The 493131-nt window shown below is 40.5% G+C and overlaps 51 protein-coding genes, 2 long non-coding RNA genes and 1 other non-coding gene across 93 annotated transcripts; 20 read left to right on the top strand and 34 right to left on the bottom strand.

The window, feature by feature from the left end:
• The first annotated feature begins 23657 nt into the window (after window positions 1-23657).
• Window positions 23658-27290, top strand: LOC135948210 (protein sister of odd and bowel-like). Its single transcript, XM_065497354.1, has 3 exons — window positions 23658-24185; window positions 24285-24986; window positions 26066-27290. Exons 2-3 carry the CDS (start codon window positions 24286-24288, stop codon window positions 26442-26444), a joined length of 1080 nt encoding a protein of 359 aa, XP_065353426.1. The 5' UTR covers window positions 23658-24185; window position 24285; the 3' UTR covers window positions 26445-27290.
• Window positions 27291-37070: 9780 nt separating this feature from the next.
• drm (drumstick) lies at window positions 37071-50343 on the bottom strand. Of its 3 annotated transcripts, XR_010575544.1 has the most exons (4): window positions 50175-50343; window positions 39097-39584; window positions 38499-38575; window positions 37071-38044 (listed from the first exon to the last, which is right to left on the bottom strand). XR_010575544.1 is itself a non-coding variant. In XM_065495223.1 (3 exons), exons 2-3 carry the CDS (start codon window positions 39321-39323, stop codon window positions 37987-37989), a joined length of 285 nt encoding a protein of 94 aa, XP_065351295.1. In that variant the 5' UTR covers window positions 39324-39584; window positions 50175-50343; the 3' UTR covers window positions 37071-37986. The 3 variants fall into 3 exon arrangements, 2 of the variants coding, with proteins under 2 accessions (XP_065351295.1, XP_065351305.1); XM_065495223.1 differs by lacking the exon at window positions 38499-38575; XM_065495233.1 differs by lacking the exons at window positions 38499-38575; window positions 50175-50343 and adding an exon at window positions 50048-50174.
• Window positions 50344-61957: 11614 nt separating this feature from the next.
• On the bottom strand, window positions 61958-63047 carry LOC135942612 (uncharacterized). Its single transcript, XM_065488858.1, has 4 exons — window positions 62840-63047; window positions 62482-62667; window positions 62272-62418; window positions 61958-62215 (listed from the first exon to the last, which is right to left on the bottom strand). Exons 2-4 carry the CDS (start codon window positions 62662-62664, stop codon window positions 61958-61960), a joined length of 588 nt encoding a protein of 195 aa, XP_065344930.1. The 5' UTR covers window positions 62665-62667; window positions 62840-63047.
• An 80-nt stretch (window positions 63048-63127) lies between these two features.
• LOC135934356 (uncharacterized) lies at window positions 63128-65499 on the bottom strand. Its single transcript, XR_010574109.1, has 3 exons — window positions 65312-65499; window positions 65035-65244; window positions 63128-63261 (listed from the first exon to the last, which is right to left on the bottom strand). It is a non-coding gene; the product is annotated as an uncharacterized LOC135934356 (long non-coding RNA).
• A 1323-nt stretch (window positions 65500-66822) lies between these two features.
• LOC135944314 (E3 ubiquitin-protein ligase RNF19B-like) lies at window positions 66823-73073 on the bottom strand. Of its 4 annotated transcripts, XM_065491184.1 has the most exons (13): window positions 72579-72782; window positions 72117-72321; window positions 71862-72058; window positions 71633-71807; window positions 71025-71378; window positions 70823-70970; window positions 70405-70541; window positions 70253-70350; window positions 69894-70188; window positions 68344-68487; window positions 68122-68282; window positions 67913-68065; window positions 66823-67857 (listed from the first exon to the last, which is right to left on the bottom strand). In XM_065491184.1, exons 1-13 carry the CDS (start codon window positions 72579-72581, stop codon window positions 67633-67635), a joined length of 2295 nt encoding a protein of 764 aa, XP_065347256.1. In that variant the 5' UTR covers window positions 72582-72782; the 3' UTR covers window positions 66823-67632. The 4 variants fall into 4 exon arrangements, with proteins under 4 accessions (XP_065347256.1, XP_065347244.1, XP_065347250.1 ...); XM_065491172.1 differs by lacking the exon at window positions 72579-72782 and adding an exon at window positions 72864-73073 and having other exon boundaries at window positions 70823-71378; XM_065491178.1 differs by lacking the exon at window positions 72579-72782 and adding an exon at window positions 72898-73073 and having other exon boundaries at window positions 70823-71378.
• Window positions 73074-73722: 649 nt separating this feature from the next.
• IFT43 (intraflagellar transport 43) lies at window positions 73723-89639 on the bottom strand. Of its 3 annotated transcripts, none has more exons than XM_065496845.1 (7): window positions 89498-89639; window positions 76803-76932; window positions 74625-74695; window positions 74524-74573; window positions 74348-74420; window positions 74069-74204; window positions 73723-74008 (listed from the first exon to the last, which is right to left on the bottom strand). In XM_065496845.1, exons 2-7 carry the CDS (start codon window positions 76929-76931, stop codon window positions 73922-73924), a joined length of 546 nt encoding a protein of 181 aa, XP_065352917.1. In that variant the 5' UTR covers window position 76932; window positions 89498-89639; the 3' UTR covers window positions 73723-73921. The 3 variants fall into 3 exon arrangements, with proteins under 3 accessions (XP_065352917.1, XP_065352919.1, XP_065352920.1); XM_065496847.1 differs by having other exon boundaries at window positions 89450-89590; XM_065496848.1 differs by lacking the exon at window positions 76803-76932 and having other exon boundaries at window positions 89498-89605.
• On the top strand, window positions 78861-82083 carry LOC135947991 (uncharacterized). Its single transcript, XM_065497025.1, has 10 exons — window positions 78861-79033; window positions 79091-79232; window positions 79565-79855; window positions 79920-80112; window positions 80173-80327; window positions 80384-80534; window positions 80587-80920; window positions 80979-81253; window positions 81369-81647; window positions 81725-82083. The coding sequence occupies exons 2-10, from the start codon at window positions 79143-79145 to the stop codon at window positions 82033-82035; spliced, it is 2079 nt and encodes a 692-aa protein (XP_065353097.1). The 5' UTR covers window positions 78861-79033; window positions 79091-79142; the 3' UTR covers window positions 82036-82083.
• LOC135948641 (E3 SUMO-protein ligase ZBED1-like) lies at window positions 84590-87102 on the bottom strand. Its single transcript, XM_065498014.1, has 6 exons — window positions 86720-87102; window positions 86514-86664; window positions 86165-86457; window positions 85616-86109; window positions 85097-85228; window positions 84590-85040 (listed from the first exon to the last, which is right to left on the bottom strand). The coding sequence occupies exons 1-6, from the start codon at window positions 86954-86956 to the stop codon at window positions 84698-84700; spliced, it is 1650 nt and encodes a 549-aa protein (XP_065354086.1). The 5' UTR covers window positions 86957-87102; the 3' UTR covers window positions 84590-84697.
• Window positions 89640-90412: 773 nt separating the features above from the next.
• On the top strand, window positions 90413-91554 carry LOC135947876 (uncharacterized). The gene is made up of 3 exons (XR_010575733.1): window positions 90413-90756; window positions 90848-90959; window positions 91527-91554. It is a non-coding gene; the product is annotated as an uncharacterized LOC135947876 (long non-coding RNA).
• Window positions 91555-91731: 177 nt separating this feature from the next.
• On the bottom strand, window positions 91732-92722 carry ND-13A (NADH dehydrogenase (ubiquinone) 13 kDa A subunit). Its single transcript, XM_065496849.1, has 3 exons — window positions 92567-92722; window positions 92044-92220; window positions 91732-91871 (listed from the first exon to the last, which is right to left on the bottom strand). Exons 1-3 carry the CDS (start codon window positions 92687-92689, stop codon window positions 91803-91805), a joined length of 369 nt encoding a protein of 122 aa, XP_065352921.1. The 5' UTR covers window positions 92690-92722; the 3' UTR covers window positions 91732-91802.
• A 305-nt stretch (window positions 92723-93027) lies between these two features.
• woc (without children) lies at window positions 93028-100286 on the bottom strand. 2 transcript variants are annotated; one of them, XM_065485909.1, is made up of 20 exons: window positions 100196-100286; window positions 99576-99820; window positions 98446-99506; window positions 97705-97819; window positions 97498-97650; window positions 97201-97433; window positions 96950-97148; window positions 96744-96898; window positions 96570-96685; window positions 96271-96508; window positions 95996-96218; window positions 95668-95849; window positions 94955-95150; window positions 94623-94790; window positions 94340-94566; window positions 94040-94250; window positions 93837-93986; window positions 93502-93753; window positions 93347-93446; window positions 93028-93288 (listed from the first exon to the last, which is right to left on the bottom strand). In XM_065485909.1, the coding sequence occupies exons 2-20, from the start codon at window positions 99808-99810 to the stop codon at window positions 93105-93107; spliced, it is 4398 nt and encodes a 1465-aa protein (XP_065341981.1). In that variant the 5' UTR covers window positions 99811-99820; window positions 100196-100286; the 3' UTR covers window positions 93028-93104. The 2 variants fall into 2 exon arrangements, with proteins under 2 accessions (XP_065341981.1, XP_065341991.1); XM_065485919.1 differs by having other exon boundaries at window positions 93861-93986.
• Window positions 100287-101204: 918 nt separating this feature from the next.
• On the bottom strand, window positions 101205-122936 carry LOC135939651 (collagen alpha-3(IX) chain-like). 2 transcript variants are annotated; one of them, XM_065484150.1, is made up of 26 exons: window positions 122772-122936; window positions 111022-111098; window positions 109467-109674; window positions 109143-109359; window positions 108687-108857; window positions 107988-108059; window positions 107335-107412; window positions 106614-106712; window positions 106149-106194; window positions 106034-106086; window positions 105803-105922; window positions 105643-105750; window positions 105373-105505; window positions 104658-104809; window positions 104299-104335; window positions 104172-104234; window positions 103915-104120; window positions 103797-103860; window positions 103690-103742; window positions 103219-103404; window positions 103101-103158; window positions 102901-103044; window positions 102352-102453; window positions 101960-102049; window positions 101756-101902; window positions 101205-101701 (listed from the first exon to the last, which is right to left on the bottom strand). In XM_065484150.1, exons 1-26 carry the CDS (start codon window positions 122786-122788, stop codon window positions 101583-101585), a joined length of 2820 nt encoding a protein of 939 aa, XP_065340222.1. In that variant the 5' UTR covers window positions 122789-122936; the 3' UTR covers window positions 101205-101582. The 2 variants fall into 2 exon arrangements, with proteins under 2 accessions (XP_065340222.1, XP_065340214.1); XM_065484142.1 differs by lacking the exon at window positions 102352-102453 and adding an exon at window positions 102648-102749 and having other exon boundaries at window positions 122772-122935.
• Window positions 122937-138662: 15726 nt separating this feature from the next.
• Window positions 138663-142286, bottom strand: Srp54 (splicing regulatory protein 54). Its single transcript, XM_065481511.1, has 11 exons — window positions 142050-142286; window positions 141853-141989; window positions 141700-141794; window positions 141488-141643; window positions 141259-141434; window positions 140708-140838; window positions 140083-140326; window positions 139930-140026; window positions 139305-139531; window positions 139103-139246; window positions 138663-139056 (listed from the first exon to the last, which is right to left on the bottom strand). The coding sequence occupies exons 1-11, from the start codon at window positions 142166-142168 to the stop codon at window positions 138831-138833; spliced, it is 1752 nt and encodes a 583-aa protein (XP_065337583.1). The 5' UTR covers window positions 142169-142286; the 3' UTR covers window positions 138663-138830.
• Window positions 142287-142352: 66 nt separating this feature from the next.
• Window positions 142353-145397, top strand: CCT7 (chaperonin containing TCP1 subunit 7). Its single transcript, XM_065481524.1, has 9 exons — window positions 142353-142442; window positions 142880-143140; window positions 143200-143358; window positions 143412-143603; window positions 143665-143829; window positions 143885-144171; window positions 144236-144387; window positions 144472-144660; window positions 144932-145397. The coding sequence occupies exons 1-9, from the start codon at window positions 142440-142442 to the stop codon at window positions 145147-145149; spliced, it is 1626 nt and encodes a 541-aa protein (XP_065337596.1). The 5' UTR covers window positions 142353-142439; the 3' UTR covers window positions 145150-145397.
• Window positions 145231-152372, bottom strand: LOC135942540 (ETS domain-containing transcription factor ets-5-like). Its single transcript, XM_065488733.1, has 4 exons — window positions 152367-152372; window positions 151578-151710; window positions 146904-147091; window positions 145231-146779 (listed from the first exon to the last, which is right to left on the bottom strand). The coding sequence occupies exons 1-4, from the start codon at window positions 152370-152372 to the stop codon at window positions 146165-146167; spliced, it is 942 nt and encodes a 313-aa protein (XP_065344805.1). The 3' UTR covers window positions 145231-146164.
• Window positions 152373-155651: 3279 nt separating this feature from the next.
• On the top strand, window positions 155652-160090 carry LOC135948085 (insulin-like growth factor-binding protein complex acid labile subunit). Its single transcript, XM_065497157.1, has 6 exons — window positions 155652-156040; window positions 156220-158052; window positions 158118-158260; window positions 158318-158509; window positions 158566-158765; window positions 159286-160090. Exons 2-6 carry the CDS (start codon window positions 156264-156266, stop codon window positions 159668-159670), a joined length of 2709 nt encoding a protein of 902 aa, XP_065353229.1. The 5' UTR covers window positions 155652-156040; window positions 156220-156263; the 3' UTR covers window positions 159671-160090.
• A 427-nt stretch (window positions 160091-160517) lies between these two features.
• LOC135948088 (uncharacterized) lies at window positions 160518-162946 on the top strand. Its single transcript, XM_065497159.1, has 4 exons — window positions 160518-160765; window positions 160955-161080; window positions 161142-161375; window positions 161690-162946. The coding sequence occupies exons 2-4, from the start codon at window positions 160964-160966 to the stop codon at window positions 162242-162244; spliced, it is 906 nt and encodes a 301-aa protein (XP_065353231.1). The 5' UTR covers window positions 160518-160765; window positions 160955-160963; the 3' UTR covers window positions 162245-162946.
• Window positions 162947-163464: 518 nt separating this feature from the next.
• On the bottom strand, window positions 163465-168045 carry LOC135948090 (Kv channel-interacting protein 4-like). 4 transcript variants are annotated; one of them, XM_065497164.1, is made up of 7 exons: window positions 167721-168045; window positions 167573-167671; window positions 167345-167472; window positions 167167-167236; window positions 166340-166413; window positions 166067-166279; window positions 163465-165155 (listed from the first exon to the last, which is right to left on the bottom strand). In XM_065497164.1, the coding sequence occupies exons 2-7, from the start codon at window positions 167586-167588 to the stop codon at window positions 165045-165047; spliced, it is 612 nt and encodes a 203-aa protein (XP_065353236.1). In that variant the 5' UTR covers window positions 167589-167671; window positions 167721-168045; the 3' UTR covers window positions 163465-165044. The 4 variants fall into 4 exon arrangements, with proteins under 4 accessions (XP_065353236.1, XP_065353237.1, XP_065353235.1 ...); XM_065497165.1 differs by having other exon boundaries at window positions 167573-167667; XM_065497163.1 differs by lacking the exon at window positions 167573-167671 and having other exon boundaries at window positions 167721-168035.
• A 1245-nt stretch (window positions 168046-169290) lies between these two features.
• On the bottom strand, window positions 169291-178164 carry LOC135948084 (uncharacterized). The gene is made up of 23 exons (XM_065497156.1): window positions 177911-178164; window positions 177199-177408; window positions 177061-177142; window positions 176792-177006; window positions 176182-176358; window positions 175473-175631; window positions 175193-175376; window positions 174427-174643; window positions 174209-174364; window positions 174042-174144; window positions 173834-173990; window positions 173601-173770; window positions 173414-173519; window positions 173183-173355; window positions 172986-173124; window positions 172647-172906; window positions 172418-172591; window positions 171984-172364; window positions 171673-171927; window positions 171283-171609; window positions 170823-171231; window positions 169815-169965; window positions 169291-169721 (listed from the first exon to the last, which is right to left on the bottom strand). Exons 2-23 carry the CDS (start codon window positions 177404-177406, stop codon window positions 169545-169547), a joined length of 4380 nt encoding a protein of 1459 aa, XP_065353228.1. The 5' UTR covers window positions 177407-177408; window positions 177911-178164; the 3' UTR covers window positions 169291-169544.
• An 879-nt stretch (window positions 178165-179043) lies between these two features.
• Window positions 179044-183072, bottom strand: rtp (retinophilin). Its single transcript, XM_065497166.1, has 4 exons — window positions 182907-183072; window positions 180154-180346; window positions 179956-180065; window positions 179044-179432 (listed from the first exon to the last, which is right to left on the bottom strand). The coding sequence occupies exons 1-4, from the start codon at window positions 182914-182916 to the stop codon at window positions 179281-179283; spliced, it is 465 nt and encodes a 154-aa protein (XP_065353238.1). The 5' UTR covers window positions 182917-183072; the 3' UTR covers window positions 179044-179280.
• A 1358-nt stretch (window positions 183073-184430) lies between these two features.
• Window positions 184431-191648, bottom strand: LOC135948087 (venom protease-like). Its single transcript, XM_065497158.1, has 7 exons — window positions 191346-191648; window positions 190862-190900; window positions 190434-190594; window positions 189034-189137; window positions 186166-186419; window positions 185111-185286; window positions 184431-185050 (listed from the first exon to the last, which is right to left on the bottom strand). The coding sequence occupies exons 1-7, from the start codon at window positions 191401-191403 to the stop codon at window positions 184877-184879; spliced, it is 966 nt and encodes a 321-aa protein (XP_065353230.1). The 5' UTR covers window positions 191404-191648; the 3' UTR covers window positions 184431-184876.
• Window positions 191649-192509: 861 nt separating this feature from the next.
• LOC135948089 (uncharacterized) lies at window positions 192510-196088 on the bottom strand. The gene is made up of 4 exons (XM_065497160.1): window positions 195485-196088; window positions 194662-194972; window positions 193168-193359; window positions 192510-193003 (listed from the first exon to the last, which is right to left on the bottom strand). The coding sequence occupies exons 1-4, from the start codon at window positions 195590-195592 to the stop codon at window positions 192901-192903; spliced, it is 714 nt and encodes a 237-aa protein (XP_065353232.1). The 5' UTR covers window positions 195593-196088; the 3' UTR covers window positions 192510-192900.
• A 313-nt stretch (window positions 196089-196401) lies between these two features.
• Window positions 196402-196474, bottom strand: TRNAR-CCU (transfer RNA arginine (anticodon CCU)). The gene has a single exon. It is a non-coding gene; the product is annotated as a tRNA-Arg (tRNA).
• A 1712-nt stretch (window positions 196475-198186) lies between these two features.
• LOC135934605 (cell death abnormality protein 1-like) lies at window positions 198187-202085 on the top strand. The gene is made up of 15 exons (XM_065476495.1): window positions 198187-198336; window positions 198393-198515; window positions 198572-198712; window positions 198881-199021; window positions 199079-199195; window positions 199253-199306; window positions 199357-199482; window positions 199543-199665; window positions 199770-199925; window positions 200054-200212; window positions 200269-200394; window positions 200583-200708; window positions 201473-201613; window positions 201678-201809; window positions 201928-202085. Exons 1-15 carry the CDS (start codon window positions 198261-198263, stop codon window positions 201996-201998), a joined length of 1812 nt encoding a protein of 603 aa, XP_065332567.1. The 5' UTR covers window positions 198187-198260; the 3' UTR covers window positions 201999-202085.
• Window positions 202086-203528: 1443 nt separating this feature from the next.
• Window positions 203529-209079, top strand: LOC135934602 (endoplasmic reticulum aminopeptidase 1-like). The gene is made up of 16 exons (XM_065476490.1): window positions 203529-203793; window positions 204241-204390; window positions 204445-204633; window positions 204691-204773; window positions 204833-205035; window positions 205141-205321; window positions 205380-205605; window positions 205893-206047; window positions 206100-206348; window positions 206425-206583; window positions 206646-206871; window positions 206932-207115; window positions 207168-207389; window positions 207446-207588; window positions 207645-207997; window positions 208051-209079. The coding sequence occupies exons 1-16, from the start codon at window positions 203760-203762 to the stop codon at window positions 208195-208197; spliced, it is 2904 nt and encodes a 967-aa protein (XP_065332562.1). The 5' UTR covers window positions 203529-203759; the 3' UTR covers window positions 208198-209079.
• Window positions 209080-209100: 21 nt separating this feature from the next.
• Window positions 209101-212941, bottom strand: LOC135934604 (armadillo-like helical domain-containing protein 3). Its single transcript, XM_065476494.1, has 15 exons — window positions 212796-212941; window positions 212511-212729; window positions 212076-212163; window positions 211808-212011; window positions 211609-211750; window positions 211258-211556; window positions 211053-211201; window positions 210766-210996; window positions 210488-210708; window positions 210198-210430; window positions 210010-210136; window positions 209880-209955; window positions 209743-209821; window positions 209570-209686; window positions 209101-209463 (listed from the first exon to the last, which is right to left on the bottom strand). Exons 3-15 carry the CDS (start codon window positions 212160-212162, stop codon window positions 209368-209370), a joined length of 2061 nt encoding a protein of 686 aa, XP_065332566.1. The 5' UTR covers window position 212163; window positions 212511-212729; window positions 212796-212941; the 3' UTR covers window positions 209101-209367.
• Window positions 212942-213012: 71 nt separating this feature from the next.
• Letm1 (Leucine zipper and EF-hand containing transmembrane protein 1) lies at window positions 213013-216777 on the top strand. Of its 2 annotated transcripts, none has more exons than XM_065476493.1 (12): window positions 213013-213194; window positions 213462-213593; window positions 213711-213869; window positions 213930-214240; window positions 214296-214439; window positions 214494-214631; window positions 214685-214888; window positions 215242-215730; window positions 215780-215908; window positions 215965-216158; window positions 216217-216367; window positions 216417-216777. In XM_065476493.1, exons 2-12 carry the CDS (start codon window positions 213533-213535, stop codon window positions 216645-216647), a joined length of 2211 nt encoding a protein of 736 aa, XP_065332565.1. In that variant the 5' UTR covers window positions 213013-213194; window positions 213462-213532; the 3' UTR covers window positions 216648-216777. The 2 variants fall into 2 exon arrangements, with proteins under 2 accessions (XP_065332565.1, XP_065332564.1); XM_065476492.1 differs by having other exon boundaries at window positions 213013-213344.
• Window positions 216778-216835: 58 nt separating this feature from the next.
• Window positions 216836-218283, bottom strand: LOC135934607 (deoxycytidylate deaminase). Of its 2 annotated transcripts, none has more exons than XM_065476497.1 (2): window positions 218182-218283; window positions 216836-217798 (listed from the first exon to the last, which is right to left on the bottom strand). In XM_065476497.1, exons 1-2 carry the CDS (start codon window positions 218260-218262, stop codon window positions 217136-217138), a joined length of 744 nt encoding a protein of 247 aa, XP_065332569.1. In that variant the 5' UTR covers window positions 218263-218283; the 3' UTR covers window positions 216836-217135. The 2 variants fall into 2 exon arrangements, with proteins under 2 accessions (XP_065332569.1, XP_065332570.1); XM_065476498.1 differs by having other exon boundaries at window positions 218103-218275.
• A 294-nt stretch (window positions 218284-218577) lies between these two features.
• Wdr37 (WD repeat domain 37) lies at window positions 218578-223669 on the top strand. Of its 2 annotated transcripts, XM_065494314.1 has the most exons (8): window positions 218579-218737; window positions 219390-219460; window positions 219516-219629; window positions 219685-219864; window positions 220092-220264; window positions 220319-220544; window positions 220598-220736; window positions 221130-223669. In XM_065494314.1, the coding sequence occupies exons 1-8, from the start codon at window positions 218703-218705 to the stop codon at window positions 221506-221508; spliced, it is 1317 nt and encodes a 438-aa protein (XP_065350386.1). In that variant the 5' UTR covers window positions 218579-218702; the 3' UTR covers window positions 221509-223669. The 2 variants fall into 2 exon arrangements, with proteins under 2 accessions (XP_065350376.1, XP_065350386.1); XM_065494304.1 differs by having other exon boundaries at window positions 218578-218737; window positions 220092-220544.
• A 9628-nt stretch (window positions 223670-233297) lies between these two features.
• Window positions 233298-234543, top strand: LOC135934606 (cuticle protein 76-like). Its single transcript, XM_065476496.1, has 2 exons — window positions 233298-233455; window positions 233598-234543. The coding sequence occupies exons 1-2, from the start codon at window positions 233444-233446 to the stop codon at window positions 234279-234281; spliced, it is 696 nt and encodes a 231-aa protein (XP_065332568.1). The 5' UTR covers window positions 233298-233443; the 3' UTR covers window positions 234282-234543.
• A 3153-nt stretch (window positions 234544-237696) lies between these two features.
• On the bottom strand, window positions 237697-238636 carry LOC135934608 (cuticle protein 76-like). Its single transcript, XM_065476499.1, has 2 exons — window positions 238477-238636; window positions 237697-238258 (listed from the first exon to the last, which is right to left on the bottom strand). The coding sequence occupies exons 1-2, from the start codon at window positions 238486-238488 to the stop codon at window positions 237773-237775; spliced, it is 498 nt and encodes a 165-aa protein (XP_065332571.1). The 5' UTR covers window positions 238489-238636; the 3' UTR covers window positions 237697-237772.
• Window positions 238637-248391: 9755 nt separating this feature from the next.
• Window positions 248392-249550, top strand: LOC135934610 (cuticle protein 76-like). The gene is made up of 3 exons (XM_065476500.1): window positions 248392-248541; window positions 248601-248702; window positions 249146-249550. The coding sequence occupies exons 1-3, from the start codon at window positions 248530-248532 to the stop codon at window positions 249485-249487; spliced, it is 456 nt and encodes a 151-aa protein (XP_065332572.1). The 5' UTR covers window positions 248392-248529; the 3' UTR covers window positions 249488-249550.
• A 1411-nt stretch (window positions 249551-250961) lies between these two features.
• Slik (Sterile20-like kinase) lies at window positions 250962-258944 on the bottom strand. 3 transcript variants are annotated; one of them, XM_065476483.1, is made up of 21 exons: window positions 258781-258944; window positions 257825-258092; window positions 257596-257760; window positions 257339-257537; window positions 257146-257276; window positions 256626-256844; window positions 256463-256564; window positions 255899-255983; window positions 255673-255833; window positions 254769-255225; window positions 254465-254705; window positions 254242-254408; window positions 253991-254186; window positions 253720-253900; window positions 252761-253327; window positions 252363-252596; window positions 252088-252306; window positions 251896-252031; window positions 251738-251841; window positions 251585-251620; window positions 251372-251513 (listed from the first exon to the last, which is right to left on the bottom strand). In XM_065476483.1, exons 2-20 carry the CDS (start codon window positions 257984-257986, stop codon window positions 251588-251590), a joined length of 3759 nt encoding a protein of 1252 aa, XP_065332555.1. In that variant the 5' UTR covers window positions 257987-258092; window positions 258781-258944; the 3' UTR covers window positions 251372-251513; window positions 251585-251587. The 3 variants fall into 3 exon arrangements, with proteins under 3 accessions (XP_065332552.1, XP_065332553.1, XP_065332555.1); XM_065476480.1 differs by lacking the exon at window positions 251585-251620 and having other exon boundaries at window positions 250962-251513; XM_065476481.1 differs by lacking the exons at window positions 251585-251620; window positions 258781-258944 and adding an exon at window positions 258160-258380 and having other exon boundaries at window positions 250962-251513.
• An 887-nt stretch (window positions 258945-259831) lies between these two features.
• tutl (turtle) lies at window positions 259832-295404 on the bottom strand. Of its 6 annotated transcripts, none has more exons than XM_065476484.1 (16): window positions 295109-295404; window positions 280856-280908; window positions 275118-275281; window positions 274222-274358; window positions 270431-270662; window positions 269571-269846; window positions 268200-268487; window positions 267896-268086; window positions 267044-267262; window positions 266709-266980; window positions 266406-266578; window positions 265948-266028; window positions 265526-265711; window positions 265237-265464; window positions 265088-265175; window positions 259832-262909 (listed from the first exon to the last, which is right to left on the bottom strand). In XM_065476484.1, the coding sequence occupies exons 3-16, from the start codon at window positions 275227-275229 to the stop codon at window positions 261556-261558; spliced, it is 3837 nt and encodes a 1278-aa protein (XP_065332556.1). In that variant the 5' UTR covers window positions 275230-275281; window positions 280856-280908; window positions 295109-295404; the 3' UTR covers window positions 259832-261555. The 6 variants fall into 6 exon arrangements, with proteins under 6 accessions (XP_065332556.1, XP_065332559.1, XP_065332558.1 ...); XM_065476487.1 differs by having other exon boundaries at window positions 274234-274358; XM_065476486.1 differs by lacking the exon at window positions 265948-266028 and adding an exon at window positions 266186-266254 and having other exon boundaries at window positions 295109-295403.
• A 1988-nt stretch (window positions 295405-297392) lies between these two features.
• On the bottom strand, window positions 297393-303597 carry LOC135934839 (uncharacterized). Of its 2 annotated transcripts, none has more exons than XM_065476836.1 (6): window positions 303445-303597; window positions 301527-301644; window positions 300922-301302; window positions 300595-300869; window positions 299303-299357; window positions 297393-299244 (listed from the first exon to the last, which is right to left on the bottom strand). In XM_065476836.1, exons 2-6 carry the CDS (start codon window positions 301630-301632, stop codon window positions 297581-297583), a joined length of 2481 nt encoding a protein of 826 aa, XP_065332908.1. In that variant the 5' UTR covers window positions 301633-301644; window positions 303445-303597; the 3' UTR covers window positions 297393-297580. The 2 variants fall into 2 exon arrangements, with proteins under 2 accessions (XP_065332908.1, XP_065332907.1); XM_065476835.1 differs by lacking the exon at window positions 303445-303597 and adding an exon at window positions 303257-303416.
• Window positions 303598-303697: 100 nt separating this feature from the next.
• Window positions 303698-309038, top strand: LOC135934840 (dnaJ homolog subfamily C member 10-like). The gene is made up of 11 exons (XM_065476837.1): window positions 303698-303850; window positions 304265-304446; window positions 304516-304726; window positions 305089-305300; window positions 305360-305554; window positions 305735-306123; window positions 306586-307004; window positions 307307-307443; window positions 308024-308163; window positions 308230-308431; window positions 308541-309038. The coding sequence occupies exons 2-11, from the start codon at window positions 304267-304269 to the stop codon at window positions 308757-308759; spliced, it is 2304 nt and encodes a 767-aa protein (XP_065332909.1). The 5' UTR covers window positions 303698-303850; window positions 304265-304266; the 3' UTR covers window positions 308760-309038.
• Window positions 309027-310158, bottom strand: LOC135934844 (NADH dehydrogenase [ubiquinone] 1 alpha subcomplex assembly factor 3). Its single transcript, XM_065476841.1, has 4 exons — window positions 309965-310158; window positions 309728-309860; window positions 309522-309666; window positions 309027-309457 (listed from the first exon to the last, which is right to left on the bottom strand). Exons 1-4 carry the CDS (start codon window positions 310012-310014, stop codon window positions 309069-309071), a joined length of 717 nt encoding a protein of 238 aa, XP_065332913.1. The 5' UTR covers window positions 310015-310158; the 3' UTR covers window positions 309027-309068.
• A 439-nt stretch (window positions 310159-310597) lies between these two features.
• Window positions 310598-312655, bottom strand: LOC135934841 (sodium/bile acid cotransporter 7-like). Its single transcript, XM_065476838.1, has 7 exons — window positions 312259-312655; window positions 311974-312193; window positions 311758-311908; window positions 311204-311453; window positions 311018-311143; window positions 310807-310957; window positions 310598-310750 (listed from the first exon to the last, which is right to left on the bottom strand). Exons 1-7 carry the CDS (start codon window positions 312389-312391, stop codon window positions 310729-310731), a joined length of 1053 nt encoding a protein of 350 aa, XP_065332910.1. The 5' UTR covers window positions 312392-312655; the 3' UTR covers window positions 310598-310728.
• Window positions 312656-312680: 25 nt separating this feature from the next.
• On the top strand, window positions 312681-314166 carry MED18 (mediator complex subunit 18). Of its 2 annotated transcripts, none has more exons than XM_065476839.1 (5): window positions 312681-312782; window positions 313171-313375; window positions 313437-313541; window positions 313597-313757; window positions 313814-314166. In XM_065476839.1, the coding sequence occupies exons 1-5, from the start codon at window positions 312699-312701 to the stop codon at window positions 314021-314023; spliced, it is 765 nt and encodes a 254-aa protein (XP_065332911.1). In that variant the 5' UTR covers window positions 312681-312698; the 3' UTR covers window positions 314024-314166. The 2 variants fall into 2 exon arrangements, with proteins under 2 accessions (XP_065332911.1, XP_065332912.1); XM_065476840.1 differs by lacking the exon at window positions 312681-312782 and adding an exon at window positions 312789-313012.
• A 141-nt stretch (window positions 314167-314307) lies between these two features.
• Window positions 314308-332371, bottom strand: LOC135934845 (uncharacterized). Its single transcript, XM_065476842.1, has 4 exons — window positions 332084-332371; window positions 317301-317460; window positions 316734-316791; window positions 314308-315339 (listed from the first exon to the last, which is right to left on the bottom strand). Exons 1-4 carry the CDS (start codon window positions 332148-332150, stop codon window positions 314959-314961), a joined length of 666 nt encoding a protein of 221 aa, XP_065332914.1. The 5' UTR covers window positions 332151-332371; the 3' UTR covers window positions 314308-314958.
• A 1312-nt stretch (window positions 332372-333683) lies between these two features.
• On the bottom strand, window positions 333684-359015 carry sbm (sobremesa). 5 transcript variants are annotated; one of them, XM_065478494.1, is made up of 12 exons: window positions 358709-359015; window positions 346169-346360; window positions 345839-345940; window positions 341806-342048; window positions 340872-340997; window positions 338131-338290; window positions 337947-338070; window positions 337758-337861; window positions 337605-337701; window positions 336994-337143; window positions 336092-336260; window positions 333684-335242 (listed from the first exon to the last, which is right to left on the bottom strand). In XM_065478494.1, exons 1-12 carry the CDS (start codon window positions 358728-358730, stop codon window positions 335166-335168), a joined length of 1566 nt encoding a protein of 521 aa, XP_065334566.1. In that variant the 5' UTR covers window positions 358731-359015; the 3' UTR covers window positions 333684-335165. The 5 variants fall into 5 exon arrangements, 4 of the variants coding, with proteins under 4 accessions (XP_065334566.1, XP_065334478.1, XP_065334687.1 ...); XM_065478406.1 differs by lacking the exon at window positions 358709-359015 and adding an exon at window positions 347107-347328; XM_065478694.1 differs by lacking the exons at window positions 333684-335242; window positions 358709-359015 and adding exons at window positions 336640-336682; window positions 347107-347329 and having other exon boundaries at window positions 336119-336260.
• LOC135936085 (glutaminase-like) lies at window positions 342844-367710 on the top strand. 5 transcript variants are annotated; one of them, XM_065478968.1, is made up of 9 exons: window positions 360499-360541; window positions 361044-361239; window positions 365044-365111; window positions 365161-365361; window positions 365444-365556; window positions 365857-365981; window positions 366045-366203; window positions 366342-366647; window positions 367498-367704. In XM_065478968.1, exons 2-9 carry the CDS (start codon window positions 361231-361233, stop codon window positions 367555-367557), a joined length of 1041 nt encoding a protein of 346 aa, XP_065335040.1. In that variant the 5' UTR covers window positions 360499-360541; window positions 361044-361230; the 3' UTR covers window positions 367558-367704. The 5 variants fall into 5 exon arrangements, with proteins under 5 accessions (XP_065334959.1, XP_065334878.1, XP_065335189.1 ...); XM_065478887.1 differs by lacking the exons at window positions 360499-360541; window positions 361044-361239 and adding an exon at window positions 342844-342927 and having other exon boundaries at window positions 365167-365361; window positions 367498-367710; XM_065478806.1 differs by lacking the exons at window positions 360499-360541; window positions 361044-361239 and adding an exon at window positions 342844-342927 and having other exon boundaries at window positions 367498-367707.
• Window positions 367711-367967: 257 nt separating this feature from the next.
• LOC135936397 (protein SLC31A2-like) lies at window positions 367968-369805 on the top strand. Its single transcript, XM_065479233.1, has 3 exons — window positions 367968-368191; window positions 368258-368411; window positions 369207-369805. Exons 1-3 carry the CDS (start codon window positions 368116-368118, stop codon window positions 369553-369555), a joined length of 579 nt encoding a protein of 192 aa, XP_065335305.1. The 5' UTR covers window positions 367968-368115; the 3' UTR covers window positions 369556-369805.
• A 2048-nt stretch (window positions 369806-371853) lies between these two features.
• nau (nautilus) lies at window positions 371854-389305 on the bottom strand. Its single transcript, XM_065488089.1, has 4 exons — window positions 387770-389305; window positions 386539-386733; window positions 384791-384878; window positions 371854-372351 (listed from the first exon to the last, which is right to left on the bottom strand). The coding sequence occupies exons 1-4, from the start codon at window positions 388073-388075 to the stop codon at window positions 372191-372193; spliced, it is 750 nt and encodes a 249-aa protein (XP_065344161.1). The 5' UTR covers window positions 388076-389305; the 3' UTR covers window positions 371854-372190.
• Window positions 389306-389731: 426 nt separating this feature from the next.
• On the top strand, window positions 389732-391946 carry LOC135941968 (carboxypeptidase B-like). The gene is made up of 6 exons (XM_065487843.1): window positions 389732-390161; window positions 390215-390412; window positions 390462-390653; window positions 390858-391225; window positions 391471-391657; window positions 391717-391946. Exons 1-6 carry the CDS (start codon window positions 389732-389734, stop codon window positions 391887-391889), a joined length of 1548 nt encoding a protein of 515 aa, XP_065343915.1. The 3' UTR covers window positions 391890-391946.
• A 228-nt stretch (window positions 391947-392174) lies between these two features.
• Window positions 392175-394830, top strand: LOC135942041 (carboxypeptidase B-like). Its single transcript, XM_065487971.1, has 6 exons — window positions 392175-392500; window positions 393140-393337; window positions 393407-393598; window positions 393786-394147; window positions 394323-394509; window positions 394573-394830. The coding sequence occupies exons 1-6, from the start codon at window positions 392233-392235 to the stop codon at window positions 394743-394745; spliced, it is 1380 nt and encodes a 459-aa protein (XP_065344043.1). The 5' UTR covers window positions 392175-392232; the 3' UTR covers window positions 394746-394830.
• A 555-nt stretch (window positions 394831-395385) lies between these two features.
• Window positions 395386-403396, top strand: Fbl6 (F-box and leucine-rich repeat protein 6). Of its 2 annotated transcripts, none has more exons than XM_065487716.1 (12): window positions 395386-395568; window positions 396729-397106; window positions 397474-397614; window positions 397772-398066; window positions 398398-398638; window positions 398698-398865; window positions 399274-399442; window positions 399506-399670; window positions 399731-399877; window positions 400188-400398; window positions 400449-400608; window positions 401111-403396. In XM_065487716.1, exons 2-12 carry the CDS (start codon window positions 396873-396875, stop codon window positions 401355-401357), a joined length of 2178 nt encoding a protein of 725 aa, XP_065343788.1. In that variant the 5' UTR covers window positions 395386-395568; window positions 396729-396872; the 3' UTR covers window positions 401358-403396. The 2 variants fall into 2 exon arrangements, with proteins under 2 accessions (XP_065343788.1, XP_065343704.1); XM_065487632.1 differs by having other exon boundaries at window positions 397769-398066.
• A 935-nt stretch (window positions 403397-404331) lies between these two features.
• On the top strand, window positions 404332-418803 carry shi (dynamin-1 shibire). Of its 7 annotated transcripts, none has more exons than XM_065476055.1 (16): window positions 404332-404598; window positions 405347-405420; window positions 405488-405637; window positions 405700-405890; window positions 406665-406870; window positions 407171-407380; window positions 407441-407640; window positions 407691-407836; window positions 408948-409105; window positions 409262-409294; window positions 410275-410566; window positions 410682-410801; window positions 413057-413263; window positions 413497-413738; window positions 414406-414573; window positions 415616-417620. In XM_065476055.1, the coding sequence occupies exons 1-16, from the start codon at window positions 404435-404437 to the stop codon at window positions 415776-415778; spliced, it is 2724 nt and encodes a 907-aa protein (XP_065332127.1). In that variant the 5' UTR covers window positions 404332-404434; the 3' UTR covers window positions 415779-417620. The 7 variants fall into 7 exon arrangements, with proteins under 7 accessions (XP_065332127.1, XP_065332125.1, XP_065332126.1 ...); XM_065476053.1 differs by having other exon boundaries at window positions 414376-414573; XM_065476057.1 differs by lacking the exon at window positions 415616-417620 and adding an exon at window positions 418096-418803 and having other exon boundaries at window positions 404333-404598; window positions 414376-414573.
• A 1-nt stretch (window position 418804) lies between these two features.
• On the bottom strand, window positions 418805-420182 carry LOC135934365 (tectonic-like complex member MKS1). The gene is made up of 4 exons (XM_065476062.1): window positions 420035-420182; window positions 419832-419981; window positions 419345-419592; window positions 418805-419071 (listed from the first exon to the last, which is right to left on the bottom strand). The coding sequence occupies exons 1-4, from the start codon at window positions 420135-420137 to the stop codon at window positions 418805-418807; spliced, it is 768 nt and encodes a 255-aa protein (XP_065332134.1). The 5' UTR covers window positions 420138-420182.
• Window positions 420183-420330: 148 nt separating this feature from the next.
• Window positions 420331-422577, bottom strand: LOC135934364 (peroxisomal sarcosine oxidase-like). The gene is made up of 8 exons (XM_065476061.1): window positions 422469-422577; window positions 422187-422412; window positions 421505-421742; window positions 421259-421442; window positions 421058-421203; window positions 420838-420990; window positions 420709-420784; window positions 420331-420645 (listed from the first exon to the last, which is right to left on the bottom strand). Exons 1-8 carry the CDS (start codon window positions 422500-422502, stop codon window positions 420527-420529), a joined length of 1176 nt encoding a protein of 391 aa, XP_065332133.1. The 5' UTR covers window positions 422503-422577; the 3' UTR covers window positions 420331-420526.
• Window positions 422578-423261: 684 nt separating this feature from the next.
• On the bottom strand, window positions 423262-425291 carry LOC135948304 (peroxisomal sarcosine oxidase-like). Its single transcript, XM_065497512.1, has 7 exons — window positions 425157-425291; window positions 424780-425002; window positions 424089-424510; window positions 423890-424035; window positions 423680-423832; window positions 423545-423620; window positions 423262-423486 (listed from the first exon to the last, which is right to left on the bottom strand). Exons 1-7 carry the CDS (start codon window positions 425224-425226, stop codon window positions 423362-423364), a joined length of 1215 nt encoding a protein of 404 aa, XP_065353584.1. The 5' UTR covers window positions 425227-425291; the 3' UTR covers window positions 423262-423361.
• Window positions 425292-425344: 53 nt separating this feature from the next.
• Window positions 425345-427247, bottom strand: LOC135948305 (peroxisomal sarcosine oxidase-like). Its single transcript, XM_065497513.1, has 8 exons — window positions 427095-427247; window positions 426803-427028; window positions 426357-426591; window positions 426111-426294; window positions 425913-426058; window positions 425701-425853; window positions 425565-425640; window positions 425345-425504 (listed from the first exon to the last, which is right to left on the bottom strand). Exons 1-8 carry the CDS (start codon window positions 427126-427128, stop codon window positions 425395-425397), a joined length of 1164 nt encoding a protein of 387 aa, XP_065353585.1. The 5' UTR covers window positions 427129-427247; the 3' UTR covers window positions 425345-425394.
• A 4712-nt stretch (window positions 427248-431959) lies between these two features.
• Drip (aquaporin homolog protein drip) lies at window positions 431960-447373 on the bottom strand. The gene is made up of 5 exons (XM_065478050.1): window positions 447064-447373; window positions 435974-436117; window positions 435279-435488; window positions 434137-434217; window positions 431960-433617 (listed from the first exon to the last, which is right to left on the bottom strand). Exons 1-5 carry the CDS (start codon window positions 447286-447288, stop codon window positions 433510-433512), a joined length of 768 nt encoding a protein of 255 aa, XP_065334122.1. The 5' UTR covers window positions 447289-447373; the 3' UTR covers window positions 431960-433509.
• Window positions 447374-464191: 16818 nt separating this feature from the next.
• On the bottom strand, window positions 464192-469827 carry Nct (Nicastrin). Its single transcript, XM_065495437.1, has 13 exons — window positions 469670-469827; window positions 469377-469478; window positions 469193-469316; window positions 468438-468699; window positions 468242-468383; window positions 467036-467354; window positions 466686-466830; window positions 466454-466623; window positions 466140-466323; window positions 465477-465701; window positions 465318-465420; window positions 465069-465264; window positions 464192-464944 (listed from the first exon to the last, which is right to left on the bottom strand). Exons 1-13 carry the CDS (start codon window positions 469725-469727, stop codon window positions 464926-464928), a joined length of 2049 nt encoding a protein of 682 aa, XP_065351509.1. The 5' UTR covers window positions 469728-469827; the 3' UTR covers window positions 464192-464925.
• Window positions 469828-493131: the final 23304 nt, after the last annotated feature.

Raw genomic sequence — 493131 nt, 5'->3', positions numbered from 1 at the left:
GCTGAGTACACTGGAAAAGCATTAGCCTGTACTAATCAAGATTACAATTATATTACCGTGGTCATGTTTGCGTTGTTTTTCAGTATTTTCGGACTAGTTTATGATGTACAATGCTCGGCCGTGTGGGAGTGTTGGTTGCATATATTATTATTACGGATTATGGCTTTTTAGTAGGCGGCAGGTGGGGAAAAAGAAGTTTATGGGCGAGCGAGCCGAGATTCTCATTCCTCCGCTCTTCCCATCGCGTACATCCAAAGGAACGAAGGGGTCACGACCCGGGCACACGCCTAGAGGCATGGCGCGAGCTATCTCTCTCAGAGATGCTTCACAACAACTGTGATCATCCCTCCGAGACAAAACCGGTCCAGCCATCCGCCAAAACTCGCTGCCTTCCCACTCGTGCCGCGGCGGCGCTCTTTCGCACGCAGCTCCAGCAAAATTACATTACGTGCATGATCAAAAAAATGATCACTGATCACCCTTGAAATCTATTGTAGATCTTAATTTTTGAATAAATAAATGTCATCAAATTTAGCTATTGGTTTATTGGTAAATTGAAATGAAAAAAGCTTAAAATTTTGTGAAAAATTATTAATCGGAATTTAATAAAATTTTATCTAAGAAAAATTTGTATGTTTTAATTGTTAGTTTTCAAACAGTACATGCATATCGTGCAAGTTCATCTCGTGTCACTTCCCAAAGTGGCAATAATTGGGCGGACTCATCCTTCCTTTCACAATGCAGCACGGTGGGAAAATTCCGAAATAACGGGGCGTGAAATGATACAGAAATAAGTGATTATCATTTGGAAACATTTATCATTATCCAAATCGTGTGTGTGGATGTATGGCGGAGAAACAAAGGGAAACGACGCGTTTGTGGTGATCTCGCTAATGCGCGCGAGATTTTGAGGCACGACCGCGCATTGTGATCGATGCGCCGCGCTCCATAGTGGGTGTATCTCTAGCTTTTCCCACGCTTTCCAATGCACAAACACAGACACACACACTCAACGCGAGCTTCTTTTTCTGCCCGAGGTATGTATTTCCAAGACGCACACATATAATAAGTGTGCGCTTGTCAGGCGGATAATTGCGTTTAAGAGAATGAGTGCACTCGCTGGGAATGAACGCCGAGCGAAGGTTACACCGCGTGCTGCTGAAAATGAGTCAACCCGCTCTCTCAACGGCACTCATGCAAATTTTAATTTTTCTGCTGCACTGCCCGCGAGCCGGAATACACTCCGCTTTAATGATCTTGTTAATGTGAAAATTAATTTATGAAATATCGTATTTCATTCAGCCGATTTTATCGCCGGCCGCGCACCGACCGGGAAAATATACGACGACGCGATTTTTTGCAGACGCTCAAGATGTTTCACGCGAAGGACACTTGCTGAATTAATTTCTTCACGGCTATCGTCCCCCGAGAGGAGAAAAATCCGCTCCAGCCGAGAGGGTAATACTCATATATTCAGGTTTTCGCTCTGGTTGGAATATTCATTTTTTGGGGTCAGTGCAAATCCCGCGGCGCGGCGAGATGTTTCCATGAAAAATAACGAAGTATACAGCACAATTCTTTTGTTTCGTTTCCTCGGCATTTTGTCACGGCCAACCTTAAACAACACGCATCCTGTAAAGCAGTTGAGCACTCCAATTTCTCTCTAACGCAGCGTGTGATCTGAAAAGAACAAGTCTGGACATTTGAATGGCCATTAATTTTAGCTCAATCACACTCGGAGCCTGGAATTTCAACCTTCTTGGGCCACTGCACCAGCTTGTTTACATTCATGGGAAAGTGCTGGAAAGGATTTTTAAATTAATTCAGAAGCCTTCAAAGGCTGCTCGATTAATCAAACCGAACCATTGAGAGGCATGGGAAGAATCAAAACTGAATTACAACTCCAATCATTTAGAATACCCTATACCAAATGACCTTCATTATTTCCGCAACAATATTAAATTATAGTTTAAAAAATCTCCTTATAAGCTGTATATTAATTAGAGGAGCATTTTTCTCCACAAATAAAAAAATATTTTAATGTGGTCGAAACATACGGACACAAATAAATAAATGAAAGTTCCAAAACAGTCTAGAAGTTATCTAAATTGATTCCATAACCATCTCAAAACTGTTTTCCAACAGGAAAAGAAGTTTGATTTTCATCCAAATCTTCTTATAGAAAAGTTAAATATTGGATATCAAATTAGGTGCGATTATTAAATGAATGATTTTTTAATATTGAACTTACATTTAAATCTCATTTAATAGCCAAAAATAATTTTTCCTTCCAATGATAAAGCACCTTTGGTTAAGTATTATTTAATGCTTGGCCCGTTGCAGCGAGGGAAATTTATTCTCCAGCTAAGCCATCCTTTTTGTAACTTTTCTATGCTACTTCCAAGTAATAGCACTTGAAAAACAAGTGTTTAAAATGTTTAGCTCGTGCAGGTTTTTCAGTAAAATCCTACGTTTAACCCCTGCTACTGGAGAAATTAAATTTTGGCATTAATTTAAAACTTTGATACATTCCAACTAGACCAGAGAGAACAAATAACTTACCTGAAAATTTGCAAACAAACATGTCCTTTGACAAATTTCCCAGATAATTTTTGATGGAATATTTCACAAGAGATCCTATCAAATACTAAGGAGCTTGCAAATGTAAAAGAGGATGGTGACTTTGGCTCCTCTTATTTCAAAGTCTTCAATCAGATAAGAAGACCTCCACCAGCACAACTGAATTACGGAGGGTCTCGAGCCAACGACGGCCAAATTTGTCGCAATGCTTGCGGTGTAAAGGCGTGAAATATTAGAGGAATCCATGTCAAAACAGCAGACTGAAAAGGAGCTTTCCGTCCACTTTACGAGAGAATTAAAAATCGTGGCCACCCGTATTTTGTGTTGATAAGAAATTCGGGGGACTTGTACCTCCTCGAAATTCGCCTTTTAGCCATAAAAAAGGTGAATAATTCATGTTCATTCACACTTCTCGCGGCGCGGTGCGGTCGGTCGGCTGGCCGGCTGGAAGAAATAAAAAGCTTGGTGCCGTGTTCGCTGTGACGAGCTCCATCTCGGCTCGCTGGAAATGGAGAGGTTAAAGTGGAGAAGTTGGAGATAGGATCACGAAAGTGAATGTCTCCGGTGTCATATCGTGATGGCGCGCGCAATATATGCATGTTCTCGACCTCCCAGCGCGTTTCATTTCAACAAGAAAGAAAACGACACCGCCCAATAAAGTGAGCACCTAACAAATCACACTCTGCTTAAGGTCCCTTTTTATGTGCGCCGTACGAATGGTCATCAAGCACTTTATTGATAAATAAAGAAAGAAATAACAAAATTACCACACACGTGGCCGTGTTGGCTCGCTCGTCCGCGCGCACTGCGCCTCTCACTCTCCTTTAACTCTGTTTCTTCTTCCAGTCAACAGCACACAAACGCTGATTATGCTAATGGGCCGCGATGGGCACGCATCGGAATTTTATTGCCAGCGCTCTGTTTGCTTTTACACCCGACCCGCGCGAGGGTGGAGTGCACGCGCGCGTGTAAATTATTAAATTGAACACTGTTCGGCAATTAGCCTGAAGAGCACTTTTTACGGCTCTGCATTTGTTTCGCTCTTTTGCAGAGCAGAAATTCCTGCCTCATCATTTCTTTTATTTATATCAAAATGGACGGTTGAAATTTCTGAGGAAAGTTAAAAAATCCATGCGCAGGGACTCAAAAATTTATAATTCAACATCAAGAAATTACAATTATATTCTACCTAAGTAGCCTTTATTTGCATGGAGTGTGGTTATTTAAATTTATGTTATGAAACACGCAGAAATAAAGTAACAAATATTGTGACTGATGGCAAAATATTTGTGATTTTACTTAAAATTTAAAACCTATTAAGAAAAAGCTGAAGGAAATAACAAACTTTAAACCTCTCCCTTTTTTTACTGCAGAAAACATTATTTTTCTGTACAACACTTCAGCTTTCAATCCACGCTCTTATTCAAACCCATTTTCAGATTCAAAGCTTTCAGCTCATAAATGCTTTCGGACACGGCGCTGAATAATTTATGCTTGCTGAAATCCAACACTGATTGCTGCCCAAATTTGGTTTAATCTGTGCTAGCACTCTGCTCTGCAGCCATGAATTTTTATTTCGAGGCGCAGGTTTTATAACTCGGCTGACCCATGACCTGAACCACTTGGTTAATAAATTAAATTTGTCACTGCTATTTTCTCGCGGCGCGCTCGAAAAACGGCTGCGCTTATATTTTCAGCCGGCGCACCCAGAATTTTATGCTAAAAACGAGTTGGCTGCTGCGCGAGAACTGTACAAAACAAGCACGCAGCGCACAACACTTGAAAATCGACAGATCTTATCGGAAGTTAATTATTATATTTTCTGCAAACCTTGAACCTTTCACGGCTTTGTTTGTGTTGTCCATAAAAATCAACTGCGGGTGTAGAGAGAGTTGCTTTTCCTGTTTTTCAATGGAACTATAAATTTGTGAAACTTTTATCGCGGGAGGATGGCCCGCTTCACGTGCAATATGTTTTTTTTCCAAGTGAACATTTTGGACTAGCATCACCACTAGGCGCTGTGCAAGATTTTTAATTTTACTGTTTTGAGCCAAGGCTTCTTCTAGTTTTAAGAAATCGTTCCATTTTTTACAAGATCAAAGAGTTACCAACCCTTTAATTACGGAAACCATATACGCCTCTCTAACTGAATTACAGTTTTAAGAAAGCGATTAACAATTTTGATCCCGAGTATGAGAGCGAAAGCAAAAAAAGCACGAGCCGCTGCTATATTTTATTCTGTCTGTGTTTTGGTATTAATTAGAGGTTAGAAGGAAAACGGTTTCGCGATTAAGGGCTGCTGCGTGAGAATAGAGCGCACGGAGCCTTCCAGGTACGCAGGGAGGTGAGATACCGGCGGGCGCCGCCTCAGGTGCCATCCCTCAGGTATCGAGCGCGAGCAGCACCGGCGGCGGCGTGCGTGTAATCGTCGGGAACAAAACCTTTTGGGCTTTTGCTGTCGGCGAAATTGCCAAAGGTCAAGGGTCCGTCTGGCTGGAGGCGCCGCCAGCCGTGTATATACGTGTATTTTTATAGTACGCGTCTCACACGTGATCTATCCTTTCCTGCCGCCGCCGCCTGCACACAGCACTCCTCCAAGGGTTGCCAATTAAAAATGTAGAAACCTCGTATTACTGATTTTTATTTACGTTTAAATGTGTGCGGCCGAGTTTTGACGGCTAGTTGTTAAATGACGGAGCAGGAGAAGGAACGTGTATGTTATTTTTAGTGTTTTATGCGTGCGATTAATTGGGTATATCTGAGTGAGGGTTGCTCGAGTTATTGACGATCCATCAGTCAGCGTCTGATCTGTATTTTTGTAATTATCCTCAATTTTCTTTCAGCCTGCTGAGGAGGACCATAAATTTCTACTTCTAACACAATAATATGGAGCTTTTTAAGAGACTGACTGGAGAATTATTGACGCCTGCTCCATTAGTTCGACTGATAACACTTTTCAGAAGCAATGGCGCCGAGTTTTTAGTCTAAAAACCGAAGAATTTTCCGTTAGGAGAGCGTCGGTTGCGCAGGAGCCGACAGTGGGTAGCAGTCAGGAGATTTTATATTAATGTCATTTTTATTTCCAGCACATCAACACTTTCTCATTAAGCAGTCCCGCGAAGAGGATAATTTTTTAAAGTATAAAAAATGAGGAGCCATCAAGTGGTTCTTCCTACTGAATCTCTTTTTCAAGCAAACGGAGCGAGCGGTATATTTTTCCGAATAGCAGGGGTCCTACTGCAGCTCTGCCATAACTCACTCGGCGACTCTGTCCTTTTTTCGACCCAACTCACAGGGTGGTAAAGGGACTTTTAATAAAAATAAATTACCAAACAATGATGCCACCTAATGTAATCAAATTCCGCGAAGCACGTTTAGCGCGACCTTCTACTGCTCAACTCGTTAGGCCCGGAATTTATTCACGGCAACTTCTGGAAGGTCCCATTCGGTTAGCATAAATTTACAATTAAATGGAATTACCAGATTAATGAATTCGAAACGAAGTCAGAAATCAAATTATTGTATGCTAATTGTTATCATTCACGGCGAATCCGATTTTCAAACTCATTTCACTCCAGCAGCGTTTGCGCGCAGGGTGATTATTTGAAGCAGCCGTAACTCTTTTCAAGAATAGTTGAAACGATCATGAAAAAAAAATTAATTAGCCTGTCCGAAGGAGAACAATCAAGCGCGGAGGAAAGTGGTCATGAATCGCCGGTTTGAGCCCATAAAGTCTGGCCGGTGTGCTGGGTGTGGGTTTGAATCTCACGAGCGGTGATTTATCCAAGCAAGAGCTGAAATTTATCTTGCGCGCTGGAAATTTATTTTTCCTCAGAAAACGGACCTTCCGCCGTCGCCGTTGCCAGCCGCATGAATGAGAGAGAGAAAACGGCATCATTCATTAGCATGAACGCTCTCATCAATTACGCCGTCCTGCCACACGTGCTAATGGAACGCGATTTGGAAAATTCACGCGCGCCAGCGATTTTTGCTAATGACTCGCCATTTGTTGACAGTGAAATAGCGCAATTTAATAGCCGCACGTCGTGCCAGAGTTTGTTGCTTGGGAGTGGACGCACTTTATTCCGGCCAAGTGTAGTGAAAAATGACCGCCCTGTGTTCACATTGTGTTCACTAGATTGTAAAAAATTACTTCTCTACCCACTACAATTACCTCAACTTATATTTTGGTAATACCTTCTTTTAAAAAAATTAAACGTTGCTAAATTCATTTATTTTCATTTGAAAACTCGGAAACTGCAGAAAATTACTAATATAGTTTTGATTTTTTGGTTATAATTACATGAATATCAATTCATGCCTATTTTGCCCGACTTTTTCGGTGAAATTGAAATCTTGTATTGATTGGAATTAAGACATATTAATATCAAATGACTATAAACGAACACTGAACATGCTTCCCTTCGTTTATGATTTTATTCTAAAAAAGCTATCTCATTATTTTGGTTTTTCTACACGTGTGCCTATATTCAAGATGAAATAAATCAAGTAATGCCTCTTTGTCTAACAAAACAAATAAAGTAATTTAATGAAATGAAATTGGAGGTCGTCACGAACTTTCACTCGTAGAAAATAAACAGCAATTCACACAGTAATTTATTTAACGTTATTCCAATTACAAGAATCATTACGTCTGGAAATTACACACCACGGTGGTCTAACGTTGGAGAATTTATGACATAGGCTGTGCTTTGTCCGGCGTGTATCACATTATGTCAATAGAATATACACACATAAACACACAACGTGCTCAGCGCAGAGACGCGAGGTGTTCTTAGTTGGCCTGCCAATTGTGCATGATTCCATGTAAAATGAAGCGTGACATTTGTCGAGAGATAAGGGAACAGGTGTTCGAATGCATTCGCAGCGTGCTGCTCTGGAAACTGCTGGAGCGAATATCTCCGTTGTTCCAGCCATCAGCGTGTAAAGCTGAAATTCACGACAGCAGCTTTTTGTGCAACTTGCAGCTCCAGCGAGCGGCGCGTGTTGCATAACTCGGACTCGGCACCCCCTGAGATTTATTGCTCGACGCGAACGCGGCGACGGAGAATAAACACCGCCGTTTAATCCACTCTTTTTGGCACATTAGACTGGAGACAATGGGAGAATAAAGATATCCATCGGCGCAAAGCAATTCCAGCAAGCAGGCCTTTCTCTCTATTCGCCAGTATGGGAGACACGTGCGAGAGTGTGTGTGTGTGTGTGAAGCAGTAAATAAATAATGGACCGACGAGCCGACTTTATCCGCAAATAAACGGCAAGAATGCTGTTGAGGCGAGAGTGGCGCGCTCGACCCTTATCAATTTGTCTTGGAATAAAGACGAGCCATCCAGAGACAGACATTCCGACAAGCTATTGTAATGCGTGTCGAGATTTTATCGGGGCGCGACCTGACTGATGTTTTCATTAAAATTTTCACCACCACACGCAACAAAGAGCGAAATGGGTTTTGCCGCAATTGCCATTAATTTATCGCGTTTCAATAGCTCCAGCAAAATAACTGATTTAAATTAATGGAGAGGTTATTTGGATATTCACCACAGAAATTGAGTATTTTAGGGGCTTTGTTGATAATTGCACTCAATAATTATGGTTAATTGCTCACTTTGTAAACCAAAATGATTCTACCATTATTTGGTCCTAAAAATGGGTGATATGAATGGTTGATCGAGTAGTTATCTAAAAATTCTATTGAAAAAATATTTTCTACCTTCCACTATAATTTAGTATTTTAAATAACATGTACACGCAGAGGAAATTTAATACCAATATGCTTTTAAAATGTTCATTCACCCCCACTTAAGATGCTGCTGGAAACCTCCAGATGTTTCCCCCATAACATTTTTAATTTTTCACCCCTTCTCTCAAAAACCAAAGAGCCTTTGCAAATTTTCGAATTTATTTCTCTACATACCTAGCTTGATTTAACGCATATAATTATGCATATAATGAGAAAAATAAAATAGGTTTTTCTTTGAGTAATCAAATTATAAGTGTTTAACTCAATTTCAGAAATTAAGTTAAATTTGCACAGTTTTATAGGACTGCAACTACATTACTTTAGAAAAATTGAAAAATACAATTCAGTTTTGATAATGTACTGTACACGCGTGAGGGAGGGAATTTAGCTACGGTGCAGTCCTGGAGCTGAATTTCCCTCCCTCTGCAAAAAGCACTTGTGTCAAGTTTTCAGTGATTGTGATTAGTGATAGTATTTATAATGTTATTTGCGGCTCAGTGCTCAGTGCGGCGTGATGTTACTTTGTGATGGATCGTTTTGGAATTTTTTTCGCTAGTACTGTTCGCCCATTCTTACTTTCAAATTTTCATATTTATTGTATTTTACCCAATCAAGATTAAATAAATGGCTTTTAGAAAATCAACCGAGTTAAAAATTTGGCTACTTATATATAACAAATGATTGAAATTTCCAAGGCTATAACGTTCGTTAATTTCTAATGTTTTATCAATTCAATAGAAAAACCACCTGATCGGTCAGAGTGAAGGACGAATGCTGCTTGCTGACTGAGAATGGAGAATTTTCTCACCGTTTCATTGACGCCAACCCTTTACTCATGCATGAAAGAATGGAAAGCGATTAGAGATCTCTTATCAGGCATATAAAATCCAAAACCTGAGCCTGATGTTTTCATCAAATATTTTGACCGGCTCGTTTAGTTTTGGGACGAGGAAAAATGCTCTCGTCACACACTCACACAAGGGAATAATAATCCGCGCGCTAGAAAACAAAACCCGAAGAGACGGTCGAGATGAAAAAGGCTTGATTTCAGGTTGATGGCGTGAGAGTCACTCACCGCTTTTGACAACAATGCGGGAGGGATAAAAGGAGCGGCGCCGCGCGCGCTATGAAAATATTCGCGGCCAACAATGGTGTCATTGGCGCTCATCACATTGTTGTGCTAAACAGACGCGCGCGTGATAAATTGTTATTTTTGAATATTTTTATTATGTCACGGCGTGCATTGATATCGAGCGGCGCAGGCACATTTTAATGATTAACAGTCTCGTGTTCGCGCGATGCCTTGCTTTACGATTCCCTTTAATCTTGTCCGCGATTGTTTGTTGCTACAGCACACACAGACACTCTTTCTTTCTATCTTTCTTCTTCGTACTTGTATGTATGTATTCGTACGTTTACGTCGCAGTACACAGGTAACAGCCACGTCTGCCGTGCGTGTATATGTATGCTCCGCGCGCCGTCCGGCCGGCCGGCACAAGACACAAGAAAAATACCTTTGTCTTGTATTGCTGCGTCGAACACGGCCATTATTCATTATTCTGCCAGCCACAATACACAACCTGCAATAATCGAGAAAATATAATGTACATATATCCGCCACTTGTCTCAAAATTTCTGCTAATAACCGCGCGTGCGGCGAGCTCTCGTCTAATGAGAGTTTTTTTCGGGTTCCGCGCCGACTCGGTGCTTCGTCATGCTCCTCGCTAAAACAAAAAGAATATTTCAAGCTTCGCATATGTATTAAATATATACTTTTGAAAATAACTATCGCTTAACGCATAACTCACATATTCCATTTGAATTATTTTAATTGCTTGGGAAGTTATAGGGAGCGACAAGAATATAGGAATGTGCTTGTGAAGCAGATGCTTTCGAAGACGGAATCAATAGTTATTCAATTTTATTGTTTTTGCCGCTCAGTTTACAGCAAAAGTAGAATTTTTGTGTTTACTCATGTTTGCAATTTTTTTTACCTTATTCCTTTTTAGCATTTATTTTTATAATCCCTAGACAAAAATAGATTTTTCCAATTTCCTAAGCTGTTGATAGAAATAACGTTGTATTTTCTTTAAGTGCTGAGAGTAAATAAACTATAATATTAGATAGAATTATAGACTAAAATCTTCATCTATTCAGCTTTAAAAAAATTGACTTCCTTATATTTCTTTACAGTCTTGCTAAATTGTGTCTAATTTTTATTTTGGTCGTCTTTTTTACTGGTGCTCAAGGAAAGAGTGCAACGGCCAGTAATATCACACTCTTCTGCTGTTAATTCTTTGGTTCGGATGTTGTCTGAAAAACGTATGCTGCTGATGAGGCCTGAGGGGCCGAATCAGCTGTTGTGTGGTACAAAAACGTGTGATGTAATTTTCCTTCGATTTTTTCTTCCTGACACATATAGTGGACATTTTGATAATTTGTTTTTAAATTTTTCATTGTTGATCAAACCCAAAAATTATAAATTAAAAATCCACATATATTATAACATTGTGTGAAACCTTATTAACTACACAAGCTGTAGCTATTTCTTACTTATATTACTTACTATTTCTTACTTATATAGCATGTAATGTTGTTGATGATAATGAATTAGTTTCCCAAAACAGTGATTAACACAACCACAATAAATTTTGCGAAAATCTTTTATGAAACAATACAATGGCCTGCACCAAAACAGTAATTTTCGCTTTCTTTCCTACAACGGGTCGCGCTCTGCATTTTGATTCAACGAAGTTTCTTTTTTTCTCCGCTCTGTTTTGCTGCACAAAAAGCAGCTAATTGTGCATTGTTTCATTGTTCTTAGGTGGCGAGCGGTTCAGGGTCAGGTCAGAGGTGAGTCGTAAATGACAGTGACACTGGAGATGTCGCGCAGACAGAGAAAGACAGACACATCTCCTCGGAGGACCACCCTGCTGTTTATGCGCGAGCAAGCAAGCTGAGCCCACGGCCGCGCCCGCTTTTTAGCATTACATATATCTGCGTGAGTACATTAAAGCTTTACAAGAAAACGCTTCGCAACTCAACAACTTTTTCAACTGCATAGTGGATTTGTCTCTGTTTAGTGAATAACCGTTGAGTTAGCGTTCATTTAACTAAGGTGATCAACAAATTATCGTGAAAATCATTTCTCATAAACTCTCTGATTTTTGCTATAGTATACCAGGGAGTTCAGCTTGAACTCCCTGGGTTAAAAACAAGATGGAAATTCCTTTGCAATATAGAGGAGCAAAAAAGCGATAAAGTGTTATATATCTGTTCGACCTTTTCTTTTAATGATTTTTATATTCTTTTAGTTACATGGAATAATTATTATTATGACTTGCTTGGTTAAATAAAAGGAATTGATTATATTTGAATAATACTTTGCATGAAAAAATTTACAATAAGGACAATTAATGGCGATTACATTGTATGATTCATTAAAATTGGTTTTTTATTGAATCCCAAAATCTAAGTGGAAGTACCGAAAAACCAGCATTGCGAAAAACTTCTTTAAAAATTTCGAGCTATAGAAAATGCCTTTATTAATGTGCCGTTTTGCTCAGGATTGGTGCCTGAAAGTAAACTATTGAAGAAACAAAAAATAATTTCATTCGTTCTGTACATAAGATTCGCCTCAGGACCAGTGCAAATCACCTCCACTCAACAACAAAAACAACAACTAATAAACTTTAAAACGATTGAATGCACGCATTGCTGAACTCGTTAAAAAGAGATTGGGCAATGAAATCTTTGTACTCGTCCTCTTCCCTCCAAAATATTTAACCGCTCTTCCTGAAACTACAATTTACGGTGTGACGATTTATTTGCAAAAAATTACAATTCTTTTTTCCGTTTTTCATAACAAAAATTATTGGTTCAGATTTTAAAGTACTGAAATAATCTTATGTTAAAGTAATTTTATGGAAGCTTGGTTATTCCAGCGAGTCGAGTAATCTGTTGATCCAATGAGCACAAGCAGAAGCGCCTCTCGTCCCCTCAGGTGAGTTTTTCAATATTTATGAAAAGGACCCTAATATGTTCCAGCTACCTGAACCTGCAATTATTCTCGAATCGTTGCCACTTGTCGGCTGGCGTCCTTTTCTCACAACTCTCCGGCGCGCCGACCGTCCGTTTTTATTTCTGAGGACCCAACATATTTCTTGCTACCGGTGGCAAACTTAATTGATAATAAATTAAAAGCAGCAAGGAATATTTTCGGTCACCAGGCGCAGTAAAACGCCGGATTTATTTGGGTGAAAGACAGCAGGGGCAAGTATAATAATATTTTCATTGCCCATAACACAGAAGTCTCATTATCTACTGGTATTTAGGCTCGCATTCACGGGAAATATTTGGCCCCACTGCAGCAGGTGCTTGTGCGGCGACGATTAATCATTTTCGTTTGTATGCTATGAGGATAATATCAAATGTGTGTGTATTCCTAGCTTCTGAAAAGAAGAAGTCCCCGCCGTTTTTACGCCGCGCAGCATTTAAGTGCGCACCTCCCGTAGTTTTGGGTTCAATGCAGAGGTAACCGCATCGAAACTGTAGGGAGCCCTCCAGCTCGATATATATGGGAAAATTACGTGTTTTCTTTTTGTGCGGCGGGTGATTCGTTATAAATGGCCCTGCCTGCCTGTGCAACTCTCGGCCGAATGACAGGTCCTTTTATCCGCCACAAAAGCTGCTGCTGTCTTGTATTTATGCACACCTTTCGCTTCTTGGAACCATCACCTTGGAAAGTGAACGCATTTGCGTGTGTATGAGATGCGATTAGCTTCAAACGCGTTAAGAACGCGAGCGCGATAAAATTGGACGGTTTTAAAGTGCTCGATTTACGAGCCATTCGTCTCCTCGACGTTTTAATTTCTCCCCAGTAAGTGAGTATATGCAGAACCAATTTTTCCTCACATCGCAAAAATTCTCTGAACGTTCAATTACTTGTGACATGAAACTTTGTTCGAAAAGAATTTTTTTTGAAACGGCGGATACGGTAATTGTCCGAAATTTGAACTTGCCCACAAGAGATATTCCAGAATATTATCAAGCTGTCGTTGAGTTTTCGAGGGAAAAGAAAGGCCTAAGATGAACACATTAAATTATGATGAAAATCTTTGGCCCATCAAAACATACTGTGGTGCAATATCTTCAATTGCGCAATTATGTATTTACAAGTTTCAGAAAACTCAAAAATACTCGATAACATCATATCATTCCAAAAATTAATTTCAGTGCTGCTTTTTATTATTCTCAAGTGGGTGGAGAGAATTGTATGTGAGTTGAAAACTTTTGTTCTTAACTTAAAGAGTGAGGTTGAAACAAATTGTCTGTCAAAGTTGCCTTTGGTGATGAAATGTACTGTCATTCGTTTTAAAGTAAAAATAAAAACGAGGAAAATAGAGACAAAAACCATTCTTCACAGGTTAGTGAAATTTTTCCAAAAACCTTTCTTGAAATATACAAACTACCGCACAGTCTGTATTTTTTATAATCCTCTTCTGCCTTTTGACACAATGAGATGAAATAAAAGGGTACAATATGTGCGTGTAGCCCTCATCTTGGATGAAGAGCAGCGACAGATAAATTGGAGTCAATAAATTTTCCAGACAATTGAAATGGGAATAAAGGAAAAGGCTAAGTGCATTATTCAATATTATAGTTGGCTGACAAGCACCTCACTCGTCGCCGTCATGGTGCACTTGTTGGCGGCATCCCCTGTCGCGTGTCAGTGAGGAACAATTATTGCCGCGAAAGGGTTCCATTCTCCAGTGATAAGCCGCCATTTGTCACAATTAGCTGCACGAAAATTATCCTTCAAGGGTTGGCGGCGCGAAGGAAAAGCGCCCACGCTCGCGCACCGACGGGAAGAAGAAAAGGGAAAAAAGTCGGCGCGTCTGCGTGCGCGATGACAAATTTGGTCTGTGGCTCGGCGGCACAGGAATTTCCCACAGGTGAGAGAGTGAGAGTCCCCGCGGGATTATAAATGAGTGCGCCGATGACGAGTGACATGCTGATTTTGGGAATGACTCTGCCGAACTGTCTATCGCCGCCGAGCCCTGAGATAGGTCACTGCGTGCCCGTGACCCCCGCAATCCAGACTTGTGTCGAGCTCGCGGGGGGCGCACTCGGCTGAATTTACTCTCCATTAACGACCGATGTTTGTTTCGATTGTTGCAGCAACGCATCGGAGCGTATTTATACCTGAAAACACCCACCATTCACAGACGAAGTCTTGGTGTGGAAATTTATGTTAACCTGCTATTGCCACTTTAAATTCTATCCATCGAGTGTTTGTTTGAATTGGAACACAGCAAGCCACTGATGGAAGTGACGGTTGCTGAAAGACTATTTTAATAAAATCTAAGAAACGAAATAAACGAAAAACATTTTACTTCTGACTGACTGTGGCCTTTTATAGGACGAGCAAAACCTACCCTCAAATCCATTTTCTTAATTTTCCTAAAAAAATGATTCTTCTACAGAAACAGTGCACCAGCAATGTTATTTTTTTATTTCATATCTTAGAAAATTTTGCGATTAGTATCAGAATAAAAATTTGTTTTTTCTTGCGAATAATTTTTTAGTTGTGGTAACAGTTTGTACATTTTTTTTTCACTTCGGCACTTTGATCGTGTAAGTGCAGTATTCTGCGAATAAAATTTTATGAAGAACTCCTTTGATTTACACCTGGGGCCATCTTTTGACTAATGACGGCGACAAGATGAGGAAGAATAGGCCACTCATAACACAATAATGGCACAAAATGTACTCCTGACAAATGGTCCTTTTCAGTCGTGACGGAATTCTTCTGCATGACAATACTCGGGCACAACACGCCGCGCGCCTTCAACCTGCCCGCCGATAATTTATTATTTATGGGGGTTGAAGTATAATTTATTTTAATATACAAACGATTGAAACCGAGAAAAGAGACAGCCGCATTTTTCGTCTGGCTCCAGACTTTTTTATTGAGCACAGCACTGCTGTATAAGAATCAATTTGTGACGTGTACTTACATCTGCCTTTAAAATTCAAAGATTTGCATTTATCTCGGAGATATTCACTTTTTACCCTCTCACTTTTATACGTAACGTTCGAATTTTAAAACAAGCCAAATAACAACGTAATAAAATGAAAATGTCAAAATAAAATTTCGTATAATTTAAAACGGAATTTATTCGCACTAAATGTTGACACAGGAACAGGAATTTTAGCAACGTTGTAATTTGCAGCTTTTGTAATCAGGAAAGTGAAATTTTGTGACAGTAATTAAATTTCAATCTAATTCAAATTAATTTGCACTCATTCCATTAAAAACATCTAAACCTGATAAAGTAATATGTATCATCATATTATTAATCCCTTTCAAATTTATAGATCGAATATAAAATATAGTAATAACTTTCGCTCGCATAGTGCTGAGCATCTCGTATTATGTATTTCAATGTCCGTAAGCGTGTGCTCATATTTATCTGCGCTTGTATCTGGTCGTGTTGATATCAGACCTGTCGCCGAGATAATACCCCCTGATGTTCGCCTGCTTGATATTTGTCATCCTACCAAAGGACAAGACACGCGGCAGTCTCACGCCCACGTTTAACATGAAAGGATGACATTCATATTATATATTTATCCTGTCGGGACCGCGCGACACCCAAAATATTATTGTAACTTTGTCTCCAACGTTTTTTCCTTAGTGAGCATTGCCACCAACTATTTTTTTAGAGAGCTTAACAGTCTAAACGTCAACATTTTCAATATTTTACTTTGGATTTGGAAGTTCATCAAAATAATGGAATCCGCTTTTTGCATTTTTAATTGATGAATTTAACTCTTTCATACACATGCTCCTTTTTCTGATGTGTGTTTGTCATGTACGAATAGAATATTTAGTTCTTGACAAGCTTGTGCTTGTAGATACACTCAATTATAAATAATTCACGAATTCCAGACAGGACGAGCTTTAAGTTTTACAATCCTGCTCGTGTGAGAAATGCCCCTTCGGTGTTTTATGCATGTGGGAAAACCACGCGGCAGCAGCATCTGAAAATGAGAAATGCCAAAGTTGAAATGTCGACGAGGAAACTTAATTGAGCCCCCAGGACATAATTCCCGAAAACTCAAAGGATAAACCATCAGTCGCTGCTGCCTTTCCTCATTGGAATGATAAGGATTGGAGGCGAGTTAAACTGTAATGTGCAGTCAGGGCCGTGCTAAATGATATTTTTATTTATATTTCTTGATTTTCTGTTGGTGCCTTTTTCAATTTGATTGTTTAAAGTCATGTGCTGAAATCATTTTTTAAATTGTTATATAAGAAAAAATCTCAAGGTGGAATGAGATATTGTCCAAGATATCATGTTCAAATTATAACAAATAAAATATACTAAAAATGCCTACAAAACTATTCTATCAAATGAAGGAGTCTTAAATTAAAGACCCATGTGTTAATTAATTTCTAATTCATGACTTTCCTCTCCTTGAAATCTTTAGGCCTACAAATATATTCCAAACCCCTCAAATTGAACTGAAAAATTTATAGTTTTAATAACATCGCAATTTTAATTGGAAATATGATTTGTTTGTTTTGTTCATCTTGGTAAAGTTCCTTATGCATCATGCTATAAAAACTAATGAGGAATTTTAAAAAGTAGCATAATAATTTAATGCGGATATTTTATCACACTCTTTAGACGTAAGGCGCGTAAGGCTATGAAAAAAACAGGCAATGTCTAAATAAAAATAATCAGAAATTTCTCACTGCCCCAATAGCGATATTTGGGCGAGTGCGCGAGATGAGAGAAGAAAAAACACCGTCTCAGCAGGTGTCAAATTAGAAAACGAAGCGTTGCTAACTAGTGCTCGCGTTGGTAATGTGCGAGCGTTCTTTTTGGTTCGTTCAGCTGGCCGGCCGTGCGAGATGCGATCGGTCGTCGTCGTTCCCGGCCCGTCAGAAGCTGGGCGGCTTCATTAGTTGAAATTTTCAATGCAGGCACAAATCACGCACGCGAGCCAGGTGCGTACAATATTAATGATTGGCGCCGCGTGCTCGCTCTCGCGATAAAGAGAACAATGAGACGCGAGAATTAATTCAATTTACCTAGCCAGTCAGCGCATTGGAATGCCATGAATTTTTATTGTTCGCGCTCGTGGCGATGCCTTTTTGGCCGCAAAGGGTTGAACTCTAGCCGGCACAGCTTGACCATAAAACTGTTCTCAATTAACGTGAGAATGCAAGGAATTTTGATTGTAACTTTTGTTCGCGTGCGAGCTGCTTGCATATATTGCTTGATTGATTTTCTGACCTCGTCTCAGCGCTCGCGAATCATTCAATTACATACTAACACCACTTTGCAATATTCTAAAAAGAGCACTTATAACTGTAATTCTCATCAACCCCCTGTTGTTTGCACTCATAATCAATCCCATACAAAATAACGTTTTTTTTTCTTGCTGGATCCTCTTTGTATAAAATAATGCAAAACGTTTTTGCTTGTAATAGTTAATAATACGATTTTCTAATATCATCAAACACCCTGTGTGGCATTAAGTAAGCCAGTCTAACCCGTCCACTGCCTCACAGATCTTATAGTTCAATCCGTTAAAGAGTTTAATGTTATTGTACGAAAATTAAACGTAAGTTCTCTTAAACCTAAAACTCTTCTGGCAAAAGTTAAATAAACAAAACTCATGATTTATAATTTTAACCGAACCCCAAAATTAGTGAACATTTTTATTGCGTAATTTAAATAGACCTTTTTAGATTAGGATGAAATGAAACTACGTGTTGAACTATTTATAACTTATTTAATTATCATAATAGAAAAATTTGGAAATTCCTTGTTGCAAAAAAGTCATCGTTTTACTTATGCCAATTAGCTTCGGCTGTCAACTGCAGCCCTACTTTATGGAACAAACTCGCTTAGCTGGTGGGTAAAGGCTTTGCTCCTTTGCTTTTCCATTAGCCATTGCGCCATTGCCATTACCCACCAGAAAGGGCTACAGTTGATAATAGCTGCAACAAGTTATTATAGCTGTTTATTCTCACAATTTGTCAGTACATTCATGTTATCACAGGTCAGTTGGCATAAATAAAACCACAACCTTTTTGCAACGAGGATTGTCCGAATTTTTCTTCTATGAAAGGATCCTCTAGAGCGACCTTCATTTATATATTTTCATTCCAAGCTTTACTCTAATTGTGATGAGTTTTTTACAAATATTTATTTATGTTTGGCATCATGAATAAATCAGTCAGGAATTCATTCCCATTATTTTCCTGGGTAAATTAGAATAATCCTGGGCATTAGATTTTTTCATTTCATATAATTTAGACAGCCTTCGTTTACTTGTTGGAGGATGCCAATTAAGGCAGATGCACTCGAGGAGGTTATAATTTTTCAATTTCTGCATCGTTGTATATGCACATAGCGATCTATATCACTATACTGTAATTTCCTGCGCAACTGTAATGGTGAAGCAGAAAATTAAAAAGCCCACTTATGCACAAAGATATAGCTGCATTTAACTTTAATAGAAAAAAATAATCCTTCAAAAATTCTTTGAAATTGTATTTATTTAGACCTCAAATCTCAATTGATTACATTTATTCCGTCTGTTCGCGCGTTTTTATTGAGATTTGGTTATCAATCAACATTTCTATAGTGTGTATGATGCTGACTCAATTTTAAAATGTTCCAGCGGAGCGAAAATCATCAACCAGCTAATGAATATAAAAAAATAAAACTCAGGACAGGATAGCCGGGGAGAACCCTGACCCGTGATAACTTTGGGTCCGAGAAGCAAGCACGCGCGAAATGCGCGAAGAAAAGCATTCAGGACGTAAAAGTAAACGAAACATATCCCGCGGCTGCCCCTCGGCTTTCTCACGACGCGCGGGTTTGCTCGGTTTTGGTGCTCACGCGATCCGCCCCCGCCCATGGAACCCCAGCCTGCCTCGTGTATTAGCCCGGGGCGCAGTTCTCGTCGAAAGGATTGCGCTCTATCTCGGCGGCCAGATCCTTATGGGAAAGCGTGAGAACGCGCCGCGCGGTCTCAACGTTAACTCTTTGCGGCCGCGCGAACGAACGTGTCAATCAAGCCGCGAATGAACCAATCATTAAATGCAGTTTATTTATCCGCGCGCGCATAATGTGCGGTTATCCCTTGCAGGGGTTTTCATTCCTCCGCATGCACTTTTTTATACACGTTCGCGCGCGACCGCAGCCCATTTTGTGGTTTCCCTCTCCTCGCCCGATGTGCACTATAATATTAAGTGCAGTATTGTTTTTGTTTTCCCAGCAATACGCAGGCACGGACTGGGTCAAGAGCACGCTTTTTTTGTCAACATTTTTGTGGTGTTGCTCCTGTTTGGTATGCGCAAGAGTGAATGTGACAAGCAGAAATTCTTGTCGGTGATCCTGTTTGGAAATTCAAATAATTATAAATGCTTTTAAGCTAAAATAATAAAAACCTAAGGGTATCGAACAGTATGAAAAAAGTTGATTTATTAGTAATCCAAGAGTTTTTTCATTTCGCTCGGCAGGATGTGGCAGCAACAAAGTTTGTTCTGGAATGTTTTAACCCCTTGTAAATTCACGGCACAGGGGGTTATCCAAACCATTATCCCGCTCTTAGCTTTGATCCTTTTCAAGCAGTAAACAGAGGCGGATGGTGGACTATTTTAAGATAGACATTATAGAAATACTTGATGAATTTTAATTTAAATAATCGAAAAAATGGCTGTGTTGATTTCGAACGCAGTCAAAAAAGGTTAACAATGAACAACAAATAATGGTTGCACTATAATCTCATTACTAACAAGTTCAGTGTATAGATTAAATAATACTGTTTGAGTTGGTTTCTTTTATTTTTCAAATGATAAATTATCAATCAAGTGTTGCACGCAATGTGTCAATACAATGCAAATGTATTTTTTTCTCAATATTCTATTAGGACATTTCGAAAAAAAAATCAAATAGTATTTTAATATGTATTAGCGATAAAAATATGCCATTCAGTCCGTACCTATAGTGAGCCAAATTTTGAATCCAATTCATAGTTTCCCGAGATGCCGCGATACTGTTACCTTTTCCTTGTGAATGACCGACGATGTTGGTAGACTTTTCGATGGCTAAGTAAGGGTTACGCGTTAATCAAAGTGAGGCGGCAAAACACGTGATTAATGAGAAGCCATCGGAGAAATTAGAGCGCCGGTTGAGGAGCAGGAAAGGAAGCAGGAAGACGAGGATGAAGTGTATAATTTAATATCACAGCCGCCAGTGAATTAATCGCTGCTTGGAAAACACGCATGATGCCGCGCGCGCACTTTTTGTACGTAACCTCTAAGTCTGTGCGGCTATGATTAAGCAAAAAACGATTCCACCTATATAGCGAGAGAGATGCAGGAAACACGATTGGAACAAGGTGGAGAGATAATTGTCGGCTTCATTCATTCCGAGCAGCGCAGAGCGAGAGTTGATATGAAACCATAAATTTTGTGTTCATGCGCGGGCCGCATGCGTATTCTTTTTTTCCCAAGTTTCAATTCCAGGAGAACGTCGACAGTTTAGAAAGGCATCACAATCTAACTCTTTCACGAAACGAAAATGAAAAAAATCCCCGCGCTCATAATTCATGCAGAGGAATATTAATTTTTATTTATTCGCCACGCAGTGACAGCAGCAATCATCGCTCCTCCTGGAAGGGAAAATGTGTTGACTTTGAGTGAATAAAACGGCTTATAAAAAATTCATTTTCTCAGATTGTGAAATATCCCAGCGCGTATGCGTTTTTTCCATTAACAAAACTGTCGTGTTTGGGTGGATGGGACGTCAGGCGCGGAATCGCCGACGTTTGACGAGCGCGCGATTATGAGACGCACACTATATTATAGGGTTCCGGATTTTAGTCACTTTCTTAATTACAAACCAAACCGCGCATAGAATTGTATTTCTAAGCGATATTTATCCGCAAAGAGCAGTGAATTTTAGATGGTGTTAGTTAATTAACTGATTCGGATAAAAGTCTATGCTCGCGCAGTGAAAAATAAGTTAAATGAACACAATTTCAACAACATGAGTGAGCAACTGTGTGCAAGAAACTTTGAAAACGTATATGAAATTTTTTGTATTATGTCTTGTGGCTTTTCGAAATTTCATGTTTAGAAATATTCCAAAATCGGACCTGTGATTTTTCGGATTAATGGAATAAATAATATGTTTGAATTGAATTTGATCAATCCGGAAATCATTTTAACTCTAAACAAAAAATCACATCCACCAAAATGATTTGACGAATATTTTACCCGCGGTTATTTGGTATATAACTATGAAAAAAGAGGGCATCAAACATTAATTTCACACACTACTATCATCATTATAATAGCATTTATGCGGTGTTTTGTGACCTCGTTGCAGGGTCAACCTATACGGAAGAGTAGTATACACCTACATCGCGCCTAACGATTATTTAATAAAATGTACCTCTATGATTGTGCCTGTGAGAAGCTACGCATACAGCGAATTAATGGGTCAAACTTGATTTTAATTTTACGTAAAAAATAACACTCTGAAGGAGCTGAAAAGTTTAAGATTCGCCTAAAATTAGCGTCCCTAAGTACGCACACATATCACATGCAGAAGAGAGTCGCCGCGTGCAATCATTATAAATTTTCCGTGTGTTGAAAACGAACGGCGGCTGCGGCAGCGAAATGAATTTATATTTTCATTAAAGGCCGCACTCTCGCTTGCACGCGCTTATTTTTGTAATATTTATGAGCTGGAGGAGTCTGATAAAAAAGCGCAGGCATTTTGCCCCATGCTGCTCGTCGGATGCTCGTCTTAATGACCCGCTCTGGTCGCTTGAATAGTGCGCCATTATCGCCGTAATTACTTTAATAGATGCGCTTTATTTGGCCTGCTCGCTGCTGAAAAGACTAAAAAAACGGGTTTGCCGAAATGTGCAGCTTTTTGTGTGCTGTGTGCGCGTCGCCAGGCCGGCCTGCCATTCGTTTTGCGTGTCGCAACAGCCTCCATTCATAAATCTAACATCAGGCCGCGCGCGCGTGATATACCTTTACGACTAGCGCGCCCGATAGGGGGTAAAACAACAGAAGAATTAAACTGGCAGCAGTGAAATTCATTCCAGAAAATATCGCTTTCGCCGGCGGCGGCCGCGTTACGAGAAATATCACATCCTCTGCGCCTACGATACTTTGGTTGTGCAAAGGCGAGCGTGCATTCGCTGAGTGTGAAATCAATCACTGCGCGCACGACGCCGCGGCTGCAGATCTAGGGGCTGTGTGCGCAAACTGATCCGCTCGAGATAATAACAAAAGCGGCAGAAAAGATATTTTCGAGATGGATGCGATAAAAAGAATCAGCTCTATTTGTTCTCCGCTAATAGGGCCTCTTTCTCTTATTATGCCGACCTAAGCTAATATTTTAATAAGCATGAAAGGAAGTCGCTCTCTGTCCGTCCGATCTGTGCGCCCGTCGGAGCAGTCGTGTGCCTGTGCTAATATTTATATAGTCGAAGAAAGAGATCACCATCAGATCATCGTCTTTCCGACAAATAGTGCCAGCTTTTGTGAGTTTTCAACAAAGAGCTGTGATACACATTGAGGTTTTCCTATGGAGCTGGACATTAGAAAATCGAATTATTTTGCAGACAAATTTTCACCCTTAACGCAATAACAAAAAGATAAAATAGTAGAAGATCAATCATTTTCTCCTGATTCGTGGTCAATTCCGCAGTTCGATTGGAAATTTTGCAATCGACGATGGTTTAGATGAGAAAGAGGTGATGTGACTGCTTAATTTATGTAAAGTCATTTATGTTCACTTAGCAACAAATTGTTTGGATTTATGGAGGAATAAATTAATATGCAGAATGTAAGCGAGCGTAACAGAAAAATATTTTGCCACGACATCAGCATGATGTGTTGTAATGCTCTCTCATTACCAATATCATTATACTGCTCATTGAAAACGCTTCATGCTTTAAATTTCAGTCGGCGGCGCGCGCAAAACATAATACACATAATTTTTCACCGCGGCGGCCGAGCAAAGCGCGCGTTCTTAATGTGCATCTCCTGCCTCGCTCCTCTGCTCTGCACGCAGGCTCTTTTGATAAACGCAAATTAACAATTTTGCATGGCAATACTTGCCGATTTAAACGCGAAACACAAGGGCTCGTTAAAAAAAATCATTTTCTCACCTACTCTTAAATCTGTCTTGTAATTTTATATTCTTTTGTGCAACCTCGCGATTCCATTGCGCAGATAATAATTGCCGAAAGAGCGCGGCGCAGGCCGGCTCCGGCGTGCGGCTCCAACCAACAGATTTCATATATAAATGTACGTGTGTGTATGTTACGTCATATTTTTATGAAGATGATTAAAGGTGCGGTGTGCACAGCACGGCAAAAGCAAAGCACGGCACAGGCTGGACATCGAGCCGAGGCAGCTTTTCAGCATTTTATTTTCCCCTCCTTGGAGCACTCGTACCTGGCCGTGGCTGATGATGATGATGGCACAACCTGCGCCCCTCTTTCTCTCTCTCTCTTTTCATACCCACCGGCCGGGGACCTGAACGCACGGCCGCGATCAGCTCGCGCTTATTCTCTCGCCCAAATGCCATTGTTCTGCTGTGTGTACTTTCAGCGAGGCTCATTTCAATAATTTGATTGCGCTCGACTGGTGACAAAATTATGATTGATGACGAGCAACACGTGTTTTGTGTGTTTTTGTGACATGTCCCACGCGCCCGCTGAAGACTGAACAAATAGCGGATTTATAATCTCGTCAGGGTGATCACTCCGCCGCCGCAAAAGCAGAAAGGTAAGACCGAATCTCTCAAATTTGCCTGATTTCGGGAAACGCTCAGTTTCGGAATTAAGTGATTGAACGAGCGCCTGCCTCTGCTTGCTCTTTCCACAGAATGCTCGAGGAGGAAAAAAAGAGCGGGGAAATGCCGGAGCCGGTGCTGCCGGCCGCGTCGTCATCGCTGACTGACGAGACGGTCGAGCAGTCGCTCGGGCTGATGGAGCCGGCCTCGCAGAAGGAGATGGCCGCCGCGGCCGCCAGCGACAGCCTGCAGGCGTCTCAGTTCAACGCGGCGGCCGCCGTCATCGCCCTGCAGAACGTGCTCAATTTGCAGACGGCGGCGGCGGCGATGATGCAGCAGCACCAGCGCAACGGCTCCTTCCAGCAGACGCTCGAGTCCTTCCTGGCGCTGCAGCGGCTGCAGCAGGCCATGTCGGCGGCGCCGGAGGCGGCCACCGACCCGGCCGCCGACCTCACCGAGCCCGATGACCTCATCCTGAACAACAACAACCTGCCCCTGTACCCGCTGCTGATGAACGTGCTGCTGCAGCAGCAGCAGAACCTGCTGGCCTCGGCCGGCGGCGTCGAGCCCGCGGGGGCGCCACCCTCACTCGACGCCACCCCCGCCCTGCTGGAGAAGGAGCCCACCAAGCCCGCCCGGCCCAAGAAGCAGTTCATCTGCAAGTTCTGCAACCGGCAATTCACCAAGAGCTACAACCTGCTCATCCACGAGCGCACGCACACCGACGAGCGGCCCTATTCCTGCGACATCTGCGGAAAGGCCTTCCGCAGGCAGGACCACCTCAGGGACCACAGGTTAGTCCGTTTTTTTCTGCACACCTGCCGAGGACACGCTTCGTTTTCCTTGTTGTGTTTTTTTTCACTCCAACCCCGTGGCATGCCCTCGATAATTATTGTTCGCGCTGAGCACGCCCTTCAGCTAGTTCTCTTGAGCAGGCACGCGCGCGCCGGCCGAATATCAAGCACACTGTGCATACATATTTAGAACAGGATATGTGTACCGTGATAACACTGGCGCGCGGGTGTAATTACATGTTGCTGCGTGAATTTATGCCCCGACACGGCCGGCTATTTGCATAACGCGGGGCAGCAGGTGCACCGTTCACTTTTGGCCACCATTTTGCGGTTGAAAATTAATTGCAACACCTGAACGTCGCCGACGGCGAACTTGTTTAGCTAATTTAACTCTTGTTTTGTTCTTTTATTTATTTAAAAAGTTTTGCTCGTAAATGAGTCATTTTTGCAGTAAAACCAACAATTTTTCCGTAAATTATTATATAATATGACAAAAAATAATTATAATTGTAGAACTTAATCAATAATAAAATGAATAATCATAATTTAATTGAATTTTTGGTTTTTAAAACTTAGTTTTACTGAATAAGCAAAATATTTAAATTATTTTTCATAGTTTGTTGCTTTAATTTAAATGATTCTATTTATAAGCATATGGTGAAGCAATGCACAGACAATATATGTAACAAAATTGTAGAAATATAAGTGAAATCAAGTCTTGGGTCTGATATTATTTCACATACTTAAATTAAATGAAAAGGATTAGGAAGACATATGTATATACGCACAAAATACTAACTAAGAAAAATATCTACGAAATAGCTCAGTAGCTCTGCACGGATTTACTTGTCTGGATGGACAGCTGTGCCATTTCATAAATTTATATTATTAAAATAATAAGTTCAAAATAGACAGGTACAACAGCACAAACTCGCTGATTAAATACCAAGAATTCTCTACCTAACGATCATATCTCTTAATCAATCTTGAATCGTTTGAAACTACAGCATAATTACAAAAATTTGAAGAAACATTATATTTCACTCTTTTCACTATATTGAGTTGTTTCTTTGTTTCAGGTACATTCACTCGAAAGAAAAGCCGTTCAGGTGTTCGCAATGCGGCAAAGGCTTCTGCCAGGCGCGCACCCTGGCCGTGCACCGCATCCTGCACCAGGAGAGCGCACCGCACCGGTGCCCCGTGTGCGCCCGCGCCTTCAACCAGCGCTCCAACCTGAAAACCCACCTGCTCACCCACACGGACATCAAACCCTACAGCTGCAACCACTGTGGAAAAGTGTTCCGCCGAAACTGCGATTTGCGGAGACACAGTCTGACGCACAACTTGTCCGGTCAGCAGATCGGATTCGTTGGTTCACCGCCGAAGTCTTCGGACGGACCTTCGTCAGGTCCTGCCTTCAGCATAGAGGCCATCATGAAGCAGGCGGCTGCCAAATGACTTGTTTCAGCTCGCAGAGTGCTCCGGTTTCATGATGCATCGCAAATGCTGCCTGCTGCCGGCTGACGCGCGAGTGTGATTTGTTTGTTTTGCGGTTCAATGTGGAGCATTTGACTCAATCCGCGTATGTGCTGAGAGTGTAAATATATGTCGAGTTGGAATCTCACTTTTGTACGACGAGTGAATGACGAAGCGATAATGAGGTCAGAATTTGTTATGAAAAATGTGTTTGAGAGGGGCGCGGTGCGGTGTTTTCCAAAGGTTAAAGATCAATGAATGAGAAGCCCAACCCAATTTACACGTAAAATTCGGTGTTTTATGGCCGAAGGATGATAAATGTAAATGAGTATTGGAAATAAAAATTTTAAATATGAGAGAGTCCTACGCAAATACGGACGCAACACGGAAAACTGGTCGTCGCTGCCGCTGAACAGCTCATTTAAATCATATATACTTGCATGTGTGATCAAATTACAATGGAGATTAAAAGCTCGCCTAGTGTTCGTGAGGAAGACAACGTGAAGAATTGTAAATCGGTTGTCTACTAATTTATTAGAACCCATATTTGGCTTGTGTACTTTTATTTTAAAGCTGGGGACGCAAATTTTCGCTTTGTGTTTTTCTCCAGCGCCGTTTACTTGTGTAACTTTGTACAAAGAGTCCTATTGTGAAATTCGAGCGGTTTGGTATTTTGTGTGAGGTGAACTGTCAGCCAGCCGCGCGGCGTGCAATGTGTGCGCGCTCTTTTCACGCCTCACTCGACAAACCGCGCCGCTTTATAATGTGCGAGATGTTAAAAGGTGTGAATGTTTATTATTGCGAAATAATAAATACACGCTCCGACAATCATTTTGTATTGATCTCAATTTATTGCACCTTTCGAGCTGCGCGCGTAGAGTGCTCAGTCGCGCGCGGCGCTTTTCTCGGCGGATGAGTGTGCGAGCTGGGTGGCCCGTTGGCCGCCGCAGAAAAGGTGACAAAATCTACACTTTGCCGTTGGGATAAGAACAGGATCATCTCTGGCCATAATTTATTTCGGTGATGCGTGTGTCTCGTCGCGCTTAGCGAGCCCACTAGTGGGAGGTCGATGGAATGCCTTTTTTGTCAAATTGCTTTTTTATTGTCGCGCGCACACCTTTATGCAACTATAAAGTTCGCCTCGGTGAGTAAATCACCGACTAAACGCCTGACGTAAAAGCTGCAGTACCCGCGTCGCAATTCACGCAGAAAGAACGCGAAACACATACATACACACGATTTAACGTTTTAATTACGCAACGAGTTAACGCGGAGAGCGCAATTAAGAAGAAAAAAAGCAATTTGTCTGCGCAGCTGAGCTGTGTGGTCCGCGATAAGAGATCGCAGCCGCCGCGTCGGGATGATTCTCCAGGACGACACCTGATACTTTGCGTCTCTCGCAGTCCCTCCCCATGTTACCCTGACGTTTTTCGTAATTTACACACGCCGCAGTCTTATCTTGGCAACCGGCACCCTGAGACTCTATCGCTCGCTTTCAGTCGCGGTGACACGACGCGCACTCTATTTCTTTATTATTTACAAGAACCACATCTTTATTCGAGCAAAATATATCGCTCTTAGCCAGCCGTTCCTCGGTTAAAACTACACTGAGCATTGGCGCAATATGTAAAAGTTAGTTTGAATTCCCTGCGTTTTTCTGTTCTCAAATGGGGAAAGTATTTAAATCGTTTTGCCTCAAAATTCTTAGTGATACATCTGTCAAGTTTCAGTTTTCAATCAAGTTACAAGGATTTTTTTGTTTTAAAGAAACATGTTTATTTTGAAAAAACCATGCAAACTTATAGCCAATTCTGATGACTTGTCGGCTGGTGCTCCTTGGCTGCACAGGGCAGCTTTCAGAAATAAAATTTAATGCATTTACAAAGAACAGAAATTAGATTGAGTTTTTTTGGATGAAAATCAGTGTGTATAATAGAAGCCACTTTTTGTAATTTTTTGTATTACGAATTTTCTTTAGCTTAAGAATATTCACAGTTTCACAAAATATACATAAGATGTTCTGTTGAAATATTTTTTTTCTACTAGCAGCAGTGGTTCAGCAACTGACAGTCAAAGCAACAATCTATAGTTCATGCTCATCACCTTCAAAATATTTCTAATAATTTCACTTGTAGTGAAATGGCTTTAAATAAAAGAATATATTTTTGGCTGGCGTATTTTTGTATTTAGGGAATATTTGTCGCAAGGTGGTTTAACACGATTTCATCACTCTTTTTTCTTTGGCTTATGGAGATGAGTCAGTCAATCATATTCAACAGCTGATTAAGAATCCTCTGTAGTTAGCTCTTTGAAGTTTGGATTTTGCTTGGCAGGTAAAAAGTACTACTGATGAGGCCTGAAGAGGCCAAAGCAGCTGCTTTCAAGTGCATGATTCAATTCAATTCAAAATAATTCTTATTCCATTAATCCGAAAGGTGCGATTTTGGAATAAGTCGAAACATCAATTTAAAACAGCCAAATTAAAAGTTTTTGAAACGCTTTTCCCATTTTAGCCACCTGGCCTCAGTAAAATGCATGTAGAAGTCAGCTTAATAAAATAATCGAGGCATTTTACAATTTATTGAGCACGCACGCTCTCGATTAACTGTGGGTGGGTTTCGATCGGTTTCCTTACTTTAAGAAAATCTTGCAATATACGAATTAATGAATAAATCTTTAATCCAACATTTCGTTTCGACGTTTCATCTGTGATTTTATAGCTGCATAAATCATAAACGAGGGGGAGAAGTAATCAAAACAAAAAAGCAAATTTATTGTCGCAATAAATATCGAGTCTCCTCCTTATTCCCACCCAATTATTTCACAATATTGCGCCGTCTTTGAACCAGTTGTTTCAGGTTTCGTTTGCAGTTTTATAATATAAACAAAGATTATAAATTTGTCTCTCTACTGGAAGATCGTGAAAAAGCAAGTCGTTTGTTTATTTGAGTGCATATAAACTCGCTCTGATAATTTTTTGTGTCACTGCTATATGTACTCTTTATCCTATATTATCTTTTTTGTTACAATTTCATGCTCTTTTCCCAATGTTTTCCTTCGTGCTAATAGAAATATAAATCTTTGCAGTATAAATTAAACGTCTCAATTTGCCCATTCCTCTCGCCACGTTAATTAAACTGTCACACCTGGCAGGAATTTTAGAAAAATCCGAGCGGCCCAAGGCGTTTGAAGAATGCGGTCGAGCTGGAGGTCCGAAAGGTAATAACACAGATATGGGATGAGGTGCTAACAAAAGTGCGAAGGGCTCTCATCTCGGGCCGCGTGGTGCTGTAGGATAATTTAAATATTTGAATAAGACACGCCGGCCGAGCGGCTGGCCGCGTGTACGACCGAGCGCGCCTATGCCTATAATCACGGCAGAGGTGCAGAATTTTAATGTAGCATAACACACTGCGCACGGAGTAGGGAATTAAAGAGTGCTTTGTGTGTGCATGATGGCCTCTATTTTTATAGGCGGCGATACTCTCTAGCCTGCGTGGTGGGCCATATAAATGTAACAGAATATACATCATTAAAAAGTGCTACAAATAATAAAAAGCAAGAGGCAAGGAACTCACTCGCGCCGGCCGCTGCTTAATAAAATATAAACGCCGTGCGAGTGTGTGTGTTCTTATGATATTTACCTCAACAAGCTCTCTTTATGTGTTTGCTGAGGTGTGGTGCAACAAAATCCCTGTGTGCTCTCCACACTAGACAGCTGGTAAAAAGTGGAAAAGTAAAAAAATAAAAAAGTGCGCGACAAGGCGCGAGGCTTTGTACTTTGCCGGCTAATCCCCCTTGCCTCGCCGCCAACAGATGCCGACTCGCATCCCCACTTCGCTCGCGCCTTCTCTGTTTGATATTCTGATGCAGTTGAACGCCAAAGTACCAAAAGATTATCTCTATGTGTGTCGCTGTCGCCCTCTAATGGGTGTCATTCTCGCGAGCAAAAGAGCAGCTAGCTGCTGCCAATAACCAACCGACTGCCCGCCTTTGTCCGCGCCGTGGCCCGCGTCGGCCCGCGTCGAGGGTTGCATAAGTCGTTGCTGCCGGTTGCGGATAAAGGAAAGCTCCAATTTGCGCTGCGGGCGGTCCGTTTTTCCAACAGAAGCTTGTTAGCATTCAAAAGCAGATCGATTTAATGATACCAGACAATTACGACAGACTCGTTTAGATTTCAGATGCATTAGCGGCGCACAGCGCGCTTGACATCCAGACCATGTGCTCTTTCGACAACAATGCAACTGTTGTTTGTGCAACACAAAAAGGCTTGCATGTGACGTATTTAGACAGAAAGTAATTTCAGCAATCACTTTGCTTGTTAACTTTGGGATTATTTGCAATTTAGAATTCAACTTTTCATTTTAATTAAAAAAACAAATTTCTGAAACAGAGAGCCAAATCTTGCGCACAAGCACTTTTTACCAAACATTCAGTCAGTCATATAAAAAAGAAAGACACAGCAGAAGCAATCATAATTTACACGCATTCACAAAAATTAACAAAAAATTCATTTACAAGGATGGAGAATGCTATTATTAGTCCTGAGTGGGGTGTGGAAAAACCTTTTACAGGCTGAAAATGAAAAATTGGAACAAAGCAGTCCCATGCATGCATACACTATTTGAGAGTAACGAAGCATATTTTTTCTGTTTCTTTAGTCTTGAGGAGCTGACTTTGGTATACTGAATAAATAGGTGCATTGTAATATTTATTTTGTATATTTTGTTTTTGTTATATTTTGTTGTTTGTATAAAATATTGATTAGTATATTTTTATCATGAAATAGAGTGAACTGCATTCGTTCAAACGGACTTAATTCAATTTAATAACTCTGAAATCAACGAGGATGAAGTCTTGTTAACATTAATCTCTCAAGAATGCAACCAACCTCCAGGGAAAATTTTTCTCAAGAAGGTATGAGACATTCGTATGGCATGTTCATAACTCGATGAACCTCGTAATGTCGCAATAGAAGCAAAAATTTTCATTAAAGGTTGAACTTGCTTTTATAATGTGCAAAAGCTTAAGGCCATTCCAAGTTTCAATATTATTAAAAATTATTATCCCCTTTAACGAATGATATGTTTTGACATTAAAAAAGTTTCATTTGTCGAACGTCTTCTGCATATAAAGGAAATCTACACGCAATAGCAAAATGTAGCCATTTTTCTAATACAAAGCGCTAACAATTTATCTGTAAAAAAGTGTTTTTGGTGGCTGATTCCAGATTTGCCCTCGTCAAGATTTATTCAACAGTGTATGTTTTATGACAGAAAATATGCTCGCAACGAAATAAAATTCACAAGTAATCGCCAAACGAAAAGGTAATTTGGCTCTACCTTCACCCTCAAAAATCTAATTTTAGTAATGGCATAAAAGTAATGGTATTATTTCATTTGGTAATCATCATTCCTCTCTGATATTAGGTTCCTGTGCTGATGATATTTAATCAAAAAGGAGACAATCATTAAATGTACAAGGATTTTATTTGATTACATCAATCATTCGCGCCGTGTGTCGGCAGCAAGTAGCAAGGCAATCGTCGTTTTTACATAATCTTTCGTATAGCATCGATCACACTCGAGAACACATCTGGAACAAGAAATTCCACTCCTTGCGAAGAATGCGCCAAAATGCACTCCACCCAGCAGTGAAATCGACCCGAAAATTCCGCCCCGTCACGATCGAGAGTTGGAAGACGGATCGCGCCCAGGATCGGCGATGGAGAATATTTTACCGAAGACGACGGAAAGGCAGATAACGAGCGAAAATGCTACAACAGCACGGTGGTGTTGGCGGCAGCAGCAGTCACAACAATTAGATGGAAAAATCGACAAAGAACAGCTCGGCCCTGCAGGTGAAAATGAAAAATAATCGACGCCCAGGAATGTCTGTGGGTTATCGCAATCGCCACCCCCGGTGCACATGAATAATAATGAGAGGCAGCCGCCCCTCGCGGAAAAAAGAAGTCGTCGTGGCCGCGAGCTGCTTTTTCTCTCTATCTCTTTCGAGTGTGTAGGTACCAGTGGGAGGCTGCGGGAATCAATTTGCTCCTCGCGAAGGGGGGCATAATCGATGATTGATTGTTGGCCTGCACTCTTTCCATCCATCGATAATCTGCAGCAGCGCCCAAGTGTGCGCCGCGCGCGAGAATTAAAAAATCGGCGACGTTTATATATAGATGTAAAAATGAATGATGAGGCGGCCGGGCGAGAATTATTTATTAATTAAAAAATTGGACGTGCGCGTATATACATGAAACAAAAATCGAGCGAGCGATCGAGCCGAGCGCGAGGGTGACTGCTGGCTGGATCGATGTCATGTCGGCCGAGTCACGAGAGCGCGAGTGATCAAATCCGGCCTGACGTTCAGCCTGGTGGGAACTGCCACGCCGATATCGGCTGCCTAATCTACGCCAAAACGATATTTTTACCTGCTCATGATGTATGGGCTGAGTGAACGTTGTCGACACGGTAGCTCAAACAGTTCCTACTTAACCGTAAGGGTTTTTTTGTATTTAGGTCTTGTGGACTGGAAGCCACTCATTGGTTTCTTATTTATATTTTCTGAATGTTAATTTTAAATTGTAAAAGCAATCATCGCAATACCGGATTTTATTTGTACTGATTAAATTGGGTGACTATGGCTAAGTAATTTGAAAAATTCTTTAGGCACTTAACATCAGCTATTCAAATTCAAATGTTTATATTTTAAATTTATGATTAGAGTCTAGCAAAAAAAGCTGATCGGGCTAACAATTGAATATTTACAATACGAAGTTTTATTCATTCCAGCCTTCTTCCATTGATGTTTCATTACTCTTGAAACAATTCATTTTAAAAATTTCTTATTGTTTTTACTATGGCTATTTCCTCGGGCAAATTATATCATAGTCAAAACTTAATAGTTTCTGTACTAATTGGGTGGTTCAAGAAATGTAAAATATAGGTCGATACAGTACTTATTACACGCCTGTTGTGTACAACGTACACCAACAGGAAATTTATCATAATATTACAAAGTATGTTAATGTCGCTGAGACCAATTTCTAATTATAAATATATATCAGCACAGATTAATTAATTTGCCTGTAGATTTAATTTATTAAAATTTCTAAATTAATTCAAATAAAAATTTATAAAATTATACAACTTTATAAGTTTAGAACATAAAAACTTAATAACTTTTAACAAATAATTTAAGCACGTAAATTTATTTAAAATTTTAAAATATTTACTTTTTTTTAAAAAAAGAAATTTTAAAATACTTTTTATGCTTAAAACTAAATTTGTAGTTTTTAATTTTTCAAATACGTGACCACTTGAGATAGTGTTAATTTTGGAAATAAATTAAACCAGGGTTCGTGCTCGTTGAAAAATTGTAGTTTTAATTTTTGACTATAGTTTCAACGTCATCCAGTACGTCCTAATCATAAGTAAATAAATAAAAATCAATACAATATAATGTCACAAAAATCACAAAAAATTCCGACATAAAAAGTCCAAACACTTCTTATACAACGACAATTTTGCAACAAGGATGAAGCCTGGTTTAATATATTTCCAATATAAATTATGTAGTTATTGTTTTAATTTTGTATTAATAGATGGCATACCGTAAAACGTGACAAAGAACTAATAAGCTATCCTCGTTCACCCTTAATTGGTTTTTAATTCGGATCCCATGCTCGCGCCTTTCTCACGGCCCCTTGAGAATTTTGTTTTATATAATATTTCATTAGAGAGCGACTAGGTTGATACTTATCGATCGTGTCCTAGATTATCCCATGTCAATATTTATTATTTCACCTGTAATCGTGCGTTTAAGTCGCCGTTATCTGATCGGACGACTCCGCTGTTCTCTGCACAGTGTGTGCTGTGCTGTGCGTGCTCGGAAATTTCTCGTTCGCCGCTTGATGGGAGGGATGTGATTTTACATCAGACTGACGGCCAGATGGGGACCTCCACCTTGTTGCAAATTGGAATGGAAAATGTTATTTAATATACAGTTTATCAATGACAGGTCCTTTCATGGTCCTCGACACGTAAAGGTTAAAATAAAATGTGAAATAAATTGAGTCGGCACAGCACCTTATCTCATTAAACGTGACATTGTAGCGCAAAAACCTTTTAGTCGCTGATTCGAATTGGTATTTCACAGCAAAATAATAATCATGCTGAATTTTGAAGAGCGGAATTAAATTGATATCACGAGTGTGACGTTTTGCTGGACTGCGTCGAAGTGTGAGCTCCTAGAATTGCGTGGTGTCGCGCTGTTGTTCTTACCATTTATCCTGAATAATGTGTTTAGCACTCGCGGTCACACGGCAAACACAAGCGGGCGAAAATTTAAGTCAGCAGCGCAGAAATGAATCGTCGGCGTGAATCAGAGACAAACAGCTCTTCTGCGATGTGCGGAGTTGTGTGTGTTTGCATCTCATTGTCGGCCCCTTTCAGGCTGCTCGCGCGCAAGAGAGAAAAGACCACACAATCAGTTTGTGTGTTCAATAATACTTGGAGAGCAGAGCAAGAGCGGCCTCGCCTCTTCCTTTCTCGAGAAACGCGTGTTTGTCACCGCGCGGCAAAACCTGCCGCTGCATAAAAATTTGCGGTCTCGTGCATTCCACTGAATAAGCGCCCTCCTTTTGCGTCAGATAATATCTTTAGCTTGTGACACGGAAAAATTAGTGAGGAACACACTGTTCCATTTTACAACCAAAAGAGTAACTGATATATTAGATATTAGACAGTATTTTCGTAATAAATTCAATGAGTTCGTGCGAAATCATGTTGAAATTAATTTAATGGAGATGATATTGATTTGTTTATCTCCAATTCAAAAAAATAATGCTAATTATGTCAAGTCTATTTTCTAATAAATTAGTGTTCTCCAAAATGCAAAAACTGTTAATTTTTATGTTCATATAATCCTTGCTTTCGAAATTAAACAGCTACTTTTCCATTTCGTTCTTTGTGGTGGTGGTCCAATATCATTTTAAGCTCTATTTGAATGCCCTTATATATTACCTGAATTTTAAAAAGGCAAAATTTTACGGAGTTCCTGAAAGAAGAGTTTGAAAACTAGATCATTTAGTTGTATATTCACTCAAAGTGATAGCTCCATGTCTACCGACGATCTTGATTCAAATTTTAGAGTTATACGTTGCAAGATAGTTTTTTTCTAATTTTTAATACGTTTCAGTGAATATGAAAGACGAGTTTTAATTCAACTCAAATTTAAACAAATAAACAAACTTGAACCTTAAGTTCCGAAACAGAAAAAAATAAAGAAATTCACACACATGATGGCCCAACCTTTGTTAATTCCTTTTGTAATTATTCTCAGTTTTCATTCAATTACGAATTTTGTTTATTTTTCCTTCAGTATATTTGGAGCTTGTACACACATTGTTCATAAAAAAATTTCGAGCTATTTTACACTTAAAAACACAATATTTCGATAGATTTATAACGCAACATTTTAATACAAATATGCTCAGTAAAAACTAAAAAACTTCTCTTTCCTGACTGCGTTAGTTAGCCACGTGAACTGCGTGAGTGCGCAAAATAGTAAGCTTTGAAAGTAATACTTTATTCTAATTATTTAAAAGAGTGGCTGCGTGCTTGTTGGTGGGTGTGTGGCGTGTGTAAATGAATAAAACGCCGTAAAAGGACCCACGACCAGCTCTTATTTATTGTTTTCGGGGGCGCACGCTAACACAACCTGAGCCTTTTCGTGAAAATTTACATTAAGGAGCATTATCCAGTGATCGGCCGTTTTTATGAATGGCCCATAAAAGGCGTCGTTTTATTCCCTCTTCAGGCGCACGTGTCCAGCATCCGCTGGAGCAGCACTTACCATCGCAGGCGCACCTGGCAGGGCGAAAATTGGCAGAGTTTCTCTCTCTCTCTCTCTCTCTCTCTCTCGTCGCGTTGCTGGTGGATGAGTCCGCGTCAGGATAGTGGAAAAGAGAGGGCCCGCCGACATCAAAAGTCGCTTGTTTTTTCGCGGAGCAGATCTCTGCCTGCCGTGTAAGTATTGGCCCAGTGTGGTCGTATATCACGTAAAAACTCGTTGTAAAAACTTGGCCGCGCACTCACAATATAATAATTTTCTGCCTTGTGTCTTTACTCGCGCGCAGTCTTTCCTGGCGAGCCACAAAAGGGCGTTGTCTAACATAACCCGGGTGACCCTTGTAAGAGTCTCTCTCTCTCTCTCGCTCTCTCGCCTTTGACACTTGTATCTCTCCACAAATTAAATGGTCCCCCTCGCACCATTCAATCGCAGCCGATAGTAGTAATAATAATATTTCTAGGCGAGAGAAAAAAGAGAGGAATGCCTCTGCCCAGAGTGAGAGAGAGAGATTGATAAATCATCCGGGCAGACTGAGAAAAAATATAAATTCCAATATCAGTGACGTCAGGAGAGGAATGAAAGGTGACTTGCCTCTTTTTTCCAATAAGGATCCACTCAATCAAGCGGCCAGGGGTTAAATATTCCTTTGGTGGTAGGTCATGGCATGTGTCTTTCATACCGCGCCAAATTGGCTGCGATCTGAGGGGGTTCTCGGAGAAATAAAACGCGCCGAGAAGCAGCTTCTCTCCATTTTTAGGTTGGTGAATACATATAAAGCTTTTTATTTATCTTTCATGTATAAGTTACACAAAGTGGAAAATCATCGCGTGCCTTTTGAAGCGGATTGAAGCAGACGTTTAATTTTATTAATCACTGACTATCAGCTAAAATCTCTACACATTAACAGGAATTAAATAATCTATAGTGTCGACAGGTAGCGGGGTTAATAAACTCTGGCAGAGGAAAAGCAAATAACAATTTTCGTCATCTCCGCGGACGTGCGTTTTAGGGAGATGTCACATTTAAATTAAGTGAGAAGACTGGATATTTACAGTGTGCAATGCATTTCAATTAAAAACATATAGCAAATAGACTAAGAGGGGTGTTAAACACTATAAAATTGGGCGGAAAAGACATTGAGAAGGGTACATCTTCAATCAATATTACATATCGTATTTATTTATTTATTTATAAAAAACAAAAGTCTAAAACGCGCCGATCGCTCACGATGTAGTTCAAAAATCTCCAACACTGACCTCAAGGAACAAACTTTTTCGTCACATTCTTCAGCAGCAAAGAAGAATCGCAAAAAATTCCTCTTCTTTTCGAAGACATAAAAATCTCATTTTTGCGATTACAGGGTAATTAAAGCGAGAGGGATGACTAATCAGCTATAAATATATATTTAAAATATTACTTGTATATAATGTGTATGGAAGTAAATACGGTTATACGGGGTGTTTATTGCATCTTGAGAAGCAGCTTATTCTGTGCGATGCGCGTTGATGGTTGAAAAGGTGGTCTCGCTCGCCGGACACGAAAATGAAAGAGAGCTAGCGGCCGTATTTTCAGGGCAGCCAGCGAGGCGGCACCTAATTAATAATGCAGCATACATATTTCATGAGAGCGCAGTGTGCGTGGGGTACAGAGAGTGATTGGCTCTGGATCAGTATACGTAGCGGTCGTATCCGTTGTAGCAGGGGTTGTTGGGGTAATGGCCAGACCTGCGAGCAGAAACAGTCACATCAGATCAGCTCTCGATGGCCGCGCGCCGGGCACCAGGATTGCGAGTGTGCTTATTAAGTATGCATGCGTCAGTTCAGATGGGTTATCCTCGGTAGGAAATTTTTGCAATCGGCAGCAGCAGCAGCAGCTGCAGCAGCTCTGATTTCAATCAGTGCGCGCCGAAGATTCCAGCTCTGCTTCTGCGCTACTGCTGCCGATGTGTAATTTCGAAATCATGCACAAATCCGAAAAGAGAGGAAAATCTGCCTCAAGTCCACCATGGAAGAATGACAACATAACTTTGGAAATTTCGATCAGGGTCCGAAAGCTGAGCCAATTGTGCGCAGATCATTTTTCCATTATCAGCTTGGCTGCAGTTGTTTGGTCGGCCAAATTGGCGCCTTGGACTCGTCACAAGAGGAACAAATAGATATAGAGAAACCGCGACCTTACGTGTTAGTGAGTGTTGGGAGCTATGCTACGAGCTTATAGCCGGCGCTTGCCCTGCAGCTCACCGCATCATCCCACATCTAAAACACACGATCACACGCCGCGACACTGTTAGTCATACTGTGATCGGAGCAAATTAATTTTTGTCTGTCTTTCAGTTCTCGTAAAAGAACGTTTGCTTTTCTCTTCTTCAGTTCTGAGGTCTCCACACTCTGTGTTGCAAATTCAACAGGGTGCATGCGGTACACTTTGGAATAAATTTGTTCGCTGCAGGTGTCCGAATGAGTTGGAATAATCATTAGAGGTTGAGAAACTGCGGGTCCTCAATTGGAATGAAAGAGAAAAAAAATACAACGAAAATTCGTCGGCCTGATTGGTGAGAAAAATTAAGAGGAAAAATAATTTTCATGCGTTCCTCAACCCTAATGAGAGAATAAATTTTGGTTAAAAGGATTAAACAAGAAAAGTTTTAGAAACAACAGGAGAACGATCAATATATTTACAGAAAATTGAAACCAAAGTCATCCAATTCGCAATCAAACGGAAAAAACGAGAAAAAAAATAAACGAAACAAACAACGCACGAGTCTGCAAAAACTTACCTGTGTTGCTTAAGGTAATCCTGCCTCTTGAAGGACTTTCCGCAGGTCTCGCAGGTGAACGTGACGTCATCCTTGTGACTCCGCTCGTGGATCATCAGGTTGTAGGGTTTGGTGAAGCGACGCTGGCAGTACTTGCAGACGAACTCGCACTTGGCCCTCATCTTGCGTCGAAATTCGGATCGGTTTGAGTTCCGATCCTCAGCCTCTATTGGCATAATCGCAAACATCGGGACGATTGGGGTTGCTCTTGGGCGCCAGGAAGGAAACGAATGGGATCAGATCGACGAGACGACCGGACGTGTGCAATTTTGAATTTGGCAGTAGGCGAGCACTGGTGCTTTTTAGGGCCGCCACGAGGACTGCTGGATCTGGAACTCGCGAGTCGAAAGAACCCAGTCAACTCTCTTGCCGCGCGCGCTCTTCGTGTCACTGTAATGTTCTCTCGCTACAGGAGTTCATTGTACCACGGCACACGCAAATTGCACAACCTGAAACAGACAATTCGCACGTTAGTTATTATGTTTGTTGTCACACGGCGTCGTATATATTCAAGATCACAAGTTTGGAATTAAAAATCGCTCAAATTTTTTTTTCTTGCCTGTTACAAGAGCGGATCATCAGTGATTTTGCAACCTTTAATTGTACCTATCTCATCTATCCCATTCTTCCGAAATTGTAATTTCTATGGGGCTTTTGTAGGGAATTTTGAGTTGGGTGGCACTATTCGCTCCTAAATTAGTTGCATAATTATAGGGGCTGGAGGTCAGGGCAAAAACGCCTAATTTTGACATATTCATTTAAATTCAGAAAAATGTGCAGAATTTAATCTTTATACCATTTTCAAATTAGATGTGAATTTAGGTTTATTTTCATGCTTTTTATCCCATTCGTACCAAAATTTGATACTAAATAGAATAAAATTCTTTTGATTTAAAATTTCTAAAAAGCTGAAGTAACTGTCAGAATGAAAATAATATAATGGCTCGTATCAACCACAGACTATTCCATAATAGATGTAGAGAATTTAAAAAATCTTCAATGGAAAATATAATTTTGCTTGAGTAATTTATAATCAAGCTTGTTAGACCAACAATTTAAAAAATAATGGATATTATTTCTCATCTTGGTACAAAATAATTTGCAATGTATTGTTCATCGGCGGTGAACAATGAGGATGTGGGTGACGTCAGTGTGCAATCTTGCGAGTAATTTGCTACTTGAGAATTAATTGCAGGAGCGCAAGAAGCGCGCTACTCCTCAACCTTGGTATTTTCGCCAAGGATTTTATAGAGTGTGGTGCAACACGACTCTCATATATTCCAGCGTGTGTTTGATCGGTTCTGAAAGTCTGTCTGACAGGAAGAGCTAGCCGTGTTTTCACGACTTTGGTAGACAGGGATTTCGGCGTGTTAGCAAAAGAGAACACGGCAGTCTGGCAAAAGTCCACGTCACGCGCCGATTGGGCGGCACTGTAGGCAGGATCGCAGTTGGAAAGGAAACCGACGTAAGAAGAAAGAGAAGCTTCGCGCGAGCACCCACTGCGTTGTTTCGTCCTTTCGCGAATCGCGAGAATGATAATAAAAGCGAACAGTGAATCATAAATAGTGTCATCGCGGCCTACTCTCTCGGCGCTGCGCGCGAGATCGACCGGTTGTTATTGTGCTAAATTATTTCCTCTCTGCTGAGCACACTCAATGGCCTCTCATTATTGCCGAGATGCATTGATTTCGCACGGCGTCACCGGCCTTTTATAGCCGAGCCACCATAATTCAGCCGGCAATGACCCGCGCGCCGCCGCTGTATGCAAATGAAATCGGCCACCAGAGAAAGAGGAGAATAAAAAGTGACACTCGTCGAGGATGAAAAGGCACGACTGCCGCGCGCACTGCAAATCGCTTGACAAGTGATGGCTCATTTGCATTGCACGCGCCTTCCGGGAACTTCTGCAGAGCGAAATTCGAGAGAAAGAAATAAAAAAATGACACTACTCCGACAAAACAGGGTGTCAAATTCGATTGATGACGAGCATAAAAATTATTTACAAGCGCCTTTTGTTGTAATAAGCGGCGGAGAACATGCAACGTGGGCGATCAATTTGAAAAACGTCGGCTTTAATGACCTCCCCCGCGAGAGTAAATTGCAATTTGCCGCAAATCGATTTGCGACCCACACACAAACATTATAGTACAAGCAAATGAATATTCAATTACCAGCGTATTAACCGAGCCGGGGTTACTTCACACCATTCATAATTTATGTTCTGAATTGCTATTTGCATTGCATCGTGTTTTATTGATTATAATTTACCTCAATGAAATCGAATACCGCTCGCGAGATCGATATAATTTGCGGTCGCAATCAAGCAACTCTCTTCATAATAATCGGCCTAACTAACAACAATGCAATGCAGTACACGGACAAACGATTGTGCATAATATGTCTACATACATGTATATCCCACACCGCGCGGAGAGTGTTTAAGGGAGAAAGAAAGAGGCCGTGTGTTGCTAAATGGTGATGAGGTGTTTGAATTACGAGGAGGCTTCGTGCATGCATGGCGCACAAGAATGTCGACTTTCAAGGTTTCAAATGTGCCATCGAGCGGCGGCGGCGGCTTATTATCCGCGCATAAATACGTATGCTGCGTGCATCTCTCGCCAGATTTATTAACGTACTGCGCGCGGTGAACTATTTTCACAGCAGATTAACTCTTTACCTTGTAATGCAAACGAATTCATTAGCTGTGATCCTATGCAGCCAGTCGTGAGAAGATGCGTCGAGTGGAATCGAGTGACAGCTCGGCAGGCGCGAGAAAAGTTGCATTTTCACGGAAAAATCTCCTTTCATCGCATCGACAACCGTTTTTCTCGTTTATTGTACAGTTACGAGAGCGTCGTTGCGCTCCATATGTATGCTAATTTGCTGTCAATTGCCGTTTGTGTTAAAGAAGAAAAGGTGTACCCTTTTGAAGTTTATGAATTGGAAATAGTACATACTTGGGAATATCATAATGCAATATTTTTAGATTTTTTATATAATAAAAGTAAGTTGTGACTCATCTTTAATGTTATTATGCTCAGGTAACTGCATATCAATTCTCTTTCAATGATACTTCTCTTGTAAGAATAAAATTGTTTGGTAAATTTCAGGTTCAAATGAAAAATCAATTTTTATTAATATTTTCTAAACCGTTAGAAAATATACAATAATACCTGACGCTGGGAGATTTCGTAAGTATGCTGCAGCTTAAAAAATTACTTAAAAAACTAAAGAACATTGTTGATTAATTACATTACAGAAATTGGTTGTTTTTTTAAATGTTTGTTTTTAATATTTTGTTTTAAAAATCTGGCCATGAATATTTGTATTTTTCTTCAATCTGCTCCTAGCCATTTCAATTAAATGCGTACTGGACTAATTTTAATTCAAAGTGCATCTATGTATATTCAAACACCGGAGAAGAAAAATTAAAATAATCAAAGTGAGCCAACCAATATTTGAGATTTTGGTTTGGAATTAGAATTGAATAAGAAATATTGTTCGGGCGGATCGTTTAATTCCGTGTCCAAAAGTGGCCTTGAGATATCTCTCAAATGTTTGCCTTTCTGATGGATTTCCGGTTTGACCGACGCCTCCATCAATCATCTCGTTTGTTTTCAAACAACCAGGAGCATATGCACCCAAAAGGAAATCTAAAATCAAAGAATAGCCCGGCGAAAAACAAATCGACAAGGTACCGGAGTTGCTGCTGCATTTTCGCAATTATTATTAATAGTCGTGGACGGGAGTGAAAAAAATTGGCCCGTCAACGTTAATGATAGTTTTCGGATCGCTCTCGAGATGAGAAGGAGGATCTCGTCTCTCTTCAAACAGCGCACCCCCGGCCTGGGAAAAAGATCAGTAGTGTTCACAGGTGGGGAAATATTTTCGCGAGATGACATGTTCAAGTTAAATAGCGGTTGATGAGGGTTCCAGGCGTAATCATAGGATACACACTCTCACAGGTAGAGAAACGGCTTCTATGAAGTAGCCACCCCAGCCGGGAAGAAATATGTGAAATGTATCTTGCCTCTCGAGAGCAACCAACTACTGGTATAAAGCGCGGCGCGTCAATTAACTCGGCATATACCTGGCCCTACGCGTATAGCCCCCGCGTCATTTTTTCTGCGTTTAACGTGATATATTTGATTTCAGCGCGGCAGTGGCTCTGCAAGTTTGTTACGCGTTCGGAGAAACTCTTTTTTTCGGTGCGAGTCGGGCTGTAAAATTTGATGAGGCGCCTGCTTGCTTGGACCCTCGTGAAATCCGTTTTTAATTAATGAAAATCGAGTCAAACGAAAGCCGAGCCGCGTTTTTGTTCTGTATCGCCGACAAGGGATCGGAATTTTTTTAACAAATTGCGGCAAACACGAGTGAGGAAAACTCAGATAAAACGAACACGTTCCTTGGCAATTAAAGCGCAGCCGCCAGAGCAATAAATTTGAAGGGTCGTCGCTTTAAGATAGTGGTTAATCAGTGAGATGTTTATTACCGAATATTTTGCTTTGCCAAAAATTATGTTGATGAGTCAAAATAAATTTAATCCACAGGTACTGAGCAAAAAATCTTAAATATTCTTTGAAAGTTGGTTTGTTTGCTATTTTATTTAAAATCTTATAGCAAAAGCAATATGGAAGATTAGTTTTTCTGAGTTTCGAACCATCACGGAAATGTCAAATGAGTATCAATCAAACCAAGTATTTCTTAGAAAAGAAAGTGAAAAAATTTGTCAGTTGCAAAATTTTTAGTTCAGTGTATCACCTGTTGCGATATTATTAAACAATCCAAAGTCTCTTTATTTTGAATAAAAGCACAGAATGGAAAGTTATATAAGATAACAAATAAATTTAAAGCAATTCATTCTTCCTGAGAGCGATGGAATAATATATGAAAAGCCATCTAAATAGTCTTAAACCAACTCATTCCATTTTTTAACCGGCTTAGTTTCGCAATCCTACTTATCAGTCAATCCATCTTTAGACCGTGCGCAGAATATCATTCCTTCGAGAAATCTCGCCTATTCCAAAAACAACTTCTGTATCCGTATTCATTCTCTCTGGTCTTGACTGGAAATTTCAACAGCGGCAGCTAAAATGTTCGCAGCGGCGGTCGTTTATTTCAATTTAAAATACAACCTGGCAACAAGTGTAGTATAAATAATAATAAAATTCCATTCTGTTGATAATAAAGAATATTTAATTAAAGGAGAAGAGGTAGCCAGACGCAGTGAGGGGTCGCTTGGAAGGAATAGTCACCAAGCGCTACTTCAGCGAATATATTTTATCCTAATGTATTCAGCCGCTGCCGCGCGCATCTCGTCGTCACAATATAATATTTTAGGTCATCAAAAATGAGCCGGCACTCACTGATGAGGCAAAGACCTGCTGCTGAAGAAGTCAAACATAAAACTACTTTTTATTCCCAGGCAGCGGCAGTAAAATTCCGAAAGTGACCGCAAGCGCCGCCGCTGCCGCTGGATAATCATATTTTTCTGGTGCTCGGCGATTTCTTCCAAATGCGCTTTACGGCTTTTTGATGGTGGCCAATCTCGGGAATTAATAAAATGCGTGAGTGTGTGTGTTTGTGTGCGCGCGCGAGAAGAGAACGAGTGAGCAGACACTGGTCTCCGCGTATAAAATAATAAGATAATATACGGCCCGGGTCCAATCGTGGGATGAATCATTATTGCATCAGGTTTCAAGACGCACAACACCGGTGCTGAGCAACTCGAAAATATGGCCATTTGTATAAACGGTCGCCAGCATATTCAAATTCCACTAGCAGCCGCACGTAATCGTTTTGTGAGGAACTTTCGTGTCGGGAAATTTGATCCTCCATATATCCTGCGTTATGAGACCGCGTGTTTTGCCATCAGCAAGCAACTGAATAAACTTCGAGAATTATGATCGGGATCAAGTTCAATTCGCGTCTCTGCGGCTGCAACAGACATCTGCTTTGTGTCCACGTGCACACTTTTGCAAAAGGTCGAGAAATCGCAATAAATCGGCACGATGAATGAAATTCGTCAGCTGCGTGAATCATCTCGCAAAACGCGGCTGTTTCCGTGTGTGCGAGCCAAATTATCGGCCGGGCCGCGTTCGTTGCCGTGAGTTATGGTCGTCGCGGGCCACTCGCGGGCAGTTTTATTGCATTTCCATTTGGCGACTCACAGCAGGAAGCGAGCAAGCCTGGAAGGCGCCGCGCGCAAATAATGAGCGCGGAAAATTCGGCGATCACAAACAAAAAGATCTTCAGTCGTAAAAAATGGGACTGCCGTGGAAATAAAGCAGTTAAGTTGAAATTCGGCCGGAGGGCTGACACGGGCATAAAAGAGGACGTTGTTTTATTGCGGGCCGTGTTGTAGGCGGCAACGGGGCCTTGGGCGATCGGCATGCTTCCTATACGGTAAGGCACCTAACTACCACCTACCTGCCTTCGTTCCCAGCGTACACCAACAGTTTATTGAAATAATAGCTACGGGATAACAAAATAGGCAACAAATCTCGTAATGATCCACACCCACGTGTGTTCACGGCCGCAGCTCTCACGGGAAAACGAGGTTAACTTTCGGCTCTCTCGTGCACTATGCCCTCTCGCGCTCCATTTTAATTGATACGTGCGCGCACTCAAACAAAGGGATACGGACCTCCAGCAAGGGTTACTTTTTTCACATATCGAGACAGCCCACGAGAAATGCGGCATCCAAAGATTTTCTGAGTGATACCAATTATTATCAATGCGGCTCTTTCACACCGTCTTGTAAATTGGCTGACCTTGAGCACATCAATAAATTGCTTCGGTCAAGTTAAATTTAAACCACTTATTAATTTGATCCACAAAACAGTACAAAAGTCCTCATATGGAGCCAAAATTGAGATAAAAATTGAATTTCATATTAATAAAAAAACGGAATTCTCATTGCAATTAAAAATTTCAACTCTTTTATTGGTGACGGAATCTAGAACTTGTATCATGAGAAATAAATTTAGAATTTGTGTTAAATTCAACACAGCTGCCAGCAACTTGATACTATAGTTAAACAAGTTTTACTTTCCACCGTGCAACTAATCCCATGTATGTGCTAGTTAGAGAAGTAGAGTAATAATTTAATTTCTATATTTTTATTTATTTATATTTACTGTAGGACTATTCATTTCCCCAATTGTCCCGGTTTTACTTTAAATTGTCTTTCCTTTTGAAAAAATGTCAAATTTAATTATTTCCAAACTTAAAAATCTCAATTTGATACAGAAGAAATTGCTACCTCATAGTTAATTTTAGTCCTGTCATAGAAAGACCCTATTTTTATAAATTACGTCATAGTTTCAGCTCAAATAATTGTTATTAATAAGACTTAGCTTGCAAGCTTCAATAATTTTGGAAAGTTCGATCAGAATTTTTAAAATTTAATTAATTGCATGAGGTAACTACTGTCCTCGCGCCAGAGTGATCTGGTCAATCAGATGAAAAGCAGAACCGGGCGCTAATAGCTTTGCGTGCAAGGGCCACAAGTCAAGTATCAATTTACGGCAGCCGCATTATGAACACATCAAGATATTTACCATAAGAGGATTACATGTGTCACAGCATTCTGCCGTTCGTCCAGTGGTCTGTCGCGCCGTCGCGCGTAAATAAAAAAGAACACAAACGACTCGCACTGCATGCTACCTCGGCACGCAGCGGCGCAACGTGCGTGCTGCGGCTGCTCACGTATTTCGCGCACGGAATAATCTCGAGTCATAATCTGGCGTATCTCCTAAATGACAAATTGTGAGAAATGCGCGATAATCTGTGTTGAGTGAGTGAGGGCTGCCGCTTTATAGTTTCGTCGGAGGCTACTGCGTTCGCGTCCTTGGCATTCTTCGTCGGGAATAATTTCGGGTCGCGCGGATTAGTTATGGCCAGGCGAAAATATTTCTCGTCCGCGAGGTTTTTCATTTCCCCGGCGGCGGCGAGATGTGAGAATAAAGGAGCGTTACGCTAGCTCGGCGTCTAGCCAGCGGATTGAGATGCATATTTCTGTCCAGATAAATCTCGCCGCGCGTCACATTACTCACCGAGTGCACGCAATTAATATTGCGCGCAGACAAAACAATTTGTCCGCCGCGGCAGCTGATATAAATGCATTTATTTTAAAAGCGGCGATAAAGTTTAAAATAACGTGAATTCCAAGCAACTCTCGACGCGTATTAATTTCAAAAGCTGGCATTTTAATTGCTGTTTTAAATTCGAAAAAGTGAGCGTGATAAGCAAAAAGATTTATATCGGTGTGCGAAATGAGATTATGAAACAGCGTCAGGGGAAAGGTGCACTTTACGATAAAAAATGAGACTTGAAATTCATAAAAATTAAAATGAAAGTTCGTTGAATCCATGAATATTTTTACAGCTTTGCAGAAGTTTTGAAATAAAATTTTTTCCAGTGAAAAGTCGTGACCCGTGTGATGCGAGTTGCATAACGCGAATACCCAGTGAGATAAATAGGAGAAACTCGGCGAGCGTACTGCTCTCTGTAATTATTTTCACGGGCCACTGGCCGTTATTAATCCCGTCCGCGGCGAGGTATATTAAATCCGAAATGAGTTTCTCCATGTAGAAAACGCTGCTGGGCAAACGGCTCCTGATCCAAATAAAAACGGGAGCAAGAAGGCAGTCCGCCGCCTTCGGAGAAGGATAAATAAATCGAGATAAGTCGATGAAATGAAGTTAATTGGACCGAAAAAGGCGCTGGCTCGCCTCTACGCCTACTAGATGAGCGATACGCACACATGGCTTGCACGAGCGGAGGATTAGGAAAAAAACGGTGCTACCTGTGTTGAGCGTGATTGGTACAAAAGAGATGATTGCGTGACGAGCGCGTTATTACTATTACTGCGGTTGGGAGGAAAGGATTGGCTGGCGCGGAGAACCAGTAGCCTTTTTGATATCAAAGCAACAAGTAGCGGCCGCGATTCCCCCAGGTGTAGTTCGGTAGTCCCTTCCACTGCTTTTTAACCGGTAGCGCCGTCCTTCCTAATGGAGGAGAAAAATATTGCCGCCGCCGCAGCCGCGTGCTGAGCCGTTTTCGCGCTCGGAATAAATTGTTGCGAAACGGCCGCCGGCCTAATCTGAGCCTTTTAATCTTTTATTGCGCGCTTTTCTTATCTTTTTTCTCCTGCGCTCGACGGTTTGTGTGTGTGTGCTACATTTTTGGTATTTAGAAAGGACCACCCATTCGTCGACGACGAGTTTTACAAGTTTCCTGATATGACGAGAAGAAGTGATGCTTTTATTTTCGGGTTTTACGACGAGCGGCTCTTTTCTCCCGTAATCACATCGCTCTCACAGTTTGAGTGACGCCCACGCCAAATGAGGAAACGCTCGCTTTGTTGTGTTTGATTATTCACCTCTCTCCAAGCGCCGCGTCCCGTGATATCATGCACGCGCGTGATTAATCCGGGATGCTGCGCCGGTTCAGATTTCGATCGATACGTCTGCGGTTTTGTTAGTCACTGCAGGAAACAATTCTCGCCATTCTTGCTGCCGTGGGAAAGCATTTCAGTCTTTGGTGCATTTCACAATATATCAAAGGATATGTGGTTTACAGATTTAACAAGCAACTTTGTAAATTTATCGCCCCATTGCATTTCGTGTTTGAGATTTTAAGAAGCCATAGCTTATGAATGTTTTTAGCTCTTCATTATTTCCTCTTGGAGCATTGAAAGTGCACTTGATTATATAATCGATTTAATTTTTTACAGGTACGTACAGGAGTACGGTCCGACCAGTTAAAGAATCAATGATTTTTCTCTTTCGATGCAAATGGGGAGCTCAATTTTTTAAATATTAATTTACACCCTTTTTCGTCAAAGATTTAAAGATATGCAGTAATTGAAAGCAATTAACAAAGACGGCATCTTCCAATGAAGAATATATCCATTTTTTTCTAGCAACATTGAAAAACTATTTTTACTTTATTTATAAAACAGTCATTGATAAAAGCACTAAAAATATTGCAATGGTAAGAAAATACAGTATAATTTGCTTTCTAGCTGTCAGCATTTTAAAATTTAAATTAGGACAAAATTTATAGACTACAAAGAAAACTCACAACTCGCTATTCAATTATTTTCCAAAGCAACATTGCAAATGAAAGACAAATGCCTCGCAGACGCTCTGATTAGGGACTAATTGTTCGAGATTTCACGGTTGTTACCGCGCGGCGAGTAATAACTTGCGGCTCAGCCCAGCGCGTGTTTAAACATCCATTAATATGACATGGTTTTTAATTAAGTCCGAGAGAGTTAATGAAGAGAGGGCCCCCTGCGCATCGGCGGCTGAATTTCGTTTGATTTTCTTAAACACCTCATCATCGTGGTGCTGCTCTCTTTTTTTACAAACCCGCCGCGTTCTCTAATAACTAAAACGCGAGCAGCAGCAGCAGCGCTTATAACTCTCGCGCAACCTATACCTACCGCGTTAAAATATTAATGTTTCTGCCACACCTTGCAGCTCGTCAAGTAAAACGATCCACAGTAGTGGCCGAGCGGCGGCTCTCCATTGTAATACTTTTCGATTACGTGTATGTACTTTTGACTGATGGATCATCAATGAAAACGGATTGGGTTACAAGCGCGCGGTTCGGCTCGAGCGAAATAGCCTTTGAGAGCCGATATTATACAGAAGCAAACAAGTTCATTAATTTTGTCTGGAAACAGAAACTCATCGTCGAGGGAAAAGGGCGAGCGAGCGAGGCTCTTTAAAGTGCGGAAACGGCCGTTTCGAATCGGACTGTTGGTTCAGGAAAACGGCCGGGTAAACACCGAGAAAAAGGGGCCGCCGATTAATTAAAAAAGGCCGGGCAAAGTTTCCGACAGAAACGGCCGAGGACTGTTCTGGAAAGACCGGCCCGCGAACGAGAAAAAGAGACTCACCTGCGTCCTGGTCAGCCAGCTGAAGAAACACAAATGCCGGGAAAAGGCTCAAAAACTGCGGGGCGAGAAAGCGAAAATGCTGGGCCGCGACTCGGCCGAAAAGCAATAAAGCAGTGTGAAATATTACCTTAGCGGTTGGTGGTGTTGGCGCAGAGTTGCAGGAGGACTAAAAAAGCAGCAGGTCTGCAGTCACGGTAGCCAGAGGTGCTTCTGAGGGTAGTAGCCGAAGATGATGATGCGGTGGAGGACAGACAAGGACCATGAATAACACCAGGAGGCCCCAGCGCTCTCCTACCTACCGTCAGGAAGCCACAGCCCCCCTCTCGCATTCTGGTAAGGTTCTCGCGGTAGCACTCTCCGTCCCACCTACGATTCTTTGGCTCCACCTCCGTCAGGGCTCCCGCATTTTCCATTTTTGTACTTTCCACCAGGCGTATCGCTCGTCAGGCAAGCATAATTATATATGCATACACACGGCGCATGTATATAGGCCTATAATGCTGATTTCGCCTACTTTTCTATTGCCGCGGATTTTCAGCCGCAGCAGAGTGCAATTCCACACTGGCTGACCTTTGACCCGCCGGTGGTAGCACCGCTATAATACTACACACAACATCATATGCTTGATGATGATGAATAATTTAATTTTTCTCTAGTCGTGACTGACGGTCGTTATGATGAAGCACCAAATGAGCACCGTTTTTGCGTTTCCGACGCACAGGCTGCAATTTTTCTATTGCCGTTAGTCTGTCTTTGGTGGGCGAGGACGTATCAATTGCGATGGTCCTCATCAGACCCACACAAGGCTTACGATAGGCAGAAACTTGTTGACTGAATCTGAAAACGAAGACCTCATTTCTGTGAAAAGACTTGCTTGTGAAAAGTTTGCAACCGCGATGTACAGATGGAAGAAAATGGTTGCATACCTTTAAATTTAAGATAAACAAACTAGAAAAATTCTCATTATTCAAGGCTGTAGTCATGTTTTGTTGCCAATTTATCCTTATTTAATTCGAAATTATTACATTATAATGCTAACTAATTGTAAGTACGCAGAAGTATCGAATACCAACGTGTACCCTGACATCGTCAAAAATTTATCATTCAGAAGTTTGCTCAAAAGAAAGGTAACACAGCGTAGCAAACATTCAAAAAGGATCAAACTGAAAACATGTTAACTTTGGAAATGAGGTAGTTTCACTTTGCTAAATTTAAGAATTTCCCTGCCATTTATCCTTGTCACAAAAAGGGACAAATCCTTGTCCCTTTTTGCCTTTCTTTCCGGATGTTTTTTTTACCTGTATTGAACACACAAAAAAGAGTTGATAATATTATTTCATGAAGATCTTCCTTTTATTTGAAATGTGAGTAAACCTTATAACTATGAAATTTTACAAAACACCGAAGAATTATATTAGTTGGAAAATAAAATGCTTCTCTTTGTAATGGACAGCACAGCTGTTCCGGCCAATTTAATTCTCATCAACAGTACAACATCAAGCAACACCAAAATCACGACCGCAGAAACACTTATTCGTCAACTGCAGAAAAGGCTTGACAATATACCGAATGCAAATATCGAGATGGACAAAAGTGAAGGGTTTAAAGACCTTGTTACTCAACTCACCCTTCCTACGAGAAAAACCTCCTTGAACAAGTTAATCAGCAACAAATTCTGTCGCTTTCAATGCATTGTGAGTGAAAATATTTCTAAAAATCTCGATTGGTATTGCCATCATGTTTTTTCTGTTGTTGATAGCTACCAATGAAGGGTATATAAGTACACAAGATTCCCTTGATTTTTCATTTAGATTTAAATGCAGCTTCCTCGTTGTACCGCGAGCTGTATTTTTCCCTATTTATACACAAATTCCCGCTCATTCCTGTACACCAAGGAAGCATACTTTGATTACAATTTTTAAAAAAAATTCTTTTTTTCTCAACCACGTGCTATTTGTTTGATTCCAGTGCGGAGAATGCATGAATAATCATTTTCCAGCATGAAATGCTGCTTTAAAAAGTTAAAATAGCCCACCTTTTAAAAATACCTCTAAACCATCATTTGTGAATTATCTCCACGTAATCCATCATCACCTGTTACTCTTCTCATATATAAGATCGGGAAAAAATTGGAAATTGTCAGAACAAGTAGATGAAACAGCACAATTAGAATTAATGAAAGAATTTCATTTAGAGATTTCAAAATTGATTCAATGGAGTACTACTTGGTTTCTCATTTGTTCCTTCAGTCTTCTTACAATTAGGAGATTTTGTCCTCGCACTCTCCGTTTTACGACCCTACGCGCTTCATAACAGAGGCATAAAAATATATGAGCTGTTGCTGGCAAAAGGCAGCATTTAAATAATTCTCATCTCGCGTGTGCATGCTCCTTTGGAAGCAGTCTGCATTCAGGCGAACGACCTGAGCCCCGAGAGTAAACCTACAGCCCCGTTAATTATATGACTCGCTTTTAATGGCTTTCGCACTGCTGCCTCGCTTACGCACCCAATGATTCAATTAGCTACGCATCACCTTTTGTGTAAACCTTTTTACTGCGTTCTACTTTCACGGTAATTGGAGGCATGCAAGGAAATAAGCGGAAAATAAAATTGGAGAGTGGCATGTGATCTCGCTTGTCGCCATCCAATGACGTATTTTTTGCGTTAGCGAAGCCCAAAGCCTGCGCGCTGTTAGATACAAGATAACAGTGGCCGGGCCGGCTTAATGTCAAAACACTCGATCCATCATCAAATTATAATTTTGAATAAACAATCTAATAATAATCAGGCTGGCTGCTCGCGATAACAACTGGAGCATTAATGGTTGCCGAGCCGTTTAAGGTCACGAGAGCCGACGGGCGACGACGACGGAGAATAACTTTCTCATAGATCTCCTGGCCGATGCGAGCGAGGCTGGCTGGCTGCTCGCTGTTGGTGGGCAGTCCTGAAAAATATTTCTTAACAGTTGCGTCTACCGAACAATATTCTTTTGGGAGCGGTGAGTGAGTCGAGAAATTTTTCTCCGTCGTGGGAACTGCACAGTAGCGTGGCCTGAGTCCCCTCTCCGCCGCTGTGCTATACTCGGAGGTAGGCGTTGATTCAGCCCGATATAAAAAAGATTCCAGCCAAAGGGTTACCTCCTTCCGAGCGGCCGATTGGCCGAACCAAGTCACACCCTTTGCATCGATAAAAACCTTCTCGATTGTTACGTCCTCTCCGGCACATTAAATTAATGCACTCGCTCTGCCTCTTTTTATTTCTCTGAGCTGCATTATATGTACGCGAGTGTGTGTGTCTGCCTGCCGTCTGGAATGCCGCGTTTGATTCCGCCGCAGATTAATTGCCCCTCGTAAAAATTAAAAAGTAGTTAGGGTCGCCCCGCTTCAACCCTTTTACATGATAATTAGCTCAGAGCGGTGGATGATTCATGGCTCTCTCACTGGTTTTACGATTTTATGACACACACTTAACTATGTGTTGATTCAAGAGGGATGCTGAAATTTTTCCTTCAAATGAATTCTAAGAATTTACTGCTAATTATAGGCACACAAAGGGATCATTTGGATTCAAAGCTTAAAATGTCTCAGGTTTTCGCATATTTTCTTTTTTAACACAACAAGTACACGGCAACCAAATTGTATAGAAAAGAATAATCAATTTTATAGCTTCCTAGCAATAATTCGGTGAATTTGCGTGCCTCAATTTCTATTCAATCTCATTTTATGTTCCTTTTGCATCCTGTTCAATCCTTTAATTTCCTGAATATCATGTTTGCAAACTAAGAAGAGAATTTGCATAAGCCCCATTTGAGGGCCGATATTTCTAAATTTTTGATTAAGTGTATATTGATCAATCTGTCAGCCAATCCGTGTATTAATGAGTACTCACAAACAAAAAGTCAGCCAAATATTTTTCTCAGAAAACTGAACCAACAGACTCTGATTTGAACTATTTCCAATCGATATTCTTTGTTACTTCTTTTGATGGATGTGGGGATGCATTGGGTAAAATTTCCCTGCTAATCAGCAATTAAATAAATTTTTAATCTTAAGCACAATAAAATTAACTTAATACGATGTTGGTGTGTGTGTATATAAAGGAAATAGGCTAAATATATGTTTTGCCATGCAGATTTTGAAAATGAGAACTTTGACTTGACGTGAAAAATATTACATATTTTATTATTGCTACAAGTTTTGACTTCTGCCTAAAGTCACATTTCACGAACAAAAAAATCAAGAATTTTTTACAACGACTTCTTCTATTGATCGGACAGCAATTTATAAGTTTTAATTGTAAGTAAAACTGTGCAGAAAAAATATACAATTCTTTTTACTTTTTACTTAAAATATTATCTAATAATTGGGAAAGAGATTAAATTTGCCCTGGTTGCCGTTTAAATTTACGAGAAAATTATCTCAAAAGTTTGCATGATAATAATAATAATCCGATTGTTGCCGACAACAAGAACGGACGCACTTCAAATTCACTCCTCAGAATTTTCCCCTTTTGGCCCCGACGTTGAACTTTGACTGGAAGAAACTGGCATCTCCTTGCTCAGTTTTTCACGCCGCATCGATCGACGTCAAAAATTTCTTCCGGGGAACAAGATTTCGGCCCAAAATTCTGGTTTTGAAGTTCTGACCGGCGAGTGAGTACGATTCCATCCAAGCAACAATGGCAAAGACCAACAAGCGCCGAGTAGCTCGCCAACGGCACCCTGCGAATTTTCGCTCGCGACATCGCAGAATCGCGCCGAGGGGCTCTGCCTTGGCGGAGAGGAGTCCTCTTTAGCCGGAGGATGCGGCTCTCCGTCCAAGAAACCGGCCACCGCAACGACCATCGAGGGATCTCGGCTTGGGACGACCCAGAGTCGACCCCGCCGTGCCCTCAACCTTGCCATCAAACGAGCGACAGCCGGCACTCCTGAAGAAAGAAATTCATTTTCGGACGAGGGGTGGCTCTTAAGTCTGCGAAGAAGTCCGGCCGGGGGAGTGAAATCGAGTTCCAGCGCCAAATCTCCCTGACGAGTTGCTGGGGGCCAGCGTGGAAGAGCGTCAAGCCTTGGCTAACGCCCGGCTGCTCACCATGCTTCTAACTCAGCCAAGTCAACTTTGAGAAAACCAGCCCAAGCTGACATCGAAGTTCCTGGCTATCATTCTGATCAGTCGAACAGGCCTCGCGGCTCCTGGTGGATGGTGGCTACGTGGGACCAAGATTGCAGTGAGGACCGGCGCCCTGAACCCGCCTTCGGAGACGACCCCGGCTATTCTAATTTGTCCAGGCGCCAATTCCCGACTTGGCCTCTTTTGTAGGCCCGTCGGGTCTTGTGTATTATTGTTAACCCAGAATAAATACAGAATAATAATAAGAGTCCGATTGTTGCCGACAACAAGAACGGACGCACTTCAAATTCGCTCCTCAGAATTTTCCCCTTTTGGCCCCGACGTTGAACTTTGACTGGAAGAAACTGGCATCTCCTTGCTCAGCTTTTCACGCCGCATCGATCGACGTCAAAAATTTCTTCCGGGGAATAAGATTTCGGCCCAAAATTCTGGTTTTGAAGTTCTGACCGGCGAGTGAGTACGATTCCATCCAAGCAACAATGGCAAAGACCAACAAGCGCCGAGTAGCTCGCCAACGGCACCCTGCGAATTTTCGCTCGCGACATCGCAGAATCGCGCCGAGGGGCTCTGCCTTGGCGGAGAGGAGTCCTCTTTAGCCGGAGGATGCGGCTCTCCGTCCAAGAAACCGGCCACCGCAACGACCATCGAGGGATCTCGGCTTGGGACGACCCAGAGTCGACCCCGCCGTGCCCTCAACCTTGCCATCAAACGAGCGACAGCCGGCACTCCTGAAGAAAGAAATTCATTTTCGGACGAGGGGTGGCTCTTAAGTCTGCGAAGAAGTCCGGCCGGGGGAGTGAAATCGAGTTCCAGCGCCAAATCTCCCTGACGAGTTGCTGGGGGCCAGCGTGGAAGAGCGTCAAGCCTTGGCTAACGCCCGGCTGCTCACCATGCTTCTAACTCAGCCAAGTCAACTTTGAGAAAACCAGCCCAAGCTGACATCGAAGTTCCTGGCTATCATTCTGATCAGTCGAACAGGCCTCGCGGCTCCTGGTGGATGGTGGCTACGTGGGACCAAGATTGCAGTGAGGACCGGCGCCCTGAACCCGCCTTCGGAGACGACCCCGGCTATTCTAATTTGTCCAGGCGCCAATTCCCGACTTGGCCTCTTTTGTAGGCCCGTCGGGTCTTGTGTATTATTGTTAACCCAGAATAAATACAGAATAATAATAATCAATTTGTTGAGCACTGTCTCCCTATTGAAAACCAGTTTATACATTTCGCCAGATGGAAAATTTTACTCATAAATTCGTACACTGTTGGATAGATATCAAAGTAAGGATTCGAAATCGAGCGAAAATATCATCGACAATTCATTAATTTCAAGAGAAATTTGGCGAAAAGGAAATTTAACTAATTACTCAGTCAGTCCTGATTTGATTATTCCACTTTGTATAGATAAACTTTTGCTTAACTCCACAAACAATAGACTCGATGAACCACTTGTTATAGCCACTAACATTAAATGTTCTAATGTATATATAAATTAGTGGTTTATTGATTTCATTGTTTATATACAATTTTACATAACTTATAAAAATGTCTTTGATCCACTCTAGATGGGAGAGAAAAGTGAAAAAAATGAAGACGAAAAGAAATTATCTTCCATCTTCCTATAGGTTTGCAATACTTTACCTGGAGAAGATTTTGCTTCACTGGCAGTGGAAATCGATTGAACTCAATTAAATATAGAAAACCTGCGACTAATCCTGTCAAATTGACACAATAAGCCATCCTTACTGCTCTTTTGCCAAATTTACTATACTAAAATAATGCCCAATTAAGAGTTGCGATTTCGATAGCAGAAAAATTCTGCTTTCTTACAACACGAAATTATTATTAAAGGAGTAACAATTATTTGCCACCTATCCTGTTTTAAAAACATGAGCTATAATAATATAACACAAAAACGATTAATAAACTCAATAACGAGGTTTAATACACATCACATTATTCATCAACTTTGTTTCTATTTTCTGCCTATAATATAACTCACAGAGAAAATGATATAATGTCCAAGTGGCCATGGAGGCAAAGTGTGAGAACTGTGATTCCACGCAGTTACGTCTTGTCAGGCGCATCGTCTCTGTTTGAAGAGGAAACAGTAAATTACGTTTTGACAAAATATGTGATTGCCGATGGTAAATCAGTGAGGGCGGGCGAAGGCAAGATTGTGTGTGTAGCACAGCTAGCGACTGCGTGCAGATAATTACACGCTGGAAGTATCAATCATTGGTGCGATTTGCATAGGAGACGCATTAACGCGCTGCGAAGCCGAGTGCTCAATTATCGTGACACAGAGCAGTGAATTATTGAAGAGAGCTGCTGCCGCCGCCGCCTGAGAAAAAGCGAAGCGTACTGAAAAGTTTTACACTTATACTTCTCCTCGCCGGCGCAGGCAGACACGAGAGAGTAATTCTCTTTTTGTAATACGTGCAATGATGCGTGCGTGTACAGGTAAATAAATAGACTGGCTTTCGCACACCCTCGTCTGTCCGATGACTAACTCGGCCGCAGCCAAATTAGGATCAAAGTTCATGACGCGATAAAAAACAAGAAAAGGCAATTTCCACGTGGGAATTATCTCTCCTCCTCGAGGATAAGGTACTGTGCGGCGCAAATAATGCTCATTATTTGCATATTGGCTGAACCTGCCACCTACTCACTTTTGGCCAGATAAGAAAAATGGGCTCTCAGACACTGAAACAAGCTTTTTCGGCTCACTTGGACGTGAGATATTAAACTTTTAATCCTCACTTTGTACCTCTCTGTACACGTGCAGTGTGGGAAATCTTTTATAAAGCGAAAAAGGTCTCTGTAAGGTGTGTGTATCAAAATGATTTTATTCTAAAGACAAATATGGCTAAACAACTATTGTTTCTCAATTTTGGAAAGTGACATTTATCTTAATTTAAATGTGTGACTTTTTAATTGTTCTATTAATGTACTTATGACTTGGATGAGAATAAACAACAATAAGGTAAAATAGATATAGGTTTAATTAATAAAAGACACCTAACAGCGTACAAAAACTTTGAAAGCAATTAATAACAATCCACACAGGTGGTAGCTTGTTACAGTGACACTTTCTCATACTCAAGAAAACTTAACAAGACGATTTAACTATACTACATACACATTTGCATTTATCAAAGACAAATGAAAGCATATAAGGAAGTGGTGATTTTGAGCTATCATTGCATGTATGTCTGACCACAGGGGACCCACGTCAGTGATGAAGACAAACTGTCTCCTATTTTAGCACCAAAAACATTAAACAAGTTTCTAGCTCATTTTTTACTATAGAATGATAAAAACAGGTACTTGTTTGAGATAAGCTAGACCTTGATTCCTGAGACCTCTAACATATTTTTATTAGGTAATTTGGAATTATTGGTTTCGATCTAGCTGGCTTGAGAAAGGTCAATTTTGTTGGTTTTACAGCTCGGACTGTTAAGCTTTATCAAACTTCACGTTTAAAATATTGTCAGCCGCGCCAGCCGCCGATGAAAATGGCCTGCCGCCGCCACCGGGGAAAAACAATTCGGCTAAGCTGGTCCCGCCAGCCGCCACCTTTAATCTCTGAGCGAGACCTCTATTTTATGCTACTATAGATTATTTGTTGCTTTACAGTGAGTGATAAAATAATTTTTACACAAAATAATGGAAGCCGTGACAACGCATATCTCGTAAAAATGTGTCTTACAGAGACTTTTATCAATTATTATACTTGTTTATTTTCATCTAAGTCAAAAATACATAAAAATTATGTTTGATCATCGCGGGTTGGCTATTTTTTCTTTAACCAGTCATTATAAATTTTCAGAAATAAAAAGGAAAACCGAATTTGCAATGCCAAAAACATTGAAAAGCACCCATCAATTCAGCACTGTTGAAAATGTCTCATTTTTCTATTCCATTGACTCTCGACCGTAGGGGCATGAATATGCTCCTAAAAAAATTCCTGTCCCGCAGGCATTATGTAAATTCTTCAAATTCGGTGTTGCGTTCGCATTGTAATTATGGTGATCATGCGCTGCTTATTGCGTTTCACGCACACATTAATAATCGCTCGGCGGCTGCGGGTATTGTTTCCGAGCTGGGTGCGCCCGCTATTGTTCCACCGCCACCTTATGATAATTCGAGTGCACTGTGCAGACAGGTGACACCCTACATACACAAATCTCTCTGCAATCGATCCCCTTAATGCGAGTGCGGCGGCCAAAAGCGCGTATCTCTGTGATAAGATAAATAAAAACCGGCAGAAATCGCTGTTGACATCGAAATGGATTTTCTAATTGTAAAAGGGCTGACGATTCCCCCTGCTCAGAAAGGAAGTGTTTTCTCGAGAGGAAGTGAAAAGCAAATTGCTTAAGGCTGCCGCATTGTTTGAAAGGGCTGAATCAACAGAGTCCAGGAGGACGGAAGTGCATTTCGAGAGTGTGCCATGTAGCGCAGCACAACTAGGATATTTTATCCACACACACACACACACACACACACACACACACACACAAACACACACCACACGCACTCTCGAATATCCTATTTCAAATAAAGAGTTGAGAACGTGTTGTTTGCTTTTTATCTTTGCCGCGAGTCGCGCTCAGTGTGTTGTCTCCTCTCTTTCCAAACACGCGCGCAAGATTATGTGAAAAACCACGCATAAATCTAAGGGCCCGCTGGAAAAAGTACACGAATGAATAAATAACCCTTGCTGGCAGTGAGTGAGTAGGCAATTCCGCTAAAAAGCATCACGCCCGCGCACCTAGGGGCTGAAAATCTCACGTCAGCCGCATTTATCTCTCTCCAGGTGTGGGGCCGGCATGTTTTATCGAGAGTAACTTTATACCTTTCATTTGGAGCCTCCAACGACTACCTCAACGGCAGGAAATGATTTTGTAACTCTTTCAACATTTCAAAGGGAAATTAATTAATGTACACTCCTTGTTCTTGAAGATTGAAAGTTGAACGAGAAGAAAAATCTTTCGGTAAAAAAATTAAATGAAAATCTCACTCATTTGGAAGTAAATTCCGAAAGTTTCAAAATCACATCTTTAAAAAAACGTTCGATTTTTTCCGACATTCAATCAGAGGGAAAAAATCAAAGATTTCCCCCGGATTGGAATAATTATATCGAATTTGTAATTTCCAAATTTATTTAAGGTTGCCAATTACAAATAAACGTTGTTTTAGCTGTAAAACAGTTGGTAAAAAGCTAAAACAAAATTCAGTTGCTGAGCAGTAGCCATTTTATTTCGAGTCGGCAGCAGGCACAGTCTGAAGCGGTGGCATCGAAGGTCAGAGCCGGCTGGGTGGACGCGGCGGCAGCCATGTTGGTGCTCACTCCTGAGCATTGTTGGGTGATTAAACAAAGAGGATCAGCACACACGGCGATGGCATCGAAATCACGATGGGTGGGAGCTGCTTTTTATTGGCCAATAAGCTCGGCCCGAGCTGCACGAACATGACCTCTGACCTGAGACTCCAACGTGCAGCCATCAACTTGGCAGCCCTTTTACGTACACGAGAGCGAGCATTTTTATCTTAGCCCACGCCCGTCCGTCCTTTGCATCATTTCTGCTCAATTATACGCGTCGTAAAACGCCATGCGAGACGCTCGCTTGTCAATCACCAGCGCGTTTCAATTTTGAAAAGCAAAGCAAAGTTCTATTCGTGGCGAAGGCGCAGCACGCAAACTCTTCACTGAATTGTTTATTCAGCCCGTTTTAATATCTGATTGAAAGTTATCTTTTGAAATCTGGAAGGGAAACTAGAAAATTTATGTGACGTAGCGCGCTTTCTGATATAATCCAGTTGTGCCTCAAGCGCACTTTGTATCGTGCCGTTACACAGAATATTTATCGGTCATTTTCTTTATCAATCTTCTGTTTATTACTTATTATATTGCAAAATGTAATCTAACGTCAAACGCACGTGCGAGAAGAAAGCTTTTCTCGCTGCACTCGGAGGACGAGTTTGCTGCATGCAACAAAACGTCCCGTGCTCGAGAATGAGAAAGGCTAATGAAAATGAAGAAAACGTAATGTGACTCAGGTGGTCTTTGAGAACATGTGATTGAACAAAAGAGCAATAACACAATGGAGTCGACGGCAATATTAAGAACACAATGCCTCTATTATGCGCGGAGGAGAAAGATGCTCTCCACGGAGATCGCGCAGCATTCATGCATTCGTAATGCTCTTTAAATCTGATGGCATGCAATATGGAAAATGATTTTTAATAATACAAAAGCGTTTTTCAGTCCACCGCCTCTGACACCGCTCTCGCCTGCTGCTTTTTCAGCAATTTGGCCATGGTATGCATCTCCAGGAGACGTCTCAACTCAGTGTTTTGTTTCTTGATTCGCCCAACCTGCGTGTTGATTTCGCGCCGATCTGTCACAGTTGATTACGTTTAGCTCCGATTTAAATTGTTCACCAACTGATTTGCATTTGTTTATATTGAACTCAAGCATGAAAAATTTGGGAAAATTAATAAAAAATGGATTTTATCTATTTTCTGCTGAAGAATTTTGTGGCAAATCCTCTACCATTTGACGTCATTTCATATCTTACCGCTCAAAACCGCTAAATACTGATTGAGACCGTTACTGAGGCGATCCCACTTGTCCTCCAAATCGTCGGGCAGAAGCAGCAAAAATCCGCTCCATCCTTGGACTTCATCCGACTTGGATCTTGTTCTTTGGAGCACTGAAAAATACATAGATGTTGAGCTTATGCAACCAGCACGTCTCACTTCTACGGCGGGTTGCCTAATACCGTCAGAGGCAGGCGTTCCGCTTACCAGTAGACTGCACGTTGCTCGCCTCGTCCACATCCGCGTCCTCAGAATCGGTTGAATTCGCCAGGAAGTGCCTTTTTAAGCCGATCAAAATACTCTTGCCCTCGAGGTAGGGTTTGTGGTTTTTACACAACGCGTTCAAATCGAACGGCTTTTGCTTGCATGACTCGCAGTACGTGTATTGGATTAAAGTGTTGAATAGTTGGTCCAGCTCGTCATCGGTCTCGATTCCGAGGGCCTAAAATGTTAAATAGTTTCCAACCTGACTGCACTATAATATTCGCAATGTTTTACCGAAAGGCAGGCTGACAAGTCAAGCAGCTGCTTTTCCTCATGCGTGTCAGTTTGCAAATCCTTGTTTTCAGGAGCCAGAAATTCAATAGTGCTGTCCATGAACTTCATTAGAATGTATCTTTTCACTCTTTCGGTGTCGCTCACGTCCTGCGCGGATAATTAATGGAAGTGCGGCTGCCCACGCATAATTGATAGTTTGAAAACAATTACTTTGCGGCGCAGCAAAGATGAGGCCTCCTGCAGTGCTTCTGAGGACGAGGATTTCGTTGAAGCGAGGGACCTCCGACCGTCGCAAAGGTCGTGAACTAGCGAAGCGAGCCTGCTGTCAAAGTTCTCCGGCGGACCCCACGGTATGCAAAGCTGCTCTCGGTGGATTGTCTCATCCACAGCCATGATCTGTTTGCAATTTATTATTTTTTTAGTCGTTCTACACTCGTCAACGCTAAGGCTAAGAATATTTTGTCAGAACAGCAAATGATAAAAAAGCTATGTGACTGTCACAAATTTTGATGTAAAATATTTGGGGAAATGTTATCAATGTCGCAGCAAAATTAAAAACAAACTTCACCTTTTTTAAAAGAGTAGTGATCTCTTTAGCGTAATGATTCGTCAGTAATTTTAGCTGTGTTTTTGACACGGCTTTAAACACCTCGCCTGAGTTGGAAGTTAGATTTTCTGCCTTCAGTTTGCTCACTCGGCTGCTTAAATTTTTCCTCCGATAATTCCTTTGCTGCTGCTCTTTTCTTACATCCTGTTGCAATGCTCGAAATTTATCCTGAAGTCTATTGACAAATAATGTCTTTGTTTAATTTATGCTGTTAAAAGCATCAGATTTAAATTTAAACTATACTTGCTGATCTTTTTCTTCTGATTCGCGCGCAATACTTTCGCTTCTTGGTCCCTCTCTTTTAGGATTTCAATATTAAGCTTGATTTTTTCAGCGTTCAGAATGCACGAAGCTTTGAGCTCTTGCAGTTGGAGTCCCAAGTCCTATTTTAGTGAATTTTAGTAACGCTTACACATAAATCAATATTATTCATTTGATACATGGAAATAATTTTTAAAATTAGAACTGATTAACAAACGCCTAAGTACAGTTTACAAAAATCATAAATCTAGCGTTGCCACTTTATATTAGATAGATCATTGCTTTACAAAATTTGCATACACAACTTGGAAGTAATTTGAGATTTGAGATGGAAAAAGTTTAAACAAAGCAAAAAATTATAACCATACACGTTTAATTTTAATCTTGAAATAAAATAGATGGGTGTAATAATTAAAGTAAAATATGAGTGTAGTTTGGCCGTAAAAGCGTAACAAATTAAAAAGAGCAAATAAGTATACTATGCTTAGAATGAGTGCGATGGATGATGCTATATCAAAAACCTGGACATTTTTCCAAAAAAAAAAAAAACTTTTAACCCAAAGTAAAGCAAAACAAATTTTCGTTTTTTTTAATTTTATCTTTTGTTCCAGCATGCATAGCGTTCCTTGCTGACTATGCTTATAGCTTATATGTTCTTATTACGTTTGTTTGCAACTACAGAAAACACGCTTTATTTTTTTATAGGAAACTTTTGGTTCAAGAGTGCTAAAAGAAAATGCTATTAGCGCTAAAAAATAGTTCAAAACAATCCAAGAACATCATCAATTTATAATACCAAATAAGTACAGAGCAGTGCGACATAAAAATATTCTTCAAGTTTAATTACATACAAAATAAATTAACTTTATAGGTATTATCATATTCAAAATTACATGTTTTAATAATTGTAAGCTGGGAAAAACTTGTTAAGCCTTGGAAGTTAATAAAATACATAATGGACTCAATGAAATGAAAAGTAATAAAATTAAATTTTTATTCGCACCAAAAGAAGCAATTAAAAGCTTCCAATACAAATAAGTCTCCTTTACTGTAGTTTCTTTTGACATTGCAATATTAATTTTTTGTTATCCTGCTCGATCCGGTTTTCTGCTTTTCAATTAATGTTCATCAAAATTTCGATAGGAATTTTTAAATTGAATTTACGGAGCAGCAAAATTTGAAAATAAATTTTAATAGTTTGCTTTGTTTAATTTTTTCGCAAAACAAGCTTTATAAACGCTGATAGTAAAATTTATTAAATGAGATGGTTGGTGCTCTAAAAAATTAAAGCGTTAACAGCGAATTACCCGGAACTGGGATCAAGCGGGTAAATTCTTGTTTTGATTTAAGTTGTTCATAATTCAATTCAGAATTCAGAAATGATTTTTCAAATACGATTCTCTGATAACAACTTAAATTAGAACAAGAATTTACCAGCTTGATCTGGGTCCTTCGCTGTTAATCGCTTGGCACTTTAAGAAATGCGACCAAACTGGTTGAAAGTCCGGCGAAATCTGATTGATATCTCTCTGTTTCTAATTTCTAACAAGCACAGTGCCTGATATAACAATAATTTATCAATACACCCTGAACCAAAAATAAAAAAAGGAGCAGGAGCTCGGCTACACATCCGCTACAATTAGCTATATAAGTAAAGAAAAATCAAGTATCCGAATACAATTTCATCCTCTTCCCTTAAAATTGTTTATGTTGAAAAGGCTTTTTTTTCTTTTGTGTCAAAAAATTCAGTTTAAATCCTGTTTTCTTTTTGTTTTACTATATATGTTAGAATAAGGTATCACGTGAAATTTAATTCTTTTTAATTTTTAACTCTATCTCGCACAAGAAAGTAGTTCTGAAATATCATGAGGAAAATTCAACAGTAAGTTTGTTACCTGCGATTGCTTTTGAAGTTTAAGTCGTACTTCATGCAAACATTGCGCGAGTCTGTCGTGCAAAAGATCCTCATCCAACGCCAGATCTTCGCGCAACTGTTCCCTTTCACTCGCCGTGAAACTAAGCATTCGCCGTAGATTTTCCCACAAATCTTCCCATCGACTGCAGCCTAGATCAATTTGGTCTGCTCTACATTTTGAGGTTACTGCCTGTTCAAATTGAAAAATGTGATTAGAAAAATTGAAATCAAACTGATTTATTTGTAAGTTTTTGTACCTCAAGCAGAGATAGCTCATCCCTGTGCGTTTGCTGCAATTCCTCTACTTGCTGGTCCACTCTTTGTGCCGCAACCTTTAATTCCTCCCATTGCTCATCAAGGGTTTGTTGGTACCAGCAATCCCTCTCCAAAATTTCACTTTTTAGTCGAGATATTATCATGTCCTTCTTCTCCAGCACTTCTTCGCAGCTCTCTTTATCCCAAAAATATATTGGCATATTATATTTTAAATTTAATTTTAGTTCTAAGAAAAAATACTTTTTTGTGCTTCAAGGAGCGCGTTTAATTCTAGAGCATCATTGTTGTGATCAGCAAGCTTCCATTGCGCCGTAATAGCCTCGATTCTCTGCCATGAAGCGCGCGCCTCAGCCGCTAAATCCTCTTGTCTGCCGTGGCGCCTCTCCGAATCGCTCGAGATTTGCAACTTTTTGCGAGTCTCGCCAGCATCTCTGACATTTTGCACCTGAATTTTCTCTAATAAATATGCCTCGTTCGAAATTATTGAATTGTCGTACCAAGAGGTTACTTTCCAAATGTAACGTTGATAAAACCGTTGATGATTCAAGAAGCTGAAGTTCAATTGCATCTTGATTAAATTCAACAAGCGGAGGGTTTATGTCTTCACTATAGGAACAAAGTTGCCAAAATTTTCAATTGGTAATTCGAATTAAAATCAATTGTATAAATCGAGTTAGTATTTTGATATTTTTAAGGGGGCGTAGAGTTGATCAGAATCGATAAACTTTGAATTTTGTTCAATAACTCGTAAAAAGTTAACAGAACTCAGAAAATCTCGAAAAAAAAAGGAAATTTGCAAAAGTTAGTTATTAAAAAGGCCTTAATTCTCCCAAATGTGATAAACATATGTTATTTGTTTGGAGAAATAAAAATAGAATGAAAAATGATAATTGCAGATTTGCACAGAGTTCAGAAGGCGCCTTTTTTATTTTATTTTTCTTCAGCAGCTAGTACAATTATTGCAACTTACTTCACTTGTTCTTGGTTAATCTGGATTATAAAAATATTTGAGGATACCTTTTAACACCCTCCAATGTTGCTTTTAAAATGCGCTGACAAGTAAAAATTCATTTTTTTCCAAAATAATTTTAGAAAACCAAAAGGTGTCTCTATTTCAATTGTTTAGCTCATGTGACTAATCAATTTCACTAAAAAATTTGCTGATCTGAATCGGAAAAAGGCCTTCTAACACTATATCAAATTCGGGCGTGCATTAATTTGTTCTACACTTGCTGTTGCAGTTAAGAAATCAGTGGTTTTCTCACCCTCGCTGCGCCTTCAGCCTGTTCTTTATTCTTTCTTTTCTTGCGTGAATCCTTTCATTTTCCTCCTCCATAGCCACTGAATCACCAAATACCATCAACTGGCGTCAACGTACCTCAAATTACTACCATGGAAACCTAAATTTGTTGACTAATTTTAACTTAGTAGTGAATGGTCCTCCCCCACAATCGTTTCCACCAGATGGATGATTACAAATAAAACACAAGCGTTTATTTCATTGCCGTTTCAGATGTTATATATTTGAAGCTTAACAAAAATACAATTACATATTTATAAAAAAAAATTCAACCAAACTTGAAACGTTCCAAGAGTTTTTTTTATCCAATACTAAGAATGAAGGTGGATAATATCTATAATCACATTCATTTTGCTCTATATATGTTACTCTCCAAGAGCTGCTTATGCATTAAAAAATTGTGCTACAGGAACAAATCAAAATTTAATTTTGGTTGATCTATTTCCAACCTATATTATACATTTAACATAAAATGCTCGAGTTGCATTTTCGCATCTTAGTAATAATTTTTAAGCTCTTTGCTTATTTACAAAAATCCTGATTGAATAATTAATTAGTTATTGAAGCCACGGAAGCGAAAACAGAGCAAGAAGACCATTGAACCCTGAACCGAGTTGTGAATCTAGCTTGCTGTATTTTTAAAAGAGTTCATGGACTAGGCATTAAACTTTTGATCTTGTATGAGCGATAATTATCACTTGGAGTGTTCAATCGACACTATGAGAATCAGATTTTCAACATCTAAAATAAACATGATATCCTTTTTGAATTTTAACATTAGTGTAACAGACATTGCCATCTTTGTTGCTCCTCATTGTAAACCAGCACTAATTATAATTTGAGATATTGAGCTTATCACTTTGAACATTACATAAATGACATGGATATTGTGTTGATTTGAAATTCATATTCGTCAAATTTTGCCTTTCAGTTGATGTTACTTCAAGAGGACAAGGGTTTCAAGTCTTGACAATATCACCTCGTTTGGCATCTTAATAACATCTACGCAAGTTGTTCAGGATCAACCTTTTCCTTCCTCGAGCTCATCAGCAGATGTCTGATGGCTCTACCAACAGAAGTTGAACTCCTCTGGCTGCCCGAAGGAGACTTCTTGCCATCCTTCATTGATGGAGAGCGTGACACAGACACCACCTTCTCGCTGCTTATCTCATTGTAAACGCTAACGTTATCATCAAACCTCACGTGTTCAAGGCTAATATCAGACTCCTGAAGTGCAAAACGTGATATTAGAGTGGAATCTTTACAAACAAACTCTGCATACCTCTTGAGACTTTCTTGACCTAGCCTCATCAAGCAACACCTTCTTCTCTCTGTGCTGCGGGGTACTACTTCTACTGCTGCTTGGTTGGTTTAGGTGCACTTCGACGCTCGCGTCAGTGACAGGGGCCGATTTGCTGCCAGTTTCAGAGTAAACCTGCCAAGCAAATTGCGTCAATCTCTTATTAATTCCACTGCAGCATGTGATTTCACCTTGTAGCTCAAAACTGAGCCCGCGAGTGCCCTTGTAGACGCAGCGCCGTCGTCCAGAGTGTTGCCAGACTTTTCTGAATCAACGGTGTCCTCGCTGCACAGACTATGTCTGTGAGCTTGAACGTCAGCTTGGATCTCTATGCTGCGACCCTTCTTGTTCCCTGCAAAACAATTATAAACGTTGAGAAAATGGTGTTGGTGATAGTGAGAATGTGTGTGTACTTGTTTCTAATTTGTTAGTTGCTTTCTCTACATCATCATCATCGTCATGCTCAACAACATGGCTTCCAGAGTCCATGGATAGAGATGCCTCCCCAATAGATGGGTTTGTTCCTTTATGACTTGAAGCATCCATTGGAACTGCATCTAAAATCAGAGATGACAGTTGTTCAAATTCTCTGTTTCAAGGGTTTCAAGACAAAAATGCACGAGTTGGGAATAAATATACTCTATTGCATTCAAACAAAAAGTGAGGCAAATTTTTCTTGCCAAATACTGAACTTACTGACTGATTTTCTTTATTTCCCTCTGTTATAAAAAAAATGTATTTTTATCTGTTGTGTTCTAAATGTGGGGAGGTGTGGAGCATAGTTGCTCTGCTGATCCGCAATAAAATCACTTTGAATCTAAATATATCCCTAAAATAAGAATTATCGACTTTTCAGTGCGATGGGACTGGGAATACAGAAATCAATTGTCCTATTTTTTAGTCATTATTTGGTGTTCAAATTTATTTGAATGAGATCATTTTCAAATTTTATTTTTAACAATGGTTTTAAACTGCTTTATCCCATTGGTGATTAAAATGGATTTTTTGTAGTACCCGAAAATGGAATGCTAAAGAAATTAGGTATTATTATTCTAACTGTATTAAAAGCAAAGTTATAGCGCATAATATATCTTCAATTGCATGGAGAGTGAATAATCAAAATAAGTTATACCATTTTCTGCAAATTTTGTTCTAATTTAGAAAAAAACCCTATTTTCTTAATATTTATCAAATGAATTTTGCACAAATCACAATGGGCCTTCAAAAGAGGGCTAGTAAAGCTTTATGGCGCGTGGAAGAACAAGAAAAATCGTGATAACATAAGAGAAAATACATGACTGCTGACGTGCTGACCCAAAGTTCTTCGCAATATTTAGTAACTACTTCCAAAGTTCTTCGCAATATTTAGTAACTACTTATTTAACTCCTTTTAGTTTTATGTAAGGTACTATAATTTACTTTGAATTTACAAGATATATTAATATTTTTCCATGTTAAAATAATGCATAAACTGCACTTAATTCTAGAAAAGACTGCCAAAATCATTAAATAAAGTCAAATTTACATTACTACAATTCCACATACCACTTGATTCCAAGAAGAGTGGTTAAGTTTGAGTTGTAAATTGTACTACTTTAACTATGTTTTACAATTTGGTAAAACCATTATTTACTGTATATCCTGCTTAATCCAAACATTTACAAATGAGTTTGAAATTTGTCAAGGATTCAATGTAATTTTAGGTATTGTTCAATTTGTTTTGTGTATCCACATTGTGTAAATGATAAACCAATAAATTGGCTTCATATGCACGAAGTGAGATGACAATAGAATTCCACAGAACGCGCCGAGTCCAAGTATATATTTGAACACAAGACATTCTTCGGTAACATATTATTGTTTATTCCTCTGCAGTGAATCTTTGTGATTAAACAATTTCCCTAACCAATAATCAAGCGGTTTGAATACTTAGAATCGGTCATAATCATAAATAATAACTCACCTGCAATATTTCCTCCTCTGTAGCCAAGCCTGGCACCAAGCTCCGTGGTGACCATGTGGTGTCTGCGCTTTCCCTCTGATCCACTTCCCTTTCTTTCACTTCCGTCTTCTCCATCTTCATCCTCATCAGCGTCACTGTAGTCATCAAAGTCAAAGTGAAATCCAGATCCACTTGTTGACACATCACAGCCTCCAGAACGGCACAGGGACACAGGCACCACGCCGTAAATATAGAAAAGGAGGATAGGCACTCCAATACTAACTACTGTGAGAGCGACAAAGGGAGACACTAAAATCTGTAAGCAAGTGACCAGAAAAACAGTAAATAAAAGAGGCGCCTCAAGAGAGTCAGACACATACTGAGGAAATGACGCCACTGGTGATTAGCAAATTGCGCTTGTGCTTGCTCATGTATCTGTATCTGCCATAGAGCTTTCGACCGACCCACACAGGAATCCCTAAGGAAGTTGCATAACAGATGAATAACAAATGAGGCGCATTGACGTCATTACCAATGGTCATTGCGGGTAAGGCAATCCCAGCTACCAGGCCAATTCCAACCGGCGCTCCAACTAACATTCCCAGTTGCCATAGGATCTTCTTCTTCCGTGACCATGGTTTCTTTCCCCAAAATGTGCATCCAGATGGACTAAAATTGGACACAATAATAAATATTGGTCAAAAAATTTAATTTCATTTAATATTGACAACAATAAGGAAGGTAAACACCATCCTTAAGACAAAATAAGTTTACTCGTACTTAGAAATTATTAATATTCAAACTAGCAATGCAAGTTGAACAACTAATCAGTGCCTGCAACATAATCTACTTTTTGAAATATAGGAAGGATTTAGAACCAGGCAGTTTACAATTATGTCACAGCTTGATTCCACTCAAGAGAAACCAGATCCTCATCAATTAAAAATCACCTCAAGTAATGGAGATCGCTGATCTCCTTCATGCAGAGCCAGCAGAACTCAGCTCCACACACAGCGCAAGTCATGTGATTGCAAGAGCCATCATCCATTTTGACGATCAGCACAGAGCATCTTGGGCATGGTTTTATATCAGAATCTCCTGCAACATGATGGTGTAAAAATGGAAAAATAATTGTATTTAATTTTATCGCACTTGAGGTTGAAAGTCCAAAGATTGAAGGCGACGATGATGGCTGAAATGACGAAGAAATGCCTCCTGAGGTGGTTGGATCTGCGCCAACGACTGTTGGTTTCCTTTGGGTCCTGGCGGCGTCGCAAGTCTGATTTGGGTGCCAGTCTGCCTTGCAGTGGTAACAAAACACGCCAGGGCAGCCAGGTCGTTGGCATTTTATTTTAGGACAGCTGGCACATCCACTGGCGATGACAGCAAAACTGCAGTCAGGTTGTGGACACCATCGAGTGTCAGGATCGGTCGCCAGCACGCGGCGCACCATGAAGTCCTCGTACTTGGTGTAGATGTTTGAGTCATTCAGAATCATCCTCACATCTGGAGGATTGAGGAGGGAGCATTGATATTTTGCATACAAAAAGGCTTATAGCGTGATTTTCAATGGTTTTAAATTGTGAAGGTGATAAGTGACCATACTTGAAAGAAACCAAAAATTTTACAGCTTAGAAACAAGAGATAATATTTTTGTATTTAACTATCAACATTTTGTTCAAACTTTAAATAATATTTCAGGCAGCTAAAAATAAAGGTGAAGTGCAAGGAAAAAAATCTGCTATCTGAAAATTAATTACCATTCGGGTGTAGACGCTCAGAGCATTCTGGACAGGCTATAGATGTGCGAGACTCAGATATCTCCACTTTCAAGTACTGCTGTAAGCAGTCGTAGCACGACCTATGCTCGCAAGTTGAAAGTGATGGAAAACATGGCTCGGGTAGTTCGGACAGACACAGTGGACATTCCAGGTTCTGGATTATATTCAATCTAGTTCTAAGTCAGATGGTTTACTGTATTTTTCATACCTGTTTACTCTTCACCAATTTCTCCTGGGGTAGCGGGTGGAGTTCTGACGAAGATGAAGGCGTTGAAGCAGGCGAAGGCAAGGGTGACATTGGCAACTGCTTGTGCTGAGACAATGGTGAGCTGGATTGGGATTGGGCATCTACTTCAACACTCTGCACTTCGGTTGTGGATGTGGATTTGGTCGCAGTCTCTTTAGCTGAGGAGTGAACATAACATATTGAGGCGGGATGGATGAATTTTTCAGCATTACGCACCTTGGCTTTTTCGAGGAGCCGATCTGTGATTGTTGCTACGCGTTCTACCAGGAAGGGATCGGTATAGTAGCCTCTGGAGGGTGTGTCTGGACAGGAAGCGAGGCTGATTCCTGCTATTCGTGGTTCCAGTAGTCGAGGAACATGTTGGCTGCTCCTCATTGCTTGGAGTTTGCTTCTTGCTCAACTTCTTACTCATGATTGCACACTAAACCATGGAACATACAACCAGCAGTGAGTAAGAGTGAAACAAGCAAACAGTCATAAATCGAAACAAAAGTATGCATTATGATGTTTGAGTAGGAAGTACGCATAATGTTACTAACAATAATGAAATGACAATACTGACAATGAAAAACAAACACGCGCGACCTTTGAGCGCGTTGGTATTGCGCAGGAAAATTTGATTCTGATTGCCCGTTAAAAAAGAAAGGGCAAAAATCGGCGAGAAATCAACCACAGAACCATTCATTTGTTACGTGACAGATGGGAAAGCTGCCGCTGATCAACTATAACTGATGACCTCATTGCAAATTATGTAGGTTAATAAGACTCGCGACTTGCGGACACACGAAACTCCAGGGTCTCGATCGTTAATCAAATCATGTCAGAGCAGATGGGATCATGGGTGCATTATATCTCGAGTGCGTCATTAATGTCGGGAGACACGGCTTGCAAGGAAAATGGAATCACCATTACATACATACATATAAACAAAGCCAAACCCCGTGCGGAAAGTGATCGTTTTACCTGCACTTTCACAATCTGCGCGGCGATTAATCACCTCATTTCCAGGATCAGGCCGATTTCACAGTGTGACTGATGGAAAGACCAACCCTTAGTCTAGGTCAGAGGGATAAAAATGAACAAGGCTTGTATTTTTAGGTGTGAACACAGCGGATACCATCTGATTTTACTGTCTTGTGTCTTTCTCGCTAACGGTGGGTGGGGACAGGAAGAGTGGAACGACCTGGCTGCCAACTTAACCAACCAACTAAAATACGAAATAGAAATAATAATAAATACAAAAAGAAAGAGGAATGAATAGAAAACTCCACAATAAAACTCACTCTCTGTCTATGACGTTCTTACTTGCATATTTCAACTAGATTATTGCAGGAACACCTTTTAGTTTCCCGTTTTGTGACAGATTCTGTTTTTTTGCTCTTGCATTACTTTATGTTAGCTTGCCAACCTAACGGAGCTAGAGGGGGAATCTTTTGGTCCTGCAGCGCTCAATGAAAAGAATTTCTAAATTTTTACTGTGGTCTATATTCATCAAATTAGACGAAAGGAAAATAAAGCAATAAAAATAGTTGGACTTTATAAATATGATAAAATTATGATTTTGTTCACAAAAAGGCTATGTTTTCCTCTTTCTGTCCAAATTTTCCATGTGTGATCTTCAGGAGTAAGAATTCAACGTTTTTGGCATTATTTTAGTATAGTGGAAGAAATAGAAAGGCCTTTAACATGCGATTGAAATTGTATTTAATTTAATGTAAGGAATTATTATTGAAAAATTGACAGTTGATTTGTGGCAGCCCTTCGTTGTGGATCCTACGAAAGAACTAAATTCTCTAATATTATACATGAAATAAATATATACTTAGTTTAATGCACTTATTTAGGTCAATTTATTCACCTCAATTCCATTGCTACCACCAAAAATACTAATTTACAATAAAGGGTTCATTAAATTAAATCTTTGTGCAACAGCATAAAATGGACGGATTTGTGTAGTGTTATTTTAAAAGATTAGCGCGTAGAGATACAAATCTAGAATCGCAACGTGCAGATTTAGAATCCTATTCACAAGGACTCTTCATGTTTTCGCTTGAGACCTGGGACGCAACTTCAGTAAACAAACTCTCCCAAGTCCAAGGTAAATCAGACTGAAAATAATGAAATGTTAAATAATTTAAGAGAATTTTCTCCACATGATCACTGATTACCTCTTTGAGATCAGATTCAGGAGAGAGCACTGTGGTTAAGAGTCGCAGGCTGATATCTTCAATTTTCGCAAACGCAGTATGCTGGAATAGATCGCTGTCAAGCTCCTTGTACGCAGCCACACGGTTTACTGCAACCCTGAAACAATAAGAGAATGATAAAATGGCCAATATTTCATAGAAGAAGAAAATTAAAGACAGACGAATTATTTCAGTCTTGATGAGACGACCAAAACTAAAAATTTCAGATGTTCTATAAAATGAATCTAAAAATGTGCTTACGAAGGAGCCTTTGCTATCTGGGAAGCAAACTCTTCTTCTTGCAAATCATCTAGATCTGGAATTACTGGAATATCTGTAAAGTTCGCATAAATGAATAAACAATCTACAAATCAATTTTATGTTGCTTAACATATTATGTATTTTTAATTTGTTTCATCGCTGCTGTAAAATCTCACCTTTATCAGCATCAGGGGAGAGCTTTGCTGGAGCTGCTATGGTAGTCTCTCTAACAAAAAAAATCAATAAAATAAAATAGTGAGAATAAGAGAAAAATTACTTGTTGCTTTGGAAAATAGTGTCTCCCCAAACTCCAGTTCGCTTAGACTTTGGTGGTTGCGGCGCCGGGCCCTGAAATACAAAACATAAGTAGTGTAGGGCGTTGGTCTCTATCAGTGCCATCAAAGTGTCCTACGATATGCTCTATGTGGTTCCTAAGAACAAGACGATGGCTGGTAGCGCCACTTTAATTAGTCATTATTTTTCACTCTTTAATTTGTTTTAATCAATGAAGCTAAACTGAGGGAAATAAAAGGGAGAGACGCTTGAAACAGGCTTTGGCAGGACAAGAAAATTCAGAGGGCTACTAAGACAATGGATGCAAGAGAGATTAACATACATATATATACTATACGGGCCAACCCACTGCTTACAACCCCGTGCATTTTAAGACTAAAAATGATTAAATGGGTCAAAGAGCGAAGAAGAGACCTATTATGATTCCGACTCATGCTAACTGGAAAATAGCTCAACAGCTTTGTTTAAAGTTCCAACTGCAATACTATCCAACTTGAAATTTTAAAAGTAAAAAATATAATGTTTTCATGAGTATCGCGAAAATATACATGTATCTTTTCTTTATAGGACACTTTCTGATAACTTGGAGGGCGGATTGTCTTTAGAACACAATATTCTAGATTACATTCTTGTTTATTCTTGCTTGGGTCAAATACATTGAAAAACATTACATGTGAAGGAAAGACACTTTCAGAGTACCCCCTTTTAGAACACTTTTCTATAGTAGGACACTTAACGGCACCCCACATAAATAACATATTTAAAAAAGATTTGAGTCGTCCGTCGCGCTGCGTGTAGCGCAGAAACGCGAACGTGCCAAAGCGGGTTTGAATTTTTGTGAAAAGCAACACTTTGAGAGGCGAGCTGGCTGCGTTGCCGCGCTGTGAGACGCACAACAGCAAACTAGTGCTTTGCGCGGGTCGCGGGTTTGAGGGTTGAACCCGCAAAACCCGCACCAAACCCGCGCGTGCGGGTCCAGATTTTGCAAATCAAAATCGGATTGCGGGTGCGGGTTGGCGTAGTGTGGTTTGGTTCGTGTGCGGGTTGACTCGGCAAACCCGCAACTTTTATGTAATTCTAATAGCACCAAATACAGACCCTCCTGCTAGCACCAAAAACAGAAAAACGGCCCCTCGCACAAAAAACGGACCTTCCTGCTTGCAGCAAAAAATGACCCCCCTGCTTGCACCAAAAAGTGACCCCTCTGCTTGCACCAAAAAGTGACCTCTCTGCTTGCCCTCAAGCCGTTTAATTTTACGAAAAATTAGGCAAAATCTGAAATTTAATTGTTCCGTGGTCTTGATTTCATTACTGCACATTTTAAACATAAACTGACCCGCAAAACCCGCACCAAACCCGCGGGTGCTGGCCCAGATTTTGCAAATTCAATATGGCGGATTGCGGGTGCGGGTTGGCGCTAGCTTGGCGTAGTGCGGTTTGGTGCGGTTTGGGTGCGTTACGAAATAAGCGGGTTCGGGGAGGGGTTTGGGTTGAAAATTCGTACCCGCACAAAGCACTACAGCAAACGCGCGCCGCTACCAGCCGGCCATTCAGAGAGGTGCTCTCCTGCGTTTTCGCTGTGCAAGGGTGGGGCAAGCGTTAATGCATTTCCCCCACCCCGCTACTTGACCTCCTCACGCAGGAGAAAAGACTGCCGCTTGCCCGTCCCTTGCACAGCGAAACGCAGCAGAGCGTGCCTACCAAGCGCTTCTTTGAACGGCCCGTCGGGGCGGCGCGCGTGCGGTGTGCGTCACAGCGCTGCAACGCAGCCAGCTCGCCTCTTTTCACAAAATTCAAACCAGCTTTGGCGCTATCGCGCTAAATTGCGTTTCCGCGGTACACGCAACCCGACCGATGAATCCCTTCAAATTTGTAAAATTAATAGTGCGTTAAGTGTCATTGACTAGAAATCTTTCTTGCAGGCCAAATCATAAGCGAAGAAGACTTTAATGTTTGTAAATGTTATAAAAACACTGAACCGAATTTTTAAGAGTTAGAGGAAAACTTAGATATCAATATGGAGATCTCCCAAGGAAAAGTTATTTTTCCGGTCAATGCTTATAATTATTCCGAAATTCACTTGCGGAAGAATTTGAATTTTAACATCAATTCAGCAATAACTCATTTTGCATTTATATTTAAGTCACGGCAAAATTACTACCTTTTTGTTGGATTCAGGTTTGTGATTTGGACTGCTATTTGAATTATTCGACAAGAGCAACGTGGAAGTGTCCGATCTGCTCTTTCTTGGGGGCGGTCGCACAGACTGTGAAAACTCTTGCTCCGCCATTCTGAAAATTAAATATTACATAGATTAAAGGGTAAAGCCATTTAAACTAAGGTGGGGTGCCATACGTATAGTCCTTAAAATAATGTCCTTAATCAAAAATCCCAAAAATCATACAATGTTCTAAATTTAGTCTATTCGACAATCTCCTAAATATTATCTAAGAAAGACTCAGCTTATTTTAAGAAAATGTTTTAATCTTAAATCTCATTGTAAGAAAATTTTTAAATCTTAAATGTTTATAAAACAGGACTGGGCATGGGATTAATTTGGTTTGTTTCTTTAGATGATTTTAAAATTTACGAAAAAATCTTTATAAATACCATAAATACTAATCGTTGTGTACATGTGAACCCCAGATTTTCAGATAACGTTTAACATATATATGTTTTAACGGCAAAACTGGTCAATTTTGAGTTTATATATTTTAGTGCAATAATCCACACGAAACTGGTAAAATCCACTGCAAGTTTAGGGAACTCTCCGGGACCGGGAGATTCCTAGCCCTGGTTTTTGATCTCATGAAACAACATGTCTGTTGAGCTAAGGCTTAGAAAAAATTGCGTCTCAATGCAAAAAAAGGTAATGTAAGTGAAGATATTCAACGACAGATTTAATCACTAAAAACGGCAAAATGTGGCGATCACTGCCACAGCCGCCACCGCCGGGAGCCGCTGGAGACTTTATATGTAAATGACTATTAAGTTAATTAATTGTCAAATTTAGCGGATTGGCCTAAATTTATACTGCACACTCCCCCCACTATCCGTATCAAGTTTCAGGGAACCGCAGACCCTATTCCTGGTCAATCAAATAGAAGCTCAGACACAAAGTTCGGACTCGCATCAGACGAATCTTCTGCGGAATCAAACATAACTAGGTGTCATCGCACATGCCTCCATTTTATATGCATTGTCATTGAGGAGGTTACCCTCCTCTAACGTACTAAGCCGTAGCTAACCTGTCGCTACGCTTGCCCTTATCGACGTTGTATAAATCAGCATTCGAATTATTTTTGAAAGCTTTATAATTAAAAAATATTAAATATTTTATTTAACAGTATAAAACGCTATTCAAAAGCCATTGCTGAAAAACCAGTTAAAGATTCCATAAACTAAAATCTCTACTAAAATGAATGAAAACTTAGTCCTCGACGGGCCCGCAAGATAGCTCCATAGGAGCCGTTTTGCCGCGTTATCGAGCAGCAAGCTACTGCGTAAAGCCCTTATGTACTGCAGCGCCAACGCGTCACACTGCGTTTGGTTGTAACGATATGATCGATACTAGCGAGGAAAGGAACAACTAGGGTTGTAAATTAGTGCAAAAAATCACATCAAAAATCGATATTTGATATGATATTTGTGATATCAAAATATTGATATATCACAGGAGAAATATCAAATTTTGATATATCAATGTTGATATTGCCAGATAATCAAAAAATGGCTGCCGGAGGAACTGAAACCGGTTATGGATATTTTTAAGGCCTAAAAATCGATTTTTTTGCATTAATAACCGATTTTTTGGTTAAATAATCTGTTTAATGAGACAAATTTTGAAAATAGAGGTTTTCTGCAGTCTTGAAACGAGTATTTCAATAATTTAAATTTCACGCGCCTCTTAAACTTAAATTGATAAGGGGTGTGGCGGCTCCAACCGTTATTTAAAATATAACAATTTAATCGTGCCATCATACAGTCAATAGTCAATTAAACTGTCCTGTGTAACTTCAGGACTTCAATAATTATAGTTTTCAAAAAGTGTAGCGTTACAGTAAATTATTACATAACTTTTTTAAGCTTAACTTAAAGTATCTTGTTTAATTAGTATAGAAATTATATTGATTTTGATAGTAATTAATTGCCAACCATAATATCTGACGTCGTTGCAAGTTGGCAGCACTGCGACCATCACTAACAATAAGACCAATGCAGAATGCACCATAAGATTAAGACAATTAATTATTAAATAAAAAAAAACGCTGGAAAGGGCCCTTGCCCTGATGGAAATCTGTGCACCTTGCACTCCTGAATTGGTGCAATTTATGTAAGGCTTCCCTGGTGGACCAAATAACTACAACAGTTAGTTCCATTATTATAATTTAGGTATGTGTGCAGTGTTTATCATGTTGAAGCTGTCATTTCATATGAAAATCTTTCAAGTTGTGAGAGGGCAGACTGCCGGCCGGACTGCATTTTTACGAGGAGATAGAGCATGGATGATGAGCATGACCATACTATTATGGCAGACAACGAAATTTATTCGTTTGAGGAAGATGTTGATGATCCGCTCCTAGAGTTAGAGGTGAAAAATAACTATAACTAATTTATGTATTAGATACATTTGAAATTAATTTAACTATGCTAATATACTGTTTTTATGGTGCTGATGCAGTAAGCGTCCACGAACTTTTTGAGATTAAAAAATAACAAAAGTTGTTCGTCTGGGCATGAACAACAAAAGATTTTGGAACAGTGTTGGCCGCTTACTGAATCAGGCCGCTCGTAAAAAATTTTAAATTATGGTGAATTGATTGCTAAAAATACTCTTGCATCACTGTAAAAGTTGAACTATTGTAAGTTAAATGCATAATAACCATTACGCTGAAATATTTGATTTTATTCTCTTTAAAACAGGTGCCAGTAGTTAACCTTGTGTCTTCACTGCCTGCTGCTGGACCCAGCAATCGTAATTTATTTTTGAAATCAACCTGTGCATCTAGTACTTCATCGGGCTCTGCGGTTAAGAAGTATTTCTCAAAAAACACCAATCAGGATGGAAAAAAATGCCAATTCGTTTGTCTTGTTTGCAATGTTGTTGTGTTGGGTGAAAACACATCTAACTTGTGGTCACACCTAAAGAACAAGCACTTCAATTATTACCTCATATGCTGGAAAGAGAAAGAGGCAAAGAAAAAGAAGCAACAGGTACAAACAGAAAGAATCAGTTTTGATATTAATAGTAAATTCATAATTCATTTTTCACTTCTAGATGCTGACAGCTGGCAAGGTGACTTCATCGACAGAGTCAACAGCTAAAGATAAAAAAGACAGTGATGATGAGCTGATTGGTTGTAGTGAGGGTGGCCAGTCTTCTGCATTATCTAGAAAGAGGCCTGCCGCTGGTGAAAATCGCCAAGAACTTAAAAGCAAAACCAAGCAACTGTCAATCTTGGAGAGTTTTGGTATGTTTTGTGAAAATTTATATAAATAAAATAAAACAATAAATTTAAATCTCACTCAAGGCACACGAAGGCTTAACGCAAGTACAATGTTGGGATATATCAAAGACTTATTTTTGACTTGCCAATCTGCCAGTTTAAAAATTCTTGATGCTCCCTCCTTCCAACAAATTGTTGTTAGTGCGTGCCCAAATAACAACCTTTTCACTTCACAGGAGGTAAACTTAAAAATTTACTGAATACAACTGTTCTTAAAATTCCCTCCCATTTGCAGCTCATTGAGAATTTTCGTGCAGAGTATCACCTGAAATATGATAGATTTGTGTCTGCCCTATCCATCAACAACGATGCAGTTCTGACCCTTGGAGTGGAGACACACATTCATGATCTAAAAAAATTCCTATTAGGAAGTATTTACTTTTGTTGTACGTAAATTGTAACATCATCACAATTAATTCTACAAGCCAATTTTTTTAGACGAAGAGAAGCCAATTCAAAAGGTCGTGGTATCCACGAAAGAATTGAGAGATGAAGTGGGCGTGGATATGATGAGCACCATCTCAGACTGGATGAGTTACATAATTGACGCTGAAATCTTCCGTGGGAGAATTGCTCTTATCCTGGTTGATAACACTGAGCCAGGATTGCAAGAAGCCGCTCTGATTGCAGGAAGCGAGGCAGTGCCTTTGATCCCAATTGTCGTGTGTCTGAGCTCAGCGCTTCAAAGAGCGTGGAAAACTGTCCTGCAACACACCAACGACTTGGAATTCTTCAAGCAATGCATTGCTCCTCTCCTCAAGCTCACAAAATGGTAAATTAAATTGCATTCAGCTTTAATATGACCATCTAAACATTTCCAAAACTTTCAGTGAGCAGTTTTTGCTAACACTCACTGAAGACGAGAAAGTGAAAGTACGTGGTTTTGACACAGATGAGTTGTTTGAACTTGTCATCGACCACCACACTGAACTCGCATCCCATGATACAACAGAGAGGGCTGAAGCGTTGAGTAGGAGTGAGCTGAAGACGGCCAGAGAATTAGTCGAATGTCTCAAGAAGCTAAAAAAGGTCCTTGCTTCATCGATTATTCAGCCCAACCAGGTCCATTTATCGATGTGGATGACATTGAAAAATCTCTTTGCTGGTAAAGTATCAGATGGTTAAAACTTTTTTAAAGTTAAAAATTGAAAGAAATTTAATATTTTTAATTAAATTCTTTTCAAATGTATGTGCTATTAATATCTGTCATCATGTTTAAGCATTCCTGACGGACATAAAGACCAAATCACTTTCTCGGGAGGCCAAAGAGCTCAGCGAATTCGTGGGACAAGAGATTGAATCTTGCTTTTTCACGTCTGACGTTGAATTCAGCGCATTCGTCAGTTTGCTTGACTATCGCGTTAAGAATGATCAAACCATGCCATCACAAATACGAGCTGAAGCAATTCGTAGACTTGAACGGGAGTTGAGTCAATCAACGTCGAGAAACGCCTCAAATACTTTGGCGGAGAAACAAACTAAAGAGGACAAAGGAGATGGTATTTGTCTTTATATAATTTGCTAGTGTTGTTCTTACGTTATTATTTGATTTATTTCGCATAAAACCTTGTTTCAGGCTTTTTAGAATCTTTTTGGACTCAGTTAGTTGCTGAAAGAGCCATCACAAACACAAACGTAAGCCGAGCACATTTTGGGATGTCTCATACCCTAAAAAGCTATATGGAGGAGTCCATGGTACCATTAAATATGGTGGATATGCACAGTGCTTGGTTTGCCAAAAGAGGTCACCCACTTTTCAAAATTGCACAAAAATACTTCTCAGTGATTTGCCAGAACTCGATGAAGGTTGTTGTTCCCCACAGGGATATTTGCAGTGACGACATTCAAATGATGACTTTCCTTGCCAATTATCCTGCCAACTTGTGATGTTAATCGTTACAAAATGAAGTCAAAGTAGAAATAAATTGTAAAAACCAAAATGAAACTAAATATTTTACAATTTTATTTCTTTCACCCTTTATAATTGACTGATATAGAAATTTCTACGCATTTAAACAAACTTTAAAAATTAGTTTAGTAATATTGTTTGAGTTTGTCTAAAGAAATTAAGCAGGAACGAATAAAAGTAAAGTTAAGTAAACTTTCTTTTTTTTTTATTAAAAATTCACCAAATAAAGTGACAGAGTAAAATAAATATACTATCCTGGACATGCCCTCCTGCTCGATGATCAGTTTATCAACCGCATGAAAAACTGCCCCACTGACATCTCCCAGCAGAGAATGTAAGCCCCAAGAACAAGAAGGATGCTTAAAGAAGCAACATTTATATTCATTAGTGAGGTGACTAAACAATTTCTGGTCTTTAATGAATTGTTATAAATATTTTAATTTTTAGTAATCGTTGGTCGACTGCTGTTTGGGAGATGTCAGCAGAGATGCTCTAATCTCTTCCATGTAAGCCCCAAGAACAAGAAGGATGCTTAAAGAAGCAACATTTATATTCATTAGTGAGGTGAGCTAAACAATTTCTGGTCTTTAATGAATTATTATGAATATTTTAATTTTTAGTAATCGTTGGTCGACTGCTGTTTGGGAGATGTCAGCAGAGATGCTCTAATCTCTTCCATGTAAGCCCCAAGAACAAGAAGGATGCTTAAAGAAGCAACATTTATATTCATTAGTGAGGTGACTAAACAATTTCTGGTCTTTAATAAATTATTATAAATATTTTAATTTTTAGTAATCGTTGGTCTTGTTGTTGGGGCTTACAGGGAAGAGATTAGAGCATCTCTGCTGACATCTCCCAAACAGCAGTCGACCAACGATTACTAAAAATTAAAATATTTTTAATAATTCATTAAAGACCAGAAATTGTTTAGTCACCTCACTAATGAATATAAATGTTGCTTCTTTAAGCATCCTTCTTGTTGTTGGGGCTTACAGGGAAGAGATTAGAGCATCTCTGCTGACATCTCCCAAACAGCAGTCGACCAACGATTACTAAAAATTAAAATATTTTTAATAATTCATTAAAGACCAGAAATTGTTTAGTCACCTCACTAATGAATATAAATGTTGCTTCTTTAAGCATCCTTCTTGTTGTTGGGGCTTACAGGGAAGAGATTAGAGCATCTCTGCTGACATCTCCCAAACAGCAGTCGACCAACGATTACTAAAAATTAAAATATTTTTAATAATTCATTAAAGACCAGAAATTGTTTAGCTCACCTCACTAATGAATATAAATGTTGCTTCTTTAAGCATCCTTCTTGTTCTTGGGGCTTACAGGGAAGAGATTAGAGCATCTCTGCTGACATCTCCCAAACAGCAGTCGACCAACGATTACTAAAAATTAAAATATTTTTAATAATTCATTAAAGACCAGAAATTGTTTAGCTCACCTCACTAATGAATATAAATGTTGCTTCTTTAAGCATCCTTCTTGTTGTTGGGGCTTACAGGGAAGAGATTAGAGCATCTCTGCTGACATCTCCCAAACAGCAGTCGACCAACGATTACTAAAAATTAAAATATTTTTAATAATTCATTAAAGACCAGAAATTGTTTAGTCACCTCACTAATGAATATAAATGTTGCTTCTTTAAGCATCCTTCTTGTTGTTGGGGCTTACAGGGAAGAGATTAGAGCATCTCTGCTGACATCTCCCAAACAGCAGTCGACCAACGATTACTAAAAATTAAAATATTTTTAATAATTCATTAAAGACCAGAAATTGTTTAGCTCACCTCACTAATGAATATAAATGTTGCTTCTTTAAGCATCCTTCTTGTTGTTGGGGCTTACAGGGAAGAGATTAGAGCATCTCTGCTGACATCTCCCAAACAGCAGTCGACCAACGATTACTAAAAATTAAAATATTTTTAATAATTCATTAAAGACCAGAAATTGTTTAGTCACCTCACTAATGAATATAAATGTTGCTTCTTTAAGCATCCTTCTTGTTGTTGGGGCTTACAGGGAAGAGATTAGAGCATCTCTGCTGACATCTCCCAAACAGCAGTCGACCAACGATTACTAAAAATTAAAATATTTTTAATAATTCATTAAAGACCAGAAATTGTTTAGCTCACCTCACTAATGAATATAAATGTTGCTTCTTTAAGCATCCTTCTTGTTGTTGGGGCTTACAGGGAAGAGATTAGAGCATCTCTGCTGACATCTCCCAAACAGCAGTCGACCAACGATTACTAAAAATTAAAATATTTTTAATAATTCATTAAAGACCAGAAATTGTTTAGCTCACCTCACTAATGAATATAAATGTTGCTTCTTTAAGCATCCTTCTTGTTGTTGGGGCTTACAGGGAAGAGATTAGAGCATCTCTGCTGACATCTCCCAAACAGCAGTCGACCAACGATTACTAAAAATTAAAATATTTTTAATAATTCATTAAAGACCAGAATTTGTTTAGCTCACCTCATTAATGAATATAAATGTTGCTCCTTTCCTTAAATTTTTTTTGAAGGTGATAATCCCACGAAATAATACAATCCCAAAAAATATGTATTTTTGATTAAGTTGTATTTAATAATCATAGGTTAAGCATGGAATGGAAGTATTACGCAATTCATGAAATAAGGCCTTGCCAAAATGTTTCAGGCAAGTTTCTCAAAAAGATAAGTCTGGCCAAACGTTGAGAGAGCATCCTACTTTTTTCAGCTTTTAATACCAAGTTAATGCTAGATACAACCCTTTCAGAGGCTACTGATGAAGGTGGGATCTTAAGAAAACTCTTGGAGATGACCGAAAGCCTGGGGAAATCAGATTCATGAAGATCCCACCACTCGTTTGGTGAACATTGATACGGTTCGAGGGGGCTATTTAGGTACTCATTGATTTCATCTTGAGTTCTTGCTCTTTTTGGCAGAGGGGACTTTGCTTGAAAATAGCTCATCAAAATATCCTCGCAGCTGTTCAGAAAAATATATAGTGCATGAAATAAAAGAGAAACATATTATATGCTTACCTGTCATCCAGGAATGGTAAATTTTCTGAATCAGCACCATTATTTCCTCTTTCCTTAGCCTGCTCCACGTCCACTTTGATCAAGCCAATTGCTTTCGCGTATTGTTCTTTTGTCAAAGATGCACCCTTGAATCTGAATTAATTATCATTTAATTAAATATTTATAATAAAAATTATTTAAAAGAATTTGCAACTGTAAGTAGTAATGCATTTAATTATTGAATTTTTGATAAAAATAGAACAATTTAACCACATTTGAAGTGTGAAGGTAAATTCAATCTTTATGATAGTTAGATCCATATTATTTTGCCTTTCAATTAACTTAAATTTGTTTAAGATGATAAACTTAAAAAAATTCTATACATAATGAAATAACACACGATGTTAGCCCATTATTTTAAAGGACATTTTTTATCAGAATTTACCACATTAAAATGAAAGTTCAAGCAAAGAAAGTCAATGAAGCGCAGACTAATATATAATGACAACAAATTTCATAAAAATTGTGCTAAAAAATTACCTTGGATCAAGCACGTTTGCTGCACCTAACAAGATGTTGTCCTCCACGTGCGCATTTAGGTTGCCCAAATTCTTGAGCAGTGCATCTTTGAATTTTTTGGCAACAGGCTCAGTCACATTAGTATTCTTAATCGTGTGCGCCAAGCTCTTGAAAGCGATGACAGCTAAACTTCCAGTCCAGTTTTTGCTTGAGGAAAATGTAAGAGTACAGTTTTCAACTGGCTCCAGAACTTTGATTATTTCATCCAAAGTTTTGATACACTCTTGAAGAATAACTGGCGGTGGATTAGAAGACGACAGTGAAGAGTCCTGCAGCACTTTATTTATGTAAGGATGGAGCAAAATATATCTTTTAGTGCAATGCAGAACACTGTTCCACCTCGTAGCCACAGACTGGATGGGCATTAAGCACATTGAGTACATCCGTCCGTCAGCTAATTGATACTTCCGCAGCAGATTTGCTGCAGTAGTGCTCCTTTTGATGAACGCGACAACCTATATCATGATTAATTTAATTTATTGAGGCAAAATAATATTATGTGGTACGCACCGATTTCACATCGTTCAAGAAAGACATCAATGGCCTGACTTCCGAGAGACTGGTTTGTACAGCATTGTCTAATAGATGGCATATACAGAAGACAGTTTTGTTTGCACCAAACAAATCTGTACATGCTTTTTTGATATTGGCCCCACGGTCTGAGCAAGTACTTTTTATCTGATTCTTCTTTAATCCGAACTCGCGAAGGATCAGTCGAATTATGTTAATTAGTTCAGGGGCCGTGCTCCGCGCCATCAATTGTTTCACAGCGAGTGACACAGACATTAAGTTGTTTGACGAATCTAAGTAAAAATTAAGGAAGTTGAGAGTTCAGATTCAAAATTAAATAAATCTTTACCGTCAATAAAGTGCAAAGTAACCACTAGGAAGTGTCGAGTTGAGTGCAGCACCGTTGCAAGATCCATCGTAAGGCATACACTCTGATCTTTTATTTTATCTGCGAGTAAAGTCACGCCTTTGCTGTACAACTTGTCAATCACTTTTCCAATCTATAGTCAAAAACAACATTAATTTGCAAAAAAAATTGTGTTATATGAAGCTCACCGTTGCTCTGCAAGGCACCCGATACCAGGGTGCTAAAAATTTCAAGAGAGTTTTGAATTGTCGGCTTTCAACAATCCGTATCGGTAGATTCGCCATCACGATTAGCGAAACGAGTAATTTGTGTGCTCTCTCAGTAGCAATCCTCAAAGGTGGATTTTGTGAGGGCCGACCCGCTCTTGAGCGTCTGTTTAGAGAAGACCGACAAATTTGGCACCGGCGCAATGCTATGCCTGGCATGGTGTCCTGTCAACTGTCTGTCCGTGAGAGGAAAAATTGGTTTATGTTTAGGACCAAGCAAAAACATAAAGAAAAACTTTAAACTTAAGTCAATATCAACATATATCAACAACAAGGACAAGCAACAAGTAGGAGGGTCGAGTGGGTGTGCCGGGTATGGAAGCAGTGTGGAAGTGGAGTGGGAGTGGTAACAGTTCTTAGTAGTAATTGAGTGCTACCAACAAAACAGTATTCCATTATTTGATTGGTTATTAAACACGTACAATGCCATTAACCCAGCCAGTAGCCATAGCCAGTACCAGTACCTAAACCTGAATTTGAGCTCCGAGCTCGAAAATTGGTTCCTGAGCAGATATCAGGACGTTGATATCAGAAATTGATATCAATATCCCCCTGATATGATATATTAGATATCAGGGCTGATAACTGATATGATATTTGATATATCAATTTTTTTTGATATATCGATATTGATATTGCCAACCCTAGGAACAACTAAACCAGCCGCCTGCCCCCAGTGTGGCAGTCATGGCGGTGTGGTACCGGGCCGGCTTCTATCGGCTCAAGGCTCACAATGAAACACAAATTGTTACAAAAATCGCTGAACAATTATTATTAAAATTCGACCCTTTGTCGGAAGTTACTGGTAATCACCACTACCACATCGTCCTGGTCCCGGTAAAATTTCGCAACGTTCAACGAACACCCAAATTTTCTTTGTCGAATTGATTGTTGACCTTTTCTAGCAACAAGGAAATTCACGTTTGGTTGTTGAAAGTTGCGCAATTTTACCGAGACCCGGACGACATATTACATATGGGGGGCTCACACTTTCCGCTCACTCACACTTCTCGCTCTGATGGGAAGATTCAATGTTAATCCCTATCCTAGCGAGAAGTGTGAGTTGGGCGAAAATGGTGAGTCTGCCATACTATGTATTATGCGTATTATGTGTTCTGGTGCGCTTCTCTTCGTAAGCATGGGCATAGGTGTTGTGCACCAACGCTATAGCTTTCTTTTTGCTCTAGCTTTTAGTAAAAGCAATTCAGATGCTCAATTATTATTAATGATCATTTCCAATGTCCTACAAATTTTAATGTGATTGTGAACGAAGTAATGGTTATGGATCTGGTAGCTTCAATAAGTTTGCTCATTTGCTCAGTGATACTTGGTTGCTAAATCTTAAGTAGTGCATTTGAAGAACTCTTAAAAGAACAGTTTTTCAAGAAGTATTGAACTAAAGTCTCACTTCACTTTAATAATTATATTCCTATGTTAAATTTATTTGTCTGGATATGGCATTTGTATGGGGAAAAATAGCCCTGCAGAACCGTAACTCAATCCACGCAAAACACAGGTGCTGGGTGCTGTTAGTATAATATTGAAGTGCCGAAAACTGTTTTCAACTTTCCAAGTTCAAAGCTATAGCCTGTAGAACAACCTCCTACTGAATTTGTGTCTCAACGGAAACTTAAGTGCTTTCAAGGAATTTTTAAAAGAGCAGTATTTCAGGAAATATTGAACCACCTCTCAATTTAACAATTATGTACAAACTGATATTATTTTGTCTGGATAATGGCAATGTATGGAGCAAAATAGCCCTGCAGAACCATAATAAAGATTACTTTGAAACTAATGAAGAACATTATTTGAAACTAAATCCGCTATCATAGCCGTAGACTAAAGATGTGAGCTATTAAGACTTCCCCGATTTTTCTATAGAGAGCTTCTTTTAGCACCTAAAACAACGATAGAGGTCATGTAAATAACGTAAATAATATTTATACTGTTAACCTGCCGTAGACGCAAATTGCAGTGTAGTAGGAAAGTTTGGATTCTATCCTTTTCTCTATTATCACTCATTACATTACCCTGGACGAATGATTTATTTATTACCTTGTCAAGAAAATTAGAACTAAACAGATAAAATAAAGTATGGGGATCAGTTTATGTACCTATGAAACACACTCATTTTCTTGAAACTTGAATCAAATCCTGCGAGATCAATTAATCTTATGTATCATACACTAAAAAGATTTTAATATCACGCTTCACGCTTGAGTTTATTCGCAGTCAATTTGATTTTTCAGTTTAGTAACGGGCATCCTCAATTTTCGGATATGTATGCCTGATTCAATATTATTTATTCACCAATATTTTCACTACAGAAGCAACTACACAACTTTTCATATTATAAGACGCAATGTTTCCTAAACCAATTTTCGGCTAGATGCATGGATTATGATGCATTATGTTCCAAAATATGTAGAGTGGAGAACAAAGATGCTCTTTTCATTTAAATCATTCAATGTGCGGTGAAAATAATTAATGTCCAACATCACTACTTCCAACAGTAGAAGGTTATACATAGAAGCAGTAAAGTTGTGTTAACTAACTACTGTTTTGAGGAAATGAGAGCTGAGAGCACAATAGAAATTGAGTTGATCATGCAAAGAGTATCGTGCATAATATTAAATATATTTCTCCCTGCACCTGTGTGGGTGAAGCCGAAGCCCTGACTCCAGTCTTGCCTGTTCTCACCTTTTTTAAAATTTGTTTATGAATGATAAACAAATCACAACACCAACGGTGCAACCTGGATGCAACTCGTGTCGTGAGGAAAGAGGAAAGCATGGAACATGTGTGCCTGTGGAATGTGGAGATTTCTTTCCCACGACGACCACGCCCACATTAGAGTGTAAGAAAAGGAGAGTAGATACTAGCAGGCGACAAAGGCATCAGAGCTGATTCTCTACTACTCCTTAACTTACGCTGTAGTGCTAGAGTAGTCGTCTCGGGCAAAGAAATCCTCTCTCTAGAGTGTTGCTCGCTAGGGGGCCTGGAGAGCTGGCGAATCTGATTGGTCGTCGCGCTGCTTTGCTACAAAACACGGCTTGACGCATGCGTGGTTTGTCACGTCAGCTCAAAAATTCATTTTCGCGAAGGGTTCCTTGGGGTCCCAAAGGCCGAGTGGCACGGGGGTTAATTAAGCCTCAATTATCCGTAACTTTTGCATGGTATCATAAAAATAGGGGCTTTTTACGAACGCAACGGGTCTATAAAGTGAACTTTACTCTCCTTACGCCCACTCTGGCTACTTCATTCCTCTTTACGTTCGTGTTATCACCGCTGCTGCCTGCTAGCATAGTGGCGTCTCGGCGCATCCACCGCATTAGTTAAAGAAAAACCCAACCCACCCGGTACTCCCCCCTCCCAAGTTGTCATGCCAGATGCCAGATGATCTGAAAACTTGAGCTCATGTTGTTGTTTCGCGTTCCGTAGTCGCATGTTTTGATTATCAATTATCAATTATTCCCCCTGCGCCTGCGATTGAAACCCCGATATTTTCAGAGGCTCTGATAAAACTAGTTATAGCTTTTTTCCCGTCATGCGGCTAAATTTGGTCCTTGAGAGTTTTAAAAGAATGCCGCGTGGGCATATCTGGAGAGGGTTAGTATGATGCATCATAACACACTCGAGAAATGAATTGTTTAGAGTAGAGGTTTCGGCTAGTCTCAGCCAGCCGTGCTACGCAAATTTTGGGTCACTAGGGCAGCCGCCGTGAATTTGGCTATTGTAAGCTGCGCCAGCCGCCGGTGGAAAAGGGTCAAAAATTAAAATTGCAGGAGAAAAAATGTCTTCCGGCCCTCTGGGCCGTTAATCACTATCAAACTTCGCGTTTAAAATATTGTCTGCCGCGCCAGCCACCGGTGAAAATTGACTGCCGCCGGGCAAAAAATTCGGCTGAGCCGGTCCCGCCGGCCGCCGCCTTAAAACTCGCGGCTGAGATCTCTAGAATGGTTTGCTCGTTTTTCCACAAGAATATCTTTAACTCTTAATAATATAACGGACAAAACGTCCGCTACAAATAAATTTTCTCTTTCATTTCAGAAAGCAAAGATTCATCAGGGAAGTCACTCCACTAGAGAAAGAAAATATGCGTCAAAAACTGAGAGTTGAAGAGGAAAACTTGTTTTACCTCAGGCACCCATACTTGACATTTGTAAGCACACACTACTTAGGTTATCTACAATATTTTGCAATCTTTTGGCAACTAAATAAGTGTTTTAATCGTAGGCTTTAGGACACAGCCACGTCGGGTGTAGATAGGGGCTGGGTCCTATTTCCTATTCGCACCAAATTTAGTTGCCAACAGTTTTTCTCATGTAAGTTGACCAAGTGGCTAGGTTTCAAAATTTGACAGTTAGATCGTTAAAATAATTTTTGCAATGGAAATCCGATGTAAAAATCACAACTCTCGATAACACTCCCACTTCCCAACTGAGCAGAGCGCTCCATGTTATTTTAGAGGAAACAAGAAGTGTGAGTGAACGATTTTTGTGATTTTAGCATTATACAAAGGACTCACACTTTTCAAACAACTCACACTTCTCGGTAGGATAGCCAGGATAGTGCATTAACATTGATTCTTCCCATCAAACTGAGAAGTGTAGATTAAGCGGAAAGCGTGAGTCCACCATAGATCCATGGGATAAATTTGATGTAACAGGCATGTTGAGCACATGCAGTTAGCGTCAGCTTAATTCGCATCTTTTCATCTCACATACAGGCACAAGAAGAATTGTATCAAAAAGCGCATCCACCAAAGGACCCTGAACGGGTTAAATTTGAGATCCGGAGAGGCAAATCCCAGCCCAACGTCACTATAGAAGAGAGACTGGATTTCTTGCGTTGCAGAGAAAGCTGGGACTGATTGTGAGTGACTGTTCAAGTGTTCGGGAAAATTAGTGATAGTTAATAAATAAATGCTGGTGTTGCATCAAACAGATATTTTATTTCCTAAACTGTAACATTTTTACAACAAACTAAGTAGTGCCTTGACTACTTAGTGATGACTCCCATCCTTGAAGAAGCGTAGCCCACAGTACCCACAGGAGTGGTTCCCAGGTTTATCCTAAAACAAATCATTTATATTATGCCGCGTTAAATATTTACTCTTGGGACACGTTCACAATAGCCATTATCCTGAATCAGGTGTAAATAAAGGCCTGTACATAATAGTTCATTGTTTAATAATATTATATGTGTGTAAATAAGAACAATTGAGTTTTTTAAACTGCACATACCAAATTGATGTAGACTTTAGGATGTCCAGTGGGTCCACCACCTCCATCACAGGAAACAATCCTCTTTTTCTGGGAAATTGGTGTTGCTTTGTTGATCAAATCAACAGCAAACTTTGTGTTGACTTGTTTTGGGGTTTCAATAAATCTGGCCAACCTGTAGTCATCGCTGTCCCATTGCTTAAAGTAAAAGAAATTTAATTAACAAGAGCAAGAGAGTTGTGCATTGATACATAAATAGGTATATTGCATTATGGATTTGATTTGGAAGGCAAAACGACACATTCCAAATTTCGAATTGGGCATCATACATACACATAAGTTATTGATAATCGCATCCCAAAATACATATTATATACGTTAATTTAATCAACAATATTTTATGTATATTACTCAATTTCAAAGTTCCATAATAATATAAGCAATGAAAATTTGTTGCGCTCATTTGAACAAACTGGTGTGCAATTTACTTGAATTTTTCATTTTGTCTCATACGTCACACGTTTTAAAATTATTTTAAGCATACCTGTCCAGTGTGAGTAGCAGTGTCACTTGAGTTTGAGGACGCATTTCTCACGCACAGAGATGGAATAATCCTAATTAATTTCAGGGAGTTCGGAAGGAGCCTGATATTCTTTACGGCGGCCATGATTGTTATTGAATCGAACCTCAATTAATTCTACTTAAGCCCTTGTGGTGTCGCTCTACAGCAATTCTGCAGCGGGAAAACTCCAAATTTCGTTTGATTCTAAAAGAGATTTTTACATTGCGAGAAAATTATATTATTCGTATTAACCCAATGAAACATTTTTACGTTTCTAGAACGCATGGTTTTCAATTTTGTTATTTAGAATTCAACTTTAATGTATTTTCAACTCTCTTCACCCGCTGAATCAATAGGAAGTATCTCACAATCTGTTAAGTAGTTAGAACATTTTGTTGTTCATCTGTCACTTACTATATAAGGAAGAGTGAAAAAAACACCACTTTTACTTCAGATACATGGAGATTTTAAAATTATCTTATTTTAAGCAAGTAGTAGATTTTATACAAAACAGTTTTCTTCAATGATATTCCAAACTGTGCAAAATGCATAGTATTTCCCTAACCATTCTGATGCGGTTGAGCATTCTGCTGACCGCTTCCTTGGGCATGGACATTGTCGAGTACCAGACAGGACTATCAGGTACACAAGATCTCTCTGGCAGCAGGTAAAACACATCATTTCTTCCTCTCACACTCTCAGGGCTTAAGAAGCTTCAGGTTAATAACAAATACATAGTTATTGTAATGGTTGAGTGCTTACCATTTGGAAACATAAAACTCATAGAGCTTCACAGGGCACCTCAAAGGATTGATTTCATTTTCTTGTTGCTCATAAACCTTCTTTTTTCGCTCATCAGCATCTGCAGACATACAAATTTTACTTCAAGTGCATAAGTTTTAGAATTAATTAGTTACCCAACACAGATTGAGGTGGATAATATCGTAGCAACACGTTTCTACTCGGTCCGGATTTCCCCGGCTGAGTATTGTTCCTCTTCCAGTGCTTCATAACATGAGTAAATGAAAGCCTCATGTGGTCCTCAACTTCAGTCAAGTAGAAGTACTTAGTGTTGAAATACATCAATGTAAACAGCAACACATGAGGAGAGTGAGCCCCAAGTTGCTGACTCTCCCAAAGATGCTCCTCCTCAACTCGAGTAAGCAAGTCTAAAAAAGGGAGTTAAAAAGTCAGCCAAATCATAACAAAATACAATATGATGAGCATTTTCTCTCAATTGCACTACTGATACCATGTGGTAGTTTTGAAAACGTACTTCTATCATTCAGGCGGGTCACAAACTTAGAGCTAACTTGGTTAAGGCAGTCAGTAAATTTCTCGTAAAATGCATCAGTGAAAATGTTGTCTACACGTCCATTGCGGTAGAGGTAAAGTTGAATGCCTGTGAAAAATAGCGTTGATCACACATTCGTTAAAAGTTCTACCAAACCATACCAAGGCAAAGATAGAAAATGATATCAGGGGCATATTCATCTCTGTCAGGCTTGCGCACTTCCTTCACAAACATGCACAAGGTGAAATTTAACTCCTCTGTGGACAGCTGCAAAATGTCAGTTTTGAAGAGCTTAGCAGCTTTCCCAGACAACGACAATTCAGAATTCTTCTCCTTTATCCATTTCCGGAAAGCCAACACACCGTAAGAGAACTGCAAATCCAACAACAATACTGGTTAATATAAGAGATGCAACAATAAAAACACATTGTCAATACGAGAAGAAACTGATTTATGTTAACCTTGAGTTGCAAATCAGGGTCTGGTTCTATGGTAGGTTCATTATCACTGTCCACCAGAGAACGATCATGGTGCGTTGTATCATGAGGAATAATTTCTTGGTGGTGAGACAGTTCTCTGGAGGATGCGCGGGTCCGTTTGGCAGACGTCCAGTTGTTGTTTGAGGAACCACGGCCCCTTCCTCTCTTCCTGCCTCTTTGAACTGGCTCATTTCTTTCTTCACTCAAAGCTGAAGTTTAAATACTTACAATAATCTTTCAAAAATCAAATGATTCACAAACATACTTGACAGAGGTGGCGGTTGGATAGGGACAACAGGTTGTGGTGTTAGAACAGTCTCCAAGTCAAGAGATGGAGGCTGTGGGGGAGCCGGTTCAGTCATTTCCATGGCCATGTTGACAGCCATCTGCAAAATGTCTTCGCCCCCAAAGCTCGGCGTCACAGGTGGTTCGTCTGAGGAAGGCAATTAAAAAAGATTATGAGGAGCACCAATTTGCGTAGCCAGCACACTTCCCTAATCACTTACAGTTATCGTTATTCTATGATCAGAATAACATTGTACCAAGATTTGTTAAGAGTGAAATCAAGTATAAATTATTTGTAGTTCCTACACTTACTTGTGGGAGCTGGGGTGGGTGGTTCTACTGCATCATCGCTGTCGTTCATGGGCGACGGGGCTCCAATGTCAGCATTTCCTCTGTCATCATCATCACTGTCACTGGTAACATTGCCCTTCTTATCATCAGCCACCATTTCTGCCATCATCAGAAGCTCAGCTTCAAATGGATCTCGAGGGACTTGATCCGCAATCCTCTGCAATAATATAATTCCAAAGATTGAATTAGTAGGGAACATAGAAAGGTATAAAGGATATTTATTATCCAATATACATGAAAATTAAAAAGGTCTCATTATTTTGATTGAACAGACAAAATCCGGTGAAATAAAAGTCAGAAGTGGACAGGCCACCAAAATGAGGGTCAATACAAATAGTTGATTTGAGTTGATTGATATAAATGTCCCGATATTTCCGACGCTGACAACAGTAATTTTTAAACACTGATAGCTTACTTTAATTGCTTGCAATTTTCTTACATGCTTTTCTCGTCTTGCACTAGCTAGAGCAATCGCACAAGGGATTAATTTTGGGCATTTTAAGCATGACATCAAGAGATTAAATAATATACAATTTCCGAAAATTAGGACAATGTTGCACCCTAGTTTTGCTATTTCAAATTAGATCTTATAAATTGACTTTGATCATTTTTTTTCAAGTGAGGCAAGAAACAAAAATGGACAGGCATAGAAAGTAAAATTATTGGTATCATACCTTGATTTCCTTGAAAATTCCCTTAGCTGAATTTCTGGTAGTGGGAATAAACATGGGCACTGGGATTGGTAGTGGGAATGGCACTGGTATTGGAGTAGGAAAACTATACATTGCCAAAGGAACGGGTACATATATTGGCACAGGAACAGGAATCAGGGCCGGAGTTTTGTTCTCTTCAAAGTCTGAAATATGAAGTATTTCATTTATAACACATATTTGCATGTATGCACAATGTCTAGAGCTTTATGCTTGAGTTGTCACTAATTGCATGCATTCATTTATATTTTAAAATAATTCAATGAACAAGTTCAGGAACCAATGCACCAACCTGTCTGACATGCTTTTGCTGCCATCACAGGTTTGTTCATAACTCCCTTGGACAAGGTGGCAGGTTTGCAAAAAGTGCTTTTGTTTGACACAGATTTACAAGGAGGAGGTCGGACAAATGTCTGCTGGACAATCTTGATGTGTTGAGGTGGAGTTGAGGACACAGTACTCAAACCAGTACTCATACCAGTACTTGTAGTGCTGATTGCTGGAGCAGTTACCTCCTGCGTGACATAAATCTAGTGCTCAAGTAGATTAAAATTTGCTGATCCTTACCACAGGCGATGCTCTTGAAGTTGGAACTGCTAGAGAGGTGACATTGCTTATGATCGGCATCGTCGGTTCAGATTCGTTCATTGTGCTAGCTGCTCTTGGGTCCATAATGGGTGTCATATTACTCATTTTTTGGTAGTCCATGCAGCAGACAAAGCAACAAAAGTTTCTAACTGTTGAATCAGACATGGTCAAGTGACAAGAGCCCTGACTCTGTTTCTTGCACATATCGCACTTGATTCTGGAAGGAAACTTCGACATTAGCCACAAGAAAATATTTAATTCTGAAAATCAAGACTTACACTTGTGAATTTGAAGCAGTCTGTGACACTTTGAACAACTGCAGACACTTCAAAGAGCACAGAGGGGCTGGGCATGGAAACTTCATTTCAATCATATCAAAGTTGTACTTTTTAACCTGAAATTAATCACATGCACATTGTCAACTATTTTGTGTGTCAAAAAAACAAGCCTACCTTGCACCAACCGCAGGAAATTATCCTTCGGGATGACAAAGTGTGCACATTGTGGCACTTTCTCGAGCAGAAATTGTGCATGACATCATTGTAGTAAACTCTTTGCCGGCCTGGCATGTATGCGTCAAAGTGTCTTTTACACAGCTCGCATTCATCTGCGATTTTCCAAGTTAATCCTTGCAAATAATATTTTATCGTTATCTTACCGGTCTTTAAATTGTTGGCGAATTTGAACGCAGCAAAGCAGGGGTCAGAGCAAAGCCTTTGAACTCCGCCACTTTGAATCACTTCAATTGTGATCTCCTTCATGTCACTACAAACGGCGCAGCTATCAGTGATGACTGGCTTCGGTCTATTGCAGAGTATTACATGATAGTCATCCATACAGTTCTTGCTGCAGAAGTCCTATTGAATCAAATTAATTTTGAACAGAAAAATAAGATAATAGAGTATATACCTTGAACTGCCCTTTATCGCCAATAGGTGCCAGGAAGCCTTCATTCTCACCCGAAATATCCCTCTGACAATAACTGCAGACCTTAAGTCCTTTTTTAAACTCTTCCAAACACTTGCTTGAGCAGAACTGTCTGGCGTTGTATCCAAAGCGAACACAGTACTTGCCCATGCTAGCTTGAGGAACATCACCTTTGCAGTTAGCACAACAAGCACCCAGTTCATTTTGGTAGGATTCTAATGCGAATCAAAACAAGTAGCTGTCAGTAATGAAATCAATAACTGTGGAATTGAAACTAACCTATGCATTCCTCACTGCAGTACTCCATTGACTGCCAAGACAATTTTTCAGAGCTTGTCGGGTCAATTTCCTTTCGGCAACTGAAGCAGCGTCTTGTCAAATCTGGCGCTTTCTCTGGTTCTTCAGTGTTGATTGTTTGCAATTTATTTGATGCTGAATACAAAAATGTAAAATCATTCAAGTTTCAGAACATGACATTTGTCTTACCTATTGCTTTTATTTTAGGCCGATTTTTGTACTCATTGCAGCACTCCTTGGTGCACAGATAAAATTTCTTGCTGCACTCTGTTGAGGTTTTTAATATGAAGAGACATTCTTTTTCCTAAAACAAAGCGAATAGTTGCATGATGCTGAGCAATAAATACTATGTGCTAATTAGAGATCTAATAACTAATATTATACACCTCCATGTCAATTCTCATTTCACATAGAATTAAAGGAGTTGGTAAAAATAAGATGGTGCTCAGTGCGCGCCCTTCCCAGTCCTCGGACAGGGATAAAAATGAGAAATAAAGTTTCAACTTTACATTAATTTTATATGGAATCATTATATAATCAAACAACTGCAAAAGCTTTGAGGCTAAAGAGGCCAACTGTTTACTTTAGTAGCGGCATTTACGATAGTGTTTCTTAAATTTTCCAAGAATGTATTGTTTAGTGGGAATTCAAAGAATTAATTTTATCTGATCTAACATGAAAAATAAACAAATGTTCCATGGAAAGCTGAGCAAATATGCCATAATATTAAACTTAATTTGCCAGCTAACCAAGTCCATAACTTGTGGCTCCTTTAAAGTGTCAAAGATCAGCTGTGAAATTTCTGATTAGCATGAAACTGACATTTTTTAAGGTTAAACCACAACCTTAAATTCCTTTAAAACCTGTAGATGTCACACAACATTGCAAAAGTGGCCAAATAATGCTAATATTAGCAGTTAAAATGCTTACAGTATTGCACTGATGACAATGTCTGGTTTCAGGTTCTGCAAGTTCCTCATGTTCCAATTCCTCAGGTTCCTTTGGTTCATCATTTTTCTTCTCAACAATACTAACATCTTCTTCCATTTTCTCAACCTCTGAATTTTGCAGGTCTGTGTTGTTTTCTTCAAGCGACTTGTTTGCTCTCTCTATTGATTCGCCTGAAACTGGAATGTGCCCTAATATCTCTTCCTCCACATCATCATTCTTGGAATCGTCAACTACTCCACCAGCTTCCAAAGGATCTTCCCCTTCTTGTTCATTAGCTGCTTCCTCCCCCTCCACCTCAACATCAGTGCTTTCATTTATATTTACATCTTCAACATTGTCAACACTGATTTTGTCATTAGACAGTCGAGATTCATCGTCAAAGGTTGCAAAGCATGTAGCACTTGCTCGGCCTGTACTCTCAGTCTCCTCTTTTTCATCCACGCACTGGACATCATCCGATACACCCATTTGGTTAGACTCTTCATTTGGATTTGCAACAGACTCATCTTCACTTTTGTGTGCTGCAGACTCAATCTCGCAATCATTGGTTGTAGACTCATCCTCATTACTTTTTACAGCAGATTCAATCTCATTTTGATTGACCAATTCTTCATCTTGTTTTATAGGAAGTTCAGCCTCACTCTGGTTCAAGACCAGCTCCTTGACATAGTCTTTCATTAAAATTTCAGGTGCAGCTTTTTCATCATCTGCTGGTTGCTTGTCTGTGTCCATGGAATTGTCTCCCGCTTCCAATGCCGGTACAATGCTTTCACTTTCTCCGATTGAGGGTCCATTCGTGATGACGACAGGTTCATCAATGGGTGTGGAAGAATCCGCAATCAGCTCATCAAAGTTAGCTTCTTTCTGTTCTGTGATGACGACAGGTTCATTGGTGGGCGTAGAAGATTCCGCTATCAGCTCATCAAAGTTAGCTTCTTTCTGTTCTGACTCCTCTTCTTTTTCTTGAGGACAGACTTCCATTTCATTTGAAGTCTCCATTTCTGTATCGTTGGGTTCATCTTGAGCCTCAACCATTTTTTCTAAAGGGAAGAAAAACATACAATTTTTCATGTTTTCTTTTTAGTAGACATTATAATATGAATTGATACCTGTTGGACTGTTTCTATCCATCTCAATTGGCGAACCTGCGCCATCTAAAGGGTGTCCCCCTTCATTGGGAACTCCGCTTCCTGGGGGGATCTCACCCTCTGTGGATGTGCTTCCTACTACCTGGTCAGAGCAAGGTGCAGTCTCCATTTCAGTAGCTGAAATATCCTCCATCTCCACGCTTTTGACAGGTTCATCATTGCTCAAGATATCGTCGTCGGCGTTGAAGACGCTCATCGTTTGAAATCTAAAAAATCAATATTAGCTCGTCGCATTGTGTTGTGTTGGTTGTTGCCGGCACACACGCGCTTCCTTTAATAATTTTGTTTAAATTAAATGCGTAAAAATGTAGTTTACGATTCCAACAGGCTCCCGTCCAGATTCGATTGAAAGGGTTTTGAAATAAATACATATATATGCGCATAAACGGCTGGGATGCTTTGGAAGATAACAATTCGCATACCGCATCCAATGGAACCCCTGAGATGCGTGCAAAAGCCGCGAAATATTTTACTTTGCATTTTTTCTTTGTAAATAATCTTTATAGTGTTCATACTATATCATCTCATACAAGGTTTAGTTCTGAACATGCATTAACTGTCAAATCGACAAATTGACCCACCTTAACTGTTAAAACAGCAAATTTGAGTTTGCAAAGCAGCTATACACCCGCTAACACTGTTTAGCCGCCATGTTTATACGCAAATTCAAGACGCAGTTGCCAACATAACAGGCCGATACATAAATATAAAATTCTTGCTATTCGTACTTGAAATTTTCAGTTAAATGCAATTACTTTAAAATTTATTTTTATAAAATTATTATAAGCATGGCGTTTTGAACGTTTCAATTAGTAATAACTATTCAATACTTGTAATTTAAGCATAATAATATTTACGTTTGGAATAATTTTGGATAGAATCAAGTTGCTTTCTGTGTATTTGAATAAAAACGCGCGATTGGAAGAGCATAGAAAATTTGCTTCGGTCTGCCAACTCCCTTTCTCCTTCTTAACATAACACAATAGTAAATTTAAAAACTGATTTAAACTTTTTAAAACTCTACTGAAATATATTTGAAAATTTTTTAAAAGATCATCGGTTAAATCTTTACCTACAATGCTATTATTGAAACACAATTGTCATATTATACACGTGCGTGGGTCGAGTAGAATAGCTCGCGTGTGTTCCGTGTATGAACTATGAGCCTATGTTTGTCGCGGCGCTCGTATTATCGTATGTTACAATAGGATTTAGAATTCCTTGCCACTGTCATTAAGGGAAATCAAATTAAATAACACATAATATAATGAGTTAAATAAAAAAATGGTTATCCTTTTTTGTAATCTGTTCTGATCATATACACGGTCTTAATGAGAAAACATATATATTCATTTGATGCTGTAATTTATTAAAGGTTGAAACGCTACCATCAATTTAATCATTTTTTTAATGTTGTGTATTCACATTTGCTGTGTTCATTATCAAATCTATATTTTTTGAAATCTAAAACTATGCACTATAATATTATATAATAACATGCTCTCTCTGGAGCTTTTGAACACACAAATAAAATAAATAAATGCCATTTAAAACTGGGAATCAATGTTAAAATATCAAACAGCTTCATGGTACGAAGAGACATTTTGATTGATTTTATTAATCTATATTTTACTGTCATGTTCTTTTATTACACATAATTTTAAATTCATTTTTTAATATCTCGTCACTGGTTATGGCACTCTGGTCCTTGCATGCACGTATAGTAAAAGTTTTCATCCAACGTTTTAAATTTAATTACTTATTTTGTCAAAATTACAAATACATTATTCAACAATTACAATTTATATATAATTATGCTTCCATCATAGTACAAAATTCAGGACCTGCTTTCATAGCTTTTGGACTAGCAAATTTATTAATTTAATTCCACCCACCCCGTCACTCTGTTGTAGCTAAAGAGTTCTTGGCAGTGAAATGTGAATTATTTAAGTTTGCGTCATTGCCTATTTACGGTCCTTTGGAGTTGCTGTCTTGTCTTGAGGCTTGGATGCTGTTGGCATAGTTGCAGTATTCACAAAATCCAGGTGGGCCCTGAGGACCTGGCGGACCCCTTACTCCAGGTAAGCCTGAAACATATACGATATTTCCTCCAGTGGAAAATAGATTTTGTAAAGCCTTACCTTGTCTGCCTTGTTCACCTCTGTCGCCTGCCCTGCCAGGCAAGCCAACGCCCGTCGGTCCGGTTTCTCCAGGGTGCCCTCTAGGACCTGGAGGGCCTTCTATTCCGACTCCTTCAGGACCCCTCTCACCTTTCTCACCCTTTTCACCTGTTCATGTGGATAAAACATTATTTGTGGAGTAGGATTTTTGTGCTTAAGAATTACCCTGAGGCCCGAACGGGCCAACTGGCCCTTGCGCTCCAGGAAGGCCTGTGAACCCTCTTTCACCAGGCAAGCCAGCTGGGCCTGGATCACCTAAATGATAAGAGATTTTAAAAATGGTCCACTAAACCTTGATTAATGGAATCAAAAAGTCATGCGATTAAAATTAGAATAGTTGGTGAAGAACAAAATTTTCATAAAATGCTTTAAAGGCATGCATGCACAAGCAAAATAATAAAAATTAATTACAAAAGCAGAATGTGTGGACGAATTGTATGATAGGTACAGGAGAGAGCCAAAATCTTGCGTTCCAATCTACATTTTTGAGAAGGCTGGACACAGAATTTATTGATTCCATTAACCCTCTGATCCGTGCTGCTCAAAATGGTAGCTACCTGGAATCCCTTTGACCCCCACTCTGCCAGGTCTTCCAATCCTACCGATACCAGGTGGACCAGGGGGTCCTCGAATATCCTCAGTAAACTCCGCCAGCCTCTCTGTGCGACACGCATAAGTTTGGTGCTATGTTAATCATGTGAATTAACCCTTCTCCAATTTAAATCATGTACACAAGAACAATTTTTTATTATGTGACTGTTCGTGACCGGGAAATTGCAGTGTACAAGCGGAAAGTTTCGCTGTGACAAAGCTCCAAGCTCTGCATGCCTTTCGAGGACAGAGAAATTCAAACCTGGAGACCCTTGAAGACCTGGTGGACCGATCCGCCCAGGTCGTCCTCGACCTGGTGGACCAGGCGGGCCTGTTAGCGTCTCTGCATACTCCCTTATGTAATCTGAAAGATTTGATTAGGAACTTGGCATATAATATGCCATTAAAGACGTCTGCTCTTCCTTAAACGTTTTGCAGCGTTTTTTTCAGTCCTTTTTTCGATTAGGTTACAAATTTCCGAAAATTAATGCGCAGTAACAATTATGATTTCTCACCTCTTATCACATTGATGCACAATTCCCTGACTTCTGCTTCAGTAAAACTTCTTCCAGGTGGTCCCACAGCTCCATGCAAACCAGGTTGACCTCTTTGTCCAGGCGGTCCCGGTAAACCTGGAGGGCCGTCTTTCCCTGGGAGTCCTAAATAAAAATAAATAGAAACAATTATTTGTCCTCGATTTATCCCTTTTATTTACCTGGCATTCCTGGCTGTCCTTCTGGGCCCCTTTCCCCATTTGCTCCACGTTCACCAGGCTGCAAGGATTGAGTAATTATTTCATTTAATAAAAAATAATAATAATCGAACTTATTTACCGATCCTGGAGCTCCAGGAGGTCCTCTTGGACCTATCATTGATTGCAGGCTATTGCTTTCTGCCACAATGCTGTTAGACACGGTAACCACCTCGCCAGGAGGTCCTGCTGGTCCTACAGAACCTGGGATTCCAGGATTTCCGGGTGGGCCTGGCAAACCCATTTGACCAACAGCTCCTGAGGCTCCCTTGAAAATGAGTTTTTTTTTTTAATTTATTAAAATGTTCTTCTACAATTTTTTACTGTAATTTTTCTAAAGTTCAAACAATCGAAGAACTCTCTACTTGAATGTTATACTACACGCTTTGAACTGTTGTACGGCGGCACAGTTTCACGCTCTTTGCAAGGCGATTCAGTGATCACGTAAAGCTGGCTGGCAACAAGGCCGATTATAATTATATTTATTTGAGCCCTTGATTTCTAAGCATTAATCTAATGGCTTTATTTAGCGTTATGTGTGCATAGTACTTACTGGTAAACCAGGCAAGCCTCTCTGTCCTGGAGGACCTGGCTCTCCACGGTCACCTAAAATACTTAAATTTGAATACAGTGACATTAATTAATTTAGTAATATTTCACCTTCTTCCCCCTTTGAACCTGGCTTTCCTGAAGTGCCTGGAGTTCCCGGCTTGCCAGGTGGTCCCTATTTGTAATCAATATTTTTTTATCTTGCGATGAACCTTAAAACAAATGTTACCTGAATTCCTTGTGAACCTTTTTGTCCATGATCACCTTTTTCCCCATGCTCGCCTCTTTTGCCTTCATCGCCCTGCGGTCCTTCCCGACCTGGCATACCTACGAGTCCTGGAGGTCCTGCCAACCCTGAGTCACCCTTCTCGCCCTTGTCGGCCTTCTCTCCTCTTTCACCCTTGTCACCTTTATCACCAGGTTTTCCTGGATCCCCTTTAAAGAAAAGATCAAAATTCACAATCATTTTTGAGTTAAAAAATATACCTTCAGCTGCAGCAGCTCCCGGCACACCTGGATTCCCATCCAGTCCAGGTTCACCCTTTCTGCCTAATAACCACAAGGGAATTGATTTAGTTTTTTTCCTATAATTTTGGATACGGAATCAAAATACCTTCATCACCCTTTGGTCCAATAGGTCCAGCCACTCCCTGTGGAAAACAGTATTAAGTCGCTTTCATTGCATTAGGTATTCTTGTTTACTCTCACATTTGTCACATTACAAAAATTTTATTGCCAAATTATCAAAAAAATTATAACGATATCAAAAATTCTTATTTAAATAAAAAAGAAAAATCATTACTTCGCTCCAATCAAGGCATTCATAACCATTTATACAGTCCCTCAGTAAATGATGTGAATTTAAACCATTTTAAAGACATCAACTGTGACATTTTAATTTATTGTGTTTGTATAGTACCACACAATCACATTATTCTGGCATAAAAAGTATAAGCAGGCATGAAACCTTACCGGTGGGCCACCTGGGCCGAATGGGCCTTGCGGGCCTATAAGTCCCCGATCTCCTCTGTCCCCTTTTTCTCCTGGAAATCCGGGCGTCCCATCCTTTCCTGGCAGCCCTCGTAATCCATCTTTGCCATCTATTCCTGCGTCACCTATCTCTCCTAAAAATACATTTTTTTAGTCACGCGCCGTATCTGAAATATGCACATCCAAATGCATAAGATGCAGCTGCACTTTGAATGTTTTTGTTGCTTGTCAACAGGAGGTCATGTGTTTTTTATCTACCAGAAATAGGCCAGTTTACTGCTAGCTACACAAAAACAGATTTTTCGTTTCAGACATTAAAACACCTATATTCTTTGAGCTCAAAATCGCTGACGTGACTGTGATTATTTATTACGATTGCTAGTTTGATTTTTCATCCGAGTGCACTTAAATCAAGATTATAAAACAATAAAATGTATTTTATTGAATTGCGTAGGCCGGTGTGCTGCTGATAGGAAGTAAAAGGGTGATCACGGTCCACCATAATAGCTGCAAAAGGAGTGGTTCGACCATACAGTACAATTCATTGATATTCATGACCAAATATTTCGCATAGGCGTGCCTGATATTTTGCGAATTTTGCATACGCAGCAAACACACACTCGCATCGGCGTGCCATATATATGGAGCGATAGTTGCGATTTATTAAGAGCAACTTTTCAATGGAAGGAGAGCTTACCTTTATCTCCTTTACTCCCTCTTTCGCCTCGCTCTCCGCGTTCTCCCTGAGAGCCTTTTTCGCCTGGCACAGCGTCAACATTGTTGCTGATAAAGCTCGGCGTGCCCGGTGGACCTGCAGGCCCCGTCAGACCCTAAAAATTACGATCGACATCGTGAAACATTGAACTGAAATCATAATTATTGCTTGTGCGCATACAAAATAAATTTTAACACAGCTGACGTTTTCGCCTTCAATATTTAATTAAATCAACCAAAAGATCGTACTCACCTGAGGGCCCTGATCACCTTGGTCTCCCTTTTCACCTTTCGTGCCAGCCCTGCCTCGAAAGCCTGTTTCACCTTTATCGCCTTTCTCTCCATTAAATCCAGGCAGTCCCTAAAATTTATAATTTTTTAAGAGCAAAAGCATATTAGTGAACCTCTTGTACCTGAGGTCCAGGGGGGCCTTCTACAGGTTCGCCCTCTATTGCAACTGCATCTCTGCCAGGCAAGCCATCTGTTCCTCTTTCGCCTTTTTCACCAAAGTCACCTTTTAAACCCGTGTCGCCCTAAAATACTTTTTTTAGGAAAATTTCGTTTCAAATGCCCGTGGCGATTTTTTTTGCGAGACGTAGAGTTGGCCTATAGCAAACGTTACGCATATTAAAAGTTCTAATTACCCTTTCTCCTTTCTGACCCGCTCTTCCTTCCAAGCCCTGGGGCCCAATGGAGCCTGCAATAAATTGAAAGTTAATTTATTGCGTGCGCCCAGCCTTTGTTGACTCTGTAACAAACCTGGGATCCCTCGTGGTCCTTGAGCACCAGGCTCGCCAGCTACGCCCCAAAAAGTGATGGAACATACAGAAAGTGAACTTGAAAGGCAAAGGTTTTCAGCGTTGTTTAGATATCGCGCATGCAATGAGTATTAGTAAAATTATCGGAAAAAATCAACAAATTCAACTAGAACTACCATAATACTAGAAAGATATAAATTTTGTCTGCTACCAATAATTTATCAACTTAGCTAAACCAAAAATATAATTTTCTCACTTTTAATTTCTTTGCTTTTCTTAATGTCACGCAATCCAGAATTTCCACATGAAAGTAGTTTGATTTTAAATTTTAAAACGATAAATATTAATCGTTTAGAAAGGGGTACTGGGTGATTCAATTAAGAATTGGTTTGGCAAGTTTAAATATGTAGGATAAGGTTAACAAGCAGCCACAAAGAGTGTTAATCACGCATGCAAAAATGCTTACTGGCACTCCAGCTTCTCCCTTTTCTCCTTTGTCCCCTGGGAAACCCGGAACCCCAATTGGTCCTCGTAGGCCAGGTGAACCAGGTCGCCCATCTTTGCCCTAGATAGCAAATTAACGGGTTAAGAATTCTATAAGGAAATACAGTGTGCGTCACTAATTAGCGGACATTCTCATAGACAGTTTGCACCAAGAATGAAAGTGTCTCTAATAAATTAAGTGCAAGAGTTGGGAAATGGAGATACAAATCTAAGAGAGTCACAAGCGGAGTGAAAGAAACTTGATCTAAACTAAAATTTTGAAAACCTACTGGATCTCCAAAATCACCAGATATGCCTTTGGTGCCCTAAAATTTGTCAGCTGCATATTAGACGTGTAAATATTTGTAAAAACGTGTGCTACCGCATACGGAGGAAACAACATAAAAAATGAGGCTTTACTCGCGAGGCTCCACCTGCTTATGCTTAGTGTGTGTGGTCCAGTCTCGCTTAGCCACTTGAAAATCAATTAATTAATTCAGCGACCGGTGCAAAAAAAGAGACAGCACGCGGTGGCGGCCGGCGAACGCGCAATTTATGCACTGATAACAACAACATATCTCATTGGTTTGCCGCTGACAGAAAAGCAGAAACAAACCGACTGCTGCTTCCAGCTCATTTATTTATTTGTTTGTATCGCGCTGCGTGGATCGAGCCAGATAAAATCAGTGTATAGCTCTACTTACGTTGGTGCCGTTTAGTCCAGGTGGTCCTTGAGGACACACGGTCTGCTCGCAGGATCCCGTGGCAGCTTTAGGTGCATTCTGCAAGCACATTAATCTTATACTGCGCTCGGCCGAGCAAGCCATTTATTTCTGCACGATGAGTTGCGCCTTTTGCACGCGAGGGTCAAGAGCTGTTGACTCGCGTAAAAGTGCAACTCGGCTTGCGCTAACGAGCAAGGAATGGTCATTTCATCCCAGAATTCTTAGCTTGTTTGAATAAATCGCCAAATATCGTGCCACAACCCGTTACCGGCAATTCAAAAAATCAAGCGTACCCGACGTAATTTAAAACAAAACTCGTTTGCAATTACAGCAAAATGACTGGCTTCGCGCTGGGCGAAGCGAATGAAAAGCCACTGACCAAAAATAACAGCAGACCATAAAAATCCTTGGCTATTTTTACGAGTGCCAACTTTTCATCTTCTGCATCGTGTAAAAGAGAAGTGGCCGCGTGCGATAAAAGACGATAAAATTTTAAGTAGCAATCGCTGAGTAACGACGAGAGAAAAGATATTCGCGTCTGTTTTCCTGCTCAAGCGCGTGGGTGGCAAAAAGATTAAATCATTTTTTCTTTTTATTTCGCGAACGCGAGAATGCATGGCACACACGCTCACAGGAATTTCGCCGCACGTCTCTCGCTGTGGTCTCTCCGGGTCGCAACTTAACACCATCCACTGCAAATCAATCTGCAAACAAATATTTCAGCTTTCAGTTAGTGCGTGTTTACTTTGTGACTTTGTTAAAGTAAAAAGCTGCGTGTCGCCGCTCTCAAGATGAATAAGCGAATTATATCTCGCGGGCGATATCTCTTCCTCCTCCCTTGGAAAGCGCACACACATATGCTTCGGTTCTCAGAACGTGTACGCTTCCACTTTACACAAACACCGTCTGCGATATTTATTGCAATTTCTAGACGCGACGAGCACAACACAGTCTGCTCATTCATGATTTATGTGCAAAAAATCGGTGCATTTTACTTTAATGCATTGTTTATTTACAAGCGCAGACCTGGCCTTGGAGGGCAGTGATCGAGTGCAAATCGCCTGGCAGGCAGAAAACGCGAGGCCCGTAATGATTCAAAAGACTGGTGCGATACAAAACCGGCTAGACGTTTGCAAAAAAATAAATATCAAGGCACAGTGAAGCGGAAAGTCTTGACAAAGTTTTATTGTCAAGTATTTCACTCAGCTCGATATTTCACTGCCCTGCTGAGACACACATTCTGCCTCGCACTCGTAAATAATGGTCCATTTGAGAGAGCGACTGACTGGAACATAAATACACATTTATGATGAATGAGTCGCTTTTCTTACCGGAACAGTGCGTCGGCCGTTGGCCATCTTGGAGATTTCGATTTTGCCATTGGCGTCGATGGGTCCTCTCGGCTGCAGGCTGTGCTCCTGCGTCCGCTGGCAGTCGACGTACAGCTCGACCCTGTCCCTGAACACACCGAAGTGGATCTTGTGCCACTCCTTGTCAAATATCTGCAAAATCAGAAGAGCAAATTTTTCAGCCTGCATGTTCACTCCCACTGGCCCTTCTCGGATTATTTTTTATTGTGTGTAATGTCGTTGGTTACAATTGACACGCAGATGAAGATTTAAAAAGGGCTGTCCCCGCTGTAAAAGAGCGAGATAATCTTACCAGAGTACGTACAAACAACCTCGCAACCAATAAAATAAATTTGAGGGTTATATTGCACGAACTCATGAGTATGTATGTGGTGCAATGAAAAGAATAACAAGCAAAGCTGATGGGCTTTATCTTACGGGAGGATCTTTAAAGTATAATGTCTGCAACCGGCCCTCGTAGTTGACGATAGAAAACTCTAACGTCTTGTTTCGGCCGTGCACGGTAATGAGGAACTGGGGCCTGTCTTGCAGGTCGGTCATCCGCAGGATGTGCCACCTATCGCCAGGAAGTCTGCGTGCTCTGTACGTTGAAATAAAACTGAATTCTTCGGGCAAGCCCAGAGGGAACACACTCCTGAAACACACGGTTGAAGCATGATTCTCGAGCGAACACAACAGAGGTGGTTTAAATTTTATGAATGAAAAAGAAGTAGTTTCAAGTGGGATGCATTTCAAGCTGACCTGGTGGGTAGTTGGAGGTCAGCGTTGGTATTGAGTCTGTAGGCAGTCTGCATCCTGTTGGAGCCCCTGACGCGAGTCACGCCAGGGTACTGGGTCTCCGGCAGATCCAGAGCAAAGTTGCGAATGAAATCGAAGGCCTGCAGGTCGTCCTCTCCAGGCTTGTAGCCGGCGCAGGGTCCATTCAGCTCCACGTAATTGTTCTCACTCTCTGTGTGCAAATAAAAATCATATTTATCCCGGTAACTTTTTAATGTGGTTAAAAAAAGATGAAACGATTGAAATTTTGTGAAACTAATGTGTAAATAGCTCCATAAAACGAGGAGCGTAAAAACGTTGAAACTGCATTCCAATAAAAGAGAACGTGCGAGATAACCATTCCTCATTCCCCTCATTTTCATCCTGATTTAAAATATTTCAATCATTTGAAGTAAAACCAATTGCAATTTAGTTTATTAAAATCAACTTAATTTTTCTCTTTTTTTAAAACTTAATCCTCAATCATCAATCATACAAACTAAACTGGCTGTTTTTGCGGAATCAAATGAATTCACGATAGCGAATCGCGGCTCATTTGCAAATCGGAAACAAAGCCTCATCAAAGTCTTATAGCGCTTGTATGCAAACAAACAGAACAAGAATCGGCAAACGGCCAAATCCAATTTACTGATAGTGATCTTAAGTGCGGAAAACAACGTCATTGAGAGACGCTCGTTCCAATAAGGGCCGAGCGGACCACCACTGCGCTACTAGCCTAAACTAAGTGTGTGGGACGACGAGAATTTCAAATTCAAATAAGCTGCTCGTGCGTGCGGTAATCAGTGTGTAAACATCCAGGGCGTGTGTTTCGTTTTGCCGGACGACGGTCTGCATTTTCAGCTCGATGGCCACGTAATTATCGCGTGCCGTGACAACGCACTACCCCGGCCGCGCTCAACATCTGCTAAATCAACGTATGTAACAAGAAGTGTGGCTTGTGAATGAATGAGGCATCGTTGACCCAGCCTGACCTGACCCAACTCATTCAGCCGGCCTGTTTTTTGCTGACAATGCCGGACGACGAAATTTTATTAATGGCTTCATTTGCTTGCAAATGAGTCGGTCTTTAGCGAAAATGGGCTGGCCGATTTGAATTATGCTAATCCTGCCCTGTAGTCGCGCCGTCCCACTTGTCTTGAGCACAATTTTCCGCGTAATTTGCATCGTGTCTAGCCATCGAATCCATTTCTTACTTCTTCTTAAGTCGTTAATACATTCGGGGGAGAGGAGATTGCGTGCGCGATCAGTTCATTAAGCGCGGAACGAGCCAGTATTTTTAGCTTATGAAGTCATCGGTGGCGAGAAAATGAAATTAATTCATCACTCACGACGACTGCGGGATTACAATGTAGTATTACTCTTCATTGGCCGCTAATAAATCAGCGCGGTGTTTAGATAAAAGTCACGCGCGCGCTGTGGTGCACTCTTGCTTTTTCAAGAGATGCTGTACCACCGACGATGCACACATTTATTAAGTGAGCACCACGTGTTGAAAACTCATCAAATTTCAACAACTTACGCGCCACGACCACTGAAGGGGATGTCAGTGCCGCCGCCAAGAGGAAGACCACACCAGGGTTCATCACCCTTCCGAGCCTGGAAAAAATAAATCACTAATTAATAACTCTGCTGTGTTAAAAAATGTGTTCATTTATTTAATAATTATTATCCAAACTGTTTTTAAGAAATCAACAAGGGGAATAATTCACGCTTCGTTTGACCCAAGAAATTTCAAAAGAGTTACAAACCAGATTTTCTTGAAACAGTTTTCAATCTCCTCTACTATCTCTGTCACTTGCAGTACATTCCTTAACGCCGTTCATAACCATATTTCCAATCATGTTGATCATTTGAGTTATAAATATCGCTTTATTGGAGATACCTATCACGGCTTCTCATCGCCGCCTACTGGCAGGTGAAAATAGCTACAGGGAAAGACACAGCATATTATAATGCAAAAGTGACACACGTCACATCATGCCGCGAGCCTTTGTGTTTGGCAATCTCGGCCTCTTTTCACGGTCCATTGATCAAATTGAAAATAATTCTTGCGTTGGAGCTTGCTGAATAAATAATTTCTGTGTGAGTGGAGTCAAAAATATATTTTGTTAATGCCAGCCGGGCCGCTTGGCGAAAGAAAAGCTGATGTCATCTCCGTCTCATAATTCAAGGGGCAACTCTCATCACTTGCACGCGCGACTAATAGCGCCGCTTTTACGACTCATAAACTCACTTTTTATTAGGAAAAAACACCGCGAAGCGCAAGTAACGCATTATTTATAATTGGCGGGGTGGTAATTAAAAATAAACATGTTGCACTACTTGAGTGTTAACAAGTGACAGACAAAGCCGCACTCGCCGTAAAAGCTTTTTTGCGAGCAAAAATTGATTTTTTGCCAATAAAAGAGCGAACATCATAGTGGATACGAAAACTGGTCCAGTCAAAATTACAATGTTGGCGTTGAGAAATTGCGGTTTGCGAACTGTTAAATGAAATAAATTGTATACTCAAGTCTCGACCGGCAGTTCCTGGAGTTGTACCACTATTAATCTTCCAGACGAGATTGAGTCGATAAATTATCTAATTCGTGAGCCTCAAATTGAATTGGTTCACGTACTTTTAAGTGAGATGGGCGGGTAATCTGGTGCTATTATTAAAAAGGTCGTGACCCCATGCTCCCTTATATGCGAAATCACCAGCTGCGGGGCAGTCGTGAAATGAATGGAGCTGAACTTTTAAAAGACTTGCATTGATTACATCCGAATGTTAAAAGTGTCTTATAGTGTTTAACAAATTAAAATTTCTATAGACCTGTACTTTTTGTTTGTTGTTTTAATTTTAGTATCTGAAATAAAGTTCGTAATCTGAGTAAGAGCAAAGTTTCTGGTAATATTCATCAGCCTTCCTTGGGACGATGTAGTCACGCACGTCGTCCAGCAAATCGAAAATCCACCATTTCTTGACGCGTCCCAGAACGAAGACGCTAAAAAGTCTGAGAGCCGTGAAGGTCAGCATACTTTGTCCAAAGATGTCAATCAGATAACTGCAGTTGCATTTCAAAGCCTCTCTCGGGGTTTCTGCCCTGTAGATGTTGCTGACGATTTTGCAGGGTGTGCAAACTATGAGCTGCCATTCAGTGACAAAGTTGATGAAGTAGAAATTCAGCGTCAGCAGCGCGAAAAAAGCAATTGCTAGACCTGCACTGCTCTGCTGCAACGAACCGGGCTCCGTGTCGTCTTCGTAGTCTGAGCCTGTGTCGATTTCGGGGAACGTTGCAAAAACAGCAAATCCATCTGCGTTAAAGGTAGGGAAAACATCCCTGGCACCAGGGTGACAAGCGTTAGTTCGGTTGGTCCGCTTGGAGGCTCGCCTCGTGAGGCGTCTGAAGAAGAAGGCCACGATTTTCCCAAAAATTAATTTTGTCAGCAGAAATCGCATCAAGCTAATCATTTTTAGTGGGTCAAAAGAGGAATTTAGAAGTTATAGAGTATTGGACAGATGATGTTGCTTTAAATTTTGCCAAAAATAGCACAGTTGCAATTGTTGAAATACATATTATTTTTGTCGTTAATTCCAACAATATACTTTCTGACATAGTTTCTGCACAAGACTTGGAAATAAACAAAAAGGTTTAATTCAACTGTGTCACTGACTTAATCTTTAATTTGCAAAAAACACCAACTAAACAATAAATAAACGATTTGCAAGGATTAATAATCCATCTACATCCGCGAGCTGAGGCATCACACGTAAATACAGTAATAAAAGCATCAACTGAAATTACTACCTTCAGAATGAAAACAAATAAGCCTGAAAGCTCCGCTTGTGATTATCATTACGATCTGACTGCCAAAGGCAGCCGTCTTTAGACCTGTCATTATCATAATAACAATGTGTTGCTAACACTCTTGACCTGACTTAATTAATTTGTTGAAGTCTGAATATATGAAAAGAGTTAACTTTGTAAACCAATTCCTGGTCAGAACAGCTCAGATTAAAACTGCTTTAATAGTAATAAAAATTTTTAGACAAAAATTAACTCAAATAAAAATAAATTACATATTTCCCATTGTTCTTAACTGAAAGATTTTTCCTGAGAACAAAATAAACTCATTACATATTTATTTTTGGTTAATATCTAACTTTACTTAATTCAAGAAAGTATAACAGCACAGAAATTACAAGAAAAAGTTGTTCAAATGAAAACATCTAAAGGCATTTCCTTGATCTGTCAGCTTCGTTTTCAAACATCAAAGACACGCGCGAAACTGCGTGAAGAAGAGCAAGGATGATAAAACTAGAGGACAAAAAATGGCTAGATGAGCGGGCGATAAAAGCGAGCTCTTGGCTTTGCGACTGCTTTTTGAAAGAAACAATTTGTCAGGAGCAACATCCATGGCTGCATGAAAACACTCTGGTTGAAAATAAAGGGCAGAGATCGAAAATAATCATCAGCAGCATGAGAGCGAATAAATCAGGGCGAACAATGGACGCGATTGATAGCATCGCTGCTCTTCCGTAAAAGGCAACTACGAGCCCCATGACTGTATAGAAATATTTTAATTTGCGTGTGTTATTATTGTGTGCTGAGACACAAAGCACGTCATTTAGCACCCGACAGCATTTTGTGCGACGCGCGAGCTTTTAGCTGTCGGCCGCGCGAGAGCCGCAGATTTATTGAGCCTGAAATATTCTGCTGTGCTTCGAAATTATCCCATAATGCAGAATTATCACCGTGCCAAATTCGTGATTTCAGTGCCGAGGTGAGGGCTTTATGCGCCTAAACTGGAGGTATTATCTACTGAAAAGCTTATTGTAAATACGGAGAAAGACAAATTTAAATTTTAGCCAACTTGTCCGGCAGCTTTATGTGTGTTATTGATGGTGCTGTAATTCCACCAAAGCAGATCAAACGCCCAGAATTTATTCTAAGTAGTTTTCTCGTTGAACACGGAAGTATACCTGGTGCCACTTTGTGTGAAAAATTCCCCGCAGTGTATGATGGCTCGTTTTGTTGGGAATGAAAGCTAGTGATCAAACTAATACCTGTGATTTTCCGCTTGAGATCTAACAGTCAATAAGTAAAACTCTAACTAGGCAATTCCCGCGAGGGTGACGTTGAACATGCGCGAAGGAATGCCAAAAATCTTGCTAGTGTGTGTTGTGTTTTTAATTCGCCAATAAATATGTTCGTGTCCGCAGGCAGGGTCTCGACTTATTCTCGTGGGGGCGCCAGTCCACCTACCTCATTCAAGAGGACAAAAGCTAACGCGCGCGGCAGCAACAATTAAGATAAATGTGCATGAGCCACTCCAGCTGTACGCTGACACTGTTGTGTGTACCTCACATTGCACTTAATGCCAGCCAGACGTTTCAAATAAAGAACGGGCAGACATAATTTTATCTGGTACATCGCATTTACCCATGCGAAACCCGCGTGTTTTTGTGTGTGCGCGCGGCTGGCTGGTATTTTTATAGTTGTAATCAATCTTTGTTCAGTGGGTGGAGCATTGTAATTGGATTACCATTCTTCATGCTATCAAGATGATGATGGAGAACGCAGAGACAGTGCTGCTGCCGCTGCCGCTGGGAAGAAGAGAAATTTGCATACGAAGATCGCGCTTAATTAATTCAATCGAGAGAGACACACAGCAATGAGGCAAAGGTCGGTGCCAAGCGTTATTGCTGCAAAAAGTAGCGAGATACGTCTCGCGCGCGCGATTCATCATCAGACCTGAGCAGACGTGTGATGTCATTTCACGCAGCATTTCTTATGTCATGCAGGAAGTCGCGTCGAATTTATTCGCCAGCAAATTTTTATGGCCTGGCGCGCAACAAAGCTTGATTTTTTTATTCTTTTTCGGCTGGCATCGGACAATATGTAGTATAACGCGCCGGTGGAAAGAAATTTGAGATTTTATTGACCCCTGCGTCACCTCTTTGGCGTCGTTTCTATAAACACAAACTTTTGGAGCGCCGAACGGCTCAACAATGCTTTGAGGAGGTGAAAACACGAGCTCCGAAAATTCAGTTGCTTGTTTCTCGCGGCTAAGATTGTGCTGCTCGTCGGGCGCTGGATCTGCCCTTTACCTCGTATGCGTTTTTCCTCCTTTAACGAACGGTTAAGACTAATTTACACGACCCTTTTGACACATTGAGCCACTCCTTGTATGTCTGGCCCTCGCATGTTTGTTTGGAAGTTAATGAATGTGATTTTCAAAACAATTCATTAGCGTAGCGATCTGCGGGTAGTAGCGCAAATCGCGTCCGCCGCGCTTTCGGTTTTTTGTCTCATTTTGGAACGGGTTTAAAACCTGTATTTATATTCGTGTCCACCTGACGTGAGAAATGGATATATATACGTATACGCGAAAATTGCCGAAAAATTCTCGATAATTACACGAGCTTCCTTGTCTTCTCCCTCTTTTATTTGCAGACACTGCAGCAGATTAGGTTACCGCGCGCCGCTTCAATCGAGGGCGCATACAAGACACTGTTTCGGCTAAATTTGACTGTGATTTTCGGCCTCAACTGACTGCACGAGAGTCGAGCAGGAAGATTTTTAATTCCTTTAAGGATGGACACGAGGAATTCTCGCAGCCGGAGATTCGGTCAGCCGATACGTTAACAAATTATGTCAAACTTGTTCTTCTCCAATTTCACTAATTTCCCGCGCCCATTAGATATTCGTGAATGATAAGGAAATGCCTCTTGAAGGGCTATTCTTTTCGCGCGGCTCCCAACTACGGGCATAAATTAATTATTCGCTTGAACGGTACTGTACACGGGCTTGTTGAAAATGTACAATCATTGCGGCGCTTGTAAAACAGCATTTTATATGTGCGCCTCTACGAAAGGCTCAAACATCTAGTCTGGAGCAGCATTAAAATTTATCTGCCAAATATCTAAACAGACAGCGGGGTCCGATGGCTTGCGCGAGAAGCGAAATTAGTCGGAATAAATTTAACGCTCTGCTATTAATTAACGAGGAGGCATGTCGGAACAGCTCCTTCAGTCGAATATATTAGCAGAGCACGAAGAAATCGGCTCGATGGGGAAGAGACGTTTGTGTCGTGCAATTAGCTAATTAATTAAAATGCAACAGGCGTGAAGTGCGTGGGCATGGGGAGTAGCGCACAGATCTCATTAAAAAGATGAAACGGGCCACTCACGATTCAAACTGGGATCACGACCTTTTCAAATGGCACCAACCTGTTTCCCTCACGCCTCGAGCTTTGACTGATTTCTGTTACCTAATTCAGGATTAGACTGTGTAATTCCTAAGACTTGTGGACAGATTTTGTGGAAATTCCTGATGTGAAGTGATGCTTTTTTAATTTGAAATCTTCGTTATGCATCTCAATCGAGGTATGTGGTCCACCCAACCAGCCGAGATGTGGAGGATGCGTCCTGGGATATTACTAGGCGATATGTGTGTTGTGTATGCAGCCACACGCGTCATTCGATAGCATTTTTCAAGTAATACGGGATAAGATATTGGATTTACGCGCTGGAATGATTCTTTTGACACACGAAGGGCGAAGAAGACTCGACGCATGGCAGTTTTTGTGCGTGTTTGATTTTATTTTGTGGTTATTGAGCTCGCGTGTGTATTTTATTTCAAACGAGATTGGCCATTGACTTTGAGCTCGATAATAATTTTACAACTCTGCTGGTGTGGATTTGATTGCCGAAGCCCTTGAATGCTTTAGTTAATGTACAAAGTCGATGGTATCAGCAAAAGAATGATGCGCCGTGAAAGCAATTTGCAAGTTGGGCATAATTGACACCGCGTGCACGAAAGCGGAGTATTTAAAAGAGGCGAATAAATCACTTCACCTGCAAATGACGCACTTTTAACAAATTACCTTAACTTTTGGCATAATAAATTAGAGAGAAACGCAAAATAATTCACACAAACACACGCCGCGCTATACGTGCTTTTCCACGCGCAACTATTGATTAATTAACTCTTTCTAAATTTTTAATCAGTGAGGATTTTAACGCTTCTCGGCAGGGTACCGCCTGAGAAAATAACACGCGCGGCGCGTTTTGGCGCCCGAGACATGATAGCTGACCGTAGAGAGGCGCACACAGTGTGATTTGCCAAAAAAGGATAAAAGATTATTTAACTTCCAGTTTCAGAACTGGAGAGAGAGAGAGAGAGAGAGAGAGAGAGAGAGAGAGAGAGAGAGAGAGAGAGAGAGAGAGAGAGAGAGTTTGGCGCCAAGAAAATCACATTACATGGGCGCCGTCATTTAAATTGTCATTTCGCACTTTGTTGCTGCAATGACTCATTTCGCTCCTCGGCATATTAGGTCATGTCAAATTTCGTCAGCGCCGAAACTGTTTTTTAAGTTAATTGAGCGGAAAAGTGATCACGAGTAATGAGAGAAGTTACGGACAGCTGACATGATTTTGCATCTGGTTATTCGAAGCGAAAACAGCCAGTTTTTCAATCAGCGCTGTTACTGTGCGTACGCTTCTCTCCTCCGTCTCACATGTACGCTCGTTTGGCACCAAGAGTAGAAAAAGTACCTAGAGAGAGATAAAAATGCCATCAAGTTTGCCTCTGCCTATTATATTATTTGCAACAAGAAGAGACATGGAGTGGTTTGCATGGGGGCTGGCCCTGCTTTTATGTTGGTAATCTTTATCTCGCACTGGGGGGCCTCACTCATTTTATATATATTTGATAGGAAAACTGAAAATTCCAGCCTGAGAGCCACTGAATACCTCGTGCATGCGGTCGGTCAGCCGCTTTTTTACACGTCTGCTCAGACACCGTATGGGAGTTCTCAGAGGTCTTCGCACGCCGTTTGTCTGCTTTGGCTCCGGCGTTTGCTTCACTGCCACTTAATCACTAATAATGGCGTCGTTTATGCTACACACACAGTCAATATCGGCTTGACCTCACGCGCAAGCTGCTCGTTGATATTGATTGTAATGTCCTCGCGAATTGCAAATAAAACATAAATTACGCATCAATGTTGATACGTTTGACTCCATTCAATATAATTCAGATCATGGAGTAGGAGGAGATGATCAAAAGTATTAATTACTGCACACAATGTTTTAAAAGTTTTAAGGTTTATTCATTTTTCAGCAATTTTCATAAGGAGTTTTTGTCAAATATTTGAAAAAATAGTTTTCTCTTTTTAAAGACATTCGACAGCTTTTAATCAAATAACCTGAAGTATATAGGCCTGCAATTAAAAATAAAAAATTGTATGCAAAGAGCTCTCATCAGTTTTGTCTAAATTGTTTTCTTAGGAAACAAGATGAGCTGACGTGAAAAGCGAAAAGCCTCTCAAATTGTGAACGATCATCCTGAAATATTAGCTCGAGAGGCAACAAAGTCACGCGCAGGAAGGGTCACGGACGTGTCTGGTAACTAAGAGCAATGTTCATTCAATTGATATTAATGCGAGCTTTGTGGTCGGAATAAAAGATGTCAAATCAGAAATTCGCTGTGACAACTGCCAGCCGTGATATATGAAGCAGCAAAGAATCCCACACCACTTAGAATACATATATTGTCTTCCTCAAAGATTGTAACAGTCTCCCGAGAGCGCATTTACAAGTTTCCCAATATGGACACAGGATTTGATAAATAAAACGTTTACTATTACTAATGTATTCACAGCCCTACTTGTTATTAATCAAAACATAATTTAACGCTGTGTGCCAGATACGACGCGATAAATTCCTCAACATTGTTTGCTTCTTTTGCTCTCTTCGGAGGAAGAGTTGGAGCAAAAATAATCGCCGTGAGCGGAGGGGAATTAATAGCGACTCATTGAGCTAAAGACTTCTTGTGTATTAGGTGACTGACTTGGAAGATTGAGTTCACATTTCATCAAAAGAAACTCCCGCTGTGCCGCCGCTCTCTGATGATGAGAGAGCGTGCCATTCCAAAAATCGGCTGCGGGGAGATCAACCAGTCAAGTCAGCCAGTCAGTCAGTCGGCGGGCGAGACGTGCAATTTCGCACAGATCTGGATTGACGGTAATGAGTGCTGCAGGATGCTGAGGCGATCAAAAATGCAAATAGCCACTCGTGATCGGCACTCTTCACTTTCGTTCGCTCTAACAAGCCAAAATAGCATACTGAGGGGGTGGCGGAAATTAGTTGGCAGGTGAAAGAAGCTCAAATTGAGAGAGGCAAAAAACATGTTTATCCTCTTCCTTTCTATTACGTCAATTAGCAATCTTAAACGGATTTTAAAGCTCAACTTTTAGCTCAGCTTTTAGATGAGCGTGATTGTGACTCGCATGCAGCAAGTAACAAGGTTATCGTTTGATAGTTCTTTTCCGCTTTATTACTTCTTTTCCTTTAATGTATACATACATAAAATAAAACAAGAGCTGAGGCTTGTGGTTTTATTTTCAATAAATTTTGTTCTATAAAAATGCAATTACATTATATGTTTAACGTTCATAATTTAATGTTAAAAGGATGTGCAGATCAAATTAACAAAAAATAAAAAGCAATTATTATTGATCAGGAATAATTGAACGATTACCTTCAGCACATTTTATTTTTGTTTTTGTAAATATCCGCCAGAGAAATCATTTAAATTTTAAGTCAAGGTCTCTGAGAGTGCCTTTGGACATTTAGTCCCTGCTGAAAAGAAAACACGACACATCCGCATTCCGAACCAACGATTCTGGAAACGACCAATTGAAAAAACAGAGCTGCTCTTTTTAAATGCAGTTTAAATTCCTCCACCCTCACGGAATGCACTACTGTTAGAAGTTCTTTCTTATACTAGTTAGATGACTCAGCTCAAGTTTATAAATCTGACACATTGAAATAAAAGAGGTGATTAGAGGAAAAGTATTGTCAAACAATCAAAAACACCGAGCCGAGCTTTAAAAGCCCTTCGAGATTGCTAATTGACATAATAGAAAGGACGAAGATAATGAGACTTGGTTGGTGAAGAAGAAAATCCGGCGAGAGGCACATGACGGCGCGATTACCGTAAGAAAAAACGAAACGCACGTCTCAAGCACAAACATTTTCAGAAGATACTTACTACTCGGTGGCCGCTCGTCTAAATTGAATAATAATATTTAGTTTCACTCTATATTTACCTATTTTATTATCGCGCCCATCTATTAAGCGGCGGCGGGCAAAAAGTTGTCTGGCCCGCGAGTGTGTGTGTGTGTGTGTGTGTGTGTGTGTGTGTGTGTTTAATTTGATCCATTTACACTAACCGGCTGAAAGCATTTTTCTCCGCGCATAAATAATTCGCAGCCGGCCAAGAAATTATACATAAATTTCTTTCACTCTTCCAAAAAGGGCGGTATCAAGTTTTTCTGGATTTTTTTTTTTTAATTGATTTATCCCCTGATTTTGAGTGCAGATAATTGTTGTTTCTCATGCCAGCACAGTTTCTACGCAATAAATTAGCCAGATTTATTCAATAAAAATGGAAATGAATACGTTAGCCTGGACGAAATTATTTCCTAGCAGTTTAATCAGTGCTTTTTACTCGCACGGCCGGCGCACGCGGTCGGACGGGAAAAGGTCGCAGATTTTGTTTCACGGGTCAGTGGAGACGGAAAATTTATTGAGACCTGACAAGCAGGATGAAATCATATTACTGCTCCGCGCTTTTCGCGTGGCCGTTAAAATTTGCACGACTGCGAATTTCCAAAGTCTGCGTCTGCGTGCCGAGAAATTTCAACTTGCGCCTAAAAATCTGTCAACTTGGTGAATAATCGCAGCGAATAATGAGGCGGCGCGCAGCAAAAGCCCTTTTTCACCCGTCAAATCTGATTACTATACGAGGAAAAAATTTGAACGAGCAGCGCTTCTTTGGGCAGAAGCTAAAAATCTGCTTCACTCTCGTCAGGCTGCCGCGCGGCTGCGAACCGGCGTACAGGCAGGCGTGCTTTCCGATGGCGCTGAAATAACAATTCGCTTCTATCTCGAGGCAGGAACCAGCAAAATATACAATAATTGCGTCACTGTTGATACAAAGCATGTGTTCGCCGCGTAACAAAAATAAAATTGGGCATCACCGGCCGAGGGTGTGTAACGCCGAGTGTTTACTGATCGCATTTTTGCACATTCCACTTCCATTGTGCGCTGTTCCAATTTTATGTCTGCGCAAATGAATCAGCCGAGATGAGATACCAACTCACATGAGCGTTTCATTTATATAACATATACTTTACATGCAAAAAACAGATTATTTTCAAATAAAATTCTTATTCAACATTAAATTGTGTGTTTTAAATTCTTGAAATTGAATCTGGAATGCTGACTATTGAGAACCGAGTTAAAAGAATAAAAGAAATTCCTGAGGTTTTCAGTAAAACTATTGACTTTGAATCAAGAGTGCCAAGCACGAATGTATTTAAATTGCAAAATTATGCGTTTTCTTGCAGGCCTGGAAACGTCTGAACTCCATAAATTTAGTTACAATGGCGTGTGCGTTTGTTTTTAGTTTTTTTTATTATTTTACAACGTGGATTACCGTTAAAAAGAAGACTTTTCGCGTATCACCACGCGCATGTATAATTATGCGCTGTAAAACGGCGGCCTTGCTCTCCCCTGGCGATCAAAGAGCGCAAAATGTGATTTTAATAAAATGTCTCGTGAGACGAGTGCGTGCGACGGGCGCGGATTACGTTTTTGCTCGAGTCAACGGACGGTCTTTTCCTCGGTTTTGGTTTTGGTAGGCGGACGGGTTACTTAACGAGAAGGAAGAGTCGCTTCTGATGCGCACTTTGCAAACGGGAGCCGAGTATGTGAACGTTTTTGAGCAAAAGCTGCACACACAAAGTAGCTGTCGTTTTAAACTCCTCTGCAAAGCGCGTCCGGCCGTTCTCGGAAAAGGCGTCGAATGGCAACCACTTAATTCGCACGTGCAATTATCATAACTACTTGCCGCCTATATGGTCAGATTCGCAGACCGATTGGCAGCGTTTGCTTTAATTGATGGCCCCACTTGAATTTAAATCGCGACTCTCTTATTTGCATTGGTGGCGGCACTAAATTCGGCACTTTATTCGCAACCTCGAAAGGCGGAAAATCTGTCTGTCGCCGCTCGTCTGTGACTAATTCGAGATGCATAATAGCCGTCTGCAAAAATGGAGTACACGTTTGAAGAGCAACAGTAAGTGATCTGACCGCAGTCGATCGACCATAGGCGTTGGAAAAGCGTTTGTTGTGGTCGTGAGCATCGGCTTACTGTCACCCCGATCGGGACGAAGCGTGAAAAATTCGGTTCTTTTCCGCGCCGTGTGTCTGCCTACCTTCTCGAAGGGGTCATCGTGGGGCTTCAGTGCGGCCCTGCGGGGTCAGCCACCATCCAGCTCCTGGCGAGAGACGCGATCCAGCGCAGGGATGCTGCAGTGGACGAGGACCAGCGATCGACTTGTGTGAATCCTGCTGCTCTCTGCTGTCTTGAGCAGCGCCGCGTCACGAGCTGGCGAACCTCTCAAACGGAGCGCGTCCCACCACCGCCGCCGCCGCCGCCGCCGCCGCCTCACCAGTTGGCCGACGGCTCGGCGCACCACCTTCCGAGGACCCGACCTTTGCTTTGCTCACTGCCAAACTTTTTTCGCCCAACACGATCTTCCATTGTTGCTTTTCAGCTGCATGCACGACGCAGTGCTGAAAAATAAAAGAAAACTCACTCCAGGCTGCTGTCCGCTGCGCGACTTTTCCTGCCGTTTGTCGCTCTTGACCATTTTTTTTCGCAGAGAGCACATCTTCAACGCTGCTATAAAACTGCAATAAAATTATAATGATCCCGCAGGAGGGCCTTTATCTTGATTAGCTGTTTATCGTCGAGTTGTCGGTCATTTGCACCTACATTAATAACCGAAACTGCCCTCTGCCTGCCCTGACGTCCGAGGGCCTCAATCGAATTCATAACTCGTGGTTTTATTACGGCTCCGCGCCAGCTAATTAGAACACATATGCCTGCAAAATTTTTAATCTTCGCCGCGATCGACTCGCACAACGGTTGTAGAACCATGCTGGCGAAGTGACTGGAGCTCACTCAGATAAATTTTGGTCAGTTTGCTATGTACGCGGTGTGCACCGTGGCGGAATTTCAAGATCAGACAACTTTTCGCCGACGAACGATCAGCAACCTTTCCCACGTTTCATTCAGAAAAAAATCACGGGTATTCCATTGATAGCCAGTTTGCCGTAATTAAGGCAAAAAATTTGCTATTGCAACTTGTATTTATTTAAATTTAAGATTGCACTCTGAAAAAGAACTCTTAGAATACTACGCTTTAGTTTGAGGCGAATTTATTGAATCAAATCAATTCCGATCGATCCACTCGTAAATTATGTAATTTAGACCTCTACAATGGGATTCTTTAAATTTGCCAGTTTTTGCGAGCTCTGAAGAAGTAAAATCTTTGTAGTATATTTAACATCGAAATCACCGTAAACTCAAATTTTTTAAACTTTCTCCTTCCAAGCCTTTAGAATATGAAAAGTTTGTAGCTCCTCAATTCAGGGTTATAACTAGTACATATCCCAAATCACACCCTCTATAGGAAAAACTTAATTGAGCTATAAGACAATAAAAATAACCCATCAATCGATTCGTTACTTTAAAAACTGGCTACGAACCAAAATTCACATGCATTGTAAAATGTGTTATTTTTATAAACTTAGACGTAGCATCGATCCTAAGAGTTTCCTTGTGAAACAAATTAAGTGTTTTAAATTATTCTTTTATTTTTGTCACATCTTCAGTTCCTAAGACACAAACAAAGCAGGCTATTTAATTTATTTATTTATTTGTCGAAACAGTATGTTTACTAAGAGATTGATTTGCTCAAGTTTTATGGCATCCAAAACTTGCAAGCCCAATTTATTCTTCTTAATTATGAAAAATATAAGAGTCATTTATTTCCCTATTACTCACATTTAGCCTTTCCATTCGCTTTGCCGAGTGATTTGCCGTTAAGACGTGGCGTGCGAAATTAAGACTGAACTAATCGCTGTAAAATGCAGAACCACCTGGGCGAGAGGAGCAGACTTGTGCGTTGGCAAGACAAATAAATGCGCGTCGGAGAGTGACGTGCAAGGCAGAGAGATTCATTCATCCCACGGAAGAATCGAAAATGCTTTTCAGTGAAAATCGGTTCGCGCGTGTTTGATATAAAAAAAACAGCTGCGAACGTGTGTGAGTGTGTATGTTTTATTTATTTTCGGCGGCTGGATTCCGCGCGTTTTCGTTTATTGTTGTTCGCAGGCGTTTTACTATTACTGCGTCGACCTCTCGCACGCATCAACGTCAGTCTTGACGACCCAAAATATTTTGCGAAACCTTCATTACCGCCGATTGTAAAAATTTTTACGACACGCGCAGTTCATGATTGCGATGGAAAACAAGCGGCGGCCGAGGATAATTTCCTGCTGCTCGCACCCGGCCGCGAATTAATGGAGATGTATTAACTCGGTCGGACACGTACGTTATAAGCAGCTGAAAGTATAAAAGTGAGAGAGATCGCAGATTAGGCCCTGAAGTGCAAAAGTAAGGAGATTGAAAGATAAATGTGCAAAGCGCGTAGGCGGGCGGACCGCAGCGTATGCCTTTGCTCGTTTTTTTATCTCTAACCCACCTGAGATTTATTTTCTCACATTTTTCAAGCGCACTCCGGCCCTGTGGCTCCATTGTGAAAAGCGATTTAATTAACAATACGCGCGGCGCACAGGCGAGGCTGCTTTTTGCGCTGATTATTTCGCCGCTGATCTCATTTGCCTGCCTGGCTGAATTTGCGAATGTCAATCTGCTTCGAGTGACATCGAAGGCGAGGGCTGCGAATTCGAGATTTTAATTGGAACTTCAAGACCCGTTCGGTACACACACTCACTCGGGCCAAGGGGGATTATTTCTTTCTCTCTCACAAAGCAGACGCGGGATTTTAAAACTGCTTTTGAAGAAGTGATCTTCCATGTGCACTGACACCGACTTTGAGATATTGTGTATGTGCGATTTAAATTTATGAGAACGCTCTGACAATGAACCTTTCAATGCTTTCAAAGTTAAAAGGTGCCTGCAGATTTCAAACTGAAAAATGGGCGAGTGTCTCACATTGTCAGCCTTGAAGACTCCATACCGAATAAATTGCCTGCTTAAAACTCTTTTTGTAATTTTTACCCCATGGAAGATACAAATTAAGGACTAAATACACACATATCATTTAAATCAATCTGGCTGTTTGGCAGGGCAGCTTAAATCCGCCCTTTATTCTCGTTCATAAGTTGCTTGTCGTTTATTTCTCAGAAATGGTTTGATAAGCAAACAAGTCGCGTCTCTCACCATCAAATCGGCAACTTAATAGCGCAATTAGGCTGCTCGTGTAAGCAATCGCGGGCGATTTACATGCTGCTGATAAAAGCATGAATGAACACGTGCGTCATTGCACAAACAGGGGCACGTGTGTCCACGTGTTCCTCATCTCTCGTCGCGCGAATACGCGCATTCCACTTTTTGCAGCGCGTACAACACACACGTCTCGCACAGCCCGTGGTGCCGATTTCCTTTCTCTCGTGTTTAATTCCCACCGACTGACTGTGCGCTAAAAGCCCCGGCGCTGAAAGAGCGGCGGCGATAATATGATTCTTGGCACCGGTAGCAATAACATTAATAAAGATCGAGAGAGCAGCGCGTGCATTCTTTCCTCTCCGCCAGCGCATCACATCGGATACATCCTTTTCCTTCTGCCTGCTTTTGGTCACCGAATTTGAGATCGCTTGGTGCCGGAAGGTGAAGTTTAAATGTTTATCGCCTCTCTCGAAATAGCCACTTCCACACCGCGAGATGCACTTCTTTTTGACCAAAATTATCGCGAGACTGGCTGCTGCAAGACTGTCACGTCACTCGCGTCCAGCACGCGAGGTGTGGTCGACGTCGACTCGAAATCGCAGCGAATGAGGCTCTTGGCCAATTTCGTCCGTTTACATTCAAAACACCCCGCATTCCTTCTCCACATTATACGTTCAAAAATGACTCGCAGAGATTTGTATTGTATTTTAGAAACGATCCATTTATTAGTGGTGTGAAATTTTCTAATCCATTAGATATGAATGTAGCCCATTTAGGTTCACCAGTGGTTAGTGAGAAGTTTCACACAGCAATGCTAATTTTCCTGTCATCCAAAATGTTAATGTAAATCAGTTTCTTTCTTAAATCTTAAAGGATATAGACGGCGAAAAAATATGATGGGTTCTGCTTAAAACCTGAAAATCAGAGTGCACTTGCGGAATTGACCGCAGCGTCATCGAACAAGCGAGCGGCCAGTGCATATCTTGATACCACTTACAAGACTTCAGTTGTTAGCCAGATAGAGAGTTTCTTGCTGATTGGTTGGATACAAAATGAAAATCTAACAATCAAACAATAATCACGGTACATAGATCTTTGCTACCCTGAGCGGCTGCTCCCTTTGTCCAGCGCTTGTCTGATAATTCCAAAAAGTCCAACGGGTGCACTGGTTTTCAGATTTGTCCACACATAATATAAGAAATTTTAAATGCCCTCATATTTTTTGTTATTTTGTAATAACAAAATTTTACTATTGAGTAAAAATTGCTTATTGGCGATTACCGAAAATAGATGGCCAACAAAATCGTTTTCAAGTTGAAGATGCTTTGAAAAATTTCCCATTTCGTGTAATTTTCTATTTCATTAAATACCAGAATTAAACAAATTGGTGACGTCTTTTAAGTTTCCTCCAGAACAATCAAGGCAAATATTTTTCATTAATTTAATAGCGATGTTTTAATTAAACAAATTGGTTGTACTTTTCGGAGTAATAGAAAAAAATGCCAGTAGCATTTCAAGCTAATCGATGAGGCGGAGCTGAGAATGATGATGAATGATAAAGTGGACAGCCGCTTTGAAAACACCCTGTTCCGACTGGCCGCTTGCACTTTTCTGTCTATAATCAGGCGTTTGGTCGATCGAGAGGCCGATAGGATGAATTCCTCTAATGACACACTCGTATAGAGCGGAGTCATGCACATGCTTGATGCTTAAGCCAACGCTCAGTAATTCAATTAGCGCACCGGCGGAGCGGATTTTTCACCTGACAAAATCTCCCTCATTGACAGCACGAAAATTTTACCACGTGTCCACATCTGGAAATATTTATGCACCGGTTTTGTGATGCAGTAACTGGTTTGGTGCGCCCGCTCCTCTTATTCTATACTCTCTTTTATCGCAGCCGAGAGATCTTCGGCCGGAATATTTTCCCTGACTCAAATTCTTGATACGGCCGGCGCGGCGTTATTTTTTACTCTTCCGCGAGACAAGTTTGTCGTGCAGTGCGAAATATTTTCAAACGTGTGTTTGGTGGCACATTCATTATTCTTTTGTGCTGGATATTTCACGCCAGGTTGACACAGAGGCGTGAAAACTGGCTTACGAATTTATTTACGCGCCGCAGGTGTTGCTTTCCGAGTGCGCTTAATTATGGTAGGTTATCCAGATTGGCGCGCTTGTTTGACAAGCTTGTTAATTAGAACGGTTTTACACGACTTTTAACCGAATCGTCATAAACTGTTTCACTCTCTGTCAGGATTGACTCAGCATTAATTCAGAGCTGTACGACGAACGCAATCCCAAAACTGTTCTTTCCCCGGCGTCTCTCGCTGCTCCGAAAAAGTTTCAGTTTGTGCATTGCACAACTAAAAGCGGAACGGTGCGGGGAAATTTACATAAACAATAACAGCAAAGGGGCGTTTCGAAAACGAGACGAGGAGATTAATTCCGCCGACGAGCACACGGCAGCGCAGGCTCATTTGTAAAAACCGGGCAAACGTCTAATAAGGTTTGGCCGCCACGGCAATAGCTGCTCAGCTGCTGTTCAATCAAACTCCGCCGAGCGTAAAGAGAGAAACAACAAGATAAATGTCACGGCGACAGATCTCCATTAGAAATTTATGACACGCTCATTTCAATAAATTTAAATCTGCGCTTCGGACGAAAATATTTATACAAAATCATTAAGCCACCGCGGTCTCGGCCTCACATCAAGGCTTTCCGCACACGCTGCGCCATTGAATTTCACTTTTATTGCGAGAAGATGATTGCCGGTTTCAAGTAACTTGTTATTTGAATAATAAAGAGGCAGCAGCTTGATTTACTCTTTTTAATTAAAACCTCAAAGAGCAGGCGGGGGCTCATTTTCATAAATTAATATTTAATGGGTCGAGCCGCAAAGCCGATCCGATTATTTTTGTCAAGCTTTGTTCCTGCTGGGCCCATTTTTCTTTTCTTCGCCAAACTAGACGCTAGGTATGCTTTTAATCAAAGCGCAAAGTCGTGCTGCGCGAGTGTTTTAATTATCGAGGCGCGCACACCTCCTGGCAGTGCAACTTTAATGATTCTAATTACTAAGCACGCCGCGGATTATCGGCTATTAACAGGACTCTTGTTCTGCGAGTACTCCTTAAAATGCCCACATTATTATTCCGCCGCCGTTCGTCGGCGCTGAGATTTAATTTCGCGAGCCAAGCATCGTATGCCATTTCACTATTAGGGTTTTACTCAAACTGCTAGTTAATTGGCGTGTCGCACACCAGCGTGCTGGAATTTATGGGATAGGCCCTCATTATGATAAGAGCTGCAAAGAGGTGTCCATTCAAATTCCTTCATTTTTTGCTCAAAGTGTAAACGCAACACCGTTGAATACCCAATCCCCTCAAATGGTCCAAGTAAAGAGGCAATGTAAATCCTGGTCACGGAGGACGAGGCTCACCACAGGTGTTTTAAAGCAGGTTATGAATTTGCAGACGCGAGAACAAAAATGGTCATTCGGTTAGAACCTGTCATTGTGAGTTATATAATTAATAATGAGATTGATGCTACTATTTTGGATCGCATTACCTGACTTTATAAGGAATTAGCTGTCTGTACAACTCAGGATTTCGATGGGATCCTCAGGATTGTTAGGAGTAAAAACAAAATTTCTAGGTGGTTTAAATCAAACGTTAAAAATATTTATAAGGCTAATAAAATTTCATTTATCCCTGTAGCTTACTCCAAGCACCAAATCTAACGGCTTTTATTTTAGAGTTTACGCTCTAAATAACTATAACTCTCAGAGTTTAAAGTAAAGTCTATATACCATAGAGAAATTCATCACGTATTGAAAAAACACGAATATTTTTACTGCAGAAAAAGAAATAAGTGAACTTGTCTATAATTGATCTTAGTTAGACGCGTTTCAGTGCGATGTGGGCAACAAAAGCACAAACAGGTTTCCTTTCAATTCGCTGCCCACGACTCTATCAGCAGATCATTGAAAAATCTCATTACTTAGCTAAAATATTGGATGGCGGGCGGCGTTTTTTCAATACACCTTTGTCCGTTTCTCTCACCTGCAATTTGTTTCCACTCTCGCCTGGCAGTGGCAGTCCCCTGCATTGTATTTCCTCTTTGTGTGTTGTGTGAATCGCGTCGAGATTTATATGCCATTAACAAATTTATTTAAGAACAAGATGAATAGAGTGACTCATTTAGATTGTTATTTAAAAGAGAGGCCATGGCTACTCTTTGAGGCAATAAATTTTTATCTCTACAGCAGCCAAACTTTTTTTAAAACCGACTTCTTTTTCCACCGCGCCGCCTCCTCGTCATCAATATGTGGGTGTTTTGTCGCCTTTCATTCTGGTTACGTTCGCGTCCATTGTGCTGCCTGGGAAAATTTATGCCCAATCTGCTGCGCGGTAACCGAATATTCTGGACCCAGCATTTACATGCAAATTCCAACGCCGGATCTAATTAAAGCCAAATTTATTTTCTCCAGCCTCTTGAGACCAGCAGGAGCATAAAACCGCAAAGAATTTATAGACTATTCAGACGAATTATTGACCTTCTCTTTCGAACGTTTTCTGCGTGAAAACTTACTCGTCGGCACACACGACGCTCGCACGTAAAATTGATTTTCGCAACCACGACATATAGAATTTTAATGCGTGCAATTAATCATGCAAATTGCAGTGGCATGAGCAGCGAGTGAGTTAATAAATCTGACTTTTTGCCTTGCCGCCGCACACACACACACGAGAGCGATGGCATCACATCAAATGATGGTGAAGTCACTCGACATGCAAAAATCATAAAACCGGTTGTTGCAATTGCACTGCCGCAGTAATTACACATGGCTGTACTACAAAATGCGCACATCGTATTTATTACGTGAACAAATCGAGCGAACGCAAGAGAAGACCAACCACGACCCGTCCAACACTATTATTTATTAATTATATTGCAGCTCTTTTTATTTTTCCCTCAAATTCGGTTGCTTTTGCGTGTCGGACTCTCCACTCGATTAATTAATAGCGCCTCTCTGCGTGCAATTTTGGTTATTAAGTGAACCGGAATCTTGTCTTATTAATAGACGGCAGCCATTATTAGCTCTCTGGAAACTGACGGTCTGTTTGTTCGGAGATATAATTTAGCAGAGTGGCAATTAGATACACACACGGGCGGCCAGGAAAGCGTCTCAGGCAACAGCTGATCCAGGAAAGTGAGGTTTATGAATTAAGTGCCCCTTTTTTCACAAAAATATGCTAATTGCTTTATTGCCGGACGTGTGTGGAAACCGATTGGTTTTTCGCTCTTTTGTCTTTGCCGATACACCAAATTGGCTTAAAATGGAAATGCCATCATCAACGACCTCCAAGAGGATGTCGTGATCGGCCGGGTGTTGTTTCTCATTTGCAAATTAAATAACAAATTCTTCCTACCAATCAGTTCAGATTTTTTACAATAAGTCATCATGAGCATGGAAAAAATTGGGAGTTAAAAATTTAAATGGGAAGCTATTTTTTCTAGTTCCATAAATTTTTTAACAATTGGAATAACCTGTTGTCCTATAATGTGAATACAAATAAAAAATTGTGGTGTGATGAATGCGGATTTTTTTTCCATTGTTGGGCTGCACTCAACAAAATACATATTCAAATCGGAGCAAGTTGTCGTGTTGGAATTTTAGTACGCCTGGTGTTTTTCATCCGAATGTCAAGCGTCTGCTGAATGATAACGGGCCGGCCATAAATAGTAGATAGGCAGCTAAGAGTGCTAATGTCACCACGGAGATTTGATCAGCGATCACCTCTCTTCCATTGTCACTGTCCACCACATTATTTTCCATTCGACGGCTGGGCATCCCATCCATATACACTTCTGACCATTCACGAATGGACACTGGCGACTAACCACAAGTTTAGAAGAATTAAACTGCTCGCTTTTGACAGTGAATTATTAAGCGCTATTTAATATTCAACATGTCAAGAGACGTTAGGGCTCAGAGAGGAAAAATTGAATCGACGGACATTTCTTTACGTCAGGTGGAAGCTAACATGCAAATAAAATATCTAAGTTTTATTGCTGAGTACGAACATGAGGCCGAGATAAATTCATTCAGCTCCATTTCGCTGAAATTCAAGGTAATGAAATGGGTCTTACGTTCCATGATACAAATCAAACAAAGTCAAATTACTGTGTAATATTGTGGATTGCGCGGAGATGCTATCAGCCTTCCAGCACTGTTGAGTATAGCGTTTTGCAGACCGTTCATAAAAGAAGTAACGCCTTTCAGACAATTGCGGGTAGTCCTCAGCTGAAAATGACAGCTAACTCATGTGAGACGTCGGGGCTCGTGAGTCATATTTTCATTTAAAAAGAAAATTGAACGCATTAACGTATTTTACTGATTGTAATTACTTAATTGCGCTAAATACCAGGCTTGAAATTAAATGGTTGTGTGTATTTTTCTGGTAGCAATCTAGCAGGTGCAAAAATTCAGTGAGAAAATAAATCGGACCTTGGTTGGGTAAAGGTGGGTTTGCAGATACATACACAATGCACAGGTGGCTGAAACACTGCGGTCCTATAAATAATAAAAAAGCGAGTCAGATTTGCTGTTTTTCGCTTAATGTTTCAGATAACATCTGCAACCCTCCACTACTGGTAACTCTCAAGGAAGAAAAATAAATTTTGCGCAAAATAGGGACTTTTCAATTTGTAGCAATCCTTGCGTAGCTTTGAACGCAGGAATGGGGATAGTCTCTCCTACAAGGATGAAACAATTGAGCAAACCGACGAATGCATATTCTACGCCGTTTGGGAGCGACATCCAGCTGCCCACAGCAAGGTGTCATAAAAACGAATTCTAATTTAAAATCAATAAAGTAGACAAATTTATAGCCACAATTTATAAATAACAACAAAGAGGTGCGGTTGTTGGTGTTATATGAGATCTGTGAGGAGCGAGCGAGTGGGAACAGCAGCAATTGAGCACGCCACTCTGATTTAGGAGGACTATTGCAACGCTTCCCATTCTCTGGTTCTCGTCTTGGGCTGTTGTTCTCCGTCCACCGACATATCACGTGTTATGAGTGATTTTGCACAATCAAAACGATCCGGCGTGAAATTGGATGAGAGATAGCGGACGCGCGTCACGGTCGCGAGGGGGTGGACAAAAACTGATTTGAGCCAGACATCGCCTTTTTCGTGCGCGTTGTGTTTTATGCAAATCACTTATTCACTTACACGCTCCGTCCATTTTCTGTACTCGGGCTGCAGGGAAAGAAAGGTGTTTACTTATGCTTTTATTGTTCTAGTTTCAGATATGACTCGCTCGATAATTGAACTGGAACAGGTACGAATACGCCGGCCTAACGGGGCGGTCGGCGTTTATTAAAAGTGGAAAAATTGAAAGGCACGTTGACCCGAGATCGCAAACCAGATTTTCACTCGAAAGCTGCGGTATTGTACGTCTCGCTGAAAAATGATTCGGGAGAAACGCAAAGCCCAAGTCATTCCATTAGCAACCGATATTCCGGGAACAAAACGTTTAATTTTTTCGTCTCGCGCTGTGATTATAAGATTACGCTATCGGAGCGGAGTGTGTAAGCCGAGTTCAAAGCGTCCGATCGAGGAAATTCGACCATGTGTGGCGATGGCGATGCTGCGCGGCGCGCAGACAAACGCGCTGAATCAGCCTCGATATTTTAAAGCGCGCCGCACATCGTGAACAATGGTAGCCGACATGCGAAAAGGCGCGCCTTCCCGACACGAAAAAACTTCTTCACTTACATTTCGCATAGTAATGAGCAAATCGTGTTGCGTATGGGCGTAAAAGTGGCTCCGAGAGACACCCTTCGCTCGCGATGACACATCTCCTCACTTCGCGTATTCCTAATTAAAATAAAGATTTTCTGACACCTCAGCCGAGCGACGCCGGAATCGTAATTTCTCGCTTTCCTGTCCTTAAATTGCCGTCGTGTAGAGAACACGTCGCGCGATTGGAATCTTGCGCCACAGCTTTTTACGGTCTGGACCTTTCTGACGTGCAAAAAGAGAGATGCTTTTTCTTCGAATCAGATGCATCTTCATTGCAAAACGCAGTGAGTGCGTAATAAATCAATTACTGTCAAGGGACAAAACAAATATCCATGTATCTTTTCGTGAAGTGCCATAAAAGGATGCACTTAGAGCGAGTAATGCACTTTTAATGTAAAAGCTTGCACTTGTCAAAGAGCAATTAGATCAACTAATGGAGATAATTTGAAAGGCAAGCTTTTATACGAACCGGTAAATTTAAACGAAATTTGTTTGACTTTGATGTTAGTAGTGTTAGTTGTATCATGTTTTTGATGATTTTAAATATTTCTCTGAATTTCTTACTATCCTTTTTCATATTTTATGGTTAATGCGGGGCTGTTCATTTAAAAGACAAACTAACTTTTTAACCCAGCTTGAAATTAACATGAAAACATTTAACAAGCTCAAATCCTCTCATTTAGGCCACTTTGACCACATACTTAAAGGCGTCTTAAATCATTTCAACCAGCGACTATTTAACTGTAAAAAATCTAAAACCTTTTAAATCATTAAAAATCCAAAGAGAAGTTCCAACATGATTTTGGTTGACAAAAGTAAAAATAAGGATTTCATTTAACTAAAATGATAAACTATACTACTTCATTGCGATAAAAGTCAAAACATTTGTTTCAGACATAATTTAAAATTAATTCAATTAATGTTGTTGCAATGCTTACTAGATTGAAAAAAATGTTTTGGGTTCAAATTTATCATGCTGTCAACTAAAATAATAGACAATTCTTTAAAACATCGATAAAGAATAAATAAAGAGAGGAGGCTATCTCCAAATTTATGACCGAAAGATTAAATCTTTCATGAGCAAATTCGTAGATATTTGTCACCGCAAAGAAATAATCAATTGCGCGCAGTGGATCGTGTTATTCCACGGCGGCGCTTTTCATCGGGCCGTTTGTATCAGCGAGTGATTGAAAAACAGCTCTGCGTTCGGCACCCAACTATCCGCAAGCCGAAATTTATTTACTTTTTACACAGCGAGTTTTCAGTCGGCAATCTTTCGAAAAATCATCAGGCCCGAGAAAGAAAAACACGGCGCTAAGCAAACAATGTGAAAGGCCGCGAGGCTCGTTTGTCAGTCAGCGAGCGCGGCGCCAAAAGCACGTCTCGAGCGCGCTAAGCTGCTTTCGCGACGGAGAACGGGAGGCGCCGCTCATCTTCCGCCGTCCAGCCAGTCCCAATGGTCCTCGCGTGCTTAAGTGTAATGCGCGCATAAAAAATGCGATAAAATCTGGCAAAATTAATGGTTGTCGCTCAGCAGCGCAACTCGATCCTCGCCGATGAATCACCTTCCCCGCCGCCCGGCGTACATACATTTTCTCGCGCATGCAAATCAGCCCAAATTGAATTAATTTTGGCAATCAGAGATGACCTCCTGCTGCGTGCTCGCCCGACGACAGCCGCGCTGAGTGATTCACTTAAATTATATATGTTGGATTGTACAGGAACTCGTCTGAAAGTAATTCATTTCGATCGCGGTCAATTTGCATTTTATCGATCGCCCGCTGTCACACGCCGATGCGATATTAATGCGTGCGCGGATGCTCGACCCGAAATGAGCCAGTGCGGCCACCGATAAAATACAATGTCGCACCCTGACAATTATTTATGCCACATTTCATCAATGCCTGTCGCCGAGTGGTTCTCGCTCCACTACTCTTTGATACGAGACTTTCGACGACAAACAAGACTCGGAAAAAAATATGTGCGTGTCAGAGGAAAATGTTGCCACTGCATGAGGGACTGAGGAGATCGCCACTAAATGAATCACGACAGCAACAAGGGTTTACTACTTTTTTGGGATTTTTATCTTTTCTCTTAAGTGCAAACACAAAAATAATCAAAATATGCGTCTTGCTATGCCGCATTTCAAAACCATTTCCTCTGGTAAAAACACATTTATTTTGTACAACCTACACAATCATTTTTCCTACAAAACAAATTAGAGGAAATTAGACAGAAAAGGAAATATCTAATTTGTTTTTGTGAAGTATAATACACGTTTCAATGTGTGGATGAGTTTAATAGTGAGAGAAAGTGGCAGAGGAATCTCTGCGCATTTTTAAGCAAACAATTTCAACAGGAAATTACCCATCACACTAGAGTATATCAAAGGAGCGCTAGTTTCGAAGCATGCAAATCGAATTTTGGTCAACCGGCCCGCAGAGGTATGCCTGAGAGCAAATAAAACAAATAGAGTCGTGACCACTCGTTGATAATTAACGATCGCGGCACCGAGACGAGCAGAACAAAGGGACGTGCGTGAATATACATTTATTGGCGAAAATATTCGATGGAGGGAGGGAGGGAAGGGTTATCGCGCGTACAAATTGATTTCGAGTGTGTTTGCTTTCTTAATGCACTCTTTGTTCTTTTGAAGGAATAAAACTTTGCGGCCAGGATTCCCCGTGGCAATTGTTTGTTGGCAGCCCCGCTCGTGAATTGGTGAGATGATTCGCGAATATAGTTGCTTCAGATATTGATCTGAGATACTCTCATTCTTTTATTACAAATTTAAATCACGATTTTACAGATAGAATATTCTATTCGTGTTTTTACTACCAATGTGTCAGGAAAATACAGTTCGGTTATTTGCTTTCACACGTGCAATTAACTGACAAGGATCTGGGCAATATTTTAATTTTTTTAATTTTAATATTTTTTTAGCTTGAAGCACATTTTTATGAAGAAAGACCTGCCAAAGCTTTTCAAAAACTGCGGCGCAAAGAAAAATTCCCAACCTTTGCCAATCCAAACTTTTTTAATTAGACTTGACTGAAATTCAATTTAAAGATCTGCAGAGAATACTGAGTCAGTGGTCGTCGAAAACGTCCAGCTTTACCCATTTCTAAGTAAAAATCAAAAAGAGGATCCAAGTGACGAATTCTTGCCAACCTCGCCATTCGCCCTTCCTGTGATTGAACCTTCCCCCGAAAAATTTCACCGGCTCAAAAACACCTTCCATTGTAATGAAAAGCTAATTTCAAAGATAGATAAATTCTTCTTTTTCTAATATAAGAATTTATGAGGTAAAATTTCCCCTGTACCTTTCTGACGGTTGCGAACTGCTTGCGCCCTATTTGAAAAGGATTTTAGGCAAAGTACTTGAGACGTCTTCCCATCCGGGAAATATTTCGAGACAAAGAATGAAAAAGGGGTATGAATTTTTTAGGTAAATCACTGCTGATGAGGTCTACGGGGCTGAATCAATTCACGAGAACGAGTTACAGAATTTTCACCATTAGCTAACCACGAAGAATTACACAGAGCAAACTTCTTAAATTTGAAGATTAAACCTAGCTATGTGTTTCATTGTTTGTCTTAAAATATTTCGATTTTGAAATAATTAATTTAGACGAGACCCACAAAATTTTTGCCACTATTATTTTAACAGGTTAAATTCTCAGACATAACTTTTCACCTTGAACTTGGTTCAATTGTTTCACATTTGGTCACCAGTCAGCGGGGTCAGACTGGTTCACGCGCTGCAGCTCCGGGCACGAAACGAATCGACTTGTGATCGTGACAAGTGCGGAGCCCTGTGATATTATTTATTGGAGCAACATTTTGCATTCAATGCGAAGACCGCAAAACCCCAGCCAGCTACCAATTGATTGAAAAATGCAAACCGCACCACGCACACACACGCGCTTCACTTCTGACACAAACGCGGGCGGGTCGGCGGCTGCTGCTGCAAAGGTGAAAAAGACAGATTCGACCACAAAGCCGCCGCGGCCGCTTTCGCCGAGCTGCTACACATTTAGACGATATTTGTACACATTCTTTTATTCAGCCTCCCTCACGCGGCAGTAAATTGCTGCCCACGCGCCTTGTTTCGGGTCCCACGTGCAATCAGTGTGGTCCCTCGCCCGACCATAAAGCGTCTCGCAATGGAATCTCCTTTGTTTAGGGTGTTTCGACTGCCTTTTACAAACAAGATGAGTACCACGCGGTTGACACTCTAGGCGAGACATTTGACTACCGATCCGTCACGAAATACGCTTTCTCCCAAGGTAAACGATTCAATGAGCTTCCTCTCTCTCTCCCCCCGGCCGCCGCGGTCCACTTTTGGACTCACTAAATTTACATAAGTGATTTAAATCTAAACAACTTCCTTGTCGAGCGCCGCTGAACAGGGGAAACACACACACGGGTAAAAATTCTTGTAATATACTCTGCTTGGTGCAGGGCAATTAATTAAAACATCATTGTCAGGATTTTAGTGCCCATAAAGCCGTTTTATGGCGATTCAATTTGAGGACGGCGTGTCGGAGGGCCTGCGGGCCACCAATCCAAACGCGATCGGACCGATTTGGAGAAAATCGGGGATCAGCGCTGACTGCACTCTGGCTCTTGCCACGCTTGGCTCACCATTCAAGTCCACTTTGTGTTCTTAAAAGCTCGCTGCTTTTGATTGATTCCAACTAGGCAACCAACCTGGCTTTCCTCAAGCACAAATCTGCTCTTTTGACGCGCATGCATGCTTGTGGATTTCACAATTCACAAAGCGGGAGTCTTGATTTGGAGATGGCATAAAGTGCATTTGTGAAGTTGCACAGCTTTCAAAACAAACCATGGCCTATTTAAATTGAATTCAGGCTTGCTCAACGCTTAAGCCATTTATATTCAACCTACAATTAAAATCGAAGAACCAGCTGAAGTTGAGCATGCATTTTGTAGAATCATTCTTTTTAAGCACTTACGATGGTTTCAAGAATAAAATTTTTCTGATGTATGATGTATTAGAAGTAAACAAAGAGGATGAATTTAATCAAGTTTGCTGCAATCATTTTTTTTTATTTCATGTATGTGAGGTTGTGTACATGAACAGAACTCTAGAAAATTAAAATTGCTTATTCACTAATTAGAACCCACGTGACAAATGCTAGGGCAACAATTATTAAAAGAAAAGCGGATCAAGCACTTGCAATTAGTTGCTACTCTCAGACCCAGAGCGTCTTCTCTTCTTGCCATTCCTGTCCGACTCAGAACTTGATCCCTTCTCTGATTCTGAGTCACTGGGTGGTGGAGGAGGGGTTGGAGGCTTCGGGGGTGTGGGTGGCTGGGGCGGCGGAGGAGCAGCATCAAAACCAGCTTCCTCCTCGTCGTAGTTGCGCTGCACCTTGGCCGCGTCTTTTTTTTCAGCGTCTCTCCTTCTGCAAAGTCTTCAAGTGAGATTTGTCTGAAAATAGACTCAAGTACCTCGACTGCGAAGGGCTGCGTGAATCAGTTTTCGGTTTCTTGTGCCTGGAAGAGCTGGATTTTGGGCTCCGCTTTGGAGATCGAGACTTGTGGCGAGAAGCTTTGTGGCGTAAGCTCCTCGAGGTCGAACGCCTGGAGCGAGATCTGAAATAGTGGTGTAACTGTTAAGGAGGATACATTGAGGAAATTTTGACTAACTAACCGGCTCCTGCGCCTGGACTTTGACCGAGAGCGACGTCGAGAGGTAGATCGAGACTTCCGCCTTTTCTTAGGTGATCTTGATCTGGATCTTTTCCTCTTTGACTTGCTTTCTTTGTCATTAGAGCGCTCTTTCACCTCAACCTCTTCTTCTTTCGTTTCTTTCTTCACTACCTCCTCTTGCTTTTGAACCTCACTTGCTTCTGAGTCAGATTTAACTTCCTCTTTGATCTGAAAAGTAAAAATTATGTCATTCTGATCAATAATCACATAATTATTTACTGTTCATAAATTAATCAACATTGAAGAAAAAACAGGGCCCTAAAATCATAGAAAGTATACCCACGATAATTATGCCATCAGAAACAGAGGTAATACATATCATTCTACAAGGGAAATAATTTAAGAGGAAGATCTGAAAGAAATCATCCAACATAATAACAGTCTTTATTTCTTGAGACGAAAATTAGGAAAGGAGGGAAAGCGATGGACATAATTTTTATAAAGGTGGAAATAATGGAGGAGGTAAATAAAATTAACCAAATTTAGTAATGTAGTTGAGTCTACAAATATTGGACAAAAATCCTACATTTTCAAATGCACAGCAGAGCTGACAAAATGTGACTTACAGGTTTCTTTTCTGGTTCCTCTTTAATCTCAGGTTCATCCTTCTTGCTTTTGCTCTTGTGAGAACTCTTGCTTTTGCTGCTCTTGCTATCGCGAGTCCTTGAACAAAGTCAGTAAGATAATGCTGAATACAAAATACCTGAAGCACCCCTTACTTTGATCTGGACCTTGAACGCTTCCTAGTTTTGGATTTGGATCGTTTCCTGGCCTTAGGTGACTTGGACCGCTTGCGCGAGTGAGACCTGCGGCGAGATCTGGAGCGCTTGCGGGAGCGAGAGCGGCGCCTAGATCTGGACCTGCGGCGAGACCTGGAGCGCCTTCTTGACCTGCGGCTCCTGGATCTGGAACGTGACCGCGACCGGCTGTGCCTGCTGCGGCTCTTGCCAAGCATTCCAAATACTGCAATAAAATTGAAAACAAGTTAACCTACACCACTTCCAAAAACTTCCTGGAAATTTATTTTAGCATGTAGTTTTTTCCGTTTAGTTGAATTTTTCATTTTTAAAAATTTCAAGAATATTGTACGGTAATATTTCAATTTAGCATTATTTCAACACAATGATATTAGAAGGAAAAAATTACTGAAATAGAATAAACTATAATAAACTTAATAATAAACTTAATATATATGTGCCCACACTATCAAAGATTTTAAATTCAAAGAAAAATTCCAATAAGTTACCATTTGGTACTAAAGTTCACATGGTAACCAATTTATCAAAACAAAACTAGCAAGAAAAGATTTTAACATAGTATTATATAAATTGAGAAGAATTTTACCTGGATCTATGGCTGCTGATATGAGGGTCTGAGCTTCTTTAACTCGACTCATTGCTTCCTCAATCTCTTTCTGAGCTGCCTCGTTAGTCTTGGCCTGCGGTTTGACAATCGATTGGGTTGAATGGTACACCCTGCAGCGAGAAATGCATTACAAAACCATAATAAAAGTTTTTGGCTAATAATCAACAATAAAATCGATAATATCTCACAATAATTTTCACTCCCTTGTCAGTTTATCTCAATTAAAAGATACTCGCACTATACTAAGGGATGCTACTCAATGCAACGCAGACCACTTGAGAAATCATCAAAAACAAATGTCAAGCAAATCTTCAAAATCCTTTTAAGCGAATGCCGAAATCTTTCAGGATAAACACAGAACATTCATTGTCGCCAAACACCCATGACTAGGACAGCCGTTTTGGGTATTAAACCCTCGTCCGTTTGTTTTTTATGATTTCTCAAGTGGTCTGCGTTGCAATGAGTAGCATCCCTTAGTATAATGCGAGTATCTTTTAATTGAGACATAATAAATGTGATAAGAAACCTACTTGATTGGGGTTCCGTTAAGTTCTGACCCATTTAATTTAAGGGCGTTGATGATAGTTGGTTGTTCTGAGAACTCCACCAGGCAGTACTTGGTCGTTTCAGAGGGTCTCTTGCAGAACCTCACGTATTTTACTTCACCCGCTTTGGAGAAGAATTCAATCACCTGTTCCTCAGTCGTCTGTAATTGGCTCAATGACAATACAATTTGTAACAAGAAGCCACTCAACTTACGTTTGCATTTAAACTCATGGCTACCAGTGTTCTCCTGATCTCTGCAATTTTGCCTGAGTCCAGTGTTGCTGGCAAATGTGGATATTTTGGTAGTCCATTTGCCACCAAGTTTGGGTCGTGCGTGGCAATGACCTGGTTGGGGTGCGCACCCTCTAACTGTATTTAATTTGCGTATGATATGACACGCACGTTTAATAATTGCAAAAAATTACCTGGCTAACAACATGAGATGGCAGAGAAGGTTGGGAGATCCCAAAAGTCCCGGTGTTGCAAATTTGCAAAGCTTGAAGTTCATCAGGAATTTCATCTGGAGGTTGAAATTGGTCAGTTAAATGAGGGATACGAAATAGAAAGGAAATGATTACTGCTCTCAAACGGAGTCACTACTAGTGCCCTATCGATAAACACAGTGTTTGTTAGGTGTTGCGCGACAGGCACCCAATCAGCATCATGGAATTTGACATAGCAAATTCGAGATTGGACAGGAACTGCTACATCACGCCTGTAAAATCAGTTAATGAAAGGAAATAATTCAATTTTATTATAATCATCTAAAACTTACACTGTTGGATAGAGACGAATATCATCGATTTTCCCCAAAAAGTTAAAAAGCGAGTGCATTTGATCCTTCGTCGCCTGCGGAGCGATGTTGGTTATCTGTACCACCTTAGTGGTGCCCATTTTGGGCTGACTCTAGTTCAGAAAAGTTACAGAAAGAAGATTAATTTAAACTTTAAGTAATGTATACAGACGCCGGGTACAATGGCGACTTATGTTGCTGTGTTTTCAAAGTTTTGCCAGTGTAGCCAACCCAACCTGTGACATCTGTATTCTTCACGATCATGATTTCATCAGGAACTTTATTTGTTAGGTTGGTATGTTCGTTAATAATACCAAAACTCGCCATTCGTTTCTCTCGTGACTAGAGCCGAGGACAGAATTTTGACAGAAAATGGTAAGTTATCCATTAAAATCTACGTAATCCTTTATGGAAACCTATTTAAAAATGTCTGAAACATTGTTTTAAAATAATTATGACCATTTCTCAGTCATAATATGGTGTTAAACATTCATTTTCCTTTCCTGTCAAAGTCTTCTCTGCTTCCTTAAGACTACCGGCTCACACCTGATTTTGTTTTTTATGGTTTTGCTTGCTTCCTCTTTAATTTGTTCTAGATTTTGAGAGAAACTGGTGTTAAATTGAAGTAATTTTTATCGTTTTCTATATTTCTAACATTTGAACCAAAGTCTTCAGTAGAAATTATAAATTATTGATGACACACCCACACATTAGCTTGAGAATCTTCGAGATTGTTATGTTGTTTACAAGCAACCATTTAAGGCAATGCGATGAACTCATCAGGTTAACAAGCGCCACAATTTTGATTTCAGCAACCTCAAATTATTTTATTAAAAGAAGGCACTGAGGATGCCCAAGGAAAGCAGCAAATCATCTCCAACATCAATGCCTGTCAAGTGGTGGTCGAGGCAGTGCGCACCACCCTTGGCCCCAGGGGCATGGACAAGCTGATTGTCACCCAGAACGGCAAAGCTACCATCTCCAATGATGGTGCCACGATCATGAAACTGCTCGACATTGTCCACCCTGCAGCCAAAACATTGGTTGACATTGCGAAGTCACAAGATGCTGAGGTTATTGATTCATTGAAGCGTAAAATACGATTACTGAGTATCGGTTTATTTTCACGCAGGTTGGAGACGGAACTACCAGTGTTGTGCTGATTGCTGGAGAAATCTTGAAGCAGCTGAAGCCATTTGTTGAAGAAGGTGTGCACTCACGAGTAATCATCAAAGCCCTGAGGAGAGCCACACAAGTTTCAGTTGATGAAATAAAAAAATTAGCTGTCAAAGTAAGGATTTAGTCCGTGGCTTGCGGCATCGTTGTGATTATGGGATTGTTCAGATCGAAAAGAGCAGCCCAGAGAGCACCAGGGAGCTGTTGATCAAGTGTGCTGCCACAGCCTTGAGTTCAAAACTCGTCAGCCAGCAGAAGGGCTTCTTCAGCCAGATGGTTGTTGATGCAGTTATGTCGCTTGATGATCTTCTGCCTCTAGATATGATTGGCATCAAGCAGGTCCAGGGGGGCGCTTTGGAGGTCAGTATTATTTTATAATAGACAATGTGTTACGTTTTACTAATCAATTATTTCCCCCCAGGAATCGTTACTGGTCAAGGGAGTGGCTTTCAAGAAAACTTTTTCATATGCTGGATTTGAAATGCAGCCTAAGACTTACAAAAACCCCAAAATCGCTTTGCTTAATATTGAACTGGAACTGAAGGCTGAGCGAGACAATGCTGAGATCCGGCTGGAGAGTGTTGAGGTGCGCTCCATAATTTAACGCTTGAAATACCGCTCAAATGTGAATTGTTCTTTAGGAGTACCAAAAGGTTGTTGATGCTGAATGGAGCATTCTTTACGAGAAGCTAGACAAAATCCATAAGAGCGGAGCGCAAGTAGTTTTGTCCAAACTGCCCATCGGAGATGTGGCTACGCAGTATTTCGCCGATCGAGATATGTTCTGCGCCGGTAGGGTGCCTGACGAGGACTTGAAGAGGACCATGAAGGCTTGTGGTGGTGCTGTAATGTCCACAGCCCACGATCTCAATGATTCTGCTCTTGGCGTATGCGAGACCTTTGTTGAGACGCAGATTGGAGGCGAAAGGTCAGTTATATATTGTTTCTAACTTGGGTAAATGCTTAAAACTAGAATTTAATGCTTTTTTCAGATTTAACCTTTTAGAAGGCTGCTCTAATGCGAGAACCTGCACTCTCATTCTCCGCGGTGGTGCTGAACAGTTCCTTGAGGAGACAGAAAGGTCTCTCCATGACGCAATTATGATTGTGAGGAGAACTCTGAAGAATGACGCTGTTGTCGCTGGTGAGTTAAATATAAATGAATTAATAATAATATTAGGCCCTAGCTTAAAAATTGGAATAGTGTCTTATGTATGAAATCTTACAGGTGGTGGAGCCATTGAAATGGAACTCAGCAAGAAGCTGCGCGATGAATCGAGGATGATCGCTGGCAAGGAGCAGCTGCTGATTGGCGCCGTCGCCAAAGCTCTGGAAATCATTCCACGTCAGCTCGCAGATAATGCTGGCTTTGATGCGACCAACATTTTGAACAAGCTTAGGCAAAAGCACTCAATGGGTATGCAGCTTTCATATTGAACGCAAACTAATCTTTTTATTGATTGAAATCAACCAGTTTCTTTGTCTAGAAGTATTGTTTTGGTTGATTAGAGTTGAACGTATTTTGTTGCTGCACTGGCTTAATAAATGAGATTTTAAAAATATTTGAATTAAATTCGCAAGGCTTACTGACAGTCTTTTTGCATTCCATTAGAGCATGGTTTTTCCTCTCTTTGGAACAATAATTTGACCTCAAGAAAGATTTTCACTAATAATAACACTTTCTTCAGGCAAGACTTGGTATGGCGTTGATATCACCAAGGAAGACATTTCTGACAACTTCGAAGCTTGCGTTTGGGAGCCAGCGGTCATGAAAATCAACGCTCTCACTGCTGCATGTGAAGCCGCCTGCCTTATCATCTCGGTCGACCAAACGATCAAGAACCCAAAGGCCGGTGACGGCGGACCACCAGGAGGCATGGGCAGGGGGCGTGGAAGGCCCATGTAAGGAGGCGAGTCTATCTCAATGATCTTTTTACGCTATTTTCAAATTGTTGCACTAAACAGCTTAACTAAAACAGTGATCGAATGTCACACCACCAATTCTTTATTTTACCACAGTTATGATAATAATTTATTAACGAGCCAATTGCAACTGAAATCAACACAATGTTTTGTAACAATTTCTGTTCCAAGGATGCATAAATTGTGATGCGCAAATTTAAGAGGAATAAATTGTCAAAAGTAACTCATCAATTGGAATGTAATTTATTACATCTGCACCCATATTCCCAATCCATTCCAATCTGCTGTCTTCCTTGTAAATTGGTAAGATCCATGACCACCACTGAAATATTTAAATTTTTTTCTTACCACTGCTATTTGATGGCAAACAATTACCGCAGTCAGGGCTATGCCAGCCTAAACAGGCATATATCATGTTTTTTTTGCATAAATTAGAATATTAAGTATTTTCTCAATTCATCTTGCATTTGACTTCAATTTTTGGAATGTTTTTCTTAAAGGCAGGATTTGCATAGTCTCGCCACAATACAATGCTTAAACCCTTTGGCGGGGAGATCCACTAAATCGCGCATATTAATGAGATGCGTACACATGCAATTTTTCGGTGCACAATTCATAAGTATTTAGTTTGAAGATCTGATATCGGAATTCTGGGAATTTCCAATAAAACTTTTGTTTCCACATATTTAATTGATTTAATTCAACACCGGTTTTGTTTCAAAGTGGAACAAAGTTTTCATGCCTCATTTAGCGCAAAATTTATTATCAGTCAATTAATGAATAATGCGGGAAACCCCTCAAACAGGTAATTTGTTTAACAGCTGAAGTCAGATGCATTTTTGCCTTGTTAAATTGTAAACCCTGCGTAAAAACATTAAATTAAGAGTTAGATGAATGTTTGAAATTAAAGTAGGGTGGCATGCTACTGCATTTCAAGTTACGACAACAACCTTCTCGTCAATTGATAATGATCAATACCAATACTGCTCATTTTAAAGTCAGTTGGAATAGTTAGAGCTGAGATAGTCAGCAACACACACTTTGAGGTTCCTCTCGATGCTTCTGGTCTCAACTTCCTTCTCAGCATTCGCACTCTCCCCGATCAACATTGGAGGACTAGTCTTGCAGCAAATTCTAGCCCGCCTCTTGAAGTCCTGCCTCGATTCCTCGTAACTCGATGGCGCCAAGTCGTAGTAGGACAGTTTCTGGCCGGCCGTCTGCTGCAAGCTGTGGTAAGTGTCCAGACTCTGGAATGCCAGGTTGTTGCCGCACACCTGGTTGAAAATCTCGTACTGCTCGTTGCACGAGATAGCTTGGCCTGCGGTCAGATCGCCAGGGTAGTTCTCGAGGCTGGTGTAGCGCGGGACCTGACGCTGCTGGCCATACAGGCCGCCGGACGTCTGCTGCCCGATCGAGGCGTGGCTGTTCTTCTTCCCTTCGCTCGAGTAGGCCATCGTGAACAGGGCGTCCGGACTGCAGACGAACTTGTAAACGTAGCGCTCGCCGGCCACCTTCTGCATTATACCCTTTTCGTAGTAGTACCGCAGCGAACGGCTCAGCTTGTCGTAATTCATGGCAGGCCGGTTCTTCTGCACTCCCCAGCGTCGGGCAACCTGAAAGTTGTTTTTTACACATTTAAAAAAGAGGATCGGGGATGAATTGCGTTAGGGGAGAAGCCGCGCTGGGTGAGTCGCGTGGCATTGGCAAACTGCTGGGGGTGATGATTAGATTTCATACCTCTTCTGGCTCTATCAGCTTGAATTCGAGCCCCCTGCCTGTCCACGCGATGCAACTCCTGTTGCCGGGATCGTCTAGCAGAGTAACTAAGAACTGCCACAGTTGCAGGGATCCTTTTCTCGGCTGCACAGCCTGAGGAATGCTCGTTGATATCCGCGGCACGTCCCAGTTCTGCTGCACTTCCAAATCTGCAAATATAGTAACACGAAACAAATTTATTTATTTATTTCACTTAGTCCACTTCCAATGTTTCCAAAAAAAAACTTCACAAAAGAAAATCAACCCTCTGAGAAATTTAGACTTTAAACAAATTTTAAAAATTAATATATCGTTTGCAGAGATACAAGTTTTAAGAAGTAGAGTCGTTTATACCATGATTAAATAATTTTTTCTTCAATTTAACAAAATAGGGAATTTCGCAACCTAAAACGTATTGTGTCAATCCGCAATGGGGCAAATCGTGTAAACTGATTGATTGCACTGAGCGTTCATGCTAATGAGGCACGCAATCTATTTGCGTAAAATTTAATCTGATGCTCCTCTGGAAAGTAAATTTGTGTACAATGCGTGTGTATACATCTGAACTGAACAGTGTGTACGTAGATATAACGTTTAATGAAATTTGACACTGAATCGGTTCGTAAATGCTCCACAGCTATTTGAACATGTTAAATATTTACAATTCATAAACTCCTCTCTTGCATCAGGGAATACCAAGGGGGATGCTTTCGCCCTCTCACTCCCCGTTTGTTCCCTGCTGTTTGTTGTGTACACGGGCGCTGCGAACCAACAGGCAGGCAGGCACACGCGAATACGGCGGCAGCGAGGCAGCGATGGAGCATCTCTGCGCTCCCGCTATGCTCTGGCCCAGCTAATCCACGCGTAATCCAAATTGACAGCAGTAAGAGGGCCAATCTAATATTTATGTCCAAAGCTTTTAACATTGTTTTGCTGTCTAGAACAATGCCGTGCCTACAAAAGCATGTTACGTTTGCGATCAACTTTTCGTTGGATTTTATCTGCCTAACATTGATTTAGATTTTTTTCATCAACATTTGTTACAAAATTGGACTTTTCACAATTTTACCTGAATATCGATTTTTCTTAGTACGAAAAAATATAGTTATTAGAACTGGACCATTTTTCCAGAAGAAAATGTTGTGGAGTATTCAAAAAGACAAAACTGCAAGAAGTAAGATTTATAAAATGAATTTTGTACACTCTGACTGTCTGGCACAGTAAATTCCTGCTTAAATATCCTGGCATATTCGTCGACGTGCGAGTCAACTTGGTTGCCTCCCTATTAAAGGAATCTTAAACTAACACAGACGTGAACGAGGTTAAATCTTTTGCCTTTACGACATGACACCACCTCGTACAAACTGAGTGAGTGCAAAAAAGGCAGGATAAATTGAGTTCAATTGGATCCCGGTCTCAAATCGAAATTATGTTGCATATGGTTCGACAAAGGGATCATTTGCGAGCATTCAAATTCACGGAGTCGCTGCTTGCACTCGGTATAAAATTCAACAGAGAATGATAATTTGAAGAAGATGTGAATGAAGTTTTCAACCAACGCCAGGAAGCGTGCGATATGGCAGAGAATATAAGCGGGGCGGCGTGTTTTTTCCAATTTACCCTTCAACAACATAGACAGCGCTTTGGCATCAATATGCCAATCAGCAGCCGCAAGCGTGACTCTCTGCTCTTCTCTTAATTTCGCCGCGGCGCGCACACAAGAAAGGAGCGCTGATGATAGAAAAATTGTCGCCGCGCGCGATCACTTTTCGCCGGAGGTGTACGTGTTTTATTTGCATGAAATAACAATATTATTGCGCAGCTTGCAGTGCCGGGGTGAGCAGGCTGATCGGTATTCCGGCCGAGCGCACGCAAAAAGTAAACTCGACGCGCGCGCGTCGCGGCGAAAAATAATCTCGGGCGTATATAAAAAGGGATGTGCATCTTCTGCGGCGAGATTGCGTGTCCTTCATCTCGAGACGGAGGCAAAGGGAAAGAAAATGTTGCAAATCAGCATGCGGTCGGTCGGGATTATTTATTATTATATTGCTCCTGTCGCGCGCGATGGAAAATTCAAACGTCACTTGCACAATTTTTGCTGCTCTTATATTTAAAGCTGGCTGTCGCTCTACGCGAGCTCTCGCCTTGTTGTGAGTGAGGGTGGAACGAGTTAAAAGAGACGGAGAGCTGGGATGACTGACTGTTGCGGCGTCCCACCGCGTGCAGCTTCTTACATTATAGACTCCCCTGTTGCGATTGATGTGTCATTCATTTATTGCCCCCGCACTCGCAAAACGTGCCCACACGCCCAGCTGAGAGTGGAGCGCATGGTCCAAATTGTAAATTGATTTCCCTTTTCAGAGGAACACTTTTTTTACTCGCAACCTCGAGTTTATTTACATTGCACGGTTTTTTTTTAATATCGAGTAAAACAATATTCAGCATGAATAACATGAAAAAGAATAATTCAAAAAGTACCCAGCAAAGAGGCAAATCAATATTACAAAATTATTTGTGACTTTTATTAAATAAATTATTAAATTTCTCCGAACTATTCAATGTTTGTTCAATTTGTGCAGGGTGATTCTAAATATTTATAATAAATTGCTCTTAAAAAAATGCTATTTTCAAAACGCTACATAAAAGAGTTTGCGAACCCCCAAAATTTTCATTGTAAACGAGGAGAAAAATCTCAGAAAACAGAGATGGTTTGCCTGTGTAGTACAAAGGTTAATAATTTATTAAGCTACGCACGGCGGGAAACTACTGGAAGAGTGGGCGAGTGCGAGAAAGGCATGGGATGAGGCTTAAAATATTCAGATCGCATCATTATCTGGCGAAAACGGAAAATAAAACGGTTGAAAAGGTCAACGGGTGCGCTCCAGCCAGCTAGCGAGCAGGCGAAGAGGGATGAAGGTCCATCCACCCAGCATCCATCTACTCATCCATGTTCTCTCTCTCTCTCTCTCTCTCTCTCTCTCTCTCTCTCTCTCTCTCTCTCTCTCTCTCTCTCTCTCTCTCTCTCTCTCTCTCTTTTGTTTGTCCGGAAGTAAGAAAACATACAGTAGTATTAAATTATCAAGCGCAAAGTGCTGCAGGGATTTTTCCAGGGAGATTTCAACAACGAAAGCCGCCGCCACGAGCTCCCAGAGGAGGGTATCAACAAATAGCTGCTGCTAAAATGTTTTCGCCGGTGCATTTCGCTCTTGTTCTCTCTCTCTCTCTCTCTCTCTCTCTCTCTCTCTCTCTCTCTCTCTCTCTGCTCTCTCGCCGCTCTACATTTGCCTCATGCAATATGAAAATGACTTTCCACTTAAGTAAGCTTTTATCCTTTTTGCGTTAATGTTTTATTTCACTTAATAGGTAATTAACAGGCGCAGAGGCCAACTCGGCTGCTGTTGAATTATCTACGGCGCGGCTTGCGCGCTTTCAGGCGGGGCGATGAGAGAGTATTAATGGAACTGGGAAAACGCGCGCCTGATGCAGCCCGCTCTCTTCTACTTTGTCTCAAATTAACAGAGCCGCAACACGCTCATTAAACTCATCTCTGCTGCTTGAGTGAATCAATCGTGGTTCACGCGCGCCACGCAAATTATTCTGCGCGCAGTCGAAAGCTGCTGATCGAAAGGCAATAAAAACAATCCATCATTTTGCGATATAGCATTTAAGTACCTGCTGATACGTTGCCGATTCCCGGCGGACCTCGAGAATATGATCCGCATTAATGCCAGCAGCAGCAGCAGCAGCATCAGGTTAATCTTGTGAAGCGGCCGTTCTGCTTGAGGGGGAGCAATTTTGATTTTTCAAAGGGGCGTGATTGGAGTGCATGCATAAATAATTAACTCGGCCGTCACATAACTCTGAGTGGGTATAGTAGTTTGTGTGGAATGCGAAACAAGCGGTAGGAGCCTCCGATTCAAAAATATGTTCGGAAAATTGTGTTCCAGCTCCCTCACAATATCAACTTCTAATTTTGATCGCTTATTCAGCTGAATATGTACATTCATCGTGATTTTAGAAGCGAATACCACGGGGGCGAAAGAACAAACACAAAGTGAAACTCGCATCCAAGGGTTTGTGATCCCTGGCATAATAACTGGCGGCGTTTAATCGAATATCAGCTTTTCTGGTGTTCAGTTTGGATACAATTCAGAGAGAGAAAGGAAAATTAATATTTTTTTTAGAAAGAAATTTCGCATTTACAAGAGCATTAGAGAAAAAGCTTTATTAGAATATATATGTATTTAAATTGTTTTTGAAAGCTCGCGCATGAAGTTATTTTTCAACAATTGTCAAAATGACTAGTGACCGCGCAAGTTGGCCTAGGATTTTACAGTAAAAAATACCATTTTAAAGCATTTAGACCTATGTCCTTTTGAATATAATATTTTTTATTTGTACGAGCGTAAATTTATCTGTTGGCCATTCTAAAGCATTTAATGTGTTCTTGGCAACACCTTTAGAATGTGGAAAACGGATTAATATATTTAATATGGATTCTTGCATTAAATAATCTACATTCACGAGAAAATAATAATTTAAAGTAGAGGAGAAAAATGGTGATGATTGTAGAGTATCATTTTGTGTCATATTTAAAAAATTCGACTGTTTATGGTATACAGATTGATTAAAAAATAAAAATAAAATAAAACTCACCAGTTGTAAAAGATGCGACTCTATTGCGACCGGAACTTGATCTGTGATTGTGTTGCGCTGTGTTGTCCAAGCAGTTATTTTGCAAAAGCGTTGCTGGGTTGACGATACGTTGCTCATCTTGCCAATGTGAATTCTGCAAATTACAAACAAAGTGTAAAAATTAAAACTGTTTCGACAGGTCATAAAATTTTGGAAATTGTTATTCCTAAGTATTTCATTAAGTAAGATCAAATTCTGATTTTAAAAAGACAAAGTAATTTTCAAAAGCAAATATAAAAAATGAAATTTAAGGAATCTAGCGTCCCCTCCAATTTAAACAGTACAAAAACGGATTTAGTCTAATTGAATATTGGGTTTTAATCATCTCTATCCTGAATTTGCTTTATTTATATCGCTTTGAGATAGGCTCTTTTTATGGGGTTAGTATTTTTTCGACAAATAATTTTAACTTATAAAATAACTTGTCAAAGAAATGTGGATTTAGAGGGCAACGCTGCTGCCACCTCGCAAAGTAAGTGTTCAACAAGTATTTAAGATGAAAATTTGCATTTTGTGACGTGGAGTGCTATATTTCGTGTCAAAAATACAAGGAATTAAGTTATATAGGTATTTAAATATTATGTAATGTTCAAAGTTCTCTTGAAAGATTAAAATTTCCATTTGGTCGTAATGTTGATTCCGGTTGTTTATTCTCACTTATAGTCAATGAGTAATGTTAAATATTTTTATATTCTATATAATTGTGATGCTCATATTGGAAACATATGACTGCAAATTAATGGTACATACGCCCATGCTAAAAATTAGCTGCACCAGAGATTCATGGAAATAAAAGTATCACTATTATAGTATTGAAATTTAGAATAACAAGCGTGTACTAGCTGTTTTAGCGTGTTTTAGAGTAGGAAAGATGACAAACAATGTAATTTTAGAAATGTCTCGATAAATATGTGCAGTGTAAAAATTCTGTATTTTCCGTCTGCAGATACACTTTTGTATAGCTAATTAAATGTGTCAAGTTATGAAGGTATTACCCCCACAGTGGCATTGAACTCACGTAGCGCAAAATACACCGCAGATAATGATAGTTCAAAAATAAAAATGTAACACTCGTCGCATTTATTGTCAATGCACTGCATAAGGGCTACGTACCAAGTGTTTATGAAATTGTCACGAATGGCCGGTTGACACAATCAATAGTAAAATTTATGGGCTGATATGGATGGTAAAATTAATAGATTAAATACAGCTAACAGAAAATTTATGAGGTCACTTCTGGTGTTGTATTTAGTGGTTTTAATGTGTTTCTTTATTTGATGTACCAAGTTTTTTTCTGCCTGATATATTTCTGCCTGATATATTTCTATCTGACAAAATATTTCCTGAATTAGTTAAGCTCAGTGGTTTGTTTTACAAATTTAAAACAAGCCACAGTTGTTAATTTTATTTAAACACGCAACAAACTAAACTAGTTTTTAGTTTAAGCATACAAAATTAAACTAACATCACATTTGAAATCTGTATTTGTGGATATTAAACGCAAAGTTCTGTTTTTACGCAAACTAAACATTCAGGATCTACTCTGCTTGACTGAGAGTTTGACGCCGCGCAGTGACAAATTCTCGTTTCTGATCTTGGAGTATTCTGCTCAGCATGCTCCTGCAGCTTGGGAGAAGGGAAAGTGTATTCTAGTCCGGAAATAAATCACTTTTGCGCCGGAACTTGCGGTTCCCCTTACGGTTCGAGATTTTACGCGTGATGATTGTCGGCACACAATCTTAATAGGTTTTCCTCACGTTCAGAGGGGATGATTTTCGGTTCCAATGAAATGTTGGTGTTTTACTCTCATTTACCAAATAATTAAATTTCACGTAAGGCGAACAAATGAGATTTCACAGCTTCCTCTCTTCGCAGCCACAATCAGAGTAAAGAACAAGTATTAATCATTAAGAGAGAATCTTAAGTCAAAGATTAAACCCAGTTTAAAAAAGTATAAATACATAATTTTCTTGCGGCGCTTTCACAATCTCGAGACCTCTAAGGAATTATTGCGTGGAGTTCGTTGAATTTGCAGCGGAGGAAAGTTATATTTTTTTAGCACTGATGAACTAAACGAATGCTTCTTTCTTACTTCATAAAGACAACATCTTCGTTTAGAAGTTGTTTCGCCGATATGAAATTGAATGCAATAAAATTTGAACATCTTAAAAATGAAAACTAATTGTATATGATCAGAAAAAACTGACGTTGAGAATGAAAAAAATATATTGGGTTCAATAAACACAGGAAATCCTCTTCTCAGATAATAATCTATACAACGTAAAAAATACGTAGCTAGTTTATTGACGATTTTTCTAAAAATTTCTCACAACGAAAACAAATTTTGAGATTAGTGCGCGTTTACGAACGTTAGAAAGTTACACTTTTGCTATAACCACAGATAGGTTAATACCCCTTTTTTTATTCTTATAAATTCACCCGTTAACTAAATACTACAGCAGTCGACATCCGCAAAATTCAAAAACCAAAAAGGGCGAGACTCAAATTTTTGAAGTAAAATTATGAAGGATGAAAACTCACCATATTTCCGACGGGTGCAAAAATGTTTACCGAACTCCTACTTCAGGCAAATGGACACAGACCACGGATGCATGGACCAAAATAAAAACAAAGTGTTGGCGAAAAGGCAAATCTGAAGAGCACTGCATGCACTTGTTGGCACAGTAGCAATATTTAACGGCAAGGAGTCACCCCGGGTGCATGATGATGGTCTTTTGACGAGATGTACAAAGGCGGGGTTAAGGGTGGCTCTCGACTGTCAATCAAAAATCGCTCGCTCCGCGTACTTGCGTGCTCGCCAGATTGCCAGTTTGCTAGAGAGTTACAAACATCTAGATTTTGCATGCAAATCAAGCTATTTTTTTCACAGGCTTGCAATTATAGAGGTTCGCATTTCTTCTTACATTAAATACAAAAAAAGAATTAAACAATTTAACAGAATACCCTTTTCCACTTAAATTAGTATTGTTTCGAGTAAATTTAGTTTTCCTATTTTTAAATCATCTTTCTGCTGTTAAAAAATAATGCAAAGGCTCTAGAAATGTGCCCACAAGATTTCCCATCTCCGTTTCCAGTGACCTGTTCTAGCGTACGGATGATTTGCCGATGTTGAAATATTACATTGGTACACTGAAGTAGAAATATATTCATTTCTTTCCTTTTTAACTGAAGGTATAGTTTGGTTAACAATTTGTATATTTTATAAAATAAATATGACGGTAAAATCACATTGTAGTAAATATTTCAATGTTCGTGGAAACGGTGGAAACAAACATCTATATAATTTTTGTGGTTTTGAAATAAAATAAAAAGTTTGTAATTCAAAATGATCCCTTGTGTCATTTCGCCCAATTTTGAGCGTGCAGCAGGCATGCTGTTAGATTTTTATTTTTGGGGATATAAATTCTTATGAAAATAGTTTTTATAACCATCATCAGCCGTTAATTTTCTGAACCTTGACATTAGATATCTATGGGGAATAAGTTAAATTGGAATTTAAACTGCCGCGCGTCCTTAGTTTTTGGGAAAGGAGGCGGCGTCGTTGAGTTGGCGAAGGGCGTTTCTACAGCATTTTGATGGGCGTGTTTAGGGTAAGAATCGACTGAAAATTTCTGTTTTCCCAGGCAGGGAAATACAGAAACCATGCGCGAGGAAAAGAGCCTTCCCTCTTATGACGAATTCATCGGCGTTGCGACCATGCAGGGTGAGCGCGCGCACCGCTTCTCTGCCGCTCGTAGTGCAGCTTGGCAAACCTCGCCGCCTCGCAGACTTAATTTAACTCTTCTGCGGTAATTACCATAAAAACTCGTTAACCTGCTGGTACAACATTCCGGCAGTAAAATTACCACCTAATCCTTTTATAATTAAATGCCTGCAACCAAAGACGACTCGACTGCTATGAATGCTACACTTTATCGCAATTCTTAGGAGAGAGATTTAATAATAATAATAATGAAAAGCAAGCCGAGGTACTCATTCTATAGCAACAGGCTCAATTTTAATGGACACTGGCACGGAGCGACGCGATTATTTTGAGTTTATTGCTCCTTTGAAAGGGAATCTGCGGCCAGTGTCGTGAAGACTTGTTTCATAGGTGTTTGGATTGCCCACCTGTGAGAGCTCGAGTTCATTTTTTACGCTTCCCCACCAGAAGAGGAGGCTAGTCGACTGGATAATATCGAAGCCGCAGATCGCCTGGAGGCCAACATCTTCCACACAATAGCAGAGGGGCGCTTCTCTCATCTGTTGTGCGAGTTGCTGCAGCAGCCGCAGTTAGTTGAGAAGCACTTCTCGCAGCAGCAGCAGCGAAATATTTTCGAGCGCCGATTATTCACCTGTTGTGTTTACAAACAAAAACACGGCAAGCAAAACTCCGCGCCGAAAGTTCTGTTTCCCGCAACATGGTGAGGCACTCCATTCATCCTGAGGCCCTTTAAATTTAAAAGGATTTAAATAGCCGCAAAGATGGTTGAGAATAGGGAGAGGGTGTATATAGATGTGAATATTTCATTAATTTGAATAGTGAACTTTTAGGGTAGATGTTTCATTTAAAAACGCGAAGAAATTATATTTTTTGTTTCAGTGCATGGCTCAATAAGTTATCAATTGACTCCCCTTCTTTCCATCATGCTAATCCAGCTTATCCTGCTCGTCCCCACCTTATTCGTGCCAACCCCAGTATCGTGCGACACCCCTCAGACAACTATCGGCCCCGTGATTCGCGACACGTGCCACAACAGTTCATACTACTACCGGCATGAGTGCATCTGCTTCTCCGACTCGCAAATCCACTGTCCTGGAGAGTTCACCGCCTTCCTCACGGTGGACGCCGCGCAGACTGTGCCGTCGCACATGCTGATTCAGTGCGAGTCGACGTCGCCCCTTCCCGAGGCCCTGGTGCCCTCGTCGTCCACTAAGACGGTAGTCCTCACGGACTGCACCTTCGGAGAACACCCCTTGCTCAGCAAGCCGGCACTGCACGTCACTGACTTTTCCATCTACTGCCGGCCTGGCTTCGAGTATAGACTCTACTCAAGCAACTTTGAAAATCTGAAGAACCTCAAGTTCCTGCACATTTGGTGTCCCAGTTTGGTGTCTGTCAGCGGCAATGCGTTTAAACACGTTTCCAACGCCCTCACGCAGCTGACCATTCGCGGCTCACAGCACTTGCAAACTCTGGAGGCCAAGTCTTTTGAAAACCTCAAACACCTGTCCACCTTGAAAATTAAAGACAACCAGAACCTGAGCAAGCTCCCGGACAGTGTTTTTGCGGGGTTGAAGGAACTCAAAACCTTATCTCTCGACCGCAACGCGCTCAGCAAACTGCCTTTGAATATTTTTGACGGGCTGGAAAAGCTGACCGACTTGTCGATCGTAGGAAACAGTTTGCTAGTGTTGGAGCCAGCCGTTCAACCTGGGTCTATCCCCGTGCCAATTTATTCTGAAAGTGGGCAGCAGGTTACCGACTACCAGGTCGACAAAGACTCAATTTTAAAGCCTTTGGTGTCCCTAAAGGAATTGAATCTAGATTCGAATGTGTTGCCACGTTTGGATGTACTCAACCAGCTGAGAAACTTAACTCGATTGTCGTGCCAAAACTGTTCCCTGAACGCTGCAGGTCACAATGCAATTGCAAATCTGAGTCACATTGAATACCTTGATTTGTCCAACAACTCGATTACAAATTTGCCTGGCGGTTTTCTTAGGGCTTCCAGCTCTCGACTTTTGTCACTAACATTAACTAACAATGATGTTCCTCGTCTAATTGTGTCAGAACAAACTTTTGAGGGGCTGATGGTTTTGCGACATCTGAACCTTAGCGCTGCCTCCTTACACAATATTCCACTGAAGTCTTTTAAAGATTTAAAGAAGCTGAAGGTCGTGGACTTGTCGCGAAACAAAATCCAAGACTTACCAGGGGATCTTTTTGAAGAAAACGAAAACTTGGAGAAAGTTAGTTTTGCGAGTAATTCCATCTCAGTCTTGCCGAATGATCTGTTCGCAAATTTGACTCAAATGAGAGAGCTGGACCTTTCCGACAACCTGCTATCCCGCATCCCCTCTTTCCTTTTTGAGGATTCCCTCAGCATCACAAAACTGTCCTTCAGCGGGAACAACATTCGGTCTCTTGGAACGTACGACCTACTCGGCCTCTACAGCATCGAGCACCTAGATATTTCCAATAATTTTGTGTCCACCGTCGATCCCGACACCATGTTCAACATTGCATCGAGCAAGAGAAATTACATGGAGTCTAGTATCAAAGCGAAATCACGCAAACAGACCACACTGAGGCACCTGTCGATGGCCAAGAACAAGCTGAAACACCTGAACCATAATATATTCTCCACACTAAATAAACTGGAGATATTGGATCTGAGTGAAAATTTCCTAACGTCGGTGCCAAATTTACATCGTAAGTGAATCAAAAAGTTGCTGATATCGCAATAAATGTGATTGGACTTTCTTTTCTGTTTACAGATTTAATGAATTTGCGCGTGTTATCCTTGGCTGGCAATCAGATTTTGGAGCTACAGAGCCCACTTTTTTCGGACGGCTCAAATTTAAGATCGGTTTCTTTTAGTAACAATAAGATTCACCAATTTTCTCCATCCCTTTTCACGGTATTCTCTTAAAATTTGTGTTGCCTAAGTAATATAAAATAAAATTATGATCCACAGGGGCTCGACTCGTCTCTTTTACACGTAGATTTTTCACACAACGCCCTGGCGGAATTTAACACTCCGGCGCTGGCTGGCTTGAAATCTATCACGCACTTGGACTTGTCATACAATCAGTTGACGAGCGTCGATTTTTCTGCGATTCCGACCATTAATTGGATCGATTTGTCCAACAATAATTTGACTTTCAAGGTAAGAAATATACGGTGTTTCGCTTTTTTTTATTTTAAGATGTGTTATACTCACAGGAGTCAGGATGGGTGTTTTATCGGCCCTTTGGCTCAACGCAGAGACTATCAAAGCACAGTGGTCAGTGGGGTCGAATGGCGACTTTCTCTAACTGCACCGAGCTCCAGTATTTGGCTTTGTCAAATAATATGCTGTCACAAATTCTACTTGATATTCGAAGATTAGAAAACCTTCGACATTTGGATTTGACTCACAACAAGTAAGACACTATTTCATTGTTCCATTTTTCAGTTAACTAAAAATATTTTATTTTAACTGCTGGTTCAAACTAGTTTCCAATTAACCAGGTAAATTTGTAAGAGCTTCATTTTTCGATTTTGTATGCAAATGTAAATCATCGCTAATATAAGGTGAAATTTTTTACATCTTTAAAATTTTCAATTTTTCCAAAATTTCCCTTGAATCAAAGTTTGCTAAAAAATAAAATGTTTAAGTTTTCAGCAATAAAAAATGAATAATGCGCACATGCGCAGTTAAAAAAACATGGGATTTAGCAGTCTTGATTGATTGAAATTTTAACAAATTAAGTCTATAGAGAGAAAAAACTAATAATCTGAATTCTCATGATTTCCACACTTGATCAGCAGTTTAATATCAATTTTTTTCTATCTCCTTTCACTTTCATGATGTTACAGGAGCCCTATAGTTTTTTCTTTTTAATTAATTGCACGGAGCGTAAATAATTTTTGTTTGCAACTAAAGGTAATTTATTTCAACAGCATAACACAAATCGAATCGCAAGATTTGCAATATATGTCAAACAACATCACGGTTGATCTGCGATACAACAAAATTTCTTCACTGCAGCTGCGGCAAGAGGATTTTGAATCGGACGGCAAGACATACGCAGACTTAAAAAGTAACGTGCGAATTTTGCTGGACCACAACCCTGTGTCCTGCGATTGCAATCTGCCCAATTTTTTGCGCTACCTACACGGTGACGCAAGGTTAGTTTCACATGACAAAATGCAAACGGCGCAGCTTGTCGGCGAAAACCTGGCCTGCTACTTGCCGGTTTCAATGCGCGGAAAAAAGTTGTCAGAAATTGAAACTTGGAGCCATTACTTGCTGCCTATTTTAGGACTGTGCAGTACATTTCAGTGATCATGTAATATATATTTGAAACATTGTGGGAGCGAAGCAAGTAACAAAATTGAATCGACCGGGTCTTGCATTTATTTCTATGAGAAATATGATTGTACAATTAACTTTGTGTATTTATGTCATTAAGATTTGATGTGATGGTCTTCCTTTCTGTTAGAGCATTAATATTCACATTAATCATACTCGTCCAGTAACGTTTGGTATCTTTGCCTAATATCAAAATTATGAATATTCAATTTGATTCAATGCACGCTCTTCTTAAATGTGTTGAAGTAATGAAATTGTATAACGGCACTATGTGTTAAGAAAATTTATTTGTCGTACGTATTTGTTTCTCATAATTTTTAAACTGTGTTTTTTTGTCCGTTTTGTCACTCAAAAATTACATTATGAAATAACAAAATTGCTACTTAAATTTAATTTTTTTCTGTGCATTGCATGATTTTGGTTGAGGGGTGTCATTCAAAACACGATAGTAATTATTCTATTTTTTTAAATTTTTCTAACAAAATTACCCACACAAGATTTAACAAAAATAGAAGCACAAGCCACCATTTATTTTATCTGTTTATTGTGGAGGAAATATTATATATTTAGTTAAGTACACTACTGTGTTGCTTAAATAAATTAAACAATGATTATTTTCGCTTTTTTACCTTTTTTTTTAAACCGCGCGCGCAGGATAAATAAATTATGGTATTATTTATATTTTGTATGTATGATATTTAACAATTCCCGTATGTATTCCTTAGCGCTTTCCCTATATGATAAGAATAAAGACGGCCTCGGACCTTGTGTTTCTGGATTGTAGATCACCTTTAACCATGCTACAACCACCTCCTAAATGAAAACAATAAAAATACTTTAGAACACTTCCGCAGGCAGCCTCTGGATCTGTACGTTGTGTGGTTGTGCTCATTGTTAGGTTGTGCTCCACTGTTCACTGTTGGCAACACTGTAGTTTGTTTTGATTTGATCGATTGGTCAGGGTACGGGTAAATTTTCAGCGTTTTGCTGTGAGCGCTAAGTACATATTAAAGTCGTGGTTTCTAAGATTGCTCGAGTAGTTTGAGGAGGCGCCTCTTTTTATGAATAGTAAGATATTTAAATCTTTGAAACTATTTTCATGCAAAGTTGACTATTTAAATTTACAACAATTATTATATGGTCATAAAAGGTGTTTCATTTCGCTGTGTGTAACATTGTAGATTACAATGCCACTATTCACCTGAAACACTGCAATAAAAAATCCATCATCATTTATTCTCGTCAATTTATTTTCAGGAAGCTAAAATGGCTCTAGGGAAATGGGAAAAGCATCATCAAGAAATTCTAATAGAAAAGGTGCGAGTGAGAAAATGTCTTTGGGACATTCGTCATCCCGATTACCGCAACGTCAATAAAAAACAGGTTTTTCAAAGTTAAATTAAGTAATGTCGTGTTTTTACTGTTTTATGAATTTCATTTTTAGACGCTTTTCGAGGAGGTGGCGGATGAGATGGAACTAATTAGGCCTGGAACTTCTGTCGATGATGTAAAAAAGCGCTGGGGGAATCTCCGTTGTCAATTTTCTGAGAACATCAGGGCTTCCAAAGGCAAGGATGGAGGTCCTGATAAACCAAGGAAATTATGGTGCAAATCGTTACTCACCTTTTTGAGCGATGTCACAATTCCCAGGGCGCAAAAACAGCGAAAAGGATTAGAGGTATGAAACCAATCCCTGCAAGTTGGCGCGCTTAATATTTTGTTTATTTTTATAATGCTTTACCATGACACATTGAAATAAAACATATTTCACTCTAAATGCTGAGTAAGCCCTCAATCTTGTCTTTACCTAAAAAGCATAAAGGAAAAACACTTCAGATGTTAAATTCAATAGGCTTTACAGTCCATGATAATTTCAAGTATGTTATGAAATTTAAAGGCGTTAAATATTTGGAAAGATAAAATGCTTACTTATTCTATGTATACATTATTATGTATTCTTTTACATAGACTAATTTGTATTTTCCCTTCCAGGTACCTAAGAGCGACATGGTCTCCGGCACAGAGAGTTTGACTGCAGAGATGGAGGCGCCAAGCCTGCACGACGAGGTAAGCACCCGCACCTCTTCCAACTTCCAACAGTGCGAAGTGAACTCGGCAGAAAACTGTTGCTTTTCGCCCATCCGCCTCAGTCTCGAGCTGGACAAGCATCGAAAACTCACCGACTGCGGGCTCGATTCACTTGCCGCCTCCGGAGGCGGGCTCGTGCTCACCTCACCGTCGTTAGCCTCCGCGTCTGGAACATCCGCGCTTCCCTCCCTCCGCAACATGGATCCAATCGACAAATACGCGCACTGCGTCGCGTCCGAGCTGCGCTTGATCAGACAACAGCAGCAACTCACGCTGGCCAAGTGGCACATCCAGAACATCCTGTTCCAAGCGCAGTTTGGCATGCTTGCCGGCCCCCCGGCAAACCTGGCATTCAGCAGCCCGCCCTACCCCCAGGACACTATTGTCAACTGGCAGCAATCTACCCCAATTCAGGTTATCGCCACGGACGGCGAAACTTCCAAAGAGACAAGCTCTTAATTTAATTTTGTTTTGTTTGACTGAGCTTATGGGATGGACCGTGCACGCCTCCCCTGTTTTGTGATAATCTCATTTTATTTTGGTGCATCAGTACAAATAATACTCTTCCTTCCTTCAGCCATAAACTGTCACTAACGGTTTTTAGTTCAAGATTTGCCGTTTGTGGTGTGTCAGTCTGAGAAAACCAAGTTTTCCAAGGATTATCAAACTGTACGCTCACAATTGCACCAAAATTGTTTCTAGAATCAACCAAAATATTGCAATTATTACGATTATCAAGCTAGTACCTTTATATAAAACACAAAATGATCTCCTGTAACAAAACCTATTAAATAATAATTAAGACCTGAATTACAAGTAAATAAAACATGGTAGTTTAGTTTTTTAAACGTCTTTAAAATCTAATTGCAAAACTGAGGTGGTGTCCGATTAAGCCAAACATTTAGACCATATCATTGCTAATGATAATGTATTTTAAATTCAAATGATATGAAAATTGGTTTATCCTAAGCGAGGTACTAAACAGCAATGTGATGCTTTTACGTGCCAGGAAAATTATTTAATTTTGTTCAGATTGCCATGTTGCATGATATGGCCTAATTGAACAGGATCCAGAAGGTTAGATTGTTTAAGTGTTGAAACCTACCGATGAAAAATAAATAGAAAAACTTCATTCAGTTGAAGGTTTTTGCAATAATTTGTTATTTATTATACATATACTTGTTTATTCTTGCAAAGTTGGTACATAAAAATGCGAAAAATACAAAGGAAAGCAAAAGTCCAGCACGGAGGCGGCCTTCGCGCGTACGTCCCAGCTCAGGTCCCTGTTGATTTGCACGCCTGGTAAACGCTGCCTGTCGACATACTCTTGTGGGACTCCGTTGACGGCGTATACAAAATAATAAAGCGGCGCCCGCGTAATGTCCATTGCGTAGCTCTTCTTCTGGTTTAGCTGCATGCCATTGTTCTCACCACAGATGAAAATTCATTAGAGGCATGGGTATAACTAACCAATTATGACATAAAAATATGGATTAAAAACCTGCACAACGTTGCGGCTGCACGCCTCTATTTGCATTAGTTATAGTCGAGTGACACAGAAAGGTCTCGCGAGCATATTAATTAGAAAAATTCACTTGCTATTCAGCTTCAGCCAAGTACAAAAAAATAATGAGAGAAGCGACTAATTAGAGGAACTGTCAAATGAAAAACTGGTGATAATTATTATAATCCAAGATGTGTCTCACTTTATTATCATCATCGTCATTATTATTAATCTCATCGATCAAGTCATAAGTCTGAGAATAAATATGGGAATGAGAAAATAACACACCAACAAGGGAGTGAACGGGGGCGAGTGTTGCTTAATGGCCCATTTCTTTACGTTTACAGCAGTTGCGTGTTCACGAATTTATTATTTCACTTATTTGCCTCTCTAGAAGTGGCAACCTTTGCTCTGCTTTTCACGAGGTAAAAGCGCGTGAGTATACATTCGGCTCGGCGACGGGCATTCTTTTATTGTGGCACAAAAAGCTCAAGTCCGTGCATAGAGAGCGGCAGGAATAAACAATTGATTTTCTCGTCTCTTTGTATTTAAGCAGATGCGTGAGAAGAGTTGGAAGAAAGAATGCAACACCAAAAATAGAGGGATGCTTTCCGTGCAAACGCGCGCGTTACGTGTCCCTGTGTGTGTTTATAAGCATTAATTCGTAACAACATCAATGCCTGAGTAAGTGTATATATATAAGGAATATATTATGCACTGACATCAAAACTTTTGAACTCGTTGCGAGGCTCAGAGCCTGCAATTAAAACGATGGACAGGATTCCGCAAAATGAAAATTGTTCCCCTTGGAATAATAGGTGTATAATTGCAACATGGATGCGCAGTCGTGAAAGTCGGATTTGTAGGAGGGTACTTCATTAAGGCGTAAAGCAATTTGGACTAGTCGATAGCTATGATACATTTTATACACGATATCATTTTTAGTAGATTGGAAAATGACGTCAAAATTGATCACTTTAGGCCTATGCGTTCACTTACCTAAAAACTTTTAACTTCTTAAATTTAAACTTATCATCTGGAAAGTCTCAAATCATCAGCAGCCACGGAACAATAATATCGGGAAATAATTTCAGTTTTGGTTGGAAGATACAAACAAGTTACCTGCCGGCATAGACAGGCAAACGCAATCATCCTACAGTCAATTATTATTTAAGTTCAAACTTCATGCACATATCTTTCAACTTCTCAGCAGGAAAATAGAGACTTTCAACGTGACCCCTCAAGTCTATTTATAACTTTACAACAATTTTTATGTGTTTTACTGTATAATCAGATATATACAATAATATAATTATCATAATTGTATGCAGAGGCAAAAGGGTGTGTATATAGGTATGAGTAGAGAAACATTTCCACGCTATGTACGCTCAACATTCAAATATATTCAATAAATAAAACTGGAATACAGTAGTGACTACATATTCGTGCTGAGATTTCATTAAAACCAAAAAATTCTAAGAGTCGTTTCCTAACTCAACACCGAGTATCAACAAATACACACCAAATTGGAGCTCATTTTGCAAAGTTAGTTGCGCGCAGTATAAAAATAGGAATGCAGTGAATTTAATGCAAATATATTGTGCCCATATGTTACACACATTTTCTTCCAACGCGATTACAAAAGACATCGAGTTTTACTTGAAATTTCGGCTTTTAAAGTTTTAATTCACACTCAGTGATATGAAATATTTTCCGGAAGTGATGCAAATTTTGGGTTTTCAAACGATGCGTTGCTTACAAGACGGTGTCGAGCATCTCAAGTGACTGTACGATTTTCTCGTCTTGCAAACACCAATCCACAAGCTCCTCGATGGTCACCACTCCATCTTTGTTGGTGTCAATTTGCTGCAAACAGATCACATTACGTCCATTAAAACCCTTTATTTGCCGGCTCGAGGGTTCAGCTTCCGAGATTCCACCGTAATACTGCGCGCCACTCAAAGTAATCGAGCCGCGAGGGAGAAAATGGCAAAGTGCTTTTTGCACGTAAGCGTCGGAATCTATTAGCGTTTGTCAGCGGTAATCCATATCGGCAAATCCTACGGGAATATTTCCAACGGCGGCCGCTCGGTTTTTTGCTGTCAACGCTGTGTTACTGAACTGTGACTTTTAAGCCGTAAAATTGACAGCCAGGCTATTATCACCGCGAATATAAAACTCGGTATAATATGAAAGTTCTGCACGAGTCACCCTGGAAACATAAATCTCCGCTGATCTGGCATCAGTATCGAATAACAAGGATACGCGAAATTATCCCAAAACAATACTTTGACTGAACAATTTTTCCCCTTTTAATAAAAAATATATCTATCTAGTTTTATAAGTGAACTATATTTTGTTATAAAAAAATAATCAAATATAAAACCAATTCTTTCGCAAAATTAGACAAATGTTAGATAGTTAACGAGATAATAAGTACATATTTTAAATAATCCTCCACTATGTTTCAAAATATCGTTGGGTTAAATTTTTGCTAACGTACTTTTTTTAAATTCAAGAGAATTAAAGGGGATAACTAATTAAAATTTTAAAACGCACATAACTATAAAATTATAAATTCTATTCCGCTCACTTGACTTGCCCAATTTCCATTGGCTTCTACGAATTCCAACCCCAGGAAGCATTGAGACGTAAATTTACCACGAAAATAGAATACGAAAATCGATACGCGTCACATCAGTCCTGACGGAATTACCAGCATCAGAGAGAAAAGCGAGCTCAAAGTGTGATTTCTCGAGGGGGATCGTTTTACTCACATGGAAGATTTTCTCAACGTGCTCTTTCGCCGAAGTCGTCTCAACTTGGGGCTCCGTGTTCCTGCCGAGCATGTCGTATATGGAGTTGACGACGTCCAGCATTTCAGCCTGGGTGATCAGTCCGTCCCCGTTCAGGTCGTACAGTCCGAATATCCACTGCAGCTTCTCTTGCACGGTGCCCCGCGAGACTCTAGATAAAATATTTAGGAAGTCCTGGGAAGGAAGGAATTCATGACACTTATTAAGCAAGGCCGCTATTTTATTGCTATTTACTTCGAATCCAATTTTGCCGTTGTTCTGGCCCTGTTTTATCGTGTTGAAAACGTAGTGTGCATACTGCGAGGCGTCTGTAAACATGAATCGCACAACTGGTTTAGTTTTCCTCAGTGAAAACTTTATTGTCAGCTGTAAATCGGACAGGGATATTGGAAAAATGAGCGTAAAGCAAAATTACGGCGGATATTTTAGTAAAATTAAATTCTGACAAATAATAAAAATAATGTAACCTTTTCCGTCATGAATTAAATTAAAAATAAAATTAGTTTCTGAGCTAAAAACTGATATTTCACAATCGAAATACTATATAGTTTTAAAATCCGCCTCTATCAAACCGAAAATTCACCATTGAAACCCAAGCAAAACTTCCCATCCATGAAATAAAATGATTGACCCAAATTATTAAGTTTCTTAACGAATGTTATTTATTGGTTATTCCGCAGCTGTGCGCGCCACTAAAATGTCTAATTGCGTGATTGATTAAATTGAATATATAATTATATATATACGGTATACGAATCCGTGAATTGCAATGAATTTGATCTTCTTCCATTTACTGCACGTCAAAATATAATTGAATCAATCACGCAATTAGACATTTTAGTGGCGCGCACAGCCATAGAATAACCAATAAATAACTCGTGGGTCCATTCAGCCGCTAATAATAGCAGTATTGTTCTATTCCATCTGGCAAAATCAATATACACCATTGCCAATTGTGCAACAGCCGGCGATAGAGAAAGAGAGCGGATATAAAACGGAAACAATCACCGTACTAGGCAAGTCGCTATACTTTTGTGAATTAATCATGCTCTTTGTCCTACCTCCTTGCGGGAAGAATTGCGAAAAAATTGCTTTGAAGTTGTCCTCATCGACGAGACCCGTGGGGCATTCCTGTTGGAATTAATACCGTCAGCACATACGAGAGCGAGGGCATAAAAGCAGCGAACACGCGCGCTGGTCTTGCCTGCTAGGGCGCAAAACAGTGCAGCGCGGACAAACCTGTTTGAATCCCCTATAGATGAGTTGGATTTCCTTGCGGGTGAACTTTGTCGAGTTCGCCAATTTTGCCAGCTCCTCGGTGCGGTGCCGCCGCGGCAGCTGGTAGTTCAGATCCTCCAGGTCCAGATCTGCCGAGTATCGCGTGTGGGTGGTTGATAAAAAATTGAGCCGGAAAGCGAGAGAAAGCAGAAGTGTCAGCCGAAAAGAGTGATATAGGTGCAGCACCACCATTGATTTTATCCATATTTTAGCGGGCTCTTCTTTCCCTCGCTTCCGACTCGCGTGTCAGATTCGTCACTCCAGCACGCACGCACGCACGCTGGCTGGCTGGCACGCCGAGCTGAGCGAGTAAGTAAATAATACGAGACACACTCACCCTTCTTCACTTTCTTGGCCATCGGCGGTGCAGTGTGCGATTCTCGCGCTACGCTCCTAATCGGTGCACCGAGAGCACGCTCTAATGTGCGGGTATTACTAGACGCTCATTAAAAACTAACTGTTGCATGCATAAATAAGCTACACACGGCACAGGCATTCAGTCAATACTGCGCTGGTGATCCCGGGTAAAGTGTTTTGAGTGCCGACCGAGCGAGTACGAGCTGTGCGCCGCGCTCGCTCGCTGGCTGCTCCAGCTCCTTGCAAATGTAAGCCACTCCTGCGCAGTGCTCTGTCATTACACACGATTCGCCTGCCTGCCCGCCCGCCTGCCAGCCTCCCTCGCGCGCGCCTCTGCTCCTCTAAACGACGATTATTGCGCCTCTGATATCCCTTAATTAGCTGGCGGCCGCATTCGCACTGAATTTTTTGCCCCCGCGTCCGTGGCAAAAAGCGAGAAATGCGCCGGCAGGAAATTTCGCCCCGAGTTTGTCGGCTTTTCGACACTTTCACACAGTTGGGGAAAACATCTTCGTTACCAGCTCGATCGCGTGTTCACGAGACTAGTAATCAAAAGCTTGTTTCTTCTACGCTTTATGGAGTTGTAAAATTTTGTTTTATTAGCCCTCTAAAGGCAGACTTCGTCAGCGTAAAACAGGATGAGCTTTTACCTTGTTAGCGTAAACCACATTTCATAAAAGGAGAAAATAAGTAATTCCGACTTTCATCAGCACAGTACTGGCTATTTTGAGATCTAATGGACACTCCGAGGCGGAATCAAAATGTTAGAACGGTGCTTTATTTTCATTTAACTTAATTTACTCTGGCAGCAACCGGAATGGAAACCAAGTCGTTTATTACAAACCGCTGTTAATTGAAAAAAGAAGTAAACCCCATGGGCTCGTTGTAAATAAAACTGTCCTTTGGGGTACGGACGATGAAATAAAGGAGTCGATATGCGACCTTAAATGGAGGCAACCTGCTGAGCAGCTCTGCAAGAGCGTTGCCTACTTACAGGCGACTTTCCATATACAAAGGCACAGCCAAGACTCGTTGCATGCTGCATATGGTCTCGTTTTAAACGCTTGAGCGAACGGGGACTTTTTCTCTTGGCTGCCAGTCATTCTGTTTGTGCAAACAATCGTATAAGTTTACTTGTATGCGCTTAATTGAGCTGAACGGGTGAAGACAAATGGTACTTGTTCCAGCCAGATGATCAGAAGAATTTAATTTTTGTTTGCGAGACGCATAATTTTCCAAGTGACTCACTTATGCCAATCGCAATTGCTTCAAGAGTGGATTTGTTTGATGTTTGCGAGTATAAGAGAGATGGATTGTAGAAAATCTTGTTATGGTGATGTATTTGAGGAAGTGAGTATTTGCACTCAATGTTTCAATGCGGACGGAAACTTGGCAGGAGAAAAAATCACTGACCAGATCATTGGTTTAGACCCAAAGGGACCATATTTCATCCGCGTTAAGCCCAGATTCCAGGCCTGGATCGATGCGTTCCATGTGGGCGAGAGAGAGGTAAGAGCATAGAGCCACGGGTCAAAGCAAAACTTGCCAAATGTGCTAAACGTAGAAATTTATTCAAAAATTTACATCATGACGTACGTCCGTGCAGCGTAACTGCATGCCTGAAAAAGGATCTTTTGTTGAACAAACGAGCTAGTGTTTCTACATCGTCTCGTTTTGTATTCCCTTTTACATATGCATAGCAAAAATAAACACGGCCGCTGAATAATTTACAGAGAGCACCGCTATTTACTCGCCAATTCGAGTCGCAAATGAAAACGGCTATGCACGTGGTTTTTGTGCGGGCCTAATTTTTACCGCTCGAAAAGCCGAGCAGCTCGTTTGTGTTCAGGGTGACTTTAGGTAGTGCCCTGAAGATGAAAGCGCACTGAACCTTGCACACGTTGTCCTCGAGGACGGCTTCTGGTTTGAACGTGCTAGCCAGTTGGAAGCAATTTCCGATCTTGAGCGATTGGCACAGCGGCTGAAAGTAGAATCAATGAGGTGGGTATTCATTGTTTTCGTGCCAAATGCCAGCGTAAAGTGATTAGCATCGACTTGGCTGGAAGCCACTCACCCCTTCCGAAGTGCAGGTGCACATGACACAGGGTGATATTTTCTTGGTGGCGCCCAATTCGATTTCCTGTCCTTCCTTTGTGCACGACTTTTGCTCCTTCCACAGACTCAGGTCAATCGACGGAAGAGATTTGCATTTCACTCGTGGGTTCCTGCGGAATGAATTTTGTTAAAACTGTGAAAATCCCAAGAGAATGTATGATAATCATTTGATTGACTTTTAATTTCAATGCTCAAATCAAAACTATTAAAACAGAGTTATATTTGAGTTTGATCGACAATTCAAGACTGTTCGATTAGTTTTTTCATAGTATTTAAATTCTTGTCCCTCTGTTAAAAATTTTAATTCCTCATTCTTCGCTCCGAAAATGAGGTTGCAGTTGTGTTGCTGATCCATAAAATATAAACACAAATTTTAAACTTAAAAGCTTTCCAGAATGGAAATTTGTTTTTTCAGCAGTGCGAGGGGCGAAATTTTACGGCATTTCTTAACTCATGCAATATTTACTCGCTTCGCTCGTTTCCATTTTTAGACATGGCGCATTCCGAATTCGAAATCCATGAATGCGTAACGCTCACTCTCGACAAGCTTATAAAATATGCATGAAACGAGCTGCGATGAATGCAGCCGCCGAGCCTGCCACTCGCAAGAACGGCAGAATTGTCCAGCGTTTTGCGAAATCATCGACGCGGAAAGCATGCATGATTTTTGTGCACCCGCTCGATAAATTAACGACTCTATTTTCCTGGCAGAGTTTGCGCGCAAATTGATTTCGCCACCGCTATGCCGCTCGCTCTGATCCGCGCCTGTCTCGCGAAAGCCAATCAAGCGTGCAGAAAGATAAAATTCAAAACGGCCCGTGTGGCAATAAACTTTTAATGGACGTTTTATCCATGTATGTTATATCGTCCGCACGAACAGTGCTTATCTCGATAATTCGAAATTCGATGCCGTAAAAATTACACGTGTAGCAAGTGAAGCTGAAAGCATACAGGGAATGAAACTCACATGAATGGGTGCACCAGGTCCATGAGCGATTTTTGGATGGACGTCACGCCGTCGCAGTTGTCGCACACGATTTTCGAGAGGGTCGCCCGTCGGATCTCCTCCAGCTGTGGTTCCGTGAATCGTACCAACGGGTCTGAGTTCTCGTACCAAAACCGATCGCACTTTTTTAGCACGTGGAACTGCCTGCCGATGATACAAGCAAAGGTGGGTCCGACCAAACCTCCCAAAATGGCCCTCTCGGCCAAACCACCGGGGAAAAGATCGATGTCGTCCACGTGTTTGTAAATTCTTTTGAAGGATCTAATCAGGTTGTCGGGAATTTCTCCTCGAAGGTCGTCAAAAGAGCTCACGCGGGTCAGATTGCAATGCTCTCTGTAGTTGTTGTATCCGGTTATACCATGCTCACGAGCTGTTTAACACTTTTTAGTTTCTGCTTTGGTAAATTTAAAAAATATCAAACCTCTCTGAATGTTGATAGCAGCCAGATCCATTCCCGAGAAAGGGATTCGTTTGTCTTCGAAGAGGTGGTTAGTCACTTCCTCGGTAATGTGATTGTCCAAGTTCTCCATGGGGGTGGTGGCTAGGCCTCTGAGCAGTTCGTCGACCATTCCTGGCTCGTACAAAAGGTCCGGGTTGAAGAAAGTGTCACGCAGCCGCACGCTTGGACCCGAGTGCCCGAACAAGTGATCCATTCTGCCCAAATTTGGCTTCAGGAGGCTGTGGCCGAACCGGAAAGCGGCTGCTGCGAACTCGTTGACTATTGTTGCGTCGCATGTGGGGTCGTAACCTATGACGGCGAGTAAAAAATCGAACTGAATGAAAATTTATGAGTATGATATTTTTAGGATACCTTCGTAATATCCACTGCCTTGCAACGCCAAGTCAAACTTTTGGATGCCTTCCATGCCGAGCAGTCGTGGCAAAAATTCGCTGTAAACCATGTGCTGCGTGACCGCGGACAAAATTCGCCTCGCGTGTAAATAAAGCGTATCAGCGTTCCAGTGCCTGTTTAGCTTAGACAATTCGGCAACAATTCTGTTGTGCTCTCGCATGAAAACCGTATGAATCGCAGCGAGACCTGGCTGTTCGGACGAACGCGCATCACCTGAGAAAAAAGAGCTGTCTCACCGCGTACGTTTTTTGTATCCAACTCTCAAATACCGGCATTGAAACATTTTCCAGACTGCGATCTGCACTCGGGATGCGTCGTAATTTGGGGCATCAAGCTTTTGCCTCTGTTGGGGTGTCTGGTGACATTTAGGAAGCCACCGTTCGATCTGAGTAATTCCATTTTGCACGAGTCCGACCCGTAAATGAAAGAGGCATCGATGAAGGCGGTGACCTGGTTCAACTGCTCCCTCGGGCCAAGGGTGAGTTGGCCGGGCAGGGAGCGGGTGACCTGGATGCATACTGGCTTCCCGGTCGTGCTGTTAATGTTGGGGTAGTAAGGATCGTTTGCGGGCACCGGAATTGGATAGCATTCGGGGTGGAGGGTCACCTGAGAGTCGCACTCTTTGCACTCGAGAATGGAGTTTTGGAAACCTAAATTATAAGACGCGCTCACCAAGGATGTTTACTCAACTAATTCCACTCACCTGTGTGAACTGGGGTGTGCGTAAGATCGTGGTCGAGCAGCTGGGCGAACTGCATAAACATGAGTGTGTATCTAGTGTGAGGGAAGCTGATGTCGTCGTGGATGCTGGTCGAAACAAGTCGAGCGCTCGGAAGTGGCCCTCCAATAAGAGACGTTGCTCGGGGGATGCTCAGCCCTTGAAGCAGAAATTCGGTCACATTTGCTTTAGCAAAGTCTCGATTAAACTTTACCATCATCGTACGAGGAGGGCAGCAGGCGCGTGAATGCCCTAAGTGATTTTCCGAGCTCAGGTCTTTTCAGGTTGTTGCACCAGCCCGTCGCCGTTCTGAACTTGCTTGTATGGTCGCAAGGCAAGGTCTGCTCGTCGCACTTAAACACCCTAGGAATAACTATTTCTTCTGAAATATCGACGGTCGGCAGCAGACTGAGCAGCTCCTTCAGGTCGCGTGGAGCTGGTCCGCTGTGGCCGATTTCTGGGTCGGCGAGTTGTCTGAAAAGTGAGTGGGCTAGAAACCGATTCCCGCGGGGCAGCTTGCGCGAATATATCGCATTTTAAAATGTATATATACCCCTGAAGGAAGCTGCTGACGAAACTGGCAGAGGCGAATTGCAACAGAAGCGACGTGTTGGCAATTTCAGTCGCCTGGATGGTGGGCCGATTGAATCCAAACGCCGTGCCGGTGGGCGAGTGCGGGTGTGCGGTTTTTTCTGCACGAAAGGGAACTTTTGTCAGCATCCGCAATTCGAGCTTTAAATTATTATTTACTGTTTTGGAAGAGCGACAGCTCCTGAGCCAAAACTTTGCTCGCGTCCTCTTTGGCTACGGAAAAGGCCTCGCTCAGCAAAGTTGGTGGCAGTATAAATTTAGGCGACGAGACGTGCCACGGCTTTAGAGTCATTCTGTCCAACGCGTTGCCCCTGCAATTTATTTTGTGGTTCCTGCAACGCGCGCGCTATATTAATCGACCGTGGAGGTCGTCAAAATACAATTAATTACAAGTACGCGTCGTCTTCAAGGAAGACCTGCGGCTGGATGGCGTGAATTTCTGCGTTATCGCAGAGAATGCGCGCCAGACTCGTCCTTCTGATATCGGTGAGCTGATCTAAATTGAAAAAAGAAAATGAGGAGAACGCCGAATTTGCGAAAACACAAGAGAGATCGCGCGCAAAGAGCGAGTGCTCACCGAGCGTAAAAGCCGAGGGGGGCAGGTCGTTCTCAAACCAATATCTGTCACCGTGCTTCAAGTAGTGGAACTGCAGGCCGAGCAGGCAGGCAAATGTTGGTCCAACAAGAGCTCCTTCGAGTGGGTTTTCCGAGAGCCCTCCGGCAAACAAATCGATATCGTCGACGTCACTGAAATTTTTCACGCAAATTAAATTTGCTCCGCATTACGCCCGCCACGCGTAAAATATGTACTTGTAGATTTTGTTGAGCGCCGACATCGACTTGATCGACATCACTTCCGCCAAGTCGAGGAAATTATCCACTTTTGTTAGGTTGCAAAACTGCCTCCACTTGGTGTAGCTTGGGATGCCATGGTCCCTGCCTTGTTGAATTATTTGCGCTGCGGTGTCTGAAGCGCAAGAAGAATGAGCCTCATTTTCAAAAATTCATATTTTACTACCTTTTTTAGGCTCGTCAGCGGTGTTCCGTTCCTCGCTGAGATGTTGCAGGAGACCGTTCAGCACGTGGTTAATGCCATCAGACATTTGGACTTTTGATTTTTTCTGTGCAACAATAGTATTCAGATTAGAGATCGGAAGGCGGTGCGATTGGTAGCACTAAACTTGCCTCGTTGTAAAAGTTAAAAGCATTTGGCAGAGAGGAGGCAATAAATTGGAGCGCGGTAATTGCCACGCCGTTACTAATGGCAGCGTTGAAATCCAGATCGTACCCCGAGCTGTAGCCGGCGCTTTGCGGCTTCATTTTGTAAAAATCCATCAAGTTCTGCGGGACAAAAGTTTTACAATGTGCTATAAATGACCGAGTGAGTTGCAAGTTTAGCTCACTTGGCCGAGCAGCACGGGCAAAAACTCGTTGTAGGTGATGTATTGAATCTGGGCGGCCACAATACGCCGCGCCTCTTGGTAGATGGTCTCGTCGCCCCAGTGCGGATTCAAATTAGCCAGCTCGCTTGCCAATCTGTTGTGCTCCAGCAAAAACAAAGTGTGCAGCGCGGTGAGCTCGCCATAGTCGTTAACCCGGGGGTCGCCGGCCAAAAAGCACCTTTTTTGCACACAACAAGCACGCGTTAATCAATAAATCTGGATTGCACTAGTGCATGGCCTGTATTTCCCCATCGTGTTAACCGAGATTACTTCAAAAAAGCTTGGCATTATTTGCTCTCTCAAACCCCAGTGTAGTCATGTTGAACAAACTTTATATTAAAAACTTTGTGACGTCACTCGTTGCATCAAGAATTCTTATAGCATACCCCTCAACAACAGGGAGATGAGGGAAATGAAAATTAATCTTTTAAACATTAATTCGGGCTCTGCCAGCGACTACTGACATGTCTTTTTAAGATCAACAAAAAGTCTACGTGCTTGGCAGCGGGTTTTCGCTCCGAGAGATAAAATATACTTTTTGTTGAGCATGTGAGGCATGCCAGTTGCATAACACGAGCCCGGCAGGGGTTGCACAAGATGAAACTTTAACAAGAAGTCCTTTTCCTCCCTGCGCGCACGTGTGTGTATGCACTGGCGTTTAAGAAGGTGAGCGCCGCAAATGCCAGCCTGCTTTATATTTATTTGATGACCGTCAAAAATTGTTTACTGGGAATTTTGGCAGTCTCTGGTCTCATCTGCGAGCGGCAGCAGGTGCTTGCCACTGTTGGTGACGAAACTGCGAAGCTGACCCTTCGAGCCGGTCCGCAAGAATTTGGCCTCCTCGTAAGAATTTCCATAAACAACCGAGCCGTCAAGGTAGGACGTCGCTTTGTTCAGCTGCTCCCTTGGGCCTGCGAAATTGCGAATTTTGCAGAGTGAGCGGCGCCAAGTTGCGACTCGCCTTCACGTTGCTTCAGAATTTAACAAACGAGAATTAGTTTACCCACCCAAAGTGCAGCCGATGCGCGGTGCTGTGGCCGATCTCACGTACTCTTGACATTTCTTCTCGTGCTTGAAATTGTTGTCAGTCACGCCAATGGGGAAGCACTCCTCGTGGAACTCATTAAAACTGATGGAACAGCATTTCAGGCGCTCGCCTTTTGAACCTGCGGGGACGATACGATTCAAGACAAAGGCTCGAGTGAGAGAGGGTCGTGGATAGATATGCATGCCTTAATTGACTGCCTGAAATAGAACATCTCGTGACGGCTGCCGCGAAAATGGCGATGAAAGGAAATTGCTCAGCTTACATGAAAATTGTAGCCGCCAGCGAGCGTGCATTTGGCTACAAAGCGCAGAGCGGAGAAAAATGAATTTCGCTCTCTTTTGAAAAGCGCACGGATTCTTTTGAAAATATACTCATCGCGGGCGGATCCAATTAAAATGAAAAGAGCACCTGCTGAGTGTTTCCTAGCGAGCAAGCGAACTTTTCCTCCTCATAATTACACCAACTGACAGCAGCAACGTCAGCGTTTTTTTTTCAAACAGTGTGTATTTATACGATTTCTTTCACCCGCTAATCAAAAGGAACACAATAACTTCCGCTGCCGCGTACATTATTCCGCTCGTTAGCGGCGGACAATGCTGACGCTGTACCGCGCGGCGACCGTGTCGTGCCAGTTGCATATCCCCGGATAGAGAAACTCATTCACTCACCTGACATTCGCGGTGCGTGAAAAATATCGTTGGCCACGAATTCTCCCCACACGGCCACGATGGGCATCAGGTGCGAGTGGTTGGACACTTGGTGCTGCGACTCTCTGATCCCTTCGGACACGGTGCTTGCACTCGGAAGGCCCTCTCCGCTCACACTGTGTCGAGGGATACTCACACCTACATTTAAAAGCCACACCAGTTTTAAATATTTTAATTATTTTATAAACAGGTGTCTACAAATAATGAGGTTAAAAGAGAGAAATAATTTTTGTGGGATTTTTAAAGATAAAATGTATACAAAATGTCAAAAAATTTTAATTGTAAGTAGAAATTAAAAGCATCTATCTTCGAGTATTGTGAGCTGTTTATTATTGTTTAACAGTACAGAAATTTCCTGCTCTTCATTGCTACATAAAAACAGCTCGCTATATATCGACGTAATTGCATTTAATTTCAAATGAAACATTATGACCTCGAGTACATCTACCAACAATTTTGTAATGTAATATTAAGTTGAAGCTATAAGAGGGAGTGAAAAAATTAAATTATTTAAGTAATTAAAAACTATTATTTGCTTCTTCCCAAATATGAAATTAAAAATATTTTTTACCTTCTCCATAGTCAGGTGGGAGAAACCTGAGCAGCCGAGTATTCGCTGTGCCCCAGTGTGGATTTTGCACGTTGTTGCAAAACCCTGAATGTGCCCTGTACCTTCGAGGTTGGCACGGGAGCTCGACGGTGATAGGACAATTTTTGCCCAGAGGCGTATTTCTGATGTCCACCAGTGGCAGACCGTGGATCACTTGATCTCGGTTAAGGTTAAATCTAAAAATGGACGCAGATGAAACGATTAAGCATTGCATAGTTTGAAATACTCACGAGTGTACAATGTATTTGGATGCCTCCTCGGCTATGAGCGCCATTTCAGTCAAATTTTGGCTTTTGTCCTTTTTACTACTCTCTGAAAATGACGGATAGCTCTTAAACACCAGATTTGTTGTTGTTGTTTTTGTCTACCTATGCCTCCTTGTTTCTGGAACTTTTGCTCCATGGCCTGGAAAGCCCTGCTGATAAAAGCGTCCGCCTCGATATTGGATATCGTTGGCATATTGACTTTGCTAGCGGCAACGTTATTGCCAATTCTGAACTGCTGCCCCATCGCTAATTGAGCCAGCAGCAGGATTTGCAGGCTGCAGAATCGCAGCGATTTCGATTTGGAGGCCATCGCTGCAATCCGAATTTGAGTGCGTGAGATTATAATTAGTCCGTAAACATCGGCTGCCGCGTGTGCCGCGACCATAGGTCAAATGTCACACGCAGAAATGAGCGTCGAGGATAGAGATCTTGCTTCACTCTCACGCGGTGGATGCCTGAACCGAACAGCCTTCACACTTTTCCTCGATCTCTCCTTTTCGGTTGTTGCAAAGACGAAAAGCGAAATTTGCAACTTGTACAGTCATCCCGCTATTGAGATGAGCCATAGCGCGCTTTTTACAAATAAGCTTTTCTTTAGGTATAATGAATCTTAACTTTTGGAATTTTTATATAAAAATAAAACTTTCCTCTTGTGAAAGTATATTATAGCGGAGGATATTTTCTAAAGAAAATTCTTGAAAGCAAATAAAAGCGAATTTTATGGAAATAAAATAAAAAGCCTGTCACCATGTGCCGGGAAATAACAAATAAAAACATAGGCGACAGAAAAATAAATTTGAAATTCAAAGCAAACCTGTTAAAATAACAAAATCCCGACGTCTGGAGTAGATGCGAAAATGCTGAAGCTATTCCCACGGCGAGATCGAATTCTGCACTCGCTTTCCTGGCGAAGCAACGTCGGCGACGACAGAGAGAAAGGTCGTCCAGCCTCAGCTGGCTACAATGGCAGCGAGATTTGCTCAAATGTCTGATTGCCCATAGAGCGAAAAAGCGAATGTGCGCATCTCTGAGGTAACCTCGATCGCCGTGGAGATGCTCCTTCTTCTCTCTCGCTACAGGCGAACCCGTCACCTGCGAAGGTTAAAGTGCTCGAAAAAGAAACTCCTTCCTTATCTCGGCAGCTCCATTCACGGGCTGAACTTGAATTGGCCCCATTCCCATAATGCCGAGGAAACAAAACAGCAATTTGCAAATGAGAGAGAAAGAGAGAGAGAATTTCCCTGCCACAGCATTGTCAGATGAGATGACATGAGGCGCATATTATTACGTAGCGTGATTATCGCCGCGCGCGGCTGAGAAAGTTTCGGCTTTCGTGCGTGTGTCGTGAAGATTGGGTGCTGTGCTGCGAGGCGGCGATTACGAAATCGCTGAAAATAATTAAGCAGTCGCGGCTGCTTCGCGTTATTCTCTGCTCCCTTCTGCACACTATATTAGCCGCTTATTATTTTATACGCTTCAAGTGCAATCGTGTTTGTTTAGAGGCCGGTCTATCTAATTATTTGTACGCGACGCGAACACACCCCCGAGTGCTGAGTGAGCAATTTAGTGATGATAGGACGCAAACACTGCCGTACGCGTCGTCAAGAGGAAGTGTTCAAATTTTCATCAAAATGGCAAGGCCGCGCAAAGTCCGCCACTGATATATGAGCAGACTCGCGAATGCCGAAAAGTGCTGGGAGTGCTCCTACTCCACCAGAGGAATGCTAATTATTTCATTAGCCTATAATTATTTGTGAGTCAATTTGATTGCGGCAAAACCGCAAATTCCGCTTACATGATTTACAAATTACCGCGGTTTTCTCGAAGAACGTGATTTCCAAAAACCAGTAATAGTCCATTGCAAAATTTAGGATTGGCCATTTTCCGGAGCTAAAAGCGGTCGTGATTTTTCGAACCAAAGGAATTTAATGCAATTTAGAGGGAAAATGAATTTAAACGAAATTATTTATTGTTGTTTACAAGTACATTATTTGTTGACTTCAATAAAACTGCAAACACTTCATTTATAAGGCAGTAGAAGATCCATATAATAGTTTGGCAAAATGACGCCACAGATAAAGCTGACCAGAATTTGTTTACAATTAAATGTTCAAGTTGAATGATAAATTATCAGGCGCCACAATCAATATCTTTGGCATGTAGTTGGTGCTCCGCTGAACGATTTCACTTGTCGCACTGCGCCCTGGCCATCATGGCCACCTTCTGCGCTCGCTGGATCACGTCAGGGCAGATCTTCTTCCTGACAAATCGGCAATCCTGGAAGTAACCCTCGTTACGTGGGAAACCATGAGTGTCGTCGCTAAAGGTGATCAATCCTAGGGCAATGATATTTAATTACATCAGTTTAAGATTGGTAATTTTTTTACGCTTCGGTTAGAATTACATAATCAACTGAATAAATATATAAAGGTGGGCTGCAATTAGATTAAGAAATGAGTCTTAAGGGGCAGCTTCGCGTAATGGCTTGCCACACGTCCAAATACAAAAAAAATCTGTAAATCAGTCCAGTATCTAAAGATATTTTGTTTGTAAAAAATGGATATAATTAAATGGTCAATTTGCAAAATAAATACTACAATTTTTACCTTAGAAATCTTTTCTAAAAATGAAATTTCAAACATGCCATGTGAATCTTTGAATCTTTTATTAATACCTGTTGTAATATTAAAACTTTTCCTTTTAAAACCCCTGTCAGATTTTTTCGTGCAGACAGTAATGTGGGATTTCCTATCAAATTTCTTGTGTTTAAAAATTCTGGCACAGAATATAAATCTGACTGTTGTGATGTTAGCACATCATGGGTTGTCTATGCAAGAGGTCAATAGCAAGTGGTGTTACCTAGTCCCCAAATTCGTCCTCCACGGAATTCTCCCTCAAACTTCATGCCGTCCGATCTCCAGAAGACGCCGTGGCCGTGGAACCAGCCCTGCATGAACTCGCCCTCGTACCTAAGGCATTTATTTGCATAATCATAATTAATGGGACGCTGATATGCCGGCGGTCGGTAAATCATTTAATTATGCTATGTGCTCAGACCTGGCGCCGTCGGGGAAGCTCATGACGCCGAGTCCGCCGCAGAGGCCGTTGTTGAAAGCACCGTCATAGCGGGTGCCGTCGGGCAGCACGAGGTGGCCCATGCCATGCTTTTGGCCCTTTGCATTCCAGTCGCCGACATAGCGGGTGCCGTCGTCGTAGTCGAAGGCGCCGCATTTGACCACTCCTGGCAGCACTGCAACACGCCGTGCAAATCAATCAAATATTCACCACACTACACAAGCAAGCTGATGCCTATCAACAACCGACACGGCTCTCAGTCTCTGCAAACAACGTGATGGTCTTGTTAATTAAATTGATGCTGCGTGTGTTGCCTCACCTCAATTACTTACTTGATTGAATTGGCATTGCAGCATCTCTTTTTCATGCGAGTGTATTAGTAACATAATATCGATTTCCGAGCCGCATCAAATTTTATGCTAATAGAATATAAAATGGTTTTTGCGGTCACGCAAAACATTCCGCTTTTATGCAATGAAGAAAATATCTGCGTGATGCTGGAATGAAGTCGTTTTAACGCGTGGATTTCCACTATGCTTTCGCAGGGCACTTAGAGGCTTGAGTTTCGTGCTCATTATGCAAATGAAAAGGTACGCCGCTCGTGGTTTTAAATGTGCTGAAAAATTCCCGGAGAAAATTGAGTTTAAGCATGAGCGGCGCGGCGTGCGCGGAGCCGGAGTAATATATAGTGGAAAATAATTCAGCTGCTCCTGCGAGTCGAGATGGGTCGGTCGAGAGCGCTAAAGTCAGCCTCAAAATGTAGGTTATGCACTTTATGTCATGCACTCGCGGCAAAGTACGTCCTCGGCGCACTCGCGTTCTCTCCGGAGCGGTCGGTAAAGTACTAAACTGGTTTTGCTCGTTGCTCCGCTCATAAGTATATCACTCGAAACAAAAATATTGAGAAAAAACGACTTTCTAGAATGTAAAAACACTGTAAGCGCGACCGGCTTTCAATCCGCACCGAAATTTCCCTCAAGGCACCGATTTTCACCAGGATTAAAAGTCATCGCGTCATTTTGCGCGACATTAATAAGTAAGAAAGACATAAAAAGGGACGTCCTTGGCTCTATTCCTTACACTCGAGCGAAATAATGCTGCTTTTATGGAGTGGGCCCGAGCTTGAATATTTCACGCGAGGAGCAGAATGGGCATTTCACACAGGTGGATTTTTTGTTTTATACTCGCCGGCCTCTTTCTTGCGATGAAATATTCAAAGCCCTTTATTGTGAGACAGGCGGTTGGCGTGACTTGACGGCGAAGAGAGGGGCCAATATTTGTCTAGTACTCCTCGACATCTCATTTCGGATCTATCTTCCAGTGTAGCTTTGTGAAAGCAGTCGTTTAATGAATCCCGTCCGGAGATAAAGGCATCATGAATAATAACAGCTGCTTTAAATTTTTTATTTTAGTATCTTCAAGAACGCTTGATGATTATTCGTAAACATGCAACGCGAGTGAAGATATAGGTGCAATATTCATTCTTGAAATAGATTGGATATCTGATCGAGAATCCCCAAATGTTGTGTGTGATTGTGAGATAAATCGTGTTGAGTGAGTGTTGAGTGGCAGAACTGCGTGTCGCTAAAACTCTATTAGAAGCTTTCGATTGTATGTATCGTGAGAATTATGATCGAATTGTCGACAGGCATAGCATATCATGCTTTTTTGTTTTCTGTTCTTCTCTAGATTCTATGACTGGACGATATTTATGTATGGAAATATTTTCAATTTGCACTGAAGTTGCACTCGTTACATCTACTGATCGGAAATGTAAAATAATGCTGAAAGAGAATCAACGTAATTAAAGCTGTTAACTTATAACTCATATAAAAGCCAATACTTTATTCGATTCAAAATTTACTTCTCCCAATAAAATAGTAGAACTACAAATTTATTGCGTATAAGGTAAACAAAATGTTAGTAAGTTTTAACAACCAGAAATACAAATTTAAAGACAAAAACAAAATTAATGTTAAAGTTTTTTTAAGAAAAATGAAAGTGTATATCTATTATGATTCTTCGCTTACTATCATTTACTCGACTGTCTCAAAAACCTTAAACATTATCCCAAGCTGCAAGAATAAAAAATTGTAATTTAAAGTCGTACGCCGATGGTGTCCAATAAATAAATCACAATAATGTTAATGCGTTGACTCATGTTAAATAAATAACAGACAGGTTTTTTAAAGATTTTTGCCCTTGACTTGATTGTATGTATAGTATCAACTGAAATGTTTATATTGAGCCGACCGGATAACTTAATGTCATACCTGTCCTATAACTAAATTTTATACTTTGAAGGGTAATTTAAAATCAATATTTTTGGGCTTTCAAAAATGTAACAAAATGAAAAATATTCAAATTAAGTATATAAACAAAACAGAATCAAATCGCTATATAAATGGATCGTTAGAAAAAGAACCGGCTTGTTTGAAATTCTGAATTAGCGTCTTTTTCTCTAGATTATTAACCCCGCCGAAAGGGCTGTTAATGAAAAATAAATCAGAAACTGCAGTTCTCAGCTGGGGATAAATAAACTCCTTATATAGGGGAACTTAATTTGTGTGTCAGACTCCCATGCCGAATTCGCTGGCTCGGCGGGCGTGTGGTGTGAAAGGGTGAGACGTGAGAGCGAGAAAAAGGGGCTCTCGGCACGAGCCATTATTTCGAGACTGCATAATTCAAAGAAAACAATTCGAGTCGGGATGTAAGGGAGAAACGTGCCTGCCTACCTTCAGCCATGGCAACCTGTATTCCGTCGTGTGCTGTCCAGCCTGAATTGAGCCGCGGGGCCGGCGTATGCAGTCAATAATTTTGAAGCCCTGCTGCTACGGCTTCTTGTTAAGCGAGTTATGTGGCCAATACCGACCTACTCCTTCCGATTAATAAACGTGCGAGTTCTATTGCATCGCAACTGGCCCTCGCCACCGCACTCACGTGTGCAGAGAAACTATGGGAAGAGGGAGATATACTTATTTGCAGTGAGTAATCACTCGCCAGCGATGCCCACTCGCAGGGCAGTGAGAAATCCTTACTAGCTATGGGACGCGTTAATGAAAATGAAACATTGATATCTGAAAGTTGTTTTTAACTTTTTCTTTCAAATGTGAAAGTTTATTAATTTGTAAGTAGAATCATAAATTTCTTTCAGCATAGTGTCAAGAAAATCTAAAAAAAAAACACATAGAAACGGTTTTCACAATTTCTAAAAGACAAATGGGCGAGTGGTTTAAAATATTACCAGAGATTAATACGCCCCAAAGAAAAGAATAATTAAAAAAATAAAAATACGCATTTTAGGGAAAATCATTTCCAAATATTTTATTAAACAATGATATATAACTTCCATAATAACTTTAAAATAGTTAGTTTTTTGGTCAAGAAGAAATATCCAATTTTAAAGCAATGCGTAAAATAGAAAAATGTCATCCCATTAATGCACTGTCCCTTCCACCACTTCTTACAATTCAGACTTAGTATAGTATATGGCTGCATTTGGAAAGTTTTGATGCACTTGGCTCGTTCAGACGTAATCTCCTAATTAACACTGCCCACCAAGCGCCGCAGTTGGTTGATAACGCGTAATTAACGGCCAGGTATGTGTATCTCCCATCGCTGAGAATGAAAGTGGTTGGCTAATATAAGTTCCTCGAGAAGGAACGAAGGCGAAAAGTGCTCGTAAATTTCTAGTACCGCCGATCATTGTGTTTCGCTCACCGCAAAGTGCGCGCAGTGGCGGCGATGTAACTCTCTTTTTAATTAATTGACGAGAGCAAAGCGAAAAGTGTGATTTTGCCCGTTGTTTTATTGACAGCCGCCGATGTGGATCGAGGCAGAGCTACTCGCCGCTGAATTCTAGAGAAACCCTACGCAAATTTTGGCCGCGCACGGCACTTTTGAGTTTTTCACAGGTTGGTTTGCTTTTATTTGAAACCGAACAAGTGCGTTGTGCTGGAGATATTTAAGCCGCCACCGCTCGTGTTCTGAACTTCAACCGCAAATATTACTTTCCCATTATACAAGCTATTTTAAGATTCTATACCAACACACAGAAAATTAATTCTACTGCTGGATATATTGACTTAACTTTCCTGCCGTGTGATATTTTATAATGCTCCTTTCTTGATTGCAATCTACACAGCCATAATGAGATTTGTGAACAAGAGTGATTGCGATTAATTCCTTGCCTTTGTTATAGTCTTTTGATGTTGATTCATAAAGGTATAATGAATTACAACTAATGCACAAGGCTTAAATATGATTGATAGACTTTATTTGCACGCAATACTGTATCCATCGAGCCTCCTGAACATTCATTAAAAGCAATATATTATGCACTTTGCCATACAAATATAGATGCGGCAAAACGATATGATCCTACATTAAGGGTGCAATTAATAATTGATTGTCCGACAGTGATATTTAAAAATGATTTAACTCGGATAAATGCCTATCTTCGGAAGATGAAGCAGTCTTCTGCCAGATCACTGTTATACTTTTATTAAAATTGTCTCTGCTGAAATTTTAGTCATGGACAAAAGAGAATTGAATTAGAATGTCTACGCCAAGTAAGTTTCTTTTTCAATTGGAAATTCTAGAGAGCACATAGCTCAAACATATTTGGACATGTTTTTAAACTAAAATTGTCAAAGAACAATAATTATCAAAAATAAATACAGGATTTTTAATCTGAATCGTAAGTTTATCTTGCGCCCCAGACGATCCTCTCGATCCACGGAAGGAAGGAGGCAACTCTCGTGTAAATGCCTGGGGAATTCCTGAAGCCGCAGTACCGGCCGAACGAGGTGATCCCGACGACATAGCTGATACACGTGTTGTTAACGCTTCGCACCGTCAGCGGTCCTCCTGAGTCGCCCTGCATTAATTGAGCTTATTAGACCCGCGCATTATTAGTCTCAAGGAGGTGACTCGTTACCAGACACGTGTCTTTCTCGCCGTCAAGCTGCCCAGCGCATATCATGATCTCGTGGTCTATGCCGCGCGGGAGGGTCGCGGGGGAAACCTTGATGGTGTTGGCCCACAGGTCGGTGCACACTTGCTCACGCACAATTGGGAATGCCACTTTCAGTAGCTTTGGGCTCTGCGACTCGGCTGGAATAGAACATTTTTCTTCATTTGCTGCTCTCGAGGACGGAGGAGTACTTTATATTTTTTGCTGAGCTGTCACTGCCTTTTCCTTGGAGGTTTTTTTAAATTAAACTCGTAAACAGCCTTTTTATTTTTTGTGGGTTGAAATTTTTTCTAACCTCGCAACGTTTTTAAAGAGTGGAATTATTACATCCTTGAAAAGAGATTTAAAAGTAAATTATTTAAGACTTCAAAAATTACATGTCAAAACATGGTAAAAATTTGAATAAAAAAATTGTGCACAGAATTGTATTTTGTTGCAATTCCGGCCAATCCCAGGCTACTTCAGCAATCCTTACTTACATCAGGATGACTTGATACTTATTTCCATGGGGTTTGGTTACAATACAAATCAATTATGTTATTAATCTCTTGGCACAATTTTTGGGTGCTATCTTTATTCAATCAAATGAAAAAATATGATTGATTCGGTTTGAATTTTCTTTTCCTGTGATTTTTAGGCCTAAATTACTCATTTTCTTTATCCTGGGATTTGCATTCTTATTGCGTAAAATAAAAATCAAGCTTCAATTTTGACATAATAAAGAGATTTGATTTAAATAAAAGACATAAATCTACTTAATTTGTTTAGTTGAATTCGATTATTATGAAAAATGGCATTGGAAATCTTAAAGCAATATATTTCTTCTAGGTCCTCCACTTGTACTTGACCTTTTAAATTTGGGTTATGTATTATATAAAATTTTATAATTCAAATGCTTTTTTGCTGTCCCACTTGCGATTAAAAAATAAACTTGTTTGCCCTTCCTTTTTAATAAAACTGGTTACCTTCTAAGAAGAGTTTTCTTACTAAGTGACGTTAAAAATAGTTTCACAACTTACTGAATCCAACTTTGCCCCAGCCAGAGGCTATGACCATGCTGCCTCCGTAGGGCGACTCCGTGTTCAAGCAGGCCGGTCTGATCTTTTGAGTGAATCTGACGTCGTTTGCCAGCCTGATCAGGGCAAGGTCGTTGTACTTGGACGGCGGGGAGTAATCAGGGTGCACGATCACCGATTGCACTCTGTAGTCGACGGGCGAGGCGCCGTCATCGCTGGTCGAGAGGTCGTGCTCGCCGAGTCGCACCACTCGCGGCCTGCGGAACGAAGACGTTGATAGATTATCAATTGGCCCTTTATGAAAATCGCGAGTTTCACGAATGGAGCAGGATGAGCAGCACCCTTGCTGACGCAGATCAATCAGAGAAAAATGAACTGAGCACTCTTTTATTTTTGCGACTAGTCAGTCAGCGGCAACAAAGCTGAGATTAATGATGCGATTTATTAATGGTGCCCCAAACCAAAGCACGCGTGAATTTTTTTTCCATCTATGCGAGTTCCGTCCGCGGACTGTAACCACTGTTTTTGACGCACGCTGCGGCCGGTTTTCGGATGAAATAAACAAGACGAAGGCGTGCGCGTGATTTATTGCGAACGCTGCTTTTCTTCCATTCGGCCGCTTTTCCCGAGAGAGAAAGAGAGCACACAAAACCCGCCGCGGTTCTGTTATCCGTTCGCCCATCTGAATTGCAAAGCGGTGGTTGGCGAGACGCCGACCGGGTCGTGCCCTTTTGAGTTTTATTCGCGGCAGCCTAAGACCGATATTGTAATTTGCGCGTTGAACCGCGGCGCATCAATAAACGCCGCAGCCGCGCGTTGTTGTTTGCAAAAATGTACCGCACGTTGTGCGCGTCGGACCATGCGAAAACGGAGGAGCTGGCGTGGAAAATGCTCTCCAACTGCTCGTCGCCGAGCATGCGGAAAATCTGCCAAATTCTGCTGCCAAACGACTGTCGAGAAAAATATTAAATTAATATTTAGTATCATTTGTTTGAGTAAAAATGTTCATAATTTACCAGTCATGGAATATTTCACGGAATGACCACAATAAAAAACAAATACACTACTTTTTTATTCCCAAAACCGCCAATTAAAATCGCCGCTGTTACCTTTACACATAATTATCGTCATTGATTTGATTGAACATTTTTCGTTAATCTTTTGAATATCCATTGTAATGTTGGCAAAAAATACCGCTGAAATGCCGCTTTGTGAGGCTTAAAATATCGAGCTTATAGTGAACAGTTTTTCGACGAGCCTGTTAATTATTCCGTGCGGCCTGTGTTGTGTACTGTATCAAAAAGTCAATATTTGATTTATTCATAATGAGGACGAAAATAAACAAAAACGTGCCTGAATTATTACGATCAAAAGAGCACAGCTGCGCGTAAAACAGAGAGAGTGGCAGACCAAATTAACGACAGAGAGTAATCACAGGACGGCAACCCTCTCATGCGGGGAGTTATTGCAAAGGGCAAAGGATCCTAATCAATTTCACGCTCACACATGCATTAGTCTCCGTAATGCTGATTTCAAAACATGAAGCGATTCCACCCTGAAAGCGGCCTTTGAAATAAAGGTGAAAATTGAATGGTGCTAGTTTTGTTACAGTTAAATTCAATAGTTTTATACATTGATTTGATTAGTTCACCTTCATTTTTTTTGTTTCGTGTCTTGAAGTTGGATATTTCAACAAAATTATATTTTAATAAATTTGATTTCGTTCATAAAAGAGATAATTATTATTGTCCAACATGGTCTATTTCTTTAAAAATGAAAGGATTTTTTAAGAAAGGGTAGAAGGGAAAGAATTAGAGATCGGTCACAATAATAGTATCAGTGAAGACGACATACGCAAATTGGAGAGGTGTTGTCGAGCTGGCTAAGCTGTGCAATTTTAAATAACGGTATATCAGTCTAAAATATTCAAATTTACAGCATTTTGCCGGTTAACTAGTGCACCGGCTAATTCAGGGAACTCGTGACAATCTGAAACCGTTCAAATTTGGCTAAACTCCTGAGAAAGGCGTTTCACTCGAGGTTGGTGGCATTCTTGGTAGGAAACTGAGTACCAACAGTTTCGTTAGTTAAAAAAGTGATTTAACATAACATTCCACTATTTTCTGCGTTTTTGGCTAAATTATTTGGGACGGATTTGCAGAAAATTCGGAATTTATACTCTGTTAATATCCAATTGTGCATTACGGCCAACTCTTCAGCTAATGCCCTCATTTTTTATATTCCCATTTGCCCACTTTATCCTTATATGACAACAAATGTGCAATATTCACAATTCTAAAATTTATTTGATTCCTTGAAGAATTCCTAGAAAGCGTTCCCTGCAACGGTTATGCCTCTCTCAAAATTAATCCTGATTCCAATAACATTTGGTGCAAGCCTAACTATATATTTGCGTGGTCAGTAAAATTATTACTGATTTTGCAATATCCATAAGCTCGATAGAACGGTTGTGGTGAAAGAAAATACACATAAAATTAAGAGTGTGACTGCAAAATTATCCAAAACAATTATTGCGAAATTTAAGGCAAATAATTCCATTATCACGGCTGTTGCTGTGCACTGCACACTGAACCATAATCAATCACCCAAAGCAAGCACACGAGTTTGAATCAACAAAGTGAACAGTGCAGCGCAGGCACATTATATGCAGTTGCACCACACCAGGGCACAGCACAGGCCGCATTCGCCGCAACCAGCCAGGCACATGCACACTTTCCTTTGATTGTAGGCAGTTGTTGGCGTGTGCAAATGCAAATGTGTCCGCCTACGTTTCGTGCATGCAGCGTGTGAGTACATACATATTATTTATTTACCCCGTGTCGGCGCGAGAGTTCATGCATATCTACATACCTGTCCTGGCCGATGCAGTGCGCCGCAGTGAGTACATAGCGCTCGCTAATGAGGCTGCCTCCGCATTTCCACTCCGGCTCGCCCTCCCCGTAGCCCAGGGCCGCCTAATTAAACGCCAAAATTAGTCTGCCTCGGCTGCAATTATTAATACACCTGGACGGGCTAATTGCTCTACAACGTGCCCACTTCATCCCAAATCTAGGCACGACACAACGTCGGTGGATTAAATTGGGCCATGTCTCACCGTATAGTGCTACTGGCAGATAAATCGGCACGGGGTGTCGTACAAGCGCACCCCAATTTAGCGAAAATTTATTATTTTATCTTTTTTTTTGAGAGATGCTGAGGAGCTTAAATATTGTTTGTTTTAAGAATCTCGATTGCAAAGAGATCTTGATATTTTTCATTTGTTGCATCTCTGCAATGATTTGCTGTCGTTTTCATTTAAAACGGGAAGAATTACTTTTTCTGTTCCGTGACCATTGCAACATATTTCGAGATTTTAAATTAAAAAAGTGTGACAATCTCATTCTGTAATTAAAATAGAAAACAATATCCACTTATCCTGAGATCTGTATTTGAAATTATAGAATTTACTTCACAGCTATTCCAAAACTTTACTTCTCACAGTAGAGTGCTGCTAATATTCATGAATTGTTGGTTAATTATTAATGCAGCCCATACTGCATGCCAATTTATATAAATTTAAACATTTTTTGCAACCATATATTATGCTTTCACTTTGTGGTTTGCAAATACGTTCATGTAATTTTACAAGTCTTATTTTTACACAAAAATTCCTGTCAAAAATTATTTTAATAAATCCCATGGAAGGTTGTTATCATTTAATGCTGATTCACAAATTTTAAAAGAAAAGATGCAACACAGCGAAAAAGAAATGACAAAATATATTAAACAGAGATGAGGGTACGCTTACCTAATGTAAACAAAAAACACGTATCAAGTGCTAAACCCCTAAAAATTCAACATGGGCAAGGTTTTTTTAGTGCCCGGTTGTTCTGCTAATGCATGCACGAAGGTAATAAATGAGCAGTCGCATCCTCTCGCTAATAACCGGACCGAAAATTCGCACACATTGGTTGCCAACGAGAGCTGTTAAAACAGCTGAGCAACAGGCTGTGAATATTTAGTGCGTGCGCGGTGAATGTGGCTAAAGCGCGGTTAACATCCACTCAATACTAAATTGTTTTATCGCTTTCCACTCCATTAACTGCCAAATATCGGCGAATGCCAATCGCCGTCGTTAACTACATTAATGAACTGCAATTATCAATGCCATTTTTTCTCTCCCAGATCGCCTCAATGAACGTGAGAGCGTGGATAATTTCAAGTTAGCTTTTAGCCGTCCAGGGCAAGCAAATATACTCGGAGAGTTTTACCATGTACGGAAATTCGCCGAGCTTGGCTTCTTCGCCGCCGACAATGAGCTGCACATTGTTGACCTCACAGTCTGACACCTTTACAACTACTGGGGTGCCTTCAGCAGTGAGCGGCAGAAATGTGAGCGGACGAGAAACACGCTCTAAAAACTCTTGGCACTCTGTAATTATTACACTAGAATAAAATTAGGGGGAAAGATTATTTGCATGGAAACGGCATGCAATAAAATTTCATTTCAGAAATTCTTATGTGTAACCAATTATTTTAGTATTATTACAAAATTATAAGAAAATATTTGGGCATGTGTTAGAAAAGGGCATAAGACCGACAAGACTCTTGGTCTTTGACTGACCAAAAGAAAAACTTAAATGAGCCCACGAAACGCACGCTTCAAACGCGTTAAAAATCTGATGAGAGATCAACTTACTCTGCTCGCTGATCCTCTGCGTCGTGCCTTCCGCCACACCTGCGAACACGGCGATTGGAACGCAATTAAAAGAGTGAAGCAGGCTCGCTCCTCTGAATAACAACAACTGCGAGAGGCGCCAAACAGGAAAACGACGTGCAGCCCGGTCGTATCATCGAGTATTGTCTTATGCAATCCGTTCAGTGCGAATCCAAGTTAAAACTCGCCTCGAGAAAATAAACGCAATCAGACCGGAATCAAATGGGAAATTTAACACTCTCGCTATTCTCGTGATTCAACGTTACTCAATAAATAATTATGCTCAACCGGCCATAAAATGAAAACTTATTTTTTTTAAATTCACTGAAAAATCTAATGAAACTATTCTAGTGATTTGTTTTGGGCTGTGCGGTGATAAAAATTAAATTCCAAAGTGACAAGACGAGTTTAACAATTTTTCAGACGAGCGCGTTGGAACCCTAAGCCCTTCTGGGCACATTCTCACCTGACAGGGCGCAAAGAGCAGCCGAGAGGAGCAGTAAGGTGCAGGCGAACAGCTTCATTTGGCTCAGCGGACAGCAAGCCGTCTCTTCAGGCAAAAGGCACCGCCTAGCCGCGAGCCTCTCCTACCTCCCTTGAAGGTCCAAATTCCCCTCCGTGGACGCGACTGTTCTCGCACAGGGCCTCTTAGCCGTTGATTCTGAACTGAAGAGAGGTTGCCAAAAGGAGGTTGGTCCGCGCGTCGTGCACTCTCCGAACGAGCAGATCTTGTTTTACTCGCTTTTGGGGTTTTCCAGCCGCCGTGCGAATCAACTTGTTTCGAATACAGAGAGAAGATTGTCAGATATGCGTAAATTAACATAATGTGTGCTAAACACCCGATGAGATATGACTCATGCATCGCACAAGTGTTCAAGCTGACAGGATGCGAATATTTAAATGTTTTTATGCCTTGTTTATATCTCCTCTTCTCTGTTATTTCGATCTAATTCTGTCCATGGAGCGTCAGATGGCTATTAGTAAGTACCCTTGAAAGAAAACCAGATAAAGAAATGAAAATGTGTTTAAAAGTAGGTCAAATGAGCTTTTTTAATTATATTATATTATGACACTTTTTAATTATAATTGACTATACAATTTTGTATTAACTTTTGTTTATTCCTGCCGTCCAAGTACAAAATACAATTAATATTATAAGAAATGGCAACAGAGCAAGCAAAATATTTTAAAATTATTAAATAATCTCTCGCCGTACTGAATCAGAATTCAAAACTTAGAATATAAACGATCTTTTTATTTCAAAAGAATTTTACGATTGAGTTTTTGTGGCATTAGCCTTTTCGTAATTTAGGGGATGATAAGGTGTTATCTTTTGAAAACAGAAATAACTTTGTTAAAAAGATATCTCCTGCAGACTTGCGAGAAAAGATAATCAAATTACGGTAATTACACTTGCTTTCCTTGGCAACAATCGATACAACTGCGAAAGCCACTAGCTATCGTGTCAATATAGACCCCATTCTGGCTGTAATCACCTCGTGCGTAAACAGGCCCGAAAGGGCTTGCCTAATTTTGGTTAAGCTATATTTGATTCAAAGCTACGTGACTGAACGCACACGGAAAAAAGCACGTGTTTCCCAGTGGTGAGGATAAATAACAAAGCTCCAGCTCTAAACAAACTTATTTTTATTCCAGTAGTAAACCATATCATATATTCAGTGCAAATTGAAGAGTAGAAAACCAAGTGACTATATCGCCAGGAAAAAAATATAAAACAGAACAACAAAAGCTCGGCAATGGCACGTGAAAGAGGCAATATAGTATGGTGGAAAATTGCGAAATGATGCATGTCCCAACGCGAGTGTGTAACTACAGTTGTTGGTGTTTTGTACGCCACACTAGAGCCATATAATACTAAATATTGCAGTCGTGTGCTCAGTTTGTATGCATTAAACGTAAAGTGTGGAGAGTGAGGCATGGAACATATTATTATTATTATCATTACAAAATAGCGCGTGTGCTGTGCACCGGCTGGATGCTGTCGCGGCGCGTCGTTCAACTCAACGCAGCGCACGCACCAGTCTGGTGACCAAATGCAGTTTTCCTGCAGACTTGCCCGAGTTCACGTCCGAGTGGTGGCTCTTGCGCTTTGCCGCGTCTCTTCTGTTGAAAAATAGAAACATTTTATCCGTCGGAAAAGCCAAGCCGAGAGTGAAACAACAAATTGACCTCCAATTCACCTTACAAGTTCAATGCATTCAAGCAAATTGCGCAAAAGAGGAGGATTTCCAAGCAGTTTGTGGCATTTTTTTTCGTTTTATATATACCTGAGGGAGTTTTCTCTATCTTTATTCTCGTCATTGTTTGCATCAGCCTTGTGATTGATTCCGTCGCCATCTGTACGCATCACAGCCACCATTTTTTCAGCCAAGAGGCACCTTGCCCCAGGGAGGGCTAACCTGTTGTTCGCTGGTCGGCCTAGAAACACCCTGCACATCGGGCAACAACCTTTCGGCGACCTGCAATTCGATATTCCATTCAATGTTCTGTTCATGAGCACCAAAACATTAATTATTATTTAAATCGTGTGGAAGTTTTCTTTATTGTTCATTTTTTTGCGGTTAGATAAAAAGAAGCCGTGAACTAGAATACGTTTGTTTACTTCAAAAAATAATCCAGTTAGCTGATATGCTTTACTGTGGTAAATATTTTTGCAAAGATAAAACGTGTGGTTGCAATTTTCCTGTGTGAAAAGAAATTTTAAACGCAAGAGCAATAAACTGTACAACTAATGTTGTTAATAAATGTTTTATTTGTCAAAATGCACGCCAATTCAATAATCAAAAGAAAGCAGCTGTTTTCCTCACAGACATTTTTGCAATTCACCTATTTAAATTCAAAATTTGGTTTATTACGGATCAGCAGGGCAACTGTGCCCCATACATCCACATCCAGAACACAACAAAAATATAACAAAGTTTTTTTTGTTTTATTTATTCTATTTATAAATTGACCTACGTTAGTTTAAGCAACTCTTTTCTGCTCGTGATTTTAATTGGAAATTAAATAGCAGTTTTTGTAATATTTTAAGACTTCTTATGTTTTTATTCATAAAATATGTAAATGTATGCGTTCTCATGAAAGAGTGCCATGAAAGATTGCCAATTGGAGCCGGAACATGACGAGTAAAATAAAACCTAAACTGTCAGTCAACGAGGAGTCCGATTATTTCATCATCAGAAATATCTTCCTTGAGTGAAAACTTCAAGTCATGATTATAATTGTTTGAATTTTTTTTCATTTTTCCAAGGTACTTCAACAGGAGGAACCAAGTATTTTTTAGGCAAAGTTCCTCAACACAAAATGCTCGGGCAAATTTATAAATAAAAACATGTAAATACGGCTATAACTTTTCAGAGCAACCTTCTAATGAATAGCTTATTTTATTTTTCAGTTGAAAAGGGTTCAAAATAGATATTTGTGAATTGTTGTGTTAACAATAGCTAATCCCCAGTGCTTTATACTCTCTTTGCCTTAGAGTTAGTTAAATAATTAAAAAAAATTGCCTATTTTTAAAATGATACCAGAGTGAGTAACTGAAAATTTCGCGGTAAAAATTTTACTTCCCCCTGGCATTCCCGTGCAATTTTCATATCTCAGTTTTGAATAAAGTTAGGTGCATATATATTTCCTTGTATTATCTTTCCTTTTTAATTTTTGATGTTCCTTGAACATAAAAGTCCAAGTTTCACAGTTTTTTGTGGGCTTTAGTAATTTTAACAACTATGAAAAAGTAATAGTACAAATAATGATTGGCTTACCTCACTGCACATCTTGAGCACATAACGTGTCCATTTCTGCACTGGCGCGGCTGCAGAGCCACCTCTCGTAAGCAGATGGGACAGGACAGCAATTGCGCAACCTTGAGCAACGTCTTTGCCAGGTCGAGGTCAGGGTGGTACTCCTTGGGGCGCCAAAGGGTCAGCTGCAGTCGGTGCGTGGAAGTGGCAATGATCCTCAACACGCAGTCCAGGGAGCATCCCAAGAGTCTGCAGCCGTTTATTTCAAACACGACGTCACCCTGGTGAAGACCGCCTTCGTCGGCGGCACTTCCTGATTCAACAACATCAACCTGAAAATTACAAAATAAAATTTGTTTGATACAAAATGTTTGTTTGTTGTCTCTGCTTTATTTGAATGCACACAAATTGTGTGTAACTAGGACGTTTCAACACATTTCGTAAGGACACGATCTTTGAGAAATTTAAAACATGCTAAATTTATATGGGTACAAAGTCACAATGAAGCCTAGAATTGGTCAAAATCGCAATTAAATCCATTGCTGGATCAATTTGGTTAGTTAAACCCTTGCACTTTTTTTTACAATTTTCAATATTTTAATGCATACCTAAATTGAAGGAAATTATTTTGTTGTATCGAAATAGATATATTTCCTGTAATGAAAAATCAAATCGCAACAAATAACAATAAAAAAGGAAATTACAAAAACCGAAAAATCAACCCCTTCCTTATAATTTCAATATGACTACTAAGAAGGTAAATTTTAATAAGTAAGAGGAAACCAGCAATAATTTTTCATGCGAGAGTAAGGCCATTCTTGAAAAGTCACTTCCTGCTTCCTACCTTTGGATACGGCTCGACCTTGGACCTACTCAGGGTGAATCCGAACGAGGGGTTGCCTGCGTTAGTCAGGGTGAGTTCGAGGGTTTTGCCACACGCCTCGTCTGCCATCGCCGGCGCCGCAGACCATCAGCCGCGCGCAATAAAACAATGCAGAATGTGCACGAGGCGCGCTTCAGGGCCGAGAGGCTTGGACTAAGTGGAAATGCTTCCTGCGACCAAGTATAGCAAGCGCGAGTCTACGAGTCGCCGCCAAGTTATCTAAGCGGCGAGGAACCACGCGCAGAAAAAAACACTTTCCCTCTCATTGCTCGCAGCTTTCTCCGAGAGCAGTGCTTTCACCGAGCGCCTTATGCCAGCCCGTGTGAGGCTGTGTGTGTGCTTTACTCACACTTATTTGTCATTCAAATGAGCTAGGGAACGGGTCTCAATCATCGAGAGCCGCCGCAGCGTTCTCCTAACACACTTCCGACGATTTACGAGCGCTGCTGATTGCCGAAAAGTAATTGATACCTGTCCCAAATTCGTAACACTAATTGTAGCTGCTGGCTTTGTTCGACGATCACTCCCGCGAGATCTTCATCGCTTTATTGCATTATTCATGCCCAATTTTCGGATGCGCCAGATTGCATCTAGGGAGGAATGCGTAATTTGAAAAGTAAAAGTAATTTAGGAAGAGAAATTATTATCTCCGCAGATCAAGCTTATTTAAACAATTTATGGTTTGCTTTCAAATTTTCAAAGCTGTCTTTCACACTTTCAAGAGTGCATGCTAATTAATGATGCTTATCATTTTTTTCTAATTATTGCCTGGTTTGAAAAAATAAGGAAAATAAATGCAGAATACCATCTTAGAGTATTTTAAGGGAATTAAAAAAACTTTGAAAATTAAAATATGCCAAGTTGCAATTAGCAAAAAGTACCCCTGGCGGGACTCGAACCCGCAATCCCCGGTTTAGGAGACCGATGCCTTATCCATTAGGCCACAGGGGCTTACGGCATGACCCGTATCCATCAGTTTACTTGTAGTGGTATAACTCGCTACGTGAAGTAGCGACATCGCGCGGCGGCGCTAGTCAACAAGCGACAACAGGAAACAACTCGCAGAGAGATGCAGCGCCTCGCGCGGTCCAATGTCCGATTTATTCATGAGATTGTTTGTTATGTGGAGGTGGTCTAGGCGTGGTGCAGATTTTGGACCCAAAAGCTCGCATATTTTCTGACCGGGTCAAAATTAAAATTTGAATAAAAAATTTCTGTTCAAATTATGAAAATATTTGAAAAATGTATTTAATAATCTCTCCCAATTGATGTTTTTTTCTTATAAATTTAAATTAGTATTATAATCGTGCTGGGTGCTATGAAGATTATAAAAATGAGAATATTCCAAAAGTTTTTAAAGATACTAAAAAATGTTCTTATATTGCAACAACATCTCTAGAATATTCCAAAATACTTGATGAGCGTTGCACCCGCTAACGCTAAGAGAATATTTACGAATTTTTGTGTTACTTTCTCGCGGGAATTAATAATTACCCCCCCCCCCCGCCCCCATAAAATAAACTAAATGAGCTAGCCAAACAAGTAGTAGAGAAATTAAAATCCAGCCATGTAGCCTTTAAAAGTCATGAGTGAAGAAATTTTTTGTTAAAATGACTTTTCGTCTATAACGGGCTATATATAAGGAGAAGATATTTATGAAAATATGACATTTTCTAATAATTTACAGCTGTAATGCTTAATCTAAAAATTAAAGCACTCACCTTTTCGGGGGGCATTGGCATCTCTCTTGAGCGACAAAGCAAATCTTCAGCATTAAAATGATTGGGTGTTTTAGATACGCGCGGCTTCAAGGATTACCACGCTTACTGGAATACGAGCACGAGTCTAGCCCATTATCTGGTGGCAGGTTCCGTTGCCAGATTTCAGAAAAAAAGAACACTTAATAACACTTAATAACACATAATAACTTACTTATTTCAAAAACTCAAACAAACTCTCCAAATATCTCTAAAATTTCTAGCCGAAGAAAACATTAAAATTGTTATTTTAAGAAATGAGCATGCGAGACTAATTTTAAGAAATATTTTCGAGCACATTTTATCTAGAAATTCTGTTGATTTAATGTGGTTCAACGCATATTGAACTCGAAATAAATTTTGCTCTGACTTTTTTATGGAATAATATCATCGGCGCCGCACGCACCAGCTCCAAAGAATTCCAACTCAAATATTCCATTGTCACTTATCCATTAATATCATTAATATAAGAAATTTTGAGGAGCAATATTTCGTATCATCAGCTGAGTTTTTTGAGCCAATGTATTTTATATTAAAGATCACATTATTCAATTAAATCATCAGGAAATATTTTATTTTTGGTTGCACTTCTTGCAATTATATATAGCAACTTGTTGTTCAGTTTTTCTTTTTTAAACTAGACTAGGAATAACCTGCAAAGACCTCATTGTTGATTAGACAAGATTATCAAATAGAAATCACAAGTGGCACAATGTGTCACCAAAACCAGGTGGTATATTATGTCTTCAAAGATAAGCAGCTCTCAAAGACATATCGAAATTTAAGTTTGAAGACTTACGCGCTGCTGCAGATGTGCAGAGGGTTTCTGTGTATTAGTAATCACAGACGTGAGTGCCAAATTGATAAGCAGTAAAAAGAATGGCATTCTAATCTCTGCTGCGCGCCGATAAGAACGATGGTCACTCACACCTGGCGCAAAATTCACAGAGCTGAGGATTATTCATAACTCAGCTGCCACCATGGAGTCATCACTCTTGCATGTTTTCCTGCAAATTTTCCTCTTCACCCTAGCTACCTCTTCAGATCTCTCAGGGCGTATGTGCAATTGGCAAGATTCAAACGAAATTTTTCTCTAAAAAGGATGCTTCTAGTTATCTGCGAGGGAAATGCCGACTGCGCGGATATTGCTGGATCCACTTGCAACACCAACTTGAAATTATGCGAATGTTCTGGAAATCAGATTTTAAGCTCAACCATGCAGAAATGTTTGGCAGGTAATAAATTAAATTTTAATGCCGGGAAGGGTGGTAAAAAATTTAAAACTTCTAAGTGGTGCACGGAGCTGGTGACGCGTGCGAAGAAGACGTTCAGTGTTCTGCTGCTTTATTAAACGGTGGAACGTGCCAAAACGGAAAATGTGGTTGCACTGACGGCATGCACTACCTCCGAGGAAGGTGCTGGACCTCAAAGGGTGACTAAGATCATTACATAACGCTTTTTTTAAATAGATTCGATTCTTCTGAGATTACATCATAGCAAGAAAAAATTAACAATTTTCTATTTCCTCCATATTTGTATTGAAAAATGTTAAATTTAAATAAAGCTCTCACATTAAAAACAAGTTAAACTGTCATGCCAGCGCTTGGAGCAGATTGCAACTCGGACGATGAATGCGCTTCTCTGGTGGAGGCGAATTCTGTGCAGTGCTTGGACAACAAATGCCAGTGCGCCGAAGGATTTTACCAGAGAGAATATTCAGACTGCAGAAAGAGGGTGGAAAGTCGGTTTCAGTCAAACTCCGATGTGCAGCAAAATAAAAAAGTATATCTATTTTCAGATATTGGTGAGCCGTGCGCTTTGAACTCAGATTGCACTTACGACGGAGGCTTCTGCAACACATCTAAATTATGTGATATTATAGCTGTTAGAGGAAAGCTCAAGGTTAACCACAAAGGTGAGAAGCTCAAGTCGTGTGCCTTGAATTTTTCTAAACAAGTTGCAACCTTTACAGTGACTAAAAGTAACAATACATTTATGCACGCTGCCACAAAAAGAGGGAACAAAGGTAAATTTAAAACTGAAGGTAACACAAAGGTCTTTAAAAAATATTTTAAGAGTTGGGAGCGGCTTGCAGCTCTGACCCAGAATGCAGTACACTGAATTCCGAGTGTCCTCCGTCTGGATACTGCAAATGTAAAACAGGTTTCTTCAAATCTCCCACTGAAGACAAGTGTATTCCTGGTATTTAAATACAGTGATTTATTTGTAAAGAAAAAGCTAATCGGTTATCAATGAGCGCAGAAATCGGGGGCCCGTGCACTCAGAACGAAGATTGCGTTATTAAGGGATCAAGCTGTGACGGCTCTGTGTGCGTTTGCGGAATGGGAACTGCGGCGTCGGCAACTAAGCAGGAGTGCTTGAACCGTAAGAATGAAATTGAATTTCCGTTTCATTTTTTTAGAAACCTTTGGGAAAATTTTGCGCATGTAAAATTATTTTTTTATGAGTCGTTTGCTAACTTATTTCAGAAACTATTGCCTACAACAGACGCTGCTCTGAAATTTCTCAGTGCACGCTCTTTGGCACGAGAGTTGAGTGCAAATCAAACGGAGGAAGTTCAAATTGCGTCTGCGGCGCCTCTTCACGCCACATCGTAGAAGATAACATTTGCTGGATTGTAAAAGGTACTGGCGGGCGTTTCTTTATGCAGAAAAATTTCTTTCGAGATGTGGCTAAATTTAAAAAAATCAAATATCATAAAAGTGTACAACTTTTATCTATTTGCTTTGCAACTTAAATAAATTTATCTCAGGTCCTGGTCAGGAATGCTCTGACGAGAGGGACTGCAGTGTCCCTTACAAAACCAACGAGTTCTCTGACATGTACATCGATTGCGTTGGCAACAAATGCACGTGCAATGAAGGCTATCACCCAAGTAGCGACGGCAGCAATTGCAACTTGGATGCACCAGGTTTGGCTTGGGTTATATTTCGATTTGCAGCAAATATAAAATGAACGAAAACCCAGATCTAGGAGACACGTGCACAGAAAACAGCGACTGCCAAGTGGGCAACTCGATTTGTGACACGAAAACAAAAATGTGCGTGTGCAAAACAGGATACTACGCGGATAGCGAAGGCGCCTGTGCTGTCGGTAAGGAACATAAATAAAGAGGTGCACCCTCGCTTCACTCACCCTCTTGCGTTCACGTCGAGACAGACGCACTTTTTCATTGGCTTTTATGACGGGTGGTGCAGCAGCCAAGATTTAGATAACAGCCCCGACATAAGCCATAAAACGCACGCCGCTTGTGCTAACACCATTTTTGATGCATTATTTAGGCGTTGGCGGATCGTGCTCCGTGTCAGAAGACTGCGCCTCTGTGGCTAATTCAGAGTGCACGGCAAACAAGTGCCAGTGCCCGGCCGGCTGGACGTCCAATTTAGCCATTTCGGAATGTTTGCCAAGTGAGTAAACGAGGGCGTAACAATGAGAGGCAGACAAAGCTTCCAGCCATCATGTAAATGAGAGGCAATGAGAAAGGGTCGTTTCATTAGGCACCTCCTTTTGTTTGTAATGAAAATGGGACCTTCAAATTAAATATATAGCATAGCCTGAAAATAACGATGGTAGAAAAAATATGCCGATTAGGAGCTGGGGTAGAAAAATGTGTTGAATTTTTTTGTAACCAAAGATTTAATCACTCTTGAACTAAACTTAAAGCTGTCTGAATCTCTGCTCCAAAAAAGTACATGCAATCCCGCTTATTTTGCTTTGTTATTGACAGTAAAGTCTCATTTTCTCAAAGATAATTTCTAATTGGTATAGATTTAGCTATGAAAAATGCATTTTAGTCGATTATTAAGATATTTTAATGTTTCGTTTAATTTAAAGATCTAGTTGATAGTTTTTTCCTTAAATAAAAATCCAGTAAATATTTTTTTAAGACTATAATTTCAATTTTTTATTTGCTCATTAGCTATTTAAAATTAAAAAAAAATTACTTAACATCATGTGCAACATCCAATTTAAATATGGAATAAAAACAGCTTGGGAAAAAGTTTTTTAGTTGAAAGCTATTTTTAAGATCTATTCTCAAACTAAATTTAAAGTGTATAGATGAAAAACACAAATTTAAAAAGAATATTAAATCGGAATGAATTCAAAATAATGTGATAATTCTCATTTTAACTCAATCTTTAATTTTTAATGTGATTTCCAACTCTTGCAGTCACTAACGGCTTGAACGAGGAGTGCGCCGAAAGTCAGCAGTGCACGCCTTCGCTTGGCGAATTCGGCGAGTGTCGTGACGAGCTGTGTCAGTGCCAAAAGAAACACCACTTGGTGCTGGGCACATGCACCCCTTCGAAGGGTGGGTCGATCGCTATTAATAATTAACGACGCGTGGCGTGATGCGTGAATGTTGATCTAAGCAGGTCTGGGCGACGACTGCAGCAAGGGCTACGAGTGTTTCCTCCCCGTCAGCACCGAGGGGCTAGTGTGCCGCAATAACAAGTGCTCCTGCGATTACGGTCTCGTGCCTGCGGAAAACAATGCCTACTGCACCGGTGAGTTACCCCGTGACCTTAAAAAATCGCGGCTCGAGTGTCGTCCTCGGCTGGGGTCTTGCTTTTCGCCTCGCACTTTTGTGTTTCCTCACTCATCCCTCTTTGTCTCCCACAACAGGTTCAGCGGCGCGCGCCACCGTGGGATTCTTCACCCTCACCGTCGCGTTTCTCCTCGTCTCGCTCAAATGAAAAATTGGTCATTAGGCAACATACCTCTCTCTCTAAGTCTATCACATTATATGTAAATAAATATTTTTTATTTATTTTTACAATTGTGTTTTCATTCCGAACTCAATGTTCTTTACAGCATGAAAATATTTTAAATGCTATAAAAAGGTATAATAACAAGACGCGTGCCTTTTGGCCAAGTATTTGAAATAAATTAGATGCAATTATTTTTGTGTCTTTAGTAATTAGTAGAGATTAAATTTGTCATGCAAGATTGTAGCAGTTCATGCCTGCAATAAATACGTTATCTTATTCCACGGTCTGTCGTTAAATTATGAAAACTTCTAAGTAAATCGTTATTAATTACGTATAACATGTAGCATGCGACGACTCGTCATTTATACGGCAGGCTCTCGAGCCAAGTGCAAGGGTTCAACTGCTTAAATCCATCCTTTCATTATGCCCTCTACGGAATACGATGAAATCGTGACTTAAGCAGCACGTGCTAAACTGGAGATTAGCATTTTCCCGTCGCCGCGGTGAGGGAACCTGATGATTTGAACCCCTGCGTGCATGCAACCCTCGCGCTGATGAGAAATAAGCCCAGTCTAAATTACGTACGTGCACTCCCCTTCACCCAAACAGTAAATAAGCACACTTCACTTCTTGAGCATTATAACTCTCCTGCTGTGCGATGGAGCACTTTTTGTGTGTGCAACATATTTTTCATGCAAAAAACGCGCAAGGTCACGCAAGAGGGTCAAATCCCCGCGGTGTTGGAAGAAAAGATTTTGCAATTGCGAAGCCCGCCGCGGTAGGGATGGCTCAATTGTGAGAAATTTTTTGTGTGCTCTTAATAACGAAGCTCCCTATTCATTTTGCGATTTTGCTTCTCTCGACCGAGTGAGGAGAGTGAATACCACCAGTCGGGCACTCTCGTCGCGCCGGTTGCATACCATTCCAAGACAAAGGCGCAAAGCCGCGACACTAGAGAGTGCTGCATCTGCAGATTCTCTCCGACCAGCCCCCCTCGCTTTCGCCGAGCACTCTTCCGTGTTTATTAGAATAATAAGACCACGCCTTGTTAAATTCATTAGTGAAATGCAGGTGAAAAACCCCACGAGTCATGCTCGGCGGGGTTCCGGCCCTAAAGTGTGTATAGAGTGCTTTTGAAGCTAAACGCGTTTTAACCAGAAATGGCCGTATTTGGAGCTGTTTAGAGAGCGAAAGTGAACTCGCTCACCCAGAGAGAAAAAAAGAGGAAGACGGCTGCGAATAAAATCGAGTCGTGTTCCCATATTTGCCACAAACTGAGCAAACACTCTCGAGGTTGATTGGACAAGCCGATAATTACAAAGTCGGCTCGACAACCGTCAGAAAATAGAGCTGGGGGAGAATAAAATCGCAATTTGGCGCGCACCCTGCCAGCAGCCACGGCCGTCGGTCCACGCTCGCACAGTAGCAGTCCTAGGCAGCAGCAGAGAGAGGAGTGGGTATTGATTTTTCCCCGCGTTTCGCTCGGTGCCGTTTTCTCCCCTTCGCCAAAATATTGATTTCTTGCGGTGGCGATGCCGAGTGCACCCTCACTCGCCCCTCGTGCTCGCACCAAGTGAGACTGCCGTTTTTTCGGTGCGTTCACGGCCGAAATCGCGAGTCGGCGGCCACTGATTATGTGAGAATTCTTAGCGCGGCCTAACCGTGGCTAGAGACTCTTTTGTCAAATTAGCCTACGTCAGCTCAGTCCGAAATGTGCAAAGTGTAGTTTGGAAGCGAACTGCCGCCATGAGTGATCAAGATAATGTCGCGTTTCTGACAGGTAATTAGTGCCAGCTCAATTTTTCAGTTACACTAGTTGACCGAATTCAGATGCTCGTGTTTTGAATTCTTTTTTCAAGTGTGCCCCTGGTCGTTGCTCCACACGGTGGGCGCGCGATTTCGCGCATATCATTAAGCCGCGCATTATTCACACACATGAACTCTTAAACATTCGTGCCCGTCAAGTGTCCTTTACAACACGAAAGATAAAGCCGATTAAATTAACATGAATTACAATTAGCCCACGTATTTCGTGTTTGCACTTAAAAATTTGTCGTGCACTTTTACTAAACCTGCGAGAGAATGTGATCATGAAATAATAAAAACAGCTGCTTGCTCACGCTGTAGATTATTGTTGTAATAATAAGAAAACTTATTATATTGATATATTATATGTATCATCATGTTTTTTTACGGATCGTCAAACAGAAAGTTGTTGTGATTGTAGGAGGCGACAGCCAGAGCAGCAATAAAAGGAGCTTATACGAAAGGAATGGGGTGGCGGTGTGCTCTCAGAAAAAAGCTTTGATAATAGCAACTTCAGTTTTCGCTTGCTTGTTCGCCTTTTCCATTTTGATCGCTTTCATCAGTCAAACAGGTAAAAATCGCTTGATGCATTATTTTCCCGGGATATTGATTGGTGCGCTTCCAGATTGCCCTTGTCTGGGACAGGGAGACGACGAGGATGACTTTGATGAATTTGAAAACGCCATGCCGCGGCAGCCGAAGGCCTCAAACGGGGAACCGTATCCGTGGAACAGTCTCCGGCTACCGGACTTTGTGCGACCCTTACGCTATAATCTCACCATTCATCCAAATCTCACCACTTACTACGTGAAAGGTAACCCTCTTTTATAATGCCGTAGCTGGGGCTGAAAGTGCGTCGCACGCATTGCAGGTCAAGTGAGCATTGAATTCACCGTCGACAAGGAGACCGAGTTTTTGGTGCTGCACAGCAAAAACATCAGCATCACGGACAAAGTAAAAGACCCGATGGGGGGATATCTTTGAATTTAAATTGGTGTGGTTGTAAATTTCAGACTCTGGAAGAGAGTAACGGCCAAATAATGAACATCACGGAGATATTAGAATTTATTCCTGGGCAGCAAATCTATATCGAGTCGCTGCAGCCGTTCATGAAGAACCACAATTACACTTTGAAGCTGCGTTTTACATACCGGCTGAGTACCGAGCTGGAGGGATTCTACGTCAGCACTTACACCACTCCTGAAGGGGATAAGAGGTGCGCGCTTGCGATTTTTTTACAGGCAACCGTCGCCGACGAATCTCTTTTTGCTGAATCGTCGCGATAGACATGCTTTTTAATAAAATCGCCGGACGATTTCAGGGTGCTCGCGACAACGCACTTCGAAGCGACTCACGCGCGGGCAGCGTTCCCATGCTTCGACGAACCGCACTTCAAGGCGCGCTTCAAAATTTCCATATTCCGAGACCGCTTTCACATCTCCCTCACCAACATGCCCGTGGCGAACACCGAGGACGCAGGCTTCTACATGGGAACTGGGCTGGTAACCGACTTAAAAATCGATTTCTTGAGCGTGTCAAGAGCAATGCTCCTTTTTGCAGCTGCGAGACGACTTTGAGGAGTCTGTGCCGATGAGCACGTATCTCGTTGCTTTTGTCGTGTGTGACTACCACAAGAAGAGCATGGTCACACAAAACCAGATTTCCGTCTCCGTTTACGCGCCGCAACATCAGCTGAATAGAGCCGAATTCGCCTTGGAAACTGCAACGACCCTGATGGATTTTTTTGAAAACTTCTTTAACGTTTCGTACTCCCTTCCAAAACAAGGTTCGTCAATTTATGCCAAACGATTAATTATTTATAAAGGCTTATATTTATATTCAAGCCAACTAACTTGAAAAATGGATTTCATCACCCTCGTTTTAATTTATTCCTCAACTTTTGTTGCCCTCTTTTTGGGAACCAAACTGCTTCTCATAAAACAGGGTGCCAATTTAAACGCCAAAACAAAAAATTGAGACTAATAAATTGCCTTTGCGTGACAAGGATGGTGCAGTCCATATTTTTGAAATTCCCTAAAAATATTTTATCCAAATATTTGACCAATTTTTTAGATCTGATTGCCATCCCGGACTTCGCCGCTGGTGCAATGGAAAATTGGGGGCTAATCACTTACCGCGAGTCATCAATACTCTACGACCCGCTTGAAACATCTTCTGCGGCGCACCAATGGGTGGCGATCGTGATTGCCCATGAGCTTGCTCATCAGGTAAAGAATAACACAAAATAAAATACAACCTAATTAAATGCTTGCTTCGCAGTGGTTCGGAAATCTTGTCACGATGAGGTGGTGGTCCGACTTGTGGCTCAACGAGGGCTTTGCCAGCTTCCTCGAGTACGTGGGGGTGGCGTACGTGCGGCCGGACTGGGCGATGCTCGAGCAATTCGTGGTAGATAAAACGCAACCAGCTTTGGCACTCGACGCCCTGGCATCAAGCCATCCAATCTCCGTGGAAGTGCGAGACCCGTCAGAGATAGAAGCCATTTTCGACGCAATCAGCTACTCGAAGGTAATAAAAGCAGCATAACGTGTTAATGTGTGTTAACTGTATAAAATAACGATTCATTGTCACTTTTTATCTGAAGGGCGCCGCGATCATCGCCATGCTTGAGGGGTTTTTGGGAAGAGACACGTTGAGGAGCGGACTCCAGCTTTATTTGCTGACGCATGAGTATCAAAATGCAGACACCACTGACCTTTGGAAAGCATTGAGTGATACCTCGCCGGCAGCTTTACACGTGAAGGTGAATGTCAGCGTGGCATTTCAAATATATGAAAATTAAATTCACTCTTTGAAACAACAAAGAGCATCATGGACACTTGGACTTTGCAAATGGGATTTCCACTGGTGACGATAGAACGAAACGGAACGGACATCTACGCCCGGCAAGATAGGTTCCTGATGTCATCTTCAAACGACACTTCCAACCTTCCCACTTCTAAGTTCAACTACAAGTGGTACATTCCATTGAGCTACAGAACCAATAGGCCCGAAGATGGCGTTAAACAAGTCTGGATGAACATGACCGATGGTAACTGAATAAAAATTAAATCCTATAAACACCGATATTTATAGAAAAATGTGCTTGCAGTCGCATTTACTCTGCCTGAAGACGCTATTTGGTTCAAAGCCAACGTCAACCAGTCTGGGTTTTACCGAGTCAACTATGACAAGGACACGTGGAATGCACTTGTCGCCGCACTAATAAACAACACTCACGTCTTCAGTCCCGCTGATCGAGCTAGCTTGATAGACGATGCCTTTACCTTGTGCAGGTATGGTGAAAGGACGGAATTAAATTGTGGTCTGCAGAGGGGAAAATTTCAGATCTGGCGTTCTTGGTCCTGAGCTTCCCCTTGAACTGTCTCTGTACCTCAAGAACGAACAGCACTACGCACCATGGGTGACTGCACTCGAAAGCATGCAGAACTGGGCTCGACGACTGCAAGAGTCTGCCGCTTACAAACTGTTCCTGCAGCACATGCAAGGAATCCTGAATCCTGCCGCCACCCGCATTGGGTGGAACGAAACTGGGACCCACCTTCAAAAGTATAGAACACGCAATAATAGAGAAAATCTATTTAAATAAAACTACTTTGCTGCAGACTTTTGAGGAGTGAAATCCTCTCTGCCGCAGTCATGTTTGGCGAATCCACCACTGTCAGGCAAGCGAGAAGAATCTTCTCCGACTGGATGAACAACAACAAAACGGTGTCCCCGAATTTGCGAGAAGTTGTGTACACCGCTGGTAAAAAATCCACTCTTGTCATCGCAAAAAATATTTTAAAAGTCCAATCCCGCCAGGAATTAAATACGGAGGCGAACAAGAATGGGAGTTCTGTTGGTCGCGCTACAACTTGACGGCCGTGCCAAGCGAGCGCCGCCTCCTGCTCAAAGCTCTTGGCCTTGCCTCCGATCCCTGGCTGCTGCAAAGGTTCCTGCAAGCCTCCCTCGACCGCAACATGGTCAAACCGCAAGACCTGAAGTTGGTATTCACAGTGGTGGCGTCCAACCCCGAAGGTCGCCTCCTGGCCTGGCGCCACGTGCGTGCTAACTGGAGGCGCCTGCAGAATGCACTCGGCAACAGCACCGCCGCCCTCGGAGGCCTCGTAGGAACGGTCACGTCACACTTTTCATCTCCATACGACGTGGAAGAGGTGAGCAGGGTGTTTTTAATTTGATTCTTTCAGCCTGACCGAATGATTTGCAGGTCTCCCAGTTCCTAAAGGCCCTTCCCAGGCGATGGGGGCAACACCGGATCATGCGGCAGAGCTTGGAGAATATCCAGCTGAACGCGAAATGGGTCCGCTCCAATGAGCGCATGATTGCCACCTGGCTGAAGGAACATCCCATATAACTAACGTCGGTGCTCAGGCAGATCCGGCCTGGGTACGGATAGATTCCCCAATTACTAGGTGTAGCTCTCCCGAGTGGCAGTACGTTCTAATTGTTTCTCATCTCGAGTTGAGTTCACTGTTTGGTCGGTTGCTCGTTTCCTGTTCGGCCGGTCGCCACCAAGCGAGGCCACAGGTTGTCTGTTTGTTGATGTTGTACGGTGGAATTTGAAGGTGAAGACCAAAGGCAAAATCTAACGTCCAAAGTTTGGCAAAACGCGATTCTCTCACTCACAAAAAGACCTTTCCAGACATTTTCATTGCATTCACATTCATTATACTCCATGATAGCATTCTCCAGATGCCAATAGCAAAGTTCGTTCAGACGCGACGGGTTAGAGACAAATATTTTCCACCACCCGCTCGCGATCCAAGTCATTGTGTCAACGCAGCCGTAGCCAAAAAGACAAAATGCATAATTATGATATTTACAGAAGAAATATTAGCAAAAAAAAAACTATACGCATATTATATTAAAAAAGGAAAGTATAATCTCTTCTTTGTCACTTGATTCCTCTTGCAATGTTAAATTTGTGATTTTATCTGTAATGGTACTGAGCTGAAAATATTTTATCGTCTTTGCCTTCTCACATGAGAATTAAAATTTAATATAAGGAAACGCGTGCTGAATTGCGCCTTATTTAGAAGGCCCTTGAGATATTAAAGGATCAACACTCAATCATTTGAAATAGAGCATTATCAATTGGATTGCAGTTCATTCCGTGTCGTATTGTACTTTTTGAGACTGATGTCTTCTTCATAAACGCAACACCGTGAGAATAAATTTGTGAAAACAAATTACCTAGCATTAATGTATCCATGTCTTATGAAGCAGTTGCATAATATTTTTAAAAATACAAAATCTCTTTAGCTGCCAAAAATCAGATTTGTTTTATTTGAACCTCAGAATTCTTATAAGTAGAAGTTCTTGGCTGCTCTTGTAAATTAACTCAAGTAAGTCATCAAGTTAAGGTGAAGTACAATATTTTTATAACAATTGTCGATTGATTGGTTGATTAAGATAAATATAAGAAAAATCTGTTCTTGACACATTTATCAGATTTGGAAAAATAATCACTCAATTGGAAGAAACGTGACCACAACAACTAAACTTAAACTAAAAATAATTCACATTACGATACAGAAGCAAAGTCTTGGAAAACTTTCTGCACGCTCTCTTCTGGAGTGAAATCAATGTTCTGATTGATGTCACTGATTACAGTTTGGACCTGGAAATTTTTACGACTTAGATTGCAGGTCTTGTGAAACAACTCCAAATAAATATGTTCACGATAAAGATAAACCAAACCAAAAAGAAAGAAAAATAGTACTCACCATTGTATAGAAAAAGCTCTCATGATGAGGTGACTCAGAGTATCTCTCGTAGTGGTCCAAGTTATCTTGAAGCTTCAGCATCAGACTATCATAGTTGCATCTCACAACTTCTAAAATCTAAAATCAACAGCTACATTTTAGTTACATGATTTTTAGCAAGTTGATTTATCTACCTGGTCCTCGGAAGGCGTTGACAGTCCTTGATCAGTCAGCCACGTGTTTATTTTTGGTACAAAATGGCTTGTGATTGCCCTAAATGATTGGAAATAGTAAGTGAGACACATTTCCATGCTAAGAGAAGGTTCATTACCTGACATTAACCAGGCTGTTCGCTAATTTCTGAGCCCATTCTTTGAACTCTCCTTCAATTGAAGAGTAGCGAAGAGCTAGAAAAGATGAATTTTAAAAGATTAATACTAGTTTGATGATTGCCGGCTTACCCATAGCGTGCAAGTTGTTGAAAACTTGGTGCATTCTGATCATTTCATAATACAGTTCATCATAGCTTGTTGGAGAGGGAAGGAATGTGTCGCCATACGTAATGAACAGATTGAAAATGTTGACCACCTGATGATTTTAAACGTGATGTTAGTCAACGCTAGTGAGGCACATAATTGTTAACTTGAACCTGCAAAGCTAACTGGAAGATATTCATCTTCTTGGCCAGGGTCCCTTCGTGAGACAAGAGAAACCTCAGTAAGGCAATAAGTGACTTCCACAACTCAGGCCACTGGTACGAAAGTCGTACTCTGCACCTCTTTTGATAGCACACTAGTCTTTGGGCGATTCCAATACTTAGAAGATACAGTTCCATGGGGAAGCGCTTCATTTTGTGACTTGTGATGAACTCTACGACAAAATCTGCAGCAAAACATGATTGTGAATGAACAAAGTCACGACTTTCTGCTAATTGCTTACCTAGCATAGCACATGCCAAAGGTTGAGCAGGAAGTGACGGATCTGAAGGGATTTTCCTGTGACGCATCGGAGATCGGTGCAGCTGAACTTTGTAGACCAGGTTGGGATCGTGCATCAGTGAGTTTGCGTATTGGTCCTCAGAAATACAGGTTAGAATGAGGAGACAAAGCTTGCCGTTGTTGAAAAGGGTGTCTGGTTTTGTGTCCTGGGTCACGATTGAACTGGATTTGAGCTTAACATTAGCAAAGCGGACAGTGGAAAATGCTAGCAATCCTTACCAATACTCTATGAACGTGGCCAAGAGACTTGTGGGCTGAGAAGCAGGATTTGCCATGAGGTGAATCTGAGATGGGGCCTGGTTACTCTCTGCGGAGGCTCTGATGTTGTCCAGAGTGGCTGTTGGAGAGGGAGGGCTGCTCGTGTCAGCTTGCGTTTGAACTAAGTTTGTAATGAAGTTTCGGTTGAGGTGCACAGCTTCGTACAGAGCCAAAAGGATGGCGTTGTGATTCCTAGATGAATTATAAATATACAGCAAACTGAAATATTTCACTTGAGGGAATATTACTTCAACTGTTGATTTCTGCATGATCCTTCATCAGACACAAACATAGATCCAACCATGTTGGTAAGAGAGGAAAACCATCCTCCAGCGTGGGTGTCTGCATTCTGTGTGGTATATTGCCAGCAGAAGTCTGCTAAATGGTTGGTGATCACCTTCATAATTTTAAATTTTTTTTACTAAAGCTATGAAAAGGGAAAATATTTATTACCTGGCTGTATCCTATTAAGGCCAATTCAATGTCCAAAATCGAAAGTTGGACAACAAATGGATTTGTTCCCTCATATTTGCTAAAGTTCACGAATAAGGTCAGAAGTTGAATCACAAACTGGCCAAGAGCAAGGCGTGTGTCTGGATCTTGAAGAATGTAGACCAGAGCTTCAAAGAGGACCTGACTCGTGTAGTTCATAGAATACTCCAGAATGGTGTTTTGACTCAGGTTTTCAGATCCTGTGGCCAGAGCGAGAATCAAGCGCAACGCAAGGTTCTTGATTTCGCTGTTTGGATTACCTGCAGAATTAAGATTAGTTTCCTGATTTGTGAGCTTCATTTTTACTCAGACTTGATAGGATTGAGCTACAGCGTTCGAAAAGTAGAGGAATGTATTTTTTACTAGAGTCGTGTCCAACCAAAATGTTGACTATGTCCAGGTTGCTTTCAGAAGCCGCTTTTCTGGTGATGGCCTTCAGAATTGTGCATAGCGTCTGGATATACAAAAATTGTTGCATTTCAAGAAATTTATAACAATTTTGTCAAAATACCTGCAGAGCAACTGCTATTCTAATTTGGGATGAATCCTCCAAAATGTCAATGCACTGAACACAAATGAGATTTAAATTGTCTTTGAGCTGAGTCAGCTGCTCGCCATTCAGTTTTGCAAGCTCAGACTCCAGCTTAGACACACTTGGCTTCAAGAGGAAAAATTCGTGCCAGAAATGCTCATTTCCAACGGAAGGATCTTCTCCCTAAAAATCGAAATAAGCAATAATTACCAATAGAAGTTTTTAAATCAAGAGGCAAGAAACTGACCTTAAAAAAGGATTCATAAATTTGAACGACCTTTCCTTTGCTAGGTTTTTTGGAGCTGACGTTGCCCCATTTTCGGGAATTTGACATCCTGTGAACAAAAAATACAATTTTTGCTTATGAAACAAGTTCAAAAATGATTTGAAAGTAGAAAGTTAAATGATTTTTTTCAAGAAAGTAAATGTTAAGGTATTACTAGCAGATATTGTCCAATAGATACGTTCTACACAAAAACAAAACTATGGAATCTGGACTACATATATGTACTTTGGCTAAAGCATCAGACATAATAATTATGATCTAACAGCTAACCAAAGTCAGTCTGGTATTAGATAGTAATTTCTTGAACAGTTCCAGACAGTGATGTTCATGTAATTCGATTTTAAGTGACAAGTAAACACAAATACATCAGTTTGATTACGGTAAAAATTTTCTTACCCGACCACGTATGTATGATAGAATACAGGTGGCCTTAATATGGATCTGATTTTAATTCTGTTTTGTATTATGCTCTGCAGCTGTTGTTGAGTTGTGAAGAGAGCCGCGACCAGGCCAAGACGGATCCTCCCCTCTGCTTTGTTTTGGTTGTATTATTTTAAAAGTCACACGATGCACCACAGATTGGGTTGGGCGAGGACAGTTTAAGCAGAGCGACAGCTGCAAAAATGAAATTTGTTTGAAGAAAACATCTCGATATTGAGCCAAATTAGAGCTGATTTTTACTTGGTAATGCCTGACTGGAAAACGGGTGACTGAAGTGGTATCACCTTGAACAAATCAAAATTTTCCATTGACGTCTTGTTAGCACCGGTGAACATAAAAATTAGAAGTGCGACAAAACACGGACTATCTCAAGGAGCTTTAACGTCACTGTCACTGCGTTTGCTTTAGTGCGTTGTGCCAAGCAGCTCGACTCCGCCCCCTTCTAGATCGCCTGATCCACAGCTGCGCGGCCACAACTTCGAAATTGGACGAAATTTGCAAGCAAGAGAGGAAAGATAAATGTCACTCTTTTGGCTAAATTACGCTTTTTCGCTAACCTTTGAGAACATCTGTGACATTCCAATCAACCGAAGCAAACTTAGGAGAAGAAGTAATTGATCCACATCAGTTCTGAGAACCGTAAACGTTTCCATCATTTTCATGAGCACAAGAACCGCAATTTCAATCCGGCGGTGACGGAAAGTGACTAAAAATAATTTCCACACCTAATACACAGCTGAAGACATTATTTGCTTCTTATTACCATCAGACTAAGCGTAGTAAATTTAGGTGAATATCATTCGCTGACCTTCTCTCCTATTTAATTGGTCTATGTTGACCTAGTTTTTAATCATAACTATGAGCTGACTACTAATGAATTTTAAAATGATCATTGTTTACTTCCAGGTATATTGCTGTGATAAATAAGTTGTAAGAAATAGTGAATAGAAGAGACCATTGAAGGAACTGAAGCAAAAATGCTGTTGGCACTTGCAACTCAGAAGAACCTTATTACCAAGACAAGCTTTGCTGTACAAAGTAAGTGAAATTTACTTAAATCGAAAAAACTTATCAGGAGGTCAGTCATTAAAAAAATCTTCTTTAAGGTAACATTCCTGATATTTTTTTAACTTCACTACTACGTTTTCTTTCTAGGGCAAGTGTCGTTGAGGAGATGGAGGCCAACCTCATATTATTCCCAATGGCTGTCTCATCCTCAAACTTCAGTGTTACTGCATAGCGAAGAATTGAGGTGTTCCTGCAATAGAGCATTTTCACCAAGTTATATTGGTGTACCAGTATACAGCTATGGAGGTAATTTATATAATTATTATTATTACATGACCTGCAAAGTTATCAAATTCCTCTTTGCAGATCCTTTTATGAAGCGGGCGATTCATACTAGTAGTATTTTATGGGAGAAAGAGCCGCTGAAGCCTTCATCAAAAGTGGAGGCTTCAGTGCAGACCTTGAAAAAGGCACTGAATGAAGAAAAAAATGTTCCCTCAGTCTCTCAGAGTTTATCGCCAGCAGTGCCAAAGAAGTCAATGTGGCAGAAAGTAAAGGATGAACTGATTCATTACTACCACGGGTTTAGGTTACTCTTTATTGACATTAATGTGTCAAGAAAACTAGTGATGCGAGTCCTGAATGGAAAATCACTTACTAGAAGAGAGCACAGACAAGTAAATATTAATAATTGCGTTAAATTTTGCTGAAGCTAATAAAATTGATCTCCAGTTGGTGCGTACTGTATCTGACTTGTTCCGCTTGGTGCCATTCTCTGTGTTCATCATTGTCCCTTTCATGGAGTTGCTCTTGCCACTGGCCATCAAACTTTTCCCTGGAATGCTGCCATCCACATTCCAGACGGCAACTGACAAGGTTTGATCGCTTTCTTGCTTTCCATTATTGGTGGTTTTATGGGTTCACGCGCAGGAGGACAAGATGAAACAAGCTCTGAAAGTGAAATTGGAAATGGCAAAGTTCCTGCAGCAAACCCTTGACAACATGTCGCTCAAGGCAAAAGGTCACCACTCAGATGCAGCAAAAGAATTGGTGGAATTTTTCAACAAGGTTAGTACGAATTGTCTTTGGATGGAATGCTCACTTACCAATAAATCTCAAAGGTGAGATCTACTGGGGAGACCGCTAACACAGAGGAAATTCTGCGATTCTCAAAGTTGTTTGAGGATGAAATCACGTTAGATTCACTGTCTCGCGCTCAGCTGGCAGCCCTGTGTAGGGTACTGGAAATAAATCCTCTTGGCACAAACAATTTTCTGAGGTTCCAGTTGAGGATGAAGCTTAGGAGTCTTGCTGCAGATGACAAGGTAGGGAAAGCTTATTCATTTTGCTTCTTTCCCAAGTTTGTATAACACCATTTCTGTCCTGAAACAATATTTTTTGTGCGTCTTGAAAAGGCAAAACTGCAATTTTTAGCACTGCATTGAATATCAATCTAAAGTAAAATTTTGAGCTCTCTGCAACCAACTCTTTTTTTAAACAAACGTATTGCAGTATTTAATTTTAATTGCCTTATTTTCTATTGAACATTTTTTTTTGCTGGAGTTTTCCTCTGAATTATATTGTTAAAATTTTAGTCTGACCTTTTTTTATTTGGATAGCAAAGTATTGACTAATATTAGTTGCCTGTTCTGACTATTCTCCATGACATTTATTCCAGGTCATCATGCGGGAGGGCGTTGAAACCCTTACTGTACCTGAACTCCAACAAGCCTGCCGAGTGAGAGGAATGCGCGCCTATGGCATGGCAGAGTCTCGGCTGCGGGCACAGCTGAACCAGTGGCTGGACCTCAGTCTCAACGAAAAAGTTCCCCCTTCCCTCTTGCTGCTCTCAAGGGCGCTCCTCTTGCCGGAGACGGTCACCACGTCAGAACAAATCAAGGCATCCATTTCGGTGCTGGCCGAGTCTGCTGTGACTCAGGCGAAGGCTGCAATCGGCGAGCGCGAGGGCAAGGTGGACAACAAGACCAAAATTGAGCTCATCAAGGAAGAGGAGAGGAAGATCCAGGAGGAGAGGATCGAAAGGAGGCAGGAGGAGAAGGCTGAGAAGGAGGCCAAGTTGGACGCAGCAGTACCAGCCGCTCAAGAAACAGTCTTGGAGGTTGCTCAATTCAAGACTACAGAACCACTTGTAACTGAGAAGCAAAAGGTGCGAAAATTGTACAGCTTCATGAGCATCACTGATGAAATGTTTTCAGGAGCTGTCATCGAAAGACTTTGAATTCATCGAAGACGCTCTTGACACTCTTGGCAAAGGCAAGAAGAAGCTTCTTGTTGAGAAGGAGGAACTGCAGGATTTGAAGGAGGAGATGGAAGATTACAAAGAGGCAAGTTTAATGAGTAAAATAGTGAAGTGCATTGTTCAATTTGATTTTACTATCAGGATTTGCAAGACCTGCACGAAGTCATTAGCACAGTAGATAAGAAAAAGGTCACTGTGAAGGAGTCCAAGGGAGCTCAAGCTTTGTACAAGAGGGTCAACCGTATGATCAACAAAGTAGATGGATTGCTCTCTGAACTGGAAAAGACCAAAAAGAGGGACATTGAAGAGACTCTGTCCGACACCACCGATCAGAAGTAATTATTATTTCCCTTGTTAGGTACATGCATTAATAGCTAAATTTGATTTTTTTAGGGAAGCAATGGTCACTATTTCTGAACTCATGTCTGCTATCCACCAAATACAAAAAGTCCCAGACGCACAAAAAATGGAGAGCATTTCTCAAGTCCTGAGCAAAATCGATGATGACAGAGACGGAACTGTTAGAGTTGATGACGTGATGAAGGTATCAGCACATTTTTTCTCATATTCAAGATTCTTATGGTCTATATCAGGTTATCGAGCTGATTGGAAAAGAGAATGTCAAGCTCTCTGCAAAGCAGGTTGACGAAATCATCGACTTGCTAGACAAGGAGGAGGTCATTGAGATCGAGCACCAGATCGATATGAAACTGGAACACAAAGTTGACACTGACAAAGAGACTGCTGTTGAGTCGTTGCCCAAGGAAGGACAACAAGTTCCCATTATTCCAAAGCCAGCGCCAGACAGCAGGCCGAAAGTTTAAGCTTGATTATTTGGTTGTTATATTTTCTGTTCAACTAAATACTACTTCTTGCTTCTAGACTTCCTGTGTAATTGCTTCTGTACAATTTTTGACCAGCTTGCTGGGAATAATTTATTTTCATAGACAGCAAGGAATTTTTTATTTATCTCAATCAAAAGGGAAATCTATTAAGGAATGAAAAAGAGTGCTGTTTTAAAAGTTGTAATTTCATAAGAAATTGGGGTAATGATTATAGGACGTTGTGCTGATACAAAAGTGAGCTAAAATCAGGTAAATATACAGTCAGTGGAAATGACTAAAGTCAGAGATGGTTTGAGAAGATAACAAAATTTAAATATTGCTTCAAGCAATATCTGTACAGTTTTGGAAATTTTGTTCTTTTAACAAAGGATAGTTTTATGAAAATTTAATTTACTCGTAAAGATTTAGCACCAATAATTTCCAAATAATCTAGATTTGAAAATTGCCGTTCCAACAGTCTTTGGATTTCAATTTTTGATAGGTGACTGAGGAACTTGGCTCATACCTGACCAATCAATATCGTCAAAGTCAATCACAATTTTCTTTTCTCTAGGAGTATGACGCCGGTACTTAATTCCGGCAGCATCAAGCATTCGCTTTGAGGCAATCGTTTCATTTTTTGAAGCGTGTTTGTCTGACATGTACACGACAGTTGAGATTCTGGATTGAATTATTATTTTGGCGCACTCAGCGCACGGGAAAAGAGCTACAAACATAGTGCATCCAGTGACGTCCGCGGTGATCTTGTTCAGTATTGCGTTCATCTCTGCGTGGCACACGTACATGTACTTGCTGTCCAGGTCTGTCTTCCCACCCTTGCGCCATGGGAACTCTTCGTCACTGCACCCAATGGGGAAGCCATTGTAACCGAGTCCAACAACTTTATTGTACTTGTCAACAATGCAGGCGCCGACCTGGGTGCAGGGGTCTTTGCTCCTCTTGGCAGCGAGGAAGGCAAGAGCCATGAAATAGTCTTCCCAATGCAAGTAATCCGTCCGAGCTGAATTCAGATCTCGAGGCTCTTGCGAACTAATTTGGCAACTCTTGCTTGTCACCTCCTGCTGTTCATTGGTTATTTCGCTATGGGTTCTTGACCCGTTGCATGATTTTGTTCCATCCATGCTGACAATCTGAAAATCGAGCAAAATGAAAAATAAGCACTAAAGACATCGTATTCACCAAGACAATCGTGCAATAAAGAAAGAATAAAAAAATGAATCAAAATTTATACTAGTGTCGGTGGCAAATCATAATACCAAAGAATACATATTTATGTAAATCTGAATTATTGTGTGTCACAAAAATTGATAAAATTACATTATGCTTATATTCATTAAAATGGGGATACTATTTAAATTTGCTGACGAGTAAACAAGTGCTGCAAATTATAGTCCCATTTAATCCATGAAAGATATTTTTTCAAGAATCACTTACCGAACTTGATTACTACGTTCCCTTAAATCTTTAATTTGAAATTCAAGAGTTTGAAGACTTTTCCTTTTAGTTTTCTCACTTTTAATTTACGCTCCTCCAAGTTAGAGTCCGCTGAGCTGACGCAGTGTGTGCATGTCAAAATCACAAAGGCATGCTGCATTGGCTTGTTCTTGTTAGTTACTTTGCGGGTGGCGGGCGAAACGAATTTCAGAAAAATGCATTGCCAACCTAGGTTGTAATATTATTGCATTTTTTATATTTTACTATAAAATATTTTGAATATATTTAAGTTTGAACCCTCAGTAAAGTACAGTTTTTAAAAGCTGACTTGAAAATGATAATCTTAAAGCAACGTATTATTTAAAAATTCTCTCAAGATTGCCGATTGCTCTTGCGGGTTGTTCTTGAGGAAATTCTGAGGTTGGCAGCAATGGAGATTGTTTTCATCGAACAGATGATCGCGATCATTTGAAAAGGATTTTTTCGAGAAAGTATTAGTTGAATAACACACAACACTGCTGGCCTTTACTTGCGCGTAATGCCAAATTTTATTGTTTTTAGCTGCTATTAGCATTGCACTAGAAATTTTTCAACCACACCATGCAGGAACCACCAGTTTTACCTCCAGCAATAAGGTATACAAATCGGAAGAGAGCACAGGACGGTACTACAATACACAGTGAAAATCAAACATCGGCAATTTAGATAATTTAAAAATAATAGCATTTTGTGACTTCTATACTAAATATTTTTAACTATTAAATCAATCCTGCGTACTGTTAAACATTTTTAATTTCAAACTGCATAGATCGCTTGTAAAGCTGTATTATATCATCCAGTTTCCCCACTAAACATCACAAAATAAATCTTGAACGTACTTTCACCCATATAAAACGATGGATTGCATTGTGTTTTATAACAGTATTATTAGATTAACATGTTCCAGTTAGGTACGTAATACATTATAGTACAATGTAAAATTTGCTTTTGTAAATTGCATTAGGTATGTATATGTATGATACTTGTAAAAACAAGTAAACAAAACTATTAAACAATCGCATATTTCCTATTCTCAATTTCGTCCTGCAAAAAAATATCATTTTCAAATTACATGATCTGTGATATGGAAAAATCACAGTGTCCGCCGGTTAACACCTCTCACCAGTTCTTATGAGAATCTCATACTTAAAAGTATGCTGTGGCGAAAAGTGTAATTTTTCCATACTCTATTGCATTATTTGCACACAAGCTGACACTTGGCTTACTTTTCATTTTGTATTATTACAGAACAAAGCTGCACAGTTTGTTTAGTGAAATTGAAAAAGAATTTGAACTTCTCTATTTAGAAAATTTACAATGTGAGTATTCTGGGTCGTTTCTGCGCCAAATAGTGCTAATTCTATTTATTCCCAGTGCAAGGCAGGGCCTCAGGGTCGTGGGACGCTGGCTCTATTCAGGTGAGCGAGAAAGCCTCTGCAGTAGGCGATGCAACAGAGCTGGATGGTCTCAGGCAGAAAAAGCAAAAAGGTTTTCAAGTAATAAGCTAAAATATAATTTTTGTTAACCAGAAATAATATTTCAGTGAGCCAACAAAGCTCTTTGCAGCGAGTAAAAGCAGCCACAAAGTTGAAAGCACAAACTAGCAAAATAGTATCTAGCTTCAAAGGTGCCCTTATCACTACTTCTTTCGTGAAGGAATTTCCTGGTCACCGCGATGGTGTCTGGGACGTCTCATGCCCTCGATCCGGCCAGCCATTTATTGGTAAATAATATTTTGCAGCTTAAATCTACTAGCCTTGTAAATTTACCAGTACTTGCCAGTAATTTACCAATACTATTTGTTTGGCTGGTGTTAAAAATATTGCAGGCTATTATATTTCAGATTTGAATTTAATTATGCTCATCATGTTTATGAAATGACCACATTTTAAATGAATTTTCAATTCATACCAATTCACGTGTTTGTTAAATATTTTTTATTTGAAACAGGCACAGCTTCAGCGGACCACACAGCTAGCATTTGGAGCACAGCAAGTGGCGCTTGCATTCTCAAGTACACGGGTCACTCTGGGTCGGTCAACTCGATTCGATTCCATCCTTCGAGGGATTTGGTTCTCACTGCCAGTGGCGACACAACAGCACACATTTGGCAGGCAGACATGGTAGGCATTGTCTCGTTCCGCAGCACTGTTTTCTCATCAGCTCTTTGTCGGCAGGGAATAAAACCACTAGTCGAGCCTGATCCAGACGACCAAGAATGTGTCGACGACAAGACTGAAAGTCCAGCTCTGAGGACTCCTCGATTCGAGCTCAAAGGCCACACTAACGCGGTCATTGCTGCTGACTGGTTGTCTGCGGGCGATCAAGTCATCACTGGTAGCTGGGACAGAACTGCCAATCTTTACGATGCCAACACTGGAGATTGCCTCCAGTCATTTACAGGTGATTAGAATTTCATTTAGAGTTTTATAAGAAATCGATCAATTTGTTTGCAGGTCACGACCAGGAATTGACTCATATACACACTCATCCTTCTCAGCCATTGGTGGTGACTTCATCCAAGGACTGCACGTTCCGTTTGTGGGACTTTCGAGAGACTATTCACTCGGTTTCTGTATTCCAGGGACACACAGAGTAAGCTTCATTTTATTTGTTTCTTACTAGTGGTGACACTTAATTTGACAAATGGCTCTTTACCGATCAGGACCTTAGTGAAAATTTTAGGAGAAAAGAGGCAGACAGTGCTATAATTATTTTCTCTTTCAATTTTTACTAACCCACCCTGTTAATGATCCACTTGGAGAATCAATTTTGGCAAACTTTATTTAATTAATAAAATAAATATTAAAAACATTTTTCACCTTCCTCGTGCTAAAAGAATGAGACCTGTCATTTTTTTTCTGCTGATTATCAATTATGGCAACTACTGCATAAATGCCAAATATTTCAGAGAGAAATAATCGTTGTTTTCGGTGTGAAAACTTGATCATTCATGTTGGTAAAATTTGCTTCTGTCTTGTTGTGCAGGTCTGTGTCTTGTGCCGTCTTCACAAACGAAGACAAGGTTGTGTCTGGAAGTGATGACCGGACAGCCAGGATTTGGGACTTGCGCAACATGCGTTCGCCTCTGATGACCATCCGCAATGACTCGTCAGTGAACCGAGTGGCCATCTCTTCAAGCGGCACCATCGCCATTCCCAGTGACAACCGTCAGGTGCGCTTCTTCGATCTCGAGGGCCAGCGTCTTGGACGACTGTCCAGGTCAGGTAGGCAGGGACATCGGCGCATGGTTTGCTCAGTCGCTTGGGCCGAGGAGCCGCAGCAAATAAATTTCTACACTGCCGGCTTCGATCGTTTGGTCTTGGGCTGGTCTGTCCAGCCGTGCAAGGATCTAGTTTCTCGTTGAGTTTAAATTTTCTACCCTGGATATGTTTTTAGACGTGTTGGAAAAAGGCGTTGGCTCTTTTCTCAGTCAGTTACCTTGTCACTGGTGAATGCATGGGTGAATAAATTGGCAAGGCCAAATGCTTGAAAACAAAAAAGTTGTCAGTGAAATTGAATTTGAACCTTTCACTCTGCAATTAACTAAATTAATTAGTCTCGGATTATAGGCGCCGTAATATTTTAAAATTGCTACTAAAAATGCCATAAAATGCAAGATGTTATTTAATCTATTTATATTCTTGTGTTTAAACCTGTCCATGCTTTATTCAGTTTGTACCTCAAAAGGTCAACAGGATTATTAAATTTTTGATAAATTAACAAATCTTGCCTAAACATATTCAGAATCCAATTTCACTCGCAGCAACCTCAAATAGCAATGAGTGGAATGTACCAGTTGATACAATTTGGTGTTTGGTTTGAAATTAAAGTTGAAGTCCAAGCAAAATGTACTTAAATGTTTGCTTGTCAGCACTATTTAATTATTTTATGGTTATTCTTGTTTGAGAAGCAGACAAATAAATCTTTCAGGGAGCACGTGAAGCTGCGACTTTTCACGCAGATTCAAAGCAATATATAACAAATTCTCTTCTGGGGAAATTTCTGCTCTCGAAATGAGCAACTTGCTTATTTCATCCGACAGATTTATTCTGGGCTGAAAATTAATCACCAGCTCGCTAAAGGGCTGTTACAATCATTCCATCGATCACTTGTAGTAAAAATTGTTGCTCTTGTGAGAAAGCAGTCAGACAAGCTATAAATTATTGCTGAGCGTGTACTCTCATGCAAGGCGTTGTATGAGAGAGCCCAAAGAAACAGGCTTATCACTGCATTCTTTACAATCATTCAGAAGTAATCTGCCCTCAAGTGACTGCTTTCTTCACCCTTGATAAATTTAAATTATTTCGTTTTCATTCAATTAATTTTTTGCCTTCGCCAGCCACACGTCTTTAAACTTACACTACTTATTGTTACTTTGTTCCTATGATCGAAAAAAATGTATTCCTGTTGCAAGGCTATATTATAATTTTCAGTTGACTATGATCTTAATAACTCAATGAAGACGCATTACAGTATGAACATCTCAATGGTGCAAATGCATTTTAAATTGTGCTAAAACGTGCCAAATCTTAAAAGTTTCACACTTGAGCAGTAATTTTCGTGCACGGTAAAATATTTGCAATAAAATCCACTTTTATTTGTTAAAACATGTATAATTGTTACTTATTTATCGTATACAGTATAATATATTATTATGCACTTTGGTGTTCAGGTACATGATGAATGTCAAGAATTATTCAGGTTGATCTAGAGCTAAAATCGAGATAACTCGCCACTCAAAGCCTTGTCTTTTAAAACTCACCGTTCAAACCAATTCTAGTTAACCTCCCGCACATTTTAGCCGTACGCTATGAAATAATATATTTATCATATTTATCAAGAGTCTGCACTAATCCCGTTTGTGGTCGTTACCCACATCGACATTTTCGACTGATGTTATGATCGTTGAAACTCTTCTATGTTCTACTTGTTAATGTTTGTAATGCACCGTGTTAATAGTCACGGGAAGTAATTTAGCTCAGTTCAAAACAGTTCGCGATGTTGCAGTTGTATTTATTTCATTAAAAAATGTTGCAGGAAAATTAAATATGTGGAGAGAGAATTGGTTAAAAATATTTCAGGTGTTTTTAAAAAAAATATCTATTATCGACGGCTGTGTCATAATTGGATTATAAGATAAATTTATACTATAGCGAGCGTGGTGCAACTCATGGAATTGTGTCATTCAAATTCTTTCTGGAAGCCGAGCGATGCAGCATCGTTGCCGTTAGAAATTTTTACTTTCAAAGTGGTGCCGGAAAAATTTTTAGCACTGAAAATAGTTAACCATTTCATTATCTTACACACAGCCGGTGATAATGGATTCAGCAATGCCTTTGTCAAAATAAAAATTCACGTGGTTTCCATCCTTTGATTGTTTAGCTAAAATAGTTGCAAGAAATCCTCCAATATTAACACAAAAATGTATTCACTCTCTCAAATGGAATGTAACCCGATGAAATTATGGAATTATACAACATATTTATTCTCGTCAATAAAAATTAGAGCACCTTCCTGAAATCGATCGCGTCACCTTTTATTTCGCAAGAGGAAACCTTCCTGGGAAAAAGAGAACCTTGGGCGATCCCTTCTCGGTGTGGTAGGCTCGAAAAAATGTCGCTCGAACTAGAAGTGCCTGCCGTGGGTCGGATGCTGCTCGAGATTCTGCAGGCTGCGCGCACTCATTGTATGCGCGCGGCAGACCCGAGGGCTAGGTGAAAGTGATTCGATGTCAAGTCCATTGCTAGGGGCGAAACGCGGTGTGATCTAACCGCAGCTCCGCCCAATATAATTGGGTCAAGCGCTATTGCACCCTAGCCTGTGTGTTAATGGTCGCCTGCCGCTAGTTAGGTAACATCAGTTCGACGCACGCGAAGCTGATGACAAAGTTCAATATCCTTTTCGCACCTGAATAGCTACCGCGTGCGTGGGACGACGCTAATTCGCCCAGATTAAGAGCGAACGCCCTCATGGCTTTTGTCTCGGAATGAGCGTTTTCAACTCGTATGGTTATGGTGTGCAAGCAAATAATTTTAATTGCGGGAAAGATAAAATCGAGTGATTTTTTTATTGGAAAATAAAGTGATTTTTCAGGCAAATTGGGTCAGGGTTCGATTAAAACGCTCTGCCTGCACATCTGACGCCTCATCAAACGCACATGGGCGTTGTCTTTGGTCATGACCATAATCAAGCTCATTTTTTTTGGTAATTTGCTAGAGTATTCGCTCTGCCTTTCCCCAAAGAAAGATTTGGTGCCCGCCTGCCTCTTTTGCATAATCGACATGCAACCTTCAAAACTTGACAGAATGTTCCCTTTTCCTCTCTAAGTAATGAAATTAGAAAACGTAACTTTTGCTTTCTATTAAAAAATTTTGACCTGCAATCAATCAAAATCTGCCCGCGCATGTTATTTTTCACAGGCTTGGGCAATGCAACAACTTAAATTTTCTTTGTCATGTTTTGCGTGTAGAATAAAAAAGTGGGTGCCTGGAAAACAAAGCAGCTCAAGGAGGAGTTTTCAATTTATAACTTGTGTCATAACAACAGTGTTGATTACTCTCTCTGTCAAAGATAGAGTTACACAAGAAACATATATAAGCTGCTTGAAAAAGATCGAAACTGAGTGACAAGGTTGCAATCTCGATATAATGCTCCCTTTTATCCAGCATTACCGCGAGAATCAATCAAATCACCGTTCGTCATTCTATCAATTTTCAAATTAGCAACTCTAAACTTTGGCTTTTGATCTCCAAGGATGACGTTTCAGAAAAAGGCAGTCATGTTTCTATTATTGTCTAAAGCGGCATTCTTTGCTCGATGGACCTTGAGGAGGATAATGATTGAGTGATCAAGAGGGAGAACAATCGCAATTTTCTAATAAAGACTTTTCGTGGCAAAAATGAAGCAATTTTCCAATCATAACGGCGACGTGACGACGTCGTTTTCAATGGGCCTTACCGTATGATACAAAAATGCGATAGGTAATGATTTTGAACTTAAAAACTATCCAATTTTTTATGGTTGTGATATTATTTCAAGTTTACGCAACACAAAGAGAGCCGATGACTTTTATAATTAAAAATTGATTCAATAAGAAGTAGTCCATTAACAGTCTGATACTTTTAGAAGACATGAGAGACGCCTTTGATTGAAGCAAATAAGCGCAACTCATCAATTACTCCGTGTAACTCGTTGCAAAATAAATCTTGAAATAAAATTGATTCTCTTTATTGTGTCACGATTTTAGTAATTTTTTTAAAGCAGCAGGTTCAAAATCAACCTTTCAACAATGCGGGAAGACCAAGTTATTTTGCAACAAATACATAGTGTGTCCATAAATATTTGCGCGAAGACTGTGGTTTGCTATTCTGGAAATTTACGTGTGTGTCTGTCTCTCTAGCCAATTATTATTACCGCATCGATACGTCAAGAGCCAAATTGCCGCCGCGCGATAATTACAGACTCGCTTGTCTGTTACAGTGCAAACTAGGGTCTGAATGTTCTGAGCTGCCCACTCAGCTTTCTATTTTTCAATCACCCTCGCATGCATAAAATGAAAATGACCAGTTGTGCTGTCAGTCATTCATTCGCTTCCTCGATCGGCCAGCCAGCCAGCCCGGCTTTTGCGAAATGACGACCGCGAATACTCCGCGCGCAAAGCAAAGCACACACGCACACAAATACCTAGGCCTTTTTGATTTGGTCCAGCTGCCGACAATTGGAGCGATCTCTCCCGGCTAACGATGTGAAATCTTTTTATGATCATTGCAATTCATTCCACTGCGATTGAAAGGTCGCTGTTTTATTTTTTATTACTTCTATTTATTAACTAGTTTATTGTAATTTGATGAACGCCGCCCGCGTCTTGCACATACGCTGCTGTGCTGGCTTATTTAATTATTTGTATTGGCTGGCCTAAATTCTCGATTATGCGAGGCAAACGAAAAATAATAATCGAAAATATACGAGTTCCTTACAATAGTTTATGCCGGTCTGGGCCGCAATAAAATCCAAGAGTATTATCCAACAGCGGTAAAGTTCACATTTTATTACAAATTGAGTGTTGCATATACGCCGCAGAAAATATATCATGCAAAGGTCAGTCCGGAGGTTAAATTGAAAGTAAAGCTGCAGATAAAATCGTGAGAAGTTCGACGCTCGACACTCAAACAAATCAAGCCATTCGGGAAGGGGTAGCTGACTATGCTCTCCGTCCGTCAGTGGTGCTTTGGGGGTGGCATACTCGCTTGAAGGGGCTACATAATTTTGGAACTTAAATTTTTATCTTTTACCGGAATATTTGATTTTAGCATTTATGTGATTTTCAAAACAAGCTGTATATTTTGCCATCGCTTATCTTATTAAAGATGATAATAAAAAATAATATTGCTCTGAATTGGGATTTTATGGTTTTTTAAATGGATTTTTTAAGCAAATCAGTTGAATTTTTTCTCTTTCTGGCTGGACTGAGTTTTGATCTGAGTCGCTATTTATACAAATCAGAGTTTCATAATTCGTTTAGATCTGTTGACAGTTCCCACATTCGAATCTTTAAAAAAAAAATCGATCAACTTCAATTCCTAAAACCTCAATAATTGCAACCATTGATTTATTTAAATCCTTAGCCCAATTGTAAACTATTTTATTTCTTAAACTTTTTAGCTCTGAATAATTGATGCAGCCGATTTATTTTCCTGGTATTAAAAATTTCAGATAAAAATTTCCTCAAGTCCCAACAACTTCCTTAAGTAGCAGAATTTTTTAAATTTCGCGCAATAAAAAGAGCTTAAAAAAGCAGCTGCCAAGAAGAATCTGTAAAGATCAGTTTTAAAATGCCATAAAATTTCCACAGGCGTGATCAAACATCCAATCACGTGTTCCTAATCAATATAATATTATGCCCGCAGAGGAGCTTGGGCATAATTGAAAGAAAGCAACCTGTTCGCGAAGCTAATAGAACAGCGATCATTCATCTTAAGAGCACAGCATTATGAAAATCACGCTGACGCGCGATCGTAAATACTGAAATAATTGCATAACACCTCCGACTGCACAATCGACCGGCATCCAAATTCGCAACTTTACATTCGTTGCCATAGCTCTTTCCAGATCAGCACATAATTAGCTGCATTATTAAATCAAATGACCCGCGCCTTTTCCGCGACGTGCAACGAGAGCGTTTCTTTCGCACACCAGACAGCCGACATGCTCCACTCTGCGCGCCTGCAAGCAATTAAAAACGGCGCAGCGTCACCAACGCGCGCCGTTCACGGCCGCCAGTAAAATGCACGGTTCGACAAAAGGCAATTATCTGAGACTATTTAAGAGAAATCCTGCGCTTGACGAGCCACAGCAACGCCGGCGAACTGATGCAAAAAACTGTCTAGACCAAATCATCTCATACTATCGACATCAACAACCTCAACAGGAATTACACTGGCCAAAAATCCATTAACGGAGAGCCATTTTTGGAGTTTGGACGTTGCCTTTAGCCTCGGAAACAGTATCATACATGGCATAAATGTAACACCTATAAAATTAAATTAATTCAAGGATGCTTTTAATTAAACTGAAAATGTAATTCATAAATCAATCGAGAAACTACACACAATCGTCAATGAAAGTATTTAAGACGTTTAAACAAAATTTATAACACATTTTGGATATATGTATATACCATATTTAATGAATCTTTAGAAGCTTGTGTACTTCAAATCAACAATCATTGCCACGATTAAACGCTGATAGCAAAATTATAATTAAACATGCAATGAATGGGCAGGTGCCAAATTAACTAATTTAAATCCCAAAAAAGACGGTTGCTTTATGTTTGCAGCATCTGATTTTTATGAAACAATGATGAAACTGAATTTCTTGCACGATCAAAGTAAAGTGTCGTTTATTGTTAGAACGAGTGGTCTTTCCGGTCAGCGACGCCTTGTCAGACACAACGCAAACACGGTCAATCGTTTGCTGCAGTCAGCCTGCTTTGCGGTTTCGCAGATGATTGCTTCCTTTATGATATTGATTGTAAAAAATTGAATAATTTTTAACTGTTGGAGTTATTTCTATTCCTGTCTAAAAATGTATTGTTTGTACATATATAGCTTTGTGCGAGTTACAATTATTAATAAACTGAACGTTCTCATGTCACGATGCACTATAGATTTTTTTGTATTAAAACTTCATAGATGGCACGTTTTTTTATCTTTTTTCCTCCTCTTGATTAGTTTGGTCAACAGCAGGCAATGGTCCCCAAATTCGATTTACAGGTTCAAATATAAATTCCATGTTCTTTTTAAAATTATTTTCTAGTATTGGAATCTTATTTCTAATTTTTCCTCAGTTTTTGTGCAATAAGTTTGTTTTCAAATAACTAAAAAATCTCTACATTGATCGGAAAATTGCAATGAAAGTACCAAGTCAAAATTTTGTTTAGGCTCTGTAGAAGTTTTTTTTAAGTTGGAAGCAAAGCAACTAGTTACGTTTTGGAGTTTGCTAGTTTAGATGGTTTTTGATGATACAAGCGTATGAATAACATTAGGTTTTTGCATGATTCGTGCTCGTTGATACTTCCATAGCGATTGGAAGCTCATGATTGGCTATTGATTGGCCAAATTTTGAAGTACTGTGTTATCCCTTACATTTGCATTATTAATTTAATGTTGCACTTTTAGTTTTCCTCAATATAACACTACAAAATAATTTGAAACTTGATTGAATATAGCATCAGCATGTTACGTTTGAGTGTGATTTGTAACTTTAAACCAGGAAGTTTTATTTTTAACTTGTTTGCGGTTAAAACCAGAACTTATTATAGTTTGGGTGAAATGTAAAATTTATTCTTGGTTCAGCGGGCGGCTTCTAATTTTAGTAATAATAAGCAATGACGCAATTCACAATTTGATTGGATCACGATCGTCAGTGCGGGCAGAAATTCGACGGCCATCTCGTAACAAACTTTTATTTTCACAAATGTAATGTTATTATTACATGTATGTGTGAGCTTTTGCGATCAAGCTGTGCGATAAGCGTAGCGAGTGTGGATCATGTATCATTACCAGTACCCGCCGTGCGCTCTCACACATTTCTCGATCTCTCACAGGAGCACGTGTGAGCTGGCCGAATTTTCACTCCAATAAAAAATGATGAAATTTTCAAGCGTGTTTGTGGGAAAAAATGAGCTGTCAGGTGTGATATTAATTTACACTTGTTACTTTTGCACACGTGAGGAGTTTTTTTGCAGCCTTTGCGATCAGGGCCAATTGATAATCCAAGCCAGGCTCGATCATTATTATTTCCAATTATTTCGTGTTCGCTTGTACGTGATGTGTTAATTGCCACCTTAAACAATGATGGGTTTTAGGTAAACAAACTGCGCGTAATTGTTGAATGTCGGCAATTAAACGTAATTGGTTGACTGACATAGAGATATATTATGGCGCCCATTAATGCAAATTGCTGCTTTTTTATTGCATCCCGTTATACAAATATCATTTTGAAACTTTCCGTGCCCTTTTGCTTAAAATTTATCACAGGATCTCGCTAGCAATTTTCCTGTCAAACAGCGGTCGCATTTCTTCATGTTTCAAATTACTTCACTTTTGGTCTCAGGCTATTTAAGGGTCAATGTTGCCGAACGGCTGCAAATAGATCAATTTCAATGTGTCAATATTGTGACAAAATAATTTACGTTAAATATTTACAAGAATTTTGTTTCGTTTCATGACCGTTGTTGATTTTTCCAACGAATCAATTTTCGAAACTTAGCAAATCTGCGCCATTTAGGATTGCATTCCTGTGTCACGACATCAGTAAATTTTTAAATTCAAACTCAAAATTCTATATTCCTATCCACGAAATGATATCAAATGCAAACAAATAAAAATGAATAATAAAACAAGCAATTTGAAACTAGTACTTCTTACTTATTGTCAAACCAGAATGCAGTCTTCACTGTTGAGTCACATGTTCACGAGAAACGCTTGCCACAGTTATCATTAATTTTATTTGAAATAGAATTCGCTGAAAATTGTCTAAAATAATTTTCATGTTAAAACACTATATATAACAAAGAATTAGCTTCTGCCATTTCCTCGACTGAGAATAGAAATATCAAACTTTGTAACTAACTGCAAAAATGCAAAGTGATGAAACTAATGTTGGTCCCTATGTTTTATCTTTGGGTTCAGTGAAGTATTCATCAAAGCTTAAAGTTATTCACAATAGCATTCCAAGCAACGCAAATCATTTAGTTTTTTTGCAAAATATTTATATATTTTAATTGTAGTGCGGGTATAAACTGACAATTTTGTAAATTATCATTTCATATGAATTTCCAAGCCAAATAGAAAATTTTAATAATATGAAGCAATTTATCATCGATTTGCATATAATTGACATGGGAATACTCGCTCGTTTCCTAATGACTTGACCTGATATTAAGCTTTATAAGTGTACAAAGAGGTGTGTCGCAATCGGCGGCGGTCAACTTTAAGCTTAACCCCAAATGACTCGCAGCATTTTAGTAACTCGATTTTCATCTACACATTAGGCAACTCATGATTCTGCCAGATCGGGAGAGAGAGACAAAAATATTTAGATTGATGTGATACGCCGCATTAACAATTACTCGCGGTCTGCAACACAATGGACGCTGAGATAAAGATACACAGCGCGCTCTTGATACTCGCAAAAGGGCATTCCAATTTTGCACATGCACGCTCGCTTTTTGCCGCGCTCGAGATTTGCATGTTGCTTTTGTTTAGTGATTGACATCTCGCAACAAACGCAGCGGCTACTTGCATTTGCTAAATGTAAAACATGGTTTTGTTTGGTCTGCCGACGCAATTACAGCATTCGCCCAGCCGCCAATCACGCTGAAATGATAGATTACCGCTGCCGAGGAAATCGGACGACGGGATTTTATTTACCAACTTTCAAGGTTATCAGGTGGCAAGAAGTTCGTTACGCTTCTTTTAAAAGAACGATCTAGAAATGAATGTTCATTTTAATGCATGCTCGAGGTCTTTCAATTCACCTTAAAATAAATAAGCGAATCACAAAAACATGTTTACGATCCGCACGTGAGAGTAAAAAACACTATATCGAATTAAAAAAATAAAAATAAAAAAATCATTCACTGGATCATAAACAAAAATAGGAACACGCCCATTGAGTGATATTTCCAGAAGTGTGATTGACACATATATTGTTTCTGTTATTTCTGTTAAAAATGTAATCCAAGACCTTGAAAATGCTGTTTCTTCATCACAGAAATTTTAATACGACTTTTTGTGAAAAAATTAAGACTTGGTTTAATGTATTTGTCTTTCGAAACAATATGATTTGACATATTCCATAATCACCTTTGTAATTCTTTTATGACCAATGTGGATAACTTCAAAGAGTTATTCTTGTAAATTTCCAGCATGAAATGCAACGTATTTCAGTTTCAAACGAAAATGTTTCTAAAAATGTCACATTTTTAACCCTGTTTCTAAAAATGTCACATTTTTAACCCTGTTTCTAACTCTCGTGATTTGTTTAGCTGAAAGCTTTTTTTAAAATATCTGGAAAAATAGCTGAAAAATGTTCTCAAATGATAATTGTAATAAATGAGCTTTTAAATCAAATCGTGGTTTTATTTTGCAAGTTTTTACCATCTGTGCACTTTTATTTGAGTTTTTACTTTTAGCTCACATATAACATATAAAGAGCCAAATTTCAAGGCTGTTGTGTGCTTTGGAATTTGTTTTCTATTGTTTTTCCTGTGGGTTAGGGCAACAATTTATAATTTTTTGGCCAGTTACTGTTTGCCTTTTCTGATACTTTACATAAATATTTTATCTAATAAATTGTATCTTGTGATTTACATTAACGAGAATAAACATGAGTAATTATCTAATCTAGCACAATTGAAATTCAAGCTGAAACGTGTATCATGTGTCGGCGGTAAAAAAAAGCGGCTTTCAGAAATAGAGACATCAACGATCGGTGCAGGCTTAATTAATGGCCTTTTGCTTTCATGTGCTTCGATAAGGAGGCGACGACACGCTTAGCCGCACAGGCCTATAATTTATGCAAATAAAGTCCGGCGTGAGACGACGGCAGCTGCCCTCTTGTCTAGGATGACCACCAGTTAGCAAGCCGTGTTTTATGAATGAGCGAGCCGGCGTGAATGAGTACCAGCGCGCTGCGTTTTTTACGCTTCACAAAGGTGCAACCTATAATTTTGCCTCGTGGCCGCGCACACACCGTCAGTTATCGCACAATTCTCATCTTAATTACGAATGGGCCCGGCCAGCAGCTGTGTGTAAATCAAGTGTCGTGCCGAGAGAATTTTCGGATGCAAATAACGGGTCCACCCATCTGCACGTCGTAAATCGCAGTGATTACGTACGTGTGGCATTATTCAACCTGGTGTATGGCGGTTGAATGGGCGCATTAGGATTGAAGGATGCTGGCGTAAACAGGAGATGACTTTTAAGACTGTTATTACCGCCTTTTTCAACGCGAATCTAGATCAAGGGAGGCTGCCTGCGTGAAAAACAATGCATCTGAAAAATTCAAATTCAATTACACGCCGACGGAACTCAATTGGCACGCGCGGGCAGATCAGAGCCCGCGCACGCAATTAAGCAGAGAGCAGAGATAATGAGAAATCGAGCGAGTGATGCAAGCATATGGCATTATGCGCGTTGATTGATCTTTCCTCTGAGGGCCGGCGGCGAAATTTATCCGCGGCATGATCGCAATTTGTGCGCGGAGAGTGCAGCAGCGGCGCTGATTCATTAACAGTTACAAAACACGCATCTGGATCTTGAGAGAGCTGCGCCCGGGACCAAAGGTTGCGCTCGCGTGGAAACAATTAAAATTACGCAAAGTCGTCCGATCGTCCGGCTGCTCTGGTTGACACGTCCATAAAGATCCGACTTGACCGCGAGGAAACCACCGATCGCGGTGAGGTAACCCGCGTGGCTGTCAGCACGCGAACAGCGGCGGAGGACAGGCGCGTTTCATCACGCGCGGCGAGAAGCAGAAACAGAAAACCACCTCTTCTGCATGCTTCTTCCCTTCTTTCCGCGTCCCCGCGCGCTGCGACCCCACCCTTTGTTGATTCAGAAGGGACCCACGGTTAGATGGATAGATCGCCTTTAGGCCAGGGCAGAGTGCGCGCCATAGCTTGGAGAAAGTATTTCCCTGTGAGTGTCCAACTATATAAAGGAACCGCACCGCTGGCATCACTATCATTTCTCAGCTTGCAATCCACAGCAGCTCAGCAAACTCACTCAATCACAATGGCCTTTAAGGTGCGTCCTCCACACCTTCAGTGCTTTTTCATTTGGGCTTCGGGTGCAAATCGAAATTTGGATTACGTTCGCTGCCGCATTTCGATTTGACCCTGCTCCTCTGATTTTCGAATTTTTCAAAAAAATATTTTTCTGCCCGCAGTTTGTCGTGTTCGCCGCCTGCCTGGCCGCCGCCAACGCCGGAGTTGTCGCTCCCCTGTCCTATGGCGCCCCCGCTGCCTATGCTGCGCCCGCCTATGCCAGCTACGCCGCCCCCGCCGTCTCGGCCGTCTCCTCCAACACCCTCCGCAGCTTCGGCAATGTCGGCCAGGTCAGCACCTACAGCAAGGCCCTCGACACTCCCTTCTCCAGCGTGCGCAAGTCTGACATCCGTGTGACCAACGACGCCCCCGCCTACGCTACCTACGCCGCCCCCGCTTACACCAGCTACGCCGCTCCCGCCTACGCTAAGGTCGCCGCCCCCGTGTCCTACGCCGCCCCCGCCCTGGCTCACACCGCCTACGCCGCTCCCGCCTACGCCAGCTATGCTGCCCCCGCCATCACTAAGGTCGCCACCCCCGTTTCCTACGCCGCCCCTGCCCTGGCTCACACCGCCTACGCCGCCCCCGCCTACGCTAGCTATGCTGCTCCCGCCATCGCTAAGGTCGCCACCCCCGTGTCCTACGCCGCCCCCGCCCTGACCCACACCGCCTATGCCGCTCCCGCTGCCTACGCCGCCCCCGTCGCCAAGGTGGCTTCCCCCGCCCTGCTCGGAGTTGCCTACTCCGCCGCCCCTGCCGTCGCCCACATGACCTTCCAGGGTTACGGAATCAACTATGCCTACTAAGTAGTTGTTACCCGTTTTGACCCGACGATTGTGCAGAGCCTAAAGACTTTTGTACATAGCCTACTGTGATTGCACTATTACTTTTGTGTTTTTGACTTCCTTCCTCATCATTACATGTTTTCCTCACACAGAGCATTTTGTTATTATTGAGAGGATCATTGTATCGCCGAACTCTCATCCATGAGGCGCATCGCACATCTCGCCAATCTATTTCTTATTGTTTCAATTGCACAATAAAAAATCGCCTGAAATATTAATAATATCCATTCAAGTTTTACTTTTATCGCTGGAAACCCATCTTATTGCCTAAACCGTTTTTCGAGATTGCACAATGAGCGATTTGGTTCAGAGAAATCTGCATGATCGGTTCGAGAGCAAACGCTCCCGACTGTTTGAGTGGCCCAATTCGTCCGCTCACCTCTTCGAGTGATCTCTTACACGCTCGCTCGGCGCTCAACAAATAAAACTTGTTTTTTCACACGTCAACTCTTCCAAACCGATTACTCAACGCTGAATGAGATAATAATCGCGAGCAGCTAAATTGTGAAAACCACAAAAGCTATATGTTTCTTCTTGGGTTATAACTCTCGAGTAAAAACAAGGAAACCTTTATCCTGATCTGAATAGCATCTTGTGACGCTTCAAATGTAGCTATGCAACTAGATCAAGGCAAACTCTAAGTATCCAATGAAAGGGAGATTTGGTTTGCGTTTACCCAACAAGGTTTTTTAGATGGCAAATGTCATTTATTGTGTTTTCTTTTGATGATCAAGTAGGAATGAGAAGATAATTCTTACTACAAAAATAGAGTAAGATGAACAGCTAACAGATTTTTGTTAGAGGAATATAAATCGAACAATTCTTGTTGAAAAGATTTTTCCTCGCACCAAAAAATAGCCTGGTTATTTAAAGCGTTGGAACAAAAGACGCACATCTCCAATGCTCCAATTTGTGAAATCGTCCTTTCATTGGCCCATAGTATGAAACTTCAATAATATTATAAGTGAAATTACATAGTATATATGGTGGTATAAAAATGCATATTTGTCGTGGATAACGATGGTATTGAGTTAGCCAGCTAATCCTTAATTAAATTAAAATGAATCTAAAAAAACGAATTAAGCTATTTTGATTTTTGACAATAAAGGAATGGAATTATTTTTTTTAATAATGTTTTTTGTACAAAAAATCCCTGCAAACTAAAATCAAAGTGATCTTTTAAAATATCCACAGTACGTAAAGCGCTATTCTATGAGTGCGATATAATATTTGTTGAGGCTATAAAATAGATTCCTTTCAAAGTGTAAAAATAGGGAAACTCCTAGCATAATCGTTTCAATAACCTCCACTGTCACATAATAACGGCCTATAAGTGACTAATTAGCGTGCTGCAATCTTCACGACAGCACGGTGACTTTCGCAAAAAGATTCTAAAAGAAATTGCGACCCGAGGTGATCTAGCCACTGTGACGCTTGACTCATAAAATAAACTAGATATCATTTAAACAATTGCATTTGAGTGAAACCGCGCACATTTAAGTCCTTTCCTCGCCTCCTCATGAATGCAATTATAAGTCCGCTGGATGCACGCACGTGTTGCCACTTTCTTATTTATTTCCCTTTTTCCTCGCCAAGACACGTGCGAAATCTTCCGCTCCAAGTGGAAGCTTTTGGCATTAATTATTTTGCAAGTTGGCAAGGCACCGCTGCTGTGCGCCAGAACTAATAAAACTAAGTCTAAATGACTCCGGAAATTTTTTAGAGACTAATGAACTGCATAATTATTATTGTTTCAATTCCATAAAGACTTTGCAACTGATACACCAGTATAGCGTGGTCAACAACCAGAGAAACAAATATCGGCACCGTCAGTTCCATTTCTTTGAAGGGAGCTCCATCTGTCCAGTGGCTGCACACATACGCTTAAGAAAGGTGTCGGTTATGCCAATCACATATCAGAAATTAGCAAACGACCTTGCAAATTAGTTTCAAAAAGTCGAGTGGTCCAACCGCGAGATGGCGGCTCCAAGTCTGCACAGCTTCGAGTGATTAAAAAAATTGCAATATATTTAAGCCCGAAACAGGTCATGTGCTTCCCCAATCACTTTGATTTTTAAATTTAAAGATCATGTTGCACAAAAGCAATGATTTTGAAGCAGTGGGAATTGAGACTAAGCAGTATACAAAAATAAAAAAAACATTTGTTGATTCACCTCATATTTAAATATCGATCCAAAACTTACAGTAATGTGGCGCAATTTTGGATGCTGAACCAGACCTGTAGTCTGTAGTGTGGCGAGTGATTTAGAGTAGTGGTAAATTTTGTTTCTATTTTATTCACGAGTTTCAGCAGGTTGTTCGCTAACTCTATCAATGCCTAACTTCTCGATAGTTAAATTTTATATATTTATAAATGCATGATATGAAAACCTAATTTGGAGAAATAAACCGAGATGAATTGAATTGATCTATCTAATAACCATGATTAAAAACCGAATGAACGAAAAATTAATTTATAGGCTATCATTTTCATCTGTGCATACAGATTCTCTTAAAAGTGATTAAAAGGTTTTAATAACCAGATTACCATTCGTGCAAATGTTCTCGCAAATTCAGCTCTGAAGTTTTGATCTCCAACCTTAATTGAAAATGTTATTTTCTCGCTTACAAGTAACAAGCAGAACTTAGATCAGAAGCAAAAAAAGTCCGCTCGCTCGCGTGGCTGGCTTAAGTTAGCCAAATTCACGGCTGACGGCTGCCCTAGTGGCCCAAAATTAGCCGGCTGGTGCGGCGCGGCTGGCTGAGGCCTCTATACTGCACGAGTTAAATAAAATAATAATAAAAAATAAATAAATGAAAAGTATAAGATAAAAGTTGAGAGTATCCGCAAAAGAAGGACAGTAAAAAATTATCCCTTGCCACACTGCACAACAAAATGGAAAAAAAACATTTCAATTTACGTGTTCACAAAACTTGTAGCTATATATTTTGGATATAATGAAAAAGTAAAGAATAATTAGTTAATAAATGCTTGTAAACATGAGTACAGAAATAATCGAAGATTAGAGTCGATGCCAAATGAAATACTGATTGAATTTAAACTTAAAAATATTTATATATGTATATCGAGCTAATTATGCAGAGGGAAAAAATGCAAAAAAAGAAGCAAATGGAAAATTGCTTGCGTGACTCAAGTTATGAATGGAAAGTTGGCATAAGGAAGCTTTTGGCGAATCAATCGTTCTATAGCAATGATCTGATCCTGGCAACGCCTATTATAACCTGCAGCACTTAAATTTAACAAGGAGTGACTGCGCAAGTTTGATCAGCATTCTAAACATTCGTACAGGGTCAATTACCACCGAAAGATATTATTGCAAAAAAAGTAATGTGGATATTGAATCAGACAATCGGATTTCAGAGGTGTTCAGAAATAATTTATTACATTTTTACAAGATGACATTTGGTAAATAAATAAGAATCAGGCTTATTTAGTAGGCATAGTGAGCGCCAAGTCCGTCGAAGCTGTAGTGAGCGACGGCGGGGGCAGCGGAGTAGGCAACGCCGAGGGCGGCGGGGTGAGCGGAGATGGCGGGGGCGGCGTAGGTGGCGTGAGCGACAGCGGGGGCGGCATAGGTGGCGTGAGCGACGGCGGGGGCGGCGTAGCTGGTGTAGGCGGGGGCAGCATAGCTGGTGTAAGCGGGGGCGGCATAGGTGGCGTAGGTGCGGGCATCGTTGGTCACACGGATGTCAGACTTGCGCACGCTGGAGTAGGGGGTGTCCAGGGACTTGCTGTAGGTGCTGACCTGGCCGACATTGCCGAAGCTGCGGAGGGTGTTCTGGGACACCGACGAGATGGCGGGGGCGCCAACGGCCAGGGGGGAGGCGTACGCCGAGGCGGTGTAGGCGGGGGCGGCATAGGACAGAGGAGCCAGTCCAGCGTTGGCGGCGGCCACGCAGGCGGCGAAGACGACAAACTGCGCACAGATAAGCTCCGGTTAAAATTTGGCAAAGTGGTGAAAATTTAAAAATTAAAAAAAGTCTGGTTGTTGGTTGAAAAACTTGTTGCTGCCGAAAGGGCGTTGGTCTGTTTTGCAAGCGAGGTGCTGCGCCCGCAAAAAGCGGGCCGGGCGACCGGGTGAAAAGTGAAAAGTGGGCTGTTTCCCAAACCAGTAAATCCAGTGGAGCGACTTACCTTGAAGGCCATTGTGTGTTGTTTGAGATTCAGTGGAGAGACAACTGATATCAGCTTGGACCGACCATTGGACTTTTATATGAAACACCTCGGTCGCTCCACCCGCGGTGGGGAAGGGTGAGAAAGCAAGGCAAGGCCTATCACCGCCTGCGAAAAAATAATGCAAACACACACTAACACGCCTTGTTCTGCTTCCACCACTTTTTTGTCTAATGCACCTCAAGCGGCCAACAGGCTGTCGAGATCGCCGGCCGCAGACAACAATTATTACTCCCAACACGGCGGCAATACGTGTGCATGCGTGTGTAAGGCTATTTTCGTATTCCATTTTTGCGTCCGCGGAGATTTTATTAGCCGCCTTAATAGTATTACTGCTCTCGGGAACACCTTGAACATGATATAATAACGCACGATTTTTTAATTTATTGTCACGCACATGCCTGCACTCAATCTCGACCCTAATCGAGTGTCTTTTGTCTGCAAAAAAAAATGCCGATCGAGGACGATTACTTCGAACGCGCCAGCATCCGAGTGTAATAAAATGATTGACTCACGTCATCTAGATCAGGTTTCACTAATGAGCATCCACTTATAACAGCTCGTCTTACATGCAAAAAAGCCAGCAGACCACTTGTGGGATTTCCTTTTCTTACTTTTAAATCTTGTCCTCAATCCGTGCTAATGTTTTTGACGCATTTGGAAATTTATTGCTCTTGATTGAGGTATTATATAACATCGTGCTCGCCTTTTGCGACGCCAATCTAGATATTGTCGTGCGCCACTTCGTTTTCAATTTGGTAATGCGTTTATTTCAATAGAGCGTTTCGCTCGAGGCGTTGCGAGTCCAAGACTCTCATCGCGATCTAGCGACTCATCCGACGGCCAAGCACGATTTCTCCGAGGGATGAGTCCAAGATTACACAGTGTTGTCGTTTCGTAATGTTATATCTCCAGAGTTGTTGTTCTTCTCTTCTCACGCTGTTGTGTTCGAGACCGCAAAGATCGCCACACACGCCACTGCTGATAATTGCTCTGTTTTTGATCCTTGGGACTGATCGATTGTGTTAAGACACAAAATCGTCCATAATAAGGTCAACTTTACTAGATTGAAGGACTTTCCCGCTGCATTTCAGTGTAGCGGAATAAACACGATATATTTTATAATATTTATAATCATTTGTATCAACAAAAATGGTTGAAATAACATTTTAATTATTTAAAAAAGATGACCATGATCGCTTGGGAATTAATTTTTCTACCAAAGCAGTCGGTTTTTATGGCAAAAATGGTCGTTATCGGAGAGAAAAGACTGTAATATTAACATATAGGAGAATAACAAATTATTTGAGCATGTGTGGTTTTTCTCAAAGAAAAAAAAGAATCTCTTTAGCCATCTTTGACAGATTTATAATTAGAAACCAGAATATATAATTTGAATTTAGTTTTGGCTCGATCAAAAATATTGACAGCGTCAGAGAAATTTTTTAGTAATTTAGTCGGTTTTATGGTCCAAAACATTCGATTTAGTTGTCATAAAGATCATCTAATTTTAGCTGGTATTTAGCACATTACTGGAAGAGGTGTACTAAACACACAACCATTAAATCGCATCAATAATTATCTCAAATGTACCTACGTGAGATAAAGTTTATATTTAATAGTCTAGAATAGGCAAACTAAATAGCAAGAACAATTTTTTATTTACCTTATAAAAAGAATCATAATTATTTGTGTCCTCGTTAAGATTTATGTTGTCGTTTGCGTTCTACAGAATTTAATCAAACTTTCTTTGTCTAATGATTTCTTTGGGAAAATCATAAAAAACTGTCTGAAATCGATAGCCATGCAACAAAATATGTATCTGGCCACAGGGGAACCTAATAACTTAATAACTATCGAAAGTTAAGTCAAACCTTTCCTGCTCAGTCCAAAGTCATGCAAGAGACACGTGTAAAGCTGCATAAGCGATTAATATTAATTTAAAACATCCGCGTGCAAGTTCAGCAGCCGCCGAAACCCGTCAATCGGCTGGTTAATCAAAATAAGCAACAGACCCACGAGACGTTTGTTGCCTCACTCTCTCGGTGAGAGCAGCCGAGAGAAAGAGAGACACAAAACCATCGGCTGCATTCGGCATCCCAACCGGACAAGTTGTTAATGAAATACTCGGCGGAGGCGGTCGAGAGAGCAGTACACATGCGAGTGCTGTGTAATTATTAAAAGCGACCCAGCCCTGGTGCCGCTCGAATATTGTTATCCGTAAATGCCGACGAGGTGTGTTATGTGATCTCGATCCCATTTTAAAAAGTGAAAGTGGCCGCGAGCTCGGGCAACGCAAAAATTATATTGGCGAGCCCTCCTCAATTTGTAGCTAATGAGCGAGCGAGTTTTCTGGAGCTGCAGCAGCCGCGGGTCGGCGCGGCACACGCGGTTGACAATAAATCTGGCGATCCCACGCAAAACGCACCGCAAAAAAAACATTTCTTGCCCCATCGCGTTGCGTAATATCTTCTAAAACGCTGCCAGCTGCTCGCTTTTTTCCACATGTGAAGAACGGTCGCGAAATTTTGCGCATAATCGCATGCAAATTGCTGTTCGGTGGTGTAATGACCTGTTTCGGCGGCGGGCGGCATTTTTTCCTCTTGGGCCGCTCATTCATTAAGTGCCGCTCGAAAAATCGGATTTTTGTTTGCTAAGCTACATTTTTACCGGCATGTTTGTGGAAATATCGCCTTTCAAACGCCTTTTACTTAATTACTTGCACCGTTGCGTAATCCGCGAGCCTCTTCTCAAAGGTCTCACATTCGTTCAAATACATAATATTACTGAACTAAAACGAAAGCGAGGTGTTCGAAGCGTGTGAGAGGTTGGGCCATGGAAAACAGGCGAAACGAGTCGCAACTAATTGCAAAAACTTAATCTCCGATAACGCGGTGGTCGCAATTCGTAAATTTTGACGCCGCTTTGGAATTGCCTTGCTTGTGGCCTTGACGCGAGGGCAATCTTTATGACTTATCACCGAGCGCCAGATTTAAACTGAAAAAACGCTGCACTCTCCACGCTACGCAGACAAAAAGTGCCCGGCTAATTTATTGTGATTGCGTAACAATTACATGTGGCGCGACCTTTCTTTCTTTACTCGGCCGAAAACCGGATTAGGCCTCGCACCTGATCATTTGAGCTCACACATCCTCTTTGCGAAACAGGCACGCATTTTGCAGCAGTTTCTGCGCAGCTGTGTCCGCACGGTGTCCGCTGCCAAGAGTCATTCCATCCGGTCGCGAGCCCGAAACGAAAACAACACGATAATTGCAGTCTTTGAGCAAACTGCTCCGAGAGCCATGATTAACCGCGGCCTTTTGTTCTTTCTCGAATGGGCCACCGGGTCGAAATCTAGTTTTTCATTCTTATCACGCGTTTGGCAATGAAAAGGTCGCGGCCCCGACGCCTGCGATTTTCTCTCAGGGCAAGCACGCAAAGTGAGTTATGCAGCCGGCTCGACCCGGGGGAAGCGCAGGTTGCAACCCCTGCACCCGGCGAAGTGTGGAATTTTGTTAAGCTTTGAATTTTGTTCTCCAGGACTCTACAGCCCCACGTATTTCACGTCTAAAGATAAAATAATAAATCAACTAAAAGAGGAAAATATTTTATAAAACTTCCTTCCCGCCATAAGAAGCACTGGTGAAATTGATTTTATTGTCTCTGGTTTAATGGTGATTTATTCCAGAAACTTCTACGTGTTAATTTAAGTGTGGCTCTTTCCTTGATTGATGTAGGCATAAACTTTTAAAAAATGGCCACGGAATTTTTTTATTCGTATTTTATATTATTGCCGGATTCAATTCCTCCACATTTATGTTAATTGGCTCTTGAAAATACGAATATCGTGAGCAGTTGTGTAACAAACTCGATTCACTTTTACATATGTACAGCTTTTAACAGGCCACAATATAGACAATGATTTATGATTCAATTGTTAGGTTAAAATTTTCATCTCAGAGCACAGAGTAGCCGATTGGTTTAAATTCATAATTGTGAGAGTGATTGTATAATTATTTAATTCCAAAGATCAAGAAAAAGGCAATTTATATGAGTTTTGAAAGCAATGAAAAGGCAATGATTATTATGTTGAAGAAAATTACAAACACGGTCGCCGCAATTTATCAAATATTCTGTACCATATGATTTCCCTAATTTCCTCTTGCATAATCGGTCATCAATAACGATGCATTAGCGCCACGAATTTCGGCTGCGGTTTAAGGTGTGTAGTAAACTGGTTAGAACTATTAGCCAGAGGCAATTTTCGAACACGATTACAATTAGTTACTTCAGTTTCCATGTATCATATTTTAATTGTTTTTTCCCCATCAAAACGCCGACCTCAAATTTCTCCGCTTGCATATAATAATATTCCAGCAAATTGAAATCCGCTCACGTCACGGCCGTTACATTTCGGCAAGAACATTTGATTGAGACACTCTCGGCATAATCTGTTCGCCGTGTTCGCATTCGCAGGGCAGCGATGGCTGATAAATCACTTTATGCGGGACAAGTACGATGCCGGCCGCGTTTATCGCCGGCCGTTACTATCATGGCTGAAATAAAAAGAGTTAAGTGGAGACACCTTTGCAGTGTGAACTTTGGCATCTCTGCTGGTGCGTGTGAAGACAAAGGCGGGCACGCACAAGCAGCGGATAATTGATCGCGTGTAATTTTGTAACGCGAAACAGACAAAGCGCCGCCAAAAGTGAGAGGCATCCCCGACAAATCTGCGTGTGTGGCGCGCGGAATTTTATATATGCATTGTTGCGAAAGAAAGGCCGTTGTTGGTTTGGGAGCAAAGTGCAATGCCCACACGCTGAATTAACATCTCTATCAGAGCACCTGAGCGCAAGCGAGAATTGTCGGCGCATGCATGGGGCGTGACTCGCCGCCGCGCTCCGCCGAATTCAACTATGAGACTGCACAATGCTCGTGTCGGATAATTAATTACGGGATGAAAGATCAATAAAATTATTATTGTTGCCAGTTCTTGACACAATTATTTACTCTCGTTGCTGAAATAATTGGTTTTGTTGTCGATTCGGCACTTGGGCGAGGAGAGGCTCGACGCTTGATGATCGTTAGGCGGCAACTGTAACTGTAATATCACGAACATTTGGTTTCGACACCTGAATAGCCTTAGGAAAGTGCAAAAATGCTCCTCACTTATGACGATAACGTTCAAATGTTAATGGGAACATCAATCTAGTGTTTCATACTTAGTGAGTTTTATTCGAGACAAAAGTTTGAATTTAATTTAAATTTAATGAATGTCATCAAGGTCAAGGCGATTTCAAAATTTTCACATTCGTGATTTTTAACCTTAGAATGTTTCCCAATAACTCTATTAACTTTGTAATATGGTAAGTTTCATGTTGTTGTACACCGTAGTTGCTTAATAAAAAATATTCTAATCTAATCTAAAACTTCCTTATGCAGTTTTTATTTTATTTTCACGTGTTTATAAATTATTTTTGCTTGTCATATCCATATTATGAGCAATTTCCAACAATTTTGACCGATCAATTTTTTGCCTGAATTATTTAAACAAAGGTAAATAAATTTGAGACAAAATTTAAAATTTTTCTTCAATCGCTAGAAGTAAAAAATATTTCTTGCTTACATGATCCACAATAACATGCCTTTTTCGAGTGTTGAATTGAAATTACTATTTTCCTACAAGGAAATAATACCAAATGCTGTTGAGAAATATTGTTAAAATTATCCTAAACTCGTTTGCATTTTTGTATTCAGCTTTAATTATCGGTTACTAGGAAATACACGAAATATCCCGAATGAACATAGTTAGTCTGTCGTGTTCAACATCTTACAATCAAATGAAAGGGAGCGGTTACTAGAATTCCCAGAAGCAGTTTACGTAACATTTTTGCAAACATGCTTTCCGGTAAATTAACTCTACACATTTAATAACCAAATAGTCTCCCGTTACCAAAGTTTGATATTTATTATTAAAAGTGATAGTCCTGTTATCGATTCAAAGAATTTTGTTGGATGCTTATTTGTCCAGCCGAAGCAATGCACCTTATTTTCCAGCAAAATTGATTTTTTTTTATTGGGGCAGAACAAGAATGAGTCTTGTCGGTCTGCACAGAAGACAATGTCAACAATTCTTTTTATGGAAATTCAACAATCTTTTCAATCGTCAGGGCATCATATACACTATAGCTAAAGAAATTAAAAAAATGCAATTAATATTGGATAAAGAGGGAAAACTTATGAAATTACTCTCAACCCATTTTATATTTTATCACATCAAAGGTTACCCTCATACATGGACCAGGCGGCGGCGGACACACTCAACCAAAATGTGGTCGATTATATCTGTGGGAAACAAAATATACACGAAACTGCAATAGGGCCACAAATTTTACGACTTTCCCAATAAATAAAAGGCGAGTCACGGCGTGGCCTGCCCGGGACGGTCCAAGGCGAAGCGAATCTTTCGTATTTAGTGTGATCGGTGATCGACCTCTGGCCGCGATCATGCACTCTCTCGCGTCTTCCACGGTGTGAGAAGAAAGAAAGCTTTGGCGGCAGCATTATGCAACCCGACCAAAACAAATCCTATTAGCTGCTGTTTATCGCACCTGCCAGGTCGAAATTCAAGGTCGGGTCCAACCTTTGACGGGTGAGGGCTCCTTCAGCAAATTTTGCCCGTGTCCGACGCGAATTCGGGTCCCGCATTCGAAATGGATGTATGCAACCTCGACAGGAAAATTATTTAAATAAAGGTTAGGCTCGCCTCTGAAAAACAAATTTGTTCTTTTAAAATAAAAGGTGACGGGCCCTTTAAAATTAACATGAAAATTGGGCAGAATATCCATACTTTTGAACTATGCTGATGCTGGGCTTGGAACCAATTTTAATTTACAAATTTAAAGTTCGGCAGAGAAAAAACCATGTTGTTGACTATTAACTCTGTTTAAACCTTCTGACAGGTTGCTGCAAAAATATGGAGTGAATTAATTTTCTTGTCGCATTAATATTAAATGTATCAGCTTGATATCGGTGGGTTTAAGAATAATTTTTTATGAAGTGCACGCAGGAACACGTGTTTTATTGCTCTATGTACGAGGCATTCCAGCTTCATTGCAAGGCAGCGAGATTTCGGCGTGTAGGACTTTTGACGGGCTGATAATTGCGCTGGGTGAGTCTTTATTTCGCGCCGCGCGGCCCTTCGTATAGAGTCCAAGGCTTTTTCCATTACGTTATTCAACTCAACGTGGCGTGATATAATAACTTGCCGCCTTCGAGATGGAAAGAATTAGATAATTAAATAGCAAATTGAATTTTTCAAACAATAAGTCACGCACTAGTTTGTGAAATTGCTATAAGCATTCATTGTGCGTGGATAAATTCGTGACCTCTGATCTTAAGCTTATAAACTACAGGCCAATTAGTATTTTGTGTACCATCTCGAAAGTACTAGAAAAAGTTGCTTACGATCAAATTATTCAGTACCTACAGGCGCACGAGGTTATAGACACTTTTCAATCAGGATTCCGCAGGCTGCATAGCACGACCACGGCGCTCCTCAAAATAACCGAGGATTTACGCCTAGCCATTTTCCGCAACGAAATCTCTCTGATGGTTTTCCTAGATTATTCAAAGGCATTTGACCTTGTTGATCATGCCTTACTCCTCAGCAAAATGCGCCAGCTCAATTTCTCTGAATCAGTGATAAAGTTTTTTAAGAGTTACTTGTCCGGCCGACTGCATGCAATTCGCGGTTCAGATGGCAAAATGTCTCAGTGGGTCAGTATTGAGGCTGGCGTTCCTCAGGGAGCTGTTTTAGGCCCACTTCTTTTTTCAATATTCACGCACGATGTGGTCAGCTTATTTAAAGGTCGGTGCAGCTACCATTTGTACGCTGATGACATTCAATTATACATTAGTTGCAAGCCGGATGAAATCGAAAGTGGCATTCTCAAAATGAACACAATATTAAGCGACGTCGTCAACTGGTCTGAAATGCACGGCCTAAAACTCAATCCACGCAAAACACAGGTGCTGTTAGTGGGCTCTGAGCGGCAACACTCCCGCGTACAGCTCGACTCAATCGGTAAAGTTAAAATTAAAGACAATGAAATTCAATTTAGCGATGAGATTGAGTTGCGAGAGGTTGAATTCGAGTTCAGCGAAAATGTGAAAAACCTAGGCATCGTTTTTGATAAAACCCTCTCCTGGCATGGCCAAGTTTCGCGAATTTTTCAAAGAGTTTACGGCACCTTAAAAAACTTACAAAAATTTAGAAGCGTAACCCCAGAGAAAATAAGAGTGCAACTTGTTAAGAGTTTAATCCTGCCTCATTTTGACTATGGCGACATTGTGTGTTGTAATCTCAGTACCTGTCAATTAAATAAGCTACAAATACTGCAGAATAATGTAATTCGTTATATTTATAATGTTAAACGTGGCCAAAAACTGTCTGATCTCTATAAAAAATGTCAAATATTAAATGTAGTCGATAGGAGAAATCTGCACGTGTTAGTGCAGACACACAAAATTCTGTACAAAAATTGTCCGCCTTATCTGTGCCATTTAGCAACCAAAATGTACGATGTAAATCTTTTTGGCAGGACAAGAGCGCATCAAATGAAACTACTGGCCCCATTTGTAAGTGTTGAAGTGCCCGAAAACTGTTTTCAAGTGCAGAGCTACCGTCTCTGGAACAATCTTCCGCCGAATTTGTGTCTCAACGGAAACCAAAGTGCATTCAAGGAATTTTTAAAAGAACAGTACCTCAAGAAATATTGAATCACCTCTCTTTTATACAATTATGTTCAAACTGATATTATTTTGTCTGGATATGGCAATGTATGGGGCAAAATAGCCCTGCAGAACCATAATAAAGATTACTTTGAAACTAAAATAAATCAAACGCGCAGCATCATAATTAAGCAAATAATCGTGCCAATCATAAAAACACTTTGTTTTGTTGTGCGGTATCGTTTATTTGTTTAGCCTTAACTTTTGAAAAAGAAGGTACATACTGATCGTTGAAACGTTGAATTGCTTTCAGCTTCAAAACAGAACACTGCGAAACCATAATGAATTTTGACTGTTGATTAAATATTTCAGTTTGAATATATGTGGCTGATATTTTGCGGGCGATTTTGGTGTTCAAAAGAATTTATTTATGAATTTTCTGAGGCTTTTCTGCCAAAAGAAATAAAACACCTTATTGTCAGTGATAAAAATGTATAATATGTAGAGAGTCTGATTTTCTTCCCACACACTATGAATGAGCTTTCGCAATTTTATTTGAAAATTTCAATATTGTCCTGAGTAGCCGATAATTTTTCATGATTGTTTAGAATCGAAGTATAGCAAACAACCGAAATGATAAATAAAAATTATAACGGTCGCAGTTTCAGCAAGAATTGATATTAAGACACACATTCGAAAGCCGGGCGGCCTTATGGAGTCTGCGGCGGTGACCTATACGCATTTGAATAGTCAATAAACCGCTCTAAATATCAGCTGGCAATTACCTGTGTTTCACTCAGCCTAGTGTTATTTGCCCGAGACATAATAATAATACTGCCTCGATCGAACAGAAATCAAGTGCATCTCTATTGTCCATGCTCTTTAACAAAGGACAAGGTTCCTGCGTCGGCGGCTATTCAAGGGAAACAGCCGGCGTTCTGAGCTGATTTCGTTCGGTCTTTGTGCAATCCCGACACCTGACTCCCCGGTTTGACGACGAATTTTTTTTGCACGAGAACGGAGCCACGAGGCACCGATAGGCGGGGCAATTATCTCGCGGCGCTTTGCCCCAGACCTTCATCAAATCGCCGTAGAAAAAGCGAAAGTTGTATAACTCGCCGGCTGAATTTGTCTCCGGCGCTTGGTAAGCCACCTATGTGATACGACCCATTTTTCTTCGGCCCTTCCCCACCCCGCGAGAGCAGGGTCCTCTCGTATAAAAGCACCTGATGCTGTCTCAGACCCTCATTGAATACCAACAATCCTCAACACACACCAATCATGGCCTTCAAGGTAATTCAGCAATCGATTCGCCAACGTTCGCACAAACCAAAAATCACTTTCAATTTCAGTTTGTGGTTCTCGCCGCCTGCCTGGCTGTCGCTAACGCTGGACTCGCCGCCGTCGGCGCCAGCCAGCAGTCCACTGTCCGCTCCCTGGACGGCAACTCCGTGGTGCGTTTCCATCTGATCTGATCCAATTTCGGATTGTGAGGCAACGGCGGCCGCTCCTAGAAACAGCCGCTGGCGCCGATTTTTGCGCCGCCTCAATGTCGCGATCATATCGCTAATACAGACTTTTCTAAAATAGCCCCTTGGGGTAATTTGCCGTCTCATTGCAAAATTTTAGTGCACTCTCTCTGATTAGAGTTTAAATCCTTTGCAAAATGCTTTTGGCATTACAAATTTGGAAACTGACGGTAAATATTTTGGTATTTTTAGTGCTGACGGTTTCCCATGCCCACTGGTACAAAATATGTTTTCAAATTAAAGGCTTTTTAAAATTATTGCCGAAAATTATTGCTAAAAAGGCCAGGGGTTAAGAAATCGCGTCTTCAGATATCATTTTTCGCACGCAATTAATCTGGTATATACTAACCGAGTTTTACCCTTACCAGGTGAGCACCTACTCCAAGCAGGTGGACACCCCCTACTCTAGCGTGCGCAAGTACGACACCCGCGTGTCCAACGATGCCGTTGCCTACGCCGCCGCCCCCGTCGCCTACAACACCTATGCCGCCCCCGCTGTCGCCCACGCCACCTATGCCGCCCCCGCCTTCACCAGCTACGCCGCCCCCGCCGTCGCTCACGCCACCTACGCCGCCCCCGCCATCGCTCGCGCCACCTATGCCGCCCCCGCTGTCGCCGCTCACCCCGCCGCCCTCGGAGTTGCCTACTCCGCTGCCCCCGCTGTTGCCCACATCTCCTACACCGGTGCCTACGCCACCTATGCTTACTAAGCTCTGTTAATTTATTTGTAAATTATGTGTGATTAAATTAAGCAAAAGTAAAAAACTATATAATTTATTTTTTATTTACAACTATATTCTTGACCTCCTCTTGCTTACTTAAGTATCTCAATTGAACGTATTACTCATATTATCTTTGCGAACAGGAAAAATCACAGAAAGAATTTGAATCGTGTGGTTTTTATTGCAAACATACACTTCAACATTTATTATAGATTAGACGAATAAAAATTGATTTTAATTAATATTTTCAAGGATATAAAGTTCCAAAACGTTTAATTTAAGCGGCATGTTTTCAATAAAAAAAGTCATTACGAATTGATTAAGACTATTCTACGATTAAAATGTGTTTTTCTTTTCTAGGTTCAATCAATTTCTAAATTTAATTTAAATGATTAAAAATACAGTTCGAAGCGCACTTGTAATCTATTAATTAAGAATTTACCTGAAAACTACCTTAAAAGCTGATTTTTTTATTCATTATGTCATTTATTTATTTATTGGATGTGTATTCTCACACTTGTCATAAATACATTAATGTTATCACGAGTCAAATACAAATGAAAATCACGTGAGAAAGGGCTACACTTCAAGAACACAAAAGTGACTAAGACCCTGCCCTGGAGGACAAAGCCGAAGTAAGCCCAGGCTCACTTGATTGAGAACGAGTGATTGTAATGCCCATATCATGTCTACAAGTTGGTAGGGTTATAAGCAGGTTTTATCTCTCCCAAATCAGTCTAAAAATCCAATAAGAATGTAGGAGGAAAAATAAGAAAGGGAGTGGAAAATGAATTTTCTTTATGAAAATTGCTTGATTTTATCTCCATGGAAACAAGGCTATTTTCATTAATGCGCGCAAGAAAATAACGACCAATATTAAAACCCATGGTTACATCTACTTGTCTTATTTATGAATAGTTCATTTTCTAAGGGAAAATGTGTTATAGGTTCAAGTGTGAAATTGAATTATCAGTTTTACAGAGCAACTTTCGTTTAATGCTTCCAATCTCCATCTTGGTCTATGGATCCGTCAGTTGGTTTTAGCTGTGCTCAGTCTGAGGCAACGTCGACCGCTCCCTATGGCCAGCGGCGCTGTTTATGCCAAGTTGCGTTGCTAATGCAAATTGACAAAGAGCTCAATCACATCGCAATGGATTTCTAGACTAGCCCTTTGGCAAATACTGGCGTAAGCTGAAGCGAAGTGAAATGTCCAATAATTTATTTCTGTTCTCGTTGTCAGAAAAAATTATGTTGATAATTTTCCGTTTATACCAAAATGTCTCGGCCAGCCGCCAGTCAGAAAATAGAAAAACCATTATGTACCAGAGAAAAAATTAGCCTTTGGCCCTTTAGGCAATATATAACTTCCATTTTAAAAATTTTCAGCAGCCACCATCAGCCGCCGCTTAAAATTACGCAGCTGAGACCTTTACTAACAGGTGAATTAGAAAATGAAAATCCCTTGTTTGATAAACTATTTAATGCTGATTATAAGCTATTGCAAGTTCTCTTTTTACAAATTTTAACAATGATAATCGTTGTGATCAAATAATAAATTATAATCGGCTCTGATCGTACTGACCTGAGAACGTATAATGTCAGGCACCATAATTATCCTTTTAAAATACAATACAAATAACAACAACATGGGAATTTCACAACAGTCCCGATAAAAAAGAATTTCCAATCCGAAAACTAAATAAATCTTTTGGCGACCCATATCATCATTTTATTTGCAGTTTGTTTCTCGCAATAAAAAATATTACAATGTATAATGCGTGACCGACATCTCCTTTTCAGCTTGATTATTGTTAAAGGAAATGTATAAAAATAACATGTTGGTACTTCACCCTCAGGGAGCTCAACTGTCGGTGAACGTTGACGAAATGCTGCTCCGAACTGAATTCTTGGAGAAGCTTTCTGCCCGAGGAATGTTATCAATGTCATCGTTGATCATGTGGCCAAATTGCCGCTCCTGCTCGTCGATTTCCTTACAAAATTGCTCTTCGAGTTTCTGCAAATGCGAGTTATTTTAGTGAACCTGTGACGCACTCCAGTGTTGCAAAAACAATCCAAGCAACTTACAATTCAAAGGACATTTCCAGTCAAAAATAATGCACGCTTTAAAAAGGAACCAAAACCTCTCAATTTGATTTCAAAAGTAAGAAAAAATCATGATTTTATGAAAACCAAACTCTGAGACGCGGTGGAACAAATAATATGTGCAGTTCAAATTACCTGTTTTCTGGGCTTCAATTGCGACTTCCACTCCCTGAGCTCTCTGTTATAGCACTCTTCTTGTTCCTTGAGCTTGACGGTCTCATGCTCCATAAGCATTTTTCCTACACAGTCAAAACATCAGTATTTTTGAGCATGAAATTTAAATAAGGTCTCACTTTTCTCATTTTGCAAACCCTCCAGCTCCTTGATGGTTGCCTCACATGACGCTTTCAACTCTTCCACCATCCTCTGGTGTTTCAACTCAAACCTCTGCTGCTCAGCTCTGTATCGTTTCTTTTCATTTTCTTGGAACTGTAATCAGGAAAAGATTTGGGCATTGTAAGACTTCGTCCACTCTCATGTCATACCTTTTTCAGCTGATCTCTCTCTTGGTCAGGATCGATCGAGTGTGTACTGATGCTGATGCGAATGGACTCCCTGAACATCATTTCACGGGCCTTCATTTCGGCCCTGATGCGTTTTAACAATGCTCTTTTTTCCATGGTCGGCCTCTTAGCCAACTCTTCTTCCTTGCGTTGGTTCATTCTCTTTACTTGCTCCAACTCTTTCTCGTGCCGGTTCAACATCTGGAAATCGCATTTGAGTCACGGTCTCATTTGTTGAGATAGTATTTTAAACTCACTTGGTGTCTCTGAAGGAAGAAAATATCTTTCAATTGCCTTTTAGCGAGTTGCTGCTTTTCATGTATGTGTCTTTCTTCCAGCTCCCACAGCGCAGACTCCCTGGACCGCAGGAGCTGTTGTTTCTGCTGCAGGTATTGCCTTTCCATGAGTGCTATTTTCTCTCTGTGAGAATCACTCAATCTTCTCAAGGATGTATCATGATTTTCGTTCAATCTTTCAAGGAATTGCTTTTCCTGAAATTTTGAGAGTGAGAGTAAATGAAGAGAACCAAACGTTGATTGCCAAAATTTCCCAAAACTTTTGTTAATGCTGACAGGGCAACTTAATGAATAATAAATTATACTCGTTTAAAATCTACCATAATATTATTCTAACATAAAGAGTGAGAATTCCTTACCCTTTCAGCTTGCTCAGTTTCAAGCCTGTCTTTTCTGACTCGGAATGCTTGCTTTCTTGACTCTTTCGGCATGAGGTCCACTTCTTGCTTGAGCAGTCTCATCTCGGTCTTCAGGCCCTCCCTGAACTGCTTTAAATCGCGCTCCTGGTCAGCCCGTATCCTCTTCGACTGGAGCCGTAAATCGGCTTCCTGCTGCTGCTCAGTGCGCTCGATTGACTGTCGCTGACCTCTGCTCAATGCATCAAGGTCTGTATCATAGGTCCTCAGCAGGGTCGCCTTCTCCTGCTCAAAGTGCTTCTCCTGCTGCTCCCGCGACAGCTGGGCCTTGAATGTGAGATCCTGGAATTGCTTCTGCTCGTACTTTTGTAGCATCTTGAGTTCCCTGAGCTCTTGCTTCCTGAAAACGTGGTCGTCGTAGACCAGGCCATTTTCGTCATCACCGTAAATGACTTTGCTTGTGGTTGTTGTGACCACGGTTCCGTCAATTTCGAATCTTCGAGTTCGCTTCCTGGTCTTTTTCTTCAGGTTAAGCAGTTGTATGTCTTCTTTCGTTCGTCGGTCTCGTTCCTGAGGAAAAAATTAGAAAACTTCACTTCTTTTTCATTTTGATCCAATATTAACCATTTGCATCCAGCAAACATGTTTAAACAGTTAAATAATTGCTAGCACTGGGCTGGAAGGTCTTTAAAACAAAAAATTAGACAAAATTAAGGATGTTGATAGTATTTTTGAGATTGATACAAATAATACAAATTTAAGTTTTCCATTTTGCGTTATAAATTGACAAAAGTTAACTAACAAAGAACTGTACACCGCACAACAATGTGTTAAGAAAATCCTAATTATGTTAAACAAACATTTGTCTGTGCTAAATAAAAATTGCTATCACAAATTCTTTAAAAAGTGAATATCGATATCATAGAAGAAAAAATGAATTGACCAAAATCGTTTAAACTCACTTTAGGATAGTCAGTCTTTTTGGGACGCAAGACTACATCTTCACTATCAGCATTATCGACTGCATCTCCTCCTTCGTATTTTGAAGGCTGGGGGCTCGACACTTTGATTGATGGCACAGGAAGTGTAGAGTCCTTCCCACTGTCGACACTCTCGGTAGTAGCAATACTTTCCTCATCAGACCTGCAGTGAAAAATGTGTTCGTCACTGACTGCCACCATGATTCGCCCTCTGTGAATTGCGGTGTGATTGCAATTGGGGCGTAATAGAAACCTGTCAAAGTTCTGGGGCGTGGAAAGTGGCGTGCTATCCAGGCCATTCGGCTCCCTCTGCCTTGATTTGACTGACTCTTTGGCTTCGCTTTGATTATCCTTCACAACCACCACATTATCAACGTCCGTGCTCTCCTGAGTAGTTCCTTCCACTACCACGGATGTTGGTCTTACGGCGTGATGATCATCGTCTGTACCTGGCCATAATAATTTATTTTAGAAAAGTATTTTATTTCAAAGTAGGCAACTTACCAGCTTCACTTTTACCACTGCTGCTCTGTGCCACTGAAGAGATATCAGAGGCAGCGTCACCATGATGGGTGAGGGAAGAGGAGCACGAGCTTGAGTCTTTGACAAACTCGTCACCCCCCTCGCCCACGGTCACAACAGAAACGTGACTTGTGTCCAAATAATCATGTCTTGAATATAATGTTAAGATTAAAATTGGAAACATCCAACTAACATCTTCCATTACCCTGTCTTTTGGAGCGCGCTGAAGTCACTTGACTCTTCTGGTTCGCCGGCCAGACTCGGATTGATTATTAGCACCTCGCTTTCGTCCAGTTTCAACCCATGACCATTTGACTGGACAAAACTGATGGACGTGTCTGGATTCTCCATCGATGGCAAAATGGACAATTCCTCGTCAGTTGACGATTCGTTCAGAAGAGTCTTATTGTTTTCATTTGCAACTATCACAACCTCTTCGGTTCCAACTGGAATTGAAAAAAAATCCATTCTAAATCTATCTGCAATGAAAATAAAGCAACCCAAGAAACCTTGAGGCAAAGCTGATGGCACAGGAGTTGCAGGCGTGGACACGACTACGGTCAACGGCTCATCCACAGAATTCGTCATGACTGTCACAGTGGATGTACTTTCGTTCAGCACCAAAGGAGGCTCGACGACAACAGGAGCGGAGATAATCACAACTTCACTTGTTGAATTGTTTGCCAACGATCGCGCTGGCACAATATCCGGGGAATTCTCCTCTCTGACTGACTCGGCAGCTGGACTCTCGACGACTTCTTCTTGAGGCTCGTTTGGTTCGGCTTCATCGACAGTTGGCTCCTTAAGTTCTATGAATTCAGCGTCCACATCTGAGGGGTGGATTGGAGGCGTAACTACGACTGGCGGGGGAGGGGCTCGGCCTTTGTCGCGCGATAACTTCCGCGAGTCTTTGGCTGGCTCTGACTGGGCAGGCATTGGTGGAGGCACTGGTGGCTCGGGGATAGCCTGTAATCATAGATATATTTATAAATAAACGATTGATTAAAAGATGTTTTAAGGAGCAATTTTTAGTCATATCCTTTTGCTAATCAAAGCAAGGTAAAAAGGTCTTTAAACTGCACGGAATCCATACGGATGTTCCCTACTTCAAAGTTTGTAGCACAATTTCAGGGGCATTATGAGGTGTTTGATGGTCCATCCCGTCAAAAATTGAAAATCTCAGGCAACATAAAACTGCTTTTAATTTTTATCTTATAGTTAATAAAACTCATTCATTTGAGCCAAAACAGGCTTGTTTTTAAGTCCAATATTAAGGAAAATTTCTAAAAATAGAATTGTAATGATCATCTACTGATTTGAACCCCACATGAGCTTAAAGTAATAACAACCACAATTAGCAACAAATCAATGAATGAAATATTTTGATAATTTTCGGTAAGAAAATTAACCTACTTCTTTTTCGGGTGGTGATGGTGGAGGAGTTAATGAATTTGGGAGAATGTTTTCTTCCTGAGAAGCAGTGGGGGAAGAGCTAATCTTAGGTTTCTTTGACTGAATCTGCTCTTCGTCCATTGATTCTCTCTTGGGTGCCTCTTCCCTCTCCTTAGCTGGCCCTGCAATTAATAAGCAATAAAACAATTAAGAGATGCTTGAGCACATTTATCAGTTGGGAGCTTACGCTTCTTCTCTGCCTCCCTCTTTGCCGCAGAAGAGTCATCTTCGCCAGCCTCCAGCTCCAGAGGGAGATTGGGCCTGCGCGGCTCCTGTTACATCCATTCAGCATGAGAAATTGAAAAATATTTTCCAAAAAAGAAATTTAAATGCTAGGCTGACTGCAGAGGTTTCAGCTGCGGTTTGTTTAAATTTTATTTTCGCACGCGTCTGAGACCTCAAGTCTGATTATGGTTGGGCTATTTGCTAGATGGTCAAACAAAATTTATATCGCGTTTTTGTTTTAACGCGACTTGATACTTTGTTGGTAAAAATGCTACTTAAAAACAAAAGGAACATGCGTTTGGCTAAGAATGAATTTCGAAATATGGCATGCATCATGAAACGACGACAAACTGACCATCAATACTGCCACTTACCAATTCTTTGATAATGTTTCTTTTGTTTTTTCTGTTTTCTACCTCTCTATTATTGTAAGCATGAAAAATAGTGTAAAGATATACAAGTTGTTAGGAATTTGGATTAGAAAGCTAGCAATCAAGTGGCGCTGCGATAAATTCATAAAACTGACCTCTTCGTCGTCTTCCAACTCCTCTTCAACTACCTCAGCCTTATACTCGAGCAATAAATCACGAATGGGCTTAGAGTCCAATTTGCAGTCTATGAACGGAAGCTAGATGCCACAGATAAGGATTAGACTGACTGTTATCAAACAGCTACGAGGAAATAAATACCTTGAGCAAAGTTTCTGCAAGAGGCCGTTGGACCGGGTCTTTGATAAGACACGCAGCAATAAAATCATTAAAGTCTTTTGACCACTTGGACGGCTGATCCAGTTTTGGGGGCTCCGACTTCTGGATTTTCAGCAAGACTCGCATGGGAGACATTTCGTGATTTGGCGGTTCCATCTGAGCAAACTCTATCAAGGTGATGCCTAGTGACCAAATGTCGACCTGCAAACAATCACATTTTTTTTAAAGAAATATATTTATTTTGAAAGCTACAAAAGTCCAGCCAATTCCGGAGAATTAACGGCTGGTGCTTATTCTGCTACACAAGGCAGCATACTTTTAGTACATTAATGTGCAAATTACATCAATCAAATATTTTTAATGCAGTGTCGTCATTGAGAGTCCATTCGATTTTTAATAAGCTACTTGTTGATGTTTCGCTTCACAACACATTTGTCAGTTAAAATTTTAAGTTCACTTGGTAACATGTTTCCTAGAAATTAAAGATACCTCACAAACATACCTTAAAGTCATAAGGATTATCCCTAAACGTTTCACAGAGAACGACTTCAGGCGCCATCCAGTAAGGAGTTCCAATGAAAGTGTCGTGCTTCTGCAGGGTAAACTTGTTTTTGGCAGACACCCCGAAGTCGGCTGCACGCATGAAAGTGTTAGCATAATTCGCAGAGCCAAACAGTCGTCCGTTTTATATATACCTAATTTGACGCCGCCAGCCATGGTCAACAAAACGTTTCCAGCCTTCAGGTCACGGTGAATTACTTTGGCTTTGTGAAGAAAGTCCAGTCCCCTGACCATCATTTGACACACGTACGCAATCTGCTGTTCAGTCAGAGGCTTTTCCAATTCTATCATAATTGAGTCCAAAGCACCACCATCACAGTATTCGATCAACATCTGCAAGCATTGAAACTCCCTTGAGTTCGTGAAAAAAGGCACTTTTGAACAGCACTACCCAGAGTTTGCCATCAAAGAAGTACGATTCATGGAGGTCCACCACATTTTGATGCTTGCAATCAGAGAGGATGTCAATCTCAATCATAAAGTCAGACAGTTCATCCTCGCCCTCAAGGGCGCACCGTTTCGCTGCTGCGTAAATGTCTGTGCCTCTTCTTCGAGCCTGAGGACAAATACCAATGGTTACGCGTCGTGGACGAAACTTCTAGCAGCAAACCACAACTCACCTTGTAAACTTTGCCAAAGGCTCCGTCTCCGAGTTCACCGACCATTTCCCATGTCTCCTCTGGGTCGATGTCCATTTTAATATTGTTGAAGACCTTTTTCTTCTTCGCGTCGCCCCCACCACCGAGGTGGAGCACCTTCTTAAGGTTGTTGAAGAAAGACATTTTTAGAGGACCCCCAAACGCCGTTTAAAATTCACAGAGAGGAAAAAACTGGGCTTCAAAATTGAGGGCCTCTCGGCAAACGCATGGTGAGCAATTAACGGTACACCTGCGAACAACAAAAACAAACAAAATTATGTAGATATGACGCATTAATGCGGACAGCGACGAGTGACCTTGACACCGAGGGTGAGCCAAGAGTGCGGCACCCGCCGAGACGGCACGCGGCTGGAATGTGCGAGGCGACCGCAAAACAGTCGTCGCTCGCCAAAATGGGCACTGGCATGGGTGAAGGGCGAGTAATCGAGTGGAAAACAAATTGAATTAACCACCTCCCTCCCATCGAATTGGGTTTTGCGGCGAAAGTGGTGGAAATTGGGCCGCTTTCGCAGCCAGAACAGCCGTGTGCAGTCGAATTATGCGGTTAGGGGCGAAGTAAAATTAATGGCATAAGAAGTCATTTGTCAGTATATCCGTGTTAGGCAGAGGAAATGACACGAGAAGTGAAGGAAAGGGGCGTTCTGCCACCGAGCGTCAAAGGAAAACACACAAGACGCCGTCACGCACCAAAATAGGCTCGTGTTTTTTGCAATATCCGTGCGATTCGTGAATACGTCAGCCGAGCGATCGGCATTTCGCGGACACGAGCGGTGCGATCACCGGTGGTTGCGGGGGTGCAAAAGTTTTGCGCACACGCCAGCAAAGAAGAACGCAAGCAATTCGTAGTCCGCCTGTTCTCTCTTGGCGCAGTGCAGGCCAATGCACCAAAATCGGCGCCCTTATGCACATCTACTCACGTGTAATCGCTGCTGCGGTGTTGTCTCAGGCGACACTGATGTGTTGCGGCGTTATCAGTCGGCCCTCATCGCTTTAATCCTGTGCCTGACTGCGAAATAGTTCCACTTTCCGATATCATTCATTTAGGGTGTAGCCATTGAACAAAGAGGTCTGAGGTCTGACGTCTGACGGGCAGAACGCATGCGCTCTGGCTCCTACTTCGATCGGCACGCGCGGCGGCAAATTGTTAAATCACTCACAGCTCACAGGAAGAAAAATTGTTGTTTCTTATTAAGTGCCGGTGCCGGATAAATTAGAGGCGGTGGCATCAATTAATGACAGTTTTACTTAAGGCCGGGATGGGTAGATTAGCTGCTAACGCTTTTTCTCATTAGTCGCTGCGGCGCAATTATTCAATTATTATAATAAAATTATTACTTAAGACATGGGAAAATTAGTACAACTTTGTTGTTAATTTAATGTTTTGTATTTTTACAGAAACGCTCGCTTCTTATAGAAAATGCAGCGGTTAATTAATAAATATTTTGACTTACTATTATTTTTCTTACAAGCGACGAAGCAACCAATGCTGCTTCACTTTAATAAAATCCGAATATTTGGCAGGGCTCTACTAATTGTAAGCTCTTTTACTTATGTATATTGTTAGATTGGTAGAGAATTATACCGCACGAAATTTCATTGAAGTTAAAATTTTGGATTTAAGGTTAATAACCCATTTTATGAAATGGAGGAAATGCCTTTGTTCAGCTAGTTATAATATAATTATGTAATAACTGTTAACTCTTATTATTCTTAAGTCCCTACTAAAAATATTTTTCGTCCATACACATGCGTTTGGTTTTTTTATCTAGCAATAAGTACATGAAAAACCAATTTAAACTTCGTTAAGAAAAACAAAAAAAAACAAGTAGATAGACATAGATCGACCTCATTAGTTGTAATAATTATAAAATATTATTTTACACGATTAACATTTTGTTGACGTTTGAAAGAAGGCTCGTGTAAGCACGCGAGGTATCAACAGGGTTGCAAGAAATGAAAATTGAGCGATATCATTATTCTTTGGTACTTTACTGTGCCAATAATTTGTGCCAACAATGACAAGTACACAAGTCAAACTTTTTAGAGTAATAAAGATGGAGCCGTTTTCTTGATCAGTTTCTCACAGACGCAAACGCACCAAAGGGCTCTCGACGGACTGTGAGGCGCCTTTCGCGCGGTCTCTTCTGTTGTTTCAAGTGAGGAGTGTTCGTTTAGATAATTCCATCTTCACTTTCTGTAATATAGTCACAACAGGGTTTACCTGCCTGCCATCTCTCGCGCAAACGATATCAAAATAACTACGCTCGGACTGTCCGGCACACTACCGTCCAGCCGGACTGTGCTGACAAGAGGTAATCTTCTCAATATAATTGTAATTTATATTTTACGAGACCTAAAAACTGTTAGTGGCGAGCAGACGCACTGATCTCTATTTTTGTCTGAAGGAATTTTTAGAGTTTTCTTTTCATCTCTTTTTGTATTTTTTCAATATAATTTAACGTTTCGTGAGCAAAGTACTGAGAGTAGTGACGAGTCGTCTTATTTTTGTAATTACCCTCTTGCATACAGCAGTGGAATGTACAAGAATAAAGATGAATAGAGAGTGTTTGGTTGCATTCTTTCTTTCTTTCTCTTGGTAATTCTCAATCTTTTATGTCAACTAGATAATTAACCATCCCTGCACGTTATCAATGTAATAATAATTGAATTAAAGACAGAGAATATTGCATCAGGCATACATTCGTCTTTTGTGTCCATAATTTATACATAACGTGAGGTGTTCCTCACCTAATTGTACTCTAAAAAAGAGTGGGCACAACCAACTAAAAGGAGGCTAGAGATTGCAATTGATACGTACGGGGAATGAAATCAAAGAACACAATAAATGGCGGTGGGGACGGGTGCTAACGAGACACATCATTTCATCGAGACAATAAATATAGCTTCATTTTAAAAAACAAAATCATCACTTAATGTAAGTATATTACATTTTTCAAATGCCAATAAATATATTTATTTCCTTTTAGTCATTTCCAAAATGAAAAAATAAATAATGTCAATAAATATAATAAATGCAAGTAGATAATAAAATTAAGTATCTTTTGTGTGTTTGTGAGTCGCTACATTTCCGAGACAAGTTAACCAATCATGGCTATTCCGCTGCGTGTTGCAACAACATGAACATATTGTGTGTTTTTTTTACATTTTCGTGGCCTCATTCGCTTAGTCGAAACAAAATTGATATTCTCGAGGCTGCGAATTTGGGAAAAAGTTCTCTTACACTACCTCCCGTTACTATTTTTGTAGAATTTCTTCTGCGTCATATAGTTTTAAAATTTTTGATCTTCGTCCATTAATTAACTGCTTAATTAGAATCATATATTGTTCTTTGCTAAACACTTTTGTTTTCCATACATTAAATCACCTGCCACAGACTGCTAGAGGTACTTACAGACTCTTCTTTTTTATCAAATTTATACATGTACAAGGCGCAATACCATATTAACTATAAAATACTGCGTGTTTTAGAAGTTCTTCTTGTAATTGGAGTGACTTACATGCTTACTTATTGATATAACTACACGTCAGTTCCATCACCCAATCAACAAACAACCGATCAACCAACAAACTTCGTCGCTAAACCTGCTGCACAATTATTTTAGAATTTATTTGCTTTGGGTCGTGGAGCGTGGGTGGCGAGTCTAATCTGAGTCCATATCTTGTGGCGTGTGTCAGCAGGCACTCTCCAGCTGCTGCTGTTGCTGGCTCTTGTTGCGGCGGCGCGCCTGCCGTTCGCGGTACTCTTGGAACTCCTGCTTCATGGCCTGCACGCGCGCCTCGATGTCCTGGTGCTTGGCCGCCGACGACGACCCGGTCAGGCTGAGCGAGGTGGTGCTCAGAAAGGTGTTGTACGCGTCCGACGGCCCGCCCGGCGACGGCGTCGGCACCGGTGTGTTTAGGTCAGCATCAAACTCATAGTGGTCGTCGACGCTGGCGTCACGGCCGGCAGCCGACGTAGGCGACTCATAGGGCGGTGGTGGCCACGCTGACATCACATACAAGGGCAGCGGCTTGCGCAGCCACGAGGCAAGGGGTGGCGGGGGCGGTGGACGGTAGGGGGGACCCGGCAGTGGCGGTGAGCGCGACGAGCTGCCCGTCTGCTGAGAGTTGTTCTTGCTGCCGAAGCCGCTGCTGCTCGAGCGGCTCTCGGGCGAAAGCTCGTGCGGTGACGGTCGCGACGGACTGCCACCACGTAGCTCTGGAGCGGAGCGAGCGTGTCGCAACGCGGCGCGCCGGCCGCCGCTGCCGGGTGATGGCCGCGCCCGCACCGACCGCGGCAGCAGCGCCCACTGGCCGCCGGGTTCCGGACTGCTAGGCTGCAGCGGCCGGAACAGCGGCGTCGTGTGCACGTGGCGGCCCGAGAGGCGGTGCTGTGCTGGCTGGTGAACGTCGACGCGTACGTGCTGCCACCGCGGCGACACCTCGGCGTGGATGGCCTGCAGCGAGGGCAGCTCCTGTCGGTAACGCTCATGCGTCGAGCGCAGCGAACTGGCCACCTGGCTCGGCGTTGGCAGTGAAACGTCTGGCATGAACATGGAGCTTGGCTGACGCACCGAGCTGAGGTCGCTGAAGTTATGCAGGGGCCAGGTGCCGGTACTGAGCGGACCAGGTGACGAGGCGCGCATGATGGCGTGTCGCAGTGGCTGCCGCGGCAGCGTGTGGCTCTCGCCTGACGCCTCCGATCGCATGCTCGGCGTCGCTAGGATGGGCCGCCGCCAGCCGGCAGGCTGCCCTAGCATCTCGCGGTGCGCGGCTGCAAAGCCGCCCTCGTCGCTGCTGCTGCTGCTGGCCGAGTCGAGCACGAATCGGCCGTCGGCAGCGCGCGCGATGCTTGACAGCGGGTAGACCATCTCGCGACGCACGTAATACGCCCGTAGCTCCACTTCTGAGTCGGTCGAGCGGGCGCCAAACGGGGATGGGGAGGGGGATGGGTTCTCAGGAGGGCGGCGGAGGCCGGAGAGGAAGAAGGCTCCAAGGCGTTTTACGGCCCCGACGGTCACAGCTGGTATTCGGCGCGAGCTAGATCTGCGAACGATGGTTACAATTAGCAAAAAAATTCAATTTTCTATTCAACCATTCACAGGACAGTGAAGCTTAGACGGTTTGTATTTTTTCTATACCGAATAAGGTGATTTAGATTATCGCTTGTGGCCCAATTATTATGTAGCTTATGCTTAAAATGTAATTTTCATTATCCTGTATTTTTTCATTTTTTTATTTTACAGTACAGTAGATAGAATGAAACCCTTAAAGGCATACCATTCCTTGGATATTGTAACGCACGAAACAAGTTTCTTTATAACTTAAGAAAAATAACCTACTTTCAGCTGAATAAAAAATAAATATAGTTCAAGCTTCTATTTTTTTTTAGCGTACAAAATATAGTTTTGTTTTCCTTCCCAATTTAATATAACTTCAATACTAGTTAAGACAAAATGATACAATAATAATTATGTTCTGAACATTAATTGATGTTTGTAAAAACTGCAAACTGAAATGATGCAGCTAATTAAATTTTTTTTGGGTTATATTTTGAATGAGGATTTGTATCTTCTTTCCGAGTTGTCCTTGGTGGTCCAGCCCCCCGTTCGAACTTTTAACACTGTCCCAAAAGTCAAAATCACCATTATTTACATGCAGGATTTCTTAAAAAAATTTTGAATAAGCCTTAAAATGCAAATTAAAAGCAAAAAATTTGGCCACTTGTTTAAAATGTAAAAAGAAGCAAAAGGTGTTGTTTTACACAGATTTCAGCCAAATTTGGCAGATTTATATATTTTTTAACATATATGATTTAATAAGCTAAAAAGTAAGATTCATACTTATTCAAATGGTCTCGTGACGATTGGAAACCAGGCAAAAGTCAACCATCTAAATTTCAAAGCCCATATGTCATTCACAAAGTTACAAACAAAAATAGGAGTCGGGGGAAGGGGCAAGTAATGAGGTCAAAATGAGGCGGTGTTGAACTCTCAATGACGGAAAACTGGAACTATACAACTGATGCTTGACTCTCGTGTATGAATTAAGCAAAGTTTATTCCACATGACATACAAGTTGAACTCTGGTGGGAGGGTACAAACACTCAAAGACTTGCTGGCGAGCTCGCCTTGCGCAAGAGGAGAACGTTACGGCAATTTTTCAACCAAATTAGAACATAAATAACAGAAAGTTGTGACAAGAACACTTAAGCTGCATGCAAATTCACAGTTAGAGAGAATGAAAGAGGTGTACCAAGCGCAGAGTGGAGACACGGCGTGTCGCGCAAAGAGCCCACCTCAGCAGTTACCCCCGAACTCTTCACCTTTTTTCCTCCTTGCAGCAGAGAGAAAGAAATGCATACATAATAGATGGTTGCAAATGGTAGTGTGTGTGAAAAAGATAGAGATAGAGAGAATATTACGAGAGTTAGCCAAGAAAGCTGTATGATCACAATTGTGTATGTGTTTTAAACTGTGTTCTCGTGTGTAGGTGGGTGATTAAGCACGATGAGTTTCGAGCGATGGTCTTTTTAGCTGCCAGTGCTGAACGCTAAACCACGTAGTACGTGTTTCTCTAAACACGGTGTGACCCATCTAGAGATTGTTTCGACAATTTGCGGTTAAGAATACACAAAAACGATTTAAAAGCAGATAGTAGGATGTAGTTGTTAAGGTAGCCAGGGTGCACTATTGAAATGGCGTTCAACTGAGAAATCATAATTATTGCGCTCGGCCCATCTGTCTCCTGCGGTAGCCAGGGAGATGAAAGAGGTGCCGGTTTGTGATAGTGCAGCACTGCATTTTCTGAGCTATTTTACCCGCTGTGGCTGACGGTCCGAGCAGGCTCTGCGAGGACACAAGGAGCGAACTGCGGCTGTGCGCTCGCCCCACCCTGGGACTGGTTGAGCAGGTGGAGGACCATCGGCTCAGCTCACCCACCGGCGGCAGGTCTCGGTATGTCAATGAATCTACCCTGACAACCCCGCTCATCGCGCCGCAAGCGCTTGATCAGTTTCAGTGTAACATGTTGAGATCAAACAAGCCACAGAGTGTGTAAAGCACATCCGGTTGGTTTGAATTTCAATTCTGTTGGCTTGCTTTGTGTCGCTTGATAGTTATGTAAATTATGTATAATGGGTTATTAACAGGTTATCTGAGGAAGTGATATGTTAATCAACCTTCACCATTGGCTAACGCAGGCCCAGCAAAATTAGCAACTTACTTTTTTAAAGGCACTTGGCCAGCTGCTTGACCTCCATTCATTTGGTCTGTGGTTCTGCACGCCACCATGTTGTATGCAGCAGAAAGGGCTGTGGAATGGTAAAACGATTTTAATGTAAGCCACTAACGCTGGTAACGTCACGCTCGTACCTTTCTCTTGTTTCCTGCGTTTGCGTTTATTGCAGATTTTGACGGCGCAGACCGACAGAATGATGGCCACAATGAAGAATAGAATTCCACCCACTACGCCTGCAGTAATGGCCTTATGCTTGACTCGTGCAGGGACAGGGAATTTGACTTCATCACTACTTTCATAGTTTTTGAGCGAGTGTGCATAAACACGTATGTAGTAGGTACGGCCTCCCACCAAGTTTTTTACTGCAAATGCAGAGACTCGAATTAGTGAACATAACTCTGTGATTTTGACACTGCAACCTACCTAAGTATGATGTTTCTTCAGCTCTTATCTGCCCTTTGTTCAAGATCTTCCACTGAGCATCCGTTTTATACCTAATTGTATAATACTGGACCAAGTGTGAGCGCTCAGCTGGTGCTTGCCAGTTGATTAAAAATCCATTGCTAATCTCGTTGACAGTCACGTTCCTCGGTGGTCCTGGCTTTGGACCTAAAGGCGAAGCAATTAATTTAAAAACTAACGAAATTGCATACTGAAAAGGGTTGAAGAACGTGGCCGACATTTTAATTATAGTAAAAAAGTCTTACCACGTCGTTCCTCTAAAGTATGCGTTTTTAAACATGAGAATGATCATTGTGTCACATGGGCAGCAATCCGCTCGGCAAATAATGGAAATGATATATAACACAAACTACTGATACGATACTACTAAAATGACTGCGTACCTTTCGGTCTCATCACAGGAGGTATCAAAATTCCTCCATCAGAATCAGTCGGAAAAACAATATTACTATAGTCATAAATGTCTGCAAAAACAGAAAATATAAAAAAGGTTTAAATTATAAGCCATAAAACGATAAAATGAGAAGTTAAAATAATGATAGAGGTGCAGAACAGTAAAATGAAGAAAAAGTGAGGATCGCGTGCCCATGTGCACCCGTACGGGTCCACTGTTGGGCTTACCCTCGTCAGGAGATGGAGTTTTTGGTTCAGGAGCTTGAGGGTTAACTTTACCAGTTCCGATCTTCACACCTGAGAAGTGCGCGAAATGTTATTTATGTGCTAAAAGAGTGTTCAAGTGGGTTATTTCCTCAGCACAATTTTGAGAAGTTAATTGCTAATTAATGAGCATGTGTGTGTGTGTAATTTATCAATAATATATATTTATGCGCGGACAACTCACCTTTGGTCTGTACAGCAATAATTTGGCTAAACATGCCGTCACCAAGCGAGTTTTTACCAACCACCTGGAACTGGTAGTCTGTGGATGGTGTCAGGCGTTGGATTGTGATTTCAGTGCTCCCTGGCGGTGTGACAGGGATGGTCGACCAGTCGCTTGCCCCGGTCTCCCGGTACCTGAAGCGCAGAACAAGTAACGTTATGAAATTAGAAGCGAGCGCAAAAAATGAGGGAAAAATTCGGTTGGCGGCACGAACAGCGTTTTGTTTGCTGTAGGCTGGGTGCGGGGGAGGCAGTGTACAATTACCAGATTGTGTAGTCTTGTTTGAAATCTGGTCCGCCACTGTAGCCGGGCAGCCAAGTGAGATGGACCGAGAATTCGCTGGCGTTGGCCGTCAAGTTGTATGGCGCGTGGGGTTGGGTTCCCTCGACCACAAGCTGCGTCGTCGAAACAATGGTAGCCACCTCATTACTCGCGACACACTGGTAGAAGCCGAAGTCGGTGCGTCTCAAATTCTCGATTGTAAGGTTTCCGCCGTTCATTTTGATTCTATTGCGCTGCAAGTTCTGGCCGTCGCGCTGCAAAACAACGGTCGCCTTTCAGTCGGCCGTCCCGACGAGCAGAAGAGTAGACTGACTCACCCTAGACCACTGGATCACCGGCTTTTGAGTACCCTCGGCTTCTTGCGCCTCGCACACCATCTCGACGCTCTCACCCAATTTGCGTTGGTAGAGCGATTCTGGCTCCAGAGTAAACACGGGCGGCTTTCGCACAAGCACTTCCATGGGTCCCGACGAGCCTTGAGTGCCTTGAGCATTGTAGGGGGTGCAAGTGTATCTCCCTTGGTGGTTCTCATTCACCTAAGACAGCGAGAGCGAGCGCGTCGCATTAGCGCGTTTTGTAATTATTTCTGCGCGTGAGGGATGGCCGCCTTATTAAACGCGCGGGCCCGGAAATTTGGGGAGCGAGAGCAAGCAAGCGCTTTCAGCGACATGCAAAGTAAGCAAGCAAGATGAACTGGCGAATATGTATTTCATATCGTATTAACAAAGTGTGTTTTCCGACATCAAAAGGGTCGTCCGTTTTGGGACATGCTGAAAAATTATAATGTCGTAAGATGGAGATGAATGCGTCTTAACGACTGCTTATGGCCATTCTTGAATGGCAGCTTAACACGATTAAATAACCAAGAATCCCTTTAAAAGGGAGAGCGCGCGGTACCGCGTTCCCCCTGGTAAAAAGAAGGCGTTGTAAAGCGCCGGAGTTATTCGAAAATTATGCTACAAGCCCTGGCCGACTCACAACACAAAGAGCACTAAATAAGCCACGAAATTGTTTAATTATAAAATGGAAATCAGCTCAATGCGAAGATGCTACTACGTTTCCGTCGGCGGCTCATTTGAAATTCAAATATTTAAGTGGACGCCGCCGTTTGAAAAATGACCCGAGCGAAATGCGAAATTACACAAATAAAAAGTTGATACAAAACTCACCCTCGTGAAGAGAAGCGAACCATTATTCATGATGACAATGTCCTTGGTTTGATATGGCTCCAGAAGTCGTTTGTCTTTGGTCCACGTGACGTACTGCAAGGGCGGATTCGCCTTGATGTAGCAGTGCACCACCCCCGCTAGCCGGAACGGCAAGTATTGAATGATGGGCGTGAACGTGACTTTCGCAGGGTCTGCAAAAATTCAATTGACCACTTTCAGCCGGCCCGCCTCACGCACACAAAAGCGGCCGAGAGCAAAAAGCCGACAAACCGAGCTACCAGAGTAGCGGAAAGAGCAAACTTACACTCGACGTTGAGGTGCGCCGAGGCGGCCTGCGGTTCACCGATGCCGTTGGTGACTTCGCAGGTGTACTGGCCGGAGTCGTCAGCGCTGACCGGGTTGACGATGAGCGAGCCATCCCTGCGGACGGTGACCCTGGTTTCTAGGGAACTCACCTCCTTGACAGGGGTGCCCTCGCGGTACCACTTCACGGTGACATTGCCGGGCAGGGCTTTGGCCTCGCACGAGAACTGGGCCTTCTCGCCCTCGAGTTTGGTCTGGTTGGTGGGTGGAACCATGATGATGGCGCCCCCTGCAGTCAAACAGCCACATTGAGTACCGAGATTGAGGCAGGAGCAGTTAGGGGATGCAAAATTAAATACCAGACAGACTCCACCTTTCAACTCATAAAACTAAAACGTGGCATGCGAGAGTTGAGGTACTAACAAGAGCGCAGAGATAAGTTGAAAGGGTAGCAAAAAGCGGCTGCTTTGCTTGAAGAAGGGGGTGTGAAAGAGAGTTCGGAACTTCGGAGATTGGGATCGAGTGTTTTGTCATCAGCAACACTGTCAAGTACGTGGTAAGTAATTTACACAGTGAACTGGCTTTTTAGTCTTTGGTTTAAAAGCCTCTCCTGGATATCGGTACGAAAGTAAGCAGCGATTTGTTTACAAACAAAATCGAGTACGTAAGAGGGTTTAGAGAGTTGATGTATGTATATAATATATCAAAAGTACACAAGCTCAAATGATAAAGGAAAAAATAGGAGTATAGCAGAGAAGCCAAATAAAACTGAGAAAACCAAGGTGAAAAATGTGCAAATTCAAACAGTAGTATAAATAGTTTGTTGTTCCATGTAGGACGGTTCCAAAATAAAGGCAATTTTGGAACTCCCATGCCCTCAATGGGAGCGCAGTCGAGGGGTTTCTCAAGATAGAAAACCTCTCACACAGCAACTACTGAGAATCAATTAGTTGTAACATGCCAGTCACCAGGAGGAGTATTTGTTTTTAGTCAATTGCTTTTTAGTCACTCGGGATTGGAGCAGTTTATGATGAGTATGGTTAGAGTGGGCAAGGCAGTTGTGCGCCAGTCGCCAATTTTGGGCATTGGCTGCTCTGAAGCGTTTTAATAAGATATAGTATGTATTTCGAGTCAGGTCACCCAAATGATGATAATAATAATTAATAATGTAATAAGAAAACATGTCGCAGAAATTAGTCGTGTCAATGTAATATAGGGTACTAACAATACAATATAATAATAATATATGTAGTAGAGATGTTCGTAATATTAATGATAGAAACATATCATAGACAGAGAGATAGATAGATAGAGATAGGAAAAAGTAAATGAAAATGAAAACCAACAAACAGCAAACAAACAATAGACCCACCGGCAATGATCACTCGGGCAGTATGGCTAATCTGACCCTCGCCATTCCGAGCTATACAAGTGTAGTCTCCAATATCCTCGTGTCTGATATTGGAGATACGCAGTTCAGTTCCATCATTAAAGATGCCAGTGGTGGCCGAGGGCTCCACCGGATTCTGATCTTTGTACCACAGAATTTCAGGCGTCGGGGTACCCTCAGCCTGGCAGTTTAGAATTATCGAATCCCCCAGGTTAACATAAATTATATCCTCTGGGGTAATACCAAAACGTGGGGGCGCTGAAACAGGCAGAGAGTAAAAGAGGTCAGCTCAGCGCGCACTATTGGCTTCGACGGTGATGTAATCCGGCAGGTCAAAAAACAATATGGACTCTAGGGGGTAATCAATTTTCCATGCAAATTCGACTTGTTCGGAGGGAAAGTTTGACAATAATTAGTTCCTCCTGCTCCCCGCGCGAGTTCAAAACTTTGCACGATGCACGATATCACCTGAATTCAATCACACTATAAAAACGTCGAGCACGCATAGCTGTCATCGGTTTTTATTTTATTAAAGTAGCCAAATTTGCAGTTTTTTTTAACTGCATAACTTTTGGAACTTTTAATTAACTCGAGCTATTGCAATGTGACTGATTTCAGTAATGATTCGTAATACATGTGATTTTCAGGTACAGTATTTCCCAAAGCGCACAGTGTCTCGTCACAAAACGGTATTCGCAACCTTTCCCGAGACAACATACATGATAGATGTTGAATTAAATCTGGCTGACACAATATGACGCATTTCAGCTGCTAGCGAAAATCCACTACCTTGCGAGTCCATATCACCCTTCGGCCTGCCGTCGCTTTTCCGATCAAATTACCATGGACATCCAGGTGAAACCACGTGCCGTTCTTGTGCGAGTTAGGCGAACGGTTAAGGAACACGACTTTGCACTCATACCAACCCTGGTCCGACTCGCGGATGTTAGTGAGATTGAGCGAGGCGAGCCCATATGGAGAATCCGAGGCCACTCTACTCACGCGGCCCTCGTAGCCCTCACCGCTGTGTGTCGGGTAGCTGTCGTACCATATGTAGATGGGTATCTCCAGTCCCTGAAGCAGATTCAACCAAAGGACAACGTAATAAGCAGCTCTCGAGCTCCGAGCAGGGCGCCACACCACGCGGTGAATTGCCCTCTTGAAAGCCATTCAGGTCTCATTCGCACACCGTCAGCCATCCACCCACACTTTCATCATAACTTTCGCACTTGAATTTTGTGTTCAGGATGGGTAAGATCAGGAGAACGCCTCGTTTTCATCGCAATTTCAAGAACAAAAGTGTACGAAAAGACATTATCGAGTTGATTTAAAAAATTTGCGGGACTTATTGAATTTTGCTTTTAATTCAGAAATGTTGCATCTTGTGTTCCATGTTCATGTGATAATTTGTGTTTTAGCCATGTGTAAATATTTCAAACACACTGAGATAATATAGTAGCAGAGATTGCCGTTGGAAATTCGACAAACACGGTGTGTGACAAATCACATTGTGAAATGAGACATCACGAACGTCAACATTGACATCTATGTACAGAAGTTTCGCTCAGATCACGAGTTATTTTAGTCAAAAATTTGGATGGTGTGTAGTAAAATGTATTTTTAGTTATGCTGAAAATCAGAACGATTATGAGGGACAAAAGAGCGTTCATAAAATTACTCGGACACCTGCGCTCCGTTCAATTCAAAACCATTTTGTCCCTTTATAATGACACTGATCATGCAGAACTGGTCCACTCTTCTATGAAAAAGCGAACGTTTCGCGTGATTTCTACACACACAAAAAGAAGATTTATCTCGGGATCGAAATTTTCTGTTATCAAAGGCCAGGAAGTAAAATAAATCAGCATATATGTATAAGCACACACCCAAAGTTGAACCAACAAAAGATTGATCTATTTCTTTCTTTCTTTTTTTGCTGTTAGCGAGATGAAATGTTCCATAAAGTTGGACACACTCGTCAAACACACTCACACACAGCTCTGCTTCTGAAAGAAAGCACGTCTGCTGTGGACACAAACTAGTGCCAACTAAATATCAACATGCGGATCAATACCAACTCTATTTGCACGGAGGTTCAGCTCGCTAAGCACCACACATAGGTGCACCACAATCAACAATAAACAGTGAGTGTGAACTAAACAGACGTGGTGTATAGTTGAAACAAAAATCTAATAGAAAAGTTGGCCGGCCGAACTGTGGCGCGGGCGAACATAGAGTGCATTCATAACAGGCAACATCCAACACTAAAGGGCATGCGTAATAATATTTGTCAGTGATATAATGAGTTTGCGATTGTAAACCTCTTTCAGCCACAGAGAGAGAGTAATATTTACAGAGAACTCATTTTGATGTTTGCACTATGAAAATTAGCACTCAGTTGCTGTAGTTTTATTAGCTAGTATATTTTGAGAGTGATAATAACGTTAAATCGTTAATTACCTCGAGTTCTGCATATTAAATTATTGTATCCATATAAATGATGCTGATTGGCAGTGCTTACAATGAAATAATGAATGAAGCGCCGTCGTTGTTGTATAATTAGTATATTAGTAATCTAATTCCGCTTTAATTAATTAATTAATTCGCACTAATTGAAACAGACAGTGAGGAGAGGCGAACTCGCCGGTCTTGTCGCAAAACTGGATATTTACAAAATCACAAAAGCGATAGGTGCTGTCAAAACTAATTAATCGGACTGCGGAGAACACACAAAAAATCAGTGTCAGTTGAAACTCTAAATAGAAATGGCTGCGTGCCTCGCAGCTTATATCAGATTAATTAAAAAGTAGTGAGTAAAAATACACAAGTGCAAGATGCTTCGTAAGTATATAATATTGAATGTATATAGATAAAAGCGGCAATGACAAGACGAACAATTGCAGATGCAGCTGAAGTATAATTATGTATATATAAAATTGAACTATCTTGTATGTATATGGCAGAGAGTGGCGGTATTTATGCGTATTAACCTCTGTGTCGGTGTATGGTAGTGGAGGTGGTGGTGTCTGTGTGAGTGTGTGTGTGTGTGTGTACGTATCGCAGAGAGTGGCGTGTGAAATGAGGTGCGTTTGATGGTGTCGTGTCTGATGGAGGGCGGGGGCTCTGTTTGCAATTTCTCTCTCTAAGGACTCGTCCCGCTGGTCTGTAACTGTGGCTGTACGAGGCGGGGGCAAGTCAAGGATTGCTGCCGCCCCCACGGAGACCGAGCCCCCGTCCGCGAACGGGGGCGCGGGCGCCCTGGGGGCTCCTGGCATTATTATCTTTGCACACCAGACAGAAAACGGATGAATGGCTGCCGTCGCGACTGCTGCTGCTGCTTTTTATTTATTTTCACCAGCGCGTATAGAAATACAATGTGTACAAGCCGTAGTTTATCGCGAGAGCGTGACCGTGTATGGAATGTATGCGAGAGCTCCAATTCTACTGTACTGACTGCACCATGCCGGCGGCACTGATACTGCTTCGCGATGAGCATCGCCGTGCAAGCAGAAGCATTACCAGTGCCAGTGAGTCTCCAAAATGCGGTTTGTTGCAATCAAATTCGACTCGATCAAATAATCAGCTTATACTTACTTACAATTAGGTATTCAAACTGAAATTTACACTACGGCCCTGTTGCTGTTTCGCTAGGGTGCCAAACAGGAACGGGCGCGTGCAATAATCCAGATCAATGTATTCAGTGGCGTAGCTTTCGTGGGCAGAGGTGGGTCTTTTTGTTGCAAAATAAAGCAGCAAAACGAAAAGAATTTTTGAACCCTTTAGAATCCCATTGAGGCAATTGAATCTCAAGAAAAGTAAATTCACAGAAAGTTTATAGATTCTAACTGTATAAAAAGGCTTGAAATAAAATTTAAATTTAGGAAGATTCAAAAGTGTCTAGGCATATTAAATATAAAATGTTTAAAGCAAACCCCGATACCACAAAGTGTTAGGTTAGGGGTCACCAAATCGAAAGTTACGCCACTGATGTCAATGTTTACTAGTTCGTAATGCAGCCTGTCGTATGTTGGTGCTGATCAAAGGTATATATTTGCAGCGTGCAGTTCACAACCATATATTATGTAAAGAGTATATACGTTACCAGAGGCAATGACATTTTCAAGTCGAGGGAAAGTAACGAGAGTTCAAAAGCACCTGAGAGAGGAAACGTTCTCCAGTTGGTTCCAACAATTTTGATAGGAGACTCTCTGCGGGCACTTTTGAAACTCTGGGGGATAAGTTAATCATCACGGGCCGGGAATTTCATTCAAAGTTGTGCTACTTCTGCCAACACCGAGGAGATGGTGCAATGAAATTCACTCGGCCGTTGCAAACTTTTTCTATATATGAAAAGCCATAAAAAACTTTTGTGTTTGCTGCTTGTTTGCCCGGCTGCCGCTGCCGGGGGACGGGGGTGAAATTTAAGAGGAGATGTCATTGGCTAATGGTAAGCGTCATTAGTGCAGCGCATTGTCCCTTTCTGTCCCAGTTACAAAAGTAATAGCCACTCAAGACTGATAATAGCTACGGCGCCCGGTCCCACGTATGTACTGAGACCGCTGCGCCCCTCTACTATCGTTTAATATATATAATCAGGGGGGTTGAGATTGGATAAAAGAGTTTGGTGTCCTACCGTGTCGCCTACCTTCTTCTCCCATTGTAACACATACGGGACCGGGTGGTCACCTGGGAATTCGACGTGGCAGTTGAACACCACCGACTCTCCAAGGATTGCAGTGATGTGTACTGCATCTTGGAAACATTTGACGCCTGAAAACAGATTTCAGCTTTGTTTGCATGCCAAGAGAGCAGAGTGGAACACAAAATAGAGAAGCACACGTTCGTCTGATATGCTTTTTCCGTTCTATCTTTTCCCGAACTGGAGGGCGGGCGCAACCGCCGCGACACAGCCAGTTTTTTTCTCTCGCTATACTCGTGTGTGTATGTGTATATATGCACACGTGGTTTACATGTTTGTGTGCATCAATCCCCGAGCCGGGAATGTATACTTGGGCGTCAAATTCGGTTGGCACTTTTGGGAAATTAGCCAATAGCTGCGGTGTGCTCACTTTCCGTCGACGGAGTGTATGTATATATCAATGGTATTTAGTACTATCATAGTATACATTTTCTCGTATCTGAATGAGGGCATGGAAGTCAATAGAAATAAAATTTCCTGATCGATACGCCGCCGACACCGCGGGGCCGTATTCCTTGACACGAGAAGCTCGTTTTTCCATTACAACAATAACGATTATAAAGTAGCCTAATAACCAAATAAAAATACAATAGATGGAGTGCTACATTAGCTGCTACATGCTTGGTAGTAAAAAACGTGAGAATGTAATGTATGTCGCAATAATAATAATAAGCAGACTGTAATAATATAAAACGTTTTTCAAAAACAATACACACATAAGAGAACGGAAAAGTAACGATAAGTAGCGAAATGTTGGTTCATAATATGTATAAGTATAATAAAAAGTATTGATAACGTATGCTTTGAGTAAAAATTGTCGTGTACTTTACCTGGGGTTGCGAAGAATAACAACAAGAATACATTGCAAACTGAGGTGAGCGCAAGTAAGCAGGTCACAGCCTCGCGGATATAGCCGACTAATGGACCCACGCACATGCCCATACCGGGACCACTGTGTCCATAATAGATGCTAGTGCAATGGTGTTGCCATCACCTGGAACAAAGATCGAAGCGGTGAGTCAAAAAAAGAGACGGCTGATCAGGGGTGTCCGGAGGCAGGCGAGGCGCAGGAGCAGCCTGGCGCCGCCGAGAAAGGCCGACTCGCTTGATTTATCGCGTAGGCGCGAGGGCAATTGTTGCGTTTGCCGACGCACACCCTGAATCGAAATTAGGCAAGCTGCGAGTGCGAGGCGCGCAACTAGTTCGGCATTTTACTGCTGCGGCTGATGCTGTTCGCACGCACATCCCGTCGCGCGAAAGTCGTTAAACAAACAGTGTTGTAAAGAAACTGTCTGGCCGGGGCTTTGACAGCAGCGCTAATTTCAATTGCTTCCTGCTGTTGCTGCTGGAGACGAGCAATCGAAATGAATCTCAGGCCTGGTGGCGGGCGAGAGCGGACGGGTGGGTGGGCCACGCAAATTGCACGTAGGCGGCGGTGTAAAAGGCGCCAGCATTTTGCGCTAATTACCCCCTGCGAACGGCACCTTTTTATTCCGCAGCCCCGACTCGCAGCCGGATGACGAGAGCGGGCGATATTTACAGTTCTGATTAAGACTTCCGCGGTCGTTATTGCAGCAGCAGTGGTAGCAGCCACCGCCGCCACCACCACTACCACCGCTTTTCCACCAGGGTGGCTGGTGTTAAAATAGAAAGTCATTAAGGCACGCCGAGTGGCTGCTGCCGTGCAGCACACAGCTAATTGTCATTTGCCGCGCGGGTTTACGACAGCGTTGACGCACTCACCCGACCGACTCCAGCAGCATTACTGCGGCGGTGGAAATCTAAAAATATGCAATGTTTCGGGGGCGGCGGACTGACCCAAATCCGCTTATGCACCAGCAAGCCAGCCAGCTAGCGAGCGGCGGCCGCGAGTGTGAGTGGGTGAGAGAGAGAGAGAGAGAGAGAGAGAGAGAGAGAGAGAGAGAGAGAGAGAGAGAGAGAAACGACAAACCTGGCAAGCATCGTCTCGAGGCGGAGAAAAATTTAGGCTAGCAAATCACTGGCCGATTGTCTTTCGGAAAAAAGGCCCACATTCGTCCGTGTTGGGCGCACACACGACTATGCAAATGCGTTGGGCGCGAGGGTGTGGTTCTTGGGCGTTGCGTGTGCCAAAGTCCTCCAGTCGGTCGGCGGGGACGGCGAACGAACGGGGCTGCGAGACCCCCGGCCGGGGGCGGGCGCGGTCGGGGACGGTGCGGGGGCCGCTGCGGGCTGGCCGACGGTGGAGCGAGCGGGCAAGCGAGCGAGCGGGTGGCCCCGAGCAGCACAGCAACGCAACACAGACACACTCACACAGAGCCGAGGGAGAGAATGGCAAAGCTGCCTGCCAGGGTGAGCTCCGCGAGTATTGATCCGCCGCCAACCAACGCAAGCTCTACTACTAGCGCCCTGTCTGCCCTCAGATGCTATAGCTGCGGTTACTGGGGTGGGGCACCGGCGCTCGTTCTGAACGCCGTCGTCGTCGTCGTCAGTGTGCGTGTGCACCCTGCTCTCACCCACTCTGGGCCGAACTGCCCCCGCAACTCGAGTTTTGATTTGGATCGGACGGTTTTGGCGCGTGCCGCGGCTGCAATGGATATGACCGAGTAATGAGGGCGGTTCTCGGGATTGGGGTGATGCTAGGGCGCGGCGGCGGCGGTGCTCACTGAGCCAACCAAGCGAGCGAGCTGCCTGCTTTTTTCACCACTGTTGACATATAAGATGACACGACTCAGTACAATAGGTCAATTTTTCATAGCGGAGGGCAAAAAGCTGCATGCACCGCGCCGACAATGGGGGTTGGAGCAGCCGGCAGAAAGTCATTTGCCTTAATAAAAATCGTGCGACACGCGTGCAACCTTTTCACCTGCGACTTCCCCATTTTTTTAATTTAATACAATATGCAACAAAGTGACGCGTCTGCGGGCCAACGGAAGGCGAAACCGTCAAGTTTCTCCGGACTGCAATCTGACGTTTACGTAAGCAGCTCAGCAAACCAAAAAAAACAACAAAAAAAAAAAAAAGAAAAAGAAGCCCGTGCGCGCGTGTGTGTGCTCCTGCAGCAACATACAGAAAATTATTATTTCGCTTCAATCAATGATGCCCGCGCGCGCCGAGCGGCACGCAAAAAGCGAATTCCGATAGAGCAGCCGTTTTATTAAAACTGTTTGCCGGCATGAAACAAACGCGGTGGCAGCAGGCACAATGCGAACCGTCCGTCCGACTTGGCTCGGTGGCGCGTGAACCAAGCGACGCGAGCATGCCTGCCGCCACCGCTCGCGCTGCTGCTGGGTGTTTAATGATTTTTAGCGTGTATGAATATTTAAACGCCGCTCATGAATATATGTACGTGGCGCTGAAAACGCGAACCGGCCTATTATTGATGCGCCCGTCGGAGGTGCGTGGACATAATTGGCACATTCGCTGCTACTCGCAGTAATTGCACGCGGGGAGCGTCCGCGCGCGCGACACTCTCGACCCGAGTGCTCGATTCGGGTGATTTATGCTGGCTCTTCATTACAAACGCGCGTTGACGTATTGCGAGCCTTGCGCTGCTTCGAACCCCGTCGAATCCCCTCGGTGGACGACTGGGCCGACTGGGCGCAACGCTCATTTTCACGTGTGCCAGATGAATTCATCACATCTCGACTCGAACCACCTGTATTGCGGTCCTTTAACCGCGTCACTAGTAATTACCCGAGTCTGAATTGTAGAGGAGAGCCCAGCAATAAGCAGTTCACCTTTTTCTAAATTGATGGTATAGAAAGTCACCAAGGACCAAATTAAAATCTGACTCACTTCCACAGATTAAAAACGACCTCAAACCAAAAATTGGTTTCAAAGGATTCCACCCCTGTTCCACTCTGACCCTGCTGCATTGTGTCAGTGAAAATATTTCCTCCTGCGTAAAATGGAACTCTGTCTGATCTAAATTCCACTAGCGTCGGCTCGAGACACTGCTACTGAATTACACAACGCTCAGATCGATCTCAGCCAGCCGTAAAATGGACAGCTAGCCGTTAGCCGTCACGGATAAAAAAATAGCGTGTTCTGTGTGGTAAAGCAATTTCTGAGAAATCCGCACGTCAGGCAAACAAGTCCGATGTCCATTTGGCCCTGTCAGCACGTGGCCCCTATCTTAGAGGGCCTCGGCCGCACGTCTGTGTGTATGTATGTATTCGCTGCGCAGGCGAGTGTAATGTAACATGACGTCGCACATATCACAACTATATCATCGCCATTTGATACGCTGTCGGCTGCAAATAGCGAGCCAGAATGGAATTCATTTACCACCGGCTCACATCCAGCGGGCATTCAAAATTTATTGCCACAGTCGCAACGACAAAGAGATGCAATCAATCGCGCGCCCACTTGTGCTCGCTGCGACGCTGATTTCGCAAACAAGCCGGTGCTCGAGAGTCGGACGGATGAAGGGATGGATGCGAATGATTCGTGAGGCAGGCACTCATTTGCTACTCGCGATATCTTCATGCTCGAAAATCAATGGCGGCCATTTCCTCGCACCAAATCCAATTATTGTTCCGTGAATATGCTGCGTTATGCAAGTTCTACAAAAGGCACGATTTTCCCACTCGATAAAACTCTCGGCGCAGCAGTTTGTTTTGCTAGCGAAATTAGAATTTCCCGCCGAGCTTTCTTTTCATTTCGCACGCTATAAATAAATTGTTTTCAGCGCACAAACGACGACGTTCGCTTATTTCGTTCTGTCTGTCGAAAGGAGCAGGAATTCTAATTTCGTTTCGCACTTTTAAAAAGAAGAGAATACGCCTCCCTCGGCTCGACGCTTCTCTTTTTAATATCAAAATACTCGACGGGAAAAGCTAAAGGAGGGAAAAGACGAAATGACGCGCGAAAAGAGAGCGTTCTCTGTTTTCGTCGAAAAATCTCGACTCGGTGTCATTAAAGCAAACAGGCCGATATATATATATATAGAGAGGCTGCAGACGAGGGGGAGCGAGCGATCATCGAGCGGATCCGTCAAGCGCGCCAGCTATTTGCACAATACTTACCAGATTTAATCCATCAAGATGTAGGGAAAGCGGCTTGACGCAGGAAAATCAACTCCATTTTCGAAACACTCTGTTTTCCCACTCGGATCCGGCAGCATGCTTTTTGCTGCACAAATAGTGTCTCCGGGGCTGTCGAAATTAAGGCAATTTCCGAGCGCAAATATGGCGAATCGCACTGATTCTACAGGCGGCACCCACCCTGACGTAATCCGCGTTGATGAGTATGCTCGGATTATTATTCAGGCCGAGGGAGGCCGGCATATAAATGCCTTTTTTCTCATCCAACAACATCATTTACATTCGGAGATAACCTGCTCGAGTCCGCCGCTCTCGTCATGTAATATAACCGCGTGCACCTGCTTCTTCCCGCCCTGAGAAATTCGCGCTGCCAGCAAGTGTGCATGCTCTGTACGAAGTGCTGTTGTAAATTATTCATCCCGATTTACTTGCTCGGGTGTGGAGCCACCGCCGCCGACACCGTGACGCTGATATAATAAGCGCTCGCTCGCAGCTCACGGGACTAAATTAAAAGACATCAATATCGCGTAAGAGAACACGCATAATGCCGTAATGTATTGCTCTTATGTAAGCCAAACAAACTAACTGCGGGCGAAAATTCTCTCGCTCTCTCTCTCCGTCTTGCGGGCGGGCTGGCGGGTGCGCGTTAATCCCGGCTGCGAGGGTAGGAAATTAGACGCCGAAACGTTAAGTAATTGAAATTCAAAAGTAGGCACCTCGGAATCTTGGCAATTAATCACTCGACGGCAGCGGAGGCGCTAGTCGCGGCACGGAAGCTCTTAAGTTTCTTAGGCATGCAATTTTTACGAGATAATAAAAATGCAATTAAAAATTAGTGTTTTATTAGCGCATGCGGTCGGTCGTAAAAGAGAAAAACTCAAAAGGGCAGTAAAAATGTTCAGGTTATTTTGCTTCCTGCCGAGTGGCATGTCATTTGTGCCGTTTTCTCGGTCCGATGATGAACGGAAATCGATTTTATTAATTTTGGCGAAGCGAGGTATGCAACGCGCCGGGTACACGTGTTTGGCGGATAGTCTAGATCGGCCGTAAAGTAGAAAAGTGCCGTTTGGCTGGCTACCACCTAGTCATAAAAGATGCAATTTCTCAATTGAAAAGACGTAAAAAATGTCCAGCAATAAAAGGGAGGGGCGCGAAACAAATCAATTGACACCTAAGGGGATTTGCCGTCGGAGCGTCGAAAGAGTTATTGAGGCAAACGACACAATAAATTATCAGCCGAGTGCCCGTTTGCTGCAGCATTTCGCGCGCGCGTCCGACCACCACCCCGGCAGCAAACAGCTTATTAAGCGCCTTTAGAGTGGATGAAAAAACACACAGTCGGGCGGTCGCTCCTCTTTGATAACAATAAAGTAGTTGGGCGAAAAATGTGGCAGTGCAAAATTTACGATCTTCACAGGACGATTTCTGCTTGTTGTTTTTGGCGGTGCAGGCGTTTCGATTTGCTAGGTTGTTGACGAGTTGCGAGAGAGCTGAGTGCCGAATGCAAGCTGCCGCCAAGTGCGCTCCTTTCTCACACTTACCATTGCTAAAGTGTGCCTCTCGCGCAGGAAGATCTGCAGGTGGTGCGTTTCAGCTGCGAACACACGGAAAAATATTATTACACTCTGGCTCCGACAGCGAACACATCCATCGTCGTTTGCAGAACAATTTCAGTATGGATCGAAGTCAAAGACCCACTTTGAAGCTTAGGTTCAAAGTGCTGGGTTTTGGACAGGAAACGTGGTAGAAAAAAAACTATAGGTACCAAGGGGGTAACGTTACCCGTGTTCGTGATTTACTACCATTTCAGTTCAATCACAACAGTAAAAATAATGCTGCTTCATTTGCCACACTTCAACCTCAATAGAATGATGAAATCAAAACAGAATCGATGAGCTTCTTGACCCCCACAACCGAAATGAGGGAACGTCTCATAGGTAATGACCTAAATAAAAGCGCTACTCAATGCAGAACTAAAAATAAAATATACCCAGTATAAATTTAACTAGATAGGATTAATACGTATATTTCACGTTTGTTAGAACGCGAATTGAGTTTGCCCCATTAAATTGAATAGGTGGACAACTAAAATTCAAAAGAGTTATCCCAAGCGATAGAATAGCGACATGTTGAGAGTAGGCTGCAGTGGTGAGAATAAGAATTTTAAGTTTAAATTATGAATACCATTCAAGGACAAACGGTGAATTTGTAGTTTTTTCCTAGCCCTAACTTAGCCATTTCAGTCTACACCATTCTTTGCACTCATCAACCTATATTTCATTTTTAAAAGATAGAGTTCCATTTTATTGGTCCGTATTTTATGTGGCAGCCTGCAAAGTTTGATAGCATAAAATATTATTATAAAAAAATAACTCCTCCTCGCCAGCAGTTCAATACAGTTGCGCTACAAACACATTTCGGGCATTTTGGCCTTTTAAGCAAATGGACCATGCGGTGAAGTAAAAAGGAGGGCTATATTCAAATTTATGGATCCAATCTACCCACTCTCCTGAAAAATGTACTAAAGACGCGCGGTTTCCAGGGAATATTTTTATGTAGGTCATAACTCTGCAAATATATGGTTTACGCTAGACTCGGTGTTTTTGCGACCCTAAGAACAACTATAATATTTGCGGTTTCCCAAAGCAAACAGCAAACTTTTTGAAAAGTTAAGCCACAAAAAGCTAATTTTTTCCTCCCTCCAATCGACACGAGTAAGGGCGCTGATCGCTTTCGATGATGCTACTATAAATAACGAATTTACCCCCCAATAAATCACTCTGTGGAAATTTGACAGCTCTAGCATAATTTTAATTTGGACGACAGCGCGTCTGACACTTTGATAATGGTAGTCGGCAACAAAAGAAATTGCACAGCGGCGCACGATTAATGGCTTTTAGCATCTATTTATTGCTATACAACAACAGAGAAACAACGGATTAGATTGTAACGAACAAACATTCCGCAACTCATTAAAATTCATTATACTGAAAGTCAAATGGAGATTTAGAGAAGGAATGAAGTGCGGAGAGCAAACAATGCTGACCTATCTTGGAAGACATCGTTTATCACCCCTGGAGTCCCGAGCAGAAAGGGAAAATAAGAAGGGTCGCTGCGTTCAACTGCAGTGAGCGTGTGTGAGTTTGCCGCCTCTTGAGTTATGAGCTCAAAAATTACCATGCACAGGGGGAAATCATTACTTTTTATAACTTGGTTATAATATTGGCAGCTCGCATCACACACACAAGCAATGGTGTGCCAGCCAGAAGGCACTCACTGCTGCTTTTGGCTCGCTTCCCGCGCGACTCGTGTGTTTCTTCCCTTATGTTATCGATCTCATTGCAGCTTGGGTCACTGTTATACTAACACACACGCACTCACAATTTCAATGGCTCCCGCAGTAGCCCAAATGTGAGGCTCCGCCCGCCTCATTTTCATTCATTTCTGCTTGGGTGAAACTCGGTCCGATTGCTAATGATTCATTGAGCACGCCGCAGACCGGCATGATGCAGTTATACGTTGTGTGTGTGTGTGTGTGTGTGTGTGTGTGTGTGTGTGTGTGTGTGTGTGTGTGTGTGTGTGTGTGGGAATTTTCCTTCTGCGCTCGTCTGCAGAGTGAGTGTTCATCACCGCAGCCAGACATCGATGCCGATGATTCTTCCGCGTGATAAAACTTGCCGAGCAGCCGTTTGTTTTCATTCATTGCTTATATTTGCCGGCGAGGAATGTGGCCGTTAACCCCTTTCTCTGGCATTATATTCCGCTTTAATAAGATTCGCGCGCACAACCTCGGTCTCAGAAGCAGGCCGTTTTACGTTTTCTGCACATTTCTCGAGAGGGCAAATGCACAAGGCTTATCATGGCAATTCCGCTCTCCTCTAAGTGCACGAAATATTTTCTCGGGTGCTGTCAACACCGCTTGCCAGCAGCTAATGATTCCAGCCGTACTTGATAGTTCTAGTTCCCGAGAGGAAATTTCTGCTGGCAACTTTTCTTGAAATCTGATCAAGCGACAGTTCTGAATGCACGACGTGCATTCAAGCGATCAACTTCTAGTTGCCGGTTCGAAGAATGATTACGCTAGCTGTTGATGGAGCCCAGACAAGAAACCCGAGTTCTTGGCGTCTCGTTGCGCTCGTGAATGATAATTTAAGGTCGGCACGGGTTTCATCAAGATTAAAGGCGTTGCTGCGAAATCGACGGCTAGCAGTTCAAGTGATAGAGTTGTTTTAAAAAAGTCACTTAATCTTTCTGCAGCGTATTGCAGACCACCTAAGCCGCAAATTTACCCCAAGCAGCAGCTGGGTGTTATACGAAATTGGCGGCTAGCGGCTGCAGGCGAAAAGCAAAGAAAAATGGATTGGCTTTTTACCCTTTTTACTGTCAGGGTTTACACCATCAATCAAACGCAATCTTGTCTTTTGCAGCAGAAAATAAACACCAAATTTAAGCATTTTCTTTAAACGCTAGATTTAAAGAATTCCAGTTTCACTTACTCAGAAGTAGAAATTTCCATTAATAGAGTCTAACCGAGCAATTCATTCACGCTTTTAAGCGTTTTGCCTTAATTCCTAATTGTAAGCTTTTAAAATTACAGCAAATGGTTTCCCATTATTAGTAGCTTTGCGCAAACGTTTTTGCTTTAGTTGACAAACCCTGATAGTGATGCTCTACTCTGGCTACACTGAGTTAAGAATCAAGCCAAACATTTCAATTTAAGGAACAGAATTCCAATGTCTATAGTTTTTGAAGCCCACCAGCCAGCTGCAAAAAGGAAATCTCATTGTAAGGGTTTATAATTTTGACTGCTGAATGGCTCTTTTGGTCACAGTTATTATGTAACTTGAAACTTGAAAAGTGTGATTAAAGGTACAACTAAAATTAAAATTTGATCATTTATTTTGATTTTGCAAAATTTAATTAATTAATATGTATAGAAAACCACCGGTACAAACTGCTAAAATAAAAAAAGTGCAACCCAGAGGTCATTTAAAAAATGTAAGTTTTTACAAACTCTGTTTCCAGCAGCTATTTTACGAATTAAATCAAAATTGAAGCTATGAAATTTCCGCTGGCACCATTGTCCGATCCAACATTCGATGTGCCTCTTCCAAATTTATGGCTAGATCTTCGTCAAGCTGAAATGGAAATCACTGTCATTAGCCGTAAAGCTGGTGGAAACTGCGCTCAAATACTGCTTATCAGCAAAATTGGGCAAGTAAGAAAACGAAATTAGAGGGCCATTGTGTTTTAATAACAGCATTTTTCCAATGGTAACTTTCCACGCGCAGCTAAAAAGTTGACTCTCTCATGCGGCAAAAGCGAAATTTTCCACGGAACAAAAAACGCAGACTTATTTCAGGTCACGCTTTCTGCGAATGCTTCTAATTTAGCCCTCGATTCAAGTCCCCGAGGGGCGAGTAAAAAACGCGGGCGAATTTCCCAGGCGAAAGAGTGAGTAGGTGCTCGTTTGATAAATGGCTCATTTCTTTGAGCCGACTGAGTGCGTTTTCCAGCAGACGTTCCGTGCATATAATTTCCAATTCATCGCCCACTCACTCACTCAGCGTATAATTCTTTCCTATTCATTTCGCACGCTCCTCGAAACTCTCGCGGAGTGAAATTAATAGATTATCCAGCAGCAGAGAGGGTGAGGGGCTAATTGCGCCAGCCGAAAGTTGAATTTGGATGAAGCAGCTGGATAAGAATTAAGATTCGCTGGAAAAGGAGATAAGTACCGCCTTCATTAGCACACGGGCGTCGAAGCTAAATTAATTCGCGCGAATGGGGCCCGCTTAATTTAACATGATCGCGCCGCAAATTTGATTTATAGTTTCATTACGGCGCGCCGATAGTAATTTAACCTTTGATACACGCGCGCGCGGGTGGAACAACTAGTGGCGGGCTGCATTTCATCAACGGCTAACCTTTCCTCTTCCGGCGGGCTCCGTCCCTCGAGGCTCGCAACCCTTTGCTAGCTCTACCGCAGAAAGCATGCCACCAGCTATCGCCATTGCCAATTGAATAAAATATCGTGAGAAACAACAAGTGAGTGTCAAAAGGGTGAAAGAAATGGGCAGCAATATAGTTGGCCTGCAGGTGTTGGTAATATCTCAAGGGCTAAAAAGGCAATATTAATATTATTCTGCATTAATTATGCATACATATTTTCATCAATCAAACAGAAGTTTGAGAAAATAAGCCTAAATATTATTTAAAAATAATACCACTCACTTTCGTTCATCCATTTAATTTGCTACCTGAAGAAAACTAGTTGAAAAGAGAACTATTAACATCGATAAAAAATATCCCTGTCACCTGATATTAAGTTTATTGGAAAGTTGAAAATACATACTGTGTAAATTTCAAAACGATTTAAACAACATCGAAACTGTACAGATGTATACGAAAATATCACTTTTCAAAACGGGATGGCATGACCAAGTTTTTTTCGTTATTAAAGGGGTAAGCGTCAAAGCGGTTGCTTGACTTGCATTTTTCGCATGCCGAGTGTGCGTCTGACTTGATTTGATCGTCGAATTGCATTTTTATTATTTGCACTGTCGCTGTCGGCGGCGGCAGGCATCCAGTCTGGCTGGTTCGTTCGTTCGTTAGACCAGAAATTCTCCTTTTTACGTGTGTATGCACAAGTATTACGTGCGAGCGGCGACCACTTTCGTTTTTTACCCGCTCCGCCCATCTAGCGAGCGACTCGGCGAAACAAAGAGAATTTGATGCTAAGCGGATTAGAATTTGTGTAATTACGTGCCAGTGTATGTGTGTGTCGTCGCCGTCGTCGCCAGCGTCATAATTATCAGGGGAGAAAAAATTCTGGTGCCACGGAAAAAAATATATTCCATCAAATATCTTATAAAATAAATACCTCAAAGGAGGATCCCCGAATTTGGCGTTATTTATTTACCATGCCGTTGTTTTTCTGGAGGAAAACCTGCGTGGAGAGAGAAAAAGAGAGATGCAGCGGAGGCTGTCAAGATAAAATGCATTACGCGTGCACTATGAGATAATAATGTCCGGGCCCAGCGCGGGCTATTTATGGTAAACACCACTTTGGAACCTCCTCGGAGAACGCACATTAAAAAAGGCGCCCGCACGGGACCCTAGAGGAAAAAGGCAGGCTGCATATTCAGATGTCAGAATTTATGATTTTATAACTGGGGAGCTCCAAATGCATGTTTAAACGCTCGCCAGATGAATGTCCTCTATTTTTAGCGGCTTCCCTCTCATTTTGGAAAGGCGGACAAATTTCGTTCCCACTGCATGGAAACGTTGCCGCACGAGATAATTTTTTATCTGCTCTGTTGTGGGAAGAAAAACTTTTGAGGGATACCAGAGCATAGCATTACGTGGCCATTATATAGCACGATAATATTAATTACACATGCGCCACGCGCCTGAGTTGAAAAATCGGCTTGTTGGCAAGTTTGACTCGTTTTAAAACATCTTATCAAAGAAAAAAAATTTACCAACCCCCTCTTTCTGTTTTTCCCACAAGAGGATTTTAACGTTTTAAGCGGTCAATAGCGCAATTAAACACTTGCATTCAAATTGGAACTGATGCTCCTCTACATACAGCTGAGATAGTACATATTATATTCTACTTTCCGCAAATAATCTAGTTTAAATAACGCTTTCGCGCACCTCGCGGAAAATATGAGTTTCGAGCTAGTTGGTTGCTTTTTGTTGCGATAAGAATTGGCAAGAGGTGGAAAGCACCTGCCAGCAGAAGCAATGTCCGCAATGGAAATTCAATAAGCTGCACTCGCTCTGGCGGAGGCAACAAAGGAAGCTAAATCGAGTAGAAAGCTCAAGATCATGGACCAATATATCACCAATTAGAAAATAAATCAACGCTCTCAGGCCGTGAATGCATCTGCTGTTTTGATGGGAGCAAAGCACCGCCGAAGATGAATCAGCGATTTAGCCGCAATGCCGCCGCCGTTGGGAAATAATGAAATAACAGCACGGAACGAACACACAAGTTTGGTTTGACTCCAAAACTCTGCGGTGGAAAATAACAGATTTTAATGCTGGCTTATCGAGAGTGAGCTATCAAAAAGTTTAATTTCCTGTTAAAAAGTTTGCTCATTACTCCTCGGCAGCTAGAATAATGGCTTTTTTATTTTAGCAACGACTAACTCTGCTATTTATGCAGAAAAATTGGTGCAGAGACGGAGAAATAAGCCGCGTCCGGTGCGAGCGTGCTGGAAAAATTCAAGATAATTGTGTGAGAAGAGATTTCAGGAGAAATTCCTGCGAAGGCTGTTGGGCCGTTGAGAGAGAGAGACTCGTCCGATCGAATTGGTCACGATTTAAATTTTGATATGCTACAACGGCTGGCTGGCTCAACGATCGCCGGTAACGACGCTCTCGAGATGCTGTCCCCCACCTTTTCTTCTCTCACTCTTTCCTCTCGCAGCAAACGAACTCTGCGAGGCGGACGGACGCCAAGCGAGAGGAAGAAAACGCCAAGAGTGCGTGTAATCAACTCGGGATGTATACATACATACATATATAGCGTACATTTAAATGAGGCCCGGCGATAAATAACAATCGGCGCGTCGTCGGCTCGTTGGGCGACGCTGCCGGAAAGTAGTGCGAAATATTGATTTTACGCTCAAACGAGAGGCCACCGTGCAAATTTGCCGCAGGGCAAAGTGCGATTTCAGCAGAGTGTTTTCACTTAAATTCGAGATCTGCCGCTGCGGTAGATGATCTTGAAGTAATCAGAGCTGCAAAGAGAGGCATTAAATCGCTGCCTTTGAACAACCATAATGGTGCATTTGTTAAATTCGTTCTATTTAAATCCGACAATTGGAGATTGTTGTTCCATTGAAGCATTTTTACGGCTCTCGGCAGCAAAAGACCCTTTCAAAGTGCTCTTTCTCTGCACCGTAGCATGACGTTTTATTGATTTATCCCAAATAATTTATTCAAGCGCAGTTTGGTTTTTTGTAATGCCATCCGTCTTTAAGAAAATTATACTATCCATCTGCTCGCGCCGCTTGCATTTTCACTTCTCACTGAGGTCTTTTTGAAATGTCATGCCACTAAAGCATTTGTTCCTTTCTGTCTGAAGGAACGAAGGCGCGTTTCGTATGAATGAATCTAATATCTCAGTCGCATTCTCTTAAGTCCACAGCGTGAAATGAGAAAAAAAACTTTCCGCCGCATCCTTTCACTCTCTTATTTATTTTTCGCTGTTTCTTCTAACGAAACGCTTTTAAAACATCAATTCGGATTGCGGTAAAGAGACCACCTCTGCCGGCGAAATCGATTTAGATTTTTCCGTGCGATGAGCATCTGCAATGGTCTGCGATTTTCGCACAGTTAATGAGCTGTAGCGGCGTCGTCGTCAAGAGTTGATACTGCGTGTATGTTTTAAATTGTTGACCTCTAAACTAACAAAAAACGAAAATGCAAACCAAAATTCAGCACTCAGCTTATTTGAAGCGATGCGGCTTGGTATCTCAATTGAGTCTCAGAAGTTTTTGGTACGTCCGTTTATAAATATTTGAGTACCTAATTTTTGCTCGCGGATGTTGACATTATCAGGTTATTACGTGTAAATCATAAGTTTTCAAATTGTATTTTATTACAATCGATAATGCGTAAAACACAAATCGTACCTACTGCAATGCAAAAAGGACAGATCAACAATATCTCACTTAAAAATTCTAAACAAGTGATGATGTTCTTTGACTATAGTTTGTTTTTAATATTTTTAATATACCAGGGATTAGTTGTCGGAATTGTTAATATTGTTAATTTTAAACGTGCAAGGAACGAGATATTATTAGCAACACAAATTTGCTGGAGTCGAATCGGCCAAAATCCCTGGTGTGCAAGCAAAATCGTCAAATTCGTGGTCTCATTTGTGTATGAATGCACAATTAGAGAGGAACAATTCAGTTCTAAATTTGGTCCGCAACAAAATGCCGTATAAGCATGCGGCAAATTGATGGGAAGAAGGGTGTCATCGTGTCCAAAAAGCGTAATTGCAGCGCGCACTCGCACTCGGCGCCCTTTATTGTGCACACGAGGCCTGCGAACGCGCGCCACCATGCAAAAGTTGTCAGGACATATTATCAATTTTTTACGAGTTTGCAACGAGTTGCGAGTTGCGGGCCCGTGCATTGCCAGAGTGTATGTGAAAATTTCATGTGTCGTTTTCACATGGCGAACGGCAGAGAGGGCTAAACAATGCCGGCGGTGTGCGGCGTTCATTATGCAAATTAGGGTCGGCTGCCTTCAATTCATCTGCGGGAGAGCAAAACAAAACTCGGCTCTTTGTTTCAGAGAACCTCTTGATATTTCTGCTGCCGCCGTTACGTTTCCTCATCGTGAAATAACCGCGCGCCATTAATCCAGCCGCTGCCACTGCGCCGACGATTCGGTTGACGGCCAAAGGTGCATTTTGGGTGTTTTGCGGGTCAATAATCTCACCGGCGCGGGACTAAGTGCGCTGCTTTGCTCCAGAAAAAAGCTATTGGTATCGGTTCACCGCACGATTCCTCGTATTAACGGCCTGATCTGATTGGAAAATTCACTGGAAAAGATAAATAAACACGATAAGTAGTGCATATAAATACTCAAATAGGTTATTTCTCATATTTTTTTCTGTTGCGTGTCGAGTTGTTTTGAGGGAGCTGCATAGTCTCTGATTTGCTTTCAATTTCATCTCTAAAAATAAATATTTTCAACCAACATAATTGATTACCTTATAAATGAAAAGAAAATCACAATGAAAACTTTCAAGGTTTAATAGGATGTCACGGTATTGCTCCAACTCCAACATTAGCAACAAAATGTTATGAAAATGGATACAAATATTTTGATTTGTTTACAATGTGCAGTTCATTTGCAGAAGATATGGTCGCTTAATTGTAAAGGAAGCATCGCTATTTTCTCACATTCAGTTCATCAACGTCAATTATCTTTCCTCTGAGCAATCTGGAAGGTATTGTTGCTGGTCATTAATCCAAACGCAACCACAATCAAGTTTACAGTTCGGTTTCCATCATTTCAAATAAATATTTTTTGACTAGTACAAAATCAAAAGAGGAAATCGTAGAAATTATTTTTTCACAAAAGAAAAGAGGTCATTTTAGTATTGTACAGTGGCTTCGATTTATTGAAGCAAATTACACTCATCAGGTGCAAATTTAACGAGTAGCTTCAATTGATCGCGTCCGCCGGCCAGCTTCCTTGAATGCATTAAATTTATTGATTTGTGCTCTACTTGCTATTCAGTTGTCATCGCCCCTTGTCAACCAGTTTATTTCTCTTGTCTCGAAAGATTAATCTTCATCGAATCTGACATCTTCCCACACGGGAAAACTGTGTTCAAATTCATACACAGCTAGTACAGAGGCTATTTTGCGAATTCGGTTTCCACCTGTCAGGCCGTGTTTTAAAAACCTCCACCAACCCATATCCATTCATTTCCCAACGGTATCGATGTACGTATTTCCCGAGCAGCGACGAGTAATACAACAAATATTTACCTGAGCAAACACATGTTAAAAATATGCAAGAGCTGCACTTTGAATGCGACAAAATCGGATGGGGGTTTCGATTTGAGCCGCAATCAGCATCACAATAAACTTCCCTCTTGAGAGGTTTGACTACAATTCTGGTGCAAACCGATGAATATTCAGCAGAACGACGCTTTGAAATTACACCGAGATTATAATGCTGGACTTTATGCATTTGAAATGGCTCCAATTCTTTGCGCAGCGAAATTCCTCCCGCTTTCGATCGCGTCACATGTATTATAATGAATGTTTAACAACGTTGTTCATCTTGGCTCGAGAGATAGCGAACGAGCTCATCTGCCGCGCGACCAGAATCGGATTTGCACTTTATGCATAATGCATTGAGCGTGAGAGTGGCAGGCTTGACATTTGCGAGCGACTTGATTAATTAAGCAGGTTGCTAATTAATTGGAGATTATTTTTCACGAGGGGGCAGCATGTGTTTCGAATTACTAGGTCAATTAGAGGTGCACAAACAACGAGAGCTGCTGCTGCATTGCGGTTGCATGCAACCGGAGGCCGTCCGGCCATATTCACAACTGTATTCTGCCGCTCGCAAGTCGATCATTTTATTGTTATTGCGACATTCCATCCGTCCGCCTATCCGTCTCTGCTGAAGCCGATTCATCGTATCAATACGCGACCATGCAAATAACTCGCGCTCTGATGCGGCCAATATTTTTATCGCGCTCGACTTTTGACGACCGCATTCTCCCTACAGTAATGATCCGGGATGTGCTTTATAACAAGGGCGGAAGGGCTGCCTCCATTTTATGGTTAAGGATCAAATTCAGCTCCGGTTATTTGATGCTTTGCTTTGGCATTTAGCGCCTCTTGACCGAATGAACGAGACTATTTTCTGCGTTCATTTCACCCACTTTATGTAGCACAGTAACAATTTCATTGGACCATAATTTGACAGCAAGAATTAGGACATGATTTCTAGCTATTTGTTTCCTTTCACTGGCAGTTTAACTTTATTGAGCTCTGAAAATTACGATAAAGTTTGAAGATTAAAATTGATAATTCGTGGCGCGTCTTTTACTTATAATAATTAGTCCTATATAACTCCAAACACAAGGTTGAACCCCGTTTCTATTTTCGTGAAAAATGCACAACATCGAGTTGGCTGGAATTATGCATTTTTCAAAGTTCAATTAATGTAACTGAAACGAGGGATCGCAGCTGACTTATATATTTGAAATACTGCTTTTATTAGGAACACAAGAGTGTGAAATTGATTTCGATCGCTACGGCCTACACCTGGAAAAAATCAGTGTGGACTCAAAGGGCAACGGTCTCGCTCCAAAAGATTTGTGCTCAACAACAGCTGGCTTGTAATGGACAAACTTTCGTCATTTCGCGAAAAGTCCAGTAGATTATTGGATAATCTGTTGCAGAGGATGAGTAACTACTTTGGAAAACTGTTTTCAAATAAATAATGGCCACGGCAACAAGCAGCCGAGCGCACTAAAGTCGCTGAAATTCTCGCCCTGCGGGCCGGAGAGCAACGGAGATGGCAGGGAAAGAATATATTTTCTAAATGTACGCGTGCGTAATTAAATCAAACAGCCTCGAAAAGAGCTGCGGGCGCAGTAATAGACAATTGCGGGGTTCAAAAACCGGTCGCACTTCGACGGAGCCAGCAATACAAAAAGTAAATTTTTGCACAGAAAAAATTTGCATGTAAACCCCAGCTATTTTAAGTCAATTTTTTCTTCCGTAATCAGACAGCTTTAACGGCTGCGGACAATCAATAAGTGATCATAATACGTCCAAATAATAGAAACCAGCTGCTCAGATCCCTTCCCTCCGCCCACAGGAGGAAGTAAAGAAATCCACACCGCTTTGATCGAGACCTCAATTTCCGCCCGTGTCATCACTTTTTACGTCCAATTTACAAATTCTAAAACATAAACGTCCGAGTCGGCGTAATGAGTTGGCTCTGTTGGCGTGGGAACAGAAACACGATAAATCGATTTCTCAGCAGAGCGACCGTGCTTGGGCAAAGAATTTCGCAGCGAAATTCAATCTGCGTCTAATGTATCACGGAAGCGGGCAGGCGGCAAGGCAGACAGGGTGTGCGTGTGCCAGATATTGCCGAATTCGGCCCATTGAGCGCAGCATTCGAGCTAGGTGGGTCCTGTTGAATTTTGAACGCTTCTTGCTTGTGCACATCTCGCCGGAATAACAAGCAGAGCGGTCTGTTGTTGGCACTTTTTCAATAAAGCGGCCTCAATGGCCATTCGGAGCCCGCGCCGTGCGGTTTTCCGAGCTGAATTAAAATTTATGCAAATTCGCACTGGTGCCGTATTGAAATTCAATTAGGCCGTTGTTGTTGTTGCTGTCGACGCAGATCGAGGAGGTTTGCCGAGCTTGTAATGACACGCGACAAATACAAAAAGCCTTTCAATGCCGATTCCTATGCAAAATTGTATCTTTGTCGATGTGCGCGCCTCCAATCTACTGAATTTATTCCGTTAGCACCGAGTAGGTTGCCTTCGCACGCTCCTCTATTAATGCATATTCAGCGTGATTTTCTTGCCATCTATTTAGGGCACATAAACACTTTCATGTGCGAAATTTAAAAAACCTAACGCCATAAAATATTTCTCACATTCAAGCATTCTTCTCAAGACTATGAGATAATTTTCCGTTAACCAGCGATGATTCACAAGAAAGCTAACAATAAGTAATAATTTAGCAGCCGCAGGTTTATCATATTTTAAAAGCACTATAAATGATAAATAAAAAACTGATTCGTGTTGAGTACAAAACAAATTCTTTATTCAACTTCAAATATAATAATTATTTTGCATGAAAATATTCATTTTGTTTCTTATTGGGAAATATCGCATTCAAATTTATTTCATTTGTGTGTGTTTATGTATTGACTTTAGCCAGAATTAACAAGTAGTAGTATAGTAAAATAAGTATGAGTGGCACAAAAAGCTGGAAAAGCGTTAAGCATTGGATTTGTTTACCACAAATACTCACATTTAAAAAGTCAGCTCATGAGGGTTCAATACCCAAAATAAACTTTGTCAGTCAGGGTACTTCCCGAAAATAAGTGATGTGGTGCGAAAATTAAAATTTATTGTGATAATTTTTTGATAGAGTTTATTATGCTGGTGAACTATTTACAAATTTCGATAAAAGTTAATAAAACCAAAAGTCAATTAGACTACATATTCAAAAGCATTTCAATCCCTAGCCTTTGTGCAGAAAATTGGAGCACTCTAATTACACTAATTTCAATCTAATTGCATTAGCCGTTTCTACTATGCAAAAGCTTAAAAAATCATCATTCGCTGAGAACGGTGTTTGTGTGTGAATAATGTGAATTATAAATAATTTGTAATTAACGTTCTTTGGCCAAGTGGATTTGCGCTGCAGCACTAACAATAAAAGCTGCTTGACGTGTATTTATTTATCGTTTTGTTTATACATCCGACAAGTAGTCTGCTCTTTCGAATGGCATGGCACCCAACTAGGGAAACGGCGTGTATGAATTATTAACGGCTGTTGCCTCGAAGTGAAAGAATGGGTCGGAAATAAATTTTGATGCTTCTTCCCATGACGTTTCGCTTCATTCCGCCAGAAAAATGAACATTATAATTCGCTCTCGGAGCTCATGTCACTCAACAGCAGGGAATAATATAACAGGCGCATCCGGGCCTCTTTTTGATGGTTTCCGATGCGAATGACGCGGATTTAATTAAACACAAAAAAGAATATTACATACATAAGTGGGCGTAAAAATAAATCAAACTTTGAACAAAGCTCGCTGGCAATAAAAAGCAATCACGATAAGGGGCTGCATGAGGGAGTGAATGAAAATTGGGCGCCTCTGCATTTCAATTCACTAAAAAACGATCAATACTCGCTTCAACAATGGGGCGCTATCCAAGAGGCAGACACGGCTCAAAATCCTTTATTCGCAAGAACAAGAGGCGTGCAAATATTTACAAATGGATCACGAACGCACGCACCCAGCAGACGAAAATAGGAGACAACACACACCCCCCGCGAGTGGGAGAAATCCATAAAAAGTGGTCTTCGGCGTTTCGGAGGGGTGTCAATAGCACCAAACGCCAAGGTGCCGTTCGCTCGCTACAATGAAAAAAAAATAATGTTGACCTCTATAATACAGCATTGAATGGGGGGGTGCATTAAAATCGAAAGAAAAATTCCACAGGCACACAAAAGAAGTCTCAAAGTAATGAACGGGACACACACCTGCCTGCTTGATTCCCACAGGAAGGCCAAGAGCGCGTAGTCGTCTAGCAGGCTCCACCTCCTCCTCCCGCGCTGGAATTTCTCGCTTTTCCCACGATTGATGAAATAAAGGCCGCGCACAATTTCACCCTGTACAAGTCCAGTCGATTCAGTCGCACGCACTCGTACTGCACGGGCCCGCAATCAAGAGATCGCCCCTGTTTCTTGACGCAAAATTAATGTATGTGAGTTTCGTTTCAAGCGAGCCGAGCACTCGCAACGCCCGTGCTGTGTTTATAGCTGGGCGTTCAGTGCTCAGCTTCAGCCAACGAGTTCTCAGACCCTGCGCGTTTGTCGTGACGCAGGGTGGGGACTACGCTCAGCCATTAGCAGCGTGTGGCGCGCTGCGCAACTTTCAAACCGGCCAATCGATACGCAAGCAGGTTGTTCGTCCACCTCGTCGCTATGATGCTGAACCGAAGGCTCACTGACAGCGTTGCCGTCCTATCTGGTCAAACAAGTTTTACTTTTATTTAATTTTTTTCAACAATAACTAAGATATTTCCACATGCATTGGAGTATTTACGTGCAAACGTGCGGCTCCTTGCTCTGCGCGCTCAGGTTAACCGATATTGAATAAAAGGCGCATTGGTCTTTGGTCTGGCATCCAGCCGCGGACTGACTCACTAACTACTGTACGAGTTAAAGCGCGTCTAGAGTGGACCCCTGATACGCGCAACCAGCTATTTTTATATCTTTTTTGTAATAAATTACAAATTATTGCAAATTATATTATTTTTAATAATTTCATTAAAATATTTTAATGGGGTCAACTTTCATCTATTTTTTATATTCGATCTTTATTCTCTTATTAATTTATTTTGTAGATAATAATTACTAATTAAGTTACTTTTTTAATTTAGACCCAAATTTTGTTGAAACTTTTAACGATTTATAAAGTTATTCCATTCCATCATTGTCCGGGGAGAGAGTTGTTTCAAATTAACAGAAAATCTACGTTAAAATTATTGAAAATACCAAAGTGATACAGACAGAAAATATAATATTACTTTCTTAAACATTTAAAAGTTAATTTTTTTCTCTAGATTTAAATCCAAGTAAAAATATTGAGTACCCTCTATACTTAAAAGGGCTTTGTTGTCAAAGATAGCTCACTGTAAGTAAGTTTAGTCAGCGTCAGCGCAGCTAACACCCGCCGTCACCCTAAACACAGGAAATGCAGCGCGCGGCATTCAATCTTTTAGTAGTACAGTTTAGTACAGCCACAGCCGCAGCATTGAGTTACCTCATTAAAGCAGCAAGATGCAATACAAATATAATTTATCATATTATGCCCTGATTTAAGCCAGCCGTTCGTTCCCTGTGTTTATACAATAAATAAAATTTAAAGTTTCTCCTCCGCAACACCACCAGGTGGCTGTGTGTGAAAGGAATCTCCTCATTTCATCTTCTGACGACCGGAACAATCAAGGACGTGGCGGTACAAAGGGGGGGTCAACGCTCGATTCGACCAATTTCTTTTCGGCCTGCTCTTTGGACTCGACCGCTGTGTGCTCTATGACCGCACAAACTGTCAGCAGCAAGCTGCAGCAATTTTTTATACGGGAAAAAGCACTCGCGCTTTTATGCCAAATTGGGGGCATGTCAATAATTTTGGCTGCGAAAACCCACGAGCGGAAAATTTTTTATCCCGCTTCCACGCTGTTCGCATTATCTCTTTGTAAATTTATCAAACGCTCACGAACGACACGCACTTTGTATCCTCGATAATTGCACAAGGGGTGAACGCGATATAAAAAGCGATGCTGCTGCTGCTGCCACTGTTAACAACAGTGGGCTCCAGGCACCATAAACGCTGTATCGACCCCGCAACTCTCCAAGTTTTCATGTTCAAATCATTGTGTAGCGCCACTTGCTGGACCAGAAGATATGAAAGGAGCCTGATAATGTTTCAATTTAAAACCCCTCGCCAGAACTTAACACCTGGCTGACCCATGTGCATTAATTACCAGGCATGGAAACAAAAAAGTAATATACTTAAGATGCAAAATTTTCTTACAATTCCGAATAATACTTTGTTTCACTTGCCCAGTATACCCATTTCCTTAAGATTTATTACTGATTGAAGACAAGAACATTACTGCCCTGGTTGCGCGGAAATTGTGCATTGCTCAACACCCAAATTTTCATTGTCAAATTGTTTGTTGCCCTTTTCTTGCAACGAAGGAAACTCGCGTTAGGTTATTGAGCTATGCGCAATTTCAATGCTACCAAGACGAATCAATTTTTAATTAATTAACTGTGATGAGGATAGCAACACTTTATTGGCTTTTGTAACGTTCGGCAACAATGACAAGAGAAAGAATATCGACTAACTTACAAGTCTCATTATTTTAAATATTGTTCAAGCACTTTTGGGTTGTATTTTCTTATGTTTTATCTAACAACAGGTACTTCAGGTAGAATTGTCTCTTATTTCTTGAAGTTTTTTTTGCTTGGGTACCAAGTTTCATCATCTTCAGATTTTTCAGTCAATGGCGACTCAGAGTAGCTGACGCTTTCGTTGTGATGTCGCAGTGACCTCTTCTTTTCCATGTTGGGCAGTTGAGTCATTTTGTAGACATGCTGCCGACTAGTGCCTTCAAGGGGATCTTCGAGGGATAAACGCTGGTAGAATTTCTTCATGTAATCATTTTGGTCGCCAGTACTGCTGGTGTTGGGCTCTTGTTTTATATTGTTTACTGAGTGCACCATTTCAGAATCAATGATAAGATCGTCACTCACAACTATACCAAGCTGTATTTTTTTAGACAGTGGCATAGGCTTGCAGGTTTTTGGCTTAGCGGTGACCATGGGTGCATGAGGCTCGCTAATTGGGGCCTCCTTCAATGCGACAGGCGCTATGGCTGTCTTCGCCTCTAAATTGATAGTCTTCTTGATCTTAAGGTTTCGCACGTTCGGTTTATTCATCAGCTGCTCTTCAGAACTTTTAAGGGTTATAATTTTGTCAGAAGAACTACCTTTATTGGTAGTGTCATCAGTCTCCTTTTCGTCCTGAACCTTCTTGCTTTTAGGACAAGCTACGTTTGATTTTGGCTTGGAATGGTCAGTCATACTTCGCGGAACTTTATCCTTGGATCCACCTTCACATCTTGCTTCATCAACTTGTTTGTCTTCCATTTCTGCCACAGGTATCCTGGCCGACATCTTCTTGTAGTCAGAATTGCTTGGTTTCTTGCTTTTGGGACAAGGTTTACGAGGTCGAGGTTTTTGCATGGGAGCAGACTGCTTTTCTATAGTTGCAAAAGCTTTGCTGGCTTGTTGAGTACGCTCTATCTGCTTATCTTCCCTCTCAAAAGCAGCGCTATCCTCTGGTTGCTGTGGCTCAAATGTTTTCTTCGAAATTTGGTCCTGTTTAGTAGCTTCTTCGTCCGCATGCAGATGATCTTCTCTGTCAATCTCCTTGGAATTTCCATTGTTCTGACTACTGTTGTTTAATGCAAGTTCCGCATTTCTTTTTCCTCGCCTTTTGGTGATGTTTCGCGAGGTTACAGGCAGCTCCAACTCTTCCTGCTCAATGCTGCACTTTTTCTTGTCGAATGGTTTGTTGGCCCTTATTTTAACTGTCAGATGATTTGAACCATTTTTGGCCCTTTTCACAGCCTTCTTTTTCAAATGTAGCTTCTCTGAATCCTCATCAGTTGTCAGTGATCCATTGGTTCTTGCAGCTTTCATGGTCTCCGCACCACTGCTGCTGTCAAAATTTTTAGACACACAAGGAGTAAGCTTCCTTTGCCGTTTCCTCTGTATTGTTGCATGTGTGCCTAATGATGAATCTAAATTTAGTGGCTCTAGGTTGATTTTCACCTGCATAGGAGTGAAAGCTCGGATCAGTTCTTCATCAGTGACCTTTCTCTCGGTTCTTCTCTCATCAACACTATGGTTAGCGCGACGTTTGTGTGTGGCATTAGAGGGAGTTGATTGTAACATTGGAAGACCTATATGTTGAGAACAGAGCAAAGGAGATCCATTCAATCTGAAGTGATCTTCACTGAGATGTTCAACCATTACACGACATGGTGTTGTCAGTTGCGTAGAATTGTTCCCAACACCTCCTCCAAATGTTGAATTTGGTCCTACATACAAAATAGAAAAAATAAATTGACCTTAATTAAATTTCCCTAAATACTGTACTTGTCTGCTCCAGTCTTATTCTCTTGGATGAAGTAGCGCTAGTTGAGTCCATTGGCTGAAAAGATAAAACATTGATACTTAGAGCCAGTTTAACTAGAACAAAAGGACTAATCACTCAATATTTTGTTACATAGAAGAACAGAATGATATCCCAACCTAATAATCACATTATCCTGAAATTTAGTCTTGACACACTTCTCTTGTGATCGCAAACACAGTTTAACTTTTTCAACGCTTCAACGAGACAAAGATTATTATTGTATTCTTAGTTCGAAATAATATCCACAGAATAAATTTAAGTTTATCGTTTGATAAATCATGATTTTACTCCATAGTTACGAAAAAATATAAGAAATGAAGCATCTTAGAGTAAGAGAAAAACGACAGATTTAGTACAGCTAAATTACAGTTGAGCACACATTAAATTCTAATACAATCAGGCTAAACACGATCATACAAGACAAAAAGGCATAAGTCTGTCTGAATCGATTATGAAAATGCTAAGTTGATCAGAACATCTTAGCCTGAAATATTTCTTCATAAATAGATATTATATATTTTACATCACTACACTGGTGATAGTATTAGCAACAACAATTTCCAGCTGGCCGTTACAGAACCTTAAATTTTTTTAGAGAAAAATCAAAATACCCAAAATTTATTCAAGAATCATCTCAGAAAAATATCTTTTTCATTTTAATAATTCATATATGATTTTAAGAGGCAAACTCTTATGGCTATCAGATACTGTGTATAATATGAAGAAATTTTTTATTTCAATAAAAATCAAGATTTTTAAGGACAGATTCATTGTTTACCATGTGCGAAAATTTCAAATTTTTCTGACAGTGGAAACATAATTATAATGATAATTGAGTGAAGTTAAGTTGCGCGCCGGCCGCCTTTAGTAATACTACAACAAGAAGCGACAGCGTGAAACGACCCCCCTTTGTTGGCCAGGAGCGCTGACTAATCAGATTTTTTGCTAATCTTCTACGAAATTTACAGTGATAGACTATGTTTTCTCACATGATTTGGAATCCTCTCATTGAGATCTATCTGACAGCCAGAGTCTTTTTTGGAGAAATGCAGAATTTCAGTGAAAATCGCGATTGCACAAACTCTGCATTAAAAACAATGCTAACTTTGAGGCCAATTTTCTCAAAAATGTACAGTGCTGCCTATGTATTTTTTTAACTGTAAATTAACCATAGGACCTAATCTGTAAGTGTGTTAAAGGATTTTGCGGGGAAATTCACTATCATTCCTCTTTAAGTTAAATTACTATTCACCTGCAAGACAGGGACAGACAAAGTCAGTTCAGCGATCTTCTTGCTAGGTGAGATCCTGGCAGTTGTCATAGAAGAGCGACGATTTGGACCAGGCCGGGCACATCTTGCAGTAGGATCTGGTTCCACTGCCGCTGTCTCATCTTGAATGTCATTTTCAGATTCCGAAGAGTACTCTTCTATATCCCCCAACGAATCTGAAGGTGCCTGTAGACGATGCAACGACACAACTGGATTACCAAGAACAAGTCCAAATTTCATTGGCCGAACCCTGTGCACTGTAAAGGGGATTAGTATTTCAACTCGGTGGATAAAATCGGATTAAATTACCTGCAGCCCGCTTGTGACAAAAAGGCCTCAATTTTGGTTTGTGGGTGATATCATCAGTGAGATCCAAGTTGTCAAGAAAACTAAAGTTCTCCAAGTTTTCAAGGTCAAATTCCTCGACCGGAGAGAACACTTTCTCGTATTTGCTCATAGCTTTACAAATATCTTGTTGCACTTTAGGAGCCATTTGCTGCACTTTTCTCAGCAGTTTCACGGAATTGTTGTATTTCTCAGCAAGATTTCGGAAGGCACGTTTGGACGCCTCAAATGATCTTGACAGCTTTTGATTAGCTTCTCTCAAACGATGCACTTCAACTCTCTTTTTATTTAGCTGAAGTGCTAAATGCCTGTTGTTAGTTAACAGTCTTGTCTTGCTGTATGTAACTGAAAATATTAACAATCATTAACAACAGAGCAGCTAAAATTAAATATCATATCATATACATATGAATTGAAAACAAGACCACTTAAAAATAAAGTTTTTTATAGGAATGGATGGCTCAAGTGTACACATATATATTCACAAGACAATTTTGCATTACTCTTAAATTGTTACAAATTCACTAATAATTAAACTGACAAAAAACGCTTCAATAATTTTTACTTACTGGAGCCAACTGAGCCTTTCCTTTGCAATTCACTTGAAGGTGGAGTTAAAAGTTTTTTGGATTTTGTATTACGCTTAGCATGCGTTCTTTGACCTGGTATCACCATGTTTTGAGCTTTCTGCAACAAAGAGCAAAAATCAAAAGATATAATTTATGTAATTTACTACCCAAAATAATGAATTTTTTTTAAACCACTGGCAAAAGTAAGTCTGTTAGTTCGCAGTTTCTCAAGTGGGTGAACGTATGCAATTAGGGGGTAAAAATGGAGTGAGTCGACATTGAGAGAGATGTTTTCTAACAACAATGCATGATGTCGATTTGTTGAACAGGTCACGGCCGAAAAGATTGCGACTCCTTGACCCATTTTGTCAGTGTAACAGTGCCCGAACAGAGCTTTCAAGTCATAATACTTGTTACAATCACCTGGGGATTGTTAATGTGTTTAGGGGGATTGATGTCAAACAATTTTCGTTCTATAAAATAAAGGAATTTTTTTAAAAACTGCATCGAAACAAATTAAATTAATTCTGAAGCTTAAAACTCTTTGATTGTGAGGGTCCTGGGTTCTTAATTTCCTTGTACCAGCTTCACACACGAATATGTACCAAAAAATGATGACGTGAAAATAATAAAAAAAGTAAAGAAAACAGAGTTTACAAAAATTAAAATAACTTAAGTATTTTACACGTGCTTTACCAATTTGCCATTGGGTAGCTAAAAATAATTCATAGTTACATGCTATCGTTTGTGGAACAATTTTTCACAGAATCTTTGTAAGGACTAGAGCTCGAATGTATTCAACGTTAATGTTTTTATCAGAATCCTGAACTGACAGACTGATTTTTCTCTCTGTTTCAAAATGATATTTTTTGTTCTTCGTTGTTTTTTTAGGATGTATGGGGTCAAGTCACCCTGCTGATCCTCAGTAAAATCATATTTTGAATCTAATTTAGGTCATAGGAAATATAATAAACAGTCATCTTCGTAATCAGTATAATATATATGTATATATATAATGTACTACATACGACCAAGATTGGAAAAATACAATGGTGTGTGTAAACATCATAGAAAAATATTATGTAATATGACTCTCACTTTTCAACCAACTCAAACATCTCGGTAGGATAGGGAAATTCTTCCAACCAAGGGATGAATAATTATATAAGTTGTTTTGATTATAGAGAGAATTTTGTAACACTCGAATTTGTGATTCACTGTGAGCAATTATTTCTGGCAATCGCCGCTTCCACAGATTACATTATAGAATAGTAAAAATTAGGATCCGACAATCCTGTTATATGTATTACATACATATGTACACCCAATGTAATTCTTATGGAGCAGGATATGACAGAATTTCTGGTGGCCCATTTTGTCGGATCTAAATCTCTCTACATTATATGTACTTACTCCTTTTGGGCAATCAATAACATCAATAATTATTTCCATCAGACCGAGAACTGTAAAGGGAGCAGACAACGGTAAGTCCACTATGTAAACTTCTTCATAAAGAAAAATCTTAATAATATGATACATAATTATGTATGTACACATTACACCTACGTGTTTGTTTGATGCTTTACAAATATGTATGTATACATAAACGCTTGAAGAATTTTAAATTTTAACGCCAATCCTGCGTGTCTATGAGTGTATGTATGTACATACATTATCTGTTACAAATTATTGTCAATACATACATACATACACATTGCCTAATTATGTACCTGCAATGGCTTCATGATGATTTCAGAACTGATTCTGTAAAGTTCGCTGGTTGTTATTCATTGCTTAACATTCTGCCACAATCATGGAATCATTCGATGAATGCGAAATTGCGAATGCGAAGCAAGCAGTCATGAACGGACACTAACCTATTTTAAAAGGATGCGTCACAAAAGGGGGCGTCACATACCTACGAATTCCCTTCAAATAATTTTTACGGGTTTTACTGAGAAAGATTTCCCTCCACACGGACAACCATATCTTCTATGGGAACGATTCGCATCTCCTTTTTTATTTTGGCTATAGGTTATGATTGAGAACAAGGAACAAACATGACAATGTAGAAAAACAGTGTTGATAGTGGCAGTGCCAGGCAGGGAGGCAGTAGCATGGCAGTAGGTAGTGCTAGGCGTGTAACAAGAAAAGTTGGCAACAGTGCCTCTCAGAGTCCCACTCAAATAATCCAAAATGTTTTTGCTCACAGCTCATGAAAATCGCCAATCAGCATTCGTCACCAGTTCCTTACCCTTAAGATGAAAATATTTTGAGTTGCTAACTCTCAATCTCTAATTCATTTAATCGAAAATTAAAACGAAGTAAGTTTCTCTCTCTAAATTTTGCGTGTTGCTCGAAAAGATCTAGCTGTAGAAACATATTAAGTTGTAGAAAATCATAATCAATTCGCAAAAGTGCAACCCTTTTTCCAATATTGAAAAATTTAAGTTTCCTCCGGGTTACACTTCTCGCCAGTTCTTATGAGATGAATCATATAATAAATTATAAAAATATGGGCGGCGAAACCTGTATGTATGAGTCGCTGCGAAAAGAGTCATTTTTCCATACTCTTATTGTTATGTATGCATCTACATATCATGCAAATCCTTTAACATATAAATATTATAATATTATTATAATTATTAATTTATATTGTTAAATAATTGTTATAATTCCCAAAATTTTTCTCTTAATTTTAGAATGACTTTTTACTAATCTTTTTCAAATTTTCTTAGAAATGAAATTCCAAATCTCATATACGAATCTCCTGCTGTGCTGGGGTCTGATCTGGGCGCCCATAACTTTTGGCAGTGAAGACTATTACGAACTTCTGGGAGTCAACAAGGACGCGAACAACAGGGACATCAGAAAAGCGTTCAAAAAGCTTGCTGTCAGCATGCATCCTGACAAGAATAAGGTGTTCATTTGTACAATGTAGTGTTTCATAGAAACGGTTCTGTTATAACCTGGCGTTAAATATTTTCAGGATGATAAGGATGCCCACGACAAGTTTGTGAAAATTGCTAGGGCTTACGAGACCTTGAAAGACCCAGATCTGAGAAAACACTACGATCTTTATGGAGAGGACAACCAGAACAAACGCCAACAAAGCTATCAATCGTGGAGCTATTACAGAGACAATTTTGGCATTTATGACGATGATCCTGAAATTGTGACGCTCAATAGAGCAGAATTTGGTAATTTCCAGAGCTCCTTCAATATTATCAAATTATGAGCATACAAATAAGCTTAAAAACTAGGACGGAAACATGGAGATAATTCGTTTCAATAGAATGAAATGGTCCACTTTGTATCCGATTTTCTATTTATTTTGTAAACTCATGGTCATGATTCTGTAAGCGTCCACATATTTTTAGTGACTTAATTGATTGGTGGACACTTCGAAAGAGTTGTTTGTCTTGGCATGAACGTAATTTTGGATTAAACCTGGATGCTTACTGAGTCACAATCATAGTTAATAACTTACTCACTTGATTATAAGCAGGTGATGCGGAATGTATATATTAATAATATAATTAATTTTTACCCTCCCCCTCAGAGCAAACTGTGGAAACCGGCGGTGATGTGTGGTTCATCAATTTCTACTCTGCAATGTGCAGCCATTGCCATCAGCTGGCTCCCACTTGGAGAAAATTTGCCCAACGAATGCAGGGTGTGATCAGAGTTGGAGCGGTTAACTGTGAAGACGACTGGGTGCTGTGTAGAAACGAGAATATCGGATCATATCCTAGCCTTCTTTATTATCCTGATGTAGGAAAAAAATCTTCTCTTGATTTTGAGTTTTCAGATCCCTTTCAATATTATTGCAGAAAGAGAAATTCCGCGGTGACAGGTCAGAAGACGACCTGGTGAAATACATTTTGAATAAGTTGGACATAGATATTAGACAAGTGACACCAAGCTCCTGGCCTACCTATGAAAACATTCCGCGGCTGCTCTTTTTCAGCGATTTTTCGGGAGATGGACCCAGCGATGAAACCCGCTCCAAGGTTTCCATTATGCTGGTATGTTGTCCAAGCTTACTCCCAAATTACAAACATGTTTATTACCCTACAACATCCAGGCTGAGAAAATTATTACAGATGAATTAATTTTGGTTCCAAGAAATTTTCATTTTTAAACTGGTTACTGCTCTTTCCAGCACTTTTCAGCTGCTTAAAACTTATATCAATATACATTTTCAGGAAGGATTGATGACAGTAGCTCATGTGGAATGCGAGAAATACGAGAGTTTTTGTGAGGTAATGGGTGCCTCGTCAGGAACTGCGGTTTGGCCAACTAAACAGGATAGTCACCCTGTCTTCTTAGGAGGCTTGGAAGCACAGGAAATAGTCAACCAGGTGCTATACCACCTTCCAGAGCCCCCCATTATCACTCTCAAGGATTTTGAAGACCTGCATGAGAAACTGCAAGATGGTGCTTCTGAGCCTTGGCTGCTCTACTTTCACATGGGTGAACCTGAGTCTGCCAGGTTGGACTTGAGAAAGCTACCCGCCAAACTGCCTGGAATACGCATTGGAAGGGTCAATTGTGGGCAAAGTCATCAGTTGTGTTCAAATTTGCACATTCATAGGTAAGAATTTCTACCATTATTTCATATGAGTTTATTTTTATTTATATTTAAATGGCATAAATGTTGAATAGATGAAATAATATTGTGACAGTAAAATTTTAAAGTGGATATTTTGGAAGGTAGAAGGTTGAAACATAAAAATAATCATGCAAATAGCAGAAATAACTAATATGATTTGCAGCCTCCAAAAAGGTTTGAAAAATGCGTCATAAAATCATGAGTGTATTAGTCATATTTATTTTTGAATTATTTATTTTCTTTTTGCTAAGCTGCAAAAAACTTTCACTTTGTCAATGCCCACTTCTCAAACAAATCAATAATCAATAAATAATTTTTACTATTGATAATTTTTCCATGCTGAAAATTTAACTGATGATACTAGTATCTAGTTGTTATAATCACAATTTTACAATCACGCTAAAGTAAAAATTATACATTTTTACCATTTGGTTTCAATTCTAGATATCCTGTATATGGAGTTTTCAAGCTTGGCGGCACATATGAACTCTACCACGGCCGGTCCTTGGCCTCTGACGTGGCTCATTTTGCCAGGCAAAGCTCCAGAGCACAGCATGTGACCACCCTGACCCCTGATGAGTTTCCTTTGTCCTCTTCACCAATGCTCGTCGACTTTTTCGCGCCCTGGTGCCCACCGTGTATGCGGCTGCTCCCAGAGCTGCGCTTGGCTAGCCAGACCCTGGGATCGTCTGTGCCTGTCGGAACAGTCGACTGCACTGTTCACGCGGGCCTCTGCAGACAAATGGGCGTCAACTCGTACCCGACCACCCGCCTGTACAATGGCTCCAATGTCAACCTCTTCACTGGCGAGCACAGGGCAAGCAGCATTGTTGAGTTCTTGGAGGACCTCATGTCTCCTGTTGGTAGGTTTTCAAAAAAATGTAATATTCTTGATTTTAACCATGGCTGGTTGTCGGAGTTGTCACTTCTAGTTTTTTTATCAAATCAACTGGGAACATGGCTACTTTCCTTGAGTAAATAAATATGGACGCACAAGATCTCCAAAAATTTGATTTAATTCTGAAGCACCTTAATGTGTTTAAATGTTACTCCATAACTTTCTTTAGCATATTTTAACACATTATGGAAGGGCATTTAAAATCTAACCACTCTTAGCCACAGCTAATCCAGCCTGGTTCCATTTTCCAATTCTTCATTATTTCAGTTCAGGAACTGGACCCAGATAGCTTTTACGAAATTGTGGGGAGGAAAAAAGAGGAAGAAATGATGCTTGTGGACTATTTTGCTCCTTGGTGTGGACCTTGCCAACAACTTGCACCGCAATGGAGAAAATTAGCTAAGGTAAAAATACAATGCTTACCAATAAGTAATTAAACTTAATCGTTATCTGAAAGTTGAGGACTTTTCCTCTCTATGTTTTGGCTCCAACTGGCACCCTATTCTTTCATTATTTCAATATTAAAATATTTACATATTATTATGCTCTAAAAATTATTGCTCTACTTTCAAACGATAACAAGGCCGATTATCTAATCAAGAGAAATTTCTTACTCAAGTAGTAACTTTCGCCCTCGAGGATTTCTGCTTCATGTGTATCACTATCAGAATCCTTTCTTAAAATGGAAAACCTAATAATTCGTAAAAATACACTTGAAAAATAGTTTAAAGCCCTTAATCCCTTAAAGGCTCTCACGTTCTGGATGTGTCACACATTATTATTTAAGATTTGTTTTAAGTGGTTTTAAGCACTTGAAGACAGCCTCGAGTGGTCACCTATTCCCAAAATTTAAAAAATATTTTATTGTTTAGAATACCTCTTGAACACAACAAGTTTTTAACTGTTCAATGATCAACATTACGTTTGGGAGTAGTGATAAAATGACTCCAAAGTAAAAAAATCAATTGCCTTTTTATTTTAAAGATGCTGTCTGACTTGAGTATGGTCAAACTTGCGTCGGTGAACTGTGAGAAATACTCTGATCTCTGCTTGCAACAAGGAGTTCGCTCATATCCTTCAATCAGGGTCTACCCGTTGGGTTCTAAAGGCCTTTCGCAAGTGGCGTAAGTAGTTCTGTATATGATCATTTTTCCATCAAACATAATGTTATCACTTTTTTTGTCCATCAGCTTGTACAGTGGATACCACAGAGACGCAAATACTCTGCGCCAGTGGGTGATGAATTTCATTCCTAGCCTGGTGGAGAACTTAAATGAGGACACATTCAACAGAATAGTACGTGGCAGCTCCAAGCCCTGGCTGGTGGACTTTTACGCTCCATGGTGCGGACACTGCACTGTATTTGCTCCTGAATTCGACTTGGCCTCTAGGGTAACAAACACATTTTTAAATTTACTCGTCTTATATATTATATTGCATGATTTAACTCTTAAGTTATGTTTTGATGTTTAAATGATTAATATTTAAAAAATTTGCGCAGAAACTGGAAAAACTGGGCGTGAATAGTGGAAAGATTGACTGCCAGGAGCACCGTTCCTTTTGTCAGCTACTAGGGGTCAATGCTTATCCTACAGTGCGACTCTTTTTACCTAATGAAAGAGGGAGAGGAATCGACATTTCCAACAGATCTGCTGATGACTTAGTTCAAGTCGTTGCTTCCTTGTGGACAACTGAAGCACCTGAACATGATGAGCTGTGATTCAAGTCATTTTCTGCGTTCGACTTAGCACAATTTTTACCCCGTAATTGCCCCTAATATTATCCCTTCAGTATTTTTGTGCCACTTGAACTTAATTCATTTTATCATTTAAATTATTTACAATCTCAATTTCAAGTCCTTGCCAAAAACTAATTTTAACTTGTGTTCCTAAACTGTAAGAAAAAGCTGATATGTTGATCATTAAAACAGGATGTCCTTTTTCTACATTTTCAACTGATTATCTAATGATAATGAAAGAAACAATAATTTCCGTAACAAGCTAGTGTTTTATTCACTGGTATTATCCAACTACTCCTTATCACTTTTTCCACTAGATTCATTTTTGCTACCTTGGAATCTCTTTCCAAAGAATCCCTCATTCACTTTGTCCAGCATTTTTTGTGTCCGAGGATCTCTATCGCCAATGGAGTCTGCATCACGGGTTCCATTGTCGATAGCTTCCCATGTGAGCTTGTCTAACTTGCCAGAGGTTTCGAAGAGGTCCTCGTATGACGTGCGGACATTCTCAGGAGGAATTAGCGCCGCAGCTACATACCTGTACTCAGAATTGAGAAAATTGAAAGTGGTGCATGCACGGTCTGTTGGCAGCGCCTCCACGTTGAGACCAAGCCTTTTGATTTCCTTCATTAGTCTCACGTCAAGAACAGACTCGTTACCCATACCCAGGACCAGAATATCTATAGAAAAATTAAAAATTATGCTCATGAGTAGTGAAACTCGCGATTGAAAAAGCTAACTTACCTATTTTTGGGTCGAGCGTGAAGAAAAGCTGCAAAGACTTAGGAGAAACGTCTTTGATGTTTTCCACATTCCACGACAGGACCGATTTCGGGAAAAGCGCAACGGGTCCAACTACGAAGACTCCATTACTTAAGCGGAATCCCAGCTGCAATTATTTTCATTTGATAAATCTTGCCTCATGACGTTTAAAATTTACAATATCATACTTGACTGTAAGAATCTACAAGCAGTCCATTGTCAGCGTCTTCATTTAAAAAAGAAACAGTCGTTTTCCCTGGGCCTTCGTAGTTTGATCTTTTTTGAGCATCTGCTTGCGTCAGCTGCATTCTTTTGTGCATTCTGTGAAGCATGGAGATTTTAAAAAATGAATGATTATATAATTTGAGGTTCACTTAACTACTGTGTTAATACTTGTGTAGCATAAAAATGATCAGAATATTTACCTGGTGCATTTGCTTAAGCTGTGAAAAAGCCTCTTCGCTAAAACGTTCATGGCGAGGTTCAAAACGTTAAAAATGCCCAATGCGAAGAATTAAATTGAATTAACTCTCAAATGGTCCAGATATTAGATAGTGCCGTGCAGATGAGGTATTATAATGGGGTTTCCACCTTCACGCAGCTCACAAACGCAAACGCTTGTTTCAGTCAGCCTGCCCAGCCTGGTCACACAGCTGGTCCAAAGAAGGGGCGTGACACTCTTTGGGAATAGGAAGCAACGCGCGAAAGTTTACAACAGTATGAAGTACATAATACAGTCACGCAATTTAACTTACAATTAGGCGTGACTAGGGCGATATTTTTTCTGCGCGCTAAAATAATTTCAAGTTTTTAAAATTTGTTTATTTAAATTTTATAGCGGATGATTTCAGTTTGTAATAAGAAACTATATCAATTTTTTTAATTCAATTACCATCATTCCACGTGATATTCTATTCCCAGCGGATTATGCTCAGAAAATCATTAAACTATTTATTTTTTAAGATACATTACAACAAGAAAACTTAAGGGTTTCCTAACAGCTTGAATTTGTAAAATCGACAAAAAATACCAATACAGCAATGATTCCAACTGTAAAATTTGAATCAATTGTACATACATATGTACGCGTTTATTGAGAATTATCACACATATGTGGAATAAATAAAAGCAGTGGCTTTTGTGCATAAATACTACATGGCCAGATCAATGCATAAGAAATTAACATGTCCTAGATTCCAAGTGAGTAATGACTGAAAAATTAAAAAACTTTGGAAAACTCCAATTTACTTTTGATAAATAATTTTACCTTTTGTGGTGACTATCACGCAACCACTGTCGAAGTGGGGCAGCCACAATAGAGCCAAGTAAAATTTGAGTTGGATGATACACCAGGAGAGGCAGAGAGATTTGAGATAGATGAGCATACCCTCCAAATAAAATGCGCAACATTGGAATGCCTGGAATCGGGAATGACGTATTTAATATGCGTTTGATATTACATTTATCATCCCTTTTACCTAAAGTTAGAGATTTGTGCGTGGAGCAAAACAAAATTGCAACAACATCTGCCGGGGCAAACCAGCGGTGCAATTTGCTTGTGACAGAGAACACCAGGCTCATCAGCCCTACTTGCAAGATGACAACTAAAATCAATTAAATAAATTTTATTATTAATGAAACAAACAGAACATAAAATTCCTCACCAAATAAAACAGCGAACAGGATGTCGCTGGCGTCCATGTGACCAGCGTCATTCACAAAAGTGTCACAGAAAGTTGCGTAGATTACAAGTAGCAAGGCAAACTGACTAAGAAAGCTAAGGAATGACGCATTCCTCTGTGCCCAGTTTCCACCCACTCGGCGAGCGACTTGGCCCAGCAGCAACGGAACCAAAACGGTTGATCCAAGTTGAATGACAGTGGATAGCAGGGGTACTAAGGTTGACACTCCAAGCTGCGCCAAAACACATTTTAAAACTTTAAATTTTCGAATTAAAATTAAAATATTAAGTTGTTAATTTTGGCCATGAGCATATAATCAAAATGATACACTGCGTACTTGCTCCTTTCTCTGCTTCAAATTAACCAGAGACTTGACACAAATTTAAAATATTGTTCGAGTATTCCTTTTTAAGCACATTTTGGGAGTGAATAGGTGGCAGTTATTAATTATAATTATTAACTCATCTAATCAGATGCCAAATGTTAAAAAATAGTTCAAGTTAAACGCCCTTTTAGACCTTATGTGTGTAGCTTACAAAGTATAACAGGGTGATAGGTGTGACGATTATTCCAAGGAAGCTTCCAAAAGCCGAGTTAAAAATTGCAGCAGCTTCGTTGCCTCCCACCGCTCTGGTCAAAATCACAGCTGAGGACACTGGTGGCGGCATGCAGCTCACAGTGATGAGCCTAAAATTTCGAACAAATCAAATTAGCAAATCAAGCATCAAACAAGGTATAATGCATGCATGTACCCTTTGATAATCCACTCATTTAGCCCAAGTGGTTTCAAAAAGAAAACAAAGAGTTGCACAAGTAGAGGGAAGAGAAACAAGGTGAAGCCCTGGATAAAACTGTGCAGCCTCACTTGGCGAACTGCAGCGTAGAGTTGCTCACTTTTAAGCGAAAGACCACTAATGAAAAAAATTCCAGCAACGCAGAAATACTTCACGGTTATCTCTGGTCGGAGGAGACCTGAAAAATAGTTGTTGTTTGACACATCTTACTCATTAGGTAATTACAACTAAAAATGTAATTACCTCCTCTTGCACCAATTGAAGGTTGAATTTGAGCCAAAATCACGGCAATGAGGATTCCTACTAGCAGCCAATTTTCTTTAAGTTTTTCCTTGAGATCAATCCTCTTGGGCCGGATTTTAATTTTGACACCCATTTTATTTGCAGGAAGTATTCGAATTTCAAATGAAAATAATATTATGCGCCAGTCTCAAAATTCATTTTCGTCAATGATCGATGGGGAAGGCACACACTCACAATAGCTTTCAAGAAAGTGCGGAATACATAATTATTGAACAAATAATATTACTATGGAATTTGCAATTTTTAAGACCTTGGTCAGTCTGTGTCCGAATTTCTGAAGTTAAAAAGCACCATCAACCTGCTCAAAGAAAGGACGGGAGGAGCATAGTCACAGCTGGTCACAGGTGACAACATGAGCTAGCTATGGGGGTGGTAAAAAAATGAATGAGATGGGCGTAACCACTAACTCGGCCTTTTTGTGTTTATTTACATCAGCATCAGCATTCGGATCTCCGATCGTTCAGGTCAGTTTGGGCCAGGTTCGGGCCCATTCATACTTGTAAGCTCTCTAATTTATACCAGTTCAAGATCAAGTTGATTGGTTTTTGCACTTCTCTTGTCTCGGTGCTGCGTAGCGCAGATCAAACCAATATAATATCCATAATATCACTATGTATGTATGTAGCTTTCATAAAGGATAAAATAAAAAAAAAATACCAGAACGACCAGAACAAAGAGAAGAATTGAAATGGCGGTAAGAGTGAATGCCAAGCTGCTGTTTCTGTCGTACTATGTTCTATGTTTATAAATTGGATTACAAAATAATATGTGCCCATTTAAATCTAATACAAGAAAGTTATTTTTTGCGGTGCGTTGCATTACAATTTTATTCACAAACTGAATACGTTCCAGATGGCTCAGCAGACAGTGAATACAGCTATCGACAGCCTCTCTGCTGCCTTGAAGAGCAACATCATCCCGAATCAAGAGTATTTTCTTCAGGGAAGCATTTTAGACTCTTCGGTCGAGGTGCTCTTGCACAGGCTGCGGGGACTGTGTGACAACGTCGACACTACTTTGGAAACTTTCCACGATCATGAAATGTGCTTCAGCATTCGTAATATATATGCCTATAGATAAAAGTATGAGAGTTGCTGATTAAGTTTAAATTTTTTCAGGTGGTCCAAATAATGCTCAACCAGCCTTGCAGTTGAGAGTGAGGAGGTCGTTGGACCATAATGGTATGCCCATGCAGTTGCGCTACATAGGCCAACCTGAGATAGGTATATATAAAATTTCTTTGCATTTGGGAACAAGTGCTCAAATTTTGTATTTAAGGTGACAAATCTCGGCCAACCGTTTTAAGGAACAGCATTGATATTGGTACCTCAAACACCGTGGTTGAGTTCCTGACAGAGCTAGGGTGCCGTAAAGACTTTGAGTACTTAGCCAAAGGTTACATGTTCAGGAAGGGTAGAATGAAAATCACAGTCTTTAAGGTTTGTCTCCTCGCCATTTTTTGTAACCATTCACGACTGATCGCTGGATTTAATAGGTGTTTAAAATTGATGAAACGCGGAAAATGAGTGGTGGGGCATTCGAATCTCTGACCGCTTTGACACACTCTTACCTGGTAGAACTCAGTGTTCTGGCGCCAAGTGGACAAGATGCGATTGCTGATGACATGCGTTGTTTTGCTGAACAACTGCGTCCGCTTGTGCAACTAGAGAAAATCGACTACAAAAGACTGGTTCATGGCCCGTAAATTACAAACTCCATACGCTCCAGTAAGAAATTATTGTGTGTTTGATGGTATTATAATTTAAAATGTCAAAATTACTTCAAACCTCTGATGTATTCAATAATCTCTCAGTTCGTAAATTCTTCAAGTAAATTCCATGATCAATATATTGATATTGGTTTGCATATTTTTGCGCGGGTTATCCTTAAATTTCAGAAATTTTTGTTTTAACTTTCACTTTCTATACATTTAATGAAAAGTAGCACTACACTATTCGATTAATATGAAATTACCAAAAGAAATAATGATTTAATGAATGCAGATTTTATTTTTCACATATTTCTTTCAACAGCCTTTGAATCCAATTCAAATTTTTAGAACAAAACATTTTGATAAAACTTGGTCCAAATTACAAACTGTTTTACTTAAATTTGATATTGAACGCTTAGTTTGAACATGTGTGAGATAATTGTCTGCACTTATTGAACTATTAAGGCCTTGACTACAGCACGAAATGGTCCATGTCAATACATGAGACTAACCAGGATATGAAACCACATATTTAGGCGTACACAGTATTGCAGAACGTTAAAAATTACACTTTTCAAGGGGGAAGTCTATCGTAGGCACGGGGGATAATATGACTTTGTGTGAATTACTTAGTTTAGCCAACAGAATCCGCCTTTTGGAATGAGAACGAAAAACGCAACAAAATATCAAACACTGATATGATGACGTCAAATACATTATTTTTCCATACACAGCAGGAATCACTGGTTCCGAATCTTTGCACAAATATGGATAATAGGATCACATAGAGAGCAGCCAACAAAAGTGTGTACGAACAGTAATCAAAATATCAACCACATACACACATTTACGTATTAAACATATGTAGCATATTTTTCAACGCAGCTCGTGTCCAAGCACTGCATTAAGGTCCAGAAACCATTAAGTTTTTAGTCGTAGCGAGTGGCCAGTTCTTCTGCCCGGAAAACTTTGTTTGACGTAAACATGCGAGGACTGCCGTGGTTGCCCTTCAGCGGGCTGGACAGCGCCAGGCCGAGGATGTGGGTCGGACTTGAGCGCCTGCTGCCGGGCTCCTTGGGCGGCGGCGATGCCTGCAAGGGTGGCAGCCGGTGCTTCGGGGAAATGGTGGCGGGCTGCGGAGTACGCGCCCTCGTTGGGGAAGAGGTCAGGAAGCCTTGGCTGTGGAATTTAATCGAGCTAACTGAAGACTTGTGGCCGTTGCTCATCAGCGACAGTCTGCGCAGCTTGTTCAGATCCAGTGATGGACTCGCCGTCCTGGTGTTCTCGCCTGACTCGCTGTAGTCAGGACCCTGTGGAATGTTTTTTGTATCATTTTATACTGATTATGCTGCTTATTCTTTCGTAGTATATTAAGGTTATTTGTATAACTGGTCAACGTAAGATAAGCGTGTAATAAAAAGTGAATCAATTTACTGTTCAATTTCGGGTAAACCACGGGACTCCATTTGGGCATATTTAAATTTTAAAATTCATTAATTTGGCTTTTCACCAGTTGCTACAGAAGTAAATTGTAATAAACTTGGAGCATTATTCAAAAGTTTATGAGTTTGCCGCACTTTAAGAAATATCCTTCAAAGGTTAAATAAAAAAAATTGCTGCATCAAAAAACACTCAAACCCCTGACCAAAAAATATAAATCTGTGAGTATTTTAATCCAATGGAACTTCCACTTTACTTGAAAATGATGCCTAAATAAAGGGTTGAAAATCAAAATATTTAGATGTGAAAAGTTGGATTTTATTTAAGATCTTGAAGGAAAAAAGCAAAAACAATGATTGTTTTTATTGCAAATAAAACGCCAAAACTCTAAGATTAATTGACCTGCCTTAAGGACTTCCCTCATCTTTTTTAGCTGCAGTTTATAGCTGATTAATTATAATTCAATCGAAAATCGGCCGGTGAAAAATACAGCAGGCGTATATATGCGTAGCTTGAGTGTCCATCCATAATTATGTTTTGTCATTATTTTCTTTGCAAATTTTGATTGTTACAACGTTCAATTAGTAACTTGAAATGATAGGAGATGTATGGGATTAATTTAATTAATTGATCTAAACGATTTGGGCTTTCTGCTAAAACTGATAATATTTTCTGGACCTCAGGACTTTCATAAGAAACCATCGGGATACTCGGTGCCCAAAGTAAGTGTGCTTGATTGTCTGTGTGTATCATGGTTATGTGTTTTGTTACTGGAAACTTCAACCGTATCTCTTGATTAGCCTCAAGGGGTGGCTTACAAACATATGAAGTGTAACTTTGCAACTCTCCCTCTCCTCACTGAAGCAATAATATAGTCTTTTGTGCAAGAGCTACTCAAACAGGCGTTTGAAAAGCTATTTTGCTGCATATCTCTCACACATTGCACTTGCTCGGAATCGCTTTAAGGCTTCGCAGCATATCCAGTGCCGCGCCCGTGAATATACACACACGTCTTTCTAAGGCGATGAATAGCATATTTAAAGCAAGCCGTAAACAAAAATAACTCCCTCAAGTGTTTCACATATTGCGTAAAGCACCCCTTGGGTGTATGAATAACAAGCACATTTAAAACATTGAACACTCTGTGATACACACCATATAAATACTAAAAATCTTTTCATCTTAGACGCTGATTTAGTAATTTTTTCTATGGGGAAAAATTCTCTTCTCATCCCTACTTAAAATAAGTTTCAATGATCCTTACGTTTTCAATTTTTTCATCTAGCATCTTGAAGAAATCGGTCTGGCTTTTGGAGACTTCCCTGCAACAGTAGAAAGGAATCGATTATTTATCCATTACATGCGTCACCCAAAGTATAGGGAGTTATACTTTCAATATACTGCGTGCTGAGCTTGTTAGGCGAAAATTTAAAAAGTGGTTATAAATAATGCAGTAAACAAAATGAACGGAGAGCTTGAAAATTTGTTTGCGTTGTAGAGACGATCAGAGCCCAGCAAAAATTGAGAATTCAGCTTTTCCCAGGCAGATACGAGTGAAATATATATAAAGTGGGAAACAAATAGCGGCTCGTTAATGTTTGCCTCAGAGGTCGAACCATGGCCCCCGCTAAGCAAATTGCCAAAATTTGTCAAACTCTGCTGCCCTTTCCCGTTGGCTGCATCTTCAGCCAGTAGTTGGGTTAGGCAATCCAATCGTGCACGAGTGACGCGCGGGTTGCCTACACACTTGACGCACACAGGGATCGTGGGAATTTATCTGCACCCCACAAGGGTTAATTGCCTCTAGGGGCCGTGGAAGAATATATCTTACGCCATAGCCAAGAGTGGTCCCTGCGAAATCTGGCGGAAACGAGCGACGGCCGCCGCTCTTCTCGCATTCACCGCTTCCGGGCAGTCCGAGTTGAGGTCAAAGGAAGATTCTTCGATGGACACATTGTCCGCACTCTCTGCTACCATTTCCCGTTCTTTCTCTGCAATCACAGTGAAGCGGCACTCATTAGATTCGAGCGGAGGAAATTACTTTGCTGATGAATATTCAAATCGTGTGCTCGCAGAGGACATGCGTGGATTACAGAATTGTTCTAGATAGAAAGGCTGTGAACTCTGCTTTCTTCGATTTCTGAACAGATTTTAAGAAAAGAGATCTTAACTTCCGGAAATAAATGAAAACAGGTTGTGCAAATTGTATCCGACACGTCAAAATTGGTAGTTTACTATTATTGACGCTTTGAATTGAAAAAAAACAGGACCGCGTGAATATGTTTTATTTGGGAATTCCGGACGTTACAAGTTAAGATAAGGTTAAAAATTGACTGATTTTTAGTTTTTGGAATACAATATAGTTACAATTTTATGCAAAAAAATCACTATGCGGCAAACATTTTTTTTAACTGCGCGGTGTATAAGCTTTTTTGGCTAAAAATGGCGACTGGCGAGACATTATATTTATTAAATAATTTTTCTATATCGTAGTTTTTTAGCCTTCAAATAAATAACTGAATGTTGCTTAGTTTCGTAAAAGTTTCGCAATCGCAAAGGCCGATACACACCACCATGGGGATATTCGATTTTTTAGAGAGATTCCGCGGGGCACAATAACCATAAAGGATTTCCATTCGCGTTTTAATATCCTGCCAAGCTCTTGTGCGTTTGGACCGGATTTTGCGTGCACCCTTGCTGTTTTCACCCCTTCCCTGCCTGCATTTCACAGCAGCTAATAAATTGCAAAATGAAAAGTACTCCCTCTGTTTCGTTATTATTTCTTCGAGACAAATTTTATACAAGTATTATCAGCACAGCAATACTCATGCATTAAAAGTTTTCACCGTTAACACATTTATTCGGTCAGTTACGCGTTATTTCAATAATATTTATTTTAATTTTTTGATGAAATGTACACATGAAGCTAATGCGTGTAGGTGGAAAAGGTGCGAGTTCCGTGCCCAATCCCTCATCTCCAATAGCAATCGGGAAAATCCACGGGTGCATCGCGTTTAATGAGAAGTCTCTCTACCAGTTGGCTGCTGGTGCGAGTGAATGGGATGAAAGTTGAAAAAGGTCGAGTCTGATATTAGGGGCTGCTCTCTGCGCGGCTGGTTGGGCTGATATAGTTATGGTCGGGATCGATATGAGAAGGCAACGAGAAAGACACACTCTCGCTCACTGCCAGAGAGGGTTGAGCGCGTAAAATAATGACAGCGAACAATGGTCGCCAGAATTACAGGCTCGCGTAGATGACTTCTGATACCGTACGCGCACTTTATAAGCTTGGCCATATAAATTTATCACAAACATCGAAATCAGTTTAAACCAAATTTAAGGATGGAAGAAAAGGAAGAAAAATTCATGACTTAAACGTAGAACGTCCAATTGGGAAAGTTGCAAATCTTAAGCAATATTCGCTTGGTTGGAGTTCAGTTAGCCAAACGAATCAATGCCGAGAAAGATGGCTATATTTTTTATCGGAGTTGCGTGCCTCGTTTTCAGAATACAAATGAGTGTGCCCCATTTTTAATGACATTCGTTCGTAACACCATTTACGCTGCACGTTTTCTGCTCCCTCTTTCTTGTAAGAGCGATGTGAAAGGCTCCTGTATATTTTGGCTGTTGATCTCGGATGTTTAAGTTTTCCCAACAAGGAGGTTCTAAAATTTGCATTCCTCTCTTATACATCTGAAAGCCATTTGCATAATTTAATCGCGATTAAGGCGATAAAAATTGCGTGACTTAACTCACTGTTGGATATCTCTCTTTGTAAGTGAATTTCTTGAAAATCGTACACTTATGATATTGGCGTGGTGTTAATCATATTTAAAAAAAGCTTGCTTTTAAAATTTCAAACTTAAACAATCCTTGAAGGTTTTTTTATTCTTTCTACGCATTTTAATGGTGAAAATTTTTTTCAAAAAAAAACATTTATAGCATTGAAAGTTTGTCACTAATATATTTTTCAGCTTTGATAAAATGGTGTCAAGTCAATAATCTATAAAATCAAGGATTTAGCTCCATTTAATTAACATTGTTTTTCCAATGGTGAAGTCTTTTGTCTTCCACCTGTAATAACTTAAGATTTTTTTAAATATTTGAATGATATAGAAAAGAAACTTCCTATTCTTTTCTCTACATATCTCAATCAAGCAAGTTAATTCAATCAGCACAGTATTTATTTTATTTGAATTGACGTTAGGAAAGTTTATCTGAATAATCAGAATTGTTGTTCGCCTTCATTCAAATAAGCAGCAGACGGTAAATCATCTCTCTCAGTCTGTCGCGGCTGAAGAGCAATTAGAGAAACTCGCCAGACTGATCCGGGCTGCACTTTGATTGTGCTCTGCGAACACAGACGCGGAACGTGCCCGAGCGTCAAAGAGGCAATTTGGCCGCTGAGGCAAACGACGGAGTCAAAAGCAGCCGGGATGAGATATATAAAAGCGCAGCTCGCGTGATGAAGTGTGCCAGAAGTTTTCCCCTTCAAACAATATGTGTATTCAAAAGCTCGTCAAACAATTTTTCCAAAACTGAAAGCGTGTGTTGCTGGAGCGCGGCCAGACATAAATCAAATTTTAGAACATCCGTGCTCCCAGCTGGCTCTGGCTAGACACGATTTTTTTGCTGGTGGACGGCCCTGCTGAGCCAATAATATACATAAAAAGTTGATCATGCAGATCATAACATTGTTTGCAGAACGGCGCTGCATCCTCTCTCATTCTACTCCACTGGAATTAGCAAAGGGTGGGCGGATTTTCATGACATTAACATCATATATATTTGATTTTATGTGTTTCATAAACCAGCTAAAGGATACAGTCCTTAATTTTGAAGGCTAAAAAATAGCAGAGGTTGCTTCGGTAGGAACTAACTTTAAATAAGTATATATTCATAGTTATACCAAAGCAACGTCAGCTATTATTTTTAGTCTTTATATAATTAGTTAGTAATTAGCGTAATTAGTTTTATGTGGGCGTTGCGTAATTGAGTCTAAAAAAAACTGCTATTTCATTTTCCACATCACATCTGAAAAGCTCATCAGCTGCTGAAAGTTCTCTTCTGAACCCTTTTTGAAGCCGTGATTTCTTCTCTGTCCATGGGTCGACTGGAACCCCCAATTCTCTCCCAAAATTCCGCTTGTTGATTAGCTTCTTTTGGTTTGCGGGGCAAATCTTGATCCTATTAAGTGTTCGGTAACTAAAGAAATGCCAACCCTTTCGATTGATCCCATTCGCCCTTGTCTCATTCGATAGACTTTGGATGAGAAGTCGTCATGTATCCTCAGCGGGAAGGGATTTGTCCAGCGAGTGCGCTATAGTTAGTTGGAAGTGAAATAACAGATTCGCAATTAAAGCGGCAGCAAAATCTATATATATGTTTGCAGCCTTTGTTCTAATTGCCTCCATACCACGCAGCTGCTCTAATTCCGTGGATAGCATCACGTCACTCAAGCGGCGATGAAGCTGAGAAGCAAAAAATCAAGCTTCCATTTCTCGAGAGCTGTCAGCAGCCGTAAACGAGTGGAAAATAAATAGGTGTTGAGCCTTTAATCAACTCCATCTTCAGCGGAGCAGGATATGGAATGGTTTAATCTGGCGAGAGGAAACGGGGGAGAAAAAATAGGATGGCTGGGAGTTTAAGATTTTCCAGGGATGAAGAGTACAAATTGATTCTTAATTGCAATGACGCCATGCTTATTTTTAATTTAGGTTAGCATTCAGTCCATGACAATTTAAAATAAAAATCGTTTAACAATATTTATGGTGTATTATGCATTCTAGAAAAAGCTCTCAAGATAAATAGTTATCATAGTAAAACAAACAATTTTAGACCAAACAGAATTCACTTTACTATGCCTGTTCCTCGCACAGAGATTGTTTTGCAGAGAAAGAGGCAATCCGCGGGCGTGACTGGGCGCATATAGGGTATCTAAATTTACTTCGCTGCGGAGTTGAGTTTTGGCGCAAAATTCCACGGCGTGTTGGAAAACATAGAGAAAAGGGTGCGCCGGAGGGCTGCAGGAAGGCTGCAAAATGCTCCACGTCACACAATCCATGCTAGAAAGAAGCAAGCAGGCTTCTTAAAAGTTTTCTGCTGTCTCTGGAGAGATAGTGTGACGATAGCATCACGCGACGTGCTGGCTGGAAGTAGCCGAGTCGTGTTCTGTCACCTAACCACTGACAGCAAGCAGAGGCAATGCGTGAATGCAAAGAGAACAAAAATCTCCACATTCGGGAGCAGAAATTTCGGATTCTCCTTTCGTATGCAAAAGTTTTCTTTTCTCTACATGACTTGAAACATTTGAAATTCATATATAGCCATGGTAAAACAGTAAAGTTATTTGCGCTAACGTGTTAACAGCAGGTGATTCAGATCAAAGTCCTCTGTAGTTAATTAACTCTTCAAATGTTCACTTCCAGAAAACCCATGATGCAAATGCATTTGTAAAATTTAGTTTATTGGTATCTTTTATGGAATTGCAAGATTAATACGTGAGAAGCACTGTATCCGGAAAAATGTACTCGTGCAGCCAGCTTTTGCACAATCAATGGCCAGGTTAATAGCGGCCACAGCAGGCGCAGGACGCGGTTAGAGAAAGTGCGTAACTGGCTAACAGCCGCTCTCGGAAATGCATCGTGCGAGGCGGCCAGCTATCGACCCGGTTGAAATCTGATGACGCCCGGCTCCAAGTCGTACTAAACTTGGCGGCTTTAGCGGCAAGCTCCTGGAAAATCCCAACCCTTTCCTGGTGCCACGCTGCTTTACAGACGTGCGGAAATCACACTCCTATGAAATTCCCTTAAACTTGGATTTTAGCAGATTTTAAATTCCGACAGACTGATAAAAGGCTCATGATAAATTGAGTGATTCCATCCACTGTAATGCTGCATTTAATTTTCTGTCTCGTTTGATTTGCACATGAATGTATTAATAGGATTAATAGCTTTCCTGTGTAACCAAACAAGCACCAGCCGAAAATTCTCTGGAATCGGATAGACTTAAGTTCACAATAAATCTTCCTTTGTAAAAAAATTAAAAAAGCAAAAATTCAACCCACATGGTTTTTGTTGGAAAATATTTAGAAATAATTATAGCCGGACGGGATTTGTTTTTGAAATATTAATTTCATGCTCCTGGAACCCAGCTGGGACCAAAAATTACTCCTGAATTTATCATCTTTCTAAAGGGCTGCCGCAAAATTTGACAACTGACACGTTTCGTTGCTCCGTTTGATTAGCCTGAAAGCGAAACCGGCCAAATCAAAAGTCTAGGCTCAACGGCAAAACGGTTGACAGAATCGTCACGACGCGCTCCACTCTCTGGAGCACTCTCTTTGAGTGCGTCGAAGGGGTTCTTGCTGTTTCGGGCCGTGCGAACGGTCGCCAGGAATACAAACGTGGATGGCTCTATGCTCATAAGAGACGCCATTTTCTATTTGAACTAGAATATTCAGCGTTATGGGAAAATTTACTTTCTTTAACTTCTTTAAGCGTGGACCACTGAGGTGACATCAATTTGTCTTTTGCATTCATACAACCAATTTGAGTGAGTTGGTGTATACTGATACTTTGTAAAATTTTATCTCAAAGCCTGATTAAAAAAGTCATCTGAAAAATCTTTGCATGAAATGTTTTCAAAAAAATTTTAATCAATTAATTAATGTTATTCGTGTCGGGAAATGTTGTCAAATTGATTTTTTTTATCTAAGAGTCCGATTTCACACTTCCCCAGACGCTGTAATGTGGACCTGAAAGCAAAATTTGCTCTTTCATAATTTATTCAGAGCGTTTCGGCTGGGCGTTGGCGCGTATTTTTGCAAAGCAACAAGCTTTCGCTCTAGCGAACGAGTCTGCATGTTCGCAATTATCTGCGCAATTTGCCACTTTCATCGCGTCCGCTGACTGCCCGGCCCTCTTGTTTGGCAGATGTTGTTGCCTTCGTTGTGTTCCCGCCGCTGATCGATATTAGCTCGCGAAACCGCATCCAACCCGAATTCGCGTCCGTGTCGTTTTCCCTTGTTCGCCACCAACTATAGACGAATAGAGCCTGTTGACTGCGGTCCGCGCCCATCCGCGATCAACAACTGTGAATAGCATGGTAGTTCATCACCACATTTTGCTCTATCGTTCATGTAATGCTGATGTTCCATGGTAAATTAAATAGTTGCAAATATCTCTTACACTCGATGTATTATGTGCTGACTATTATCGTAAAATTTTCGGACCGCTGACTCAAATTTTTCCACTATTAGAGTTGAGTTTTCCAAGCGTTTTGGTTCCCCATAGTTTATGAAAAGGTCTGGCTTACCTGATTGTGAGTAGTATATAAAAGCTTTGAGCTTGAAATTTGCTAACATATGTACAACCAGCAAAGAATAAAGAACAGTTTCCCATTTCCAAAGGCAAAACGATATCCTTTTTGTTACCAGCCAATTTTCTGCGTCACCGCTGCTGTTTGTTCGCTTGCTCTGTGCAGCTCGCGTAAATAATAATTGAATCCTGTGTGAGTGTGTTCTTCTCGTTTTCAAAAGACAAAGCGAGCTTATAGAGCTTTATCCAATTTGTCCCATTCACTGTGCTACGCCAAGAAAACAATACGGACTCTCTCTTTGACTTATAAAAGCATAGTCCGCAACGTCACAACGCCTGACTGCTCCGAATTAAAATGAAAAGATAGAAAACATTTGGATTCCGTACAATTTTTTACCCTCCTACTGCGAGCAAAATCTCTAACTTTCTGTACGAAATTACTTTTCACGTGTTTAGCAAAGCGCAAAGGTCTGATCAAATAAAATATTTATTTAATAAATGAAACTTGGCCTTTCATTTCTTGTGTAAAACTTTTTGAAAGTTAATCATCCCTTATTTCATGCCTTTTCAAATAATTTGAACACCGTTTCTTCTGATCTCTTTGAGGTTCACGACCAACGCAGCATGAAATTAGAGTTTTGTCAAAATTTTCGAATGTTTACCAACAACACTAATATTAACTTCCTTCATTTGTCTTAATGAAAATACCACAGCGTTTCAATAATTTTATAAGATTTTCCTTGTTCAAGAGAAATATGTTCGGTTTACGTTTCAATTTTTCGATTAAAATAACGACGGTTAAAATTTTCCTCTCGTCATTTAATGTCGTTCCGTAGAGTGTTATTTCTTATGGCATATCAATTATCATTCGATTTGTCGATATTGTCTCGTTGGGTCTGTGGCCGAAAAGTGGACGTGACTTTGGCATTGAGGAAAAGTGCTCTGGTGCTTAGTCAAAATGTATACGCGTACGCGTGACTGCCTCGCATGACCCTCCTGCTTATTATGATGATTAATCCCTTTGACCTCTCTCGGACACGTAAAGCCAGCTGAGCGCTAATTCCGCCAGACAACCTTGCTCAACACGTACGTTTGTACGAGCGTCTATTTAGCGCCACAACGTCATATCCCACAGAAACCGCAAGCAAAACGTTGGGCGTTTTGTGCAGCTACGCGTGCTATGAGTCTCGTAGAATGAGTTAGCAGATACATTTGCATTGCAAGTCAGTGTTAGCAGTCTCGTTTGTAATTGCGCCCGTATATATTTTTAGAGCTTCGAAATATTCGCGTGTAAGAAGCCTTTCATATCGTGCCACTCGGCTCTACGAAATTCTTGCCATGGCCTTGCGTGGATCTGAAGAAGAAAACGTGCATGTTGTGCGCATTGATATAAAAAGTGATGAGTCTTCAGTCTTCCTGTCAGTGGATATTTTTACAAGAAAATAGCAAAGGAAACAAAATTTATGGAAAATATTTTGCAAAAATATTGATTTTCTCTTTCAGTTTTGTTAACTTAACATTTTCGTTGATCAAAATAAATCCTTCGGTCAAAATTAATAGTATTTTAACTGTGCTCCTTTCAACCCGCAATCTTGCAATCAATATTACAGTTTTTGTAAATATTCTCAAGGCTCTGAAACCCGTGTTGCTCCATTTATTTTATTTATTACTGCACGAGGGAATATTCTCGCTAATATAGTGCTACGTCCGAAAATAAATCAAATCAGAGGCGGATTCAATTCCAGCTGCTCATCCATCGCGTTCATTTTTCGCTTCAGTCACTGCTGATTAATTTGTTGCGCTGGCAGCACCCTCGGATGACAAAATCTCGTCGTAAGTGCGACGCGAAAAAAACTGTAGCACGAATAACACGAGACGTAGGTGTAAAGTCATTGTCAATTTTATCCTATTAGTGAGCGATTGCGACTCAGTGCGCATTGACGCGACGCTGTGGTCATGCGTGTGACGCTCACAATCGACCTCTCCGCTAAACTTGCCACCGCAGCGCTGAAAATACCGAAAATACACTGTCCACTCGGCCGGTGACACTCTCACGATCGAATTTCAAGTCGAAAACGCATAAAGGAAAACATGCTTAGTATGTAAACACTCCGCGGAACACAAACAATCACCATGTGTGACGAATGTGTCGCGTGTTGCTTTAATGCTCATTCTTAACTTGATTGGCGTGTATAATCTAATATTTATCATAATTGTACATTCAGTATTGTATTAAACACGTATTAATTGATCAAATCCCCATGCATACCAACATCCGCAGAACCATTTTTAAATTCAAAGTGATTTTATAGCGGATCAGCAGAACAACTATGCTCCATTTTTACTCTATATTTACAAAATTTGGTGGCTCTTAATTTAATTATATGTAGATAGGGATTTAAAACATTTTTCCTATTATTTTTAGCCACTCGAAAGTTTTTGAGCCAATGGAAATTAGAATACTAACAGAGAGAAAGTTATATTGAATATTCATTTTAAAATATGGAAATTCCTTTAGTTATACTAAACTTGATTTTTATGATTTTTCAAACTTGATTCACGTGCAAAATTATTTTTTAGTTGATTGCTGATTCAGTTAATACTGTAAATCGAGCATTACGCAAAACAATTATTAGTCTCATTTTTGTAAATATTGAGGTTTATCATATCCGTGATGAGGGAATAAGTGACGTTCTCTGTTATATAAAGTAATTTGATGCTTGCCTATTTTGTTTTTGGATTGAGACTTACATCTTGTTTGGATTAAATATTTACATGATGATTCTCTTAAAAATTACTTACAAAATGCAGTATGGCTTCCAGCATTCAGCTCATTGTTGGCTGAATCACTTTCTTTCGTTTACTTTTCAAGCAGCAAAACTTGATGAGACTGGAAAGCAAGCGTTATGTGATTCCAACGAGCTGCGCCTTAATTGCGAATACGTTTTCGAAGTGCCGTCGTGTTTTTAACGAGATGAGAAGCTATCGCACATTTTCCTGCATACGGTTAAGAAAGTCATTTGGATCTTAAGCCTGCATATTATTTAGAAATGATGTTTCTTCCAGATCATTGTGCAGATGGAAATCGATTCGCTGTCTTATCAACATTATAATGTATCTCTCTTGTTCGCCCCGCAACTGGGCCCTAATCACGAAAAGCCGAACGACCACCCCAGCTATATTCTAGTCCGCGGAACGTCGCACTGCAGCCTTCGTGCACACTATTAATTTCTTGATCGGAGAAATCCATATATTATTATTCATTGAATTTCAAATCAGCTGCCTATCGACCATATCCCAGCGCGCACCATAAAGAAGTCCTCTTTGCACTTGATAGGTGCAATTAATTCAGTCCGGCACAAACATACATACGAAAATTTGCATGCACATTGTATAACTTTGTTCCATCAGCTCGTGAAAAAGGTCGACTAATTTTCCAAGTCTGCTTGGGTGTGAATGCAAATCGCATCGCCTGTTGGAATCAATTCAGCGCGAACATATAAAATAAATATAGGCTTCACTGCCTCGCCGCGGCTTATTTGACTTTCTAATCGCAATTGTTTCAGGACAAAGGAAAGGAACTTTATATAGAGTCCCGCAAAAATTGATTGCACTCTACTCTAAAAACTTTGCCTTCCGCAACGTGGCTTTTGCACATAAAACTTATTTGTGGGTTTGGAATAGATAAAGCAACGGGACGCAAACCTTTTCAACATCCATTAATGGAGAGCTGTGCAAACAGGCAAGATTTTTATCAAACACGATTATATGTACATTTTGTTTGCGCATCAATCGAGCTATTTCCGACAGTTTTGCGATTTACTGCGCTTTTTCTAGAGCACAAAGCGTAAAAATAATGAAGCCTGCCAAGTGGCGAATTTAGCTGTTTTTCATCCCATGTGCCAGACTCAATAAAATATAGCTCAAACAAACAGTTAATCTGTTGCATATAACAAACTAAAATCCTTTTTTCATCAAATAGATTTGCTACTTAAAACTGATTAACTGCTAAGTAACATTTGGAGCAATGTAATTTTTAATAAGTGATACATTTATTATTTGGATCCAAATTTGCATTTAATAGCTTACAATTAGATATGTTTTCCCTACTAAAGACCCACATTATAACACATGCATGAGGTAAACTGCTACAATTTAAAGTAGCGTGCAGAAACTAAACTGTATTTCAGGTATACCGACCGCTTGTTGCGCTTTCTGAGAAACCAATAATTTATTTAATGTTAGCTCTCAATTAAATTAAAATATTTTCTGTGCAACACAAACCGAGGCGATCTGTACGAAGACTGAGGAAATGAAAAACCAAATTAAATGAATGCATTTATACATACCGTATATGTTAATAAAACTGACTATTTGTTCAGCCGCTCTTTTAAAATAATTCAGTAAAATATTGTTTGCTTATACCCGGGCGATGCTACGGCGGAAGAATCATTTCTCGCACACATCTGTCTGAACGGAAAAGATAACGATTCCGTTGCTCTGGCTGACCAATAATCGATATCGGAAGGCACAGAAAAAAATTAAATTGCGCCGATAAACATCCCCGTTTGTCGCGTTTGTTTGCCAATAACACGCACGTTCGTACTATTCTACGTCCTATGACGCGATCGATATTATGTCGTCAATGATTCCAAAACTCCACTTCGTCCGAGAAATTACGAGTCTCTCATGTTTACTCGTCACCCCCTGTAACAGGTGTGCTGGGGCATTTATTGTGGAATTATGGCCGACACACGTTGTTTACGCCTAGATCGATGGTGTGTGCAAAATCACGTTGACACTATACGTTTCGCCCAAAGACCTCAATTCAGCTCATCATGTGAACCTAGCTATCAAGTCGAAATAGATGTTTTTTACAATCGGTAGTAAATTTAATATTTACTATTCAAGATTCACTTTCTGCAGCAAGTAGTGGGGCTTTCGGTATTTTTTCTGATGGAGAGTAAACAATTTTTTTGTGCTGCAAGCAACGTGTTTTACACACTAATGAAAATCACGCGAAGAAGTGTTTTTTTACCTCCTATTAATTAATTACGTTACACTCAATCAGTTTAGATTATCATTTAGATACTTTGTGGGTCAGCAGGGTAACTGTACCCCATACACTCCTACATCCAGACAGAAACAACAAAATAACAAAAATATCATTTGGAAACACAGGTGTATATGTCAGTTCAGTATTCTGAGAAAAACACGTGACTAACTTTTTGTTTGAATGCACTAGAGTTCTCGTTCATACACAGATTGTTCCATAGATGATATCGCATGACTTGGAAGCACTGCACAGGATCTGTTACGCTGGAAAAAGGGACCAGAAGTCGCATTCAGTGTGCCCGCGACTTGCCCACCAAATCGACTTCTAGCATTGTGGCTGTAGCAAAACATCTCAAATAATTAGGGAAAAAATGAGATCATCAATTCTAACCACCTCCAAATTGAGCTATCTCCCAGATCATCCGTCAGCACTGCTTTTAAACTTTTTAATCTAGCAATAGCTCCAATCGCGAGCTATGGAATAGGGGCAATTTGGCCATTTTTAAATCTCAGTGACTTAAATAAATTAGAACCCTCCAAATAAAATTCCTAAGACAAGCTCTTTCCGTATCTAAATTAATGAAATATGCAGGCTGAATTACAAATTATCAGACACTGAATTTTTTCATATAAGAGAATTTCTAACAATATTTTTACTGCCGGAGATTGATTCATTTAAAAAAATTCATGACTATTAACCAGGATTTTAAGGCCTCTGAGCGAACCAAAATTGGAAGGGAAACTTTTTTGTAGACAGACGCTTGTTCACAAGACACCCTTGTCACGGGTTTCACTATTTGATTTGTAAAAAAATGACTTATCACTCCTGTGCGAGTGAGGACATCGAGTACAACTTCTGTGATAAATAAATCAAACTTCTACTATTTCCTTGAACACTTTGACACTGTGTCAAGCCGTCAAAGCAAAAACGTGCAGTGAACTGTGATTTCCTTGTATTGTCTTTTTCTGTTGTACACCTTTGGTATTTAATAAAAATTTCATGGTCATCAATAATCAGGACAATTTTACACAAAATTTTACGATTTTGGATTAAAACATGCATGCATTTTTTGCTTATTAGTCTCATTCAAAATTTGACGCTTTAGAAATAGGGGTGACAATCTCTTTCCGCGTTTCCCATCAGACCCTTAAGAGGATATTTTGTAAAACTTGTAGCCTATTTATTGGCACCGCGCTCAAATTACAAAACACGATATCGCACTAAAGTCAAAATCAACGCTTTAACTAATTTTATTATTTTTTTCTGGGGACTTGCTCCTGAATATATCTATATATATTATTTGCATAACAGTATGTTTCACATTTGGAACATCTCAGCTCAAAGAGGTTTTTTTACGAAAGTAACCTCTCAAGAGCATCTAAGTGCTTCGCAGACATGCTGTTGGCTCGCGGGAAACCAATCCTCCCGCTAAGTACAAAGTCATGCCAATATGTAAAAATGTCGACGAAATTGCCAAAACTGACAAGCAGACAGCCATTATTGCGGCACGCCACACAAGGGTGTTTGCATATTCAGCGTGGACACACAATGCACATGTAGGGCCAGAAGTAATTTAATTAATTTGCATTCATCCGGTGGGACACGGCGAATGCAACAACCTCTTCACTAGCCAGCATTAAATTGCAATGATGGGAGCGCGTTAGACCGGGAATAGCGTGCTAAAAGAGCTGCCGACGCTTCGTCGATTTTGCGTCACCGACGCGCGCCTTGGCCGCCTCGCTTGTTCAAATCATCTTACTTTGTATCTGTGCTGGTATGTATTAAATTCAGTCCACTACTGTCTTCTCAAATATGAGTAAACGGTAATTAAGTGTACCAAATTCCAATGAGAAATTTTACAAGCATCTTGAACGAAAATTAACGCTTTCATAAATATTCCAACTCGGAATTATTTTAATTTTTTTAATTAAATGCGCTGCCTGCTCTTAGATAGAGAACGTGAAGTAAAAAGGAATTTAAAATCATGTCCAGGAACTGATTATGCTCAGTTCTGCCCCTTCATAATTGCGTCAGTAAATAAAGCAAATGACGCTCTCTTAAAAAAACTGAATATTCAGAACTTGATATAGTTGCATTTTAACATGGATAAAAGACAAATTGGTTTTAAAACCTGTAAATATTTCCCCAAATACAACCTTTCAAGGTTCTCGAAGCTTATAGAAAGTAGAATATTATGCTAGAGGTTTAGTGTAGCGCAGACATACAAAAAAATGGGAAATATATGTCAATCTATAAATAGAAAATGCGATTTTACACTAGAATTAGAAGCCAAATATCGCTCTTTCTATCCAGACAGGCTGTATAACGCATAGATTTTTCATTTTTGCCAGCGCTATGCACACACGCAGTTGAAACGGAAATCATAAAATAAAGGGCGTCTATATGGCTCTGCGGTCTCAAGAAGCCACCCAAGTGTCGTTCGCGAGGTGGCACTAGGAAATAATAAAATATTATTGCCTTTAGCCGTGACCTGCTTACCGCCCGCGAACACACAACGCGACGCTTTGTTTCAATGCGAAAATTCAGCGAAAATTTTTATTTTTCTCTACAAGCGCATTTTTTAATCACCGCGAGCGTTTTGACGCCGGCGGCGTTCTCCATCCGCAGCCTTATTCAAAAGATGCTCTCCTGAACTTGGGCAATATAGTTGGTGTAGTTGTTGGATCAACTTGGCGTTGGATTCAACTTGTAAGCAGACATGAATCCTTTGCCGCTGGCATCCTAGATCCTCCGTATTTCAGAGCCGTATAAAGCCGATCAAAAGTTGGAGTTTTAAACCGACACCTGCTCCTACACCCTCTTTTTAATAAATTATTTAGCGATCTCGAATTTTTTAATTTTTCAAGTGAAAACCGAGTTTCCTTTGATGATATAAATATTCATGTTCCAAGAAGATGATGTTATATACACAATTTGCGAGATGTGACGTCACGAGCCACATTAGTAGGCCGCACGTGCTCGGTGCGACGCGTGATTCCGGAATAATGTGTGGTCTTTCGGCCTAAATTGCTAGCGCAATGTGTTCTCAGAATGAAGCTCCAGTCGCTAGTCGTCGCATAAGACGTTCAACCGCGAATTCAGCACGTGCCTCGAGCGTGTCGGCTTAAAACGGAACGCCGGAGATCCAATTCTGACCGCAACGACCCCCGAAACTTCGCAGCCAATTTATGAGAAATTTCTAGCACTAGCAAGAAACGAGATTCGAGCCGGCAGACTCACTCTTTTTCCTCTTCTTGGAAGAACTGGCAGACTGGAAAATCTGCAGTCTGCTCCTACCACAACCCATGTCTTCGGCCGGCGCGCGGGAGCAACAGGAACATGCCGCAACGGATCAACACGCACACGCAGGCGGCACGTCGGTCAGGCTGTCAGGTGTGTTGGCCGTCGGCCGGCCTCCCGGGCCGAACGCCATTCCAGGGTCTCGGCAGGTGGCCAGGGTGCACGCTTGCGAGTGAGCCGACAGCCGCTTCTTGAGTGCCGCCAGCCTTTTCTCGCTGCGTCCGCAGAGGGAGGGTTATTCCTAATCGCTGTGCGCACGCCCCGCACCCGCAACCGTGTTCCCTCTCACTCTCGCAAAATTTCCGCACAACCCCCAGCTCGACTGACGTTTGCCGACCTGAATTAAAAGCCATTTGCCATACACCTCCAGCCGCAAACAGTGCACCTGCTTCCCCTCTAACTCATTCGCATTATCAGACGTTTTTTGTACTAATTCTCTAAGACAGAAAACACATGCAAATGAGTCAATAAAAAAAATTAGCACCAGTGCTCTAATCATTATATTTGACCTGAACTGTCACAATTTTCTTCCTATTTTTATGTGGGGAAATTTTTCTCCTCCATTTAGTTTTATAAATATGAGCCAACATTTTGTAAGTCGAGAAGAAAACAGGAATTTTGCAAGCGGGTTTAACCCTCCTAAACGCTTGGCTAAAAGTGCGACAGTCGCTGCCGCCCCTGCTATATACCCTCACCTAATTGCCAGCAACTAATTTTTATTACTCAGAGCGTTGGAGGAGCTCTTCTTCTTATCCGATTGAGCCTCTCTCTGTATAACTCCTCGTTTCTCTCTCTCTCTCTCTCTCTCTCTCTCTCTCTCTCTCTCTCTCTCTCTCTCTCTCTCTCTCTCTCTCTCTCTCTCTCTCTCTCTCTCTCTCTCTCTCTCTCTCTCTCTCTCTCTCTCTCTCTCTCTCTCTCTCTCTCTCTCTCTCTCTCTCTATCTCTCTCTCTCTCTGCTCGTCGTCTGAGACCGTAAATCTTTTTCTGCAATTAAATTCTTCTTTGAGCTTGCGTCTATTTCTCCTTGCGCTTGCTAATTGATTTATCTTGGATTGCAATTTCCTTTTTTTTTATATCTTTCACGCGAACTCCTAACAGCAGCTAAAATCACGAGTTTTGCTTTGCCTCAAATTGATTGCAGTAGTACATTTTTCTATACGCAATGGAAAAAGGAATTTAAAGCATATTTTGAAAATTTTGCTGCTGGGAATTTTTTTAGACTCAGCACGAATTTAATCTCCCTCTGTGGCCGCGAGCCAAATCGACTGGAACGAAATCCGTGCCACCATTGGCAGTCTGCGTGGGGCCAACTTGCGTGTTCTATTTTCATTTCCTCCTCACATGATTGCACCCCAAATATTTTTTCTCTTGCTTATTTAAAAATAATTTTTATGTTCTTTTAGAATCCTAGCACTGGTGAAAACTTAAATTTTTATTATCTTCTCTGGAAGTCGTATAGTTCATAATAAAAAGAGCAACAAGATGATATTTTTATATCCATATCAGTGATGTTATGTGAAAATAAAACACATTATTGCCATTACGGAACAAAATAGTTTTTATTAAAGTCAAGATCAAAATTTGGGAAGACGCCCCATTTTGTTAATCAATATATTGAAGTCCTAAAGTTTAAAAATAATAATTACAATAAAACGTAAGCCTTTTTTAAATATTAAATAAAACTTCTCTATTAATACCGTATTCTACTCATGGCCGAATTCGTTAAACGCGTTTGATTTGCAATTGAAAATATACTTTGAAGCACGTGTTTGAACAAGTAACTCATATAATATCTTTCGTAAGTATGCACTTATCTCATTTTCCTTAATTAGCACAGCTCTCTATAGACAGCGAGTCGCAAGATCTAAACACTTAGTGTGTGTGTCATACATAATCGTAATTTACAATTATTTGAGTTTAAAATTGCTAAAAATTATCCACTGGAATCAGGTTTTGATTTCTCGAGGTACTTTGGATCAGGCAAGTGGCAATTTTCGTTTGGTTCACTTTGAGCGCTAAATTTGCAAAAAAAAGTTCACACAAGGAAAGATAGAAAGTTAATAAAAAGAGACTTTCAAAACTCACACAGATCAGCGAGTGAGGAAATCAGTCTAAAACGCTCGGGAATTGGAAATGCTGAAGTGCACCTTTTTACCATAAATAAATTTTCGTATTAGGCCCTTCGTAAAAGAACATTCATAAGGATATTTGTAAATCTAATAAAATCACGACGAGTAGTGTGAAAGAGAGGGTGAATTTGATTTTAGTTCAGAAAAGCCACATGCCGGAACTCTGCATCCGGAGAAAATTTCAGAAATCATTTCATGGGTAAACAGAATAAGAAGAGCGGTGACAGGGTAGGGAAGGGAGCGATTCCAATCCAGAAGATAATTGACAACTCCTTTGGAATTTATTGCATGGTGATGAAAATGGCAAATTCACGAGAAATCAAATCGTAAATACGTTGCCCTTGATATAAACTACTTCTTTTAATGTTAAATTAAACCTAACAGTGATTTGCCTACAAGGGATGAGAATTTAGAGGCGCTTGCGTTTTGGGTAACAGGAATTCAATTGCAAATCCAATAGTCCATTTTGAAAGATCACATCAACCGACATAAAACAAGAAAATTTGTTCGCTATCTCTCTCTCGCTTGAGTACAAAATTGAAACCAAATGCAAAATTAAAAATTCATTCTTGTACACAATTGATGAGGAAAGTGGTGCGCGGGCGAACTTACAAAAATAGTGCAGATTTGTGCCAAACTTTTTGATGTCATCGTTGTACTCTCTTCTCGAGAAGAAATATTCCTCTGCGTTCGCGATGAGTGTATGTAATGTCCGCAACAAGAACGGGCTGTCCAATTACGTTCTGGGTGACATGATCGTGGAGAATGGGAAGGTTTCCTCTAACACAAATATACATTTATCTTCGTACTTTGCAACAGTGAAATGCAGTGCGTGCGATGGATCTGACACGCGTTTGGCTAACTTGTTTCAAGTATCTATTGTTCGTCTTTTCTCAGTTTTCCTTGGCAGGAAAAACGGACTGCGTAGGAGCCACTTCCATCAGAAGCTGCAGGAAAACTGTCACGCGCTCTGAAAATTAAAAAGAGTAAATTAAGTAAAAAGCTGAATCTATTTCATCAATGAAACCACAATTTGGCACACTCAAAATCTACCAAACCTGGTCCTCTTCTAGTCAAGATTATTTTTTTTCCAGCAAAACCTTCAAAAACCTTTTCATGAAGTTTCATTCATTTATTACACAGTATTTGCTTAAAAATGAGTTAATTGCATTCAATAATATATAGTGAGCATTTAGCCAAGATGGAAATATATTAGGAGATAAATTTTCAAAGAGGATATGCAACGTGCTCCACACTTCAGTTGAGCAATTTGCCTATTGTGCATTGACCCCGATGACCAATTTTTGACAAAGCGACTGGACTTAAATAATTGTCATGTTGTGTAGAAGCGAACAAAACAAAAGTATGAAATTAAATTGGCTCTACTCTACTGTTTTCTTTTTTATTAAGGGTGGCAACCTTAAGTGAAATATTGAAGATAAACATTATCTCGCTGCACATTCTCAAAATGAGCAGCAACTGTATCAGCTCTCGGCTCCTCAGATCTCATTTGCAGTGCTTAACACGTGAAACAAAATTCACGCAACACAGTATTAGCTACATGCTTATCTTCAAAATTCCATCCTCGATTGCCCATCCTTGCAGCAAATATACGCAGATTAGAATAATTTGTGATTTCTTTTCCTCCATTAAATTTCTTGTTAGTTTTATTTCCAAAAGTTGGATGATTAACAAGAAATATTAAAAATTGGAGATCGGGTATCTTGAATTTTGTTTCTTCCTCATCGGGGCTCATTTAATTCAAAAGGGGAAATATGTATTTACGGTTTATATTGCCACTCAAACGCGTAACAATTACCCATTATCTTGGAGGAGTAGCCTAGGTGGACGAACGGCAGGTAGAAGAGCAATCCGCTGATGATAAAGAGCAGAGCGTAGAGGTACTCGAGCTTAGGTTGATCGATCATCGGAGCAATCACCAAGTAGATCGAGACGAACATCACCAGGAACGGTACAAAGATCGGCACCTACAAAATAGCCCTCTCTGTGAGTTTGTCCTTCCAAAGAGTGCCTGCACTTTAAGTTTACTGATGACAATGCCACTTTCAAACACAAAACTTTAAACTATGCACAGCAACGTTTTAATATCTACTCTCCCCAGGGGCCCGGCTGAAACTCCAGCAACGAGAAATTGGGAGCGTTATCTTGCCTTCCAACTTCTCCCTTCGAATTTCAGTCACACCCCAGGGCATCTAGATTGAAAGCTTTACAGTTTCTTTTATTATTGAATAGTTATTTTGCTTAGATTGGAATTGTATCTCTAACTAAATCGCTAAGAGTGTGTATATTGTTCGGCTAAAAATGCGAGTCGCGCTGGTTGGTGACCGCGAGGACCACGCTAATTACTTTTCAAGCCACACCGGCTGGCCTGCTCTCACCCCGAAGGCAACTAGAAAACACAACAGCACATCATTACAAGGCCCCCCACCCCGCAGCTGCCGCAGCTACACATTTGTGGTGCTCAGTTTGTACTTCTTCAATGGACCATCAAAGAGAGAAACAACATTCATTTTTTTCTTTTTTTAAGCAAGAAAAGCAAAAACCGGTGACAATTAGTTTGGGACGCGTGTCCATGATAATTGCCAGCGAGTTTTGCACACTCATTGACTGCTCTTTTGCATGGAAGTTACTTTTGAAATACTTAGACCTCTGTCATGATGGAGTGCTCGAAATGGACTCTTTGAGAAAGCTTTCGCTCACCTTGTACGGTCTGGGGGCGTCCCGCCTCGTCTTCCGCATTACGATCAGTGCGAGCATAGCGCCGCCGTAGAAGATCCACGCCGTGAACGAGAAGAAATCGATCAGCGAGTCGATTGAGCCGGAGACGACCATTATGATCGCGATCAGAGACTGAAATTAAAAGTTTGACTTACAATGGGATTGTGCGAGATGAGGCTGTCATCATCTAATCCTTTTTACTTGAGATATCCATTAAGGCGCACCGGATTTCATTTAGGATTATATTGAATATATCATCAAGAGGAAAACGTTCCTTCTTGATTTTGAAATCCCTTTTATTGCGTGGGAAATTTGATTTTGCTCTGCCTACTTTTTACTGCTAATTAAAGCTATTAAAAGCTGGTTGAACTCTCATAATTGTTTTTAGTGTAGGGATACTGTAGCGTATAGATGCGAAAATAAAAATTCATTTGACAAAAGTTATTGAAATATAATTACTGCAGTTTTCTAAAGAGCATGAAATTATTTTGATTTTTGCAATTTTCATCCCGGCCAAAGAAATCCCAATTTTTATTTTCAATCAATCTTATACTTTCTCTCATCATAAAATAGTTATCTGTAAGTGCACTCACGTGAAAAATGAGTCCAGGTGCTGGAGTGAGTCGTCTGATGTGCACGTAGGAAAGGATGTTCATGAGATGTCCTTCACGGCTAGCAGCAAAACACAGCCTGTATGCCAAAATATGTATGTCATATAAGGCTGCGAAAGGAAATGTGAAACGTACCGTCCAGCAGCAAAAAGTGTTCCATTCGCAGAGCCAAAAGTGGAAATAGCCACGGAGAGTGGGATCAGCCAAGCCATCACACCCAATGTTAAATTACCAAAAGTCTGAAAATGAATTGGATTTGTGTCAAGCCAGGGTTTGGCAAAACATGCTCTGCGCGAGTAGCAACAAAGGAGAATCAATAGTTACCACAGCAACAGCTTCTGACTCCAGAAGTGCATCTGGTGACATCACAGTCAAGTAGGATACGTTGATCAGCACATAGCAAATCGTTACCATTGGAATTGCGATAATAATAGACAAGGGCAGATTCCTAGCAAGCAGAAAGAATCCAATTACTCTCTGTTTTGAGGAACACGTGTTCATCGATTACCTTGATGGGTTTTTGATCTCCTCGGTGACATAGTTGAGGTTGTTCCAGCCATCATAGGCCCAGAGTCCAGTGTAAAATGCAGTCGCTATGTCTGCCAGTGAAGCGCTAGCCCTCTCTTGGGATATTGGCTCGAATGGACTCTGTAGGTGGTGAGTATTTCCTGTAAATGAAATGGAACGCTTTTCAATTAAGAGAAATGGGATCGTTAGCTCTGAAACGGAAAAGTTGATAAAACGGTCTGCTTGTTATTCAGGGTTCGGAAATCTTATCACGTCAAGAAAGACTCTTGTTTTGAAAGAGTAATAACAATTATTTCTTATGTTCAGATTAGATAGATGACTTGTGTTTATGCATCTGTAAGGTTCAAATTAATTAATTTCCTCTATTTACTCTAATGGTTTTATAGCGTAACTTAGTCTCAAAGGTATAAAAAATATTTACCTCACTGGGATTTCTGCGAATAGATTATTTTTTAATAACTCTCCTTAACAAAGAGAATCTCACGCTATCATTGAAACTTAAGCGTTGGGAAATGAAGTAGGTAATGTAGCTTCTTTTCTATATTTGACTGATTTTTATTTGGAAATATCCACAGTGAGCTAAAGTAAATTTGATTTGAATCGAATGATTGAGGACAAAATATCAAGTGATACACATTGATCAGACCTATTATTTAAAAAAATATATTTTGATGTTGTATATTTATAAATATGAGTAAGAGTTAAGTTCATTTGTGGAAAAATCTTTCATGTGATAAATGATATAAAAGCCTAGAAAAATAGTCAGTCATCTACAATTCCTGTCCGAATCCATTAGTTTATTGTTAATGCGGTTTATTTTATCGAGGGACACCCCTAGCCACTCCTCTTGTCAAAACAAGAGGCACTCTTTCGCACTGCTTATCGATTTTGGGGGCGGTGGTGCCGCCAGATGGATTTTTGTAGCAGGCGAGGCACGTTTCTAAAATTAGATTTTCCTGCCGTGCCATCTGCATGAATAAATTGGTCCAAAACTTGGCGAGTCGCGTTTCAAGGCCTGCTTTTTGATATTGCGTTGCGGTTTTCAGCTTTTCGACGCTTGCCAAGCGTGATCACCGTGTCTGCGTTGATTTTGCCGCCCGATGCCCAATTGAGAAGGGGATCAATTTATTGCCTCTGCGGATTTGGCACTCGCTCAAAAATTGACCATTCGTGCTGGAGCTGCGAAACTGCGGAACAGTGACAAACGAGCGGATTAAACGTCCAATGAAGCTAATGGCGGCGTATAACACTCACTCAGATTTGTCGTTTCATTATCGCAATTTACAATCAGTCATGATTGGTTGCTGAACTTTATGTTCCATCTTCAAAGGGAAAGATAGTTTATTTAATTATTTAAGATAATCATGAGGATCAGCGCAAACAATTGTAATTTTGTGCTTTATTTTTCTCAAGAGAAAGAAATTTGCCGCTTGACAACGTGCGGGAAGAGCTGAGCACAACGGTCGTCATCACATTTGATAGCCATCTGCGCCTGACCCGCAGCAGAAAAGGCGATAGACAAATCACAAACTGCGTGCTTTCCTTCATAAACAAGTCTGCGGGTGCACAGGGTGAAAAGACCGACGACAAGCAATTAAAAGGCAGCAGCAGCGGTGCGAAACGAAAATGTGGGTCTTTGTGTCAGCAGACGCAGCAGCGGGCAACGCAAGCCGCAGTGCACCCCCGGTCGGTGCACCCCTCAAAATATCGATTCGCGCGGGGGCGGTTCGCCGCGTGACGTCACCCTTGGCTGATGCAATTCGCTGCTCATTCACTTGCGCTCCAGCCGACCGCGTATTTTTATATTACACGCCGCCGTCGCCCACGTGATGCTCATGGGCTCGTCGTGAGAGGGTTATTTTCAGATGGACGCGTGTGCGTGTAGTGCGTGTGTTACGGAGAAGGGTGGGAGGTGCTGAGTTCATCTCTACTCGCCCTCAATGGTCTACTTCTTGTTTATGGAAGACGTTTACTTAAAATTAAGACACTCTGAGGTGCAGGGACTTTGAAAAACCATTAAATAAATTTATTGAAGCGGACTAAATTTATATTATAATAGATACGCTTTACTGACAATTTTGATCCAGTAATTTATTTATTTCATTCGATTGATCTTTTTTTAAACATTTATATTTTAAATTAAGGTTATAGTTCAATTAAATACAGTTTTAAAATTAGAGTCTTTTGTTCAAATTCAAATATACGCAGACTTAGAATGAAGTAGAATCGGAATTAATTATTTATACGCATTTTATATGAATCATGCGTAGATTTGATATGCGAGCTCGAGCCTCGCGCGACACTTCTGCTTAGTCATCAAGCATTTTATTATTTTAAATTAAAATATCTGAACAAATAAAATGAATATTAAGAAATATATGTGCGTTCCATCTCTAAAGCAAAGTAAGGGGCTTGTTGCGTTCTCGTTAATTATTTCAGTGAATATAGCGCGTGTTTAGAAGTTAGTACTTTTTTATTGCAGCAAAAATGTGCTTGCAGCATATTTCTTTACTTTTATTACGATCACATGTTGTTTTCTCGGCTCGTACTTTGGCGAGCAAAGCACATACTCTTTGTATTCATTACAGAGCTGAACCAAGAAACAAATTTATTATTGCAAATGAGGTTGTCCTTTTTTGTCCGTTGTTGTTTTAATCGCGTTTAATTTATCCTTTGGATGGCAGAAGAGAGTTTGCTTTTTCGTGGCTGTGGTCCACTCACCTTTCTGCAGTTGATACATGCCACCGCAAATGACGATCATAATGGCGACCATTTTCGCCGCAGTAAACACGTTCTGCACGCCTGTCGCCAGATTCACGCTGTAGCAATTAATCACCAGAATCACCACTGCAACAAAAACGAAACAAATGAAATACATGTCACATCATTATATCATTTCGTGCCGAAAGTCAGACTAGTTAGCAAATTAGAATATTCACATTTTCATTTCATCAAATGAACGCAAGGCGCGTAATACAAGCACCCTTGAGATACGCTTCCTTTCTTGTGCGCAATAATAAATTTTCCAAGAGGCGAAAACCCTGGCGCACTCAAGTATTCTGTCTACAGCAGCGAATAAGGCGTGCTGAAAATAGAACTCGATCGCAATTCTCGTCATCTAGCTGGTATTGATGTGAGAAGTGGCTTGGGTATCGGCCCGCCTGTCTTTCTGTTTCCACCCACCCCGTATCTCAAACGCGTTGCGAAAACACAATTTCGCGTATCATTGCATATAAATCGTGACGGGATGCGATGAATATTCAATTACAAAGGCCTCGCGCACGCCATCATGCTTTATAGGGAGTGCATGCTCTAATAAATTTTGTTTACTACAGCGGTAGTATTGTTATTAAAAGCATCAAGTATTATATTTTAAAGAATACACTAAATTTTGTTCCAATTAAATTCTTCCGCTTCATTGACACCTTAAAAACTTGGTTGATGTCTGAGCTTTAATCTGATAAAAAATATTATAAGACTTCAGGAATTTTTATTACAATTAAACCATATATATTAAAAACGTATCAACTGTAGTTTATTTCCACTTTAATTTTGTGGTTTAGATGTTTGTCAAGGCAACAGAAATTTTAAATTATCTCTAAATATATCTTAAAATATTTAAATATAAAAAATAATGGTTGGAATAAAAACTCACAGATAATGAGCACTGCCACAAGCTTCATGGCCACTCCAGAGGGTTCGCAGTCGCCGACGAAGGGCTCGACCACGTAACGTCCAAAACTGAGGCTGATGATGGCCATCTGCGAGGGCTTCAGCACCAGGGTGGACACCCAGGAGAAGAGGAAGGCCGGCAGTGGGCCGAATGCGTCCATGAAGTAGGCGTACTCGGCGCCGGAACTCGTGTTCATCGTGCCCAACTCAGCATAAGCCAGAGCGCCTAAACAAATTAAGATGAAAATATTTGGAGGCATCACTTCGTAAAACACCGTGTTGCATTAGAACTGTCACAATATCTTTATTTCTCACACAACAAATTATTACAGGTCGACATTTGTATTCGATTCGAATTTTGTTGACTTCTGTTCAATTTGTTCTCATAAAATTTAATCGTGACAAATCGGTGTTTTGTTAAATCGGGTCTTACATAAAAGATATTCCCAGCCCCATGGAAGAGCTGTCCCTGCCGTAAAAAATCGTTATTATATGCTAAAACCTTAAAAAGGTTATGTTTTGATTCACCAGAGCTTAGAGTCGAGTCAAATTCATTTAGAGACACAATAAAATAATGTCATTGACCGGCTATGCATGTTCAGGTTACAGGATACTGTAGCGCAGACGCGGAGAACTGGATTAATGGTAAATAATAGTGTTTTTAATATTAACCGTTTGAAAAATATCGGTGAGGTTGCAGATAAGGACATGAATTAGTTTAAATTAATCAGGCTGTCATTATCTCGGCTAGCCATTTTGTCTCGTCCATAATATTTTGAAACGCTATGGAGGAGGTAAAAAACATTAAATTGTAGTTTTTAATTTGCTTTTCATGGTCATTTACTTTAAGTGCACTCCTATTATCGGGTATGAGTTGGATCCATTAAAATTGGCTTTGAAGCATTGGGTGTTTTCATAATCGACAGAAATATGTTAGGTATGTCTTCGTATCAGCCAGCCAATGAGACCTGGAGGTCGCTGGCATGTACATTTAAAGCTTTCGTTTGTTGACAATTATTCAGTTCAATTTTGGAAGACAGTGAGAGCACAATACTCAATGTGGCGCAGGAAGTTCCTCCTTTCAAGACACAGGCGTTCCGCTTTGGTATGCAATTTTCGTTCTGATATTGAATATCTTCTTGAGCTAAGAGCATGATCTATGAACTTGAATATCTTAAGCGAAAAAGTTCGCATTTTGATGACAAAAAATTACCCTTAAAGCTTCACAGTTGAGCTTCTTTCTTTTTCTCAACCTCTCCAGAGAATATTCATTTGAAAAATTAAAATTGCTAACGTTTTTAATATGCGTATGGTGAGATTGACATGGATGTACATATGAACAGTAATTAATTACATTATTATCAAGTCAAAGTTGACCATTTCTTTTGTAACTTATAAGATCAGTCAAAATTAAGACAATGATAATTCGCTTATTCGAGTCACATTTTGTAATTCTTAGATTAGATTTTAGACACCTATAGTATACGTACAGCAATTTAGAATTTTTTAACTGGAATATACAACAATTATTATTACTAACTGATTTTTCTTTGGCCCATTAATTACCTTACGAAAATTATGTATTTACTTTCATGTTATTTAGGAAAAAAAAACATTAACATTTTCTTTGAGTTTTGATGCTCTTTGTTGAATAGTAAGTTATCCGATAAGAGCTTTTTCTTTTAAATTAAAACTTGTCTGTTGTCAAAATAAGTCAACCGACGAATCAATTTCCGTTAGTAAATTTGCAACTGACATTTTCAACCATCGCGACAAGACAGCGTGTTCTCATTAATTTGAGCGGAGCGCGTGCTACAAAGACTGCGCCATTTGCGTCACTGTGGGCAAATTTTCCCCCTTGGCGCCGGAGCAGCAGCTTCTTCGGAATGACAAACTGCCGAAGATGTACTCCCACTCGACTCAAACCCATAAACTTTCATTAACTCGGCCTTTTCTCTCGCAGAGAGTGGGGAAAAGCGATTCTCTTGCTAAATTCAGCGGAAACCTAAGGCGCCGACGGAGCAATCGTTAAAAAGCACCGGGGGCATTACCGGACAGGGTTATTGTTTTTTAAGACTTGGCATCTTGTGCAAAACACAGGGGTAAATTTAATTTCGCTGCCGGGTAGCAGAAGAGAAACGACTGTTTTCAGCATCATATGACGGGGAATTACATTTGTATGGAAATATCCAAGTGAAAGGGAAACGGCGAAAATTATCATAAAATGGATGAAATGTTCTGCTGTGATGTCTTATTCTTCCATTTGAAGTAAAAGATAATTTACCTCCAGCACTAAAAATACTAAGAAATTTGGTGTTATAAAAATCTAGTCGTTTTAATAGGGAAAAATCTCTGGCACCTTAATTCACTAATTGCTCGATCTCTTCACAAGATCGTAGACAACTAGATTGAGCGACAGACTCGGCAATGAAACACAAGCATTCTAGTGAAATGAGTGAGATGATTCTATTTTGGTTGAAAGAGGATTACCGACGCTCTTTCTCTCTTTCTCTGTCACACACGCACGCATAGTTGAAGGTTCATGAACCCGCGAGACCGAAAGACAAAAGCAATCATTGGTCCGGCGCCTCGCGCGTCTTGTCAAGCTCGTGTTGGCTCCCGCGAGACTCTAAATAAGCCGGAAAGTGGCGGCAATTTATTTTTGCGCAAAAACTTTTCTGCGTGCGCTTCATTCTCGCCACTGCTGCCGCCGGGCAGGCAATAAATTTTTGTCTGCGTGGCACTGTGTGCACGAGTGCGTGGTGTTGGGCGGGTCTCGCAAGGCCGCTAGGCTGACCGTAAAATTATTTATTGGCAACGAATATGTGTGTGCCTCTCTGGGCTGGTACGGTTATTACTCTACTGACTTTGTTTACCTTATACTCCTCTCGAAACGAGCCCTCTAAATCGCAAAGTGTGCGTCGAGACATTCATATATATGTATTAATTCCTCCAATTGAGACTCATAGATGGAAGAAGTTTGAAAGACGAGGTAATTAAAAAGTACAAAAAGATTAAGAAACGATAGACTGTTTTGACTTAAAGGACCGATCTGAAATTTTTGATAATTTATTTTATTGAGGATTTTCTTCAGTAAATAGCTCAATGAGGATTTTTCTCTTTTCAAGTTCAAGTCAAGGAATTGGCTAGGGGACCGACGCTTTTTGGCACTTGCGGAGATTGTGATTAAAGCAGCGTTTTATTGTGTCACAATCAGCCACGTGATAATGTCCCCTTAAAATGATCTTGTTGAACCTCACGGTCAGATCAAAATCGTGAATTTAGCCAACTGTACAACAATTTAGAAATAATGACAAACCTAGAATTTTCTTAACTCGAATTCCACTAAGAGCTGGGTACGTTATAAGAGTTGCTTCAAACCCGAAATTACCGGTCACATAACAACTTTTACTATTCTCATAATTAAAAAAATACTCGGCTTTTGGAATGCATCTTAATGAACGAGCTAGTTTGTTTTGATAAATGAGTTAAACACATTAAATTTAATCTTTAAAGATCAAAATTCCCGGTCCTCGGACAGGGATGAAAGAAAAAAATAATAAGAAAGAAAATTTATTTCCGAAGGCTAAATTCAGAATTCTTTCATTCTATTGTTTTCTTTAACAAATCAGCGAGAACAACAATCAACAGCAGCTTCGGTTTCTCGTGCAAAACAAAACAGCTGCATTTTGTTTGTTTAGCGTCCCTATAGAGCGCCGGCGATTCATTCTAATGTGGGTCACAGCCACGCCGCAGACGACGATTTTTGCTTGCATATCCTATGATGCAAGCACCAGTAAGATGAAGCACGTGGGTGCTATAATTAAATTAAAGGTGCAGCGAAAAGTTCTCTGCTGCCAGGCGCCGATCTGGGCGCGTTTTTACGACTGTACGTTGCGGCCAACGAAAGTGTGATAAAATTAATCGTTTGAAACAGTAATGAAACACTCTCGGAGAGAGCAAAAGTGTTAACAAACAACAGCTTTGCGTGGCTCAACGACGATGAGGAAACTTACCAAGCAACGAGAGAACGCCGCACGAAATCCAGATAGCGAAACTAACGCCGACAGAGCCAGTTCGTTCCAACACGCCTGTCGGCGACACGAATATTCCGGAACCTAAAATCGAAAAACAAAGCATTTTTAAAACTAGTTGATGAACTCTGCTGCATATTGTCGCGCACGCAGTCATACAAATCATTTAGCCGGCCTGAAACTGCCAGCTCGAAAGCGTGAAATAATCCGAAGTAGTTGGCCAATCATTTTATTTCTCGAGCAAAAGGCTTTTGGCTCACTGGCACGGCCATTTTTCTCAGCAAAGCCGTTGGGAAATTTTTAAGTGCTTACCTATCATCGTTCCGACAATTAAAGCCACCCCACTGAAGAGTCCCAGCCGTCTCTTGAGGTGAAGAGCGTCATCCTTAGCTGCCCCCTGCCCCTCCAGCATGTGTTCCTGCCCCTCGCCCTCCGTCCCCTGCGGGTAGGTCGATCCGTTCCCATTCCATTGAATTGTTCCTGTTGCGTTCCCTGCTGCGGCATCTGCAACACGAATATGATAAAGAGGTAAGTCAAACTCGTGGTTTCCGTGCAAGTTGGAAGGTATGCAAACTGCTGGACAGACTAGCACCGCAGGTTGCATACCCGCGAAACTCCAGGCGCTGTTCAAATTTTTATTATTTTTATGATATTGCTGGAAGCAGTGCTGTATTAAACAAAAGTAAATTGAATTTTTATCTTTTTTCCATGTTCCAAGGAGAATGTGAGGTAATTCTTAATTTTTGGCGGGAGTACCAACTGGGATTTAGGTTAACGCAAGGAGATGAGGGGCTTTTTTAAGCGGTACGTTGGCTGATTGTTGCAAGGTGAAACGCGCTTAAAATAATACTTGTTTGCCTTCAGTGTGCTCAGTCAGAATGATCAAATTCTTTTTGTTCTGTCTTATTCGAAAATATATTATAAAATGTGGAAAGCAAAAAGCAGCATAGAAAACCACCAGTAGGGTAAATGAAAGTGTAATTTTCCATCGAACAACAAAATCCTGTTGCTTTTTAAAACGTGAGAAAACTAGATACAAAAATAAAAAACTTTCGAATCTATTGCTAAAAAAACTGTCGCTCACGTCATTACCAAGGTGACCTATGACATTAACGTGAAAGCGCGCTGAATCAATGTTATGACACTTGTAACGCGCTCAAAATGACAGCCCAAAATTAAGAAAAAGAGCGGGAGCTTTGCTCCAGCTGATTTTCCAGACAAAGCAATTATTATGCAGCTTGCTTGTTCACCTTTGGCTTGGAAGAAGGCGAGCGAGACGACTGTGTCTAAGCCGTTGGACTTGTCAAAGGGGGCCGAGTCGCTGGACAACTGGATCGAGTGTTGCGAGCCACAACAATGCAAAATGGACTTGGAGAGCGTGTCTTTCATTCTCTGCCCTTGGGCTTGCAAGGGCTCCGACAACGCTCACGGACCGACTGACGGACCAAGCTTGTCTTGTGACTCGGCGCACTTGCAAGCGTATTAATAGCCGCGTTGCTAATTCCGGCAGACCGAACCAAACCTCCCCGCTCGCGCACACCGCCCGTCTGCCGGCATCTTCACGTGTTCTGGACGAAACGCGTGCGTGCCTCTCACTCCTTTCTCTCCACCAACGCATCCGTAATTGTAATTAAAGTCAAGTTTCAAAAAATTATTTTCTCAGCTTAAATTGCTGATTTTGCTTTATATACTTTTCTTTAAAAAAAGCTTTTTGTCTTATTTGGATAGACCGGATAGACAAGTTGATGAAATTAACACTAAAAAATTAAACTTTAAAAAATTGACACAACACGGCACTGCTCTGTGTGGATTTGTAACCAGGATGAATGGCTCTTCATTGCGAATCCACACATAGTAAAATGACTGTATTAATTTTTTAGTATTTTAATTCGTTCTCGGTACTGAAGATATTTTTCCATCTTATTATGTTGAACCTTTAAAATTTGATACGGTTGTAAAAAGAAATCTGAACTTTTCATAACAGAAAATCTAATAGTGGCTTTCTTGCACACGCGAACTGTGGATCTGATTTTCGACTTCATGGCTTCAATCAGTGTTTGTTAGGAATAAATATGAGCATTAATTAAATCTATGAAGCCAAATGAAAACCATTACTGTTGTTGCGTAATTATGTTATTATATCAACTAAAAAGAAAACTATTATACCGCATAAAATTTCTTTAAAGCCTTTAAAGCAACATATGCATATAATTTTTTTCGATATAAAATTGAAATTGATCGGAATATTGTTTCTAACGCCATATTAGATTAAACAGATTAAATTTAGATTACTTTTTTCACTGTACCCAGCCTCTAGTTTTTGTTACCCAAAATCCTCATGGTTACAAATTTGCGGTAGCTTCGAAAAATTTAATATTTTTAAATCAGGCCAAAGTGTCATTCACACGGAGCAACACGTAAAAATAGCCTACGTTTGGAAGCACGTAAATGTGTTCGACAGTGGTTTTTCCTCGCAAGCGTTGACAAAACTCGATTTGTAGAACAGAAATCGTCATTTAGGTTTAGTATCAAGCAGGGACACAACACAGTTGACGCACATTAAACTCGAACGCGCGCGGAGATAAGTAAATAAATATGCGACCAGCGGTAATGGATCCTTTGGCAGCAGAACAAGTGGCGTCCCACAGCGAGCGCACAATAATGTTCACCCAGTTGTTTGCACACAAACACAAAATGTACTCACCGACAACAACTAACCAAGCGCACATACACACGTACACAGCATTTGTTAATACGATCGACGCGGTCAAGTCGTCTGTAAATTTGCCTATGTGCTCGAAATATGTTTTACGATCGCATTGCGATTAACCCCGCGCGTGCCTCTGCATGACCAAGTGACAATCCCGAGGGGAGAAAAATAATTCGCGCAGTAGGTTGCGTTTTCAGAACGCTGTTCATGCGCAAACAAGGTCGAGGGGGCGTTACTATCCAAATGGGTTAATTACCTTGACAGATTATCGCGAGTAGCACGTGTTTGCAGATAAAAACTGTTAGTGCTAGCATTCCCTACTTGCATTATACTTTGCAAAATGTTTGCGAAACTGTATATGTTTTGCTTGTGACTTGAGCCGTGGTTCTTTCCTGATAACACCTTTGGATAAATTAATAGAATGCTTTTAAAGACTCATTTAAAAGTTAAAAGGAAACTCTTTTCACAATTGATTAAAAATTTTAAATTTTCATGGGAAAATTTATTGAATAGACAAATATAATTGAAACTAGATCGCCAAGATGTGGAAAAATCAAATATAATAATGAGTTTCTCTTTTTTCAAATATTTCGACAGAGTTAGTGCTTATTTTAATATTTGAACATCAAATTTACTTGAAAAACTTTGAACATTTCCCTGGACATTTTTATTCAGAGCCATTTCTCAATACTAAATAGGGATTTATAAAGTCACAACATATAAATTAAATTTAAAAAAATCATGCTCCAATTTTTGAGCATACAATAAGAAAATATGAGACTGTATCATTTTAAATTAAAAAGGATTAAAACGAACCGCTTTAATTACATTTTTTTTTCATATGTGGCTGCCTGATACCCAATGGCCATCATTCAAGTGCAAAAAAAACTTTTCAATCACTCAACAGTCGTTAAAAATGGGTGCAGTGGGGGCTAGATAAATCACTGTAGGTTCCAATGCGTCTCACTTTAAAATATTGCTTCCTCACTTATTTTGGGGCACATTGAATGTGGATGACTTGAGGTAATTTAAGACCTCTGGCTGTAAGTTGTTGAAGCGACGAGTACCAGAATCGATTCGTGGCCATGCTTCTCTAAAACGTTTGCTGAGCTAGCAGCCTGGAATTTTAGCTCTCGGATTTCCTCGCCGACGGCTCTTTTAATTGCGCGCGCATTTTGTAGGACAAAGCGTCTCATTTATTTGCGAACACGCGTGAAAGAAAGCACCACGCTTCATGCAGTCGGCGCAGGAAAGAGAATAAGAAAATCAGAGACGTCGTGGTCGTCACGTAGTCCTCCCCGTTCACTTTTTGTTTGCGTCGCTGATACATAGCAGGTCAAAATGGTGCTCCGTCGGTACGGTGCTAATTTGAAATGAGCAGCGCTAAACCTTTGTTTCGCATAAATCATCTATCTGTCGACGCAGACAAAATACGACACTCCGAGGAGGATAGCATTAGAGCTGGATCACGTGAATGAACTTGATCTAATTCTGACGCACATGAAACTCAGAGATCATCGTTCAAACTTTAATTATTATTTCCTTTTGAAAATTTATTATGTCTACAAAACAGTGCAAAACATTAATTTGTTGCGTACAAAATTGTTGAAACATTTTATGATTTAAACGCAACTGTGGAAGATAAACTTATTATTCCACAAATTTAATTTGAAAATGTTTAGGAAGTTCATAATCTATTACAGTTTGATTCTTTTTAGCAAATTCCCAAAATATAGCTATATATTTCTCTTAATGAAATTCAACCGCAATAGGGAAGGTCCAAAGGGATGTTGACATTCCAATGTTTTTAGTAAAGTAAAATTACAAATTCTTGTATCTATTTTTGTTATTTGCGTTTTTGCAAATATTCTAGCACGTCATTCAGCGATTTTTTATTGTTTGCAATCCAACGAATTTCCCCTGCGTTCTGACGTCATCGTGTCTGTTTCGGAAAAAATCTTTCCAGAGTTTTCGCCTTTGACGTGTAGAAGGCACCCGAATTTTTCGCGATGTCAAACCCGAGATGGGTCGACAGGCGTGCTTGTTGTCACGAGATTGGCACGGGTCATGAAAAGCAATGGACAGAAAGCGTGAAAAGTTCTGCCAGAGTAGCAATATTTTCCTCTTGACTGTTGTTAACTCCTTTGCGGGCTTGGTATAATAAAAAAACTCCATCGCTCTCGCACAATGTGCGCAATAAGCAATGATATTTTGCAACTTTTACGTGAAATTTTTATTTTTTTTTGCAAAGAGCGAGCCGCTTTTGCGCAGCAGAATTTGTAAATGAAGTAGCATCAAGTTAATAAATTACTACAAAGCAGCAGAATTTATTCACTTGGAGAGTTTAAATAAAGTAAAATTCCAGGATATTGAAATACAGTTTAGTGAGGAAGTTTTAATTGAAGTTTGAATTTAATTACAGCGATAAAGAAAAGAAACTGGGGATTTTTATGGGGTTTATTTTGCAGTGGGATGGCCAAATTTAAAAATCTTTTAAAAGGTTTTTGGAACGCTTAAAAATTAGAAGTGTCACTCGTCAATCCCAAAAAAAATCAAAAAATTTAATCAAGACTTTAATTTTCCCTCACTTTGATTATGCTGATATTGTATATTGCAATTTAAGCGCGGCACAGCTGAATAAGCTGGAAGATTAATTAAATAACCTCATGAGTTACGAGATGTATATTCGACGTAAAACACGGCCAAAAACTGTAATTGCTCTGCTGGCCGATAATTTGGGGCCAAGCCTCTAGGAGTCGAAAATGAAACCACTTACTTCATTGGTATGTGCACATATTGAATTGTAAATATTTCTCAAAATTAGCAAGCTGTGGCATCAAAATGTATTACATCATGTTATGAATTATAATGACGGTCACTTTTAACATTTGCATTGTTCCTTAAAAGACATTTTAAAGATTTATAATCAATCCATGAAATTTAAAATTGAATAAAGACGTTTGCTCTGTATAGAGCAAATTATTTAAATTAAATTCAGTCCTATCTGCAGCCAAATCACTCGTCTGTCACATTGAAACGGTTGTAATTTATGACAAAGACCTTAATTGCGTGAATTACAACGCAATTTCGTTTCAAGCATCGTATCCATGAGAGCTGGCTAATTACCAAAATGCGGTATTAAATTGCCAAAATTGAATTCACCTTGCCAAGACGCTGAATGGCCTTTGTCTGTGTCAAAGTGTTCTACTCCATAATTGAAGACAAAGCCTGTTCCCCAAGGGAGTCGTCTGTTGCTTATAATATAATGTCACACTCCTCCCTCGTCTCTAAATTGGCAAATGAGATAGGATAAAGGATAGACGCGCCTCCAAAATTTAAATCGGTTGTCTCTGATCACGCCATTAGCAATTAGCATAATTGATGCTCGCACGTGACTCAGCGAGAGATTGCGCGTGACGTCACTACAAGGAAACCTCTCCTTGCGGTCGTGGGTCCCTGAAATTAGTTTAACAGCAAATAGGGTTTTTTTGTTGAACGCACCCAAATGCTTGACTGTATAAGGAAAACTATAAAAATAATGTTATAAGGAAAGAGTTGTAAAAGTCTTACTGCTCTGATGTAATTATTTTAATTTAATTTATTCTGACGCGTGCGAGAAACAAAATGAACATTGCGTGTGAAGTCGCAAGTTTTTAAAAGGGAATATAAGAGTTTAGATGCGGCTTATTTTCTTCCAGTACATTCGATCAATTTACTAAGTAAGATAATATTTGTTATTAAGATAATTAGAATTTCACTTAAAAATAGCTTTGAATATATAAAGATATGATTTTTATTGTGCTCAGCAATGAGTGCATTCGATCATATTCATTGATGATTCAGAATTCTCTACAGTAATCTCTGTGTGGTTATGCATTTTGTTTGCATGCAGCTTGAAGGGCTGAAACAGTACCTGCATTCCAGAACGAGAACGTGCAAGACAAATTTTTTCTTTTCAAAATTCAACTTTTAGCCTTACACCCTTAGAATCCCAAAGGAAGAAGCATTTTTTAAACCCTTTAAATTTGAAATAAAAATTTAAATTGAAAGTGCGAGCATTTTGAAAGCCTGCTGGAATGTGAAACAGCCAGCGACATGACATGATATTGAGTGGGTGTTTATTTACATCGGAAATTAATTGTTCCGGTGTAACAGACGGACCCAAAGGACATATCGGTTTTGTGTATTGGCGCAACGCGCAGGAATATAATTGGTGCAAATCAATATACCCAGCGGACAAAATGCACGCCAAATAACGGATGCGTGTGCTGGACCTCGCGCCTAAGGGGACACATACCTATAAAAAGTCGTATTCAAATTTCTGGCCTAAGGCGTTGGTCATTTTACTCCCTTGAATTACGAGACGAACTCATTCAAAAGTTGCAAATTGTTTCGAAATGCGGATGAGCATAGTTTGTCATCATTTTTACCATGCGTCTGATGTGCACCGGACGTGTTGAATAAGCGCAGCCTTCGCAGCTGATTTGCCGCCGATCATGCACTAACGATCTCGTTCCTTTCTTTTTATTTAAGAGTGACCCTCAGCGTCGGTTAACCTTTGGTGCAAAACAGACGCGCATACTCACTCGCAAGTCGCCATAATTTTGCAATCAGGCAAAGTGGCTTCGCATTTAACCCTTGCACACCAGAGAGCGGCCACTTGCACCTTCCCATTGGCCGCGTTTATTCGCCCTAATTGGAGTTATTGCTCGCGAGCGCAATAACTTCTTGTCTAGCATGACAGCAGCTGTGCCTGAAAGCAAACACATGCAGCCGTCCATCCATGCCAAATATATGTTGCTTTCCGAACGAATTCGCGCAAATAAGACGTGAATCCCTCTCAATGCCATTTAGCAAAAAAAAAATCGTCTCCAAAAGTATCAGGTTGGAGGGTGGTGACTGGTCATTTAGTAGAGACAAAGTATTTTTAAATATTCATTATTTAGAGACAATAAAGGCCTTGCTATGATGTAATCATCATGTGCTCACAATCAGTAACTTCAATAATTTAACAACAATAATTATTTCCGAGAGTCAATTTAAGATCTGCTGTTTTCGAAATACTGACCATGGGTCTCTCTTAATAAGCTTAGATTGGTATTTTTTTTATTATTATTTGGGTGTGGGAGGTTTGGGGCTAAATTGCTCTGTTGACCTTCAAATGAAATCATTTGTATTTTAAAGACGTATAATATTTAATCAAATTATAAAATTTTACAGAAACATTTTAGCTAGAAATGTCTTCAATCTCATACATATAGAACGCAAAATTTTTTATTGCTCTTTTAACGATTTACAAAAAATGGCAAAATTTCTCTTCTGACTAGACAGTCTAGCCTAACGAAATATCATGCACTTCATAGTTTGGAGTCTCACGCAAAGGTCAATATTAGCTGAAGATAATTGCTGGGCTCCCTAATGAAATGATAAGTGTCGTGTCGGTGAAACGCAAGTAGTAGTTTTTCTTGTTAGGCACACACACTTCATTAGTCAGCTTAATTCTACTTTACGATTTGTTTACACAAGCGCGTGCAAACCGTGCACATTCTCTGGTGCTTAAATGCACAATTGTATGTGTATGGCTTCGTCCCACGTGTGCAAAGAAACTATCGTAACGGAGTTACGGTTTTCTCCTCATTTTTGGCTCAGTATTTACGAATTCGTTGTTATTTGCACAAATATTTTGTCAATCTGGAAAAAAACGACTAAGAAAATCTGCCAGCCGAGTAAATGTCCATCTCAAATAAAAGATGTTAGTCGATGCTCATCCATGCAGGATATTCGTGAAAGCACTCTGTTCTGTCGCCGCCGCCGCATAAATTTGACTGAACGCAAAAAGCTTTCAAAAGCGGAATTGCGCAGTTTGGTCACGATCGGCGCGAAGAGGAAAAAGCTCGCAGCGCGCGGTGGTCCATTCCATTGTCTTGAACTGGATCTGGCGCCGAGAGACAGATTACCGGTGTCCACTTCTTGCCGCCATCGCACCGCGTCTGCAACTCTCATTGCGCGTGTGTTAGACGTAGGTTAGTTACAAAACAATTTATCTCGCAGCACTCGTCTCTCGACATTTGGCTCGCAGGCCACGCACCAGCTGGACGACCATCGACATTTCTGCTTGCCGAGATTAAGTCTACTGCCAAAATCGCGTTTTTTAAAGTTTAATTAAAGGCATGGAATGGGATTAAACTCACTCTAAAGTAGAGCTAGTGAGGCAATGATTTGAAAAATCCGTTCATTGCAGACTCATTTTTGACGTTTTGGCAGATTGCCTAGGAAAGAATAGTTCATTGTGGTGGAATATTTCAAGTTAATTTAAACTTGCAAAACAACGGCTAGAAACCTGCTAAAATGTAAAAGAAAAATCGGCAGTTATATTATTATTAACTTTTATCTGAAAAATGTTGTTGTGCGTACCATTCGTGACTTAAGAAATTGCAATATGTAGTGTCAAAGCTCGCTCGACTTGAAATTTAATATTCTACTTTACTTTCCGCATTTCTTGATATAAAGAGCTTGCCGCTCGCATACGCGTGGAGGGGTAAAGCAGGAAAATCTTCTCGTCTTGTTCGCACCGGGGACACTCCAAGCGCACCTTTTGCAATTTTTGGATGGACATACGATGTTTGGTTTAACAATTCCAAACAAGGCGTCGAGACTCTCGTTATTGACTTGACATTCTGACGCAAAAAGCAAATTTGTTTTTTAATTATCAGCAGGAGTGTGTACGTCCGTGCTAATTAAACTCGCAGGAGTGAATGGGATGGGGAGAGGAGCAGAAGCTTGGAATGACGCACTTTGGCGTTGACACAGCTTGTTAAAATAAATAAGAAGTTTAGAGATCAAGACCATAATGCAAGCCTTCAGCATAAATGGGACAAATGGCCGATGGGTCCTCAGATCTCGACATAATTAACACCGCGTGTTTGTTCTACTAAAGAGTATGATGAACAGACTCTTGTTTTTTTCATTTCCTTAATTATTGATTAATGGAGTTGGCTGGTCTAAATGGATTAACCTCATTTCATTAGCAAGAATTAATTTAAAAAAAATCACCTTTCAATGCCGTCAATTTGGCGAATGTTCACAAGGTGATGCACTAAAACAAACCAAATTTCGAGTCACATTATCCTTCAGAAAGAAATGATTTTCTCACATTCACTCCAGCCCTATTATAAATTAAATGGTGTGATGCCAACTCCTTTTTTTGCTCTCCATTAATTGCAATGAATTTTTATTCTGATACCAATTTTACGAACTTGTTTAGGTCCATAAGTATGAATGCTTAAAAATGTAGGTTATCGAATGACCCATAAACTATTTCCAGGGTTCAAGGTTGGTGCATTCTGTTCATGTGGATGATGTGTCTTGATAGGATTCCGGCTAAGCCACGCGCAAGCACGCACACCCGCTCAACGAGGGCTGAATAAGAGGATCGTGCTCCTTTAGTAATATTGTCATCGGCTCTTCGACGGCGACCCACGCTAAGGTAACTGGCGTCGGCTATTTTTGAGCTGCCCGCGCGCGATCACAAGCTGAATTTTTGGTTTGCTGTGCTCGCTCCACTGCCGCTGCCGCGACCGAGCACACACTGGCCCGAAAACGATCGATCCGTGATTTGCCGCGCCGCATGCGAAAGCAGGTGAAAAAACAATGCCAATGAGTGCAGAGAAAAACTCATCATGCCTTTTTGCTTTGTTTCCTGGATGGTATTCTGCATGATACGACCGTACACCGTACAGCTCTATTGATGAATTTTGATGACACTTTTACTCAATTATTGAGCATGAAGCGCGTTTTGAATATTTCACGCGGTGCGGTAGTGCCAACGCCAACACGCGCGACTTTCTATTTTTGTGAAATGGAGCGGAACTGCGCGTATTGAAATTTTAAAAATTCCAACTCTCGGCTGAAGTAACTTTAAAAACATCCGTCTCATCAAGGTGGATCTTAAAAATTGAATGAGCCACAATATATCAGAGAGCAACATTTTGTGTACTTAATCCGGATTCAGAACAGTTAGAAACACACATAGGGTATGGAAATTGCTTTCTTGAATGTTTAAAAAACGTTTTTTCAGTTGAAATTAAGCGCAGCTTCCTCAGTGTGTAAGCACGCTCTTTAGTTCTTAATGATATTTCCTGCTTAACTAGTTTCGGCTGCTGGTTGCAGACCTATAGTTCATGAGCTTTGATCCTGTCATATCTGATGTTAACTTTTAACTGCCTTCATTGGAGTCTACTGGAATTTCAACAACATAATTTATGAAAAATTTTATATTTTCCAAACAAAAAGTCCAATGCTTAAAAAACCTTCATAAAAGCATACTACAAAACAAAATTCATCATCGCTATCAATTCTTTGTCAACGCAAATGGAGACGCGTGCACTTAGTTTGAGCATTGGTACAAATCGGAAAACGTTTACGGTTTCAGTGATTATCGTTGTCACAAAGTGTCGAAAGAGCGGCGATTTTTGGCAATTGAAGCCTCATTAGAAAGGTGCCAAGGTGTCAAAGTCGATATGCACGTTTGAGCTGAATGCCGAATGCAAATTGTTGAACGTGCGTCGTGAGGAAGCCGTTCGAATGAAGACAAACCCCATTAGCGGGGGTTGGGGATGCGCGATCGGCGCGCGTTCCACGCCTGGGTGGCGGCGGCGGCGGCAGTGGCGGTTTCATTCCGAACTGTTTGTTCGGCGGGGTCTGGCAGCCCTCGCGCGAACACGGCGCAGTGAGGGGCGATGTCGAGCACCGCACGTAGGCACACGCCCGCCCCGTTTGGCGCTCGTGTTGGGTTGGCGCTCTCTCTTTGCGGAAAAGCCGCTTTTCCACTACCAGCAGCAGTGCCCTCGAGAGCAAGTAGTGCTCCTCGTGGTGCTGGTGTGCCGCCGCTTGATGCGAGTGGCAAGACTGCACGACTAGACACGCGTGTGACTCTAGCGGCGTTTTGTCTTTGATCACGAGCTGTTCTGAAGAGGTTGAACACCACTGATTGTTTCCGGTTGAAAATTCATTTGCGAGACTCCTGATGTAGCATTAATATTAATAAAAAATTCTTGTTGTACCTGAAAATCCCTCGCTCACCAATATCGAGAGAAAAACTTATAAATCACTATTTTTTTTAATGAAAATTTTATCTGCAAAATTCAAATTTTTCATCGAAGTTGCGTTTTTTTATTTTTCTAGTAAAATATTCAATCAAACTTTCATTAAATGAAAAATTATCTTAAAAGTACTGAATTCTAAAACTCTGATTAAATTAAATTTTAACCAACAAGTACAAGTTGAACAAAAGATAAGATTTTGGCTTTGTCCATTGAAGGGAAGGCAAACAACGAGCTAATTCCCGAATGTTCTTTTTTTTGTCTTGCCTCCACTTTTTGCTTACTCAACATTGGCTTTGCAGCCCCCATTTTTTATCCTCGCGCCATTCAACCCCCGCGTAATAAGCCCGTGCGACGGTAGACTGCCGGCAGCTCATTTTCACCGGTAGCAAGGGTAAAAATGAGGCTTTAGTTGACGTTGGTCTTCACCTTGATTGAGTCTCACTCGCGTGGCGGAGGGAGTATTGATCCCGCGGTGCGCTCAGCCTCTATTGGACCAGCAGCACCAGTCGTTCAATGTCTCTTTCTCCGGCAAGCCGAGACTCGCTGGAAACCAGCTTCGCTCCCTCAAAACGCGGACATAATATTCTTCACGGAATACCAAAACTAAAATAAAATTAAGAATTTCCGCCGTCTGTTTGGGTTCACACAAAAGCGAAGGGTGCCTACGGCAACATGCTTGCCACGCGCTAGGAAACCAAACCTCAATCGCGTGGAAACCAGTGCGTAATGAGGGGAATAACATGTCGGTGGTGATTAAACAAGGAAAACAACAGTTCATTCATTGAAAAGTTGAATTCATACATATTCGTTAATTCATGGCTGCGAGAAACTTCCAGTAATTTCAATCGTCAAATGAAATAAAAATTAAGCCCTTTTGCTTCAATCAAATCAGAAAAAACAGGACAAAATTGATTTTAAGTGTTAGTCAATTTTGCTGGAGGGTTTTCCTTTCTGGGAATTTTTTTTTTCGTTAAATTTTGAATTAAAAAGAGCACTTAATTTTAAAAAATTGAGTTTTATAATGTGAAAGTTTCCTACCTTGGTGAACATGTCGAGGCATGTCTCGCTAGTTTCAAAATTTTGAGTGTGCAGCAGGCTCAAGAAATTGCTGTAGTCGTGCTGGTTGTGAGTAGCGCCGATCATGACACTAGAAAAGCGCTGTGAAACAAAGTCTTAGAGGGACCTCGCCGGTTGAAGACCCCTCAAACGCCAGAGTGGCTTCTTGATGCTCGAACTCAACTGCAAGAACCGACCTGGACCTGAGTCGAAGGTGAGACACGTTGGAGGTGCTACAGCGCGGAGCACACTACCCTGCCGGCGAGACTCGGTGAGACGACAGGCCGGGCGGGACATGCGCGGGCCAGCCAGCTCCCGACCCCTGATTTAGTCCCCCATGCTAGCCGACTCCCACCCGAGCGAGCGACCCGACTGCCGCTGCGGCCGCGCCAACATCCCAATGACGTCGCTCTCGTGCTCAATGGGTTGCGCAGCGTTGGGCACAGGTGCACGTGTGCCGCACGCCAACCCACCGAAAAACACAGCTCATGATATGCTTTTTGCCATTAAAACACATCTGCTTGCTTGCTGCACACTCAAGTCACCTCGCCGCCTGCACGCTTGTTGACTTTTATCAATGAAAAAGTAATAATTACGCTTTGCTGGATTGACAGTAATTGCATGGAACAGTGCTCTCTCATTGCTGAACAAAGCCGAAACAGGAGATTAATTGGTTTAGTGATTTATTATTAATATTTAAACAAAATGATCTCTTCCAATACGTGCTGTAAATTGGCAGATCTAAATCCCATTTTAGTTAGTTAATGAACGGATGACATTATAAATATTATTATAAATATGCTAGCTATTATAACAATCCCCACAATAGATGCAACTGACTTAAGTTTAATTTCATGAATTTCTATCTTTTAACAGCCATGCATTTTAAGGCGGGGAAAGCATGAATTTATTAGTAACTGAGGAATAAATAACTAAACTATAAATTTAGAACTGATAAATTACCTTTGGTATTTGGGAATCTAATTCGATCAAGGTTCGCAAAAACCCTCATTTTCCCAGAAAACCCCATTGCATTGGAAAAAACTTTTTTCACGGGTTTTTGCGCATTTTTTCGAAACGCATGCATTCTTATGGAAAGTAAAAAACTCTCATGATAGATGACCAAAAATAGGGATTTTTCAAAATTACCAAAATCAGCAAAATCAGTATTAAAGCCACTGGTTCCACCAAGAGACTGAAAATTTTTACTCTCAACGCAATTTTCTGAAATTTCAGACTCTCTTGAAGCGAAATAAATTGACTATTTTCGGGTTAAATTCGGAAAAATGCGGAAAAAGCCAAAACTGGTGGGTTTTCCAGGCGGTTTTTACGCAAAAAACCACTGGTGCATTTTTGCGAATTACAAAATTGGCGAACCCTGAATTCAGTCCCAATAGGTCGTATTAAAAATTAGCAAATTCCTTCCAAAAAAGTGATGATCAATCAGCATATTAAAGCAATTTTTGAATTTATGATATAAAATTAAAATTAATTTAAATTGGAAATTCTGATGTATTCATTTATGTGTAATTGCTTCAATTTGTGTGTGACGTGAATATAAAGTAACTTCCGAGAGATATATAAAATATTTGAAAATGCGTCTCATTTCTCGTTGGTTTAAGATATGCTGGTCTTAAGCAAATATAATTATTTCAAGCTGCGTGTGCGTGATATGCAAAACAAGACGATTTAGCAGTATTTGGTAAACGCGACATTTACAATGAGGGATCAACTTTCCGCAACTCTTATAAATACAGGTAGCACAGAAGCGAGAAAGCACTGTTCTGTCTAACTGCTGCCCCTCGCTGGATCATGGTGAGTCGAAATTTTGTTTTTGCGTTTAGAACGCTTGGCCGCTTCCCGAGATTAAAGTCTTTCATCTGCTGCCTTGAGGAAACTAATTAGACACCAACGAGAAATTCGCAGCTAATGAGATTATATTCTGCGTTTCCTGTCCCAAATTCATTCGTATACTCAGATTAAGATGCTGAGCTATTTTCGGAAAAATATGAAAATGAAAAATATCTTAACAGCCACCTTGAGACAATTTTCCAACAGGATTAAAAGAAATCGTCTTAAACAGTATTATATATACATTTGAAATTGTAAAGTCGCAGCCACCCCAGTAAGTCGTAATTTATGATTCTAACTTCCTTCCCCTGTATCCTCATGACAAAGTTTTCTTTTGATGCTCAAATATTTATTATAGCTGTCCCACGTGTAATATTTGATTCGCCCCTTGTTCAGATGTCACGCTTATGCAGCTGCAGCTAGAGAGTGTTCGAGAAGTTAATCGAGTTCCCATTTGATCCCAAAGATAAAAATGAGGCACCACTGGAATGCGTCCCTTCCTCCCCTTTGTTGCACCGGGCTCTATAAATAAGCTCCACCTGAGGAATCGAATTGCAGTCTGTCGTGCTCCCTCATTAAAAAAGTGTGTTCCCGACGACAGGATCGACCAATTCTAAACGCAAACGATTGCTTTTCTTTCCCGTCTGCACAAAATGTACTCTGTAAGTCTAAAAACACCCCTTCCTTGCAACCTTTTATTGAAATGAAATTCGTGGTAGCTGTAGTGGTGATTTATAATATAAATTAGTTAGTAAACTAATGGAGATATTGCTTTTATTAGATATATGCAGCTCTTTTTTAAGCCAAAATTCCTTCACTTTTTAGTCCTTCCAACATTAATTTGTAGTGGAATTACAAATTCCATTTTATAAGAATACTGTTTCAATTATTTACAGTATTCGTGCCGCTTATTCTCAATTATGATTGCATCTTCATATTTAATAAAAATATTCCTATGCATGTTTCAAAGTAAATACATGGGCTGGGTTTATAACGGCAGCAGGCGAGTGGGGGTAAAACGCAGTGAGCATGATCTTATCTCACTCTGTCAGATTCATTTCCCTCTCAATCTATTCTGGTTATTTGGTGGAGGCTCGACAATGCCTCGCTACTCGCGATCTTTAAAAAAAAACTGGAATTAAATTTCCACTCAGCTGACAGGTGAAGCGCTACCTGCCAAACCAATCTCGGTAATCGCACCTGCCCCTTGCGTTTTTCTCTCTCCTTTCTCCCTCACTAAAAAATGAGCTGCGGTGGCAAGCAATAATCGTTTTATATATTGATTCTGTTAAAGGGCTACCAACCTTTCATGCTTTTCAGTGCATAGCGATAAATATTGACCCTTTTCCTCGCATATTAATTTCCCTCGTTAGAAAACAGTCTTGAATTATGATTTTTAAACAACTTTTGTGTATTAAAGATATTAAGAAACATCAAAATTTCTGTCTTAAGCGAAATTCGTAAGGGGTCTAAATGTAAAGTGAAACCTGACGACTCACAGAAAAATCCACCGAATTCACTCTCCGTCGCAGACTTTATTGCAGAAGCGGCCAAGACGTATTTGTTGTGTGGCTGCTTGTCTTGAAAAAGCAATTGTGCGAAGATTGCTTGGATTCGGTCCAATATCTGCTGCTCGACCGAGGCAAATACACCTTCTCGCAGCTCTGTTTGATTCCCATTATCAAGTGGAATTTTTTCAGCATTTATTCGAATCGCGTCGCAATTTCTCTCTCTATCTCCCAAAGTCTTGAGATGTCATCCGAATATAATCTCGTGGCCACAGTCAAAGCTGTTGTTTTCGCCTTTCATTAATAGTAGAGCTCTTGGCGAATCACGCGCGTGGATGCCGCCCAGCAGAGTTCGACACCCTCTCTTGCAACTTAATTAACGACCAACCGCCGGGGTTTTATTTGTGGCGAGAAAGGTTTTAATCAAAGTTTGTGTGTCTAGACGTACTTCCACGCAAGACTTAATTAAATACTCACTTGATTCGTTTTCGTTACTGCAAGTTGAAGCAACACCGATATCTGGGGGTTTAACCGAATTCACCTGCTTTTAAGCCAGATAAATTGCAAAGTTTATCGGACTTCTTTTTTTTCTTTTAAAGTGCGTTTAATTTCACGATGAAGAGGCTAACAACGTAGAAAAGTACTTCGTACAGTAGAAATTTTATTTGTACATTCCTCTCCGATAATTTTTTTATTTAAGTCTTGGCTTATTTTGAAAAACAAAAAGGGTATTAAGAACCACTCTTAAAGCACTATAGTGAATTCATTTTTACTTGATTTTTCTCATTCCAACTTTGTCTTCCTAGCCAGGGTCTAATTTTTGTTAGTCAAGTTATCTGCTATTATGTCTTTGTTTATTCTCATTGCTATGTACTAGAAAATCCGTACTTTTTACAAATACATACTTTGGTACTTCAAAAATTTAGATTAAATTAATGCATTGGTTATAATGGTTGAGAAGTAGTGAAAGTAACTGTTATATACGGTTATATAGTATTATGTATGATTTTACAACAAATTATTAAGTGATAAGATCGATTTCTAATCTATATGAACAATATTGATTAAACGTCGCACTCGTAATTCATAAAACCAGGAATACTGAATTTTATAAATTAAAATGAATGCGAGATGAATTAAAATATTCAAAATAGTACACCTTAAAAACATACTAGCATTTGCCTAAAATTTCCATCAAATATACCACACGAATTGCGTCATGGCTTTTATGTTGCGTGAGCTATAATCGAGGAAATCAAAAATATAATTTGAGCAGAACCGATTTAACGGCAGCTCCGGGAAGCAGGCGTGACTCACTGACTTGATTGCAGGCTATGCAACGTGGCGTGCGCGCCCGCCGAGCAGGTTGCCTACGTAGTCGGGTTGTTTCGACGGTCGCAGTTGCTCTCGGACAGATTCATTGATCGGCGGTGCGCAAACCCCGCCCGCCTTTCCCAACCCTTGTTGCGTGGCATGGCCGCCGCCGGTCTGCGACCCTGCACCCCCCACGTGACCCGCGGCTACCCATTTCGTTGGCCCGCCGGCTCACGTGACTATGCAAAACTTGCGTGTGACCTTTTAACCTTGGACCACAGCGCGCGCAACAAACTTTTGCCAAAACTGACGCCCCCGCCCGCCCGCACTGCCCCCTTTGTTCTTGCCGTTTTTGCCGCCCTCCCAGCTCTCACGTCATTACTTCTTTCAATTGCCCCTGGCTGACTCTCTGCAACTTTCTTTGTCCGTCTTTGACACCTCTCACAAGCTTTTCCCGCCAAAAGAGGTGACAAGCAAACAAGCCACGACACAGGCAAACATGAAAAAGAAACAAATAAAAAATGAAGAAAATAACTTTTAAGTAAAGCGCAGTGTGGCCACAGAGTAGATTTTTTAATGTGGCGATAGTTTTAAGCAATCTAGAACCATTATAATTGGGTTGTTTTAAATGTTTTAATGCATGGATCATCAAATAATTTTTGTTTTGATCAATATATTATCCTACTCTCTCTGCACTGTAAACTTGAGTTCATGAATTCAATGTAAGACTTAAAAAGTTTTAATTAGTTTATGAGAAACGTAAGAGCATTGTTGGTCCAGCATATACGGTATTTTTAATTAAAATTAGGTTTAAACCTGAAGTTTAGGCATTTTATAAAAAAAAATACTGTTGAAGATCAACGGTTATCACTGTATAGACTTAAAAAAATGAAAATTTACGTTGTCATTTATTGACCAAGCCGTTGGCCCGCATTGTTGAGCGCATGCTTTGCGTGCACAAAAACAATGTGAGAATCCAAACGTCGTTTTGGGGTCGAGTGCGGGCTGATTTGCGCCAACATTTGACTCTCTTGCATTGCCATGACGAGTCCGTTCAGATTTGGAGGATTGCGAAAGCTTTTCGACTCGCTACTTACTGGTTTGCACTTTCCAACATGCTTTGACTCATTTTAATGGACGAAAGAATAGCGTTATATATATTAATAAAAAGATCTCTGTGTGGGGGCAGGAACACAAGCTGGTCCTTTTCTGGACTGGGCTTTAACTCCAATGAGTCCCATATGTTATTCGTTCGCGATGTTTTTGGGACACGGAGTTTTCCAGTTGTTCGTTATCAGGGAGTCGCCCCCTCTCACAAAGAGGTGAACCGGCAAACAATTTAATTTTATTGAAAAATAAATTAAATGAAAAATGGCGTAGTCTTCGATGGGCCTGTCGGAAAATTTTAATATCGACCACTTAAGGCCATGGTTCTAAAAATGTTCCAGAAAAGGCTTAAAATAAAAGGCTTTTCCCAGCTACGGAAAAAATTGGTGATTTGAAATCATTAAAACAGCTTTACGCTATGAAAATAAAATATAGATTGAGGTTCGAACCGCCTTTACTTTTCACCTAGAGTAATTTCATCTAATTTTATAGAGTTAAAAAACATTTTTGAATTAAGGACTTCATTTTTGACTTTAGGAGAGTCGTCACACAGAAGAGAGAGAAGCTCACAAACTTGTTTCACTTAGGCGAGTGGCACCAACCAGGTATAAAATCAACACCAAATATGATGCATTGGAGTAATTTTAATGTAAGCTGCAGATACGTGAATAGCGAGTTGAGCCAGATTTTCCTGCGCTGCGGGCAGAACGAGGACGGAGCCCTGAACGAGTCGATTCCGCAGCTGGCGAAGCAGGACCCGGATCTGTGGGCAGCGTCCGTGATTTTCATCGCTTCAAACCACAAGGGGAACTTCGGACCTGTCACCGACACGCGGTTCACCATTCAGTCAATTGTGTGAGCATCCCAAATAAATTTACCACCTTTTGTTCCCACTGAGAAACCAATTCAACTTTGTCTATCTCACGAAAATTTATAGCAAAATTTTGATCTACGCATACGCTGCCAGTCACCTCGGAGTTGCCCAAGTTTCTGATCGTGTCAAATGCCGCGGCTTTGCAGTTCCCTACAATTCGGACAAAACCACAGAGGGTAACTTTCTTAGTCATCCAAAGATCATTGAAACTGCTCTACGTTAAACTATATGTGTATTTATCTCCATTAGCTTGCAAAGGGTATATAGTAGTTATAAATTTTTTACTTTCTATTTTTATATTTAGTTTGTTTAAATAATCTACAGACTGCAAATTTCAATTACGTTAATATTTGATAAATCATTTTGTTAACAATCCACCTTTAGCTGTTTTAAAAATAATCAATCTCAAGAAAAAAAAATTTATATAGGAAATTTATTTTTAACTTCAAAAAATTATTGTTTGTTCCATTTTGAAGGATGTGCGCCGAATGTTTGTTTGAACAGCGGAGCCCTGACTGCTTGTGCGATGATATTGAAATTGGTCCACCCTAAGGCGAAGCAATGGTTGCATGTTTTCTACACATTCCGGTCGTTTGTGCAGGTACTAGGAGTTTTGCCTTTGGTAGTTCTGTCGGGAGACTGATATCCGGTGTGTATATTACAGAAAATATGTGGTGGTGATATTATTGAATGCGATTATGATACTTACCATTCTGAAATTTCAACTGCTGCTAGTAATAGGGCAATCCTGGCCAAGCTTTCTAAATGTGGGACATTGCCTGCTGACGTCAACACCGAGGACGTGCTGTGTTTTTACACAAGTGTAAGAAGAATTTTCATTTAAAAATATTTCCCTTTTTTGAAAAACATGCTTAAACCATCATCCAACTATACTTAAAATGCAAAATAACCATATTCATAGACTGACCCACGTTAATGGAAGCCTAACCTTTACTTTCAGTGCTGTTCGTTGCTTGTGAACACGCAGCATTTGGCAAACATGGGTTTGGTTTTGGCCAAAACGGGCAAGAACGAGTCAGGCAAGCAGGTTTTGGAGCCACGAGTGGCGCAGTCATGTCTCGCGCAAATGATGCAGGCCGGCCTTTACGAGCAGTCGGGTGATTTTTTCGCCATCACGGGGCTCTTGGCGAAGAGTGGCGTGTCCGGAGGCGTCGTCGCCGTGGCCCACAAGAAGATTGCCATCGGTCTCTTCTCGCCGCGACTCAACGCCTACGGAAACTCGGCCCGCGCCGTCCAGTTCATTAGAGTGAGTCTTCCTCGATTTTCTTAATTTTACTTTCATTAAGTGTCATTTTGCATGCCATTTGCGCAGTCTGCGGGCCTAAATTGATACTTGCGTTTCGTGACGTTCTTGAGAAGCAGCCGCGGCTGAATTAATTGAAATTTTCATTGGCAGGCTGGAGGGTGTGTTTCGCAGGAGTTTCTTTCATTGGCTATGCATATATTATCCTTGGTTCAACATATTAAACTGTGCGGCAGTTCATCGTGCATATTTTGTGAATTAGTTAATTTCATTTGCAGTTTGATGCGCATGTTCTTTTTGGCGTACATCAATTAAATCGACATCTCCATTCCAGTTTCCACGGTGGCATATGCGATTCGTCTTCTCATTCTCATCTTCATTTATCATCTTTACATGTTAGCAACGCATATATTCAAACGTAATTATTATGTCTTAAGGCAACTAGAATTAAAAAATGCATCATCTTTAAATTCGCAACCAAACCAAAAATGGATTTTTTTCTATAAACGCATTAAGCTAATTTTCAACGCCTGAGGAGAATTGTTTCAACTTTAAAATTTTTGAATCCCTCTTCATCTATTTAAGCTAACTGTTCATTTGAAAGAAGACAAAACGTTACTCTTATTGATAGGTGTGGCCGAAAAAAATAGATAAATACATCTTAACGGGTCTTGCCTTTTGCCTCTGATATGGAATTAATCATAGCAATATAGTGATTGGTACATTAAAAACCTATATAGTGTGAAATTTATTAACCTTAGAGGAAATTACTTTTTTAAAGCCCGATTCTCAGTTGGCACAAAATTCCAATATAAACTGAACTAACAATCATTTTTTGGCTCTCTCTTTGCAGGAGCTATCAGTGACAATTCCTGGCATCCATCAGCTTGCAGAGGATGAATTGGAAATTTAGGAAGCTGCTGAAAGCCGTAAAATAAGATTAACTGTGCATCTGTGTGCGGTGCAAGTGTTCGGGGACGCCAAATAATTATTTTTAAATAATCTCTATGCATCACGTTATATGCAGATATAAACTAACATTTTATAATGTTAAGATACCTAATGGAAAATGCCAAATGGGTTTGACACTAACCTCTGTGTTCCAGCAGGGTTATTTTAATAAAAAAGTAATTGATCGTCAATTCTATCTCTTGCAAAATAGGTTTTTCTTTTACAAATTAATCCTATAGAAACATTTTTGGCGGTCGGTGCTGACGTGAATGAGCGTAGTTCGAGCTGCTGGGCTTAGAGGGCAAGAAAGTGAGCACAGTTTCGGGGCCGAGCGCTAGTTCGTCGGTGGTCTACCAGATGTCCAGCCCCCCCTCTTCCGACGCCGGTACTCTTTCGAGCGCACTGCTCAGACAAAAACATCATTATTTTTCGTCCTTTCCCGTTTATCAGACAAAGTCAGCTGACGAATTTGAAGGCGAGAATGGTGTGCACACGGGCGTAAAAAAGCGACTGGGCCGCGATGCAGAGCACCTTTTGGGCCGGCTATCAGCTGGGGGTCTTCCTCTTTCCAGGCTTCAGGGTGACCAGCCTCACCGGTGAGCTGCCATGCCCCGCCACTTAAGACTGACCTCAATTAAAAATATGCCTATGCCCCAACAAAGGGTTTGTTTTCACATGCGTCGCAGTGGGGTCGGTGGCCTTTCTCACGGAGGCGGTCAAATTGTTCCTGCTGACCAGGATGCGCAGAAAGGAACATCGTGTGATGCCGCAACGGGACATTGAGCAGACACCGCTCGTCAGAATCAGGAATCGAAGGTGATTTTAGCGTTTAATTTTTTCAGAAGTCCAAAAATAATTTATTTTTGTAAGTTTTTCAAATACCAAAAACACAAACTTTTTATATTCCATAAAAAAGAATTTAAATGTATTTTGAATATAAACAATATAAAAAACAATCTTTTATCATTGTAACATCCATAATATTTTTGTATAAATGGTATTTATTTTTTAAGTGTTTATTTTCTATAGCAATTCTATATAGCATTTCTTAACAATGCGAGCCCATTGGCTCGCATTGTTAAGGCATTCTCAGGAGTGTCAAAGCAATGAGAGGTATTTGAGCAGTTCGGAGATCTAATACTGGCCATACTGGCTACCCAATGTCAGAGATGGCAAAAAGTGGTTAGCTTAGTGACTCGAATTGCTCAAATTGCTCAACGGGCTGGGAGGCGCACCGGCGCCGACTCGCGGACTCGCTACTTGCTGATATGCACCTTTCCAGCATGCGTGATTTTGACTTCACGGGACGAATGTCTAGCTTGTCAATGCAGTCTTCGGTGCGGAGGCAAGTGGCCCTTGAGTGGGCTGGGTCCCTGTGCGGCCTGGTGCGCCCATTCAATCCGTTCGCGGTGTTATTGGGACCCGGGTTTCAGCATTCGTGCCAGTGCAGTGTGCGCCCTTCCCGGTCCTCCGGTCCTCGGACAGGGATAAAAAGAGCAAAAAAGACTATAATACAAACAAATATCATGGGATGACAAGTCCCAAAGGGAGACCTAATTAAAAATTAAATTAATCGAATTTAATACAATTTTTTCTGTTCCATATGTTTAGGTTAACAGGTGCACAACAATCCCTTCTGAGACATTCGTCTGACTCGGCTGTTTACCTAACGTACACGGTTTCGGCCTACCTGCAGATGTTGGCCGTCATGTCCTTCAACGTGTGGATTTTCCTCTCTGTAGTTCTCGGCACCTCTGCTGGCTACGCCGTTTTCTCCAACACCTCAGCAGCCCAGCAGCAAAAGCTCATTTCCCCCGCTGTGGGTTCAGTGGACGCGTCCGTTGTGCACAGCCCAGTTGACTCGATCGACCCTGAAGTGACCTTCAGCGAGGCCTCCGTGTCTGGCGCCGACACCCTGGACACCACCGCCATTGTCCATAGGACTGAAGACCTAGCTTGACGAGCGGAACTATGCATTCCGGACGAATTTCGCCAATTTGAGACCACTTGCCAATTTTAAGCTGCTGCACAGAGTTTAATATAAATTTTATTCTTCGATTATGTTCTAGCGATTTTAAAGAGTTTAAACTACCAGCGCACAAAAGCTGAAATTAATTTATTTATTTATTGATCCATCATCCTGCCGAATTGCGAACAAACGAATTTGGGAGTGTGGTCTTCGCAATTTTTAAATTTTACCCAATCGAAGATAAATACGTGAGCAAGCCAAAGAGGTTTTAACCTGTTGATTAAAAGAGAAGACTGCCTTTGTAAACATTGATAAGGGAAAGATAATTATATATAGCGCTTAGATTTTGTAAAGATGTGTACACAATTAGCTTGTACGAATGTAAATTGCAAGCTCCAATTTCAGATTATATGTACATATGTGCCTAGAGCCCAATTAAAGTTGATTCCATTTGACAACAAAAACGTTTTCCTTTCACAATCATCAAATTCTATTTTTCAGAACTCACAACTGTCAATAATAAACGCTTAAGGCCAGGCTCTATCTAATAAAAGAAACACACAAATATGAGATATTGGTTAAGTATGATAATATTATCTCATTTCAATCACTGCACAAACATCCACTCAGCTCAAATATGAAATGGTTTTGATAATGAATTTTTGGTAAGCAGCAACGATATTTCTTTAAAAGGAATGCATCCTCAAAATTCTTGCTTGAGGAACACCCCCGTTGTAAAATCTGGAGGCAGACATTTCTTGTGCGAATGCACGTGGCATAATTCAGCTCTCATTCCTTTCTCGCTCGAGATCATAAATGCTAATGACACACTCGACAGTTGATGCAGAGAGGCGCGACACGCAAGTGAAAAGGATTTACTAGCAGTCGACAAATTACTCATCCGCGGCGAGGGCTGCGACGGGAGCCAAGGGATGCATCACGTATTGGGGATCAACTCACCAAAATGAGATTAACTCGCATTATGCAGCAGTAAATCAGAATTAGGAAAAACTGTAAACACGCTCAGACAAGCTAAAAACGGAACGTCTCGAAAGCTGTCCTCTTCTCTTATGCGATCCCCTGCGCACCAGGAATAATCAGCAAAGTCTCTAGAAACACAATGAAGCGATTAATTTTGGAATAAAGTTTGGAGCAATCGCTCTGTTCATAGTCTGTCCAATGGCACCTTTTCGTGTGTCTCTAAAAATAAAATGAATTACTCAGAGTCATAGAGATTTTGTAATTTAGTGTTTCCGGTGCCGCTGGACACGTTGGAGCGAGGGAAGCGCGCATCCCCGGCTGAAACGCAATGTGGCACACGCTCCCTGAGGGGCTCACCCCCGAGTGAGAGCCTATAAACACACCACTTAACCCCCAAGAGTTGTGACACTTTTGGATTGTCACTTTGGAAATGTTTCGCTCCTCGCGTGTGTGGGAAACTTTAATTTGTGCATCAACGAGAGCTTCCAAATTTCTGAGATAATTTTTTTACTGATTGTATTTTTGGCACAAGTCATTAAGGTCTCCAATAAGAGTTTTAAATTTTGTTTAAAATAATAAATTAACGCCCTTTTAATTAAAATATAATTAAAGCCTTCTGCGCTGCCATTAAGGGCATACAGACCAACAATAAGACTTAAAATTGGTTTGACCCACCCGTGCCTCCCATCCAAAAAAAACAGTTTATGCTACACTTAACCTGCCAAATTTCAAGTAAATTTACCAAGCATGCAATGTGGATTGCTGAATGCCTGTTAAAAGTTGATAATCAACCTAATGAACGAATAAGTATAATTGCCTGAAATTAAAAAGATAAATTTCGTGCAGGCAGATGTTGGAGAACGACGTAAGGCGTGTTGAATTTTGTTAAACTAGAAAATATCACAACAATACGAAAGTCTCAAGTCTCGGATTCCTGCGCGTCCCGCTCTGCTGCGTTCTCATGGGTCTTTGGGGGATTTGCGTCTGTGTTTGTGAGGCGAGATGGAGAAATATTGCCACTCGGCGCTGTCGCATCTTCACAGAGAGCAGCGGAACTCTTTTATTGTCGCGCATCTGGAAACCATACAAGCGAGAATTTGAGACAAATATGCCAAGAACAAATAATCCCGACACTTCTTGATTTCCTCCCTCTCTTATGCGCTTTCCTTTTTCTGCCATTCAATTTACGATCAGCTCGCGTTTTGATTAGGAAAACAGACGCGTCGGAAGACGGCCTCGTTAAAGAGAATATTTTTCTGACGTCCGGGACAGCTTATTTTGTTTCATTTTCAAAGTGATTGCACACAGTTTGGTTGAAAATAGTAGATTTATTTCAGTGACTTGTGTTTCAGAATGAGCAATGAATACATGCAAAAACTTACAGGCACTTTTTGTTCTTTAGAGCTTTTAAAATGCTCCCATACTGTCAGCTTCATTTGGCACTATTAAATACATTTCGCATCAAACGCAGATCTATGATCTTTTCTTTCTCTAATCTAAAAACTTATGCAACTAGAACTTTTGATTTTTGTTACAATTTCTTTACATATACAGTCGTCAGACTCGCGTGTGTGTAAAATGCACACATTATTTTGGTTTTGTTCTTTGGCAAATTTCGCGTCGCCCAAGAGGCACACTATGAATGTCAATGCTGCATCAGATAGTCCGCCTGATGCTCAGGCACCTCCGTCGTTCTCAGGGTCGCTTCAGACGAGGGTCTAGGACTGATCCGCTCGACGATGAGACTCAAACAGTCGAGACTCGAAGTGCCACTGCTCTCACTGCCCGAGGACATATCGTTCGGTCCTGAAACATTTCATAAAAAATCTCATTAAAAAAATTTGACTTATCCAAGTTCATAAAATAACTGTTCTATCGTGATAGCAAAATTAAAATGCATTGAAGCTCAATTAAGAGCAATTATTCCCATTGCTTTAGAAATTTGCAAGGATATCTATCATTAAACCAAAAAAAGACTTTATATATAATTCGGTAAACCGAGTGTTCTATTTTTTCTTTTCTCTTCCTTTCTTTATTTTGACCTGTTTATGTAGTTCAAACAGAAATTAAAACCTGTACGCAATTTTTGCATGCATGAGCATTTGTATGGATAATATTTTGTATTCATTCGTCAAAATACCAAAAGCAGTCAATCAATTTTGTGATTTTTACGGTTTCAATGCAGTGAAAGATTTTCTTAAAGATTCCTAATTAGGTCCTTTTTGCACGATGCAATGAAATAACGGAAACAAACGTCATCTCTATCTCTAGAGCAATAAAAAAACGTTTGTTCTCTTTTCTTTGCACTCATTGTCAGAAATGAATGCAGGCGTACGTGTTCAACGATCGCTTTATGATTCAAAATTCTTTCCAACTAATGCTGTAGAACAATTTTTTAGGGGTTGGATTTTTATATATTGTGTATCGTTTCTTATCTTCCAAATTCTTTAATCAAAATCAATTCAAACACAGAGGAAACAAAAATCTCGCCTTTGCTATAAATTTCATACGAGTGGTGCTAATACTAAAAGTAGTTCGATAGCTAAACGAGCAGAAAATGGGAAACTACGGAAATAAGTACAAACAAAATAATCCCATTTCACTATATTTAAAAAATGTCCGTTTGTCGTTAATCAACATAAGAAAAGCTGTCCTAATCGAGCTGAGAGGACGAGGCATCTCACTCAGCAAGCCACCCACAGCGATGCATCTTATCTAATTCAGCTGCTAATTAACATGTATATGAACAATATCCAAGAGCCTCAAGCGTATATGTCATCAAGGCTGAATTTAAGTGAGCGGGTCCGAAAAACACCGCACGTAATTCAAAACAGAGCTGGGTTGCTGCTTCCAAGCCGCAACTCATTACGCACACCTAAGTTGCTGTTTCAACTGAAGGTGGCATTCTTAAAACACACACGCATAACATTCGAAAGCGGTCTGGATGGAAAAAGCCGACGGCACGAATGTATAATTTGGAGTGACTCTAAATTTACCCTGCTGGGTGGCTGAGTGACGCGCCACTTAATCCATGTCCCTTATATTAAGCGCCCACACACCAAGAGGCATTTTCAAAAGCGGCCTGTACAAAGAGACACACGGAAAATAGACCTTTCGCAGTTGACACTGGCTTTAATAGCAATTCATTTTCAAAATGCAGACGTTTTTTGCGAGTCTGCAACGAAATGCCTCCCTGGCTCCTGTGGCCACTGGTGCAGTTTCTATTTTAGATTGTTAGTATTTCTCAGTTTTACGCATATCAAAAGCACGTGCGATGTAAAAATCCTGTTTCTCAATTTATAAATAGTGATGTCTGTATAATGAGAGTAGTTTTGAGCTCCTGGACGAAAATGCTTATCTAAAAATTGCTTTTAGTTTTTTCACAATAGTCGGATAATTTTAAACGCCCAGAATAATGCATCCGGCGAGCGATGTCCGCGATTTGACAGCCCATATTAACCAGCATATTAGCGCGGCAATTTTTCACCTTCCACTCAGCGCGGGCCGCTTTTTTCAACAGCCGAAACTTCTCACCAACATTATTTCCTGTCAAAGCTGTTACACGAGCCATTTAAATTTCTGTTTCAAAACACTCTTAGATATTAATGTTTTTGCTGAAATTGTTTGAGAAGAATGTAAAAAGATGAGGGTACGAAAATAGCTCAAAACCTTTCGCGGAGTTCGAAGCATGTTGACGCTTCTGGATTTTCTTTAGATTTAATATTATTGGTCTTCATCTCTTGATGAAAAAAAAAATTCTGTAAACAATTTTTAATTTGAATATGTTTTAGAATATGTATATGAACGATTAACATTGTACAATTTACAATAGAAAAAAATCTAGCGTTGCTCCGTATATGTTACTGCTCTCTTGAGAGCATAGTTAATTTGCTTTGCATTCGAAAAAAAATGATAAGTACTTGTACATGGCTCTTTTACTAAATTTTCAATCACACGTTGGGAAACAAACGTTTGAACAAACCCAATGATGGTATCCGTGAAAAGCGTGTCGAGTTAACATATTTGTTTTTTAAATTTGCTTGTTTCCAAAATCCATCAGACTTTGCTGTTATATTGAAAAAATTGCAATCGATTGAATCTGCTTCAAAGCTTATATATTAGTAACAAATCTGCTGTAAGCACCTGCGATGGGAAGTGAAATTTTATTTTTTAGATCGTCGACAAAATAATCAGTTGGAACTAGTTTGTATACAAAGCGAGATTTCATTCTTTTATCGAAAGCTCTTTGAAAACTCTATAAGAACGAAGTCTTAATTAGACTTAAACTATATCTTGCTACGGCCTTCGAAGCCGTATGAAGCAATTAGTTAGATAGCTAAATTTAATAATTTATTAGCTGCAATGATGCAAGAATATGACAAATATTTTAGTTTAACAGTAACATGAATCGATTCCCTAACTTGAATCACGCTGTTTGTAAATAGTCGTTCCTTGGAAAGTCACGCATAAATGGTGTCCAGAAGAGCACAGTTTAAATTTATTTGCAATTTCCATTTTTTTTATTTTGATGTTTGGGATTTTTTAAATACGTCACATTATTTGTTGACTGCAAATCAATTTTAGAACATCCTCAACCTACACTTTAGAATTTTGGTACTCATCACAGCTATTTTGAATGTGCCACTTTGATTCAAGCGATGAATCAACGAGCATTTTCAGAGGCGTGAAAGATGCATTGCTACGGGCAGAAGACAAATGATTTTAAATATTCGGTTTGGAATTTTCATGTGACAAAAACAAATGAAGGCGATAAAACTATTAGAAGCGAACGGAGCAGGACGGGAAATAAAAAAGTCTAGCGCGTCCTCAGGCGCCTCTTCTGTTTTATCGCCGCTGCTCGGTGTGTATTCCTCTCGCACCCCTATTTTTGTTTGCTAGAAATAAAGCTTTTGTTTCTCAAATAGTGACAATGAGCAAGACAATGAGACACTCTGCTCGTTATTTTTTCAGCTTATTCTATCCGTCTCTCTCCTGGGAATGAATCAGTTTACGCTGTGGAAATTATATTATCTTCGAGTGAAGAAGCAGCCACTTCAATAAATTAGCAAGCCACCAACACCAAATAATAAAGTCACTTTTTAATGGCTCGTCCAACACAATGCGGCTGAAGAATTTTAATTGCGCCGTTTACTAATCGCACTGGGACAAAAAGCATTTATGGCCTAATCGTTATTGATGCGCCAGCCTCTTCGAAATAGACCGACATAGTCAACGCAAAACCAGCTGCTCGAGTTCTACTGAGATTAGATTCGCAGCCGAATTTTAACAGTATGTACGAAAATTTAAATGAAGCTGTTCTCTACCTCGGTAAACATTTTGTTAAAGGACCATTTTAATTGTTCCTGGCTGAAAATTCATAGGACCTTGTCTTAAACTTGACATATCTGCTGCAGCGGCCGCCCATAAAGAGATAGAGAAAGTACTGTGATTAAGCTGTCAAATAATCGACAAACAAATCAACATTTTTCACACTCAGCAGAAAAAATACCAATGGTTTCATGAAATTTAAGTTTTAACTTTGCGGAAATAAACTAATAAACTTCGGGGTAGATAATGCTTTAGAAATTTAGCTTGTGATTTTCGTACTGATTTGTAGAAAAAGGGAAGAGCCGAATTCGAAAATAACCCGTCTTGAGTAAAGAGCTTATCGTTTGATCAAGGCATCGCGGTATTTTTAAGCATTTCAGTATGGGCCATTTTTTTAAAAGTGTGTATCTGATGGATGCGGCGGGACTTTTTGCCCTTCCTGCGAGCGTGGTGGCTGTTTTCCAAATGCCGCGCAGGGCTGCTAGAGGCGTGTGCGTAAAATAAAAGCTGGCTTGTAAGCCCCCCGCGAGTTATTTGAAGCTAGGCCTAATCTCGTGTCCTTTTGATCGTAGACGACTTTATTCGCCGCTTAATTCTCCCGCCGCTAATTAAGACGCGCGCTTATTTCATTCCTGCGCCGTTACTTAAACACGCATACCTCGGCCTGGTGGTGGCTGCGGCTGCAATTATTTTGTTATTGCAATTTCGCTTGCAGCTCGCATTCGTAAGTTAATTGGACGGTGGGCAGAAGATGGAGATCTCGGTGTGTTTGTGTTTCGGATATTTATGTGACTTCTACAACTGTAAATATATACCTATTTTGAAATGTTTAATTAACGTTTCTCAGCTGAAATGCTTGTGAAAAAATCAAACAGTGATCTACGATACATTGTTGAGTAAAAGTTAGTGAAATTGGAAATAAAATCAAATATTATATTTTCTTATTACAGTTTGTATTGGTTGTCTACCAGAAAAAGTAAACTTCCAAGGTTTCAAAAATTTTGTGTGCAAAGTGTATTATTTAGATATTTTTTAAATTGGTCGTAAAAACTGACGAAAACAAGTCGAACGATTTGTTTGAAGATATGCTTCTCGTGAGTCGCAGAACACGCGGCTGACGTCTTTGGAATAAGTCCATTTGACCACGGACGAAATATTTCAGTTTTTCGTGCCATGAATCCGTCACTTTTTATGTTTTAATTCCCTCAGCTCTCGCGGGGGTCTTTTTAGTAAATGGTGCAGAGGAGGAAGCCGCGAAAGAACGAGCTTGGAGAGCGCGCGATGTTTACAAATCGCTGTTATTTTTTCTCTGCGGCCATACATCTCCTGCCCTTAATGATATTATGTAATCCCACCTAGTTATTTTGTTGATATAATTACTACGGCCCAAAAATAGACACTTTTACATATGTAAGGCTATTAATTCAAGAGTGAAAACTTTGTATTTTGTTCCTGCCCCTTGAGCGTTGAAATTTCTGATCTGTATTTTCTATTTACTTACAATCAACGCACTTAACAGGGGGAAGTCCTCAAGTTTTGAGTAATCTGAAAGAGCAAATCAAAACATACAAGCTTACGGGAAGTTGGGCAATAAAAGAAACACGTAAATTTCCTCGAGAGTCGGATCGGGAGACCTAATAGAACTAAAATTACACTATTGCTTGTTGTTGAGGAGAGCGAGGCGTCGAAGAGAGCGGAGAAAATTAAGGCACACTCATGAAACTGCGACACTTTAAAACATCACGTTAGAATACAGAAAAACACACTCAAAGTTTTAGACAAAATAATGCCTCGCGCGCTCTCGGTGATGAAACGAAGAAGAGCTCTTTGAAGACGGATCCTATTTACAAAATAATCAGCCCTCAGAAGTCGCAATTCAAACGACGGAGGCTTCGGCTTTGATTTTCGCGCGGATTGCTGTCAAAATTAAATCACGGCTGGGGGATGCGAGGGGATAAATCTGCGCATAAAGTGAACGCGTGGACCAGCCGAAGAAAATTCGCCGGCCAGTTGATTGGCGGTACACTTCGCCAAGAGATATTTTAATTTGCGGCCATCGAGTGTTGGGCCGAGAGGGGCGACATCAAATTTTATTCGCCCCGCCCGACGCTAAATTGGACAAAAATAGAAACAGAGACTCATTCATTCCTGATTTTGTTTGCTAGCGCGCGTATTATTATAATTGTAGGGGCACCGCGTGTTTTCAGTCCCGGCCTCTCCTCGCGCGCACGGCTATTCGCAATGCCAATTTTTAATGGGGCCTGCTGCGTAATTGCGCAAATTCACGCGTCGTTTAGCCTGCCGGCTAAAAAGTAACACACTCATTTACACTTGCACGAATTAGACGCAACCCTGCGACTTCGCTGCCAAACGCTGCGTTTCACAAGTTTAAATTAACAAATTGCAAGCTTTTAATTTCTTAGAAAATATACAATGAATATAAAAATATTCATTTTTAACTGAAAGAAAATGTTTGTTTAGAGCAGATCAATCGAAAACTTATTATATATATACGTGTAGAGTATTTTATTTGTCAACGAAATTCAAGTTGACATTTTGCTCCAACAGAGAAAACTTTTCCTATTTATTTTTAGGCTCACTTTACTTTAAAGCCTGTCAGTTTATGGGTGAGTTAAATGTCTGCTATACCTCCACCACTCCCTTGATGCCTAAAACTGTTGTCGTGTATTACCAAGCTGCACGATTTATACTCTTTTAATTTCCGAGGCATTTACTTCTAAGTGTCGTCTGTTATTTTACACTCATTCTAGACTGCAAAGAGGGTTGGAGCCAGGATGTTCCTCGATTTGCCGGGAACTGCACTGCCTGATAAGAGCGCATGTGACAGAATAACGGCAGCTGCGAGCGCATTTTGGACACAATTTTTGTGCTCAAGTATTTTGACATATGTCATGTAACATGGGGATTTCATTAATTTATTCCTATAACTAGATTGATTAAACTGCTTGAACATTTATATCTCAATCAATTTCCCTCTAATGAGACCATTAATTTGTTTTAAAATCCAAAGAGGAAAAGTTTGCTAAGTAAATTAGCACTGTACGGTTTACCAAAATGCGAGAATGGTCTGAGATTTTTATTCATAAATCAAGTTCATAATCCCAAGAAGGCGAGGAAAAATTTGCAGGCTGAAAATACAACTTGGCGCAAAGCAATCAAAACGTGTAAATGTGGTGTAAAAGACACAAAAAAACTGTTCTCTTTTTGTTGAAGTGAGATGTCAACACGCACTACTTATTTTTATGTGGTATAAAACAGAATTACACACTTAAAGGGCCGGAAGCCTCTCAAGCTTCTCGCGTTCGCCTTGCCTTGCCAACATCAAAAGCGGCGACTCTAAAATTTGACGACGCGTACGTATTCCTCCTCTGTCGCGTCCTCCGCTCCGAATTATGCGACCATTACATTTTTCCGACCCGATTTTATTGAGCTGCAGCTCGAAAATGTCAGTTATTTATGTCAACTTTTGGCCTGCGTGACCGAGCACGCGCTCAATAAAATCGGGAAGAAATATGAGCGGCTCTCAATTTGAACAACTTCATCAGGTGAAACAAACATCGTTTTCATGCCAAAGTTATGTGTTCCAGACATCAGCCTCTTTCGCAACACGAATTTAACCGTGGAAACGATTCTTGAATAAATTCTTGCTCAATCTGACGCGTGACCATTTTGTATTCATTTCGTGAATGTGATGATAGTTAGAACAAGAACCAAAATTTGTATAAGAGAAAAGGATCTCTAAATATTTTAACTCCATACTTTCTCACTTTGAGTATGAACGTGTGTTGAGCTGTTTTTTTTCACAGAACGGCTCATGACGGAGTGCAAATCAATTTTTTGCTGCTCTATAGCTTGTCAAAAACCATTTGTGTAGTTTTCCAACCTATTCAAAAATTGAAGGAGAACTCAAATCGAAAGTACACATTCTTATTTTTTATTGTTTGACTTGATAATAATTTTACAAAAATATATTATAGTCCCAACAAACAGTGAGTTGTAATTTAATGCACCTTTGGTCATGCAAAAAGAGTATGTCATGATAATTAATATTTTTTATAGTTATCAGTTCAAATATAATAAATATATATATTTAAAATTCGGATGATATTTTCTCTTTATAAATCCGGCATAAAAATGTCGGTTTAATTGATTGATGTGATTTAATAGGTCTTTAACCATTGAGAAATTTGTATAACTAAAAATAAAAAACCGTGTTGAATTGATGTTAAAACTTAATTTTTTCCGCAAGGGAATTTTGGTTTATAAGCCTTAGCCGGGGAGTATAATTGTGGAAGAGTTGTAGGGAAAAAAGAAATAAAACATTTTTACCTTTCCCTCATTGAGAGCATTAATACGTTTCTTGATTAAAACAGAACCGCGTCCAAAATAGACTGCGCAACTTAGTTAATTGAACGTGTTCCGCTCTTTACGGCACACATTTGAATAAAAGACGACACTTTCTCTGAGTACCAAACACTCCCTACAAAATGAATTAATTAACCTTTCACTTCTCTAGGAGGCGACGTCCGTTAATTAAAATGGAAAGAATCCGGCGCGATTACATATTTAGCACGAGAGTAGTGCTCGCGCACCCATTTTGAAATGAAAAGCGAGTCGCCCATAGCTCGGGATTAATTAATGGTGACTCGTGCATAATGGCGTGACTAATTAGCCGGCCGCGCAGTTTGACACACACACACCACGCGGTGGAGTCTAGAGAGCGGAGGGTAAATGGTACACATCTCCCTCTCCGGGCAGCCGGCCAGATATTTAAATTGAACCGTGTTTTATGACCCTGATAGGTTTAAATCAAAAACTTTTCAGGAGATTGACGCAAACGAGAGCGGCGGGTGCTACACAGAGGAGTGAAGAGGCTTTTATAGACTCGTGTCTCTAGAGTTATTGAGCATCTATATAGTATTCCACAAATAGACTAGTCACACTCATTTCTGTTATATTGATATCTCGAGAAAATATTTTGTTAAATAGTTGATTAGTGGCAAAGGCTAGAACTTTCCGCTGAAAGATTTGTGAGGCGATAGAGTAAATCGTAATTAAAAATTTCGAAAGTTAGGATTTTTTCAGAGAGCATGTAATAAAACACAGCATAAAATATTCAACCCCTGCGATAGTTGAAGACGGTAGAGCTGCATTATTGAGTTCGTTTTTAATTTAATATTTTAAATCACCCAACGCAGCATTGATTCATATACCTTCTTATCAAGTTCTACTAACGCTATTTTAGATTGCAATTCGATTTATTTTCTGTAAAACATAGTGCGAGATTTATGCAACTTTGTATATCATTCACTCACCAATCTGGAGCTAAATAAAATCACCAGAATCAAAGGTAATCTATACCCAAATGTCGTATTAAGATGCCAGTATAAAGTATAAACGTTATAAAACTTATGTTCGTATACCAGGATATTTTAACGTTTTTCAATGGAAATGCCAAGAACGTAAAGCCCTTCCGGCGGCAGTAAAAAGCGTCCAATGAATCAGCTTGCGCGAATTTCTGCCTCTTTTTGAATCACCCGAAATCAAATGCACGTGTATGCATGCTGAGCGCGCGAGATTTGACTATTTTTAGCGAGAAGAGTGTGTTGGAGAAAAATGGTCGGTCGGCACAGTGAGATGTCGGCGGATGACAGAAGAGTGACGTCGAGGAAACCCTAGAAGCAAATTAACCGCTTGGGTTGCGACCAGTCCCTCTCGGCATAAGTGCTCCCGAATGTGTTGCTCTTTCGGCCGAACCTGCCTTTTAGCGGGCCAATCTGTTTTCGTGCTGACAACAAACGCGCGCACTCGTAAAAGTGTATAAAATGCGATGTGTGATGGAAATTAATACCCCGCGAGAAAGCGAGCCGTCGGATATTATTTTTAGCGTCACTTCTAGAGAGGCATCGAAAAACACATCCTAACAATTATTTCCCATTAGCTTTGATGCTGTAAATAGCTTGGCGGCAATCAGCGCCGATTCGTTTTAATAATAATCTAGAGATAATTGTCTAAACTAAACAAAATCAGATCCAAAGATACAGTTTTATGAGACATTATAATATTATGTCAGAAGAAATTAAAGCATCTTCCTCGGCGTGCGGTGAGCTGTTTATTTTTCCATATTTTCTACAGAAAGGTCCTGCTCTACTAGTTTCGGCTTCTGGTTGCAGCCCTAATTCATAAGCTTCCAGCTCTTTCTGGAGACACATACTATCAAACTAATATATTGAAAGAAAAATAACTTCATTTAGAGACTTTTTTTGGTGGATACTAATTTAAACAAAATTGATAAAATAATTTAATACTCTTCTCGTCACTATTTTCCCATTTAACGGGATTTTTTATGTTTCGTCTCAAACATCGCAAATTTGGGATTATACTGTTTAGCTTTCTTAACAAAATTTGTAGCTCTAGATGTGTTCTGGGCGGCTTAATATTACTAAAGTCTCTAGAACCGCAACAATATTTTTATAATGTCTACCCAACAGAAGCACAGCATGACGACGCTCCTATAATCTGAAAGTCAACTCTGTCCCTATGGAAACACAAAAAGTAAAAGTGATTTTTCATGTCCGAAATTTCGTGTTACTGGTCGGCGTACTGATTTACCACCGCGGACATAAATCAGCGTGCGCGCGGGCGTTATTACAATGTCGGATGGTGTCGCCGGTCCAATAACAACACCGTGTAACACACCATTCACGCCAAGGCCGGGCTGCAAAAAGCGCTAAATCTTCGCACGCACCGTGAATTTGATTTGTATAATGAAGACGCCTGAGAGCATCATAAGGGTACACACACACACACGCGGCGGGATCGCAGCCAATGGCGAGTTAAACCGACCGAGCATTTATCTGAAAATAGCGGCCGTGTGACATATAAAATATTTCAAAACGACATCTTAGCGCGGACGAGTCGCTAAATATTTTTAAAAATAGCCGCGTGGCCGAACTGCAGCAGTCGCGCGAGAGGCGTTGAATCGAATTGAGAGGCTATTATTTTTTAATTTATTCGTCGTCAATTTTGGCACGGCCAGCTACGCCGAATCCGAACGTGTTAAAGGATTTCGCGCAGTTTCTCGCGCCTATTTATTTCTTTCATTGATGTTGCTCGCGCAAGGATATAAATTAATGCCATTAATTTTTGAGGCCCCATCAGAAATAGTTGTGTTTGTTTTAAAAGCACAATTTAAATAGAAACCTGGCTCGAGACCGCACACCACGCTTTTAATCAATGCTGCGGAAAAATTAGAGGTACTTCAGCACAAAGGAAATGTAACTGAAATAACGTATTTCATGAAAAAACCTATAATATGAAAATAATGTTTTCCCTTTTGGCGGTAAAATTGAGTTGTTCCATCAACATGCTCATTCCTGCAGGATAGCAATCTAAACACGTAAAAATTTTATACAATACCACAGATGATTCCTCTGAACTGAACTCGGTTAAAAGATCGAAAGTAATTAATTCCCATTATTTCTGTAATTGAAGCACAGCTGTCTCATTAACAAATCTAAAAATTCCAAACTCCATCGTTTCCTAATGAAAACTATTTCAAAGAGTGGAATTCTGCTCCTGAAGCTCAAAAGGGAAATAGAATAGGAACAACTTGTGAACATTTAGGAAAAACCTAAAATGTAATAGAGCAATTGGTTAGAGCGTGACGGGACTGGAATTATGCAGAATTATTCAATTCAATTCTATAAAAATCATAAAAAATATTTACGAAATTAGCTAGAAAGGCATACTAAACAACACAAACCTTTTGCAGAAATTTCTGAAAACCATTTCAAGCAAGCGTAAATTAATATGGTTTAAGAAAAACTATGAACACAAATAGCCACTTCTTGATTCTACAAAACAAGAATATCCAAATAAACCATCCCGAGTATCCCAAAAAAATTAACAAAAAATCATATCAAAACTCAACTTAAGTTAGTCAGCAGTTTTGCAATAAATGTATGTCTGAGATAGTTTTTAAAGCCTGAGAGCAGCCCTTGGAATGGGATAATGCTCCCAGGCGCGCCTGCACCGAAAACAACAAAAATACAGAGAGCATGCAGCATATTTAATTAGAGTGCGAGTTGCTGTGTGAAAAATCCGTCTTTTTCACACTCGGTCGCGCGGCGACAAGGAGGAATTGTCATCGGCGGCTAGTGCTCCTCGGGCGATAAGTCAGGCAGGGAAGATGAAAGGGCAAGAGTAATGAGAGGGCGTAGGTGGGTCGATTAAGCGCGAACCGCCGTTTCGTTTCGCCTGCTCTGCGCGCGATGCTGAATGCAACATGTGTCTCGCATCTTCTCGCACCGCCGAAACCAAAATAAAAAGCAGCAAGCAGCAGTCTCGCGGCGTGTACGTTTTAATGAAACGCCGTTTGTTTTTTGCCCTCAGTGCGCGCGGGCACATTTTAAGAGAAGAGCCCTTTCTCATCATTCTGACACCAAGTAATTAGATCGGGCACTCTAGCCGCCTCAAATTATTTTAAAGCATGTGCACTTTGGGGCGATGCGCAGAAAAAAGCCAATTTCGGATCAGATTTACTCGAGGGAGTCATGGGAAAGGACTAACTCCCTCTTCTCTGCTGCGAGCCAATTCTAAAACAATTTGTTCTTTCCTTCCCATTAATTTTGTTGCACCATCAAAATAAAACTCCAAGAAATGTCTTGCATAAAATTTTTAGATTAGGTTTTGGGATTACATATGTGTTGCCTATAGTATCTCTCTTCAACTAGACAGATTGGGCAGCAAAAATTATTGTTTTGCTCCATTTTTTTGCACTTGTCAACAAAGGAAAAATCAGATTTAAAATCAAATCCTGAATTAGAATATTTGGCTTTTGAAACAATTGAAAGGAAATCAAAGTAGATCAGAAATTTGTGTCTTCGTCCCTTACCTTTTATTGGAGGGTATCTGTGACTCAGGTTGGTGTGGAAGTTTTGGAGCCTCTCGGAGACGTAGCTCTGGTTACTGTTTCCATTGCTCTGTAAAACAACAAAAATGAACATTTACTCTCCATGTCATGGAAATTGAATACAAACAAGATAGTCTCTTCATGCGGTGTAAAAAACGGATGTTATGTACGGGCCTGTTGACTGCACTTTTAACACATTTTTAAGACGCTTATTTTCAAGTGCCATCTTCCTTTTCTTAAGTAAATTTTAGTGCGTGGAAAAAAATCAGAACCACGACACACGCTGTCCGATTTGGAAGGAAACATTAATAAAAATTAACTCGCAGGCCAAATAAATGTGTCAAATGTGGCGTGAGGGTGCAAGAAAAGAAAGTGCCGACGAAGAAGATGAGAGGTATTTTGACAGAGTGCAACACAGACCGCGTGCGTCGTGGGCTGTTTCGGGAGATATCATAAGTGCTGGCGGCACATGAGTTCATTCATGAAAATGTGGGACTGTGCGTTTTGTGCTTTTGATTTATGACGTTCCCATCGTCATTCAGACATGAATGGATGAGGGCACTATGAGACATATGTGCAGGATGCAGTCAAAACGCAAATAAAATTATCCCCAAGTAAACAAAAATCGGGTGAAACTGTGTCAGTTTAAAATAAAATGAAAAAATCAAAATAATTCGGACAAATCATTTTCAATTTTTACCTGGACCGAAATATTGGTACAAAATATAAATAGAACTCCGTTGAGACTAAAGATAATTTTTATAACTCAAAATATATAACCTTGTCTGCTGCTGAAAAATCTTCCCGTTATATTATATATGTTTTCTAACTCTCTTAATTTCAATTTCTAAAATTTGGCAAAAATGCGATGAAGTTTCAACACTCTTCTTATTGAAATATTAACAAAAACTCCTACAGTAAAATTTAGTAAATTTTATTCTTAACGGTTCCCCAATAAGCATCAATCTAACGTTCACCCAATAATTCATTTAACTTGAAAAAGAAAAGCAAGTCGACAATATTCAGATGCGGCACACATGGCCGTGAAATTTATAGCCCCCTCTATAGCAACGTGTTAGCTTGGATCCGATTACAATAAGAAACTCAGGGCTAATGAGTCACATTTCATTAGCCCGCGCCTAGAAATTTTGTCACGGTGCTGCTACATTATTGGCTTGCTAATTGCCGAGTAAACCCTTGCTGGTGCAGGCAGCCGTGAAAAATAATCTTTGCACACCATAGAGAAAAAAGTTGCGAGCGTTGATGTCCTCTAAACATCGGAGATAATATTTGGATCGTTATGAGCTCCTGATGGTCCCACACATGGTGACAGACGTGCGTAAACATGGTTATGTTCCCCTTCCACGACCACCATACACGAAAAAGTGAAAGACAAAATTCAATACTGAAGGGATCACAATGTTTAGAATCAAACTTAACAAATGTAGGCCTGTTTTTGTTTGGTTTGATTGATCACGCAGCGAAATTCTTCACAAAGCCGACAGCCAGCCTTTTCGAAATTTGATTGGGGTGCGGGCCGCTGTGGAGGAATCTCAGCGCTAATTGGAGCGGGGCCAATTTTTTCATTACCGCGCAAATAAAGAACCTGTAGAATGCCGGCTAACAACATTTTTCGATCGGTTTCACGTCCGGCAAAACTTTTAGCCTAATTACTTGTCGCTCAAGAAATCGAGAGTGATTCTTTGGAATAAAAGAAAATTTGTACTCACATGAAGGTAGTCCCTGGCGCAGGACTGGCCATTGCTCATCTGTAGGTTAGTCGCCGGTTCTTCATCTCTGCCTGAGAGCACCTCCTCCAGCGACTCGATGTAGTCGATTGCGTTGCGCAGAATTTCCACCTTTGGCAGCCGTTGGTTTGGGTTGCTAGACGTTCGCCTTTTCAACGTTTCAAATGCTTCATTCACCTGAATCAAATATAAAAAGAGATTGAAATTTCAAAAAAAAAATAATAGAAGTGGGAATCATCGAAAGAGAGCATTAGCGAGGAGACGCGAAAAATCTACATTAACGCATCAAAAACAAACTCTTCAAGGTGGTAAAACTGTGGAACGACCTCTACCTGCCAAGTTCAAGGACTGAATCCCCCTGTGCTAAAAGTACGTGAGAATCGTGTAAAATAATCAAGTAATACTTTTTTATTTGTGCCTTAAGCCAGTACAAATGGCGAGAGATTACTCTTGTATACAAATGGTTCTTCATTGGGTCTTGTGTCATGTTTGGAAATCTATTTTCTTTAAACTTTCCGATTGCATTATCTTAGACCAAATATTTAAATTTTTGCACAAAGATTCATCAATATAATTAAAGTTTAAAAAATATTTAAGTTATGCTTGCTATCATAATTTTCAATAGACATCACAAAAATTGCTAGCAATTTCGATATATTTTTAATCTCTCTATACGCGTGGGTTAAAATTTTGCTCGCAAATTATTTTCTGTATTCCATAAATTAATTGAAAATTCTATTCCATCTATTGTGAGTTCTATTTCAGTGTGACGGACCAACCCTTTAAATTAACAATTCATCATGCAAATTAATGGGAAAAAAGCGACCTGATCGAGCGAGGAGATTGTGAGTGCAATTATTGTGATAAATCAATTAACTTCTACCATTTCCTCGACCGAATAAAGATACCTAACTTTTTATCAACCTGACAAAGCAAAAACGAGCAATGAATATTTAGATCCTTATATATTTTCTTGTCTGTTGCACACCTTTCTTTAGTGTTCAATTAAATTTTCATCTATAATATATAAATTTCACGAGACTTGAAAATTTCTTTTTCTTTCGAACTTCACCCTCAGCCACAACCAAGATCCATTTAAAGAATGTTATATTTAATAAACTTGAAAGTTTTATTTTCAATATATTCACCGTTGAATTTTTGCTCTTTTATTGAATCGCAGAGTTAGAGATTTTTCATTTCTCTCTTAAAATACCTTTCTGAGTCGTCGGCGTTCCCTGAGGGTGGCTGCCCTGCGTCTGTCCTTGGCGATGGTCTTCTTCTTGCAGGCCTTGCACGCCCAGGTGAGGCACCGAGGTGAGTCGTCGTGCGTGTGCATGCTGTCGGGGGCGAGGACGTGGTCCGCCTCGCTCTCGTAGTCTAGGTCATCCTGCAGTTCGCTCAGGCTGGAGCTCGAGTCACACGACGGCTCCTGATGCAGCGCCGCGCCAGGGTAGGCACCAGAGTAGCCAGCCATCACGGGGTGCTCGTACCTGCAGCTCGCGTTCTCCAGCACCATCATCTCGGCTGAGCGAATGGGAGCTGCTCTCGGCTTGAGCAAGTGACAACAACTGAAACAAACCCCTCGAGCCGCGCGCGCTTTCAGAACTCACGAGAGTGTGTGTGCCTCAAGCAAGCCAGCATCCCACCCCTGCTGACGCGACGACACGGCCGCCCGCCGCCGCCGTCGTCATTCTTCTGCTGACGAAAAAACGTCTGATCCAATCAATTCTACGCGAAATTGATTCAATCAATTTTTCCAACACTCACTGGCGATTTGTCGATTTTTATCAATTTTGCAAATAAAGCTATGAATTTTAAATTGATTAAAGTTTGTCACGATAAACAGCATTATGTACCAATAGTACTCTATAGAATAATCGGGCAAGCTAAACTGGGGCAAAATAACATTAACGTATTTATATCCGCAAAAATATATCTGTAGCTCTAAATTTACTGTGATTTTTAGACCCTTTGCTATTTTTTAGCCATTTTTTTCATTCTTCCTTGAATCTTGAATCCTTTAAGAAAAAAGAGCCTATTTCTTTTGCCTGACATGAAAAAAGTGAAAAAAAGATTTCATATTAAACTAAATGCACAAGAAATGAGATCCAAGAAAGAGCTGCACAAAAGTTAATAAAAAACTTAAAATAATAAAACCTTGTAATTTCAAAAGATATTTGAAAAACATTCTTTAATTTGTCGAATTTCAAATGGAAGGCTATTCGTAGTGCAGAAGATAACTGTGTAAATGAAAAATTGAAATTGTATTAATTTGCACAGAAATAAACTCATTGCAAGGATAGGTGACTTTGAGAAAAATATATATTTAATAATATAATATTTAATAAAGAATTCAGTTTTTTGGTTTAGTAAATTTTTACAAGGGGAGCTATGTTGCAATGAGGGTGGGTGGTGTGGTGTTCACAGGTTTTAGAAGCTTTATTTTCGTTTTTTAATTGTTGACAGCAATGGTGGTGCAGTTAAACGTTTTGCTTGACCGTTGATTCAGAATTTATATGCGTCTAACACACTGCGGCATGAATTTGGTTTTGAAAGCATAGCTGCATATTTCCAAAAAAGACGTGCGTGGGCTGTGGGCAATTCTTAACAGTCGATCTATACATACATAGAAATTGGGTAAAATTGGGAATGGAGGTTTTTTGTCTATAGCGCAAGAATATGATTATTGGCCATCGCCCCTTCATATTCAAGCCACAAAGAAACAGACATGAGTTTTATTTTAAGCGTAAAATCTATACAAAGAATATATAATTTTGCGTACACGCATATTTGATTGCGATTACTAGCTCATTGGGAACATAATAATATTACAAATAATGAAAGAGAGCTGTGGTATTTTAATGCTAAGTATTTTTTCCTGCTATATACTGCGGAGAATAATATTCTAAACCTTTTGAGATGACTTGATGAAAGATAATGATATTTCGAATCACGGGAATAAGTTAAAAAAATCTTTGCTTAAAGATTTTAATAATCATTCATATTAATAGTAACAAAATTTGTCCTTGTCCAGGCTCAACACCTAAAGATTAAGATAGTGTAAAAGGGTATGTTATATTATGCACCTATCATTCACATGACACCGGTTTAAAGTAAAAATTTTTGGCGCACGTGCGCGTTCACCAGAGGTATCGCATTATAGCGGTTTTCACGTATGAGATTACGCAAGATTTCAGCTGGGAAACCTGTTTCTTCGCCAATGCTAGGAATCCGTGTTGTTAATTATTTAAATAAACTCCTTAAAGAGCCGAATAACAGGATCCACCAGTTCATTTTTGAGTCTGGTTCCACCCGGAGAGGACCGCTCTGCGCACAGCATAATTCAGTCGCAATGTGGTCCGTCTCACTGACTTGCTTGCTGCTGATCATATTAGCCTCAAATGCAGCGGAAATCAGCGACGAATTCTCAACAGAGGAACCGAGCACTACTCCAGAAACTGAAGCTTACGAAGAGACCACTGAAAATGTTCTCAGCGGGGTTGCAGACAACTCAACCGAGGACTTTTCGGGCGCGCAATTATACAGCGTCAAGCTGAAAACGACAGCTCATCAACACGTTTTCCAGCAGTTGCAGGAACAATCACGTGAGTTCAATATTTAATATTTTTTATTTCAAGAAACTAAATTTTGTATTTAGTTGTAGACGTCTGGCTGCATGTAAAGAGTAAAAAGAGTAGCCGCGCGGAGTTCATGGTTATGCCGAATTACATTCCAAAAGTGTTAACAATGTTGTATGATGCTGGAATTCAGCCGAAAATTGTGGTCCCTAATATGCAACGACTGATTGAAAAGGAAAAAACTGAAGTCGTTACAAAAACGAATTCAGCGCGTGCAGGTAACACATTTTAAAAATAAGTTCCAAACTTATCTAATTAAAAAAACAGCCTACAAAATGAACTGGGATGAGTACCATCGATACGACACAATCCATGCTCTTCTCCTTTACTACGCGAATGAGTATCCTGACACTTGCACCCTCCACACAATTGGGAAAACCGTTGAAGACCGAGATATTCAGCTCCTCAAAATATCATCTGGAGGCGAAGAAAATAAACCCGCTGTGTTTATAGACGGAGGTAAAGCGCAAAAATATTTGATTCTTGAGTGGTAAATGAATAACAATACTTCATCCTCGTTGATTCAGATTCAGAGTTAATAAGGCGGAATAGTTACGCCAAAATTGGTCACGTTTAATTAAACAACTCTGAGATCAACGAATATTTAAATTGATCTGCAAACTTTATCACTCGAATTTTCTTAACAAACATCAATGTCTACAGGAATGCATGCAAGAGAATGGATCTCGCCAGCCGTCGTGACTTATATAATTAAAGAGCTGGTGGAAAGAAGGGGTAAATATCGCTCGTTCATTAACGACGTTGATTTCCACATCGTGCCGATTGTAAACGTGGACGGCTACGAGTATTCGCACGCGAGGAACCGACTGTGGCGCAAAAATAGAGCTTCGATTTGGGGACTTTGCAGCGGGGTCGACCTGAACCGAAATTTTGGCTACAAATGGGCAGCCTATTTTGGCACTCACAACTTTGGATGCTCTGAAGACTACCGTGGAGCAACGAGCTTTTCAGAGCCCGAGACAAAGGCTATCAGAGAATACATCATGTTCCAATCAAAAGCTAACTACAAGGTGAGGCTAATGGCGATGTTAACAGCATCATTTTCTAAAGCACAGCACGTTTCATAAAATAATAAAATTGAGTTATGATTTTTAGTGTGATTTTTCTGTGCACTTTTAATTATTTTGGAAATTTAAAAATCGTGAGAATAGTGCCTTGTGAAAAATTTTGCCCGCAATTTATGGAAACTATTTATAAAACTAAACACTATAGCTTAGTGAATAATCTGAATATTATAACTGGAAATTCGCTCCAGGCGTACCTATCATTCCACAGTTATGGCCAAATGATCCTTTATCCCTACGGATATGCGAGCGGTGAGCTGCCTCCTGATGTCGATGACTTGGAGCGAGTGGGAAAAGCTGCCGCGAACGCAGTACAAGAGCTCAGTGGAACAATATACAAGGCTGGAAACTCAGCGAAATTGATGTATAGAACTGCAGGTAGGAGGCTGGATGTCAAACAAATTGCAAATATTTATTTACGGGAAATTTGTTTCCAGGTGCATCTGACGATTGGGCAAAGGGAGAAGCTGGAATCAAATACTCCTACATCATTGAGTTGTCAGACAAAGGCCGATATGGATTCACGCTGCCGGCGAAATTTATCAAGCCGACAGGAGCAGATGCAATGGAAATCGTAAAGGTCGTGGCAAACGAAATTAAGCAAGTTTGAAAACTTGACTTTTTAATTCTATATAAGTTATTTATTCAATAAAAAAAATTTATTGTTTTTAACTCTTTTATTTATCTTCTTACTATGCTATAGGAAAATTTTACTCATTTTAGTCATAAAACAAATCATTCACCAAGTCAAGGATTTGTAATTGAGCGGAGAGCATGATTTTTGCCGAAGAACCTGTTTTCATTTCGATTCCGTATTCTTAATCCTTGTCATTACCTCCTACTCTTTCATATGAGTTGTAATAAAGCATTGTATATAAGGTATATTAAGAGCAGCGAACAACAGTTACTGCAGGTTCATTCCATCGTGTGAAGCCCAAGGAGAAGGTCGTGTGATGCGTTTCGAACCATCGGCTTGCGCGTTGCTTCTATTACTGACGATTGTTAATGCGGTAAGAAATGAAGATTTCAGGACTGATGAACCCGCAAACACCACTCCAGTAACAGAAGATAATGAAAGTTTTACTGAAAATTTTCCGACTGATGGAGAAAACAAGAATGTCGAAGAGCAGTACGCGGATTATACAGGAGCGCAGGTTTTCAGTGTCAAACTTAGATCTTCAGAGCACAAAAGGATGTTCCAGCAGTTAGAAGATCGAGAATGTAAGTAAAATTTTAAAATATTTCATGAATATACTTTTCTTTTCAAGATTGTATTTAAATCACAGTGTTCATACGTTCATAGGCGTAGCTTGAAATCATGAAAAATTAAATAACTAAATATATATCGTTATTTATTTAGTTTTTAATTTAAAGATTACGTGATTTTTATTTACTTAACAATTAATGACACAAAAAAGAGTAGATTGAAAAAGGGTGTATATTACATTTTTAAATATGGAGTGGTTTTAGATTAAGTGTGACTCCTAAAATGATAATGAGACAAAAAGAAAAAATGTAGCCTCAAATTATTATAAAATTGAATCTTCAAAGATAGCTCAAGCTGAATGCAGGAAAGTTGTTCGAATCAAGTTAAGTGGCTCATCTTAATAAAGAACTTATGTTTTGAAAGTACAATTTTGCAACGATGAACATGGTTTAAAATTTCCTCAGTTATAATAAAATTTCCATTAAACTGTTTACGCACTATTATAATGATATTCTTGTTGATGAGTTTTATATTGTAAATCAATAAACTCAGGTGATTGAACTATTTTGATTATCTTAACTGCTAGGAAGCTGAGGAAGCAAAACCGCATTTGAATTCGTCATTGAAATAATACCATTTTTGTTCTTGACTAGTAATCGACGTGTGGCTGCACAAAAGAAGCAAAAAACGCAGTCGTGCCGAATTCATGGTGCTTCGTGAAAACATGCAGGAAGTGCTGTCCCTTTTTTATGAAGCCGACATCCAGCCAAAAATTGTAATTCCGAATATGCAACGACTAATAGAGAAAGAGAAGAAAGCGGAAACGCTCACTAACAGCACTTTGCGTTCAGGTAAAACCTTTCGCTGCGGGCGATCGACCGGCATATTATATATTATGTGTATTTAACTGCATTTTGCAGGCCACGGCATGAACTGGAATGAGTATCACAGGTACAGCACGATCCACTCCTTTCTGCTCCACTATGCAAACGCGTATCCCGACATTTGCACGCTCAAAACCATCGGGAAAACCGTGGAAAACAGAGATATTCAAATGCTGAAAATATCATCTGGTGGCAACGAAAATAAGACTGCCATTTTTATTGACGGAGGTAATTTTTAAATTTTAAATTGTTTTAATAATAAATAAATCATGAACAATAATTATTATTAGAAAAATGAGAGTAACTTAAATTCAAGGCAGTTGCAATATATTATTTAAAATAAAACTTGGAATTGATTGATTAGTTGGGATATAGCGGCTTCCAGATTTTAAATTGTTTTCACTCATTTGAATAGGAATGCACGCCCGGGAATGGATCACACCAGCCGCTGTGACTTACATTATCAAAGAATTAGTGGATAACAGGGCCAAGTACCGTTCCTTCGTCGACGACGTTGACTTCCACATTGTACCACTGGTCAACGTGGACGGCTACGAGTACTCGCACACGAGAGACCGTCTGTGGCGCAAAAATAGGGCCGACCTGTGGGGACCGTGCAATGGAGTCGACCTCAACAGGAATTTTGGTTACAAGTGGGGCACTTCGGGCTCAAGCTTCATCGGCTGCTCGCAGATCTACCGCGGATCAGCAGGATTTTCAGAGCCAGAATCTAAAGCGATAAGAGATTACATAATGGAATCGGCTGCTAATTTCCAGGTAAAAGTCGTTTTATTTCACAGATATATGAAAGGAAATTAAATATTTAGCGTTTTTGCATAGATAAAAGTATCGAATAAAAATTAAAAAAAAAACAGAGTGGACCATTTTGAAAAATTCGACTTGCCTTTAGATTTAGAGCCCGCAGTGACTGATATGATACTTTTTATTGCAGGCGTACCTGTCCTTCCACAGCTACGGCCAACTGATCTTATACCCATACGGCTATGCAAATAACGAGTTGCCTTCTGACGCTAATGATTTAAAAAGATTGGGTAACGCTGCAGCGTCTGCTGTGCGAAAACTCAGTAAGACGAGATACACCGTCGGAAACTCAGCCGAGGTCTTGTACAGATCATCAGGTGAGATCATTTAGCTAAAAACGGTGAGCAATTTTACTAATGATAGATATTTAAAATAAAAAGGCGCGTCTGATGATTGGGCAAAAGGTGAAGCTGGGATCAAGTATTCTTACGTAGTTGAACTGTCGGACACGGGAAAATATGGATTTATGCTTCCGGAACGACTCATCAAGCCCACCGCCGCTGATGCGCTTGAAATCGTCAAAGTTGTAGCAGATGAAGTTATGGGACTGTAATTTTGAGAGTATTTATATTGTTTCTATTAATTTATTTATTGATGATGATCGTGTTTTTAGGAAATAAAGTTTTAACTTAAATACATACACAAAGAAGTATTTCATAAGTTATTTAATATAAAAAAACTCAAAATTTACTGGGTTTATAAATGTATAATGTGCTGAGAACATTTTTAATTTAAAATATGTATAACTTATAGTATAATATAACACAACTCACCAATTTAAATTTTATTTATACAAAAACGCATATAGGAAATTCAACTATAGCAATTTTTCAGCGAAAATTATTTATTTTCCCGATTGTGAAAACAGGTAATAAATAGAGGGACTGACGATGAAGTTGGTGGTGAATCGGAGTGAATTCACTATCAAAGAGTTATAGCGATAGCGATTTGACTAACAATAAGCGCTTCCTAGCATCTGACCATGCGTCACATCCACGCCATCCGCATCCACGGTATCCACACCTGTCAGCTATGCAACCTGTGCGGCATAACACAGTGCAATTTGCAGGCCCTCTTTGGAGCCACGGCCAGCAGATGGCTCTGATGATCACGGCATTCAGACGCAAGTAGTGAGTATCGATTCGGAATGTGGGTCACGACATCCCTCTAGTGGGCGCTTGGCGCACTGCTTGCAGAAATCTTGGAAGACGACTTCCGGTTGGTTGAGAGAAGGTCAGATGGATCGGTAGTCAAGCAAGATGACGGCAATATTTGTGTTCTTTGTAGGCCACGGAGCGAAAGCCGCGGTGTCGCGTCCCACTGGCGCCCGCCGCCTCTGAGCTCTGGCCGCTCGCACCCACTCGTTTGGCCGCCTGGTAAGCCACTCAGCCGCCCGTTCGGCCGCCTCTGTTCACTGCGCGCTCCAAACACGATAAATCACTGCGACAGCCGCCTCAATTTCTGCCAATTTTGCCCACTTAACGGGCGTCGTGTCGGCCTGCCGCTTCCTCTTTGGCGCCCCGGGCCTCCCTTCCGCCGCCCCCGAGCCCCCGCTGACGCTCCCGGGCTCGCGCGGGCCGCAGGGGAGGCCCCTGAGGGTCGCAATCCACACCTGTCAAACCCCCCTAACATAAACAATCACACTGAGAGGTAAAAGGGGGCGTTCCTTGACTGTCTCGCTCGCTTTTCGTCTTGGCTGGGACCTAATTGGGTCACCCGTGGCCCGAACTGCCTCCCGGGCCCCTCGGGGACCGCGAACCCCGCGCTCCCTTCACACCTCCGATCGATTTTCTAGACGCAGCCTTCGTTAGGTTGCACACAGGTGCCCTGCCCACCCGCTTTGCCAAGACCCCGCCGCCGCGGCAGACCCCATTCCAGGGCACCGAGGCCAAATCAAAGTTCATTCAATTTCATTGTACAAGATCCCGTGAACGACATAATTGGCTTCTAATCTCAAATCAAAGCAATATTGCCTGTCATGAAGACATGGGAATTGTGCACATTTCAATAAGGTGTTGTTTTTTTCTTACTTAGGATTTGAATAGTCTGTAGGTTTGGTGGTCGGTCTCCGAAACCATTTTAATTGGAAACACATTATTTCATTTTGCGCTACCCATTGAAAAACTAAAAAGAATCAGATCAATTTCATGCATTAAATTTAATTTTATAGAAACACTAGTAACCACTGTCTCACATTTAATGGAAATAAACCTCATTATGTTTCCCTAAATGAGGGTGGACAGAAAAAATGGCAGAGGAAAATCTGAATCAAAGAATTTTTTACTGGACTGATTAGCAGCTGTATATCGGCACTTAAAACCAACTAAAGAAAAAACAACGCTGCATCAACTCGCAGTGGACTTATTTAATTTAAAAACTTCGTGATATTTGCCTACGCCAATAAATGCACTCAGATTAAGTTAAAGGCTAGCAAAATCTCCCTTATTCATATTTTTGGTCATTACTCTTCAGGTTAGAGTTTTAATTATTTGTTTCAAGGTTAGTTTTTAATCATAATTTGATTTTTTTGTTGCAGGCAGCTGTGTTGTAATGCGATTGGCATAACCGCCCGTGTGCGTGTAGCTTTCAACGTGAGTGTACCTGAGCGTGCCCCGAATGGGCTGAGCCGCAAAATGACCCTTGACGTGCAGTGAGTTGTGCCGAGAAGTGTGACTCCACGATGGACCCACCGATGAACTCGTGTTTTAACATGGGCGGCCCGCCCAACATGGACATGTTCAATCCTGCGTCGTGCAGCCTGTCCGACCCTGCTGAGTCGGCCCTGCGCGAGTTTCTACTCAACGACACCAATATCAACAACGCACTCTCTGTGCAGAACAACGGTGTCTCGGATATCAACGAAATCGCCGACGAGTTCAAAGGAATGCTGGAAGAGCCACTCTCCCGGGACTGGGTAAATAGCTACTCTCCATACAATTTATCTTGCCAACTGCAAAAAAATAATCAAAATTTAAATCTCCCAATAAATGGTTAGCAAAATAATCTTCATAATATGGTGCACTGTAAAAATCACATTTTGTAAATTTTCAACAATTTTCTGGAGCGAATTTCATTTAACTTTAAATTAATAAAGTTCTTTTATTAAAAGAAACTCTAGTTTGATATAATTGGACGGTAAAACTATAAATCTATCCGTCAAAATTTGTCCATTTATTGTTGGACCAAAATGCACAAATAAATAATGTTTTTAGCTATGAAAATTTAGCCTATCTCTTTGCTGTCCGCATTTATGAACGGTTGTGAATGATCTTATATTAAAGGTGAGTCCTGGGAAACCTGAGGATCAAGCGTTGCCCACCACTAGTCCATTAATACCACCAAACGCCAGTCCTGCCGTCGCTCCCAACACTCCAAACGCTCCCTCCGCCGAAGATGCAGCTTCTAATTACACACATGTCAATGTAAGAGATATTCAACCACTGTGCTGTCGTAAATTTTGTGACAAAAGCCTTAATTTTGAAACCTGTAGAACATTTCTGTGATTTAACCTCATCAAAAATCTCAAAATACCGCAAACCTCAATTAACTGTTGTCAACAAATTATGTCCTCTCTAGCAGGTGATGCCTCCGCAGCAAATGCTTACCACTGAGATTGAAGCGCCGCGAGGACGCGGCAGAGGAAGAAAGCGGACCAGGGAACCTGGTGCTGAATCAGTCAGCCGAGGGCCGCCTAAGAAGCGTGGGCCTAAGCCTGGCATGAAAGCGGCCCGAATGGTTGGAGTGCAGTACTGCAGCCAGATTGCGCCTGATGCCAATGGCATCAAGCTTAAAATCAAGAAATTCAATTCTGTGCCTCAGCCTGCAAAAATATCAAAAGAGCTAACAAAACGGAAAAAGAAAAAATACAAGACAAGTGAGTGTTAAAAACATTTTTTCCATGTAATGAGAATTACAACAATTGTTGAAATTTTATACTATTTGATAATATGAATAAAGTAACAAATTGAACAAAAATCGGACATTTTCAGGCTCAAAAAGTAAAAAAAAAATATAATTGGAAATTGCTTGTTCTAAGTTTACTTTATTAAATAACAGTAGTGATGAATTGTCATCAAAAATTACGTTTAAATGCAAAATCAGTACACGTTTTTATAAATATTCACGGAGCACACTCTGTTGATATTAAAATTGCTAATATGCAAAACAGCAAAATTGACTGATACAATCTTATCTTGATTACGTAGAGCGCAAAAACTCGGACAGTGACGACGAGTCAATTTCTGAAATGATTGATGCGGAAGAAGACAGATCGCAAGCTTGGGGCCGGCGAGAGGGACCGAAGCCAAGCCAGAGTTTCAATGTGGACGGCCGGACGGAGCAGGGCGAGGCGCAGTCTGACTGGGGCTGCAAACTGCCAGAACAAGTGCTGCTCAGAATATTTGAGATGGTGACCCAGGAGGAGGGCACATTGCCATTCCTAGTGAGGTGCGTTATCGACACAGCTTGGACTGTTCATTCGCTAATCCTCTTGATTTCCATTATAGGGCGGCGCAAGTGTGCAGGCTGTGGCGCAACGTGGCCATCGCACCGTCACTGTGGAACGTGGTCGACCTCAGCATCCCTCGCATCAAAGCCGTGCATAAGAACGACCATGTGCTTCGGTGGCTCTGCGAAAATAGACTCTCAGGCGCTACCGATTTGAATATCAGCGGGTGCGTGTTTCTAAGCTTAAACATTGACTTATTCCATTTTTCCCTGCGGCCGTGCATATTGAACGTTTAAGCTATCAGCCAAAGGCTTTCAAAGCATAGTGCAATGAAAAGCTATTTTGATAGTTTTTTTTTTAAGTTTATATATCTGGTGTTATCTGAAGCGCATTTTCACTAAATTTAATCATGTAGCTCCGTTTCTGCTATTAATGATGAAATAATATTTTGAAAGCTTCTCAGTGTACTTTAAAAAAATCTAATGACCGCTTATGACCAAAAAAGTGGCAAAAGGTCAAGGCAAAATATGTTCCATAATCTCCCTGGCAAACTAGTAAAGTTTGAATATTTACAAGAATTCAACATAAACAGAGAAATTAAATCGCTCTAACTTTGGATATTCTGTTTAATTAGGTGGAAAGTGTCAAACATGACAATGTCTCTGCACCTGGTGGTTGGCTGCTGCGGTGATAAATTAGATGGACTTAGTTTGGCAGGATGGGGCGGCCTCAAGTCGGACCATTTGGAACTGCTAGCGCACAGGTGCCCCAAATTATCGAGAATAGACTTGACTAGCATAAACGTAAGTAACCTGATTATTTTTAATTTGTATCTATGGAAGTGATCAATTGATTTTGCTTTGCAGATGGAAGTAAATCCAAACTCAAAGGCAGCTGTGTCACCTGCAGCGCTCTGCTCATTTACCCATCAAATGGGTGCTCGCCTCACGCAACTCTCACTAGCCAACAACACTATGGCAGGACTTACTCAGATTCTCCACTCTGTTGCTGAAAACTGTCCAGAACTACAGGTAACGCTGCCTTCAACTTGCATTTTGCTTCTGCTTCTGACGCAATCCCATTGGAAACAGGTTTTAGACTTGTCTAATCTGAGAACTGCTGCCATCACTTCGGCGCAAATTCCTTTGGAGTTTCTTCAAGAAGGTTGCTCCAAGCTCCGCGTCTTTAGGATCGCAAATAGCAACGTTTCTTTAGCCCCTACGTCACTACAAGAGCAAGTAAGTCTATTATCCTCAATTTTATGATTTCTTATATCAAAACATGAACACAAATACCATATCTTCAGAATATCTAATCTTAATTAAGATGATTAATTGTTCAAGTCAATTTGATTGATCACTTCATTAAAAAACGCGCCTTCAAATTTGCTTAAATCCAAATGATTTGCTACAAAAATTGTTTTTATGAAGGGGATAGTGAGATGCAAGAAGAAAAAGTATTGCCTGCCTCAACATTTAGAAAATACCTTGCATTTTAAATCATTTTATTGAGTGTCCAATTTTCTAATGCCAGTTAACTTTTTGCTAGGCTCGTTCTCCTGGATTCCCTGCCTTAGAGGAGCTGAGTCTGGCCGTGGACAAGAGGGGAGGAAGTCCACAGGTCAGTGACAACTCGATCGAGAGAATCCTCAAAACCTCTCAGCACCTGAAACTGCTCGATGTCAGAGGATGCACTCGCATCTCTGACTCGAGTCTAGTTCGCGTCCCTGCATGGGATTTGGAGCACCTTTACCTCTCTGGTGAGTCTAATGACATGGCTGGTTGGCTCTTAACTGTTTGCTCTTGACAGGCTGTGAAGTGACCCGTCCACCTGGCAGTGGACTGGAGCTGCTAGCGAGAAAGTGGAGTCATAGTTTAATAGTATTGGACCTTGCCTGGAGTACAGCCACTGAAGCAGTGGACCAGGCAGTGTACGCCCTGGCTGAGAAAGGAGAAGAGTCGCCTCTTAGGTATTGATAATTTTAAAAACTTTAATTAGTGATAAGTGTATTTTTTTAAATAATGCTTAGCCTTAAAAGTCCTCAAGCATGCATGGTGGTTCTTCTCTGCCCTAGAGCCTGTGTTATTCATGTGCGACATTATTGAGATGCGAATATTCGCTATCAGAAATCAGGGGGGTCGTCCCTTCTTGTGAGACATAAACGATATACCAACTGAGAGAAATTGTTAAGTTAACTTGCTTCTAATAGCTTTAATATTTTGAAAGTTATTTTCAAGTCCATATTACCAATAGAGAAGCAAGTTTTATCCACAAAATTTTCATGATTCAGGAAATGCTTGAATATTTATTATATCAAAAGTAAAAATTGACTTTTAAAAAGTCTTCCTTAAACACTCAATTTTCAAGATAGGTTTTGGGTCTATTCCTGGTTACTTCCTTAATTTTAAGATCTAAGATGATAAATACATGTAATGTCATCAGGTGAATCATATATATTTCTCTGTTTACAGGAGTCTAAATCTGCTTGGTTCTTCAATAAGCTTTGGCCCTGTGAAAGACGTTCTTCTGCGGTGTCCACAGCTGTCCTCACTAAACCTTTCCTCGTGCAGAGGTCTGCCGCGTGGTATCAAGCGTAACTACGAGGGCAAAGATTTGGACTTGCTGCGACAGAGTGTTTCCGCCGGCAAGTTTGATGAGATGACAGGGGATGACTCCCCTAACCAGTCTGCTAGTTCGCCGCATGATGAAGCTCGATAGTGAATCGACCTGAAAAGCTAACAGCGCTATGTTATATGAAGCAATAACACTCGCGTCTCACCTTTTATCCTTCTGTAGTTAATGTGATTGGAGGAAAAGTGGTTAAATGAATCAAAATTCTAATTCTTCTTCGACCTCCAGCAGTTCCTAGATTCAAATGTGCTCTTTGCTGACTTGACTTATCGCGTTGCTTGATGGACAAACTCTTGGCCGAGTGATCCGTGAATTTTGTTGCCTATTTTCTACTGCGTTTCGCAATTTGATGAGCGTCTGTGTTTGGACACGTCGCAGTGCAGCCCCCAGTGTTGAGAGATTGAGATTTAGAGCAAATGTTTTTAAAAGTCAATCATCTGCGTGCGTGTCATTTGTACAAAATGCCATATAGATATGCTTGTAGGAAGCAAGTTATGTGTAATACTCTAAGCGGTTCGGAAGAATTTTAACACGGAAATGCATTTTTGTTGATAATTTTTATAAGCTCAAAGAAGTATTAAGTGTAAAATGTCCAGGGAATGATCTGGGACATTTACAGAGCATTGACGGGATTAAACTATGGAAACTTTCCGCTGACGGATCCAGGCGGGGTGGACAGTCTTGGAATGTGGAAGCTCCTCCTGGCCGACTCTCCCGGACCTACGTTGTGTTGTGTGCTAGGCGTAACACTAAACTTTAAACAATAAATATTTAAAGTAATGGAGATAATACTATTTAAATGAAGAACTTGTTGATGTTGTTATGTGAGGGTGATCATTACAATGCTATTATGATTATTTGTTTTCTATGCTGTTACGAAAAATATGATTACGCATTGACCAAGTAACCAAGGGTTTGCTGCTGTTACTCAATATCGAGTGTTGTTTTAGTTTTATATTATGATTTTTATTTTTTCCAGTAGGAAGTAAGTCTTTTCTAACAAATGGCCAACGGTCAGGTTATCACACCTTTTTGTTGAACGAATTTTCATCTGGTCTTTTTTTAGTTTTTTTGTGTCTTTGTCCGCTGCCTCTCAACTGAAATTTAGAAATTTCTGAAGCAGAATCGTTATCTGTTACATTGGCTTTAATCCTTTGGATTTGGTCTTATTGTCAGATGTTAGTCTGAGATTGATTGGCTTTAATTACTGTTACTTTTTACCTAGCTGGATTCCGAAACACCTAGTTCCCCTGTTTTGCCACTCAAAGTAGCACACGCACTGAGAAATCTTAGCCAGCCCCAGAAAACGCGACTGATTTTTACTGTATTTTAGTTTTTGGCTGCAAATATGCACAAACGATGGTTTTCGTCTAAATTTTTGAATGGGACACAGTACAAGTTACTTGGTAGCTCGAATCGTTTATCAACTAAGGTTTCTCATAGGCCTAAAGCAGTTAGGTAGTTGTCTATTTATTTTTATTTTGTGCTTGGTTACTTGGGGGTTTTGAATAGTTCTCGTGTAAATACAGACAAGGCGTCGCGCCGACGATTTGTGTGCGCTCTAATTAAGGAAGGCCTTGGACATGGACAATGTTGCGACAGCCCGATGCATTATTGGTGTCTCGGGATTTTCTGTTGAACCGCGCAAACTGCAATCTTGTTAACCCTACCGATGTTTGTTCTGCTGGATAACAAAACAATGTGAATGTTTTCTGTGCTTTAGCAACCACCCCCGTAATCTTTTATGTCTCCCAGAATCAATACTTGGCCTTTTACTTAGACTGATCTATCAAATAGGTCTTTGTTTTTCTCTTAGACGAAAAAATATATATTGAACCGCATGCAGAACTGCTGCGTTTTGCACACACCCTACTTGACAAACCTGCAACCACCGAGGCATTCACAAAAACAAGGAGAACTGTTGTATTATTTATCGGCCTTCCTTATATGATTCAAATTTTAGCCGAAATTGGAGCAACCTCTGCCTGCTTTTAAGTTCTTTAAACAGTGAAACTAACACTTGAATCAGATGGGAAAATGATTGAAAAGCAAAATTTGTATTTTATCAAGATAGATAATAAAGATCTTATTAATATATTGAAAATATAAAGCTATATATCACAAAATGCGTTGTTTCTGTTAATGTGTAACATGTTTCCTCTGCATAAAGCTAGGTTGAAAAATACTGCTATATTTAGCGATTTGATCCAATCGTTGCAAAGATTGGCTCCTTTGCATAAAATGCTACGAAGCCAAATTAATTATTCAATCAATCGGGTCTTCTTCAGAGCAGCGAGAGCTCCCTGCAAGTCCAGCGCACTTGAATGGTGCATCATCTCCAGTGACCTAATTCCTCGCGGGGGAGTATAGAAAACTTATCATCAATCGTGCGCGCTCAGTGTGTGTATTGATCCGGCCAAAACTCCCAAGTCCGTGGGCTATTCTCTGCTTCTCTCGTCCTCGCGCATTCTACACGTTTAAACTCCATAGTATAATAACAAATTATATTGACCTTATAAGGATAGAGCTATATATTTGATTTAATGTGATCAGCACCATAGAAGCACAATTCAAATAATCCAAATAATTACGAACAAAAGGCATAATTATGCTCTATTTTCGAACCCTGCTGGTTTGCAAAAAATTGGGGCAACCAAGAAATCTGTGTTCGATCCGTGTTTATTTCCGCGGCACTTGCGCACTCCTGACTTTTCCAGATAAACCTTTGGCCTTTGCAGATTTGCAAACTTTGTTTATTCATAAAACGAGCGGGATTTCTCGCAGTTAATTTTTTTATTTAAATTATCTGAACTGAAACGAAAATTTAAGTGCAGATTTTATTCAAGTTTTCAAAGCTAATTCTGCGAATCAGCGTGGGCAGGAGTACGGTCGCAAAATCGATAGCAGCAGCAAAATGCATTGAAGATTTCGCGCCCCTTGCACTGCCCAAAACTTCATTCAGAATCATCTCTGTGGCTGCGCAGAACACGAATCGAGCGAGCAGCGCGTGCGCGTCGTCGACTACGCATATCGACTCGACTCCCGGCAGCACCGAAGACTTTGCGAGTGCGGTCGACCGAACTATTGATAGGGCAAGTCAAGAAGGCGGAGTTGTAGGAGTTGTCGAGCTGAAAAAGAGTTTCGGGACAGCAAATTCGGCCAAAATGTCGGGAAACATGGGGATGGAACAGCTCATCCCCATCGTCAACAAGCTGCAAGATGCCTTCACACAGCTGGGCGTCCACATGCAGCTGGACTTGCCCCAAATCGCTGTCGTCGGAGGGCAAAGTGCTGGCAAGAGTTCGGTTCTGGAAAATTTCGTCGGCAGGTTTGTAATACTCGTATTACTCGTAATCCGATGCCTTCCTCCCTCTCGTGACATCTGGCAAGCGTTATTACCCTTTGCGTCAGGGTTTTGCCCACCGGGATATCTGCCCCATGCAACTCAGCGTTGCCCACCACTCAATGGTCATTTGCACACCTAATTATGGCGGAGCCTTTGACTCTTGTCAAAATCGGCTTTGAACGCCTGTGCGAAGTCTTCGAGCCCAGCTGTGCTTTCCCCGACGCGCTTGTTTATTATCTCCTGATGACTGTGGTGTTAGTATCCTCCAGGAGATAACGAAACGCATTCGACTTCCTTTTAAAACACTCCCTTGACTCACAGAGCATAACAACTCTATATTGTACTAAACGTTTGGTTTTGAAACATCCTGAGATTTAAATATGACTCCCCATGTTCGGTCAAAAATTAAATAATATTGGATAAAATTTTTAAAAATAAAATAAATATGTTTATGAAATTTGGAAGACTTTTTCGATCTCTCCAAGTGACGGCTGACTCACACGATTGTTAATTTTGCGACAGCGCGTATGAGTCATGACAATAAAAGTCCTCGAATCGAAACTTGATAAATAAGATGGTATTAGTGGTATTAGCAAAGTGGAAAAACACAAGGCTGAATTCAATTTTTATACTGTCGGCCTCTTTGTGTTTTTTACTGCGACCATGACCATGCTCACAACATGTTTTAATTTTTTATTTCGCATTCAAAATACTTCCTTTTATATTCCAGGGACTTCCTGCCGCGAGGTTCTGGAATAGTAACAAGACGTCCGTTAATTTTACAATTAATTACCTCTGCCTTGGGTAAATCACTAATAAATTTAAACAATGCTCCGTCAGATACTGAAGTTCCTCTATTTATGTTCTTAAGAATATGGTGAATTTCTGCATCAAAAAGGCCAAAAATATTCCAACTTCGATGATATCCGTAAGGAAATAGAGGCTGAAACGGACCGTGCAACTGGTTCCAACAAAGGCATATCCAACGTGCCTATCAATTTGCGCGTCTACTCTCCCAACGGTAATGTTTCTCAGTTGCCAGCATCGATGATTCCAATTGATTATTTTGCTTCTGTTCGGCAGTCTTAAACCTCACACTTATTGATTTGCCTGGTCTTACCAAAGTGCCAATCGGCGACCAGCCTGCAGACATCGAGGCCCAGATCAAGGCCATGATTTTCACCTTCATCAGAAAGGACAACTGCCTCATCTTGGCTGTAACACCTGCCAATACAGATTTGGCAAACAGCGATGCCTTAAAATTAGCTAAAGAGGTAAAGTGCTAAGATATGAATCAAAGAGTTCAAAATAGTTCAAAAATGGTTGTTAAGTTTCTACCAGACTCGTCATTAATTTATATTCAGTTTTTATTTTGCCTATTTACAACACATAAATAGAGTCCCATTCAGAAGTTAAGTATACAAATTTTCAAGAGTTAGACTTTGTCGCCTTAATGGGGTCATCAATCTACAAACCTAGAACAACCTTATTTGTTGTCAAAAATTTAATATGTCCTGTTTCCCTTAATCTTAGAATAAATTGAACGTGACCCTAAAAATGATCAAAATTCTTGACTTTAAATTGTTATGATTTATGATATTCCCTAATCTTATTTACTCAGAAATTTGACAATTTTTTCTCTTACACTACCTAATATCTGCTATGAAGATGCTAGTCATTAATGAATGTGTGCTGTGTACTGTGACAGTGAGACAGGTTGTTTGTACAAAAAAGTAGAAGTCGTCACTTAATTATCATGGGAATTTTTCTTAGCATGATTGCTAATTCACTCATGAGCGTCTTCCTGCCCACAATTCTCTAATAAAATATTTAATCAATTAAATTAGTTCTCTCTTAAGAAAATGTTTTTTCCTTTGAGATTTTCGCATGATTCCTGTCGAGGAGTAAATACGTAATCTTAATGACTAAAATTTTTAATGGTTTGTACAGTGATATTTGTTTTTAAAAAAATTGTTGGTGAATGCTGCAATCTGCTTTATTCTGTTTCATTTTGCGAATCGTTCAATAGCTAATTATTGATATTTTAGGTTGACCCTGGCGGCTTGAGAACAATTGGTGTCATAACCAAATTGGATCTTATGGACGAAGGCACAGATGCCAGGGATATTTTGGAGAACAAACTTTTGCCTCTGAGACGAGGCTACATTGGAGTCATCAATCGATCTCAGAAAGATATAGATGGAAAGAAGGACATCCGCGCAGCTTTAGATGCTGAGCGAAAATTCTTCCTTAGGTACTATTTTAACTGGAAAATGAAATTCCCTCACAAATATTCAATCTAATAACAGTCTGTTATACTTACTTTCTCAATTACTAATGATTTTCAGCTATCTCATCATTATTGTTATCTATCAAAGCATGCTTTTAACCATTCCATATAATATTTAAATTTTTTAAAGAGTTCTAGCATTATACAGTATTTTCTCTAAAAAAAAATGAGTTTCAATTGTTTACCAATGTCATATAAATTACTTCTCACTTTTGAAATGGTACACAGCTAATTCAAATAAATATATTTTCACGTGGACCGCAGTCACCCATCATACCGGCACATGGGTGATAGAATGGGCACTCCGTACCTGCAGCGAGTGTTGAACCAGCAGCTAACCAACCACATTAGAGATACACTGCCTGGCTTAAGGGACAAGCTGCAGAAGCAGTTGCTTGCGTTGGAGAAGGATGTGGACCAATACAAGCACTTCAGACCTGACGACCCCTCCATAAAGACCAAAGCCATGCTCCAGTAAGCCTTTGCCACGTTAGCTGCTTCAAGTGAAAACTAAATTACTGGTGTCGTCTTCAGGATGATTCAACAGCTACAGTCTGATTTTGAGCGAACCATTGAAGGCTCAGGCTCCGCCCTAGTTAACACGATGGAGTTGAGTGGAGGTGCCAAAATCAACCGCCTTTTCCACGAAAGGTTTCCCTTCGAGATTGTCAAAATGGAAATCGACGAGAAAGAGTTGCGGCGTGAGATCGCGTTTGCTATCAGAAATATTCACGGTAACTTGGAAATTAGATTGCTCTTTTGAAGGTGCTAACGATCTGCTCAGGTATCAGAGTCGGTCTTTTCACACCTGACATGGCCTTCGAGGCCATTGTCAAAAAGCAGATCGCGCGGCTGAAGGAGCCTTGCCTCAAGTGCGTTGATCTGGTCGTCACGGAATTGTGTAATGTCGTCCGCATGTGCGCTGAAAAGGTATTTTTTGCTAACAACATACTCGCATTGCTTATTTTATAAAATCAGATAATACTGACGCTGGCAGAACGCAACTTTTAAAACATTTAATTTTAATTTAATAATTGAAGTTTATCTTAGTACTTAATGATATCATTATGTGGCATAGATCATCACAAGAAGTTATATTTCATTGAATGGTGGACTAGAAGAAGCGTAATTATGGAGCCATTATTACATTTTTAGCATATTTGAAAGCAATATAATCATGAATTTTGATAGTCAAGGCAGACTTGAGAGAATATTACAGCTAATCAGAGTTAATCAAAGCCCCTTTTGGCTATCGCATAAACCTAGCCGCTGCCTCTCGCTCAGAAGCGCATTCATGAGCTTTTCACTTGCTCCGACACAAAAAATACTCAATAATGTAGTGTGTTGGGGTTGGTTGAGCGCAGGCTATATTATTGTTCTTCTCGCTCACTTAGTTTACCCACGCATAAGTACAAACTATGACCCTCTACTTGTTGGTTTGCACCTTTCCAGCACGTGTTAAAGACTTAAATGGACAATTTTTAACATTTTAAGATGAGTCCTGGTCGCTTAGGGAAGGGCAGTCTTTCACAGAAATGAAGCCACACTATTCTATTATATTATGTCTTTTGCTGACTGTTGGCTTAACCGCCTCTTCCAAGGAGAAAAGTTTGACCTAATAGTGATAAATCTAGTCCCAACTACATCACAAACAAAATAACTGTTTTTAGGTCAAACCAAGACAAAGTCTTGTTGTCCTATTCGTTTTATACAGTGCAGAATGCACGGCCCAATATCCACTATTATGTATATTTGTTTCCTTACACAGGCCCTTGATTGAAACGCTAGACATCTAGTTCTAGTCACTCATGATGAAAAGTGCAAATCAGCATGTAACTAGTCAGAGTGCCAAATGTGCAATGACTACGCTTTTCAACGCGTTCCATCGGCCTGGTGTATAATAATTCAAAATATTTCAAAGATAAAAATCAGTGAACATGCTATGTTAAGTGCGAGTATTCTAACACCCTTTGTCAATATTCCCAAGTAAAAATGTAATTGGCTCTGTGAAAAACGCTAAATTCCGTTATCCATGATGCAGATGAACCGATATCCTCGGCTGAGAGAAGAGACAGAACGCATCATCGCCACTCACATCAGACAACGCGAGCAGCTTTGCAAGGAGCAAATAATCATGTTGGTCGAGAGCGAGCTAGCCTACATGAACACAAATCATGAAGATTTCATAGGTTTCGCTAAGTAAGTGTCTGTTCTGCACATTTATGGAGCTTTGGGTTCTTGTTCCCATTGGCAGCTAATCTTAAAATTGATATCATCTCTGCACCATCTGCAATCACCTGTTCATCTTTCACGTGCTAAGGGAGTCTTGCTAATTCTGTTCTCTTTTCTCTCCAGGTGCCTTGAGACATTTGAAATGTTTGAACCAAAGTAATGTCACAATATCTGCCTAGAATTTCACTGGGTGCTGTATTCTGTTTTCTTGTGTGTTGTGTTTGACTCCCGCAACATGTCTTGACTAACTCTCTCGCTCATAAGGTGCCCAGCTAATTTTGCAGTGTGTGAACCCTTGAGTGGCTTTTAAAGACGCTTTCGGCTTGTTCCATCCTCTTTAGTAATAATCTCCACCAGCTTGTGTCAGGGGAAAGAAGGGGAGGGAGGCAACTTGTTTGCTGACCATTGTAATTACAAAATCAATTTCCTCCAGTTTATCGTCTTCTGCAAAAACTGCTATCGCTTCATCTATCATATGTATATTTTGCCAGCATCATTCTCAAGTCCCGCGCTTGAACCAGGGTTTGCCAAAAAAGCGGGCAGCTGGCACAAGGTCTGTCTAGTGGTTTCAAAAATTTTCTCTATTTGGATATCATTTTGCCACCATACAAGAAAGTTCTTGAAAGTATTACTGATTATTTCCTTTCGAAATAAGGCTGTCACAATTAATTACTCGGTATCTTAATAAGAATGAAAATTTAGTAATTGTTTAATATAAACTGGTTTTGATGGTTGAGTAACTGAACTTAGCATTTATCTGAAATTTTTGTTATCCAACAAAATTAAATCCTATTGATAATCAATCAAATAGCTAGAAAGCTGAATTTTAGAAATGGCTCAAATGAAACACGACAGTGAATTGTGCAAATCCTGGTTTAAACGACATTTATTTGATATCATAATGTTTTGATTTACTGGCAGCTAGTTTTTTGTTGTTAATTTTCAAACTTATTCGCCCTTGGTTAAGCTCCCAGTATTTATTTTGGTTCGGCGGCCAGTTTTTACACTGCAGATTTTGCTTCAAATCACTGGCCTTGGCCACGCGCAGATGGGCTTCAAAGCTCCAAAATACTGGGGGGTGACAAGGGTTGGACGTAATTTCACTGCCGCTCTAGTCTGGTCTCTGCTCCTCCTAGCGCCCAGCAGAACACCGAAAGCAAGGTGACCACAGGCCGCAAGGTGGTGAACCAGGGCATCCGAAAAGGCTGGATGAGCATCCACAACTTGGGCATCATGCGTGGTGGTTCCCGTGACTACTGGTTTGTGCTCACCTCAGAGAGCCTTAGCTGGTACAAGGACGAGGAAGAGCGTGACAAGAAGTACATGCTGCCACTTGATGGGCTCAAACTCAGGGACATAGAGCAGGGCTTCATGTCCAAGCGACACACCTTTGCTTTGTTCAACCCTGATGGACGCAACGTTTACAAGGTAAAAAAACCTGTTCTTCTGTTGATGTTAGTGAAGTGTTAATATATATTATATATAAACTCGGAGGCGCGTTACATTTCTCCAAAAAAATGATTTCAATCGGTTTTGTGTGTAGGATAACAAAACTCTGGAGCTGAGCTGCGAAACGTCAGACGATGTTGATTCCTGGAAAGCTTCATTTTTGCGCGCCGGCGTTTACCCGGAGAAAGCGATGGAGCAGTCAAACGGCGAGGAGGTAAGAGCTTAAAATCAAAGAACTGGCATGCAGGGGGCAATTAATAATGCCAAAATCATTTATTCACATATTCGGAATCAAGACAAAAAAAATTATACTCATCCCAAAGGTGGTGGATCATTAGAATGGAATTGTTAATTTTGGACAAATGTCTTTGTCCTGTGTTGTAGGCAAGGGTAAGCGGACTCGAATGTGTTCTCCATCTACAAGTATACCGGTGCTACCTTTTTCATTCTTTTCTTCATCCCTTTATACGACTTCTCGACAATCATTTTTTGTTTTTCTTTGGACTGAATCGCTCGGCAAAACTGCAAGGAGTCATTGTTAGAAGCTTGCTAGTCGAGAAACGATATGATAGAGCTATTATCAAATCTAACGTAGTTAGCACTTGCTGTTTAGCATTCATATGAATATTTTTAGTTGGGCCAGTCTTACGACTTCTTCTGATCAAAGCAGCTTTTGAACCTTTTTGACTTAATTTCTCTTTCTGCTTGTTTCCTCCCAGTTCTTCTGTATACATATTATCTTTATTTAGTTTGACAACAGTTTTGCCGAGATTGCTTCCATCTTGCTCCAACTTTTTTGCTATACGCTGCAGTTCTCATTCATTTCTCTTCCACTCGTTTTTCATTCTTACTTCTACTAATTCTTACATGAATTTCGGTTCGTCCTTTTGACACGCTGGTTGAAGAACCCTTAAGTGGCTTTATAAGTAGCCACCATTCAAAGCCCTCCACGATGTTTTGAATGTTAATGATCATGGTTACTTTGTTTCTTGTTCAAAAGCAAGGCATTTCCTCTTCCCTTTACAACCTCTTTAACTTTTGTTGAATTATATTGTTCAATTATTTGAACAGTGGCACTGGTTGATTATTTGGGTTTGATATTGTTTTGCCAGAGAAGACGATAAATCTTTCTACCAAAAGAATGATTGCTTCGTCCTCTGCGAAATGTTTGAGCAAGTTTTACGCTTACGCCTGACGCGTGGTGTAAATTATGACTTGAGCGTTTCCTCATGTCTTTCAAATAGTATACACACACGGAATTAGAAACACACACGCACACTGGTTCTTTTTTGGAATTCGTGACATTTTATTTTATTTCTTCCTCAATGTTTTAATTTTCACTGCATTGATCGAAGATCGCCAAGGTAACTATCAAGTTATTAAGTGCGTATTTTTGTCCAAGTAATTGCAGCTAACTTGTTGCGCATTTTTGTCTTCTTCGTTATTTTAATGTAGACATCTCTGTTGAAGCAGCGCGCAGAGTGTATACTATTTGACCAATGTTTTTCTCAAATTGACATTGAAATGAGCAGTTTGATTGATACATTGTTTTTTCTCTCTCTCTTATTTGCCTACTACTCGATCCTGCCACCTCCTTTCTGTACCAAATGCTCCCGAATGGAACTCAGGGTTCAGAGGTTGGTTTTTAAGCCACCCATTCGACACGATCGTCAGAGCCCGGCCCGAAAGACAGTGGTAGTGTGCGAGAGAGTCGGATAGGCCCACGGGGCGGCAAGCAGCACTGTTTCTCTTCGGCCGGCTCTGACTAGCCCTGTAGACCGCATGGTTCAGTTCTCGTTTTTAGTCAAACAACGCTGTGCATGATATCACCAGATAGTATGCTCGAATTTTTCGCCTCGGTTGCTTGATTGCAAATCTGGATGCTCGCTTGCCACTGCTTTCGTTTTATTTCTTTTTTGTTTGACTTCTTAGCCATTTTGATTGGATAGAACGACCAAGGGGCCGGTGTGGGGTGAACACTCTTGGAAGCGGAGCCACCCCTGGCGCCGCCTCTTGGTCTTAGGAAGTGTACACACGACCAATCCAAACAGCACTTGTTGCGTGTCGCTGATTTTTGCGAACAGTACAAGGATTCCAATGAAAAAAATAATAGTCTTTTGAGCGGAAAGAAGCGAATTCCAAAATACACCAAGTTCCCAGCTCAATTTTGTTAGTGATAGCAGCCTAATTGTTTCTCTTAGCTGTGAAGCTAGAATTTTCAAATCGTTCAGTTGGATTGTTTTCAAATTCTTAATGTCTTCGAGTGATGTGCACTGCACCCTAGTCAATCTTTGGCTAGAGTAGGGTGCATTGTAGATCACGTCAAGTCCTCTATAGTTGGCAGGGTACACACACCGCTCCTCCGTTTCTGGCTAATTGGCTTTAAAGCAGTCCCGTTTAGTGTACCTTGCAAAACTGCCTTCTTAAACCGAACACGTGTGGCTCACATGCCTTCTCCTACTCCCGCAGGGCACCCAGGAGACTCAGGCCTCGATGGATCCGCAGCTCGAGCGTCAAGTCGAGACTATTCGCAATCTGGTCGAATCCTACATGGGAATCGTTAATAAGACTTGCAGAGATCTCGTACCTAAGACTATAATGCTGCTGATCATCAACAACTGCAAGGAATTTATTAACGGCGAGCTCTTGGCCCACCTCTACGCTTCTGGCGATCAGGTGAGTCAGGCAATGCTACATATCCATTGTATACAATTATGAAGCTTACAAGAATTATTACTTTGCTGCTTCAATTGGGATTAATAATTAAAAAAGTAAAATATTTTTATAAAAGTAACCTAAATCGGCTAAAAATTATGCCCTCACAATTTAATTGCATTCAATCTTAGTTTGAGGTTCCTTACGCCAAAAGAAATTAGAGTTAAATGCTTGTCTTATCTTTTAAAACACAGGCCTCAATGATGGAGGAGAGTCCCGAAGAGGCGCAAAAGCGCGAGGAGATGCTTCGCATGTACCACGCGTGCAAGGAGAGCCTTAACATCATTGGTGACGTGTCGATGGCGACCGTGTCGACCCCGGTGCCACCACCGGTCAAGAACGATTGGCGCAGCGGCGGTGGTAGCGGCGGTAGTATGGGCAGTATGGGTGGCAGCCTCGGCGGTGTCGGCAGCAGCGGAGGATTCGATTCATCTAGGTCTGTTTGCAATGGGAACCTGGCTCATCTTTGCCAAAGCTTCCACCATTATATCTTTTTGCGTCACGTGAAGACAGACGTGGGTCAATTAATAATCAAGGGATGTCATTTTTGGGTTAAATTTATTCAAATTGTAACTTAACCATATCTCAAACATTTTGGGTTTGCAGCAGACAATGCGATTTGTCGCTATCAAAATAGGCTTCCTAAATACTCCCGCTGAATGTTTGCCTTTGCCACTCAATCATTATATTTTATTTTTTCCAAATTAGGTCATATTTTTTAATTTATAAACTACTGTACTTTTAGTATCATGGTACTAAACCCACAACAGCAACTTATAATACAAATTTAAAAAATTAAATCCTATATTGACGTAATGAGGCTATCACCAAAGCTAAATTAAATTAGAACAGTTAGCAACTTAATATAATATCATAACTTTGAATTTGAGTCTGGCGAATCTATCCAAACGTTGGCATGTTCAGAATTCAGGGATTGCAGAATTAGCTGCTATCGATATTATGTCTTATGTAGAAAGAGATTAGGCGTTCACAATGCATGCTTATTCACCAATCTGATGTGGTCTTGCCGTTGCAAAGTGGTCTTAAGGCACTGAAAGGTTTTCACCTTGCAGGTTCTCGCCTCCGTCTCCCGCGATGAACAGGTCGCAGCCACCAGCGCCAGCCGTCGCTGCGGGCCGGGCGCCCCCGATCATTCCTCCATCGGGTGCCAGGCCTGCGCCTGCCATTCCTAATCGTCCCGGTGGCGGCATGCCACCCGCACCGCCTGCTGGAAGACCAGGTGGCGGTCTGCCACCCCCACTCATCCCATCGTGAGTACATGTTGTCTTTTTCCCTCTTGTCATTTGGTGATGGGCAGGCATGCGTTTTCCGCGAGTGTGACTAACCACAATATCGCTTTTCACTGCTTTGTGCTAAGTTGATGGAACTGAACATCTTCTAAATTGGGTGTTGCTTCCACGACAAAGGGAATGCTCGCTCTGCTCAAAGCCATTAATTAAGTTACGCGACCTTGGAGGGCTCACGTTTGTCTGAAAAATGTTGTGTCCAAAGATGGTTAAGTAACATTCAAATATATTTCTCTTGTATGAAAGGCTACTTTTTTGATCAAAATTTAAAATCTGTTATTTATATTTTTATCCAAAAATTTTTAACTGCTCAATCTTTGCTTGAAACCTCACCTTGTTAGTTACAATGCCGGTCAATTATTCTTGGACACGCATTTTTTCGATCTAATGTGGAGGAGACCTAACTTTTGAACCCACGATTTGTTTCTATTGTTGCAGTCGACGCAACTAAGCAAGTCATCCCCACCACCTTAAAAACTTTGAAGCTAACCACTTCTACTCTCCTGCTACAGCTATGTTTCGTTTATCAAATCCTGCAAAAGTGTTGCCTCTTGCGTTAGCTCTTGTTCCACTGATCGCTGAGGCCAAAAGCGCCTACGAACCGAGCATTTTGCGATTTGTTTCCTTTCTAAGGTTCACTTTCCCAGCATCCGGTTCCGCGTTCTGTTGAAATCCGCTTGCCCTGTTGCGCCAATTGCCACGGAGGCTCAACTTTGACCTTAAGCAAGCAAGCATGCAGCATAGCATAGCTGCATAGACACCTTGACAGAATATTATAAATATTGGGAGCAAACACAATCAAAAGAATTAAAATCATAAAAATGTCATAAAATGCTAAAAACCGTCAATGATTTACCTGCAAATATCGAGTTTGGTTCCAAACCTTCATCTGATTGTCAGTCACTATGTCTTGTTTGAGGTCAAAGGTGGATTTCTGATTTCTCCTCCAGTCTTGTGGACTTGACCTGTGAGCTGGATGGTCACTAAAACAATGCTTGGTTCGTAGGCGCGGACAACAACAGTCGAGCGGCGGCGCTTTCGGAGGTCTGAGCCAATCGATTCAGGCCGCGGGACAGAGGGCCCAGCAGGCGGCCACGCAGGCCGCCGCACAGGCCGCTACGCAAGCCGCCATGAATGAACTCAAAGGGGCCTTCTTTGGGCGCAAATAAGCACTTATCTTCCATAATCACGACTAAGAAGGAGAGAAACGAATGAACACTCAGTCTTGTTTTCTGGACACGAGCAATATTTTGAATTTGAAAAGAACATTCATTGTTGATTAATGAATTCCAACATTCCACGCCCTCAGTTCTTGGACGGCGATACTGGATCTGAGGAGAAATATTTTTGTTTGAGCAAGGCTATTTTTCACCCTACTCGGCAAAGCTTTTCCTCTATATAAATGTTGTTGATCAAATGATATTGTTATTGATGATAAATGTAAAAAAAACAGCAAAAAAATATGTTACGGATAAAAGACCAAACTTAAGAATGAATACTAAACGAACAACAGAGATAAAATAAATGTAGTGCTCAAAATTGTAGTCACTAGTGCGAATTCGACAGATTTGGACGTTGCTGTTATGCAAAGGAAAACTAAAAAAGTAATAACCGGAATAAGAAATTTGTATTTTTAAGACGACACTTCATGCAGAGCAGTCCAAACGAGTTAGCGGAAGATAAAAAAAAGATATCGCGTCAGTCATAGCATCCAATACTGTGTTACACGCCTAAATGTGTCGTTTTAACACTCTCTTTTGGTGTTGCACACTGGAAACAATACTACTCGAGAATCTGAACAAATCCCCCGGATAATGTGGCAATATCAATATCAGTCAACGTATGAATGTGCGAGATTTCATCCAGGAGATAAGTAGCCAAACCATCCCCAGCGTTGAGCAAAAGGAAAAGGCACTCACACACAACTACTAATACAGGCCTAGTACCGTAGATATTAATCAAAGACGACACAGAAAACACGCAAATAGTGAGATAATTCATTATAACCGACGTAGCGTTCTGTGTTTTGCCTTATATTGAATTATTTCAGCTGATTTGCCGCAGACGTTCGCGTTGCTTTGCTAAAAAAGGGGGATATGCACCAAAATATGTAAAGTAACATGTAAAAGCAAGTCAATTATTTCTGGTACATGATGTGTAGTTTCTGAATCTCCCGTGTCGATCTGTTGTTCCGAGCACTTGGTGAAAAGAGTGCCGATTAACACAACCACCGCATATCTGTGCGTTAAAATTTGAATCTTGTTGAATTTGCTCGTTTCCGGGTCCCTGGTACAATGTTTGCAAAGCGCAGTTTGGATTATAGCGTTTTTTAGTCTGAGTCTGTGAACCGAATACAAAGAAAACGAATAACATTCCTTGCATTCCAAAGTTGAAAAAAGAGTTTGTTGAGTATTTGCGTAGCGAGAGAAGCATTACATTAGAGCACTGAATTTAAACACTCGAATTAATGTGCATAAGTGTGTATAAATACTGTAATATAGCAAACAGATCTAACATAAATATATATATATTTAGCCAGACAAAGCAAGTATGTATTTCAAGAAACGATACTTAAGTATGATGTAACCACACAGAGGAGAAATTAGCGACGGATATACAGTGATTTTGATTATAAAATAATATTTCTAATATCATGTAATATTGGAGACGCGTTCGGGTTCTCAAAACACACGTTTACATTATATTACCAAGCGTTTATTTGCAATTTTTATATTATTATTTGTGCTCAAATATGTGTTCGTGAATTTGGTTGAGCAGTTTTACGTGACTTATTGTCTGTGAAATTATAAATTGAAATTATTGTAGACGTGCAGAAAATTCAAAAAGTGCTTGCTTGTTGGGCTCCTCTTCGTGTTGAATGTCACACCACGAGACTTTTGGAATTTTCATTGCAACACACTATTCATAATGTACAGTAAAAATCATATAAAACTAATAATGAGAAATGTATCATTGCAGTTGTTAACATAAAATTGTCTGACTAGACGCAAGCACCGTGTTTGATTCCGACTTCTAATAACCACCTATTTGTCGCTACATTCATTTTTTGCCTTCTTCGCCCACCCCGTTTGCTTTTTGCCTTTTTCTATCTAACTTGCATGCTTGGAGAAGGCGGGACATGGTGAAGGTGAGTAGCTGGTCCTCATTATTTTTGTGGACGAGAAATTTGATTTTCTCGTAAATTCCTCACGAACGAAAGCCAGGAGTTTAATGTCCAGCTTATATGAAAAAATGAACCTAAGAAAGCTTAACAATACTGTGAAAAATAAATCCTAAAACGTGCCAAATTGGTTAAAAATTATTTTTGTATTCTTAATTCTTATTAGTACTAGATTAATTGCCTTGTCATGCATGATATAATTATGAAAACTTACTTTCTGGGTCTCACGTAGATACATTTGTTGTACTCCAAGATCATGCACTCACAATCAGTTTGTATTTTTCTAAATTTCTGTCCATTTTCAGGCGACCAGTACCCCACATTCCACCCAGGCCACGGCCGTAAATTTGCCGTAGAAGTCAGCCCTGTATCAGCCGCCTCAGGGACCTCAAGAAGTAACTTATGTGCAAATAAGGATGTGAGTAATAAAAACTCAAAACGTCTTGGCGTAAAATTTGTGATTCCGGGAAAAAGAGCAATACGTGCAGAACACCACCTACCAGTCTCTCTTAGACCGTTGCGTTCAGAGGATTCTTCTTCGCCCTAGCTTTTACACGCCAGAGCTTGTGAATTTGTGATCCTATTAGTTTCTTCTTGAGTACGCTAGTCGTACTTAAAAACATTAATTTCAGAATGACGTTGTAAATAAGTGTAAAGTGACTTCCATCTGATTTTCATGTATGATTAATCTGGCACTCTCGCCTTTCCATGTACCACAAAGAAAACGCTGTACATATTTTTTCTCAAGAGTTTTTATCCAGGTGCTAAAATAGTTATTTACAAAAGGCGGGCAAATTCTTGTTAAGATACATTTACCAAAGAAAGAGGATGTCCCTGCTGAGATGTGAATGTAAACTGCATTTATTTATGAGCCCAGTTTATTATGCAACTGTTTTCCAGTTATTATTATATTTGATTTTAACAAGACCCGAAATTATCATTGTTACGTGTACATATTCATTTGCCTAAATGTAAACAAGTCTTGGAATAAATATGTACATTTTCATCAAAAATTTAGTCTGATTGCCTTCCGTCCATCATCATCCTCATAGCTTCACGAACGCTGGCCATTCTGCTTTTCACTCTCAAATAGGCAGCTATAACTTGGTCCACGGACGAAACCAACTGGTCACTCCTCCCACTTTGCATCTTTCTCCCAAGCAAAGTTGATTTGGCCAATATCTTTCCATCTTTTGGCCCCTGAAGCCCAACTTCCAATGTCACGTTCACTTGTCCTGAGCTGATGGTGCAGAGTCCAAAGCGACTCAAAACGTCTTTACCCTAAAATAAATGTTAATTTTAAAATCTCTCTAAACGCACTAGCCAAATAGCATCTGTAGAACGGAAATATGATTTTAATTTGATCACTATTGAGTATTGTCTGATCCAAAAATTTTGGTCCAAAATTTCAGGTGTTTCAATCACATATCATTTAACACTGAACGACCACAGAAGACGTGTGATTCATTTTTCTACAGTAGCAACAATGAATGGAAAAATAGCAAATTTTCGTCATTATCATTCACGTAGCATTTTCTCGTTTGGATCGGGCACCTGTGTGTCAGCCAATGAGCAGCCCAAATCCTTGAGCTGTGGAGTGCCCCCGATAAAAAACCGCCGCATTTGTGCAACACGCGCCGCGTGGCTGTGCATTGAGGAGGGCACAGGGCGCCAGGTGGCGATGGTCAGACTATGATGCCCAGGGCTGGTCGAAATCGCTGTGAACCCATAGCCCTCGGTGCAGAAGCGTTGCCACCAGTCGAGCGACGATACTTCCACCACAAGTTTTGGCACTTCAAAAACTGAAACAGTGCAAATTTTGTTCATTTATTCGCACCATTAGTTGTTCGTTTGGAGAAAAATTTCTTGTGAACAATGTGGCATTGTGATGCGAATATTTTATTGCCCATAGTTAATTTCAAACATATCGCCGTTTAACACAACATTTAAAAAAATATTTGACTGAAACACACAGAAAGATACAGCATTGCAGGTTTTTATTAAACATCTCTAGCTTAAATCAAAATCTTTATAAAAATACCAGTATCCACGGGAGCAATAAGTTTTGCCTCGAAATATTGGTTAAAATGTGCTGTTGAGATGGATTTTCCCTCATCTCCAAATGGCTTTCTCGTTTGCTGGGCGAAGTGCGTGGTGCCACACAATTTGCTTTCCTCTTGACAGGTCCAACCTAAGGGAAAATTTCAAAGTCTATCGCTCTGACAAATTTGTAAGAACTCGAACCGTTAGGGACTAATATGCAGTAACTGAGGAATAATGATTCCGCGTCAAAATGTTGAGCACTTGAGATTTCGCCCCGCAAATAAAACACCACCGTTGCACTCATGGCGCAGCACAACACAGCTAATAGTTTTGGAATGTGCACTCTTGTTTAGCTCGCTGCCGCCACTCAAGCGACCAATGAATGTCTCGCTTGTTCGCGCACCCTCTTCCACCCCTACAATATCATTAGCGCGCGGAACAGTTTGGCACCAGGTGCGCATAAGGTTGTATGGATTGATAATGTCAGTCACGCCTGCTAGATTTGAAATCGTCGTTAATTGTATATGTTTATTAATTACTTGTTCATTAAAACTTGTATACAATACAATATGGTCAGAATAAAAATATATTTTAAGAAAGTTGGCATAGCAATTTTCTGGAAGGCTAATTACTTATTTTTAATGCGGAATATTGGATATTTTGGTTCTTTTCAACTTTTCCAAACATTGATCGCTAATCAGTTGAAAATCTGATCAATCGGAAAGCGGTAGAATCAAGAATCTTTTCCTCCTGTGGATTCAGGAGCTGCTTAATCATTATTCCAACAGCTGGCGCCTTTTTGAACCCGATCCCTGAAACAAACAATGAAAAGATCATTTCACATCACCTTAATAACACGCGGTTTTTTTTAAAACCTGAGAATCCACAGCCAAAGGCGATGTTGCTGTGCCCAGGCACGGTGTCCAAAATGCAGGTCAAGTCAGGCGTCACCTGATTTTATGTATTTCAATAAATTTGGCAATTGTTGCAATGAATCATCCTACGGTATACATGCAAGTTTCCACTATAGATGGCTTGCTTTCTAGTCCAGGAAAATATTTTTCAATGTAATCGGCCATGGAAGAGTAGTCGGGAGCGCCGACGTTTTTATCTCGGTCGTCAGGCTCGACTTTGTCCGTGTAAGACGGGTTGCAGAGCTGTGTTTTAAAACCCATATTATTGTTAATTAAATAATTTTCCATGTGTGATTCTTCTCCCACACACCTTATACATGTGCGGGTATTCGAGTTCAGGAATGCCCCAGAAATCGCCCTCACCGCAGTCGATGAAGGTGGATGGAATAGCACCAGGACCATTTTCCTTTATTTTCCAATAAAAAACCAATATCCGCAGCGCCTCCAAGGGTAACTCTGAAAGGCGAAATGAATACTTATGCCGCTCGTGCGTATTATGCGTTTGTTTTACTTGTTGGTAGCAAAGGGTCGATTAATTTGGAGGCCCACGGCCCAGCGCAAATGGCCAACTTGGAAGCAGTCACACTGGCTGCCTGATTATTGAATCGACCTCTGACGGTGACCCTCTCGCCGGGCACCACTGACGTCACCTCGAAACCGTCCCGAATTACGCCTCCCCGCTTTTTGAACTCGCTCTAGCGCAGATGTGATTATTAACATGACTCTAGATTTTATTTTTTGTTTGTGTAATTCAAACCTGCACCGTGGCTACGCATTTGTCAGCGCGCAAAATTCCGGCGGTGTGCTCGACACAGGCGCGGTGTTGGCTGCTGAACTTGGCCTGCGGAAACTGAGTTTCCAGCTCCTCTCTAGACAGCTCCTTCAATTGAATGTCAGCATCTGGCTGCTTGGCTTTTTCTTCATTCACACAGGCGATAATTTTGTCCATCTTTTTATACCCCTTGCCATCAGCAATCAGTAGCAGTGGTTTTGGTCTGCAAAAGCAAACTTAAATTAAATTCCACAAAATGCATAAGAGATTTCACAATAAATATAATTATTTGAGGACAATTTATTTAAATATTTCATTAGGAAAAATCTAAGGGCGCTGCAATTGTGTGAACTGAAATTATCCTAATTTGTTTTGAACATAATTAAAAATTACGCAGCAGATTTTGCGTCAATTTAGATTTAAATTCGTATCGCCAGTTACTAATTTGATCTAGTTAGTGATATTTAGACTTATGAAAGTCATTTTTTAAAAAATATTGTCATACATCCACAGATTTTACAATGACCACTCCCACAAGCGAACAAATGGAAAAATCAGTAGTAGAATTAAATTCACCCCACATGGTTTTTCCGGTTTCTTTATAGTCTATATACTACTTGTTTAATAAAAAAATAACCAAATGTCGTTTATCTAAGAAAAACATTACACCAAAATATCAACTCCTGACTCCGCCTGAAGTTTCTGCCACTCCCTGAAGGCTGTCGGCATTATCGCCGTGTGGAAAGCGTCTGGATAGGCATTTCTTATGATTCTAGTTTGGCCGTGGGAACTGCCGCGGCTGTGGGGCAGAGGGAATCGTTCTAGCAACAGAACTGATGGTTTCTTATCAGCCCCTTTCACCAATTGGTACGCTGTCCACGACCCTTCGATTCCTATGCCGATAAAAATTTCACTTTGGATGGCCTAAATAATAATAATAACGTCCTACCTGCCCCCACGACAATATAATCATAGTGCTCCATATTTATGCTTCTCGTCTCAACGGCGGGAGTTGAAATATATATACTGAGAAGGCATTCGCTGAACACACTTGCAGCATCTGGTGGACCGAATCGATTTTTTGCATTTTATCTTTCGGGGTGGGGGGGGGGAGGGGGAGAGCCAGTATACTCAAGTCGTTGACAAAATCTTGCTTATCACGTCTCGTGTAAATAAAAGCTTAATTTAACATTGCGTGACTTTATTTTTTTAGGTATAATTAAATTAATATAGCCTACGCTAATATGCCTAACTAATATGCCTATACGCATGATAATTGTGACAAGTGTAGCCCATAGAATATTTTGAGGCGAGAAGAGGAACGTTATTATGAATTTGTTTTTTAGGGATGATTTTAGTTACTCCTACAATATTGAGAAATATATTAAAATTGTGTCAGGTATGTTTTTAAACAACCTTTGGTCTTTGTCCCGAGTGAGGTAGAATAATTATTTTATAATTTTTACGCCACTCAAAGATTTCGAAAAAGGCAGCTTATATGCGAGTAAATCTGACATAAAATTATTTGGATTTTAAATATGTGAATTCAATGTCTTAATCTCATTTGATAAAACAATTATACATATTTTAAGCTTTATTATACAGTAATGCTTGGGTTCCTTTCGTTCTCTTGACTTTCAATCCTTGCATACTATCTTTCCGATCTTTCCCTTTTATCTGAGAGCAATATTATCACAAGTGGTATCATGCCATATGGGATTTGATCAATTAAATACACTTGATCTTTGTAATCCTCCTTTAATCAATTATGGTCGTAGAGCTAAAAATATAGCTCCATTCCAGACAAATAAGAAATCATGTGCCGCGATACCATTGAAGTCTTTAAAGTTGGCTTTTCATGAATCGCGACACAGAAAATGGTGTCTCATCAAAGCTCATCTTTGTTTGGGGTTTTAATATTTCCTTCAACATTAATCCAACGCTCGGGGCTTTTTTAAATCCACTCCCTGTGAAACCACACACATATTTCAGAAGAGATATTTTTTACATTAAATAAAGCTGTACCAGAGAATCCACACGCGTAAGCGATGTTTGCACTGTCAGGAATGATATCAAGGATGAACACCTCATCAGGGGTTGACTGTAATAAATAATAATGGAAACAATAAAAATTCGCGTAATACTTTCTAAAAAGCTCACGGTATATATGCACGTTTCTAAAATGGAAGGCGTTTCTTCCATTCCTGGAAAGTGGTCTCTTAGGTGCCGAGCCAACTGAGGCGGCTGGGTCTGCTCAGCGTTTAAATCCCTTTTGTCTGGGTCGATTTCATAGAGAATCAAGTTGCTGCTATACTGTTTTACTTATTAATAAATACATTAAATTTTCTCGTTCAGAAGAAGGGAGTATACCTTGACCAAATCTTTGTACTCGATTTCTGGTATACTCCAAAAGTCTCCAGCGCCAAGATCTTTGTAAATCGCCGTGATGACGCCTGGGCCGTTCTTTTTCACTTTCCAATAATATACAGGGACCCTGTAAACCTTCAGTGGCAAACCTAAAGATGGAATAAATTTAATCGAAAGGAGATATAAAATACACTCTACTCACGAATGCCCTTCAAAAGTGGCTCGACCATCTTTTTAGCCCAGGGTCCTGGACAAAGGGCCACCTTGTCTGCCGTCAATTTGACAGTTCTGCCCTTGCACACACCCTCGATCACGACGATTTTCCCAGGAATAATTCTAGTAACTTCAAATCCATCTCTGATGACGCCGCCGTGCTTCCGAAATTGGTTTTGAACCGCCATGAGACACTTGTCGGCGTACAAAATTCCAGCACTGTATTCAACAAATGCTCTTCGGTTGTTGGGAAACTTTGCTTGCGGAAAATTTGCAGCCAACTCTGCCGGGCTGAGCTCTTTAAAGGCAACATCATATCCCGGCTTTTCCTTTAGTTCCTTCAGGCAAGCGAGCGTCCTGTCCATTCTTTCATAACCAGTCTCGTCAGATACGCAAAGTAGTGGTTTTGTCCTAAAAGTGGCGCATTGATTCAGATAAAATCGGTTAAAATATGCTTCTATTTTATGAAAGCTGTCTCATTACAATTCATCTTTTAATACAAATGTTAAAAAATTAAGCATATGAATTTATTTTTTTTTAAACTCGATTTTAATGCCTTTAATACAAAAAACGAAAACTAAGAGTGCTTAATTTATATAACTTTCGAGCAGGCACTGCTCCTGAATCAGCTTGCCTTGTGATAAATGTTCACCCAAATAAAATTAAATAACTCTACTTACACCAAGAGATCTACCCCAGCGTCCTTCTCGAGCTTCCTCCATTCTTTGTAGGAATACGGCATCAGAGCGGCCTGGAAGCTCTCGGCGTAAGCGTGTCTTATAATTCTGCTTTGTCCGTGCGAGCTTCCACGGTTGTGTGGCAAATGGTATTGCTCCAGCAATAAAACGGACGGCTTTTCTTCGTCCCTTACTATTTGGTATGCTGCCCATGATCCCTCGATTCCTATTTTGATAACAAAATTGTAGGGCCAATTTGAAATTGCATGCAGACAGAACAGTATTCATAAGAGAAGCTAAATACAAAATTAAGTTCAATAAAAGCCTTATGAAAAATTTATTTCTCTCGTAAATTGAGGAAATATCCAGCAATAATATACCTGCACCAACGACTATGTACTGAAAATGCTCCATTCTCTCCACAATCTGGCTGCACATAAGAATTACCATATCAACCCTCCTTATATTTGAGGACGATAATTTTATCTTTCAAGATATACTCACTTATCACAGCACACGCTTCACACAAAAATATCATTTATGAGAACCACATATAGATATCGATCAATTGAAGGTGAATGTTAAAAATTTATTTTTGTATGCAGTGACAACAAATAGTTAGAATCTCTTCAGCGAAAAAGGCTTCATGTCAAAGTCTTGTTTATCCTCAGGGTTCAACAACTGTTTCAGCATGAGTCCTACACAAGGTCCTTTTTTGAATCCGGTACCTGAGAGAAGTAAAATTTAATTTGTAGAACAATTAATCTGTGAAACTGTCGAGCGCATACCAGAAAATCCACAAGCAAATGCGATTCTTGGGTCCCCAGGAATATTGTCAATTATGCTCACGTTGTCAGGAGAAACCTGCAAATTATATTATAAAATTAATTAAACAGTGTAATTTTATTAAATATCGTTTGATACCGTGTACATGCAGGTTTCAATAATTGAAGGAGTATCCTCCAGCCCAGGAAAGTGTTTTTTGACGTAATTTGTCAGCTCTTGGTGGTTTGGGTGCTCAAAGGCTTTGTCGCGGTCGTCGGGATCAGCCTCGTCCGCAGTACTGTGGCTGCAGAGCTTCAATTGTCGAGTTAACTTAAAACTGAGCATTATTTTCCATTAAAAACACAGTCAACCTTTATTAAGCCCTTGTATTCCAGCTCGGGAATTCCCCAGAACTCTCCCGCTCCGTGATCAATGTACGAAGCAGGAATCATCCCTGGGCCATTTTCCTTTATCTTCCAGTAGAAAACAGGCACTCTCAGTGTTTTCAAGGGAATTTCTGTTGGTCAGATTATTTTACCGCAATTCTCACGATAGAAATTCAATTTTACTCCTGTCCAAAAGTGGCTCTAGCAATTTTTTGGCCCACGGCCCACTGCAAATGGCAAGCTTTCCTGTCACCACTGTGCTATCCTTGCCCTCGTGCTGGCCTTTGACCTGTACTCGCTCCCCGGGCACGATTGAGGTTACAACAAATCCGTCTTTTATCGTACCGCCGAGCCTTTTGAATTGCGCCTATATTTACCAAAAAATATTCTCGAGATTAATACGATCAAGAATTTGTTACAATTACAGACCTGAACTGTGGCCAAGCATTTGTCTGCGAGAAGAATTCCAGCGCTGTACTCAACGCAGCCGCGGTGGTTTGGTGAAAATGAAGCTTGAGGGAATTCACGAGCCAAATCCTGGAACGACAGCTCTTTGAACGAAATTTCATTTCCTCCTTTCGCCTGCTCTTCTCGCAATCGTGAGATCGTGTTGTCCAGGCCTCCATACCCGGTTTCATCGGCTACGCACAGCAGAGACTTCGGTCTGCGGTTTAAAACAGCAGTTTTGTTTAAAGAATGGTTAAATTTAAAATTAGAAATTAACATGTTCGGCATTTGATATTTTTCCCATACTTAAAAATACTCCATCGTGGTTAGTCTAGCCAAATGCGTGTAACTCATCTTCTATTTAATTTAAATATTAAATAAATTTGAGTACCACATTGCTTAGAGATTCAAAAGTTTTTAAATTTTACATGAGCAATCGTTCTCCTGAGTCCTTTTCCAGTTGTTTCCACTCTGAAAAAGCCTGTGGCATCAACGCAGTGTGGAAGTCCTCGGGGTAAGCGTGCCTGATTATTCTCGTTTGCCCGTGGGAACTGCCGCGGCTGTGTGGCAGTGGAAAGCGCTCCAAGAGCAAAACCGACGCTTTTCTTTTGGCATCTCGAATGAGCTGATATGCGGTCCACGAACCCTCGATGCCTGTAAAAATTGATCTGTTTGGTCAAACGTGTGCCTGTTTTTTAATGAAAACGTCATTGTCATTACCAGATCCAATCACCACGTAGTCAAAATTCTCCATTCCGAATTGAGATTTCGATTTGGGTGTGCATTTGGTGGCGCCTGGCAACACTCACGTAGAGGACTGCGCTCTGGCTGCCGCTCAAAACATCAAGCGAAACCAATGAAACCGGCCGGTCATGTGACGTACGCTCAATATCTAGACCCACGTGATTATTAAATGCCAAGGACATGAGACAACATACGAGATCAAAAATTTTAAATATGCTTTTAAGAATTTCTGACGGTCAAATTTTAATATTTCTCTGAATTTTTTCTAGCCGGTGTCAATTGCAACTTAGCCGGTAGCTATAATAACTCTCTGAATCACAAAAATTACGATTCAGTAATTCATTCACAAATTTCTCTCGTCATGATCACCAAAGCAAAAGGCCTCTGACATTCTCGGCAAAATTGATAATAATTTATGAAATTCGCAAATTTTAATTTGCCCTAAAAATCATAAAAATTTTAGCCAAGCACCATGTTTTGAGTAATTCAGCCCTCTTTAGCTGAACCTAGCGCAAATTTAATCCACCACATGAGAACATGCAACTCTATGTGGAGCGTGATTATTTGAAAACTGATTCATTCGAGTTTTGGATATGGGCTGTTTGCTCTAGAAAAAAGTTAATGGCACGCGACATCAAAGTTTCCTTGAGTAGAAATTACGGTGCAAATATTCCAGAAATATTTATCAAAGCGCAGAATGTGATCAGATATTTAAAAGATTTTCAAGATTTTTTAAACTCAATTAAGCAAAAAAGGTCTCTTCTCCGAAGTAATATTTGGGTAAATGGCGCGATTTGTATGGCATAGTGAATTAATTGTAAAATATTTAACAAACTTTTTTAGTTCATTTTACTTTATATTGTCCTGACAATGGCTAACAGAGTTTCGTGAGTTATGCATACCGCGTGACATTCCTAGAGTGCACGTTGCCTATCTCAAAGCCTCTTTTTAACTCTATAATCAGCATCCTTTGATATCGTTGTAAAGTTGATTCTGTTGGTATAGCTTAACAAAACTTACCTCCGAATTCAGACTTATCTGTTTCAAATGAACTTTCTTGAAAGCAACTCTCACACACTTAATCGCACAAATAAAAGGGGTTTGAAATCGCACTTTGATATTTGCGTTTGAATCAAAACTCTTGCAAGTTTCTCCTATACCAATAATTAAATTTGATATCTATTTCAAATTTTATTTATTACATTTACTTAAACGTGTAGGCTAGTCAAGTGTCTCACCTTTCACACCACTAGATGCAAAAATGTCAATACGATTAGACGTGATTGCTATCACATGTTTCTTGCACACAATGACAAAGCTAGCAGTCAGACATGTCAATGAAACTTTAGTAGCTCGAACTTTACTTGAGACGGTCTGAAGAAAGCGAGATTGTGATCACATTCTCACTACTTTGTGACATTAGAATATGCATACAATTAAATATGAAATGATTCATTTCACCTAACAAGACGTACTTGATATGCAGCAGAAAGAATGTCACACTGAATCGTAATTTAACAAAATCTGTGTTATAAAAACTGATTATGAGAAGGAAGGTGAAATTTATTATTGATTTGTGATGACAGGAATTGGAATAATTAAAAAATAAATAAATATCAACGAATTTCACGGTATGATTTCGTTACTTTTTAAATCACCCAGGTAAAATTTTGTCTTTAAAGTAATTGATATTGATTCATTTTATAGAAAAGATAATTATACCTTTTTTGTTAAAAAAGATCGCGCATCATTAAAACTGTAATTGATTCCTCATTTTAAAAAGGTAAGTATTTCTCAGTTAAGCACAGGTATGAGAATTAACGGTATTCAACTAACTCTCAGATATATGGTTTTTGGCAATTTGGCGAACAGACAAGAATCCTGTCAGTCTCAATACATCAAAATTGAAATGGTGCGACTTTCAGTGAGCCTGGTAGTAGACACGGAATCCATACGAGAACCTGCACAGCACCATCACCGAGTTTTCATAATACATTAATCAATCTCTCATCCAATCAGGGATGTAACGAATGTGGAGAACACGCGTAACCACAAAATACTTCAGCCGCAGAGATGGGAGATAGAGTTAAACTCAGTGGAAATTTCATTCAATTGCCGCCTGTGAGAGTTTTTTGTACGCACAATCGCTCAACGACTAACAAAGGCAAATAATGTCGCAAATAACGCTTCGCAAACTTGGAAACGTTAATGGTTTCAACCAATAGCTGCTATACCAATCCAAAAGTCGGTACTGGTTGGGTATATAGAAAGTATTTCGGAAAAATGGGATAATTATTTTAGAATTGAATTGATTTGTATACCGACCAAATTATTTCTGGAAGAGAAATTTCGGCTGTGGAAGTTCGAACTTTGTATTTGTTAGGGAGATATTGTGATACGTGTGTTCATTAGCTTTTAGTCTACTGTTCATATTTTAACGGAATAGAAACAACAAATATTGAGCATTTAGGACCAATTTATGCAACTAGATTTGGGAGTCGGCCATATATTTAATATTTAAATTTGATTTCTCCAGTATGAAACTCATAGATTAAGTTCACACGCCAGTTGTTAGTCTTGTTTCCACTGTCAGATTAATTTTGACGCATAATGATAGCGTTCTTTCTGCGATAAAACCGATCGAGATATTTTGGGAGAAATCGAACTGCACCCAGTATTTCTCATTATGCTAATTCCACAAGTATATTTGCTCTTCCCAGCCGCAAGATCTTGCACAACGCACGTTGTTTGATTCGAAGAGACAAGCGGCGAGAAACGGAACAGCGTGCGGCCAAACTAGTAGACACAAAAAGCGATTGTCTTTCACTTTTTCTCAACAAGTGCTCAAAATAGAAACATTATTTTGATGGCAGGTGCCAACGACGCAGCAGATCGGAGAGTGGCCGCCCGAGTGAGGGAGATCGGCAGATTAAACATGAACAATTTATTATTTCGCTCGGCACGACAGTCAAGCTCGCAGATTGGGTTTCTAGCCACGATTATGTGTACTATCACACTATCACAAACAGTGTATTATAAGAGCGTGCGACTTCTCACTGTAGCAGAGTAAATATTGCATCAAAAGTTATGGTACTACCTGCCAGCGTTTGTATTTCCCTGCTTATGATTCTACAGCTAAGGATAATCAATTAAGGGCATAGCAGCTTGGCCGAACGCACGAGAGTGCTTTTCCCATTGAATTTCGTTTCATAATTTTATGATAACCGTGCATTTTTACATTAATCAGTGGCAGGTGACACAAGCCGTGCAAACGAGGAAAGCGTAATTTGATGTGCTCCAGTTTCATACAGATAAATCCGCATCAGCTGCATGGTCCTCTCTCTGCCACTTGTTTGCCATGTCTGCTGAGGCGAAAGTAGATAGAGCTGCAAACCAAATTTATTCAAATGCAATGTCCAAGCAAGCAATCTGTTCAGAGCAAAAAATCTTCTGATGTTCATTCCTTCAAAATCGATCTCTTCTAATTCATACCAATATATTGAATTGAACTTTCTTTTTAATAGCTCTTGCCTCTTACGGAATTCATATTTATGGCAATTTTGTTTGCGTTTTGCAATTTTGCTTAAATTTTATTCAAAGGTGATATTTTTATTCAAGTAGTAAATCACATAAAAGGTGTTATGCTTATTTGTGATGATAAATTAAATGAAAGCGTTGATCATGATTTATCCCATTTATTGTTTATTAAAAAGTTGTTGAAGTAATAAATTGGAAACCAATGATGAAATAAGGAAATCCAGCTTTTGCTTTTAATTTAAAATTGTAGCATAAATAATTAAAAATATCCGACAACTGCCATAAAGTATGAGTCGGCATACGGCGCCTTTAGGCGTGGGAACAATGTTTTCATTGCGTGTCAGCCAGCTGTTTTGTTTAAAGAATGCATACATTGCACACTTAAGTTTTATCGATCAACGACGGAGAGGTCACATTTATGGCTTGACACCTCTCCAACCCTCTGCCATAAACTCAAACCTAAACAAGCGAGAATAAAAGTAGATTTCCCTTTAGAGGCTGATCTAATCAGACACATTGCACATTGTCATATTACTTTTGTAAGATAGCACGATTTTGATATTTAAAGTTACTCGATCTCAGCATGTTTTGTCTTTCATTTAAAACAAGTAATGGGACCAGACTATAGCAACAGCACAAACCCATTCAGCAACTCCTGGGTGCGCTAACTTGATTTATGCGTGAGTGTAATTCAGCATTTATATTACGCGATTAAGACAGCTCGAACTAATTTTAGAAGCTTTTGGGTGGATATAATTAATTGTTTTGGTGCTGGTTTCACACCTTCCATAGATCAAACGTGAGTCCACTTCTCTTAATTAATTTAAAACCTCTGATCTGTCTCTCCATCTTACAAATTAATAGAAATTAGTCCATGCATATTTGCACAAGTAGACTGGGGTTTGCCAATTTGATTACATGTGGCCTCGCCGCCTTGAATAAATAATCAACTCGTCCTGCTACATGATGTAAACTTTTGAAAGAAAAAGCCCAGCATCATCTCATCATCATCAGCCATCAGTATGCATATCTCTGCACGCCATTGTGCAACAAGCCAGGCGGAGGGAGTGGGCATTCAAATTCATACCTTAGTTTGATTCACATATTTTAATAAGCCAAGGGCGAGCATGCGATGGGCTAGAGTGCATTGACGAGAGGTGATGATTCGCGAAACGAAAGTGCTCTTTGTGCCGGCGTTAATTTGCCTCCAATAAATTCAGCGCGTATAATTAGGGACAGCCTAAGTTACGGCCAATGCCGTTTAGCCCAGGCGCGATTTTGAATGGCGTAAATGAAAGATAAGATTTTAGCTTTTAAGATGATTTATTACCGCACATATTCACTTAATTTACAATAAAAATCCACTTTTTAGCATAGATATTTGTCGAAAACGTGGTCTGAACAGAAGGGAACGACCGCACAGTCGTGAATCACAATATCCTTTTCACAATAAAAAGTAGAGCTTCAATAGGCATTTCTAACAAATACATATCCGCTACTATTGATAATCAGATGAGTGTACTATTTGGTGTTTGCAGCGATGAATAATATTCCAAATTATCAGAAATGTACTTTGAGTGATTTGGGACGTTCCGCATTATATAACAATATCACACATCCAAGCTTGAAACACGCTTTTCTTCTGCACCGCTATTTACATTAAACCATTCACTCTATCCAGAACGTTTCAGATCGATCAAAAGTCAAATCATACGTGTTTCAAAATTCTCTTGCGTGTCAATCAAGAAGAAAATTGACCGTGTTACAGTATTAAAGTGTGACGCAGTCATTGACTTTTGAGCGCGCCAGCCGCGAGCCGCGCTGATACATGAGCGAGTCACAAGAAAACGAGTTTAATGAGACCTGATTTGTCACAAACTTTCTGCGGTCACGAAAATTTCGCTTGCGTCACGAGAAGTTAATGAAGTGCGTGTGTGGAATTGATCGAAACGCAATCAGCTATAGCGCATCTCACTTTTCGTCGGGAATATCGCGTTGCGAACTGATCGTCTTGCGCGCTGAAAAATGTCTCTTACTTTTACTGACTGGGAGGTTACTAAAATGCCCCCGGGGTGGCGATGCAAAAGGGGGTCAAGTGACGTAATAATGACCGACCATATTATGTACTCCAGATCAGCACGAGAGTGGCTTGGGAATTATCTCCTCAGGTACAAACCACCAAGGTCAGGCTCTTTTTCTCTCCGAAACGACGCGCGCGGTGCCACTTTTGATACGATTCTCGATTCCTTCCACATTGATTCGCTCTCACAGGTTCAAAGACACGCACACAAATTTCGAATTTCATATTTACACAGTGTGGCGTGATAATGTCTTTCACTCTTCTCACTTTCCCTTACAACTAGACGGAAGTGTCACAAATCACACAAGTTTTTAAAATTTCGGCCTGCACTGAGAGTGTGTGTTGATCTAATTCATTTTGCAGCTTTGGCAGGTTTTCTTTCTCATATAGCGGCGCTGAACTACAATTTACTACACGTTGCAGCCTCACTTTGCACATTTTAAGAACATAATTTCAAATCTGCGTAGATCTACATAAACAAATTATATGATAATAATCATATGCGACTGCGTGCACGAGCATCAATACGCCAAGAATATGCAAGTGCAGACACACGGAAAAAGTGCATTGCTGGTGCGCGAGACCAGACGTTAGGTGTGAACTGTTAAAACATGTACAATAAATTAAAAATGCACTGGGTGGGGAACGGCAGCAAAAAATAGTATAAAAGCAATTGTAGCCGATCGACCAGTGCACGCAGCCGCAATTAAAATTACGAAGATCTATCCCTGCGAGCTTGTATTCACTCTTTTATTATGCGTAAAGCTGGAAAGTCTAAAAGTCGTAAGAGTTGGCCTCTCCGTCGCCCTTTCGCACCTTGAACAGCAGCTTGTACATAATGCCGGCGACGACGCCGCCGGTGATGGGGCCAGCCCAGTAAATCTGCAACACGCAGGCAAACATTCATAATTTATATTTCTTTCCTTGAACAAAACAAGCCAAAAATGTTGTTCTCTAAACAAAGTGGTGCTGCACAGGAAATGTTAACCACTCTTTTATTAGAAAAAAATTTTAAATTGGGTTAAGAAGACAAACAGTTCTGCTTGAAATTACAAATTGTTTTTGTCTACGAGAATGTTCATTGAATTTATGTTAAAAAGTTAAGAAATCTTAGTTAAGTTGACTGTATATATCAATATTTTGCTAGCTATTATTACATTCAAGCCAAATTTTAAAACTTTTCGTGTTTTCGATTTTCAAATTGGACACGTACAAAATGTTAAAATTTTTAATGAGCAATTTATTGATTCTAATTTATTCATTTCACCGGTCAACAAATAAAATAAAAAAGGTACTACAAAGCGAACAAGTCGCTGAAACGTCGACAAATCAAAAGATATTCAAGTCGGACGAGGATTGTTAATTTCGTCATGATAATTCTTTTGATCAATTCTAACTCACCCAGTGGTTGTCCCAGAAGCCGGTAACGACAGCGGGTCCAAAGGTTCTGGCGGGGTTCATGCTAGAGCCGGTGTAGTTGATCTGCGAAAAGTAATAATTACCGTGTGCGTGAATGAACATGTTTCCTTTAAAATTGACATGATAACTAACACCTGGCAGTTGTGCACTTTTCAATCGGAAAATATTACTTGCACGCGAAATAAATTGAGCCGTCTATCCATTGCCATTTGCGTCAGTTCTGACGGTGATAATGATTTAACCCATTTTGACCGTCTCAAAACTAATGCGCGTTCCACTTAAGCAGAGATAATTGCACGTGCGCATCTCACCTCGTGCATTTAGGCTAAAATAATGTGGCAGAGGAGCGAGCTGATTTTTCTCTCGGCGAGCTGGACCTTGACTCTCTTTATTTTTGGTTATATTCATTCATAAAAGCAGCGCCGCGCACGCCGGAATGAATCCAAGCACTTTCACGATGAAATATTCTCCTCTACAACACATAATTATTCCGCTCGCCGCGCGAGTAAATAAATCAGCCGCGCTCTTTTGGAGTTTGGAGGTGCATATATGCAATATTTACGCAGATAGCCCCAAATTCTGCGTCTGTTTGCTCTTTTACACAACGTGCTCTGTTTGCCGCGCGACGAAGGTGACGCATCTGCCTAGCACATTACTTATAAATTCGAATCACGTCGCCTGTGTAATCAAGATAGGCTCTCTTTAATGCGGTGTCGTGATTTGGATGCAATAAGCTGTGTTTGCCTTTGATCGGATAGGTTGCCGAATGCTAGGAAAAGCGATTGCCCCAAATCCGACCATTGAAATGATTGCAGAGTAATATTTTAGAAGGAATGTTATTTACAATGTTGATTAGATAAATATTTACGATGACGAATGACTCAAATATTTTAAGTTTTCCGTGTGAAATCATTTTATAATAATCATTCTAACGGATTCGTGTAAGGTTTAAAATATTTTAATGCATTCTTGTTTTTTGTTCTTTTGACAGACGGTAAAAACCAACTCAGTCGGATTAAAAGGTATGATTAAAGCAGTGCACTGACTGCAATAAAGCTTACAACTAAGCTAGGATTGATCTGATTTCTGAGTTGACGCGCATTTATTTCCTTTTGGAGACTTACGAATGGCAAGTGGCACAGGGTGACGGTGAGACCGACGGCCAGGGGAATGGATCCCTTGACGTCTCCGCGACGCTGGTCGCAAACGCTGTGCACAACCAGAACGAGGACGAAGGTGATCAGGGCCTCGGCCAGGTATCCTTGCAGGGGGGTGATCAGTGGCGAGATGTTGTTGATTCCGAGTCCGTTCTGAGTAGCTTCAGGAGTGATAACCTGTAATCATGTCAAAGAATAAATTAATTCGACGTGGGAGCCAAAGTCGAGGAAGTGCGAACGTAATTGTTTTTCAAGCAAAACTTTAGAAATTCCTGCGGCGGCGAACTAAAACTCTAGGCCGTCCCAAACGTTATTGTCTGGGAAATAAACAACAACAACAATCTCTATTTGATGCGCATAATAAAGCGACGTTTCCTACTCTAGAGCCGACATTGGCCTCGCAACACATGCACACGAGTTCAAGATGATCTTGTGTCGTGTTTGCAAAGCTTTTGTTCGACACCTGTGTGAACTGCCAGAGAAAGTGAACAAAATCACACTGCGCGAAGTAAAACAATTATCGCGAGCACTTAATTTATATGGTGTGTGTTCAATTAGCACGGCGCTATTTGCTGATTGTGAGTCCAATTAAACTGCTGACATATGGGTGGTTCGCGTGAGAAATCAGAATGAATTTCGCGCGTGCGGAAAGAAAGGCTCACCTTGAGGACAGCCGAGCCGGCTACGGCACCAATGCACTGCACCACGATGTAGAAGGCTGCTTTGAGAAGGCTGATGTCGCCGGTGACCAGCATGCCACAGGTCACGGCAGGGTTGATGTGACCTCCGCTCACGTGCCCGATCGCCTGAAACAAGAAAGCAGTCGCTGTGTCAGTCGATTTTCGGCTGTAAAAATTCCAAGGGCGCGCTCGGCGAAATATATGTATAATGGACAGAAAGCTAGGCTTCCACGAATGGAAATGAATAAATCTTGGTCGAAATTAGCACACAATAAAAGTTTATCATAGCGGGTTAATTGCTCCTCGCAGCACCGACCGCGTAAATTTCGGCGCTTACGTTTGTCAAACAAACAAATCATTGTGGCTTGTTTTCCCCGCCGCCCGCCGCCCGGCAGTCGGCCTAGCGAAATAAATGTCCCACGCAACCGCGCCAAGATAGAATATTTATTACCGAGCAAGATCATGTGCGCGCGGCCGGGTTTTCTCGAATTCTGGACGTAAATTTCGCTCAGGTGGCAATAAATTGGGACCGTTTCGACATTAAAAGATGCAAATTGTAACAGATCACTTTCTGACACGCCGAAGTGAAAGGATTGCAATTCTGCCCGCATTCTCATAGGTATTAAAATGACACAGGCATTTCGCGCACGTTCAATACGGCACTCTGCAGATGAATGATAATCCCTTTCCGTTTGTATTTTCGATACAATTTCTTCTTTGTTCGCTGAATTGCATTTTTAAGCGAATAAAATAGAACTCGTGTTGTGCAATAGCACTGGACTCGCACTGGCGCAATCCAATTAAGGAAAAAGGAAACCAAGAGTCAGCGTAAGTTCATTAAAAAAGGGACACTGCAGAATTATTGTGCGAATATACATATTAATCTGGAGAACGTGCGCGCAGCAGAACAAACAAACGAGATGAAGGAATATTCCGCTTGCCGCAGAGAAAGTGTTTCTTTTGAACGCCACGAAATAATATGCTCAATCCGATTCCTAACTTGAGTGTTCATTGTTACACATTCATTTCTTTTGAAAGCCTCGAATTTGCTCGCACTTTTCCTTCGGGGCTGCAACAATTTGTATGATGAATCACTTACTGAGCAATTTATTTTTAAATTTAGTTATTTCACTTATCTATTTGATTCACTTTATTTAAACTCATAAAATTTTGCGGCTCGGTGTTGCATGAAGTAGTTGGGCTGCAGTATGGCAAGAGGCAAAGTTAAATGGTAAATTTTTATATTATTTTGACCATGAGTTTCAGCTGGTTGTTGGCAAACGCTTATTCAAATTTATGTAATTTTTTATTATTCGGCGACTTATTTTGGAGAAACGCGCTAAATTGAATTAAAAAACTGTCTTGCAGAGAGGTCAAAATAAATTCGATTAATATTATTTAATGAGTCATGTTTTTGCAAATTGCCAAGTGCACAGTAGCGCGTGGAGGAGCTTCAGTGACGTTATATTTAACTATAACGTCGCTCCCGACGAGTGGTTAAACAAACTGATAGCGAGCGATAGATAGAGTCTTAAAATGCATACACAAACGGTGGTGTACGCATTCGCTTAGACACACACATACAAAATATTTAAGCACCAACGACTCCCACGTAAACTGTCGCATAATATCCCGCGAGCGGCACAAACACGCGGCGGATCGCGATAACAGGGAATCATAACTCAATGATAAACATTTTTATAATTTTGACCTACATAGAAGGAGGTCCGATTTGGTGTTCGAACGGCTGAGAGCGTGCGTTATATATTTATTACTATTATTAGTAGCTGCCTCCAATGATGTGATAATTAATAAAAAGGCAGCAGCGATTGGCTCTCCACCTGCTGAATTAGTATTAATTGCAGTCGGCTGGTCAAGGCGAGCGCAATTATCGAAGAGCACGAGGCATCCACGTTTTCTTTCCATGATTAGGAGAATCGACGAGTCCAAATTTGGGCAAAGCCAGTTGAGTAAATTGAAAATTTATCAGGGATAACAAGACATGATTTTTGTTGCAAAAATTCAAGTGTTAATATGCATTCATGAAAAGAAACCATTTTTATTCCAATTAATAGTTAATAGGAAAAAATTTAATATTTTTATTAAGGAAAATAATTTAATCTGTAAAGATATCGCGAGTTTGGTTTAGCTGGATCCAATTTGAATTACGGACCAGCTTTAATGAGCTTAAATGAAGAACCGGATTCTTGATTTTGATTGAATTCCAATGCACAGGTCAAGTAAAAAGCAAGCCCGCAATTTCTGGTTTGCAGACGGCAAATTGCTCCGTACAACTTGGGTCGCGGAAAGGTCAGATGCGGATCAATCCGGCAGTGCCATAAAAGGACCTCGGGCAATTAATTTTGGCATAGAAAGTGCAAAGTAGCCATTTCTCATGAATCGCTCCAGCTCACTGCCATGGTAGTTGTTGCAAAATGGTCCTGAGTGCGTGCGAATCGGCAATAAGAGCGAAGCAACGCGAGCGAGCCGCGCACCGGCCGGCCGGCGGCTTTGATTCAGTCTATGAAGAGCGCATTTCACGGTAGCTTAGGCATTCGCGCACTCGAGCGTGTCGACTACTTCTTCGGGAAAATAAACACCTCATAATTCAAGCTGCTAATATCCAGCCTTCACATCCTATTAATTAAGATAGGCCACGCACTTTTGGTCTTCCATTGCGAAAGTTGGTGAATGTTGAAAATTTTTTCTCCGCATGATTAGCACTAAACACGACCATATTTTTGTATCGCATTTGATGTGCGGGTTTCTACATACTTTTGCTGTAACCTTGCGGAGATCTATCAATATTAGACCCTTTAAATAAATATTGGTTCTCTCGAAACTTCTAAATAGGCGGAACAGGGACTTTCTATTACGGTGAAAAAAATTGTAGCTAACTCAAAATTTCAATTTTTGAATATACGGTGTGATAATATATGTATTCAAATGAATAGCTATTAAAATTTAAACCCCAAATATTTTATGCAGAATGATTGTATTATTATTATGTAATAATAATTGATTTGTACTAAAAGTAAAAAAGGATTTCACTCTTTTTATATAATTTTAAATTCAGACAGTGAAGATTTATTTATTTTTCTTTGAAAACATCTGTTGCAAGATTAATTTTTCAAAAATCCGGCTTCCAAGGCTATATAAAGAATGGATAAAGATTCGAAACCGCAGAATCAATAACGAGCCCTTAGCAGCGTTCCATTTTAGTCCACAAATTGTGCAAATAGCAGTTTTGCAAATGCTATTACACGGCAAATTGGCTGAAAAGGCAGCAATCAAAGAGAGCGACCAATCGGCCGGTTCAAAATTAATGCGGCAGACACCTGAACGCGATTGATTTAATTAAGCGAATGATTTATGCCGCCGAGCCGCGGCCGCAGAGCAGGATTCAGGTGTAATTTTCTCACGGTGCGTGGCATTGGTTTCGCGATCGATAAATGAAAATTAATGACAACGATTGGGTTACAAGTATGACCCAACAGAGCTCGGAGAGGATTAAAAAAATGGAAAGGAAAGGTCGACGAATGAATGGGGAGACGGGCCAGACGAAAACGGCGCACTCATCAGCATATTTCCCATAACGAGGCAAAAGTTGCCGGGGGCGGAATTATTGTTATTACACGGCGCGTTGTGTGGGTTGGTCAGAGATGTCCTAATTCAGCCGTGACGTCACACTTTTATATAACACCGGGCCGAAGGAGCGGGAACCCAACCTTTTCAACCTGGGCGAACAATCCCAAAACCCGCGATTGTGTTCCCCGCGGTCGCAGCAGCGGCAGCAGACGACGCCGTTCGTACTGCGCACAGTGAAAGTGAGCGAACCGTTCATTCCGACGGGCAGACATTCTCAGTGCAGCTGGAGCAACAAAAGACACGTCGCGTCACAATATAAAAAAAACATAATCTGCATCCAAATGGTGCTGCTGCTGCACCCATGCGATCGTATTGTTTGCCGATTCAAAGAACTCGACCGCCAGACAGATGTATCCTGCGAGAGTTCTTTCAATCGAGTATTGTTAGATGCGAGCAATTGTTTGTTTTTGTTTCGTTCAAGAGGACGGCAAGATTGGCGTGCAACCCGCATTGCGAAAATATTAATTAAGTTAAGAAAGGATCATTAATGGGAATTAATACTCTATTTCACATCACCGAATGATGCTGTCAAAACCGACTGCAGTAGTTAAATTTTATATGACAATCATCGCACAAATATTTTCAAAGGTGCCTAATATTTCATGTCGGCAAGCAGTCACCTTAATACAAACGATAGTAATAATGAAGTTCAACAGGATACCATAATAATTACTGTCCTGCTATCAAACTTGCAACCTTATCACCCCCTTCGCCAGACACATAATTACTGCTGGCGGAGAAGGAATTAATTTCGCAGAACAAAAAAGCTTTTAACACTCGAACGCCAGCGTGTTGCAGTGCTAGATAAAAAAAGAGAAAGAAATTGCGTACATAAATTATGGCCGGCGCATTTGTATCAGGTTATGAGCTATAGCAAGATCATTCTCAGAATTTCTCAATATTCAACGCAAGCAGCAGGTACAAGCATGATTTCTCATTAAAAGCAGACAATCGATAAAGATCGCCGAGTGAGTCAGCCGCGCGGCAGGTCGGGTCAATGAATTCATTGACTGACTGCGCTCCACGTGTGTGTTCCGTCGTATAATATGCGTGTGTGCGATTCGCGGATGCTGGGAGCAGCTTGGGGGGCGGTGCAACTGTGGCCCCCGAGCCCGCCCAAGGCCCCACGAGAGTTCTCGAACACGTGTGCCCCAATATTATACCTTTTCCGATCCTCTATTTATTTCCAAAGCCCGCCCTCTCTTGTTTTGTAACCGTGAGCTGGCTGGCTGGCTGCCTTTCTTAACCATTCACACGGACCGAAAGGGCCCCGCGGCTCCTTTGAATAGCGAAATCGACACTGCACGCAAATTCAGCCCCGAGTCGTCAGCGCGCCGATGACGATCAACAAACACTTGTTTGTGTATCATCGCGCAGCATTCATTAAAGAGGCTAGATGCTTGGTCATTAAGAAGCTTCTAGCAGAGTCAGTCTGTTTTAGTTACACTTTTTCAGGGTCGCGTGTCCCATTCAGAGGATCGTAGTTTTTCTCAGCTGTGTCGCAATAGCTGTCGACCATAAACAACTGATAACTACGCCCTCCTACGTGGTTTAAATGAAAAGCCGATTTAATCGCATCTCTCTTTGGACTGCATGAAATTTACTTTGCATTTTTACGCAACAATATTGCAAAGACAAATAATTATTGTAAAATCGCTTGTAGCTCTCATTTTTATTAATAAAGCCAGAATTGCACTTCTATATGTATGTAAAATTAAAATAATATTTGAAAAAATAGGAATTACTCAAAAATTAAAGAAATATCCTTCTGCCCGATGCATTTACTAACCGTTAAAATTTCAACTGAAAAATGGCCAAAGACACTCTAAATGGTGGGAACATTTTAATTATTACTCTTGTAGCTTTGTCTTGTTTTAACTATTGCATTTTGCAGGGTCTTATTGTTACTAAAATCAACCCTCGCATCAATCGTAACTTGAGCCAATAATGAAAATAATTCGTTGCCCTGCATCAATATCCTTTAAAAAGTTTTTTTCTAAAAAGTTTGTGCAGTGAGCAATGATGAACTCCCTGTGTCCATTATTTGCGGAGACTTGCATGAGTGGATAGAGTAATTTTTAAACCAAAGCAGCTCGTTTATATTTTCAATAATTTTCATTTAATAATATTTGCTTCATGCGTAGCTGCGAAATGCGCAGAGTGCAATTAGCTAAGCAAAATAGGATCTCGGTGTGTGACGCAAATAGGCGGTTCACGTTGGTTATTTACACGTTATTTGAGCGGGAAAACGCGTCTTATTCCCATTTACGACTGACACACACTCGTGAGTTGCGAAGTTCGAGCCGCCCATGCAATCGCATTAGCGTCTCATTTAAAGAGGCCCGACCCACGGATTGTTACACTTTGAGTGTGATTTTCTGCTCAAATAAATAGCCACTTAGAGAGCGACTCGAGAGTCGCAATTAAGAGCGTGAGTGCGCGCAAACAAAAAATTCAAACAGCTGCCTCATGATGGGAGCAATTTTCATTGATAATAACCGCGAGCTCTCTGCTCTCTCGCGGCCAGCTCGCTCGGCCAGCGCGCAGATAGCCATTAAAATGTTCTCGTTTTCAAGTAGCTCGCCGGTTTGTTGGTTAATATATTCTCTCATGGCTTCCGCTCCAAATTGAAAAAGCAGAATTTCTGCTTCAATTACGGGCGCTCGTATTTGGAAAGAGAACGAGGTTGCCGTTTTCCAAAGTGGAGCGCCAGAAACTTGGCCGCCGGAATCCTGACGCTCAAACCAGACCAGAAGATCATCGATTCATGTGTGCCGATTTTTCTATTCTGCAGTCACGCGAATGTGGCAATCAGACGGGCTTCCATTCGCCTCTCTTCGATAATAAACATAAATTCATTTTAACTAACTAAGCGAACGGTCTACTCATTTAACCAGCCAAATAACTTCACAAAACGCAGAGTTAATTTTTCAAATTCATTTTGTTTGTTCTGTATGTGAAGTTGAACGAGCAGTCGTTCTTGAGGCGTGCTTCGTCTCTCGGCCGAAAATCGCGTTCACTTTCAATCTGGTTTTCTGCGAAAAGCGTCTCGCTCGCGACAGCCACCCGTATGTCGCGGCGGGCGCATGAGAAACCGATAAAACACCGTGAACCAGACCGAGAATCACATCTCGCGAGCGCGCGCCGACCTTAGCGGAGAAAGCACGCAAATTAAAATGCGGTTGTGTAACACTAAATTATTGCAGAACGCGCCTCCAAGTCTCTCGCTCGCTCGCTCTCTGCAAAAACCCGTCTTGGCGGCTTTTGAATGGGATGTATGACCCATGCCAACGGCTGAATCATAATGATCCAGCCAGCCAGCCAACAGTCGGCCAAAATAAATTCGGAGCTCTCGATCAGCCTCGCATGACCCATTATACCCACATTCAACAAAGCGGTCACCTCAACTTAATTATTGCTGACTGACTGCAGACGCTTAATATTCCGATCGATTTCTTTTCTAATTTTGTAATAGGCAACGAGAATGAAGCCTGGCTTCATTGATTTCTTTTCTGTCTGCTTAAGTAAAAATATTTAGATCAATTGCAAATTAATACTTTGAGATTTGCGTGAATGGTGATAAAATAAACTCAATATCTGCAACCAAGCGTTAGAAAACTTAAGAGGGATATTCATTTAACGTAAACCTGCTTGAAAACCGTTAAAATTGTAATAATGGTTGAAATCAATAGATTTTTTAATTTATTTGGTTATGAATTGCGAAATAGCTTTAATTTTTTATCAGCTCAGATGTGCTGAGCAGATAGGCTTTAAAAAGTGATATTTTTATGCACAATTTTCCAAAGTTTTCTCATAAATTAAATTTAGTTCACACATCTGTCATATAATGGTTTTAAATAAGCACTGATAACGCTTGATAGAATCCACTTTTAATCAAGCTCTCCATGCTCTGAACTTCAATTCTTTCTAGAGCTGTGTAGAATGCCTTTTTTGGCTTGTTGTAAAGGTTAGTTTACAACACAACACAACTCACATAAATCGTTAATAATATCTCAATGTAAGGCTTGCGCCTAGAGCAAAGGCGCGATACGGGCAATGGATTCTTTCCCTTTTCTTATGGGAGCCGCGCCGCACGGCAGTCAGCGAACCACGCCTCTTTATCTGCGGTTGGTTCAACGAACCGACCGGCTGTCGGAGTTTATGATATTATTATTGATAATTGCATTCTTCACCAGAATGTAGGTGACTGGAGCACGTGAATAATTTACCAGGACAATAATTTGGCATCCGTTAATTACACGACTGTATCCTTTTTACGCTAAACGGCCAATTTAAAATCTGGGCTAATTATTTGACATTTGAGCGCGGATCGGATTCAATTTGGCGATGGGCGGAATTGAATTATCCGGGCCGAAGTGCCGACAGCCGCACGGGGCGATCGTGATGAATTCTCCAACTTCTGGCCGACCCTTTAATTAAAATAATACACAAAACTGACACTCCGAAAATGAAAGCTCTTGCTTTGAGGTGCGCCACAACTCGCACTCACGCGCGTGAGCAAATATTTTCCAATTAAGATCGCAGTCGTGTTAACGCGTGATTATTAATTCAGCGCGGGAATAATGAGGTTGGCCAATCATTCCGCGTTTTTCTAGCTTTGCGCGACTTTTAATTTAATTAAATCGGAATGGAGCGGCCACTTTTCTCGTTTCTTTACCCCACGGCGGTGCAAGACCTTGTCAGAAATATCTACCCGGCACGCAGCTAATTACTCGCGATGAGTAACCACCAGCACCGCCGACAAGAATTAGTGTCATTGATGTACACGAGAAATGGATTGTCTACTTTTGCTTTCCATTCGCACTTGACCTCTGGCCTCGTCAAAATTTATTCCATGTCATTTTGGTTCGGCACGACGAAACCTTTGAAATGGGGCAGAGTAGGCAGCCGGAGGGGCGGTAATGAGACGCGGGCTGCATAGCCCACGAAATCTGGTGTTGAAAGAAGGATTGAATTATTTGTATTTGTTCTCCACAGCTCGTTGCAGATGATTGAAACAGTATCTAACATAAATCAAATGTTAAAGTACACTTGAAACAAAAAGGGCAACTGCAAGAAGTGTGCCGTTTGATCGGAATCTGGCAGAATGTCGTAATTCCTCATGGAATCCAATTCGATTTCAAGGCCCTCTGCGGATGAAAATCTCAAACGCGGGGATGTGATTATCAATCGCCAATTACTACTGCGCCGGCACGAATAGAAGCAGCAGGTGTTGCCGCTGCACTGTGAGCCCGTCAATGGCGTGGAAAATGCAAATTTCATGATTCATCCCATCGCGATAGCCGGCGATGATCACGACTTTCGTGTGTGTGAGCCAGTGAAAGAGGGAGCTACGGAATCCAGCAATGCTTTTGGACAGTGAACGGGGTATAAACATGAGATAAAATACTTACAAAGCTCTACACGCGGCCTTTTCAATTATAAGGCTTATCGCATGATAGCCTAATGGCTTTTTGATTGCAAATCGATTGATGTGTAATAGAGTGATTATTCGATTCGTCTCAATTCAGATGTATACATATATATTAAAGCGTAATCAAACCACTGAATTATTTTTCCTGATTGTCAGAGTGTTGGTTTCTAATATTGTACCTGAACAGATCCCGATGTGGTCTTGGAGCGATTTTTAAGAATATCACTGAAGATGTTTCTATGGTGATATTGATATTTGTCATTAAAATGAGATTAGACACAGCTGATCACAATTTGATTCTTTCATTTATTGAAATAAATTGACAAAATTAAATTTCGACAACTGTTTCGGATTAAATGACTGTTTAAAAATTCATCAAATGCTTGCTCATCGTAAAAAATGCTCTTGGGAAGCATTGTAAAGTGCTTTCAACTCAGAGTCGTTGTAAAAATTAACCTTCGCATGCAAAGCATTCCAAATATTGAAGATTTGTCATGGCTAAACATATATCCAGCTGTTCATTTTATCCACCGTAAGTTGCACCGGACCTTTTCACGGACACGCGAAATTAGCAAATGTCTGGCTCGGTTTCACTTTCATTTCACCTTATGCCGCCTTTAAATTAGATTGAAACGATGCAGCCTGATCATAGTCATCTGATCGCATAATCTCTTCCCAGCCGGATTCATTTAACGGCGTTAATAAAAGTGCACACGCTTATGGCGCGACCGGGTTATCACGCAACGTTTGCGCGATAAAGACTGATTTTCCCCTGATTAATTGGTGCCATAGTAAAGCACCGCGGTGTTTGTCCGCTCGTCAACAAAGTGAGCACATTGAATAAATACAAATTGTATGTGTGAGATTTGCGTCCCGAAGCAAAGACTCGCTGGCGAGAAAGAGTGAGGTCAGCCAACGGGATTGGAATTAATTTCATATGTCTTGGGAGATGCGCTCGTTTGATAGGTTGCGCAACCTCCTAAAGACATCTAATTATGTCCCCAAATGCGGTCGGTGCTGCGGTTAATGGCGAATTATGCGATAGTTGCGTGAGAAAATATTTTACGGACTATTAAACAATAAAAATTTAAAAGTTTAAAGACAAATAATTCTGAGAACGATCCAGGAAAACTCTTCGTTCAATTGAATGCAAATATACGGTTAATTCCCATTGCTCTTTCTCTTATTTTTAAATGACACGGAAAACGTAATGTAGCGCTCAATAAATAACATAATTAAATTCTTAGCACGCAAACTCTTGACACGATTTCTTTCTTGTCCACGTCTTCTCCGCTAACGTGGAAATCAGTAAAAAGACCGACACATTAAGAAGTGTGTTAAATGTATTTGTGTACGGGAGATGTGAGCGTATGTTTTCGCGAAAAGCGATAATTCAGCTTTGTCGTGACTTGGCGGCGCTAACACACCGCACATTTGTAAACACTGGAGCAAATAACTGTTCCCGTCTCGACTAGCGTTTGTTTATCCATTAACTATTCGCGCATAATACTGTGAGCTGATCTTGTTTTGTCGCTTTATAATAATAATAATAGCATAAACATTGCAAAACTTAAGTTTGCACGCCGCCGAGAAAAACAATCGAGAATGACTTCACTGCCAGTACCCACGACTAATAATTGAAAAATCTTGTTCGACTGCGAGCTAATATGTAGATTATCTGTTTTAAACTAGTAGCTGGAATATTAACCTCAATTTTCCCTGACAATACTTTCTATAATCACAAATGGAATTAATTGCAATTTACGGTGGCTAATGGAAGGTGAAAATAATTTACTAGATTAAAAATAATTTTCGTGCGCAACGGGGATTTGTGGGTAGCGGTGCATTAATTGACGCCTGTATAATTAGCCGTTATGCTGGAGACCTTAATAATTAGCACACATTTTCAAATTCTGCGTATCCGTAGAGGCCCTTTCGGAATGCGAAAAATAGAGGTAGATTTCGGGTAAAAATTGAAAGTCACGCCTACCTGGACCATGGTGGCGACGGCGAGGCCAAAGGTGAGGGCGATCTGCGACATGGACGGGGCATAGCCTTCGCTCCAGGACGCACTGACACTGGCACAGCCCACAAGCACCAGGAAAAAGGTGCCAACGAATTCGGCGGCCAGTGCCCTCCAAATAGTCGAGTCGTCCGTGATGTCCGAGTAGCCGATGATGGCCTTAGCCTTGTTGTCACTCGTCGTCTTCGACATTTTTCCTTCTTTCGGCTCGGCAGCGTTTGCTTGGAGAATTTGCGAGGTGAGTGTGCGTTTCGTGTGATCGGTGTTCGCCAAAGCCAGTTGCTTTTATAGAGTTTGCGGCCCCCTCTCCTGGCAGACCATATGTAAATGCAAAGGCTCAGGTGCGTGTCGCTGCAGCCCCACTCTCGCCTTCTTTCCTTTTCTCTCTTTCGCCTCAATTTCATTTTGCTTCGCCAGGGATTCCCGTGACCTGGGGGGTCGAATTAGCAATTGCTTACTGGATTTTTCCAGCCAGGCTTGGTTCACTAAAAAATTTTAAATTACCCTCTGATGGTCGGCTTGACCTTGGAAATTCCAAAGATTTTGTTTTGATCCGTCTTTATAGCGAGAAAAGCCAGAACTTGCAAATAAAATTATCGCTCTTACGTAATCATTTTATGAAAATAAATTTTATATTTAACATGAAAAATTCAAAACTTTCCATTGGTTTTTATTGTAATATCACTTTATTATTTTTCATATCATTGTCTATTTTTCTTCATTTCAGTTCGGAAAAATATTATAACTGTAAAAAACACCAGCATGACAAAAAAATGACAAGCAGTATAACTGCATGGACTCGCAAAACAAAAAATTGAGCTCACGTTGCCATGCCACAGTACTTTTGCTAATATGTGCTTTCTCTTGTCAAAGAAACTCTTTTATGAAGATTTGCATCCAAGCCTACAATAACCTATCTAAAAAAATATTCTCGGCTGTTCTATCAATAATCGATAAAATAAATTTACTAATTAAATTTTTGGTCGCCTACATTAATACCTAGATAATAATTATTACTAACAGCCCAGACTTAATTTCCAGCTTCAAAAACAGTCAACGCTAATTTTTTTAAATACTGTGAAAATGAGAATATCGTCGTTCAAAAATATATTTAAAAAATGAAATAAAGTAATTTTTGACCGAAAAAAATTGTTTGCTCACAACAACAACGCTGGGACATTTTTTGGGAGAGTATCAAACTTGTTGATAATTAAAACGATTTCTAAATTATCAATTTAATTTCAAAATAACTGTTCATTGTAATGAACAAACAATACTGTAGCCTAGATATTGGTCAAGGTTTTATTATGAAAATATTGGAAACAAATGACTCACATTCGATTCTAAGAGGACAGAGTTACCCCTGCAATTGAGATTCACATACCTTAAAAATATAATTGGAAATCTTTGCTGCATGGAATTAATGGTGAAATATTTGAAAAATTGACGAATCGTCTGCCTTTTCCTTGATGCTCTTCTTCGAAAATTGAAAAATGAAATAAAAGCAATAAATATGTATTTGATTTAAAATTATCAATCTTTTGAATCCATTGAAAAATTTGAACAAAGTGCAACATCACATATCGCAGCACTAATTTAGCAGCAAAGATACTTTTTACTTACTAAATCAGGCAGTGACGCCAACGTTTTGCAAGTTTATTTATGCACACGCACCCTGAAGCAATTCTCACAGAGCGTGTAATTAAATTTCACGGGAAACAAGTCCGGATTTTTCTGAGACAATCCGCCGAGCAACACACGAACAGCAATATAAACCATAAAGTGTCATTTACCCGAAAAGGGAAAGTGGCACTTATTGTATCGCGAGAGAGTATGCTCAAGAAGCGCACCGAGAGTTAAAAATCTAAAGCCGCACACAATCGAGGAAAGCAGTAAAATTATATCGCACTCGATCATCCAGTTTCTTCCCCTGAAGAGTCCACGTCTCCACGACTCGAAACTAAAGATAAAGCTGAACACGTACGTTCCAGCTGCGCTCGCGCGTTCATGAAGAGTGCAAAGACTCACCGCGGTTTCACGCGATGACCGCGAGTTGTAGAGATTATTAATCTGTCAGTGCTCAAAGTGAATTCACAATTCGCGGCGATAAATGTGTCACAAATCAAGCACCTGCTGCTGCGCGCATTCAAATTACCACGCGTTATCTGCAGTTAAGTGCGATTCTCATTACCAGCAATGCCGCGCGCTGATGAATCTGCACAATAGAAACATGCACTCGCAGGGCTGCTGGCACACTCTCGCGGGAAATCGTCATTATTGCCTTTTCTCCGTCCGCTGCCAATCCGCACGGAATGAAGCGTCAATTGGCAGGTTTAAGGCCGCGCGATTATTTATTGCTGCTTATTTCATTCTCCAAATTGCAGAACAAATAATAGTCACAAATATATTTCTTGCTTTTCAGCGTGATACGTAAACTGCGTGTCGTGAGCTTCGTCTTTAACAACATTTTTTTACCCTCAAACTATTCAAGTCATTATATAATATTGTAAAATGAGTTTTAAAAATAGAGTTTTCGTATGCCATTATTTTTTACTCCCTCTGTACGTCATTACACGAGTCAAGTAATCGAGACGAAAAGCAATCTTTGCCCTCTAACACCGCACCTTTTCGTTGATAATTAATGGTTAATGCGCGTCTAAACATATTTTTAAGCCATTCCCGTTCTGCGTCATAATTACAATTGCCACAGAAGTTCATTACTGGAAGAAGAAAAGAGCGGAGTACTTCTTCTTCCATTATGTGCTAATTCGCGCGGCGGCAGCGTCAGGCAGGCGGGCAGGTGCGTGGAAATCTGAGGTTAGTGTGCTTGGACGCACCCCTCGGCAATGGAAAGCAATTGAGTAAGATGGTCGTGATTACATCGGCAAATTGTTCCCAAGCCGAAAAAGGCGAACACGTGGGGATTCAAACAAATTGTCCTTGACATTGGCAGCTAAAAATATAATTAATAATACGAGCTGTTCTACTAAGTTACTTGTTGTTAGGAAGGAACCAGTTTTGGTCTGTCGCACATTTTTTTAAGGTGCAGCCTGCTCTAAGATGGAATTTTCTCCTATCTTTGTTGCTAAGCTAAAGCAGAGGGCAGAAATTTTTTTGTTTCAGGTTAAGTTTCAAATTTTATTAATTCTTTTGAAGAACTCATGACCTTCTGGGATTAAATTTCCCCGATGCCAGTTATCTGCCATAATTTTACTTGGTTTCAGCGCGTATATTGCCTGCCTCTTTCGATGCTAACTTTTAACTGCGCGTTTATATATAGCAGCATCAGAGGTTATTTCAAAGTCGATCTCCACCTTTCCAGGAGGAGAGCATCACCCGGCGCACAGGTTCACTAATATATTTATTCTCTAAATTCTTTTGACCACTAAAAAATCTCATAGGCGGGCCTTTCAAGACAAAGATTTCGTATTTGCATACTTACAAGCCGCGGCAAAAGCCCTCTAAGCAAAAAATAAACCTGGTTTTTTTCTATAAATCAGCACTTCCTTTGAATAGGATATTTCCGCAAGACATTTGTTGTTAGAGCCAGATAAAAACTAAAAAGAAACGCGTTGTCGAGTGGATCACCTGCTGGGACGACTGCCTACTCTCGCATAAATTTTGCCTTACAGCAGCCTACCATATCTGCAGGAGACAGTTTGTGGCAATAAAAAGTCCACCATGAAAAAACACGTTTTCGGAATCAACAAAATTAAAATGAATAAGCCCAACTGATATAGTCAGATATTTCAGTAATCTAAATGAAGCTTCGAGAGCCACATATTCAGCTTAAAAACTTAACAGTTAATTGAGTTAAAATTTGTCTGTGTGCTGTTAATTTGGACCCGTTTTCCCTTTGAAAGTGGATTTTGGTTCCCACCAGTTCACACTAAAATCCATTCATTGATACACAAAGAATACTGCAGTTGTATTTCATGCGCGAGAGAAGCAAAATAAACAATCCACGTTGTTTGTGAACACTTACCAATAATGACGCGGAAACCGACATTGGGGACACTCCCTAATTAAATCCTCGTTTCCTTTTTGACAATGCGCTCTTCCGAATTAATTTTGTCCACTACTTAATGCGGCTAATGCATAATTTTCAAATTCAAGGACGCTTTGAAAAAATGCGAATCGACGCGTGATTACCTGCGCACTTCTAACACGAGCGTCGGCGGTGAATTCTCGTTTGTATTTTATGCGAGATGAGCGCAAAACGTCGTTGATTTCTGAGAAAAGCCCTAAGGAAGAGCATTATGCAGCTTTATTACGGCACCAACAGCAGCACGATAATAATGCGAACCGACAAGAGAGACAAGCCACAAACGCACGTTTGCTTTTAACTAGTGCTCTAATGCCATAAATGCGCTGCAAATTGCCCCATTGTGAGAGAGAAGCTAAGCAGCCTGCATTCCCTGACGTTGATATGCCAGGAGGAAGAGTTTCGACCAGCTTTCAAGTGTTGTTTGTTTCCTCCTGGTCAGTATGATTCATGCTGCACGCATATTCGTTGTAATTTTAATATACATCTCGTTCATTCACTTAATTCATTTCCGTCAACAACAGTTGTGATTTCCTTCATCTTATTTTAATTTGCAGGGGAATTTCAGTTACTCAATTTTAATTATAATTGATGCTTCCTTTTTTAAACAACTTTTGTGAAATGAAAATTTTATAGAAGGCATCTCAATCATCAATTGATTGTGATGAAATTTAGTTAAAGGCATATACATAAAATAATCAATGAGGATAAACTTTTATTAAACAGTGATCCCCATTTATTGTCGCTAAGACGATTGTAAATGTGGCTCTAAATATTATAAAATGTGACTTTGCATTATTTGTATCTGTTCATGATTTGGTTATTATATTCTTTGTGTGTATAAATTAATTTGTTTCTTCAACAGATAGTAAGATAAAAATTTAAGCGGTTTTTCAGGTCATTTCGTTTTGAAAGCTGTATTCTGCTCATCCGACATGAAAGTGGCCATTTATTAGCAAGGTGTGGTTAAAAATCATGAAAATTGGAAGAGAGGAAAAGCTAGACAAGTCGGTATTTTAAAATCATAATTATTGACAATTGTGATAATGAGAATAAACAACAATTATATTATTATGCCTCAATATAGTTGTTTACTTTTCGAAAGAAAAAAGTTTCCGATGTTTTGTGGCTAATATTCCTTTTCTCGTTTTAATGAGAACTACTTAAGCGCAATTATAAGAAAAACAAGCAGCTGAGGATAATTTATTGTATGTTTCCAAACTGTTACCTAATAAATGCTCGAGCAGTGAAGACTGCATTTTACAGCATCGCAAAGATAAGGCAAAATAAAAAAATTTCCTTGTTCCTTAGTTCCTTTCCAAAAAGACAAAAATGGAAAAGAGCAACTCGGAAGCAGCCATTATTTTTGCACACGCGCGCACTCGGTTTATGGTTTTCCTAAGAGCGGCGATAATGTATTCATCGGCGTGTTTCATGAAAGGTCACGGCGTTGCGTGCTCGGCGCCAGGTCGCATTGCTCGAGTCGGATGAGAGCGATTCGCACTGCAGGAGAATGCAAATGCACAGTTCATATTGTTCTTCTACCTTCCTTCCGCGCGCCAATAAAAGTGACAATAAATAATATGAGAAACAGAATGTTGTTTATATGTACTTCCAAGTCTCCTTGCATTATCCTGCGTGTGCATTCGCGCTCTTTGTTTTATTGCACACGTGTGTCCCGCATAATAAATCAAAAGCCTCATCAACTGGCATGACAAATTAATCGTCCACTGCAGTAAAATTCTTACCTAAAGACTGTTTGATTAATTAATCCCACCAGTCAGAAAGCGTTGCGACACATTTTGGCCGAAATCCGGCGTCTGGATCAATTAGGTCAACCAGAGGGGATAATTAAGACGTTAATTAACAAACGAGGCATACTTAGAGAGTAAATTAACGGTGCAAAAACGATCTGCACACAACCGTTCAAACATAGCAGAAAAAGTCGGACATTTCATCAATAACTCTCGGCAGGAAGCGAGACAGGCGCGGTGTAAAAAGTGCGCCTTGAAACCAGAGACCCGTGTTTGCTAATGTCAATGACAAAACAATGGAACAGAGGTTATGAGCATAAACAAAATCAGGCTGGGACCTTTCCATATTGCGCTCGCTTTATTTGAGGTGATCCTGTGAACCCTGCAGTAAGGTGACCCCCTCTGCGGCCGTGACGTTTTACTTTTCACGAAAAATGAGCCACCGCCGCCAATGTTACCTCCATAAATCCGGTGAATTTTGACTTGGAATTGATAATAATAAAATTTGTGGCCGGTCCTGTATGCAAATAAGTGCAGATACCCTGAACTATAAAAAAATCTACCGGGACCGCGTTTCTCCATAATAGAGATGATAATAAAAAAACGTATAACAAATCTTAATTGAGCCACGCTAAATTTTCTTTTGTGAACAAAAAGCCAATTTGAATTTTACGCCGAGTCACAGTCCAGTTACGCAACCGGACAACCTCCAAACTTAATTTCATTATGTGCGGCATGGGATTGTTTTGCTGAGCGTTCGCTCGAATCTGCTGAAGAGGAATCAGACAATTAATCAAGCCACTGCGCCGGGGCCATAAATTAAAATCACGAAACAAAGCGCTGTTGGATGGAGTGTGCACCAAATGAATTTGAATGGCTCCATTGCTCTCTAGCGATCATTAATAATATTATTATTGAGTGCCATGTCAATGCTCTATAGCCACGACACGCTATTCACCATTTCATCAGCACATTGAAATCACATATCATAGTGCTAATATTCTGAGGTGGCCGCTCCGGGAGTATGAAAATATCCCAATTGTTTCAGTTCTATAAATCTTTGAAGGAGTAATTAACCAATAACTTTTGGAGTAAATTGGTTCACTTGGAAAATTTTGAAAGTGTTTTTCTCGATATTTTAATTTGACATACGAAATACATAAATGGTCATGAAACATCCTAAACAACAAATAAATTTTGAACGCTAATATACCAACACTGAAATATTGAGCTGAAGATGAATTTGAAATGTGTAAATGAATGTTTAAAATAGTTAACTGAAAATAATTATTTTAATTATTTAAATGACGGCTCTCTAATCAAGTTCTTGAAATCGGTTTCATATACTTTTATTTAACCATATAAACTATAGCAATTAATACTTTTAATTTGATATTAATTACAGGGCAAAGCCAAATAGGTGCAATAAATGCGGGAGGAATTTTATCAGCCTGTTTGACTGGGATGCAGCAGAATACGTGCGTATTCACCTTGTGATAAGCAAATTCGGTCTGGTCGTAAATTAGCATCAGGGGCCCCAAAGTTGATAAGACTCGCGAGACATGTGATAAAGAAACAATTAAAGAGAGAAGCAGGCGGCACGCTAAAGGACTATCGACAGCGCCTGTGCATGCGAATATTAACTCTGATGATGGTGTGCGAATCAAGTGGTGTTTCGAGTTTTGTCGAAAAGCCGACCAAGAGACTGCGCAAACAAAGTGGGAGTTTGTTTGCATCAGCAACTGTAGCCAAGTCGTCCAATAATAACGAGCAGGAAAATAACCATTGGAGCTCACACAATTGAAAGAGCAAACTAATGATGAATTTCTGCTTAACCTCCTAAAGGAAAGAGTGATAGATTTCAAGCACAATAGCGTTGCCGACTGAACGTCGTAAAATCCGTAAAATCATAACGCAATTCAACCCTCAGCGTAATTCATCAACAAAAAAGTCTTGTTGCTTCCCTTTTTCTTTATAAAATTGTATATATTTATGGCACATGTAGACCACATGTGTGTGTAAATCAGACCGATATATCTTTTGGTCGACAGTTCATTTAAATTATTTCTGAACGCCCTCTAAACATATTTTTTATTGCTCTCTTGATTCCTCGCGACGCCTGCTCTTGTTCGTTTTAATTGATTGGCTTTGCGCGATATCTAGAAATGGCTGCGCAACAAGGTGGAACACGCGTGCGTTTTATTTTCAGAATCCTAGATCTCGGCCTGGTCCAGCGTGATTGATTAGTGAGCCGTGCCTTTGGGTCTAATCGGTTCAGGTGTCCGGTTACCCAAACTTTCCTGCGCTTTATTATCGGCCGCGGGCTCATTCAGTCACAGTTTTCGTGTGCATGATTGTGGCTCTCGCTCTCTGCCAATTTCGAGAACTCGCGCACGGGGAAACCTTCGGCTCTTTATAGAAACAACTCTGCTCTGATAACAAGTCGGGGAGAAACGAAAGGAGTCGAAATTGCTCGTCAGGAGAAAGAAAATTGTGCGGATTTTCGCGGAATCCAAATGTGAAGGCTCCTTCTCCCTCTCGCCGCCGGCGAACAGACACATCTTTTTATCAGTTGTGAAATATAATTATTTATTAGCCTAAAGGCGAATGATCTTTTTTACTTCAGTGACCTCTTTGAGCTGTAAATACGCTGCTGCTGGTTGCTGCAGCAATGAATTACTTAGCGGATGCATTAAGTAGCAGTGTCAGCTGTTCTTTAATAACTCTTTTCTTGAAATATCTCTTTTAACATTTTTTCCTCAAACGCTCACTTCCTTAACGGTATGGTGAGCACTGCATACTTAAATTAATCAACCTCAGCGTGTGAAGATGATAGCATAGTGATTATTCCTGTCCACACTTTGCTGATACCCTTCACAAAGCGTGAAACCCAAGAAGGAAAAGGAAAAAAAATTGCGCGCATTTCCTTGAAAATACGATGCAGACTTTTAGTTTCATTTTTGATTGGCTTTGTTACCATCTTGCTCGCTTTTCCTGACTCTTTGCCAGCACGCCGCGAACGTAAAGCGCAACCTTGAGAAACTGTTATCGCTAAAGTGATGGCATGAGTGAATCTTGCTTCCATAATTGCGCTGTATCTTTAAAACCTGGTATAACCGTCAAAATATTAATGCCCTGACAGGGTAGTTCATTTTTTCCACGCTTACGAAGCAAATAAATTTAGAGCTAAATTAAAATCAAGACACGATCAGGACTGTGGCGTGGATGTGCACAAATAAATTTTGAACCGTCTTGACAAGTCGAAATTTGATCTTTTATAAGGACATATATGTTTTAAATAATGAACAAGCGAATATATTTAATTACTGCCTTTTCCCTAAAATTCAAGAAATTCATTCCACAGCTCGAGGTCAAACTTGTAGCGATTAATTTACACCTTAGTTTCTCTCGTGTTGCAATTTAGCCGACTATTGTATTCTAATTTGTCCAAACCAGGCTTGTTTGCGATCGTGGAAACTAAATTTTGCCACAGCACATCGCAGCAGTTTGTTGCCTTACCATGAAACTCCGCAGTTAGTCGCAAATTAAAGTGTATGTGGTAGCTGTGACAGAGATTAGCAGTTGTCGACTTTTCTCTACGGCGTATGAGTAATGGGTGGTCAGTTCAGCATGGCTAGTTGCCAAGACACTTGCTTAGAGGTGAATGTCACGGCCGCGCAGGTTTGCGTCTATCGTCTTCTTGCAAAAATTATTTACTGCCATGATCATTCTATTTCCGTTTCTTCTTCAGCATTATACGGAATTCAATGGAATTTTTATGCGCTGCGTACCGTACTCTGATGTTAGAATAATTGCAGTAAAATTTTATTTATATAAACGTGTAAACTTATTACTTTTGTGCGATGATGTTGCATATGATTTAATACATTTTTCCCTCGACATTTCTATTAAAATAAAAATTTCAAGAACAGGAGAAGGTTTTATTATTTAATGCGAGCATTGTTGTTTTAATCTATATCGGCATAAAAAAGCCATTGCGTTTGCGGGAAAACGAACATAAATGCTAAACAGCGTAATAGTAAAGGTTTGGCAAGCCGGAAAGAAAACGGTTTGAGTAGTTTGATGTATAAAAAAACCATTATTGTGCTTAACTCACTTTGCTGTTGTTGCAAAACTGAAAATACAACATCTCATTTCATTCGTTTATTTTGATTAAAAAAGGGTTCTAGTTTCCTGTAGCTTGACGGTTTGGGTTATTATAAATATATCCAGCCAATGCATCAGATTTGTAAACAATTTTGTCACCCATGAAAAATGTTTTGGCATTCACTAAAGTTGAGGCGAATCTTCGATTAGCCGATGATATGCACATTGGTGAGCACGTCAAATACTCAAAAGGCGGCCCTGACCTGAGTGCACGTGGGCGGTAATAACAGTAATTCTTGTTTCTCGATGAATGCAAACTCCGTGCCGACGCATTCATTTTCGCGCTTCAATGTGAATGATGGCGATATGGTGCTGAATTTTTCACCACCACACCTATCTAAATTCGCGGCATTCTTAACTATTTTTTATTCAGCCAGGTGTGTGCAACACGCGCACATTGAAGAAAAGTCACATTGCTGCAAATGATAGTAATTCTCGCAGGGTTTTCCTCGCACCTTTGTAAGCCCATGAAAAGTTAAGTTTTGCAAGTTCACCGACCTGGAAAAAAATGTCTGCCAACCATAAGCCGAAAGTGCTTATTTAAGACTTTAATGAGCACAGGTTCAGGTTGAATTTAAATGGAATTAAACGACGACACAAACATGGCAGTCGGTACGTGCAAATGTTCTCGTCCTGGCGGTGACCTCTAAAATTTTCGACACGCCGAGAGAGTGACATAAAAAGTTTACTTTATATAGAAAATGAATTCCGCGTAAACGGCGGTTGGCGCCTCACCTGACCTGTTGTTAGCAAAGGTTGGTGGCCCAGGGCAAAACCAGTGAGAGTGAAATAATTTTGGAACACAAGACACTTGCTCCAAGCCCGAAACGCTGGGCGAGGATTGAGAAGAACATATTTGTCTTCTTCAACGAGTAACATTTTCCTAAAAATTTAAAACTATTTTAAAAATTTTAATCTAGATAATAGCATTTGAGGTCAAGATGATTTTACAAACTGGATGCCCTGCATGCCCTGGAATAATAAATTATTCATAGGCAAAATGCTGATTTAAATGTGTTAGTAAATTTCAAAAGTGATTTAACTGTAGATATTAAATAGCCTTGGGAATCAATAAAAAAATCGACCAAACACAAATTTCCTCGCCTTTCGTTGTGCTAAATATAACGACTGACTTAACATGTATTTGAATCGCAAACAGAATTGTATCAAATTGTTAAAAACAACTTGCTAGCTACGAGTTCAAAAGGTCTTACATTGTTAGCCTCGACAATCAAACGCTCATAACATGCATTAAACACACAGGCCGTGAATAAAAAGCGAACGTGCTTGGCAATCAATTTCATTTAGCGCCCTGCGAGGCGTGCGAAAACGTTCACACTGCATTGATTCTGTTTCGCTCGAATACCACTCCGAAAATAATAAAAAGCTCTTGCAATGACGTTAGAACATTTGTGGCCCAACGAGCAAAAATTCACATGTCCTTGAATTTTAAGGCGTGTCGGTCAATTTCGGACCATAATAGAAAAATTGTGAAGAGGAATTTTCAGAAACATGTGACTGTGTGGTATTTTATGTGCAGAATAGTGGACACGCACGTAGCATAGAAGAGTGAATATATTATCTTTCCTATCTTTCAAATTAGCCTCCTAAGGCTCTGCGGATGGCAATCAGTGCGGCTGCGAAGAACTCGTTTCTTAGATGGTGGCGGGTTCTCCAAAGATTATACTTGATGTTTGTGTTTTGGAAATGTTAATAAACTGCCACTGGAGACGCCTAACTTGGTTTTACGAAACAACCACTTTTAAATGCGTATATACATACATTAATGAAATTAATGCTGCCAAGTTCGTCCCGGGAAATCCCAAGAGTGGCTTCTTTTTTAAAAAATATACCACACCTTGATTTCTCAAGTTAAAAATTCAATTATATCTTTTATCTATGTAATATTAGTTCAAAGTTTGATTCTACTGACTTGTTAGTAAGTTTGCTATTAAATTACAAATATCACTAGTTTGTTGTTCGATACTGGTTGACGAGGGTGGGGAAGTCATTGAAATCAATTTTTCACCTTGATCGAGCAGAATTCAATGGAATTATGTGATATACTCGATATACTTTGACTGAAAAATCTAAAGGCAAGGTACAATTAGCAATATTAACAATTTTATCTTGAATGTTTTACGCAATGAGTTAGAAAATAATGGCAGCAAAGGACGCATGCATGCAGTGAAAAGTGAAGACTTTGGAAGAGATTGGAACTATTCCTCAAGTGCTGTTCGATCCACACCAGACCATATATATACTTGGCAGATGAGCATGATTAAGAGAATTGCAAAATTTACCTCAATAATTGAAGAACTGTTTAGAGTTGAGATTTTAAGATGGTCGACTATTTTTCTGTACATTCTTTTTACATTTTGAAATTTGAATTTTTTTAGCCATACTTAGAACCATCTAAAACCTGTCTTTTTAGACCATAACCGCCTTAAGTCATTCAAAAGAGTATAAAAAACGCCTAAAATGGTATTGTGATCATTATTTAATGTCTTAAAATTTTGTTAAATCCGGCTGCCAGTAAAATATTTCTTTAAAAACCGTTTAAATTGACATTAAAACCGTCTTAACCGTGTCAAATAAATCCCATCCCTATTAATATTACAAGCTGGACTCAGATACCAAGATTAATCGTGAGTTTGGACGTTCTGTGCTCATCATGGAGAGCGAGAGGAGACGCCAACGCTACCGCCTGTTTTTCATGATCGAAATTTGAAAAAAATCAAATTTACATCGTCTTCTTTCTCGCTGGGTCATCTTATCCTCTTGTCCGGTGAATTCTGATTTAATGAAATGAAGTTTACTCAGTTGGGCACGTTGCCTCTCTAAACATACGGACTGATATTTGTGTAATAATTATTTCACATTAATAAAAGGATAGAATGGGGTGTTACTTAATTTAAAAGAGTTGTTTAAGCTTGGTATTCTTACTTTCCCAGACTCTGTTTTTAACAACAAAACTCTTATGTGTTCTGCAGAAATGAGAATAAGACTAGCTGGCGGTCAATTGAAATTTGAAATGCCCAGTGCTTGGTCTGTTGAATCCAATGCACAGGTCAGCATCTCCTACGCGGCATATAGCTAGTGGCCGTGGGAACCTTTTTCTCGCACCTCTGCTGATAAGAGTGAGTCATAAAGAACGAGCGAAGTTAATAGGCGCGTTGTGTTGGTGAGGCCGTAACCGCTGCAACCGCCGCGCACTTTCGCCCAATACAATAACAATACAATGCAGAGGCTGTGCTGCTGTGTTTTGTTCGGCGTGTCGCTCACGGGCAAATTTCGGTCGATCTGACAGACGATCAACCCTTTTATTACACCCACCACGTTACGCCGTGTGTGTAGCGATCATTATCGCGGCGCCTTACATGCAAACATTTGCGGTGACTGCGTAACTAGAGTCTCATTATTCATACCCGCGCGCGTAGACCCACTTTATGCACACATATCCACGGACACTCACAAACACGCATGCATATTTTTACGAGTGTTCCACGCCGCACACAGCAGGCATATGTATATTTAATTCTTTCTCGAGAGAGTGAGGAGCATGTTTTCCTGTGAGCCGCCGAACAGCGTGTGGGCGTTCGCCATTTGTTATTATGTAAGGAGCCTTTTGATGCTGGCCGCGCTAATTTAATGCTGCATTAAATAGCAATGCTATTTTTTACTCCTCATTAGCATGCTTGTTGGGCGACTGACGTGTGTTGATATTCATAAGCAGAAAGATAGTTTCTTGTATCCCAGCTATGCTAGTTTTGTCACAATTTTTCTCCCATCATGCACTTATTTGGTTAAACTCTTTTGAATACTTGAATGGACAGCAAATAGTGATAGTTTTGAAGTGAAAGGAAATTATTCTACAGGCTCCTCCGAATGGAGAACTTTACTGTTGTTTCGCCTCTAAAGCAGTTCTAAACCTGCATATCAAAATCAGCTTGTAGTAAAATATTTTCCATGGCCAGCTTACAGAAAATTTGTTGACAAAGTCCCCTTTAATGTATGTCCCACTCACCCTTTTCTGCAACACAGCCCCTTTTATGAAACATACAAGCCTAAAATTCCTTCTGAGCATAACAACAGAAGAATTACGATTGGGAGGATTTCACTCGAAAAAAGCGCAATGAATATATTACTCTATTAATTTGCTTTTGTTATTTAGATATTCTGGGTAATTTGAATTGAATTTTAAAATCGAAAGTTTATTCTTTTATGAATTAAGTTGGATAAAAACTAAATGAAACCTGCCGTGTATAATTTAAATTTCCATCTTGCTGTGAATTCTACAAGAAAAACTGTAATTGTTGTAGATCTTATTCTTTATTTTGCGTTACAAAAATTTCATCGTGAGCTTGTTTCTGGCTGTCGTTTTCGCAATCCAATCGAGTAAATTCACGCACTTTAGAAAAGAAAAGGAGTCCGATTTCGGGTGTGCATCGTTGAAAGCTGTAATCATAGTCAATAAATAATGCCTAAAAGTAACTACTAATGCCAAACCTCAGTATTCACGAACTCCATTAAAATCAGGGAATAGCAATTTGCATACAGAATTTTCATCTACTTAATCCGCAAGCCCTAGTCCGTAAAAGGAGCGCTGAATAGTAAAAATATCAAGCTGGTTTCCACAAACAAACCTGAAATGATCGTACGGCGCGCGTACAGAGAGTGCGTTGAAGGCGCGCGCACCTGAAATGCCGAACAATAAACATTTACTCGCCTGAAAATTGCGTATTACACACAATCAGCGCCGATTTATGTGAGCCGAGCGGCTTTAATGTGGAAACAAGCGGCTCGTATTAGGTTAAATGGGAGCCGCGCGGGCAAATTTAATGCGGAGCGGCACCTTGAGAGCTGCTGTTTGCACACCAATTGAGGCAAATCCCTCGAACTCTGACCCCGAGTGAGGCCAAAAGTGAGCGAGCGTGCACAATGCATGGCGGCCGTTGCGATTGTCTGCTGAAAATACGCCGAAATGGGCACCCATACCTTTTATATTTATTGCCGCGCGCGCGGTTGTTGCTTTGTAATTTTACTCGCAGTTTATGGCAATAATTACAAGTGCAAGCAGCACAGACCTCTCGCCCTTATAATTTTACTAAATAATTCTACCGCTCTTCATGGCGTCACGTTCACAACGCATTATATCGCGGAATATTAATTAATAGTTTCACCTCTGACATTGAACAAATGTACCCCATCTATCTATGTAATTATATGATATGTCCTCGTCGCATCGCACATGAAATGAATCTGTAGCGTGTGACTTTGGAATATAAAATCGGTGCAATAAGGACTGAACAGTTTTTTCTAACAAATTTATTTTCATATACCAATGCGGATTTTTTCCCCAATAGTTGACCATCCTAATTAATTTTCTGCTAAGATTAGAGCCATTCAGTCTATTTGAATTTAAGGAAAATATGATTGATGGTCGTTTTAATATTTAATTTAATTAGCCAGCCCGTTGGCTCGCATTGTTAAGGCACTCTCAGGAGTGTCAAAGCAATGTGAGGTATTTGAGCACTTCGGAGATCTAATACTGGCTACCCAATGTCAGAGATGGCAAAAAGTGGTTAGTTTAGTGACTCGAAATGCTCAAATTGCTCAACGGGCTGGGAGGCGCACCGGCGCCGACTCGCTACTTGCTGGTTTGCACCTTTCCAGCATGCGTGATTTGGCTTCACGGGACAAATGTCTAGCGTTTCAATGCAGTCCTCGGTGCGGAGGCAAGTGGCCCTTCAGTGGGCTGGGTCCCTGTGCGGCCTGGTGCGCCCATGTTATCCGTTCGCGGTGTTATTGGGACCCAGGTTTCAGCATTCGTGCTAGTGCAGTGCGCGCCCTTCCCGGTCCTCCGGTCCTCGGACAGGGATAAAAAGAGCAAAAAAAAATATAAATTTCCTTTTGGTTTAAGGGGAAGAGTGCTTACTCTTCTCCTTATAGTTTGTTTGACACATTTAACGATGCCAACCCTCGAATCAGACTCAATAATATTTTACGTAATATCAAAGATATTTTTTCGAAACTCGTCACGATACGTTGAATAATGTAGATTTTCGATAAACTCCATTCTTATCATTTTACGTAAGATATACACAACGCTAACATAATTATATCTTGGATGAATTCGCAAAAATCGCGCCTTGTGCAATATATCACAGGAGTGTTTGTGTTATATCATTCATTTGAGTCACAGAGAGCGCGGCATTACAGCGGCTGAGGCGATACACTTATTATTTTCATGCAATCATATCGTTTAATACACATATGCCTGCACGAGAGTGCTGCCGCTACTTATTTTCGCCTGAGGTGTAATTTTTTACAATGCGCTAGAGTGAAATACAAATTTCTCTCCCGCACACACACTCGACAATAAATCACAGCAACTTGCTCTCTCGCGGTGTGAGGTAACAAAAAAGCAGGCCCTTCACTGAACTTTGCCTCCTCAGGGCGTAAACCCCTTTCAGCCACCAAATTAGTGCAAATGCCCGTGCGTTGAAACACTTTTATATTTGATTCACCCATTTTTGTAACAAAAATTGGTAAATAATAGGCGCAAACAACACATTTCAAGGTGAGACAATGTTAGAATGTTGATATATAGTTTAAATTTCAACTCATTTTTTTCTTTGATCAAATAATAAAACAGCAAATGAATAATGGATTTTTGATCGCGATTGAATCACTGTATTTATTGATAAACTAGCTTTTCCAGGTGGATTCAAAATGGAATGTGGCTTTGCATTCCCATTTCACAACTCTAACTTAGCTTGTGACGAGTAATTGATTACTGATTAGCACAAAGAAAATTATTTTCAATGGCATTTGCGCGTTTGATGAGCGCAAGGTCGTGAAAAGCTTTGTAAATGAGAATTGCACCATGTTTCTTTTATCACAAGGTGTAATGTATTTGATTGTTTAATAGTTCAAGTTTGAAAGATTATTTTCTTCTTATAATAATTTAATTAAGTAGCGCAACCACGATCTTAGTAATTCAAATAAAATTGAACACTTTGCAATGCATGCCCATTTTCTTAACTGTTTATTCAAGAGCTTACTCAATAAAAAGAATTAATTTTAAAGGATGTATACTGTCACAAAATTTAATGAAAAACCAAAATAGTAAAAATTCAATTGAAGTGCTTTTATTTTATGGACAAGGTACAAAATGTAAAATTATGACAATAAAATACTATCAATTCATTACAATTTTATTAAGGAAGAATACGACGTTTTAAGAACTTAAGATTATGTCATATTTGGCAGGTGCAAACATTATAAAAAACAATCTTTCAAAATTCCTTCGCATCAATGCACATTCATGCTAGTAAACAACCAGAATAATGGAAAACTTTGTCAGCTTTCCATTGACACACTTACAACTATAATTAATTCCACAATTATCACAGTTAGCACGAACCGTAAAATGTAGCCTGTGACAAGGGTTGAGAAAACGAACGGAATGATAGCTAGCCCTTTGCATTATAGTCCAGCTGACACGGTTTACTTTGCAGAACCAATTTCTTATCAACGTAAGTGCATTTCTCAACCCCACGCAATTGAAAGTAATGATGAGAGATCAATTACACATAAACAATAATTAGCACTGTAAACAATTAAACACTTAAGAGCTGTTAGAGCTTTTCCGAGGTGCAAATCAGAATCATCGAGACACTTGCAGGGCTGACTTTCTATACTGAAGATGGCAGGAACTTGTGGCTTTCTGTGAACTTCTGTGAACACACTTCTCTGCTAGCACTACAAGGCACACTACCAGCCTAGTTTTCACAGGTTGGCAATTTGCTCGCTGCTTGTTCGCAGGTCCCGCATAGATATCTGATTTGCGTCGCTTTCCTAGCATCCTCCATTAGAACTGGAAAGATATATCACGCAAATTAGAAACATATCTCCCCCACCCGCATACAACTATTGTCAAATGCCTGGTGAAGTGTTTCCAAGGGAATTAAAATATATTATTGTCTGAAATGTTTACTCACATGTTGGGCTCGAAGAAAATGTCTGATTGCTTGTAAATGAAGAAAACTACGATAAATGAGAAAACAAGAAAGACGGATCCAAAACTGATGACAAAAGCTTCATGGCCATATGATGGCTTCAGGAAAATGCGGACTTCAAAGCCTTTCCAGACTGACTCAGTCCAAGTGGAGTACTGTCCAGACTTCCAATTATAACCTGCGGTAAGATAAAATTAAACAACAACGATAATCTAAAGGCGAGTGCAAGACCTTCAATGTCAAACGCAGGACTGGAAGCAGTAGAGTAGTTCATGGTTGTTTGCACACAAACTCCGGCTCCCATATTTCCTCTCATCCACAAGTATTGATGTGTCTGAAAAAGCCAGGCCATTCCCAAAAGATCTTAACTCCCATTTATAAGCTACGCACCACGTCACTCTCGTTCAACTTGCACTCCTCCTTGGAAAAGTTTGTTTCTGCACCTGTAAGCAGGGCGATGAGTCGACCTGACAGTCCAGTGACTGCGTTCAGACTGTTGCTCACCCCCACGTAAAGGGGTGGTGGATACTCGGGCAGGGTGAAGTCGTCATTGGTTGCACTGTGGAACAAGCTGCAGTTCAGCGAGTTCAGGTAACAATGAAGCAACTCGTCCATCTGAGAATAAAATAAATGAGACGTTTCAAATTATTTCTGACCAACATTGTATTCATTTTTTATTTGTATTTAGGAATAATTAATTTGAATAAGTTCTAACAAAAAGAGACAAGAGTGTGTTTTTTCATGTCTGTAAACTAATACGATTTTGCTATTAAAGATTTACACGAAAATATTCTTCATATTATGCAATGCAGATATTTAAAAAAGAAACAAAGTATACATGTCTATACATTTTCTTAAAGAAGGAATCCATAAAGTACAAGTTAAGATAAATACTTTCATAACTTTGAACAGGTTATTGAGTGATGGTTTGAAATTTATTTCTAAATGCGATAAAATATTTTTGGTGTAGCTTTAAATGATTTTTTTTGTGAAAAGCTTATAGAATTGGCTTGAGGTACTAAACAAAAAACTTGAAATTAAGAGTAAACTCACCTGTGTTGGTTCCACTTTTGTTGTTCCAGTATATGGCTTCTGAGCAATCATCTCATAAATAGACCTTCCAAGCGCCGTGCTCAGATTAGCCAGATATGCCTGAATGGAATCTGACGGAGGTGCCGTTCCATTTGAGTATTTGAACTTAAGTAGCTTCACATCATCCAAAACACTATGATAGAACCTGGAAAATAGGATATAAAAAAATTGAATATTATTTTCAGTAAATTTACTGTAACAATTATTGCCATTAGAATTTTTGTTTTGATTAATTTTTATTAACATAACAGATGTCAAATGTTTTTTAGACTCACTTGTTTGTAAAACTCTGGTCATAATCTGTGATGACAACACCAGGGAAGTTTGCATCTGCCTTAACAAAGGACTGCAGACTCACAGGAGGAATCGATGTAGCGGTGCTGTCCAAAAGGTTGAGGTTTAGAGCAGCTTGTTGACTCTTCATGGATTGTATGAAATTGGCGATCTAATTTAAAAATGAGGCAATCAGTGCAAGGGGTTTGAAAAAGAAACTTTTTGGTGACTTACATCTGGGCTGTCCAGGGTTTTGTGCAAGTACATAGGAGCAACTGCACCTGTAGATTGGTTGATTTGGGAGAGCTGGTTGAGTTCAATCATCATTCTGATTTTGGATATGTTCAGTGCTGGAACATTTGACCACTTTGGAGGGAACCTAGCGAAAAAAGGGTATCCATTAGAGGAAGCTGTTATTAATCTCAAAATACAATCTAGTCTGAAAATCTCCAAGCGAGATAAATGCTCTTTTGCAATGCAAGAAAAAAATTTACCACTTCATCAAGTTCACAGGAAATTGATAATTAATTCAGAATCTTAAAGGATCTAGTAACAGCTAAAATATATTTGAGTAAATTATTTACATTCCGTTGCTCATGTCGTAAACAAGCCTGCTAGAGCCGATGTAGTCATAGGCCTCGCCATTGAAGAGCATGAGCATTACATTGCCACCACTCCTGTCCGGACCGAGCTCTGTCTTCATATCAGACAGTAAACCATAGGTGGCAAGCGCGGTTACCAGTCCAGTGACTGTGCTGACCGCGCCAGGTGCCTCTCCGTCAAACATGGATGTCGTGTCTAACCTGGCAGCCAACACAATCACACTTTTCTCCTGTTCACTCGCGTCTCTAGCAAAGAGAGTGGCCCATACGTTTCGATCACCCATGGGATCACAATAACGCACTGAAATAAGATGAAAACAAATTCAAAATTATCATAAAAAACAATTATTGAAATCTAAAGCTTTAAATGCGAATTATAAATTAATTAAACAAAAAGGGTTTACAGGTACTTAATTTCATAGTAAGTTAAAAAATTGATGCATCTCAACAAGAGATCAATATAAGCAATCCAGTGCACATTTTTAGAAAGCAAACTGAATATGAATGAAAAATTACTACTACATAAACCTAAAGAAAAAACCTGTGAGGTTAAATTTAAATTCAACCCACAGATTTTTGGGCGGCGGTTAGCAGCCTTTAAGTAGGTATACAAAATTTATTTTCTTCCTTTCTATAATTACTTCCGTGATGTTAGGAGCAGTTTTTCACTTTAAAAAATACCTCACTTAAGACAGGAAATATTTTGGCTTATTGTTAGTTAATTTTTGTAAAAGGAATTTCTATTAGAGGGAGGTGATTTTCAATTATGTTGCTCGTTTCTCTTTACGTTTACACTCACAATCAGAGTGCAGATGAACATTTTTTCAACTATCACTGACTCAAAATTTTCTGCAGCTAATATTGTGGCTGTGATTTTTTTTAGTCTAAGTACTGCTGAGGAGGCCTTTGGTGCCAAAACAGCTGCTGTACAGTACAAGAGCGTGTGATATAGATTTTTCTTTTTCAAAATTTTCAGTTTTATAGCCTTCCATGCCTATTGGTTTGCTTGTAGGAGAAGCCTGTGTGAACTCAGTAGAATTACTACTGTACTCTAAACAATTCTTCAAAATTATCTCTAATACTTGCACTGGGAAACGGGATGTAAATTTTTTTAAGAAAGGCGTTTAGTGTGCAGAGGAAAACACCAATCTGTTTAGCAGATGTGTATAACACTTAAACTAAACTCACTTGGATTTAAGTTGTTGATCATATTGCTTCTGCGAATACAAGTTTCCGAATCTTTTGCAGCAATCATGAAGGCCTGCATCTCCATGGCACAAAGGGAGCGCGTTGTCATACCTTCTCTCTCAGAGTTGTGCTTCACGTAACACTGTCATATCATTAAGCTAATTAGATTGGTTCTATTGCAATTCATTTGACCTACGTCCGTGATGTTCTTAATACTAGTGTCGTTATGAACGTAGAAAATTGGAAATCCCCAATCAACCTGCAGCAGAGAGCTTCCCTTCGGATTCCAAGGCTTGCTGTCTGAACAGAGCTGTTTTTCAAAGCTGGAAAGGCCAGAGTACCGATTTGGACACGAGTCTTCAGGAGAGTATGAGGCCAGGTTGTTTTCCTCTGTATCTGAACGCAGCAAAACTACTCCGCCTACTTTTGGCGAATCTTTCAGTGCACGCAGAGTTTGCCTGAAATTACAAAGCGTTGAGTACATACTTATTTGAAATTAACAAACATCTTAATATGATCCCAAGTTAATAACCACACGAGAGTTAAAATAAAATATAAAAACGTTCTGGTAGCGGCAAAATTGCGCAACTTTCAACAACCAAACAACCAAATTTTCTTTGTTGCAAGAAAAGGGCAACAATCCATTCGACAATGAAAATTTGGGTATTTGTTGAATGATGCGCAAATTTACCGCGACCAGGACGAAAAGCTGTTTGGATCGCGGTCCTTCTCTTTTGTTTAGAGCCAACGCCAATAACTTTTGGCGGTTCCAATTATTGAAATTTCGCATCGGATTTAAACTGTAAACCACTGCATCAACAAAATTCTTTACAGAATTTATCAGTCTTCATTATTTTACCACTCATCCGAGCTAAATTCCAACCCTAATCCTTAAACATCCTTCAGACTAAAAGATCATCCTGAGATAAAATACAGTAATCATATTCATACTCAGTGAACATGTTCGAGTGAACAATGGCCATGTATGTGTCATCAGGCGCCTCTTTTGTTAACCAGGTGACGTCGGCTGGTTCCTTGAGAAGCTGCAAAACACCAACATTGCCTGTCCTTCGAGCTGCCAGGCACAAATCAACCGTTAATCAATAAAATATACATGATTGAGTGGGAAACCTACAGGCGCAGCCGAACTGGTGCGTTCCATTGAGACGTCTGAAACAGGCCGCAGTGCCTTCAATATGGGCGTAAATTTTGTCCTTAGTCCGCGTTGCCTCAGCACCTGAGGATTTTTTTTAAATTGGGATTGGCCGGTTTGTACGTAAAAGGAATAACAAGATAAGCTCGGAGAAAACGAGTGGGTAGGGCGCTGCAGTGAGTAATGCAGTTGAGTTTGCATGCAAATCTTGCTGTTTAGCTACATAAACGATTTTCTACCAGACATAATTTAGAGGAGGGTCTAATTGTACTCACCTCCAAACGAAAAAAGGACGAAAGCCAAGAAATAGAGGAGAGAATTGAGCCGCTGCATTTCGGCAGACTTTGTGTTGTCTTCCAGTCAGGTGGTCGGCTGTCGGCCTCTATCAAAGTTGGAGCAGGCGCACTTCTTCCCACTTTCGAGACTTCCAGTAGAGCCAACCATCAACAACAGATGGTGTTGTGGTCAGCTCCTGCTGGATATGCAATGTGCCACGCACCCGTGCGCTCCGATCTGCCAACTTGCATAACACGCACATCCCTTGCCAGCTTTTCAGAGAACACGGTCTGCTTCTCGCGAAGAATGGAAGGATTAGACGAGACGTGAAGTTGCGAGTTAGCCGAGTTATGGACTTGGCGAATAAATCCCCTGGCGACGAAGACGCGTAATAAGAATTTTATCGCGTTGTTTTTGCCGTCCTAAGCTGCTATATTAAAGTGTTCATCTTTTGCGCCTTTCCAGTCGTAAAAAAACGCTGAGGGAAATTAAAATTCTCTTTTGAAGGGAATTATGGTGCGTACGCGGAAGCTGTTGGTGGCATACTTTGGCGAAAATTATTTTCAAGACTCCCTCAACAGCCTCTATGCAAAGAAAAAAGTTTCCAATAGAAATATGAAGTAAAAATAGAATGAAAATCGTTCCACGAACGTTCAAAATCAACGAAAGAGACAAAATTGAGTTTATAGCAAGACCCTCCCTTCCATTTTCATACTTCTGATATTTTTGTTGTGAACACCTTGCATGAAATGAGATAAAGCTGTGAAATGCCTTTGTTAGCGATTTATAGAGAGTAAAAAAATGTAAATTTACAATCAGAAAGCGTCGCCGATCGAGCTGTTCAATTCAGTTTGCATTATAGCATGGATTTCGGACTCTATATTATTATTTGACTCGTTGTGGGAGCGCGGAAGAACGGACGCGCATCTTACAATAACTTATTAATGAAGTTAACCGTTGGCAAAGTTTTCGAGAAAATCCACTCGATAATAATTATCAGTGCGGCTGCTGCTGAGCCGTAATCGGAGCAGGAAGGTAAAAGAGCCGAGAGAGTGCAGACAGAGAAGCGGCTGAACTTGCGGCTTTATTATCGTGCCGCCGCGCTGATAAAGCAAGCGAAGGGGTTGCTCGTACATGCGGCAGGGGAACAAGCATGGAGACAAGTGGTCTGAAACTTTTCATTTGCTGCCGTTTTCGCCCCCGATCAGATAATGAGATGTGTTTATCAAACAAGCCGAGAGCGCGGGATTTGATTCCCTCTTTTGCCGTGTGTGTGTGATATCGACGCCGGCGGCTGAAGAATCTTCACGTAGGCAGCCAGCCAGTCCGCCGAATATATTTTGTGTTTGTATAGGCGGCGCGGCAGGAAAAAACAGTATTCAAATTTGGTTGCCGCTCGTTCGTCTCTATCGCTATAAATTGCGCGCTACGTGGGTGGAAAACATTTCAATACACACAGCCATAAAAATTACTTATACATCGGCTGCTACTTCTTCTGACGGGAGAGCGGACAAAAAGTTGTTCCCTCTCTCAGTGAGTTTCTTCCCTCTCATTTTTTGTCATTGATCTGCTCGTAGACAAAGTTTTTAGTGAGCCAATAATAGTGGCAGTGTCATGAATAATGTATGTCCGCCAGCATATTGGTTCAAGAGGTGCGCTACACGATCGCCGCCGCCTTTTTCCGCGTTCACTCTCTCACGGTTCCCTTTGCGCTGAAGAATTCGCCAAGGGGTTGCTCGCTGAATGGCTATAAATAATGAGCGCCGGATTACCCTCTCGTAAAGGAATGTTTATTTGGCAAAAAGTTGCTACCGGCACAGATACGCGAAACTTTTCGACCGTACACAATGGATGGACAATATTCAATTTTTAAAAAAAAGACGACGGCAAAAGTCAGAAGAAGTCAGCTGGTAGTACCTATTTGCTTTCAACTTGATTTACTTGCGCGTGAGATGGAATATCTTAAATCGAATTTTGCCGTTTCGATTTGAATGTACACACTACAAAATTATGGAAAATCTCTCAAAATGTTATGTAAAATTGCGAAAAAGTTCAAATATGCTCAGGTTGCTGATAACGAAAACATTTTGCTCGCTTTTCAATTGGCAAGGCACTAAAAATCGTTGTTAATTTCGTCATGAAGCCACTTCAAATGCAAATATAAGAATTTTGTTGAACATTAAAATCACATGATCCAACCTGGGAAATGTTGGTAGCTATTTTTTAAGTTGAAACTTTATTTTTCTTTGCATGTTTCGGCTCCAACTGGCGTACTATTCTTGAGTGGTTCCTTTCACATAGGCTCTCAGGAACAAATTACTCCAGAGAAATGCCCCTCGCAAGTTAAAACATTTAATATAAGTTTTTAGTAGTCTTCTATTGTTACTAGGTCCAGTTTTATCATTAAGAACACTTTGAGAAGATACGTTTTTGGATCCCATTGAAAACGTATTCAAGCAATTTTTGGTGTAGCTAAACAATTCAAAATTTCGTTAGAATAAAACCAACTGGTTTTAGTTAACATTAAGTTATGCATGGTTGATTTAACTTGTATTTTATTAGTTTTTAGAGATTATTTCAATAAATAGAGTTATACATCAAATCAAACTACACAGTAAATGGTCCGAATTCACAATCAATGTGCTCAGCACTGTACGTTGTTTTCACATAATATTTTTACATTTAGTTTGAATCTCTTTGAAGATCCAGATCTTATTCTGTTCTTCTGGAAAGGAGTTGAATATATTTAATCCAGCACTAAAAGAGATTTCTCTCCAAATATACTCTTTTTCTGTTTTTTCAGTTTTCTTCTGTTTAACTAATAACACTTTTGGTTACTCACAAGCTGCGTTTCCTCAGAAAGATGGAACTTCACCGTTATATATTTTTTTAATGAAAAGATTCTTTAATTCAGAAGAACGTGGTCAATATTATGATGTACAAAAAGTAGCATATATGGGAATGACAGAAAAACAGGCGTTGTTTATTTTTATCACATAGTGTCCCAGAAATAAATTGAATTGCAAAAACAGCGATTTGTAGAAGCAGCGCGGAGCCTGCTTCTTTGCTAGAATTCGACGGTTTGTGCGAAACCGGGAGTTTGACTGGATTCGCAAGAGCTGCCTCACGCTCATCGCAACTAGAATCGCCACCAAACACACGCCCTAGAGATAAAACGACGGGCGTTTCTGTTATCTCCAGGCCAAACAAAAGTTGTTGATATTCCCAACGCATGGAGCAGTGCGGAGGCGGAAGGGAAAAGAAAGATGTGCTCGAGTTTATTCTTGGCAAATTGATCCTAAAGCATAAGGGAAAGGTAATTTAGGTTTTGATGTGCGGCATTGTGTGATGGCGAATGATTTATGAGAAAAAAGTCGCAATAAATTTCATCAAAACGATGAGTTATAAATTGAACTCTACATTCACGTGCAGATATTTCATATCGCGTCATTTCCCAAGTAGGCTTTCCACTCCCGCCAGCAGGAAGATGGAATTCTATGCTCGGCCGGGATAATAAATTACTGCATGTGCGCGAGTGCGAGATGGAAGAGAGGCTTTGGATAAACAAGGTAAAACTGCAGATAAAAGATTCGCTTCCACTGCATTATTATTATTTCTCTTTCTGCCCGATGGAATCGTCAGTGCCTCGGGTCCATTTATAAAAGCGCCCTCTCTCGAAAAATTGTGGCACAAAACGAAAAATAATGGACGTCGACGACGAGTCGGCGCAAAAATAACAAAAGTCTGGTGGCACACAGGCTGAAAAATGATTTGATTAATTCAGTTCATTTCCTCTGTGCAACATCATCCACTCTGATAGGCAAAAAATTGCCGGCGCGCTCCAGCGGTCATGATTAAGTGTCTCATTTGTAAGGCAGCCGATTCCTCCACGAACGGCCCCAGAAAATTGGCAAAAAGTTGACACGCACCGCCGCGCGCCCCAGCATTTATTGAATCAGCCCGACCCAAATTAGACTTGCCGCCGGCTCTAATTTGTTTAACTCGCCGCCTGCTCAATGTTATTACTCAAAAGTCTGCGTTCTCTGCGCTCATAAAGTAGCCAGAAATGAATCACAAATTCTACCCACACATAAAAAGCATTTTAATACATCTCATATAGAGGTAAAAGACTTAAACAAGCACCTCTGCTGTTTTTAGAGAAAATTTAGAGAAAACAAGTTACTCCTCGAAATCAGTCAAACTCAAAAGCACGTGAGAACATCGACACTTCTATGGTAGGCAATAAGTTGACTATATAAGGACTCTTCTCTAGTGGACAAAGCCAAAGTGAGGCTCAACTAGTACAAAACAAAAGATGTAACAAATCACACTTATTTACTCAAAATGATTAAAAGCACAATATATTTTAAGCACAAAATATGAACAACAGGCAAGATTTAAAAATTAATGAAAGGCGATATTGATTTGTTTGGATTTGAGTTTTGAGGCTATATTTTTCCACCAGATTCAGAATTTTTGTCCGGACATTTGAAAGTACCAGAAAATTTCCACGAAAAAATTATTACAAAACCATTTTTTTATCACAGCACGAGAGAAGGGGAAACAATCTTGTCAGTCACAAATGTTATTTTGATATAAATCAATTTATGATTGAAATGACTTGTTTGGAGAGATAAAACTGTATTGAATTGAGGATAATCTGCCACTTTCAAAGAAAAAGGGAGATTTTCTTGCTAAGTTTCCAAGCTCTTTTGCCCCCACCCTATGCGTTTACAATGTTTCCCCATTCGTCACGGATTGCGTTTTTACAAAAACCACACAAAGAGGCTTGCTTATGAATGACTGCATTTTTTAATATTTCCACTAACATTGCCTCATAACTACCGTACTAGCAAAATGTAGATATTCACATTATCCAGTCGAATTATAAAAGAGTTTATGCAATTAATCCACCGCAGTATTACCGCAAACACTCTTGCAATTGGCATTTTTAAGATCAGGGGTTTTGATTTTTCTTTTACTTTGAAAAAATAGTGTCAAACGCTTTAATGCATTGTCAGCAAATCGAGACGATCTATAGTTTGCAGAGATTGCGTGGAAAGCGGTGGCATAATGAAGTTAAAAAACAGTTCGTGCAGAACTATTGCGATCGTTCAGGGAAAGTTTGCACGCCGATTCTGAGCGGACCGCACCCTTTCGGGCATGCACTTTGCCGCCACTAATTACGGTGGGCACGGCACTGTGCGTCGCCAGTGGTCACCTCGGCCGCACACTCGCACTCACGCCAGCAGCTGCGACATAACGTGTGTAATTATTCGCACTGCAAACTGCCTGGCAGCACACAATAGTCCATAAATGTGATGAGTTGGACGGTTTCGGGGGTCTGCCCCTCCTGCATGCGTCCTTGCACTTTCTATCTCTCTCTATCCACGCAAACATCGACTCAAATCGGATTAGCCCATTGTCTGCATGCGTCCGTGCATTTCCGGCGCTCGGCAGACAGCTAATTTCGCGCGCTGGAGGTGTGCGAATTTAATTTCTGCAACTGTTAATTGCGGAAAGTAAGCAGGTAGTGTTGCTTTTACTGCTGTCCAGCACACCCATTGTCTACATTATAATTCGCAGCCCCCGCTTTAATATTCGTGCCCCGCCCAGCGCTGGGTATGCGTGTAAACCGTGTGTGTTTTACTACGTGGGAGTTTTGAGGATTTGGGCGAGATGCGTATTGTTAATTATGCAAAATATCAAGCCTTGCAATGAGCTTTACACCTCCATCAAGGTGAAATTACTTTGTTCAGTACACCTATAACATTTTTGTTTACGTCACATCACTATACAGAGGGTTGTTGTTCACTGACAATGAGAGGAATATTGTTTCTAGCAGAGTACGAGATATATGCAGAGTTTTTGATGCCATAAGCATAGCAATTGAAAGTTTATTATTGTTAATCAAGACGGTCAAATTGATAATAAAATGCCATAAATGGAGATTTTAACTGGTTTGAAGTATCGCATTTAATATTATAATTTTAGGGTGCTTTTATGCTTAAGGCCTGCGAGAAATCATGCTACCAAATTTATCTCTCATTAAATCTAACAAAAACAATCCCATATTTATTCAATGATAATTTTGCAATTAAAAAGCAATTCTTGCAATTTAATGAAACAATAACGCTCGATGATTGCCAAGCAAAATTAATATGAGTGAGTACACCTTTTGGCACAAAATGAAAATTACACTGAAAAAAGCATGAACAATTATTAGCGGCCTGGTCATTTGTTTCAATGAGAAATTCGTGTCCACCTGGCAAGCACACAGAAATTCCATGTATATTAATGAAACGGTCACAGCACATCTGCCAGACACTCAGCAGTACAGCGCGTATATATTGCAGGAAAAATCAGTGGCACTCATTCCAGAGTGTAGCAGTCCTGTCGCAATATCCCGCCGCTCTCGAAATTATCACTGGTCACTCACGAATTTGATACAAAATGTTTGCAATTAATTTAGCTGTGCGTGGCATATTTCAAATACAAATAGACGTGGCTCTAGTTTAGGGTGCTAATTTATAATTATAATTCAGCTTGAAGCGCTTCTGTTGGATATATGCAAGTGAAGCCTTTGAAATAAATGCGAGAGCGTGATTATTTGAAACTTAAAGTTGTATTTACGTGCGTGCATCCTTCGAGAAAAGACTATTTTCCAAGCGAAAGCGGTTGGTTGAGGTCCAAATTGGAGATCTGTGACGTGTCTAGTGGGCAAAAAATGGCAGGAAAAGGCTGGAGTGGACGTTAAGCGTAAGAGTTCGACGGAAGGAGCGCCTCTTTTATGTGCTCTCCTGTGCGGCTGCTTTTGGCTGCGAATTTATTGCAAAGGTCCACTCAAGAGTGCTGCCGGTCACGCCTTCCACTGACTAAGGCCCACAAATTTATGTAACGCACACAAGAAACGCATAATCGATCTTGTAACGTCCACTTTTTTGGCGTGCACCGCACAAGGTTACCCCTGTTAAATTATTCAGTGACGCGTCCGGATTAGTTTTTTTCTTTCTTGAAGCTCTACCATGAATCTGGATTCCTTTTTCGCAGGATCAAAGAAGTGAAAGATTATAATTAATAATATTCCATAAACAGATAAAATATAGGTAAGGCATGCAAAGACAACTTGTGTGAGTTTGAAATATTTTGAAGCTTAATTCTCGTAATAATTAAATTGCAGTTGAATAGTTACTATTTTGAAGTAATCGAAGTGATAAGAGAATGTATAATATTTTTTCTGATCTTCTATAACGTTTCACAGGAAAGCAATGAGAGTAATGCACTCTTTGTGTCAGGAAAGTATTAAACTGCATACATTGAATTCAAACAATGCGCGTTGACACACTTTTTGCCTGCAATTTTCATTTTATTGAATTGTGCAAGTAATTCAATTTCATGTGGCTTAACTGGTAATAAATATCACAGAAACGCCGCCAGCAATGTTCTGTGTTGATGAATGAGCAATGTCGGCTGTTCTTTTTGTCAACGCGCTAGAATAAATCGTGCAACAGCATACACAGGCTTTTTCTCCGTTGATTTTTTGAACTGAACCAGGCATACGTGCATAATTCTCTTTGTCCTGCAATGGAATGAGCGAAGCATTTTTACGATCGATCCATGGCGCACCAAATCAATTTGACGTATTTGATTAATTTCATTTCTATTGAGTGAAACAGAAGGTATATAAAACTGTTCTTTAATTACTTCGATAGCAGAGTGCACGTAAACTTACCATGCTGACATGAAGCTAAAATATTACAAAACAAGTGAAATGTGCTATTTTATTGTTAATGCACTGTCTGGGATAACTTCAGCTCTATACTCCCGGATATAGTTGTCGATCAAATTATTTATACTTAAATTGTGAGAGTATAAAGGTGGATAAGCTGTTTATTAATAGACTCAAAAGTTATTTGATTACGAAAAAGGGAACATGGTTCTGCTAAATCATCGGGAAATTAAAGGTTAACCCTCTCTAATAGAATTGAAATAAGGATAAAATAAATTTAGACTATAAAGGCACAAAATTTAAATACAGCCGCCAGGCAATATTTTTTGGTCTCTACATTTGAATGCAACATATTGATCTTCCTTATCATTTCTAAGGTCCTCACTTCGCAGAATTTAAAATTTCAATTTCAATTCTGTTTATTTCTCCATAACAAGTCAAACATTTAAAACATGATATCACAAAAATCACATTATGGGAGAAATTTAGGCATTTAAAAGTTAACAAGACAAAATCCGCGCGTGTTATGCCCCAGGCGAGAAAATGCGGTCGCCGAAAATTGATCAGACGAATGCAATCTCGCGGCTGTTGCACCCTCAAGAGAGTGTACCGCGTGGTTTGTCTCTGCCTCCCCCTGGCTCTTGCTTTTCAACCCTCAGTCAGTCAAGTGTGCCGTACGGCTTAGGGTGCAAAGAAAATAGCCTGCAGCAGCCACCACATTACACGGATGCAACTCGCTGCGGTTGTTTTCGCATGGCTAAGTGCACTTTCATAACAGCAGGACGAGTAAATGGCCTAGTTGCATGCACAGTTCAGCGCTAATATTGCCGGCAGTTCATCCGTGAATGCTCGAATTTTGCAAATTGTTCCTATGACTCACTTTGACTAACGTGTTTGTGTTGGCGTTGTAGCAGCGTTTTAAAGACGATTAAATCCTGGTTATAAAGGCAGGAATGTTTTAAGATTTTGGGTCTAGCATTTTATTAATTCAATTTCTTAAACCAATATGTGAAATAAAATATTTGATAAATATACATAAATATACAAAATATACATTGAATATGTCAGAAATATGTGTGATCCATCTTTTAACAATAAAACATGAAGCCAGCTCACTGAATATATTCTAAAAATAAATATATAGAATCCAAATTTCAGGCATGAATTTAATTTAAATCATGTGTATCAGAATGTTATGGATTCGAGATTAAAATGTTATTTTCAATGATGACAAGGGAAATGGTGATTTACTTCGTTTTTTATTTCTAAATTATCAGTAAAACAGATACAATATGGAGTATCTTATCTTTTCTTCATATTATGTATCATAATGATGAAACTCATTAAGAAATCCATCCTTGATATCTATGCAATAAGGAAGTAGTGAAGTTTGATAGATTTATAATTTACAATAAATATACCTAATACAGTGAGTATTCAGTCAATGCAGCTAATATAGCTGTACTAAATAAAAACGATAAATTACAGAAGAAGGGCAGGTAAACGTTTTCCAAGTGCCTGTTGTAAAATTTTTCATTGTTTTGAATTGGTTTATTAGAGGTCATAATGTTGCGCTTTTAATTTTCGATACTTTTTTAAACACAAAGAAGTTTGTTTATCAGAACATCTGCAATGACAGGAAAATAAAATAAACGATAAAACCACAAACTCGTTGAAATCAATGATTAATTAATTTTGCTTGTAGTACAATTGAACTACTTGTTAAGATCCACATTGTCTTGAGGCTGTTACTGTGAGAAGACACTTAGAGTCAGAGAGTGACTGTTTTTGCGTTGTTGCATAAACATTGTGATCGCATAATAGTTGAAACAGGAGCGCTTCAACGGTAGAGATTGCTTACGCACACTTCTCCAGAATAGCAATACCGAATTTCAATCGGAAAATTCTGCGCGCGGGTGTGAATCCGGTGCTCTCGTGTGGGTCGAGCCGTGCCTCTATACCATTACCATTCGACGCCAAGCTTCAGAGACCGGAGAAAGCTGTCGGCGTTTCACTATGCTTTGTGTCTTGAGTACGCATATGCCTTGCTGACTGAAGTGATTATTTCGACTTGTGTCAGCACTAATTTATTCCTCTCTGTTGATGCATTATTTGAGTCGCTGAGCAAGCCAGCAGTTAGAAATTCGAATTAATTACCCGCGAAGCGCCTCAGCGTCTCTTAGTCGGGTGAATTTGACACTTTGATATATTCGCCCGAGCGAGAGCGAGCAAGCGAAGACGGCGCAAAAGACAGAAGTGTCGCCTACGCCTTCCCGCCGCGAGTTGGAATCGGCAAATAAGAAGGAACAAACGTTTTCCTGGAATATGCGTTCTCGTGTTTAAAGATCGATTTTGTGTTTTAGATACGGCGACCTTATCTGCGTATAACGAGCATTATTCGAATTTTTCAAATTTATCTGGTCTTAATGGAAGTTTTTGATATTTCCCTAGTGATATTTAATTATTTTTCTCCAAAACGTCAGGTAGATATTACAAGGATTATATATTTTACACAGGCTCGAAACATTTAGTTACTTTGAAATAAAATCTAAAATTATTTTACTCTTAGCTGTATTTCTTGCACCTATTGATCGTAAGTTTTTTCTTTCGTTTCCATTAATTTGGCAGCCTTTAATGAAATGTGGGATACAAACTGTAGCGGTTCCCGTACACACTGGCGTTCACTAACAATAAGTTTGTATCAATCTCAACCTATAGATGTCGATATCAAACCATAAGTGAAGTGTCTTTTATGATATTGTAATATATGCCATTCTTAAGTTAGTCCATCAAATAATATATATGTATATAATGTGAAACAGTAAAATCAATAAGATAATAAGAGTTTATGAATCAATCATAAAAAAATACCGGAGAGAACATTTTTCCGTGGATTTTGTGTCCCCTGTTTGTATTTTACTTTAAAGAATAGTTGCCGGAAGCGTACACCAACCACGTCGTTGGCGTTTCCGTGTTTCTCGTTCAGTAAAGGGACGCTTACCCCAAGGGCTTGAAAAGTGACTTAAAATAGAAGAAAAACGAGTCGGTAGCAGCGCGCTGTTGGTATTTATGTTGAATAATGCATTATTTGCGAGGGAGCACTTTTTCCGAGTCAAAGCAAGATTGACAGGCGGTGGATTTCGGCGCGGTGGGGTCGTGATTGGAGTTGGAAAAGAGCCGCAGGACTGCGCTGAAACAACAAGAGCGCGGAGGGCTCACTATCAACAAAGCAAACACGAGCGCGGATATGGGGAGAGAAAGAGCTGCTTGCAGTGGAAAAAAGTAGAAAATAATTAAACCAGTGTAGCGTAATGCAGCGCAGATGTTGTTTGGCCAACTTTGATGCAATTTCAACGCTGGCTAGGCACTGGTGCACTGCAGCAGCGGCAAGAGAGCAGCGCGGCTAAACCACTCTCTATTGCAGGCTTAATCAACCATTTTTACTATCAGCCCTCGCAGACAAACGCCCGAGCCGCCAGCACCACCGCCACTGACCTCGCAACTGAGAAATAATCTGAAATAGATAGCGGAATTAAAAGGGTTCACTAGCTCTTTTCAACTCACTCAGTGGCTGGAAATTGCACGAACAGCATGTGAGATATGCCAGTTTTTATTGTGCGCTCTAAATAAATTTGTTTGAGCCCCTCATTCCAATCATCCACGCCGATAAGGCCATTTTAATTATACACAATAATTCAGAGTTTCAATCAGTAAATTTTCTTTGCAACTATTGGGATTTTTGACAGTCAGTCGTGTTTTACTTGCCTTCGAAGACGACATCATTACCAGAAAATTAATTCCTTTTTTGATAGGCTGTCTGTGAAATCTGTTTTAATCATTCCTCCTCACCCTCTAATTTTTTAACAGTAATAAACCCATTGGTCTCATGATTACATATTGTAACCAATCTTGAAAATTATATCCTACACACATTCACATGAATTTTTCACTGAACCTAAATTACACTATTGTATTGATTGTAAACTGTCCGCAGATCTGTGGGGTTGAATTATTTTGAACCGATTAATTCCTTGTAGTATTTGTAACCAGTTGAAGTTGAAACTCTCAAATGGGAAATGCGCGAGTTACAATAGAAGTAGCATGACGCAATTAATCCGGATAAAGCCGTAAAAGTGCCGCGCGCTTCATTGAATGGAGACGGCGTCGGGTGATTTGCCCAGCGAGTCTTGATGAATTATTTTATTGCCTCTCAAGGAGCCACTCAAGTGGTCGAATTGACCTCGTTCAAAGGCAACACACTGTGTAGGATAAGCCCCTCGAGAGTTGGATTGTTTTGCTTTGTTTGCATGCTAAATCACTTCATCTGCACACTCTCGCAACTCCAAGGCAAATAAGTTAATAATTACCACATCTCCCTCCAAGCCCAATGCTCTTTTGGAACGGCGCGCGCTTAGACCCACAGCAGTTCCACACGCAAGTGTTCGCTTTCTCGATAAACACCAGAGAGGGCAAATCCGTAATTGGGTCTCGGAATATCATCTTTGCAGCCTGGGGACTCGCTTTGCTTAAACAAGCCTAGAGCGAGAGCCATTTTTCTCGTCATGTAACTACGGAATTTATTTCCTTTTCTTTTTTCAGATGGTCTTTGGATCGTAAAAACATTTTCTGAGGTAGCGATCGGGTGGCAAAAAACTCAGGGCTGGGTATCTCCCGTGGAGTTTCCTCAACTTGCAGTGCAGTGTTTTTTTTTTGCGGTATTTAACAGTTTTGTGCGGTTTTTTGCACCTCATGGTTATATTATTGAATGAATGCCCTATATGGAGAGGGAATGGGTTTTTATCGACTCATGGACTTTTTAAACATTTTAAATGTAATTTCCATGAGCACCAAAACTGCGGGAGAAACTTAGCTGCAAAAGAACGCAATAAACCGGATCCGCAAAAAACCGCTTAATACCCATGCCCAGCCCTGCAAAAAACGCACAGCTGGGCTTTTCTGCCGCATTGATGGTAATTCAAAAGACAATTATGGTCAATACTGTGGCGTTCGCCTTTTGAAAGAAACAAGCGAGCGTAATGAGAGCCTTGGGGATGCGTGAGCCAGATACGACGAGTCTACCTTCAGGGACCCAGAGGCTGCTTTTGTCTTTTGGCCTTGCTCTGTCTGTGTCCCTTTTAAAGCTGGCACGCGCGGATTACATTCAATTGCAAGCCGCCCGCCACTGAGGTAAACGCAGGTAAAAACATTCCACTCCGCCTATTTCTGCATGTCAGGCAGCTCCCTTTTCGGAGCTCACTTCAGACTCTCAAAAGATTGTGTGGACTTACGAAGGAAAAATGGAACTAACTAAGTAAGAGCATGATCAAATTTTAATAAATAACTAAATATTTGCAAAAAATATAATATTAACAACGTTTTCCTTTAAAAAAAAGATTAACCAACAAATTTAATATAATTGCTCGGATAAATAACGAGAATTGGGCGTAAAATTTAAATATCTAAGGGGATAAAATCTCACTCATTCTCAGACTAGACAATAACTGTTTTGACCCCTGATGCCTCATTAGTTGTGCTTTACCCACAAAACAAAAGACATGTCTCAGAGAATTTAACTGAAAAGTATTGACTGCTCTCATTGCATAAGAAGAAAGCAAGTAACAAATTCTTATGAAACCCCGCCCATCAACGTCCCTACGATAAAACTCCCCTTTTTAAAAATTCAGAAGCCATTTACGAAATCATGCCTCTCCTGTCTCGAAAATTCTAGACGGAAATAATATCCATTTACCTTCAAAGAGGCTGTCCCCGCTGCCTTAAAAAGGATTTTGCCTTGGAATATTTTCCCAGATATATATACTTTTTATGCTGGCAAAGTCAAAGTCATACATGTAGTAAGTAAAACTAAAATAAATAATGCAACAAATGGCAAAAAGAGCTAGTTAAATAATCCCAAAACGATAAATTACATTTTAAATAATTTATCGCTGCACTGAGCCGGAAGATAGGATTTAAGTATTGTAATTTTGTCCAATTTGTTTCTTGGTCAGAAAATTCTTTTTGTTAATTGCATACTCTTAGGTCTAGACTGCTAAAAAAGAGATGATGTGATTTTTATCCCTCCTAAGGCTGATGGAATTATATTTTGAGTGAACGCTTCCAGTCCCATATCTGCTCGGCCAAATGCGTGTTCTTCAATTCCCTTTATCCGCTTTCCACAGCTTAATTCGGAGATAATTCGTAACTCGCCTTGGAGGCAGTGAGCCACAATAATTATCGCGGCATTAAATCTGCTGCTTTCGCCCAGCGGCTCTCAGCACGCCGCTTTTTATTATAAATGTAATACAAAAGCGCTGGGGCGGTTTCGCAGCCGTGGAGAGGGAAAAACAGCAAACTGCGCTGTTGGCGCTTTTCGCGTGCGTGGCTTTTGCATGCATACACAATTAGCAAATGCCGGTGACGCGCGCGGCAATAAAAATATCGCGCTCAGAAAAAGTTGGAATGCCTCGTGCGCTGCGCAAATAATACATAAAAGGCGGTCGGTGGTTCGCCCGCAGAGGATCAGCAGCAGCAGGGAGCAGAGCGAGCGAATCGGTCTGGGACCGCAACTGCCCCATTTCCGTTCGTCCTTGCAACTTTCGCTAGCTCGGCTGCAATGAATCATGAAATTGAGGCGCACCGCCGCAAATGGCCGCTTTTATTTAATTTCGTGACGAGAGCAGCTATGAAACGACATCCGTCCGCCGGCAGAACACACGGAGCAATAAATTACTCAATGTCTTTGATTTTTCTTTCTCCGTTCCTCTCCGCTGCTTTTGCCAGATTGATTGATTGATTGATTGATATCGGGCATCTCCGTTTTCTGTTTATGATGCGAGAGCGATGTGTATGTGCTGCATCATCGGCAGGCGCTCTCGCCATGAATGAGGAAAGTTAATATATCTACTTTTCATAGCCGCGATTTCCACTCGGCGATCATTCCTCGTTCACTGTATATTTTTTCTGAGGATTGAAGAATTGAGGCTCGTATTTATGACAATATTGGGGGATGTTTCGGACTCTAACAGCTAGCGTATATTAGAATTTCCTGTCGAGAACGTGATAGGAATAAGAATTAAGAGCGAAACATGCCAAAGCCAGTCCTTATCCATACCAAACCAACATTAAATATGCCAAAACCTATGCATATTCGTGTGAAATATTTTTTATGCATAATTTGCACAAAAGTCAGGCATGTAATGTGAAACTATCCTCTGGATTGTGCAAAATTGTGCCATCTGGTGTGATGTATATTTGATTGTTTAGCAGATTTTGCCATCAAGTGTAAAGTTGGAGCATTGCTTAAAGTTTTTGATTCTGTGGATAACGTTTTCAACAGTTTTAAGCTTTTAATATAATCTGGAGCATTAATTGGTCCTGGGTTTGTATGAAAATTTTAATTTTTTTTTAAATAGAGTGCAATATTTTTAAATTCTCGAGAAGAAATTTTTACTTGTGGTTGGAGAGGAAACTGAATAACAAAACACTCTATCCTATTAGATGTCAGAGTTTCTTTAAATTTAACATTCAACCAGTTTCGACGAATCCATGAACTGTAGTCCTACTACTTCATGAGAAAAGAAAAACACATCAAAATTTGATTTTAACTGTTGAAAGTTTTTTTATTTTGGTCATTTTGACTAATGCAATAATAAGAAATTTATAATAAATTACAAAGTGGATCGAGCTATTATTTAAAAATTTAAAAAAATATGCGAAATATCACTCTATTTCCGAATACACTGAGTTCATGGAAATCTTCAAGAGAGGATTAATTTAATGACATCATCATCGCGTTCGTCATCGCGTTAGTGCTGCTGGATTTGACCTCAATATTAAGTTCAGCTGAGGAACCTTTTTAATTATTCCTTCATCAAGTGTCTGCAGACGACACCTCGTATTAGTAATTAGTGCACGGAGAGCCGGTTCAAAGTGATAATGCAGGCGACTAGCAAATGGGCAGCCAAGTTTTTGAACGTGACTTTCACACACTCCAGCATCAAGCTGCTGAAGCGAGCTAATTGCAGACGATGCACTCGCTTTGTCTTTGCTGTGCGGCCCTTGATCAAACAAACTAAGAAGCAGAAGGTCCTCTCCTCAGAGTGCGGTCGGTTGCATAAGTAAACGGCATCGGGCGGGAGGCCGGACGCGGCTTGAAATTTTCATTAGCCGGTCATTGTGTGTCCGGTCGGAGACGGGTCGGGCGGCACGCAAGAGGCTTGCCCTCGCGTATTTATGACGCTTTGAATTGCCTCACGGGTGACCACACCCTTTGAATGTATGCAAAACAAAACACGTTATATGTATTACACGCTGGTCGCTCGCACACTGCGCCGGAACTTAATAATGAAATACATTTTACCGAGAGGCGCGCACTAAAATGGGGATGACTTTCGCTCGCTTTCCGTGCTACTGGGCAACCCGAGCTGCTGCGGCTGGAAACCACAAAAAGGCCGCGGAAAAAGGCAGGGAGGATTTTTTAAGGCCGACTTGGCGTTTCGAGCTAATTATTTGAAACGGACATAATTAGCGCGATTAAAGGGGAAGGTGCGCCACTAGCTTTAACGAATTTTAGCCTTAACACGAACACTGGCACGAGATAAAATAAGGCATCTGACGGAGAGTTGTGCTGGTATTAAAATCGAAATAAAGGAGCACTGGTAGAGATTCGTACTTTTGTATATTCAGCTTGTGAACTCATTCCGTGAGATCGAGTCAAACCCGACGAACTGAAAGATTAGCGATCAATCCGCTTTTTGAATGGAAGTGGGGCTTACAAAATATGCAAAATATTAAATATATTTAATTGCGTACGATTTCAGCTAATTCCGATGAACTGAACAGTGCATATCAGTTCACTTGAAACAAACATTTTTCGCGTGAAACAAAAACGGCAGGCGAAAATTAATTTTATGACATAAACACACCCATAGAGCCGCTGTAAAACCGGAAAAATTGAAGCTCTGTGAAATATTTGAGTTTGCATCGGCTGTCAGAAGGGGTTCTGCGCATAATACAAAGGGCAAACACGACGCGACTGGCGGGTGGGCGCGGGCGGCCGACACGAATTCTGACACGCCACTGAGTGAGTGTTTCGCGGATTAAAAGGGGTCGGAAGCAGGGTGGCGTGGGTGAACACAGCAGACACCGCCCACGTTCATGTGTGTGTTTTTCCACCCTGTTGCTTGCTGCACGTCGAGTTCGTACATTATACATACACAAATACATAGGATAATTCACGCGATTCTGCCGACTGTTGCATTTGCTCGAGTGTCGGTTTGGGCCGCGGATGCTAATTCGCGCGCGCAGCCGATAAGGCGAGCTGCCTGCCGCAGCGGCCGCGCCTCGCATAAATCAGCCCTCGAGTGCATGCCCGCACCGAGTAATCGAGTCGCAGCCGCAGACTGCCTGCTACATATTGTGATGCCTCGAGAGACTTAATCGCATAAATTTGCGAGCGGCCCTCATGAATTAATGCTGCGGCCATCATGTTTGCAGGCGAAATTGGCTAACTGCAACAACCAAACAATGCGCATGGTTCTTGCATGCCGAGGAGACATATTTCACAATCATGTATGTCCAAAAGAGTCGCAAATTTCAAGCGTTTCATAATTGTTGGGAACAAATAATCGAAGTGGGGAGGTCCTTTGATCGCCGTGAACCAACTCATATGTTCGTGTTTCATTGTTCAATACGAATGAGAAGCAAGAGAAAAATTTGAAACAATTTTCTGAAATATTTTTCCATTGAGACGAAAATATATTTTTGCTTAGTATTTTAGGTTCAAATTGATTTTATTGCGAATCAGCAGAGCAACAATGCCCCATGCATCCCAACATCCAGAACACAACAAAAACATAACAAAACATTTTTTTTATAACAAAGGGAAAAATAAAATCAATCAATCAGTTCAGTATTCAGCAAAAAATATTTGGCTAACTCTTTGTTTGAATGCACTTGAGTTCTCGTTCATACACAGATTCGGCGACAAATTGTTCCACATGACTTGGAAGCACTGCTCAGGCACTGTTACACTTACAAAGGGGACCAGAAGTCGCATTTGATGCGCCCGCGACCTGCCCAACAAATCGAAATCATGCATTCTTGTTACAAAACCCCGCAAATATTCAGGACTGTAATTTTATTATATTTTAATATGAATTGAAATAAACTGAATGGATCTTCTCTGCGTGGGAAAATGAGTAGTAAACTTTCCACGCAGGGAGGAACCACGTATAATTTATTTGAATTTAAAGATTAACCTATGTGTGTATGTATTTCTTTCTTTTTTATTGCAATATTTATTTATTTTTAGTGTCACAAATTGACTCTAGTAACAAAATTTTTTCCAGTAATCGCGCGAAATAACGCATAAAGAGTGGAGCGCAATCTGTTTTGCACAAGTTTTTTATGTTCAATAAGAACACAAAATTCAATAATCTTTTTCTCGCTGAAATGCTGCTTTTAATATTTTATTCCAGACCTTCCTTCACTAGAATTTCAAAAATATTTTCGCAATTATTATAGATGTGCGAAGTTATAAAAGATTCAAACATCCTATTTTGTGGACCAGTCAATGGGAATTTTAAAAATTCAGCTTTCCCATAGCGCTCTGTATTATTTGTGCCGGCCTAGCCAAAACCATAGTTTCGTACATACTTCAGCATCAATCGTAATTTCATTTCTGTTCCAAAATCAGGTGGCTTTAATAAGATTTAATGTTAGCCGCAAACATTTTGTGTAAATTTCCCGCAGTTTAGATGAAAAATTCGACTTTTAAACATTTATTCCTATTTCCAACGTAAATTTACGCCTCGTGAGTTTAGCGCATTCTGTAGGAAAAAGCTGCACACCATTTTAAATGATCAAGAAGGGGTAAGCGAAAAAAAATGAGCAGCGCCATTAATTGCTTCGCATTCCATTGCTGTTCCGAAAACAAAACGAGCTCATTACGCAGCTGTAATTGGAGAGCGCGGGCGACTCTTAAGCAGCTCTGCTAGTGCAAACGGTGCGCACGGCGGTTGAGCAATTCGCGCGCGTTGTTTATGCGCTCTGCTCTGGCAGGCCGCTCTGCAGAGAACTCTCAAGTGGGTAGCAGGCCGAGCACTCATGCAGTTAGTGTGAGTGTGTGGGTATGCGTGTGGAGGAGGTGTCACTCATCCCTTTCACTCGCAGACAGAAGCAACAATCCTAACTACTTGAGCCTCCCGATTATGCCATTCAGTAAGTTGCGCGTACAGTAAATTTCACTTTCATGTGAATATTACACATGCCTTGCTGGCAGAGAGTGAGCAGCCACTTTGTCTTAATGAGTGGAAGATTCCAAAGTCCCGCGTGAAAAATTGAACAGCCCATTCGGAGGACCCTAATTAAAATGAAAGCGTTGACCTTTATTAGCTGTTTCCGCCTTTTTTATGGGCTTACTGCTGGCTGAGCTTGGTCTAGCTTTCAGCAGCACCGACGAACGCCATGCAAAATTCACAGCCAGCAAACTCGTAGTCTCGAGTTGCAGGCTGCAAAGTGTTTAGAGTGCAGGCTACTTTGATGGCCGGTCGTCTAATCCCTTTCTCTGGGGCCGGGACACGAGCGTGATGAGCAAACTACGGCACTGGACTGAGAGAAGAGAAAGCAAGTCGTGTGGAGGACGCCGCCAAACGGCAGGGCCCAAATTTGCTTGGCAAAAACAACCCCAACGTTGTTATTCTACACCTGCGTTATATAGCTGGCAGCGCAGAAATTTAGTCAGCTGCTACCATTGAATTTATACTAGAATTTAGACGTTCTCTTTGGTTGGTCATGCATGTCTGACAGGGCTTAATTAGTTCTTGGGGATAAGGGTTTTAGTTTAAAAATACTCCCGCTCTAATCGTGCTGAACATAAAATAACTAAAAGTAATTTTATCTTGAAATCTTGTAATTAAAGAACACGTACGTAGAAAATATTTTTTGTTGAAAAAAAATCTAGAAATCAGAACACCGTTGTAATTTTTAGAATAAAACAACGTGTAAAGAGAATATGAATATTTTATTGTTATTTATTCTCCATTAAGGAACACAATAACATATCACGCAGTATTATCTGCAAAAATATCCTCTTGACGACATTTACAATACCCATAAAAAACAAAAATTAAATACAAAACAGAGTTTCAAAAACTTAACAGCAATTTTATAAGTGTTGGAGCCAGTATTAATGAGGATGCGTCAACTTTCAAAGCTATTCTTAATTAAAAAACAGTTATCCTTGAGGTTTGTTTCATTCTATTGAGGAAAATAAATGATAAAACTTCATCTTCATTGATTTACAGCTTTACCTTGATGTTCATTCAATTTATACCATACAAAAAATAGTCAGGGTGACAGGAGTGGCGTGTTCTTATCTTCATCAGCTTGAAACGTAGATGACGTCACGGTCTACTGGCCGCCAGCTCTAATTTCCAGACTTTCCGACGAACAAATAAATATCATGTTATTGCCACAGCAAAAAGGTTATGGGCGGAAAATGGACGGAAATGGATCTCATGGCAAACTCCCACTCATGTTGTGCATTATTGATGTTTCAGTCTGCTCAAATTCTAAATATTTCTTATCACAGTTTGCCAATACCATCGAAAAACACTCTGTTGCTAGGTTTAAATTACAATATATAATTAATTAGAGTTTTTGTGTTCAAAGAAAACACGACCGCGCGCACTTCTCTTCCGAGCGCCTGAATTTTCGAATGCTACGCAACCTGTTATACCATGGCGTCGAGCAAAAAGCCTACACAGCCCCTGCTGGCTCTCAATGCGAACTGGCTGTGTCGCGCGGTGAAATATTTCATCAGCGTGGCAATCACGCACAGGCTGTAGAGGCGAATTCAAGCTAATTTTGTCGGCCGGTTGTCGGTGTGAGCGGCAAACTCGGCCCAGATTGTGGCTCCTGCCTGCTCTGGATTTTTCCGTGTGTACACGGATGCGTAACTTGGTTAAAGTTTGTCGGTTTGGAAACACACGCGGCTGGCTTTTGGTGTTATGACTCCGGTTTTGCGCTCTCTCTCTCACTGTGTCGCTCAAATGTACACACGCACGCATGGCTAAAGCTAGCTCATTATTGTTATTTTTATCGTTGCGTCGTAAAATATTTTCTGCTCAGAAATGGTCGGCCGCACAGCGTTTTCCGCGCTCGCTCTTATGATTTCATTTTCACTTGAGAACTTGCACGCACATTCAAGCTCTTTTCGCCTTGCTATACCAATGGACTCTGTTATGTGAATTTCATTTGAAAGTACATATCATACACAGCTCTGTTTTTATTATTGCCTCTTATTTTGGCCATTTTATCAGCGTATAAGCCACTTTTTGATATTCACATCAGCCCGCTGGTGAGCGCAAATAATAAACATCTGATCCGGCAATCCTGTTTGCCAGCTTGCCCACAGACCACGACTCTAGCCAAAAGCAATTTGAGCTTGATGACGGCTGTGAAGATTGCAAGCGAAGAAATTTCAACAAAAATATATTCCTCGCGCTATTTGATTACAAAGATTAACTTTGTTTTACAGATTACTTTTTTTAACAATCTTTTCAAGGTCGATGGAAGCAATTGGAAATTAGGATGATTACGTGACGTTTAGAAGCGGAAAGGCAGAAATACATTACCTTTTGAGGTTTCAAGTCTTTGCTAATTTTATCTCGGGTTTCATTCAGCTACTATGGCTTTGAAAAACCTGATTAACATTTCCTTTATGTTTTCATATTCAAAGAAGTTAAAGAGAGTTAAAAATAAAAAGCATTTAGGTTTAGCACAAATAAATAGCGTTATAATCAAATCTCAGCAACTGTGTTGATTGGATTAATCGAAACCTGCTGATCAAAGTGGGCAACGAAGCAAAAATTATTTTGTAAATAATAATCAATACTTTTTTATAATGGTAGATTTAAGAGATGAGGATTAAGAGAGCAAATTTTGCGGTAAGTGGTTTCCATCACCCCTGGGGTGCCCAAATCGCAGCTTCCGTTTAATAACATTCGCTTCCTGCAGCTATTTACGCAGCTCTCAGGCCCGGGAGTGAAAACTGACATTTGCGCACGAACGGCAGCATCTCGGCAAAAATAGCTGCGCGCGGATAGAGAGGAAGCTATCTCTGGTCTTGTCTGCTTGTATGCACAGCATGCATTCTGCCCCGGCACTCGACGCGCGAGAGATGTTTGGTGCGTGCCTCCTTAGCATTTTAAATTGACTTCTTTATTTGAATTTCAAATGCAAATACGCACGCGCACACACTTATCCGCGTATTACTCTGCGCGGAATTGAAACCCATTCGCGGAAAAGGTCTCTCTCGCGCCTTGCCGACTCCACTTTTGCTTCCCACTCACTTGCTATTCCGTTTCAGAGTTTATCGAGAGCTTCCTATCAACCAACAGCTTATAGACGGAAAGAAATGTTGACGATGCTTGAATTTCAGAGAGTCGTTCCATCACATTTTAAGTGTGTGTAAATTCAAAAAAATGTTTTTTTCGCTCCAATCCAGGCTGTTTAGCATTTTTAACAGTCAATAAATTTATTTATTCACACGATTATTCCTATGTATTCGAAGCTATTGCTTTTAAGGTGTTTCTTGCGCCGCAGAGAAGGGATTAATAGGCTCACCAACAAACTTTCTCTGCTGCTGCTGCTATCGCACACTGTCGTGTCGATAAAAGGGACAGATAGAGGCACCACATTCACAACTTTAATATTTTAGAAGCAAATGGGGGTTTCATGCTTTTGAGAGCTCATGATTTTTTCATCAGTTCTAGCTATCTTTATCAAATGTTTGCAACACCCTGACATGAGATTCTATGAGATATGAAACTGGGTTAAATTTAATTTGCATTATTAGTCCAGATTTTCATTATAGCAAAAATTGTTCTAGTGGTCTCAGCCTTATAGGTGGCTAGCAGGACCTGCTTAGCCGAATTTTTTGCCCGTCGGCGACGGCAGGCCATTTTCACCGGCGGCTGATAGCTGGCGCGGCTGACAATATTTTAAGCGTGAAGTTTGATAATGCTTAACAGCCTGCACTTTTTAATCTTTGACTCTTTTCACCAGCGTGGCTGGTGCGGCTGGCATCGCTGGCGCAGCTTAGCCAGATTCACGGTGGCTGGCGGCTGCCCACGCTACCCAAAATTTGCCACCTGGCTCGACGCAACACGGCTGGCTGAGATATCTAAAATGATCCCTCTTTTCACTACCATCCATAACGTTTTCACTGATGTATATGCTTTCAACAGTAGAGATTGTGGGATCAATACTCAACATTGAATCTAACGAGCAGTTTTAAATTCAGTTTGATGGGCCTGCAGCCCCACAGCTGTGGCATTGGCACATATTCACATTTTCGCCTTACCTTTAGAGTTGCCAACAATCTCGGGCAAGAAGAGCAAAGATTCATTTGGGGCTCGTGTCTAGGCTGCTTGTGTGTTTTCACGTCTGCTCCACCACGTGTAATCCTGAGAGTGTACATGCAGATTTTCGTAATTACTGTAATATGTTCAACAGCGGCGCCAGCCCTCCCGCGTGGCGTGCTGTATGGTGTGTGTGCGCTCCGTAGCTCTAGCAGATAAATAAACGGCTTTTGTGTGCCGTTTTTGCCTGCCGCTCGCGCATTGTTATCGTGTGCAGCTGTTGGCATTTGCTTTCTCTGTCGATTCTGTTACAAATGCTGCTCGCTCGACGTGTTGTTCTTCAAAGGCGTTCAGACACCAACGGTGC

This window comes from Cloeon dipterum, chromosome 1, assembly GCF_949628265.1.
Source record: "Cloeon dipterum chromosome 1, ieCloDipt1.1, whole genome shotgun sequence".
Taxonomy (NCBI): domain Eukaryota; kingdom Metazoa; phylum Arthropoda; class Insecta; order Ephemeroptera; family Baetidae; genus Cloeon; species Cloeon dipterum.
This window is presented reverse-complemented; position numbering and strand designations above follow the sequence as displayed.

Bases quoted from the DNA above. Each gene is read 5' to 3' on its own strand.
- LOC135939651 (XM_065484150.1), bottom strand. The intron at 103,159-103,218 runs GTAAATAAGTTC...CAATCCTTGCAG, and splicing joins CTCCTGGAGCTCCAGGATCG to CCTGGTGAACGTGGAGCAAA. The intron at 101,903-101,959 runs GTAATTCTTAAG...CCACATGAACAG, and splicing joins TGGCCCGTTCGGGCCTCAGG to GTGAAAAGGGTGAGAAAGGT.
- MED18 (XM_065476839.1), top strand. From the start codon at position 312,699: ATGAATGAGATGGGCGTAACCACTAACTCGGCCTTTTTGTGTTTATTT. The intron at 313,376-313,436 runs GTAATATATATG...AAATTTTTTCAG, and splicing joins TGAAATGTGCTTCAGCATTC to GTGGTCCAAATAATGCTCAA. The intron at 313,542-313,596 runs GTATATATAAAA...TTTGTATTTAAG, and splicing joins CATAGGCCAACCTGAGATAG to GTGACAAATCTCGGCCAACC.
- LOC135942540 (XM_065488733.1), bottom strand. The intron at 147,092-151,577 runs GTGAGTTTTATT...CTATATTTGCAG, and splicing joins AGTCGCATCTTTTACAACTG to ATTTGGAAGTGCAGCAGAAC. The intron at 146,780-146,903 runs GTATGAAATCTA...AACAACTTTCAG, and splicing joins AGCTGATAGAGCCAGAAGAG to GTTGCCCGACGCTGGGGAGT.
- LOC135948210 (XM_065497354.1), top strand. From the start codon at position 24,286: ATGCTCGAGGAGGAAAAAAAGAGCGGGGAAATGCCGGAGCCGGTGCTG. The intron at 24,987-26,065 runs GTTAGTCCGTTT...TCTTTGTTTCAG, and splicing joins GACCACCTCAGGGACCACAG to GTACATTCACTCGAAAGAAA.
- drm (XM_065495223.1), bottom strand. From the start codon at position 39,323: ATGTTTGCGATTATGCCAATAGAGGCTGAGGATCGGAACTCAAACCGA. The intron at 38,045-39,096 runs GTAAGTTTTTGC...TTCTGCTCGCAG, and splicing joins GATTACCTTAAGCAACACAG to GTCTGGCCATTACCCCAACA.
- LOC135934845 (XM_065476842.1), bottom strand. From the start codon at position 332,150: ATGGGTTGTGGTAGGAGCAGACTGCAGATTTTCCAGTCTGCCAGTTCT. The intron at 317,461-332,083 runs GTGAGTCTGCCG...CTGTGATTGCAG, and splicing joins TTCCAAGAAGAGGAAAAAGA to AGAAAGAACGGGAAATGGTA. The intron at 316,792-317,300 runs GTAAGATATATT...CTACTGTTGCAG, and splicing joins GGACCACTCTTGGCTATGGC to GGAAGTCTCCAAAAGCCAGA.
- LOC135948090 (XM_065497162.1), bottom strand. From the start codon at position 167,575: ATGGTGGTGCTGCACCTATATCACTCTTTTCGGCTGACACTTCTGCTT. The intron at 167,237-167,344 runs GTTTGTCCGCGC...TAATTCCAACAG, and splicing joins TCTATAGGGGATTCAAACAG to GAATGCCCCACGGGTCTCGT. The intron at 166,414-167,166 runs GTAGGACAAAGA...TCATGTTTACAG, and splicing joins GCAATTCTTCCCGCAAGGAG to ACGCCTCGCAGTATGCACAC.
- shi (XM_065476053.1), top strand. From the start codon at position 404,435: ATGTCGGGAAACATGGGGATGGAACAGCTCATCCCCATCGTCAACAAG. The intron at 404,599-405,346 runs GTTTGTAATACT...TTTATATTCCAG, and splicing joins CTGGAAAATTTCGTCGGCAG to GGACTTCCTGCCGCGAGGTT. The intron at 406,871-407,170 runs GTACTATTTTAA...CGTGGACCGCAG, and splicing joins GAGCGAAAATTCTTCCTTAG to TCACCCATCATACCGGCACA.
- LOC135948641 (XM_065498014.1), bottom strand. From the start codon at position 86,956: ATGCCAGGCATAGCATTGCGCCGGTGCCAAATTTGTCGGTCTTCTCTA. The intron at 85,229-85,615 runs GTAATTTTTTAG...TAATTAATTCAG, and splicing joins GCAAACGTGCTTGATCCAAG to ATTCAAGGGTGCATCTTTGA. The intron at 85,041-85,096 runs GTAAGCATATAA...TTTTCTGAACAG, and splicing joins TTACCATTCCTGGATGACAG to CTGCGAGGATATTTTGATGA.
- LOC135948084 (XM_065497156.1), bottom strand. From the start codon at position 177,406: ATGGCCTCCAAATCGAAATCGCTGCGATTCTGCAGCCTGCAAATCCTG. The intron at 174,145-174,208 runs GCAAGTTTAGTG...ATTGTTGCACAG, and splicing joins CTTTTAACTTTTACAACGAG to AAAAAATCAAAAGTCCAAAT. The intron at 173,125-173,182 runs GTAAATAATAAT...CCTTTCGTGCAG, and splicing joins GCTGTCGCTCTTCCAAAACA to AAAAAACCGCACACCCGCAC.
- LOC135934602 (XM_065476490.1), top strand. From the start codon at position 203,760: ATGAGTGATCAAGATAATGTCGCGTTTCTGACAG. The intron at 204,391-204,444 runs GTAAAAATCGCT...GTGCGCTTCCAG, and splicing joins CGCTTTCATCAGTCAAACAG to ATTGCCCTTGTCTGGGACAG. The intron at 205,036-205,140 runs GTGCGCGCTTGC...GGACGATTTCAG, and splicing joins ACTCCTGAAGGGGATAAGAG to GGTGCTCGCGACAACGCACT.
- LOC135942041 (XM_065487971.1), top strand. From the start codon at position 392,233: ATGCGTTTCGAACCATCGGCTTGCGCGTTGCTTCTATTACTGACGATT. The intron at 394,148-394,322 runs GTAAAAGTCGTT...TTTTTATTGCAG, and splicing joins AATCGGCTGCTAATTTCCAG to GCGTACCTGTCCTTCCACAG. The intron at 394,510-394,572 runs GTGAGATCATTT...TAAAATAAAAAG, and splicing joins GGTCTTGTACAGATCATCAG to GCGCGTCTGATGATTGGGCA.
- LOC135948087 (XM_065497158.1), bottom strand. From the start codon at position 191,403: ATGAAGCTGTTCGCCTGCACCTTACTGCTCCTCTCGGCTGCTCTTTGC. The intron at 190,595-190,861 runs GTAAGTTGATCT...TAATAATTACAG, and splicing joins GCAGAGGATCAGCGAGCAGA to AGTGCCAAGAGTTTTTAGAG. The intron at 185,287-186,165 runs GTAAGTTGTGAA...GTTCTATTCCAG, and splicing joins CTGGGGCAAAGTTGGATTCA to CCGAGTCGCAGAGCCCAAAG.
- Srp54 (XM_065481511.1), bottom strand. From the start codon at position 142,168: ATGGGCACCACTAAGGTGGTACAGATAACCAACATCGCTCCGCAGGCG. The intron at 141,644-141,699 runs GTAATTTTTTGC...AATTAAATACAG, and splicing joins CATCTCATGTTGTTAGCCAG to TTAGAGGGTGCGCACCCCAA. The intron at 140,327-140,707 runs GTAAAATTCTTC...ATTTTATTGCAG, and splicing joins ATCAGCAGCCATAGATCCAG to TATTTGGAATGCTTGGCAAG.
- LOC135934364 (XM_065476061.1), bottom strand. From the start codon at position 422,502: ATGGAGCACTATGATTATATTGTCGTGGGGGCAG. The intron at 422,413-422,468 runs GTAGGACGTTAT...TTATCGGCATAG, and splicing joins TTATATTGTCGTGGGGGCAG to GAATCGAAGGGTCGTGGACA. The intron at 420,785-420,837 runs GTAGGATGATTC...ACATAAAATCAG, and splicing joins TGGAAACTTGCATGTATACC to GTGACGCCTGACTTGACCTG.
- LOC135942612 (XM_065488858.1), bottom strand. From the start codon at position 62,664: ATGGCTGTGGATGAGACAATCCACCGAGAGCAGCTTTGCATACCGTGG. The intron at 62,419-62,481 runs GTAATTGTTTTC...TTATCCGCGCAG, and splicing joins CATCTTTGCTGCGCCGCAAA to GACGTGAGCGACACCGAAAG. The intron at 62,216-62,271 runs GTAAAACATTGC...TTAACATTTTAG, and splicing joins ACTTGTCAGCCTGCCTTTCG to GCCCTCGGAATCGAGACCGA.
- LOC135947991 (XM_065497025.1), top strand. From the start codon at position 79,143: ATGGATGATGAGCATGACCATACTATTATGGCAGACAACGAAATTTAT. The intron at 79,233-79,564 runs GTGAAAAATAAC...TCTTTAAAACAG, and splicing joins ATCCGCTCCTAGAGTTAGAG to GTGCCAGTAGTTAACCTTGT. The intron at 79,856-79,919 runs GTACAAACAGAA...TTTCACTTCTAG, and splicing joins CAAAGAAAAAGAAGCAACAG to ATGCTGACAGCTGGCAAGGT.
- nau (XM_065488089.1), bottom strand. From the start codon at position 388,075: ATGATGGTGCTGGAGAACGCGAGCTGCAGGTACGAGCACCCCGTGATG. The intron at 384,879-386,538 runs GTGAGTACAAAT...GTTGTTTTACAG, and splicing joins GCGCCAGGGACTACCTTCAT to AGCAATGGAAACAGTAACCA. The intron at 372,352-384,790 runs GTAAGGGACGAA...GAAATGTTTCAG, and splicing joins CAGATACCCTCCAATAAAAG to GACCGAACGATATGTCCTCG.
- LOC135934610 (XM_065476500.1), top strand. The intron at 248,703-249,145 runs GTGCGTTTCCAT...TACCCTTACCAG, and splicing joins CCCTGGACGGCAACTCCGTG to GTGAGCACCTACTCCAAGCA.
- IFT43 (XM_065496845.1), bottom strand. From the start codon at position 76,931: ATGGCGGAGCAAGAGTTTTCACAGTCTGTGCGACCGCCCCCAAGAAAG. The intron at 74,421-74,523 runs GTGAGATTTTAC...CGAACTTTACAG, and splicing joins CTCCCCTGATGCTGATAAAG to ATATTCCAGTAATTCCAGAT. The intron at 74,009-74,068 runs GTAATCAGTGAT...CATTATTTTCAG, and splicing joins CTGAATCTGATCTCAAAGAG to TCTGATTTACCTTGGACTTG.
- Wdr37 (XM_065494304.1), top strand. From the start codon at position 218,703: ATGCAGGAACCACCAGTTTTACCTCCAGCAATAAG. The intron at 220,545-220,597 runs GTGATTAGAATT...ATTTGTTTGCAG, and splicing joins TTGCCTCCAGTCATTTACAG to GTCACGACCAGGAATTGACT. The intron at 220,737-221,129 runs GTAAGCTTCATT...CTTGTTGTGCAG, and splicing joins GTATTCCAGGGACACACAGA to GTCTGTGTCTTGTGCCGTCT.
- LOC135948305 (XM_065497513.1), bottom strand. From the start codon at position 427,128: ATGGAGAATTTTGACTACGTGGTGATTGGATCTG. The intron at 425,641-425,700 runs GTATCAAACGAT...TATAATTTGCAG, and splicing joins TTGAAACCTGCATGTACACG to GTTTCTCCTGACAACGTGAG. The intron at 425,505-425,564 runs GTATGCGCTCGA...TACTTCTCTCAG, and splicing joins ATTTGCTTGTGGATTTTCTG to GTACCGGATTCAAAAAAGGA.
- Drip (XM_065478050.1), bottom strand. From the start codon at position 447,288: ATGTCGAAGACGACGAGTGACAACAAGGCTAAGGCCATCATCGGCTAC. The intron at 435,489-435,973 runs GTGAGCCTTTCT...ACATGATTACAG, and splicing joins CCGGCTCGGCTGTCCTCAAG to GTTATCACTCCTGAAGCTAC. The intron at 434,218-435,278 runs GTAAGTCTCCAA...TACTTTTCGCAG, and splicing joins CCCTGTGCCACTTGCCATTC to ATCAACTACACCGGCTCTAG.
- Slik (XM_065476480.1), bottom strand. From the start codon at position 257,986: ATGTCTTTCTTCAACAACCTTAAGAAGGTGCTCCACCTCGGTGGTGGG. The intron at 257,277-257,338 runs GTATATATAAAA...TCATGCGTGCAG, and splicing joins GGCTGGCGGCGTCAAATTAG to CCGACTTCGGGGTGTCTGCC. The intron at 251,514-251,737 runs GTAATTTGAACT...TCGCATTTGCAG, and splicing joins AATTGAAGCCCAGAAAACAG to AAACTCGAAGAGCAATTTTG.
- tutl (XM_065476484.1), bottom strand. From the start codon at position 275,229: ATGGGCATGTGCGTGGGTCCATTAGTCGGCTATATCCGCGAGGCTGTG. The intron at 265,176-265,236 runs GTACGAGCGTGA...ACCATTCCACAG, and splicing joins ACGCAGGAAACAAGAGAAAG to CCCTTTCTGCTGCATACAAC. The intron at 262,910-265,087 runs GTAAGTTGCTAA...CATCGTTCGCAG, and splicing joins GGCCAAGTGCCTTTAAAAAA to ATCTAGCTCGCGCCGAATAC.
- Fbl6 (XM_065487632.1), top strand. From the start codon at position 396,873: ATGGACCCACCGATGAACTCGTGTTTTAACATGGGCGGCCCGCCCAAC. The intron at 399,443-399,505 runs GTAAGTAACCTG...TTTGCTTTGCAG, and splicing joins TAGACTTGACTAGCATAAAC to ATGGAAGTAAATCCAAACTC. The intron at 399,671-399,730 runs GTAACGCTGCCT...CATTGGAAACAG, and splicing joins AAAACTGTCCAGAACTACAG to GTTTTAGACTTGTCTAATCT.
- LOC135934844 (XM_065476841.1), bottom strand. From the start codon at position 310,014: ATGAACGTTTTAGCGAAGAGGCTTTTTCACAGCTTAAGCAAATGCACC. The intron at 309,861-309,964 runs GTAAATATTCTG...CATGCTTCACAG, and splicing joins AGCTTAAGCAAATGCACCAG to AATGCACAAAAGAATGCAGC. The intron at 309,458-309,521 runs GTAAGTTAGCTT...ATTTTTCTATAG, and splicing joins CACGCTCGACCCAAAAATAG to ATATTCTGGTCCTGGGTATG.
- LOC135934365 (XM_065476062.1), bottom strand. From the start codon at position 420,137: ATGAGTGCAACGGTGGTGTTTTATTTGCGGGGCGAAATCTCAAGTGCT. The intron at 419,982-420,034 runs GTTCGAGTTCTT...ATTTTCCCTTAG, and splicing joins CTGCATATTAGTCCCTAACG to GTTGGACCTGTCAAGAGGAA. The intron at 419,072-419,344 runs GTGCCCGATCCA...CATTTATTTTAG, and splicing joins GCTCATTGGCTGACACACAG to GGTAAAGACGTTTTGAGTCG.
- CCT7 (XM_065481524.1), top strand. The intron at 143,604-143,664 runs GTCAGTATTATT...ATTTCCCCCCAG, and splicing joins TCCAGGGGGGCGCTTTGGAG to GAATCGTTACTGGTCAAGGG. The intron at 144,388-144,471 runs GTGAGTTAAATA...GAAATCTTACAG, and splicing joins GAATGACGCTGTTGTCGCTG to GTGGTGGAGCCATTGAAATG.
- LOC135934841 (XM_065476838.1), bottom strand. From the start codon at position 312,391: ATGGGTGTCAAAATTAAAATCCGGCCCAAGAGGATTGATCTCAAGGAA. The intron at 311,909-311,973 runs GTACATGCATGC...TCGAAATTTTAG, and splicing joins AATGAGTGGATTATCAAAGG to GCTCATCACTGTGAGCTGCA. The intron at 310,958-311,017 runs GTAAAAGGGATG...TCCCGATTCCAG, and splicing joins GCACAAATCTCTAACTTTAG to GCATTCCAATGTTGCGCATT.
- LOC135941968 (XM_065487843.1), top strand. From the start codon at position 389,732: ATGAGATTACGCAAGATTTCAGCTGGGAAACCTGTTTCTTCGCCAATG. The intron at 390,413-390,461 runs GTAACACATTTT...TTAAAAAAACAG, and splicing joins AACGAATTCAGCGCGTGCAG to CCTACAAAATGAACTGGGAT. The intron at 390,654-390,857 runs GTAAAGCGCAAA...CAATGTCTACAG, and splicing joins CGCTGTGTTTATAGACGGAG to GAATGCATGCAAGAGAATGG.
- rtp (XM_065497166.1), bottom strand. The intron at 180,066-180,153 runs GTCTGAGCACAT...TAAATGCCTTAG, and splicing joins AGCTTCCCCGACGGCGCCAG to GTACGAGGGCGAGTTCATGC. The intron at 179,433-179,955 runs GTAACACCACTT...TCATTGCCCTAG, and splicing joins AGGACGAATTTGGGGACTAG to GATTGATCACCTTTAGCGAC.
- LOC135934604 (XM_065476494.1), bottom strand. From the start codon at position 212,162: ATGTCAAATTCCCGAAAATGGGGCAACGTCAGCTCCAAAAAACCTAGC. The intron at 210,431-210,487 runs GTAAGCAATTAG...GTTTTGCTGCAG, and splicing joins TTTGGCATGTGCTATGCTAG to ATTTTGTCGTAGAGTTCATC. The intron at 210,137-210,197 runs GTTCAAGTTAAC...TAAAATCATCAG, and splicing joins TCTTCCAGTTAGCTTTGCAG to GTGGTCAACATTTTCAATCT.
- LOC135948089 (XM_065497160.1), bottom strand. From the start codon at position 195,592: ATGGCAGACGAGGCGTGTGGCAAAACCCTCGAACTCACCCTGACTAAC. The intron at 194,973-195,484 runs GTAGGAAGCAGG...TGTAATTTTCAG, and splicing joins AGGTCGAGCCGTATCCAAAG to GTTGATGTTGTTGAATCAGG. The intron at 193,004-193,167 runs GTATATATAAAA...ATTTTTCAACAG, and splicing joins GATAGAGAAAACTCCCTCAG to AAGAGACGCGGCAAAGCGCA.
- LOC135934605 (XM_065476495.1), top strand. From the start codon at position 198,261: ATGGAGTCATCACTCTTGCATGTTTTCCTGCAAATTTTCCTCTTCACC. The intron at 199,666-199,769 runs GTAAGAATGAAA...AACTTATTTCAG, and splicing joins TAAGCAGGAGTGCTTGAACC to AAACTATTGCCTACAACAGA. The intron at 200,395-200,582 runs GTAAGGAACATA...TGCATTATTTAG, and splicing joins CGAAGGCGCCTGTGCTGTCG to GCGTTGGCGGATCGTGCTCC.
- LOC135948088 (XM_065497159.1), top strand. From the start codon at position 160,964: ATGGCTCTAGGGAAATGGGAAAAGCATCATCAAGAAATTCTAATAGAA. The intron at 161,081-161,141 runs GTTTTTCAAAGT...TTTCATTTTTAG, and splicing joins GCAACGTCAATAAAAAACAG to ACGCTTTTCGAGGAGGTGGC. The intron at 161,376-161,689 runs GTATGAAACCAA...TTTCCCTTCCAG, and splicing joins AACAGCGAAAAGGATTAGAG to GTACCTAAGAGCGACATGGT.
- LOC135934607 (XM_065476497.1), bottom strand. From the start codon at position 218,262: ATGCAGCATGCCTTTGTGATTTTGACATGCACACACTGCGTCAGCTCA. The intron at 217,799-218,181 runs GTGAGAAAACTA...CTCGATTTTCAG, and splicing joins TGGAGGAGCGTAAATTAAAA to ATTGTCAGCATGGATGGAAC.
- LOC135948304 (XM_065497512.1), bottom strand. From the start codon at position 425,226: ATGGTAATTCTTATGTGCAGCCAGATTGTGGAGAGAATGGAGCATTTT. The intron at 425,003-425,156 runs GTATATTATTGC...TTATCAAAATAG, and splicing joins GTACATAGTCGTTGGTGCAG to GAATCGAGGGATCATGGGCA. The intron at 423,833-423,889 runs GTATACTCCCTT...TAAGTAAAACAG, and splicing joins AGTACAAAGATTTGGTCAAG to TATAGCAGCAACTTGATTCT.
- LOC135936397 (XM_065479233.1), top strand. From the start codon at position 368,116: ATGCAGAGCACCTTTTGGGCCGGCTATCAGCTGGGGGTCTTCCTCTTT. The intron at 368,192-368,257 runs GTGAGCTGCCAT...GCCCCAACAAAG, and splicing joins CAGGGTGACCAGCCTCACCG to GGTTTGTTTTCACATGCGTC. The intron at 368,412-369,206 runs GTGATTTTAGCG...CCATATGTTTAG, and splicing joins GTCAGAATCAGGAATCGAAG to GTTAACAGGTGCACAACAAT.
- LOC135948085 (XM_065497157.1), top strand. From the start codon at position 156,264: ATGCTAATCCAGCTTATCCTGCTCGTCCCCACCTTATTCGTGCCAACC. The intron at 158,053-158,117 runs GTAAGTGAATCA...TTCTGTTTACAG, and splicing joins GTCGGTGCCAAATTTACATC to ATTTAATGAATTTGCGCGTG. The intron at 158,510-158,565 runs GTAAGAAATATA...TTATACTCACAG, and splicing joins ACAATAATTTGACTTTCAAG to GAGTCAGGATGGGTGTTTTA.
- LOC135944314 (XM_065491163.1), bottom strand. The intron at 70,351-70,404 runs GTAATGACGTCA...CAACTTCCTTAG, and splicing joins CTTACCCGCAATGACCATTG to GGATTCCTGTGTGGGTCGGT. The intron at 68,283-68,343 runs GTACACACACAT...ATTGTTTTGCAG, and splicing joins AACTAACAAATTAGAAACAA to GGAACAAGAAGGGTCGCAGC.
- sbm (XM_065478406.1), bottom strand. From the start codon at position 347,245: ATGAAAGACACGCTCTCCAAGTCCATTTTGCATTGTTGTGGCTCGCAA. The intron at 345,941-346,168 runs GTAAGCACTTAA...TTTCGATTTTAG, and splicing joins AATTGTCGGAACGATGATAG to GTTCCGGAATATTCGTGTCG. The intron at 336,261-336,993 runs GTGAGCGAAAGC...GCTATTTTGTAG, and splicing joins ACGCCCCCAGACCGTACAAG to GTGCCGATCTTTGTACCGTT.
- Nct (XM_065495437.1), bottom strand. From the start codon at position 469,727: ATGCAGCGGCTCAATTCTCTCCTCTATTTCTTGGCTTTCGTCCTTTTT. The intron at 466,324-466,453 runs GTGAGTCTAAAA...CCTATTTTCCAG, and splicing joins GACCAGAGTTTTACAAACAA to GTTCTATCATAGTGTTTTGG. The intron at 465,421-465,476 runs GTGCGTAGCTTA...TGGCTTTTTCAG, and splicing joins AGTTGAACGAGAGTGACGTG to ACACATCAATACTTGTGGAT.
- Letm1 (XM_065476493.1), top strand. From the start codon at position 213,533: ATGCTGTTGGCACTTGCAACTCAGAAGAACCTTATTACCAAGACAAGC. The intron at 214,241-214,295 runs GTAAATATTAAT...ATTGATCTCCAG, and splicing joins CTAGAAGAGAGCACAGACAA to TTGGTGCGTACTGTATCTGA. The intron at 215,731-215,779 runs GTGCGAAAATTG...AAATGTTTTCAG, and splicing joins TTGTAACTGAGAAGCAAAAG to GAGCTGTCATCGAAAGACTT.
- woc (XM_065485909.1), bottom strand. From the start codon at position 99,810: ATGAGCGTCTTCAACGCCGACGACGATATCTTGAGCAATGATGAACCT. The intron at 97,651-97,704 runs GTAAGACAAATG...TTTTGTATTCAG, and splicing joins GCCTAAAATAAAAGCAATAG to CATCAAATAAATTGCAAACA. The intron at 95,850-95,995 runs GTTGGTGCATTG...TTCATATTTCAG, and splicing joins AGCAAAAGCATGTCAGACAG to ACTTTGAAGAGAACAAAACT.
- LOC135936085 (XM_065478806.1), top strand. From the start codon at position 342,880: ATGTGGCGCAGGAAGTTCCTCCTTTCAAGACACAGGCGTTCCGCTTTG. The intron at 365,362-365,443 runs GTGAGCATCCCA...GAAAATTTATAG, and splicing joins TTCACCATTCAGTCAATTGT to CAAAATTTTGATCTACGCAT. The intron at 366,648-367,497 runs GTGAGTCTTCCT...CTCTCTTTGCAG, and splicing joins GCGCCGTCCAGTTCATTAGA to GAGCTATCAGTGACAATTCC.
- LOC135934839 (XM_065476835.1), bottom strand. The intron at 301,303-301,526 runs GTAAGTAAAAAT...TAATATTTTCAG, and splicing joins GAAAGGCTCAGTTGGCTCCA to TTACATACAGCAAGACAAGA. The intron at 299,245-299,302 runs GTACAGTATTTA...TTTTGTATGTAG, and splicing joins AATAAGACTGGAGCAGACAA to GACCAAATTCAACATTTGGA.
- LOC135934840 (XM_065476837.1), top strand. From the start codon at position 304,267: ATGAAATTCCAAATCTCATATACGAATCTCCTGCTGTGCTGGGGTCTG. The intron at 306,124-306,585 runs GTAAGAATTTCT...TTTCAATTCTAG, and splicing joins TCAAATTTGCACATTCATAG to ATATCCTGTATATGGAGTTT. The intron at 308,432-308,540 runs GTAACAAACACA...AAATTTGCGCAG, and splicing joins AATTCGACTTGGCCTCTAGG to AAACTGGAAAAACTGGGCGT.
- ND-13A (XM_065496849.1), bottom strand. From the start codon at position 92,689: ATGGCCGCCGTAAAGAATATCAGGCTCCTTCCGAACTCCCTGAAATTA. The intron at 92,221-92,566 runs GTATGCTTAAAA...TTTTACTTTAAG, and splicing joins CTGCTACTCACACTGGACAG to CAATGGGACAGCGATGACTA. The intron at 91,872-92,043 runs GTATGTGCAGTT...GATTTGTTTTAG, and splicing joins CTAAAGTCTACATCAATTTG to GATAAACCTGGGAACCACTC.